The sequence below is a fragment of the Oncorhynchus kisutch genome, linkage group LG4 (genome assembly GCF_002021735.2).
Source record: "Oncorhynchus kisutch isolate 150728-3 linkage group LG4, Okis_V2, whole genome shotgun sequence".
Classification (NCBI taxonomy): Eukaryota; Metazoa; Chordata; class Actinopteri; order Salmoniformes; family Salmonidae; genus Oncorhynchus; species Oncorhynchus kisutch.
In genome coordinates this window covers 17,997,385-18,520,368 of record NC_034177.2, presented here as the reverse complement: position 1 = coordinate 18,520,368, position 522,984 = coordinate 17,997,385, and the positions used below count along the sequence as shown (strand labels likewise).

Sequence of the window (522,984 nt, the reverse complement as noted above, 5' to 3'; positions counted from 1 at the left end):
GACACAAAGATCAAATCAATCACATTTCTTCACATAAAGCCACTTTCGGTGGCTACTTAAAATAAAAATGTGTAATCACAGTGATAATGATTTTTATATGACTAAACTAAAAAGTCTATACAATACATTTAAACAAAAACAATGAAAGGATTTACTGTAGTAACATAATTAATATTGGTCCATCTGTAACTTTAAACAAATAAACATGTACCTCTGTCACTGGGGATATTTGGGAGGAATCTGTTGCTTTAAGAGAGTATTTGCACCAGGAGGACACTCTGAAGTCTTGGATGGGCTTAGAGAGGTAAGTGTCACAGAGATCAACCCTGCCTTTAATGAGGCTAACGTCTTCTCATGAGATTTCCTCTGTCCTCAATGAAATCTAAAGATAAGTTTAAGATGCTCTGTTGATTCGGTTTAGGTTGCCCAACTTGAAGAAATAAAAAGCAGTTCAGGACAAATGGCTCTGGCCAAATCAGTTGTTCTCCGTCTGCCATATTGTCATTGCATTTTTATTAATTTATCCATTATTTTACCAGGTAAGTTGACTGAGAACACATTCTCATTTGCAGCAACGACCTGGGGAATAGTTACAGGGGAGAGGAGGGGGATGAATGAGCCAATTGTAAACTGGGGATTAATCGGTGACCGTGATGGTTTGAGGGCCAGATTGGGAATTTAGCCAGGACACCAGGGTTAACACCCCTACTCTTACAATAAGTGCCATGGGATCTTTAATGACCTCAGAGACTCAGGACACCCATTTAATAACATCCCATCTGAAAGGTAGCACCCTACACAGGGCATGGCCCCCAATCACATTGGGGATATTCTTTTGAAGCAGAGGAAAGAGTGCCTCCTACTGGCCCTCCAACACCATCTAGTCTAGCATCCAGGAACTGACCAGGACCAACCCTGCTTAGCTTCAGAAGCAAGCCAGCAGTGGTATGCAGGGTGGTATGCTGCTGGCATTGAGGTGGATAGGAGAAAACAGGCTGTTTTGGCATCAAAATCTCAATTTAATGCAGCATTACAGTCCCAAAAAAGATGTAATGGTAATTTGGTTTGGATATGTTTAAACTGTAGATATTTAATATCGAACCTACTTATGAGTCATTACAATGTCAATGTGTGCCACCTGCCAAACCCCAATGGACTGTTGGTTAAAGTACTAAACAGATTTTCACCATGTTGGCCTAATTAATTGTCAAATCAGAGTACATGGCAAGTTTGTACATAAATTAAATTAAATTAAATGAGTGCAACTGTCTTACCTTGTCATAGTGGACAGCTAATGACCATTCACTCCATTGTTTCTGTTATAGAAGACTTTGTATTGCTTCAAATATTTGTTTTACAGTAAGTAGGCTAATGTTGCTCGAATATAATTCCCTTGAGTACTACCAAGTTCTATTTTCTTTTCTTTGGGCAGCCCCACTCCTTACATATTTTATTGGGTAGGACAGAGAGAGGTAGAGTGGAAAGGGAGGAGAGTTTTTGCTGAACATCAATGGGCTGTATTCAAACTCATGCTGGCATCAGTACATGTGTTCTGGAGGCAGTGGCCTAGACCACCCCAGGCCACACCATGTGCAATATTCATGTGAAAACGCTGGAATGCACCTTGTTTTTTTTGTTGGTGACCCCATAGAGATACAGTAGTTAGAGGACGCAACATTGTATCATTACAATTATGGCGTCTGTTTGAGCATGGGCAGTGCAATTGAGTCCACCTCCATTTTGAAGAATCCAAATTTCTATGAGTTGGTACACAAACTGAAAAGATGCATACTGCCACCTGGAGTGATCCTTCCTTCAAAATAATGAAAGTCCTTAATTGCACAACCCATGCTGCAACAGGCTTTTGGGCACTAGAGTCCTCTATCTGTCTCTATGGATGACCCACAGGGAGTGTGGCTTTAAAGCTTAAGCCACAAAGTGAATTTTAAGATGATCTGTGAGTCATGTTTGCTAAATTGCCTTACATGAATACATTCAGGGTTATGAAAACAACTATTATTTAATATTCAGTATTTCATAGTCTCCCTACTCCATACAGTTGGCATTTGTTGAATCCTGACATTGCAACAGAGCAACTTGGACTCAGGGGTAGACATAACATAGTAAACATATAATATAACATAGCAATGTGTATGATATGTTCCGAATTCCAATTTGTTGTGGATAACATTAGCTAGGTGGCTAACATTAGCTAGGCTAGGGGTTAGGGTTAGGGGTTAAGGTTAGGGGTTCATGTTAAAGTCAGAGGAAAGGTAAGCTAAGATGTCAAGTATTTGCAGAGCAGCTAAAAAAGTAGTAAGTAGTTGCAAAGTTACTAATTAGTTAACATGCTTAAATTGTCTGTGATGTTATTCAAACAATCAATCTTTGGGTTGCTAGACATTCAAGTAACCTTCTGTCTTTGCAACCATACCAAACATAACACATATTACTAATTTGAGTGTCACAGATTTATGTTTACTATGTTACGTCTTTGAGGACAGCCTGAGAGATACTTGAAATACTCAACAGTGCAACAGTGTTTTGGTTGGAGAAGTAAGTAGCCAGGAGACCTTTTTAAAACGATTTTTTTTTTTTACAGCATTATGATGCAATACCGGCTACAACAACACTGGTGGTGAAATAAAAATTACAACAATGTTCAGTGCCCCTTTGAGTATGAGCCAGCACATGGCACTTACAGTATAAAAACACACATACATCTAATGCATATTTGACCTTGAAGGACAAGCTAATCAGAGGATATGAGACGACTAGAGAAACTAGCAAGCCTCACCATGGTCCTGTTAATGTGAGGAGAAGTAGCCTGTGGCCATCAGAGACTGGGAGCTCACTCTTAATGTCATAGTCTGATGAAAATCAAATGTTTGTGTCAAACAGTTTTGTTATATTTCAGTCTTCTGTGATGTATATAAAGTGTAATATTGGGATGCGAACTCAAAATTGAATACATTTCAACTCTATATCTGACATGGTACAGGTGTCTTCTTTTTTTAAGCCCTTAACCATGTGTGTGAGGTGTATACTTTTGTTTCAAAGTAGATTTGTTTAAGATGACCAAGAATCACTCTGTGTGAACCTGATTTAGCCCACTGTAGTAACAGGTTAAGCCAAGGCAATCTATTTGGCGGAGTTCTTGGGTGTCAAATTAGTCATGCATTCACAGTGTCTAAATGGTTAATAACTAAATTACAAAGTGAATTGGAAACATTCAAATGGCTAGAAGCCAGAGTCTTTTAAAGTCAGTGGGTTTAACAATGAATGGGCAGTGAAAATAACTATTGATTCCTTTCACTGGAATCCATTTGATTTAATACAACAGAACGGAGTCATGCAATGGCATTTTTTGGGATGCTCTTCACTTGATAAACAATTCAGTTCGCAGTGAAGGTTAATGTCTTAACAACATCAAGAAATTACCTATTAAAGAAGCAGATTGAAGAGTCAATGCCAAATTTACAGATGCTGCCCCATGTTGCCTATCCAAATCATCAAGGTAAAGCATGGATCTTCTAAGAACAGGCTTAGCATCCTCCTAAGACTTCTGCAGAACTACAGATGGTGTCACGGTCTTCCTCTTCATCTGAAGAGGAGAGGCGAGAAGGATCAGAGGACCAAAATGCGGCGTGGTATGTGTTCATAGTGAATTTTAATAAAGAGAACACTGCAACACTATACAAAAGAGTAACAAAAACGACCGTGACGCTACAAATGAGACCTGTGCTGACACAAGCCACTAACATAGACAATCACCCACAAACAAACAGTGCAACCCAGGCTACCTAAGTATGATTCTCAATCAGAGACAACTAATGACACCTGCCTCTGATTGAGAACCATACTAGGCCAAACATAGAAATCCCCAAATCATAGAAAATCAAACATAGACTGCCCACGCCCTGACCATACTAAATAAATACAAAACAAAGGAAATAATGGTCAGAACGTGACAGATGGTAAAATAACTACTAGATGTTTGAACTACTAGAATCACATTGGTGGTCTAGACCACCTTCGACATGGGCTTTGTTAGAGTACAAATCTGACCATCTGCTTCACAATGCACAGTAGACATTTTGTTGGATGGTCATTGTGGTGGGGTGTGTTTGCAATTTTCTCGCTAAAACCTGCAATCTGCTCGCTAAAACCTTCAGATTGCAGGTACAGTCCTCAGAGTACGTTGGCCTGCTCTCTTTAACGAGACATACATTCTGCAGAACCTGCCCATAATGCAGGTTTCTGAGGATCTGCAAAAACCTGCAAATTTCAGGTATAATAATGTGTAGTGTTTGATATAGAATCAGCTAGCCTCTGGAATGGCCTGCCAGCCATACCTGTGTCACCTATTTGCACTTGTGTGTTGTTCCCTCAATCAGTCTGGCATGGTTGCTAGTGAGAGCTAATGGCCTTAGTGAAATTATACCTTATTCAGGAAGGAATCACCATGTTGCTGAGCAGCTTCTCAGGAAACCCCTGGACGGTGATGCTCATTAGGGCTGCTGGACGTCACAGAGCCAGGAATCTTACATGCGGCTAGGCGTGGAAATGCTGCAGACTGCAGGTCCTTGCAATGTCCAGAGGGATGAGGCCAAGCGGATGATATGGAAATCACTGGATCACTTGCTAAGCACTTTACCCACTATTAGTAAGCAAACATGGTGACAACGTTATCATGTGTCATCTTCATCATGTTAACATACTATACATATTTATATTGTTCATGATAACTTATCAATATCATGATATGATAGGTAGATTTCAGTTGCAGATTTTACTTCTCAGTTTAGTCTACACATAGCCTACAGTGCTGCGAAGGAAATCAAATTGTCAAGCCTTTATTATGAGAGCGACCAGTTTAATGACTGACTTCTCAAGTAAAACAAGCAGGTAATGTGTGTGTGTGTGTGTGTGTGTGTGTGTGTGTGTGTGTGTGTGTGTGTGTGTGTGTGTGTGTGTGTTTGTATCAGTGTGTGTGTTTTGGGGGGCGATGGGACTCAGTTATCTTATCATGTTAATACATTCTCGGTCCATCTTCGCTTGTTTCCTCATTATCCTAATTGAGTACAAATTGGTTAAGAAGGAGCAGCGCAGTTATCAAGCTGCTTAGTTTTATCAGATGACAATGTAAGCCCTTGATCCTATTAGAGACAAAGCAGCTAACGCTTAAACACGCTATGTCAGCTTACTGAGAAGATGGATGGGGGATGGATAGCTGGATTGGCAGTGGAGGGGTATAGAGGGGGGTGTAGCAGGGTGTGAGGCCAGGGGAAGTGCACGTGATTCCCCCCTCCCGGTCCCTCTCCTCATGATTTAACACTTTTAGCATTTCCCTGAAAAGCTAAGATAGTGTTTGGGTTGGCTTGTCCCTGAGCCATGTTCCCAATCATACAGCTTGGAGCCACCAACCCCACCTTCAACTGACGGAACTACTGAGAACCAGGAATTACAGACAGTCAACTCCTTACTGTAAAGGCAATGGTATTAGGGACCCTTGGGATCCGGACCAATTAATATCACGGAGTGGCTATGTAACCAGATTCTCTGGACACCCCTTTCCGATAGCTAAACAATCAATGTGTAAACAGGGCTAAGCTACATGTTATGTTGTCATGTAGGCTAAATGCCTTTGGTTTCACCCCACATTTAGGATAAGGGTATTGCAAAACATTTTTGCGTTCTGCTCGTGTTTGTGCTACTGAAATAGAGGTTTTACAATGCCTCTCAAAGAAGGGTACCGATTGGTAGATGGGTAAGAAAAAATAATTTGGGGCCTCCCGGGTGGGGCAGTGGTTAAGGGCGCTGTACTGCAGCGCCAGCTGTGCCAAGAGTGTGCAAAGCTGTCATCAAGGCAAAGGGTGGCTATTTGAAGAATCTCAAATATATTTGTTTAACTTTTTTGGTTACTACATAATTCCATATGTGTTATTTCATAGTTGTATTGACTCAGGTGGGTGAATACTTACACTACCAGTCAAAAGTTTTAGTGGAATGCATTCCAACAGTCTTTATCCAAGATGGCATAACAGTCAGATGTCTGTTTTGTGTATCTTGTCCTGTCCTGTCTATATATCATTTTTCTTCTTATATATTTTGTATACATTTTTTTATACTTTAAATCTCAATTTCCATCTACGGACTGAACATACTATCCTGCAACCCGCCTCACCTAATGTGCTATGGATCTGCAATTTTTATACTTCAGAACCGGAACTACCTTCAGAAGCTAGCCAGCTAACTAGCTACTAGCTAGTAGTCAGCTAGTAATCCCACCGTACCTTCTCCACTATGCAATCTGGTTTCCAAGCAGGTCATGGGTGCACCTCAGCCACGCTCAAGGTTCTAAACGATATCATAACCGCCATCGATAAAAGACAGTACTGTGCAGCCGTCTTCATCGACCTGACCAAGGCTTTTGACTCCGTCAATCACCCCATTCTTATCGGCAGACTCAACAGCCTTGGTTTCTCAAATGCCTGCCTTGCGTGGTTCACCAACTACTTCTCAGATAGAGTTCAGTGTGTCAAATCGGAGGTTCTGTTGTCTGGACCTCTGTCAGTCTCTATGGGGGTGCCACAGGGTTCAATTCTCAGGTTGACTAATTTCTCTGTATATAGCAATCATGTCGCTCTTGCTGCTGGTGATTCTCTGATCCACCTCTACGCAGACGACACCATTCTGTATACATCTGGCCCTTCTTTGGACACTGTGCTAACAAACCTTCAAACGAGCTTCAATGCCATACAACACTGCTTCTGTGGCCTCCAACTGCTTTTAAATGCTAGTAAAAACAAAGTGCATGTTCTTCGACCGATTACTGCCCGCAACCTCTCGCCCGACTAGCATCACTACTCTGGACGGTTCTGACTTAGAATATGTGGATGACTACAAATACCTAGGTGTCTGGTTAGACTGTAAACTCTCCTTTCAGACTCACATTAAGCATCTCCAATCCAAAATTACATCTAGAATCGGCTTCCTATTTCGCAACAAAGCCACTGCGACCTGTATGCTCTCGTTGGCTGGCCCTCACTGCATATTCGTCGCCAAACCCACTGGCTCCAGGTCATCTATAAGTCTTTGCTATGTATACAGTGGGAAGAACAAGTATTTGATACACTGTCGATTTTGCAGGTTTTCCTACTTATGTCATGCAATAAAATGCAAATGAATTACTTAAAAATCATACAATGTGATTTTCTGGATTTTTGTTTTAGATTCTGTCTCTCACAGTTGAAGTGTACCTATGATAAAATTACAGACCACTACATACTTTGTAAGTAGGAAAACCTGCAAAATCGGCAGTGTATCAAATAGTTGTTCTCCCCACTGTAGCTCCACCTTATCTTAGCTCACTGGTCACCATAGCAACACCCACCCGTAGCACGTGCTCCAGCTGGTATATTTCACTGGCCATCCCCAAAGCCAACACCTCCTTTTGCCGGCCTTCCTTCCAGTTCTCTGCTGCCAATGACTGGAATGAATTGCAAAAAAACAAGGAGAAGGACCAACTTTGGCAGAAGTCATGACAGTTACTTATCCTCTTGCTCTTTTGCACCCCAGTATCTCTACTTGCACCTCATCATCTGCACATCACTCCAGTGTTAATGCTAAATTGTAATTATTTTGCCTCTATGGTCTATTTATTGTCTTACCTCCCTACTCTTCTACATTTGCACACACTGTACACAGATTTTTTTATTGTGTTATTGACTGTATGTTTGTTTATATGTAACTCTGTGTTGTTGTTTTTGTCGCACTGCTTTACTTTAACTTGGCCAGGTCGCATTTGTAAATGAGAACATGTTCTCAACTGGCTTACCTGTTAAATAAAGGTGAAATAAACAAATAATAATGAAATAAAAAAAACATGGACGATACATTGAAGATAATATAAACATGTATTGGAAACAATAGAACTGTCACGTTCTGACCATAGTTCTTTTGTGTTTTCTTTGTTTTAGTGTTGGTCAGGATGTGAGCTGAGTGGGCATTCTATGTTGTGTGTCTAGTTTTCCCGTTTCTATGTTTGGCCTGATATGGTTCTCAATCAGAGGCAGGTGTTAGTCATTGTCTCTGATTGGGAACCATATTTAGGTAGCCTGTTTTGTGTTGGGTTTTGTGGGTGCTTGTCTTCTGTCTTCGTGTGTCTGCACAAGACAGAACTGTTTCAAACTACTTTTGTAATACAACTTTAGGTATTTTTTTAATGTAAATAATCAATAAAATTGAAGACGGGATGATCTGTGTACAATACAGGAGGAAAACAAACTGTAGCATGCTTTCTGGTCACGTGCCTCTATCTAACAGTATACTTCAAGTTACCCTCGTTCAAGGTGGCCGTACTTCTTCATTACACAAAGGAAAAACCTCAACCAATTTCTAAAGACTGGTGACATCCAGTGGAAAGGGTAGGAACTGCAAGAAGGTCCCTTAGAAATCTGGATTCCCAATGAAAACCCATGGAATAGAGTGACCTAAAAAAAACAAATTGGTCCTCGGATTCTAGCCTGCTAAATAAGTTATGTTATACTCAGACATGATTCAAACAGTTTTAGAAACTTCAGAGTGTTTTCTATCTTTTCAAATATACTATTAATATGCATATCTTATCTTCTGGGGATGAGTAGCAGGCAGTTGAATTTGGGCATGCATTTCATCCGGATGTGAAAATACTGCCCCTTGTCACCAAGAAGTTAAAGGCAATGCTACCAAATACTAATTGAGTGTATGTCAACTTCTGACCCACTGGGAATGTGATGAAAGAAATAAAAGCTGACATATATATTTCTCTCTACTATTATTCTGACATTTAAAATAAAGTGATGATCCTAACTGACCCAAAACAGGGACTTTTTACTAGGAATAAATGTCAGGAATTGTGGAAAAACTGAGTTTAAATGTATTTGACTAAGGTGTATGTAAACTTCCGACTTCAACTGTGTATATAGTATGTATACACTGGATGTATAGGTCTAAGTGTTGTTGTCAACTAGTTTACTCCAATTAAGGGAGCGGTGGTAGGGATACAAAGTAATAAAGGAAAATATATATTTTTAAAGATGTGTATATAGTACCAGTCAAAGGTTTGGACACATCTACTCATTCAAGGGTTTTGATTTATTTCTACAATTTTCTACATTGTAGAATAATTATTTGAAGACATCAACACTATGAAATAACACATATGGAGTCATGTAGTAACCAAACAAGTGTTAAACAAACAAATATATATTTTACATTGTTCAAAGTGGCTACAATTTGCACAATCTTGGCATACTCTCAACCAGCTTCACCTGGAATGCTTTTCCAACTGTCTTGAAGAAGTTATATTCTGAGCACTTGTTGGCTGCTTTTCCTTCACTCTGCGGTCCAATTCATCCCAAGATCTCAATTGGGTTGAGGTTGGGTGATTGTGGAGGCCAGGCCATCTGCAGCACTCCATCACTCTCCTTCTTGGTCAAATAGACTTTACACAGCCTGGATGTATGTTTTGGGTCATTGTCCTGTTGAAAAACAAATGATAGTCCCACTAAGCGCAAACCAAATGGGATGGCATATCGCTGCAGAATGCTGTTGTAGCCATGCTGGTTAAGTGCGCCATGAATTCTAAATAAATCACTGACAGTGTCACCAGCAAAGCACCCTCACACCTTCTCCATGATTCACTGTGGGATTCACACATGCAGAGATAATCCGTTCACCTGCTCTGCATCTCACAAAGACACGGCAGTTGCAACCAAAAATCTCAAATTTGGACTCATCAGAGCAAAGGACAGATTTCCACCAATCTAATGTCCATTGCTCATGCTTCTTGGCCCAAGCAAGTCTCTTCTTATTATTGGTGACCTTTAGCAGAGGTTTCTTTGCAGCAATTCGACCATGGAGGCCTGATTTCACGTTTTCTCCTCTGAACAGTTGATGTTGAGATGTGTCTGTTACTTGAACTCTGTGAAGCATTTATTTGCGCAACCATTTTTGAGGCTGATAATTCTAATTAAGTTATTGTCTGCAGCAGAGGTAACTCTGGGTCTTCCTGGTTTTTGCGACTGCACTTGAAGAAACTTTTTTATTTATTTTATTTTTTATTGAACCTTTATTTAGCTAGGCAAATTCTCATTTACAATGACGGCCTAGGAACAGTGGGTTAACTGCCTTGTTTAAAAGTTAATATTTTCCGGATGGGCTTACCTTCATGTCTTAAAGTAATAAAAGACTGTTGTTTCTCTTTGCTTATTTGAGATGTTCTTACCATAATTTGAACTTGGTCTTTTACCAAATAGGGCTATCTTCTGCATACCAACCCTACATTCTAACCCTACAACCCTACAAGGAACACCTGTTAATTGAAATGCATTCCATTGAAAGGAAGCTGGTTGAGAGAATGCCAAGAGTGTGCAAAGCTGTTTCTACATGATTTCATATGTGTTATTTCATAGTTTTGATGTCTTCACTATTATTCTACAGCGTAGAAAAGTTTTTTAAGAATAACGGCCTTATTCTAAAATTGTTTTTTTTCCCTCATCAATTTACACACAATACCACACAATGACAAAGAAAAAACAGGTTACTATACATTTTTGAAAATGTATTAACTATAACAAACTTTACATAAGTATTCTGACCTTTTACTCAGTACTTTGTTGAAGCCCCTTTGGCAGCGATTACAGCCTCAAGTCTTCTTGAGTATGACGCTACAAGCTTGGCACACCTGTATTTGGGGAGTTTCTCCCATTCTTCTCTGCAGATCCTCTCAAGCTCTGTCAGGTTGGATGGGGTGCGTCGCTGCACAGCTATTTTCAGGTCTCTCCAGAGATGTTCGGTCAGGTTCAAGTCTGTGCTTTGGCTGGCCACTCAAAGACATTCAGAGACTTGTCCCGAAGCCACTCCTGTATCTTGGCTGTGTGCTTAGGGTTGTTGTCCTGTTGGAAGGTGAACCTTTGCCCCAGTCTAAGGTCCTGAGCTCTCTGAAGCAGGTTTTCATCAAGGGTCTCTCTGTACATTGCTCTGTTCATCTTCCCTCGTTCCTGATGCTGCTAAAACCATGCTTCACCGTAGGGATGGTGCCAGGTTTCCTCCAGGCGTATAACTTGGCATTCATGCCAAATAGTTTAATCTTGGTTTCATAAAACCAGAGAATCTTTCAGTTTCTCATGGTCTGAGAGTCCTTTAGGTGCCTTTTGGCAAACTAAAAGCGTGCTGTCATGTGCCTTTTACTGAGGAGTGGCTTCCATCTGGGCACTCTACCATAAAGGCCTGATTTGTTCAGTGCTGCAGAGATGGTTGTCCTTCTAGAAGGTTCTTCCATCTCCACAGAGGAACTCTGGAGCTCTGTCAGAGTGACCATCAGGTTCTTAGTCACCTCCCTGACTCCAACCTAAGGGGGCGGCAGGGTAGCCTAGTGGTTAGAGCGTTGGACTAGTAACTGAAAGGTTGCGAGTTCGAATCCCCGAGCCACTCGTTCTGCCCCTGAACAGGCAGTTAACCCACTGTTCCTAGGCTGTCGTTGAAAATAAGAATTTCTTCTTAACTGACTTGCCTAGTTTAATAAACGTAAAATTAAATATATACACTTACGACTTCAACTGTGTAAGGGTCTAACGGGACTGCACAGAGAGAGCTCCTGATTGACATGTGTTGAGTTGGTTGGAACCTCTCAAGTGCACTGATAATAAACAATGAGATTGACTGAGTGTTGTAGAATTTCCACGACACTGCCAAGGGTTTTCCGATGACACAAAATATGTTGAATAAAAATGTGAGGAAGACCAGGGAGATGCTGATGATGAAGAAAGTATACAGATACGTTGGAATGCCCAGTCATGTTCAAATAATCTCAGACATAATGCCAGTGAAACTGAATATCATGCAAATTGTATTATTCTGCTGGAGGTGTAAAACACAAAAGGGGACATGTATGTTGAATTTGCATATGTTGTGATGGCTGAATTCTGGCAAAGAGTATGTTGTTTTATCTCAGCATGTCTACAGATTCTCCCTTTCTGTTTTTGTTTGCTTGGAAATGTTGATAATGTAGACCCTTATCAGAAGAAACTGTGTTACCTAGAATTTATAGTGGCCAATAAATGCATTGCAATTAATTGGAAGGATGGTTATCGTCCCACAATGTATGGAAGAAATGTCAAGTTATCACTAGATTTGTTTTAGGATTAAGGGTATATTGTGCAATTTACATAAGGTCTGGATGTCTTATATGGAATACTGTACGACAAAGGGAGTCTGTATTGAAAACATCCCCACCTCAGGGGAAATACCCATTTAGGCAATCCCTAGCTGCTGGGCTGCTCAGTACTTGCACTGGTTGTCTGTTGTACTATTATCACTCTGGCCATGGCCTAACACTTGAAACCACTAATGAATGTTTCACTAAGATCCTAAAGCTGAGTGGGGTGTGTTGGGTTGGGGCGCTACAGGGCCATGGACCCCTAGGGGCAGGACGGCTATATTGTGTGCATGTAAAAATAACTCTACTGTACTATTAGGCCTATAATATTAATTATATGGAGGGTGTACTGTTTATGTGTGTTAGAGGGAAAGATGAGACCAAAAAAATGGGAAGGAAGTTGTGTTGGTGGGAGTTCAGCTATAGACTAGACTGGTGAGGGTCAGGCGTTTAGGGGCCTGGGTTGGCTGGGCGGTCTGGCAGAAATTTGATATAGAGGATTTCTTAAAGTTCACGCAGATGAATGTTAAGTCTGTATTTTATTTGTAAGATTTATTCATTTGTTAGGCTATTGGTTAAAAGTGCAACACAGGTTGATTATTGAATTGTCATGGATCTAGTTCAGTCTTATCAATCACAAACATATTTAATAATCTCTTACCTAGCTTGATTTCGGTGGGCATTTTTGCTGACTTTTTTGTTGTTGTAAATAGATGACTAGAAGGGTCATTTAGATTGTGTAGAAATGCAGGAAATATACTATAGATTCCCCCAAAAATGGGAGGACCCCCAGACTCCCATGTCCCCCTTTGCGAATAGCACTGCTGGGTGATTTAAAAAGTCATAGTCAGTCAATCAATAATATAATAATACTTTTGTAAAACAAATTTGTATTTAATTTATTTTATGTAGAAACTATGAGATTAGAAAGGTTCAGAACTTTTGTGAAACATCACAGCACAGATGAAAAATATATGACAAATACTGGATGGTGTTCAGAGATAAATGGGAGGAGTTAAGTGGAGCTGACGGATGGGACTAAAAACAAACAAAAGATCAAATGTATATAGTATGTATAAGTTGGAAGTAGAAGCCTAAATGTTGCTGTCCATTAGTTTACTCCAATTAAGGGAGGGATGGTAGGGTTAGGGGAAAATAATAAAGGAAAATATAATTTAAAAAAATATTTCCACAAAAAATATGTGGGATTGGAAATGACATTGATGGAAGCCCAGTGGTGGAAAAGTAAAGATACCTTAATAGAAAATTACTCAAGTAAAAGTCACCCAGTAAAATACTACTTGAGTAAAAGTCAAAGTATTTTGTTTAAAATATACTTAAGTATCAAAGTAAATGTAATTGCTAAAATATATACGTAATTATTAAAAGTATGAATAATTTCAAACCAGATGGCACCATTTTCTTGTTTTTTATTTATTTACGGAAAGCCAAGGGCACATCCAACATTCAAACATGATTTAAAAATGAAGCATGTGTGTTTAGTGAGTCCGAGGCAGTAGGGATGACCAGGGATGTTCAGTTGATAAGTGCGTGAATTTGACTATTTTCCTGTCCTGCTAAGCATTCAAAATGTAACGAGTACTTTTGGGTGTTAAGGAAAATGTATGGAGTAAAAAGTACAATATTTTCTTAAGGAATATAATGAAGTAAAAGTAAAGGTTTTCAAAAATATAAATAGTAAAGTACAGATACCCAAAAAAACAACTTAAGTAATAAAACCCACCTAAGGTGGGTTTTAATCCGTTTTAAAGCTGAGAAGCTTCTCTCAAGAAGAACTGCCGACTGGTGTAACAACAGAAGTCTTACAAAGTTGAAATAGCTCTCTTTTTATAAGGTTCTAGAAACACAACAAAGTCAAGGAGAGTAGATGGTCTGTCCCTTCCAATTTTCTCTCCTATCAAGAAGCCATTTGGTTTGATGGACCTCAAAAGGTCCTCTAAATCTGACTTAAAGGTCTGAGCAAAGGCAAAGAGACACTCCACGTTCAAGAATGTTGTACTCTTGGGGTTGAGAGACTGGACCCCTTGCATTACCTTACAATTCTTCTTTGAAAAACTCCTCTGCAGCTCAGCTGTGAGACTGTCATGCACCTGATAAAAGATAGCTCTTTGGAAGTTCACACCATCCCTTTGGTCACTATTTTTCTGTCCTGCAGTGCTCATCATCAATGAGTTGTGAAATCTTAAACTTGCTTTAGGCTGTCTTTTACACACTGTTTATACACTTATTTTACAGTGCTCTGAAATCTCTTCAACCTCCTTCCATAGTTCTCCAAAGTAACCCTCACTTCTGTAGTCCTGTAATGTGTCTGTAAGGGCACCTACTAGATCCACAGCAACTACTAGATCCACAGCACCTACTAGATCCACAGCACCTACTAGATCCACAGCACCTACTAGATCCACAGCACCTACTAGATCCACAGCACCTACTAGATCCACAGCACCTACTAGATCCACAGCACCTACTAGACCCACAGCACCTACTAGACCCACAGCAACTACTAGACCCACAGCACCTACTAGATCCACAGCCCTTGTGAGGTCAAGAGAGCTTGATTGGAGCATGTCAGAAAGACATTTGGCATCACCAAGCACTTTACAAAAGGTAACCAAAAGCCCTATGAAATGTAAATCTATCTGAGAAAGAAGGCTCCTTGCCTCCACTGATCTATAAACACTATTTTCAAGTGTGATATCCTGTAGCACTCTCAGAACTGCTGGAAGCCTGTCCCTCAGATTACGGTATGTCATGTATCTGCATTCCCACCTTACACCCGTAAGTCTCTGTAGTTCCCTGGGCTGCTGCTGTGGATACAGCTCTTTCTGAACTGCAAGCCACTTGAGATGAACGTACGAGCCAGATACAAAGTTATAAAGCTTCTGCAGGAGAGCAAACAAGTTAAATGCCTCAGACACGGATTTTACAGCATCGACAAGAACCAAATTCAAACCATTTGCATTACAGTGCACATAAAATGCAAATCTTGCACTGTTTTTAATCTGTGCAGACACACCAGAATGCTTTCCGCTCATGACGGATGCACCGTCATAACCTTGCCCCACAAGATTATTTCTGCAGTCCAGATCATGTTTTTCAAGGCAATCAATTATCATTTTTGTGAGACCTGCTGCATATAAGCTTTCAGCTGACTGAAAGTGTAAAAAGCTTTCGTGGATGGCCCCGTTGTAATAGTACCTCACAACTGAAGACATTTGTTATTTTTTCTTTAAATCTTTGGTTTCATCTGCAATTACACTAAAAACTTCACTTTCTTTTACTTCTCTTATTATTTCATGTTGTAACATCTAAGCTCTCAAGAACTTCGTTCTGGATTTGGTGGCTTGAGTACTTAGCATTGCCACATGCATTCATCCTTTTCTCTATGAAAGGGTCATGCTTTGCTATTTCTTTTAAGATTGTCAAAAAATGACCCTTGTTGTGAGAGTCATTAGACTCTCGATTACCTCTCTGTGCTATATTTTGTGTGGCTGTTAATAGGAGAACATCTGAAATTGTTTTCATGTAATGTACAGTTTTCCTCCACTTTCTCTTCAGGTCCTCATTTACGACATCTAACATTGATGAGTTGCTGTCGATAGTCATTTATGCTGATTCCAAGCATACATAGCATTGACATGATGCTCTGCCTTCGAATGGAGCTTAAACCCAGAATCTTTAAACAGCACCATTTTCCAGTTACAAAAACCTGACTGTGATGTGAAGGCAGATTCAGGTGTATTGGGCAGAGAAAAATAACTACAGGCGAAACAATATGTCGAATCTTGATATACAGAATATTCGAGCCATGAACTGTCCTTATACCAGGAGCTGTTGAAAGCCCTTTTCCTAGTACCATGCTGAGTTCTGGGAAATGTTTTCAAACACGGCTGTACAGGACCCTCTTCTCTGGTTCTTGAAGTGTCTGAAATACATGTTAAATAATGTCATATCTCTATGGAAATGTATAATTAAGGGATCAACAAGATTAGATACTAACAGCTGCTAACCAAACTGTGTAGTTTAAAGTATAGTCCTGACCTACCATTGGGTCCTTCTGGAACAGCAAATTGCTGAATGTTACTCAGCTGAACACGGACAGCTGTAGCCTACTAGTTACCCCACATTAGCTAAACATTCGTATACTGTAACTTACGTCACTGCACTGTATATGTGTGAATTACTAGCACATATGTAAACATAATGTTAGGCTAAATTGGGAACCGATCTCTCTTAACTGATGAACTGTCTGTTAATGGAGCCAAAGGTCTAACAATAACTTACACAGCGACTCAACCTTCGAAAAGTTGTTCAGGAAACCTGAACCTGATGCTAAACCTTAAAACCTACTTCAAATATGACACATTTGCCAAAGAGCTTGTGGAGCTGTGGAAATAGTCTCTTCTTCTTCTATATGTACTTCTTCTTATTATTCTTCTGTATCTCGCAACCAATGTTAATATTCTCTCTTCCTCATCCTCGATTTGAACAATGCACCGTCGAACGTCAAAATAAATGCTTCTTTCAACAAGAGGTGAAATGAGATGTCAATCAGCATCAAACTTCCAGTAGCGAATGAAATTTTGGGGTGGCACCCAGGGTGGCCAATCAGATGTCAGGGCTGTCCAGTGTCACTCCGGACACACCTCTGGCTTCGCCCCTGCATCCAGGACCTCTATACCAGGCTTTGTCAGAGGAAGGCCCTAAAAATGGTCAAAGGCTCCAGCCACCCTTTTATTCGCTGCTGCTTCTCGCTGTTTATTATGTATGCATAGTCACTACCCCTTCCCACATGTACATATTACCTCGACTAACCTGTACCCTCACACATTGACTTGGTACCGGTATACTTTAAAAACAAACTTTTGTAAATATTTTCTTAACTCTCATTTTTTCTTAACTGCATTGTTGGTTAATGGTTTGTAAGTAAGCATTTCACTGTAAGGTCTACTACACCTGTATTCGCATGTGACAAATACAATTTGATTTGATTTAAGGCACATCAGTCATCTAGTGCAGAACAACCTGGACACCTAAATGTATGATTTTGTGATGAGAATATTGGTGAAAATGCAGAAGAGTAGCTAATATCAGGGCGGCAGGTAACCTAGTGGTTAGAGCGTTGGACTAGTAACCGGAATGTTGCAAGATCAAATCCCCGAGCTGACAAGGTAAAAATCTGTCGTTCTGCCTTGAACAAGGCAGTTAACCCACTGTTCCGAGGCCGTCATTGAAAATAAGAATTTGTCCTTAACTGACTTGCGTAGTTTATTAAAGGTAAAAAATAAAAATTACCGATGATCAAGGTAGGAATAGACATAGAGCTATAACATTTTACTTATGTTTGAGGAAACTGTTGCGGTATTATGCTATTATATGTAACTTTAGATCACAAAATGATAATTTGTAGCTGATCTGAGGTTATGCCTTTTAGATAGTTCATCTGCCTTGATATAAATTGTATATATGTCTGAGATAATTGAACAAAAGAAGTTTGTTGAGGGTCAATGTTGTCAAGGTACAACGAGGTAGCTAGCATACTTGTTCCATAAGTGGGCTGCTCGGAAAAGACATTGTGAACCTGGGAGCCTGGCTAGTAAGCTAGCTAGCTAGCAACTCTTCCTAGAGCTGGCCGCCCCGCCAAACTGAGGAATCGGGGGCCTTGGTCAGGGAGGTGACCAAGAACCTGATGGTCACTCTGACAGAGCTCCAGAGTTCCTCTGTGGAGATGGGAGAATCTTCCAGAAGGAAAACCATCTCTGCAGCACTCCTCCAAGCAGGCCTTTGTGGTAGAGTGGCCAGATGGAAGCCACTCCTCAGTAAAAGGCACGTGACAGCCCGCTTGGAGTTTGCCAAAAAGCGCCTAATGACTCTCAGACCGTGAGAAACAAGATTCTTTGGGCTGATGAAACCAAGATTGAACTCTTTGGCCTGAATGCCAAACATCACGTCTGCATATAACCTAGCACCATCCCTATGGTAAAGCATGGTGGTGGCAGCATCAGTCTGTGGGTATGTTTTTCAGCGGCAGGGACTCGGAGACTAGTCAGGAGGGACTGGGGAAGGGAAAGATGAACGGAGTGTGAATGTCCTTGAGTGGCCCAGCCAGAGCCCGGAATTGACCACGATCTAACATCTCTGGAGAGACCTGAAAATAGCTGTGCACCAATGCTCCCCATCCAACTTGACATAGAGGATCTGCAGAAAATAATGGGAGAAACAGTTAGGGGTAAGGGTTCCATAGTCGCAGATAGAACAGTTGAAACTTGAGCAGCAGCACGACCAGGTGGACTGGGGACAGCCAGGAATCATCAGGCCAAGTAGTCCTGCGACATGATCCTAGGCCTCAGGTCCTCCGGGAGGCAAGGGAGAGAGGGAGAGAGAGATAGAATTAGAGAGATCATACTTAAATTCACACAGGACACCAGATAAGACAGGACAATTACACGAGAGATAACAGACAGATCCTAGCCCCCTGGCACATAGACTATTGCAGCAAAGATACTCAAGGCTGAGACGGGTGGGTCGGGGAACCCTGTGGCCCCGTCCAACCGTACCCCAGGACAGGGCCAACCAAGTAGGATATAACCCCACCCACTTTGCCAAAGCACAGCCCCCATGCCCCTAGAGGGACACTTCTGCGAACAGGCCTTTCTAATCGACCTAACCCGGGTATCCTGGAAGGATATTGACCTCATCCCCTCAGTAGAGGATGCCTGGTTGTTCTTTACAAGTGCTTTCCTTACCATCTTATATAAGCATGCCCCTTTCAAAAAATGGAGAACTAAGAACAGATATAGCCCTTGGTTCACTCCAAACCTGACTGCCCTCGACCAGCACAAAAATATCCTGTGGCATTCTGCACTAGCATCAAATAGTCCCCGCAATATGCAACTTTTCAGGAAAGTCAGGAACCAATACACACAGTCAGTTAGGAAAGCAAAGGCTTGCTTTATCAAACAGAAATGTGCATCCTGCAGCTCTAACTCCAAAAAGTTCTGGGACACTGTAAAGTCCATGGAGAATAAGAGCACCTCCTCCCAGCTGCCCACTGAACTGAGGCTTGGAAACACTGTCACCACCGATAAAGATAAATCTACAATAGAGAATTTCAATAAGCATTTTTCTATGGCTGGCCATGCTTTCCACCTGGCTACCTCTACCCCAGTCAATAGTTCTGCACCCCTCACAGCAAGGGCCTGTTGTCCGGACCTCTGGCAGTCTATGGGGGTGCCACAGGGTTCCATTCTCAGGCCGACTCTCTTCTCTGTATATATCAATGATGTTGCTCTTGCTGCTGGTGATTCTCTGATACACCTCTAGGCAGACAACACCATTCTGTATACATCTGGCCCTTCTTTGGACACTGTGTTAACAAACCTCCAAATGAGCTTCAATGCCTTACAACACTCCTTCCGTGGCCTCCAACTGCTCTTAAACGCTAGTAAAACTAAATGCATGCTCTTCAACCGATCACTGCTTGTACCCGCCCCCCGACCTAGCATCACTACTCTGGACGGTTCTGACTTAGAATATGTGGACAACTACAAATACCTAGGGTGTCTGGCTAGACTGTAAACCCTCCTTCCAGACTCATATTAAGCATCTCCAATCCAAAATTACATCTAGAACAAAGCCTCCTTCACTCACGCTGCCAAACATACGCTCGTAAAACTGACCATCCTACCGATCCTCGATTTCGGCGATGTGATTTACAAAATAGCCTCCAACACTCAGCAAACTGGATGTAGTCTATCCCAGTGCCACCCGTTTTATCACCCAAGCCCCATGTACTACCCACCACTGCGACCTGTATGCTCTCGTTGGCTGACCCTCTCTACATATTCGTCTCCAAACCCACTGGCTCCAGGTCATCTATAAGTCTTTGCTAGGTATAGCGGCGCCTTATCTTAGCTCACTGGTCACCAAAACAACACCCATCCATAGCAAGCGCTCCAACAGGTATATCTCACTGGTCATCCCCAAAGACAAAACCTACATTGGCCGCCTTTCCTTCCAGTTCTCTGCTGCCAATGACCGGAATGAATTGCAAACCTCGCTGAAGTTGGAGACATCTCCCTCACTAACTTTAAGAATCAGCTGTCTGAGCAGCTCACCGATTGCTGCAGCTGTACACAGCCCATCTGTAAATAGCCCATCCACCTACCTACCTCATCCCCATATTGTTTTAATTGACTTTTTCTGCTCTTTTGCACATGAGTATTACTACTTGCACATCATCATCTGCACATCTATCACTCCAGTGTTAATTTGCTGAATTGTAATTACTTCGCTACTATGGCCTATTTATTGCCTTACTTCCTTACTCCATTTGCACACACTGTATATAGATGGTTCTATTGTTATTGACTGTACTTTTGCTTATCCCATGTGCAACTCTGTGTTGTTTTTTGTTGCACTGCTTTGCTTTATCTTGGTTGTAAAGGAGAACTTGTTCTTAACTGGCCTACCTGGTTAAATAAAAAAAGATGTATAAAATCGACAGACCACCAACCTACTAACCTGAGTATAGCCCACAAAGATCTCATCTACTGCCCGAGGACAGGAAGATCACGTGTGTGACTCAACCCGCTCAAGTGACGCACCCCTTCTAGGGACGGCATGGAAGAGCACTAGTAAGCCAGTGACTCAGCCCCCGTAATGGGGTCAGATGCAGAAAATCCCAGTGGAGAGAGGTGAGCTGTCCAGACAGAGGCAGCAAGGGCGGTTCATCGCTCCAGTGCCTTGTTGTTCACCTACGCAACACTGGGCCAGACTACACTCAATCATAGGACCTACTGAAGAGATGAGTCTTCAGTGTCAGCATTGGACCAAATACAGAACTTTCGCCATGAAAACCAAAATGCCGCATCTGCAGTAACCAAGTATTCCAGCCACTCTCTTCCTATGAACCTGTTGTAATTAAACAAAAGTTTTTGGACAGAAAACTTGCGGCTAGGGTAGGATTGTAGGCTAACCTGGGCTGGCACCTCTGTTCCAGATCGTCAGGAACTGGGTGGAGGGGACTGTGGAGCCATTATCCTGGCAGCAATTGTGGAAGGGTGGGTGGGTGAGGGGGGCCCCCCGCATCATTGTTCCTGGGCTTGGCGGCGGCCTCGGTGGTTTCATTTCTTATATCCATTGTGGCAGTGGCAGATTAGCCGATTAGAGCTATAATAGTCTAATAATACTTTTTAGCTAGCCTTTCGAGCTAGCTAAAAAGCTGAACTCTGTAGTGGTGGGGTGTGAGGCAGAGTTGAGTGAAGCAGCTTCAACTGTAAACTTGACCCCGTCCTTATAAATCAAAATCAAATATTACAGGTAGAGGTGTATCTTGTTATTCACATAGCCTACCACGTTAGGGATGGATTAAAATGTACATGATGGGTACATGGAGGAAAATGGGGGAGGGTCATGCTATTACAATTTCAGTCAAGGGGAGGGCTTAATATTCTTTTAGAATCTAATCAAGGGTCATGTAATTTGCAATTGATGAAATGTCTATATTTCTCATTGCTTTAGAATTACTTGCTTATTAGGCTACATATCGATGTGTCCCCGATGCTGCCCCTCATCTCTGATTCTCTACTGAGCATGCAATATCAAGTGAGCCTATAGACTATTTAGTGTGGTCTCAATCAAATGATCCATAGCACTCAAACTCAATTCTTGACCTTGAAGCCCAGCTCTTGGTCCCAGCTCTCTTCAGGTCATTGACCAGGTCCTGCCGTGTAGTTCTGGGCTGATCCCTCACCTTCCTCATGATCATTGATGCCCCACGAGGTGAGATCTTGCATGGAGCCCCAGACCGAGAGTGATTGACCGTCATCTTGAACTTCTTCCATTTTCTAATAATTGCACCAACAGTTGTTGCCTTCTCACCAAACTGCTTGCCTATTGTCCTGTAGCCCATCCCAGCCTTGTGCAGGTCTACCATTTTATCCCTAATGTCCTTACACAGCTCTCTGGTCTTGGCCATTGTGGAGAGGTTGGAGTCTGTTTGATTGTGTGTGGACAGGTGTCTTTTATACAGGTAACGAGTTCAAACAGGTGCAGTTAATACAGGTAATGAGTGGAGAACAGGAGGGCTTCTTAAAGAAAAACTAACAGGTCTGTGAGAGCCGGAATTCTTACTGGTTGGTAGGTGATCAAATACTTATGTCATGCAAATGAATTACTTAAAAATCATACAATGTGATTTTCTGGATTTTTGTTTTAGATTCCGTCTCTCACAGTTGAAGTGTACCTATGATAAAAAACTATAGACCTTTACATGCTTTGTAAGTAGGAAAACCTGCAAAATCAGCAGTGTATCAAATACTTGTTCTCCCCACTGTACATATGAGATGAGTAATGTAGGGTATGAAAACATTATATAAAGTGGCATTGTTTAAAGTGGCTCGTGATACATTTATTACATACATTTTTCCATTATTAAAGTGGCTAGAGTTGAGTCAGTATGTTGGCAGCAGCCACTCAATGTTAGTGATGGCTGTTTAACAGTCTGATGGCCTTGAGATAGAAGCTGTTTTTCAGTCTCTCGGTCCCCGCTTTGATGCACCTGTACTGACCTCGCCTTCTTCACCACGCTGTCTGGTGTTAAATGCGTAGCTGTAGTCGATGAACAGCGTTCTTACATAGGTATTCCTCTTGTCCAGATGGGTTAGGGAAGTGTGCAGTGGGATTGCGATCGAGTCGTCTGTGGACCTATTGGGGCGGTATGCAAATTGGAGTGAGTCTAGGGTGTCAGGTAGGGTGGAGGTGATATGGTCATTGACTAGTCTCTCAAAGCACTTCATGATGACGGAAGTGAGTGCTACCAGGCGGTAGTCATTTAGCTCAGTTACCTTAGCTTTCTTGGGAACAGGAACAATGGTGGCCCTCTTGAAGCATGTGGGAACAGCAGACTGGGATAAGGATTGATTGAATATGTCTGTAAACACACCAGCCAGCTGGTCTGCGCATGCTCTGAGGACGTAGATAGGGCTGCCGTCTGGGCCTGCAGCCTCGCGAGGGTTAACACGTTTAAATGTTTTACTCACGTTGGCCGCTGTGAAGGAGAGCCCGCAGGTTTTGGTAGCGGGCCGTGTCAGTAGCACTGTATTGTCCTCAAAGCGAGCAAAGAAGTTGTTTAGTTTGTCTGGGAGCAAGACATCGTGGTCCGCGATGGGGCTGTTTTTTCTTTTGTAGTCCGTGATTAACTGTAGACCCTGCCACATACCTCTCATGTCTGAGCCATTTAATTGTGACTCTACTTTGTCTCTATACTGACGCTTAGCTTGTTTGATTGCCTTGCGGAGGGAATAGCTAGACTGTTTGTATTCGGTCATGTTTCCGGTCACCTTGCCCTGATTAAAAGTAGTGGTTCGCGCTCTCAGTTTTGAGCGAATGCTTCCTTCAATCCACGGTTTCTGGTTGGGGATTGTTTTAAATAGAAGCTGTGGGTACAACATCACCGATGCACTTGCTAATTAACTCGCTCACCAAATCAGCGTATTCATCAATGTTGTTGTTCGACACTATGCGGAACATATCCCATATCCCGGGGGGGGGGGGGAATGCATCACATAAGTTTGAATAACAATGATCCAGGGTTTTGCCAGCCCGGGTCGCGCAATCGATATGCTGATAACATTTAGGGAGCTTTGTTTTCAGATTAGCCTTGTTAAAATCCCCAACTACAATAAATGCTGCCTCAGGATATGTGGTAGCCAGTTTACATGGAGTCAAATGAAGTTCGTTCAGGGCCGTCGATGTGTCTACTTGGGGGGGAATATACACGACTGTGATTATGATCTAAGAGAATTCTCTTGGTAGATAATGCGGTCGGCATTTGATTGTGAGGAATTCTAAGTCAGGTGACCAAAAGGACTTCCTGTATGTTGTTATGATCACACCACATCTCGTTAATCATAAGGCATACACACCTGCCCTTCTTCTTACCAGAGAGATGCTTGTTTCTGTCGGCGCGATGCATGAAGAAACCAGGTGGCTGTGCCGACTCCGATAGCATTTCTCGAGTGAGCCATGTTTCCGTGAAACAAAGAATGTTACAGTCCCTGATGTCTCTCTGGAAGGCAACCCTTGCTCGGATTTCGTCTACCTTGTTTCCAAGAGACTGGACATTGGCGAGTAGTATGCTCGATGTGCCCGTCTACGGAGCCTGACCAGAAGACCGCTCCGTCTGCCCCTTCTGCAGCGCCGTTGTTTTGGGTCGCCGGCTGGGATCCGATCCATTTTCCTGGGTGGTGGGCTGAACAGAGGATCCGCTTCGGGAAAGTCGTTTTCCTGATCGTAATGTTGGTGAGTTGACGTTGCTCTTATATCCAATAGTTCCTCCCGACTGTATGTAATAAAACCTACGATTTCCTGGGGTAACAATGTAAGAAATAACACATAAAAAAACAAAATACTGCATCGTTTTCTAGGAACGCGAAACGAGGCGGCCATCTCTGTCGGCGCCGGATGTTCAATGCACAAGTCAGGTAGAACAAAATAGGCTCCGGACTTCGTAGGGTAAGAGTTGAATAACCCTGGCCTATAGGCTGTAGGTTACGAAGTGCATGCTCAGAGAAGCACAGAACAAAGTTATACACTGAACGAAAATATGAACGCAAAATGTAAAGTGTTGGTCCCATGTTTCATGAGCTGAAATAAAAGATCCCACAAATGTTACAATTGGCATTGCAGGAATGTCCTCCAGCGCTGTTGCCAGAGAAATGTATGTTCATTTCTCTACCATAGAGTCGCCTTCAATTGGCAGTACGTCCAACCTGCAGACCACGTGTAACCACGCCAGTCCAGGACCTCCACATCCATCTTCTTCACCTGCGGGATTGTCTAATACCAGCCACCCGGACAGCTGATGAAACTGTGGGTTTGCACAACCAAAGAATTTCTGCACAAACTGTTAGAAATCGTCTCAGGGAAGCTCATCTGCGTGCTCGTCATCCTCACCAGGGTCTTGACCTGACTGCAGTTTGGTGTCGTAACCAACTTTTGTGGGCAACTGCTTACCTTCAATGGCCACTGCACGCTGTATAAGTGTGCTCTTCACAGATTAATCCCGGTGTCAACTGTTCCCGGGCAGATGGTGTTGTTTGGGCGAGCAGTTTGCTGATGTCAACGTTGTGAACAGAGTGCCCCATGGTGGCGGTGGGGTTATGGTACGGGCAGGCATAAGCCATGGACAACGAAGACAATTGCATTTTACCGTGACGAGATCCTGAGGCCCATTATCATGCCATTCATCTGCTGCCATCACCTCATATTTCAAATCAAGTAAAATGTTATTGGTCACATACACATATTTATCAGGTGTTATTGTGGGTGTAGCAAAATGCTTGTGTTCCTAGCTCCAGCAGTGCAGTAGTATCTAACAATTCACAACAATACACAAATCTAAAAGTATAATAATGGAATTAAGAAGTATATAAATATTAGGACAAGCAATGTCGCAGTGGCATTGACTAAAATACAGTAGAATAGAATACATTATATACATATGAGATGAGTAAAGCACTATGTAAACATTATTAAAGTGGCCAGTGAATAGGCAGCAGCCTCTAAGGTGCAAGGTTGAGTAGCCCGGTGGTAGCCGGCTAGTGATGGCTATTTAACAGTCTGATGGCCTTGAGATAGAAGCTGTTTGTTAGTCTCTCGGTCCCAGCTTTGATGCACCTGTACTGACCTTGCCTTCTGGATGATAGCAGGGTGAACAGGCCGTGGCTTGGGTGGTCGATGTCCTTGATGTTTCTGGAAAAACCCTGCTCCTCACAGCTACACAAAACACTGCACAGAGAGTACATAAAGGAACGGAATGGTCAGAATAAAGTACATTTCCTCTCTATTATGGAACTGATAGCCAAGCAGGATCACACAGTCAAAAGAAAAATGACAAGTCAAAGAAATGCAACATACCTTGGGCATAGTCCACAAAACTAAATAATTGATTGCCTGGCTGAAATGGTCCGCACCTCAATGATTAGGGAAGTGTCACAAAGTGAGGCTTTCAGCATTATGGTCGACGAGACCAAAGACATTAGCAAGAAGGAACAGATGTATTTTGTAATTCATTACTATTACAATGGGTCAGTGTGAAAGTTTCCTCACCTTTGAAGCAGCAGAGTGTCTGGTTGCTGCAGAACTTTCACAGGAAATTTTGCAAATACTGCAGAAATATGTCCTTGACTACAGAAACCACCTAGAAGGGCAAGCATATGATGGTGCCTCTGTCATGTGTGGAAAGAACACAGGTGTGCAAGCACACATTAAATGAGAGGCCCCATTAGCTTTTTATGCGCATTGCAATGCACATTGCCAAAATTTAGTATTAGTTGACAGTGTGAAATGAATCCCTGAAGCCTATTGTTTCTTTTCTCTTTTGCAGAAACTATTTGTCTTTGTGTCAGGGTCATATGTGCACCAAAGGTGGCTAGAGGGACAGAGGGAGATGTTTCAGGGGGCCCCGGGAGAGTTACAAAGGCTGACAGAGACACGGTGGGCATGTAGGTACAATGCTTGCAAGACAGTGAGGGACAGACTGCTAGCCATCATACGTCTACTGAAAGAAATATCTGAAGAGAGAAATGGTGACAGAGCTGTAGAGACAAGAGGTCTATTAGTCCAAATAGATCTACAGTGTGTTGGCCTCCTTGTAATGTTTTTCTGTGAGATAAAACATCTGTCAGATATTTTACAGTCCCTACAACTAAATTTGAGCACGGCTGTTACCCTTGTTGATTCTCTTGTTTTACACATTGAACAGTTGAACAGAGAGGGCTCTCTCTTTAATGAGATTTAGGACAATACTGTGACCCTTGCCGAGCAATGCAACATCGGTGTTGCACCTCCAGGCCGTCAAGGGCGTTAGGTCACACCAAGCTCTAGGCTTGAAGGGTATTACATTTCCACTCCAATAGTTCAAAGACAGGTCAACACAGATAAGGAGTCATTTGGGGCAGGTTCATTAATTCCAATTATTGGCGTGCTTCTCTCTGAGGTGAAGAGAACATTTTCTAAAGAAAATCATATCATAATGCAATCCCTGTAGTCCCACATTTTGTGATAAAAATGTAGTGTTTCCATTTGCCTCACAATACAACTGCAGCACTGAGGATCTAGAGTATGAGATCCCTCAGCTTAAGCGAACTTCTTAGGGATAGGCATCCCATCAAGGGGACAGTTGTAAATCATGCAGCTCCTTGTGTCACGATCGCAGATTCTAGAGAAACAACAAATGTCGGTACATATAAGTGTCTTATATCGGCTGAAAGCTTAAATGTCCAATTTAGAGTGGCTATTACTGCGGGAAAAAAGCCATGCTATTGTTTGAGGAGAGCTCCTAACAACAAAACTATTTTTCACCGCGATAGGTTTGATAAATTCACCTCTGAAGGTGAAATGTGTACTTACATTCTGAAATCTAAAATCAAATCAAATCAAATCAATTTATATACATCAGCTGATATCTCAAAGTGTTGTACAGAAACCCAGCCTAAAACCCCAAACAGCAAGCAATGCAGGTGTAGAAGCACGGTGGCTAGGAAAAACTCCCTAGAAAGGCCAAAACCTAGGAAGAAACCTAGAGAGGAACCAGGCTATGTGGGGTGGCCAGTCCTCTTCTGGCTGTGCCGGGTGGAGATTATAACAGAACATGGCCAAGATGTTCAAATGTTCATAAATGACCAGCATGGTCCAATAATAATAAGGCAGAACAGTTGAAACTGGAGCATCAGCACGGCCAGGTGGACTGGGGACAGCAAGGAGTCATCATGTCAGGTAGACCTGAGGCATGGTCCTAGGGCCCAGGTCCTCCGAGAGAGAGAAAGAGATAATTAGAGAGAGCACACTTAAATTCACACAGGATACCGAATAGGACAGGAGAAGTACTCCAGATATAACAAACTGACCCTAGCCCCCGACACATAAACTACTGCAGCATAAATACTGGAGGCTGAGACAGGAGGGGTCAGGAGACACTGTGGCCCCATCCGAGGACACCCCCGGACAGGGCCAAACAGGAAGGATAAAACCCCACCCACTTTGCCAAAGGACAGCCCCCACACCACTAGAGTGGTGTCTTGCTCTGATTTATCATCCAAAGGGTCCCAGAGATAACATGAAGTGTAATTTTGTTATATAAAATCCTTTTTCATTTCCTAAAAAGGTCCATATAGCATGCACAATTGATTTTGTATTTCCACTCGTTCAATTTGCAACAAAAGGAATCTGTGAAAATCTAACCCTAAACGTTGTTTCAACTAGTCAAATCATGTTCGTATGTATTCCTCAGAGATCCTAGAATGTAACCAGACTTAACTATATCATTAGGGGTGTAGTATATCCTATAGGACACCATATTTGGTCAGAGAGTGACGCCTTCATGGCATGCCGATGATGCGGGCGGTCTTCACTTGAACGACTCTAACTTTATCAAATAAGCCCCAATCGGGGTCAAACAAAGCTAGACACATAGCCAATGAGCTGGGCTTTACGGGAGTATCCAGAAACCTTGTATATGTCGTAAAATGTAGCTACTTACCTTGTACGACAGCATGCCTTTTCCTTTTGGACAGAAATTATAAGAATAGTCAGAGTTATGAAGTTATGAAAACGGGTTGTTTTGCAAATGTTGAACTTATAATATGGCTACTAATACTGGAAAAGCTAAATCAAAGTCCAGGTATACAGATTTGACGATATTCTTGCAGAAAAATTTAATATGAATGCAAATGTCTTCTTCACGATTTGCCCAAATGTACCTGGGTGACTTCACACTAAATGTCATGTAGTTCACTCATACTTCAAGTTATCCTTCTAAAACTTTGCACATACACTACTGCCATCATGTGGGCACCATCGGAATTACAACCAGAGAGATGTCTGGAACTGGGACCTTTCTGTTGTATTTCAAAGATGGTGGTAGAAAAAAACGGATTGTTTTTTTCTTTGTATTTTCTTCTACCAGATCTATTGTGTTATATTCTCCTACATTCAATTCACGTTTCCACAAACTTCAAAGTGTTTCCTTTTAAATGGTACCAAGGGCTTCAGGGCCTGAGCTACAGGCAGTTAGATTTGGGTATGTCATTTTGGCAAAAATTTGAAAAAAAGGGGGCTATCCCTTAAGCGGATTCTTGATAGGAAGCAAACTAGTGGCTTGGAAAAACCAACCAGTTTAAAAAAGCTCACAGTCTTCCTTGAGCCATATAGGCTATCGTAAAATGCACATTGTCCATGATGTTTTTTGTTGTTGTTTTTTTATTTTGAACATAGCCTACAGTATATTTGTTTACAAAAAGACAGCAACAGGTGAATAAAGCTGTATTGAAAAGAATGTAGCCTTAAAAAATCAGGGATATGGATAGGTTGTGAGAGTAGGCTATAATAAAATGTATATTGTTGTCCATGATTATGCTTTTTTGTTTTGTTTTTAATTTTTAGACATATATAATATGTTTTTGTTTTCAAAAAAGACACACAAAAAAAAAAGACACAGCAACAGCCAAATAAAGCTGTATTGAAAATAATTGAAGGCCTCTGTGTGGTGTTTTTAAACTTGAGTAGGCTTGTTCCCAGTAATTGTTAATTGTCATGGAACTCAAAATGTCAACTGTACCGGTATTAGTCTATGCACATCAGATAATTAGTAACATTAACTCTCATATTGACATAGTTTTCAAATAGCCTATATACAACAACAGCATAATAGAATTCAGTTATGGCTTTTGGTTTTGGTGTGCCACCCCAAGATTTTCAGTGGCCCCATCTGGCCACCCCTATGAAACATTTCTGTGGGCGCCACTGCTTGGAGCCGGGATGCTCTCTAGCGCCAAGCAGAGGAGGTTAGAGCCCATGGCTGTTTTCACAGCGACTGGAGCACGAACGTATGGGGATAGCAATCCATCCTTATCACGTAATCTGATACTCTTAAGGTCAGGAAGTGTGGGCTTCCCTGGAAAACATTAATGTACTTTGGCATTTAATCTGCTGCTTAGGTGCCTCACTGTCATTCAGGTGCCTCTTCCTCCTCCAGCTCCCAGACTGTCTGACCCTCCTTAATAGGCTAATGAAAAGCTTATTTGTAAAAAATAAAAATCATTAACAAGAATGCAACCATTTCCCTTTACTGAGAAGAACGAAAATCTATCCGTTTTATTTTTAGAATCAAAAATAATTAGACACATACCAATCTTATCATTAGACACATACCAATCTTATCATTAGACATATACCAATCTTATCATTAGACATATAACAATCTTATCATTAGACACATACCAATATTATCATTAGACACATACCAATCTTATCATTAGACATATACCAATCTTATCATTAGACATATACCAATCTTATCATTAGACATATACCAATCTTATCATTAGACATACTGTAGGAATTTCCCCCCTATTTATTTTATTTTCATAACCATTGTAGAATATATTCCTCACCTTTTCTGCCCGTAATGGGTTTATATTTCCAAATTAGTCATACAACAAATTACCATGCACATCTCTTATTTAATTGTTTATATGTATTTCAGGTTCTGCAATATCACATAGGCAGTGCGGTTTTAATACAGGTATACCGTCTAATTTAACAGATTATATTTCACATTGAAGTAGGCCTATGTATCAAGTTATGTTTTTATTGTCACGTGCACTAGTACAGTGAAATGCCTTGCTTGCTCTTTCCCAACAATGCAGTAATGAATATCATTAGTACAACGAAATAAAAAGTAAAGAAGAACAAAAACACACGATAAAAATAACTATGACTACTGCAAGTAGGTCTACTATAATGACATTTTTCTTTGATTTCTTAGTTGTATTGTTTCAAGTCGTATTAGTCTTATGTACAGTACGGGATACGCATGGAAAAGGCCTACATCGTCGAACGACACGCTTACTTGCAGGTTCCTTCCCGACAAAACAACAATATGAAATAATAAAATCAGAAAATACGAACATAATTAAATGGCTTAGTAGAATAGAATAAACATCTTAGCATAAGTATAATACAAGAACAAACTATTTACAGTAGAAATATTTACACGTCTATTGGGGAAGAGGGGTGTATAAACTGAGCATTAAAATAAGAGTTTGGTAGCAGCAGTTGTGATGTGTGTGACTTCTGAAGTAAAACAAGCAGGTAATGTATGTTTATTTGTGTGAGTGTATGCATGAGTGAGCGTATGTGTGCTACGGTGCAGAGAATCAGAGCAAATGGTTAGTCCAGTTCAAGTGTTCAGCAGTCTGATGCAGTGGCGACCCGTCATTCAGGGCAGGTGGCCCAAAATGTTTTATTTTGGGGGATGGGCTTCCTGTTTTGCATGTTATTCTGGGATTAATACATGCCACATATCAGTTCGTAAAAAATATATATATTGTAATGACCTGACGAGATGATAAAGGAACAATTGTCCAGACTGAGGCTTGAGTTTACGAATTGACGGTTTATTAACCCAACTTTACACAGGCTACTGTTTGGCCGTGAAGCCCAGACGCAAGAGAGAGAACAATGGCTAAACCTGGTCTTAACTTCCAATGCTCCATCCCCCTGCCCAACCCCCCTTCCGCCAACCGCCAGGATGCCCGGCATCAGAACATTCCAGGCATTCCCGTAATTGGCAGAGAGCAGGTTGATTGGCATGTCGGACCCCGCGAACACTGGTAAGTACAACACAACCCACTAATAGCCAAACACATAACACACAGCTGTCTGCTGTCTGTCTCTAACCACTAGGGTAGCCTAGTGGTTAGAGCATTGGACTAGTTACTGGAAGGTTGCAAGTTCAAACCCCCGAGCTGACAAGGTCTGTCGTTCTGCCCCTGAACAGGCAGTTAACCCACTGTTCCTAGGCTGTCATTGAAAATAAGAACGTGTACAGGTACAGTGATCGGTAAACTGCTCTGACAGCTGATGTTTAAAGTTAGAGAAGGAGATACGTTCCAGTCAATGGTAGCAGAAAACTGGAAGGAAAGGCGGCCAAAGGAAGTGTTGGCTTTGGGGATGACCAGTGCAATATACCTACTGGAGCGTGTGCTACGGGTGGGTGTTGCTATGGTGACCAGTGAGCTGATATAAGGCGGGGCTTTACCTAGCAAAGACTTATAGATGACCTGGAGCCAGTGGGTTTGGCGACGGATATGTAGTGAGGGCCAGCCAACGAGAGCATACAGGTCGCAGTGGTGGGTAGTATATGGGGCTTTGGTGATAAAACGGATGGCACTGTTATAGACTAGATCCAGTTTGCTGAGTAGAGTGTTGGAGGCTATTTTGTAAATGACATCGCGGAAGTCAAGGATCGGTAGGATAGTTAGTTTTACGAGGGTATGTTTGGCAGAATGAGAGGAGGAGGCTTTGTTGCAAAAGCCGATTCTAGATTTAATTTTGGATTGGATATGCTTAATGTGAGTCTGGAAGGAGAGTTTACAGTCTAACCAGACTATGTCAGAACCGTCCAGAGTAGTGATGCTGGTCGGGCGGGAGGGTGCGGGCAGCAATCGGTTGAAGAGCATGCACTTAGTTATACTAGCCTTTAAAAGCAGTTGGAGGCCACGGAAGGAGTGTTGTATGGCGTTGAAGCTCGTTTGGAGGTTTGTTAACACAGTGTCCAAAGAAGGGCCAGATGTATACAGAATGGTGTCATCTGCGTAGATGTGGATCAGAGAATCACCAGCAGCAAGAGCGACATCATTGATATATACAGAGAAAATTGTCAGCCCGAGAATTGAACCCTGTGGCACCCCCGTAGAGACTGCCAGAGATCCGGACAACAGGCCCTCCAATTTGACACACTGAACTCTATCTGAGAAGTAGTTGGTGAACCAGGCGAGGCAGTCGTTTGAGAAGCCAAGGCTATTGAGTCTGCCGATAAGAATGTGGTGATTGACAGAGTCGAAGCCTTGGCCAGGTCGATGAATACGGCTGCACAGTACTGTCTTTTATTGATGGCGGTTATGATATCATTTAGGACCTTGAGCGTGGTTGAGGTATATCCATGACCAGCTCGGAAACCAGATTGCATAGTGAAGAAGGTATGGTGGGATTCAAAATGGTCGGTGATCTGTTTATTAACTTAGCTTTCAAAGATTTTAGAAAGGCAGGGCAGGATGGATACAGGTCTATAACAGTTTGGGTCTAGAGTGTCCCCCTGTGAAGAGGGGGATGACCGCGGCAGCTTTCCAATCTTTGGGGATCTCAGACGATACGAAAGAGAGGTTGAATAGGCTAGTAGTAGGGCGGATAATTTTAGAAAGAGAGGGTATTGAGTACATTTCAATTGTCAGTAGAAACCACATTTGTTTAAGCAAGTCAGCCATATCAGCTATGTTTTTTTAAAGGCAGTAAATGAGGCTGAATGAACTGTTTCGCTGCCAGACAAGGCTCCGCTTATAGCCAGGTGTAGCAGTGGTAAGGACTCTGCTGTTGGGACAGCTTTATGTAGGCCCTAACAGTTTGTGGGCACCGTTTGTCACCCTTATAGTGCAATTAATGTATTGTTTAGTGTTGTGCTGTGGCTTTTCTGGCATGCATCACACTTTTTTTGTTTTGCCCCACCAAGATTTACATGCTAAAATCACCACTGGTCTAATGGCATATAGATAGAAACTGCCTCTGAGCCTGTTGATAGTAGACCTCATGCTCCAATAATGTCTGTTGTTAAGGGAGAGGAAAGTTCATGGCTGGTGTGTGTGGGGTCTGTGATGATGCTGCGTGCATATATAAATGCACAGGGGATAATGGGGAAAATGGGAGACACCTGGAGGGGGGTAGAGACACGCAGAAGACAGGTTAAACAGATCAGGGTGTGTCATTTTGTTATGTTACAGCCTTACTCTAAAATGAATTAAATTGTATTTTTTCCCTCATCAATCTACACACAATACCTCATAATGACAAAGCAAAAACAGGTTTATAGAATTTTTAGCAAATGTATTAAAAATAACCAACAGAAATATTAAATTTACTTAAGTATTCAGACCCTTTACTCAGTACCATGTTGAAGCATCTTTGGCAGCGATTATCGCTTTGAGTATTCTTGGGTATGATGCTACAAGCTTGGCACACCTGTGTTTGGGGAGTTTCTCCCATTTTCAGGTCTCTCCTGAGATTGTTACATCGGGTTCAAGTCCAGGCTCCGGCTGGGCCACTCAAGGACATTCAGAGTCTTGTCCCAAAGCCACTCCTGCGTTGTCTTGGCTGTGTGCTTAGGGTCATTGTCCTCCAGAGCGCTCAGGACCTCAGACTGGGACGAAGGTTCACCTTCCAACAGGACAACGACACTAAGCACACAGCCAAGACAACGCAGGAGTGGCTTCGGGACAAGACTCTGAATGTCCTTGAATGGCCCAGCCACAGCTGACAGAGCTTGAGAGAATCTGCAGAGAAGAATGGGAGAAACTCCCCAAATACAGGTGTGATGTCATACCCAACAAAACTCAAAGCTGTAATCGCTGCCAAAGGTGCCTCAACAAAGTACTGAGTAAAGGGTCTGAATACTTATGTAAATGTGTTATTTCAGTTTGCTGTTTTTAATAAATGTCTTAATGTCTGAAAACCTGTTTTTGCTTTGTCATTATGGGGTATTGTGTGTAGATTGAGGAGGGAATCTAGTCAATTTTAGAATAAGGCTGTACTGTAAAAAATGTGAAAAAAGTCAAGGGGTCTGAATACTTTCCCAGTGCACTGTATGTATGGGGCAGAAAGTGAAAAATGTACGCAAAGGTTATAAATGAGGCCCCTGATCCTTTGTTTCCTGTGTCTGATCTTCTCTAACACCAGCTGTTACACTCCACTTACAAATTACCCAAATCAACAAGTACAGTAAGTCTCTGAGTCTCTTAAGTCATTATCTATAATACTCTTTGATACCAGTCTCCAAGTGTACAGTGCTGTGTGGAAGCATTTCACACAGCAGCAGTATTGTAGAATCATGACTATCGTCATAAACTATAGGGCACTGTGTTTCTCCTGACCACGTCATGTGACCAGACCAGGGGATTATCCAGGCCCTATTGACAGTTTACACATCACTTGTAACCATTACCCTAAAGCCATTAAAGGGAGACATTTATGAGGCCCAAAACACCAGACATTAACTCTCTCACCAGACACTAACCATTCTGTATACATCTGGCCCTGTAGTTTTAACCTGGATGAAACCAAATCAAATTATTCAAATTATAGTAGTCTTTAGATGCTTCAGTATAGAACTATGGCCCATACAGACTCAAACACACAACCCTAGTGTTGCAGAACAGATTAGTGGCCATTAATGGGTCTCCGCAGTCCACTAAAAACTGATCTAGGATCAGTCATAGGACAAATCTGCATGTTTTAGAATTTTGGCTCACCAAGGCTCAATCTCAATGTCATGGCAACCTATTCCCTATATAGTGCACTACTTTCGACCAAGAAGTGCACTAGAGAATAGGTGGGCATTTTAATCTTGGTTAAATAGGAGCTCAAATTGTCACCATTGTTATAATGGTGCTGGTGTGATCATTTTCTTCTGGACTGGCTTTATGGTTCTGGATTACAGGAACCCCCTCGTGGGATTAGGCATTCTGGCCCAGATCAGAAGACACAATGATCAAAAACATGCCAAGAGTCTCCATCTCTCTTAATCTCACACGGCATAAAATGGGTCATATAGGACGTGGGTCTTTAACATATTCAGTTTTTCATTAATCATTCTGTGGGATTTTTGCATATCATTCCAAGAATTTGAGAAAATGTGAAGGCCTCAACAGTTTATTCAAATTTCCCCCAACGAAGAGACTTTTACCTGTCTGAGCAGCAAATAATTACAATATACAGTATGAACCTCAACTGACCATATTCTAAATTACTAGGTAGAATACACTTGCTGATGACTTTCAACCAACTTACTAAAAATGTCAGCCACGAAATCTACCCAAGAGCATTTTGTCTATGAGTCTCTGACTTCCAGAAACAGCCTGACATTGAAAACGGAAAAGACTAGCAGTGTTTCTAAAGTACCATAGTGACAGAAATCAACCACTGATGCCTCAAGTCCCGTTACCAGAAAAGCATGACTAACGTCAATCAGAAATAAGTGAGGTAAAGACTGCCCCTGATCCCTTGTTTCATAATTGAATTACTGTTGTACTCCACCACCCACTGCGTAAGCAGTGTTATTGTGTTACTGTGTCCAGCCTGTAGCGCGTGTCCTCAGAGTGTAGCTAGCTGATGTAAACCAAGGCTCTGTGGTAGGAAGCTTTCACAATCAACTGGCTCTGGCCCTAATTAGCAATCACACAGGCCAGTTAACAAAGAACCTGAGGCCAGGAGAGCTTTGATTGGGTTCCGCAGGTACTTTTGATGAAAGAAAAACACCTTGAAATCCAGTAACTGACTCTCGGTTCACTCTGTGTTAACTATTCTGGTTTGGCTTCCTGATGAAGTTGGAAGGGGAAATCTTTCTGATGTATCACTACTCGGACAGGAGCGTCACCTCACAGTTAGCACTCAGTTCGACTTCCTCCTGCCATTTTGAGTCGGGTGCAATCTGCCCGGGTGCCCGCAACTGTTGAGAATGTGAGCCTATGGTTGTGTGGGGGAAAGGGTTTAGTGTGTATGAGTGTGTGTGTGTGTATCCCACAACTGTTGAGAATGTGAGCCTATGGTTGTGTGGGGGAAAGGGTTTAGTGTGTATGAGTGTGTGTGTGTGTATGTGTGTATCCCACAACTGTTGAGAATGTGAGCCTATGGTTGTGTGGGGGAAAGGGTTTAGTGTGTATGAGTGTGTGTGTGTGTGTGTGTGTATGTGTGTATCCCACAACTGTTGAGAATGTGAGCCTATGGTTGTGTGGGGGAAAGGGTTTAGTGTGTATGAGTGTGTGTGTGTGTGTGTGTGTATGTGTGTATCCCACAACTGTTGAGAATGTGAGCCTATGGTTGTGTGGGGGAAAGGGTTTAGTGTGTATGAGTGTGTGTGTGTATGTGTATGTGTGTATCCGACAACTGTTGAGAATGTGAGCCTATGGTTGTGTGGGGGAAAGGGTTTAGTGTGTATGAGTGTGTGTGTGTGTGTGTGTATGTGTGTATCCCACAACTGTTGAGAATGTGAGCCTATGGTTGTGTGGGGGAAAGGGTTTAGTGTGTATGAGTGTGTGTGTGTATGTGTATGTGTGTATCCCACAACTGTTGAGAATGTGAGCCTATGGTTGTGTGGGGGAAAGGGTTTAGTGTGTATGAGTGTGTGTGTGTGTGTATGTGTGTATCAAACAACTGTTGCGAAGGAGTAAAATATGTTAGAAACACTAGAGGATGAATAGAGGATAATAAATCCTTTTCATAAATTGCCTACATTACTACAAATATTAATTGCTAATTATGGAAAATAAGAAACAGGATTCTTAAAATATATATATATATATTTTGATGGCTATATATAATAAAAATCGAGGTGAGGGTGATGAAAATGCATTTGGCGGTTGATCTACTTCTGTTCTGTAAATGGCACTGTGTGCTCTTTTCGAAGGATGGATCCCCAGTCTTTACAGGACTATGGGATACGGGGGTCGGGGGTGGTCTGCCGGGCGTTGGGATGACAACCCAATTCGGGATGAGGAGGGCTTTTAGAGGATGGAATAGTGGGGACCAATTGGAGGTTTACTTAGTAGCAACTCAAATATCATGGTACAGCTACAGTGGGGCAAAAAAGTACTTAGTACTTAGTAGTCTCCGGCGAAGGTCCCCAGTATGGGGTCCCCAGTCCGGGATCTCCGGCGACGGTCCCCAGTCCGGGGTCTCCGGCGGCGGTCCCCAGTCCGGGGTCTCCGGCGACGGTCCCCAGTCCGGGGTCTCCGGCGACGGTCCCCAGTCCGGGGTCTCCGGCGACGGTCCCCAGTCCGGGGTCTCCGGCGACGGTCCCCAGTCCGGGGTCTCCGGCGACGGTCCCCAGTCCGGGGTCTCCGGCGACGGTCCCCAGTCCGGGGTCTCCGGCGGCGGTCCCCAGTCCGGGGTCTCCGGCGACGGTCCCCAGTCCGGGGTCTCAGGCGGCGGTCCCCAGTCCGGGGTCTCAAGTTATTATTTGGTTAGGTCAGGGTGTGACAAGGGTGGTTTGTGTAGTTTTTGTATTGTCTAGGGTTTTTTGTATGTTTATGGGTTTTTACTAGTGTAGGTGTTTTTATGTCTATGGTTGCCTAGATTGAGGACCAATCAGAGGCAGCTGTTTATCGTTGTCTTTGATTGGGGACCATATTTAGGTAGCCATATTCATTGGGTATTTTGTGGGTTATTGTCTATGTGTAGTTGCCTGTGTCTGCACTCGTTGTTCATAGCAGACAATTACATTGATGGAAGCAACATTCTTTCCACAATATTAAGCTGATCCACCCCTTACAAAAAAATTTAAAAGAAAGAAACATACAGGATGAGTGGCTAAGTAAGTAATACGAGCATTTATAGGAACTTGTTAAAATTACAATATCACATTACCTTTCTAAAGCTATACACTCAAAGAGAACAGACCCCAGTATCTCTTTCAGTTTGATCCAACAGAGCATGGGGAGGGGATCAAAAATATTTCAGATCAGCTTAGAAAATGTCAAAAGAGCAGTCTCCATTTTAACTGTAAGCCTGGAAACTATGTCTTATTGTCACATACACCGGATAGGTGCAGTGAAATGTGTTGTTTTACAAGGGTCAGCCATAGTAGTATGGCACCCCTACGGCAAATTAGGGTTAAGTGCCTTGCTCAAGGGTACATCGACAGATTTTCCACCTTGTCAGCTCAGATATTTGAACCAGCGACCTTAAGGATGTGAACATTTGAACCAGTGACTCAGGTGTGAATACATATGTAAATTAAATATTTATGTGTTTTATTTTCAATAAATATGCAAAAAATAAATAAAACATGATTTCACTTTCACTTTGAGGTATTTTGTGTAGATGGAAGAGAGAAAAAATCTATTTAATCAATTTTGAATCCAGGCTGTAGGCCAACAAAATGTGGAATAAGTCAATGGGTATGAAAACTTTCTGAAGGCACTGTATTCACACCCCTGAGTCAATACTTTGCAGAAGCATCTTTGGCAGCAATTACAGCTGTGAGTCTTTCTGGGTATGTCTCGAAGAGCTTTCCACACCTGAATTGTGTAACATTTCCCAATTTTCTTTACTAAGTTCTTCAAGATTTGTCAAATTGGTTGTTGATCATTGTTAGACAATAATTTTCAAGTCTTGCCATAGATTTTCAAGTACATTTAACTCAAAACTGTAACTCAGCCACTCAGGAACATTCATTGTCTTCTTGGTAAGCAACTTCAGTGTAGATTTGGCCTTGTGTTTTAGGTTATTGTTCTGCTGAAAGGTGAATTTATCATCCCCCAGTGTCTGGTGGAAAGCAGACTGGACCAGGTTTTTCTCTAGGTATTTTTCCTGTGATTAGATCCATTTTGTTTATTTTTTTATCCTGAAAAATTCCCCAGCCCTTAACGATTACAAGCATACCCATAACATGATGCAGCCTCCACTATGCTTTAAAATATGGAGAGTGGTACTCAGCAATGGGTTATATTTGGATTTGCCCCAAACATAACACTTTGAATTCAGGACAAATTAATGCTTTGACACATTATTTGAAGTATTACTTTAGTGCCTTGTTGCAGACAGATTTCAGAGTAGCTTAAAGAGCCTGGACTATAGGAGGCTGATAACTATGCCTGCTTAATTAGTAGCCAATAATGATACCAATGCCCTTCTGGTTGTGGCCTACTGCTTCCAGAACTATGCTGGCAGCCCAGCCCAGGCATAGTAGACATCCAGGGGATTTTCTCCATGTTGGCCCAACACTTCTTATCGCCCCCTCTACCAGTTCCAGCCCATGTGTGGTCAACATGATCTAGCCCAGTCAACTAGAATTCAAAAATGGGCTTGGCCAACATGATCTCTATTTCCCAAGGAACTTCAGAAAGGCAAAAAACAACAATGGAGCAAATTAGTGTTAAGTGCTTTGCTCAAGGTCACATCAACAGATTTTCACCTCGTCTACTCGGGTATTCGCACCAGCAACCTTTCGGTAAATCAGCCTTCAGTTAAGCTCAGCGTTGGCTACTATTGTCAATGGTTCAGTCCAAGAAAGGCTTGGCCAACATCAGTCTTCAATGATCCAGTTGACTACAAGTCAAACGCCAACATGGTCTCATTAGTATGTAAAAACAGTGGCATTCAACCATTACGTGGTTAAAACACTCGATCAAAATAAAAATATAAAACAACCCGCTTCCACTCTGACCTCCTCTCTAGCACCAGACTTCTCTTGTCTTATTGTTAGAGCCAGTAATGAATATGTTATTATAGTGACATAAGTAATATTGTCACCTTGGGTGCATAAAACATTAACATATTTCTAAAGAGATATGTCTGTCAGACCACATGTAAACAAACTCCCACTCATTGTTGTTCTACTGTAACCCAAAACAGACAATGACAGTAGTGAGTTGGCAAGAACATGAGTGCATGTAAATGGGATCCAGTTTAATGAAAGTGTTTAAGAAATTTCACCTCTACTGTACCAGGAGTGGCCAATACTCTGTCGGGATTCTCCAAAATTTACCGACAGATTTACCAACATTCAAACAATTCCTTCTTCAATACCAACAAAAAAAAGTAAAATGCCACATAAATATTATGTGTTCTAAATGTTAATTTTCTATTATTTTTCTATTAATTTGGATGATTTTAAATATTTCAGGAAATAAACACTTTAGAGAAACAAAGCAAATCCACACACAGGCTCTATGGTGATGTGATGGGAGCGGATCATGACTCAATCTGTACGGATGGACAGACAGCCAGAAAGACAAACACCTGATGAGTTACTCTGTCTGACTGAGGACTGGTTTTATGGGGTATAGGCCTACTACATTCATGGCAAATGAACTAAAAATAAAAAATCTGAGTATATTCCCTTCCAATAACGTGCAACTCCTCAGAGCCTGTACACAGTCAAACTGAGGTCAGCTTTGTAATTCCTTACTAATATCAGCAATAGCATTCAATATTTCACGTATTAAGCTCTGAGTCACAGGGCATATTGCTGGACAATTACGGTCCAAAACAAGCAGATACGGGTGATCTGGGATTTAATAAGCATTAAGCATTTTTCCTCTTTCCATCTCTCTCTCTCATCTTCTCTCTGTCCTTCTCGATGAAAGAAAAATAACAAGATAACAAATAATATGTCACACAGGAAACCGAATAGGGGTGTGGAGATATGTCGCGCAGAGTGGCTCCCCCTATTACCACAAATAGAAATAAGTGTAAGGACTCTTACTTACAGAAGTTCATACCATTAAAAAAAAAAAAAACAGGTTGTGACTTAATATAATATCCTGCATCCTTCATCGCACAAATTCAACATACATTAAACGATTTTGATATAAAAGCTCTACGGAGAAAGGGATACTTAGTCAGTACAGCCTGTACAGAATAAAAAATATTCCAAAAGGGGAAGTTGTACAACTGAATGTATTCAACCGAAATGTGTCTTCCGCGTTTAACCCAACCCCTCAGAATCCGAGATGCGATGGAAGTTGCCTTGATCTACGTCATCGGCAGCAGAATGGCCGATTTCTCCACCTTGCCGGCTCAGGGATATGAACCATTAACCTTTTGGTTACTGGCCCAACGCTCTTAACCGCTAAACTACCTACCACCCTAAGCTTTTTCTTTAAGAAAATCAAGATGCATGAATATATACTGTAGCCATTTAGAGGGTGTCTGTGTGTTTTTGGTGTACCAAACTCACTAAAAGTGGCAGTAATAAAGCCTCTCTTGAAAAAGCCAAACCTTGACCCAGAAAATATAAAAAACTATCGGCCTATATCGAATCTTCCATTCCTCTCAAAAATTTTAGAGAAGGCTGTTGCGCAGCAACTCACTGCCTTCCTGAAGACAAACAATGTATACGAAATGCTTCAGTCTGGTTTTAGACCCCATCATAGCACTGAGACGGCACTTGTGAAGGTGGTAAATGACATTTTAATGGCATCGGACCGAGGCTCTGCATCTGTCCTCGTGCTCCTAGACCTTAGTGCTGCTTTTGATACCATCGATCACCACATTCTTTTGGAGAGATTGGAAACCCAAATTGGTCTACACGGACATGTTCTGGCCTGGTTTAGATCTTATCTGTCGGAAAGATATCAGTTTGTCTCTGTGAATGGTTTGTCCTCTGACAAATCAACTGTAAATTTCGGTGTTCCTCAAGGTTCCGTTTTAGGACCACTATTGTTTTCACTATATATTTTACCTCTTGGGGATGTTATTCGAAAACATAATGTAAACTTTCACTGCTATGCGGATGACACACAGCTGTACATTTCAATGAAACATGGTGAAGCCCCAAAATTGCCCTCGCTAGAAGCATGTGTTTCAGACATAAGGAAGTGGATGGCTGCAAACTTTCTACTATTAAACTCGGACAAAACAGAGATGCTTGTTCTAGGTCCCAAGAAACAAAGAGATCTTCTGTTGAATCTGACAATTAATCTTAATGGTTGTACAGTCGTCTCAAATAAAACTGTGAAGGACCTCGGCGTTACTCTGGACCCTGATCTCTCTTTTGAAGAACATATCAAGACCATTTCGAGGACAGCTTTTTTCCATCTACGTAACATTGCAAAAATCAGAAACTTTCTGTCCAAAAATTATGCAGAAAAATTAATCCATGCTTTTGTCACTTCTAGGTTAGACTACTGCAATGCTCTATTTTCCGGCTACCCGGATAAAGCACTAAATAAACTTCAGTTAGTGCTAAATACGGCTGCTAGAATCCTGACTAGAACCCCAAAATTTGATCATATTACTCCAGTGCTAGCCTCTCTACACTGGCTTCCTGTCAAAGCAAGGGCTGATTTCAAGGTTTTACTGCTAACCTACAAAGCATTACATGGGCTTGCTCCTACCTATCTCTCTGATTTGGTCCTGCCGTACATACCTACACGTACGCTACGGTCACAAGACGCAGGCCTCCTAATTGTCCCTAGAATTTCTAAGCAAACAGCTGGAGGCAGGGCTTTCTCCTATAGAGCTCAATTTTTATGGAACGGTCTGCCTACCCATGTCAGAGACGCAAACTCGGTCTCAACCTTTAAGTCTTTACTGAAGACTCATCTCTTCAGTGGGTCATATGATTGAGTGTAGTCTGGCCCAGGAGTGGGAAGGTGAACGGAAAGGCTCTGGAGCAACGAACCGCCCTTGCTGTCTCTGCCTGGCCGGTTCCCCTCTTTCCACTGGGATTCTCTGCCTCTAACCCTATTACAGGGGCTGAGTCACTGGCTTGCTGGGGCTCTCTCATGCCGTCCCTGGAGGGGGTGCGTCACCTGAGTGGGTTGATTCACTGTTGTGGTCATCCTGTCTGGGTTGGCGCCCCCCCCTTGGGTTGTGCCGTGGCGGAGATCTTTGTGGGCTATACTCAGCCTTGTCTCAGGATGGTAAGTTGGTGGTTGAAGATATCCCTCTAGTGGTGTGGGGGCTGTGCTTTGGCAAAGTGGGTGGGGTTATATCCTTCCTGTTTGGCCCTGTCCGGGGGTGTCCTCGGATGGGGCCACAGTGTCTCCTGACCCCTCCTGTCTCAGCCTCCAGTATTTATGCTGCAGTAGTTTATGTGTCGGGGGGCTGGGGTCAGTTTGTTATATCTGGAGTACTTCTCCTGTCCTATTCGGTGTCCTGTGTGAATCTAAGTGTGCGTTCTCTAATTCTCTCCTTCTCTCTTTCTTTCTCTCTCTCGGAGGACCTGAGCCCTAGGACCATGCCCCAGGACTACCTGACATGACTCCTTGCTGTCCCCAGTCCACCTGGCCATGCTGCTGCTCCAGTTTTAACTTCCACCTGACTGTTCTGCCTTATTATTATTCGACCATGCTGGTCATTTATGAACATTTGAACATCTTGGCCATGTTCTGTTATAATCTCCACCCGGCACAGCCAGAAGAGGACTGGCCACCCCACATAGCCTGGTTCCTCTCTAGGTTTCTTCCTAGGTATTGGCCTTTCTAGGGAGTTTTTCCTAGCCACCGTGCTTCTACACCTGCATTGCTTGCTGTTTGGGGTTTTAGGCTGGGTTTCTGTACAGCACTTTGAGATATCAGCTGATGTACGAAGGGCTATATAAATAAATTTGATTTGATTTGATCCTTGTGGGGACCAGAAGTCCTCACAAGGATAGTCAAACAAGGACAATTCAGATAAGTGGGAACACTGAAAAAGCATTGAACATTGAATCACTTTGAGCATGATCAAGCTATTAATTACACTTTGGATGGTGTATCAATACACCCAGCCACTACAAAGATACAGACGTCCTTCCTAACTCAGTTTCTGGAGAGGAAAGAAACCACTCATGAGGACAATGGTGACTTTAAAACAGTTGCAGAGTTTAATGGCTGTAATAGGAGAAAATTGAGGATGGATCAATAACATTAGTAGTGACTACATAAATGACAGTGAAAAGAAGGAAGCCTGTACAGAATAAAAATATTCTGAATGTCTGAACTGAATGTATTCAACTGAAATGTGTCGTCCGCGTTTAACCCAACCCCTCTGTATCAGAGGTGCGGGGGCTGCCTTAATCGACATCCACGTCTTCAGTGCCTGGGGAACAGTGGGTTAACTGCCTTGCTCAGAGGCAGAACGACAGATTTTTACCTTGTCAGCTCGAGGATTCGATCCAGCAACCTTTCGGTTACTGGCCCAACGCTCTAACCACTAGGCTACCTGCCGCCCTGTTTTTTAGGATAAAAAATAAAAGGAATAAAGCTAAGCACAGGCAAAATCCTACAGGAACACCTGGTTCAGTCTGCTTTCCAACAGATACTGAGAGACAAATTCACCTTTCAGCAGGACAATAACCTAAAACACAATGCCAAATATAGACTTGAGTTGCTTACCAAGATGACATTGAACATCCCTGAGTGACCTAGTTCAAAATCTATGGCAAGACTTAAAAATAGCTGTCTAGCAATGATCAACAACAAACTTGACAGAGCTTGAAGAATTTTTAAAAGAATAATGTGTAAAAATGGTTCAATTCAGGTGTGCAAAGCTCTTAGAGACTTACCCCGAAAGACTCACAATTGTAATTGCAGCCAAAGGTGATTCTAACATGTATTAACTTAGGGGTGTGAATACTTATGTAAATTAGATACAATGGGCTCTAAATGTCAATTAAAATTTTATTTGTCACATGCGCCGAATACAACAAGTGTAGACAAATTCACTTATATGTGTATTAAAGTAGTTGAAAGTTAAGTATTTGGTCCCATATTCCTAGCACACAATAACTACATTAAGCCTGTGACTGTACACACTTGTTGGATGCATTTGCAGTGTGTTTTGGTTGTGTTTCAGATTATTTTGTGCCCAATAGAAATAAATGGTAAATAATGTATTGTGCCATTTCGGAGTCACTTTTATTGTACATAAGAATATAAGGTTTCTAAACACTTCTACATTAATATGGATGCTACCATGATTACGGATTATACTTATGCCTCTAACTTTCTCACGATTTATTCAGGATTATCTGTAATCATGGTGAATTTGTCCCAAAACCTTTGGACCCCTAAAATGGTGGACTATGTACAAAAAGTGCTGTAATTTCTAAACAGTTCACCCGATATGGATGAAAATACCCTCAAATTAAAGCTGACAGTCTGCACTTTAACCTCATAGTCATTGTATCCTTTCAAATCCAAAATGCTGGAGTACAGAGCCAAAATAACAGAACATGTGTCATTGTCCCAATACTTTTGGAGCTTACCGTATTTCTGTACTTAATTTTCAATACATTTACAAAAATGTTTTCACTTTGTCATTATGGGGTAGAGTGTAGATGGGAGATATTTTATTTATTTAATCCATTTTTAATTCAGGCTCAACGAAATATAGTCAAGGTATGAACACTTTCTGAAGGCACTACATAGTTTTGTTTTTGTACAGTTAGTTCTGATGGCTGGAGTTTATTTGTTGCAAAGATGATTTCTTTAGACAGTGATTCTGCCATAGAGAAACCCATGGCCGATTAATTAGGGCCGATTTCAAGTTTTCATAATAATCGGAAATCTGTATTTTTGGGCTCCGATTTGACGATTTTTTAAATATATTTTTTATACCTTTATTTAACTAGGCAAGTCAGTTAAGAACACATTCTTATTTTCAATGACTGCCTAGGAACGGTGGGTTAACTGCCTCGTTCAGGGGCAGAATCACAGATTTTCACCTTGTCAGTTCGGGGGATCCAATCTTGCAATTTTACAGTTAACTAGTCCAACGCAATAACGACCTGCCTCTCTCTCATTGCACTCCACAAGAAGACTGCCTGTTACGTGAATTCAGTAAGGCAAGGTAAGTTGCTAGCTAGCATTAAACTTATCTTATAAAAAACAATCAATCATAATCACTAGTTAACTACACATGGTTGATGATATTACTAGATATTATCTAGCATGTCCTGCGTTGCATATAATCTGACTGAGCATGTAAGTATCTGACTGAGCGGTGGTAGGCAGAAGCAGGCGGTAAACATTCATTCAAACAGCACTTTCGTGCGTTTTGCAAGCAGCTCTTCGTTGTGCGTCAAGCATTGCGCTGTTTATGACTTCAAGCCTATCAACTCCCAAGATGAGGCTGGTGTAACCGAAGTGAAATGGCTAGCTAGTTAGCGCGCTCGTCACTCGCTCTGAGCATGCTCTGCATGGGTAACGCTGCTTCGATGGTGGCTGTTGTCGTTGTGTTGCTGGTTCGAGCCCAGGGAGGAGCGAGGAGAGGGACAGAAGCTATACTGTTACACTGGCAATACTAAAGTGCCTATAAGAACATCCAATAGTCAAAGGTTAATGAAATACAAATGGTATAGAGGGAAATAGTCCTATAGTTCCTATAATAACTACAACCTAAAACTTCTTACCTGGGAATATTGAAGACTCATGTTAAAAGGAACCACCAGCTTTCATATGTTCTCATGTTCTGAGCAAGGAACTGAAACGTTTGCTTTCTTACATAGCACATATTGCACTTTTACTTTCTTCTCCAACACTTTGTTTTTGCATTATTTAAACCAAATTGAACATGTTTCATTATTTACTTGCGGCTATATTAAGTTAAAATAAGTGTTAATTCAGTATTGTTGTAATTGTCATTATTACAAATAAATACAAATCGGCCGATTAATCGGCATCGGATTTTTTGGTCCTCCAATAATCGGTATCGGTATCGGCGTTGAAAAATCATAATCGGCCGACCTCTAGTATGGAGTCATAGTGAGTGTGCATAAAGGCTCGTTGATGATCTAAGAAAGATGTATGCTGCATGTCCCCTTCGCAAAATCAGCCAATGTTCAGCCTCTTTATGAGTCACTACCATTAGATCCAACCCTGACCAGCCTTCTGTGGGTTCAGGCTCACTTCGGTCCACCTGTCCCGGGTTACTGTCCATCTCCAGGCAGCTCTGAACAAAGAACAATAGTTATTTGAATAGGATTATTGAGGTGACCTCAGCAGGCAAGCCCAGGGCTGTGTTTGGTCAGCTCTCTCTCTATCTTCTCCTGTAGTTTATGAAAGGAGGGCCTTTTCTTGGGCTCGGCCTCCCAGCAGCCCCTCATCAGGGCGTAGACACTGGGGGGGCACTCCTCTGGAGCATCCATACGGTAACCCTGCTCCACCCGCTCCTTCACCTCCTTCACAGACTGAGGGAGACGAGGAAGGAGATAGAATAGGAGAAAGACAGAAAAAGAGATGGCGCATGAGATAATGCCACCCCCTCTTAATGGGTCGGTTCACTTTTTAGTGGACATAAAATAAAAGGTCAAACGTTCAGCCTACATACTGTATCTGTATGTTAATCACCTGGATTAAACAAGTACAGTACAACTCACTCATTCTAATTATATGGTTAGACACTAAGCATGCTCTAAGTCATTCTAGCTGATCCCCCCAGGCTGTCCCTATATCCCCCCCTGACCTACCAGGCAAACAGGGACAGGGCTAGATGGGCACAAAGGGTTGACAGTGAGACTGTGTGTCACAGGAGAGTGTAAGTACCATAATCTCCCTCCCCCCATGTACAAACAGAAAATACGCACAAAAGGACACAAGTACACACACTCACACTCTCTCTCACATCCCCACCCCTCCCCTTCGCTCTTCTTTTTGGCTGGCTGCCATCAGGAGCTGTTGCCTTAGAAATGCGGCCTACAAGCACTAATCCTTGTTTATCTCTGCTGTTATTACCTGGTTAGTGCCATTGCTTTGATTCTCTGCTTTACATACCTGTGGGGGGAGTAACAGACTCCCTACAAACAGATACAGCATGGAAAAAGGGGATTTTAAGTATGGAGTAAATAAATAAATACACACGCCCTTCCGTTTCACTCCAGTTAACTGCGCTCTGATCACAGCAGAGTTTGTTAATCGGCGCTGCTTCACTAAGACTGAAGTGTGTCTCTTCAATTGAACACATATCAACAATGAGTGTCAATGAAAATATAGTGCTATATAAACAGAGGTCTGGGCCATGGGACCATGGGAAAGAAATAAAAACCTACTCATGGGGTCCTCTACTGGTACAACATCATGACTACACATAGAAGAACCCCATCTTATGAATGCTCAAATTTCACCCCCGACTCCTATTCAGGACAGATCAAATGAGCCCGGGGCAAATCCATGTCCTGACGCACTAACCTGCCTTTAATCTTAGGGGAAGTTTCTTTAGTTTCAGTACCATAAGTCTATCAGTGGATAAAGCACTGCTGACGTAAACTGGATTATGGGTCATAAAGGGATAAGGGTCAAACAAACCCCATTTTCCATGACCTGCCCTAATAGATCAGGCGTTTTATGTAACCTGAGATTATGGTAATTTGGAGAGATGCACTGGTGCCAGGATGTCAATGGTGTTTTCAGTTAGTAAAAACTACTGGGTTGCCACTGATCAGCGGTAAGATAAGGGCACTGGACGCTGTAGCAGGCATCCTGAGAACAGCATCAGTAAGCTTTATTGTACTGTGGCTCACCTCTCACGGGCAAAGACCTCTGGAACACCTGCTGAGAACAGAGGACCTTGCAGCTTCCATGAAGCACAGAGAGCTATGGCATGCCATCATTCAGCACATTGCACCACCATAATAAGTAAGTGAGCAACTGGGTCAGACTGCCTTGATAATAATTTTCAAAGCAGCCGTTCATCTTTTTGTCACACACTAATTTCTGTTGCATTGTTGTGCCAGTAACTCAGAACTATACATCACTGTTCATAAAGATCAGTAAAGTCAGGACTCACCATCTTGGGGTAGGGCTGTCGACTGTAGGAGAACGTCTCCCAGAGGAGAACACCATAGCTCCATACGTCTGACCGCATGGAGAATTTCTGAAGGACAATCACACATGACCACAAAAGCAATTCAATGACAAAATTCCACTGATGGCTGCTCGACATGATAGTTACTGTGTAATAGCCACATAGGCTAAAAAACCTTATAGTTCACATACAATTCACATGAATTACACATACTGTTAAGTCTGTAAAGTGGGCGTCGGTAACCGAAAGTTTGAATCCCTTAGCCGACAAATCTGTCGACGTGCCCTTGAGCAAGGCACTTAGCGCTAATTTCTCCCACACTCCGAAGGTGTCTCAGGGGGAGTTGGGATATGCAAAAAAAACTTTTACAATTCACACATTTGCATTAATACACACTTGTGAAATAGGACAGATAAGCACCCACCTAATTCATATTTTATAATAAACATGTCTGTACTGTAAGCATGATCCTACCTCTTTCTTCAGGGCCTCAGGGGCTGTCCATTTGACTGGTAGTTTAGCATTGTCTGAGGCCTTGCAGTCCACCTTGGTCAACCCAAAGTCACTGACTTTGGCCACGCCTTCGTTGGAGACCAGGATGTTACGGGCAGCTAGGTCTCTGTGAACCAACCTCTTAGACTCCAGGTACTCCATGCCCTCGCACACATCTCTGAACACACACATACACACACTCTTATTTAAATACACAGAAATGCAAAGCTTCTAATAAAGACTCTCTTAAAAAGAGGCTTTCAGTAAAGTTGGTAATGTGGCAATGTTTTAATGTATAACATATAAAGTTATATTAAATTATATACTCCGAGTCAATATTCATGTCATAAGAAGCAATTCCCTACGACCACGCCCACAAAAATAGGTGAAACACATTCTTTCCCATTGACCGCCATTGTAAAAGAGCCAACTTCATCGTCAATGTTTAGTTAGTGCATTCGGAAAGTATTCAGACCCCTTGACTTTTTCCACATTTTGTTACGTTACAGCCTTATTCTAAAATTGATTAAATTGTTGTTTTTCCCTCATCAATACACACAATACCACATAATGACAAAGCAAAAACAGTTTTTTAGAAATGTTTGCAAATATATTACAAATATAAAACTGAAATATCACATTTACATAAGTACGGTATTTAATTGTTATTTTATTTTATACATTTGCAAAAATTTCTAAAAACCTGTTTTCACTTTGTCATGATGGGGTATTGTGTGTAGATTGATGAGAAAATAAAATAATTAATACATTTTAGAATAAGGTTGTAACGTAACAAAATGTGGAAAAAGTCAAGGGGTCAGAATACTTTCAGAATGCACTGTATACAGAAGTAACAAAACATGCTGAAAAGCTGCTGTGTTGTTCAATGTACATGTAATCAGGTCAAAACTCCAATCCTACGGTTGCCTCGGGAGCAGGTAATATTGAAAAGTAGTCTTTAGACATGCTGTACTTTTCTTAAATGTAATTTTGTAATTGACTAAAACAAGCCGATAACAACAAAATTGTGTTTTTTTGCTGTGGGCCAATGGGGTAACCTAGGTTGATTTCCCCACAGGCGGGCAGGGCCACAAAGTTCTATCAAATACCGCCTGGGACTGTGGTGGGGCCTCACAGTGCAAAACGTAGAAGCTGGCCAGTGCTAATGACAAAACAGCCCCTCGTCCGGAGGAAGTTCACCAGATTACCCTGCAACACACAAATAATACAGTTGGATAACAGTTGTGTAATCTGAATTAGATTTGAGTAGATAGTCCTAATTGTTTGTTTGTTACAGATAATTGTTTTGCATCAACAAGCTGTTAGGGCTTGTCTCCTGGACTGAGATTAAGCCTACTCCTAGTCTGTTAGTTAGTCTTGATTGACTGTGATGACAGATTGATGGTACTGAAGTCACGACAGCAGAACCTTGGCCATGAGCTCTGTGACAATGTGCAGTCCATTGTCTACGATCACCCCCAACAACCGCACCAGGTTCTTATGCTGCAGTTTCCTAGTGGAAAGTTCGTAATCAGATCAAAAACAGATCAAAACAATAAAATGAAAAAAAGAAAGGAACAAAGGTCAGACAGTCGTTACTCCATTTAATGAAGTTAATTAAGAACCTGTGTCGCCACTCTGGACTCACGTCATAACAGTGGTCTCTTCTAAGAATGCCTGTGCCGTTACATCACATTTGATGTTCTTTACTGCCACCTTCTGGCCAATGTAGTCTCCTTCAAACACCGCTAGGGGACAACAAAACAAGACCAAATTAAATCTGTAACAGAATCAGGGTTCAATTCAAGGTTACAATGGTTTACCGGCTTATTTAAAAAAAACTCCACCGACACAATTGAGGAAATTGCAGCCTCACCTCCAAACTCCCCCTCTCCGATACTCTCTCCCAAGGTCAGCTTCCTGATGTCCAGCAGCCATCCCGCTGTGACACACAGAGATACCAATCTAAAACGGTATCTTTTTTTCTCTCTCTCACTTCTAAAGAAACAGGTAGCTTTTATATTTATCACTCTCACTTCTAAAGACACCCCACCACCACATCCTCCCACATACAGAATACCCTTCATCCCCCTCACCCAGGAAGGGTTCTCCGAGCCTTAAGGAGGCCAACTCTGACACATCATGAGAGTGTAAAGACCAAGCCCTTACTTTTAGACAGTTCCAACTCAGCTGACTTGGTGCCCTCCTTAAATTTGGGCTTCAGAAGTTTGGTGGCGATAGCTCCCTTGTGCTTGGAGTGGAACTACAAAGATGGCCATTATTATTATTAACCTTTATTTATACAGGGTGGGTCCCCATTGAGACCAGGTTCTCATTTACAAGGGAGCCCTGTGAACATGAATATACACAATAAAATGTAACAACATAATGTAAAATACCAATACAACAAGAATAATCAAATCAAACAGAACTCTCACATATCACCTCCCTTAAAACTTGATCTAAACTTTCCAATGAGACCAGCGAGTCTAGCTTCAAGGTGGCCTGAAGGCTATTCCATGAGCTGGGGGCATAAAAACTAAAAAGCATTTATTTCCCAACTAAGTGGAGACCCACGGGACCTCCAGAACCATCCAGTCCAGAGAGCGGGTCAGCTTGTGACAGCTTACGGTATATTAAGAACAGAGAATGAACTATGCTGTCGTTGACACTTAAAAGGGTCAGTATGGGGCTTTGATTGCTTAGTTGGTTGCTAAAACTCACAACACCAGTAGAGCTGATTCCTCTATGGGCAACATACAGTATACCGATTGTATGTACAGTATTTACTGTTAGTTATTTATTCTAAAACTATAACAATTAAGTACTGTCAAAAAGAAAACAGAATGATGGTAAGGGGAACTGTACACAACAAATGCATTTTTTACAAATCCAATAGTCCTGCGTGTCAGGAAGCAGCTGGATTCTCCCTTTATTTCCTCACAAGAGTAAGTCAGCGATATGAGTCAGGACTAAAGACTTCTGTGCTCCACAGATAAGGGAGTGGTGAGGCATCTTTAGCCTTTACAGTCACCCGTATCTCCAAACTCCCTAATGACTGTGCTTCCAATAGCTCGGAAACTCACAGGCACAACATAGATAAACCTTAAAAGGTCTGCTAAGACCTTTCTTTTAAACTGTAAGCAATTAATGACAGTTACTTTTTATGGGTGACAGTTTGCCGTGGTTAGGTTCAAATACAATTCTGAGTGATTATTTTTCCATATAGAGGCTGATTATGAACATTAGCTCCTCAGTATAAAGATGTAGGCAAGACATTTGTATGGAAATCCTGTATTTTCATACACTCCCCTTTTAAATGTGACTCTACTATACTACCCTACCAAGCAAAAAGGCAGTAACTGCCTTTGTCATTTTTGCTACATTAAATACATGCTTAAATATACGTGCCCCCCCAACCCCTCTTTCTGTTTACCATATATGCATAGTCACTAACTATACATTCATATGCATACTACCTCAATTAGCCCGACTAAACGGTGCCCCCACACATTGGCTACCTGGACTATCTGCATTGTGTCCTGCCACCCACCACCCACCAACCCCTCTTTTACGCTACTGCTACTCTCTGTTTATAATATATGCATAGTCACTTTAACCATATCTACATGTACATACTACCTCAATCACCCGAGTAACCGGTGCCTGTATATAGCCTCACTACTGTTATAGCCTTGCTACTGTTATTTTTCAACTTAAATTGCACTGTTGGTTAGAGCCTGTAAGTAAGCATTTCACTGTAAGGTCTACACCTGTTGTATTCGGCGCACGTGACAAATAAACTTTGATTTGGACAAGTATCCTGCCTCTATTGTATTGTGTTTTTGAGAAAATGGGGGTCATGTTAGCAGTAACTGCATAAAGTTACTGTGAAACCAAGGTAAATAAAAGCAATTTTTCTCAGTTCCACACTATGAGCAGTTACTGCCTTTTTGCTTGGTAGGGCAGTGTATAATCTAGCATTTTTTATTTGAGATCAAATGTTTACTATGAGGCCGATGTGAGTAAGAACTTTAAACAGGTTAAACACATTCGTAAGGCTGTGGGGCCAGAATGAATACCAGAGAGCTTAATCAGAGCATGCGCTGACCAGCTGGCAAGTGTGTTCACTGACATTTTCAACCTATCCCTAACCCGGTCTGTAATACCAACTTGTTTCAAGCAGAACAGCATAGTCCTCATGCCCAAGAATGCCAAGGTAACCTGCCTATAGTAAATTAATATCACCCTGTAGCATTCACATCTATAGCCAAGAAATGCTTTGAAAGGCTGGTTATGGCTCAAATCAACACCATCATCCCTGACAACCTGGACCCACTCTAATTCGCATACTGCCGTAACAGATAGAATAGAATAAAACTTTATTGGACATTTTTCTTTGGCATCACCTTCATTAAAAGAATCACATACACATTCATTTTTTATTTATCTGTTATTTTACCAGGTAAGTTGACTGAGAACACTTTCTCATTTGCAGCAATGACCTGGGGAATAGTTACAGGGGAGAGGAGGGGGATGAATGAGCCAATTGTAAACTGGGGATTATTAGATGACCATGATGGTTTGAGGACCAGATTGGGAATTTAGCCAGGACACCGGGGTTAACACCCCTACTCTTACAATATGTGCCATGGGATCTTTAATGACCTCAGAGAGTCAGGACACCCGTTTAACATCCCATCCGAAAGACGTGTGAATGGGCAAGACAAAAGATTTTTAAGTATCTTTGAACAGGGTATGGTAGTATCTGCCAGGCGCACCGGTTTGTGTCGAGAACTGCAACACTTCTGGGTTTTTCATGCTCAACAGTTTCCTATGATGTCAAGCAAAGAGGCGATGAGTTTGACGGTAGGCCTGTAAATACATCCACAGATACACCTCCAATTGACTCAAATGATGTCTATTAGCCAATTAGAACCTTCTAAAGCCATGACATAATTTTCTGGATTTTTCCGAGCTGTTTAAAGGCACAGTCAACTTAGTGTATGTAAACTTCTGACCCACTAGAATTGTGATACAGTGAATTATAAGTGAAATAATCTGTCTGTAAACAATTGTTGGAAAAATCTAAAGGAATCAGCCAACAATTGTTGGAAAAATCTAAAGAAATCAGCCAAGAAGTCTGGTTCATCCTTGTGGGATCAATTTCCTGACACCTGAAGGTACCATGTTCATCTGTACAAACAATAATACGCAAGAATAAACAGCATGAGACCATGCAGCCGTCATACCACTCAGGAAAGAGTTGTGTTCTGTCTCCTAGAGATGAACGTACTTTGGTGCGAAAAGTGCAAATCAATCCCAGAACAACAGTAAAGGACCTTGTGAAGATGCTGGAGGAAACAGGTACAAAAGTATCTATATCCACAGTAAAACGAGTCCTATATCGACATAACCTGAAAGGCCGCTCAGCAAGGAAGAAGCCACTGCTCCAAAACCACCGTAAAAAAAGCCACACTCCGGTTTGCAACTGCACATGGGGACAAAGATCGTACTTTTTGGAGAAAGGTCCTCTGGTCTGATGAAACAAAAATAGAACTTTTTGGCCATAATGACCGTTGTTTTGTTTGGAGGAAAAAGGGGAAGGCTTGCAAGCCAAAGACCACCATCCCAACCGTGAAGCACAGAGGTGGCAGCATCATGTTGTGGGGGTGCTTTGCTGCAGGAGGGACTGATGCACTTCACAAAATAGATGGCATCATGAGGAGGAAAATTATGTGGATAAATTGAAGCAACATCTAAACACATCAGTCAGGAACTCAAAGCTTGGTCGCAAATGGGTCTTCCAAATGGACAATGACCCCAAGCATATTAAATGTCAGGAATTGTGAAAAACTGAGTTTAAATGTATTTGGTGTGTGTAAACTTCCGACTTCAACTGCAGCCATGTTATTTTTACTCGTTATTGTTATTCAATCTGCATTGTTGGAAAAGGACCCGTAAGTAAGCATTTCACTGTTCGTCTACACCTGTTGTTTACGAAGCATGTGACAAATACAATTTGATTTGATAGTACAGAATGTCACCTTTGTGGGTATTTTTATACATATCTGTTTTACCTTTTAGAAATGAAAGCACTCCATGTATCTAGTCCCCCCCCATTTGAAGAAGTCATAAATATTTGGACAAATTCACATATAATGTATTAAAGTAGAAAAAAAGTGTAGTATTTGTTCCCATATTCCTAGCACTCATTGACTACATCAAGCATATGACTCTACAAACTAAATAACAAATCCATCTCTGCCTCACCTCTATCATGTCTATGAGGTTGTAGAAGTACTGGGTGTTGATGATGGTCAGTTTGCTGTGCTGGTACATGACTCGGTAGTGGATGACCTGGCTGGAGTAGCCGACACAGAGCACATAATCACCAGGGTGGCGGATGGACTCCCGCACCAGGAACAGGCCATCCTCTACAGGCCGCAGCTTGGACACCGCCTCGGGACCTGAGATCGTCCCATGGAATCAGCTGACATGGACCAAAAAATTATTAGTAGAAGCAATTAATAAAGAGACATTCCACAAAGTGTATTGCACAGGGCTAAGGATTTTGTTCCGGTCAAGTCACATGTTCAGGAAATCACCTGGCCCTAGCTATATAAAACCCTCTTAGGCCTCACTCCCCCCTATCTGAGATATTTACTGCAGCCCTCATTCTCCACATATAACAACCGTTCTGCCAGTCATATTCTGTTAAAGGTCCCCAAAGCACACACATCCCGGGTCTCACATCTTTTCAGTTTGCTGCAGCTAGTGACTGGAACAACCTGCAACAAATACTCAAACTTGACAGTTATCTCAATCTCTTTATTCAAAGACTCAATCATTGACACTCTTACTGACAGTTATGGCTGCTTTGCGTGATGTATTGTTGTCTCTACCTTCTTGCCCATTGTGCTATTGTCTGTGCCCAATAATGTTTGTGCCATGTTTTGTGCTGCTACCATGTTGTGTTGCTACCAAGTTGTTGTCATGTTGTGTTGCAACCATGCTATGTTGTTGTCATTGGTCTCTCTTTATGTAGTGTTGTCTCTCTACTCTTGATGTGTGTTTAGTCCTGTATTTAAAAAATATATATATATATTTTTAAATCCAAGTCCCCGCAGGAGGCCTTTTACCAGGCCGTTATTATAAATAGGAATTTGTTCTTAACTGACTTGCCTAGCTGAATAAAGGTTAAATATTATTTTTTAAATAGCTCTAAGCTTACATAACTGGAAAAAAATCCCCATCTAAATGATATTATAAACTGCTAGTACAAAAAAATGACACGATGAGGAAGTGTACATATCAGTCCTTCAGTGGAAGACAGTGTGGATATTATGGAGAAGAACAAAAAGGAAACAGAAAACAACACAAATGCCTAAATTGCACAATATACATGGTGGTTAGTCATATGACTGGGGATAAAGCAAAAATAATGAAATCCAGACTGATAGCCTTAACGTAGACTTACGGCATGAGACTGAGACTGGGGTCGACACGAATGGCCTCTCGCTCTCGCATGTTGGTGGCAGAGATGAGTCCTTCCTCTCCTGTGGTGTTGTGTCTGGCCTTGTAATGTTCTTTCCCCTAGAAAACAGCACCAGAACAGCTTTCAGTAGAATCATGCAAATAGATACATTTTTATCTCAGTTCAGTTCAATTATATTTATAGAGCCCCCACCAAAGCAGACAGTGCACAAAGATCATGGGCAAGTTTTTATTTTAATTTTAGAAAAGTACATTGTAAATGATGTGCTTACATTTGTATACGATCACATATCTCTCTCTATTATGCATGGGAATATTTTGGAACAGATTACCAAAATAAAAATATCATGGAGCTTATTTGCTGGTGTTTTTACAGTCTTTTTTTGCTCAGAAAACTTGTGGGGCAAAATAAAATCGCCTGCACGGCAAATTCGGCCTGTTGCCGCAAGTTAGGGGACCTTGCTATAAATCATTACGTACCATTCCTGTTCTAATAATAGTGAGGATGTCTCCTTTGCGATAGGCCAGTTCACCAGTTTTGGGCTGGCTGTGGTCACTCTTGGCAACACATTGTGTGCCGAACACCAAACACTTCTGTAAGGGAGAGGTCAAAAATGAAAGGCCTGTGAAAGAACTTTGACATTTACAGCATCGGTTGGTTCAAAATTCTAAAATTAGGACATTTCTCTGAAATGTGTACACTACATTTAACAAACATTATAAACTGGGTGGTTTAAACCCTGAAGGCTGATTGGCTGACAGCCATGGTATATCAGATCGTATACCACGGGTATGGCAAAACATGTATTTTTACTGCCCCAATTACATTGGTAACCAGTTTATAATAGCAATAAGGCACCACGGGGGTTTGTGGTATATGGTCAATATACAGTACCACCGCTAAGGGCTGTGTCTAGGCACTCCGCGATGCGTCACACTTAAGAATAGCCCTTAGTTGTGGTATATTGGCCATATTTTTTTTCACACAATTCTTTTTATCTAAATGCAGTGTGTCATGGTCACATTTTTTGCAGTGGTGGAAAAAGTACCCAATTGTCATACTTGAGTAAAAGTAAAAGATACCTTAATAGAAAATTACTCAAGTAAAAGTCACCCAGTAAAATACTACTTGTGTAAAAGTCAAAAGTATATTTAACACCAAATAATTTAAGTATCAAAAGTAAAAGTATCAATCATTTCAAATTCCCTGCACCATTTTCTTGTTTTATTATGTACAGCTAACCAAGGGCACACTCCAACACTCAGGCATAATTTACAAACGAAGCATTTGTGCTTAATGAGTCCACAAGATCAGAGGCAATAGATTACCAGGGATGTTCTCTTGATAAGTGCATGAATTTGACCATTTTCCTGTCCTGCTAGCCATTCAAAATGTAACGAGTACTTTTGGATGTCAGGGAAATTGTTTGGAGCGAAAAGTACATTATTTTCTTTAGGAATGTTACGTTAGTGAAGTAAAAGTAGTTGTCAAAAATATAAATAGTTAAAGTACAGATACCCCCAAAAACGAGTTAAGTAGTAGTTTTTGTTAATTTCACGTAGTTGACAACTTATGTGCAGTGGGCTACCACTGCTCATTTCCCTGTCATTAAAATATATACATTCCTGAAAAAATAAGCCCTTTTTGAATTATCAGTTCAATATAATTATTAAAAAAGAAAGGAAAAAACAAAGTAGGCAACAGCATTAACAGACGACTGAGACGACTGAGGGTGGGGCGTCATATGGCATTGGCAGTCTGTATACCTGTGGCTCAGCAATGTAGCAAAATGTTGCCTAATGTGGTCCAAGGACAGATGTGATCAGAGCGCTAAGAGGATACAGGTTTTTGGTGACCAGTCAATAGACACATGAACTAACACCATTTCCTGACAATGAGAAGACAGTTGAAGCCATAACACAGCTGAAACTGTCACTTACCTATAACGCTGCATTTGTACGACCTGTTACATTTATCATTGCAGTGTCGAGTGGGTAACCAATCGCTGCGATTCATTACAGGCTATTCCGTAAAAAAAGGAAATCGAGGTAGAGAACTGCTTACTTCTTCCTTAGGTCAGACGTCAAGAACGGAAAGGTTAAGCAGACGCATCTTCGAATACTAGACAGCGCTTCATGCACTATTATTCATCATCACTCACAATAGCCCATCGCCCCCTTTCCAATCATGAATATTCAATAAGCCAGAGGGGTGTTCTAGGATATGTGGAAGTGCTGACAATTTTTTAAGTGACATGACTGGCAACACATTTTAAAAGGTTCGTGGGGCGCCAGTTCCGTCAAAAATAATAAATTATTCATTCACACAATGAGAAAAGTATACATGAGTTATGTCTTTAATATTCATCCTTGGTTTCAGGCAGCACTACAAAGACGTTCAAATAATATTACAGCAACGTTAACTCACCTTTTAACAAAAAGTTGATTGCAACATGATCCAAAGACAAAAAAGTTAATTAAAATGGCTATTGTGAAGATGCTCTTTGAAAATAACATCAAGAGTTTTTTTTATTTTTTACAAAAACCTTAATTCAAAGATCTCTGCATTTTTCCTCATTCATCACAATAAGACGTTCAAAATATTGCATGATACAGTATTGATTTATTACAATGTTCCCCTTTTAGAACTGTCAGTCCATATCACTCCTCCTCGCCTCTCCACCTGATGTGTGGTGAGCATTCTGGCCCAAATCGGTTACTGTGCATCACCCAAGTGGGTGTCACACATTGGTTGAGGATAAGGTGAGCTTCCCCCTAACTACAGTTGAGGTCAGAAGTTAACATACACTTAGGTTGGAGTCATTAAAACTCGTTTCTCAATCACTCCACAAATTTCATGTGACCAAACTATAGTTTTAGCAAGTCGGTTAGGACATCTACTTTGTGCATGACAAGTAATTTTTACAACAATTGTTTACAGACAGATTTCACTGTATCAGTATTCCAGTGGGTCAGAAGTTTACATACACTAAATTGACTGTGCCTTTAAAACAGCTCAGAAAATTCCATAAAATGTCATGGCGTTAGAAGCTTCTGATAGGCTAATTTACATAATTTGAGTCAATTGGAGGTGTACCTGTGGATGTATTTCAAGGCCAACCTTCAAACTCAGTGCCTCTTTGCTTGATGACATAGGAAAATCAAAAGAAATCAGCCAAGACCTCAGATAAAAAATTGTAGACCTCCACAAGTCTGGTTCATCCTTGGGAGCCATTTCCAAAACGCCTTAAGGTACCACGGTCATCTGTACAAACAATAGTACCCAAGTATAAATACCATGGGACCACGCAGCCGTCACACGACTCAGGAAGGAGATGCATTCGGTCTCCTAGAGATGAACGTACTTTGGTGCGAAAAGTTCAAATCAATCCGAGAAACAGGTACAAAAGTATCTATATCCACAGTAAAACGAGTCCTATATCGACATAAACTGAAAGGACACTTAGCAAGGAAGAAGCCACTGCTCCAAAACCGCAATAAAAAAAGCCAGACTACGGTTTGCAACTGCACATAGGGACTAAGATCGTACTTTTTGGAGAAATGTCCTCTGGTCTGATGAAACAAAAATAGAATTGTTTGGCCATAATGATCGTTATGTTTGGAGGAAAAAGGGTACGCTTGCAAGCCGAAGAACACCATTCCAACCATGAAGCACGGGGGTGGCAGCATCACGTTGTGAGGGTGCTTTGCTACAAGAGAGATTGGTGCACTTCACAAAATAGATGGCATCATGAGGAGGAAAATTATGTGAATATATTGAAGCAACATCAGTCAGGAAGTTATAACTTGGTCGCAAATGGGTCTTCCAAACGGACAATGACCCCAAGCATACTTCCAAAGTTGTGGCAAAATGGCTTAAAGACAACAAAGTCAAGGTATTGGAGTGGCCATCACGAAGCCCTGACCTCAATCCCATAGAAAATGTTTGGGCAGAACTGAAAAAGCGTGTGCGAGCAAGGAGGCCTACAAACCTGACTCAGTTACACCAGTTCTGTCAGGAGGAATGGGCCAAAATTCACCCAACTTATTGTGGGAAGCTTGTGGAAGGCTACCCGAAGCATATAACCAAAGTTAAAAACAATTTAAAGGCAATGCTACCAAATACTAATTGAGTGTATGTAAACTTCTGACCCACTGGGAATGTGACGAAAGAAATAAAAGCTGAAATAAATCACTTTCTCTACTATTATTATGACAGTTCATATTCTTAAAATAAGGTGGTGATCCTAACAGGGAATTATTACTAGGATTAAATTTCAGGAATTATGAAAAACTGAGTTTAAATGAATTTTGCTAAGGTGTATGTAAACTTCCAACTTCAGCTATATGTAAAGCGCTATGTAAATCAAATCAATTTATTATATGAAATCTCCAAACACACTCCACAAAAGACAGACTTTTAAATGCAAAGAATATGGCTGCATATAATAACTCATTTCATAAGAGCTTTATTCTCATAGCATGCTAGACAGACTGTGCAACATAGGAGCGATCTGTCAACTCCTCTTAAACAAAACATATTCTAGAACCCTGTGATTTCCTTAAAAGCGTTTTGTGGTGCAATCAATCACATCTTCAAAAATGCAGATTTTTTTTTCAGGTGTCTGACAAATTTATAGACATCTTTAGACTACACAGAGAGAGTGCTTTTCAAAGCGCTGTTTTCATTGTGTTTCTTTACAGCTTTAGCATTTTATTTGTCATTGCCTGCAATTTTGGCACAATGAACTGTACATTTTTAAAACTTACTTTAATGTACTAATGTCGGTCTTTAAAGGGGGGCTGAACTTGGTTTCAAGTCTCATTAGGAAATGCGACAGAACGATTTCGGAGGCGTGCTTTGATGTGGGTTTACTCGTCTGTATTTGAACATGGGAAGTATTTGTACTTTTACTATGCCAAAACAGTACAGTTACATTCACTCACCCTTCTAGATAACTTGAAACAGTCTAACCATGTCTCGAAGTAGTCTTGCTAGTAAGTTAGCCAACTTCTTTCACCAAGTCGCTTCAGCTGCCAGGTGTGCAACTGTGGCAAAATTGGGTTGACTTTTGATTGCCTGTCTGTGGAGCTAGTTAGGGACTGTCAATAAATTACACAATGTAAATGAGACAACTTCATGTTGCACACCTGTTCTCTTTCAATTATTTCAATATTTGTATATTCATTTCTAAAATGTATAGTTGGTTTGATGTCAAGTCATTGAAATGTGGAGCTATTGATATTTTTAAATGTTGTCCCATGTACATTGTGTAATTTACTGATGGTCCCTAACTAACCCCATAGCGATATCGAATGTCAAACCAAATTGACCATGGGCATTACGATCTGGTCCTGTGCAGCTGCGCTCTGAAGTGATGATTATTTGGGTGCTGCCAGCTGTGGGCAGGATGATAATAAACCCAATATATGTACCTAAATTAGTAACTCCTGCAGTCTTCAGTATATAACTGGCCTGTACAGTAAATGATTACATCTTCTCTTCAATAAGAAAAGCAGGGGAAAAAAGTCCTTACAGTACATACAAAACAATGTAAGGAACAGTGGTTCGTACAAGTACTGTAAATGGGAGGGCTTCAGAAGTTGAGTGGGCAAATATTCTGGAAATGGAATGATGCAATCATTTAGCCTGGTTCCAGATCAGTATGTACTTTAGCAAACTCCTCTGATGATTGTTGTCATGAAGCACATACAGATCTGGGACCAGACTATCAGTCATTAGTTCCTAGAAACCTCAGTAAGTCAGTCTGACGTTAAAGCCAATTTTCAGCACAATTTTAAGAGTAAATCCTCTTTACCTTTCCTATCCCATTCCCTCTAGTGGAGACATACATGTTACAACTAAGTCAGTTATATTCATATAGATTCTGAAAATTAAAAATAAATGTAAAGGATGTGACATTCTGCCAGTATAGACGACTAACCTGCTATAGCCTGGGTGCTGATATGTTTGTTTTACTCTATCATTATCATGCCAACATTAGAAGCAAAACTAGACTGCCATCCAAGCTAACACTGCTCTGTCAGAGATCAAGCATCCACCTCTTCTGTATCCTCCTTCTTGTCTTTCTTGACCTCCCCTTCTCCAGTCTCGCTCCCGTCCCTTCTGCGCTTGCGGTTCCGAGCGCTGGCCTTGGACGCCGGCAGGGAATCCATTCCCAGAACCTTGTGGATCTGACGGAACGCCAGCAGTCGCAGAGCATGCTGGAATCAGAGACGAGAGGAGGATCAGTGGACTTCAAACACATTCCATTGTCACACATATCAATGGGTAAAAATCAAAGACGAATGGAGTGTAATTAGAGCTAGCATAATGACTAGGGGTTTAAGTTAGAGGGATATGAGTGTACAAAACTTTTTTCCATGACAGACTGACCAAGTGAATCCAGGTCAACGCTATGATCCCTTGATTGAGGTCACTTGTTAAATCCACTTCAAATCAGTGTAGATTAAGGGGAGGAGACAGGTTAAAGAAAGATTTTTAAGCCTGGAGACAATTGAGACAATAATTGTGTGTGCCATTCAGAGGGTGAATAGGCAAGAGTAATGTAAGTGCCTTTGAACAGAGTATGTTAGTAGGTGCCAGCCAGACGCACTGGTTTGTATCAAGAACTGCAACGCTGTTGGGTTTTTCATGCTCAACAGTTTCCCATGTGTATCAAGAATGGTCCACCACCCAAAGGACATCTAGCCAACTTGACACAACTGTGGGAAGCATTGGAATCAACATGGACCAGAATCCCTGTGGAACATTTGACACCTTGTAGAGTCCATGCCCTGACAAATTGAGGCTGTTCTGAGGGCAAAAGCTCAAGAGGTTGCAACTCAATATAAGAAGCGATCTCAGTGAGATTGAAAGAGGAGTCGCAAAGAAACATAGGGGGTTTAAAAGTTGTGTGTACACACACACACACACACCGTATCCATGATTTCTTTACAGAAATTCATATTCAATGTCTTCTGTACGCAGCACAGTTTCCCAGTCTAAGATGGTAGACCACCAAATGTTAAAGTTGATTATACCAATCACATGGTGAGAGTGTGGTAGTGAGCATACCTGTGCGCTGGCAGTAATGTCTTCCCTGGCTTGTTTGGTCATGCTCCACAGAGCATCGGTTTGGTGTTTCTCACAGGGGTCCAGCAGCCCAGGACCGTCTAAGAGAAAGAACACAAAATCAGTACACACACACACACACTGATTTGTTTAACACTTTGTTGGTTACTACATGATTCCAGATGTGTTATTTCATAGTTTTGATATCTTCACTATTATTCTACACTGTAGAAAATAGTCAATATAAAGAAAAACTCTGGAATGAGTAGGTGTCCAAACGTTTGACTGGTACTGTGTGTGTGTGTGTGAGAGAGAGCGAGCGAGCGAGCGAGAGATATAGATATATATATATATATATCTATATCACACACACATCCTACTGCCCCATTATTTAGATTGTTCCACTCACTGTTTACATACCACCTCTTTGTACAACTTAGTTCATGTTCAGAGCTGTTTACCACTGACAAAGCACATTGTACAGTGCAAACCGCAAGTTTCCCCATGGACCCTGAATGACCAGTGGAAAGCACTAGAGAACAAAGGTGCTCCAGGTGGGTCAAAACAGAGCTATTTTTTACATTTGTAATTTAGCAGACGCTCTTATCCGGAGCGACTTCCAGTAGTGCATACATTTTCGTACTGGTATGTATCAAACCCACAACCCTGCCATTGCAAGCGCCATGCTCTACCAACTGAGCCACATGGGATCAATGTGATGTGGGGGTGATTCCCCCCCCTGGCCTAACAAATAGATGTGGGGTGAACCTGGCCTAACTAATAGATGTGGGGGTGATCCCACCCTGCCTAACTAATAGATGTGGGGTGATCCCCCCCTGGCCTAACTAATAGATGTGGGGTGACCCCCCCCCCCTGGCCTAACTAATAGATGTGGGGTGACCCCCCCCCGGCCTAACTAATAGATGTGGGGTGACCCCCCCCCGGCCTAACTAATAGATGTGGGGTGACCCCCCCCCCCGGCCTAACTAATAGATGTGGGGTGATTCCCCTGCCTAATGAATACTAAAACTCCCTCACCTGGCAGTAGGATGCCAGTAGCGATACATTCCAGGACCCTACGCATGGCTTCCCCTGGGCTGAGGGGCCCTGTGGCACTGCTGATGGCCTTCTCTACCAGCAGCTCCATAGCCTGAACACAGGGAAAGGACACACAAACACACCACGTAAGACACAATTCACACAATCGAAAACATCAATTATCAACTAGCTTCCTTAGAAAAGCTCAACACTGAGACAGAACATCCTCACCCAGGATGGCATCTTGCACCAGGTTGGCACTCGCTGGCAAAGATCCCGTAACACTCTAATGATGATCACACAGGACTGAAGACCATTGGCACGAGCCTGTAGATGCCACACACACACACACCTGTTACAGTACAGTGTTACACAGAGGCTAGCCTGGAGTACTTTGTAGTTAGCCTGAGTCCCAGATCTGTTTGTGCCGTTTGGCCAACTCCATTGCTGTCATCGTCACGATCCGGGACTCCAGCTAGTTTGAAGTGATCCATTGTACATATTGTCTTTACCTGGAACCACTTGGCGTGTCTCAGAGCAGCTAGGTATTCCAGGCACTTGTTCTGGTTCAGAACATCAGCAGGGTCTTTCTCAGGCACCCCTAGAGTAGGAGAGAAAGGACACACTGGCTATTACTGATCGATCACTCATACGACTGTCCAGCAGTGCCACCTACAGTTCTGTTTCACATAGATGTTAATACTGGGCCATAACCCATACAACAGAGAGATATTTAAATATTTAAGTGATTGCACTGGATGTGTTGATTAACAAAAGATGACAAACAGGATAATTCAACAAAATGATTATGTCAGACTGTCTTCCCACAAATCTTTTCCATGGTAAGACGATGTGCCTACAATGCGCCTACAATGCATTCAAGTTGGGAACTCAAGGAATTCTGTTTTGGGACTTGATGTTCTTAATGCATTCATTGCCATGTAATACTATTTATCAATAGACAGACATATTGAACTGAGTAGACATATGGAATGCCAAATGGTAACTTCTCAGTAATTTCACAAGACAAGCTACAGTAAGCAGTACCATGGGGCTTTCTATACTTCCATGTTCCTAGAGACTGTTGTGGCAAAAGTGGTAGACATTACCGCAGGGGTGGACAAACTACAGCCCGTGGGCCGGAACTGGCCAACGAGCCTATTCAATCCTGCCCGATGGAGGTTTGAGTAAAAAATGTGTGCATGTGTGTGGGGTTAAAAAACACACTTCAGGCCACTCGAGCATCTAAAACCAGATAGAAAGTAAGAAGAAATTATAAACGGACATACACTACCGTTCAAAAGTTGTGTCACTTAGAAATGTCCTTGTTTTTGAAAGAAAAGCACATTTTTTGACCATTAAAATAACATCAAATTGATCAGAAATAACCATAAAACTTAATTAAAAAGTACCCGCAAAACACCAGTCTTAACGTCAACAGTGAAGAGGCAACTCCGGGATGCTGACCTTCTAGGCAGAGTTTCTCTGTCCAGTGTTCTTTTGCCCATCTTAATCTTTTCATTGGTCAGTCTGAGATATGGCTTTTTCTTTGCATCTCTGCCTAGAAGGCCAGCATCCCAGAGTCACCTCTTCACTGTTGAGACTGGTGTTTTGCGGGTACTATTTAATGAAGCTGCTAGTTGAGGACTTGTGAAGCGTCTGTTTCTCAAACTAGATAGTCTAATATACTTGTCCTCTTGCTCAGTTGTGCACCGGGGCCTCCTACTCGTACTATTCTGGTTAGAGCCAGATTTCGCTGTTCTGTGAAGGGAGTAGTACACAGCGTTGTACCAGATCTTCAGTTTCTTGGCAATTACTCGCATGGAATAGCCTTCATTTCTCAGAACAAGAATAGACTGACGAGTTTCAGAAGAAAGTGCTTTGTTTCTGGCCATTGAGCCTGTAATCGAACCCACAAATGCTGATGCTCTAGATACTCAACTAGTCTATAGAAGTCCAGTTTTATTGCTTCTTTAAATCAGAACAACAGTTTCCAGCTGTGCTAACATAATTGCAAAAGGGTTTTCTAATGATCAATCAGCCTTTTAAAACGATAAACTTCGATTAGCTAACACAACGTGCCATTGGAACACAGGAGTGATGGTTGCTGATAATGGACCTCTACATCGGCGGTACAGATATACCATTTTTTTTAAATCAGCCATTTCCAGCTACAATTTACAACATTAACAATGTCTACACTGTATTTCTGATCAATTTGCCGTTATTGTAAATGGACAACAAAAAAAGTGTTTCTTTCAAATACAAGGACATTTCTTAGTGACCCAAACTTTTGAACGGTAGTGTATATATTTCAAATAACTGCCATTTTTCAGGCCCGTAAATTGCTTTTGACAAACAATTCGGTCCGTAAAAGAATCTGCGTGTCCCTCCACAAAATTTGGTAATCCCAATGTGGCCCTTCAGCAAAAAACATTGCCCACCCCTGCGTTAGATCCTCTGGTACAGGGGGATATACATGTACATACTGTATGGTTGTCTAGGTCTGCTGATACAGGCAGACACACTGATCAACAAACCCAAACACAACTTAAGCAATGGGAAATATAATTTGTTTTCCAAGTAGTGTATACAGTAATAGAAAAAGGTGAAATCAGCTCAAATAGGTGAGGGAGTGTTTTACATCTCACAATGGTTCTAACAGTGTGCTGCACTGCATCGCAGCCTAATCAATTCATAAATATCGTCCCAAATTTAATAGAGACCATTGTGTGGGGATAGAATTACACTCCAACACCGTGTCAACCAATACTTTGATAATGCCGTTTCAGTTAGCAGGTATGAGAGATGGAAGTGTGGGAAGGTCATGGGACCTTGTGAAATCCCTTAGCATCTATTGACCAATTACATGACAGAAATAGACATGGCGATCAATGGTAACAAAATAAAGTCATTAATTTCAGAAAAGTGTTAAATGCACCCTTAACCCTGGGCATCATCTTCACATAGCTCAGTACTTCCATTGTTGTCATGGTTTCATGGGGCATATCTGGGCATATTTAGAGAAACATACACAAAAACCTTAATGGCATAGAAAGGTCGGAGAGCCCGGCTTTAGATTTCCATATCAGACAAAGTGAAAAACAACTCGACTACTGGTACTACAAATAATGGATAAATTAAAACAAGAGACAGAAACAAAATGGTGAGTCAATTCACTTCATATCATCGGTGTCCGGGATGGGAGAAACAAAAGTATTATTCTATGATATCTACCACATTTGGATGAAATAGTCATTATGTGCTTGGTTAAAAGTCCCATTTGAGTTTTTTTTGGTTCAGCTTGAGGTTTGGGGGACACACAGTGCATTTATTGGACTGAAAGCTTGGCTTCTCTAACCTTTCTCAGCCGCTTTGTCTCCTGCCTTTTCCTCCTTGTCAGGGGCAGGGTCCTCCCTCATCAGTGGCGAGGTTAGAGAGATGGTGACCTGCATTTTTGGCTCCTTGCTCGAAAAAATCACGATGTTGGCTTCCTCAGGGTGAGCCTTCACCTCATACTGATCTTCAGAAAATGGCTGCCGGTTAAAAGGACACTGGATTACTCACTACAGAGGAGGGGGTTATCTTTATGGGCAGGGGAGATTAGTTTGATAGGGCACTGGATTTATGTATTTGGCCCCAGATATTCAAATAATTTCTTAATAGCTGCATTTAGCTTTTAAAAAGGCCAATTTAGATAACCTTGTGCTAGTGGACAAATGCAGAATTATATATATTTTTTTAGACAGTGGTTGTCAATACATGGGCACAAATGTTGTTTTTAATCAATGGCTTTATGTAACCTTAGGGGAGTAAATTTTAACTATAGCCCCACTCTCTCTGTAGGGTTCAGGTGTCATAACCAGGCAGTGGCACTAAAGATCAGTCAAATGCACTACTAATGAAACACTTATTGTAGCAGAACTTCAGGAGGGAGGAAGGAAATACAACACACACAACAGGTTTAATCTACACCTGGGCTCAACGAGTATTTGTTTTCTTTCAAATGCTTTGAACATTTAATTAAACCTGCTTGGAGTGCCAGATGTGCAGAATTTGCACTTGTATTTGATTTGTTTTACCATTTCATTGTTTCCATTGTGCCAGACAAGCTCATAGCTCAATCAAGCGCAGCCAAAGTATTTGAATGAAAACAATTACTTTAAGCCAAATCTGTTTGGTATAGGTCCTCTCCTTAACTGTTTCGTTTTGAATAGCCTTGATGTCCATCTGTATCCACTCTCCTTTAATAATTAATGATACAGTGTGATCTTCCAATTAGTTCCTCCTTCAGTGTTGGTGCCGATTTCTTTCACTTTAGCCCTGATGACAACCTCACGACATGAAGTCAAGCGTTGTAGTTCGTATTTAAAATGATCAGATTTCCTCTGTTGTGACACTTTGCCTAACAAATATGATTGGGGGGGGGGGCTGCTGATAATGGTTGATGTGATTAATATTTCTGGTGTGTAATCCAACTGTATGTAGAAAATCCCACCTCCAACACAGACAGTGGATCCCAAAAGACAGTGATTCCACTAAAGGAAAGCTGTCGGTGGTCTTACCGCCATTTCTTTGGGCAGCTGCTCAGCAATGTCCTTCAGCAGAGAGAGGGTGGGCTTCTTGGCAGCCAGCAGAATGAGCTCCACGTTCCTATCCCCATGGAGCAGCAGGCCCTTGGCCAGGATGCCCACCCTCATCACCCCCTTCAGCATACGGGCCGCCTGGTTGTCTGGTCTATACACCAGGGATCAGAGGACCAGCAGGAATGAGTAAAGAAAAAGCTACAGATCAGGCTACATGCCCATGGCCCACACCACGAGGGATCAGCGTTACAGAACTTTCAAGTATAAATGTGTTGTAGAGAACATTGTGTGAATGATGTAGTGCACTAGTACAGACCCATACAGCTCTTACCCTTTCTCTCCAGCATCAGCCTCTGTAGCAGCCGATGGAGCAGCCGACGGAGCAGCCGACGGAGGCTCTTTCTCCAGCAGGGAGACAGACACCAATTTGAGGGCTCTCTCAGTGTGGGAGACGATCCTCTGCACCGCCTGCAACTCCTCCTCCACAGGGTAGATGGTGGAGTGTTTGGCCATGATGTGACGGTCGTCTGGGGAGTCCGGCCGACGCACAGGCTGCTAAGGGGAAAAGAGAAGAGCTCAATAAAACCAGGTGCCCTCTTAAAACTAGCCACTTCTGGAAACAAACTGAAAAGCTAAAACACCAGTTTTTTTCTCTATTGATCAAGTTCATGTAAATGATTGATTGAATCATTGATTCTCACCAGTAGGGGGGGAACTGGCATGCCGGGCCGGCTCATGAGTGGAGGGGGGGCCATCATGTGCCTCTGCTCCCCCCAGTACAACTGCTCCTCCTCCCTCCTCCTCCAGTACATGTCTTCCTCATAGCGGCTGGCAGAGGACACACATACAGAACAGGATTATTAAATATTCTGACTGGGTAGATTTTTCTGCTGAGATACCCGTCTCTGTCAGGTGAAAATGCTGATCAGGAGATAAGGAAACATCTTTGAGACAGTTAGAAAGCAGTTTGCAAGATTATGCAGGGGGAATGAAGAGAACTTCTTGATCAACAGAAAGCAAATTACAGACTCCTTTTTCAATCTGCGTATTCCCTCAAATCTCAGCTGTCTTGAGTCTGCACAGAACTTTCAGGACCTAGAATCAATGGAGAAACTCAAGTTTTTAATCCTGTATCTATTGGACACATTCACAAAAATAGTTATGGCCTCTAAACCCTCAAGCTGCATAGCGGACCCTATTCCAACTAAACTAATGAAAGGCAGGCCAAGCACCGGAAGTAGCTCTCTGTTGAACATAAATGGCTCCCTATCCTCCGAATGTGTACCGCAAACGACCACCCCTCATCACTGTCAAAAGCACCATAAAATGGCCTCCCGGGTGGCGCTGTGCTAGCTGTGCCACCAGAGACTCTGGGTTCGAGCCCAGGCTCTGTCGCAGCCGGCCGCGACCAGGAGGTCCATGGGGCGACGCACAATTGGCCTAGCGTCGTCCGGGTTAGGGAGGGTTTGGCCGGTAGGGATATCCGTGTCTCGTTGCGCACTAGCGACTCCTGTGGCGGGCCGGGCGCAGTGCACGCTGACCAGGTCGCTAGGTGTACGGTGTTTCCTCCGACACATTGGTGCAGCTGGCTTCCGGGTTGGATGCGTAGCTGTGTTAATGAGCCTACACTTTGTCGTTTCCCCAAGGTGTCTGCAGCATTGTGACGTATTTGTAGGCATATCATTGGCAGATTGACCATAAGAGACTACATTTACCAGGTGCCCGCTTGGTGTCCTCCATCGAAATTATTGCGTAATCTCCAGCTGCGTGTATTTTTCCATTTGCTTCAGAGGAGAAACCCAACTGCCACGAATGATTTATCATTAGGGCTCGTAAGTAAGCACTTCAAGGTAAGGTATTGTATTCGGCGCATGTGACAAATACAATTTGACGATTGAGTGTCCAGTTTTGTGCCCCCTCAGTCTCGTGCAGTGGAGGAGATCTTCGTGGGCTATACTCAGCCTTGTCTCAGGGTAGTAAGTTCGTGGTCTGTTGATATCCCTCTAGTGGTGTGGGGGCTGTGCTTTGGCAAAGTGGGTGGGTTATATCCTGTCTGGTTGGCCCTGTCTGGGGGTATCGTCGGACGGGGCCACAGTGTCCTTCAACCCCCCCATCTCAGCCTCCAGTATCTATGCTGCAATAGTCTAATGTACCTGAGGGCTAGGGTCAGTTTGGTATACAGTGCCTTGCGAAAGTATTCGGCCCCCTTGAACTTTGCGACCTTTTGCCACATTTCAGGCTTCAAACATAAAGATTTAAAACTGTCTTTTTTTGTGAAGAATCAACAACAAGTGGGACACAATCATGAAGTGGAACGACATTGATTGGATATTTCAAACCTTTTTAACAAATCAAAAACTGAAAAATTGGGCGTGCAAAATTATTCAGCCCCTTTACTTTCAGTGCAGCAAACTCTCTCCAGAAGTTCAGTGAGGATCTCTGAATGATCCAATGTTGACCTAAATGACTAATGATGATAAATACAATCCACCTGTGTGTAATCAAGTCTCCGTATTTATGCACCTGCACTGTGATAGTCTCAGAGGTCCGTTAAAAGCGCAGAGAGCATCATGAAGAACAAGGAACACACCAGGCAGGTCCGAGATACTGTTGTGAAGAATTTTAAAGCCGGATTTGGATACAAAAAGATTACCCAAGCTTTAAACATCCCAAGGAGCACTGTGCAAGCGATAATATTGAAATGGAAGGAGTATCAGACCACAGCAAATCTACCAAGACCTGGCCGTTCCTCTAAACTTTCAGCTCATACAAGGAGAAGACTGATCAGAGATGCAGCCAAGAGGCCCATGATCACTCTGGATGGACTGCAGAGATCTACAGCTGAGGGGGGAGACTCTGTCCATAGGACAACAATCAGTCGTATATTGCACAAATCTGGCCTTTATGGAAGAGTGGCAAGAAGAAAGCCATTTCTTAAAGATATCCATAAAAAGTGTTGTTTAAAGTTTGCCACAAGCCACCTGGGAGACACACCAAACATGTGGAAGAAGGTGCTCTGGTCAGATGAAACCAAAATGGAACTTTTTGGCAACAATGCAAAACGTTATGTTTGGCGTAAAACCAACACAGCTCATCACCCTGAACACATCATCCCCACTGTCAAACATGGTGGTGGCAGCATCATGGTTTGGGCCTGCTTTTCTTCAGCAGGGACAGGGAAGATGGTTAAAATTGATGGGAAGATGGATGGAGCCAAATACAGGACCAAATACAGGACCATTCTGGAAGAAAACCTGATGGAGTCTGCAAAAGACCTGAGACTGGGACGGAGATTTGTCTTCCAACAAGACAATGATCCAAAACATAAAGCAAAATCTACAATGGAATGGTTCAAAAATAAACATATCCAGGTGTTAGAATGGCCAAGTCAAAGTCCAGACCTGAATCCAATCGAGAATCTGTGGAAAGAACTGAAAACTGCTGTTCACAAATGCTCTCCATCCAACCTCACTGAGCTCGAGCTGTTTTGCAATGAGGAATGGGAAAAAAATTCAGTCTCTCGATGTGCAAAACTGATAGAGACATACCCCAAGCGACTTACAGCTGTAATCGCAGCAAAAGGTGGCGCTACAAAGTATTAACTTAAGGGGGCTGAATAATTTTGCACGCCCAATTTTTCAGTTTTTGAATTGTTAAAAAAGTTTGAAATATCCAATAAATGTCGTTCCACTTCATGATTGTGTCCCACTTGTTGTTGATTCTTCACAAAAAAATACAGTTTTATATCTTTATGTTTGAAGCCTGAAATGTGGCAAAAGGTCGCAAAGTTCAAGGGGGCCGAATACTTTCGCAAGGCACTGTATATGGTGTAATTGTCCTGTCTTATCTGGTGTCCTGTGTGAATTTAAGTATGCTCCCTCTAATTCTCTCTCTCCCCCCAGAGGACCTGAGCCCTAGGACCATGCCTCAGAACTACCTGCCTGATGACTCCTGGCTGTCCACAGTCCACCTAGCCGTGCTGCTGCTCCAGTTTCAACAGTTCTGCCTGAGGCTATGGAACCCTGACCTGTTCACCGGACGTGCTACCTTGTCCCAGACCTGAGGTTTTCAACTCTCTATCGCACCTGCTGTCTCGACCTCTGAATTCTTTGCTATGAAAAGCCAACTGACATTTACTCCGGAGGTACTGACCTGTTGCACTCTCTAAAACCACTGATTATTATTTGACCCTGCTGGTCATCTATGAACGTTTGAACATCTTGAAGAACAATCTGGCCTTAATGACCATGTACTCTTATAATCTTCACCTGGAACAACCACCCATCAGAGCCTGGTTCCTCTCTAGGTTCCTGCCTTTCTAAGGAGTTTTTCATAGCCACTGTGCTTCTACATATACATTGCTTGCTGTTTGGGTTTTTAGGCTGAGTTTCTGTATAGCACTTTGACATCTGCTGACGTAAAAAGGGCTTTATAAATACATTTGATTTGAGTTCTCATGACGTTAGATGTTGCAGGCATTCTATTAATATATTAGGAGGAAAGGTACTGAAAAGGGGAACAGGCATAATATTATATTACTGAAGAAGGCAGGGGATTCCCCTTTTGGTTGAACCACAGTGTGACAGCGTGGGCTGCAAAACTGCATGGGGAGTTTACCCAGCACCCACAAGTGGGGTTCCCCTGTCTGCCTTCCTCTGGCATCATCAGCAAGAAACATAGGAAGAATGACTAAGCACAGCTCAAACCTTAACCCCAAATGGATGAGGCTAGGATTTGGGGAGGGTAAGCTTGATCCTAGATCTGTGCCTAAGCAAGGGCTCTGACCTCATCTCTGTGTGCCAGCTGCCGTCTGGCTCTGACCTCATCTCCAAGTGCCAGCGCTGCTCGTCATCCCGCTGTCTCTTCAGCACAGCCTTCTGCTTCCTCAGTTTGCCCTCTTGCAGCTTCCTGGCCCGATTACTGGGCTTGATCTCCACCGGCAGCTCTGGGTTCACCTTCTTCTACAGGAGGGGATGGAAGGGATAGTAAACAATGTCAAGAGCTGTCAAACATACATACATAAAATACATACATAACACACACCCAGTGAGTGAGTAGCAGGCTCTCCAACTGAGAGGTCGGCCTATAGCCATCATCCAAATAAATGATTATATGATGTGTCAAGGTATACATAATTCAACAGATGACCAAATTACAAGGGGGCTACAGGACATCAAGCAATGTCTACATCCTGCCTAAATAAATTCTGCCATCTAGTGGTGCTAGTTTTGCAGTGACTTGACATAATGCTTGTACAACAGGGCTCAATGCCTAAGTTGCAGTCAATTAATTTTGGCAGTACAATAAGTGCATTGTAGTACGTAGCTGCTAGCTCTAGAAACAGCTTGCGAAAAGATAATGCATCGTATGTAGTACTTTCTTACCTTGTACTGCAGCCGGTGCCTGCGTCCCTTCAGGTGCATGTCTTTAGCATTGGGGTCATTGAAACTGCATTCACAGAGTTTACAGTGGAAGCGAATTACCTTCCCATCATCATTACGCACCTGAGGATAAAAATGTAAACTTGCATTACAACATACCTTAGTATCTTTAACAACATGGTTAGTGAATCAATTAAATAAACAAGAAATAAATGAACTCCTACCTCCTCCACATAGTCATGTCCTACAGGCTGGACGTCGCCCTGCCTCCCCACTCCATCCCCGTCCTCATCGTCACTCGTTGTCTCACTCTTTGACGCTGTTGCTGACTGCTTGGCTTCATTCTCCTTGGCTACTGGAGGGGTGGCCGGCTTGTTGGCTGTCAAGAGAAAGTCCAAATATTAGTATGGAGCATTTTAGCATTGTAGCTTGAGTCCAAAATTACTGCTTAAATGAAACATTATTGGTTTATTCTGTCAGGACAGATATCATAAGTCCAACTAATAAACACTGATTCCTTGGAAGACTTACCAAGAAGGGTTATTTTGGGTGCGACTGGCTTCTTCACAGGTGCTGGGGCCTTGGTGGCGTTTACGACCACCAGTTTGGGTGGCGCTACCGGAGCAGTTGCCGTAACAATGATAGGGGTTGTCTTCCCAGCTGTCGACGTTGAGATAATTGGAGCATTGTTCACTAAAACAGGCTCAGTTGAAGGTATAGGTTTGCCTAGTTTGGTGTGGAGCTTCACCACCTACACAGGGTTAAGAGGGAGAGAAATAAAACTAAGGCATGCACAATACCAGTATCGCAATATTTAAAACACGAAGGAGAGCAAACTCTTTGGTCCTTTAAAAACCTGCTGTATGTAAAATATTGTGCTATAGCTTGGAAAATAAATACATGTGACTCTGGATGACAACATAATGTTTGTTTCCAACATTAGGGCTGTTTTCCTAAAGAAGTTCAATCTGCTTTGTGTTTAGTTTCCTTGCCATGCTAACGAGTATCGTGATACTAGTATCGTCCCGGCCCTAAATAAAACATCATAATACATTGTGAGGTGGACTCCCTGGAAAACATTGGCAACTGTTACGGAGTGGGCTATACAGGCTAAATAAAATAAAAAGTAACAATAAAATGTATGTCACATAAATGCCTGATTAAAAAGTGTTATACTAAAGACATACCAACTATCACAGAGCTGATCTAGACAAACTAGCTAGCTAAAGAGTGCATCAATTAGCTAGCTAAACGGTGCATCAATTAGCTAGCTAGTTGCCTGATGTTACTCCTCCTGTCAGCGCAGCTGTGCTGACCTTCTGGTGCTTGGCCCCTCGGATATGGGCAGCGTACGCGTCTACGCCAGTGCAGGCAATGTCACATAGTTCACAGCGTAGCTGGGTCTGAATCCCCCGGGGCCCGTTGCTCCCCCCCGCGCTACCAGACTTTAGAGCTGCATCCTTCTTCTTGTGCTTCTGGCCCTCGAGGTGCTCTCGGTACGTCTGCAGAGAAAACAATTCAACAACAGTTAATTAAACTTATCTACAACAGCAAACCTTCAACAAAAAAATTTAACATCCTGTGTTGCTACAGTATGTCTCCTCTTAGGCACTTTGCTTAACTGTTGTATGTTAAAATACTGTACATTCATTTGAGTCTAAAGTGCTTATGTCCATTGCCGACAAATAACCTGTCCCTCATAACGCATCATCCACAAAGCGCCGCTACCTGCGGTCCAGCACAGCTGATCTTGCAGATGTCGCAGTAGTGCAGCTGGGGTTGCTTGGGCGGTGCTTTCGGCTTCTGAAGCTTGTTCTGGTGGAACATGGGCTTCTTGTAGGCGTTGACCGTGGGAGCAGCCACCATGTTGCTGCCCGCATTGCTCCAGGAGGAGCTGGTGAGCTGCTTGGGAGGCGGATGGGACTGCTGGGGGGGCGGCTGGGGCTGAGGAGGTGGTAGCTGGGCAGGCTGGTAGTATGAGGGGGTGGAAGTGTAGCCACTTGAATCATAAGTAGAGTAGCCGACGCCTGAGAGGTAAAAAATAAAATAAAATAAAAAAGGAGAGAGAGTTGAGACGGGGAAGAAGGGTGGGGGTGGGGGGGTCACACTGTAAAAACATACACTGCGACAAATAAATATATTTCACAAAGGTTGATTCTTGGCTGTGTGGGGATATGTTCTTGTTCTTGCCAGAGTAAGTGCCAGCTGTGGAGCTGAAGGACGAGCAGGGGGTGTAAGACGAGATAGGGGGCTGCTGTACACTGGTGGACACTGGGTAGATGTTGTAGCTGGTGGACGCTGAGCTGGCAGGGGCCAGAGGCTTTAAAGTTGTGACATGCCTCTGTGGTGGTGGCGGCTGGCTGTATACTGTGCTGACTGGACTGTAGCCACTCTTCACGCCTACAGGGAAGGAAACCATCACAGAGTGTTGTTTAACAGGCTTGGTTCCAATTCAACAATATTCAATACACTTGCTTTTGTAGTACACCAGCAGCCAAGTTATTTTGCACAGTGTAGGTGTTTAAATGAATAGTGTATAACACAGTAATAACGATGTACTGTCAGACGAGAGAACATTTCAAATGAATAATTGGCTTTTGTATTAGAGTGTTATGACAATTTATGTGTGATTATGCGTGGGAAGAAGGTTGGCATTGACTCACCTGTCTGGTAGTAAGCGTCTGTTGGTGTACGATGGGCTGGAGCTATACTAGTCTGGTAGTATTGCTTAGTCTCATAACTAGTGGCTGCAGGCAGGCGTCCGTAACTGTAGTTATCCTGAAAGGTTGTTTTACAGCATGTGAACATGGATGGCAGAAAAGTGTAAATAGTAAGCAAAATAGATTGTGACTTTAACAATCTAAAATTCTCCCCATGTACTTGAATTTATATACAATAGCTCAGTGGTCACCAACCTTTTCTGAGTCAAGCAAGCCGAGATCTACCGCACAGATTTTTAAAACACGACTTAACTGTAACATTAACCTAATAGAAACGGTTCTGTAGGAATGAGGTTTGTGTAGTAGGCCTAATAAATTATCACATCATATTGGCTATATGCATGGTCTGCCAATATTGTTCTTCTTAGACCATATACTTCAAAAGTCGAGCTTTGATAACAAAATAGATCACTTGGTGTAGCACTTGTTACGCACAGCGGAGAATCAATTTTAATCATTTGCTTCTTTATTTTACTGGACTGATGGTACCTGCATCTGATGGTCATGGTGCTTTCAAGACAACTGGGAACTCGGGAATAAAAAGGAGGTCAATGATCTTTAGATTGGAAAGTCGGAGTTCTAGAAAGAGGCCCAAGTTCCGACTTGGAATTCTGAGTTGGATGACCGTTCAAAGCGATTTTTCCCCAGTCGGTGAGACTGACCAGAGTGAGGGCACACCGTCTCCACCTGATGGCGAAACTCGAGTCGCACCGCGTCTGCCTCATGCATAAATTCATGTTGTTCCTATGACCAGAGAAAGTGAAATATTCCTCGATATTAAAATATAGACAACGAGCTGCTGCTAATAATAATATTAATAATCAAAACGCAGGGCTAGCTACACGTGTGCACCTACTGCTAATAGCGCAACACACAAAAAAGGAGCACAAGCCTTTATCGTTGGCTTTTCTACAGACATTTTTGGTGATCTACTAGGAATTCCTTGACGCTCGACCAGTCGATCGTGATCGCCCACTGCAGGAATGGAATTGTGACTTACCGTTTCAGTGTATATCGGTAGCTGGTATGTCTGTGGGGTGGTGGTGGGTTGGGGCGTGGGGTCCGGCTGCCGGTAGCCATAGTCTGGGGGGGTAGCGTGGGTCTGGTAGGCCACCGGGTAGGCAGAGGCAACGGGCCTGGCTGGTTGTGCAGGGGCAGGGGCATAGGAGGCAGTCACTGCATGGGCCACGGCAGGGGCCGGCTGGACATTGTAGCTGGCTGTGGTGGGATGGGCATAGGCTGGTGGAGGCTGAACGCTGTGGGGACAGAGACAAGATGGAGGGAAGAATGAGGTACATGAAAGAAGGTAAGGAACTTGTCTGTCAGGCCTACATTAAAATTGGTTAAAGAAAATGGTGAAAAATAAAGTATACCAGTTGAATTTAAGAACCAAAAAAGTACAGCTGCACCATACAGGTTGCAAAAAGAGATTTGATGTGCGGATTCCATGGCACAAGGTTTATGAACTGACAAAAACTCTGCCTAGCTCTGTAGATTTTGCTGTTTAGAGAATCATTAGATCACTTGTTTTGATACTGCCCATATGTAGCTTTGTTTTGGTCGCTGGTAAAGGAACGGCTGAAGAATTGCAACATTTACCCGGATATCTGCAAATAGCACTCCTGGGTGACTTGAAAAGCCATAGGTCAATTGATCAATAATACTCTCAGTAAAAATGTTAATCTTTAATTTACAATCTGTAGAAATAGAAATTCTATGAGAATAGAAAGTGAAACATTACAGCACAGTTGAAAAAATATATGGCAATTAGAAATCAAAACTGGAAGGTTTTCAGAGATAGATGGGAGGGGTTGAGGGTAGCTGAAGGGTGGGACTAAAAACAAATTTAAAAAGATACCCAATGTAAAATATTCAGTGTCCGTAAAATGTATATAGTATGTATAAGCATAAGTGTTGTTGTCCATTAGTTTACTCCACACACACTGCCTTCGGAAAGTTCAGACCCTTTGTCTTTTTCCAGTCAGGTTACAGCCTTATTCTAAAATGTATTAAATTGTTCCCCCCACCCCCCCCACTCAATCTAGACACAATGCCCCATAACGAACAAAGCAAAAACAGGTTTTTAGAAATGTTTTCTAATTTATTAAAAGAAACAGAAATATCACATTGACATAAGTATTCAGACCCTTTACTCTGTACTTTGTTGAAGCACCTTTGACAGTGATTACAGCCCCGAGTCTTCCTGGGTATGATGCTACAAGCTTGGCAAACCTGTATTTGGGGATTTTCTTAAATTTTTCTCTGCATTTCCTCTCAAGCATGGTCAGGTTGTATGGGGTGCCGCACAGCTATTTTCAGGTCTCCCTAGAGATGTATGATTTGGTTCAAGTCCGGGCTCTTGCTGGGCCCCTCAAGAACATTCAGAGACTTGTCCCCGAAGCCACTCCTGCGTTTTCTTGGCTGTGTGATAAGGGTCATTGTCCTGTTGGAAGGTGAAGCTTCACCCCAGTCGGAGGTCCTGAGCACTAGGAGCAGGTTTTCATCAAGGATCTCTGTACTTTGCTCCATTCATCTTTGCCTCTATCCTGACTAATCTCCCAAATCGCTGAAAAACATCCCAACAGCATGATGCTGCAACCACCATGCGTCACCTTAGGGATGGTGCCAGGTTTCCTCCAGATGTGATGCTTGGCATTCAGACCAAAGAGTTCAATCTTGGTTTCATCAGACCAGAGAATCTTGTTTCTCATGGTCAGAGTCCTTTGGGTGCCTTTTGGCAAACTACAAGTGGAGCTGTCATTTGCTGTTTATTGAGGTGTGGCTTCCGTCTGGCCACGATACCATAAAGACCTGATTGGCGGAGTGCTGCAGAGATTGTTGTCCTTCTGGAAGGTTCTCCCATCTCCACAGAGGAACTCTAGAGCTCTGTCAGAATGACCATCAGGTTCTTGTGTCACCTCCCTGAGTCTTGGTGGTTCCAAACTTCTTCCATTTCGGAATGATGGAGGCCACTGTGTTCCCAGATCTGTGCCTCGACACAATCCTGTCTCAGAGCTCGATACACGTGTGTGTGTGTGTAGCAACAGTCAAAAGTTTGGACAGAGCTACTCATTCAAGGGTTTTTCTTTATTTTTTACTATTTTCTACATTGTATAATAATAGTAAAAGACATCAAAACTATAAAATAACATATATGGAATCGTGTAGTAACCAAATCAAAATACACTGCTCAAAAAAATAAAGGGAACACTAAAATAACACATCCTAGATCTGAATGAAATATTCTTATTAAATACTTTTTTCTTTACATAGTTGAATGTGCTGACAACAAAATCACACAAAAATTATCAATGGAAATCAAATTTATCAACCCATGGAGGTCTGGATTTGGAGTCACACTCAAAATGAAAGTGGAAAACCACACTACAGGCTGATCCAACTTTGATGTAATGTCCTTAAAACAAGTCAAAATTAGGCTCAGTAGTGTGTGTGGCCTCCACGTGCCTGTATGACCTCCCTACAACGCCTGGGCATGCTCCTGATGAGGTGGCGGATGGTCTCCTGAGGGATCTCCTCCCAGACCTGAACTAAAGCATCTGCCAACTCCTAGACAGTCTGTGGTGCAACGTGGCGTTGGTGGATGGAGCGAGACATGATGTCCCAGATGTGCTCAATTGGATTCAGGTCTGGGGAAAGGGCGGCCCAGTCCATAGCATCAATGCCTTCCTCTTGCAGGAACTGCTGACACACTCCAGCCACATGAGGTCTAGCATTGTCTTGCATTAGGAGGAACCCAGGGCCAACCGCACCAGCATATGGTCTCACAAGGGGTCTGAGGATCTCATCTCGGTACCTAATGGCAGTCAGGCTACCTCTGGCGAGCACATGGAGGGCTGTGCGGCCCCCCAAAAGAAATGCCGCCCCACACCATGACTGACCCACCGCCAAACCGGTCATGCTGGAGGATGTTGCAGGCAGCAGAACCTTCTCCACGGCATCTCCAGACTCTGTCACATGTGCTCAGTGTGAACTTGCTTTCATCTGTGAAGAGCACAGGGCGCCAGTGGCGAATTTGCCAATCTTGGAGTTCTCTGGCAAATGCCAAACGTCCTGCACGGTGTTGGGCTGTACGCACAACCCCCACCTGTGGACGTCGGTCCCTCATATACCACCCTCATGGAGTCTGTTTCTGACCGTTTGAGCAGACACATGCACATTTGTTGCCTGCTGGAGGTCATTTTGCAGGGCTCTGGCAGTGCTCCTCCTGCTCCTCCTTGCACAAAGGCGGAGGTAGCGGTCCTGCTGCTGGGTTGTTGCCCTCCTACGGCCTCCTCCACGTCTCCTGATGTACTGGCCTGTCTCCTGGTAGCGCCTCCATGCTCTGGACACTACGCTGACAGACACAGCAAACCTTCTTGCCACAGCTCGCATTGATGTGCCATCCTGGATGAGCTGCACTACATGAGCCACTTGTGTGGGTTGTAGACTCCGTCACATGCTACCACTAGAGTGAAAGCACCGCCAGCATTCAAAAGTGACCAAAACATCAGCCAGGAAGCATAGGAACTGAGAAGTGGTCTGTGGTCACCACCTGCAGAACCACTCCTTTATTGGGAGTGTCTTGCTAATTGCCTATAATTTCCACCTGTTGTCTATTCCATTTGCACAACAGCATGTGAAATGTATTGTCAATCAGTGTTGCTTCCTAAGTGGACAGTTTGATTTCACAGAAGTGTGATTGACTTGGAGTTACATTGTGTTGTTTAAGTGTTCCCTTTATTTTTTTTGAGCAGTGTATATATTTTATATTTGAGATTAGGGCTTGGCGATATGGCCAAAATCTCATATCCCTATATAGGTCATTTCATATCCCGATAATGATACCTATCACGATATGGCACATTTTCTGTAAATTCAATGAATAAATATTTTATATAAAATGACCACATGTAAAGGCCCATTTCTTAATACATTTTGAATTATACTCAACAAATAAAAGGTACTTACTCATATTTGATTATTTCTCCTTTTATTTAGGACCTTTGAGCAAATTTTCAATTAAGCATTTAACAAAATATATGAATGTATAAAATCTAAAAAAAGGTAAATAGAAAACACTTCAACTGTAGTTGCAAACAAAATAAATATAGGCCTAAAAAATATATATATTTTTGGGGGCTTGCCTGTTTTGAATGTTATTTTGGCATTAATACGTGTCACATATCAATTTGCATTTGGTACCTTGGGTCGAGTGTTAGCACCAACTCATGAAACCCCCGTTTCTCAACCGTGTAAATTTGGGCCATGTCTTTGCAGATGTAAGTTGTAATGGCAGCTGTTGTTATCTCCTTCCATCTTCGTGATTCTTTGCCATATGGTGTGCCGTGGGTAAAAGCCTGAGTCGTGGGTTTGTTTTGAGCACTCTACTGTACATTTTTGCATCTCATCCGTAGACTCGCATACTGTTTCACATCATTCTTGCGTAGGTGGTAAAATAGGTTAGTGATGTTTGAACCGATTGTCGGGACCGTTCTGCGGCATATTTTGCAGAGGACGGTTTTCTGGTCCGTGTCAAACTTTTCATACCTAAACCACGTCCATGCGACCGAAGTAGCCCCTCTTTTAGGTACGAGCTCCGTGCTCTGTGTCACGTTCACGCTCCTCCATGTTTGTTTGTGTTGCAAATTCCCTTTTACATGGCACGTGTGGAAGAACGCAAAACGTTGCCCAAAATATTGCCGTAAAGAATGTGATTTGCGACACAACGAAATAAACAATAGAGCATATGACACTATAGAGGTTTTTCTATCGTCACATGATGTACAGTCATATCGCCCAGCCGTATTTGAGATTCTTCAAAGTAGCCACCTTTGCCTTGATGACAGTTTTGCACACTCTTGGCATTCTCTCAACCAGCTTCATGAGGTAGTCACCTGGAATGGATTGTAATTAACAGGTGTGCCTTGTTAAAAGTTCATTTGTGGAATTTCTTTCCTTCTTAATGTGTTTGAGCCAATCAGTTGTGTAACTAAAAACCCTTGAATGAGTAGGTGTGCATACTTTTGACTGGTACCAATTACATTGATAGAACCCACAATGTATCTGCAATATTAAAGCTGATCTACTCATATATATATATATATATATATATATATATAGCTCAACAATGGTCAGCACTGTCCAAAAAGCAGGGCAGTGTGTGCTGTAGGCAAATGCATGATGTTTAATAGATGGCCTATCTCTGGCCATCTATTAAACATCATCATGCATTTGCCTACAGCACACACTGCCCTGTTTTTAGACAGTGCTGGCCATTGTTGAGCCACCTATCTACTGAAACATCAGTCCGTTTTAAAAAATGACTCAAGGAGGAGTACTGAAATAAGAAATCACCACCCACAATAAAAGCAATACTGCAGACTACAGCACTCTACATTTAACATTTAAAGAATGGAAAATCTATTTTCTGCAGAACATGCAATGCCAAAAGGATGACCATGCAAACATAAAGCAACAGCCCTATCATTATAATGTATTTTGATGCTAACAGACCGCCTTTCTAAAATCATCTTTGTCAGCATTTTGTCTGGAATAACCACAATTTGTTTAATGAGGGACAAGGAAAGATCAAAGTAATGGATTATGGGGGGAATAAATACAAATGAAATCTGTGAAAAAGTTTAGGCTGTTCCTCACTCGTACTGTACTGGTATACAACGGCACAAGGCAGCAGACATTGCAAAATGGAACTGACCAAAGAAAGCAATGTTCCTATAAAAGGAGAATGCAGTGACATCACAGTCAAGTGAGCCTGATTTATTTAATCAACTGAGAATCTACTGAGAGTGACAGCTGTAGAATGAGCTGGCAACTAGCAGCTCTAGGCTGCCATGTAAACATCAGGGAATAGTGTAAAAAAAAAAAAACCTATGGTGATAGTTAAAAACAAGGCAACAGTAAACATGTTGTCCCCCACAAATGATGCAGCCCCCCCCCCCGGGCCAATTGAGAAATTGCATGTGACTAACATTTCAGGTAATTACTATAGCTCCCATCTTGGGTCAATCAGTGTCATTTTAGTAAATGCCGGGCCTCTATGGCAAGACGCAACATTCAACCAAGTTTGGACAAAATCGGCCAGCACAGTGTGATGAACTACTATTGTATGGAAGAAAAAAATAACTAAAGTCCCTTCACCGATTTCATCATGTGGGACAACAAAGTATTCTAACTAGTGATGCACCAATGTGATGCACATTTTTGGCCAGTACCGACTTCCAACATTTTCCTTGCCAAAAAATACGATACCGATACTTAAAATATTTGCGACCTTTTAACTATTTAATTGTACAAGAATGCTTAACACACACACACGGATGCAGCTGTCTAAGGCACCGCATTTCAGTGCAAGAGGCGTCACTACAGTCCCTGGTTCGATTCCAGGCTGTATCACATCTGGCCGTGATTGGGAGTCCCATTAGGGCGGCGCACAATTGGCCCAGCATTGTCTGGTTTTGGCCGGTGTAGGCAGTCATTGCAAATAAGAATTAGTTCTTAACTGACTTTCCTAGTTAAATTAAGGTTACCCACACAGACACCAACCACACTGACCAAAAAGTTATTTTATTGGCATTTACACATGTCCCCATTACCAGTAAAACATAATCAAAACCTATTTCCTTCACTTACTTGCTGTGCTGTTTCATTGTTCAGTCGTTTCATTCTCAACCAGGATTTCTATGGAACGCCGTTTGGGTCTTTGCGTGTCAAAAAATATACTGTTTAACACTATTTGACTTGTCAAATAAGTTTGTAGACCAAACAGGACCTGAATATGACTGCACGTCACATAATAATTTAACGCCTTCATTCATTTTGTACGTAGTTATTACACAACCACTAGTATTTCATGTTACAACGAATTATAGATAAATATGCTAGGATGCCGGTAAAGTAGTCTAGCTGGTCATAAAAAAAAAAACTTAGCTAGCTCATGGATGCAAACAATGTTCTTCCACAAAAAGATAGCAAAACGACATCTGTTTCAGTAGCTATAGTTAGCTAGCTAACTATATAGCTAGGTGTCATCTAAATAACCCTAATTTAGAAGACAATTCTTATTTCATTAATGGTGGTCGGACCCATCTATGTGAAACTAGCCACAATACTGGCCTTCAAAATAAAAGTATTGCACAATTCTACTAATTTGCATCACTGTCAATGACATACTTTAATTTTGAAGGAAAACTGCAAATACCACTACTGTGCCTGTCTTCACAACACATAACCCCGTCTGGTTGAGCCTCACTAGCCAGATGAAGCTAGCTGGCTGCTTATAACATTAGCTTTGGGCAACAGGGTTAAGTAGCTGGCTAGCTATTTATTTTCATGAACTGAAGTTCAATTTCAATAGGCGAACAACAGTACTTACAAGGACTCCTAAATCATTGCTAAGAATAATGAAAATGAATGCAGTTTCTACTGGTCATTGTTTTCAGGCTGGTTGTATTGGTGCAAACTAGGTAACGTAGGCTAACCCCATTCTGTACAAATGGGCGCAACCGCGACATTCAAACGAGGCTGCAAAGAAAACTAATGGGACTGTAGCGACTGTGTTGACATCAACATTTGGGGTGTGGACTACGTTTCTATGCAAGCGTTGATTGACATAGTAATGGCTCTATAGTATTGGAGAAAAAAAACTGCCCCCCCCCCCCCCGACGTTGTACGTTACATCGTGACGTGTCATGACGTAACGTACAGCACTCATAAAGCAACTAATTCTGTCTTACAGCCTCTCTCCACCAGATGTAGCACTTCTCTCACCGTTTAAAAACAAGAAAGGGACAGGGTAAGGGGGGGGGGGATACCTAGTCATTTTTTGCGTCATCACTGCAAGCTATCATGACTCTCAAAAGCCGCTGTCTACTTCTGAAGATCAGGTTTTTAGGGTGGTGCTAAAGTGATTCAAATTTGACACAAACCTTCAAATAGGTATGTAATGGCACATTATATAAACTCTTTATAGCGTTTTATTTACATTTTAGAGGCAATAAGGTGATAAGTTGGACAGATCAAGTGAAAAAAGCCGTTTCCCCAAACGACATCCCTCCTTCTCACTATCATGCCATAGGTTTAGCTTCCCCACCCGCCATTTAAAAATGTTTAAAAACGACGGAGCTCATTGCCTTCTTGAATCATGCAGAGATAGGCATCATGAAGGTCACGTCCTTGATTTTGTTGGAAAAGGGGAGAAATTGTGCTTTACATTGGTATTGACATTACAGTTGATCTGGAAGCGTTACGTTTTTTTGGGCGCTAAAATAAGGTCAATTGTACAGACCAGCACAATGTACAAAAGTGAGTGAGTTTACGTCACCAAGCTAAAGCTTGCTACACCAGAAGATGTGGTCGAGCAAACAATGCTTTATTACCAACCCGGTATTGTAAATACATCGTTTGTGGCCTGTGTTTGCTGACTTTTTTGTACAGCTTTATCAGTGCTACTGTATATTTTTTTGACACGCAAAGACCCAAACGGCGTTCCATAGTATGTACAGTGGGGTAAAAAAGTATTTAGTCAGCCACCAATTGTGCAAGTTCTCCAACTTAAAAAGATGAGAGGCCTGTAATTTTCATCATAGGTACACTTCAACTATGACAGACAAAATGAGAAAAAAAAATCCAGAAAATCACATTGTAGAATTTTTAATTAGGTTATTTGCAAATTATGGTGGAAAATAAGTATTTGGTCAATAACAAAAGTTTCTCACTACTTTGTTATATACCCTTTGTTGGCAATGACAGAGGTCAAACGTTTTCTGTAAGTCTTCACGCCGTGGAGAACGTTCTGCTGCCTGCAACATCCTCCAGCATGACCGGTTTGGCGGTAGGTCAGTCATGGTGTGGTGTGGCATTTCTTTGTGCCAATTCAAGACAATGCTAGACCTCATGTGGCTGGAGTGTGTCAGCAGTTCCTGCAAGAGGAAAGCATTGATGCTATGGACTGGCCCGCCCGTTCCCCAGACCTGAATCCAATTGAGCACATCTGGGACATCATTTCTCGCTCCATCCAGACCTCCATGGGTTGATCAATTTGATTTCCATTGATCATTTTTGTGTGATTTTGCTGTCAGCACATTCAACTATGTAAAGAAAAAAGTATTTAATAAGAATATTTCATTCATTCAGATCTAGGATGTGTGATTTTAGTGTTCCCTTAATTTTTTTGAGCAGTGTAATGATTTTAAGAAAGGCATTGGTGTTTATGGTTAGGTAAACATTGGTGCAACGACAGTGCTTTTTTCACAAATGCGCTTGTTAAATTATCACCCGTTTGGCAAAGTAGGCCTTGATTCGATGATAAATTAACAGGCACCGCATTGATTATATGCAATGCAGGACAAGCTAGATAAACTAGTAATATCATCAACCATGTGTAGTTAACTAGTGATTATGTTAAGATTGATTGTTTTTTATAAGATAAGTTTAATGCTAGCTAGAAACTTACCTTGGCTCCTTGCTGCACTCGCATAACAGGTAGTCAGCCTGCCACGCAGTCTCCTAGTGGAATGCAATGTAATCGGCCATAATCGGTGTCCAAAAATGCTGATTACCGAATGTTATTAAAACCTGAAATCGGCGCTAATTAAAATCGGCCATTCCGATTAAAATTGGTCGACCTCTACTTTCAAATGACTGCTTGACATGTTGACTACTCAAACAGCAGACATTGTGGGTCTATAAGTACCTAGGTGTCTGGCTAGACTGTAAACTCTCCTTCCAGACCCATATCAAACATCTTCAATCTAAAATCAAATCTAGAGTCGGCTTTCTATTCCACAACAAAGCCTCCTTCGCTCACGTCGCCAAACTTACCCTAGTAAAACTGACTATCCTACCGATCCTCGACTTCGGCGATGTCATCTACAAAATAGCTTCCAATACTCTACTCAGCAAACTGGATGCAGTTTATCACAGTGCCATCCGTTTTGTTACTAAAGCACCTTATACCACCCACCACTGTGACCTGTATGCTCTAGTCGGCTGGCCCTCGCTACATATTCGTCGCCAGACCCACTGGCTCCAGGTCATCTACAAGTCCATGCTAGGTAAAGCTCCGACCTTATCTCAGTTCACTGGTCACGTCGGCAACACCCACCCGTAGCACGCGCTCCAGCAGGTGTATCTCACTGATCATCCCTAAAGCCAACACCTCATTTGGCCGCCTTTCCTTCCAGTTCTCTGCTGCCTGTGACTGGAATGAATTGCAAAAATCGCTGAAGTTGGAGACTTATCTCCCTCACCAACTTTAAACATCTGCTATCTGAGCAGCTAACCGATCGCTGCAGCTGTACATAGTCCATCGGTAAATAGCCCACCCAATTTACCTACCTCATCCCCATACTGTTTATATTTATTTACTTTTCTGCTCTTTTGCACACCAGTATCTCTACCTGCACATGACCATCTGATCATTTATCACTCCAGTGTTAATCTGCAAAATTGTAATTATTTGCCTACCTCCTCATGCCTTTTGCACACAATGTATATAGACTCTTTTTTTTTCCTACTGTGTTATTGACTTGTTTATTGTTTACTCCATGTGTAACTCTGTGTTGTTGTCTGTTCACACTGCTATGCTTTATCTTGGCCAGGTCACAGTTGTAAATGAGAACTTGTTCTCAACTAGCCTACCTGGTTAAATAAAGGTGAAATAAAAATAAATAAAATAGTTTAGAAAAGCTGTTTGCATGTATAGCGCAAAATTTTACGTGGAGTCATTACATCATGTACCTTCATTATATAGGTATGCACGTCAGCTTTGACATCGGTTTTGCACATCGGACGTTAAACTAGACATCGGCCGATACCTTTGTTGGTATTTTTAGCTAATATAGGACGAATATATTTTTTGCCTTTATTTAACTAGGCAAGTCAGTTAAGAACAAATTCTTATTTCCAATGCCGGCCTAGGAACAGTGGGTTAACTGCCTTATTCAGGGGCAGAAGGACAGATTTTTACCTTGTCACCTCGGGGATTCGATCTTGCAACCTTTCGGTTACTAGTCCAACGCTGTAACCGCCCCAAATGTTTGCCGATATATCGTGCATCCCTAGTTCGAACGGTAAAATAAGTTGGCAACATTATTATAGACTGGTGACTAATTTATTTTGAAGTTGCCAAGTACCTCAACTCATCTAAAAGTTGAGTTTACCTGAACCTTCGACTCCTTTGAGTTGCTATGCGTCTATACTTAAATGTAAATTCTTAAACCTTTACTGTGTAACGTTACCTGTTTGTCCTCTGTTGTTGCATAACTGTTTGCTGAAATCCATATTATTAATAAGATGGTAATTCAATCGACTGTTTCCTCATTGTTGCTACTCTAAATCGGCTATTCAGCTCATGTGTCAATTGAATCTCAAGAAGGAAACAGTCGGTTTGTATTTGATCAATGTTTTATTAAGTATGGATTGCATCCGATCTGTCGGCTCTATTCATGGTATTTACATCTGCATCGTTTGGCAACTGAAAGTGGCTCAAGTTTTCAGCAAATTCACTTTGCCCAAAACGTGACAGGTAGATAGTTTCAAAATTATAAAACTGACCAGAAATTCTCTTTCAGCTAATTCGTGGGTCCCTGCCGCTAGAGAAAAAGATAGCTAGCCATTATGCTAAAGTAAGATACTGGTTGTTTCTGATTGTTACACAAATAATGTAAGCAAGCTAACTCTATAACTAATATTTGGCATATTAAATGAGACAGTTTGAGGTTTCATTCTATTCCAAGTGCGAAGAATGAGCTCCTTAGCCGGGTAAGACTGGGACCTGCTTGCCTGGCTACCTTATTTCGCTAGCATATCCATTGCAATGAACTCCCAAGGCCTCGAGCTTGCAATATCGCACAAGAAATGAGGCATAGCTACTCGTCGCAATAAGACGGGACAACGACTCGAGATGAGTGCATGCTACCCATACCCAGAATCGATGTAATTACCTGTACTGAGGACCGGCACCATGCGTGAATCCATAATAATTGCTTGCAGCCATCTTGGAATCTACTGTACTGGGAGTCCGGGACAGACTTTCTGTCACGTGTCCGTCATCTACAATCGCGCGCATGCTTCGACATTTAAAGGAGCAATTCGCAGTTAAAACAATAACAAAGCAAAGCAAAGCTCCCGCCTCTGTTTTGATTTGAGGGATGGGCCTGGAGAAATAGAGGGATGGGCCTGGAGAAATGGAACCACTCTCAAATTAATAGACAGAGCTATGGATGCAAGAACTCTATTATATAAAAATGATAGTTTTTACCATTATTTGAGGCCATTGTGGTTTTTTACGTTTACATTGTTTACAAACATTGGAGTAAAACAAGCATATATTTTGGGTTATGATAGGGTACGACAGTTGAACTAAACTCATGAGGCATTAGAAGTTATTCAAGAAATCGACGGGTATATATAATTAAGCTAAAATAATGGATGTAACAACTGCAGATTGCCATTTTAACTCTAGATGCGCTGGGACAATGTATTTCACAATTTAAAACTATAGATATATATGTGTAGCCTACTCTGTTTGCATGAAATTCTGTTCTAACAGTCTCAGTTTCTCGATACATTGTTGCAATAATAAACCGCTATGCGTGTAGCCAACAGTAGCTTCTGCGACTGAGATCGGGTGGTTTGCGTAACCAAGTGCAAAATGTAGGCTATTAGAAGTATAGAGGTAAGAATCATGTCCATCCTAAATAGAATGGGGAAATGTTGTGTTGGTAGCCTATCAGTGCACTGTGTAGAGCAAATGAGTTTTAGTTTAAATCAGTTTCAATCCGTATAGGCCTATATAGCTTCTGAACATTTATAGTCTATTCTGTTTCAAATCTACAAGCTGTGCAGAGTCCATACTGATGCAACTAAACTAGTGGTGAACGAAGCGTGTATTAAGGGTCAGACAAGTGCCACATATAGACCTTATGACCTCCCACCACCACTGCTGCCTAGGGCAGAATGCTCCATAGAGGGAAAGTCCAGTACTGCAGCTGGGCATAAAAAGGGGAGAAGGAAGGACAAGAATGGGTGGAGCATAAGCAGCCGGGTGAGAAATGTGTGGATGAAAGGGGAATATGATTGGTGGAGAGAACTGAAGTGAGAGAGTGAGACTGAATAAGTGAGTGTATGGGTAGGGGATGGGAAGGTGATGTGTTGCGTGTAGAGAGAGAGAGAGAGAGAGATGCTGTTGCCAGGGAACAGTCGGCATAGAGGACCATTCACAGCAGCTCATGGAGTAAAAACACAAAGAGAGACTTGATATATTTGTGGTGTTTTTAGAATAAACAGGCAGATAGGAACAGGAGGAGTATCCCAGTATGGACTGGAATAAACCAACATGAGCAGAGAGGATAGTACAGTATAACTGCTGAAGAGGAATTGGCACAGATGAAATAGCTATTATGGGATGGAGAGAGGAGGGATTATCACAAAAGGATTTAGAGTATAAATAGAATTACATGGGCATTATAGACAACCAGAAACAGTCATAATGATACCAGCATTGATGCCTTCAATTTAAAGGGTTGAGTGGAACTCTAAAGGAGCCTGTCACTTCAGTCTTCACGGCCAGTCTCTTTCACATTCTCCTTCCCCAACAGAGGTGGCCAGGGGGTTTTAGGGAACAGAGCTGCCCCCTGTCTTCAGACACCTGCTGCTGCCTTGACACAGGGGATGTAGAGAGAGAGGGGGGCGCCTCACTAGACCCATGCATCAACCCTGGTCTGGAGGATTACAATTCCTAGCTGTCCAATCTTTACATCAGTGAGTAAGGAGGGTGGACGCACAGGGACGCACAGACGGACGGAAGGAAGAGATTCAAAGGATCTCTTATTGCCCATGTGAGTACTACAGCCGCTCAGACCAGATGCCCTTGCGTTCTTCCTCTACCCTCTTTACTACAGACTCCTTGTACAGTGTGTGTGTGTGTGTGTGTGTGTGTGTGTGTGTGTGTGTGTGTGTGTGTGTGTGTGTGTGTGTGTGTGTGTGTGTGTGTGTGTGTGTGTGTGTGTGTGTGTGTGTGTGTGTGTGTGTGTGTGTGTGTGTGCGTGTGTGTGTGTGTGTGTGGTAAATGTGTAGTAGCTCATGAAAACCATTGTCTATCAACTCAGTAGGATTAAATGTAAAAGAGGAATGTTTCCATTGTATTCTGCTCTTGCATTTTCCTTGCAGGTGCATACTGCACACTACTATAATTCCTCTTAATTTACTCAAATGCCTGGCAGAATACTGAATACCCTTCCTGCCTACAGGCATAGCCTCCATTTGTATGCCCTCCAGAGAAGTAGAACCATCATTTCATTGTCAGTGTCTTACCTTAAAGTATTAGGATCCTATAAATATTTATGCATGGACATTATAGTGAGGGCACAAAACAATCCATAGTGTTTTATAAATGAAAGATGCGGGCAATTGATTACTTTGAGCACCTCTCATGCTAGTTTGTTTTTCTTCTTCCCTCCATCGTGATAACATGCCAGCTCTCTTTTCATTTGTTTGGATAGGATACTGTATTACTTCACTAGGCACAGACAGTTGGGTGTAGGAGGGTATGCAAATTATTCTGGCCACACAATAAGGCTCACGGTTGCACACTCAATCGAAGTGACATGTTTTGTGGGTTATGGCTGGGGTATTCTGCTATGCCCTTGGATATAAAGGACACTTCCCTATAGCCTCTGAGAGTGTGTATGGTGTAGATGTATACATTATATATATAGAGCCTGACCTACCTAACCACTCCTCTTTCTTTGACAATTAATATGATTTTACAAAGACATTATAAAAACATAGTACATCTTACAATGCATTTGAAAGTATTGCCGGACAACAACATGATGTAAACAATCATTGAAACATTGTGATGTGTGTAGGACATTGCCTTACAAATCGTAGTGTTATCTCATTTATTTGTTCTGTATTTGTGTTGTGTGAATTCTCAGAGTAAGTGTTGCCACTTATCCACAGATCGGTACTGTACTTAAGGGGCCCTCCGTCAGTGTATATGTTTCTATAAATGTCCACAGCTGACCTAGGGAACTTACTGTATGTCACTCAGTACACCCCAAGTACACCCCTTTGTTGATTTTCTACATGAGTGAAGAGGTACAAAGAGAGGAGGACTTCAATTCCATTAAACAACATTGGTCCCATTCTAATGCAATGAACCATACAACCTCAGCAGTAATTATACTGTGTATCTGACTCTTAATAACATTACATTGCCTCATTCTTATTCAACACCGTGGATGATGCTAATGAAAACTGAAACCTACGTTACACTTACAAATTTCCCTTAAAAACAGAATGTCGGTGATTACACTACGGTGCACTAACTAACATGATGTTAACACAGCTTGAGCTACCTGTAGGCAGTTTTATTACGCTGTAGGCCTGTCACTGTCTATTTGAACTAGTGGCAGACAGACAGGATAAACCTGAACACATCAAAAAGGTGGCAACTGGGCTGAGGATTAGTAGCTGAGGAGGAAGGATTCAGAGTTGATTTCTCCTAGACTCTTGGATTCCACCTAGGAAATTCCTTCATTGTGATTGACTTTGAGTGAAGCTGCAAGGGGACCTGAGTCACATGTTCCTCACATGCTACATAGAGGGATAAACGCCCCGTGGCCTAGATTAAGCCTCTCAATTGAAATCATAAATACCGATAAATGAAATAAAAATCCTAATAACTGTACCATTGTTCCTTTTGTACAAACTCATTATTGTCTTATAACGTCTTATAACGGAGGAATTATCTGTGTTACACAAAACATGGGCTTATTGAAGTTGCCACTTGCACTTCATACCTGAGGATTGTTTTGATTTGGTTTGAGGTAGTTTGATAATATAATAATAGTAGTGATGGTGATCAGTGATCATTATAATTGTGATGTAGCACTTTTCCAAAGCTCAAAGTGCTCCATTGTAACAAGTGATTGATTGATTATTGTTGGTTAGTTAATTATGCATGGTCTGTCGCTGTGTGCCGCAGGCCCCTCTCCTCCCCTCCATGGAATGAGGCGACTGTAAGAATGGATAACATGGAGTATAAAGACGAGTGGCAGGATGATGACTTTCCCAGGTGGGTGTCAGATGACTTTGATAATGCTGTACTTTACAGGGTACTTATTACTGTGTGTCAAGTATTGTAATAACTCACCGTTACATTGTTCTTACAGCAGTAATCCAACAGTATGTAACAGTATACATAGCCTAAAGTGTAACCGCAAGGTAACAATTAAGCAATAAGGCCTGAGGGGGTGTGGTATATAGCCAATATACCACGGCTAAGGGCTGTTCTTAGAAATGATGCAACGCGGCGTGCCTGGAAACAGCCCTTAGCCGTGGTATATTGGCCATATACCACAAACCGGTGTCTTATTGCTGGTGCCATATTGCTATTTGTTGTCATGGCATTGTTCAATACTTGTTTCTGATTGGCTTGAAGCGCATTCTAGAGCATGCATTATTTCCCTATAATGCACAGCATATTTTCACGGTAGAATTCAATGGCTATAGTTCATTCTTACATGTTCTATATTTTAGTTGCTTTTGAAAGCAAAAGTTTAATTGAAAACATTATTTGCATTGTAGATTTTCATAATGGCAAGCTAGGACTGCTTGTTTGTTTTATCTGTTGGCCCCGTTGCCTAGTCTACGCCATTTTACCTGCTGTTGTTGTGCTAGCTGATTAGCTGTTGTCTCACCTACTGTTTTAGCTAGCTTTCCCAATTCAACACCTGTGATTACTGTATGCCTCGCTGTATGTCTCTCTCAAATGTCAATATGCCTTGTATACTGTTGTTCAGGTTAGTTATCATTGTTTTAGTTCACAATGGAGCCCCTAGTTCCACTCTTCATACCCCTGATAACTCCTTTGTCCCACCTCCCACACATGCGGTGACCTCACCCATTACTACCAGCATGTCCAGAGATACAACCTCTCTCATCATCACCCAGTGCCTCGGCTTACCTCCGCTGTACCCGCACCCCACCATACCCCTGTCTGCGCATTATGCCCTGAATATATTCTACCATGCCCAGAAACCTGCTCCTCTTATTCTCTGTCCCCAACGCTCTAGGCGACCAGTTTTGATAGCCTTTAGCCGCACCCTCATACTACTCCTTCTCTGTTCCGCGGGTGATGTGGAGGTAAACCCAGGCCCTGCATGTCCCCAGGCACCCTCATTTGTTGACTTCTGTGTTCGAAAAAGCCTTGGTTTCATGCATGTCAACATCAGAAGCCTCCTCCCTAAGTTTGTCTTACTCACTGCTTTAGCACACTCTGCTAACCCTGATGTCCTTGCTGTGTCTGAATCCTGGCTCAGGAAGGCCACCAAAAATTCAGAGATTTCCATACCCAACTATAACATCTTCCGTCAAGATAGAACTGCCAAAGGGGGAGGAGTTGCAGTTTACTGCAGAGATGGCCTGCAAAGTAATGTCATACTTTCCAGGTCCATACCCAAACAGTTCGAACTACTAATTTTGAAAATTACTCTCTCCAGAAATAAGTCTCTCACGGTTGCCGCCTGCTACCGACCCCCCTCAGCTCCCAGCTGTGCCCTGGACACCATTTGTGAATTGATCGCCCCCCATCTAGCTTCAGAGTTTGTTCTGTTAGGTGACCTAAACTGGGATATGCTTAACACCCCGCCAGTCCTACAATCTAAGCTAGATGCCCTCAATCTCACACAAATCATCAAGGAACCCACCAGGTACAACCCTAACTCTGTAAACAAGGGCACCCTCATAGACGTCATCCTGACCAACTGGCCCTCCAAATACACCTCCGCTGTCTTCAACCAGGATCTCAGCGATCACTGCCTCATTGCCTGTATCCGCTACGGAGCCGCAGTCAAACGACCACCCCTCATCACTGTCAAACGCTCCCTAAAACACTTCTGTGAGCAGGCCTTTCTAATCGACCTGGCCCGGGTATCCTGGAAGGACATTGACCTCATCCCGTCAGTTGAGGATGCCTGGTCATTCTTTAAAAGTAACTTCCTCACCATTTTAGATAAGCATGCTCCGTTCAAAAAATGCAGAACTAAGAACAGATACAGCCCTTGGTTCACCCCAGACCTGACTGCCCTCGACCAGCACAAAAACATCCTGTGGCGGACTGCAATAGCATCGAATAGTCCCCGTGATATGCAACTGTTCAGGGAAGTCCGGAACCAATACACGCAGTCAGTCAGGAAAGCTAAGGCCAGCTTCTTCAGGCAGAAGTTTGCATCCTGTAGCTCCAACTCCAAAAAGTTCTGGGACACTGTGAAGTCCATGGAGAACAAGAGCACCTCCTCCCAGCTGCCCACTGCACTGAGGCTAGGTAACACGGTCACCACTGATAAATCCATGATTATCGAAAACTTCAATAAGCATTTCTCAACGGCTGGCCATGCCTTCCGCCTGGCTACTTCAACCTCGGCCAACAGCTCCGCCCCCCCCGCAGCTCCTCGCCCAAGCCTCTCCAGGTTCTCCTTTACCCAAATCCAGATAGCAGATGTTCTGAAAGAGCTGCAAAACCTGGACCCGTACAAATCAGCTGGGCTTGACAATCTGGACCCTCTATTTCTGAAACTATCTGCCACCATTGTCGCAACCCCTATTACCAGCCTGTTCAACCTCTCTTTCATCTCGTCTGAGATCCCCAAGGATTGGAAAGCTGCCGCAGTCATCCCCCTCTTCAAAGGGGGAGACACCCTGGACCCAAACTGTTACAGACCTATATCCATCCTGCCCTGCCTATCTAAGGTCTTCGAAAGCCAAGTCAACAAACAGGTCACTGACCATCTCGAATCCCACCGTACCTTCTCCGCTGTGCAATCTGGTTTCCGAGCCGGTCATGGGTGCACCTCAGCCACACTCAAGGTACTAAACGACATCATAACCGCCATCGATAAAAGACAGTACTGTGCAGCCGTCTTCATCGACCTCGCCAAGGCTTTCGACTCTGTCAATCACCATATTCTTATCGGCAGACTCAGTAGCCTCGGTTTTTCGGATGACTGCCTTGCCTGGTTCACCAATTACTTTGCAGACAGAGTTCAGTGTGTCAAATCGGAGGGCATGCTGTCCGGTCCTCTGGCAGTCTCTATGGGGGTGCCACAGGGTTCAATTCTCGGGCCGACTCTTTTCTCTGTGTATATCAATGATGTTGCTCTTGCTGCGGGCGATTCCCTGATCCACCTCTACGCAGACGACACCATTCTATATACTTTCGGCCCGTCTTTGGACACTGTGCTATCTAACCTCCAAACAAGCTTCAATGCCATACAACACTCCTTCCGTGGCCTCCAACTGCTCTTAAACGCTAGTAAAACCAAATGCATGCTTTTCAACCGGTCGCTGCCTGCACCTGCATGCCCGACTAGCATCACCACCCTGGATGGTTCCGACCTAGAATATGTGGACGTCTATAAGTACCTAGGTGTCTGGCTAGACTGCAAACTCTCCTTCCAGACTCATATCAAACATCTCCAATCGAAAATCAAATCAAGAGTCGGCTTTCTATTCCGCAACAAAGCCTCCTTCACTCAAGCCGCCAAGCTTACCCTAGTAAAACTGACTATCCTACCGATCCTCGACTTCGGCGATGTCATCTACAAAATGGCTTCCAACACTCTACTCAGCAAACTGGATGCAGTCTATCACAGTGCCATCCGTTTTGTCACTAAAGCACCTTATACTACCCACCACTGCGACTTGTATGCTCTAGTCGGCTGGCCCTCGCTACATATTCGTCGCCAGACCCACTGGCTCCAGGTCATCTACAAGTCTATGCTAGATAAAGCTCCGCCTTATCTCAGCTCACTGGTCACGATGGCAACACCCATCCGTAGCACGCGCTCCAGCAGGTGTATCTCACTGACCATCCCTAAAGCCAACACCTCATTTGGCCGCCTTTCGTTCCAGTACTCTGCTGCCTGTGACTGGAACGAATTGCAAAAATCGCTGAAGTTGGAGACTTTCATCTCCCTCACCAACTTCAAACATCAGCTATCTGAGCAGCTAACCGATCGCTGCAGCTGTACATAGTCTATTGGTAAATAGCCCACCCTTTTCACCTACCTCATCCCCGTACTGTTTTTATTTATTTACTTTTCTGCTCTTCTGCACACCAATATCTCTACCTGTACATGACCATCTGATCTTTTATCACTCCAGTGTTAATCTGCAAAATTGTAATTATTTGCCTACCTCCTCATGCCTTTTGCACACATTGTATATAGACCCCCCCTTCGTTTTCTACTGTGTTATTGACTTGTTAATTGTTTACTCCATGTGTAACTCTTTGTTGTATGCTCACACTGCTATGCTTTATCTTGGCCAGGTCGCAGTTGCAAATGAGAACTTGTTCTCAACTAGCCTACCTGGTTAAATAAAGGTGAAATAAAATAAATAAAAAAAGGACGGATGGTTTGGTTAGCTAAACTAGCAAGTTGATTTGTTTGGTTACCACGGCAACTACTGTAGCTATCTAGTAAACTTGCTAGCTACAGTCCTTCAGGGATGTTGAACACATTTCCACTGGCAAATTATAACATTTCTTGTGGCAAATATGTTAAATTATAGCTACAGTATAAAAGGGACAATCAACTCGGGGTGCTATGTGTTCTCTGGAAAATAATGCAACACCATGGAAGGTCGGGGAACACACCTTCCACATTGTTCATTATTTTCCACAGAACACATAGCCCCTCGTTGATTATCCCTTACATAAACTGGTTACCAAGGTAATTAGAACAGTGAATAAGTTATTTTGTGTCAGCCAATCAGCATTCAGCATTGTGTTTACTTTTTTTAACACCTGGGCATCAGTACTGAGGAGATGTGATGGGTGGATGGCATTTCATCACAACTGGTAGATGACAATGACTCATGCTTGCAGTGATGTTTGTTGCTGAATTACTATAATCAGCTTCAGCAAAATGTGCTTGAGGATTTCCCAGTGGGCTAGCCCCGTGCAACTGGTCTAATTATAGACTGGGATACCCAGCAGATACCCCCATCTACTGAAATCAACCTTCTCTGAAATTACAATAGCTATATCACAATAGTATGTGCCTTAAACATTCACAAACACTGCATTGATAAAGATTAATTGGCCCCCAATAACTGAAGAATTACGAAGATAACTTGATTTAGGCGTGATATGTCCCTTTATTGTCCCTTTGAGGTGTACGGAGATCAGATACTTGCTCTGTAGGCGTGAGAGTGAAAGAGTGAGAGTGCGAGAGTGGGAGAGAGAGAGAGAGAGAGAGAGAGAGAGAGAGAGAGATAGAGCATCCTGACACCAGGCAGCATCCTTTCTCTCTCCATCTGCAGCCTGGCCACATAGACTAGACGTAATATAGTCAAAGTAAATCCAGGACACACAAATTAGTATGATATGTTACAATTGGTATGTTACATAAGACAGAAAACAAAAGTAGGGTGTTTGTTTGGGGTGGATGTATAACGCAAGCGTCTAGCAACCCAAAGGTTAAGTGTTTAAATCTAATCACAGACAACTTGAGCATTTTAGCTAATTAGCTACTTTGCAACTACTTAGTGTACTAGCTAACCTTCCCCTAACCCTAACCTTAACCATTTAATCTAACTCCTAACCTTAACCAGTAACCCTAATCCCTAGCCTAGCTAACGTTAGCCACCTAGCTACCATTAGTATTAGTTATCTAGCCACCTAACTAATGTTAGCCACAACAACTTGGATATTGTAACATATAATAACATTTGCAAATTCATAACATATTGTATGAATTGCAATTTGGAAAATATTGTATGAATTGCAATTCATAACATATCATACGATTTGAAAGTCATTACATATCATACGAAATCAATGATGGACATCCACAAATTAATACATACAGTTCCATACGAAAGTAACATATCAGACTAATTGGAATGTCCCGGATTTACATTTACTATGTTGCGTCTACCCCTGAGTCCAGGTTTCCATCTGAGGGAGTGGAGGCAGGGAGCATGTGCAGCTCTCATTAAATGGCAGTGGGCTATGTCATGTGATGCAGCCAGGAATCAAAAACACAGCATCACCAGGAAAATGGTGGCAAATCAGCTTTAGGGAAGAGGAGGAAGAGAAAAGCAGCAGCTCTGAAGGATGATGTGCCTGAGGCTCGCTATAATCGACTGAGATAAGGGAATGCATAATAATATAGGATCTAGGGTTGTGAAGTCAATTATTTGCCTGGATCATCTTTGAAATCATCCTTCTCCTTTTTCATAAGGTAAGCTCTTATGATATGTTATTTCAGCCCTCGTCATCTTAGGAGAAGAATATGGCCTGACCGCTTGACATTACAGATTATAATACCCTTTGTTAGATATCAATCCTATTTAATTTAATCTTCATGGATTTCATTTTATGTAGGAAAATGGTTATTGAACAATGGGAGCTTGTCAGTAGTGATAGCAGTAGTCTGTCTTCAGGGACACTAGGTCGGACACCATGCAGTGTAACGGATGCTCTTGTCATTTGTTATTGCCAGTCATGTTGTTTTGGCAACACTCTGTTCTGGACTTTCTGTTCACCCTGGGATGTTAGGATGAAAGGATATCTTAGGCTTATGCAGCAAAGCAAAGTGGAACTGTATACCTTATATTTCCTCTGTGCCTCTTGGTATTTGGTTGAAGTTGTTGTTGTTGTTTCTCCCTGTATTATACCCTTGATTCCCCTCCTCCTTCCAGTTGTTTCACATTACAATAGGTGACAAGGGAAATTACACCTCGTGTTAAGGGGTAACCTAACAGTGTGTCTGCCTCCCTGTACAGAGAACAGGGGGTTTTGACATACTACCGCCTCTCCCTCCCTCCTCTCAACATGGCAGTGCTATCATCTAAAGAGCTCCCTGGGGAGATGCTAATAACCATCCAGCCTCTCTCTCTGTGCTCCCTTTGTGGTGCTGAGCCAGATCACTGACAACCCCACTGACATGATTCAAACCAAATCAAATCAAAGTTTATTTGTCACGTGTAACGAATACAACAGGTGTAGACTTTACAATGAAATGTTTACTTACAGGCTTTAACCAACAGTGCAAAAAACGTATTAGGTGAACAAAGGTTGCTGGCATATGTTAATTTTGCACCATCTGCAATGATGTGATACTGTACTAGTGTGCTTCCAGGACTATTTGGGGTTTGGTTTATTTGAATAAAGTCTGACTGGCTGGCTTTAGGGTTCGGTCATGTCATGCTATTGTGTGTGGCTGTGGCTCTGACAGAATGCTGTGCCACTGTGTTGATTTTTCAGACCACTTCCTGAAGACGGTGACATGGAGTCTTCCTGTGGTCTCACCGATGACAAAGCCTGTGAGTAACTTTAAAAGACTATGTGACTGGCATTAAGTACCTCAATTAACTTACACTACATGGCCAAAAGTATGTGGACAACTGCTCGTTGAACATCTCATTCCAAAATCATGGGCATTAATATGGAGGTCCCCCCTTTGTTGCTATAACAGCCTCTAGTCTTCTTGGAAGGCTTTCCACTAGATGTTGGAACATTGCTGCGGGGACTTGCTTCCATTCAGCCACAAGAGCATTAGTGAGGTTGGGCACTGATGTTGGACGATTAGGCCTGGCTCGCAGTCGGCGTTCCAATTAATCCCAAAGGTGTTCACTGTGGTTGAGGTCAGGGCTCTGTGCAGGCCAGTCAAGTTCTTCCACATCGATCTCAACAAACCATTTCTGTATCTACCTCGGTTTGTGCACGGGGGCATTGTCATGCTGAAACAGTAAAAGGGCCTTCCCCAAACTGTTGCCACAAAGTTGGAAGTACAGAATCGTCCAGAAGGTCATTGTATGCTCTAGTTTTAAGATTTTTCTTCATTGGAGTTAAGGGGCCTAACCCGAACCATGCAAAAACAGCCCCGGACCATTCATCCTCCTCCACCAAACTTTACAGTTGGCACTATGCATTGGGCAGGTAGCGTACTCCTGGCATCCGCCAAACCCAGATTCGTCCGTTGGACTGGCAGATTTGTATTTGTATTTGTATTTATTATGGATCCCCATTAGCTGCTACCAAAGCAAAATTAAGACAGTTGTTGAAGCTAAGTGAGTGTTGCGACTGAGGACAGACGATTTTTATGCACTACGCGCTTCAGCACACGGCGCTCCTGTTCTGTGATATTGTGTGGCCTACCACTTCGCGGCTGAGCCATTCTTGCTCCTAGATATTTCCACTTAAAGTTGACCAGGGCAGCTCTAGCAGGCCAGAAATTTGAAGAACTGACATGTTGGAAAGGTTGCATCCTATGACAGTGCCACGTTGAAAGTCAGTGAGCTCTTCAGTAAGGCCATTCTACTGCCAATGTTTGTTAATGGACATTCCATAGCTGTGTGCTCGATTTTATACATCTGTCAGCAACGGGTGTGGCTGAAATAGCCGAATCCACTAATTTTACGGGGTGTCCACATACTTTTCTGCATACAGTGTAAGTAACTTCAGCAGTATTACTTTATGAATAACAGGTATTATCCAATTGTCATATTTTGCTGATGATTGTTATATTGTTAAAAAGGCCACTAAATATATTGTAACATTTTTATTTTTTTTAACTTTATGACAATAAGCCTTGCCTCACACACTGATGCTTTAAACCCTTTTTTTCACATGCTACTTCATAAACCCTGCAACTGTGAATTCAACTGGATGTTATGTGTGTACACTACCAGTTACTAATGAGTCTCACCTCCTCTGTCGCAGCTCCCCCCAACTCTCTGAATGTTAGTGCAAGTGGAGGTGGCGGAGGTGGAGTAGTGTCCACTCATCGCAAGCGCCGTACGTTAGTGGCCCCGGATATCAACCTGTCCCTGGACCACAGCGAGGGTTCCATGCTGTCTGACGACTTCCTGGATACGCCCGACGACCTGGACATCAACGTCGACGACATCGACACCCCCGACGACAACGACTCTCTGGAGTTCATCACCAATGGCAATGAGCTGGAGTGGGAAGGTGAGTAGGGCTCATGGGGCATGGATTAATGGAAGCCCTGGTATCAGCCTTCAGCCCTGGTTGCCAGCCTGGTAGCCTGGGTGCCAGTCTTTCTGCTTTAGACAACCTGTTATTTGGCTAAATGTAGTTTGCGCAGACACGGTCTGGCACCCACTTCTGGTAGATAAATAGCTGCATAGTACACTAATGTTTATGTCCACAGCCAAACAGCAAAAAAGCTAAGATACTGAAGAGAAATACAAAAGTGGATGACATAAAATAAATAAATGTTGTCTCACTCATACAAATACATTAGCTTCACATTGTAGCATAAACACCTTTCAACTTTCCACTATGTATGTCCAGATGATACCCCGGTGGCCATTGCCAAAGCGGGGCCTGGTGACGGAGTGGAGGAAGACTGTGCTGATGGGACGGGGGGTAACGGGCGCCTGTGGAGGACCGTGATAATCGGGGAGCAGGAGCACCGTATCGACATGCAGGTCATCAGGCCGTATCTCCGCGTCATCACCCATGGGGGTCAGTATCCAGCCAACAGCATCCAGCCAGAGCCATAGATACTGTATACGTATTTATTTTATTTTTTATTTCACTTTTATTTAACCAGGTAGGCCAGTTGAGAACAAGTTCTCATTTACAACTGCGACCTGGCCAAGATAAAGGAAAGCAGTGCGACACAAACAACAACACAAAGTTACACGTGGAATAAACAAACATACAGTCAATAACACAATAGAAAAGTATATATACAGTGTGTGCAAATGAGGTAAGATAAGGGAGGTAAGGCAAAAAATAGGCCATAGTGGCTAAATAATTACAATTTAGCAATTGAACACTGGAGTGATAGATGTGCAGAAGATGAATGTGCAAGCAGAGATACTGGGGTGCAAAGGAGCAAAAAAAAAAATAACAGTATGGGGAGGAGGTAGTTGGATGGGCTATTTACAGATGGGCTATGTACAGTTGCAGTGATCTGTGAGTTGCTCTGACAGCTGGTGCTTAAAGTTAGAGAGGGAGATATGAGTCTCCAGCTTCAGTGATTTTTGCAACTCGATTCGACATAGTTAAACTCATTAAGATTTAATTGTCATTGAACTTTTTCTGCCAACATGGTGCCAATTATTAAATCTCAAACTGAGTTTACATCTGTAAATGTCTGTGCATCCAACATAGTGACACCAACAGAATGAACTAACAGGCTCTACTCTCCTCCTGCAGGTTACTATGGTGAGGGTCTGAATGCCATCATAGTGTTCTCAGCCTGCTACCTGCCCGACAGCAGCTGTGCAGATTACCACTACATCATGGAAAACCTCTTCCTGTGAGTAACTGTGTTATTAAAAATATGACGAGGCACCCATCAGAAAGCCTTGCTATGTAGTGATATTTGAAACTAGGTTATCATGCACAAAATGCTATCATAAAAAATACATTCTTCAGAGAGAGCATGTCATACATCATGTAGGAATGTTGGATTGAACATTTACGCTGCCAGAAAATATAACCTGATTGAGATTTCGTTAGTGCTTGCAATGGCAGCAATAAAATGAACCTCAATATTTTTCCCTTCCACATTGCCATCTCAGGTATGTGGTTAGCAGTCTAGAAATGCTGGTGGCTGAGGACTATTTGATCATCTACATGAATGGAGCCACACCGCGGGGCAAGATGCCAGGCATAGGATGGCTGAAGAAATGCTATCAGATGATTGATAGGAGGTAAGGATATTTATATTTTATACTAACTACTGAACAACAGCTTTTTTAATTCGATCGTTCATGCTGTTGACATAGGATGGACGTGCATGACATAAATATCAACTGAGTTTAAGAAAAGTTAATGGCGCTACTGGCAGTCAATGGGAAAGGGATTCACTCATACTAAGCTGTATTTCCTTATTTCAACTGTCGGCAGGTAACCTAGCGTTTAAGAGCGTTGGGCCAGTAAACAAAAGGTTGCTGGTTCAAATCCTTGAGCCGTCTAGGTGAAAAATATTTAGATGTGCCCTTGAGCAAGACACTGAACCATAATTGCTCTGGATAAGAGCATCTGCTAAATTACTAAAATGTAACTGCTTAAATCTGTTGTCTCTGTAGGCTCAGGAAGAACCTGAAGTCTCTGGTCATTGCCCACCCCACCTGGTTCATCCGCACTGTGCTGGCCATATCCAGGCCCTTCATCAGGTGACAACACAAGGACACATTAATAACACAGTTATAGTATACATATCATCACTGTGACTGACAATTTATAGTTGTACACAAAACATAAATATAACTTGTTGTTGTTGTATCCTGTTGTTATTTGCAGTGTGAAGTTTATGAATAAGATCCAGTATGTACACAGTCTGGATGAGCTGGCAGAGATTGTCCCCATGGAACATGTGCAGGTCCCAGAATGTGTAATGCAGTAAGTATCATCAACCATCATGGTTGACAGACTTGCAGTGATTTACAATTTTGCTGGAGTAGACTAATAAATGATGTAAACTTGCAAGAAAATAATTATTCCTTCAGTGAAAAGACGTGGATGCCTGGCAGAGACTTTGAGGCAGTAAAGAAGTCATAGAAGAAGACATTTAAATATCAACGTTTTTCAAATGGGAATTGATATGTTAATTATGTTATTCTCAGCCAAGGACTACATTTAAGATAGGTTCTGTATTACAACTTGAAAAGGACTTGGATAGGAATAGGAATCGTATGATTTTTCTTTATTTTTATAGATTTGAGGAGGAGAGGATCAAGGCTCGGAGAGAAAGGTAAAATACATTTACATCTGATTTACACTACCGTTCAAAAGTTTGGCGTCGTTTTTGAAAGAAAAGCACATTTTTTTTTGTCTGTTTGTAACGGTTTTCTTCTGGTGAAGGAGAAGCGGACCAAAATGCAGCGTGGTTTCTTTGATTCATGTTTAATAACAAAAAAGATAACCACGAACACTGCAAAACAATAAACGTGGAAAACCAAAAACAGCCCTATCTGGTGCAAAACACAGAGACAGGAACAATCACCCACAAAACCCAACACAAAACAGGCTACCTAAATATGGTTCCCAATCAGAGACAATGACTAACACCTGCCTCTGATTGAGAACCATATCAGGCCAAACATAGAAATCCCAAAATCATAGAAAAACAAACATAGACTGCCCACCCCAACTCACGCCCTGACCATACTAAATAATGACAAAACAAAGGAAATAAAGGTCAGAACGTGACACTGTTAAAATAACATCAAATTGATCAGAAATACAGTGTAAACATTGTTAATGTTGTAAATGACTATTGTAGCTGGAAATGGCAGATTTTTTAATGGGATATCTACGTAGGCGTACAGAGGCCCATCATCAACAACCATCACTCCTGTGTTCCAATGACACATTGTGTTAGCTAATCCAAGTCTATCATTTTAAAAGGCTGATTGATCATTAGAAAACCCTTTTGCAATTATGTTAGCACAGCTGAAAACTGTTGTACTATTTAAAGAAGCAATAAAACTGGCCTCCTTTAGAGACTAGTTGAGTATCTGGAGCATCAGCATTTGTGGGTTCGATTACAGGCTCAAAATGGCCAGAAACAAAGACCTTTCTTCTGAAACTCGTCAGTCTATTCTTGTTCTGAGAAATGAAGGCTATTCCATGCGAGTAATTGCCAAGAAACTGAAGATCTCATACAACTCTGTGTACTACTCCCTTCACAGAACAGGGCAAACTGTCTGTAACCAGAATAGAAAGGAGTGGGAGGCCCCGGTGCACAACTGAGCAATAGGACAAGAACATTGGAATGTCTAGTTTGAGAAACAGACGCCTCACAAGTCCTCAACTGGCAGCTTCATTAAATAGTACCCCCAAAACACTAGTCTCAACGTCACCAGTGAAGAGGGGACTCCGGGATGCTGGTCTTATAGGCAGAGTTCCTTTGTCCAGTGTTCTTTTGCCCATTTTAATATTTTATTTTTATTGGTCAGTCTGAGATATGACTTTTTCTTTGCAACTTTTCCTAGAAGGCCAGCATCCCAGAGTCGCCTCTTCACTGTTGACGTTGAGACTGGTGTTTAATCAACAAATTAGGCACATTTGGGCAGTCTTGATACAACAATTTGAACATAAATGCAATGGTTCATTGGATCAGTCTAAAACGTTGCATACACACTGATGCCATCTGGTGGCCAAAATCTAAATTGCACCTGGGCTGGAATAATAGTACATTATGGCCTTTCTCCTGCATTTCAAAGATGGTGGCACAAAAAAAATACAAATACATTTATTTGTATTATCATTTACCAGATCTATTGTGTTATATTCTACAACATTCCTTTCACATTTCCCTAAACTTCAAAGTGTTTCCTTTCAAATGGTACCAAGAATATGCATAACCTTGCTTCAAACCTTGCTTCAAACCTTAGATTTGTCATTTTAGGCAACAAATTATTTTTTAAAGGGGCTTATTCGTAAGAGGTTTTAACACTAATCAGTACAACAGTTTTCAGCTGTGCTAACATAATTGCAAAAGGGTTTTCAATTAGCCTTTTAAAATGATAAACTTGGATTAGCTAACACAATGTGCCATTGGAACACAGAAGTGATGGTTGCTGATAATGGACCTCTGTATGCCTATGTAGATATTCTATAAAAAATCTGCTGTTTCCAGATACAATAGTCATTTACTATATTATCAATGTCTACACTGTATTTCTGATCAATTTGCTGTTATTTTAATGGACATTTTTGTAGGGGAAAATCATGTCTGACATGTCTAAGTGTAAATTACAAACATCAGAAGCCTTTTTAAACCTCAAATACACTACAAGTTTTAAATTTCCTCCAGGGTGATCAAATGAAGATCCTACATCTGTATTGTGTCCCTCTGCCTGTACAGGATGGAGCAGGAACAGCGGCAGCAGGAGCAGCAACATCAGCAGCAGGCAAACCCACAGGAGTCTTCTTCAGCCAAGGCAGAGAGGTAGGGAGTAGACAGTTGCACTACAATGGCCTGTGTGTGATAGCCAAATTAAGCAATAAGGGACGAGGGGGTGTGGTATATGGCCAATATACCACAGCTAAGGGCTGTACTTATGCAGGACGCAAAGTGGAGTGCCTGGATACAACCCTTAGCCATGTTATATTGGCCATATACCACAAACCCCTGAGTGGCCTTATTGCTATTACAAACTGGTTACCAACGTAATTAGAGCAGTAAAAATAAAGGTTTTGTCATACCCGTGGTATATGGTCTGATATATCACGGCTGTCAGCCAATCAGCATTCAGGGCTTGAACCTCCCAGTTTATAATATCGTATAGACCAGGGATCTTTAACTCCCTCTTCAGCCTGGATACCCAGTAACTCTCCGGGACCAAGGTTGGAGATCCCTGGTATAGACCAAGCAGTAGTCAACATGTCCATATGGTCAAGCAATATTTCCTGTCACTAGCAATATAGAAGGGAATGATGGGGAAACAATGTTACAGAGACATGTTTATTCATTGTCATGTCATTTGCAGGCCCAAGTCAATGATCGCAGAGCAAGGAATCTGAAAAGGACCTCTTCCTCTAGGTTCATCTCATGGTAAATACATAACACTCCACTGCTCCTCTCATAGGGACCACAAGGTGGCACTGTATTCATAAATACACTGCATATTGTGCATATAGTATCCACTGGCAGCCTTTGGCAGGAGCCAGGCTCATAGAGATCCTATTAAATTAGTTCTAAGATATAATTCTGTGGTCGTTAAACCACTTAAACAGATGTTAACCACCAGCACCATTTGAACTTCTACTGTTATGTAATGTCCACTTACTCAGTTTTTTAAGAATCAGACCCTGTCAGCCCACAATGCTATTACAAAGGAATGACCTATCAAGTGCATACAGCCAGGTCTAATGAGTGGACGTGTGAAGAGTGTGTGTGTCTCACTGTGTCATCATGGGACTTTCAGGGGTTAAGGGGTCATGCATGTTGCAGCCCCATTCATTTTTCAATAAGGCCAGCTGTATTGAATGAACTGCTCAGTCTGCCGTGTTGAAAAGTGTGTTCTTGTACAAGTTGTTTAAATCATTACCCTCCTTCTTAATGACAGTGTCTTTTTTAATCTGTGCAGTTGCTGAAAGAAGTTTGGAACATGAATACAATGTTTTATAAGAAGCAAGAGGAAGGCCAACAAGTCTAAGAATACTTCCTAATTTATCAATATCAAGCTGAAGAAAGAATAATGATTTTTCCATCGTGATGTGAACCGACCTGACCCCCAGCACACACACACACTCCTCTGAAGATCTTAGGTTGCAACTGATTCCATCAGGACATTCCAAGGAAGGCAAAGTCCCGACAGGTACTCTCGCTGTTACAAAGACTGTACAACTGCATACGTTACTTAATTTTTACGACTGCTTGAGGCAGTTACTTTTGAACCCCCAGGTTCCCACCATGAGTTTTGTATCCATTTCAAATATAGATACCAGTGTGACAGTGAAATCCCTTTGCATTAGTCAAGATGTAAGGAAAACGTACAAGAATATTGAAGAAAATGTTCCACAGGACATGTGAGAAAACAGGAATATTGTAGAACATTTTCCACAGGACATATTGTAACTGGTGTAAGCTGTCAGTAGCAGGTAGGCTGGTAACCAGACCTGTTTGATGTGTTGGAGGCTCTTGCGGGGACCATGGTAAGCTAGACTTGAGGATGTAGTGTATGCTGAGAGGAGGATATGATCAAAGAGGAGAAGAAGAGGGAAGAGAGAGTCAAGCAATGCTTCCCAGAGAGCTCAGCAATGGTGTATGCTGTGGCATAATAAACGATATTTCACCCATTAGCGCAATGCTACTCCTTGTGTAGACCAGAAGGCTTTGCGAGACATCAGATGCCTTCACCTTTGCTTTGTTTTTGCCTCATAATGTCTCCTAAAACAGGCCTTATTTTTAATCTGCTGCGTTGCATGAATCATTTTGATGCCATTGTTCCATATTCCTAGATTGATCTGGGGACCAACCCATGTACCTTACATTCTGATGTGCCGCACAAATTATGTCTGTACATGAATATGAAGGCACACTGAAAGTAAGACCAACAAGATATTTGCTGTTTTTTCAAGAGGACAGCATTTCGTTTAAATTACTTTAGTCATTCATGTTGTGATTTAATCACATAATTTTTCCATTGTGCTTTGTTTTTGGTACAGTCAAAGCATGTCAACATGTTGCCAGCCTGTAATGTCCCTTCAGATGTCCTATAAGACAATAGACTAGCTGTAAATCTTCTATTGGATACTCACCTAATGGATGGTAAAGGGGAGGTAGTGTTAGAGTTTTTATTTTTGTAAGAATTACATACATGATGTTTTGCCAGTGTAATGTAAGTGTTGTTTTGCACTATTGAATTTGATTGTCATTAAATGGTTAGCATAGAATCTATCTGTGTATATTTGGGGACAGGTTGGCTTCCTAATACTGTATGTAACTCAAGATGGATTTTTGTGTGCTGTTGACATTTTTGTGCATTTAGTATGTACAATTTCATGCATTTTTGGTTACCTGTCTAGGCATGCACCTCTATAGCAAGTATGATGATGAGAAATGTCTAGATGTTTCTGAAAAGCCATCCACCTTCAAAATGTTACTGTACATTGATTCATGTAAAATTGAAGATAGACATTTTCTGTGGACTGGTATTGTGCAGATGATCATGGGCTGGACTAGAGGTTACCGATATTCAAAGGACAGAGTAAGAAAATGTCTTCAGAAAAGTTTACGAAACATTCCGAACACTGGAACGTTTATTTTGCCTTTGAAATACCTATCCCACCAAAAGGTAGGCCTAAACAAGGCACATAATTGCAGGAGTTCTTCTGTAGTCTCCCAATGTTGCTGGGGATTGTGCCCTTTTCTAAGGAATGTCAGTTCTTCTGAGTGCCTATCTATCTTTCAACCAAATTCTACACAGAAAACTATGATGTGGAACGTAAAAATATATTCTCTTAACACTTAGTTGACTACTGGGACTTTTTCCAAGTCATTGGTAGTAAACTTATTTTGTTGACAGTAGTGTATTTTGTTTTGGTAAATGTTCTCCATGGATAGCAACCCTTGAGCATCCAAAAAAGGATATGAATCATATTTTCAGTCTTTAAAAGCACAATATGTTATTACACTGGATGATTTGAAAGAGATCAGTGGGTAATTTGTCTGCTAGCATACTGTATGTAGTTTATTTAAAATAAAAAATGCAAAGCTTAAAATGGGGATCAAAGATTAGCCTTGTTCTTTAGATTGTGATGGTAAATTCTTCCATGTAAATAAAAAAATTAACTGTTCCACCCAACAATCTCTCTGTGACCTGTATTCTTCAATTTCTAATTGACAAATTGCTGTAATGAATATCTTTCACACATTCAGAATGTATGGATAGCTTACACTTGAATCGAACTTGTTGAGAAAATTACAGTTACATTTGCATTAGCATAAAAGTAAGGGTGTCCAGGTGTTCACTGAGTTGACTTGAAGCAATGCTGGACTTCCCGAACAGGTGCTTGTTGGGGTTCAAATGAAGCTATTGTCACAGTCGTGACACACACGTCCACATCCACTCTAACGAGTATCACATGAGCCTCCCGGCTCTGTTAAAAAAAAAACGGGCAGTTACATCAGCTCAGCTGTATTAGTGACAGAGGCAGAGTTGGTCACTGGTCAGTCACACACATGGATCTAAATTAAGAATGGCCTTCAGCAAATGACATAGTGCAGCCAATTACATTGTCCTATCAAAACAATTGCAGTCACGTATGACTCGCAACACAAATACTGTATCTGTTTACTCATAGTAGTGAGAAGTATTGTGGTGTTTTGAACTAACGCATATGCAATGGCCTTGGTAGGCTATCATATGTGAAGAATGGAATACAGAATTGTTTCTACATGAAAGACTGGTACAATACATTTTGTTCTGAATGTTTTGATTTACAGTACCTGTCAAATGTTTGGACTTCTACTCATTCAAGGGTTTTTCTTTATTTTTACTATTTTATATACTGTAAAATAATATTGAAGACATCAAAACTATGAAACCAAAAAAGTGTTAAATAAATCTAATTAAATTTGACATTTTAGATTATTCAAAGTAGCCACCCTTTGGTGGGAACTCCTTCAAGACTGTTGGAAGTGCATTCCAGGTGAAGCTGGTTGAGAGAATGCCAAGTGTGTGCAAAGCTGTCATCAAGGCAAAGGGTGGCTAGTTTGAAGAATCTCAAATATGAAATATATTTAGATTTGTTTAACACTTTTTTGGTTACTACATTATTCTATATGTGTTGTTCCATAGTTTTGATGTCTTCACTAGTATTCTACAATGTAGAAAAATAGTAAAAATAAAGAAAAACTCTGGAATGACTAGGTGTGTCCAAACTTTTGACACGAGCAATGGACATTCGACTTGTGGAAGTCTGTCCTTTGGTCTGATGAGTCCAAATTTGAGATTTTTGTTTCCAACCACTGTGTCTTTGTGAGAAGTAGAGTAGATTAACGGTGGATCTCTGTGTGTGTGGTTCCCACCATGAAGCATGGAGGAGGAGGTGTGATGGTGCCTTGCTGGTAACACTGTCAGTGATTTATTTAGAATTCAAGGCACACTTAACCAGCATGGCTCCCACAGCATTCTGCATTGATATGCCATCCCATCTGGTTTGCGCTTAGTGGGACTATCATTTGTTTTTCAACAGGACAATGACCCAACACTCCTCCTTGTTGTGTAAGGGCTATTTTACCAAGAAGTATAATGATGGAGTGCTGCATCAGATGACCAGGCTTCCACAATCACACGACCTCAACCCAATTGAGATGGTTTGGGATGAGTTGGACCGCAGAGTGAAGGAAAAGCAGACAGCAAGTGCTCAGCATATGTGGGAACTACTTCAAGACTGTTGGAAAAACACTCCTCATGAAGCTGATGGAGAGAATGTCAAGAGTGAAAATCTCAAATATATAATACATTTGGATTTGTTTAACACTTTTTTGGTTACTACATGATTCCATACGTGTTATTTCATAGTTTTGATGTCTTCACTATTATTCTACAATGTAAAAAATAGTACAAATTTTAAAAACTTATTAAGGTGTAATAACTATATTTGGTACATTTTTTGTTTATGCTTTCTTTTATGTTTATGAGTTCAGTTCCTTTGACATTTAGGAAGTGATAGAGCCATAAACAAAGTCCACATACAACCATCACTTAGTGCCACAACGCCATTCATTGGGGAATTAATGTAATTATATATTTAGTGAGTGTGTGTGCGTTGTTAACATCTGCCTAAGTTACTGCCCAGATCTTCCAGTCTGGACGACCAGACGACGGTTCTGGAACGGCTATCACAATCCGGACACCCGCTGCCCATCCTTGTGGCGGCCTGTTCCATTTGCAGAAATCCTACCAAGGTAAACCACCAGACCGCAACGGTGATCATCAACCAGGACATCCCCTGGCCATTCCTGTGGTACTTTGCAACTTCCAGGAAACCCACCAAGGTAAACCACTAGAGTGGGACATCATTGTGGTGGACTGCTCCGCTTTCAGAAAGCCTACCAAGTTCAACCACCAGAGGGGGACTGCAACGATGATCTACAAACAGGACATCACATGGTCATTATTTTTATGTTGATTTGTAGGATAATCACAAGATCCAAACCACCAGGGGGGGACTGTCATGACGTGGCCCTTTCTGAGTGTAGGTCGTGGCTTCCCCCTCTCTCACTGACTTCACGGAGGAGAGGAAACACACATAACTATATCTCTGAATGTGTACTTTTCTCAATTATGGGGTTTGCATCTAATTCTTCTATAAAATCAATGAGTAAAGATGAAACTATTTGTGAAATGTCACGTAATGTTAACCTTTTAATTTGAGAGAATTTAATTCTCTGTACTTTCACTAGTCAGCAGCCATGCCCCAGTGAGCACAGACATGATCAGGCGTCATGGAACCGGCCTTTTCTATTGTTACGAATAAAAACCCATCCTGAGGAAATCCTCTTCAGACTAAGCAAACCCACAGCGTGAGCTGTGATTGCGAATAGTTGAGTACCGAGACTAGAAAACCATACCACGTGGTGCATTGGCTACACGGCTGGCAATGGTTAAACTCTGAGACTATCGATCCCTACAGAATAAGAGCAAATCTTAGATACTAATTACTAGTCTGCAGCTAGAAATGATGTAAACCTGGGATGCAAATGCCGGCAACCGCCGAAACATCTAATCTAAGAACAATGGATGCCTGATGTACCCATTACAACAGACACTATCAGGAGCCGCCGATAGACCTTCATCCACTCTCTGATGAACTGACTCTCCAGCAGACGGACCAACGATTCCAACAGAGAAGACAACAATGACATATGAGCGTAAATATATTGATTGGAATTATTCCCGAATGAACGAGCGTTCATGTGCAAAGGATTAGCATTTCAATGAATATAATTATCCACTTTGTGTAGTGAAGCCATTTTGTCTTTCCCGCTCCTTTATCGGTCCACACCCCCTTTCCTTTGTCCACCAAGACGTCATACCGGCTTAGCCCATTAGGGAATCTTCACTATCATTGTTAGTAACCAATATCGACTGTTTGTTTGTTTATGCATTTGTGATTATTTAGTTAGTTAGTAAATAAATGATTAAGCCAATTGGTGTATGGATGATTCATGATTCAGGCTGGATTCGTACAGATAATCAAGAATTCTTTGAAATGAGACTGACGGAAGTTAATAATAATTAATTAATAGAAGAGTAATTGATCAGATATTAAAATATCTGAAGAGTTATATTCGGAAAATTCTAAATTTGTAATCTGAAGATTTTCGGTGGTGGCCCGATTTCCTAGTTAATGACATTTACATGATTAATTTAATCACTTAATAATAATTACAGAGAATTGATTTTATAAAATAACAGTATTCACCTTTAATTATACTAAAGACACAACACTATGTGTTATGTCCCCTATATGAATACGTACCAAGTGTCTTGCAGTGTTGTGTAACCTGGAGACCATACCGTGAGGACGTGATAGGTGTCGTTGTGTGAACTGTACTCTCAACACCAACATGGACCCTGCTAAGATTTCTACCGATCTCATGGAAATATACACATGTCCATGGTACATAAGCCAGCTTTAATCAGCGTTTCCACACACACACCCTACAGTAACAGTGCTTGAATTATTCAAAGCTGCTTTACAGTAAGGTCTATATTAAATCTTAACCTAACAACAACAAATCCTGTCTAGACAATTTCCTGGAGGAACTTTTCAGAGGGAAAAGTGTATAAACTCTGTTGTACATCCATCATTCTATGCGTACCTGAATAGCATCTACAGTACACAACATTCTGTATTAAATCAAGGGGAAACTGCATGCCAATAGTTTGTGGTATGATGTTTGGCATAAGGTTAAGCTATTGAAGCACCAATACAGACAGTTGTATGGTTTTAATAATGTCACTACATGACCATGGTCGGATCATCATTAATGTATCATTTGATACCCTGATGAAGACAGCTTGGCTGTCGAAACGTTGGTAATTAAATTATTGCATCTGAGCTCCTAGAGTGTGCGGCTCTCTTTTATTTCAAGTTTTCTACTCCGCTAGCCAGCACCTCGTCTTAATAGGTGTGCGTTTCTTTTTATTCTAGACGGATCACCATTTATAGCTACCAAGCTTGTCAACAATTATAACAGTCATTGTTATTATACCACAATGAAGTACCAAAAAAATTCTGAACAAATGGCTAAACTGCACCTTGTTTGAAATGAATATAAATATCTGATTACCGATGACAAGAGGAGCTGTTTACATAGAATATTGTCTGGTTTCATCATTTGTTTAATTTATGGCAACACTTTACAACACAGAATAAAGTGGTAAGAACATGGTAATAGTATGGTTTCTTATAGCAACTTCTCACATCTAACAAAGTGACATTCCTGAGTTCTACCTGAAATGCTACCTGTAACCTGTGCCCTATTGAAGCCCATTTATCAGGTATGGAGGTAAGACCCAGATGCAGACAACGTCGAATTAACAATGGTTTAATAATCCAACAGGGGCAGGCAATATAGGTTAAGGCAGGCAGCGGTCAGTAAACCAGAGGTGGGGCAAAGGTACAGGTCGGCAGGCAGGCAGAGTGGTAAGGCAGGCGGGCTCAGAGTCAGGACAGGCAAGAGTCAAAACCGGGAGGGCGAGAAAAGAGAGACTGGGAAAATCAGGAGCTGAGACACAAAACCACTGGTTGACTTGACAAACAAGACAAACTGGCAACAGACAAACAGAAAACACAGGTATAAATACACAGGGGATAATTGGGAAGATGGGTGACAACTGGAGGGGGGTGGAGACAATCACAAAGACAGGTGAAACAGATCAGGGTGCGACACCATGACCTTAAATAAAACCTGTTGACAGAGGGAAGGGCTGTGAGGAACTGTTGACACGCATCCAGTTGTAGCCAGCTGACCCTGCAATGGTTGCCCTCTGGAAGACAGACACATTGCTGGAAGGCTCTGAGTGCTTCTGGACATAGGCAGGCTGTGTGTTTATAATGAGCTGGGATTCACGCAATGTCAGGGGAGGAGATATATTACTTTTACAAAGATGGACACCCCCATGCTCTTATCCACAGCATAACTGGCCTGTTGCCCGAAGCTACCCTCCTGACTGACAGGTAGCTCCCTAGCCTGCCTCTTGTCCAGCCACAATGCATCAGAGGAGGACAAAGCAGGGGAAGGGGAGGCTCTAATGAAGCCACTTTACACCCTTTCAATTAAGTATATAATGAGTGGAAACAATTACGCACAATAACCCACCTGCCTTTCCATGGAAACCTATGGTATGGTAACCTATCGTCCCTATCCTCTGTCCCTACCCTCTGTCACCTTGCACAACATATGATGATATATGAGTTATATTGACACTGAGCTGTTTAATAAATGGTATCACACAGAAGTGGTCATGGAGTCATTGTAAGCACATGTGCAAGCAATAGCTTACATAATCCTCTTGCTATTCATCTTGCAATTCATATCACACAGGCATTCATACTGTATTTTACTGTACTGTATACCGCCATGGGACAGGGCCAATTAGCACTCTTCACTGCAGACTATTCTAAGATTTCTGCACTGTAACATATCTGATGTGAAGGCTTCATGTAACAGATCTGACGTGTACAGTAACAGATCTTTGAGGCAGGAAGAGTTCTCACTGTTCGACAGCATCCAAGACTTCCATGGTGATATAAACTATATATACAAAAGTATGTGGACACCCGTTCAAATGAGTGGATTTGACTATTTCAGACACACCCGTTGCTGACATGTGTATAAAATTGAGCACACCGCCATGCAACCTCCATTGACAAACATTGGCAGTAGAATGGCCTTACTGAAGAGCTCAGTGACATAAAAGGATGCCACCTTTCCAACAAGTCAGTTCGTCAAATTTCTGCCCTGCTAGAGTTTCCCCGGGCAACTGTAAGTGCTGTTATTGTGAAGTGGAAGGTTCTAGGAGCAACAACTGCTCAGCCTTGAAGTGGTAGGCCACACAAGCTCACAAAATGGGACCGCTGAAGCGTGAAGAGCGTAAAAATCTGCCTCCTGAAGCAACGTCAGCACAAAAACAGTTCGTCGGAAGCTTCATGAAAAAGGTTTCCATGGCCGAGCAGCCACTCACAGCCTAAGATCACTATGTTCAATGGTTCAGGCTAGGCCCCTTACTTCCAGTGAAGGGAAATCTTAACGCTACAGCATACACTGACATGCTAGACGATTCTGTGCTTCCAACTTTATGTCAACAGTCGGGGGAAGGCCCTTTCCTGTTTCAGCATGACATTGCCACCGTGCACAAAGAAGGTCAATACAGAAAGGGTTTGTTGAGATTGGTATGGAAGAACTTGACTGGCCTGCACAGAGCCCTGACCTCAACCCCATCATGAATTGGAACGCCGACTGCGAACCAGGTCTAATCACCCAACATCAGCGACCAACCTCACTAATGCTCTTGTGGCTGAATGGAAGCAAGTCCCTGCAGCAATGTTCCAACATCTAGTGGAAAGCCTAACCATAAGAGTGGAGGCTGTTATAGCAGCAAAGGGGGGACCAACTCCATATTAATGTCCATGATTTTTGAATGAGATGTTCGACAAGTAGGTGTCCACATACTTTAGGTCATGGAGTGTATGGCAAACATCATGAGCCATTGAGTAAGATACCAATCAGTTTCATGGTCTTATGTAACGACAGTTCACGTCTGGGTAAAGTAATGTATTTAAAACCTTAAGCATAGGCATTGGCCATCTGAAAGACTGGCATTGGCATTATCATTCAGCAGTAAATGAGTCCCTACTCTGCACAATTTGCATTACTCCCTTGAAAATGGATAAATAATTATCTTGCCATTTTTACTTGGCAGCTTATTAAAGTGAGACACTAGGGAAAAGCTTGATAAGATGCGACTGTAGGTTAGTTCCATTTCATATGGGCAACATTGGAACCAAGATCTGTCATTGGGAATTGTAGTTAATTGTAGAAGATTAGCCTGCTGTTTGGATTATTGTTGAGTAATAAGATTGTTAATTATAAGGTTAATAAAATCCATTATGGATTGAGATCGAAAGATAGAGCTTTATTTGAGATGTACTTCACCTTGCATTTGTGTATAGCCACTCCGTTGTGTGTATATCCATGATGGGTTTGGTGTCCCAATGCGCTTTAATGCTGAACTACACCTGACGTTGGTAGCCGCATGTATTGTAGAGTTTACCAGTAGTTTCCTTTCCAAATAAAACACATCAAGTTTGGATGAAGTACAAGGGAGGTTTTGCAACGCTTTTTAATTAGTCCTCGGAGCTGCGGACATCACCTCCGTTATCCTTCATTGGAGTGCACAGAAGAACACGACATAAAAAGTGAAAGGTATGGTAACCACAAAAAGTAAACTACATAGTTGAGGTAAGTTACATGGTCAGATGTTTGTATTACAATTCTCTGCTGTGACCTTTAAATACCTGGTTTGACCTGAAGGCATAGGCCGTATGCCTACTTTTTATCTAGTGTGCCAATAAAAACATTTGTTTTACATGTTTACATGTGTTTTGATAGACCACAAACTTTATTTATTTAATTACTTACTACTTTATTTCGTATTCAACTCGAGGTAGAATAACTGGTGACCAGTTGAACAACGTGGTCTGTTGCTTTTATACAACGGATGCAGCCTTCTTTAGAACGACACTGCGGTAGACTTGACGATAGGTCGTATGGCAGGAATTGTGTAGTTTTCCTTAACCAGGTCAGGCGCAATGTGTTTTTTAAACTCAGTAAATACTTTCCCTATAGGCCCACTGCCATCAGGTGGCAGACGTGAGGTAATCGAGGGACCAGAGTGGAGAGTCAAAGAGAAACAGAACTCGATAACCCCTATTCTTATCCCTCAGCTGCATGGTTCTGTATTTCAGAGAGGTGGTGTGAGGTAATACAAGGCCCGCCCCACTGTGTGCTTTTCCAATGTGGCATTTACCGTTAAAATAAACAGGGTGAATGGATCTCAAAGAGCCATGCAGCAGCAGTGCGCGCCACCTGCATGTGTGCTTATTTTCATGATGCAAATAGCACCTATTATAAAACACATGTTCTATTCCCCTATTATGAAGGTTTCAATTTAATCCACGTATAGAACGTATTGCTTATGATGACTATCAGTCAGTTGTTGTGAAGTTCCCAATTGCCAAGAGGTCATTGCGTCATGACGCAAAAGAAATATACAAAAAAGTTGGATGACTAATCAGGGACACATTTGTTTTTACTAAAACCACTTAATTAAAAAAAAATGTAATCTTGCATTTTCAGCAAAAAATCTCAACGTGCTCTGAGAAAGGGCTACCGCTTATGCGGAAAATTTACTTATAGGCCTACTGAACAAATAGCCTAGTTGTAATAACACGCCCGATATGGTGACGAAACGGTTAAGTTAAACATGGTGTCTGTAAAATAAGCCCTTGCCCCTCTCTGTGCATGCGTAGACAAACTAATTATATGAAAGTGAGTGCCTACATTTCCACTCCAAGTAGTTCACCTGAATGTCACTATGGAGATGTGGTGCGCAACTCCCTGACAGAATCAAGTGTGTACAAAACATCACCCGTACCCCAGCATCACTTAGATTACATTTGTACTGAAGTGACAAATTTACGAAGTGTTTTGTGTAGTTGCAATACTTTTTGCCATGGAGAGGTTCTCTTTTCTACTTTTTTGCCTGCTTTGTGTTCTGGTTAGTTTAAGCACTGGACAGCACCATTTACGTGCGCGAATGGGGCCATGGAGACACAGAATCCAATGGGAGAACAACGGTCGGATGTATAGTTTACTCAGCACGGGGTCTGAATATCTCGCACCGGCGAGGAAACTACCTGCTCAGCTCTATCTGACCACCAATAATGATTTCAATATACGTCACCCACCTTCCCCGAGGGACACGGTGCCGGTGGCGGGATACCCAGGAGCGCGTCCCCCTCCCCAAGGAGGCACCGGTTCCACTTCCAACGGTACTGATTCCGGGTCTCTCCAGGAGTTCTCAGGCAGTGGGATACCGAGGGGAGGACGAAACACTACTCGGGTTGATGTCAGCCTGCCGGTTCCGCGACAGGTCTCTGTGTCACCGGTCAAAAGCGAAGAGAATGCGCATGATCAGGGCACGAGCCAAGCGCGACATGAGACCCCAGAAGCATCAGCCCACCCACCCACATCTGGCTACGTGAATAATTCCGAGGATGCAGACAACAGACAACGTGCCCAGCGCATTGCCCAAGCAGCGGATTCTATTCCCTCGTCCAGACGCATTCCAGCTCCAGAATCAAATACATCTCCAACTGCGCTGAGTGCGCTTTCTAACAATGGCGTGGAGGCGCACATCACTCGCTCGCAGCCCCAGCAACCGAGGAGGGTTGAAAGTAATAATATGATAGGTGATTATGATGATGATCCCACGGACCCAAATAAAAACCACCAAAATTCTGTTTTTTATAACGGAAGAACCAGAGAACCTGTGCGTCTTCCACCGGGAACAGGCTATGGCACCAGATTATTTCATAACGGTAAGGTAGACAGTATGTGAAAATTAGGCTAGCTTTTCTATATCTTATATAGTAAGGTGTTCTATTTTACACAGGGCCATTTGTTTGCATTATGCAGACATATTTTTACATCCAGATAAAAGTACAGAATATTACAAACAATACATAAAACACTTCAGACTCTCTTGTTGATAAAAATACAAATGTGGTAGGTTACAACAACCCTCACACACCCTTGTAAATCATACAGCTAACACGGATGGATTGTGATTCCTCTTCCCCAGGTCTCCCAGACCTTGTCCCTGACCCCTACTATATCCAAGCTGCTTCTTATATTCAACGGGTTCAGATGTATGCCCTGAGATGTGCAGGAGAGGAAAACTGTCTGTCACGGTAGGAGTTCATGTTTTATTATTGATTACACATATCAATGTGTAAGATCAAAACCACTAAAACATTTATATTGGCATCATCAATGTATTATTACACAAATTAATCATATTTGACATATACAGTCATTTGTTTGATTAGTGGTAGACATCAGGCAGGTTGTGTCGACCAGACTTCCTTGGCACTGGCCCATTTGGAAATAACAGTATAATGACAGTACCATACAATCTGGCAGCCGACCTCGATTTTTCCCTCTGTATCTCTGCTCTGCCAAGTAAAATAAACTTCAAATGAAAGGCTGTGGATTCCTGAGGGGAATGTTAAACTGTCCCAAATACACCTCAAGCCTCCTCCTCAGTGTCTTCTAAAGCATAATACGTGAACTGTTACTAACTTGTTATTAAGCTGTCATTAATGATAATTCAAATTACGGTCCATGCCCTTACCTGTAATAATTGGGGCCAGGAGTTTTTTCTGACCAAGAAAGTTATGGTCAGGTGACATTGTCAGGAAAAACTCCTGACCCTAGTCATTATGTACAGTCTGTTATTTGTATTTTTTATTTCTCTCCCCCAAGGTCAGCGTATCGACCAGGTGTCAGAGACATCGACTACAGGACTCTACTGAGGTTTCCTCAGAGGGTGAAGAACCAGGGGACTGCCGACTTCCTCCCAGTCAAACCCAGACACCAATGGGAATGGCACAGCTGCCACCAGCACTACCACAGCATGGAGGCCTTCAGTAACTATGACCTGCTGGATGTCATCACAGGCAGGAAGGTGGCAGAGGGACACAAGGCCAGCTTCTGTCTGGAGGACACGAGCTGTGACCCGGGAGTCCGCCGACGCTTCGCCTGCACAGCACACACACAGGTTCTGATAGTTTAATTGATCAATTGATCAACCAATCAGTTTGTTATATGTTTTTAATCACATGTTTGGTACAGGGATTGGGTCCTGGTTGCTATGATACCTACAATGCCAACATTGATTGCCAGTGGATTGACATCACAGACGTGCCACCAGGAAACTATATTCTCAAGGTAACACTATAGCCACTTTAAGGAAGAGACAGATATACAGTGCGCTACAAAAATATTGGGGCAGTATTAGCTCTGTACTTCAGCACTTTGGATTTGAAATGATACAATGAGGTTAAAGTGCAATGAGGTTAAAGTGCAGACTGTCAGCTTTAATTTGAGGGTATTTCCATACATATCAGGTGAACCGTTTAGAAATTACATCACTTTTTGTACATAGTCCCTTCAGTTTAGGGGACCAAAAGTATTGGGGGAAATCCACTTATATGTGTAGTAAAATAGTCAAAAGTTTAGTATTCGGATAGTCCTGAATTAATCGTGAATAATGATGAGTGAGAAAGTTACAGACGCACAATATCATACCCCCAAGACCTGCTAACCATTACAATAACAGGGGAGGTAAGCATTTTTGAGGGTTATGATATTTGTGTGTCTGTCATCATTATTCACAATTAATTCATGACTATCTGTAATCATGGTAGCATCCACATTAGTGTAGAAGTGTTTAGAAACATATTCTATTCTTATTTACAATAAAAGTGACTCCAAAATGACACAATACATTATTTCACATTTGTCAGGGCTCCTCTTCCCGTTCGGGTGGCGCTCGGTGGTCGTTGTCGCAGGCCTACTAGCTGCCACTGATTCTTTCCTCCCCCTCCTTTGTCTGTTTATTGGTTACACCGGTTATGCGTTTGTGGTGATTAGTTGGGCTTTATTAGTCAGCCGGCCCGCCTGTTTCTTTGTGCGGGATTGTTTGTTGTAACATTTGTGTATGTTGGAGACGAACGTGTTTGTTCCTGTTTGTGGGTTTTTCTGGACTGTTTTAGTCCCCGTGTATGTTCCTGTTCGTGGGTTTTTCTGGACTGTTTTAGTCCCCGTGTATGTTCCTGTTCGTGGGTTTTTCTGGACTGTTTTAGTCCCCGTGTTTGTTCCTGTTCGTGGGTTTTTCTGGACTGTTTTAGTCCCCGTGTTTGGGGCATTTGTTTTTTAGCACCCAGTGTTTCGTGGGGTGGCCTATGTTCGCCGTGTGTGCATTAAAGAGCACTACCTTGAACTCTCTGTTTCCTGCGCCTGACTTAACATCCACGACACCCAGATCGTTATAACATTCATTTCCATTGCGCACAAAATAATCTGAAACACAACCAAAACAAACAGCAAATGCATCCAACAAGTTTGTAGGGTTACAAGCTTAATGTAATCATTACGAGCTAGAAACATGGGACCAAATACTAAACTTGACTACTTTAATACACATAGAAGTGAATTTGTCCTCATAATATTGGTCTCCTAAATGGGTGGACTATGTACACAAAGTGCTTTAATTTCCAAACGTTTCACCCGAAATTGAGGAAAATACCCTTAAATTAAAGCTGACCATCTGCACTTTAAGCTCATATTCATTGTATCATTGCAAATCCAAAGTGCTGGAGTACATAGCCAAAACAACAAATATGTGTCACTTTCCCAATACTTTTGGAGCTCACTGTAAACCAGATAGATGCAGCTCTTTGTCACTGGCATTTTTCAGTTGTCCAAAACATATAGCAAAACTAGCAACATGTCATTGACCCGTCTTGTCTCACGATGTATCTCAGGTGACGGTAAACCCAGCTATGCAAGTGCAGGAGTCAGATTTCTCAAACAACATAGTGAAGTGTGACATCAGGTACACAGGAAGCTATGTCCATGCCAGGAACTGTAGGATCACTGGGTAAGTCACAAGACTTTCTGTATATAATTGATAGACACATTTAATTTGTGATACTGTGAAATATGTGTTTGTTTATCATTGGTTTGTGTTGATTCTACAGGAGTTAACCCTAAATTGCTCTGATGGAGGGGACCATTTTCTGCTACCATACGGCTGCCAATGATAACCAAGCCAGACGAGTAACATGTATCGATTTGTATCAATATTTTTTGTTGAAGTCAGTATTGACACCTGTCTTTCCTTAAGCACTTTCTGGCTTTTTAAAATCATCCAATGCATATGTTCTTAGGTGTGAGCTGTGATGTACTTAGCTACAGTAAGTATTTAACAAGTTATCCTCTTTGTAATAAAGACATGCACGTTCTGCATGAAAGCAGCGGAGGTTGTATACAGTATGTCAAAGTTACAGTAGTATAATGCTAAGCTAAAATGTATACTATGGTGCTGTGCAAACATAGACATAACAAGTCTTCGAAAGGCCATTTCAAATCAAACAAATTTGTTTGTTTTGTTTCCCAAGTTGACGGTTATTCCAAGAAAGTCAATGGTGTTCTTGTCTCCTTTAGGCCATTTCTATTTTGATGGAGAATAAATGCAGTAAACCAGGCACTGACCCTAAAGTTTTTGCTTAGTGAAATGAGCCACACGTATGTACTTTATTTATGTGATTATATGTACCATATTCCTATGGATGGATAATAAAATGCATGGATTTCTTTGCTTTCTTTTATAGATTCAAACTACTACAGCAGGCATAATAACACCAACTGCTACTGTCAAACAGTATATATACTGGGTTTAATAATATATACAGTATATTTGGTTATTTTGTAATGAAAATAGATATTGTATGTTTTTGAGGAAGTTTTTCAGCAGTTCTTAGTTTGAGAATTTGTCTTTTGTAATAAAGTTTGCCTAAAAATGTTGAGAAAAATATCAAATATGACTGGAGCCTTATTTAAAACTCCCCCCTTTGTTCAGGGACACATTATTACATTTTTGTTAGTCACATGTCTGTGGATCTTGTTCAGTTTATGTCTCAGTTGTTGAATCGGCGCCGACAGAGATGGCCGCCTCGCTTCGCGTTCCTAGGAAACTATGCAGTTTTTTGTTTTTTTACGTGTTATTTCTTACATTAGTACCCCAGGTCATCTTAGGTTTCATTACATACAGTCGAGAAGAACTACTGAATATAAGATCAGCATCAACTCACCATCAGTACGACCAAGAATATGTTTTTCGCGACGCGGATCCTGTGTTCTGCCATACAAACAGGACAACGGAGTGGATTACATGCAGCGACCCAAAAAAACGACTCCGAAAAAGAGGGAAACGAGGCAGTCTTCTGGTCAGACTCCGGAGACGGGCACACCGTGCACCACTCCCTAGCATTCTTCTTGCCAATGTCCAGTCTCTTGACAACAAGGTTTATGAAATCCGAGCAAGGGTAGCATTCCAGAGGGACATCAGAGACTGCAACGTTCTTTGCTTCACGGAAACATGGCTCACTGGAGAGACGCTATCTGAGGCGGTGCAGCCAACGGGTTTCTCCACGCATCGCGCCGACAGAAACAAACATCTTTCCGGTAAGAAGAGGGGCGGGGGCGTATGCCTTATGGCTAACGTGACATGGTGTGATGAAAGAAACATACAGGAACTCAAATCCTTCTGTTCACCTGATTTAGAATTCCTCACAATCAAATGTAGACCGCATTATCTACCAAGAGAATTCTCTTCGATTATAATCACAGCCGTATATATCCCCCCCCAAGCAGACACATCGATGGCTCTGAACGAACTTTATTTTTAACTCTCTACAAGCATTTCGCTACACTCGCATTAACATCTGCTAACCATGTGTATGTGACAAATAAAATTTGATTTGATTTGAATCTTGTTATGTTCATGCAAATATTTACACATGTTAAGTTTGCTGAAAATGAACACAGTTGACAGTGAGAGGACGTTTCTTGTATTGCTGAGTTTATAAGAACCAACGCTGATGATGAGAAGCAGGTACGTCTCCGGAGTCTTTCTTTTTCCCAACGCAGTTAAGCCAAAACCACGCTCCGTTATTCAGAGAGGCGTTCTACTACGCTCCCATTGGCTAGCTAGCGTTGTCTCACTCACAGGCGATCAGCGCAGAGACAGTGACCTTCCAAGGTAAGGATGGAAAGTGTAATTTAACAATTATTTGCCTACCATAATGCAGGCCTATTATTATCATGTTTGGTAACATTTGCCCATTCATTTATTTTCAGAGTTTCAATGAGTTGTAAAAATGTCTCAGAACTGAATTCCCTAAATTGAAGGTCAGCTAAGTTAACGTAGGCTACTTAATATTACTAGCTAGGTATTTGAAGTTGTTATATTATCATTAGTAGTCTATTATCAGGTAAAAGCATATACTTATTATTCCTAATTTCTCAAATATTTATTAGCTAATCATTCAGGCGAATATGCTATGCTACAGCCATTGAATCTGTCTTTGAGTATTAACGAACATTAATGGCTAGCTCGGTCCAAGATATTGTTATTATATTTTTCAATCTTGAAATACCAGGGCAAATGTTATTAATCAGTGACTGAAATTTCGCACTACGTGATACTCACTTCTGGACTTGAAGAGCACTTAAAGCGTTGTAGAATGCCCCTCTGAATAACAGGGCGTGGTTTTGACTTAACTGCATTGGGGAAAAGAAAGACGCGGTATGGAGAGTGAACATTTAATTAGCACAGACATGGAACAGGACAGGAACAGCATCAGAACTGGTGATTGAGTCCAGGTGAGTCCAATGATTCACTGTTGTGTGTGATGAGTGAAGCAGGTGTGCGTAATGATGGGGGCAGGAGTGCGTTTAACTCAAGCTGAGCTCAAAACCATTTGAGGGCAGAGAAGTTGATTTCTTAAATTATTTAAGAAAACACGGCATGCCTCAGAAATGTATGAAATTATCTAACTTAGCACATTGTGTTTCTTGGAAAGGGAAAGAAAAATTAAAGGCTTGAGCGTGGAAGCTGCTCTTGCGTGTGTTTTGCCATGTCAGTATGTCATTAAAGCTGTCTAGAGGACCCACTCCCCTGGTGTCAACTCCATGTCAAGTGCCTCTTGAAATGTGTTTACATTCAGCCGCAGTGTTAACCAGAGCCTCTGTCTGATGGGTCCCATTCAGGAATGGAAAAGGTTTAACGAGTTACAAATACCCTAGAATTATTAATGATAACAATTTGGGTGAAGTAATGTAACAGGTCGTGCCTGTTCTTGAGTTTATAACAGGGGAATACTGAGCATGAGTTAAATTGAAAGGACTACACGTTAAGCACATTGCCTCATGTCCTTGTCATCTTAAACATGCCATGGAAATAAAAGAGGCTCCGGTTTGTTCAGCTGGATGGAGCTCATTTATTAAAGGCAAATGGTCTATGGAATGGCTCTGTTGCCACTGCTTAACTTGCTCCATGAAAATACCTGCTCCATGAAAAACCATCAACACATCCCCTTTAAGAACTTGACAAGAGGAAATAGCTCTGTAGTATTTATGATAACCTTCTTTCAAAGATGTGGAGGTCACAGAGTACATCTAGTATCGCCCCATATCCTTAGTGAAACAGTGAAAATCTACTTATTTTTATCATTAACCCTATTTTGTAACAAACCATCCTTCAAGAAACACATGAATAAGTATAAGGGTTACTCACTCTCGATGGGTACATAGGGAAACTAACTGTGTGCTTGAACTCTGTCCACAAACCACCAGAGGGATATTTCTGTCATCTTCCATCCAAAAATGGCCTCTCAGTTGTAGCTCACGCCATCTTTGGTAAAAACAGAGGTGCTGATGTGAATTGAAGTGTGACAGAATGTCAGAGAGAGAGAGCGATGGTGCCGGTTGTTTGCCCAGGGAGCCCAACGTGCTAAGTCTCAGTAATGTGCTACAGTTTGGGTGCTCCAGCCTGCCCTTTGGGTAATGGCGAGGAGCAGAGAAATTTCACGGCTACAGTGTCAGCCAGGAATCAGGCCAGATAACTGCTGAGATCAGCAGCAGGACTGATCCATCCTTCACGTACTTTACTGTACACAGCCATCCCAGAGCAGACCAGACCTGGGGGAGACATTGGTCAAACATACAGTAGTGGTTACTATACTGTCAATGTACAGACAACATCCTCAAAGATAAATAATCAATATTTGGGCTTGGGCTAAATGGGTATACAGTACCTATATGATAGGCTTGGGCTTTCAATAGGCTATTACTAATATCAGTAAGAATATAAAAATAAAATAATTGCACCTTTTTGTAGAATATCTAGAAAACATGGAACATTGGGAACTCAGGGTATTTTTAAATGTAATAAATGTTTCTTATTTGTTTCTTTAGAGTTATACAGCTGAGTGTCTGATGCTTCAAAAAGAGAGTGTTTACTTGGGCAGAACAAGGGATTCTATTGGTTAAACCCATTTGCACATCAATATAGTTTAACAAGTAGCCTGTTTGAAATAGAAAAATGTGCACTTATAAATGTCCCTGTGCAAATACCAAAGAGTCAATATGCCATCAGGGTCATTTTTACCATGGTAAAATCCTGTTATTCTATTATTTTTGGGCAGGGAAGAGGAGATGGGTGGGGAGACCAGCAGGATGGGGCTGGGGGTGGTGGGGAATTCTTCAAACTGAACTGAAACTAATGATCCTGTTATTTTTTGTTTATATACAGTCCTAAATACTAGTGTTGTTCCACATTTATAGCATACAAATGAGCGTCTGCCAAGAAGTCTCCCATCTGTCTAATACGCTCAATGAAGAGGGCCATAGAGTCAGGTGAGTGCTGCCCTTGTGTCTTGCTCATTCTCTTGCTCTCTCTCAGACATAGCAGGGTAGTGCTGAAGTGAAGACACGCAGGTTTGTTATTGAGCTTGGACAGGAATACACTTGTTTAGAAATACCCTAATTGTTAGCTTTTGGAAGCAATAAGAAAGTGTGACTGTTCTTCTACACACTTAAGCAGTGTGCATTGTATTCTTGCCGTTCATTCTGTCACATCCTATGGCCCTCGCCATACATCATCACCACATAAATCACGGACAAAGATCACAGTGAAGTATCCCTGAATTAGCAGTGCAGTTTCAGCCAGTGCACGTGAGGAACCTGAAACGGGATGGCCTTCTATAGAGTGGAGGGAGAGGGGCTTGTAGGGGTGAGTGTATGAAAGTCTCAGACAAGACTTAAATAAACAGAGACGTTGGCCAGTGCAGATCCAGAAATACATACAGAGTCAACTGCTATACCACTGTTATTTCCTATTACTATAGAACCAGGGCAGATGGGTTCATAATATTGAATATTCTACTTTCACAATATTGGTTTTAACATTTTCTTTACATTAACACTTTAAAATATTTTTTTATATTAAAAGTGGTAGAATTCTTGCAAAGACCGTTGAACTATTCATAATTGACCTGTGGACTGTGTTTTGGTTTTCTCGATGACTTGTAAACAATAAAATACAATAACAAACAATCAAGTAAAATAGAGGTTCTCCTGTAGATGAACTTAAGAACAATCAACTTAGTCACCAGTGCAAGATGAGACAAGAAAACAGCCTCAGTATTTTTAGAAAATGGCGCCCCCGTGTGGTGAAAATGAACTATCGCAGAGAGATACTGATTGGAGATTTAGATTTCTGCAGGGTGAAAAAGAACAATAAATTAAACTGTTTAACCACATATCAGTTTGTATTTGAAAACATCAGGAAGTTTCGTGTATTTGAGAGCAAAAACGTGTTTTTCACTAATTCCCTCATCACTTGAATTATTTTGAGTTCCCTGTGACGACACTCGGCAGAGCACTCGCATGAGTTATCGGTCAGTAGCAGCAGACCAAAATGGCGCAAAATAACTTTGCATTTATTGCTTTGTTGGTTGTAACGTCAACAGTTATATTGGCTAGTGCTGATGAACAAACGAAAACTGTGGAATTCAACGTAAAACCCGGCGGAATGGTGCACACGTTCTCTGAGAAAATGGTAAGCAATATAGCTAGCCACAACATCCAGCCAACAAACAGTATTGTACTACTAGACAGCTAGTGAAGTCGTGTATGTTGCATTGTAAGGTTGTAAGTGGCACAAATATGCATACGAATTGCCGAGTAACGTTATAGTTCCCTGCAAACTATCTTGCTGTTTGTTCACATATGGTAGCTAATTCAAATAACAACCAAGAACATGATGGCACCGCTCACAAATTGAAACCCTATGTAGATAAAACATTTTTTCTTAAGTCTCTGGTCGTCGCATGATGATGAGGAAACGACCTCTGATATGTTGACACGTCAGTACCGGAGTACTACAAGGAGGCTATTCATTGGTCTAGAATATATCTACATTTTCCGACAGAGACGCAATCCATGTTGTCTTTATGTTAAATCACAAATATTGAAAATAAAGTGCCCCGTTGTATTACAAATTGCAGATGTTTGAAATAATAATGAGCTATAAATTGTTTGACTCCCTAACACCGGATTTGACTTCCAAACACTTAGGCCTACAAATAAATAATGCGTTTTGTCTTTTAATGATCATTCCAGTCTCAATTTAATCATCAAGAAAAATGTGCAGACTACTAATTCCTCCTACTTTCACAGAGAGAATATGAATGTTCATTCACGTATGCATCACAAGGGGGAACCAACGAGGTAGGTTGTATCCTGATCTAAGTTTCAACCTAATAAATAGGACACTTCATTCTAGTCTAGAGTAGAAACATATGCTACCTGCAGTAAACGGATTCATAGGTTTTAGTGTGCAGTTTAAAAGTACATTCCAAAGTAGATCAACAGAAAGTACATTTTAACCTGTGCCATGCTACTCACATACCTAAAGAATACATAATCAAAATTATAATATAACATGTTTTCATGTTATGTTGTTTTAACAGCAATGGCTGATGAGTGTGGGCCTGAGCGACGACGACAGTCTGTTCTCCTGCTCTTTGTGGAGGTAAACTGTAATCCCTGGTGTGAGGTCACACTGAACAATCGAAGTTAGACTGCAGAGATTTCCATGTACACTGAATTACTTATTCATTCAACTGTCACTTGGTGGTCATTCACCTGAGATATCTCAGGTCAAGCAGTTCCAGTTTTTCATCTTGGCTTTGCCTAGTGAATAACTAACAGCAGAGTCAACAATTGTGCTTTATCTTGGCCAGGTCACAGTTGTAAATGAGAACTTGTTCTCAACTGGCCTACCTGGTTAAATAAAGGTGAAATAAAAAAATCGAATAAAAACATCAGTGGTGATTTAATCCCTATCTTCATTTGTGTTGATTTCTCTCTTCCTCTTTGTTAATAGACCCCAAGGGAAGTCCTACCTGTTTTTCACACAGTTCAAGGCTGAGCTGAAAGGAGCAAAGATTGAGTATGCCAATGCATATGTAAGTATCCACCATATACAGATGGGTCATGTAATTTGCTCTCCTATCAGCATTTCTACATCATAATGCATTGGAGCACAATCTTTGCTAACATGTTTTTGTGGTGTAAAGTAGATAAGGTATATGTCCAATGTCAGCATATTGTCGCAGCAGCATTGATCCGTCTTCTCCGCTGATCTCCTGGTTCAAGTGCGCTTCTGTCTGTCTCAGTGATAATGATGTAGAACTGCATATCCCAATGGAAACATGTCTTCTACATTGACTGTATGTACCTACCTACACATTTTTACACTTCGGTCTGTTTTTATCCTGATTTACTGGCAAGCTACAGCTGAAGTCAGAAGATGACATACACTTAGGTTGGAGTCATTAAAACTAGTTTTTCAACCACTCCACAAATTTCTTGTTAACAAACTATAGTTTTGGCAAGTCAGTTAGGACATCTACTTTGTGCATGACACAAGTCATTTTTCCAACAATTGTTTACAGACAGATTATTTCACTTATAATTCACTGTATCACAATTCCAGTGGGTCAGAGGTTTACATACACTAATGTAACAGTATAACTTTAGACCGTCCCCTCGCCCATACCCGGGCGCGAACCAGGGACCCTCTGCACACATTAACAACAGTCACCCACGAAGCATCGTTACCCATCGCTCCACAAAAGCCGCGGCCCTTGCAGAGCAAGGGGAACTACTACTTCAAGGTCTCAGAGCAAGTGACGTCAACGATTGAAACGCTATTTAGCGCGAACACCGCTAACTAGCTAGCCATTTCACATCCGTTACACTAAGTTGACTGTGCCTTTAAACAGGTTGGAAAATCCAGAAAAGTATGTCATGGCTTTAGAAGCTTCTGATAGGCTAATTTACATAATTTGAGTCAATTGGGGGTGTACCTGTGGATGTATTTCAAGGCCTACCTTCAAACTCAGTGCCTCTTTGCTTGACATCATGGGAAAATCCAAAGAAATTAGACAAGACCTCAGAAAAATTGTAGACCTCCAAGTCTGGTTCATCCTTGGGAACAAATTTCCAAGATGCCTGAAGGTACCACGTTCATCTTTACAAACAATAGTATGCAAGTATAAACACCATGGGACCACGCAGCTGTCACACGGCTCTTGAAGGAGACGCGTTCTCTCTCCTAGAGATGAACGTACTTTGGTACGTTCATCTATATCCACAGTTAAACGAGTCCTATATCGACATAACCTGAAAGGCCGCTCAGCAAGGAAGAAGCCACTGCTCCAAAACCGCCATAAAAAAGCCAGACTACGGTTTGCAACTGCACATGGGACAAAGATCGTACTTTTTGGAGAAATGTCCTCTGGTCTGATGAAACAAAAATAGAACTGTGGTGGCCATAATGACCATTTTTATGTTTGGAGGAAAAAGGGGGAAGGCTTGCAAGCCGAAGACCACCTTCCCAACGGTGAAGCACATGGGATGGCGGCAGCATCATGTTTTGGGGGTGCTTTGCTGCAGGATGGACTGGTTCACTTCACAAAATAGATGGCATCATGAGGAGGAAAATTATGTGGATATATTGAAGCAACATCTCAAGACATCAGGAAGTTAAAGCTTGGTCGCAAATGTGTCTTCCAAACGAACAATGACCCCAAGCATACTTCCAAAGTTGTGGCAAAATGGCTTAAGGACAACAAAGTCAAGGTATTGGAGTGGCCATCACAAAGCCCTGACCTCAATCCCATAGAACATTTTTGGGCAGAACTGAAAAAGCGTGTGTGAGCAAGGAGGCCTACAAACCTGACTCGGTTACACAAGCTCTGTCAGGAGAAATGGGCCCAAATTCACCCAACTTATTGTGGGAAGCTTGTGGAAGGCTACCCAAAACGTTTGACCCAAGTTAAACAATTTAAAGGCAATGCTACCAAATACTAATTGAGTGTATGTCAACTTCTGACCCACTGGGACTGTGATTAAATAAATAAATGCTGAAATAAATAATTCTCTCTGCTATTATTCTGACATTTCACATTCTTAAAATAAAGTGGTGATCATACCTGACCTAAAGACAGGGAATTTTTACTAGGATTAAATGTCAGGAATTGTGAAAAACTGAGTTTAAATGTATTTGGTGTGTGTAAACTTCCGTCTTCAACTGTAAATCAAAGCTAATATAGGGCTTTATACGGGTAGAGATGATAAAATAGATTGTCATGGCAACACACAGTACCATTCAAAAGTTTGGACACACCGACTCATTCAAAGGTTTTTCTTAATGTTAACTATTTTCTACATTGTAGAATAATAGTGAAGATATTAAAACTATGAAATAACACATCTGGAATCATGTAGAAACAAAAAAGTGTTAAACAAATCAAAATATATTTTATATTCTTTGAAGCAGCCACCCCTTGCCTTGATGACAGCTTTGCACACTCTTGGCATTCTGTCAACCAGCTTCACCTGGAATGCTTTTCCAATTGTCTTGAAGGAGTTCCCACATAGGCTGAGCACTTGTTGGCTGCTTTCCCTTCACTCTGCGGTCCAACTCATCCCGAACCATCTCAATTGGGTTGAGGTTGGGTGATTGTGGAGGCCAGGTCATCTGATGCAGCACTCCATCACTCTCCTTTGTGTTCAAATAGCCCTTACATAGCCTGGAGGTGTGTTGGGTCATTGTCCTGTTTAAAAACAAATGATAGTCCCACTAAGCGCAAACCAGATGGGATGGCGTATCGCTGCAGAATGCTGTGGTAGCCATGCTGGTTAAGTGTGCCTTGAATTCTAAATACAGTGGGGCAAAAAAGTATTTAGTCAGCCACCAATTGTGCAAGTTCTCCCACTTAAAAAGATGAGAGAGGCCTGTGATTTTCATCATAGGTACACTTGAACTATGACAGACAAAATTTGGAGAAAAAAAATCCAGAAAATCACATTTTAATGAATTTATTTGCAAATTATGGTGGAAAATAAGTATTTGGTCACCTACAAACAAGCAAGATTTCTGGCTCTCACAGACCTGTAACTTCTTCTTTAAGAGGCTCCTCTGTCCTCCACTCGTTACCTGTATTAATGGCACCTGTTTGAACTTGTTATCAGTATAAAAGACACCTGTCCACAACCTCAATCAGTCACACTCCAAACTCTACTATGGCCAAGACCAAAGATCTGTCAAAGGACACCAGAAACAAAATTGTAGACCTGCACCAGGCTGGGAAGACTGAATCTGCAATAGGTAAGCAGCTTGGTTTGAAGAAATCAACTGTGGGAGCAATTATTAGGAAATGGAAGACATACAAGACCACTGATAATCTCCCTCGATCTGGGGCTCCACGCAAGATCTCACCCCGTGGGTTCAAAATTATCACAAGAACGGTGAGCAAAAATCCCAGAACCACATGGGGGGACCTAGTGAATGACCTGCAGAGAGCTGGGACCAAAGTAACAAAGCCTACCATCAGTAACACTGCTTCAGGCAGTACATGTCCAGGCTCATCTGAAGTTTTCTAGAGAGAATTTGGATGACCCAAAGAAGATTGGGAGAATGTCATATGGTCAGATGAAACCAAAATATAACTTTTTCGTAAAAACTCAACTCGTTGTGTTTGGAGGACAAGGAATGCTGAGTTGCATCCAAAGAACACCATACCTACTGTGAAGCACGGGGGTGGAAGCATCATGCTTTGGGGCTGTTTTTCTGCAAAGGGACCAGGACGACTGATCCGTGTAAAGGAAAGAATGAATGGGGCTATGTATCGTGAGATTTTGAGTGAAAACCTCCTTCCATCAGCAAGGGCATTGAAGATGAAACGTGTCTGGGTCTTTCAGCATGACAATGATCCCAAACACACCGCCCGGGCAACGAAGGAGTGGCTTCATAAGAAGCATTTGAAGGTCCTGGAGTGGCCTAGCCAGTCTCCAGATCTCAACCCCATAGAAAATCTTTGGAGGGAGTTGAAAGTCCGTGTTGCCCAGCAACAGCCCCAAAACATCACTGCTCTAAAGGAGATCTGCATGGAGGAATGGGCCAAAATACCAGCAACAGTGTGTGAAAACCTTGTGAAGACTTACAGAAAATGTTTTACCTCTGTCATTGCCAACAAAGGGTATATAACAAAGTATTGAGAAACTTTTGTTATTGACCAAATATTTATTTTCCACCATAATTTGCAAATAAATTCATAAAAAATCCTACAATGTGATTTTCTGGATTTTTTTCTTCTCATTTTGTCTGTCATAGTTGAAGTGTACCTACGATGAAAATTACAGGCCTCTCTCATCTTTTTAAGTGGGAGAACTTGCACAATTGGTGGCTGACTAAATACTTTTTTGCCACACTGTATATCACAGACAGTGTCACCAGCAAAGCACTCTCACACCATCAGACCTCCTCCATGCTTCACGGTGGGAACCACACATGCGGTGATCATCCGTTCACCTACTCTGCGTCTCACAAAGATACAGCGGTTGGAACCAAAAATCTCAAATTTGGACTCATCAGACCAAAAGAGAGATTTCCACCAGTCTAATGTCCATTGCTCATGTTTCTTGGCCCAAGCAAGTCTTCTTCTTATTGGTGTCCTTTAGTAGTGGTTTCTTTGCAGCAATTTGACCATTAAGATCTGATTCACGCAGTCTCCTCTGAACAGTTGATGCAGAGATGTTTCTGTTATATGAACTCTGAAGCATTTATTTGAGCTGCAATTTCTGAGGCTGGTAACTCTGATGAACTTATGCTCTGCAGCAGAGGTAACCCTGGGTCTTACTTTCCTGTGGCGGTCCTCATGAGAGCCAGTTTCATCATAGCGCTTGATGGTTTTTGCAACTGCATTTGAAGAAACTTTCTAAATTATTGAAATTTTCCGAATTGACTGACCTTCATGTCTTAAAGTAATGATGGACTGTCTTTTGTCTTTGCTTATTTGAGATGTTCTTGCCATAATATTAACTTGGTCTTTTACCAAATAGGGCTGTTCTGTATACCACCCCTACCTTGTCACAACACAACTATTTAGCAGTAAGAAGGAAAGAAATTCCACAAATTAACTTAACAAGGCACACATGTTAATTGAAATGCATTCCAGTTGACTACCTCATGAAGCTGGTTGAGAGAATGCCAAGAGTGCACAAAAGCTGTCAAGGCAAAGGGTGGCTACTTTGAAGAATCTCAAATCTCAAATATATTTTTATTTGTTTAACACTGTTTTGGTTACTACATGATTCCATATGTGTTATTTCATAGTTGTGATGTCTTTACTATTATTATAGAATGTACAAAATAGTCAAAATAAAGAAAAACCTTGAATGAGTAGGTGTGTCCAAACTTTTGACTGCTACTGTAGGTATTTGAGAGAACATTATATTGCAGTCAGAGAGTACATTGTTACCCATGTTGCATTCAGATCTAACCATGTATTCTTCTCCCAAGTGAATGCTGCTGTGTTGAGAGTACAAACAACTCTCAGACTAGTGTCACATCACATGTAAGTTGCACACAGTTCTAAGGCAGTGGTTCCTAAACCGGTCTGTGCTGTGTCTGTCCCACCATAAGTTTTTTTATATCTCCCTCTGATCTACTATGTAAACTAGACTGATGTTTGTAGTCATGATGCAGTTTATTGCCACATCTTCACAGAAATCAATGGCAACCCACCAGTGTTTACCAAAACACCATACAGGGAAACACTGTTCTGAGGAGTCTGTCAGGCGAGGAGGCTTTGTACATCGCCGCACATACACTGCTCTCCCACAGGCCTCTTGACCATCCTCCCTCGCAAGGACAAAGCCTCAGACAGACGCTGTCGTCAGAACAGAACCGTTCAACCTCTCCTCCTGACGGCACTGTCCCCTGTGAAAAGACAGAGAAAAAAACAACACTCACTAAACATTGGGATAAAAATAACCAGCACTCCTGAGAAGCAGAACATCTCCTCGACCTTGTCACTCCACTATAACTCTCCTTGCCTCTGTCGTGATGAGTTTCTCTCTTTTCCATTCACACTTTCATCCCCTTGTTTGTTATCCCTTTTCTCGTCAATCCCCTGCTCCCATCTCTCCCCGTCATCGTCTCCACAGTCCCAGACTGTGGCGGGAGGACAGAGGGATGTGACTTTGAAGGAAGATGAATTCACTGTGGGGGATTCTACAGGTGAGATGACTAGTCTGCTTACTACTGAGCTCCATTCCCATATGTCTGTCACAACAGATCAAAACTATTCTTGTTTTTTACCTATTTGTCTGGAATGAAGTGTTTGCGACAAAAGTAGATAGCATTGATGATGAATCTATGGTATGCCACTGTCTACTACTGAATGTTGTTTTTTCATTGAATGTTGTACTTGTGTTATGATGTTGTAGTAACTCCTTTCCTCTCCCATCACCCTTCCAGTAACCCACAAAGATGGGAAGTTCCGCGCTGAGCTCTCCAAACTGACTATTATTGGCCGGACACGACGCGATGAGCTTTGATTGGCTGGAAATCCGAATGACTGTTGTAATATAATCAAATGGTGACATCCAGGCGTGCTCTCAAGGCAGGCTATTGTGCTCTAATGTCGACAACAGTGGCAATTGAAGGACGATATTCAAGCACGAAGGACGATACAGTAATGAGTGACAGCCTTAGACCTTGGTGGTCTACAAATATGCTGTTGAATAAATCTATTGTTTTTTATTTGGAGTATTATGGCTTTACATGGAAAATTCATTATGTTCCATACTGTATGAGAATGCATATTGGGATGTCTGATCTTAACGGGTGTAGAGAGATATAGGTTCAGAGGATTTATTGGTCTTATGCTAAGCCAGGGAAATGTGAGTAATCATTTGTCTTCATCGTGCGCACGTTAAGATATATACATTTTTCCAATCTGCTTATTCTCTAAGCAAGTGAATGGTTAGTACAGATAATGTAGAGCATGGAGCCCCAGTTTATATGTTCTTTTGATCTAGATAGAGCACCTGATTCAACCAACCAATCATCATTCAATGCAGTTGATTTAGTTTATCTCCCTCCTCTCTCACTCCTACCAACAGTCTTAATGAAGCTAGGTGGAGCTTTAGAACAGATGCTTATTTGGCCTACCAGGATTAGAGACATATTGCCTTGATGTAGAGGATAGTTAGCTTGCCAGCACATACCAGGTTCATCCCTGTCCGTCTAGAGGAGGCCCTCACTCAGCGTTGATAGTGGAGTCCCTTGGCTCCCAAAAGGAAATACCACCGGGCACTTGTTTTTTTAATATATATTTTTCTACTCCTTGGATTTCTAAATCACAATGTGCAACTGATGGTCCAATAAAAGACATATTGTCTGGGAATGTGAAATGTGTGTTCTCAAGATTTCACAGTGCTGTCCATGCTCAGGTTTGATGGTTTTCAGCTTGGATTACTGTCAGAGTTCTGTGTGCTGATCTCATGCTCTTTTTTTATATTATTAGGACACACATTTTCAGTCCAGCAGATTCCAACATTATTACGTTCCATATGAAAATGTAGCTATAACACAAAGACGAAATTCGATGTGCATAATGTTTTTGGACCGTTTGCAAACAATGTAAAAAAAAGAATGATAAAATCGTTGAGTTAATAAAGCCGAATACAAACATGGTCTCTTTTTTTGCTTTCTTGAGTAAGGCAGCTCCAAAATGCAGGTGTTTCAGCCAAGCTCAGTGCTTTCTGTGGTGGTGGGGCATTCAGCGGAAAACAAACTCCCCTTTTCAGGATCCTGTCTTTCAAAGATAATTTGTAAAAATCCAAATAACTTCACAGATCTTCATTGTAAAGAGTTTAAACACTGTTTCCCATGCTTGTTCAATGAACCATAAACAATTAATGGACATGCACCTGTGGAATGGTCGTTAAGACACTAACAGCTTACAGACGGTAGGCAATTAAGGTCACAGCTATGAAAACTTAAAAACACCAAAGAAAGATGCCCAGGGTGTATGAACCTGCCTTAGGCATGCTACAAGGAGGCATGAGGTCTGCAGATGTGGCCAGGGCAATAAATTGCAATGTCCTTACTGTGAGACGCCTAAGACAGCACACAGGGAGACAGGACAGACAGCTGATCATCCTCGCAGTGGCAGACCACGTGTTACAACACCTGCACAGGATCGGTACATCCAAACATCACGCCTGCGGGACAAGTCCAGGATGGCAACCACAACTGCCCGAGTTACACCAGGAATTACACCACAATCCCTCCATCAGTGCTCAGACTGTCCGCAATAGGCTGAGAGAGGCTGGACTGAGGGCTTGTAGGCCTGTTGTAAGGCAGGTCCTCACCAGACATCACTGGCAACAACGTCGCCTATGGGCACAAACCCACTGTCGCTGGACCAGACAGGACTGGCAAAAAGTGCTCTTCACTGACTAGTCGCAGTTTTGTCTCACCAGGAGTGTTGGTTTGATTCGCGTTTATCGTTGAAGGAATGAGCGTTACACCGAGGCCTGTACTCTGGAGCGGGATCGATTTGGAGGTGGAGGTTCCGTCATGGTCTGGGGCGGTGCGTCACAGCATCATTGGACTGAGCTTGTTGTCATTGCAGGCAATCTCAACGCTGTGCATTACAGGGAAGACATCCTCCGCCCTCATGTGGTACCCTTGCAGGCTCATCCTGAAAAGACCCTCCAGCATGACAATGCCACCAGCCATACTGCTCATTCTGTGCGTGAGTCAGGAATGTCAGTATTCTGCCATGGCCAGCGAAGAGCCCTAATCTCAATCCCATTGAGCACGTCTGGGACCTGTTGGATCAGAGGGTGAGGGCTAGAGCCATTGCCCCAGGAAATGTCCGGGAACTTGCAGGTGCCTTGGTGGAAGAGTGGGGTAACATCTCACAGCAAGAACTGGCAAATCTGGTGCAGTCCATGAGAAGGAGATGTAGTGCAGTACTTAATGCAGCTCGTGGCCACACCAGATACTGACTGTTACTTTTGATTTTGAACCCCCCCCCCCCGCCCCTTTGTTCAGGGACACATTATTCCATTTCTGTTAGTCACATGTCTGTGGAACTTGTTCAGTTTATGTCTCAGTTGTTGAATCTTGTTAAGTTTGCTAAAAATGAACACAGTTGACAGTGAGAGGACGTTTCTTTTTTAGCTGAGTTTACGTAGCGTAGGGGTTGGTAATGTTCTCTAGTTGCGCCGTGATTGGCTCAGTGTTCTGTCACTCATGGGGACACTACGTCACCACCAAGTCTAAGGGTAGAGCTCAACAATTCAAGCCCCTTGTGTGCTGCCATAGAGTTACATTAGAAGAGCCCATCCAAGAAGGCTCAAGGTCATTGGCCACAGATAAAATTATGTCAAATCATGTTATATCTACAGTACCTTTGATTGGACTGATCATGTCAACATACTTTCAAAATCTTAGCTCGCAGTCATCATCCTGAATCAAGTTGACAATCTACTGGCAAATCTTTTTTTAATCCTTGTCATATGAAGGGAAATAATGAAGAGAATGTATAGATAAAACATATCGGTGCTCATCAACCATCAACCATTGGACATCAACATTACACAACAAATCGGAAGTTGCAAATTCAACAATGAGTGGTTTGGAAGGAATCAGTAGCTAACTGCAAGCATTGCAAAGCAATCACTAGCCTGCTATTCAGTGGAGTGACTGTGTGGTTCCAAGTCTGAGTTTCAGGGTCTCTTATCCAAGATTAAAATTATAAACATTCAACATTGGCCATGCTGTCAATGAAGCATGATTTGTGCTGCGCTCAAAACAACTTAACTTCGACTGGGAAATCTGACTTCAATGAGTTCAAGACAACTGGGAACTTGGGGAAAGGCCCTTTCCTGTTTCAGCATGACACTACCCCCATGCACAAAGCGAGGTCAATACAGAAATGGTTTGTCAATATCGGTGTGGAAGAACTTAACTGGCCTGCACAGAGCCCTGACCACAACCCCATCGAACACCTTTGGGATGAATTGGAACGCCGACTGCGAGCCAGGCCTAATCGCCCAACATAAGTGCCCGACCTCACTAATGCTCTTGTGGCTGAATGGAAGCAAGCCCCCGCAGCAATGTTCCAACATCTAGTGGAAAGCCTTCCCATAAGAGTGGAGGCTGTTGTAGCAGCAAAGGGGGGACCAACTTCATATTAATGCCCATGATTTTGGAATGACACGTTCGACGAACAGGTGTCCACATACTTTTGTTCATGTTGTGTATCTGTGACCAACAGATGCATATCTGTATTCCCAGTAATGTGAAATCCATAGATGAGGGCCTAATGAATTCATTTCAATCGACTGAATTCCTTATATGAGGAAAATATAAGTAAAATCTTTGAAATTGTTGCATGTTGCATTTATATTTTTGTTCAGTTTATGAACAGGTCGTCTCTATTGGCCATCTGTTACTACTATAACTGTTGACTTTAACTTCCCATCAGAAAACATAGCCAACTTTGTCTAAAAAAATGTATTGGAAGGTATTCCTAAAATCCCTAAATTTCCAGTACAAATGTATCTGCTGAAGTACATGTCAAGTCCACAAGATGGCATCAAATTAACTAAAAATACAAATTATCTACAACATGCACGTTACAACCACTGTGATACAGGCAGATTGATTCTGAACTATGGGCACCATGATACGACCCGATGAGTGCGTCATCATTTCTCTCTTTTGAATGCTCTCGGCCAGTTTGGACTGCGTTCCCCCATCTCTCTCTCTCTCTTCCTCTGTATTTCCTGATTGACATTTATAGGGAACAGATGGAGCTTGTGGATGAGGAGGGTTAGGTTAGGAATCACCACCAAGGGCCCTTTGAAGGGTAGGACTAATGGCCAGCTGCCCCACTGTCTCTGTCCCCCTCTCCCCTATCTCCCCCAGACACACTTCCAAGCACTGGGTGACCAAGTCAGCCAAGAGACATGGTACGCCAAAGAGATGCTCTCACTTCCTATTTGGTTGTGTCATCATTCTGCTAAGTGGGCATCTGCATCGGGCCCTAGTAGTTACAAGTGCGCCGAGCCAGGTGTTGCTGTCTCTTATCCTGTCTCTTATCCTTGGTCAGAGCCAAGCCAGAAAGGTGGAAAGGGTGTCAGGACAAATGCAGCAGAACTCTGCTGACATATACCTACCCCGAGACACCTCTCATCACCTTGGAAACGTGGGCTCTGCTCAAGTTGGCGAGCCTTAAATCACCCTCTGCTCCCTCAGCTCTGTGGTAGTTGCTCCATTAATCCAACCACCTCCCTCTCACACCGTGGTCGAGAGCAGTCTTCTCTTCACAGGATACGGGGGAGCCTTCTTGGGGTCCTTGCCTTTACTTGCCCCCCGATCAAAGTGCCCATCGTGCGGGTAAGGAGGCGGCTTGCGGCCCTTGGGCCCTGGAACTCTCCCTGGGCCGTGTGGGACTGTCTGGCCCTGCGTTAGCCCCAGCGATCTAGCAGATGTTGTCCTCACTCCCTCCAGCATGGTCTGGGTCTTACGGGCTCTGGGTGGGCTGACAGGGAGAGGTGACCTCATGGGTGACCCTGTTTGGGTTTCTAAGGTGACAGAAGGACCGAGAGCAGAGGGGTGAGGAGGGGAACTTATTTCATGGGGGGGAAGTCCAAGGATATGAAAGAGAGCAGAGTTAGAGGCATGGTTGAGGGGGTAATGTAAACTCTTGCTCTTGACTGAGGGATCATGGGTGAGGGTGAGGTGAGGTGGGTTGGTACTGATGGGGGACAGACCAGAGGTGGGAGGTCGAACAGGGTTACTCCTGTGAGGCCTGGGAGCAAGTTGGTGGGGAAGGCGGACCGGGCTGGAGGCAGGGTTGTGACGCTGGGGTGAGTTAGTCCTGATGAGGGAGGACAGAGCTGCGTCCCCCTGCCTGGCCTCCTCACCCCCTGGGCCTCTGGGCCTCTGATGGCTACTGCCCATCGTGACTCCACTGGAGGTGGAGCTACTGTCGCTGGGCAGGCTGGGGCTGGCTTCCCCTTCACTCAGGTCAATGGACGAGGTCAGCAGCTCAATCTGCTGCACCACCTGTGAAAGAGATTAAGATACACGTCAGAGATGGGGCTGGAGAGATGCGAGAAAATGAGATGGAGAAAATGTTTGATCTGCCTCAGCCTTTGCTGTGTGTGGTCGTACTGTTGCTAGGCAAATTGTTTTTCTCACTTAACTACTCTTCCTTCAGGTCCCTGACCACCTGGTCCAGTAAGAGATTTTCCTTGCACCACACTATAAGAACAGCATCGCTGGATGTTACTCCATACATTTATTTTACGTTCTACTATCATTTGCAATACCCCTGTGGAATACCCTTGCTCTCGGACTGCACTTATGCGGAACTTTCCCCCTGGCATGGCAGGAGTGCCATATACAGTACTGCAATGCAACAAGATAACGTGAGAGGGGCCGATTTACATGTCACTTTTATGGGATGAGAATATGAGCCAGGGCTCAGGCGTTTCCATAAATGGATTAAAAGCATGGTTCCAGCTGCTCCTCTGTCAGCATCTGGTGGTGGAAGGATTGGAGAGGAGAGGGTACCGCTGCTGAGCATCACTTTAAAACATTGCATACATTAGGTAAATGGAGCATAGCAGGGTCATTCCACGAAAAGATCACCTGTCTGCATACCTTTGATATTTTAAGCAGAAATTGTGCACCAATAGAAATGGTGTCCTTTAATATAGACCACATGGTCAATTTAATACATCAGATTTTTTTTAAATGAATTAAGTCTTGCTAAAGTGCCCAAATCCAGTATTTTAACATGTCCCTCTGTTCACCCCTTCTAAGAAGATTTTAACCCACTGAACCCTAAAACATTTTCACCATCATTGTAAAGCCATAGTTATTTTGTTGATTTGACAAGGTCATTTCTGAAGATGATTATTTATTTCATGTGATTAGTGATTAATAAAATAAAATACAAAAAACTCCCTGTTACGTGAACTGAACTTTTGCTTTAATATTTATTTCAAAATAAACATTGGACATTTAATAGTCAAATCATAGTGTAAAAGCAGTGAGCTGGTTCTACTCTTTGTGGCCATTGTTTGGTGTTTTGATGATGGGAAACTGAGCGGGTCAAGCATAACACATTAACCCTGTTACCAATAGATAGACAGGCTAGAAATGTTTCAACAATTTCATTTTGTAAAGTTTGCATTCAATTACCCCTCCCTGTTGCACACAGCAAGCTTCCATAGGGATTTATGACTAATTTAAGAGGAAATCGTCAACCCTGTAACTTTATTTGGAACTTAATTTTTGTATTTAATTAACTTCTTGAGATGGGAAACTTGTTTTTCATTAAGTTTAACATGTGCTCTTTATAACAGAATGTTAAAATGAGATGGGGGGAAAATGGACGAAGTTACACTACCCAGAAGGTTTTCTCATTTGATGGAACCATAGAGAATGATAGAGGCCTCTACTAGCCAAAAGCCTGTATTAGCATGGGCAGCACGATTGAGGACTTTCACCATTTTGAAGTAGTCAAGTGGGTGGGACGTCCAATGGGTTAAGGAAGGATCATATGATTCCACCCGGGTCATCAGGAGGGGTCAGCCAATGAATATACTCGTGAGAAGAAATTCCATAACGGCAGGTGGCAGTAAATCGGCAATATTGGCTTTATACCTGTTCAAACAACACACTACAAGTGGCAGAATGTATTCCTTTCAGTTTGTTTGCCAACAAAAGAGAATGGTGTTGGAATGTATAAAGGAAGTTTTACGGGCTCCTGACCAACTCTGCTATTTTGTATGTTTTTTTGCGCTGATCGGAACTTTTTTATACATTATGTTCCCGCCATCATTTCCTATGACCGAAAATAACTTATACGATTTCTACTTCAATGAGTTGGCGGCAGAGGGCATACTGCTCACCCAGGACCAGGCCGTAATCCCGACACTCGGAAGAGAAAGAGACGACAATATAGAGGCTGATTTGCGGGGTACCCTGATGAAACTACGGACAAGTAAATAATCCACCTCTACCCTCTGTTCTATTGGCGAATGTATAATCACTGGAGAAGGTACTGGACAAGCTCCGTTCGAGACTATCTTATCAACGGAACCTGAAGAACTGTAATATCCTATGTTTCTCGGAAACTTGGCTGAACAAGGACATGGATAATATTCTCTGGTTTTCTATGTATCGACAGGACAGAACGGTAGTGTAAGGTAAACTCAAGGGTGGTGGTGTGTCTCTTTGTTAGTTAGTAGTTGGTGCTCAATCTCTAATATTAGGTTTCAAGGTTCTGCTTGCCTGAGTTAGAACACCTCATGATAAGCTGTATACCATACTATTTACCAAATATTTACCATATTTTACGTAGCTGTTTATTTACCACCACAAACTGAGGCTGGCACTAAGACTGCACTCAACGAGCTGTATAAGGCCATAAGCAAACAATATGTTCATCCAGAGGTGGCGCTCCTGGTGGTCGGTGATTTTAATGCAGGAAAACTGAAATCCGTCTTCCCTCATTTCTACTAGCATGTCACCAGTGCAACTAGAGACAAAATAACTCTAGATCACCTTTACTCCACACTCTGACGCTCGTTGGATGTGGCAGTGTTGCAAACGGGTTACAAAGGGAAACTCCGCTGCAAGCTGCCCAGTGACGCGAGCCTACCAGACAAGTTAAATGCTTTCTATGCTCGCTTAGAGGCACGCAACACTGTACCATGCGTAAGAGCACAAGCTGTTCCCGGATGACTGTGTGATCACGCTCTACGTAGCCGATGTAAGAACTTTAAACAGGTTAACATTCACAAGGCCGCAGGGCCAAATGGATTACCAGGACGCATACTCAGCTGGCAAGTGTCTTCACTGATATTTTCAGCATCTCCCAAACCCAGTCTGTAATAAATACATGTTTCAAGCAGACCACCATAGTCCCTGTGCTAAAGAATGCCAAGGGAACCTGTCTAAATGACTATAACCCCTTAGCACTCACACCTGTAATCATGAAATTCTTTGAAAGGCTGGTCAAGGCTCACATCAACACCGTCATCCCAGACACCCTGGACCCACTCCAATTCGCATACCGCCTCAACAGATCCACAGATGATGCAATCTGTATGGCACTCCACACTGCCGTTTCCCACTTGAACAAAAGGAAGACCTACGTGAGAATGCTGTTCAATGACTACAGCTCAGCATTTTACACCATAATGCCCTACAAGCTCATCGCTAAGAGTAAGACCCTGGGACTGAACACCTCCCTTTGTAACTGGATCCTGGACTTCCTGATGGGATTCCCCTAGGCGGTGAGGGTAGGCAAAAACCCATCTGCCACACTGACACTCAACGCGGGGGCCACTCAGGGGTGCGTGCTTAGTCCCCTCCTGTACTCCCTGTTCACCCACGACCACATGGCTACGCATGACTCCAACCCCATTATTAAGTTTGCTGACAACACAACGGTGGTAGGCCTGATCACTGACGACGATGAGACAGCCTATAGGGAGGAGGTCAGAGACCTGGCAGTGTCGTGCCAGGACATCAACCTTTCCCTCAACGTCAGAAAGTCAAAGGAGCTGATTGTGGACTACAGGAAACGGATGGCTAAGTACGCCCCCATCCACATCACTATGGATCTATCATGGTCCAAATACACCAACACGGTTGTGAAGAGGGCACAACAACGCCTCTTCCCCCTTAGGCTGTAAAGATTTGGCATGGGCCCTCAGATCCTCAAAAAGTTATACAGCTGCACCATTGAGAGCATCTTGCCTAGCTACATCACCGCTTGGTATGGCAACTGATTCGTCATCCGACCGCAAGGCTTTACAGAGGATAGTGTGGGCAGCCCAGTACATCATTGTTGAGCTCCCTGTCATCTAGGACCTCTATACCAGGCGATGTCAGAGGAAAGCCATAACAATTGTCACAGACTCCAGCCACCCAAGTCATAGACTGTTCTCTCTGCTATCACACGGCAACGGTACCGATGCACCAAGTCTGGAACCAACAGGACCCTGAACAGCCTCTACCCTCAAGCTATAAGACTGCTAAATAGTTAGTTAAATAGTTAACCAAATAGCTACCTGGACTATCTACATGACCCTTTTTGCACAAACTTTTTTGACTCATCACATCCGTGCTCCTACCGTTTACTATCTAGCACTTTATTCCTAGTTATACAGTGGGTATAGAAAGTCACCACACCTTTTCAAAATGTTCACCTTTTGTTGCCTTACAGCCTGAAATGAAAATACATAAAATTATAATTTTTCCAGCTTTATTTACACACAGTAACCCACAATATCAATTGAAAAAAATTATCCCCAAAACAGTTAAATGCCCTATTTGGATAAGTCAACCCCCCCTTAGAATCAAGCTAATTGGCTTCCATCTGTGATCAGTTGTAGTGACGTTGATGAGTTCAGAATAAAAGCAGTTGTTCATAGAGGACTCCACTGCTTCATAGTAAAGAATCCATTATGGGCGGTACTTTCAAAAGATCTATCAGATCAAGTTGTGGAAAGCACAAGTCAGGGGATGGATATGAAAAGCTTTCAAATGCTTTGTCTATCCCTCGGAGCACAGTTAAGACCATTGGTGCGTATGGCACCACCCAGACCCTGTATAGATCAGGCCGTCCCTCCAAAATGGATGACCTGGCAAGGAGGAGACTGGTCAGATGCTACCAAGAAGCCCCATTGGCTTCAATCCGATTGACTTTGAAGGAGCTTCAGGCCTTTATGGCAAATATTGGTCAATGTGTGCATGTGACCACAATACCACAAGCGCTCCACAAATCTGGCCTCTATGGGAGGGTGGCAAGAAAAAAAACACTCCTCAAAAAAATACACATCAAGTCTGGTTTGAGCTTTGCCAAAACGCACATTGTAGATTCCGAGGCCAAGTGGCAAACGGTGCTGTGGTCAGATGAGACCAAATTCAACTTTTTGGCCTGAATGCAAAACGATATATCTGGCGAAAACCCAATACATCGTTCCACCCAAGGAACACCAAGTCTATAGTAAAGCACGGTGGTGGCAGTGGTAACGATGTGCTCTGAGAGTCGGGAAGCAAGTTCGGGGAGTATGTGTTTTAATAAATGAACACAACATAATACCAAATAAGAAACATGGGCAACGCACAGACATGACACAGAAACAATGGCGCCTGGGGAAGGAACCAAAGGAGTGACATGTAAAGGGCAGGTAATCAAGGAGGTGATGGAGTGCAGGTGAGTGTCATGCGCGTAACGATGTTGACAGGTGTGCTCCATAACGAGCAGCCTGGTGACCTAGAGGCCGGAGAGGGAGCACACGTGACAGCAGCATCCTGTTGAGGGGGTGTTTCTCTTCAGCAGGGAGCATTTGTCGGGATAGAAGGGAAAATGGACAGTGCAAAATACCGACAGATTTTTGAGAACATGCAGCCCTCTGCCAGGAAGTAAAAAATGGGAAGGTGGTTCACGTTTCAATATGACAATGATCCAAAGCACACCGCCAAAGTAATTGTACAGTGGCTGAAGGACAAGAAGGTGAATGTCCTTGAGTGGCCTAGTCAGAGCCCCGAACTAAATCCCATTGAGAATCTGTGGAATGACTTAAAGAGAGCGGTCACTATGCAATTTGACTGAGCTTGAACAATTCTGCAAGGAAGAATGGGAAACTATTGCACAGTCTAGACGTATTCAAAAATACTTATGGCTGTAATTCAAGCAGAAGGTGGTTCCACCAAGTATTAACTCAGAGGGGTGTTCACTTATCCAAATATGGTATTTTACTGTTTTAATTGTGGGTTAATTTTTCTCACTTGGATATTGTGGGTTACTGTGTGTAAATAAAAAGTCTGATTTTATGTGTTTTCATTTCAGGCTGTAAGGCAACAAAAGGTGAACATAGAATTACCTCGTACACCTGCACATCGACTTGGTACTGATGTTCCTTGTATATTATCGTTACTCATTGTGTATCTATTACTACTTTTATTATTACATGTTTTACTTTTCTATTATTTCTCTATTTTCTTTCTCTCTGCATTGTTGGGAAGGGCCCGTAAGCATTTCACTGTTAGTCCAAACCTGTTGTTTTGAAGCAAGTGACAAATAGCTTTTGTCCAGCTGTTCCGTGGACAGAATATGCGAACTGATTGCCCCCCATCTATCTTCAGAGCTCGTGCTGTTAGGTGACCTAAACTGGGACATGCTTAATACCCCGGCCATCCAACAATCTAAGCTTGATGCTCTCAATCTCACACAAATTATCAATGAATCTACCAGGTGCAACACCAAATCTGTAAACATCATCCTAACCAACCTGCCCTCCAAATACACCTCTGCTGAAAGCACCTTTGAAGAATAACCAGGATCTCAGCAATCACTGCCTCAATGCCTGCGTCCGTAATGGGTCCGCAGTCAAACAACCACCCCTCATCACTGTCAAACGCTCCCTAAAACACTTAAACGAGCAGACCTTTCTAATCAACCTGGTCTGGGAATCCTAGAAGGATATGGACATTCCGTCAATACAGGATGCCTGGTTATTCTTTAAAAGTGCTTTCCTCACCATCTTAAATAAGCATGCCCCTTTCAGAAAATGTAGAACCAGGACAGATATAGCCCTTGGTTCACTCCAGACCTCACTGCCCTCGACCAGCACAAAAACATCCTGTGACGTACTGCATTAGCATCGAATAGCCCCCGCGACATGCAACTTTTCAGGGAAGTTAGGAACCAATATACACAGGCAGTTAGGAAAGCAAAGGCTAGCTTTTTCAAACAGAAATTTGTATCCTGTAGCACTAACTCCAAAAAGTTCTGGGACACTGTAAAGTCCATGGAGAACAAGAGCACCTCCTCCCAACTGCCCACTGCACTGAGGCTTGGAAACACTGTCACCACCGATAAATCCGCGATAATTGAGAATTTCAATAAGCATTTCTCTACGGCTGGCCATGCTTTCCACCTGGCTACCCTTACCCCGGTCAACAGCCCTGCACCCCTCACTGCAACTTGCCCAAGCCTCCCCATTTCTCCTTCACCCATATCCAGATAGCTGATGTTCTGAAAGAGCTGCAAAATCTGGACCCCTACAAATCAGCAGGGCTAGACAATCTGGACCCTCTCTTCCTAAAACTATCCGCCGAAATTGTTGCAACCCCTATTACTAGCTTGTTCAACCTCTCTTTCGTATTGTCTGAGATCCCCAAAGATTGGAAAGCTGCCGCGGTCATCCCCCTCTTCAAAGGGGAGACACTCTAGACCCAAATTGCTACAGACCTACATCTATCCTACCCTGCCTTTCTAAGGTCTTCAAAAGCCAAGTTAACAAACAGATCACTGACCATTTTTTAATCCCAACGTACCTTCTCTGCTATGCAATCTGGTTTCAGAGCTGGTCAGGGGTGCACCTCAACCATGCTCAAGGTCCTAAATGATATCATAACTGCAATCGATGAGAGACATTACTGTGCAGCCGTATTCATCGACCTGGCCAAGGCTTTCGACTCAGTCAATCACCACATTCTTATTGGCAGACTCGACAGCTTTGGTTTCTCAAATGATTGCCTCGCCTGGTTCACCAACTACTTCTCTGATAGAGTTCAGTGTGTCAAATCGGAGGGCCTGTTGTCCGGACCTCTGGCAGTCTCTATGGGGATGCCACATGGTTCAATTCTCGGGCTGACTCTATTCTCTGTATACTTCAATGATGTTGCTCTTGCTGCTGGTGATTCACTGATCCACCTCTACGCAGATGACACCATTCTTTGTACTTCTGGCCCTTCTTTGGACACTGTGTTAACTAACCTCCAGACGAGCTTCATTGCAAGTAATAAATGCAAGTAAATCTAAATGCATGCTCTTCAATCGAACACTGCCCGCACCTGGCCGCCCGTCCAGCATCACTACTCTGGATGGTTCTGACTTAGAATATGTAGACAACTACAAATACCCAGGTGTCTAGTTAGACTGTAAACTCTCCAATCCAAAAAAGCATCTCCAATCCAAAATGAAATCTAGAATCGGTTTCCTATTCCGCAACAAAGCATCCTTCACTCATGCTGCCAAACATACCCTCGTAAAACTGACCATCCTACCGGTCCTCGACTTCGGCAATGACATTTATAAAATAGGCTCCAACACCCTACTCAACAAATTGGATGTAGTCTATCACAGTGCCATCCGTTTTGTCACCAAAGCCCCATATACTACCCACCACTGCGACCTGTACGCTCTCGTTGGCTGGCCCTCGCTTCATACTTGTCGCCAAACCCACTGGCTCCAGGTCATCTACAAGTCTCTGCTAGGTAAAGCCCCGCCTTATCTCAGCTCACTGGTCACCATAGCAGCACCCACTCATAGCACGCACTCCAGCAGGTATGTCTCTCTGGTCACCCCCAAAGCCAATTCCCCCTTTGGCCGCCTTTCCTTCCAGTTCTCTGCTGCCAATGACTGGAACGAACTGCAAAAATCACTGAAGCTGGAGACTCCTATCTCCCTCACTAGCTTTAAGCACCAGCTATCAAAGCAGCTCACAGATCACTGCACCTGGGGCCTGTTGCACAAAAGTAGAATTAAGACATCCGGGATAAATGACTCAGCTGAGCTCAATGAAGCCAAAACATGTGCGTCCAGGCTTAATTGGTTGCACAAAGACCAAGCCAGGATGAGCAGACACGGATTCATTAAGCCAGGTGAAACCAATCCTGGATAGGTGCGCGCTCACGGCTCACTCAAATAGACCCCGCCACAGATCACAGATTAACTGATTTACCATGGCAACTAGAGCCGCGTACTTTTCCCCGTCGGAAGCACAAATCCTCATGGAGGCATACGAGGAGGTAAAAGATATAATTAAGAAGAAAGGCAACACCGCCACAGTGATAAAGCAAAGAGAAAAAGCGTGGCAAAGTATTGCAGACCGCCTGAATGCGTAAGTAGTGCACAATTACACACTCACCGCTCCGCTGAAACATCACAATTACAATTCAAATATTTAATTCACATCTCCAAAAATGCAGTTGTACTGTAATTATGAAACGGTTAAATTTTTTATTGAAATGCACTGCAGATATGAGTGAAATTGTGTAAAGTAACTCCATCACACTGTATAAAGCTATGATACATTTTTTGATATTTTTACTGAAAACAAGACAAAAATACCAAGTAATTTTTTGCAGTGTGACTCCATTAAATGTGTGTGTGTGTGTGTGTGTGTGTGTGTGTGTGTGTGTGTGTGTGTGTGTGTGTAGATTAAACATGAACGGGCCAAAACGGACATGGCAGCAGGTCAAAATCAAATACAAGAACATTCTGCAGAATGGTATGGTCCCTGACTAATATTTAACAAAGCACAAGCATATATTGTACCCAGAAGGTGCCTGCTCACACATTGTCTGTACTGTTTTAGCAGTGAAAAAGAATACCCACAGACAAGGCACGGGTGGTGGGTCACCAAAGGCTGACCTTACCCCAGCAGAGGACATGGCCTTGGAGCTAAATAAAGGCAGGCCCGTCTTAGAGGGGATCCCTGGGGGGAAAGAGACGAGCATAGGTTCCTCCCAAGATGCCACCCGCTTCATTCAAGGTATGTCCTTCCATCTCTACATGGGATACAACCACATTCATATTGAATCAATTTGGACTGTCTGACTTTGGTTTACCTATTGCCTTGCAGTGTCTGGCAGCACTGTGTTCCTGTTAGAGCCACCAGCACAAGCACCAGACGATGCTGATCCAGTGAGTACTCCATCAAAGGCATACTGTAGGCCTGGCATGTCTTGTCTACTAGCTTCAATATGAATCCGATTAAATGTGATAGGGTGAAGGCCCCAGTGCAGCAGCAACAGCACATGATGGAGACGATGATGAGGAGGAGACCATCTCTCTGGATTCCAGAAGGCATGAGGTATCATGTTAAGACTGTGAAAGTACTATTTACTCTACAATGGTGAGGAGTCCTCATCAAAATCAAAAAATCTAATTTCTTTTACAGGACCCAGATGCTATACAGTGGGAAAACCAGCCTGGCAACATAGTGCGTCTTAATAAAAGGACACCACATCCTGCCAAATTCCAGCTGCGCTAATTGTATTGTGTTCACAGAGCTCACAAGCTATCAGAAAGTTGTATGGCAACCACCTCCGGCGCCAAATAGAACTGGCAGACATAGACATTCAGTACAAGAAGAAAAAGATGGAAAATCTTGCACTGGAGTTCGAAATAAAAAAGAGGACAATTAGGAAACTGGACCTTGAAATAAAAAAAGGGAGGTGAGATATGCCTTCAATGTACACTGTATGCTAACTGTAACACAAATGTATTAATCATTATTTTTCTTTCCTCCCCCAGCTCCAAGAAGATGACACAGCTCAAAATAAAAATTAGGTATATTCTCGTAAAGTCAAGTGAGCCATGACATATGAGCTCTTATTGTGAGCACACAGGACGGTGGCATCTTTCTAAGGTTTTTTTTATTTTCCCAGCAATCAGTACAACCAAGTCATCGTTATAAGGCATCGCCCTCTTTTGCCCAACCCCCCAGCACCAGGTGTGGCCACTAGCCTATATGAAGGCCCAAAATTGTGTGTTCCTTTCTGCTCTGACAATGGCATGCCCATTCGTGCGAGATGTGGTGGATGAAGAAGCACTTGTGCTGAGGAGAGCCTTCAGGCGAGAAAGGGTCTTCAGGGACCGGTTGGACCCACTGGCCTTCCCTGATGACCATCTATATGAAAGATACAGGTTTTCTGCAGATGGCATCAGGTATCTATGCAGACTACTGGGTCCCAGGATTAAGCACCGCACTGCACGGAGCCATGCACTGAGTGTGGAGCAAATGGTTTGTGTGGCCTTGCGCTTTTTTGCTAGTGGAGCCTTCCTGTACTCAGTGGGGGATGCAGAACAGCTGAACAAGGCCACAATTTGCCGCACAATAAGGAGTGTGTGTCTGGCTATCAAAGCATTAGCAGATGTCTTCATCTCCTTCCCTGGCCACAGAAGACTCTGTGACATCAAAGAGGAGTTCTATAGGATTGCAGGTAAGAGGATCTACAAATTACAGGACAACTGTTAACACATAGTAGGATACTCATTACTTTGTGTGACAGGTTTCCCCAATGTCATTGGTGCAGTGGACTGCACACACATAAGGATAAAAGCCCCCTCAGGTGCCCATGAGGCTGATTTTGTGAATAGGAAATCCTTTCACAGCATTAATGTTCAGGTGAACATAACTTTTTGATATTGTCCATTGACGAACACTCTGCATTGCCAGTGATGTGCATTGATTGGTGTAATATTCCTCATCTTATGATTTCAGATGGTCTGCAATGCTGACTGTGTGATCAGCAATGTTGTGGCAAAATGGCCTGGCTCAGTCCATGACTCCAGAATCTTTCGGGCCTCTGAAATCTATCAGTGCCTATCACAAGGTAAGCCACACAACCCCTATTTATAACCATCATGGCTGTGTCAAGAATATCACTGTGTTTATGAGGTAGTAATGATGAGATTTTGTGTTGACAGGTGAATTCTCTGGTGTGTTGCTGGGAGACAGGGGGTATGGCTGCCAGCCTTTTCTCCTGACACCTTTCACAGACCCCCAGGAAGCACAGCAGGCCTACAACCATGCCCATGCCAGGACCAGGGCCAGAGTTGAAATGACCTTTGGCCTCCTGAAGGCACGCTTTCACTGCCTTCACAAATTAAGGGTCAGCCCTGTTAGGGCATGTGATATTACTGTTGCTTGTGCTGTCCTCCACAATGTGGCCTGCCTGAGGAAGGAGAGGGCCCCCAGAGTGCCACCAGCCATGGACTGGGACAATCCGGCAATCTTCCCTGATGACGACAGTGGTCGGCTGCTGAGGGACCAATATGTGTTGAATTATTTTAGTTAGTATGTGTGCTTTCAATTTTGGTTAAATATGTCCTGCGGTGGCAGAGGAATTTGGGTTTTTTTGGGTTCGTTTTTTGACGAATTTGGCCTCTTATGATGTTTGTGCGGTATACTGTGTGTAATACAAGGCTGCAGGGAGGCTACTGCATCCATTCATTTGTCTGTTCAGTTGATGTGTATGGATTTGTCCTGCATTTATTTTAGTGTGCAGACATGCAGGGTGTGTTATATACAGACCTTTGAATGTGTATGTATCATTTTGTATAATATGCTTGGATTCTGTGCTTTCCATCTTGTAGAGTCACTGTGACTTCAGTTTCGAAAGGAGCTGATGGTTTACCTGCTTTGTTTTGTCCTTATTCAATAAAGGAACATAATGTTACACATTGTGTTTTTATATTCATATGGAATGTGTATTTGTTTATATGACAGAGTACTAGGACCACACTGAAGAAAAAGGATGAAGTCATAAATTTATGAGGCTGGTTCTTTCTGCAGAAAAGCTACATATTGTTTTTACAGTTTTGATACTTATGACAATGTGATACTTAATATTCTGGCACATCAGCATGTCTTTGTTTATGAAACCATACTGAAGTACAATTTCACGAAATGCCCCACATCTGTCATTTTAACAACTGTCCTCCTTTAAAACAACTGGTTACAATATTATGACTTGTGTTTTTTTCCCCTCTGTGGCCCTAATATTCTATCATTTTATATATAGCCTTATAGTCTATGGGAAACTGTAAATTATCTAATGATAGCAACATCATCTAAAAATCATTTTTTTATCCAAAATCATTGAAATTAATGATCACAAACGTTTAAATAATAACAGTGGGTCTAGTTATGTGATAACAATGTATAGTGAGCAGTGAAATAACTATTGGTTTCCATTTGTGGTGACTGCTGACTGACATTAGGGATGAGATTAAATAGATCCTGGAATTTAGCCTGGTCTGGAGCAGGCTAGCTCCACAGAATAGATCTCCATGGTAATTTATACCATAACATATCCTCCTGCCCCCTATCCATCTTTAGTGCAACCGGATTACGGATCAATTGAGCCAGGATCACCAAGATATCCTGGCTTAATCCCTTATCCTAGTTTTGTGCAACAGGCCCCTGTACATAGCCCATCTGTAAACAGCCCATCCAACTACCTCATCCACATACTGTCACGTTCTGACCTTAGTTCCTTTGTTTTGTCTTTTGTTTTAGTATGGTCAGGGCGTGAGTTGGGTGGGTTGTCTGTTAGTTTTTCTATGATTTTCTATTTATGTGTTTGGCCTGGTATGGTTCTCAATCAGAGGCAGCTGTCAATCGTTGTCCCTGATTGAGAACCATATTTAGGTAGCCTGTTTTCGAATGTGTTTTGTGGGTGGTTGTTTTCAGTCTTTGTGTGTCTACACCAGACAGAACTGTTCCAGTTGTTTCTTTGTTGTTCAGTGTTCTTTGTTATTCTCTAGGGAGTTTTTCCTAGCCACCGTGCTTCTACACCTGCATTGCTTGCTGTTTGGGGTTTTAGGCTGGGTTTCTGTACAGCACTTTGAGATATCAGCTGATGTACGAAGGGCTATATAAATAAATTTGATTTGATTTGTTCAGTTTACTTTATTAAAAAGGTGAATACGTACCACGCTGCGCATTGGTCCTCACCTTATTCCACCGACGACGGCCGATACACATACTGTATTTATTTATTTATTTATCTTGCTCCTTTGCACCACATTATCTCTGTTTTTACATTAATCTTCTGCACACCTACTATTCCAGTGTTTAATTGGTATATTGTAATTATTTTGCCATTGTGGCCTATTTATTGCCTTACCTCCCTTATCCTACCTCATTTGCACACACTGTATATAGACTTTTTCTACTGTATTATTGACTGTATGTTTGTTTATCCATGTGTAACTCTGTGTTGTTTGTGTTGAACTGCTGTCCTTTATCTTGGCCAGGTCACAGTTGTAAATGAGAACTTGTTCTCAACTAGCCTACCTGGTTAAATAAAGGTGAAATAAAAAAATAAAAAAATAGATTTGAAGAAGAAAATGTTCTAGTTTAAAATGGAGATTTCCTCAATGGCTCGGCCCGTGCGCTCACAGACGTCATAATGGAAACGATATAGGGATGCTTTCTCTATCATTCTCTATGGGTGGAACGACCCAGCAAACACCACTTCCTCCCTTTAAAAATGCAGTGAAATCTTCACTTCTATGCTGTTTCATAGATAAGACTGTCACACTGTGGTGGAGAGACGCTTTGCAAGCAGTATAACAGTGTATATCAATTCAGACGCCTTTTTAATGCATGTTAAAGTATCAAACGTATGAACTGGTATTATGCTCTTTCTGGGAAGTGCAAAAGTAGCACACTGTACAACTGCTCTTCGCAGTCTCTTCAGGACCTGAAATAGTGTGATAATATGTTTATACAAATATCAAAAGAACATCAAAGAAAGCACCTGAAATATTTTGAAGGCTAAATGACAATACCAGGATATAGCTCACTATCCCCTCCCAAAACAACTTTTTTTCCAAGTATTTGACACTTATTGAGACAGTTTGGAAATCAGAAGAGTGGGATGCGGGGATTGAACCCCAGTCTCCGTTGTTCATGTGATTTGTGCTGGGGAGTGTTACCACTACACCACAGCTCTGCATGAGAAACAGCTTTAAATCCCCCCATCAAAGATAGACCCTATCTGTAACTTATAGGCAAACAGAAACATCTTTACCTCCTTCATCTCCTGATGGATGTCCTTCAGGCCTCCTAGAACCTCCTCCAGGTTCTCCAACACTCTCCGGATCTGATCCCGGACCACCTTCCGGTGGCTCCTCTTCGACCCAGTCAGCCCTGGCCCTCTCCTGGAGCCATGGTGGCCGCTGGCGGGCCTGGTCTGGACATCCTCTGGGGTGGGACAGGGCTTACTGGGGCTCTGCTGGGGTCGGAGAGTGGGACCTCCCATATTTCTCTGAGGAACCTCTGTAGAGAATATGACCTCATGCAGAGAGCTGGGTCCATTGTAACCCTCAACAGGTTTAGTCAAGTATTTCTGGTCTCTTCTGGTCTCTGGTCCACCTACTGGTTTAGTCAAGTCTCTCTGGATGTTTCTGACTTTTTTGGGGGTGGAACTCAAGGTAGAACCGAAACTCTGGTGTCTGGGTAAGCCCTGTGTGGCTGTGGTTGAATCCACCCAGCTGGATTTATGAAGGTTTCTCTGACAGGTCTGTCTGGGGTAACCCCAAAGCTGGTCCTCCAAACAAACAGGCACTTTACAGCCGTCTTGACCTTTGAACTGTGTTGGTGGAGCGGGGGCCGTAACGTAGTTCCTGACTGAGGGGTGTGGTAACGTCTGGCGGTGGTTCCAAACAAAGGAGCGTTCTGTGTAGTGTTTCCTGACAGATGCGCTGTGTCTCAGGCCTGGCTCTGGAGACGGGACCTGGCTCCACCTGGAAGGACTGCCAACTTGGCTTCTTAAATCTAGCTCCTCCAATCCCAGTCCATTCAAATGGGGACCCATCCTTTCCTTCCCATGTATATTGTTGATAACCTCTTGTGATTTAAAGCCTACCTCTTTGGCTCTGTTGGGATAGGTAAGGTTGGCATCAGTCCGCCTGCGCTGCCCATTGAGTCCCATGTCACTGTGATGGGCCCTGAATCTATTGTGGAGCCAGAGGTTGAGATGAGGGTTGCTGTGCTGAAAGCCTCTGTGCTCCCCAGGCGCTCTGGTGTCTGAGAACATGACGGAAGCAGTCCAGCAGCCACAGAGGAAGACTCCTTAAAGAATTAGCTTTGTCCCTCCAGCTTCCCGCCCTTGACATTCACATGGAATGTTTTTCTCATTGACTTCTCCCTCTCCCGCTCTTTTCCTCTCTCTCGAAAACTTTCTTCCGCTTATTTCTCCTCAGACCCCCACCCACCCGCTCCCCTTTCCTGTCCAAGCCTGTTTCTGATTGTATCCCTTTGTTTTTTCTCTCTTTCTCTTCCTGGTCCTCCCCCCTCACTCTCCGTCTTAGCACGCTCTGATCCTTACTGCTTCCCCTGGTTGCCCTCTCTGCTGCTCATGGCCTCTCTGTCTTCCTCTCCCTGCGTCTCTGGCTCAGTGGCTGTGGCACGCTTCCTGTCTTCCCCCCTCTCTCTCTCTCTCTCTCTCTCACACTCATTCCCCCTGCCGCCCAGCACTGCGCTGTCTCCCTTTCTCGCTCTTTATTCCTCCCACTCCTTCTCACTGCTGTACCTCCCTCTGTACCTTTCTCCCTCTTCCCATCTCTCTCTCTGTATGTCTGTCTCTTTCTCTCCCATTTAACCCGCTTGTAGAGTGAGACTAGTGGAACTTCAATCAAGATTTTTGTTTTTTAATCCCTGGTAGACGCTGTGTCCCCACGTGAGCCTCCCCACTCCGCCTCTCATCTGATTACTCCTGTTCAGCTTGGGATACCAGAAGGGGCGAGAAGGGGATAAGGAGGGGGTGGGGTGGGTGCACAACACTGCACCCGTAGCACACAGCAGTTAGCTACACAGACATAAAATCCCTGAGCAGATACAATCTGTAACACACCTGTCCCGGCCCGTTAACTACAGTATTGTCACCTATGGAGCTGAGGCACCTCTTGTTGTTTCCTGTTATTTTCTGCTTGTATGACTTCTATTTGTTCCAGTTATGCAGTGGCAGCTGCTATTTGAAGCTTGATTCAAATCCCATCATGGCTTGGCAACTGTCTGGATTAGTTGTGATGTGTCTGACAAACCCAGAGATGCCTCCTAGGGGTCTTTTGACTCACTGTGCGACTCCCTCCTTGGATGCACCCTAAACGAGACAATGGCAGTCACTGAGAACACTGATAGTGTCTGTCATTCAGGAAGAACAGTTTCAGTATTTGCCATGAGCTTACTCAGCACAACAAACTACTTCTGAGAAATCCCCTTTAGTGACAATAGGAAAATGAATGGAGAAATACTGCAGAAAGACCATGACATATTCTAATAGATACATGTACTCAAAGTGATGGGGGGGGGGGGGGGGGGTAATCCCCATTTCAGGGTAAGAAGATTCCTTCTCAAACTCGAGCGCCTGTGCTTAGCTGACCACTGCTTTGTGGATAACAACTAACCCTGGAAGTAATAGAGGAGGCTGTATTAATCCATCCAAAGCTCTACTTGAACATGGCTTACGCTCTCCAATACCCCAGCTGTTTCCAATGACTGTTTCCTTTGTTTCAGTGAACACTTCTGCTGCACAATCACTCCATTCCCTATTGTTCCCAAGGTCACTCATGTGAACGTAAACAGATCCCCAAAAATATGTTTTGTCCTCAGATGTTGACCACCCCACTCCCATACAGACGCACGCGCACGCATGCACGCACACACACCTGAATTGTCGGGCTCTCATGTGCTGGACTTTACTCATCATACCTCTGGCTAAAACTCTCGGCTTTCAACCAATCACCCTCCCACTGTGTGTGGATCATAAATAACGTCCAGGCTGCGAAAATGCACAATGGTAGCTCATTTGAAAGTCAATGTGGAATAATAAGTACCTGTCGCTGTTGCTCGTCTAACAGCAGTCGACGTACGGTGGAGCCCAGTTGGAGACCTTCACTCCATCCATTACATTATGGTAATGTCTGTCCTTATAGAGCAACCACAACTTTACAGGCACTACACAGTAACAGAGCTACAGTAGACTAGCTATATATCCTGGTGGAGCTTCTGTCTCTGTCTACACAGCACAGCGCCAGAGAGAAGCAGAAGCAGCGTTATGTAAGCGTGTGGCGGAGATTGTCCTCTGGAAAGACCCCATATGTTGTCAAAGCTCTGTGAAAAAAAGTATTGTCACAGTCTGAAGCCCCTAAGGGCATTTTGGTAACTTTAGAACTATAGCCATTTAAACAGCAGAGATGCTTCAAGTGCAATACAGTATATTGAAATACATATTTTTTTTGCTGTCTTAGAGAATGACTGACTACATTGCAGGAAAAAAACATAGTGAGTCAACTCCCTCAATTCTCATTAAAGTACTGGCATTCCTGAGTCCAGCATGAGGTCTTACCACCGTGTAAAAGAACAGCATGCTTCAGTCTGTTCTTGTGTATTTCTTACATTGTTTTCCCTTTTGATGTCTTTCGGCTTTCATCTTTGAAATAACACGTCAGTCAGGTGCACTCAGAGGATTCACCAGAGCAAGAGAAAAGAGGGTTTGAAAGACTTCAAGTCCCAGGTAACTGTCATAGCTCCACTTGCCTGAGGGGAGAGCCTCTTTAAGCATACAGGATGAGGCAAAGAGTTCTGGATGTGAAGGGAATACAAATGAATGACAAATATAGCAGTTTTCTAACCCTCGATCTACTGACAAAAGAAACTCAAGCATGTTTGAAACTCAGTAATGGGGAAGCTACTCTAAAAAATATATAGTTTACCGAGCTACCAATTAATTTACACTGGAAGAAGTTAAGCTACCCTTAAGGAAAATATACTTTGAAAAAGTAGTCCACTACTACCAAACTACTTAATATGTAAATCTGAAATGTCAGACTACAAATTGCAAGACATAACTTTGGGGTCATATGTTAATAGAATGAGTAATTTAGCCGATTAAACACCGAAAACAAATGTTGTAAATGAAAATTAGGCAGGTCTGATTCTGAAAAAGGAAATTATTACGTACTTATCTATTTCATTTTATTTGTGCAAAAACAGATGAAACTCAAGAACAATTCAGCAAATGAACTGGAATGTTGCCATACAGTGTATTGTGACATTTACCTAATACATTAAAATCAAGTAAAGTGTTTTGTGGATTTCTGAGATTCGCCTGTATACTATATAAGAGACAATACTGCTGATGCAAAATCATTTTCTGGATTAATGATACCACATTCTGATCCATAAATAGAAACAATAAGCACTGAATAAATCTGTAAAATTAGACGCTGCCCATCTTTCACATTCATTTGAATTGAGGCATAGCTGGATCTACATCACAGATGGTGTGGGACATGATCACCACATTGAACCAATTTTGAGGTCTGAAAACATTATTTGGAGTAATGTGGATCTTTAAAAACCTATCTTTATGGATGCAAACCTGTGTTGTGTCTGGTAATTGGGACAGGGTTGGGATAGACTCTTTAACACATGTACTGAGTGAATGTGAGTGGACTGACTAATGTCTTCACAGGCCTGCACTGTTCAGCAGGGGCTGCTGAGGGGAGGATGGCTCATGATAATCTCTGGAACAAATGGAATGGCACCATTCCACACATTCCGCTCCAGCCATTTCTACAAGCCCGTCCTCCCCAATTAAGGTGCCACCAACCTCCTGTGTTCAGCTTGCCTCCTTTTTAAGATGCAGCACTTCTCCTTCGTAGTTGGCTCATTATGTAAACATTATAGTCATGCCCCAATGGAAGGCGGCTTCATACAAAAATGTATTAAAGTTTACATTAATATCCACTTTGATAAACAAGTCAGGGACTGGCAGTTCCAAAGTAAAAAATGTAGCCTCACCATTGAAGCAAGCCACACTGGGGAGAAAAATAACCAACTGGACTGAACAAAATAAATAAGTATTATAGAAACTTTTAGAAATGTGTGCCACCCATTTTCTGTGAGGCTTCGATGTCTCCTCTGTCCACCCCGAAGAGACCATTATGTTTCTTATCATGATGATTCAGAAAATGATTGGCCACTTACCAGTACATTTAAGTCTTTACAATCATTTCTTTGTCAAAAATAGCTAGATCGGATAATCTATCCTGACAATGTCTTTCAGAAATGATCAAAACCAATAGCTACAAATGAATTCACACAGCTGGCATTTGAGCTTGATTTGAGCTTTGACCTTTCCATTCACAAGCGGATAGAACATTTCCTGAATCCTGACCAATATAAAGAATTACTGTAGCCATGTCAATTCTGAGTGGAAACGCTTCATTTCTACGCTATTGGCCTCCACCTTTACCTTTGACCTGGGCACTTCCGTTTGGAAATTAAGTTAAAGAAAAAAAATGCACAAAAACAAAATTGTTTGTCAGGAAGTTAGGCTTGTGTTTACTTTAGGAACATGGCTAACAATGTCGGAAGGCAGGCGGAAGGGATTTGGCTGACCCAATCCAGGTCAGACGCACACAGATTACATTCTGATCTAGCTGCTGAAATTTAGCATCGAGCTGGAAAGAGACTGGTGCTTTAATCAAGAAAAGAAAGAATTTATTGATTAAAAAAAAGGAGTATTAATTTACATATTTGTCATATCTAGTAAAGAGAAGGGACACTAAAACAACATATACATCACAATCCAATTTCACAATCCATCGGTAAAAATACAACATGACTTAAGAATCGTAAGCTTATCTGAAATGTATGAAGACAAATTGGTCAAATTTTTTCATTAAGTTTTTCATGAGTACAAGCTCTCTAAGACTTAACCCTGAGAAGTGTTGATATTGGGAAGAATGGAATCTTTGACATTTAAGTTCTAAACTAGCTCAAATATTCTGGGACATCAATGTTCTAGTCCTGTGAGCATTCACTTACTGCAACTCCCCCAGACATAGGGGGATATAACAAATAACAATTAAGTCAAAATGGAGACAACACAAAAGGTACGGAAAAAACAGAGTGTAAAATTTTAAAACATGACATTCATCATCTTGTGCATACGGTTTTCCTTAGGTATGTTCCTTTAGAAAATATAATTTTCACAATTGTGAGATTGCTTTCCTCTTTGGCAAAGCTGCTACAGTACAGAAGAGGGAGGTTTCCGTGACAGAGTAGATCCTGGAGGACACAGTGCTCATTACAACTCTGCTGCTGCTCCTCACAGGTATACACGGTCACTGAGAATACTAAATGAGGCCACAGCACAAACAGTCTCCTAGACAGGCTCAGCCATACAAACACGCAGAGATAGGTCTAGATAAACAAAAATAACATACATTATGTGCAGGATAGTAGGATATAATTCTAAATAACAATTTAAATTGTTCATAAAAAATACAAAAGAAATTCGCCCCAAATAGGACTTGCATCAAGCAGAGACGGGGATCTCAATCACATTAAAGGGGGATGGGGTGTTGGAGCGAAGTGGATTATCTGTATTATTGGCACAGAGTAGGGGATTAATTATATGGAATCATGGAAGGTACAATCAGGTATTGTTTTGGTCTCTGCTCTAATCTATATTAGTCTCTCCCTATGCTATGTGACGAAACAGCCTGGATCTCACCAACAAAGAGAACCTCATGTAGGAAGCTACTTCCCTTTCCCATATCCTCCAGTCATTAACATGACTGTACATGGAGTCTCTCACCTGTGCAGAGACATTTACAGAAATCAAAGTATTTGCTGGGCGGTGGGTTCAGTACAGCTCAGATGAGGTTAACGAGCTGATGAGTGAGCAGCTCAATGACACAGGTAATTGGGGCCAAAGCAGGCAATACAGGTATTTTGTTCCAAACACAGTACAGACTTCCTTAGGATATAGAGGCCATGTGGATGCTGAATCTGGATTATTGGTCTGTTATGTGAACTGTTACATAAAAATAAGTAACACCTCTGCACCTCTACAAATATTTTTGGGTGTGCATCAGCTCATGATTTTTTACTAGAATGTTTATTATTACAAACAAACTACAGTGCTTGTTTAACCTCAAGTAGCACTCCTGTTTCTAAATACAGAGTCCCTTATAGTTGTCCTGAAGTAGGTTAAAATCTATAATTGTCCTCTTTCTTTTGCTCTAAAAGCATTTCAGCCCATTCAATTCACCACTCACACATACGACCTTTACGCTGTGGTTGGAATCATGCCTTGTTGCCAGGGGGAACAGACACCCCTTGGTCTATATAGGAAAAAAAGACATTGCCAAGGCACTGGTGAAGTCCTCAGTCCAGAAATGATTGACAAGAGCTTGTGTTCTACGTTCACTGGAGAAGTCCATGTTTTTCCTTTAAAGAAAGAAGCTAGAAGAAACTTCAGACTAACTAAAGCATCCTTCAGTGTTGTACAGTAATGTCGGAAGGACACACACGAAAACACAAAAGTAAGTACAGTTGAAGTCGGAAGTTTACATACACCTTAGCCAAATACATTTAAACTCAGTTTATCACAATTCCTGACATTTAATCCTGGTAAAAAATCTCTGTTTTAGATCAGGTAGGATCACCACTTTATTTTGAGAACGTGAAATGTCAGAATAATAGTAGAGAGAATGATTTCAGCTTCTATTTCTTTCATCACAATCCCAGTGGGTTATAAGTTTACATGCAATCAATTAGTATTGGTAGCATTGCCTTTAAATTGTTTAACTTGGGTCAAACATTACGGGTAGCCTTCCCACAATAAGTTGTATGAATTTTGGCCCATTCCTCCTGACAGAGCTGGTGCAATTGAGTCAGGTTTGTAGGCCTCTTTGCTCTCACACACTTTTTCAGTTCTGCCCACAAATTCTCTATAGGATTGAGGTCAGGGCTTTGTGATGGCCACTCCAATACCTCGACTTTGTTGTCCTTAAACCTGTTTGACACAACTTTGGAAATATGCTTGGGGTCATTGTCCACTTGGAAGACCCTTTTGCGACCAAGCTTTAACTTCCTGACTGAGGTCTTGAGATGTTGAATATCAATATACGCACATAATTTTCCTCCTCATGATGCCATCTATTTTGTGAAGTGCACCAGTCCCTCCTGCAGCAAAGCACACCCACAACATGATGCTGCCACCCCTGTGCTTCACGGTTGGATGGCATTCTTCAGCTTGCAAGCGCCCCATTTTTCCTCCATAACGATGGTCATTATGACCAAACAGCACTTTTCGCACCAAAGTACGTTCATCTCTAGGAGACAGAACGAGTCTCCTTCCTGAGCGGTATGATGGCTGCGTGGTCCCATAGTGTTTATACTTGCATACTATTATTTGTACAGATGAACGTGGTACCTTCAGGCGTTTGGAAATTGTTCCCAAGGATGAACCAGACTTTTGGCGGTCTGCAACCTTTTTCCTGAGGTCTTAGTTGATTTCTTTTGATTTTCCCATGATGTCAAGCAAAGCGGCACTGAGTTTGAAGGTAGGCCTTGAAATACATCCACAGGTGCACCTCCAATTGACTCAAATGATGTCAATTAGCCATTCAGAATCCATAACATCATTCACTGGAATTGTCCAAGCTGTTTAAAGGCACAGTCAACTCAGTGTATGTAAACTTTTGACCCACAGAAATTGTGATACAGTGAATTATAAGTGATAATCTATCGGTAAACAATTGTTGGAAAAATTACTTAGATGTCCTAACAGACTTGCCAAAACTATAGTTTGCTAACAAGAAATTTGTGGAGTGGTTGAAAAACTAGTTTTAATGACTCCAACCTAAGTGTATGTAAACTTCCGACATCAACTGTAAATGTCCACATACAATATGCATCACGTCAGTCTCTTAAAAACAACAACAATGCAAGCCAACAAGGCAACCCCGTGGTGGATTTCACACTACCAGGTAATGCCTCAAAAGGTTAAAGGGGGAGGGGTCAAAAGGTCCTGGGGAGAGGTCAAAGGTTGCCCTCGTCCAGCATCTTGTTGACGCCGTCACAGATCCTTTGCAGGTGGCCGCGGTACACCTCAGACGGCCCGTAGAGCGCAGCGAGGAAGTCACAGTCGGCAAAGTGGTTGAACACGTGGTTGACCCGCGAGTGGCTCTTGGCCGTCAGGTGGCGGTTGATGGCCTGGTGCAGCAACTCGCGGCACTCGTTCAGGATGGCGCTCATCACGCGCCGGTCGAACGTGAACTCGATCTGGTGAAAGCTGACAGCCGTCATAGCCAGTGTGTGGACCTTCTTCCTGGAAAGGGGACGCAGTAGAGTTATGCATGATGGCTTGACTACAGTAGCTGGCAAACCACATGCCATTTCTCTGAGGGCCACAGCTTTTGTTCAAGCCCAACACAATGATTATTTTTTATCAGGGCTGGAATAAAAACCTGTGCAAATTAGCCCTCAACAACCATGGCTGTCAACCCTTAATCAAAGGCCATTATAACCCTGTTAATGCACTCTACAGCCATAATATAATCATATAGCATAATCAACCTGAAGCTCTCAACCAGTACCAGCTCCTCCCCGCTGAACTGGTTGTTGCGGTAGAGGACTCCCAGCTTCACCACCATCTTGATAAGGTTCTTGATGATCTTCTGGGCCTCCTTGCGGTTGTGCGTGTACTCCTTCGTAACGCGGTAGAGCTCGTCCAGCACCTCGCTGCTGGTGTCGTCGATGAAGAGGTTAGCCATGCTCTTGGTGGCCATCTTGCTCATCAGCTTCTTCTGGGCCTGAAGGGCCAGGCTCTTAGTACTGAAGGAGTCCATAATGACGTCTGGAGGGCGAGAGAGAGGGAGGGAGAAAAGAGATTTGGGTCATACAGATGCACACACACTGAAACCAGATGGTGGATTTTCTTCCTTCTTAATTATATACTGTACAGAGAGGAAATAACAGATGTTTATTTGGATGCATTCCTGACAACATATGGGAAACCCATATTTGCCTTTTGCATTTCTAGCACCAGCAGATCATGCAGAAATAAAACATACTGCAGACAGAAAATGAACTGTTTTATGCTAATTATCACATTTAATTATTTCATTTTCTCATCTGAATGAAGGCATTGAAGAGTCTTGCTACCGGTGTGCAATCCCTTAGTATAACTATGATGTCATGGGATAATAGAATCTATTTGAATTGGTGACGGGGTCTTTAAGATACCAGTGACATGATACAAGAATGACATCATGTAGGAGTGATGAGACTCACTGCAGTTCTGCAAAGCAGCCAATGATAGGACTGTCTCTGCAGCTACCGGCTGAATCCACATTTAGAAAAGAGGTTTATGTGAGGATGGGCTATAGCGTACGTGTGCACATTTGTGGAGGCTAGCTCCAAGCTGTGGGTGTTGCCTGCCAAAGCACAATGACTCAGAGGAAGCCTCAACACATTGTGGCAGCTCATAAACAATGGGTCAGGGGGCCACAGGCTTTCATATCTTCTGCATTTCCTCAGCCAGATGAGCCCGGTCCAGGGCCCGACTGTACTGCAGCTTCTTAACAAGAACCCAGGAATGACAGGTTCAGGTTCAGCCTGTCTTAATCCCTAAGGAAGTAGGATGAGGTTACCTTGAGACGGATCCAAGGTCAGGGGCTCATTTAACCCCCAAAGGCTAAAGTTATAAGTTAGGGAAGGTAAACTGAGCCTAGATCTGTACACATCTCTAGCATAGCATAGCAATCATTACTCCCTCCAAGATTAAAACATAAAACCTTTATTAAAATCCTAAATGTGACTGGACGCTAATACAAATGCTCATATATTTACCAACAGTAATATCTGCTAAGTATTATTACTGTAAAGCAGCTGACCGACTGCAGAATGAAAATGTGCCTGCTATGTGACTCATGAGATTCCACTCCAATCCGCATCGTCTCTCCAAGAATACCAATTGGTCTCCTTCGAGTGTCAGCGGGAAGCTTTTTCTTCCAAGGGAGTACCCACGTCAGAAACCAAAGACAAGCTCTCCCTGCAACATTGTCAGAGGGATGTAAAAAAAAAAAAAAACACTTTGCCTGCTACATTCAATCACAATGTGTCAATGAGAATCTGAACAGATGCTTTGAGGATAGAGAAAAGTACAGCTTGCAACACTGCGCAAAAGAAATCAAAGTTCACAAGCCTCTCTCTGCTGGAAGTATGAAAAAACAGATTCAGTGGATTAAAAAGAAACCTTTCAGAGCCTGGAGAGTGAAGTGATTTTCAGGGGGCTCATTAAATTTCTCTCCTGTCAAAGAGAATAACTTTAATGGAGTCAGTGGCTGTGATGACTAATACTGCCGTGAAGAAGTAAAAAGCCTGTATTTGTCTTTCACCACAGTGAATCCAAACACTTAACTTCAGATGTGATGGATACTCAGGAGCGTCTGTAGTTTTACTCAAAGCCAAAGAAAAGACAACAAATTCTTCCTGGAGCTGGCAATCACAAATGTAGGTAGATCCTCTCTCTCTCCGTCTCTCTCACGAGATGAGAGGCTTCATGAAAGGACAAGCGCTTAGAATGATGAAACATTTTTCTATCAAGGACTCCTGCCTTGTAACTGTGCAGTGGGAGTTCTGGCCAAATAGAAGCTGCTGTGTGAACTGGGCCCAGGCAGGGAAAGCTTGGATCCCATCTCAGCACTATTTATACAGGCACTGCTGGAATGGATTGAAAACAGAACGAAATATGACAGTGACAACATTACTGTGTTCAGCCAATATATCTCCCACATACAACAGAGCAATTAATAATGGTTTTCTTTGAGCTGGGCAGGCACTCTGGAATGAGAGACAAAGTGCTGGCGTATCAACTGGATTTACTTAAACCAACATCAGTGCAGTGTAATCCAGAGTGCTTAAACTATATAGTTAAAAAAAACAATCCCTCAGTCAAAGTAGAACAGGTAGGTAAACATGACTCATGGAAATGAAACCCCACCCTGGGCCTCTTTGGCAGCCAGGGACTCGGCCTGGCCAGCGTCCCCAAAAGCACTTACCCTCCTGCAGGTGAAAAGTGGCCTCCAGAGGCTCAATGCTGGGTGTGCCGAGTGGCTCAGAAAGGGTCTGTGGAGGTTTGATGGCCAAACATGTGTCCGAAAGTCTGTCAGGCTAGTATGATGGGGTCAGGTGAGAGAGGACCAATGATTGGGGCGGCAGGGTAGCCTAGTGGTTAGAGCGTTGGACTAGTAAACCAAAAGGTTGCAAGTTCGAATCCCCAAGCTGACAAGGTGGGCAGTTAACCCACTGTTCCTAGGCCGTCATTGAAAATAAGAATTTGTTCTTAACTGACTTGCTTAGTAAAAAAAAGGTTTAAAAAAAAAAATTGTAAAAAAACTGGAGCTCCCTTTCCTGTCCACTCTGCCGCAGCCCCCCCCCCCCCCCCCACTCCTAAGCCTCAGGGTCACCCAGTCTCAATACTGCTCCCCCAACTCAAAACTAGACTGGCTGGCAGAAATCTGTATAGACATTTCTGTGAAACTACTTCAAAAGATCAAGGTGGAATAACTAATGTCTGGAATGTCTGGAAATACTGTAACTATATAACTTTGAACAAGAGTTTATATTATTCAAGAGTGAATATGTTTTAGGCTATGTGGCTTGCTTATAATTCCAATTGCATAGCCTACCCTACATGTATAATATTAATTCAAAATAGAGGGAAATCCCCACACACTTCTTTAGTACTGTAACGTGTCTCAGGAACTTAGATTTACAGAAATGTATGACGTCACCCTTATCTACAACAAGAGACCATGCACAATGGTTATGTAAAATGTATCCGTGCTTTGTGTTGGGTCTGAACTGATCAACTCACAATCAGCTCTTCACATGAAACATTTCTTCTGTCTGGTAATGAACAGGATCAATTAGGATTACTGCCTGCTACAATTTCATCAAGTGTAGTTTTTACTCCTCTCTCTTACTCTCCTACTGTCCTCTAATCTCTCCTACTCTTGAGCTGTTGCATAACAGTGGAGGCGCTGATGAGTGCTGGGAACTCAGTTTTGTATGGCTGTGATGTGTGTGTGTGTCGCTCTATCATCCTCCCACACAGTATCAGGGGTTGTGCACAGTGCCTAAGGGGGAGACCGTCCCTTTTTTACTGTCTTCTCAGATCTGAAAGAGCCCGCTGCACGATTAATAATTAACGTGGCAGCATTATATGGATCACAGATTAATAATTAATATGACCAATTTGAAGAAAAAAAATAGACCAGGGTAAGAGATTGATGCCACAGGTGAACCAGGAAATGTGGGACCTGGCTGAGGGGTCAAACAACATCAGGGACAAATGGTGGAAAATATTATGACAAATGTGAATGGATAGTGAGCCCTCGTTGTTAGCCAACTGTATGTGCACCTATAAAATGAAATGTGCAGCTGTGATGCAGCAATGGTATCCTTGTCATAGACATGACATAATATTGAGTAGGTTGAAAGTAAATACAAGCTGAAACCAGTTTAAAACAATAGACCCATAGATAAAGGTAGATGACTTGTGGATGACTAACTCGCCTGTTATCAGTTTTTGACAATGGCACCACCACATGGACTTTGAGGAAACATGGCATGCCTACAAAGAAGTTTTACATCGAAAAGTTTTTTATTGACCGACAGATAAGCGATCAAAGACACACACACACACACACACACACACACACAGGCTCAATTCAGAATTGAAAATGCCTCAAATTTCAATAAAATTCCAATTTAAGTAGTAAACAGAATCCAGAATTGCAATTCGAATTAAAAAGGAAATGGAATATAGTGAAATGCCTCTTATAGTATATATTAGGTGCAGTCTATACAAATATACTGTACATCTTGTACATAAAACACATTATATACAAGCATAGAAAATATTGTTTTAACTTAAAAAGAATGATCAAGAAAAACAAAACCTTATGCGAATTCTACATTTCATTAAATATGGGAAAAATACTACATCTCAGAATGCATTAGTTTAACCCTCAAGTTGACCTTGAAGCATTCAAAAAGATGGACAAATGGACATCTAATTGGATATTCTAAGCACTAAGGTTAAAAGTATATGAACATTGCTTCCTAAGAAATGTTATATATTCTTTGGAAGTGTGACCTGTTAGATTCAATGAAACTCATGTTCTATAGACGGGTTGGTTGTTAAGCAACAAAACCGACGCGTGCACAACTATGGGGCAAAACAGACAGGGTTGGCTTAGACTTAATAACATGTAAACTATATTTTGTCTCCAATGTATATTGAAATAAATACATTTCAAAATGAGCACTTGTTGTCTCTCAAATACATTGTTCGTTACAGTTGTTGGTTAGCTAGCAAATTTTAGCATTGACATGAAATCAGTCAAAACAGGACATAGTATCAATAACAAGATAAAACTAGCTGATACGAGCAACTTATGATTCGCCACATGGCAGTTTGTCATTGTTAGCCAGCCATCTGGCCATCCAGAATCACAACTAATGGACTTCTGCCCCATGGAAGCATTGCTTTGGTGACGTTAACAGCTAACCCATCTATGATTGAGTGGAATTTCTTTGAATAGCACTACATCCTACCTCTGAAACACAGAATCCTGTGGGTGTGGTCAATTCAAATTAACTCATGAGTATCTATGGTTGAATGGGAGTAAATTCCAAAATTTGGAATAGAGACACATGGCGAGGTGTGGATTAACATGACTACACCCCCGAGTAGGGTACAGACAGAGTCCTCCCATCACTCCCATGTAATTAGCCTAAATTTGGCGTCATCCTGAACAAAACAGACACTTTGTCGTTTCAATAAACATTTTCACATGTTGTTATTAACATACTTGGCTGTCACAACAAATTATTTGCATGATATGTATTCTGCCACTAATGTGTTACCTGACCAGCAAACACGGACAGTAAAGCTGTTGCATTATACTTAATGTACCTGTCAAAAGTTAACACCTTCTCATTCAAGGGTTTTTCTACTATTTTCTAAATTGTGAAGTAATAATGAAGATATCAAAACTATGAAATAACACATATGGAATCATGTAGTAACCCAAAAAATGTTAAATCAAAAGGTTTTAGATTCAAAAGTAGGCAGCTTTGCCTTGATGACAGCTTTGCACACTCTTGGCATTCTCTCAACCAGCTTCACCTGGAAGGCTTTTTCAACAGTCTTGAAGGAGTTCCCACATACACTGAGCACTTGCTGGCTGCTTTTCCTTCACTCTGCGGTCCAACTCATCCCAAACCATCTCAATGGGTTGAGGTTGGGTGATTGTGGAGGCCAGGTCATCTGATGCAGCACTCTATCACTCTCCTTCTTGGTCAAATAGCCTTTAACACACCTCCAGGCTGTGTGGATCATTGTCCTGTTGAAAAACAAATGATAGTGGGACTAAGGCTAAACCAGATGGGATGGTGTATCACTGCAGAATGCGGTGTTGGCCATGCTGGTTAAGTGTGCCTTGAATTCTAAATAAATTACATACAGTGCCACCAGCCCCATGCCTCTTCCTCCATGCTTCACAGTGGGAACTACACATGCGAAGATCATCCATTCACCCACTCTGTCTCAAAGACACAGCGGTTGGAACCAATTTTTTTTAAAAACATTTTGACTAATCAGACCAAAGGACAGATTTCCATTGGTCTAATGTCTACAGCTCGTGTTTTTTGGCCCAAGCAAATCTTCTTATTATTGGTGTCCTTCAATTCGACCATGATGGCCTGATTCACGCAGTCTCCTGAACAGTTAAGCATTTATTTGGGCTGCAATTTCTGAGGCTGGTAACTCTAATGAACCTTTCCTCTGCAGCAGAGGTAACTCTGGGTCTTCCTTCCCTGTGGCCGTCCTCATCAGAGCCAGTTTACCATAGCGCTCGATGGTTTTTGTGACTGCACTTGAAGAAACGTTTAAAGTTATTGGCTTAAAGTAATGATGGACTGTCATTTCTCTTTGCTTATTTGAGCTGTTCTTGCCATAATATTGACTTGGTCTTTTACCAAATAGGGCCATCTTCTGTATACCACCCCTACCTTGTCACAACACAACTGCTTGGCTCAAACGCATTAAGAAAGAAAGGAATTCCCCAAATTCACTTAAGGCACTTAATTTAAATGCATTTCAGGTAACTACCTCCTGAAGCTGTTTGAGAGAACGCCAAGTGTGTAAAGCGGTCATCAAGGCAAAGGGTGGCTATTTGAAGAATCTCAAATATATTTTGATTTGTTTAACACTTTGTTGGTTACTACATGATTCTGTGTATTATTTCATAGTTTTTATGTCTTCACTATTATTCTACAAAAGTAAAAAGAAAAGAAAAACTCTTGAATGAGTAAGTGTGTCCAAACCTTTGACTGGTACTGTATGTCACCATTTGTTTAAATCTAGCTTTTTCTCAGGTTAATTGACGTTAACTGGCTGGCTTGCGAAATAAGTTAATCTGGATCATAATCGCTAGTCTTACATATGCCGCGTAACTACTTCCAGTCTCTGCCTGCCCTTGAACGGTTTATGCATTCAGGACTTCCTATATGTACTTTCCACTTGCCTGAGACCAGCTGTGCAGACAACCCTACCAAATGGCCCAAAGTAGCCTATGGCAAAATCTACAGCAACATGGTGGAATTTCCAGGTTTACACAGGCAATACACATAGCTACAAAGAAGCGTTAGCTAGCGATTTAACGTGAATTAAGTGCTTCGAACACACAAATGTATTGAGTAACCAGAGCCCACATATTTCCATCATCGCGGCATATAGCCTGAAACCAAGAGGTTCGTTTAACCTAGTCCTTGGGCAGTTGAAACGTTTCTTACAAAAAAAGATTGCAGCCAGAGTGCAGTATTTTTTCTGCAGTAATTTTGCACTTAACTGCAGTTAGAGTTAAGTCTGCAATTACTGCATCCAAAATACCCCAGTCGGCTACAGTTACAAAAAGGATATCTTTTTTTGTAAGGGTTGATTTGGTGGTCTTTCTCCTACTATTGGGCGGCAGGGTAGCCTAGTGGTTAGAGCGTTGGACTAGTAACCGGAAGGTTGCACGTTCAAACCCCCGAGCTGACAAGGTACAAATCTGTCATTCTACCCCTGAACAGGCAGTTAACCTACTGTTCCTAGGCCGTCATTGAAAATAAGAATTTGTTCTTAACTGACTTGCCTAGTCAAATTAAATTAAAATTGTTCAAACGAAACAGTGTGCAAGACATTTTTGGCATCCTAGTTATAAAATCAGGATAAGTTAGCTAGTTGAAGAAAGTTAATTGGAATCGGCTCTTTGGCTGATAATGGTGACATACAGTGAACGGTACAGTTTCTGTTCATGCTAACATTTTTACATTTGCATCAGTGTTTTTAGGAATTATGCAATTTCTTGATTAAGATGACAAGGAAGTTAACGTTAACAAAACAACCAACCAAGCATATCCAAAACTTAGCAAAAAAAAGAAAATGTCCCCTTTTCAGGACCAGATCTTTCAAAGATAATTCGTAAAAATCCAAATAACTTCACAGATCTTTATTATAAAGGGTTTAAACGCTGTTACCCATGCTTGTTCAATGAACATGCACCTATGGGACGGTCGTTAAGACACTAACAGCTTAGACGGTGGGCAATTAAGGTCACAGTTATGAAAACTTAGGACACTAAAGAGGCCTTTCTACTGACTCTGAAAAACACCAAAAGAAAGATGGCCAGGGCCCCTGCTCATCTGCGTGAACCTGACTTAGGGATGCTGCAAGGAGGCATGAGGACTGCAGATGTGGCCAGGGCAATAAATTGCAATGTCCGTACTACGAGACGCCTAAGACAGGACGGACAGCTGATCATCCTTGGAGTGGCAGACCACGTGTAACAACACCTGCACAGGATCAGTACATCCAAACATCACACCTGCGGGACAGGATGGCAACTACAACTGCCCGAGTTACACCAGGAACGCACAATCCCTCCATCAGTGCTCAGAATGTCTACAATAGGCTGAATTGAGGGCTTGTAGGCGTGTTGAAAGGCAAGCCAGACATCACCGGCAACAACATCGCCTGTGGGTACAAACCCACCGTGGAGGGTCCATCGTGGTCTGGGACGTTGTGTCACAGCATCATCGGACTGAGCTTGTTGTCATTGCAGGCAATCTCAACGCTGTTCGTTACAGGGAAGACATCCTCCTCCCTCATGTGATACCCTTCCTGCAGGCTCATCCTGACATGACCCTCCAGCATGACAATGCCACCAGCCATACTGCTCGTTCTGTGCATGATTCCCTGAAAGACAAGATTGTCAGTGTCCTGCCATGGCCAGCGAAGAGCCCGGATCACAATCCCATTGAGCACGTCTGGGACCTGTTGGATCGGAGGGTGAGGGCTAGGGCCATTCCCCCCAGATATGTCCGGGAACTTGCAGGTGCCTTGGTGGAAGAGTGGGGTAACATCTCACAGCAAGAACTGGCAAATCTGGTGCAGTCCATGAGAAGGAGATGGCACAGCAGTACTTAATGCAGCTGGTGGCTACACCAGCTACTGGCTGTTATTTTTGATTTTGACCCCCCTTTGTTCAGGGACACATTATTCCATTTCTGTTAGTGATATGTCTGTGGAACTTGCTCAGTTTGTGTATCAGTTGTTGAACCTTATGTTGACACAAATATTTACACATGTTAAGTTTGCTGAAAATAAACACTTGACAGTGAGAGGACGTGTCTATTTTTGTTGAGTTTGTAATGATAAACTAATAATACAGCCAGTCAGGTTCTGAGTAAAGTAGACAATTAAACATTGGAGTAAAGGGAGTACCCCACATCTGTACCCTACTCGGGGGCGTGGTCATGTTAAGCAATGCCTCGCCATGTTAATCTATTAAGCCCAACCCTGTCACACACACACACATTTTGTTCTTCAATCCTTGTGGGGACCTACAATTCACACACACACACACACACACACAAATGTCCCAAAGGCATACTCTGTCAATTGTCTCTAGTCTGTCACAGTCTTCTTTCTAGGAAGGTTTCACTGCCCTTCCATGCACAGACTGTTTCATATTTCCTAGGTAACAACTGAGGCAGCTGGCCAACTGAACTTTGCAGTCTTGTAAATCAGGTCAAACACCTCTGTACTGCTCTTGTCAATGAGTTACCTTTCATCTCCACAGGGATAATCATACATTTCCAGCAGTGCTTGAGTGTCAGAAATCATGACAAACAGGTTTGACATGAATTAATGTTTGGGATTTTGTAGCTGGCTTCCTGGCCAAAGTGGACCTCAGTTCTCAGTTAGCCGAGCAACCAAACTGTAGCTGTAACTGACCCACTTGTTTGTCAGCCATAGCCAAATAAAATAAAATCCTATTGGTCACATACACATGGTTAGCAGATGGTAATGCGAGTGTAACGAAATTCTTGTGCTTCTAGTTCCAATAGATTACTTGTTAGATATTACTACACTAACAATTTCACAATAACTACCTTATACACACACAAGTGTAAAGGGATGAATAAGAATATGTACATATAAATATATGGATGAGCGATGGCCGTGCGGCATAGGCAAGATGCAGTAGATTGTAGAGTGCAGTATATGAGAGGAGTAATGTATGGTATGTAATCATTATATAAAGTGGCATTGTTTAAAGTGACTAGTGATACATTTATTACATCCAATTATTAAAGTGGCTAGAGATTTGAGTCAGTATGTTGGCAGCAGCCACTCAATGTTAGTGATGGCGGTTTAACAATCTGATAGCCTTGAGAAGCTGTTTTTCAGTCTCACGGTCCAAGCTTTTATGCACCTGTACGGACCTCGCCTTCTGGATGATAGCGGGGTGAACAGGCAGTGGCTCAGATGGTTGTTGTCCGTGATGATCTTTTTGGCCTTCCTGTGACATTGGGTGGTGTAGGTGTCCTGGAGGGCAGGTAGTTTGCCCCCTGTGATGTGTTGTGCAGACCTCACTACATCTCTGGAGAGCCTTACGGTTGTGGGAGGAGCAGTTGCCGTACCAGGCGCTGATACAGCCCGACAGGATGCTCTCGATTGTGCATCTTAAAGTTTGTGAGTGTTTTCAGTGACAAGCCAAATTTCTTCAGCCTCCTGAGATTGAAAAGGCGCTGTTGCGGTGGGTGGACCATTTAAGTTTGTCCGTGATGTGCACGCCAAGGAACATAAAACTTTCCACCTTCTCCACTGCTGTCCCATCGATGTGGATAGGGGGGGGTGCTCTCTTTGCTTTTTCCTAAAGTCCACGATCATCTCTTTTGTTTTGCTGACATTGAGTGAGAGGTTATTTTCCTGACGTCACACTCCGAGGGCCCTCACCTCCCCCCTGTAGGCCATTTCGTCGTTGTTGGTAATCAAGCCTACCACTGTAGTGTCATCTGCAAACTTGATGATTGAGTTGGAGGCGTGCATGGCCACGCAGTCATGGGTGAACAGGGAGTACAGGAGAGGGCTGAGAATGGGCCCCAGTGTTGAGGATCAGCGGGGTGGAGATGTTGTTTCCTATCCACACCACCTGGGGGTGGCCCGTCAGAAAGTCCATGACCCAGTTTCACAGGGTGGGGTCAAGACCCAGGGTCTCAAGCTTAATGACGAGTTTGGAGGGTACTATGGTGTTAAATGCTGAGCTGTAGTCAATGAATAGCATTATTATTAGGTATTCCTCTTGTCCAGATGGGTTAGGGCAGTGTTCAGTGTGATTGCCTCGTCTGTGGACCTATTGGGGTAGTAGGCAAATTGGAGTGGGTCTAGGGTTTCAGGTAGGGTGGAGTAGATATGAGCAAGGGTAGCAACGGAGATGCACATACACAGCGGGGTAGCAACAATTGTTTCGAAAAACAAAATAAATCAATAAATCAAAATAAATCAATATTACAAGCATTTCACTACACCCGCAATAACATCTGCTAAATATGTGTATGCGACCAATACATTTGGATAAATAATTTCTTTCTTCAGACACAGCTGGTTAAAGCTGCAAGAGGCAACTCATTCAAGACCGCAATTCATGCAAATTGAAAACGTTCTGATTCTCCTTTTACTAGTGACAAACAGTTAGTGCAGTATAATAAATTGTACTACCTGCCAGAATACACAGAGAGGGTATTCATACACATACAAGAAAAGCTTTCATCTCGATTATCTCAATAATAACAGTCACATATAAAACATACTTTTTTGTTGCTACATTTTGTACGTTATATGGGGTAAAATGCGGAGTAGGCCTCAAGCAGGCATATCTTCAACAAATCGCTTGATATACACTTCATACAGAGATGAAATAACTTGTGGAGGAAAGAAGGCTTGCAACCCGACAGTGGCGTTTGAAACGCAAGAAAAGAACATGATTAACACTAGGCTTCACCTTTTGGGTGGTATTCCATTTGTAAACCATTTTTTTAAATTAATTTCGATTTCTAAGGATTAAATCATTCACATCAGAAATGGCAGTTGCCATTCAAAACGAATACATCAAACCAAAATACTGACCAAACATAAGGAAATAAAAATATTATAAATCTTGTGTTGGCAAAGTAGGTTTATATTCTACAATATCGTGGACCTATTGTTGCATTTAAGGTCGAATGACATTAGTTATAACTAGAATAGGCAGTGTAATGTAAATGTTGTGGGCAAATTGGGCTTCAGCCTTCCTTTAGCCAATTCTGCCACCTCCCATCCTCCATTGTATAGTTTCAAAGGACTATGTAACCTATTATTTGTTACATGTTTCTCAAAGACTGGTCAAGCATAGGCTAAAATACCATCCATCTACGTTGAATTTACCTTTCGTTCAAATCAAACCGGATGCGGAGGGTGAGTAAAGGGACCGTGGATTACGCTGCTACAATTTGACAATTTAATCTAGGCAAAATCTCGAGTCTTCATTATGGCAACTCATAGCAAATCCATGTACATCACCATGAGTCGGTTCTTCGTCTTTACTTGCGATTCTTTGTCTTCCATGTAACTGTATGTTGTATCAGGTACTGGTGTGTAAATAATTGAAAGACTGTTTCTTCTCTCCCTGCTGAGCTCGGTTACAGGAGTTTGTAACCCGACTCCTCCTCACAAAAAGATTCAAATTTGAGGGATTTCGAAAATTCGAGATTGATGTTACTCTGGACCAATAGAAGAGCCCAGTAAAAATGTATCAAACCAATCATACTGTGGGAAATTCCCGTTATAACTTCAACATTCCCTGCCCCCATTCTGTTTCCAGTAATTAGCCTCATCTAGCTCCCAAATCCAAGGTTGGAAATTTCCCAATGAGTTGTTTGTCATAAACAAAAAGCCTAGTAGACGGCACAATTATTTAATCATAAATCATGAAGATTAATTATTTGACCTAATTAATGGAAAATATTGCCTCAGTAGATGATTTCGGCAACGTTATTGATCAAAACTGATTTATATAGGACACACAACAGAGAGAGAGCGAGATATAGTAAACCAGACATCTAGGTGTTTTACAGCGGATGTTTTCTGGACCGGACAGCACCGTTTTCCCCGGTCTATGAATGAATGGGTTTAGCAGGAATTCCGGAGGGTTATGGTGTTCATTGTGAATACCATGTGTTTTAAACAATCAACAAGCTATTTTTCTCTTATGGTCTGGATGTAAATGGATATAAATAGGCCTAACTCAAGCCAGATTTGATAGGGCTATTTTAAACATATATTGTAAATTAAAATACATAATATTATAGAATAGCACCACATTTACATAGCCTAGTTAGTTCATAGTACTCTGCAATCCAGTCGTCAATAGTATTGCATTTTATGCTTAGCCTACTGTCATCCTTATCACAAGGTAGTTTACCTTCACCTGCAAACTAGCAGGCCATTTAGAGAGAAAGCTTGTTAAGAAGCTCTGTTCAGTGGAGCATTTGGATATTGCAATTTTGTAACCAATGAGAGATACTGTAGCAAGCAGTGATACATTAGCTAATCTCTGAGCCATACAATAACTATCGAGATACACACTCTATTTAGCTTGAATATACACAATAATTTTTCTAATAAGTATACTATATAAATCATTTTAACACCCATAGAAAGGTGACCAAATAACGATTTACTTTTCATATTCTCTGTGATTAGTAGCCAAAAGACAAAACAAATATTTTAGTGTAAACAAAAACCAATGGACACACATGAGCATAAATGATGTAATGTTGTGTATTAACTGGATTTTTATATAAATAAACAAATGTAATCAAACATGGTAACAAGACAACATTTCAACAACATAGCCCATAGGGGATCGAATGGACGAGTGAGAGGTCGAGGCGACCGGACGACGAAGGAAAATAGTGGAAGGAGATGATGGAGTGGATTCTGAATACAATAGTGGTAAAATGAAGGATAATTTGAGTATTGACCAAAATAATGGAAAACGGAGCAAAGTGGTATACAGTGATGAGAATGACCCTTCGTATCTAGTAGGAGTACAGTTTGTTAATGAGGAGCAGCTGAGCAGAGAACCAGTCTTTAAGAAACCATGTCAGTTATCCAAACTGGTGGAGAGAGTGCTGGGTAAAGGGAAGGCCATGAGGATACCGAGAGGCGGGTTTGTTTAGATTTGTTTTGTGCTTCTGCAGATCTGCAGAAGTGTGTTGTTGTCTTAACCGATTTGATAAGTATGAAGTTTTGTGTGTGTCTCTTCGAAACAGGGCACCCCCTCAAGGTTTTTTTTATTTATCTGGCGTCTCGTGGAAAGTCGATTTTGAAGAAATAAAAATATATTCCTGGAGTGATTGAAGCACGTCGGATGAATCGTGTTGTGAATGGTGAAAAAGTGAAGTGTATCTGTTATTTTGATATGTCTCTCCCTACTCAAGTGCAGTTAAGGTATATTAACTACAGATTCAGAACATTTATCCCAAGACCAATGCAATGCGATCACTGTAAAGCTTTTGGTCATCTAGCAAGTGTTTGCAGAAGGGAGAAGGCGATATGTCCAAGATGTGGAAAGGATCATATTATGTGTTATCAAAGTGATAAATATGACCTGTTGCTATTTAATTTTAACTAGGCAAGTCAGTTAAGAACAAATTCTTGTTTACAATAACGGCCTACCACGTCTTCCGAATGCCCCACAGGGGTGAAAGAGAATGAGGTGGCCAAAGTCAGGGTTGAACAGAGCATTTCACATGCAGCAGCAGGGAAAAGGGTTGAGGGTTTGAATGGTGCCCCAGAAGAGTCCATGGTAGTGGATAGGCCTACGATGCAGGGGTTGCCTTTCAACAGCAGAATGCTGACATTTTAGGTTAAATATGTGGACTTTGTGGCATGTACAGCTATGGTAATTACTGAGGCATGCATGAGAGCATCTGCTGTTCCGGACGACTGTGTGATCACGCTCTCCGTAGCCAACATGAGTTAGACCTTTAAAGAGGTCAGCATACACAAGGCTGCGGGGCCAGACGGCTTACCAGGAAGTGTGCTCCGGGCATGTGCTGACCAACTGGCAGGTGTCTTCACTGACATTTTCAACATGTCCCTGATACCAACATGTTTCAAGCAGACCACCATAGTCCCTGTGCCCAAGAGCACAAAGGAAACCTGCCTAAATGACTACAGACCCGTAGCACTCACGTCCGTAGCCATGAAGTGCTTTGAAAGGCTGGTAATGGCTCACATCAACACCATTATCCCAGAACTCCCTAGACCCACTCCAATTTGCATAAGGCCCAAACAGTTCCACAGATGATGCAATCACTACTGCACTCCACACTGCCCTTTCCCACCTGGACAAAAGGAACACTTATGTGAGAATGCTATTCATTGACTACAGCTCAGTGTTCAACACCATAGTACCCTCAAAGCTCATCACTTAGCTAAGGATCCTGGGACTTAACAACTCCCTCTGCAACTGGATCCTGGACTTCCTGACGGGCCGCCCCCGGGTGGTGAGGGTAGGTAGCAACACAAATGCCACGCTGATTCTCAACACTGGAGCCCCCCAGAGGTGCGTGCTCAGTCCCCTCCTGTACTCCCTGTTCACCCATGACTGCATGGCCAGGCACGACTCCAACACCATCATTAAGTTTGCAGACGACACAACATTGGTAGGCCTGATTACCGACAACGACGAGACAGCCTATAGGGAAGAGGTCAGAGACCTGGCCAGGTGGTGCCAGAATAACAACCTATGCCTGAACGTAACCAAGATTAAGGAGATGATTGTGGACTAAAGGAAAGGAGGACCGAGCACGCCCCCATTCTCATCGACGGGGCTGTAGTGTAGCAGGTTGAGAGCTTCAAGTTCCTTGGTGTCCACATCACCAACAAACTAGAATGGTCCAAACCCACCAAGACAGTCATGAAGAGGGCACGACAAAGCCTATTCCCCCTGAGGAAACTAAAAAGATTTGGCATGGGTCCTGAGATCCTCAAAAGGTTTTGCAGCTGCAACATCGAGAGCACTGGTTCCATCACTGCCTGGTAAGGCAATTGCTCGGCCTCTGACCGCACGGCACTACAGAGGGTAGTGCATACGGCCCAGTACATCACTGGGGCTAAGCTGCCTGCCATCCAGGACCTCTACGCCAGGCAGTGTCAGAGGAAGGCCCTAATAATTGTCAAAGACCCCAGCCGCCCCAGTCATAGACTGTTCTCTCTACTACCGCATGGCAAGCGGTACCAGAGTGCCAAGTCTAGGACAAAAAGGCTTTTCAACAGTTTTTACCCCTAAGCCATAAGACTCCTGAACATGTAATCGAATGGCTACCTGGAGTATTTGCATTGTGTGCCTCCCCCAAACCCTATTTTACTCTGCTGCTACTCTCTGTTTATCATATATGCACAGTCACTTTAACTATGCATTCATGTACATACTACCTCAATTGGCCCAACCAACCAGTGCTCCCGCACATTGCCTAACCGGGCTATCTGCATTGTGTCCCACCACCCGCCAATCCCTCTTTACGCTATTGCTACTCTCTGTTCATCATATATGCATATGTAACCGATGTGAAATGGCTAGCTAGTTAGCAGGTGCTAATGTGTAACGAGCAATGGGTAACGATGCTTCGAGGGTGGCTGTTGTCGATGTGTGCAGAGGGTCCCTGGTTCGAGCCCAGGTAGGGGTCGAGGAGAGGGACGGAAGCTAAACTGTTACACATAGTCACATTAACCATATCTACATGTACATACTACCTCAATCAGCCTGACTAACCGGTGTCTGTATGTGGCCTCGCTACTGTATATAGCCTCGCTACTGTTTTTCGCTGTCTTTTTACTGTTGTTTTTATTTCTTTACTTACCTATTGTTCACCTAATACCCTTTTTGCACTATTGGTTAGATCCTGTAAGTAAGCATTTCACTGTAAGTTCTACACCTGTTGTATTCTGCGCACGTGACATATGGAGAACTAAAAGAAGGAAGAAGTGGGAGTTTTTTTTAAACCATCCAGTTGGTGGGGGTAATACACCTTTTTGGGGGCTCCCGAGTGGCGCAGCGGTCGAAGGCACCGCATCTCAGTGCTAGAGGCATCACTACGGACCCTGGTTCGATTTCAGGCTGTATCACAACCGGCCGTGAATGGGAATCCCATAGGGCGGCGCACAATTGGCCCAGCGTCGTTAGGGTTTGGCCGGGGTAGGCCGCCCGTTGTAAATAAGAATTTGTTCTCAACTGACTTGCCTAGTTTAATTAAAACAAAACGGACAGAAGAAGAACAACATCGCCCATGCACCTTAGTAAATACGCTGTGTGATGACTCGTCGGCACTACGTGTCCAGAAAGTCATCCAGTCAACATGGCGGCGCAACAAGGAGATGTTGATGAGCTCTTAGATGTGAAAAATGCTTATTATATTGGCAATTTTAACAATGTATAAATGAAGCCCAGAAAGTTAAGGTAATTATCTGATGGTAAACCGTTTGTACAATGTGGCTATGCCTATATCTTTTTCAAGTGTCGCTGTATGACACTGAACTGTTTAGCTAACAAATCGAACTAGCTAACATCTCTATAGTAATGAACTAGCTAACGTTAAAACGACAAAAATAACTACTTATTTTCCTCTTTGCAGCCATCAACACCTGAGAAGGAGGTTGAGAGAGACATGTTTCTGTATAGAGCCTATATTACAAAGGTAACATAGCCGGGACAGTCAGTTTATAGGAGTGTACATTTTTGTTCCACCACCTATCAGCATGTGCAATTAGCGAACACGCCTCATTCTGTTTTGTTTCAGAGGAGGTATGCTGTGGTGATGGGTGACATCAAGGCCAGTTCCTCGCCAGAGCTCCAGGCTGTCAAGGTGTTTGCTGAGTATTGCTCCAACGAGGCCAAAAGAACCCATTAGTGTTCAGAATTGTTATTGTAAACTGTAGATAGACAACTCTAGATGAAATGCTCTTTGTTGACTCCTTACCTGGCATTACAATATAGTTTTTTTTTTTTGTGTAGGGATGCCTTTGTGGCTGAACTTGACAAGAAGATGGCCAAGAGTGTAGATGTGGCCAACACAACTTTCCTGGTCATGGTTCCGTCCATTTACTACCATGATATGAACTCTGACGCTGCCCTGCGGTCCCTGCACCAGAGAGAAAGTCTGGAATGGTAAAGACAATCACAGGATACTATTTATGTTCGTAGCCCCTGTTATGGGTGATTCAGTACGTTTATGTCCCTCTTTTTCTTTTCAGCATGGCAATGACCATTCAGGTGCTGCCGAGTTTAGAACGTGTTGATTTGGCAAGGTATGTCCGCTCAACACGGCATCTGATTTAAATTCCTTTTAAATACTTTTAAGTAAATTGAGCTAAAGGGATTCAGCAAATGTAAGAGTTGATCATATATGGCATTGTTTTCTTATTTGAACACCTACCATTTAAAGGAAAGAGCTGAAGAAAATGCAGGAGGCCACACTGACCCAACTATCCACGGCTTGGGTCAACATCGCCGTTGTGAGTGTCAGCCCATAGTGAAGACCAGGGCATAAAATGAACACCTGCCAAATGCTGGTATATTTTGGTATTGGCAGGCAAGAATGTCTATTTCACAAGCCATGTAGGCGGGTGGTCAATTTGCAGGGTGGTCATCCCATTCGCATATGCAAATAAAAAGTGAGCACATGTGCGAGTTGTGATTTATAGCAAACTAATGCTGCAGTAGCTGTTTTCAAAATATTTATGCCATTTTGTTTCATAGCTGCTAATCACATAAAGAAATACAAATCTATATCCCACCTCGCACAGCAACACTGCCTGGCTTTGTGCACTGTGCTGATAGATTCATTTTTGGAGGTGCTGCACACAGGCATAAGTTTGTCTAATTTACTTGAAAGTGTACAAAGTGAGACTTTGTCCTTGTGTTTCATGTATATTTACATTGTTTTGTTCACAAGTTTGGTTGTTTTTTTAATGTTAGTTTGAGTCTGCTGCTTCAACTGATAGCGAAGAGATGCCGTCTACTACTATTTTAAATCTCACACACACACACAGACGCACCTGACACGACTCGAGTGGCCCCGTTACCACAGTAATCTTCCCCCCTGTAATTCAGCAATATATCACATTACTTCTTACTAATAAATGCTTTTGTTTTAGCAAGATTACAAATAATGGTCATCTGTGTTTTGTTTTTGTATGGTGGAAAATGTTTTTTGGCTGGTATAAATTTAAAAAAATCAGTGCCAGGTAGATTTTTCAATCTACCTGCCACAGTGGCTGGTGGACCAAAAAGGTCATTTTAGGCCATGGTGAAGCCCCCCTACATGCTAGAATACTTCAGTGCAGCGGGCCCCATTAGCCCTCCACCTGAAATAAATATTATTTTATTGACAGCACCACTCTCACTCTAAATGTAGTCATCACTTTACGATTGAATACAGCGTTTTGTGCAGTCATTAAGAATAAAACTACATTTCTGTTTTTCATCTGAACAGAAAAGAAAACTGCACTCTTGCTTTTTTTCCTTTTTTAATGGGAGGAGAGAAGCTGCAGGATGCTTACTACATCTTCCAGGAGATGTCGGATAAGTACTCCCCAACTCTGCTTCTGCTTAATGGCCAGGCTGCCTGTCATCTGGCCCACAACAAGTGAGAGGAGGCAGAAGGGGTTCTCCAGGAGGCACTAGACAAGGTCATTACTTGCCTCAAATGCACTCTTATGCACACTCTCAAATCTTATTCTACAGAGTAATCTGTAGAGATGTGTAAAGGGTTGTTTTTAAATAAAGATGAAGACTAACTAATAGCATAACAGTATAGGACGTTACAGTGACTATTGAATAGTATCATTTCAATTACTTTAACCAATTGGTGTCTGTTGTCTCATCCAACCACAGAGCAATACAAGTTTAGTGTCATTTTAAGGAAAATACTTGCAACTTTTTCAATTGAACAGTAGGTGGTGCCAAATGCTATATTCTTGTCCCCGTTGCCTGCAGTTAATCTGAGATGAGAAAAAAATTATTGGCCAGAGCATAACCAGTACCTTGTTGGGGTGTCATGGAAGACTGATCCTTAGTTAAATAATGACACAAAAAGATCTCCCACATTTTATGCTCTTGTTTAGACTATGACCAGTGATTAATGTGAATACACTAGTACTAAAGTGGTCGTATACACATTTCAGAACGTGTGATTGAACATGTGTGAATGAAGCAGGGTAGTGAGTAAGGTCATACAGTGCATTGAGACACTGCTGTGAGAAACTGGGTGTTTTCCAAACTCTGATTTCCCCCGTAACAGGACAGCAGCCACCCTGAGACTCTGATCAACCTGATTGTGCTGACCCAGCACTTGGGCAAAGCTCCTGAGGTGAGACTTTGGACCTATATCGGTTAATGGGGATTCCTCAGGGTGCATCAGGTTTTGTCACAGGATGCAGAGAAATGTTTGTCTCAATTTAGGTTTGTTTTTGATTTGTTTGGCTGAAAGGTTTGCTGATATATTGTGCTCTTTTTAAACAGCAAGTAAAACACATGAACACTATTGTAGCGATGAAGCTTAATTATTTTTTTTATCTGTGCCAGATTGAGGTGATGGTGAGTAAATGATCAATAGAATGATTGTCTACAGAATGCTGTCTTCAATGGGTTCAATCTAATTACTGATAATTACCCAATCAAGGATATCTACAACTGGTGTATAAAGAGTAGACCTTGTTCTAATGATATATGATAAATTATTTTTGGCATTAACTTCCTTCAGGGGATTCTCTAGTACTGTTCTACACTTTTTAGCCAGTAGTTCTGAAATTAGCAATCACGAGTCAAAAGTGGTAGCCGAAAATTGCATCACATACAGTGCATTCAGGAAGTATTCAGAGCCCTTGACTTTTTCCACATTTTGTTGCATTCCAGCCTTATTCTAAAATGTAGTTTTTTTTCATCAATCTATACTTTTTCCTATTTTTTTTGCAATGCATAAAAAATTGAAAACAATCACATTTAAATAACGATTCAGACCCTTTACTCAGTGCTTTGTTGAAGCACCTTTGGCAGCGATTACAGCCTTGAGTCTTGGGTATGACGCTACGAGCTTGGCACACCTGTATTTGGGGAGTTTCTCCCATTCTTCTCTGCAGATCCCCTCAAGCTCTGTCAGCTTGGATGGGGAGCGTCGCTGCGCAGCTATTTTCAGGTATCTCCAGAGATGTTTAAATCGGGTTCAAGTCCGGGCTCTGGGTGGGCCACTCACAGACATTCAGAGACTTGTCCCAAAGCCACTCCTGTGTTGTTTTGGCTGTGTGCTTAGGGTCGTTGTCCTGTTGGAAGGTGAACCTTTTCCCCAGTCTGAGGTCGTGAGTCCTCTGGAGCAGAGTTTCATCAAAGATCTCTCTGTACTTTGCTCCGTTCATCTTTCCCTCGATCCTGACTAGTCTCCCAGTCCCTGCCCCTGAAAAACATCACCACTGCCACCACCATGCTTCACCGTAGAGATGGTGCCAAGTTTCCTACAGATGCGATGCTTGGTATTCAGGCCAAAGAGTTCAATCTTGGTTTCATCAGACCAGAGAATCTTGTTTCTCATGGTCTGAGTCCTTAGGTGCCTTTTGGCCAACTCCTGTCTCTGAGCTCTACAATTCCTTCGACCCCATGGCTTGGTTTTTGCTCTGTCATGCACTGTCAACTGTGGGACCTTATATGGACCGGTGTGTGCCTTTCCAAATAATTTCCAATCAATTGATTTTACTACAGGTGGACTCCAATCAAGTTGTAGAAACATCTCAAGGATGATCAGTAGAAACAGGATGCACCTGAGCTCAATTACAAGTCTCATAGCTTATGTAAATAAGGTATTTCTGAATATATCTTTTTTTATATATATACAATTGCAAACATTTCTAAAAAACTGTTTTCGCTTTGTCATTATGGGGTATTGTGTATAAAAAAATTAAGTTGAATCCATTTTAGAATACGTCTGTAATGTGGAAAAGGGGAAGGGGTCTGAATACTTTCCGATTACACTATGTGCACCAAGTCATTGTTCTCACTCAGCTGTGGGTGCATCTTGTTAGCTGCTAGGGGGCTGGCCCACGTTTGGGAAAATGTAGCACAACTTCCAAAAATAATTGCCTTCAAACTAGGGATTTCCTGGGTAATTGAAGTAAAACAGTAATTCTGCTCTTAGATTATGTATGTATGAACTACATAGTGACTGTTTACATGCACACTAATAATTCAATGTTTTTCTGGTTTTCTGAGCATGAGCAGTCTTTCAAATTATTAGGACATGTGAACACCTTAATTGGTATTCCAGCTGTGTATTTGATTTGCGAATATGCCAGCTCCATCTGAGCGAGCCTCCCCTTTTAGCACGAGTGAAGTGAGTTCGAAACAACAATGTTTGTCTTAAAGTAGTTTTCGCATACAAACTCAATCAAATAGGCTTCCCAAAAATAACATGTTCGCTGTGTTAGAATGTTTATTTTGATTGGTGATTTTCTACATTTATCAGTCCCATCAGGTAGCCTGATTTTCAGAAGTGTTTATGTAAACAGAGTTATTAGGGAAATTGTTAATCTTGCAAAGCATGTAAATGTTTTATTGGAATATTATATTAATCTGACTTCTCAATAATCACATGATTGTGTGCATGTAACTGTACTCATTGACACATTCAGCCCAAATCAGAAGGTATAAAAATAAAATAAAAAGTAGTTGCCGAAGTTCAGGAGCATGTCTTTAACATCAATCTGTTATGCATTTGTTCACAGGGAACCAACCGGTATCTCTCTCAACTGAAAGATGCCCATAGAGCTCACCGCTTCCTTAAAGATTACCTGGCCAAGGTATGTTGATTTAATTTGCCCGTACACAGTTCTGCTACATCTTGAATCAATGCATTCTTCAGCTGTTGGTCAGTCTTTGCTCTCTTGGAACTAAATCGAATTATTTGATTGGTAGCACTTCAGGATATCTAGTCCAATGAGATTTAAAAACTGTCTGATTTTGACTCAGACTTCACTACACATAATTACCCAATAAAGAAGTGTAAATAAACATTGAAATGTCAGGTTGTTTCACTCAACGGACCAGGTTATTTCAGTGCACAACAGTTTTACTAGTTAAACATGTTCTACTGTGTGTTAAATGTTTATTTTTTCTTGCCTCAGGAGAATGAATTTGACAGACTGGCGATGCAGTATGCTCCCACTGCGACTGTTTGACACAATGAAGGAATTTGTTTGGACCACAAAACATTATGAATACTGGACTCTAAATTGTATGGATTAAAATTGACATGCACATTTAGACATTTTTATATATTAAAAAAAACTTTTATTTTGCAGAACTTTATCATAATAATATTACCTTTTTATGTAGTGGACAAAGATTTAATTTATACTCCGAAGTAGTTGTAGTATATGAAATGTCCCTTTTGATAATGTCTCTGTTTGTAACATTTCCATTTCTCTAAATTGATAACTTGCCTCCTGTGTAACTGTTTTCTATAAACATTCCTCTGAATTGACAATACATGTTTTATGACCCTGTTTACACACAGTGTGTGTCAGTGTGAAACTTTCTATTGAAATTCTTGAAATGTGGCCCGATGATACTTGCTGGAGGTAGACCATCTTTCACACTTTATGTCTCGTCCAATTCACAGATTAACTTTTATTTTGCATGTGAAATTATGTATTTTGTAAATGAGTGGGCCATTCAATTAATGTAGAAATTCCTCTACAGTATCAACGTGTTTTCTGGAAAAGTCGGCATCCTGTACTTTATGTGCATCGTGCTACTGTTACATGTTGAATTGTCGCTTTAAATTATCTTCGGTTTCAATCCCAGCAGTTGGAGGAGATAGCGGGACATAATTACGTCACGGCAACACTGCTTTTTCTACATTAAACTCGAATTTTAAATTAAAGTGGCATTCGGAGCGGGTGGTGAACACCCGCTAGTCGAGCCGGTAAAAACGTTTACTATACTTGTATTATTATAACTGGATAGGTTTCAAGTGAGTGCCATATGGAATGATGTTCTACATTGATTCCCATTAAAACAGCGCGCATTTCTCTGTCACTTGTCAAGAGGCAGAGAGCGCAGACACAGCCAGGACACGACGTTGATCACCAGCAGTGGCACCGCACAGGAAGCCGAACATTGAGGATATATATTCTAGATTTTTGTCGGCGTTAATTAAAAAAACAGTATTAGAAAGGTTTCAATTCCACTGGTTTGGTGTCTGGTAGGACTAGGTTATTCTAGTTGATGAAATGACGGTGAGATGTTATATTAAACGAATAACGGAGATGAGATTATACAGAATATAACGTTAGGTTCACTAGAATCACATGTGATACTTCGACTGTACCGATCATTATGGCACATTAGGCAGCCAGATAACATTTACTGGATTTGTTTCATGTAATTGAAAGGTGATTTTACAGCTACATCTAATCTCAGAAAGATTCAGCTAGCTAGTTTGGTAGGTGTTGTAAATGCTGGTATATCCAGTAGTGTGCATTTAATTTAGCTAACCGTAGACGGCTGACAAGCTAGCTAAAATGATGAGGTAGTATGCGTAGAATAATGCCCAACATTCGGAACAATGTTTACTGGATCATAGAATATATGTAATATTACAATATAGATAGCTAATTACGTTGGCTATTAAATAAATCGACCCGGCTATTACCCTTGGTTTTTGTGGGCCTATATTCCAATCTGACATAAATTGTCACCTATGCGAAATGGGCCCACATTTTAAATTAGAAAACAAAGAATTAGGCAGGCTACTTGAGAGATTAAGCTGATTACAGTTTTCCGCGTTTTGGGGATAGCTGCTGGCTAGCTAATTTGGAAGTGTAGGAGCTTGCCGCTCTGTGTTCCTAAATCAGGGTCAGTTTTCTAAATCGACGTTTTCAGTGCCGCCACAATGGACAGTCATACCGGGGACGACATGAGTGTCGGGGAGGTGGAACCCATGCCTGGCTATGCGGATCTCATAACGAGAGCATCAACAGTGATGCCCAGTGCCTTGAGAGGCTGTAGCACTTGCGGTCTAGAGCTCTCGAAAAGCACGCTCCTGGATAACGCCTATATTACCTGGACCGAAATCGGCCTTTTCTTCATCTGCGCGGTTATGTGGACGCAGATACGACGGGGACTAACAGAATGTCTGTTCCAGGTAGATACAGAAGCATTCTCAGCCTTCCACTCATTTTTTGAATACTATACATCCACACATACACGTTTCCCCACAAATACATACATTCCTTCTTCAAGAACTATGAGCCATATTCTCGTTCGTATAGGGGCCTTCTTTCAGAGTGCAGCCTTCATGGCTCACTATAAGGGTGTTGTTAATGTCCCATGTTTCATGTACCTTGCAGTATTAGTGGAATAAGAATAATTTGATTTAAATTATGATTAATCACATTTGACTTGTGAAGCCCACCACAGGATATGAAACACTGGTCCCCTTCTCTGGCATAAAAACATAAATTATTCTCTTGCTGAATTCACCAATTGTCACTGGGACTTGTCCTCTTGACAAGTTCATCATGATGCCCATCAAATTGAAGCATATTAGGAAGACCTTCATTCTGAGGAAGGCTATGCATAAGGCCTATATACTCTGTTCAGAAACCTTGAGTCTCTGTGTGTGTCATGTGGCCAAGATGAAGATCAGATATCAGGTTTAACAACCCTTTGCCCCAGCTAACGAGGTTGCTAACTCCCAGGTTACAAAGACCAGAGCAGAGATGGAGAAAGCAAGCTTTGCAGAGGTGATTAAGGACCCATACACGGAAACCACAGACCTTCCTCGTCACTGGGGATTGATTTAAGACAATAGACTGATGAGGAAATCAATGCATGTGAGATCTAGTCTACTACAATATTGTCTCACAAACTGCTGTCACAGCACTAACACACGCGGGCTGTTTCTTAATTCCATACTTTTACTTTGAGATTTGTGTGTATTGTTGTGAATTGTTAGATATTACTGCACAGTTGGAGCTCGGAAAACACAATCATTTCGCTACACCCTGCTATCTACACTACCGGTCAAAAGTTTTAGAACACCTACTCATTCAAGGGTTTTTCTTTATTTTTACTATTTTCTACATTGTAGAATAATAGTGAAATAACACATATGGAATCATGTAGTAACCAAAAAAGTGTTAAACAAATAAAAATATATATGAGATTCTTCAAATAGCCCCCCTTTGCCTTGATGACAGCTTTGCACACTCTTGGCATTCTCTCAACCAGCTTCACCTGGAATGCTTTTCCAACAGTCTTGAAGGAGTTCCCACATATGCTGAGCACTTGTTGGCTGCCTTTCCTTCACTCTGCCGTCTGACTCATCCCAAGCCATCTCAATTTGGTTGAGGTTGGGGGATTGTGGAGGCCGGGTCATCTGGCCTCCACATTCATGGTCAAATTGCTGCAAAGAGGCCTCCCAGGTGGCGCAGTGGTCTAGGGCACTGCATCGCAGCGCTAGCTGTGCCACCAGAGACTCTGGGTTTGCGTCCAGGCTCGTCACCCCACGGACTGGGAGGTCCGTGGGGCGACGCACAATTGGCCTAGCGTCGTCCGGGTTAGGGAGGGTTTGGCCGGTAGGGATATCCTTGTCTCATCGCACACCAGCGACTCCTGTGGCGGGCCGGGCGCAGTGCACGCTAACCAAGGTCGCCAGGTGCACGGTGTTTCCTCCGACACATTGGTGCGGCTGGCTTCCGGGTTGGATGCGCGCTGTGTTAAGAAGCAGTGCGGCTTGGTTGGGTTGTGTTTTGGAGGACGCATGACTTTCGACCTTTGTCTCTCCCGAGCCCGTATGGGAGTTGTAGCGATGAGACAAGATAGTAACTACTAATAATTGGATACTACGAAATTGGGGAGAAAAAGAGGGACGGGCCTTCCCCAGGTGGTAAGGGTAGGTAACAACACATCCGCCACGCTGATCCTCAACACGGGGGCCCCTCAGGGGTGTGTGCTCAGTCCCCTTCTGTACTCCCTGTTCACTCATGACTGCACAGCCAGGCACGACTCCAACACCATCATTAAGTTTGCCGATGACACAACAGTGGTAGGCCTGATCACCGACAACGATGAGACAGCCTATTTGGAGGAGGTCAGGAGGTCAGAGACCTGACCATGTGGTGCAAGAACAAAAACCTCTCCCTCAACGTGATCAAGACAAAGGAGATGATTGTGGACTACAGGAAAAGGAGGACCATGCACGCCCCCATTCTCATCAAAGGGGCTGTAGTGGAGCAGGTTGAGAGCTTCAAGTTCCTTGGCGTCCACATCACCAACAACCTAACATGGTCCAAGCACACCAAGACAGTCGTGAAGAGGGCACAACAAATCTATTCCCCCTCAGGAGACTGAAAAGATTTGGCATGGGTCCTTAGATCCTCAAAATGTTTTACAGCTGCACCATCGAGAGCATCCTGATGGGTTGCATTACTGCCTGGTGTGGCAACTGCAAGACTGAAAAGATTTGGCATGGGTCCTTAGATCCTCAAAATGTTTTACAGCTGCACCATCGAGAGCATCCTGATGGGTTGCATTACTGCCTGGTGTGGCAACTGCAAGGCCTCCAACTGCAAGGCACTACAGAGGGTAGTGTGTACGGCCCAGTACATCACAGGGCCACGCTTCCTGCCATCCAGCACCTCTACACCAGGCAGTGTCAGAGGAAGGCCCTGAATATTGTCAAAGACTCCAGCCACCCTAGTCATAGACTGTTCTCGCTGCCACCGCACGGCAAGTGGTACCGGAGTGCCAAGTCTAGGTCCAAGAGGCTTATAAATAGCTTCTACCCCTAAGCCATAAGACTCCTGAACAGCTAATCAAATGGATACCCATACTATTTGCATTGCCCCCCCCTATTCTACGCTGCTGCTACTCTCTGTTATTATCTATGCATAGTCACTTTAATGACTCTACCTACATGTAAATATTACCTCGACACTGGTACCCCCGCACATTGACTCTAAACCGGTACCCCCTGTATAAAGCCCCGCTATTGTTATTTGCTGCTGCTCTTTAATTATTTGTTATTCTTACCTCATCATTTTTTTTGGGGGGGGGGGGAATTTTCTTAAAACAGCATTGTTGGTTAAGGGCCTACAAGTAAGCATTTCACTGTAAGGTCTACTACACCTGTTGTATTCGACGCATATGACAAGTACATTTGGATGTGATTTGATTTGATTAAAGGACACCGATAAGAAGAAGAGACTTGCTTGGGCCAAGAAACATGAGCAATGGACATTAGACCAGTGGAAATTTGTCCTTTGGTGTGGAGTCCTAATTGGAGATTTTTAGTTCCTACCGCCGTGTCTTTGTGAGACGCGGTGTGCATGAATGGATGATCTCCGCAGGTGTATTTCCCACTGTAAAGCATGGAGGAGGAGGTGTTATGGTGTGGGGGTGCTTTGCTGGTGACACTGTCAGTGATTTATTTAGAATTCAAGGCACACTTAACTAGCATGGCCAACACAGCATTCTGCAGCGATACGCCATCCTATCTGGTTTGGGCTTAGTGGGACTTTCATTTGTTTTTCAACAGGACAATGACCCAACACACCTCCAGGTTGTGTAAGGGATATTTTATCAAGAAGAAAAAGTGATTGAGTGCTGCATCAGATGACCTGGCCTCCACAATCCCCCAATCTCAACTAAATTGAGATGGTTTGGGATGAGTCGGACCGCAGAGTAAAGGAAAAGCAGCTCAGCATATGTGGGAACTCTTTCAAGACTGTTGGTAAAGCATTCCAGGTGAAGCTGGTTGAGAGAATGCCAAGAGTGTGCAAAGCTGTCATCAAGGCAAAGGGTGGTATATTTGAAGAATCTCAAATATAAAATATAATTTGATTTGTTTATCACTTTTTTGGTTACTTTATGGTTCCATATGTGCTATTTCATAGTTTTGATGTCTTCACTATTCTTCTACAATGTGGAAAATAGTAGAAATAAAGAAAAGCCCTTGGATGAGTAGGTGTTCTAAAACATTTGACCAATTGTGTATGTGTATGCGACCAATAACATTTCATTTGATTGGATTGTGCTCAAACTATCTTGAAAGATCGGCTATCCTCAATAAAACAATATTTCTAGATTCTAGTTTTTTTTGTTGTTTCTTATATTATTATTACACTGTATCGTCAAATGGTGTACAGTAAATGTACATGTTAGTCATTTAGCAGATGCTCTTATCCAGAGCGACTAGGATTAAGTGCCTTGCTCACTGACAGATTTTTATCTAGTCAGCTTGATGATTCAAACCAGTGACCTTTCGGTTACTGGCCCAATGCTCTTAACCGCTAGGCTACCTGCCAACCGGGTAAAGCAATATTCAACAATTCTAGGTTGTTTTGTCATTTCTTTTAGAGTAGTAGTAGCATCTCTTTTATTTTTCTCTTACACACATTCGGTCAGTCAATCTATTTATTACATTACCGTTTGCATATATTGGCCTATCAATGAATGAGCACATTAATAATCCTCCCAGTTTTGGGCTCCATGACAGGAAGGGTAATCTCTCAAGGCTCTGCTGAGAGATACAGACTCTGACTCTCCTGCTTTGTTGGGGTTGAATGGGAGGGCCCTAACATCTAGTCCTCACAGATAGATGTGGCTCACAGCTCATTATTCTGACATTTGGCTGGGTAGGGGAGGAGTTGGGGTATGTAGTGCTAATACTCTGTGTGTATTAGAATGGGCTTGTGGTAATGACTGGAGCAGAATAGGTGGAATGTGAAGGTGTTTGATGCCAATCCATTTGCTCTGTTCCGGCCAACTCTTTCCATGACATAGACTGCCCAGGTGAATCGAGGTGAAAGCTATGATCCCTTATTGATATCACCTGTTAAATACACTTCAATCAGTGTAGATGAAGAGGAGAAGACAGGTTAAAGAAGGATATTTAGGTCTTGAGACAATTAAGACATGGATTGTGTATGTGTGCCTTTCAGAGGGTGAATGTGCAAGACTAAATATTTACGTGCCTTTGAACGGGGTATGGTAGTAGGTGCCAGGCTCACCAGTTTGAGTGTGTCAAGAACTGCAATGCTGCTGAGTTTTTCACGCTCAACAGTTTCCTTTGTGTGGTCTAGAATGGTCCACCACCCTAAGGACATCTAGCCCACTTGACACAACTGTGGGAAGCATTGAAGTCAACAATGGCCAGCATTCCTGTGGAACTTTTTCTAAATTTTGTAGAGTCCATGCCCGATAAATCGAGGCTGTTCTGAAGGGAAAAGGGGTGCAACTCAATATTAGGAAGGTGTTCCTCATTTTTTGTATACTCAGTGTAGACGGATTGTCTGACAAGGTCATGAAAATGATGCACGCGTATCGATGTGGCCAGAAGCTGTGCGTTGTTGCCGTGTGTTGTTGCGTCATTGTAAATAAGAATTTGTTCATAACTGGCTTGCCTGGATAAATAAAGGTAAAGAAAAAAATGTTGATTTTGAATATGCAGATAGCTAGCAACAATGACAAGAATCTGCCATGTTGGAATCGGAAGTGGCTCCTTTCAGCTAGTTTAATCTTGTTCTTGATGCAATGTCTTGATTTGTGGTGTTTTGACTGATTTCATGACAATGCTAATATGGCAAAAAAATCGCTAGCTAGCTAACCAACAACTGTAAAGATTTATTTGAGAGACAAGTGCTTATTGTGCAAATTATTTTATGTTTTCAATAAACATTTGGAGACAAAATATAGTTACATATTGTCAACAATATAAGCCAAACGCATCTGTTTTACCCCATAGTTGCACACGTACAGGTTTTGTTGGCACATTTGTGGTCAGAGAATACAGGGAATGGGCTGTTTTTCCTCTTAGTCATCATTACTATGGACGAGAAATGGCTTGAGGATTGAAAGTTAAAATGATTCCCACTCATGAGTCACTAAACTATTACAAATTGATGCAATGCTATGGGGTATTTCTCCAATTACATGTTTTTGTCTGTACTGCGTAAAATGCACCAAACAATGAACGAGAAGTGGGTTCAGTGTCAGGTAAACCATGTTAATGAAAATGAGCATCCAGTGATGCATTGAGGTTAACCTGCCACCTTAGCTAGCTTTCATCTGAGAGGAATGGGTCACTGTGGACTTCAATATATCAGAACAACTACAGCCTCTTGTAGAATTAAGGTACGCCATAAACAAAACACAAGGCATATGATTAAAGGTCCTGGGTGCTCCTGCTCCACTACTCCTTAAATATTTGAAGCTGTCAGGAAACAATACCCATGACCTCTGTCTCTATGGTTGCATGGGCTTATAAATGAGAATCTGAGATGGAAGGGGAGAAGAGAGAGAGAGATGGTGTTACAGCGATAGGGCCCACAGTGAACCTACTGACTGACTGACTGAATCTCATGCAGTTACAGTAGTCTCTCTCCTAGAGGTTGAATGATTAATCGGAATGGCCGATTTCAAGTTTTCATAACAATCGGAAATCTGTATTTTTTTACACCTTTATTTAACTAGGCAAGTCAGTCAAGAACACATTCTTATTTTCAATGACGGCCTAGGAACGGTTGGTTAACTGCCTTGTTCAGGGGCAGAACGACAGATTTTTTAACTTGTCAGCTCGTCGGATTCAATCTTGCAACCTTACAGTTAACTAGTCCAACGCTCTAACCACCTGCCTCTCATTGCACTCCACGAGGAGCCTGCCTGTTATGTGAATGCAGTAGAAACCAAGGTAAGTTGCCAGCTAGCATTAAACTTATCTTATAAAAAACAATCAATCATAATCACTAGTTAACTACACATGGTTGATGATATTACTAGTTTATCTAGCGTGTCCTGTGTTGCATATAATCGATGCAACGCAGGGGGTGATTTAACAAAAGCGCATTTGCGAAAAAAGCACAATCGTTGCACGACTGTACCTAATCATAAACACCAATGCCTTTCTTAAAATCAATACACAGAAATATATATTTTTAAACCTGCATATTTAGCTAAAAGAAATCCAGGTTAGCAGACAATATTAACCAGGTGAAATTGTGCCACTTCTCTTGCGTTCATTGCACGCAGAGTCAGTGTATATGCAACAGTTTGGGCAGCCTGTCTCATTGCGAACTAATTTGCCAGAATTTTACATAATTATGACATAACATTGAAGGTTGTGCAATGTAACAGGAATATTTAGACTTAGGGATGCCACCCGTTAGATAAAATACCGAATGTGTCACGTTCGTCATAACGAGGAGACCAAGGCGCAGCGTGATAAGAATACATTCTTCTTTTATTACACGAAGAACACTAAAGTTATAAGACACGAGTGCTGACATGCAACTACACAAAGACAATAACCCACAAAACCAAAATGGAAAAATGGCAACCTAAATAGGATCCCCAATCAGAGACAACGATAAACAGCTGTCTCTGATTGGGAACCAATTCAGGCCACCATAGACCTACATTTACCTAGACAATACCAAAACCCCATAGATATACAAAAAACCCTAGACAAGACTAAACACATACCACCCTTGTCACACCCTGACCGAACCAAAATAATAAAGAAAACAAAGATAACTAAGGTCAGAGCGTGACAGTACCCCCCCCCCCCCCCCCGCACTTGCCCTGAGGTGACAGCCCGGTACCACCAGTTCCGGCACCACACACCAGGCCTACAGTGCACCTCCAGGGTCCAGTACGCCCTGTTCCTGCTCCTCGCACTCGCCCTGAGGTGCGTGTCCCCAGCCCGGTACCACCAGTGCCGGCACTACGCACCAGGCCTCCAGTGCGCCTCCAGGGTCCAGTACGCCCTGTTCCTGCTTCTCGCACTCTCCCTGAGGTGCGTGTCCCCAGCCGGTACCACCAGTGCCGGCACCACGCACCAGGCCTACAGTGCGCCTCGGCAGTCCAGAGCGTCCGGCGACAGTATCCTGTCCAGAGCGTCCGGCGACAGTACCCAGTCCAGAGCGTCTGGCGACAGTACCTCAAATGACGGTCCACAGTCCGGAACCTCCAACAACAGTCCACAGTCCAGAACCTCCAACAACGGTCCACAGCCTGGAACCTCCTGAGACGGTCCACAGCCCGGAACCTCATGAGAAGGTCCACTGTCCGGAATCTCCTGCGACGGTCCACTGTCCGGAACCTCCTGCGCCGGTCCACGGTCCAGAACCTCCAGCTCCAGGGCAGGAGCCTTCCTCTGCGCCGATGTCCAGGCCAGGCACGGTGTCCAGTCCCGCTCCATGGGAGGAGCCTTCCTCTGCGCCGATGCACAGCGTTCTAACCGGCTCCATATCCGTACTTCGACCCGCACCGGAGCCACCCCTGACGTTAGATGCCTATCCGGACCCTCCCCTATTGAGTCAGGTTTTGCGACCGGAGTGGGGGTACTGTCACGCCCTGACCATAGAGAGCCTTTTATTCTCTATGTTGGTTTGGTCTGGGTGTGACTAGGGTGGGTTATCTAGGTTGCTATATGTCTGTTTTTCGTTGTCCCTGATTGGGAAATCATATTTAGGCAGCCATTTACCCCACTGTGTTTTGTGGGATCTTGTTTGTGTGTAGTGGCCTGTGAGCACTCCATGACTTCGCGTTTCATTTTGCTCTTTATTGTTTTTGTGAGTTTCATTTCAATGAAACATGTGGAACTCTACGTACGCTGCGCCTTGGTCCAACATTATAACGATCGTGACACTTTAATGAGGACCAGCCAACATTTTGATAGAGGATGCAGTGGTGCGTATTTAAACGGTTTTAAGGGTAGTGGCTGTTGCATTCCCATAAACAGTGTCACCAAAGTCAAGAACTGTCAGGGAAGTTGACTGTACTATCTGCTTCCTGCTGTTTATGGAGAGGCATCTATTTCCATAAAAGAAGCCTACTTTAAATCTCAGCTTCTTAATTACAGTAGCTCATACATATGTTTTTTAAACGTCAAATTATTGTCAATCCAAAAGCCTAGATATTTATAGGCAGGAACCTGCTAGATTAAATAACCATCCAATGCATAAATAAATTGGGTGTCGTCATCTGAAAAGGAGGAATCGGACCAACGCGCAGCGTGGTAAGTGTTCATGACTTTTTATTTAAACTGAACACTATAACAAAAGAACAAAGAGAATAAACTAAACCGAAACAGTCCTGTCAGGTGCAGAAAACACTAAACAGAAAATAACTACCCACAAACACAGGTGGGAAAAAGGGTACCTAAGTATGGTTCCCAATCAGAGACAACGATAGACAGCTGTCCCTGATTGAGAACCATTCCCGGCCAAAACATAGAAATAGAAAATTATAGAAACACAAAACATAGAATGCCCACCCCAACTCACGCCCTGACCAAACCAAAATAGAGACATCATAAGGATCTCTAAGGTCAGGGCGTGACAAAATGTATAGTCCATCTGAAATATTTATACGAGAATTAAAAAACTGCATACATTTAGTTTTTCCCTCATGAAGTTTTGCAAGGTGACAAAATCAGATTGCTGCTCTAACTTAGCCTGTTCAGCCGTAGGGGCAATAGTGTACATAACAGTGTCATCTGCATACAAATACATGTTACAGGTTTTTGCAGATAGACCAATATTATTTACACTGAGTATACAAACATTAGGAACACCTGCTCTTTCCATGATTAACTGACAAGGTGAATCCGGGTGAAAGCTATGATCCCTTATTGATGTCACTTGTTAAATCCACTTCAATCAGTGAATACCGGTTAAGAATGATTTTTAAGCCTTGAGACAATTGAGACATTGATTGTGTATGTGTGCAATTCAGAGGGTGAATGGGCAAGACAAAAGATGTAAGTGCCTTTTCCATGCTGGCTCAGCACACCCAGCTCCTATTATAGGGGTCAATAGGGCTCTGATACATTGTCTGCCCGCTTCTCAACAGTCACAGCATCTCAGGGCCCAGCCAAACGCGCCAGACCAAAGTGAAATGCACTCAGCAGCAGTTTATAACCCCTATTATGAATTCCTCATTCCCTTCCCTCCCACTGCCACTCACAGCTGATACATGTAGGCGAAGCATTAACCTGGTTTGAGGGCTTATCAGCATTAGGCTGTGTAAAAACCACTTGAGGAAGAAGGTGCCCTCAACCGGTCTAGAATCAGATTACCCTACTCCATGATCCTAATCTTAAGGTGCAGCTACTTTTGAAGCGTATGTTGTGCCCTATAAACTAATATGTAACACTGTAAAGACATTAGGTTTCTACATTGTGCCTCATCCCGATGATGACAAAGATGATTCTGGCCCGATGGGAGTGAGATTTTTGGAGAATGTATCCTTGACTTGCAGATCCATATATGGTGTCAGGTTGGTGGAGATGAGGTTGGGGACTGTTGAGTCTGTGAAAGTAACTCTATGTGGACTTGTGGTTATTTTTTGTATTTCTTCCATCCACAAGGAGATGGACAAGAGCTGTGACTTAATTTGCTCTCTGAAGCAGGGTGCTGCAGAAGGACTGATAACTGGGGTGGCTTTAACTGTTGAGGAGGGTCAACTGAAATGGATTATTCCCGATGTCTGTGACGCCCACTGTTTTGTGCAATGCAGACCCAGTGAAGACCTGGTGAAACAGAAGACACTGTCTGTCCTGTTGAATTTTGAGTCTTTACCCGACAAAGTTAAAGTTAGGATATGTCAGTTATCCCGTGAGAGCTTTTGTCCCAAACCCATTATGGTGTTTTAGGTGCCAAGCTTATGGTCATGTTGCAACAGTGTGCAGGAGGGAGATTCCGAGATGTGAGCAGTATGCAGGAGGGCATGAGACAAAGAAATGTGTAGTATTGGGAGAAAAAGTTGTGTGTGTTTACTGTAGGGGTACCTATGGCGCTGAAGATCAGAAGTGTCCGGTGAGAGGAAGGCAGGTTGAGGTTGCCAGGATCAGAGCAGTGCAGGTATGCTGAGGCAGTGAAGAGAGTAGTAGAGGAAGGTCCAGGGCGAGGGATGCTAAGAGGATCCCTGTGAGTAGGCTGAGAGCAATAGAGAGTGATAGGAATAACGTGCTTCAGTAAGGTTGGTTTCTTAGCGTTCATAGCCATCTAGACATGGAACGTAAATCACTGAAAACAGATGTTGTGGCAGCTGCAGAGAAGTACTTGGGTGTAACAGATTTTACTGCAGAAGTGTTACAAGGTATTGAACGATAGCGCCCAGTCCTCCGAGGCTGTCGACCTGGTTTAGGATCAGATAGGACAAAGTAGTGTAAAGGTGGTGAGGTGTAGGGTTAGTTAGTAAGGCAATTTTATTTCCTTTTTCCCCTTCCTTTTTATGTTACAAAGAATAGGGAGGCCGTGACCAGCCTCACACTTTAGTACAGTAGGTGGTGGTGTATGCACCTTTCAGTTGGTTGTGGTCTGGCAAAGCAAGTTTGAAGAAGAAGCTATCCCTTTTCTTTCTGTGCCACCAAATATTTGGATATATTGGTATAGTTAGCTAGCTAGCCAAGATCGTTTGACCTGTTTGTGCTAGAAGCAAGCCGTTTTTGCTGTATAGTCATGCACCCATGATGCTATTTACCTTTATTTAGCTAGGCAAGTCAGTGAAGAACAAATTCTTATTTTCAATGATGGCCTAGGAACAGTGGGTTAACTGCCTTGTTCAGGGGCAGAACGACAGATTTGTACCTTGTCAGCTGGGGGAATCAAACTTGCTACCTTTCGGTTACTAGCCCAATGCTCTAACCACTAGGCTACCCCAACCACCAACTTACCATCCTGAGACAAGGCTGAGTATAGCCCACAAAGATCTCCGCCACGGCACAACCCAAGGGGGGGGGGGGGCGCCAACCCAGAAATCACATTGTATGATTTTTAAGTAATTAATTTGCATTTTATTGCATGACATAAGTATTTGATACATCAGAAAAGCAGAACTTAATATTTGGTACAGAAACCTTTGTTTGCAATTACAGAGATCATACGTTTCCTGTAGTTCTTGACCAGGTTTGCACACACTGCAGCAGGGATTTTGGCCCACTCCTCCATACAGACCTTCTCCAGATCCTTCAGGTTTCGGGGCTGTCGCTGGGCAATACAGACTTTCAGCTCCCTCCATAGATGTTCTATTGGGTTCAGGTCTGGAGACTGGCTAGGCCACTCCAGGACCTTGAGATGCTTCTTACTCTTTAGTTGCCCTGGCTGTGTGTTTCGGGTCGTTGTCATGCTTGAAGACCCAGCCACGACCCATCTTCAATGCTCTTACTGAGGGAAGGAGGTTGTTGGCCAAGATCTCGCGATACATGGCCCCATCCATCCTCCCCTCAATACGGTGCAGTCGTCCTGTCCCCTTTGCAGAAAAGAATCCCCAAAGAATGATGTTTCCACCTCCATGCTTCACGGTTGGGATGGTGTTCTTGGGGTTGTACTCATCCTTCTTCTTCCTCCAAACATGGCGAGTGGAGTTTAGACCAAAAAGCTCTATTTTTTATCTCATCAGACCACATGACCTTCTCCCATTCCTCCTCTGGATCATCCAGATGGTCATTGGCAAACTTCAGACGGGCCTAGACATGTGCTGGCTTGAGCAGGGGGACCTTGCGTGCACTGCAAGATTTTAATCCATGACGGCGTAGTGTGTTACTAATGGTTTTCTTTTAGACTGTGGTCCCAGCTCTCTTCAGGTCATTGACCAGGTCCTGCCGTGTAGTTCTGGGCTGATCCCTCACCTTCCTCATGATCATTGATGCCCCACGAGGTGAGATCTTGCATGGAGCCCCAGACCGAGGGTGATTGACCATCATCTTGAACTTCTTCCATTTTCTAATAATTGCGCCAACAGTTGTTGCCTTCTCACCAAGCTGCTTGCCTATTGTCCTGTAGCCCATCCCAGCCTTGTGCAGGTCTACAATTTTATCCCTGATGTCCTTACACAGCTCTCTAGTCTTGGCCATTGTGGAGAGGTTGGAGTCTGTTTGATTGAGTGTGTGGACAGGTGTCTTTTATACAGGTAACGAGTTCAAACAGGTGCAGTTAATACAGGTAATGAGTGGAGAACAGGAGGGCTTCTTAAAGAAAAACTAACAGGTCTGTGAGAGACGGAATTCTTACTGGTTGGTAGGTGATCAAATACTTATGTCATGCAAATGAATTACTTAAAAATCATACAATGTGATTTTCTGGATTTTTGTTTTAGATTCTGTCTCTCACAGTTGAAGTGTACCTATGATTTAAAAATTACAGACCTCTACATGCTTTGTAAGTAGGAAAACCTGCAAAATCGGCAGTGTATCAAATACTTGTTCTCCCCACTGTATATGCAGATGATACAGTCTTATACTCAGCTGGTCCCTCCCCGGATTTTGTGTTAAACGCTCTACGTCAAAGCGTTCTTAGTGTCCAACAAGCTTTCTCTGCCCTAAACACCTCCAAAACAAAGTGTGGTTTGGTAAGAAGAATGCCCCTCTTCCGACAGGTGTGATTACTACCTCTGAGGGTTTAGAGCTTGTTAAATAAAGGTTAAATCAAATAAAATGAAGAATATATATCAAGCCTGTTGACAAGGAGTTCCCCACTTTCCATGGTTTTCAAAGGTAGGACCATAGTTGAATACCTTTCAGTGTTTTTCTAACAGTTTTTAGGCCTATATGGAAGTCTCTCGTTAGGCAGTTGAAGGGCTGGTGTACATCAACACATTTAGAATCATAGGAAAATAGCAAATTTTTCTGTAATTGCCATCCTGTGTTGTTTTTTGTCTCCTCTTCCATCTCTCGCTCCGCTGTCAGACCAGCCTCAGCCAAAACCTGTCGGTTAGCATAGCAACAGGCTAGTTAGCCCTACATGAGCTACACATCTGGCAGCTATAACAGCTATGTCTGTTTTACAACGACAGCCTAGGTATTACTCTGTTAGCACAAACATAAGGGCAGCAGAGCAGACGCTACCAGGTTTGTTTGAGCTGAACCCCCACCCCCAGTGTCATGTGGTCTAAGCGTCGCTAATAGAATCAACACTAATCAGCGAGCCTCTCCTTCAGATCCTACTACATGACCGCCCGGCAGGCAGCAACATGGTTATCACAGTGACCTCATAAACCACAGGCTCCTGGCTTTATGTACAACCCCTCTTAGTGTTGCAAATTTCTTGCCTGTTGAATTATGGATAACGCCCATATGCCTACATACACACCGGGAGAACAGAACAGCTTGTGAAAAATAAAAATAAAATATCAGTATTTTCCTGCTAGCACTGACTACTTTATTGTGGGAAAATGCACTTACTACGACTGTGACATCGAGACCTTGGGACTATAATATTCTGACATTTTGTAAAAAAAATATTTAGTCACATATAATTGATATTTCGATAGTTGGTCGTCATATGTTTGTGAAGTTAGATTTAGAAAAAGTACATTTTAAGTGAAGGAAATTGACCATGAATGTTCTGTCTGCATAAACCCATTTGAACTTGGCGCTATAAGGTTCTATCTGCAATCCAATCCCAAGCCTGAACAAATACAGATGGATCAATCAGAAAACGTCTTTGCCATCTTACTCTAAGGATGGTCTAGCTGGCAATAATGGCACATAAGCAAAAAAACAAGGCGGTCAGAAATCTTAAAAGTAAATTATGCTGTCACATCGTCCTTCAGTGATGACAGTAATTTGTCTGATGATCATAATTCATTTGTTAATGTATTTGATAATGTGTTCTGACTATCTTGGTAAAATGGTGTTGTTCTATCATTTATATATTCAAATATCTAATTCAGAAGTGTTGGCTGAACCCAGATTAACATTTCAGAGCCATAAGGTTCTATCTGCAATTGCACCTTCCTTCCGCACCAGTTCCTGACTGGAACGAATTGCAAAAATCGCTGAAGTTGGAGACTTTTATCTCCCTCACCAACTTCAAACATCAGCTATCTGAGCAGCTAACCGATCGCTGCAGCTGTACATAGTCTATTGGTAAATAGCCCACCCATTTTCACCTACCTCATCCCCATACTGTTTTTATTTATTTACTTTTCTGCTCTTTTGCACACCAATATCTCTACCTGTACATGAGCATCTGATCATTTATCACTCCAGTGTTAATCTGCAAAATTGTAATCATTCGCCTACCTCCTCATGCCTTTTGCACACGATGTATATAGACTCCCCCCTTTTTTTTCTACTGTGTTATTGACTTGTTAATTGTTTACTCCATGTGTAACTCTGTGTTGTCTGTTCACACTGCTATGCTTTATCTTGGCCAGGTCGCAGTTGCAAATGAGAACTTGTTCTCAACTACCCTACCTGGTTAAATAAAGGTGAAATAAAGAAGAAGAAAAAAAAGAAAAAGAAAGTGATTTACAAGTGTCTCAGGATTTTGATACTTTCCATTTTAGGTACATTTTAAGGTAAGGACCTAATTGGTTATGAAAGAAGAATTCACAACAAAACAGTTCTGAGTGTGAAAACTTTCATGCTCAATATCGCAGAACTATGCTTTGCAGATAGAACCTCATTGTCCCAAAGTCACGAGTAAGTAAGTCAGAGCGACTTACTTAATTGTAAGTCACTCTGGATAAAAGTGTCTGCTAAATGACTAAAATGTAAATGTTAAGTGAATAATTGAGGAAAAATGAACTCTTAGAAAAGAAGGTGCTATCTAGAACCAAAAATGGTTCCTCGGCAGTTCCCATACTGCAGGAGAACCCTTTGAAGAACCCTTTTGGGTTCCATGTAGAACCCTTCTGTGGAAAGGGAACCAAAAAGGGTTCTTCTATGGGGAAACCTTGTCAGTTGTACAACTGAATGCATCTTCCACATTTAACCCAACCCCTCTGACGCAGAGAGGTGCAGCGGGCTACCATAATCAACATCCACGGCACCCAGGGAACAGTGGGTTAACTGGCTTTCTCAGGGGAAAAACAACAGATTTTTACCTTGTCAGATCAGAGATTCGATCCAGAAACCTTTCGGTTACTGGCCCAACGCTCTAACCACTAGGCTACCTGCCACCTTCAGCAGATGCTATTGTCCAGACAGCCAAATAACCTTTTGGAGTGCTTTTTTCTAAGCGTATGGTTTCTTTTTGTCTTGCTGTTAAGTAGCAGGAGATGACAAACCGCGTTCTCTCGATCACTCCCTGACGGTTAACCTTTGAACTGGGCTCATGACACCAGCACTTCCTGCTCGGGGCTGTACAACGTTCACCTATTACAGGACTGAATGAGCTGGTGGGTACGACAAGAGACTCTGAGACCTACAGCAGCAGCAGCAGAAGACATCAACAGCTATAAGATAACCTAGCTAGCACCTCAGTGTTACTGTTTCGTTTAATGGTAGGTCATTCGACCACAGATCACAAGCTGGCTGTAAACAAAAGTCAATTTTGTCAACATTAGAAATGGTTCTGAATAATGCTGTGAGTTAAGGGTGGTCAGTTGACAATATATAGTACATACACTATCCTCCACAAACAAGGACAAATATAGGCCCAGTAGCTGTCCGATTTAGGGCTAGCTGTTATCTCTATATTCAGACTAATTTCAGTGTAAGAAACCAAATTTACCTCTTGAATGCCCTTCCACTGAAAACATTCAGTGGGAGAAACATTTCCCATGAAAAGAAGACATTAGAAAAAACAACAGTGATGAATTGAATTGGTGCAACGGTGAAGTGGTCTGTTAAAATGCCGTCAGGATGACACTGAGTGGTCCGACTTCTCTCCAGAGGAGCAAAGCATTAGTGTCTTCAATCATCCTCCAATTAGCAGGCGGATGTTGGGGGGGTTAATATCTCCTCTGAGACCAGGTGGAGAGCTGGGGTTGCCTACTCAGCACTTGTCACACACACACCACAGAGCAACAGAGAGAGCAGCTCCAGGAGTGTAGGCTAGTGTGTGTGTGTTCTCGTGTGGGTATGGTTTGTTTGTGTTTTGTCACGTGTGTTATGTGATTATGGTGCGTTGTCTATGGAGTGTGAGTAGGCCTATTTCTCTTTTCCAGCATGGTGTTGGTGTATCATGTTTTTCCTCTTATGTGGTAGCCTATGTGTTTAGGGTGTTTTCACACTTGTTCCCGTTCAGGCAATTTTTGTGAAGTCAGTGCGGTTTGCTTAATTTTTGTGTGCAGTGTGAACACTCCAAAGGAACTCAGACCCCTCAAAAGAGCCCCTGAAGCGAACCGAACTGAGACCACCTCCAGAGGTTGAGTTCAGTTTGAATTCGGAAGTCCGGTTCCCTTTTTTTAGGGCAACTTGACACAAAGCTCCCGAGGTTCGCTTGTCATTATTCCAGGACCACATATTTGACTACTGCAACACCGTTTGCCCTGCCATAAACCCTCACATTGACTACTGCAACACAATAGTGTGAGAAGACAGCATATTTGATGAGAATCATGGGCAGTTGCCTTCATTGGGTGTACAATTTAATCTGCAGTTATAATTCTGCTATTTAGAGAGGGGGAGGATGGGAGAGAGAGGGAGGAGGTGGAGAGGGAAAGAAGGGAAGCCTTATTAAATAGACCCCTACATCAGCACCCTGACTCACTGGCTCTGTTCATGCCCCGTTATATAACACTTCACTGTGGCACTTTTTCATTCATTCACTCCCTTTCCTCCCTCGATTTTAAGCGAGGCAGAGGGTTGAAATAGAGAGATGGTGAGAAAGTGACAGTGAATGAGCGAGCCGTGGGGTGCAGTTGGTGGAGGGATGGGAAGCGAGGAAAGGAGTGGGCTGCGGCCGCTCTGTGAGATTCTGGCAGCATGAGCCGCCATCAGCAAACAGTTGGCATGGTAACCACTTTTTTTGTCATGAAAGATGACTCTCTCTCTCACAGACAACCTGGATAGTAAATTACTGAGGTTGGTAGCGGAATACATTGTGACTTCTGTTTTCCACATTTTCAATTTAAGCCTAGAAGACAGTGTGTGCCCTCAGACATGGAGGGAGGCAAAGGTCATTCCGCTACCCAAGAATAGCACCATTAAATGGTAAACAGCCAACCAATCAGCCTGTTACATGTGCTTAGCAAGCTTTTGGAAAAAATTGTGTTTGATCAAATTTGACAGAGTACAAGTTAACAACATACTTTCAGCATGCTAATAGGGAAGGGCACTCAACATGCTCGGCACTGACACAAATTACTGATGATTGGCTGAAAGAAATTGATAGTAAGAAGATTGTGGGGGCTGTTCTGTTAGACTTCAGTGCACCTTTTGATGTAATTGATCATAACCTATTGCTGAAAAAACATAGATGTTGTGGATTTGCATCCTCTGCCTTATTATGGATTGAGAGTTACATATCTAATAGAACACAGAGGGTTTTAGTTAATGGAAGCCTCATGCAAATTCAGTTGAGTGTGGTGTACCACATGGCAGGCACCTAGGGCCATTATTGTTTTCTGTTTTTACAAATGACCTTCCACTGACCTTGAATAAAGCCTGTGTGTCTATGTATGCTAACGACTCAACAGTATATACGATCGGCTGCAACGTCAAAATAAACGAGACATTTAACATAGAGCTCCAGTCAGTTTCAGAATGGGTAACTAAATATCTAAAACCCGAAAGCATAATTTTTGGGACAAATCAATCGCTCAACACTAAATTTTGTTTATATTTATTATTGAATAATGTGGCTATTATGCAAGTTTAGGATACTAAACTGCTGGGTGTAACCCTAGATAGCAAGCTGTCGTGGTCAAAGCATATAGACTCAATGGTTGCTAAAATGGGAAGAGGTCTGTCCATGACACGGCGTTGCTCTGCCTTCTTCACATCTCACAAAGGGGACTGTGAATAGACACAGCCATTTTATATATCTTGTATTGTAATTTGCACTGTACTATGTATTATACCTAGATATTGTGTGGATGTACTGATATGTAGGCTATGTGTGACCTTTTAAATGTATGTATTTCAATCCTTGACTAATAATGTTCTGTACTATGTATTATGTCATTTCATGTGGACCCCAGGAAGAGTAGCTGATGCTTTTGCAGCGGCTAATGGGGATCCTAATACATACCAAAAATACGAAATACCTCTCTCTTTCACCATGTCTCTCTTTTCTTTGTGGCCCTGTCAGAAATGGAGCAGAAGAGAGAGCCACTGAATGCCAGTTTAGCCGTGAGGTCAGAGCAGAGGAACGAGTGCCTGAAGAGAGATCACTTGTTCGGCAGCATCAGCTAAAAGGCCAGAGGAAACCATTATTTTAGAGTCCAGTTAGGAAATTACTGAAGTGTGGACTGATATGAAAGGACAACCAGGATTGATGGGTATTTGTTTATGGTGGAGATACTGTCCTCGCCAAATATGTCTGCCATGCAGAGCATGACTTATGTATTACATGGGCATTACAACTCATATGTTGTCAGATCTATACATGCCTTTATTGTATGGTGGGGGGGACATTGCGCTGACAGCTGGCTTCTATAAATAAACGTTGTAGGCAGGGGGGTCAGAGGGGAAGGACATGGAGGAGGTCTGAGGCATGCAGTGGATATCCTATCTGAGGCGTGTTTGGTGTGGGCCGGCCGGTCGCAATGAGAGGTACAGCTCCTCTGTCACGAGGAAAGATAAGGAGTCAGGGTTTGGTTTCTCATCTTGCATGCCAGCCGACGGATCGTCTGTGAGCCCAGAGGCTCCTCTGGCCTTGTGGAGGGCCTGGTTTATCACTAGTTACCATAGCTACAAAGTCATAAGGCCCACATTATCGACCAGTCAGATGAGGGAGTGTGGTGACACGTATGCCAGCTTGCAGTTTGTGGGAAACGACCAATCAGAGAGGGAGTGTGATGACACGTATGCCCACCGGCTTGCAGGGGAAGACGAGAGACATTGTTACGGCTTTCTAGGTGTGGTGAAGGAGAGTCTGACCAAAATGCGGCTTGTAGATTGAGATTCATGTTTAATCAAACAAAGAAACACGAACTTACAAAAACAATAAACGAAACCGAAACAGCCTATCTGGTGCAAACTAACAGAGAGTACACATAGGACACTAAGGACAAATAGGACAATCACCCACGACAAACTCAAAGAATATGGCTGCCTAAATATGGTTCCCAATCAGAGACAACGATAAACACCTGCCTCTGATTGAGAACCACTCCAGACAGCCATAGACTTAGCTAGATACCCCACTAAGCTACAATCCCAATACTAACACCAAAACCCCAAGACAAAACACACCCCAATACAAAAAAAACATGCCACACCCTGGCCTGACCAAATACATAAAGATAAACACAAAATACTTTGACCAGGGCGTGACAGAACCCCCCCCCCCTAAGGTGCGGACTCCCGAACGCACCTCAAAACAATAGGGAGGGTCCGGGTGGGTGTCTGTCCATGGTGGCGGCTCCGGCGCGGGACGTGGACCCCACTCAGTTAATGTCTTAGTCCCCTCTCCCTTCGTCCCTAGATAGTTCACCCTCGCCGCCGACCATGGCCTAGTAGTCCTCACCCAGAACCCCACTGGACTGAGGAGCAGATCGGGACTGAAGGACAGCTCGGGACTGAGGCAGCTCGGGACTGAGGGGAAGCTCAAGAGTGAGAGGAAGCTCAAGAGTGAGAGGAAGCTCAGGAGTGAGAGGAAGCTCAGGAGTGAGAGGAAGCTCAGGAGTGAGAGGAAGCTCAGGCAGGTAGATAGATCTACCAGATCCTGGCTGGCTGGTGGTTTCAGCAGATCCCGGCTGACTGGCAGATCCTGGCTGACTGGCAGATCTGGAAGATCCTGGCTGACTGGCAGATCTGGAAGAGTCTGGTTGACTGGCAGATCTGGAAGAGTCTGGTTGACTGGCAGATCTGGAAGAGTCTGGTTGACTGGCAGATCTGGAAGAGTCTGGTTGACTGGCAGATCTGGAAGAGTCTGGTTGACTGGCGGATCTGGAAGAGTCTGGTTGACTGGCGGATCTGGAAGAGTCTGGTTGACTGGCGGATCTGGAAGAGTCTGGTTGACTGGCGGATCTGGAAGAGTCTGGTTGACTGGCGGATCTGGAAGAGTCTGGCTGACTGGCGGATCTGGAAGAGTCTGGCTGACTGGCGGATCTGGAAGAGTCTGGATGACTGGCGGATCCTGGCAGACTGAAAGATCTGGCTGCTCCATGCTGACTGGTGGCTCTGGCTGCTCCACGCTGACTGGCGGCTCTGGCTGCTCCATGTAGACTGACAGCTCTGGCGGCTTCTTACAGACTGGCAGCTCTGGCGGCTTCGTGCAGACTGGCAGCTCCTTGCAGACTGGCAGCTCCTTACAGACTGGCAGCTCCTTGCAGACTGACAGCTCCTTGCAGACTGACAGCTCCTTGCAGACTGGCAGCTCCGTGCAGACTGGCAGCTCCATGCAGACTGGCAGCTCCTTGCAGACTGGCAGCTCCTTACAGACTGGCAGCTCCTTGCAGACTGACAGCTCCTTGCAGACTGACAGCTCCTTGCAGACTGACAGCTCCGTGCAGACTGGCAGCTCCGTGCAGACTGGCAGCTCCTTGCAGACTGGCAGCTCCTTGCAGACTGGCAGCTCCTTGCAGACTGACAGCTCCTTGCAGACTGACTGCTCGGGCTGCTTCATGCAGACTGACAGCTCTGGCTGCTCCATGCAGACTGACATCTCTGGCTGCTCCATGCAGACTGACATCTCTGGCTGCTCCATGCAGACTGACATCTCTGGCTGCGCTGAACAGGCGGGAGACTCCGGCAGCGCAGAAAAGGAGAAAGGCTCTGGCTGCGCTGAACAGGCGGGAGACTCCAGCAGCGCAGGAGAGGAGAAAGGCTCTGGCAGCGCTGGAGAGGAGGGAGCCCCCGTAAGAATGGGCCGGAGAGACAGCCTAGTGCTGGGGGCTGCCACCGGAGGACTGGTGCGTGGAGGTGGTGACGGATAGACCGGGCCGTGCAGGCACACTGGAGCTCTTGAGCACCGAGCCTGCCCAACCTTACCCGGTTGAATGGTCCTGGTCGCCCTGCCAGTGCGGCGAGGTGGAATAGCCCGCACTGGGCTATGCAGGCGAACCGGGGACACCGTACGCAAGGCTGGTGCCATGTAAGCCGGCCCAAGGAGACGCACTGGGGACCAGATGCGTAGAGCCGGCTTCATGGCATTTGGCTCGACACTCAATCTAGCCCGGCCGATACGCGGAGCTGGAATGTACCGCACCGGGCTGTGCACCCGCACTGGAGACACTGTGCGCTCCACAGCATAACACGGTGCCTGCCCGGTCTCTCCAGCCCCCCGGTAAGCACAGGGAGCTTGCACAGGTCTCCTACCTGGCATAGCCATACTCCCTGTGAGCCCCCCCAAAAAAATGTTTTGGGGCTGACTCTCAGGCTTCCATCCACGTCACCGTGCTGCCTCCTCATACCAGCGCCTCTCCGCTTTCCCCGCCTCTAGTTCTTCCTTGGGGCGGAGATATTCTCCTGGCTGAGCCCAGGGTCCTCTTCCTTCCAATTCCTCCCAATAGTGCAGCCTCTCCCACTGCAGCTGCTGCTCCTGCTGCTGCTGCCTCTGTTGCCTCTGCCTCTGCGTGTCAACAGGCTCCTGCCTGTTGACACGCCGCTTGGTCCGTTGGTGGTGGGGGATTCTGTTACGGCTTTCTAGGTGTGGTGAAGGAGAGTCGGACCAAAATGCGGCGTGTAGATTGAGATTCATGTTTAATCAAACAAAGAAACACGAACTTACAAAAACAATAAACGAAACCGAAACAGCCTATCTGGTGCAAACTAACAGAGAGTACACATAGGACACTAAGGACAAATAGGACAATCACCCACGACAAACTCAAAGAATATGGCTGCCTAAATATGGTTCCCAATCAGAGACAACGATAAACACCTGCCTCTGATTGAGAACCACTCCAGACAGCCATAGACTTAGCTAGATACCCCACTAAGCTACAATCCCAATACTAACACCAAAACCCCAAGACAAAACACACCCCAATACAAAAACCCCATGCCACACCCTGGCCTGACCAAATACATAAAGATAAACACAAAATACTTTGACCAGGGCGTGACAGACATGCATTTATTTTATCAAGTGATCTGTCAATTATTTGGTTATTTATTAGCTGTAATAAAACCAATCGTTCTAAATGCAAAGTGGAAATTGGATGCCTTATTCAAACTCAGCTTGCAAGGTTATAATGATTTTTGCCCTTAGTTACTTGTCTTAACCCAAAATAGGTTTACTCCAAAAGCTGCATTGTGTTTAACAAACAAATTGACACATCTTGGTTTTAGATTTTTTAAATGTACACAGTTTCATAGAAATGCAACAGAAATGTCTCATTCTGAAATTGGCTAAATTTCCGTCTGATTTAAGATAAAATTCAACCCTGTTACTTTATTTGGCACTTACTATAGTAATTTATTTATTTAACTTATTTAACATTTTGAGATGAGATAACATGTTAACAAGTTGAACTCTTTTTGACAGAATGTTAAAATTAACTGAAATAAAAGTGACTGCTCAAAAGGTACTCAATTGGTGGAACGACCCGCACACTGTCCTCCTCCCTTCCACCCTAGACTCCCTGCCAACAAGGTATCTCACTCCACACTCAGTTTGGCTCTCAGTTACCCTGCCTGCACTCTTGGTTGGTAGGGTGTCCATGGCCTTCTCAGCTTTTCTCTTCTTTGGAGGAAAAGCCAGTGTGAGGCCTTTATCCTGTGGAACATGTGCCTTTTTTCTGCAGTAGGCTCTGCAGAGATGAAGACAGGTTAGTCATGAACTCTTCATCTTGGAGATGATAAGTGAGGTCTGTGATCTCTTTAAGATAGTCTGCACATTGCCTCTGCAACACCTTCCTATATTCTGTCCTCTTCCAGATGGACCTCCGTATGGACGGAAAGCTTCTTCATCCGCATCACCATGCTGCTCAGATGTGGAGTTGTGCAGTTGTTGGCTAAAAGTGGCATAATGGAGATTCAACAGGGAATTGTCCTTGTAGATGTTCTCCAGCTGATCCCAACCCCACCCTTCAACTAAACTAAAAACAGCACAGAAATGCGTACAAGGAAGCTTGGGCCTCTCCCAGTCCCTGCATGTGCAACAGGGCACTCACTATGCAATCGTTCCCGAAGTTTACAGAGTACCAGCTTGTAGGGTCAGTCTGGCTCCTCACTTTGAACAACCCCTCACCTACTTTGGTGAAGTCCTCCGCCCTGATTGTGCTGGCCTTCTCTATTTGGTTGGTGACATGCTCCGCCATCCCGCGTGGTCGGTGTCGCAGTTTTGGTGGATTAATAGTATTTTCTTTAAGATGACGATCACTTCACGTTCAGCTCTGTGTACCTTGGATCCGAGTTCGGGTTCCAGTCCTTGAACACACTGATGGCCTCTCTTGCGACTGATGTCATCTCTTTCTGTGTGACAAAGGCCCCGGCAACTGCATAACAAACATTGATTCGGACACACAGAAAAACAGTGGCACAGAGTACCAGCAGGTCTTGTAGGTCGAATCTAGAAGACATATCTGTTGGCCATATAGGTTTAGTAGTTTCTTTTGCCAGGCACAGCAGAAGCTTTGTTTCTTGGTCCTCATTGACCTGGTATGGCCTTTAGTGGACCGAGAAGCCCATTTATCATCCAGGGCCTGTGGAAGAGGTAATGACCCATAAACATACACTCTTAGAAAAAAAAGGGTTCCAAAATGGTTCTTCGGCTGTACCAATAGGAGAACCCTTTTTGGTTACAGGTAGAACCCTCTGTGGAAAGGGTTTTACATGGAACCCAAAATGGTTATACCTGGAACCAAAAAGGGTTCTTCAAAGGGTTCTCCTATGGGACAGCTGAAGAACCCTTTTAGGTTCTAGATATCACATATTTTTCTAGATATCACATAGATATCACTTACTACTCCCTTCACAGAACAGAGCAAACTGGCTCTAACCAGAATAGAAAGAGGAGTGGGAGGCCCCAATGCACAACTGAGCAAGAGGACAAGTACGTTAGAGTGTCTAGTTTGAGAAACAGATGCCTCACAAGTCCTCAACTGGCAGCTTCATTAAATAGTACCCGCAAAACACCAGTCTCAATGTGAACAGTGAAGAGGTGACTCCGGGATGCTGGCCTTCTAGGCAGATAGATGGGGGGCAATCAATTCACATATGGTGTCCAGGGCACAGCTGTGGACAGAGGGTGGTCTATAGCAAGCGGCAACGGTGAGAGACTTGTTTCTGGAAAGGTACATTTTTAGAAGTAGAAGTTCAAATTGTTTTGGTAAAGAACTGGATAGTAAGATAGAACTCTGCAGGCTATCTCTGCAGTAGATTGCAACACCTCCCCATTTGGCAGTTCTATCTTGGCGGAAAATGTTATAGTTAGGGATGTAAATTTCAGGGTTTTTGGTGGTTTTCCTGAGCCAGGATTCAGACACAGCTAAGACATCCGGGTTGGTAGAATGTGCTAAAGCAGTGAATAAAGCAAACTTAGAGTAAGCTTCTAATGTTAACATGCATGAAACCAAGGCTTTTACGGTTACAGAAGTCAACAAATGAGAGCACCTGGGGAGTAGGAGTGGAGCTAGGCACTGCAGGTCCTGGATTAACCTCTACATCACCAGAGGAACAGAGGAGAAGTAGGATAAGGGTACGGCTAAAGGCTATAAGAACTGGCCGTCTAGCACGTTCGGAACAGAGAGTAAAGGGAGCAGGTTTCTGGGCACGATAGCATAGATTCCAGGCATAATGTACAGACAAAGGTATGGTAGGAATAGAGTACATTGTAGGTAAACCTAGGCATTGAGTAATGATGAGAGAGATATAGTCTCTAGAGACGTTTAAACCAGGTGATGTCATTGCATATGTGGGAGGTGGAACAACATGGTTGGTTAAGGCATAATGAGCAGGGCTAGAGACTCTACAGTGAAATAAGACAGTAATCACTAACCAAGACAGTAATGGACAAGGCATATTGATATTAGGGAGAGGCATGTGTAGCCAAGTGATCGTATGGGTCCAGTGGGTGGTTGGGCTGGCTGGGGACACTGCGATTCAGACAGTTAGCAGGCCGGGGCTAGCAAGCTAGCATAAAGCCGTAGATGGACGTTGCGATGGGGGAAAGTCTGTTTTTGCCTCCTCTTGCCGTGATGTCGATAGACCAGTCGTGGAATTAGTAGGGTTCCAAGTAGCAGAGGTGTCCAAGTCAAATTGGCAAAATGGGTATAGTGGCTCAAGAAACTGGCTGATGGATCAGCTAACAGTACTATTTTTTTGTATTTTTTAACCTTTATTTAACTAGGCAAGTCAGTTAAGAACAAATTCTTATTTTCAATGACGGCCTAGGAACAGTGGGTTAACTGCCTGTTCAGGCGCTCTAGATAGCTAGCAGGCCGCTGTTAGCAGAATGGGCCTTCAGGGGACGTTGCGCCAGAGGGGCCTGTTGGGATCCTCGGGCAGATTATGTCAGTATTCCAGTCGTGAAGGATCGGCGGAGTTCCGTGCCCCGTACCGGCAGTAGAAGGGGTTCGGATATTGTAGCCGAGGAGTGGGCTTCAGGAGTAGCCAAGGAGCCCTAGCCGGGAGATGGGTCTAGCATGGGCAAGCTCCATGCTAGTTGGTGCTAGCTCCGGGACGGAAACGTTAGCCAGGAGTAGTCAACCCGGGTTGTGGTTAGCTAGCTGTGATGATCCAGGTGAAAATGTTCAGCGTTTGCGGTAGGAATCCGTGGATATGGAGAGAAAAATAGGTCCTGTATGCTCTGGTTTGAAACGCATTGTACGAACTGGCGAGAGCTTTCTAAAGGTTAGCTGATGACCGCTAGCAGTGGTTAGCTGAATGATAGCTGGTAGCTAGATAGCTTCAGTTGAGGTATTCCAGTTTGGAGATAAATAGAAACCACATTGGGTGAGGCAGGTTGCAGGAGAGTATTTTGAATTTGAGGTTTAGGAAAAATATTAAAGAATGCGAAGAAAAAGATATAAAAATATATATACATGGGACGAGACAAGACAAAGGTAGACGTCTGACTGCTACGCCATCTTGAGCACTGCATACTTAACATTCCATTGAGTTTCGAAACAATCTGAAAGCAGAGTTTCCCCAGCTGAGTTTTGAACAATAAACAATATCCTGTGATTTGTGTTGCAGCCGTTTGCACAATGGTGTAGTCTCCAGCCCAAAGATTCTGCCAAGATGCCAGAGAGCTCGTGGAAGCTGGTCTTCTACACCATGTCCTGGTCGTACAGCACCTACCTGCTCTTCTTCACCAACTACACCTTCTTCCACGACCCGCCCTCCGTATTCTATGGTAAGCCATACAAATTTTTAAAAGCTGCACAATTATTGTCAAGTGATACGTAGACCTAAAATAGTCTGCAGTGGAACTCAATCAGGCAGACAACTGCTGTTGAGAGTTGTAATTGAGTAATGCACAATTTTCTAAATTTGGTAGTAAATGGGCGGTTTTTCTCTTGTTATGTCATTCAACGACAGACCTTAGAGTGCTACACTACATGGCCAAAAGTATGTGGACACCTGCTTGTCAATTATTTCATTCCAAAATCATGGGAATTAATATGGATTTTATCCCACTATGCTGTGTTCCAATTCATCCCAAAGGTGTTCGATGGGGTTGATGTCAGGGCTCTGTGCAGGCCAGTCAAGTTCTTCCACACCGATCTCGACAAACCATTTCTGTATGGACCTAGCTTTTTGCATGGGGGTATTGTCATGCTGAAACAGGAAAGGGCTTTCCCCAAACTGTTGCCACAAAGTTGGAAGCACAGAATCTTCTAGAATGTCATTGTATGCTGTAGCGTTAAGATTTCCCTTCACTGGAACCAAGGGGCCTAACCCAAACCAATGCAAAACAGCCCCAGACCATTATTCCTCCTCCACCAAACTTTACAGTTGGCACTATGCATTGGGACAGGTAGCGTTCTCCTGGCATCTACCAAACCCAGATTTTTCCTTCAGATTATCAGATGGTGAAACATGATTCATCACTCCAGAGAATGCGCTTCCACTGCTCTAGAATCCAATGGAGGCAAGCTTTACACCACACCAACCAAAGCTTGGCATTGCGCATGGTGATCTTAGGCTTGTGTGCGGCTATACCACCATGGAAACCCATACATATTTAGCAGATGTTATTGCTGGTGTAGCGAAATGCTTGTTCCTAGCTCCAACAGTGCAGTAGTATCTAACAATTCACAACAATACACACAAATCTAATATTAAAGAATGAAATTAGGAAATGTATAAATATTAGGACCAGCAATGTCGGAGTGGCATTGACTAAAATACAGTAGAATACAGTATATACATATTATTATTTTTTAAATTGTTTTTAATTGAATATTTATTTAACTAGGCAAATCAGTTAAGAACAAATTCTTACTTACAATGACGGCCTAGGAACAGTGGGTTAACTGCCTTGCATAGACTTCAGGAAGTGTACAACACCTACCTCTGCAACATTTATCATAGGTCAGAATATAGAGATTGTAGAGGAATACAAATACCTGGGTGGCCTCTTGGACAATAAGCCTCAGTGGAGTAAATGTACAGACCTGATCTACAAAAAGAGCCAACAGAGACTCTACTTTCTCAAAAAGATGGGATCTTTTAATGTAGACTGTACTATACTGACTCTGTTTTACAAATCTTTCATTGAGAGTATTTGAACTTTTTGCATTGTTTGTTGGTTTGGCAATGCCACTGTCAGCTAGAGAAATATGCTGAGAAGGATTATCACTGTTATGTTCTGTTAATTACTGATGTCCCCTTTAAGGATGGAGCACCCTTGGTCATGCGCAGTGTTGTTCTATGTTATTCTGGTACTAACTCGCTTGAGTAAATGTGAAGCTCCAGTTCAATTGCTTGTCTTCAGAGTCTTTCTTATTATATAAATAAGTACTAAGTGTTAAGACACTACAATCACCACAGTAAGCAAGGTACTTGGAGTCAAACAGACAGGCCTGGATGTGATCTTTAAGGTCAGGGCCCTCCACAAGGCTCACAAAATCATTGTAGACCCAAGCCACCCACTGTACCCAGACTTTGAACTACTCCCCTCTGGGCGCAGATATAGAGCACCCCTCAGCAGGAAAAACAGAACTAGACAATCATTTGTGCCTATTTGTGCCTTTGTGATATCCCTCCTAAATAGCTCGGGCTAATGTTCCTATCGACTCATTAAGGCCAGCAGGCTAGTCTTTTTAATTTTTAATTATGTTTTATTGGTATGTAACTGTTATGAAAGTTGTATTGTCCATTTTGTTTTGTATTTAAACGCCACTTTAAACTTGTACATGACACTGCAACAAAATTTCCCCATGGGGACAATAAAGTCAGGAAATTGTTCAGGGGCAGAACGACAGATTTTTACCATGTCAGTTTGGGGATTAAATCTAGCAACCTTTCGGTTACTGGCCCAACGCTCTAACCACTAGGCTACCTGCCACCCCGATATGAATATGAAATGAGTAAAGCAGTATGTAAAAACTACTAAAGTGACTTGTGTTCCATTATTAAAGTGACCAGTGATACCATGAATATGTACATTGGGCAGCAGCCTCTAAGGTGCAGAATTTAGTAACCAGGTAGTAGCCGGCCAGTGATAGCTATTCAACAGTCTGATGGCCTTGAGATAGAAGCTGTTTTTCAGGCTCTCGGTCCCAGCTTTGATGCACCTGCACTGACCTTGCCTTCTGGATGATAGTGGTGTGAACAGGCTGTGGTTGGGGTGGTTGATGTTCTTGATGATCTTTTTGGCCTTCCTGTGACATCGGGTGTTGTAGGTGTCCTGAAGGGCAGGCAGTGTGCCCCCGGTGATGCGTTGGGCAGACCGCACCACTCTCTGGAGAGCCCTGCGGTTGCGGGCGGTGCAGTTGCTGTACCAGGCAGTGATACAACCTGACAGGATGCTCTCAGTTGTGCATTTGTAAAGTTTGTGAGGATCTTAGGGGCCAAGACAAATTTCTTCAGCCTCCTGAGGTTCAAGAGGCACCGATGCGCCTTCGTCACCACACTATCTGTGTAGGTGGACCATTTCAGATTTTTCCTCATGTGTACTCCAAAGAACTTGAAGCTTTTCACCTTCTCCACTGCTGTCCCATCTATGTGGATAAGGGTGTGATCCCTCTGCTGTCTCCTGAAGTCCATTATCAGCTACTTCATTTTGTTGACGTTGAGGGAGAGGTTATTTTCCTGGAACCACTCCACCAGGGCCCTCACCTCCTCCCTGTAGGCTGTCTCGTCATTGTTGGTATCAGGCCTACTGCTGTTGTGTCGTCTGCAAACTTGATGATTGAGTTGAAGACGTGCGTGGGCACGGGTGAGCAGGGAGTACAGGAGAGGGCTGAGCACGCACCCCTGTGGGGCCCCTCAAATCACATTTTATTGGTCACATACACATGGTTAGCAGATGTTATTGCCAGTGTAGTGAAATGCTTATGCTTCTAGATCTGACAGTGCAGCAGTATCTAACAGGTAATATCTAACAAATTCCACAACAACACCTAATACACAAAATCTAGTAAAGGAATGGAATGAGAATATGTAAGTATAAAATATATGGATGAACAGTGACAGAGCGGCTAAGATGCAATAAATAGTAAAGAATAGATAGTGAATGATACAGTATACAGTATATACATATGAGATGAGTAATGTGAGATATGTAAACATTCTTAAAGTGACATTATTAAAGTGACTAGTGTTCCATTTATTACAGTGGCCAATGATATCAAGTCTGTAGGTAGGCAGCCGCCTCTCTGTGCTAGTGGTGGCTGTTTAACAATCTGTTGGCCTTGAGATAGAAGCTGTTTTTCAATCTCTCTGTCCCAGCTCTAATGCACCTGTACTGACCTCGCCTTCTGGATGGTATCGGGGTGAACAGGTAGTGGCTCGGGCGGTTATTGTCCTTGATGATCTTTTTGTCTTCCTGCGACATCGGGTGTTGTAGGTGTCCTGGAGGGCAGGTAGTTTGCCCCCGGTGGTGAGTTGTGCAGACTGCACCAAATCAAATCAAATCAAATCAAATGTATTTATATAGCCCTTCTTACATCAGCTGATATCTCAAAGTGCTGTACAGAAACCCATGCAGGTGTAGAAGCACGGTGGCTAGGAAAAACTTCCTAGAAAGGCCAGAACCTTAGAAGAATCCTAGAGAGGAACCAGGCTATGAGGGGTGGCCAGTCCTTTTCTGGCTGTGCCAGGTGGAGATTATAACAGAACATGGCCAAGATGTTCAAATGTTCATAAATGACCAGCATAGAAAATAATAATAATCACAGTAGTTGTCGAGGGTGCAACAAGTCAGCACCTCAGGAGTAAATGTCAGTTGGCTTTTCATAGCCGATCATTAAGAGTATCTCTACCGCTCCTGCTGTCTCTAGAGAGTTGAAAACAGCAGGTCTGGGACAGGTAGCACGTCCGGTGAACAGGTCAGGGTTCCATAGCCGCAGGCAGAACAGTTGAAACTGGAGCAGTAGCACGGCCAGGTGGACTGGGGACAGCAAGGAGTCATCCTGCCAGGTAGTCCTGAGGCATGGTCCTCAGGCTCAGGTCCTCCGAGAGAGAGAAAGAAAGAGAGAATTAGAGAGAGCATACTTAAATTGACACAGGACACCGGATAAGACAGGAGAAGTACTCCAGATATAACAGACTGACCCTAGCCCCCCGACACATAAACTACTGCAGCATAAATACTGGAGGCTGAGACAGGAGGGGTCAGGAGACACTGTGGCCCTATCCGATGATACCCCCGGACAGGGCCAAACAGGCAGGATATAACCCAACCCACTTTGCCAAAGCACAGCCCCCACACCACTAGAGGGATATCTTCAACCATCAACTTACCATCCTGAGTCAAGGCCGAGTATAGCCCACAAAGATCTCCGCCACGGCACAACCCAAGGGGGGGCGCCAACCCAGACAGGAAGATCACATCAGTGACTCAACCCACTCAAGTGACGCACCCCTCCTAGGGACGGCATGGAAGAGCACCAGTAAGCCAGTGACTCATCCCCTGTAATCGGGTTAGAGGCAGAGAATCCCAGTGGAGAGAGGGGAACCGGCCTGGCAGAGACAGCAAGGGCGGTTCGTTGCTCCAGAGCCTTTCCGTTCACCTTCACACTCCTGGTCCAGACTACTCTCAATCATATGACCCACTGAAGAGATGAGTCTTCAGTAAAGACTTAACTTCATATGGCTGCAGGGGCAGTATTGAGTAGCTTGGATGAAAAGGTGCCCATTGTAAACGGCCAGCTCCTCAGTCTCAGTTGCTAATATATGCATATTATTATTAGCATTGGATAGAAACACTCTAAAGTTTCCAAAACTGTCAAAATATTGTCTGTGAGTATAACAGAACTGATATTGCAGGCAAAACCCTGAGGAAAATCAAAACAGGAAGCGGCTTCTATTTTGAAAACTTCATGTTTCATAGCCTCCCTTTGCTGGATTTAAAGGGATATGAACCAGATTCCTTTTCGTATCGCTTCCTCAAGGTGTCAACAGTCTTCAGACATAGTTTCAGGCTTTTATTTAGAAAAATGAGCCAGAACGATAACATCGCGTCGTGGTCACATGAGTTTTGCTCGCGCAACAGAGTTTGGATAGGTATTGCTTTTCCCTCTCCTACTGTGAAAGACATTTGCGGTTGATATATTATCGATTATATATTTTAAAAACAACCTGAGGATTGATTATAAAAAACGTTTGACATGTTTCTGTGGACATTATGGAAACTATTTGGAATTTTCTTCGGTGTTGTCGTGACCGCTCTTTCCGGTGGATTTCTGAACATAACTCGACAAGCAAACGGAGGTATTATGGATATAAAAATCATCTTTATGGAACAAAAGGGACATTTGTTGTGTAACTGGGAGTCTCGTGATTGAAAACATCCGAAGATCATCAAAGGTAAACGATTAATTTGATTGCTTTTCTGATTTTCGTGACCAAGCTTCCTGATGCTAAGTGTACTTAATGTTTTGTCGTGCGATCGATAAATTTACACAAACGCTTGGATTGCTTTCGCTGTAAAGCATCATTTCAAAATCTGACACGACAGGTGGATTAACAAAAGGCTAAGCTGTGTTTTCCTATATTGCACTTGTGATTTCATGAATATAAATATTTGTAGTAATATTTATTGAATGTAGCGCTATGCTATTCAGCAGTTGTTGATTACACTTATCCCGTTAGTGGGATTGCAGCCATAACAAGTTTGTAAAGGTTGAGACCGAGTCTGCGTCACATGGGTAGGCAGACCATTCCATATAAATGGAACTCTATAGGAGAAAGCCCCGCCTCCAGCTGTTTTGATTAGAAATTCTAGGGACAATTAGGAGGCTTGCGTCTTGTGACCGTAGCATACGTGTAGGCATGTACGGCAGGACCAAATCGGAAAGATAGGTAGGAGCAAGCCCATGTAATGCTTTGTAGGTTAGCAGTAAAACCTTGATATCAGCCCTTACCTCTGGAGAGCCCTGCGGTTGTGGGCGGTGCAGTTGCCGTAACAGGCGGTGATACAGCCCGACAGGATGCTCTCAATTGTGCACCTGTAAAAGTCAGTGAGAGTTTTTGGTGACATGCCACATTTTTTCAGCCTCCTTCTTCACCAAGCTGTCTGTATGGGTGGTCCATTTTAGTTTGTCCGTGATGTGTACACCGAGGAACTTAAAACTTTCCACCTTCTCCACTGCTGTCCCATCAATGTGGATAGGGGGGTGCTCCCTTTGTTGTTTCCTGAAGTCCACAATCATCTAATTTGTTTTGCTGACATTGAGTGAGAGGTTATTTTCCTGACATCATACCCCGAGGGCCCTCACCTCCTCCTTGTAGGCTGTATCGTTGTTGTTTGTAATCAAGCCTACCACTGTAGTGTCATCTGCAAACTTGATGATAGAGTTGGTGATAGAGGCGTGCATGACCATGCAGTCGTGGGTGAACAGGGAGTACAGGAGAGGGCCGAGAACACACCCTTGTAGGGCCCCAGTGTTGAGGATCAGTGAAGTGGAGGTTTTGTTTCCTGCTTTCACCACCTGGGGACGGCCTGTCAGGAAGTCCAGGACCCAGTTACAGAGGGCGGGGCTCAGACGTAGGGCCCCAAGCTTAATGATGAGCTTGGAGGGTACTATTGTGTTGATGACTGAGCTATAGGCAATGAACAGCATTCTTACATAGGTATTCCTCTTGTCCAGATGGGATAGGTTAGTGCGATGGTGATTGCATCGTCTGTGGATCTATTGGGGCGGTATACAAATTTAAATAGGTCTAGGGTGTCAGAAAAGGTGCAGGTGATATGATCCTTAACTAGCCTCTCAAAGCACTTCATGATGACAGACGTGAGTGCTATGGGGCGATAATCACTTAATTCAGTTACCTTTGGCTTTCTTTGGTACAGGAACTATGGTGGACATCTTGAAGCAAGAGGGGACTACAGGCTGGGATTGAGAGAGATTGAATATGTCCGTAAGCACTCCAGCCAGCTGGTCGGTGCATGCTCAGGACCGAGGGAAAGATGAAGGGAGCAAAGTACAGAAAGATCTTTGATGAAAACCTGCTCCAGAGCGCTCAGGACCTCAGACTGAGGCAAAGGTTAAACTTTGAACAGGACAACAACCCTCAGCACGCAGCCAAGACAATGCAGAAGTGGCTTCTGGAAAAGTCTCTGAATGTCTTTGAGTGGCCCAGCCAGAGCCCGGACTTGAACCCGATCGAACATCTCTGGAGAGATGTGAAAATAGCTGTGCAGCGACACTCCCCATCCAACCTGATAGAGCTTGAAAGGATCTGCAGAGAAGAATGGGAGAAACTCCCCAAATACAGGTGTGCCAGTCTTGTAGTGTCATACCCAAGAAGACTCAAGGCTGTAATCGCTGCCAAAGGTGCTTCAACAAAGTACTGAATACTTATGTAAATGTGATATTTCAGTTTTTTTGTCCGGTTTTTTGCAAAAATGTCTAAAAACCTGTTTTTGCTTTGTCATTATGCGGTATTGTGTGTTGATATAATTTAACCCATTTTAGAATAAGGCTGTAGTGTAACAATATGTGGAAAAAGTCAAGGGGTCTTGTGCTGTAATACTAATTTATAGGCCAACACTACAACTGAAACACAATTTTACACACCTGGCTATATAATCAGTTCAATTTCACTAACATATCCTAATCTGATTTTACTGATAAAATCACCAATATCTCTATTAAATAGTTTTTTTATATTTCTTTGTGCGTTGATTTTGAAAAACAGCTAGCAATAAAGAGAAAATGTTGCTCTGAAAAAGTTTCAAAAGAAAGGTAAATAATGAAAATATAAGTTTCAGGGAAGAATGGACAGAGAAATAGGCATTCTTACCATATTTCTCCAATGGCAAACCAGTGTATTGTTTGCAACTAAACGTTTGCTATTTGCAAATAATTCAATATAAGACATCCTCATGAATCTAAGCATGGCACTTTGAAAAGTTACACTATACTGTATATACAAAAGTATGTGGACGCCTCTTCAAATTTGTGGATTTGGCTATTTCAGCCACACCTGTTGCTGACAGGTGTATAAAATTGAACACACAGCCATGCAATCTCCATAGAGAAACTTTGACAGTAGAATGATCTTACTGAAGAGCTCAGTGACTTTCAACGTGGCCCTGTGTTACGAGAATTATGTTCTCAATGTACATAAACTGAACTTCAATTAAACTACTCGGTCTGTAACCAAGAATTTGTAAGATTCTTGTTGAAATGAAACCGACAGAGGCCAGTCTACAATAGTCAGCAACGTTTATTTATGAGAGCTCTGCTTGTCATCTCAGGTATATTGGTTTATATACCTCTCATTTCATCATAAATGTCCCTCGCCCCTCTCAGACAATGACAATATAGTTCACAAGTCTTCTCCTACTCATACATTGCTTATCCCATCCTGCCACCTGTTATACAATCTACTACAAGCCCAAGGTTTCTCCCCTCCCTGGGTGGGGAGACTTCCTTCCCTGTTATCAGTTTCACAGTGGACACAAGTTGTCTGCCACAGTTCCTTGCCTGCTAACAGTCCCTCTTTCTTATGGACAAACATTCTTCATCATTATACAGAGACAGGGTAGAATTATTTTAGATATAGTCCTATCATTACTTTAAATGTATACATCATTTAGTCATTATACATAAAATTCATAACACCCTGTCATAAGATGCCAGCTTTCCAACAAGTCAGTTCTTTAAGTTTCTGACCTGCTAGAGCGGCCATAGCCAACTCTAACTGTTGTTATTGTTAATTAAGTGGAAACGTCTAGGAGCAAAGTGGTAGGCCACACAAGCTCCAGAACGGAACCGCTGAGTGGTGAAGTGTGTAGTGCATAAAAATACTCTGTCCTCGGTTGCAACACTCACGACTGAGTTCAAAACTGCCTCTGGAAGCAACGTCAGCACAATAACTGTTCTTCGGGAGCTTCATGAAATGGGTTTCCATAGCTGAGCAGCCGTACACAAGCCTAAGATCACCATGCGCAATGCTAAGCGTCGGCTGGAGTGGTGTAAAGCTCACCGCCATTGGACTCTGGAGCAGTGGGAACACGTTCTCTGGAGTGATGAATCACACTTCATCTGGCAGTCCGACTGACGAATCTGGGTTTGGCCAGGGGAACACTACCTGCCACAATCCATAGTGCCAAGTGTAAAGTTTGGAGGAGGAGGAATTAAGGTCTGGGGCTGTTTTGCATTGGTTGGGGCTAGGCCCCTTGGTTACAGTGAAGGGAAATCTTAACGCTACAGCATACAATAACATTCTAGACATGATTGTGTGCTTCCAACTTTGTGGCAACAGTTTGGGGAAGGCCCTTTCCTGTTTCAGCATGACAATACCCCCGTGCACAAAGCGAGGTCCATGCAGAAATGGTTTGTCAAGATCGGTGTGTAAGAACTTGACTGGCCTGCACAGAGCCCTGACCTCAACCCTATCAAACATCTTTGGGATGAATTGGAATGTCGACTGCGAGCCAGGCCTAATCGCCCAACATCAGTGCCCGACTTCACTAATGCTCTTGTGGCTGAATGGAAGCAAGCCCCGCAGCAATTTTCCAACATCTAGTGGAAAGCCTTCCCATAAGAGTAGAGGCTGTTATAGCAGCAAAGGGGGACCAACTCCATATTAATGGCCATGATTTTGGAATGAGATGTTCGAAGGGCAGGTGTCCACATACTTTTGGTAATTTAGTGTATGTTTCCACCCAGACAGAGGCTTGAACAATGCATAACATTTTAAGCTTCAACTGCTGGCTACTCGTCTGTTGCTTAACCCAACAATAGAAGTGCTTCCCTAAAAGCTGCCTGGGTCAAAATATATTCTGTGAAAGGCTCAATTAATAAGGACAGAATAGCAAAGTCCATTTTTTGTCTCCTCAAATATTGAAGGATGCAGCTCAGCTTCAGAATGTCATATAGACTTATCAATACATACCAATATGCATCAGTTGCGTCTTTTGTGGGCATTTTAAAGCTTGTTTCTAGCAAAGCATGGAGTTAAGAACGCTTATATTATCTGGATACTTTTTGTTTTTATTTATAAAATAAATATAAAGTAACAATAGTTATTCTTTTTGGCATTTTCGTTAAGAAAGGTAACGGCATACCCTCACTCAATTTGTAATGCTTTTGCAACAGTCTTGAATGAGTTCCCACATATGCTGAGCACTTGTTGGCTGCTTTTCCTTCACTCTGCGGTTGAGGTTGGGGGATTGTGGAGGACAGGTCATCTGATGCAGCACTCCATCACTGTCCGTCTTGGTCAAATAGCCCTTACATAGCCTGGAAGTGTGTTGGGTCATTGTCCTGTTGAAAAAAAATGATAGTCCAACTAAGCGCAAACCAGATGGGATGGTGTATCTCTGTAGAATGCTGTGGTAGCCATGCTGGTTAAGTGTGCCTTGAATTCTAAATAAATCACTGACAGTGTCACCAGCAATGCACCATCACACAACTTCCTCCATGCTTCATGGTGGGAACCACACATGTGGAAATCATCAGTTCACCTACTCTGCGTCTCACAAAGACACAGCGGTTGGAACCCAAAATTTCAGATTTCCACCGGTCGAATGTCCATTGCTCGTGTTTCTTCTTGCCCAAGCAAGTTTCTTCTTCTTATTGGTGTCCTTTAGTAGTGGTTTCTTTGCAGCAATTCAACCATAAAGGCCTGATTCACGCATTCTCCTTTGAACAGTTGTTGTTGAGATGTGTCTGTTACTTGAACTCTGTGAGGTGCAATCTGAGGTGCAGTTAATTGCCGATTTCTGAGTCTGGTAACTCTAATGAACTTATCTTCTGCCGCAGAGGTAACTCTTGGTCTGTGGCGGTCCTCATGAAAGCTAGTTTCATCATAGCACTTGATGGCGTTTGCGACTGGACCAGAAGAAACATTCAAAGGATTGACTGACCTTCATGTCTTAAAGTAATGATGGACTGTCATTTCTCTTTGCTTATTTGAGCTGTTCTTGCTAAATAGGGCTATCTTCTGTATACCACCCCTACCTTGTCACAACACAACTGATTGGCCCAAATGCATTAAGAAGGAAAGAAATTCTACAAATGAACTTTTAACAAGGCACACCTTAGTTGAAATGCATTCCAGGTGACTACCTCATGAAGCTGGTTGAGAGAATGCCAAGAGTGTGAAAAGCTGCCGTCAAGGCAAAGGTGGCTACTTTGAAGAATCTCACATTTTAAATATATTTTGATTTGTTTAACACTTTTTGGTTACTACATGATTCTAAATGTGGTTTTTAAATAGTTTTGAAGTCTTCACTAATATTCTACAATGTAAAAAATTTTAAAAATAAAGAAAAACCCTTGAATGAGTATGTACTGTATGTGCGTGCGTATGTGTGTGTCAGCGAGCATGTTTGTTGTGTCTATGCCAGGGTGCATATGTGTTTGCATGTGTGTATGTTCCAGTAGGCATGTTTGTGTGTACGTGCATGTGCGTGTGTGTATGCCAGCATGTGTTTGCCTTTCTCCTGTGGAATATCCGCCTGTGGAATATCCGCCAGGCCGCTCCTCTAATCCTTAGCCTCTCTCTCTGTCTTCTCCCTCTCCCAGAATGGAAGCGTGGCATGACAGTGCCCACGGACATCGCCATCGCCTACCTGATCCAGGGCAGCTTCTACGGACACTCCATCTATGCCACGGTCTACATGGATGCCTGGAGGAAGGATTCTACCGTCATGGTGGTGCACCACGTCATCACCCTGGCCCTCATCACCTTCTCCTACGCTTTCAGGTAGCTGAACACTCCCTGCCTGTCTGGTGGCCCCAGGTTTGGAAAACACTATCGCAATGTGATGCTTTGTAATCTATTGCCTTTCAGGGACATTGATGAAATATTGGCAACATATCCTCTTAGCAATAGTTGTAAACGATAGTTGTAGATGCTTTTGTCGAGTTGTCGAATCACACTCTTAGAAAACAATATTGGGCCCCATAGGAGAACCCTTTGAAGAACCCTTGTGGGTTCCAGATAGAACACTTTTGGTTACAAGAGGAACAGTTTTGAGTTCCACGTAGAACCCTTTCCATAGAGGAAAATGGTTCTACCTAGAACCAAAAAGGGTTTTTAAATGGAACCAAAAAGTGTTCTCCTATGGGGACAGGTCTTTTTTTTACCCTTTTTTCTAAGAATGCAGAATGCTGATTTGTCATAGTGTAAAAAGGCTCTAGGTTATTTGATGTTGAGAAAAAAACGGTGTTATTTGATGACTGTTCTCTTGCTTTAAAAAATATTTGTTTCAAAGTCAATCCGTGTCATTGACTAAGACTAACCCCTTGGCTTTCACATTGCACCATCCAGATAACAGCACAGCTATGTCCTCGGCTAATATTGTTTGTGTACTGACACTGTGGTCCCCACTGCTCTCTTCTCTCAGATTCCACAACATTGGGTTGCTGGTGTTGTTCCTCCACGACATCAATGACATCCAGCTGGAGTTCACCAAGCTCAATGTATACTTCAAGACCCGTGGAGGGGGCTACTACCTCATCAACGACATCCTGTCCAACATGGGCTCTGTCAGCTTCAGCATCACCTGGTGAGGAGAGAGAAGACACACACAGACAAGCACCAGTGTTGGGGAGTAGTGTACAACATGTAGTTCAACTAGTGATTTAACTACATGTTTCAGTAGCTTGGTGGTAGTTGAACTAAATTCAAATCTAAGTAATGTTTCAGTAGTTAATTACTTGTTTTGCCGTTTAGTGGTGTAGCTAACTACTGGAACTACACATAACTTTCTTTGCAAATAGAATATAAAATATGGGTGAAGTAGGAAATAATTGCCTTTCTTTTTCAGCATAACTCCTTTCTAATTTAAACTTGAAACAGTTTTTGTGTTTAATATGCTAAACATTCTGTTAACATCTTACTCCAGAGTGATCTGACCTTGCAATTTGTAGTCTAGGACATTACAGATTTAGATATGATAAATTATCACAGAGTAGTTTGGATGTAGTGAACTGTCATGAAAATTCTTACACAGGGACAGTCGAAGTCAATCTTAAATGAATCATTGTTTATTTTCAGTTATCTGGAGAGAGTCCAACAAACTTGATGCACCATAAGTGAACGTCTGTCAGGAGCTCTAACGGGGCAGTCCCGTTTAGTTCCCCTATATACTGGTTACAGACAGGTTACATAGGCATTGGTTCCGGGATGTGTCTGGCACCGTCTCCTACCTTAACTTAAAGAACATATTCTGGGTGTTCTGCCAAATAGTCTAAAGGAGGAGGTCATGACACCCCCCCCCCCCATATCTTTAACAGGCACAGGCAGAAACCAAGGATTATTTGACACCAAAGACAAGATGCACAAAGTAAAATTGTATTCACATTCCACCCTTTAATCACTTGTGTGATAATAAATCATTACATTTTAAGGTAAGCATTGTTTAATTTCTATATCATATTTCTATTGAGGTAAAGGAAATCAACACATAAAACCAGACACTTCATAATTTCAAGCACTTTATTCTGGGTTGTACAATCCAATTGGTATTAGTAGATCATCATAATAAAGGTTATACTTCTATTAACCGGAGTGAATTTATCAAAAATACACACACATGCACAATTTAGACAAACTAAGAAAAAAAAACACATGCTGCAGAGGGAGGTGTTTAGTCACAGGGTCCTTAGCTTAGTGATGAGCTATTTGGGCTCTATGGTGTTGAATGCTGAGCTGTAGTCAATGAACAGCTTTCACGTTGGTTCTATCACTTTAATTTTAGACCCTCAATTTAGCACACACCGATACTGGCAGACAGTACATTTACATTGACATAGAGTATCTTCATTTTATATTTCTAGCATGAACTTTTTTCATTCCGGCCCCCATTTGTGGTAATGACAGATTGGTATCTCAATGCATTCTTAGCCTAAATTAATATTCATTTTGCAGTGTGCAGACCTCCACAATCAACCTAATACCCCAAATAAACAATTTTGGATATGCCTAAATCAATTACGGGCACGGTTGACCACTCCCTCCCTCCCGGCACTCATCCTTCTGGCATTTCTCTATTTGCTTCTTCAGATGGTGTTTCAGTTCGTCCTCCAAATGGCACGTTCAAAGTGGATGGTCCTTGATAATGTCTTTCTCCTGAGCCACCACTGTCTTTTTTTACAGTCCATTATGTATTGCCTATTTTCCTACCAGTACACCAGAAGGAAACCGACTGGCTCCAGGTCATCTATAAGTCTTTGCTAGGTAAAGCCCTGCCTTATCTCAGCTCACTGGTCATCATAGCAACACTTCCTTTGGCTGCCTTTCCTTCCAGTTCTCTGCTGCCAATGACTGGAACGAATTGCAAAAATCACTGAAGCTGGAGCACAATGAAAAATATTTGCAGTAACAAGACGTTTTCTTTGTAGTAATGGTACAAGCATGAAATCATGAATCTGCGCTCAGTGTATTCTCCATGACACTCAGGGGCTGTTGTACAGTGAAGTAATCATTGCAATAATTATCATCTGGGTAATTGTTTCTAGGTGCACGCTACTCCTAAATAAAGAAATCCAGGTCCAATAGCAAAATATTTAGGCGCATATGCTAGTAAAATGGTTGCACTCTAGAGCCCTTGCTTGGTAACTATATGTTCAGAGTAGCTTCCCCAAAACTAACAAGCACACACGCCTGCATGCCTGGGTACACACACACACAACACACACATACAACACACAACACACAACACACAACCACACACACATACACACACACACACACACACACACACACACACACACACACACACACACACACACACACATACACACACACACACACCTGTCCTGAGACATAACAAGGATGTTTGAAACCCTAGACAATGGTAATCTTTCTACCCTAAAGTGTCTGAATAACACTGTTCCTCTGTGCAGGTTTTGGTTTCGTCTCTACTGGTTCCCTCTGAAGGTTCTGTACGCCACCTGTGTGTCCAGCCTCCAGTCCGTCCCAAACATACCCTTCTACTTCTTCTTCAACTCACTCCTCTTGACACTCCTCTGCATGAATATCTACTGGTTTTTGGTGAGTGTTGGACCTCCGTCTGCAGAAGGTCACAAATCTCACAGTGGTGTGCAAACATACTGTAGCTTCCTCATTAGTCAGACTCTAGGTTAAACAAGACTAATCTAATTCAGAGAGGGCAACCACTCACAGATATGTGTTCCCAATAAATAAATACCATGTCTTGACAGTTTTATGACTATTACCTTGTCTTTTCCATTTGTATTAGCCTAATATGTCTAATGCCTCTGTCAGGGGTTGATACATTCAAAATAAACTGGACTGAATATGTGACATCAAACCTCTCTCCCCTCTAACCCCTGATCCCCATCCCCCCTCTCTCTCCCTACAGTATATAGTGGCATTTGTGGCGAAAGTCCTGACGGGGCAGATGAAGGATGTAAAAGACCTGAGGGAGTACGAGGGTGAGGAGGGAGCCCAGAGGGCCGCAACCCTGCTTAAGGCCGAGCAGCAGAGTAAAGATGCAGGACATCTCAACAATTCTGCTGAAACTCAACTCAACAACTCTACTGAAGGGTGAGGAAACAAACACACTACTTTACCATGCTGATTCAACATGTGTATATGAATCACCAAATCATATGTATGTATTAGGTCTGCTAAATTACTAAAATATAAATTCACAAATATAACTTTAAACATTTTTTATATTTTTTATTATCAACCCCCACTCTTCTGAGGGGCAAAAAAATGTAGTTTTTTTCAGCTTTATTACTAAATATAAATACATTTTATGTATACATTTTACATACACATTTGACATATATGGTACTTTTATATAAAGCAGTCTTATAACAATAATACATTACCAAACATCAGCTCTTTAATCCCAACCTTCAGCCACTCTCAGCCCATCACACCTATCACCATAGACCTCAGCTCTTTAATCCCAACCTTCAGCCACTCTCAGCCCTTTCCACCTATCACCATAGACCTCAGCTCTTTAATCCCAACCTTCAGCCACTCTCAGCCCATCACACCTATCACCATAGACCTCAGCTCTTTAATCCCAACCTTCAGCCACTCTCAGCCCATCCCACCTATCACCATAGACCTCAGCTCTTTAATCCCAACCTTCAGCCACTCTCAGCCCATCCCACCTATCACCATAGACCTCAGTTCTTTTATCCCAACCTTCAGCCACTCTCAGCCCATCACACCTATCACCATAGACCTCAGCTCTTTAATCCCAACCCTCAGCCACTCTCAGCCCATCCCACCTATCACCATAGACCTCAGCTCTTTAATCCCAACTTTCAGCTACTCTCAGCCCATCCCACCTATCAACATAGACCTCAGCTCTTTAATCCCAACCTTCAGCCACTCTCAGCCCATCCCACCTATCACCATAGACCTCAGCTTTTTAATCCCAACCCTCAGCCACTCTCAGCCCATCCCACCTATCACCATAGACCTCAGCTCTTTAATCCCAACCTTCAGCCACTCTCAGCCCATCCCACCTATCACCATAGACCTCAGTTCTTTAATCCCAACCTTCAGCCACTCTCAGCCCATCACACCTATCACCATAGACCTCAGCTCTTTAATCCCAACCCTCAGCCACTCTCAGCCCATCCCACCTATCACCATAGACCTCAGTTCTTTAATCCCAACCTTCAGCCACTCTCAGCCCATCCCACCTATCACCATAGACCTCAGTTCTTTAATCCCAACCTTCAGCCACTCTCAGCCCATCCCACCTATCACCATAGACCTCAGTTCTTTAATCCCAACCTTCAGCCACTCTCAGCCCATCACACCTATCACCATAGACCTCAGCTCTTTAATCCCAACCCTCAGCCACTCTCAGCCCATCCCACCTATCACCATAGACCTCAGCTCTTTAATCCCAACCTTCAGACACTCAGCCCATCCCACCTATCACCATAGACCACCCTCGTTTGGTTGTGCCACCCTCTTTTGGTTGTGCCATGTGCCATATACTTTCCAATTGTAACCTTGTAACCTTTCTAATCGTATATTAACCACAGATTGTGAGCTAAAAATTTAAACTTTTCCTACGAGTATTATTATATTATTTATTGACTGACTATGGCTTTCCAAATTGCCCAACACTGCTATTTGTAAGGTTCATTTTAAGGGCATGTTGTGATTTTTTTTAACCATTCCTGAACCTGTAACCATCATTAAGCTACATAGGGGCAATACCAGAATAATTGATCTGTTGATTCTGTCTCTTCGCAGCAAAATCTACAGAGCTGAGATTGTTGCATGCCCCATATATATATATATATATATATATAGCATTCTGTTGGTGGCAAAATAATTCTATAATAATGTAAATCAAGTGTAGTTTTTTGTACCAGTCCATAAACTATATGCCACGAATATTACCTTGAATGTTTTACTGTACTGAAGTAATGCCATCACCATACACTATACAGACACTGCATCTCCAGGTGACAAAGGCTTTCCAAAACATCCAGAGAGAAGGTTTTTGTCAGGAAAACCTGAAGAGAGAGAATGACCCCTTGGCCTTAGATGACTCAGTAAACACTGGTAATCCTGATTCTCATCCTGGGGTATCTTAGCTGGATGGGTCTCAATTCATAGAATTTATGTCCCTGTCCACTCGACCCAAGTTGTGTCCAAGTTATTCTCTTCCGTCGACCCTGTCCCTTCATATCTGGATTCTACAACAAAGAAGAGCTAGAGGCTAGGCTAGGGGAAGTATAGGCTTTGCATTGTTATTATTAGCGGCTTGGGTCTTTTTTAATATCGAGGAATATTTCCCTTTCTCTGTTCATAGGAGTAACAACATGAATTTGTGCGTGACTCAGAAATAATGCGGTGCCGTCAGCTGCCATCAGCTGGAAGAAGGTGTCCTTTTTTGGTCAGTGTCAGTGAAGGAAAGGAAAGGGAGAGGGGAGAGATGCTGAGACTGACCATCAGATGCAAGCACCATCAGCCTAGTAAAATAAATCATTTAAATGTATGCTCACTCAGCTTTGCCTCACAAGTAATACAACAACGGATTTATTACCGATGTGATCATATAGTGTGTCCATAATGGCGCAGCAGTAAGACGTGTTTGTTTTCTTCCCAATTTTTTTATTTTTTTTGTATACATCTCAATCTCTTTTTTTCCATTTTCAAAATAAATATACATTACTGCAACCCGCCTCACTCAATGTGGTACGGATCAGCAATTTTTTTTAGACCTTATAACTGGACCCTCCATCAGATGCTAGCCAGCTAATTAGCTACTAGTTATTTAGTCATTGTTAGCCTCTGCTAGCGGTTTTTACCTTTAGCTCGGACTCCTGCCGCTTTAGCCTGGATAGCCCGGACAATACCTGCCAGTCTGCACAGCGCGATACCAGCCCTGAGCATATCGGACTGCTTTTTTCCACTACATCCCCGGATTGCTGACGGAAGCTCTGGACCATTACACTGGATCTTTGCAGCTAGCTAGTTGCTACCGAGGAGCTATTGTGGCTAACGCCTTTGTCCAGAAGCATGCACCAGTTAGCCCCGAGCTAGACCCATCTCCCGGCTAGCAAACAAAGTACACCAACTACAACATTTCCCTTGTCAATTGGACTGGACCCTTTGTCGACATGGAGCCCAGCCGATCCATCACGACTGGTCTACTGGTCTGCTGACATAACTCGGCCGATGTGCTCTCAACCGGCCTCTGCGTCATGGATGCTTGGTGATGATCCATATGCTATCCCCGGCCTGCTAGCTCTCTGAACGCCGTGTCTCCCGCTCGCACAACGTAGTAATCGACTACTGAACAGTTCCCTGTTTCATCTAGTGCTGCTCTTCGGACCCTATGATCACTCGGCTACACAGCCGACACCTGCTGGACTGTCCATTAACATGAACCGGAACCCCCAAAGAAGCTAGCCAGCTAACTAGCTACTAGCTAGTAGTCAGTTAGCCACTGCTAGCGGTCATCAGCTAACCTTAGCCCAGTCCAACTCCTGCCAGTCTGCACAGCGCGATTCAACCCAGAGCATACCGGACTGATTTTTCTCCACCAAATCTCCATATCTCCTACTGCAAGCTCTGAACCTTTACACCTGGATCAGCGCAGCTAGCTAGCTGCTATCCGAGTGGCTACTCCTGGCTAATGTCTCTGTCCCGAAGCAAACACCAGTTAGCCTGTAACTAGCCTTGTGCTAGGCCCATCTCCCGGCTAGCTGAAGAGATCCATCAGCCAATTTCTTGGGCTACAATACCTATTTTGCTAATTGGCCTGGACCCTTTTACTGCCTACACGGAGCCCTGCCGATCCATCACGACTGGTCTGCCGACATAACCGTCCGGGGGGGCTACAACAGACTCTTTCTTAGCTAGCCCTTTTGTTCCACTTCCCACACATGCGGTGACCTCACCTGGTTTAAATGGTATCTCTAGAGACAAAACCTCTCTCATCGTCACTCAATGCCTAGGTTTAGCCCTTGGTTCACTCCAGACCTGACTGCCCCTGACCAGTACAAAAATATCCTGTGACGTATCGCATTAGCATCGAATAGCCCCCGCGATATGCAACTTTTCAGGGAAGTTAGGAACCACTATACACTTTTATTTTTTTATTTCACCTTTATTTAACCAGGTAGGCTAGTTGAGAACAAGTTCTCATTTGCAACTGCGACCTGGCCAAGATAAAGCATAGCAGTGTGAACAGACAACACAGAGTTACACATGGAGTAAACAATTAACAAGTCAATAACACAGTAGAAAAAAAAGGGGAGTCTATATACATTGTGTGCAAAAGGCATGAGGAGGTAGGAGAATAATTACAATTTTGCAGATTAACACTGGAACAAGCAGTTAGGAAAGCAAAGGCTAGCTTTTTCAAACAGAAATTTGCATCCTGTAGCACAAAGTCCCAAAAGTTCTGGGACACTATAAAGTCCATGGAGAATAAGAGCACCTCCTCCCAGCTGCCCACTACACTGAGGCTAGGAAACACTGTCACTACCGATAAATCCACAATAATTGAGAATTTCAATAAGCATTTTTCTACGGCTGGCCATGCTTTCCACCTGGCTACCCCAACCCCGGTTAACAGCCCTGCACCCCCCACAGCATCTTGCCCAAGCCTCCCCCACTTCTTCACCCAAATCCAGACAGCTGATGTTCTGAAAGACTTGCAAAATCTGGACCCCTACAAATCAGCTGGGCTAGATAATCTGGACCCTCTCTTTCTAAAATGATCCACCGCAATTGTTGCAACCCCTATTACTAGCCTGTTCAACCTCTCTTTCGTATCATCTGAGATACCCAAAGACTGGAAAGCTGCCGCAGTCATCCCCCTCTTCAAAGGGGGAGACACTCCAAACTGTTACAGACCTACAGTGCCTTGCGAAAGTATTCGGCCCCCTTGAACTTTGCGACCTTTTGCCACATTTCAGGCTTCAAACATAAAGATATAAAACTGTATTTTTTTGTGAAGAATCAACAACAAGTGGGACACAATCATGAAGTGGAACGACATTTATTGGATATTTCAAACTTTTTTAACAAATCAAACACTGAAAAATTGGGCGTGCAAAATTATTCAGCCCCCTTAAGTTAATACTTTGTAGCGCCACCTTTTGCTGCGATTACAGCTGTAAGTCGCTTGGGGTATGTCTCTATCAGTTTTGCACATCGAGAGACTGACATTTTTTCCATTCCTCCTTGCAAAACAGCTCGATCTCAGTGAGGTTGGATGGAGAGCATTTGTGAACAGCAGTTTTCAGTTCTTTCCACAGATTCTCGATTGGATTCAGGTCTGGACTTTGACTTGGCCATTCTAACACCTGGATATGTTTATTTTTGAACCATTCCATTGTAGATTTTGCTTTATGTTTTGGATCATTGTCTTGTTGGAAGACAAATCTCCGTCCCAGTCTCAGGTCTTTTGCAGACTCCATCAGGTTTTCTTCCAGAATGGAAGAATGTGAGTGTTGCTTTTACGCCAAACATAACGTTTTGCATTGTTGCCAAAAAGTTCAATTTTGGTTTCATCTGACCAGAGCACCTTCTTCCACATGTTTGGTGTGTCTCCCAGGTGGCTTGTGGCAAACTTTAAACAACACTTTTATGGATATCTTTAAGAAATGGCTTTCTTCTTGCCACACTTCCATAAAGGCCAGATTTGTGCAATACACGACTGATTGTTGTCCTATGGACAGAGTCTCCCACCTCAGCTGTAGATCTCTGCAGTTCATCCAGAGTGATCATGGGCCTCTTGGCTGCATCTCTGATCAGTCTTCTCCTTGTATGAGCTGAAAGTTTAGAGGGACGGCCAGGTCTTGGTAGATTTGCAGTGGTCTAATACTCCTTCCATTTCAATATTATCACTTGCACAGTGCTCCTTGGGATGTTTAAAGCTTGGGAAATCTGTTTGTATCCACAACAGTATCTCGGACCTGCCTGGTGTGTTTGTTCTTCATGATGCTCTCTGCGCTTTTAACGGACCTCTGAGACTATCACAGTGCAGGTGCATTTATACGGAGACTTGATTACACACAGGTGGATTGTATTTATCATCATTAGTCATTTAGGTCAACATTGAACATTGAACTTCTGGAGAGAGTTTGCTGCACTGAAAGTAAAGGGGCTGAATAATTTTGCACGCCCAATTTTTCAGTTTTTGAATTGTTAAAAAAGTTTGAAATATCCAATAAATGATCACTTCATGATTGTGTCCCACTTGTTGTTGATTCTTCACAAAAAAATACAGTTTTATATCTTTATGTTTGAAGCCTGAAATGTGGCAAAAGGTCGCAAAGTTCAAGGGGGCCGAATACTTTCGCAAGGCACTGTATATCTATCCTACCCTGCCTTTCTAAGGTCTTCGAAAGCCAAGTTAACAAACAGATCACCAACCATTTCGAATCCCACCGTACCTTCTCCGCTATGCAATCTGGTTTCCTAGCTGGTCATGGGTGCACCTCAGCCACGCTCAAGGTCTTGACCTGGCCAAATCTTTCAACTCTGTCAATTACCACATTCTTATCGGCAGATGCAACAGCCTTGGTTTCTCAAATGACTGCCTCGCCTGGCTCACCAACTACTTCTCAGACAGAGTTCAGTATGTCAAATCAGAGGGCCTGTTGTCCGGACCTCTGGCAGTCTCTTTGGGAGCACCACAGGGTTCAATTCTCGGGCCGACTCTCTTCTCTGTATACATCAATGATGTCACTTTTGCTGCTGGTGATTCTCTGATCCACCTCTACGCAGCCGGCACCATTCTGTATACTTCTGGCCCTTCTTTGGACACTGTGTTAACTAATCTCCAGACGAACTTCAATGCCATACAACTCTCCTTCTTTGGCCTCCAACTGCTCTTAAATGCAAGTAAAACTAAATGCATGCTCTTCAACTGATCGCTGCCGGCACCTGCCCGCCCGTCCAGCATCACTACTCTGGACGGTTCTGACTTAGAATATGTAGACAACTACAAATACCTAGATGTCTGGTTAGGCTGTAAACTCTCCTTCCAGACTCACATTAAGCATCTCCAATCCAAAATTAAATCTAGAATCAGCTTCCTATTTCACAACAAAGTATCCTTCACTCATGCTGCGAAACATACCCTCGTAAACTGACTATCCTACCGATCCACGACTTCGGCGATGTAATTTACAAAATAGCCTCCAACACTTTCCTCAGCAAATTGGATGCAGTCTGTCACAGTGCCATCAGTTTTGTCACCAAAGCCCCATATACTACCCACAACTGTGTCCTCTATGCTCTCATTGTTTGACCCTCGCTTCATATTTGTCACCAAACCCACTGGCTCCAGGTCATCTATAAGTCTTTGCTAGGTAAAGCCCCACCTTATCTCAGGTCTCTGGTCACCATAGCAGCACCCACCCATAGCACGCGCTCCAGCAGGTATATTTCACTGGTCACCCCCAAAGCTAATTCCTACTTTGGCCGCCTTTTCTTTCAGTTCTCTGCTGCCAATGACTGGAACGAATTGCAAACATCACTGAAGCTGGAGACTCATATCTCCCTTACTAACTTTAAGCATCAGCTGTCAGAGCAGCTCACAGATCATTGCACCTGTACATAGCCCATCCCACTACCTCATCCCCATATTGTTATTTATTTATTTATTGTGCCTTTGCACCCCAGTATCTTTACTTGCACATTCATCTTCTGCACATCTATCACTCCAGTGTTTAATTGCTAAATTGTAATTACTTCGCCACTATGGCCTATTTATTGCCTTATCTCCTTAATCTTACCTCATTTACACACACTGTATACAGATTTTTTCTATTGTGTTATTGACTGTACGTTTGTTTATTCCATGTGTAACTGTGTTGCTGTTTGTGTCGCACTGCTTTGCTTTATCTTGGCCAGGTCGCAGTTGTAAATGAGAACTTGTTCTCAACTGGCCTACCTGGTTAAATAAAGGTGAAATAAAAATGTTTAATAAAATAGCCTACCTCAAATTTTGAAATATAATTTTAAAATATGGCTCTAACAACAATGTATTAGCAGGGATATTTAAGCAAAGCCAATATGCGTTGGTCATGTATTGGGCCTATAGCGTATTGCACAAACGTCATTGTTACAGTATACTGTTTTTAATAGGTTAATGTTGCATAGGTTTACGTAATAAAAATAAAAAAACATTATTATTTTTATCTGAGCAGTAGATCTCGGGTTGCAATTTGACTTGATTCAGAAAAGGTTGGTGACCACTGCTGTAGAGGCAGGCACACAGAGACAGAGACCTACATACAGTATAACTGGCTAGAAGGTAAGAATAAGTGTTTGGTTTTGGTTGACTACATGGCTAGAGGCTAGGCTAGGGGAAGGACAGATTAGAGGCTAGGGCAAGGACAGATTAGAGGCTAGGGCAGGCACGGGCTACAGGCTAGGGCAGGGACGGGCTAAAGGCTAGGGCAGGGACGGGCTAAAGGCTAGGGCAAACACGAGCTACAGGCTAGAGCAAACATGGGCTACAGGCTAGGGCAAACACAGGCTACAGGCTAGGGCAAACAGGCTACAGGCTAGGGCAAACACGGGCTACAGGCTAGGGCAAACAGGCTACAGGCTAGGGCAAACATGGGCTACAGGCTAGGGCAAACATATGCTACAGGCTAGGGCAAACACGGGCTACAGGCTAGGGCAAACATGCTACAGGCTAGGGCAAACAGGCTACAGGCTAGGGCAAACACGGGCTACAATTTAGGGCAAACACGGGCTACAGGCTAGGGGAAGGATGGGCTGCAGGCTAGGGGAAAGACGGGCTTGTTGCTATGGAAAGGAAGGGTTAGAAGCTATGGGAAGGAAGGGCTACAGGCTAGGAGAAGACAGGGCTACAGGCTAGGAGAAGGCAGGGCTACAGGCTAGGAGAAGGCAGGCTTGAGTCTAGGATGGACTACAGTCTGGAGTGAAGGAAGTGCTACATGCTAGGGGAAGGATGGGCTTGACGCTAGGGGAAGGACAGGCTACAGTGTAGGGGAAGGACGGGCTTGAGGGGAAGGACGGGCTTGAGGCTAGCGAGGTGAAGGGGCGAGCTTGAGGCTAGCGAGGTGAAGGGGCGAGCTTGAGGCTAGGGAGGGGAAGGACTGGCTTGAGTCAAGGGGATGCACGGTCTACTGGCTAGGGGAACGACGTGCTACAGGCTATGCAAAACAGAGGCTAAGGCTAGGGGAAGGGCTACAGGCTTAGAGAAGGATGGGCTAAAGTAAAAGATTGATTGATTGAGGCTAGGGGAATTTTTTATTTATCCTTTATTTTACTAGGCAAGTCAGTTAAGAACAAATTCTTATTTTCAATGACGGCCTAGGAACAGTGGGTTAACTGCCTGTTCAGGGGCAGAACGACAGATTTGTACCTTGTCAGCTCGGGGGTTTGAACTTGCAATCTTCTGGTTACTAGTCCAACGCTCTAACCACTAGGCTACCCTGGCACCCCAAGGATTAGCTTGAGGCTAGGGGAAGGATTGGCTTGAGGTTAGGGGAAGGATGGGCTACAGGCTAGGGAAAGGAAGGGCTATAAGCTAGGGGAAGGAAGGGCTACAGGCTAAGAGATGGCAGGCCTGAGACTAGGGGAAGGATGGGCTACAGGCAAGTGGACAGACTGCTTGAAGCTAGGAGAAGGATGGGCTGCAGTCTAGGGGAAGGACGGGCTTGAGGCTAGGGAGGGGAAGGACGGGCTTGAGGCTAGGGAGGGGAAGGACGGACTTGAGGCTAGGGAGGGGAAGGACGGACTTGTGGCTAGGGAGGGGAAGGACGGACTTGTGGCTAGGGAGGGGAAGGATGGACTTGTGGCTAGGGAGGGGAAGGATGGGCTTGAGGCTAGGGAGGGGAATGACGGACTTGAGGCTAGGGAGGGGAATGGCGGGCTTGAGGCTAGGGAGGGGAAGGACGGGCTTGAGGCTAGGCAGGGGAAGGACGGGCTTGAGGCTAGGGAGGGGAAGGACGGGCTTGAGGCTAGGGAGGGGAAGGACGGGCTTGTGGCTAGGGAGGGGAAGGACGGGCTTGAGGCTAGGGCAAGGATGGGCTTGAGACTAGGGAGGGGAATGGGGGGCTTGAGGCTAGGGAGGGGAAGGACGGGCTTGAGGCTAGGGAGGGGAAGGACGGGCTTGTGGCTAGGGAGGGGAAGGACGGGCTTGAGGCTAGGGCAAGGATGGGCTTGAGGCTAGGGCAAGGACGGGCTTGTGGCTAGGGAGGGGAAGGACGGGCTTGAGGCTAGGGAGGGGAAGGAAGGCCTTGAAGCTCGGGGAAGGCTTGTGTCTAGGGGATGTAAGGTCTACAGGCTAGGGAAGTAATGGCTACAGGCTAGGGGATATAAGGGCTTGAGTCTAGGGGATGGACGGACAGGCTTGAGGCTAGGGCAAGGATGAGCTTGAGGTTAGGGCAAGGACGAGCTTGAGGCTAGGGTAAGGACGGGCTTGAGGCTAGGGCATGGACGGGCTTGAGGCTAGGGCATGGACGGGCTTGAGGCTAGGCCAAGGACGGGCGTGAGGCTAGGCAAGGACAGGCTTGACGCTAGGGCAAGGATGGGCTTGAGGCTAGGGCAAGGACGGGCTTGAGGCTAGGGCAAGGACGGGCTTGAGGCTAGGCCAAGGACGGGCGTGAGGCTAGGCAAGGACAGGCTTGACGCTAGGGCAAGGATGGGCTTGAGGCTAGGGCAAGGACGGGCTTGAGGCTAGGGCAAGGACGGGCTTGAGGCTAGGGCAAGGACGGGCTTGAGGCTAGGGCAAGGACGGGCTTGAGGCTAGGGCACCTGATTCTAAGGTTAGTTACATCTGTGGTTGTAGTGAAAACCTACAGGAGGGTAACTCTCCAATAACAGAGTCTAGGCTAGGGGCAGGAAGGGCTAGAGGCTAGGTAAAGGAAGTAGGGGTTGTTTTTGAACCAGGCCGACCTGTAGACAACCATTCATCACACCGTAAACCTCATGCCAATAACGAGCGTTTTCCAAACAACCCCTATGCACTTCAGTGTGTGCAGATCTGAAATAACCAGATACAGTAGGTGTGATAAATATGGCGGACTACAGTCGGGAAAAACATCCACTTTTAAAATGAAAGACCACCATACATTGATGAATAGCGTTGTTCCAGTCCATCCTTGGGTGTAGCTGTCCTCCTCAATCTTCTTGGAATTCTGCGTAGTTTTCCTTTGAGCCGGTGCTGGTGCCATCATTATGTCATTATATTGCTATCTGTTCGTATTGCTATCTGGTCGTACTGCCATCCACATACCCTGTTAAACCTCCAGTGAGCTCTCCCCTGGAGGAAGTGCCTCTGCTTTAGCGTGACACACACGGCTTTGTTCACTGTCCCCTCTTGTAACCCCAGTAACCTGTGCTCTGTCAGTCCACTCAGTATGACCTCAGACCAGCAGATCTCCTGTGTGTTGGCCTTGTCTTGTGTAGCAAAGATAGAGAGGAACTACAAGCTGCACTTATTGAGGTGTGCTTACGCGGTACGGCCTGACCCTGCCCTTATCTGGTGCCCTTGAACACCAGTGATATATTTTTGATATTACCATGTGTGCATAGCTGATTACCTTTTCTCTGGCTGACAATTGGTCATTTTTCTTCTCTCCTCCTTCTCACAGGAAGAACTTGCAGAACGGGATCACCAAGGAGAAGCATCTATAATGGCCTCTCTAGCTCTATCTCCTGGCACTTAACTCTGAATGCAAGTAACCTACATTTAGGTCTAAGTGAATCGCAAAAAGGTAAAAAAACATCAAATTAGAAAAGTTATCATTTTTCATTCTGTTTTGTCATTGTTTTATTATATCACTGTGAATGCTATTTCAGGTGACCTTTGTCTTATTCACGTTAAATTTGAGGAAAAAGAAAGGTGTGAGTTATGTGAATGTCCTCTTGTGTATTCTACAGGGGCATTTAGCAGTTGTGTCAGCTCTAACAAACATAAGACAAGGTTGAGCTATTGATTTTTAAATGTCTAGACCAATAAAAAAAATAACATACGTTGGAGGACAGAGCTCTATTCAGTCTGTCACTGAAGCGTTACAGATTGCGATATAAAAATGTAAAGGTCATTTTTAATTGAGCCTACATGCAGAGTTTACCATGAATGCACTCTGCTAACGCGGAAAAGTTGCCTTTAAATTTAATCACAATGTAATGATGAACTTCCGCAATACGGATAGATTAGGGCCCTAAAGCACTCACACAGTCACCATGTCAAAGGTCCTCTCTAGTATAGTATCAGGTGTCAGGTAAGACCCAAGTGCAGACTGTGTAGAAGTAACAATGTTTAGTGTGATGGGCAGGCAAATGACAGGTCAAGGCAGGCAGGGGTTGATAATCCAGAGTAGTGGGGCCAGGGTACAGGATGGCAGGCAGGCTCAGACAGAAGGTCTGTAATCCAGAGTAGGGGCAAAGGTATAGGACAGGAGGCAGGCAGACTGGTCAGGCAGTTAGGCTTGGAGTCAGGACAGTCAGGGGTCAAAATCCTGAGAGCGAGAAAAGAGAGACTCAGCAGGAGCTGAGCCCCAAACCACTGGTAGGCTTGCTCAAATAAGACAAACTGGCAAAGACAGACAGAAAACACAAGTGTAAATACCCAGGGGATAAGTGGGAAAGATGGGTGACGACAAGCACAAGGACAGGTGAAACAGATCAGTGTGTGACATGGAGAGAACTGGATCCTTCCTCTGAAAGCTTTTTTAAGTTTATACCCCCTATTATTTCAGGAGTGAAGGCTAAAATACTAAAGGGAACTATTGCATCATGCCACCATTGTAGGTGAGAGGTTGAATGTCAGGGGCTGGTTTTGTTTTCCAAACATGTATTCATTTTCTTATCATTGCACAGGTCGATAGTGACCACATATACATTTCCTCAGCCTGACCTGCAATATTTGAAGAGCCACTTCGGTGTAGTATTGATGTCTTTTAAATGTGAATGACTTGTGAACCAATTTTTACAAAATAATAATTTTGCTGTCATTTGATAGGCATTAGAAATATTGCTTGCATTCCTGTATGGAAAATGCATTGTCACATTTTCTGTTTTTTTTAGCTTCTGCTGTCGCACTGAAATGAAGGCATACAAGCCGATAGCTGGTTAATGACAGCTGATGTAGCTGAACTTGATTGACTGGGTTTAGTATCATCCTTATGATTTTGGTAAAGATATGGATTTGAATAATAATCAATATGGTGGTGGTTGTCAGGTTCACAGAAAAATTTAAGCAAATGGCCTTTACTTGTGTAAAAGAAGATACAAATCAAATGTGAAAAACATATGCAGATATGGTATGCATGACATTGCAATGGTTTTGGAATATGCCATGAAGTCATAAGCAAAACCCACAAATTAATAAAACTACAAACTATGTAATCTTAACCTTTATCAATGTGCAGAACTGACCTTAAAAAAGTTAAGTAATTAGAGCTGACCGTCACACACTCCAAATGGTTCTGTCCTTACATTTGAATGTGCTACTGGTTGTGTGTGCATGTGTTCTGCAACTCTCCAGTTTTTCTCTTTGCTGTGCCTGTGACATAAGGGGTGCTGTCCTTTTCGATCAAATTCAACCTCTTTTTGTTTTGATGAACAGTATGCTTGTGCTGGAACAGGCCACAGATGTCGGCAGGTAGAAGTGTCCGTAGTTGTGGATGTGTCTTCCAGTCCCCAGCACTAGCTACCACTAGTGCCAGTGCCTGGGATTACCTAGATTTTGATATTACATGCAATTATCATTATAGATTTTTTTTAAATTGCCGCTGTTTCTGAAAACACTGTAATCCAGTCTAGTCCCTTTTCCTGTGTACGCGTCGGTTAATGGTTTGTGCCCAGCCATCTACCATGGTACTGTCCACAAGGGTGTGCACACTTTCCCTCCATCTCTGTCCAGCTCTCTCCTGGTCTGTCTGTCCAGCTCTCTCCTGGTCTGTCTGTCCTCTCCACCACAGACAACCACCAACAACCAGATTGGCTTTGTGAGGTGAAACTACTCACAGCAAATTCCCTCTTTCCAAGAAACAGTATACTCCCCTTTCCTCCCCAAAGAAAATACATTTGTCAGAAAGACTATGGTTATAGAGTAGTAATCACTTTTGTAAGTTTTATTTTGAGGCAGACCTGGCAGTTTTTTGTGACAAGCATTAAATATATAGAAGCCCATCCACAGTTCAGAATGAAAATGTAGAAGAATAATGATTCTATGCATTGCATTAATGCTTTAAGAATGTGCCAAAAATGTTGATCTTTATCACAAGAAGTGTTCTGATGAGAGGCCTGGCCTGGACCTGGGTGGCTAGAAAGAGCTGTTATAATGGATATGAAGAGGGTATGCCTCACAGTAGTTTCTTACAAATTGCACTGTCAATTATTGCTGTTTTTTTGATCATCAGAAAATAGGAATGCAGGTAGATTTGGGATTTCTTACAAATTTCTGGACGTTAAGATTCAAATGAGGTACGAAGTGAAATAGTTCATTGGTTTTAGGTAAATATTTATTTGACCACTGACACACTGCAAGGTCTCTACCATCAGCCCCAAGTTTCAATTTGACCACTTTGGTATGACAGGTACTGTGACTTGTAATAAAACAATGTTAATAATTCCATTCAACCAGCGTTATTGTATCATGTTTTCCCATAAAATAAAATGTATTCATTTGAAAAAGAAACTGACTTATTTCAACAAATGTATTTATTTTTGATGTCATTGTTGCAAGAATCAAGTTTTTGTCGATCAGGTAAAACACAGTTAAGAAAGGTAAAACAAAGGTGTTGGACAAAGAGTCTCAGAAATGGGAGAGTTCAATTCAGTGCACAGTTAAGCATAGTCTGCTTCAATAAATACAAATTCTAAGATATGTCCCACACAGCTTTTTCCGTTGTGTAGATAGGTGAATCTCGCCAGTCCATTTGCCTTCACTGACTGCAGGAGTGACATGGCATGCAGTATGTAATTATACCAAATACAGCACTCAAGCACAGTCTCCTCATCTCAAGATCAAAGACTGTCAGGGATATAGACAACACAGATCAACACATTACCAGACTCCCTTCGAAGGTCCAATTCGATCTAACAACACGTCTTGCCTTTCTTAAAACTTTAGTTGTTGATAAGCAGAGCAAGGGGGGGATTTGCACATCGATGTGGAGCTAACCATTTTGCAATAGACATGTCCAGATAGATGGAGGCAGAATCGTGTTGGTAGACCAACACTGCATACATCTCATTAACATTTGTGTGAGGGGTGGGCCTAATTTTTTTCACATTTTAAAATCTAAACTGTCACATAGTAACACTAGTAAACAAATGTGTCACAAAGGGGTGAAACCCCAAAATGATACATTTCCATTCTATAACCGTACTTACTCTTATGGCAATAGGAAGTATAGGGGACACTATCATACATTTATTTCATTAGATTAGTTCAGTCAAGGCCATGAATCATGTTATCAACACACTATTCAACATTTAATTTAAACAATAAGAAAACTAATTTGGGTTAGAGAGAAAAAAAACAAAAAAATCTATAGTCATGATGACCAAATACATTGATCATCCAAACAAATATTACCAAGTCTCACTACTGCTACTCCATAGCTGCCCAAGAAGATGACCCACTGACGTTTGGCAAAATTCACACTATAGGGCACTGAGTGAGCCGTGGGTTTAGAAATGCCCAATCCCACATCAACCCCTAGTCCCTCCCTACTTATGCATGTGTAGAACGGAGAGGATTGGTTGGGTATAACCTGGTGAAAATCGCACTTAGCCGATCAAAGAGCCAGGTGATGCTATTACCATATTGACACCTATCGAATTATCTCAGATCATGGGGGAAATAGCGGTTAATGTGGGACTGGGCTTACGAGGTGGTAACGTTTGACATCTGTTTTCAGGAGGACAGGAAGACTAAAGGAACCGACTAAATGGCTAAACTTGGCAGAGAGAAATGATTCAACATGTTTCATTTCCAAAGAGGGAAAAAGGCAATATATTGGGTGGCAAAATGTTTTTATATCATAAGAGCTGCTTGGTCCGCCCCCGTTTTGTTATTGGCTAGAACTCGTTGTCGCTGTGAGGAGAGGAGGAGTCTGGAGGATAGTAAGGGGAGGGGCTTAATGCTGCTTGGTCTTGGGTGCTGTGATTCTGCGCACCACACTGTAGAGAACTCCAAAGTGCTGAAGAGAGAGAAAAGCGAGAAACATTATTAACCCCTAAATAACAAGGTAAGTCGGCTGAGAAGACGGCAGTCATCTGATTTACAACAATGACCTGGTTAGGAGTTACAGGGGGGAGGCTAGGTCAAACAAATGACCATACATCAAAATAACATTAGTGACCATCAGAATGGCGATGTTGGATCAATACATACCTGAATGGCCAGATATATCACTCCGAGGTAAGCGGCGATGCAGACCGCCAGAAGCAGGTCAAAGATGGCTGGTTTCACCCTGTTAGGAAAGCAAAATGTGACACAAAAGCAAGCTGAAGAGGTTTGAAGTGAAAAATCAATAAGCTATCGCTCTATTGCACTAAAGAACAGCACTGTGAGGGCTAAATAGAGTGGGCAGCTATCACCTACCTGTAAGCATTCATGGTCTGTTTGAGCTGATCATAGAAGACAAACTCTGGGTCTCTGAGAAGGAGAAGACAGATGACATCTGTCACTGAAACTTCAACCATTAACTTTCATAAGGTCATTGGATCAATAAACAACAGTAAATAGAAAGTGTACAACTCTCATTAAAATCCCATCCGTCCCAGACAATTTATTCCATACAAATCGTCTTCTACAACACAGGTAAAGGAGTGGTTCTGTCACAGTTTTGAACACTACGAGAGGGTGGATCAGCTTAATATTGCGGAAAGAATGTTGCCTACAATGTAATTGTCTGCATCATTTCCAATCCCCCATATTTTTGGGGTAAATATATATATCCATACACGCATGCATATATATACATACACATACCTATATAGACATACATACTTTTTAAAAGAATATACCTTTATTATTATTCCCCGCAAACCCTTCCGCCGATCCCCCAATTGGAGTAAACTAATAAACACTTCTGCTTCTACCTTCAATCCATACATCTTATACACATTCTACAGACACAGTCTACTTTACAATAGTTCTCTCTTGTTTGTTCTTAGTCCTTCCTCTATTTCTGATGTCCATCCAGTTTGATTTCTATTTGTAACTATGCTATTTCACAAAAGATCCGAACCTATATGCATTTTACAGATCCCGTTTGCTTTACATTGTTTATCTTGTTATTAGTCCCACCCTTCAGCTCCATTCAACCCCTCCCACCTGTCTCTCAACATCATCCAGTCCCACCCTTCAGCTCCATTCAACCCCTCCCACCTGTCTCTCAACATCATCCAGTCCCACCCTTCAGCTCCATTCAACCCCTCCCACCTGTCTCTCAACATCATCCAGTCCCACCCTTCAGCTCCATTCAACCCCTCCCACCTGTCTCTCAACATCATCCAGTCCCACCCTTCAGCTCCATTCAACCCCTCCCACCTGTCTCTTAACATCATCCAGTCCCACCCTTCAGCTCCATTCAACCCCTCCCACCTGTCTCTCAACATCATCCAGTCCCACCCTTCAGCTCCATTCAACCCCTCCCACCTGTCTCTCAACATCATCCAGTCCCACCCTTCAGCTCCATTCAACCCCTCCCACCTGTCTCTCAACATCATCCAGTCCCACCCTTCAGCTCCATTCAACCCCTCCCACCTGTCTCTTAACATCATCCAGTCCCACCCTTCAGCTCCATTCAACCCCTCCCACCTGTCTCTCAACATCATCCAGTCCCACCCTTCAGCTCCATTCAACCCCTCCCACCTGTCTCTCAACATCATCCAGTCCCACCCTTCAGCTCCATTCAACCCCTCCCACCTGTCTCTCAACATCATCCAGTCCCACCCTTCAGCTCCATTCAACCCCTCCCACCTGTCTCTCAACATCATCCAGTCCCACCCTTCAGCTCCATTCAACCCCTCCCACCTGTCTCTCAACATCATCCAGTCCCACCCTTCAGCTCCATTCAACCCCTCCCACCTGTCTCTCAACATCATCCAGTCCCACCCTTCAGCTCCATTCAACCCCTCCCACCTGTCTCTTAACATCATCCAGTCCCACCCTTCAGCTCCACTCAACCCCTCCCACCTGTCTCTCAACATCATCCAGTCCCACCCTTCAGCTCCATTCAACCCCTCCCACCTGTCTCTCAACATCATCCAGTCCCACCCTTCAGCTCCATTCAACCCCTCCCACCTGTCTCTCAACATCATCCAGTCCCACCCTTCAGCTCCATTCAACCCCTCCCACCTGTCTCTTAACATCATCCAGTCCCACCCTTCAGCTCCATTCAACCCCTCCCACCTGTCTCTCAACATCATCCATTTCCGATTTCTACTTGTCATATACTGTATTTTTCAACTGTGCTGTGATGCTTCACAAATAATTGAACCTTCCTATTCTCATAGCTTCTACAGATTGTAAATTAAAAATATATTTTTTTGCTAAAATAATTATTATATTATTTATTGATTGACTATGGCTTTTCAAATCACCCAGTAATGCTATCTGTAGTGTTAGTTATAGGTAAATGTTGCAATTCTTCAGCCATTCCTGGACCTGTGACCAAAAATGAGCTACATATGGACAATACCAAAATAAATGATGACTAATAAACTAATGACTCTGCCTCCTCACAGCAGAATCTGCAGAGCTGAGAAGATTGTATCCCCCATATATATAACATTCTATTAGTTGCAAGAATTTTGTATAGTAATTTATATTGAAAAATTCAACGTTTTAAATCCGGCGTTGTTTTGCGTATCAATTCATAAACCATGTGCCATGGAATGGGTACATCGAAAATCTCTTCCCAACTATTTTGCAAATTATATGGCACAGCTGTCAGTTTTTTGGTCCTTAAATGAAATTGGTATATGTTTTTATTTATCACACTTTTCTTTAACCATTTATGTTCTTTAATACAGGGCCGACATACAAGTTCCTTACTTTTTCCCCCTTCTACTTGCCTCTTCCATTTTTGTGGTAATGCTGCAATTAATTGGTTGTAATTTTGGGTAGAGCAGACATTTCCATATGTCTGTGTTAGCTGCATGTGTTTCATAACTCCACCAGTCCTATTTATGATATCATTCACAAAAATTATATAGTCTTTTTATCAATTAGTATATTTGAATTTAACCACAATATTTGTTGTACTATTTGTTCCGTCCTTTCAGGTGGATTAAACTGAAATTGAAACCAACTTTCTAAGGCTTGTTTAAAAAAGAAAGATATTTTGGAGATTATTTCCTTTTCAAACAACCGAAAGTGAGCAGGTGTAATCTGAATAAAGGGGAAAAGGCCCTTCCTGAATATAGGATGAGACATTCGTACCAATTGACTAGAGAACCAGTTTGGATTTAAGTATAACTTTTGTATGACTGATGCCTTTAGTGAGAGGTCTAATGCTTTAATATTTAATAATTTCTGCCCACCGAATTCATATTCGTTATATAAATAGGCCCTTTTAATTTTATCTTCCAAATAAAATTGAATATTTTTGTTCATATAATTTAAAAAGCAGGTCACTAGGTGTAGGCAAAACCATAAGCAAATAGGTAAACTGTGATATAACTAAGGAGTTAATCAGGGTGATTTTTCCACAAATAAAACAGGTATTTTCCTTTCCATGGTAGCAAGATCTTATCTATTTTTGCTAACTTTCTATAAAAATGTATTGGAGTGAGAATTTCTTTCTTTTGGGATTTGTATACCGAGTATGTCCACATCTCCGTCAGACCATTTAATTGGTAAACTACACGGTAATGTAAAATGTGCATTTTTTAGTGATCCAATATGTAATATGGTACATTTATCATAATTTGGTTTTAATCCAGAGAGGATAGCAAAAGTATCTAGATCCTCTAAGAGGCTGTGGAGAGACTCCAATTGTGGTTTTAAAAGAAAACATGAATCATCAGCGTACAATGACACCTTAGTTTTTAAGCCATGGATTTCTAATCCCTTAATATTATTGTTTGATCTAATTTTTGCAGCTAACATTTCGATGGCAATAATAAACAGATATGCCGATAGTGGACAACCTTGTTTTACTCCTCTAGAGAGTTTAAAACTTTGAGATGTAGCCATTATTTACTATTTTACACCTAGGGTTACTATACATAACCCATTTTATAAGAGATTCCCCAAAATTGAAATATTCTTGGCATTTATATATAAATTCAAGTCGTACTTTATCAAAAGCCTTTTCAAAATCAGCTATGAAAATCAGGCCTGGTGTCCCCGATATTTCATAGTGTTCTATTGTTTCCAGTACTTGTCTTATATTATCTCCAATGTCCATGTAAAAAACCTGTCTGATTAGGATGAATAATATCTGACAATAGTTTTTTAATTCTATGTGCCAAACATTTTGCTAGGATTTTTGCATCACAACACTGAAGTGTAAGAGGTCTCCAATTTTTTAAATGGACTGGATCTTTATACAATGTTCAAAAAAATAAAGGGAACACTTAAACAACACAATGTAACTCCAAGTCAATCACACTTCTGTGAAATCAAACTGTCCACTTAGGAAGCAACACTGATTGACAATACATTTCACATGCTGTTGTGCAAATGGAATAGACAACAGGTGGAAATTATAGGCAATTAGCAAGACACCCCCAATAAAGGAGTGGTTCTGCAGGTGGTGACAACAGACCACTTCTCAGTTCCTATTCTTCCTGGCTGATGTTTTGCTCACTTTTGAATGCTGGCGGTGCTTTCACTCTAGTGGTAGCATGAGACGGAGTCTACAACCCACACAAGTGGCTCAGGTAGTGCAGCTCATCCAGGATGACACATCAATGCGAGCTGTGGCAAGAAGGTTTGCTGTGTCTGTCAGCGTAGTGTCCAGAGCATGGAGGCGCTACCAGGAGACAGGCCAGTACATCAGGAGACGTGGAGGAGGCCAACAACTCAGCAGCAGGACCGCTACCTCCGCCTTTGTGCAAGGAGGAGCACTGCCAGAGCCCTGCAAAATGACCTCCAGCAGGCCACAAATGTGCATGTGTCTGCTCCATGAGGGTGGTATGAGGGCCGACGTCCACAGGTGGGGGTTGTGGTTACAGCCCAACACCGTGCAGGACGTTTGGCATTTGCCAGAGAACACCAAGATTGGCAAATTCGCCACTGGCGCCCTGTGCTCTTCACAGATGAAAGCAGGTTCACACTGAGCACATGTGACAGACGTGACAGTCTGGAGACGCCGTGGAGAACGTTCTGCTGCCTGCAACATCCTCCAGCATGACCGGTTTTGCGGTGGGTCAGTCATGGTGTCGGGTGGCATTTCCTCCATGTGCTCGCCAGAGGTAGCCTGACTGCCATTAGGTACCGAGATGAGATCCTCAGACCCCTTGTGAGACCATATGCTGGTGCGGTTGGCCCTGAATTCCTCCTAATGCAAGACAATGCTAGACCTCATGTGGCTGGAGTGTGTCAGCAGTTCCTGCATGAGGAAGGCATTGATGCTATGGACTGGCCCGCCCGTTCCCCAGACCTGAATCCAATTGAGCACATCTGGGACATCATGTCTCGCTCCATCCACCAACACCACGTTGCACCACAGACTGTCCAGGAGTTGGCGGGTGCTTTAGTCCAGGTCTGGGAGGAGATCCCTCAGGAGACCATCGGCCACCTCATCAGGAGCATGCCCAGGCATTGTAGGGAGGTCATACAGGCACGTGGAGGCCACACACACTACTGAGCCTCATTTTGACTTGTTTTAAGGACATTACATCAAAGTTGGATCAGCGTGTAGTGTGGTTTTCCACTTTAATTTTGAGTGTGACTCCAAATCCAGACCTCCATGGGTTGATAAATTTCCATTGATAATGTTTGTGTGATTCTGTTGTCAGCACATTCAACTATGTAAAGAAAAAAGTATTGAATAAGAATATTTCATTCATTCAGATCTAGGATGTGTTATTTTAGTGTTCCCTGTTATTTTAGTGTATTTTTTTTAGCAGTGTATATACCACTTGGGTCCTGTTTCAGTAATAATGATATCAGACCTTCTTGTTGCGTGTCTGATAACCACTCTTATAAATGGTAGATTAAAACAAGCCAATAATGGTCCTTTGAGTATACCAAAAAAAGTTGTGTATACTTCCACTGGTATGCCATCCAGCCTTAAAGGCCCCAATTGCCTCAAGCAGTTCCCCTCCTCTGTAATTTGGCCTTCACACGAGTCTTTCTGTACAGATGTTAATTTTACATTATTATTAGGAAAAAAAATCAGTTAGTGGAGATGGAAGAGTCTGAAATGAAAACATATTCTTAAAGTACTTTACTTCCTCTTTCAAAATATTCATGTGTGCCTCTGTCATTTGTAACAAGTTTTAATACATTTTTTTTGTAGCATTTCTATGTTGAAGATTGAAAAATAATTTGGTGCATTTTCCCCCATATTCCATCCAGTTCGCTTTATTTTTATAATGTATTACACTGGATCTTTCTTGAATAAGTTCCTCCATTTCTTTTTGTTTTTCCTCTTACTTATTCTGTGCCTCTATAGTACCGTTTTTTATTGCTATCTAACTGTACTGTTAGTCCTTCAATTTCCTTTGTTAATATGGACTCTTTTGATCTAAATTGCTTTTGTTTTATAGATGAGTACTGAATTGCATTGCCTCTAAAGGCACATTTAAAAGTGTCCCATACAGTAAGGGTATCTGCTGTACCTATGTTATGTCTGGAAAAGTCAGTTATAAATTCTTCTGTCCTAGTTCTAAACAATTTATCATCTAGTAGGCTTTGATTAGATTTCTAATATCCTCGCCCACGTGGAAATTCTGTAAGAGTAATATATATGCCAATTATGTGATGATCCGACCGCATTCTGTCCCCTATCAACACTTTTTAAACTTTTGGTGCCAGAGAGAATAGTCTAAGAAAGTAGTCAAGGCGACTAGCTTGATTAAGCCTCCGCCATGTATATCTCACTAGGTCAGAGTATTTAAGTCTCCACATATCACTAATTCCAATATATCCATGACATTCACTACGAGCGGTCTTAGTGGCTTTGTGATTCGTCCCAAGGCATACACGGCAGAGCCACTAGCGGTGACCAGTCTAGAGGACCAGCGACACCTTGTATTAGCCGTAGCACTGTGGTCAGTGACTGGTCACCTCTTGTCAGCCTTGACGTAGTGCCTGCGGACGTCCTTCAGGTAGTGTCCCAGGTGGTACTCCAGGGTGCTGACGACGCTGCTGTCTTTGTCCACCAGCTGGGCAGCCCGCGGCTGGGCTGTCAGCCAGTCCACCACTGACGACAGCTGCTCCTCCTGCACCTGCTGGACACACATGGACACAAACACACAGTCGCACACTCATCATCAGTGGTCTTATAGTACACACCTTGATACACACTTGTCTTGTTAAGACACACACATCGTGACCCTGATTTTAACGGTCCATGCTATGACAAAACTAACCACACAAACTAGCCTAAGAGTCCTGGTGTGTAGAGCAGCCTTCAAAGACGCTTGGTAAAGGTCACATCAGAGACAGCCTGAAAGGGAGGAGACAGCAGGGTACAGTCACATTCAACCACTCACCATTTGTTCAGTGAAGATCTGCAGGTCTCCTGGAGCACCCTGGACACACACACACACACACACACACACACGAGAGAGAGAAAGGTTAAACCTGCTGTAGAGTTCAAAAGGTCAACTTAAATATCAAAAGCAACATGAAAAATATTGACTTTCATTATATGGCTTTGAATAATGAAACGTCCTATATTGTACATATCTTTACCTTCTCTGTGAGGTTGTAGATTACTCTCGCCAGTGACTCTGCAATCAGCTTTGTGTTCCTGCTGAGCTTTCTCAGATCCACATACGGTCTGTAACAGTAATTCACAGTTAAATTAACCAGCAATCAGGAGCAGCTCAACTAAGAAAAAAAACTAATGGAGGAGAATGGAAGGGGAGCAGACAGTCCACTGGGCTGGGAGGAGGGGAGATGGCAGTGATGAGGTTGAGAGGACAGACGGTGCCCTACAGCGGGATGAAGGTGTCCAATCCAAAATCAACTCAGTAGCCCAGTGTTTCTTAACCTTTTCTATTCCACTGACAAGTTATGTTCCATCCTCCTGGAGGTACCGCTAACAGTAAAACTAACACAGTATTCATGTCATTTAAGCATCTCAGAGACCAATAGCTCCACCTTCCTGTGAAATCAGATTTCTACAAGTCCCACATCTACGGTCCCAAAGGCAGGGGTGTTGGCAATACGGTCCTGGAGGGCAGCAATGTGTGCAGGCTAAAGTGTGCAGGCTTTTGTTCTAGCCCAGCACTTACACACCTGATTCAATTGATCCTATTGAGCAGTTAATTATTATATGAAAAAGGTGTGTTAGGTGAGCTGGGCCTAGGCAGGGGTTGGGGCTTGTGGTGTGGTTTGGGATCGGCAGGGCAGAATGGGGGGGGGGGGGGGGGGGGTGTAGCAAGACAGTTGCGGGCGACAGGCGGTTGGATGCTTGGTCGGACTGCAGTAATAAACCCACCCAGCAGGGGGCTCTCCCACTCCATGGCGAGAAGAGGGGGACACTGACCGCACGTCCATGATGCTGGAGCGCTGTGCCTCACGGTGGCTGTTGAGGTGGGACAGGGTGAAGGCCGGCAACCGGCGGATCCCGAAGCGCTCGTGCTCCCACGCCAGCGTGTCGTCTGCCAGGTTGATCTTCTTGTGCACCATGGAGAACTTGACCTCTGGGTACTGGCTGGATGCCACCTGAGAAGAACACAGAGGAGGTTAGAGGTCAGGAGAACTTGACCTAATGAGAACAGTAGGGATGTGTTATATGTGGTCAATACATGTTAGTTTGTATCAGTGGTGTGTATCATATGAATTTCAATACTAAAAAACTGTGTGTGGTGAGTATTCCATCGTGGTCCTTACAGTCTCCAGCTCTTTGAGCAGGGCGTACTGGGTGGTGCCTTCTTTAGGGGGTTTGGACACATGGAGGTGCAGACTGTCCCCGTTCCCCAGGGTGTCCAGACACAGCACAAACGCCACGTTGTCCTGAAGCAGACTGGAGTCTGCAGAGAGAGAGGGAGGAAAGGATAGAAGAAAAGAGAAACTGTTTAAACTGCAATATGAATTTCCATGACTCATGTACGCTCATTGTTTTGCATGCAGGACCACAATTTAACAAGAATTGTTGCCGGTATCACGTTTCATTTCCATTCATTTGCAGTGTGTACTCCACAGGTGTTCTCTACAGTGTCCCACTGTGGCAGTCATAATACCTGTCCAGTAACTGAGTCTATAGCCTTCTGAGCTTAGTGTACCTGTATGATCCAGGTTGTCCTCCAGCCATCTCTTGGTGCCTTGGTAGTTGAACTTCCCTCCTCCAGAGACAAAAAACAGGAGGTTGTATCTAAGAAGACAGCAGGTGTGTTAGAAATGACAGGAGAGTACATTCTTATTAACGTGGATGTTCCCTGGCCTCCATTAGATCAACAGACTTGTACAGTCTGGTAGCTGACTAGCCTTTTCTCCTCTGATATTCTATGTTTGGAATTCCCAACATAGAATATCAGAGGAGAAAAGGCTAGTCAGTTGCAATAGTGTTTCTGAATTCAGAGGTCATGAAATCTGCAACAAGTAGCTGACTTGTCTTTACCTTGCTTTACCTGTCCTGTACTTTTGCTTCCTGACGACTGCACCCTTTCCCCCTACCCGCTCTATGGTAGGGTGGGGCTTCTTGCTCTTTCGTTCCTTTTTACTAGTGATATGCAAACAGCCCTTATGCAAAGTTAGCCGTGGTTGCTGGTTAGCATTTTGTTTCTGTCTGTATGGAGAATAAGTTGATACCAGAGTTCACCTAACACCATGGAAAATTGGCAGTGTGCCTTAACGCCCACAGATTTACATTAATTTCAAATCAAATTGTATTTGTCACATGTGCCGAATACAACAGGTGTAGTAGACCTTACAGTGAAATGCTTACTTACACACCCTTAACCAATAATGCAGCTAAGAAAAAATTATTATTAAGAAAAGTATTTACTAAAATAAACTGAAGTAAAAAAATAAATAGATAAAAAAAAGAAAATAATTAAAGAACAACAAAATAACAGTAGGGAGGCTATATATAGGGGGTACCGGTAGAGAGTCAATGTGCGAGATCACAGGTTAGTAGAGGTAAATCCGGTAATATGTACATGTAGGTAGACGTGACTATGCATAGATAATAAACAGAGTAGCAGCAGCATAAAGATGGGGGTGGGAGAGGGGAGACAATGTAAATAGTCCAGGTGGCCATTTGATTAATTGTCCAGCAGTCTTATGGCTTGGGGGTAGAAGCTGGTACCAAAGCGCCAAGTCTAGGACCAAAACTTGGCGCGTTGGTACCGCTTGCCGTGAGATAGAGAGAACAGTCTATGATTTGGGTGACTGAGTCTGACAATGAAGGAGTCTGACAATTTTTTAAATTGTTTTTTGGTGATGTGGACACACCGAGGAACTTGAAGCGCTCAACCTGCTTTACTACAGCCCAGCCAATGACAATGAGGGCGTGCTCGGTCCTCCTTTTCCTGTAGTCCACAATCATCTCCTTTGTCTTGATCACATTGAGGGAGAGGTTGTTATCCTGGCACCACACTGCAAGGGCTCTGACCTCCTCCTTATAGGCTGTCTCATCAGGCCTACCACTGTTGTGTCTTCGGGCAAATTTAATGATGGTATTGGAGTCGTGCTTGGCCATGCAGTCGTGGGTGAACAGGGAGTAAAGGAGGGGACTAAGTACACACCCCTCAGGGTCCCCAGTGTTGAGGATCAGCGTGGCAGACGTGTTGTTGCCTATCCTTACCACCTGGGGGGTGGCCCGGAAGCTCAGGATCCAGTTGCAGAGAGATGTGTTTAGTCCCAGGGTCCTTAGCAAAGTGATGAGCGTCGTGGACACTATGGTGTTCAAAGCTGAGCTGTAGTCAATGAGCAGCATTCTCACATACAGTTGAAGTCTGAAGTTCACATACACCTTAGCCAAATACATTTAAACTCAGTTTTTAAAAATTCCTGACATTTAATCCTAGTAAAAATTCCCTGTCTTAGGTCAGTTAGGATCACCACTTTATTTTAAGAATGTGAAATGTCAGAATAATAGTAGAATGATTTATTTCAGCATTTATTTATTTCATCACATTCCCAGTGGGTCAGAAGTTTACATACATTCAATTAGTATTTGGTAGCATTGCCTTTAAATTGTTTATCTTGGGTCAAACGTTACAGGTAGCCTTCCACATGCTTCCCAAAATAAGTTGTGAATTTTGGCCCATTCCTCCTGACAAAGCTGGTGTAAAACTGAGTCAGGTTTGTAGGCCTCTTTGCTCGCACACACTTTTCAGTTCTGCCCACACATTTTCTACAGGATTGAGGTCAGGGCTTTCTGATGGCCCCTTCAATACCTTGACTTTGTTGTCCTTAAGTCATTTTGCCACAACTTTGGAACTATGCTTGGGGTCATTGTCCATTTGGAAGACCCATTTGCAACCAAGCTTTAACTTTAACTGATGTCTTGAGATGTTGCTTCAATATATCCACATAATTTTCCTCCCTCATGACGCCATCTATTTTGTGAAGTGCACCAGTCCCTCCTGCAGCAAAGCACCCCCACAACATGATGCTGCCACCCCCGTGCTTCCCGGTTGAGAGGGTGTTCTTCGGCTTGCAAGCATCCCCCTTTATTCTCCAAACAAAACAACGGTCATTATGGCCAAACAGTTCTATTTTTGTTTCATCAGACCAGAGGACATTTCTCCAAAAAGTACGATCTTTGTCCCCATGTGCAGTTGCAAACCGTAGTCTGGCTTTTTTATGGTGGTTTTGGAGCAGTGGCTTCTTCCTTGCTGAGCGGCCTTTCAGGTTATGTCGATATAGGACTCGTTTTTACTGTGGATATAGATACTTTGTACCAGTTTCCTCCAGCATCTTCACACGGTCCTTTGCTGTTGTTCTGGGATTGATTTGCACTTTTCGCACCAAAGTACGTTCATCTCTAGGAGACAGAACGCGTCTCCTTCCTGAGCGGTATGTCAGCTGCGTGGTCCCATGGTGTTTATACTTGCATACTATTGTTTGTACAGATGAACGTGGTAACCTTCAAGCGTTTGGAAATTGCTCCCAAGGATGAACCAGACTTGTGGAGGATAACTTTTTTCCGAGGTCTTGGCCGATTTCTTCTGATGTCAAGCATGATGTCAAGCAAAGAGGCACTGAGTTTGAAGGTAGGCCTTGAAATACATCCACAGGTACACCTCCAATTGACACAAATGATGTCAATTAGCCTATCGGAAGCTTCTAAAGCCATGACATAATTTTCTGGAATTTCCCAAGCTGTTTAAAGGCACAGTCAACTTTATGTATGTAAACTTCTGACCCACTGGAATTGTGATACAGTGAATAAGTTAAATAATCTGTCTGTAAACAATTGTTGGAACAATTACTTGTGCCATGCACAAAGTAGATGTCCTAGCCGACTTGCCAAAACTATAGTTTGTTCACAAATTTGTGGAGTGGTTGAAAAACTAGTTTTAATGACTCCAACCTAAGTGTATGTAAACTTCCAACTTCAAATGTAGGTGTTCCTTTTTTCCATTTGGGAAAGAGCAGTGTGGAGTGCAATAGAGATCGCATCATCTGTGGTTCTGTTGGGACGGTATGCAAATTGGAGCGGGTCTAGGGTTTCTGGGATAATGGTGTTGATGTGAGCCATGACCAGCCTTTCAAAGCACGTGAGTGCTACGGATCGGTAGTCATTTAGGCTGGTTGCCTTGGTGTTCTTTGGCACAGGGACTATGGTGGTCTGTTTGAAACATGTTGGTATTACAGACCCGGTCAGGGACAGGTTAAACATGCCAGTGAAGACACTTGCCAGTTGATCAGTGCATGCTCGGAGTACACATCCCGGTAATCCGTCTGCCCCTTCGGCCTTGTGAATCTTGACCTATTTAAAAGGTCTTACTCACGTCAGCTACGGAGAGCGTGATCACACAGTCATCTGGAACAGCTGATGCTCTCATGCATGCATTGAAAGACAATATATATAAGAAATATTTAAATAAATAAAAAGAGTTCTTAACAGGGCGTGTTTTTTTTTACCCTCGCAGGTGTCACAAACACAAAATAAAGTATATTTGGGTACAAAAATAAAATCCAAATTAAAACAATAGCAGGGCATAAACCGTCATTATTATTCCTCCTCATACACAGATAACAATACATTAGTCACTGGACACAAAAAGTAGACCGCAAAAAAACGAATAGGAAAGAAACAAATCCTGCAGAAGTGTACATCCATTGACCTGAACCCCTGTTTGTAACCCTCGAGCTCCAAGACTCACTTAGCAGAAGTGTTGGTGGTCTCGAAGCGAGCATAGAAGTATTTTATCCTGTCTGGTAGGCTCGTGTTACTGGCCAGCTTGCAGCTGTGCTTCCCTTTGTAGTCTGTAATAGTTTGCAAGCCCTGCCACATCCGACGAGCATCTGTTTGATGGTTCATCGAAGGGCATTGCGTGATTTCTTATTAGCGTCCGGGTTAGAGTCCCGCTCCTTGAAAGCTCTACCTTTTTAGCTCAGTGTGGATGTTGCCTGTAACCCATGGCTTCTGGTTGGGGTATGTACGTACGGTCACACTGTGGGGATGATGTCATTGATGCACTTATTGATGAAGCCAGTGACTGATGTGGTGTACTCCTCAATGCCATCGGAAGAATCGCGGAACATCTTCCAGTCTGTGCTGGCAAAACAGTCCTGCAGCTTAGCATCTGCGTCATCTGACCACTTCCATATTGAGCGAGTCACTTGTACTTCCTACTTTTGTTTTTGCTTGTAAGCAGGAATCAGGAGGATAGAGTTATGGCCAGATTTGCCAAGTGGAGGGCGATTTAAGTTTCCCTGCATTAAAGTCCCCGGCTACTAGGAGCGCCACTTCTCGATGAGCATTTTCTTATATGCTTATTGCCTTATACAGCTCGTTGAGTGAGGTCTTAGTGCCAGCATTGGGTTTGTGGTGGTAAATAGACAGCTACGAGAAATACAGATGAAAACTCTTGGTAAATACAGTGTATGTGATCTACAGTTTATCATGAGATCATGAGAAAAACGTCAAGACTTCCTTAATATTAGATTTCATGCACCAGCTGTTATTTACAAATAGAAACAGACAGCCACCCCTTGTCTTACCGGAGGCAGTAGTTTTATCTTGCCAATGCACCAAAAACCCAGCCAGCTGTCAGCCTCGACTCAGTGAAACATAAGATATTACAGTTGAATGTCCAGTTGGTAGGATAGTCTTGGTCAGAGCTCATCCATTTTATTATCCAATGTATGCACGTTGGCTAATAGGACTGATGGTAGAGGCGGATTACTCACTCGCCGGTGGATGCTTACAAGGCACCCCGACCTACGTCCCCGATATCACCGTCTCTTCTTCATGTGAATGATGGTGATTTTGGCCTTGTTGGGTGTCTGAAGTAAATCCTTCACGTCCGACTCATTAAAGAAAAATCTTCATCCCGTACGAGGTGAGTAATTGCTGTCCTGATATCCTGAAGCTCTTTTCAGTCATAAGAGACAATGGCAGAAACATTATGTACAAAATAAGTTACAAAAAACACACAGACAATAGCACAATTGGTTAGGAGCCTGTAAAAACGGAAGCCATCTCTTCCAGCGCCATCTGGAGATCTGGTTCCTCAGCACAAACTGCTCTCACTCCTGGGTGTTTAGAGTACACTTCTTCTAGAAATCGACAAATACCTTCTAAGAACCACATCTGTTCTACTTTATTATTACAAGTACTACTGAAAAGCATTTTAAACACAAGGTCTCCATGTTCTGAATATTGTAAGAGGTTTATTCTTACATTTGTACGTTTTACACATTTTCCTCGGCTGTGGGTGCCTAGATGCCGGAAGGAAAGGTGTGGATGGTTATAACCTTGTAAGAAGCCTGATTTCTCAGGGGGGCTGGGGATGTGTGTTGCTCACCCAGCGTGTGTCCTCTTGTAGGTGTAGAGTCTGGAGAAGAGCCTGGCTAACTCCAGCAGCATAGACACCCCACTGCCGTTAGAGTCTGCTCCATAGGACAGCCACTGGACAGGACAACACCACAATCATACAGAACACATTTACTTAGCATCTTCACTTCTAGTGGACTACTATAAGACTATTTTAAGATTAATACACAATGCAGAAGACTAAAAGGTCAAGAGGACTAAAAGTCAATAGAGTACTAACGATCAATGGAAATAGTGTTTTTTCCGTAATAGGGAATTAATGAGTAATGGGTCAGAGACATGAGAGGAATTTGTCTATACATTTAGCCTGAAATAGGATACTTGTTATTTGACTATTGGCCCAGTTCTATTGCAAGGAATTCTAATTGGTCAACCACTCTGCTAGGGTTGGGTAATAAAACTACATCCTGTCCCTTTGTTCTGTGGAAAGAATCACTGAGGACAGGGGAGAATGAACATCTACCTCTCAGCATAACATCTATGATTTGTCCTCTTTGAATGAAACTATTTTTCTCCCCCTGATTTGCTTTGGGGTTTGTGTTATTGAAGAGGACATCATATGCTAACACCACAATGCCGCTATATAAATCGATCAATAAAAAATAAAATAAATAGTGCCTTCAGAAGCACCCCTTGACATTTTCCATATTTTGTTATGTTACAGCCTGAATTTGAAATGGACTACATGGAGATGTTTTGTTACTGGCCTACACACAATACCCCATAATATCAAAGTGGAATGATGTTTTTAGAAATGTTAAATAAATTAAAAATTAAAAGCAGAGATGTCTTGAGTCAATAAGTATTCAACCCCTTTGCTATGGCAAGGCTTAATCAATTGAGGAAAGATTTGCTTAGCAAGTCACATAATAAGTTGCATGGACTCAGTGTGTGCAATAACAGTGTTGAACATGACTTTTGGATTACTTACAGTTGAAGTCAGAAGTTTACATACACCTTAGCCAAATACATTTAAAAACTAGGTTTTTCACAATTCCTGACATTTAAACCTAGTAAAAATTCCCTGTCTTAGGTCAGTTAGGATCACCACTTTATTTTAAGAATGTGAAATGTCAGAATAATAGTAGAGAATGATTTATGTCAGCTTTTATTTCTTTCATCACATTCCCAGTGGGTCAGAAGTTTACATACACTCAATTAGTATTTGGTAGCATTGCCTTTACATTGTTTAACTTGGGTCAAACGTTTTGGGTAGCCTTCCACAAGTATCCCACAATAAGTAGTGAATTTTGGCCCATTCCTCCTGTCAAAGCTGGTGTAACAGTCAGGGTTGTAGGCCTCTTTGCAAGCTTTTTCAGTTCTGCCCACAAATTTTCTATAGGACTGAGGTCAGGGCTTTGTGATGGCCACTCCAATACCTGGACTTTGTTGTCCTTAAGCCATTTTGCCACAACTTTGGAAGTATGCTTGGGGTCATTGTCCATTTGGAAGACCCATTTGCGATCAAGCTGTAACTGATGTCTTGAGATGTTGTGTCAATATATGCACATAATTGTCCTTCCTCATGATGCCACCTATTTGGTGAAGTGTACCAGTCCCTCCTGCAGCAAAGCACCCCCACAACATGATGCTGCTACCCCCGGGATTCACGGTTGGGATGGTGTTCTTTGGCTTGCAAGCCTCCCTCTTTTTCCTCCAAACATAACGATGGTCATTATAGCCAAACAGTTCTATTTTTGTTTCATCAGACCAGAGGATATTCCACCAAAAAGTACAATCATTGTCCCCATGTCCAGTTGCAAACGTCTGCGTGGTCCCATGGTGTTTATACTTAGCCAGCAGCATACCACCCTGCATACCACTGCTGGCTTGCTTCTGAAGCTAAGCAGGGTTGGTCCTGGTCAGTTCCTGGACGGGAGACCAGATGCTGCTTGGAAGTTGTGTTGGAGGGACAGTAGGAGGCACTCTTTCCTCTGGTCTAAAAAAATATCCCAATGCCCCAGGGCAGTGATTGGGGACACTGCCCTGTGTAGGGTGCTGTCTTTCGGATGGGAAGTTAAACAGGTGTCCTGACTCTCTGAGGTCATTAAAGATCCCATGGCACTTATCGTAAGAGTAGGGGTGTTAACCTTGGTGTCCTGGCTAAATTCCCAATCTGGCCCTCAAACCATCACAGTCACCTAATAATCCCCAGTTTACAATTGGCTCATTCATCCCCCTCCTCTCCCCTGTAACTATTCCCCAGGTCTTTGCTGCAAATGAGAATGTGTTCTCAGTCAATTTACCTGGTAAAATAACAGATTCAAATAATAATAATACTTGCTTACTATTGTGTGTACAAATGAACGTGATACCTTCAGGTGTTTGGAAATTGCTCCCAAGGATGAACCAGACTTGTGGAGGTCGAGCTTTTTTCAGAGGTCTTGTCTGATTTCTTCTGATGTCAAGCATGATGTCAAGGAAAGAGGCACTGAGTTTGAAGGTAGGCCTTGAAATACATCCACAGGTACACCTCCAATTGACTCAAATGATGTCAATTAGCCTATCATTTTATGGAATTTCCCAAGCTGTTTAAAGGCACAGTCAACTGTTTGTAAACTTCTGACCCACTGGAATTGTGATACAGTGAATTATAAGTGAAATAATTTAGTCTGTAAACAAATGTTGGAAAAATGACTTGTGTCATGAGCGAAGTAGATGTTCTAACCGACTTGCCAAAACTATAGTTTAACAAATTTGTGGAGTGGTTGAAAAACAAGTTTTAAATGACACCAACCTAAGTGTATGTAAACTTCAGACTAAAACTGTATCTCTGTACCCCACACATACAGATCATTTTAAGGTCCCTCAGTCGAGAAACTAATTTCAAACACAGATTTAACCACCACGACCAAGGAAGTTTTCCAATGCCTCGCAGAAGGTGGTCACCTATTGGTTGATGGATAAAAAAACAAAGCAGACATTGAATATCCCTTTGAGCATGGTGAAGTTCTTAAAATTTGGAGTGTGTATCAATAAACCCAGTCACAACAAAGATACAGGTGTCCTTCCTAACTCAGTTGCCGAAGAGAAAGGGAACCGCTCAGGGATTTCACCTTCAAATCAAACTTGATTTGTCAAATGCGCCGAATACAACCTTACCGTAAAATGCTTACTTACTTACAAGCCCTTAACCAACAGTGCAGTTCAAGAAGAGTTAAGAAAATATTTACCAAATAAACTGAAGTAAAAAATTATTTAAAAAATACAAAATAACGAGGCTATATATAGGGGGTACCGGTACCGAGTCAGTGTGCGGGGGGGGGTAAAGGTTAGTTGAGGTAATTTATACATGTAGGTAGGGGTGAAGTGGCTATGCAGATATTAAACAGCGAGTAGCAACAGTGTACAAAACAAAGAGGGGGAGGGAGGGGGGGTGTCAATGTAAATAGTCCGGTGGCCATTTGATTAATTGTTCAGCAGTCTTATGGCTTGGGGTAGAAGCTGTTAAGGAGCCTTTTGGTCCTAGACTTGGCGCTACGGTGCCACTTGCCGTGCGGTAGCAGAGAAAACAGTCTATGACTTGGGTGACTGGGGAGTCTGCCAATTTTATGGGCTTTCCTCTGACACGGCCTATTATATTGGTCCTGAATAGCAGGAAGCTTGCCCCCAGTGATGTAGTATCAGATGCTGAGCAATTGCCATCCCAGGTGGTGATGCAACCGATCAAGATGCTCTCGATGGTGCAGCTGTAGAACTTTGAGGATCTGGCGACCCATGCCAAATCTTTTCAGTCTCCTGAGGGAGAAAAGGTTTTGTTGTGCCCTCTTCATGACTGTCTTTGGACCATGATAGTTCTCTGACCTCCTCCCTATACGCCATCTCACCGTTGTCGGTGATTAGGCCTTCCACTGATGTGTCATCAGCAAACTTAATGAGTGTCCCGCTCCTTGAAAGCGGCAGCTTTAGCTCAATGGCGGATGTTGCCTGTAATCCATGGCTTCTGGTTGGGATATGTACGTACGGTCACTGTGGGGAAGACGTCGGCAATGCATTTATTGATGAAGCCGATGACTGAGGTGGTATACTCCTCAATGCTATTGGATGAATCCCGGAATATATTCCAGTCTGTGCTAGCAAAACAGTCTTGTAGCGTAGCATCTGCGTCATCTGACCACTTCTGTATTGAGCGAGTCACTGGTACTTCCTGCTTTAGTTTTTGCAGGAATCAGGAAGATAGAAGCAGGAGGATATAACTATGGTCAGATTTGCCAAATGGAGGGTGGGGGAGAGCTTTTTATGCAGCTCTGTGTGTGGAGTAAAGGTGGTCTAGAGTTTTTTTCCCCTCTGGTTGCACATGTGACATGCTGGTAAAAATGTGGTAAAACTGATTTAAGTTTGCCTGCATTCAAGTCCTCAGCCACTAGGAGCGCAGTTTCTGGATGAGCATTTTCTTGTTTGCTTATGGCCTTGTAGAGTTGGTTGAGTATGGTCTTAGTGCCAGCATCGGTATGTGGTGGTAAATAGACGGCCTCGAATAATAAAGATGAGAATTCTCTTGGTAGATAGTGTGATCTACAGCTTATTATAAGGTACTCTACCTCAGGCGAGCAATATCTTGAGACTTCTTTAATATTAGACATTGCACACCAGCTGTTATTGACAAATAGACACACACCACCACCCCTCGTCTTACCAGACGTAGCTTCTCTGTTCTGCCGGTGCATGGAAAATCCCGCCAGCTCTATATTATCCGTGTCGTCCTTCAGCCACAACTCAGTGAAATATAAGATATTACAGTTTTTTATGTCCCGTTGGTGGGATAATCGTAGGTCATCAATTTTATTTTCCAATGATTGCATGTTAGCCAGTAGAACGGATGGCAGTGGGAGTTTACTCACTCGTCTAAGGATTTTCAGAAGGCAGCCCGACCTGCGCCCCCTTTTCCTCTGACTTTTCTTCATGCAAATGACGGGGATTTGGGCCTGTTCCCGGGAAAGCAGTATATCCTTCTCGTCGGACTCGTTAAAGGAAAAAGTTTCGCTGTACTGATGTCCAGAAGTTATTTTTGGTGATGAGAGACAGTAGCAGCAACATTATGTACAAAATAAGATTTTTTTAAAACTAGTTAGAAAAAATGCAACAGTAGGTTAGGAGCATGTAAAACGTCAGTCATCCTGTTCGGCGCCATCTTATAGCCAATGGCCAACCTTGAGGCCAATGGTGACTTTAAAACAGTTACAGAGTATAATTTCTTTGATTGGAGAAAACTGAGGATGGATCCACAATATTGTAATTACTCCACAGTTTTGAGTTAAATCTACTTGAAATATAATGGGAAGACCTGAAAAGGTTGTCTAGCAATGATCAACAAACAATTTGACAGAGCTTGAAGAACTTTGAAAAGTATAAACGGCAAATGTTGCACAATCAAGGTGTGGAAAGCCCTTGGACTTATTCAGAAGGAATCAGAGGTGATTCTACAAAGTATAGACTAAGTGGCGTGAAAACTTATATAAATATGATATTTCTGTATTTCATTTTGAAAACATTTGCAAAAATGTCTAAAACCATATTTTCACTTTGTCATTATAGGGGATTGTGTATAGATAGGTGAGAAGAAAATAAGATAAATCCATTTTGAATTCAGGCTAACAAAATTTGGAATAAGTCCAGGGGTATGAATACTTTATGAAGGCACTGTAATAATGAGTATATTGAGGTGCATGAAGGGAGAGCTGGGCGTACCGGAGCCACACCAAAAGAGTCATAGTGAGCCACCAGGACGATGGTGGGCAGGTCCTCTCCTCCAGTTCCAGCCAGTCGCCCCTAGGAGAGGATGGGGCTACAATGATTAGACAACAATATATTGTATTAGGATTTACATGTTATATATCAGTCCTAAAACACACTAGTACATTCACTGTCATCTTGTATGAAAGTAAAGAATGTACCTAAGGGTATGTCGAAACTTAAGACATATCAATGAAGTCAGGCACGGGAGGCCTCTCACAATGACTTCAACTAAAAACCATTATACAGTGCCAGTCAAAAGTTTAGACAAACCTACTCATTCAAGGGGTTTTCCTTTATTTGTACATTGTAGAATAATAATGAAGACATCAAAACTATGAAATAACACATGGAATCATGTAGTAAATAAAAACCTTTGAATGAGTAGGTGTCCAAACTTTTGACTGGTACTGTATGTGAAACAAGGCCATTGACTGGTAGTGGCCGTATGCATTAAGGCTGGGCTCAATTTGAATTTAACGTATTCAGGAAGGGATTTGAATTTAACATTCAGAAATATAAAAACTTTTCAAATACATTTCTTCTACTTTTCAGTTTATTGAGAAGACATGAAATATAATTTAATTTTCTATTGAATTGCAACTTTAGTTTACTTCCTGAATGGACTGTCTTAATTTAGAGCTGAACACTTGATCCATCTCAGAGTCAGGAGTCTCCTGATCCCCTACTGCATGGCTAAGCCCATTATTCCCCTGGGTTTGACACCTAGCTTAGTTTAAAACACACATGCACACACAAACACTTTCTATCTAGAATATCATACGGTGCAGTCGGAAAGTATTCAGACCCCTTCCCGTTTTCCACATGTTGTTGCGTAACAGCCTTATTCTAAAATGTATTAAATAAGTGCACTTTTAAAAAATCTACACACAATACCCATTATTGCCAAAGTGAATAAAGATTTTTTAGAAATGTTTGCAATGTATTAAAAACAAAAATACCTCATTTACATAAGTATTCAGACTCTTTGCTATGAGACCCGAAATTGAGCTCAGGTGCATCCTGTTTCCATTGATCTTCCTTGAGATGTTTCTACTACATGATTGGAGTCCATCTGTGGTTAATTCAATTAATTTGATATGATATATGATTTGGAAAGGCACACACCTGTCTATATAAGATCCCACAGGTGACAGTGCAAGTCAGAGCAAAAACCAAGCCGTGAGGTCGAAGGAAATGTCCGTAGTGCTCCGAGACAGGATTGTGTCAAGGCACAGATCTGGGGAAGGGTACCAAAACATTTCTGCAGCATTGAAGGTCCCCAAGAACACAGTGGCCTCCATCATTCCTAAATGGAAGAAGTTTGGAACCACCAAGATTCTTCCTAGAGATGGCCATCCGGCCAAACTGAGCAACCGGGGGTAGAAGGGTCTTGGTCAGGGAGGTGACCAAGAAACCGATAGTCACTCTGACAGAGCTCCAGAGTTCCTCTTTGGAGATGGGAGAACCTTCCAGACGGACAACCATCTCTCCAGCACTCCACCAATCAGGCCTTCATGGTAGAGTGGCCAGACGGAACCCACTCCTCAGTAAAATGCACATGACAGCCTGCTTGGAGTTTGCCAAACTGCACCTAAAGGACTCTCAAACCATGAGAAACAATATTCACTGGTCTGATGAAACCAAGATTGAACTATTTGGCCTGAATGCCAAGTGTCACGTCTGGAGGAAACCTGGCACCATCCCTACAGTGAAGCATGGTGGTGGCTGCATCATGCTGTGGGGATGTTTTTCAGTAGCAGGAACTGGGAGACTAGTCAGGATCGAGGGAAAGATGAACGGAGCAAAGTACAGAGAGATCTTTGATGAAAATCTGCTCCAGAGTGCTCAGGACCTCAGACTGGGGCGAAGGTTCACCTTCCAACAGGACAATGACCCTAAGCACACAGCCAAGACAACCCAGGAGAGGCTTCGGGACAAGTCTCTGAATGGCTCAGCCAGAGTCCGGACTTGAACCCGATCGAATTTCTCTGGAGAGACCTGAAAAAAGCTGTGCAGCGACGCTCCCCATCCAACCCGAGAGCTGAGAGGACTTGAGACTGTAATCACTGCCAAAAGTGCTTCAACAAAGTACTGTTGGATTTAGGGTAAACCTTGAACATTGAGATACTAAAGACATGATAGATCCGAGGCAGTATATAAAGGAGTGAGAGAGACTGGGTTTTATGTCAGAAGTTAATGGTTCTCTGTAGAAAGACAGAGTGGCTGTGAAATGTGCTGGGAGTCACAGGAGTGCGATACGGGAGGACATATGTGGCTTAGGCGAAGGAGGAGTTGAGGTCAGGTCAGATCCCCAGAAGGGAGTAATAAGGGTTTAGTATCCGGTTATGCTCTTCCTGTGGAACCATAAGATGTAAGGATTGGAGAGAAGGAGGAGTGTCCAAAGTGCTTCCAGGAACAGGAACATGTTTTGTCTGAATACAGCGGTGTCGGCCCTTTAGTTCTCCCTAAACTTGGTTAAAACCTGTTAAGGCTAGGGCAGAATACTGCCCCCGTTGGTGAAATGCGTGCCCATAGTAAACAGAAAAAAAATCTGTAAAAAATTGCTAATATATGCATATAATAAATATTATTGAATAGAAAACACTCTAAAGCTTCTAAAACCGTTTAAATTATGTCTGTAAGTAAAGCAGAACTCTCAGGGCACTCATTCTCCCAAACTCTCTCTTGTCATCCAAAAAGTTGGCCCAACTTTGACGTCATCGCCCCCACCCTTCCCAAGCACCTACAGTCCTGGGAACAGTTCCTATGCCTTCAGTGCAGTGTCCGCTTTCAATGGGGCTTCTCATTGTGTGAATCGCGCGCTCACGAGAGTTATGACGGGCCGAATCCTTTCGGTCGCGCGAGAAAACAGGTTACTCTCACGCGCATTCTGTCTTTCTTTCAAGATTGATTAAACGATGCGTGTGTTTCTCTTTGTCCAGAGAATTGCGGTGAAGCTATATAGCATGCTAACGCTGTGTTCTGAACCAAGTTTGACAAGTTTAGTCGACATATAATATGTAATTTCGACGTCTTGGTGCGAACTAACTTTACTTTTTGGCTGCATTTCAACCGAAATATGTCGTGTTTGATAACCGAAAGACACAGACTTCAAAACTAAAGCTGTTTTTGGTAAGTATAAACCCTTCCAGGTCTTCTGATGGAAGAACAGCAAAGGTAAGGGAACATTTATGTGTTAAATTTGGGTTTCTGTGGAGGAGCCAAAATGCTAATTCCTGAGCGCCGACTCACATTATAGCCTAGTGAACGAAATCTGTAAAGTTAAAAATAAATGTAACACAGCTGTTTTATTAAGAAGAAGTGTATCTTTCTAAGTATATGTAGAACATGTATATTTAGTCAACGTTTATGATGTGTATTTCTGTTATCTGGCAGAGTTACCATAATTTCTCCAGGCATTGTTGTAGCATTTTTTAGCCATGACCTTCTATGTAAACCGTGATTTATGGATATAATTAGCATATTATTGAAAAAAACATAAATGTACTGTATAACATGTCCTATTCCTGTCATCTGATGAAGATTTTCAAAAGGTTAGTAAATTATTTTACTTTTAATCCTGCTTTTGTGATTGCATCTATTGTTCTACAAAATGGCTATGTAAATTAGCCTATCTTTGGTGGTGGTTTGACATAAATATGTGCTATGTTTTCGCCGTAAAACATTTTAGAAATCTGACTTGGTGGCTAGATGAACAAGGTGTTTATCTTTCATTTGAACTATTGGACTTGTTAATGTGTTAATGTGTTAAGTATTTCTAAGAATATTTTTTGCGTTCTGTGTGCTACTGTGTCAGTTGAGCAGTGGGGGGAGGTGCCCTAGCGGGACGTGTGGTGCCAAGTAGTTTTAAGCTTCTCAAGTGTCCGTGAGATATATACTCTGAAAAATAAGAACCTAACAGTAGTTAGTAAAGGGTCTGAATACTTATGTAAATGTGATGTTTTTTTATTTTGAATACATTTGCAAAAGTTTCTAAAAACCTGTTTTTGCTTTGTCATCATGGGGTAGTGTGTGTAGATGAAGACATTTTATACATTTTAGAATAAGGCTGTAACGTAACAACATGAGGAAAAAGTCAAGGGGTCTGAATACTTTCCGAATGTGCTATAGACTCAAGAATTACATAAGGTTAAGAAAACAAACAAGTTATCTGCTTATTAACACCTTTACACCCAAAGTGTGAGGCAGTGTGCTAATTAGAGTACTGGTCTACTGGTGGCCTAATAGACAGGTTGGTTGTTTAGCAACAAAACTGGATGCTTGAGCAAGTATGTGGCAAAACAGATGGGGTTGGCTTAGATTGTTGATAACATGTACACTATGTATTTGCCAATGTTTATTGAAAACATAAATAAAGTTGCACAATAAGCACTTGTCTCTCAAATCCATTGTTACAGTTGGTCAATGTTTGCCATATTAGCATAGACGTGACAGTCAAAACACCTCAAAACAAGACATGGTATCAAGAACAAGATCAAACAAGCTGAAACGTGCCACTTAAGATTCACCACATGGCAGTTTGTCATTGTTGCTAGCTATCTGGCCATCTAGAATCACAACAACACACAGCCTTCTGCCTATTTGAAGCGTGTGCATGATTTTGGTGAAGTTGTCAGCTAACCTATGATAACTTTTGGTAAATAGTATGCTCTACAGTTTTTCATCTATATTTTTCGTAGCGGTCTATTTACCACCACTAACCGATGCTGGCACTAAGACCGACTCAACAAAATGTATAGGGCCATGAGCTAACAACAAAAATGCACATCCAGAGCCAGCGTTTCTCATGGTTTGTGATTTTAATGCTGAAACTGAAAAAACTAGAGGCGACAAAACTCTAGATCTCCTTTACTCCACACAGAAACGCATACAAGGTAAATTAGACCAAAACTTTATCCCCCTGGTTACAAACAAAAACTCAAACAGGAAGTGGTTTGATGAAGCAGGTGCTAAGCTACAGGACTGTTTCGCTAGCACAAACTGGAATTTGTTTCGGGATTCATCCAATAACTCTGAAGAGATCATCACATCAGTCACCGGCTTCATTAATAAGTGCATCGACACTTATCCAGGACACATACTCAGAGCATGTGCTGACAAGCTGGAAAGTGTCTTCACTGACATTTTTCAACCTATCCCTAAGCCGGTCTGTAATATCAACTTGTTTCAAGCAGACCAACATAGTCATTGCGCCCAAGAACGCCAAGGTAACCTGCCTAAATGACTATCGCCCCGTAAAACTCACATCTATAGCCATGAAATGCTTTGAAAGTCTGGTCATTGTTGCCATATTAGCATAGACGTGACATTCAAAACACCTCATAACAAGACATGGTGTCAAGAACTTCAGTTGAGCTGAAACCATTATCCCAGGCACCCTGGACCCACTCCAATTTGCATACCGCTCCAAAAGATCCACAGACGACGCAATCTCTATTGCACTCCACACTCCTGTACACCCTGGCCGCGCACGACTCCTACATCATCATCAAGTTTGCTGACGACACAACGGCGGTAGGACTGATCACCGACGACAAGGCAGCCTTATAGAGAGGTGGTCAGAGACCTGGCAGTGGGGTGCCAAGGCAACAATCTCTCCCTCAATGTCAGCAAAACAAAGGAGCTGATCGTGGACTACAGGAAACGGAGGGGGCGAGCACGCCCTCATTCACATCGATGGGGCTGTAGTTGAGCGGGTCGAGAGCTTCGAGTTCCACATCACTAAGGAATTAACATGGTTCACACACACCCACACAGTTGTGAAGATTGCACGACAACGCCTCTTCCCCCTCAGGAGGCTAAAAAGATGTGGCATGAGGCCTCAGATCCTCAAAAATTCCTACAGCAAAATCACGGCTTGGTACAGCAACTGCAAGGCGCTACAGAGGGTGATGAGTACAGCGTCCTGCCATCCAGGATCTCTATTCCAAGCAGTGTTAGAGGAAGGCCCCAAAAAATGTCAAAGCCTCCAGCCACCCAAGCTATAGACTGTTCTCTCTGCTACCGCACAGCAAGCGGTACCAGTGGACCAATGAACCCTGTATATAAGTCATGCTATTTTTTACTCGTTATTGTTATTCACTGTGTATTTATTCCTTGTGTCACTATTTTAAGAGATGTGTACAATTAATTCTGTATTGACTCATTAGTAAGCATCTCACTGTTAGTCTACACCTGTTGTTTACAAAGCATGAGACAAATACAATTTTATTTTATTTAACCTGTCTATATTTTTAAATATCACCAATTAACAGAAACTTGGATTAAATGTCACAATGCTACATAAACATTAAATGGCTACAGAACAGTGGTTTAACCATAAGGATTCTCACCTCTAGACTGGTGATGGCCCAGTCACTCACTGCCTTGCTCTGAGCCCCACTCGTCACCATCTGAAAGCCATTGGCCGTGGCTGTGTGTATCAGCACTGAAAAGACATGAGGAAAATGCATTAAAGCGCTAAAAAGAAATTCACTAGAAATAATTATATTTAACATGGTTTACACCAGGGCTATTCAACTATATTCTTATGGGGGCCAGATGTGAAAAATACATTTTCTACATGGGATTACTCTTCCTAAAACAGGTAGAAAAAACAATGCAAACACAATTATAATCCTATGAAGCCCTTTTATTAAAATGAAATATCGCTAAAAGTACATGTTAAGTGGTTTATGATTAGCAAAATTATTTATTTTATAATGGAACATATTTGTACTTAACAGTTGACCTGCATCACATATATTTTTACTTTTCTGTCCGTTTTACATAGCCTCATCTTTTGTTTTCATTTACACATAAGGAACCTTTTATACATGGTATATCTCACTTGACTAGTTTTTGCAGAGAAGTCTCTCGCTCCCCCAGCATTAGTAGAGAACGGGTGCCTATAACAAACTGCACTACCTCTGTAAGATTTCAGTTTATCTAAAAACTTATGGGAGTGATCTGTACTGATGATTATTGAATATAGTTGCACAGTGTAGGCAGATGGAGCGTTTAGTTTGGGCTCAAATCAGAGGAGAAAAGACATTTATTTTGAAAATATTTTTTAATCATGTCAACAACTGCTTTATCCATCCCCTGTAGTCCCAAATTAAGTCCATTCAATTGATTAAAAAACAAACATCTGATACAAACTCCTTATCAAGCATTTTCGCTCGATATGCGTTGGCTTTCTTGTGGTTGCAATCGTGGAGAAAAGCAACTATTTCCTCCCTATGCTCACATAGGCTGCTCTCTCTCAAGAGAGAGCATTATTACCCTTGTTTAGCCAACGAAAATCATTGTGGTAGATGATGCTCAGCAGCCTACGAAACAAGCCATGTTGCTTGAAAAACGTGTTATTTTAGTGTTAACTACTTTCAAAGAGTGCATCTAGGGTTGACATCTCAAAGAGTGCATCTAGGGTATGTCGATCGGATAAAGTTTATGATAGCCAGAAGCGAGTCCATGGTATTTTTTTAACTCACCACAAAGCACGCTCTGCTGTATCAGGCAGTGTAGTGATGTCATCTGCGGTGAAAGAGCCGATAGGTGGGCAGAAACACCCTGTACCCCTCTTAGCAGCTCTGATTGGCTGTAACTGGTATGTTGGATGATATTGATTGACAGCACTTCATGGGCGGGACTAAAGGAAAACAGATTCTCCCATTGGAGAATATTGAACAAGGGCTCCTTTTGGCACTAAATATCGGATTTTTGAAGGGATTTTTTAAACAATTCTTTTCTTTTTTTTTATGTTCAGAATTTATCAAAGGGACATTCTGAGTTGACAAATGGGCCAGATCTGGCCCGTGGGCTTCAAGTTGAATAACCCTGCTTTACACAATTTAAATAAAAAAATCTCCTGTACCTTCAGCTGCAGAGGAGGACCCCTGGGAGGAGGAGGTGGTGAGGGTCTGTGTGTAGATGGAGAGCAGCTCATCATCCTCCAGTGCAAAGTACACTGGAACAATGGTCTCTGTGGCCAGCATCTCTGGCTCCAGCTCCATGAACTGCTACAATGTGGAGGAATACTGAATGACTGGTTATCATTCACAAGACTATTACACCATCAGAATGTGAACGTGAAACAGCATAACATTTTCATCTTTTGCCTACTTCACTCCAGCAAGTCTGGTTTTTCAAGTTTATCTTGAAAGTGTGTTGTAACCGGTTTTCTCTAAGTGTAACATAAACATACTTTACATCAACACAAACAGCTCTGGCTTTCAAGGAAACACAGGGCCTTGCCTCTTGATTTGACTTCCAGGGTTGTTTGCTGTACAGTTATAAACCCATTCATAAGGCATTATAATTCTTATTACCTGTACTATGTCCTGTGGCATGGTGGACATATTCTTGGGGAGAATTATGACCACAGCCCCAGCGGACTGGCGCAGGGCTTTCTGATATCTCTCATAGGAGAAGTCCACCAGCCGCATGATGACACAGCGGCGGCTTAGCACCTCTGCCTCCACTGTGCGGGCCTCTGTGTTCAATATGGCATTCCTGGTACCTGGGAATCACAAGTGGGATCAGATCAGTCGGGGAGAGATAAATGGAAACACCGTTCAGTGACTAAATAGCTGACATGATTGATGCAATGCTATAGTCTACTAACGTTAGCTATCACACAGCACATCGTATTCAAATTCTATGGGTTGAAGTAAATAAGACATGGTTATAACCTGATGGGGGTCGTGTGTTTATGGTTGTGGTGAGTGGCACTCCCTAGGGCTCTGAGGGTTTGTAGCTGCTCGCGTTACCTTTTAGGACAACTTATCATTGAAATGGTAACGATTGGTAGTTAAGATTAGCTAAGATAACGTGGTATTGCCAGTGAATAACAACCATAACACTAACTAGTCCAGTGTATATACATATGAATAGGAGGAATGAGAGAGAGCTCTGCTGCATGAATGAAGGAGGAAACGGGTTGACAGCTATCTTAGCTAGCTAACAGCCGTTATAGCTAGCTTTTTAGATAGCTAACAGTCCCAGGCTAGCACGCTAACGTTGGCTAGCTAGAATTTTGCAGTGACAGACAGCGTTTACTTGACGAAATATATGCCTTATATCAGGATCGCTAACCACAGAACAGGATTACAATTTAATACTTGCACAATATAAATAGTTAGCTAGCTATTTTAAATGCTTACCGTACGGTTGTCCCTGCAGGTCATACTGCTGCATGCGGTACACGGTGAATTCATGTGCCGCTTCGGTTGGAAGGGGTGAGACGAGAATCAGCACCGCAGGGATAAACACAATGAAAGTCAAGGGGAAAGATGACTTAAACATGTTATCGAACACCTCACTAGCCTCCTCAAACATCTTGACCTTAGTATTGAGGTCTAAACAAGAGACAATTGTAATCTGGCCAGTTTCTGGAACGATTCTAGTCTATGCACAAAGCGCAGCAGCAACCGACACAACTTAATTTTAATATGGCAAAAAGCTTGGCCACCTATAGTAAGCACGCACGAGCTTACATTTTGATTGGCATGTACACATTATTGTAAAATGTTTCATAACTGTAATTTATATGATTTATTATAAAATAATTCTGTCATTCATTGATTTATTTAACGACAATATTCTCTGCCTTTGAGGGTCCTACAGGGACTCTCAGAGACAGCTTCATGAATTTCAGGGTAGGCTGTGCAGTTGATGTTTTCAACGACAGGGGTCAGTGTAGACCGATGTTAAAGCCAGAAAGAGTAACGGGGGAGGATCGTCAACGTGTGCTTCTACTAGTGACAGAGATTGTTTCTGACAGGTGAAGTATGTGCTAAGAAATGTTTGACTTTTAAGGATATTTTTGACTGGCAGTAATGCTATTGTTGTATGATTAGCCCTTGACTTGTAGCCTACATCTAACTCATGCATTATATTAGACAACATGTCCCTAGGAGGACATTAGCCTACATAGGGGGGTGAAGGCATATCATTGATGTGCAAGTCAGCAAAAAAAGGCACTCAAGAGCATGATAGAATAATTAATTATATATTCTGTAGACTATAAAATACCAAGTTTCTTTCAATATCCTATACATCACTGTAGCATTCTCTTCGTCTTGTGGCCCACCACACTAATCTTCATATGTATCTGATTTGTAGCATAACATGAAAATAAACCAAATAATCTGATGTAAAAGTGTATTTCCATCATCAAACAAACCACTTGTCATTCCTTAATACATTAATACAAACATCACCATTAACAAGGTATCAAAAATAGGTTTTTTTTTCTGACAGTGCTGAATGCCAAGGAAGGAGGAGGAGATGTAATTATGTCATGTCATCTCTCTCTCTCTCAATTCAATTCAATTCCAGGGGTTTTATTGGCATGGGAAACATATGTTAACATTGTCAAAGCAAGTGAAGTAGATAACATACAAAAGTGAAAAATAAACAATAAAAAAATAAAATAAACATTACACTCACAGAAGTTCCAAGATAATAATGACATGACAAATGTCATATTATGTATACATACAGTGTTGTAACGATGTGCAAATGGTTAAAGTACAAAAGGGAAAATAAATTAACATAACTATGGGTTCTATTTACAATTGTGTTTGTTCTTCACTGGTTGCCCTTTTCTTGTGGCAACAGGTCACAAATCTTGCTGCTGTGATGGCACACTGTGGTATTTCACCCAGTTGATATGGGAGTTTATCAAAATCGGGTTTGTTTTCAAATTATTTGTGGATCTGTGTAATCTGAGGGAACTAAACTCAGCAAAAAAAAGAAATGTCCCTTTTACAAGACCCTGTCTTTCAAAGAGAATTTGTAGAAATCCAAATGACTTCACAGATCTTTATTGTAACGGGTTCAAACACTGTTTCCCATGCTTGTTCAATGAACCATAAACAATGAATGAACATGCACATGTGGAACGGTTGTTAAGACACTAACAGCTTACAGACGGTAGGCAATTAAGGTAACAGTTATTAAAACTTAGGACACTAAGGAGGCCTTTCTAATTACTCTGAAAACACCAAAAGAAAGATGCCCAGGGTCCCTGCTCATCTGCGTGAACGTGCCTTAGGCATGCTGCAAGGAAGCATGATGTGGCCAGGGCAATAAATTACAATATCCGTACTGTGAGACACCCAAGACAGCGCTACAGGGAGACAGGATGGACAGCGGATCATCCTCGCAGTGGCAGACCATGTGTAATAACACCTGCACAAAATCGGTACATCGAACATCACACCTGCGGGACAGGTACAGGATGGCAACAACAACAACTGCCCGAGTTACACCAGGAACGCACAATCCCTCCATCAGTGCTCAGACTGTCCGCAATAGGCTGAGAGAGGCTGGACTGAGGGCTTGTAGGCCTGGCAGGTCCTCACCAGACATATCAGCGGAAACAACGTTGCCTATGTGCACAAACCCACTGTCGCTGGCCTGGTGAAGTGAAGAGCAAAAAGTGCTCACCAGGGGTGATGGTCGGATTCACGTTTATCAGTGAAGGAATGAGTGTTACACTGAGGCCTGTACTCTGGAGCGGGATCCATTTGGAGGTGGAACATCCGTCATGGTCTGGGGCAGTGTGTCACAGCATCATCAGACTGAGCTTGTTGTCATTGCAGGCAATCTCAAAGCTGTGCGTTACAGGGAAGACATCCTCCTCCCTCATGTGGTACCCTTCCTGCAGGCTCATCCTGACATGACCCTCCAGCATGACAATGCCACCAGCCATACTGCTCGTTCTGTGCGTGATTTCCTGCAAGACAGGAATGTCAGTGTCCTGCCATGGCCAGCGAAGAGCCCAGATCTCAGTCCCATTGAGCACGTCTGGGACCTGTTGGATCGGAGGGTGAGGGCTAGGGCCATTCCCCCCAGAAATGTCCGGGAACTTGCAGGTGACTTGGTGGAAGAGTGGGGTAACATCTCACAGCAAGAACTGGCAAATCTTGTGAAGTGCACGAGGAGGAGATGCACTGCATAAATAATAAACACAGTTGGCAGTGAGTGGACGTTTCTTTTTTTGCTGAGTTTATGTGTCTCTAATATGGTCATACATTTGGCAGGATGTTTGGAAGTGCAGCTCAGTTTCCAACTCATTTTGTTGGCAGTGGGCACATAGCCTGTCTTCCCTTGAGAGCCAGGTCTGCCTACGGCAGCCTTTCTCAATAGCAAGGCTATGCTCACTGAGTTTGTACATAGTAAAAGCTTTCCTTAAGATTGGGTCAGTCACTATGGTCAGGTATTCTGCCACTGTGTACTCTCTGTTTAGGGCCAAATAGCGTTCTAGTTTGTTCTGTTTTTTTGTGAATTCTTTCCATTGTATCAAGTAATCATCTTTTTGTTTTCTCATGATTTGGTTGGGTCTAATTGTGTTGCTGTCCTGGGGCTGTGTGGGGTCTGTTTGTGTTTGTGAACAGAGCCCCAGGACCAGCTTGCTTAGGGGATTCTTCTCCAGGTTCATCTCTCTGTAGGTGATGGCTTTGTTATGGAAGGTTTGGGAATCGCTTCCTTTTAGGTGGTTGTAGAATTTAATGGCTCTTTTCTGGATTTTGATAATTAGCGGGTATTGGCCTAATTCTGCTCTGCATGCATTATTTGGTGTTTTACGTTGTACACTGAGGATATTTTTTGCAGAATTCTGCATGCAGAGTCTCAATTTGGTGTTTGTCCCATTCTGTGAATTCTTGGTTGGTGAGCGGACCCCAGACCTCACAACCATAAAGGGAAATGGGTTCTATAACTATAAATTGGTATGTCAACTTTTATGTTCCTTTTAATGGCATAGAATGCCCTTCTTGCCTTGTCTCTCAGATCGTTCATAGCTTTGTGGAGGTTACCTGTGGCGCTGATGTTTAGGCCAAGGTATGTATAGTTTTTTGTGTGCTCTAGGGCAACAGTGTCTAGATGGAATTTGTATTTGTGGTCCTGGTGACTGGACCTTTTTTGGAACACCATTATTTTGGTCTTATTGAGATTTACTGTCAGGGCCCAGGTCTGGCAGAATCTGTGCAGAAGATCTAGGTGCTGCTGTAGGCCCTCCTTGGTTGGTGACAGAAGCACCAGATCATCAGAAAACAGTAGACATTTGACTTCAGAGTTTAGTAGGGTGAGGCCGGGTGCTGCAGAATTTTCTAGTGCCCTCGCCAATTCGTTGATATATATGTTGAAGGCTTAAGCTGCATCCCTGTCTTACCCCACGTCCCTATGGGAATAAATGTGTGTGTTTTTTGCCTATTTTAACCGCACACTTGTTGTTTGTGTACAGTACAAGGATTTTATAATTCTTATGTTTTTCCCCCAACACCACTTTCCATCAATTTGTACAGCAGACCCTCATGCCTAATTGAGTCAAAGGCTTTTTTTAAATCAACAAAGCATGAGAAGACTTTGCCTTTGCTTTGATTTGTTCGTTTGTCAATTAGGGTGTGCAGGGTGAATACGTGGTCTGTTGTATGATAATTTGGTAAAAAGCCAATTTAACATTTGCTCAGTGTAACGGCTCTCTTCTATCTCCTCCTCTGACGAAGAGGTAGAACAAGGATCGGACCAAAATGCAGCGTGATGATGATTCATGATATATTTTAATGAAGGAAAACCTATACATACAGAAACTACAAAACTAACGAAATGAAATAATGAAAACCGAAACAGCCCTATCTGGTGCAAACACAAAGACAGGAACAATCACCCACGAAAACACTCACAGAATATGGCTGCCTAAATATGGTTCCCAATCAGAGACAACGATAATCACCTGACTCTGATTGAGAACCGCCTCAGGCAGCCATAGACTACGTAGACACCCCACAAATCCCCTAAGACAAAAACACACCACAATAACCCATGTCACACCCTGGCCTGACCAAATAATTAAAGAAAACACAAAATACTAAGACCAAGGCGTGACACTCAGTACATTGTTTTCACTGAGGAAATTTACAAGTCTGCTGTTAATGATAATTCAGAGGATTTCCCCAAGATTGCTGTTGACGCATATCCCACAGTAGTTATTGGGGTCAAATTTGTCCCCACTTTTGTGGATTGGGGTGATCAGTCCTTGGTTCCAAATATTGGGGAAGATGCCAGAGCTAAGGATGATGTTAAAGAGTTTTAGTATAGCCAATTGGAATTTGTTGTCTGTATATTTTATCATTTCATCAAGGATACCGTCAACACCACAGGCCTTTTTGGGTTGGAGGGTTTTTATTTTGTCCTGTAGTTCATTCAAGGTAATTGGAGAATCCAGTGGGTTCTGGTAGGCTTTAGTAGTTGATTCTAAGATCTGTATTTGATCATGTATATGTTTTTGCTGTTTGTTCTTTGTTATAGAGCAAAAAATATTAGATAAGTGGTTTACCCAAACATCTCCATTTTGGATAGATAATTATTTGTGTTGTTGTTTGTTTAGTGTTTTCCAATTATCCCAGAAGTGGTTAGAGTCTATGGATTCTTCAATTACATTGAGCTGATTTCTGACGTGCTGTTCCTTCTTTTTCTGTAGTGTATTTCTGTATTGTTTTAGTGATTCACCATAGTGAAGGCGGAGACTCAGGTTTCCTGGGTCTCTATGTTTTTGGTTGGACAGGTTTTTCAATTTCTCTCTTAGGTTTTTGCATTCTTCATCAAACCATTTGTCATTGTTGTTCATTTTCTTCGGTTTTCTGTTTGACATTTTTAGATTTGATAGGGAAACTGAGAGGTCAAATATACTGTTAAGATTTTCTACTGCCAAATGTACACCTTCACTATTACAGTGGAACATTTTGTCCAGGAAGTTGTCTAGAAGGGATTGAATTTGTTGTTGCCTAATTGTTTTTTGGTAGTCTAGAAGGGATTGAATTTGTTGTTGCCTAATTGTTTTTTGGTAGTCTAGAAGGGATTGAATTTGTTGTTGCCTAATTGTTTTTTGGTAGATTTCCACACTACATTCATTCCATCTATAGCATTTCTTAATATTACTCAGTTCCTTTGACTTTTGATTCCTCATGATTGAGTATTGCTCTGTTCAAGTAGACTGATTCAAGTAGACTGACTGATTTTACTGTGGTCTGATAGGAGTGTTAGTGGGCTGACTGTGAATGCTCTGAGAGACTCAGAGTTGAGGTCAGTGATAAAGTAGTCTACAGTACTACTCTCTCTCTGTCTCTCTGTCTCTCTGTCTCTCTGTCTCTCTCTCTCTCTCTCTCTCTCTCTCTCTCTCTGTCTCTCTCTCTCTTTCTGTCTCTCTCGCTCTCTCTCTCTCTGGCGAGCTGCTCTGCTAAGTGGAAGATTAATGGCGAGATGATGTCCTGCCATCCCACTTAATGGACCTTGGAGTCATTATTTCCGTTGTGTGAGAAATTCTGCCCAGGCTTATGCGAGGGCAAGAAGCAAACAAAGCATAAAAACCAATTAGGTGTGGGCATATCAATTCTTTGTCGTGATTTCACATCTACTCTGGCAATTATTGATTGGAGTTCAGCTTAATAAGAGGGCCTGTTTCTGATAATTGGAAAAGGGATTTTTCAAGCAAACAAGCAATAGCTTAAAGACAAGAAATGTAGATATGAAATAACTAGCAGAGTTTAATATTTTATTGTAGTGCAAAACATGTATATATTCTCTTAAATCCGATTGCTCACAAACAAAAGCATGCCATTGTGGTGGAATCATCAGACCCAGTTATCCAATAAAAGTGGATGTAGTCAAATTGTTAATAGATTTTCCAGTTGACATTAAGGGCACTCACTCTACTGTAACGTTACATTGTGGACCCAATGCCTGCTCAATGGGAATTTGAGTGTATGTGCTTTGAACACATGCAGTGGACATGAATGTGGGTGCTGTTCTGTGTCCCCGACTCCCTCCACTGGTCCCTGGGAATGTTCTGAACTGCTCCAGCTTTCACCCTGCCGAAAAACACTTTTTTTGTGACTACACAAAAGATGCAGTCAGTGTGTGAGTAAGTACCATGATGGATTAGTGAGAGATTAGCTAGCCAGCAGTAAGTAAGCAATTTCTGAGCATTTTGTCTCCACATCGCCCTAGTACTCTCAGGAGATGCTCTCTCCTCAGCAGTGGCAAGTTGAGCTGCACACTGGAGCATTTAGGAAACAAAGCGTTGTTTGAATCATAGAATACCAAAGAGATATAGTAATAATATATATAATATATAATAGTAATATGAGTGTTCTTCTTCCCAAGTTTATTTTGTCAGCTTCTCTCTCACTGGAACCTTGTAGATTTCCTAGATTCTCAAGAGAAGTATGATGCCATATTTCCATGTATCTCCATTCTGATTTGGACTTATCAGGACTGACATATACCTGTTTGTCTGATTCTTCAATATACTCTTAGTGAGGGAATTAAATGACTTCTACTACCTGTTAATAAACAAATCAAAATCAAAGCTAATTGTATTGGTCACATGCACATATTTAGCAGATGTCATTGCGGGTGTAATGAAATGCTTGTGTTCCTAGCTCCAACAGTGCAGTAGTATCTAACAATTCACAACAATAGACACTAATCTAAAAGTAAAAGAATGGAATTAAGAAATATACAAATATTAGATCGAGCAATGTCAGAGTGGTATTGACTAAAATATAGTAGAATAAAATACAGTATATACATATGAGATCAGTAAAGCAGTATGTAAACATTATTTTGACAGTATGTAAACATTATTTTTTAAACATTATTAAACTGACTAGTGTTCCATTATTAAAGTGGCCAGTGATTCCAAGTCCATGTTTATAGGGCAGCAGCCTCTAAGGTGCAGGATTGCGTAACCGGGTGGAAGCCAGCTAGTGATGGCTATTTAACCTTAACAGTCTGATGGCCTTGAGATAGAAGCTGTTTTTCAGTCTCTCAGTCCCAGCTTTGATGCACCTGTACTGACCTCACCTTCTGGATGATAGTGGGCTGAACAGACCGTGGCTTGGTTGGTTGATGTCCTTGATGATCTTTTTGGCCTTCCTGTGACATCGGGCGCTGTAGGTGTCCTGGAGGGCAGGTAGTTTGCCCCCAGTGATGCGTTGTGCAGACCACCCTCTGGAGAGCTCTGCGGTTGCGGGCGGTGCAGTTGCCATACTAGGCAGTGATACAGCCCGACAGGATGCTCTCAATTGTGCATCTGTAAGAGTTTGTGAAGGCTTTAGGGGCCAAGCCAAATTGGTTCTTTCTTCACCAGACTGTCTGTGTGGGTGGGCCATTTCGATTGTAGGTATGTGTACACCGAGGAACTTGAAGCTTTCCAACTTCACCACTGTGGTCCCATCGATGTGGATAGGGGCGTGCTCCCTCTGCTGTTTAAGGTAGTCAAACATGGAACACCATATAATTTAAACAGACAGGAAAGAGGAAAAAACGTCTCTGTGGTGGATGAGCTGTAGGAGTAAGTGAGAGGGACTGGGAGGCAGCCGTCTGAAAGGTCAGTGTAGTAAGACAATACAGTGTGCCTGTCTGTGCCTGCCCTAGCTCTGCGGAAAGGTCTAAACGGGATCCTTGGGACGTCCCAACTCTGATGTCACTCCGTTGAAGTTCAAATTTAAAATGGATAAGGTTAGGTTTAGGGTAGGGGTTAGAGTTAAGATTGCACTTACCCTAGCTCTGCTGAGCCGCAGAGTTAATGGATGGGGAGGACTCATGGAGCCAGCCATTCTATTGAGTTGCATTAATGTGGTCAGGGGAGACTCAAATCAAATCAAATGTATTGGTCACACACATATTTAGCAGATGCTATTGCTGGTGTAGCAAAATACTTGTGTTCCTATTGTAGCTCCAACAGTCGCATGGCTCATCCCTTCATATCCACTTTCAGAGCTGCTCAGCCCTCAGAGTGGTGGGCGAGCTGAACCCCCCTCCTCATCTCTCTCTCTCTATTACTTAAAAATCATACAATGTGATTTTCTGGATTTTTGTTTTAGAATTCCGTCTCTCACAGTTGAAGTGTACCTATGATTAAAAAAATTACAGACCTCTACATGCTTTGTAAGTAGGAAAACCTGCAAAATCGGCAGTGTATCAAATACTTGTTCTCCCCACTGTATATATATATATATATCCCTCTCTCTCTACCATCCACAGGATCAGATCTTAGCATCAGAGCAATAACTTGGTTCATCTTTGTTTTGTTGTTCTACCTCAGCTTTAGGCAGTGGTTTTAGTACCGTCATGCTATCTGTCGTGAGAACAGGTTGGTCTTCTCTGTATTACAAGGGATTTTATAGCTTCACATGTTTGCAATACAATGTGTATTGTTACCCAATCGAATTAATCTGTCCATGTGTCGCATGTTGAAGACAGTTCCCATAGTGCACAGTCATTGTTGAAAGGTGTTGAAACATCTTTAAAACAAGATAAGGGTGTGTAAGTTGTTGTCTGTGGTTTCACTGATTTCCTGCTATGCTGATTTGACTACCTCAAGTTAGAGTACATTCAAGGATACTACTTGAGTTCAGATATTTCGAAATGGCATGTTCCTAATGTGTTCTGAGAACTCTGATTGTGAAACAGAGTTGCGTTGGACTGCCATGTCTTCATATAGATTGAATGAGAGGTACATAGTTCATGAATGGAGCACAGTGGCTTCAGGGCCAGTCAGGCTGGCAATCTGCTTAGCATAATGACAGGAAAGGATGTTGTTTAATGCTTCCCTCCAACCCACAGGAACCACTTCCACTCTCTGACACTTCTCCACTCCCCCAGATATCACTCTATCAAAATGCCTCAAGAGGCATGACCAATCCATCACAGACCCATATTGTAATATGGCCTCTTACACTGCCTAATGCTCTCCTATGTTTAATATGGCTGTTGTGGTTGACTGGCCTGTAATTGGGGTAACAAGTGCAGTCAGGTTCATCTCCACATTCTCAGTCGGGGTATTAACAAGGCCTTCAAAGATGTTACCTTTATATTCTTTTTTTGTTTTAGAGTCACACCCCAAAACACTGTTTATTTATAGTTAACACATGAACACATTTATAGTACACATAAAACATTCATAAAACGTTCATTAATCCCCCTAATATTGTGTTTACACCTAGTTTGAATGAAGATTGCGTCCAACATTCCCCTCTGCCCCCGTAAAACCCCTGATTTATCCCAGACTGAGGCCTTGCATTCCACGTCTGTTCCTCTTGTCATGTTTTCATTCGCCTGGCCTGCGGATCACTGACTCTGTGTTTGTTTTGGTTGTTTGATTGCGCTGATTGCTAATGGCTGGTCAGTCAGAGGGTAGAAGAGGGATGTACAGGCTTTTGTTCTGAGTTCAAATGTAGGCCTACTTGTGGTTCCATGGTGTTGTTAGTGCAAATATAGATTAATTATGTGAGGGGTGAGTGTTATTTAAATGTCATTCAATTACCTTTTTCCAATTGTTATTTAGGATAGGCTGTACTTGGCTACTAAATGTGTACCTAAAGCAGTGTTAGCGAGTAGGCTGTCCATATAGCTAGATCCACATAGCCATCTGTATTACCATGCAGTGTTCAAAACATTAGGAACACCGGCTCTTTCCATGACATAGACTGACCAGGTGAATCCAGGTGAAAGCTATGATCCCTTATTGATGTCACCTGTTAAATCACATGTTAAGTGTATGTGTGCCATTCAGAGGGTGAATGAGTAAGAAAAAATATTTAAGTGCCTTTGAACTGGGAATGGTAGTAGGTGCCAGGCGCGCCGGTTTAAATGTGTCAAGAATTGCAGCACAACATATTATAGTGCCTTTGAATGGGGTATGGTAGTAGGTGCCAGGCGCACAGGTTTAAATGTGTCAAGAAGGTGTTCCTCATGTTTTGTACACTATGTACACTATGTGTATAACCCCACAATATGATTAATTGATAGATTCCAAGCAGTTTACCACCTGCAGTATTGCTCATAGTGTATCCAAATCAAACTGGTGGCAAAATCAAACATTTGACACTGAGCTGCTCCAATCAATGAGGGATAATCCCGGACTTTAACCATACATCTGTTTGGTAATTGGTTGGGCTACTGGAGGGATGAACCATGGCTGGAGGAGACTGTGGTGGCTTTGGAGTGTTCCATTCTGCAAATAATCCATTCCTGTTCTCAGATTCTTAAGAGAAGCAATTCTGGCAGCCTCCTGGGCCACATTGTCTGTGATATTCTCTCCCCCTGTGTGTATTTTCCTCAGGGATTCATTATTTGTTCTGAATATAAATAGCAGTCAGGAGCCAGATGCAGGAGGGAGACAATATAAATTTTTGTAAACTTCCAGGGAGTAATCGGGAGCAGAGGGGACGGTTTCCTCCCAGTTCACTTTATACTACATTGTGACCGGCAGTTTATCCATATAGCCTTCTTTTTTTCAAAATCAGCTATGAAACTAGCAGACAGTTCAAAAAACATTACATGCATTATTTCTGATCCCCTTTTTATTTTCATTTTTTTTGCCCCTGCCACCCAGGACCTGGTGGAAAACATAAAAATTCAATATATATAAATATATTGAGAGACCTCTTGAGTTGAACCAGTAAATCTCAGAGCTTTGAGGTTCCAATAGCCTACCAGGAAGTGTTCTCACAGTGCTGATGACATGCAGGCCGAAGCCCAGACTCAAATCTGCAAGCTGTGCAGTCAGGAAATGAAGGAATCAAGCTGCCACGAGTGAGGAAAGTGGTGTGAACTTCACAGGGCATAACTACAGCATTTGCTATTGTGTAAATCTGATGCGTGTGTGTAATGACAGAGTAACATTGCATCTCATTGACCAACATTTAGATACAGTGCATTCGGAAAGTATTCAGACCACTTGACTTTTTCCACATTTGGTAGGTTACAGCCTTATTCTAAAATGGATTCAATCGTTTTCCCCCCTCATCAATCTACACACAATACCCCATGATGACAAAGCAAAAACAGGTTTTTAGAATTTACATTAGTATTCAGACCATTTACGAAGTACTTTGTTTGAAGCACCTTTGGCAGTGATTACAGCCGTGGAGTCTTCTTGGGTATGACGCTACAAGCTTGGCACAACTGTATTTGGGGAGTTTCCCCCATTCTTCTCTGCAGATCCTCTCAAGCTCTGTCAGGTTGGATGGAAAGCATTGATGCACAGCTATTTTCAGGTCTCTCCAGACATGTTCGATCGGGTTCAAGTCCGGGCTCTGGCTGGGCCACTCAAGAACATTCAGAGACTTGTCCCGATGCCACTCCAGCTTTGTATTGGCTGTTTGCTTAGGGTTGTTGTCCTGTTGGAAGGTGAACCTTCGCCCTAGTCGGAGGTCCTGAGCGCTCTGGAGCTGGTTTTCATCAAGGATCTCTGTACCTTGCTCTGTTCATCTTTGCTTCGATCCTGACTAGTCTCCCAGTCCCCACAGCATGATGCTGCCACCACCATGCTTCACCGTAGGGATGGTGCCAGGTTTCCTCCAGACGTGACACTTGGCATTCAGGCCAAAGAGTTCAATCTTCGTTTCATCAGACCAGAGAATCTTGTTTCTCATGTTTTAGGTGCCCTTTTGGCAAACTCCAAGCAGGCTGTCATGTGCCTTTTAATGAGGAGCGGCTTCCGTCTGGTCACTCTACCATAACGGCCTGATTGGTGGAGTGCTGCAGAGACAGTTGTCTTTCTGGAAGTTTCTCCTATCTTCACAGAGGAAATCTAGGGCTCTGTTAGAGTGACCATTGGGTTCTTGGTCACCTCCCTGACCAAGACCCTTCTCCCCTGATTGCTCAGTTTGGCCGGGTGGCCAGCTCTAGGAAGAATCTTGGTGGTTCCAAACTTCTTCCATTTGAGAATGATGGAGGCCACTGTTTTCTTAGGGATTTTCAATTGTCACGCCCTGATCTGTTTCACCTGTTCCTGTGCTTGTCTCCACCCCCTCCAGGTGTCGCTTATTTTCCCCCAGTGTATTTATGCCTGTGTTTCCTGTCTCTCTGTGCCAGTTCGTCTTGTATGTTTAGTCAAGTCAACCAGCGTGTTTTTCCCGTTCTCCTTTTTCTAGTCCTCCCGGTTTTGACCCTTGCCTGTTTCTGGACTCTGTACCCGCCTGCCTGACCATTCTGCCTGCCTTGACCACGAGCCTGTCTGCTACTCTGTACCTCCTTGACTCAGATCTGGTTTTGACCTTTTTTCCTGTCCACGACCATTCTCTTGCCTACCCCTTTGGATTATTAAACATTGTAAGACTCAAACCATCTGTCTCCCGTGTCTGCATCTGGGTCTCACCTTGTGCCTTGATATCAATGCTGCAGAATTTCTTTTGTACCCTTCCCCAGGTCTGTGCCTCAGCACAATCCTATATTGGCGCTTTACGGACAATTCCTTCAACCTCATGGCTGGTTTTTGCTCTGACATGTACAGTCAGCCACCGTGCTTCTACACCTGCATTGCTTGTTGTTTGGGGTTTTAGACTGGGTTTCTGTACAGAACTTTGAGATATCAGCTGATGTACGAAGGGCTATATAAATACATTTGATTTGATTTGATTTACTGTGTGCCTTTCCAAATCACATCCAATCAATTGAATTTACTACAGTTGGACTCCAATCAAGTTGTAGAAACATCTCAAGGATGATCAATGGAAACAGGATGCACCTGAGCTCAATTTTCAGTCTCATAGCAAAAGAGTACTTATGTAAATAAGGTATTTAAAATAAATAATAATTACATTTGCAAACAATTCAAAAAAACATTTTCTGCTTTGTCATTATGGGATATTGTGTGTAGATTGCAAAGCATTTTTATTTTATTTAATACATTTTAGAATAAGGCAAAAAAAATGTGGAAAACATAACAAAATGTGGAAAAAGTCAAGGGGTCTGAATACTTTCCGAATGCACTGTACGTACAGAAGCAATGATTGAATTGATTAGGCACATTGTGTTGATGTTAAATTAGGTTGTATATTCATCATAAATAAGCAAATGTATTTCTCCACCATAAAAACAAGACTCCACAATATTTCTGTGGAATCATTAGGCTAAATGTAAGTCTGATGTTTGAGTTAAATGGTTTGAAGACTGATTTGCAGCTTTGCCTATTTCTGGGACTCTGCGGCCCATGCATTTTTAAAAGCTTTTCCATTGGCGATCATCATCCATCCTCTTTGTTCAACAGTTCAGCAAACTCCTCCCTGGAAATACACTCACCATTTTCCCATTACTTTCTTGATAACCTGCCAACGGTTGTAATGATCTCCTTATTTTACAGCAGTACATCTGCACTCTACATGGCATGAGCATGACCCGCTCCTATCACTTTGTGTGTTGGTGTGTGATTCTGCCCAGCACAGTGCCACAGCCTGCTGATGGTGATGAATGAGCTGGAGGGGATGATGAAGTGGCTGGAGTCAGGTCCTCATCTGATGCAGCCTTGGGGATGAATACCACAAGGCCAGCCCCACACTATGCTAAACATCCTGGTTAATTTGCACTGAAGCAGCAGGAAGCACCTCCCTCAGGGCCAGGGTCCAAGATTTGAATTATGAAGACACCCAGGGATGGTGGGTGGGTGGGTGGGTGGGTGGGTGGGTGGGTGGGTGGATGGGTGGGTGGATGGGTGGGTGCATACTCAAATATAACAATATTGATCAAGAGAGGCATATTTTTAGGGGGCCTGTCACCCCTAAGAGTTAGCGTGTAATTTTAACCCTACCATTGTTCCCATCTCAGGGCAAGGTGTGCTCTCCCAGAGTGACATCCAGTCAGGGTGGCCTTGGTCTGGCCCAGGGGTTAGGAGTCAGAGTTATTGGATGGGGTCTCTTTGGGGTGGGAAAGGTGGGTGTTAGGAGCAAGAGGTACTGTGGGTGGCCAGAGCTGTGGGGATTTGGGGAGTGTGAGGTGTGGTGAGGGGCTAGAGGTACTGGGGTTTGGAGGCTGAGGGTCTTTGCCAAGGCCATGGTGGAGGTGCTCCAATCAAGTGGGATTACCATGCCACCTGTCTGCACGTTGCTGCCCAGCCTTGATATGCTGCGGCGGGGTGGCAGCCAGATGTGGAGGTGCAGCTGTGGTTCAGACCTGGAGAGTTTACGTAGTCCCTCTGGATTTCCCCCTAAGCCTCTCCACAGCACAGACGGCCATTCAGCTAGGAACCACATGTGCCTCCCTCCTTCCCTCCCTCTCTCCGCCCTCCTCAATTCCAGGATGCAACAGATCCTCAGTGGAATCTATTACCCCCTCTTCATCCCCACTGGTCTTGGTTATCCGATTCATTACGTGGGAAGGAATAACTCTGGCCACTCAACATCCACCCACCTATTGTCAGGGCTATCTCATTAGGGTGAACTGTATGTGTTTCCATAGATGTTCACTAAATGTAAGATCTGTGAATAAGTAAGTGCAGGTATATTGAATCAGAAAGAACACATTGACTTGAAGTGTTTATGTTTTTCCATGCCTCTGTCAGTTGTGACTGGGGTGAACATGACCTTATTGCAAAGCCTTCAAAGAAAAAGCCCTTGAAAGAACACACAGAGCTCCGAGCTCACAAGGCAATATGCACCATGCTCCCCCTCTTTAACGGCTTACCGTAAAATTCTCAAAGCTTTAGGAAACATATGTGTCTATTTTTATTGGCAAAAGCAATTGAGCAGCCCTCTGCGTGTGTTGGCATAGATCAGACAGGATTTCTGCCATGGATAATTCCAACTAACACTTCAGAACCGATGACTAAAAAGGGTTTTCTAGAGGTCATTATATTGGGGATTCTTTTTTTTAATCAATTTGTGCATATTTAGTTTTATTTTCTAATGTCAACCACAATATGGGCACTTATGGTAATTTCAATAACACCCACTTTTGTGGCGATTGAAAAGGAAAGTAAATAAAAGATCTGAACACATGCAGATATCAAGACAGACAGACATCCTTCCACATTGTGATCTGCCGTTCCTCCATGCCCTCCCTGGTCGCCCAACAAAGAGGCAGGCTCTTGTCGGGAAACCGAGCGTGGGCAGGAGAGAGCTGGGTATCTGCCACATGCCATGTAACCACTCCCTGCGGGTTGAGAGTGGTGCCCATATGCATAGAATGTGTGTGGAGGGGTGGCTTTATGTGCCCTTTGTGTGTTCCCTTTCCCTGTGTGCCTTGAGTGGTGCCGGGTACGTAGGCATTCCTTCCCAGCACAGGCAGCACCGTGTATGGCATCCCCCGTTGGCACTGCCCACAGCCCACCCTGACAAAGCCAGCCCTGGCTTGCCCTGCCTGCCCAGACTCCCCTGCCCTGGCACCGGACCCTGGAAAGTTAAAACTCCAACTCAGAATAAATAAACAAATCCCCCATAAATAGAAAAACCAGGGTTTTCTGTTCATTAATAGACTACCACCTTTTGAAAGCTGTATTGTGACCACTGTCTATCTGAGAGGACAACAACACAATGATTTAGGGATAAAGAGGAACAATACAGCTCTGTGTGACAGATAGTCACATTGAGATGCTCTTTTGTTTGAAATTAACTCAAACGGATCAATGCCTCAGTGTCTTCTGTTTAAAGAACAAAATCACCCCATAATGCATCAGAAAACTAAACTTAGGAAGTAGTGGTTCTTAGGACGAACACATCGTCTAATTTGTGTAGTTTGATTCATTATGACACTGAGAAGTCATTTATCAGTATAATTATTCTGACACGGCTTTTCTCCCACCCACTACGTTTGTGAAGCATTATGTAACTTAAAGGAGTCTAGTCTTTCATGAGCAGAACCTGTGTCTTGACAATTTGCGTAGTTGTTTCTTTTGATAAGTGTGGGGTCATTGCAGGAGAAAACAGAAACGGCAGATTTTTTATGGAATATCTACATAGGTGTACAGAGGCCCATTATCAGCAACCATCACTCCTGTGTTTCAATGGCACGTTGTGTTCGCTAATCCAATTTTATCATTTTAAAAGGCTGATTGATCATTAGAAAACCCTTTTGTAATTATGTTAGCACAGCTGAAAACTGGTGTTCTGATTAAAAAAGCAATACAACTGGTCTTCTTTAGACTAGTTAATTATCTGGAGCATCAGCATTTGTGGGTTTGATTAGAGGCTCAAAATGGCCAGAAACAAAAACCTTTCTTCTGAAACTCATCAGTCTATTCTTGTTCTGAGAAATGAAGGCTATTCCATGCGAGAAATTGCCAAGAAACTGAAGATCTCATTCAGTGCTGTGTACTACTCCCTTCACAGAACAGCGCGAACTGGCCCTAACCATAATAGAAAGAGGAGTGAGAGGCCCTGGTGCACAACTGAGCAAGAGGACAAGTACATTAGACTGTCTAGTTTGAGAAACAGACGCCTCACAAGTCCTCAACTGGCAGCTTCATTAAATAGTACTTGCAAAACACCAGTCTCAACGTCAACAGTGAAGAGGCGATTCCAGGATGCAGAAGGCCAGCATCAAACTAGACACTGCATATGTGTATCTTTCTATCAAGAAGTGACAGGCCTTTCAGCGAATTAAATAGTTAGGGGATATGAGGATCTTTCCAGCTTTCAGTGCGGTGGCTATGTCATGTAATTCGACACCAGAGTCACTTGTTACCTCAACTCATAAACTCACTTGCTGGGCTGAGACTGAGATTCAGAAGTGAATATACTACCCGGATAAAGCACTACATAAACTTCAGTTAGTGCTAAATACGGCTGCTAGAATCCTGACTAGAACCCCAAAAATTGATCAGTTTACTCCAGTGCTAGCCTCCCTACACTGGCTTCCTGTCAAGGCAAGGGCTGATTTCAAGGTTTTACTGCTAACCTACAAGGCATTACATGGGCTTGCTCCTACCTATCTCTCTTATTTGGTCCTGCCGTACATACCTACACGTATACTACGGTCACAAGACGCAGGCCTCCTAATTGTCCCTAGAATTTCTAAGCAAACAGCTGGAGGCAGGGCTTTCTCCTATAGAGCTCCATTTTTATGGAACGGTCTGCCTACCCATGTGAGAGACGCAAACTCGGTCTCAACCTTTAAGTATTTACTGAAGACTCATCTCTTCAGTGGGTCATATGATTGAGTGTAGTCTGGCCCAGGAGTGTGAAGGTGAACGGAAAGGCTCTGGAGCAACGGAACCGCCTTTGCTGTCTCTGCCTGGCAAGTTCCCCTCTTTCCACTGGGATTCTCTGCCTCTAACCCTATTACAGGGGCTGAGTCACTGGTTTACTGGTGCTCTTTCATGCCGTCCCTAGGAGGGGTGCGTCACTTGAGTGGGTTGAGTCACTGATGTGATCTTCCTGTCTGGGTTGGCGCCCCCCCCTTGGGTTGTGCCATGGCGGAGATCTTTGTGGGCTATACTCAGCCTTGTCTCAGGATGGTAAGTTGGTGGTTGTAGATATCCCTCTAGTGGTGTTCCTACATCGACTGCACTACAGCAGATGATCTGCCATTTCTCACAGACACAGACACAGCACTCGGACCAGCAGAACCAGAACCTTTAGCAAATAAGTCAGACAATTTCAAACATTTAGCAGTATCGGCCTCAGTAACTCTTTTTTGGTCTCTCTAACTTTTTCGGCTCCACCCTTCCATGTTTCTGTTTTGACTGAGTGACTGACAGAGTCAGAGTGGGTCTCACTCTCTTTGATGATGCGCATTTGACTTTGAATGTGAATTTTCCCCACCTCAACTCAGCCAATCAGAAAACCAGACTCTCCCATCTTAGTAGGGGGGCCGGCTGTTCCCCACATGCTCAATATAGATGATTATGACAACAGAGAAATAGAGCAAAAGTCATTTAAAAAACAGGCACAATATCTACCAGCCCTTCTGGCATTTACCAGAATTGCCAGACTGTCAATCAAACCATGGATCAGGAAGTGTTTGAAGTCAGAGTTTAATTATTGATTTGGGGTATAGCCGGAAGATAGACCTATTATAAACCCAATGGTTTCACACCATTAACATTAAGGGTTCGGGCTATTTTGATCATACATACGTTTCCATGGCACACCTCTGGTGCACTAGTGTGTTAGAAGTGAGGCAATGACACAATGAGTTTCTCTGGTAGTAATAGGATACTGCACCTGGACTCTTTAATAGCACCTCAGAAAAACAGAGTCCTTGCCCCTTTAAGGGAAGAAAAGTCAGAAAAACAGGAGTGAGAGATATGTGTGTATGTCTGTGTGTACGTGTATAAGTCAGACTGATAGACACATACACTTGTGAGAAAGAGAGAGACAGAAAGAGAGAGACAGAGAGAGAGAGTGAGAGAGAGAGAGAGAGAGAGAGAGAGAGAGACAGAGAGAGAGAGACAGAGAGAGAGAGAGCGAGAGAGAATTCATTAGGCACTAAGAGCTATTCCTCTCTGGCGAAAGGCTAATGCAATTGCCACAATAAGAGAGTCTCAACGGAGCCTGGAAAAACACTGAGGGGGATGAAAGAAGAGGAGGGAGGGAAGAAAGGAGGGAGGAGAACTGACAGCACTGCTTCCAGACCCTCAGATAGACAGTGGATCTCTTGGGACGAACAGTTGAAAGTCTTTCTCTCACTCTCCTTTTCTCTCTCTCTCTCTCTCTCTCTCTCTCTCTCTCTCTCTCTCTCTCTCTCTCTCTCTCTCTCTCTCTCTCTCTCTCTCTCTCTCTGTCTCTGTCTCTGTCTCTCTCTCTCTCTCTCTCTCGTTATTCTGCTGTAAGTGGACGAGCTGGGGCTATGCATCTCCAGAGTGATTCATTCGATTGAAGAAAGGAGACAAAACTAGCTAGCTGCCAGTCACCAGCCAGAGGGGTGTGTTAACTAGCTCCAAGTCTGACCTCTCCTCTGCTCTCCTCTTCTCTTCTCTTCTCTTCTCTTCTCTTCTCTTCTCTCCTCTTCGGCAACCGAACACAGGATAGGACAACCCTTCTCTCTCTCTCATCTCCTCTCCTCTCCACCACTGGCTGTGGGAACTGGGAACAAGACCGGTATAGCCCCCTCTATACGCCCCCAAAAGAGACCTCGGCACAGGACAGACTGAGCTTCTGCTGCTGGATCTGAAATGGCACATTCCTTAGAGCAGTCTTCCCAGAAGGAACTCCTCCGCTGACTGCTCCACTCCTCAGCTGAACTCAGTCGGCTCCACGCGGCACTGCTGGATCTGGGAGCATGGTGAGTGGCAGTTCTGTTCACTTTTTCAGATTCTCTCTCTCACTCTCCCTCACTCTCTTATTAGGCTAAGGCAACTCCCTTGTCAGTCACTTAGATCAGACAACCATAGATCAGACAACCAGAAACAGCATCAGACCTGTCTAAAGTTACCCTAGTACACTGAGCATCAGAGTAACTTCACATTGTCGACATCTCATCAGCCAGGCTCTGTTCTATTGACCGCGGTGCTATCAGGAAGAATGAAGCAAAAACGATTTACTCTACCGTTTTTTCATCTGTTAATAGATTTTTTGTATTTGTCTGCTTATGTCATAAAATTATTGAGGATATTCACATGTTGATAGGTTAGTGTTGGCCTGTTCACATACTTTATTTAGAACTTAAATTGTTATACTGTTCAAGAAGAAAAATTATCCATGTCAGATTTCCATTTGAGACTGTGTTGAGACATACCAGCTGTGCACAAAGGATCAACCCTCTATCCTGTTAAATTGAGTGAAAAGAAAAATATACTACCAGCTAGAATTTCACACACCTGGTGCTGAATATTTGCATGTCTTTGTGCCTCCACGCCCTCTTGTGAGATTGTGAGCACTACTGTGTACTAAGGCTCTTCAAATGCCTACTCTTTATTTGGACATGGAATACTTTGATTCCATAAACTCAAATTCCTCTATTTCGAGACAAATAGTACAAATATTTGAATATGTTCCAAGATTTCTGGATTTACTCATCTAGTAGTTCCAGACAGACCAAGACAAAGGTTTTACAAGGTCTGATATTTGTATTTCTTTAGGTGCATTTTCAGATACTTGTCTATTTCCTGCTGGAGATGCATCTTTGGGCGTTGCCTGGAAGATGGGGAATAATTAACAGATGTGTCAATGATAGGGACATTCTGTTTGTGTGTGTGTGTGTGTGTGTGTGTGTGTGTTGCCACCACACAGTGAAACAGGAATGGTGGACTGAACCCTGGCAATTACCAAACACATCCAAGCCATGCACTCAATGAAGGAGCCTTTGATAGGCCAGACTGATAGAATTTACTTTTACGACCCTCCAAGTAGGAAACAGCTTCCCTTGTTGGAGTTTAAACACATGCCTGCACACACAGGCACACACAGACAGACAGCACACACACTCATAAACACCTACTGTGCAGTACAAAGTACCCGGTGGCATCATGCACCCAATCATTTTAATAAGAATTTGATGATCAAATTCAATATCTTTTGCATTAATCCTGTGTAGGTTTTTTTTGGGGGGGTGGGTCTTACATTTATCAAATTCAATGGACATGATGCCGCTTAGTAAACACAAACACTCACACCATCCCTTCAACACCAAGTGTGTGAAATTGTTGCAGTAACGTTGGCCAGGTCAATATGTTGTTCACCAGTCATTGAATAATCAGGTTATGAAAACGATGCCGTGCTTCATGGCGCAGTAGGCTAACAGCAGCAACAACAGCCTACAATTGGAGACATCCGTCATGGAAAAACAGGCCTCAGTGTGGAGAGAAGAGATTGCATACTTGGAATGGGGAGGGAGCCTCCCTCAACTCCTCCTGTCTTCTCACATGTATTGTTTTTTATGATTGATGTTGCTTTATCGTTGGCATGGCTTCAAATAAACCAGCTGATATGGTTTTGTCTGGATCAGTATAGTTTGACCTTCTGACTGACATATATGCCATTGATGTAGTCAGTCTGATATTGTATCTACAGTGCCTTGCGAAAGTATTCGGCCCCCTTGAACTTTGCGACCTTTTGCCACATTTCAGGCTTCAAACATAAAGATATAAAACTGTATTTTTTTGTGAAGAATCAACAACAAGTGGGACACAATCATGAAGTGGAACAACATTTATTGGATATTTCAAACTTTTTTAACAAATCAAAAACTGAAAAATTGGGCGTGCAAAATTATTCAGCCCCTTTACTTTCAGTGCAGCAAACTCTCTTCAGAAGTTCAGTGAGGATCTCTGAATGATCCAATGTTGACCTAAATGACTAATGATGATAAATACAATCCACCTGTGTGTAATCAAGTCTCCGTATAAATGCACCTGCACTGTGATAGTCTCAGAGGTCCGTTAAAAGCGCAGAGAGCATCATGAAGAACAAGGAACACACCAGGCAGGTCCAAGATACTGTTGTGAAGAAGTTTAAAGCCGGATTTGGATACAAAAAGATTTCCCAAGCTTTAAACATCCCAAGGAGCACTGTGCAAGCGATAATATTGAAATGGAAGGAGTATCAGACCACTGCAAATCTACCAAGACCTGGCCGTCCCTCTAAACTTTCAGCTCATACAAGGAGAAGACTGATCAGAGATGCAGCCAAGAGGCCCATGATCACTCTGGATGAACTGCAGAGATCTACAGCTGAGGTGGGAGACTCTGTCCATAGGACAACAATCAGTCGTATATTGCACAAATCTGGCCTTTATGGAAGAGTGGCAAGAAGAAAGCCATTTCTTAAAGATATCCATAAAAAGTGTTGTTTAAAGTTTGCCACAAGCCACCTGGGAGACACACCAAACATGTGGAAGAAGGTGCTCTGGTCAGATGAAACCAAAATTTAACTTTTTGGCAACAATGCAAAACGTTATGTTTGGCGTAAAAGCAACACAGCTCATCACCCTGAACACACCATCCCCACTGTCAAACATGGTGGTGGCAGCATCATGGTTTGGGCCTGCTTTTCTTCAGCAGGGACAGGGAAGATGGTTAAAATTGATGGGAAGATGGATGGAGCCAAATACAGGACCATTCTGGAAGAAAACCTAATGGAGTCTGCAAAAGACCTGAGACTGGGACGGAGATTTGTCTTCCAACAAGACAATGATCCAAAACATAAAGCAAAATCTACAATGGAATGGTTCAAAAATAAACATATCCAGGTGTTAGAATGGCCAAGTCAAAGTCCAGACCTGAATCCAATCGAGAATCTGTGGAAAGAACTGAAAACTGCTGTTCACAAATGCTCTCCATCCAACCTCACTGAGCTCGAGCTGTTTTGCAAGGAGGAATGGGAAAAAATGTCAGTCTCTCGATGTGCAAAACTGATAGAGACATACCCCAAGCGACTTACAGCTGTAATCGCAGCAAAAGGTGGCGCTACAAAGTATTAACTTAAGGGGGCTGAATAATTTTGCACGCCCAATTTTTCTGTTTTTGATTTGTTAAAAGAGTTTGAAATATCCAATAAATGTCGTTCCACTTCATGATTGTGTTCCACTTGTTGTTGATTCTTTACAAAAAAATACAGTTTTATATCTTTATGTTTGAAGCCTGAAATGTGGCAAAAGGTCGCAAAGTTCAAGGGGGCCGAATACTTTCGCAAGGCACTGTATGTGCCAGGCCCAGGAATTTTGCCACTCCACTGTGACTTCACTCACAAACTAATTATCTCTCTCTCTCTCTCTATCTCTCTCTCTCTCTCATCAACTTTGAAGAACATCTGTTTTTCAGAATAGTTCAAACACACTTACTACACTTGATAAGCCTACATTGTAACAGATTGCATTAACACAATGCAAAGTGAATTATAGCTAATGGAACACCAGAAGCTTTACTCTCAGTCCCTCCAGGTTGTAAATACTGATTGAGGGACTCAATGGGGTGAATAATGGAATCCAGACTTAATGAACAGCTATAATGACATTTTAATGCCGTGAAGCGTCTCACTACCTGCAGGAACAAAGGTGTGATATGACCTTTTGGGTTCAACATGGATATCCTCTCATGTCCCAAACCTCAGCTTCTCAATCAGGATTACCGCACCAGTCACCACTAAAGCAAAATACTTTAAGACTAAGACAACCAGCAGTGAAGGTCAAAGTAATGTAAATACTGCACTTAGAACAATGCATGTCTTACAATTCAGACTTTTAGGCCTGCACATACAGTGGGGCAAACAGGTATTTAGTCAGCCACCAATTGTACAAGTTCTCCCACATAAAAAGATGAGAGAGGCCTGTAATTTTCATCATAGGTACACTTCAACTATGACAGACAAAATGAGAAAGAAAATCCAGAAAATCACATTGTAGGATTTTTTATGAATTTATTTGCAAATTATGGTGGAAAATAAGTATTTGGTCAATAACAAAAGTTTATCTCAATACTTTGTTATATACCCTTTGTTGGCAATGACAGGGGTCAAACGTTTTCTGTAAGTATTCAAAAGGTTTTCACACACTGTTGCTGGTATTTTGGCCCATTCCTCCATGCAGATCTCCTCTAGAGCAGTGATGTTTTGGGGCTGTTGCTGGGCAACATGGACTTTCAACTCCCTCCAAAGATTTTCTATGGGGTTGAGATCTAGAGACTGGCTAGGCCACTCCAGGACCTTGAAATGATTCTTAAAAAGCCACTCCTTCGTTGCCCGGGCGGTGTGTTTGGGATCATTGTCATGCTGAAAGACCCAGCCACGTTTCATCTTCAATGCCCTTGCTGATGGAAGGAGGTTTTCACTCAAAATCTCACGATACATGGCCCCATTCATTCTTTCCTTTACACGGATCAGTCGTCCTGGTCCCTTTGCAGAAAAACAGCCCCAAAGCATGATGTTTCTACCCCCATGCATCACAGTAGGTATGGTGTTCTTTGGATGCAACTCAGCATTCTTTGTCCTCCAAACACGACGAGTTGAGTTTTTACCAAAAAGGTCTATTTTGGTTTCATCTGACCATATGACATTCTCCCAATCTTCTTATGGATCATCCAAATGCTCTCTAGCAAACTTCAGACGGGCCTGGACATGTACTGGCTTAAGCAGGGGGACACGTCTGGCACTGCAGGATTTGAGTCCCTGGCGGCGTAGTGTGTTACTGATGGTAGGCTTTGTTACTTTTGTCCCAGCTCTCTGCAGGTCATTCACTAGGTCCCCCCGTGTGGTTCTGGGATTTTTGCTCTTGCGTGGAGCCCCAGATCGAGGGAGATTATCAGTGGTCTTGTATGTCTTCCATTTCATAATAATTGCTCCCACAGTTGATTTCTTCAAACAAAGCTGCTTACCTATTGCAGACTCAGTCTTCCCAGCCTGGTGCAGGTCTACAATTTAGTTTCTGGTGTCCTTTGACAGCTCTTTGGTCTTGGTCATAGTGGAGTTTGGAGTGTGACTGTTTGAGGTTGTTGACAGGTGTCTTTTATACTGATAACAAGTTCAAACAGGTGCCATTAATACAGGTAACGAGTGGAGGACAGAGCAGAGGAGCCTCTTTAAAGAAGAAGTTACAGGTCTGTGAGAGCCATAAATCTTGGTTGTTTGTAGGTGACCAAATACTTATTTTCCACCATAATTTGCAAATAAATTCATAAAAAATCCTACTATGTGATTTTCTGGATTTTTTTTCTTCTCATTTTGTCTGTCATAGTTGAAGTGTACCTATGATGAAAATTACAGGCCTCTCTCATCTTTTGAAGTGGGAAAACTTGCACAATTGGTGGCTGACTAAATACTTTTTTGCCCCACTGTATCTATTTAATCTTCACACTAATCACCCATGGAATAGAATAGAACAGAATAGAACTAGCTTAATGGAAAATAATAGAATACAATAGAATAAAATAGAATGAAGTAGACTAATGAGACATTTATAAGTGGTTTATAAGCAGGAAGCTCTAAGTCCTCTCTCTAGCTGTCTCATTCTGTCCTGTGCAGGTTATGTTTTGCGAGAGCAGAGATTCGTGGAGACAAACCATTGTAGCGCCAGTGTGTGAGATGCTGGGTGACTTAAACAGTGCGTCACTGTGGTCAGATGCTAAACTTCCACCTGCAGTCACAACCATCAGATACACGCCATGTCTCCTATGTAAACACATGCCCTGTGGTTGGACATAAGGAGATGTTGTTTTACTTCCATTATGTCTGGGAAACATCATAACTTTGTGCAAAATAAGCAGAAAAAGCAATCCATCACATTTTGAATGAGCTCATTTGTGGTTGTCTATTCGGGACATATCAGATCAGATCAATTCAAATTTTATTGGTTGCATACACGTTTATCAGATGTTACTGCGGGTGTAGCAAAACACTTGTGTTCCTAGCTTCAACAGTGCAGTAAGATCTAACAATACACAACAATACACACAAATCTAAAAGTAAAAGAACGGAATTAAGAAATATTGAAATATTAATTAAGACGAGCAATGTCGGAATCCGGAGTTTTAAAGCGAAATGGACACTATGTAAAGTATATTCCAATTAAAAGCTGATTAGCATATTCCATGTGTAGAATGTCTCCAAATGATATTATATTACATTCTATTGTATTCTATTCTATTGCAAGTTGTCATTCCAAATACAATTCCAATACATCAATGCATTTCCTATGCTGCATGGTCTTGGCTAATCCTTTGTTTGCTTACTAGAGCTGAGCTGATATGACACAGAGTTTTGTCATTGTGCCTCTGTCACTTTTAACAGTCACAGATACATTGATTTGTGGAAAATGTTATCAGCAAAGAAACATTTCCTATAGCACACCTATCAAACAAACACACTGACTCACAGGTCACAAAGAGAGAAAGACAACTCCCTTTCTCTCCATCTCTCTCTCCCTCCCGCTCTCGCTCTCTCTCTCTCTCTCTCTACATGCAATGAAGCACAACTTGCCTTTCACATCTATAAACTAGACAAACATATTTATTCATGATACCAGAGAAGGGAGGGAGTGGCCAAGTGTTAACACCGGGCAAGACAGATAGGACATACATATTTCCCTCGCCTGCACCACGGTGTTGTTAAAGGTACACTGCTATATACACTGTGCAGGATTGTAGCAATTTCCTGCTGAATGCCAAGTAGGATACACAATACCTTGGCTGCTACAGAATGACAATGTATGGATGCAGGAAAGAATGTATGGATGCAGGAAAGAATGTATGGATGCAGGAAAGAATGTATGGATGCAGGAAAGAATGTATGGATGTAGGAGCAGAAACAGGAAATGGTGTTGTCGACAAAGCTTAAAGCTCAGGGATAATAAACTTAATCTGGGAAAGGTCAGTGATATGAATAATTATTTGAGTTGTGCATTGAATCAACTGTAATTTATTTGATTAATATAATATGAGGTATCTGATCAATTATTGCTAACTCGGAAAAGTGAGATCACTGATGGTCCTTATGTAGTGCACTACACTAGTTACTGTACACAACACAATATAACAAGCATAGGGACTCATTTGAGCTGAAATCAGCCATTTAAATCTAGCTCTCTATGATCATTCTTTAATGCCACTCTATATTTGAGCCCTGTGTAGTGCAAACCAGGCCTCCACCCCACACTACTGCACACTTGACCTCCTCACAACGCAACGATCCTGTCATTATGTAGTCCCCACAAGGGGACTCAGGAATTGGCCCAGGAATTTTCCTCTGGAGGAAAACAACAATAATAGTTATAATACATGACATTCCTCATACAGCATGAAAATTAAGTTGTTAAAAGAGAAGAGTTTGTTTGTGGTTTTCTTTTCCCGCCAAGTTCCGCCCACAAACTTGAACGTTCTAGAACAGGGTTCCCCAACTAGCGGCCTGCGGGACAAATTTGGCACGCTGGTGGTTTTATTTGGTCCCACAAGTTTTCTTAGCAAAAAAACTAATATTATATATATATACTGTATAATTGAAATCATTATTTTCATTGCTGAACATAATAGCCTGTAGAAACACCAGGAAATCAGCTCCAAGTGATTTTAATTGAAGAAATCTGTTCCCAAGTATTCTCACACATAATAGAGAGACACGTGATTGTGTACAAATGTAAACAAGGTTTGAAATTATTATGTTTTAGTCAAACATTATATCTGTTTGGGCTTCTTGCAGTCAATTTGCAGTCTACAAATTATTTGTAATTATGTTCCGGCCCCCCGACCATCCGCTCCAGAAATAATCGGCCCACGGCTGAATCTAGTTGATGATCCCTGTTCTAGAACATTTTAGAACTTGAAGCTTATTGAACGTTCTGCTCTGCTCTGTTCCATGGGTGAAAACTAAGGGTGAAAACTTTTAATTGGGGTGGTCTCTCTGTGTCAAATTCGGCTATGCTTATTTGAAGTGGGGCTCCCGAGTGCCTCAGTGCTCTAAGACAATGCATCTCAGTGCTAGAGGCGTCACTACAGACCCTGGTTCGTTTTCAAGCTGTATCACAACCGGCCGTGATTGGGAGTCCCATAGGGCGGTGCACAATTGGCCCAGCGTCGTCCGGGTTAGGGTTGGCCAGGGTAGGCCGTCATTCTAAATAAGAATTTGTTCTTAACTGACTAGCCTAGTTAAATAAAGATTAAATAAATAAAATATAAAAGTGGTCTATACTGTGTTTGTCCATTTTTCCTCTAGTTCTGGTGTTATTGGGAGCATTGATGTCCAGTAGCAATAAACAGTGCTCTGCTCCAGCCATTCCAAACAAGAACAATGTTTTCCCTGAGTCACTCCAAACAATGAGCTTTGACTGAGCAGCTGTGTCTGCATATTTCAACCAACCTCCACACCTGCTGCTTGCCTGCTTCCCTCTGACACAAACAGCATGCAACCAAAGTCTGCACAGCCATTCCTCATGTCCACCTACTTTATCAAAACCGCCTCTCGTTACGGAGATCAGACTATTGTCTTGCATTCCAGTGCAATCTGTATTGCATGGTAGACAGTGGGTCATCTCTCCCCCGGTAAGTGATGAGGTGGTGACGGCTTCTCTCTCCTCTCTTCTCTCCCTGCAGGGAGGGTCTGACTGGGAGCAGCCTGAGGACACAGGCGGACCACAGTTGGGGAGACATCTGGAGGCCGCACAGCCACGGGCCAGGGACGGGCAACCGGCACAGCTTGCTACCAGTCTGGCTGTGGTGGGGAGGGTTCCTGGCACCGTGATTTGGTGCACAAACATAAACGAAAATCACATTGCCAGGGATTTCCACCCTTTCACATGTAGTTCTCCAGGTGGGGTCTGTATGTTTTGCCCGTCAGGAGGACTTTCATGTCTGTCTTCTGTCTTGGCCCTATGTGGTCTATGGAAACAATATAATGTAAAATATTAGAGCGAGTGGATAGGAAGGTTGAATGTCAGGAAGTTCAACTCCAGATATAAGCTGTTCTTAGCTCTCACAGTGATTTACAGATTACCTTCTGGTATTAGCTCCTTACAAACAAAATCCCAAACAAAAAACAACTTTCCCCTGTGGAAAGTGTTTTTATTCCTCTAAAGCTGCAGATGAGAGTACAAGCTGAAATCCAAACTGTTCTTTACAAATGGCCAGGAAGTAAATCCAATGCATTTGAAAGCAGGCCAGGTTTACACAATGTATCATATTTTGGGTAAAGATCATCACCGTTAGGAATGCACAATGACATATAGCTTAGAACTAAGGAGATTGTCTGCAGACTCTCTATTTGAACTGTAGGAAACTGATCCTACTTAGGCAGCCTTTGCTTATAGACTTAAGGAGTGGTTAGATTTAAAGAACAAAGAGTGTTTTACCATCTATAGAAGTCTACAAAGTACCTATAGCTTTAGAGCAGCCATACTCAACAGGCGGACCGCGGTCCAGATTTGGACCCAGAACGGGTTCAATACAGACCACGGGTCCCAACAATTAGCTTTTTATAAAAGGGGCGCTAGAGTGGTTGTCTACTATGGACATATGGAAATTATCTAGAGAATATTAAAATTGAATGCTGACCCTTGGTAACATTCGGGATTTGCTATTTTTCATGGTTCTAGGTCTATTTTCAAGCATTTTGAACAATGAGCCTTCAGGGAGCCAAATAATGCTGCTCTTTTACGTGAATGGTGCCAAAAGATGCGGCTCACGGAAAAGACTCGGAAGGCCCATAGCTAATATGAACACACATAATACATGGCAAAATGTGTAGAATTGCAGAACATTTGTTTAAAACTCACGCCAACAAGAGGAGCATGTACAGTTTGAACAGTTTGGGTCGCATGGGTTGCGAGGTGGTGATTTCTTACGACACCGATAACTCACAGTATCCATCAAGACCTTTGCAACCTAGGAAATGTGTGTGATCGGACCTTCTCAAATAGAACCCCTGCTATAGACGAATCAATTAAAGTTTCTCCCAACTGTCTGCCAGTGAAAGTCTCTATTCTTTTCCTCATTTGCATCCTGTCATGAGCAGCCAATTGCTAAAGGCACAGAGCTTAGCTAATTGGTGAGCATTGATCCCTCTTATATGTTGTTCACAGTGGCTAAGTTCAGTGCCTGAGGTGAAATAGTTGATGTGGCGGGATGTGTTCCAAACGATGGCGATGAATGCAAAGAGCACTGGCTGAGATCTGAGATGTGAAGATGAAGGAAGAGGGTGGAAAGATAGGGACAGAGTTGTGCAGCAGTGGAACGCAGCACGATCCCCGTAAAGAGCGGAGGAAGGAAGAAATGCTACTGAGAGAATGTCTGGCCAGCCTAGGCATGCCTAGTTCCACTCCACCTCAGTCAGTCAATCAGAGCACAGCACCCCACCTTTGTCACTCAGCACAGGCACTAGTTTATGAGGCATGCCTCACTTCACCTCCTTCCCAGAGCTGTATGTGTAGGCTAGGCTGCCTGCCCAACATTCACACTCTGAGCTGTGGAGGACTGTGGGTGTTTGGTACTTGGTACAGTACCATGCCAAGTAACTCTGAGGCCACTTTACGAGTGTGTGAAATTAACTTTATGAGTTAACATACTGTGGGGTCCAAAATTATTGACACCCTTGATAAAGATGAGCAGTAATGACTGTATAAAATAAATAATTCAAATACTGAGCTATACTGTATGCTCAACTTTTTGGGGGGAATTATATTATTCTATACTAGTACAATTGCTCAGAGAAAGAGATTTTGCTTAACAAGTAACATTTTTTCCTCTCAAAAAGTTAGGGGTCAAAATGATTGACACCCCTAAAGATTCTTATAAATAAAGTAGTGAAAAGTGTAGTATTTGGTCCCATATTCCTAGCACACAATGACTACGTCAATTTCTGTTAGTTATGGTTGCTTTTCTGATTATTTTCTGCCCAATATTATACATTTTATTATAATTAAGAATATGATATGTTTCTAAACACTTCTACATTCATGTGGACGCTACCATGATTAATGATAATCCTGAATGAACTGTGAATAACGATGAGTGAGAAAGTTACAGAGGACGATATTGTTGGGAAAGAGCAAGCAAGAAAGACATTTCATTGTACTACTGCACGTGACAATAAAAACTTGTCTTGGGGGTATGATCTTTGACCCTGTAACGCTACTTCCTTGTTCTAAAATGTATTCAATTAAAAACTTTCATCAATCTACATACAATACCCCATGATGACAATGTGAAAACAAGTTTTTATACATTTTTGAAAAAACAAATAAACAGAAATACCTAATTTACATAAGTATTCAGACCCTTTGCTATGAGACTCGAAATTGAGCTCAGGGGCATCCTGTTTCCATTGATCATCCTTCAGATTTTTCTACAACTTGATTGGGGTCCACCTGTGGTCAATTTCATTGACTGGACATGATTTGGAAAGGCACACACCTGTCTATATAAGGTCCCACAGCTGACAGGGCATGGCAGGGCAAAAATCAAGCCGTGAGGTCAAAGGAATTGTCCTTAGAGCTCCAAGACAGGAATGTGTCGAGGCAAACATTTTCTGCGACATTTGCGACATAGAAAGTGCCCAAGAACACAGTGGCCTCCATCAGTTTGAAACCACCAAGACTTCCGAGAGCTGGCCATCCGGCCAAACTGAGCAATTGGGGTAGAAGGGCCTTGGTCAGGGATGTGACCAAAAACCTGATAGTCACTCTGACAGAGCTCCAGAGTTCCTCTGTGGAGACGGGAGAACCTTCCAGAAGGACAACCATCTCTGCAGCACTCCACCAATCAGGCCTTTATGGTAGAGTGGCCAGACAGAACTCCATTCCTCATTAAAAGGCACATGACAGCCTGCTTGGAGTTTGCCAAAAGGCACCCTATGGACTCTCAGACTACGAGAAACAAGATTCTCTGGTCTGATGAAACTAAGATGGAACTCTTTGGCCTGAATGACAAGCATCACGTCTGGAGGAAACCTGATACCACCTCTACAGTGAAGCATGTTGGTGGCAGCATCATGCTGTAGCGATGTTTTTCAGTGGAAGGGACTGGTAGACTAGAACAGAGCAAAGTACAGAGAGATCTTTGATGAAAACCTGCTCCAGAGGGCTCAGGATCTCAGACTGGGGCAAAGGTTCACCTTCCAACAGAACAACGACCCTAAGCAAACAGCCAAGACAATGCAGGAGTAGCCCCGGGACAAGCCTCTGAATGTCCTTGAGTGACCCAGCCAGAGCTCGGACTTGAACTCGATCGAACATCTCTGGAGAGACCTGGAAATAGCTGTGCTTGACCATCCAATCTGACAGTGCTTGAGAGGATCTGCTGAGAAGAATGGGAGAAACTCCCCAAATACAGGTATGCCAAGATTGTAGCGTCATACCTAAGAAGACTCGAGGCTGTAATCGCTGCCAAAGGTGCTTCAACAAAGTAGTTAGTAAAGAGTCTGAATACTTATGTAAATCTAATATTTCTGGGGGGTTTTCAAATAAATTTGCAAACATGCTTTGTCATTATGGGGTGTTCTGTGTTGATGAAGGAAAAACCCAATTTAATACATTTTAGAATAACGCTGTAACCTAACAAAAGGGTTTTGAATTCTTTCCGAATGCACTGTATGTCGTCTCATCAAGATGTTTAGACCTCTTGTGGTAATTTCTTAGTAAGGCATTGGACTGACAGTTGCGGGTTGAAGTCCTGCTTAGGGCTACCCTTCAAATTGGCTGCAGTATCTTTTTTTCTTCTCCATTCGGTCTCAATGCAGAGTGTTGGAGTGTTTCTAAAGGGATGGACGTGGAGGGTTAAATACCCTATGGTTGGGGCTGTGCCCTCCTGTGCCTACTGAACTGGTATCAGTGTTAACTCTGAGTACTGGCTCAGTTCAGCAGGAACAGGAGTGAAGCCCATTGTGTGCCATTACATCATCATCGTCTTCCAATCAGCATGCAGCAAGATGCCCAGTATCCCATTGAACCCTAAAATATTAGACAGAGGCATTGCAGCCTGTAAGAATTGAATATTTCTGCTTCAAGTATGAATGTTTCACAACCAGATTTATCACTTTGGCTAGTCTTGGTGGCAGACAGTGCGGCGAGGGTACATTGAATTTGCTGCATACTAATGCAGTCATTCTCCACAGACTTCATGTTTATTTCAATATCGCATTCCTCCCTTGACAAGGCCGAAGACACGCACACATGCACTCTTTATTTCTCTGAGCCATCAGAGAGCAAACGGAGATGCGCACAGTTATGACTATAACTACTGTTCCCTGAAGGAGGGAATTAGCTATAACACACTATGAAGAGTCAACGACCAATCCTATTCACCTGAAGAACTGAACTGAAATCACACCCAACGGACCAATGGATGCCGAGCCCACCCTCGGAAGCCCCGCCTTCCTGGCTATAATACCGGGCCTCGCAATAATTTCCTCATTCCCTCCTTTAGGGGAACAATAGTTATATTCATAACTGTATATTCCCTTTCAGTTTGTCACTCTGTATAACATACTATGGGTTACATACAATCACACCAAAAGCCAGCTCAGAGGGTACCAAACTAGGAGACTCAACGCAGCCCAAGCACATACAGGTTCCACCGGCTCCAAAAAGAGGTTACAGAAGACACCTTTTTCCCCACTACTTAACTGTGAAGCATGAACTGTTAAAGCCTCATTAGGCCTGAACTGTCAGATCCCCATATAGGGAACCAGAACCTGCTGCAACTTGACTATAAGCACAGAATCGCTGCCACTGCAGCCCAAGTCCATAGACCCAACTATTCCAAGAACAATACTTACCATACGAGCCTGAAATGTCAGAACTACAAAACAACAGAACACCTGTCGGGACATTGTAAAGCATACACACGTTCTGCATAGCATCAACCAGAGTCGATGAACCACGGCAGCTCGAGGCACACAAGAAACCTGCAGTAACCTGGAGACGGTGTACTCGTAAGCTGCCACGGCAGCCCAAGGCTCAAACTGTGGTAACACGGATAAATGTGAAATCTGCACGCTGACTAACGCGCACTCCCAGACCCAGTGTAACAGTGTTGCTTCCGTCTCTCTCCTTGCCCCAACCTGGGCTCAAACCAGGAACCCTCTGAACAACTCAACAACTGCCTCCCATGAACCATTGTTACCTATCGTTCCACAAAGCCTCGGCCCTTGCAGAGCAAGGGAAACAACTACTTCAAGGTCTCAGAGCGAGTGACGCCACTGATTGAAAAGCTATTAGCGTGCACCCGGCTAACTAGCGAGCCATTTCACAGACACTACATCAGCCATAAGAACAACATGAGACACAGGGAGGAGTTACATCGAAGCAATAAAACCTCACAAAGGTATGTGGGGAACCCCAACTCGCTACACCACAGACATCACCAATCATCATACACCTGAACACTGCCCAAGAAGCTGCCACACCCCTAGTAGAGTGAGCTTGCACACCACTAGGCAACCCTTGTCCTTTGTTGTCACAGGCCAGGGAGAAAGCCTCCACAATCCAATGAGAAAGACGGTGCTTTTAAAGCGCCCTACCCAGAGTTGGATGATCAAAACAGACAAAAAGCTGGTCACAACGCGGATATCCTTGGTCCTATCCATATACGTGCGTAAAGCGCACACCAGACACAGGCCATGCAACCTGCGTTGTTCACTGGAAGCAAACGGAGGAGGTGAGAAAGGGAAAGTTCGAATGCCAGAACCTGTAAGATATAGGCATAACCTTGGGAGCAAACTGCATTAGGACGTAACCTCACTTTGGAGTCAATACTGTATGCGCAAGATCCCCAATGCCCTTGGCTGAGACATAGAACATGAGCAGGGCAGTCTTGTAGGAAAGGACCTCCACGTCCACAGACTCCAATGGTTCAAACAGTGCTAGCCCCCCCACGCTGACTTCCTGTCAAGGCAAGGGCTGATTTCAAGGTTTTACTGCTCACCTACAAAGCATTACATGGGCTTGCTCCTACCTATCTCTATGATTTGGTCCTGCCGTACATACCTACATGTACGCTACGGTCACAAGACGCTGGCCTCCTAATTGTCCCTAGAATTTCTAAGCAAACAGCTGTAGGCAGGGCTTTCTCCTATAGAGCTCAATTTTTATGGAATGGTCTGCCTACCCATGTGAGAGACGCAAACTCAGTCTCAACCTTTAAGTCTTTACTGAAGACTCATCTCTTCAGTGGGTCATATGATTGAGTGTAGTCTGGCCCAGGAGTGTGAAGGTGAACGGAAAGGCTCTGGAGCAACCAACCACCCTTGCTGTCTCTGCCTGGCCGGTTCCCCTCTTTCCACTGGGATTCTCTGCCTCTAACCCTATTACAGGGGATGAGTCACTGGCTTACTGGTGCTCTTTCATGCCGGGTTGTCCCCTCCCCCCCCCTGGGTTGTGCCGTGGCAGAGATCTTTGTGGGCTAGACTCGGCCTTGTCTCAGGATGGTAAGTTGGTGGATGAAGATATCCCTCTAGTGGTGTGGGGGCTGTGCTTTGGCAAAGTGGGTGGGGTTATATCCTTCCATCATCAGATGGGGCCACAGTGTCTCCTGACCCCTCCTGTCTCAGCCTCCAGTATTTATGCTGCAGTAGTTTATGTGTCGGGGGGCTGGGGTCAGTTTTTTATATCTGGAGTACTTCTCCTGTTTTATCCGGTGTCCTGTGTGAATCTAAGTATACTCTCTCTAATTCTCTCTTTCTCTCTTTCTTTCTCTCTCTCGGAGGACCTGAGCCGTAGGACCATGCCTCAGGACTACCTGGCATGATGACTCCTTGCTGTCCCCAGTCCACCTGGCCGTGCTGCTGCTCCAGTTTCAACTGCTCTGACTGTGGCTATGGAATCCTGAATCCTGATCTGTTCACCGGACGTGCTACCTGCCCCAGACCTATTATTTGACCATGCTGGTCATTTATGAACATTTGACCATCTTGGCCATGTTCTGTTATAATCTCCACCCGGCACAGCCAGAAGAGGACTGCCACCCCCCATAGCCTGGTTCCTCTCTAGGTTTCTTCCTAGGTTTTGGCCTTTCTAGGGAGTTTTTCCTAGCCAACGTGCATCAACATCTGCATTGCTTGCTGTTTGGGGTTTTAGGCTGGGTTTCTGTACAGCACTTTGAGATATCAGCTGATATACGAAGGGCTATATAAATACATTTGATTTGATTTGATTCAAACAGAGGCTCATACAGAGTATCCAGGACCAACGCCAGATCCCAGGTCTTTGCTATAGGCTTAGACCCTGATCCGAGCCTACACACGTCTTTCAGGAAACCCACCACCAGAGGATGAGACCCAGGGTAGAGCCGTCCATCCCTACCTGACTGTAACAGTTCTCTTGTGGTGAAGGAGAGTCGGACCAAAATGCATCGTGTAGATTGCGATCCATGTTTAATAAACAAACGTAAAACACGAATCAATATTAAACACTACAAAACAAAGAACGTAACGAAAACCGAAACAGCCTATACTAGTGTAAACTAACACAGAGACAGGAACAAGGACACTAAGGACAATCACCCACGAAACGCTCAAAGAATATGGCTGCCTAAATATGGTTCCCAATCAGAGACAACGATAAACACCTGCCTCTGATTGAGAACCACTTCAGACAGCCATAGACTTAACTAGAACACCCCACTAAGCTACAATCCCAATACATACACACCACATACAAAAACCCATGCCACACCCTGGCCTGACCAAATAAATGAAGATAAACACAAAATACTTCGACCAGGGTGTGACAGAACCCCCCCTAAGGTGCGGACTCCCGAACGCACCTCAAAACAATAGGGAGGGTCCGGGTGGGCATCTGTCCATGGTGGCGGCTCCGGTGCGGGACTTGGACCCCACTCAATCAATGTCTTAGTCCCTTCTCCTCGCGTCCTTGGATAGTCCACCCTCGCCGACAACCATGGCCTAGTAGTCCTCACCCAGAACCCCACTGGACTGAGGAGCAGATCGGGACTGAGGGGCAGCTCGGGACTGAGGCAGCTCGGGACTGAGGGGAAGCTCGGGACTGAGGGGAAGCTCGGCACAGGAGGTAAATACCTTCCCCCACACCTGGAGGCACTCCTCTGTGGCGGAGATAAGCACCATCAAAGGCACATTCACCACCAATGGTTCACTCGCCCTCGCCGAATCCAAAGCCGGGACTTTAGGCTGCCCCGGTCTGATGTCATCCAATTTACACTCTGAAAACCCTCCAGAACCAATCAGGGATAGTGTATCATTCCATGGAATCCAGACTCTGAACATTGTCAGAGAAACCGAAATGAGCCTAACTCAGCTGAGATGACACCCATATCAATTCCCATCACCAATCTTCCTCACAAAGTCAGCCCAACTCCGAATGGAAGTTGAACTTAGCCAGAGCAGTGGTCACACAAACTGCTCCGAGCCAATGCCCCCTGAGCATGATTCCACCCCAGCACTCGTGAGTATCTTTCATTTTCATTGTGAAACCACATGCGGTGGAGGTTCAAACTCGGCCGGTTAGCTTTTTTGAACGGACTCTTACCACTGGCCATCTTACTCAAGCAAGGAAGCATTAGCTACACAAGCAGAGCAGAATGTAGGTCACTGTTACCAAACACAAAAACTGATACCAAGACCTAAAAATTGAAATATCTAGGGGGACGAGTACTCTCTCCACACTAACAGACACCTAAGTCCGATCCGAATCTTCTAGCCATCATGTGCTTTAAAAGTTTGTAAATTGCGTGACACGTTCTTCCTTCAGGTGAGCTGAAGAGCCCCGGTGTTATAGCCAGGAAGGCGGGGCTTCCGAGGGTGGGATCAACATCCACTGGCCCGTTGGGCATCATTTCAGTTTGCTTCAGGTGAATAGGATTGGTCTTTGACTCCCCATAATATATTATACCGAGTGATCGACTGAAAGGGAACTGAATTTCATTGTGAGGTAATCCAAGTGAAATGTCTGCTATGTCTATGTAATTGATGTTACCCTAGAAAGCCTCATTTTCAGCTGATTGGGAATGTCTGCTATGTTACTTTATGTTCCCCTGCCACAGAGATAATGTAGCATGTTATAAACCAGGACTTGGAAACATTCTTCATCTTAAGAGTTTGTTACCATAGGATAAAAGAGGTTCATTAACTATACAATACATCTCAGCTCATCCAACAAGATGTGCATTGTAGATGACATTTGCCACCTCTTGATTCTTTTGCAATTATTTTGAACCTTGAAGAGATTACCTGAATGAGATCCAGTTTTGTAATATGAAAGGACTGCCGGAATCTTGTCCTTGGGACATTTTTCCAAAGTAATATTAATCAAATCCTATGGATCTTTTTTTCTTCATCTATTATGGGATAAATCGAGTCTAATCCATCAGACAGGTGATTAATGTTGATCTACTACTTAAAATGTCTTATTTGTGGTTTCTTAACTCTGAGACATGCTTGGATTCTTTTGTTATCACAGATATCTCTTTCATGCTGTTCTGTGAGTCACCACTTTTCCTGTAAGTTGGACACACTTAAATGGTCCACACCATACAGATAGTGTGGGAAGAAGGCAGCGCCTCTTCAACCTGAAGAAATGTGTCTTGTCACTCAAAACCCTGACAAACTTTTACAGATGCACAATCGAAAGCATCCTGTCAGGCTGTATCACAGCTTGGTACGGCAACTGCACCGTCCTCAGCCGCAAGGCTTTCCAGAGGGTGGTCCGGTCTGCATCAACGGGGGAAAACTACCTAGCCTCCATGAGACCTACAGCACCCGATGTCACAGGAAGGCCAAAAAGATAATCAAGGACAACAACCATCCGAGCCACTGCCTGTTCACACCGCTGCCATCCAGAAGGCGAGGTCAGTACAGGTGCATCAAAGCTGGAACTGAGAGACTGAAAAACAGCTTCTATCTCAAGGCCATCAGACTGATTTCTATTTGCCATATCGTTTTTAACTGTGTTGTGATGTTTCACAGAAGTTCTGAACCTTTCTATTCTCATAGTTTCTACAGATTGTCAATTTAAAGAACATTTATTTGCTAAGAGTATTATTATATTATTGATCAAGTGACTATGACTTTTCAAATCACCCAGCAGTGCTATTTGCAGAGTTAGCGCTAGGTAAATGTTGCAATTCTTCAGCCATCCCTGAACCTGCAAACAAAAACAAGCTACATATGGACAGTACCAAAACAAATTATCTAATGTTTATGTCTCTTCGTAGCAACATCTGCACAGCTTGGATGGTTGTATCCCCCATATATATAACATTCTCTTAGTTGCAAGAATTTTGTATAATAATTCAAATGGAAAAACTCTGTTTTGAATCCGGCGTCATTTTGTGTATCAGTTCATAAATCATGTGCCGTGGAATCGGTACATCGAAAATCTCTTCCCAACCATTTCCTTATATGAATTGTAACTCTGTAAAATAATTGTAATTGTTTCATGCTGCATTCACACTATGAAGTTGGAATAATACTGTGAAATTGTGAAAATGGTGATAATGTCCTTTTAGTGTAAGACCTTTTGGAAAAGACAGCCTAAAATTTCAGCCTGTTTTGATGGGATGGAGTGGCCTGCCTGGTGACATCACCGGTGACATCACCGACAGCAGGTGGTAATAGGCGGGAAAGTCGTAAATCATGCAGCGCCGTGTGTCACGATGGCAGATTTTAGAGAAACAACAAATGTCGGTACATAAGTGTCTGATATCGTCTGAAAGCTTAAATTCTCGTTAATATAACTACACTGTCCAATTTACAGTAGCTATTACTGCGAAAAAATGCCATGCTATTGTTTGAGGAGAGCTCCTAACATCAAAACCCTTTTTTCACCGCAATAGGTTTGATAAATTCACCTCTAAAGGTGAAATGTGTACTTACATTCTGAAGTCTTGCTCTGATTTATCATCCAAAGGGTCCCAGAGATAACATGAATTGTTGTTTTGTCAGATAAAATCCTTTTTCATATCCTAAAAAGGTCCAGCATACACGATCGATTGCATGCACGATCGATTTTGTATTTCCACTCATTCAATTTGCAAAGAAAGGAAACTGTGAAAATCTAAACCTAAACGTTGTTTCAACCAGTAAAATCACGTTTGTATTTATTCCTCAGAGATCCTAGAACGTAACCAGACTTCACTATATCATTAGGAGTGTAGTATATCCTATAGGACACTATATTTGGTGAGAGAGCGACACCTTCATAGCGAGGCGATGACGCAGGCGGTCTTCACTTGATTGACTGTAACTTTGTAAAATAAGCACCAATCGGGGTAAAAAAAAGCTATCTAGATAGCCAATGAGCTTGGCTTTACGGGAGTATGCGGCAGATACTCTGTATCTGTCGCAAAACTTTGCTGCAAACCTTGTGCGACAGAAAACCTTTTCCTTTTGGTCAAAAATGACAAGAATATGGAGAGTTATGAAGTTATGAAAACTGTGTGTTTTGTAAATGTTGAACTTACAATATGGCTACTAATACTGGAAAAGCTAAATCAAAGTCCAAGTATACAGATTTGATGATATTCTTGCAGAAAAATGTTATGTAATTGTCTCCTTCACGATTTGCCCAAATGTACCTGGGTGACTTCACACTAAATATCATGTAGTTTGCTCATACTTTAAGTTATCCATCTGAAACTTTGCACATACACTACTGCCATCTTGTGGTCACCATCGGAATTACAACCAGAGTGATGGCTAGTAGTGGGACCTTTCTGTTGCATATCAAAAATGGTGGTAGAAAAAATAAGAAAGTGGTTGGTTATTTCTTTGTATTTTCTTCTACCAGATCTATCGTGTTATATTCTTCTACATTGAATTCACATTTCTACAGACTTCAATGTGTCCTTACAAATGGTACCAAGAATATGCATATCCTTTCCTCAGGGCCTGAGCTACAGGCAGTTAGATTTGGGTATGTCATTTTAGGCAAAAATTGGAAAAAAGGGGGCTGTCCCTATGAAGTTTTAATAGACCAATAAGAAATAGTTTCAAACCTCTCTGCCAATAACAGCTAATTTTCCGTTTTTCCCTTCCCATTCAGACATCTCCAAGTTAACTTGCTTGCCTTATCCAACAGTGCAGCATTTAATATAAAAAACAAGAGAAAAAAGAGAGGAAGCTAAATACAGTGTAAATTTACAATGTGCAGGGATACTGGAGTATTTGAGGTAGAAAACAATTACTGTAAGGTACTTTATTGTTACCCAGAAATGAGTTGATATTCAGATCAAAACAGCTGCATTGGACCTTTGAAAGGAACCCAAAGGGTTTTCCAGGTAATTACAGAAGGTCACAGGTTCAAATACCCACCAGGATTACACTTGTTCCATCCAGTGGGCTGCCTACAACCCACACTAGAATCATAAATATGACAATACACACTCTCCAGCTCTCCTATACAGGCACAGTCCTAAATGGCTTACCCAGACCAAAGACTCAGCTCTCCCCACATCTCCTATTTTAGTTTCCATAGCAATGCCAAAGTCCGTTTATCGTTCTCCTCAAAGGCTGACCAGATTTGAGATGTGGACGCTTTATTTGGCTTGATTCGTTTTGTTGCCCCCTCCACTATTTAATCAGTGTCCTTGTGATCCTGGCCGTGGCAGCGTGCAGGCTGGGTAATTGGCTTAGGCTGAGCAGTACCAGCTGTGCTACAAATTCAAGCTCCAGTCCACTCTGCCTCATAGCGTGTAAATGACAAGCTGGGAGAAAAACCACAGAATTGGGGCTTCTGCCTGCCGGTCCTCCCAGCCCCAGGTCACAGCCTTGCTGAAACCCAATTCTCAGTGCATAAAAGACCACTCTTTGAAAAAGTATTCGGTATGAAGTCATGCAGAAATTATACTTAGACCGAATTTCCTAGACATTTTTTTATTGAGTTCATATGCTCACATCTTGAAGAGAGCAGCTGTCATCAGATCGTGTCATATCCGTGTCCTTATACTGTATATCATCTAATACAGATGTACACGTCATGATAGAGATGTACACGTCATGATAGAGATGTACACTTCATGATAGAGATGTACACGTCACAAAATTCCTGGTCCTACATAACTTCTGTCTTGTCCTCCCCCCCTTCATCTTCTGATCTGCAAGCCAGACTGGAGCGATGACAGATCTGAAACTGGTAAAGAAGGAAAGAGCTGAGTTGAAGGCTTCAGTACATCTCCTCTGTGCTCTCATGGTCACTTGTCCTCTCCAGATGTTTTTTTCTTCTCAGAGGCCAGCTCGTATGTGTGTGTGTGTTACAACACAATTGCAACTGAATATAATTAACCAAAATTACTCCAAATCCGCAAGCTAAGATCCCATGGTCAGGTGCAACAGACAAATTCAAGAAATTGTGTAATCAAGCAACAAGTTCCGAGGGGGTGTGGTGTATGGCCAATATAACACAGCTAAGGGCTGTTCTTTCGCATGACGCAACGCGGAGTACCTGGATACAGCCCCTGGCTATGGTATATTGGCAATATACCACAAACACCTGAGGTGCCTTTTTCTTTTTTACTTTTACCCCTTTGGTCAGGGCCAGCTGTGACACAGCCTGGGATCAAACCAGGGTCTGTAGTAACGCCTCAACTACTGTGATACACCTGAGGTGCCTTATTGCTATTATAAACTGGTTACCAACGTAATTAGAGCAGTAAAAATAAATGTTTTTCATACCTATGGTATACGGTCTGATATACCACAACTTTCAGCCAATCAGCATTCAGAGCTCGAACCACCCAGTTTATAAAATGCAAATAATGCACTGTGTGGACAAGCTGTGACTACACAGCTATGCCCTTCCCTTGCTTTGTTCTCCGTGCTGGCAGAAGCATGATGTCAATGATATCAATGACCCATTGTCAATTGGAAAGGAATTATTGTGTTGTGATTGATTGGGTGTGATTGTATCCACAACACTCACTATTTACATAGCCTTTAGTAATGGATAAATACTTGAGCCTGAAGTATGAACGCTAAACGCCAAATTCATGACATTCGTTCTTTGAACCACTTTGAGGTGTTCGGAGGCACCTGCGATATTGTCAGCTCGCTGGTTTATGAAATCATCCATCCGAAACACTGAAAAAGAACAGATACTCAGGGCTCCCAAGTGGCGCAGCGGTCTAAGGCACTGCATCTCAGTGCAAGAGGCATCACTACAGTCCCTGGTTTGAATCCAGGCTGTATCACATCCGGCCGTGATTGGGAGTCCCATAGGACGGCGCACAATTGACCCAGCGTCATCCGGGTTTGGCCGGGGTTGTAAATAAGAATTTGTTCTTAACTGACTTGCCTAGTTAAATAAAGGTTCAATAAATAAAAAAAGATAACCAGTGACCTCCCTGACACCTTCAAGCTTCTCTTCTCAGTGCTTCTGTTCGGTTCCCTCCCTGTTTCACCACAGTCAAATCCCATTTACTCACTTAAGATGGCCGCCAGAGCCAGGGAGAAAAATACAAATATTCCCACATCCACCTTCTGTAATGGCATGTTTACATGTTGTCCTCGTTCCTCATTTACAGTCTAGAAAACAAGCCATTGTATATCTCACTCAGGTAGCTAGCAGACGGGCAGGTTCATGAACTGTGAGCAGGAAAAGAGAGAAGGAGGAGAGGAAAGGAAAGAGAAGTCAGATGGAGTGGACTGCTGGAGTGTTTCAGGGCCTGTCGTAATGTCAGACAGTACATCATTAGCACACCTGCAGGCAAATCGCTGGGTAATTAAAGAGCATATGGCCACGTCTGCACGCAACCACCATTAACCCAATACACCTCAATTAGAGCAGAGAAAGGGTCTGTTGTGGGCGAGAGAGAGCGGCGGTCTGCGTATCAGCCCTTGACGTGTCAAATATGATACAACAAACGGCTAAGCCCTCCGCTAATAAAGCTTGGAATTTTTTGTTTCTTTTTCATCAGGCACTGGAGCCACGCCAGGACCCAAAATGAAAGGCTTATCTTACCTTCACTGCAAAAGTGCAGGACTTTGTGTGAAGAAGTATAGCAACACTTGCAACCACTTGTTTACTTCAACAATGTAACAACAACAGTGAAGAGACAAAAGGCCACAATGCAGTGTATTTTACTGCACTGACTTCTGCTAGAGGCCTCTGTAGTGACTTTTGACTTGCAACTGACAGACTTATGCAAGCCATTTTACAGCAAAATACTATACCTTATAAATAAAAAGAAAGATATTCTTTGGATAACCCATTTCACAATCAATATTCAACCATGATGGTTACGCATGGTTTATTTCTACAATTTAATTATCCCTCCACTTCCTGTGTGTGTGTGTGTGTGTGTGTGTGTGTGTGTGTGTGTGTGTGTGTGTGTGTGTGTGTGTGTGTGTGTGTGTGTGTGTGTGTGTGTGTGTGTGTGTGACATATCAATCACCTGCATGGTAGACAAAGGGCACGTTTTTTTTCTTCTCTCACCTCACACCACATTTCCCTCCCAGTTCCCAGTTCCCACAGCCACGGGCGAGCCCGAGCAGCTCAGCGACTTCACAAACAGGCATGCCTGTGTGGTCGCCAAACCCTCTCAATACTCTAAACTGGCTTCCTTTCTTAAGCACCCTTCCCCTTACTTCATTAGCACGGGTGTAAAATAACTTGTCAGGTAAAAGCAATTTTCCAGATCAAGCATATCTGATTCAACTTGTCAAATAATAATCAAGCTTTTGACTAGGTCAATCAGGTGAGCTAGTTCGGGGCTAGAACAAAATTCTAAACGTCTGGGGGTGCCCGAGGAGATGTTTGAGAAACAATGGTTTGGACTATTGAGATGCACCCCTGCATCACAGTTCCCATAGCCATTCTTTTCAGAACCTCTGACCGGCGAACCTCTGTAGCTCTGTCAGCTAAGTGATCCGTTAGCTATGATTTATGACGACTATCCTCCATCCCCCACCATTTCCTGAGCTCAGCTAAAATCATCTCACCTCCATCTTCCTTCCCCACTGTCTTCTGGAATGTTCTCATAGAGCCCGAGTACTGTTGCTGATTCCTGATATTTAATTTACATTTCACTGTGATTGTTAGGTGTGAGGAGGTTCATCACCTGCGTAGGAACTGTACAGTATGGTTAGTTAATCTGTAAATAAAATCGAATACAGTATTATTGTTAATAATCCTATGATTGGATGGAACGTTTTCACACATCTCCTTCCTATCTTCAATACCCCAGGCCTTGTTCCAAATGCTCTACCACATGTGTAATAATTTATACCCTACCAGTAACATACTATTTAGATTAACAACACAAATAGTAATTGTGATGCAAATTAAGTTTCTGTCCACATATTTTTCATCAATCAAAGTCATAGATCTGATGTTACAAACATTGAGGTTATCTAGAAATAATGTGGATTCGGCCATGCAAAAAACAATGATCCTGTGCCAGAAGAGAATCTTAAAATGTATCAATTCTTTGAAGACACTTTTGCTCATGTCTCTTGTCACAGGAAATATTTCAATATTTCAATAGCTGCTGTATGTTTTCGCATCCTAAAGTCTGGAACTTTTGATAATGTGTATATGTCCATTTCTATGCATATCTCATCAGTTGGGAAAATACTCAGAAGTTATGTAGTTCAGAGGTCACTGTTGACTGAATTTATGCTTCTGTGACTATTGCTGCGTTCAAATGCTAGTTGGAACTAGGAAACCCCAAAAAATCCAACTTGCTAACGTGGCCAGAAGAGTCAGATACAGAGTATCAGAATCAACCAATAGGAAACTCTACCCAAAAAACGTACTCAGAAGTTTGTAGTTCCGACTAGCACGTGAACGAGGCATATGCAAGCAGCACTGATGAAACCTGCTGTTGGATGTGAAGCAACATCTTCACAGTTCACACAAGCACAGTTCTTCACAGTTCACACAAGCCCCTGGTAACATGTCTTCTTGGGGGCCTTGGGTGCAGGCGGGGGGTTGATACTGAAACTCCTGACCTTATTGAAACGGTTCCTCAGGCTGCTATGCCTGGTGCTCCCCGTGCTGCTGGTCTCCTTGGGCACGAAGGCATCAGGGTGACAGAGGCCTGCCCTGATGCACAGTTCACACAGCACAGTTCTTCACAGTTCAAACAAGCCCCTGGTAACATGTCTCCACCCTGAGGTAGATGGTGGTAATTGCTTATGGGAGTGAAGTGTTCATTTAGTTTGACCATGTAGTAATACAGTACAACAACAAGACAGATATTACATGATTTAAAAACATTTATTTATACATAAAATGTACTGTGACCATCAAAAAAATGAATAAAACTCTACAGTTTTGTACAATACATACACTATATATACAAAAGTATGTGGACACGCCTTCAAATGAGTGGATTTGGCTATTTCAGCCACACCCGTTCCTGACAGGTGTATAAAATCAAGCACAACAGCCATGCAATCTCCCTAGACAAACATTGACAGTAGCATGGCCTTACTGAAGAGCTCAGTGACTTTCAAAGTGGCACCGTCATAGGATGCCACCTTTCCAACAAGTCAGTTCACCAAATTTCTACCCTGCTAGAGCTGCCCCGGTCAACTATAAGAGCTGTTATTGTGAAGTGGAAATATCTAAGAGCAACAACGGCTCAGCAGCTAAGTGGTAGGCCACACAAGTCCACAGAATAGGACCGCCGAGTGTTGAAGCGCGTAGCGTTTAAAAATCGTCTGTCCTTGGTTGCAATACCTCACTACGAGTTCCAAACTGCCTCTGAAAGCAATGTCAGCACAATAACTGTTTATCGGGAGCTTCATGAAATGGGTTTCCATGGCCGAGCAGCTGCACAAAAGCCTAAGATCACCACGCGCAATGCCAAGCGTCGGCATTGCTAGTAGGTGTCCACATACTTTTGGTAATGTAGTGTATGTCTTTGTATCTATGTATAAATCTTATTGTATTCTCAAAAAGATCTAAAAACAAAATCTCAGTTCTAGTAAAGCACTGAAAAAGTGCACACAGCATATAGACCTCAATGACAGAAACAGGTAATCTGTTTCGAGGCTCAAACAGTGAAACAAAATAAAGCTTCTATAATGCTTCTTTTATAAGAAATCTTGAACAACTCTTTAAAGTTTTTTTTGTAATGCATAACATAAAATAAACTTTATCAGTATGTGCCACGTCCTGATCTGATGACAAGGCAAAAAAATGAACAAAACTAATAACAGAGAAAACCGTTAGTCTGTATCAAAGCTGTATCATGGTTGTATTATGGCTGTATCAAGGCTGTATCTTCATAGTTGTATCAAGGCTGTATCTAGGCTGTATCAAGGCTGTATCATGTTTGTATCAAGGCTGTATCTTCATAGTTGTATCAAGGCTGTATCTAGGCTGTATCAAGGCTGTATCATGTTTGTATCAAGGCTGTATCTTCATAGTTGTATCAATGCTGTATCTAGGCTGTATCAAGGCTGTATCATGGTTGTATCAAGGCTGTATCTTTAAAGTTATATCATGGCTGTATCATGGCTGCATCATGGTTGTATCAAGGCTGTATCTTCATAGTTATATCATGGTGGTATCAAGGCTGCATCAAGGCTGCATCAAGACTGTATCTTCATAGTTGTATCATGGTGGTATCAAGGCTGCATCAAGGCTGTATCTTCATAGTTGTATCATGGTGGTATCAAGGCTGCATCAAGGCTGTATCTTCATAGTTGTATCATGGTTGTGCCAATGAGATACATTTTCTACTACCCTGTTTTGAAAAATGCTAGCCTTGTGCTAGTGGGCTTTCTCTAAATTCCAACACCCGCACACAGACCCACACACACACACACACACACACACACACACACACACACACACACACACACACACACACACACACACACACACACACACACACACACACACACACACACACACACACACACACACACACACACACACACACACACACACAAAGAGAGCTCTCTTTCGCATCTACGTCTGCCCCAGGCAGCCCTTTGTGGTCTAACCGCTCGACACAGACAGGCAGCTGGTGGTGGAGCTGAGGCGGCTCTTCTTGGGGGCCTTGGGTGCAGGCGGGGGGCTGATACTGAAACTCCTGACCTTATTGAAACTGTTCCTCAGGCTACTATGCCTGGTGCTCCCCGTGCTGCTGGTCTCCTTGGACACGAAGGCATCAGGGTGACAGAGGCCTGCCCTGAGGCAGCAGCAGCACAGCAGCCCTGCGATGGCCTTCCTCAGCTCTGTGCTACCCAGGGCGTAGATGACAGGGTTCAGAGCAGAGTTGAGCACAGCCAGAGCAATGACCCAGTCGGCACTGAAGAGGGGCGCACACTGCCGCGACACACAGAAAAAGTCCAGCAGCAGCAGGGCGAACAGAGGGCCCCAGCACATGATGAACACACCCACGATGGAGATTACCGTCTTCAGGAGCCCCAGGGATCGCTTGCGGCTGCGCTGGGATCCCACCTTGGCGCTGCTGCGCACGTGGCAGTAGATGGCGCCGTAGAGCACACCGATGGCCAGCAGGATGAGGGAGAAGATGAGCAGAGAGAAGAAGATGTAGCTCTTGGAGTAGAGCGGCAGCAGGGTGGAGCAGCTCTCCAGGCTGCACACGCAGTTCCATCCCAGCAGGGGGAGGAAGCCGATGGCGAAGGCCAGGATCCAGCACAGCGCCACCAGGCCGTAGATACGACATGTCTTCCTGGCTGACTTCTGGTGCAGCGGCTTCATCATAGCGGTGTAGCGCTCCACTGCTATCAGCAGCAGGCTGAAGATAGAGGCAGCCAAGGTCACAAACATCACCCCTTCCCTGAACAGCCACAGAGCTGGGCTCAGTCTGAACGTATGGCTGCCAGACATGCAGATGTTGACCACGTAGGCCGCCCCAGCCAGCAAGTCACTGAGGGTGATGTTGGCGATGCACACGTAGACCCAGCGGTGGCTCTTGCGGATCCTGGAGAGCACGGCCACCAGGACCAGCAGGTTCTCCAGGATGATGAGGATGCTGATGAAGATGGAGAGGGACGCGCCCAAGCTCAGGCCACCTTGGCGGGGCCCGCGGTGCTGCAGGCGCCCTGTGTGGTTGTAGTGCTCCAGGATCACATTGTTGCTAATACTGCTTCTACTGCTGTTGTTGGTGATGTTGCTACTCCAGAGGTACAGGTAGGGGCAGGAGGTTGAGGAGCTCAGGGAGGACATGGAATCCATGGCTGGGTTATGAAGAGCTTGATTGGGCTGTGCTGGTTTCGGCTGGGCTTGGCGTGTCAGAAAATGGCTGGATTGGACTGGATAAGGCAAGACTTGGATGCGTGTAGAACTCCTGCAGTAGGCTCAGGGCTCACTCAGGCTAACACACTCTCTCCACTGGAGCTCTGCTGTCTCACAACCCACCTTGCAAACACAGGGAGATATTTGATATGAAAAGATGTGTGATAAGCAATAATAATGAGGTATAAGCTGTTTCTAGCGCATGAACTGCAGGTAATGATAATATATTTTGTTGGTATATTGCATAGTTTATAAATTCATTGTGAAAAGCTGGAAAATAAACTATTTTCAGAAAATGAGATAAGAATTTGTCTGTTGACCCGACCTCGTAAAACTGCATGCCTCCACTAGCATGCGTTAGGGCCATTTAAACCTCTATGGTGCCATTTAAATCTCTCCGTACCATTTAAACCACATTGTGGTTAGCTAAGAGGAGCAGACAGCTGCAGCCAGGAAGGTGATTTAAGTTCAATCTGCACGTGAAGTCAACATGTTTGAAAGTCGTAAAACTGCTATTTCAAAATTCCTATTATTAGTGATAATTGAAAAACTGTGTTCCACTCTGGAGTGAAATAAAGATTACCACATTATATTTATATTTTTTCTTCATTTTTAGATTTTATAAAACAATTTCCCTTTAAATTCCAAGATTTTTCCTTTTTTGCTAAATTTGTGTTAGAATTTGTTGCATGTGAGCAAAAGCTTACATGGCCACAAATGCCTTGCAAATGTATTGCTACAGTTCCATGTAATATATGTAACCATACACCTGGCTCTCCATTCCACGTTTTTTTTGTCATCTAAAATCACTATCTAATTGTATAATTTCATATTAATAACACATGAAGTGAAGAGAAGTTGTGTATAATTTAGATTTTAACAAAATAAACAGTTGTTACTTAATGTGTTACTTACATGTGCAGAGATACTGTTGGTAGTGATGCTGTGTGAAAGGCCATCCCCTGTGTGGGCTGATAGAACACATCTGCACTACTCTATTGAAGAGACGAGGAAGGAACTTATGGTACCACACCCATAAGGACCAACACACACACACACACACGATGCAAGAGGTTATTGACACTGATGAGCTGTTTCATCACTGCTCAAGAGAAAACACACTAATTGTGAAATGCTTTAGAACGTGACCATTCAGATGGATGCCATCAATCAATGTGTGAATTGATCATTTGATATGGGCTAATCCACACTTCCATGAGGCCATCACAATACAGTTTTGTTGATTGTTTGCTGTAATTTTCCACATACTTAATCTCATTGACGTGAACTCTTTTCCCAACACTTGAGCCATGTTTTGACCCCTGCAATACTTTAATCCTACGGCCCAAGTTACTCCATGATGATTACAGGAAGTGCCGTTCATAGTGTTTTCCTAATACATGTATGTTGAAGTGATTGGAGCAGGATGTTTTCAAGGATATGTTGCAAGATACTTTTTCTACTAGAAAGGCATCAACCCAGTGTTTTTACTCAATATTTCTCAGAAAGAAAAAGATTATCCTGACACGAAGAAAACAGGAACCTTCTGATCAGATGTGTAAAGGGGCCCCTCCCTTTGGTTCCCTTACTATAGATGTACAGCTATGGTTTCACACCTCACTTCACCCAGCTGTGACAGACCACAGTCCTACCAACAACGGCCTACTTGGCCTACTTACCACCCGGTGAGCCCCAACCACTTACCATAACTGACCAAAGTCAACATCACACACTCAGTAAAGGAAAATATCACTACTGATAAAAAAAAATGTCAGTGCTGTCAGTGATAAACGTTAAAGCACACTTCTTTCTTCAGATCAACTACTTGTTCCAGCTGAAGCGTATCTGCAATCTCATGCTTAACTTGACTCATGGTGAGTCATTTAAGGAAAGTGAGGCCACAAGTTTAAAGTATTGTCACAAGTATTGTCACATGCACATGTACAGTGAAATGACTTTCTTGCTTGCTCTTTCCCAACAATAAAGTAATCAATATCTGTAGTTTATAAAACAAAAATATAGAAAAAAAGTCAAGTAGCACAAGAAATAGAAATAAGAAGAACACAAGAAAGTAAGTAAGATATATTGAGGGTCAGTTCTAATACCATGTTTACAATGTGCAGGGATACTGGAGTGGGAGGGTTATATACTGTATGTACAGTATAGGTGCATCAGGATATACACAAGAAAAACAACAAAATAAAACACAACATGCCACAATTTCAAAGATTTGAATGCGTTACATTTCAAAAAAGGAAATCAGCCATTAAAATCATTCTGAATTCTCTGCCACCAGCTCTGGTGGACAATCCTGCAACCTCTCTCACAACTTGTGTTGTGTGACAAAACTGCACATTTTATAGTGGCCAATTGTTGTTCACAGTACAAGGTGCACATGTGTAATGATCATGCTGTTTAATCAGCTTCTTGTTTTACACACCCGTCAGGGGGATGGATTATCTTGGCAAAGGAGAAATGCTTATTCACAGAGATGTAAACAAATTTGTACATTTTTGAGAAATAAGCTTTTTGTGTGTATAGAGAATTTCTGGGATCTTTAATTTCAGCTTATTTCAACACTTTACATGTTGCATTTATATTTTTGCTCAGTATATGATAAACAAAGTAGCAGCAGCGTATATGATGATTGTATGTGACTGTGTGTGAATGTGTGTGTACAGTCAGTATGAAAGTGTGTGTGTATTATGTGTGTGTGAGAAAATTAAGTGAGTGTGTGTTGGGGTGTCAGTGTGAGTGTGTGTAAGTGAGTGTGCATAGAGTGAGTGTTTGAGTGTGCAAAAATTAAATAGAAAGGTCAATGTAGATACTTGTTGCTCCGATTCCACTTGCCGTACGGAAGCAGAGAGAACAGTCATTTTTTTATTTTTATGTTTAATTTGACCTTTATTTAACTAGGCAAGTCAGTTATGAACAAATTCTTATTTTCAATGACGGCCTGGGGAACAGTGGGTTAACTGCCTGTTCAGGGGCAGAACGACAGATTTGTACCTTGTCAGCTCGGGGATTCGAACTTGCAACCTTTCGGTTACTAGTCCAACGCTCTAACCACTAGGCTACCCTGCCGCCCCTATATCTATGGTTTAGATGGCTGGAGGCTTTAACAATTTTCCGGGCCTTCCTTTCACACAGCCTGATATACCGTGCATTCGGAAAGTATTCAGACCCCTTGACTTCATCCACACTTTGGTACTTGACAGCCTTATTCTGAAATGTATTACATTTGTATTTTTCCCTCATCAATCTACACACAATACCCCATAATGACAAAGCAAAAACAGGTTTTTAGAAAAAATAAATATTCAGACCCTTTACTCAGTACTTTGTTGAAGCAACTTTGACATCGAGTACAGCCTCAAGTCTTCTTGGGTATGATGCTACAAGCTTGGCACACCTGTATTTGAGGAGTTTCTCCCATTATTCTCTGCAGATCCTCTCAAGCTCTGTCAGGTTGGATGGGGAGCATTTGCTGAACAGCTATTTTCAGGTCTCTCCAGAGATGTTCGATCGGGTTAATGTCCGGACTCTGGCTTGGCCACTCAAGGACATTCAGAGACTTTTCTCAAAGCCACTCCTGCTTTGTCTTGGCTGTGTGCTTAGGGTTGTTGTCCTGTTAGAAGATGAACGTTTGCCCCAGTCTGAGGTCCTGAGCACTCTGGAGCAGGTTTTCATCAAGGACTCTGTACTTTGCTCTGTTCATCTTTCCCTCGATCCTGACTAGTCTCCTAGTCCCTGCCGCAGAACCCCACCCATAGTATGAAGCTGCCACCACCATGGTTCACCATAGAGATTGTGCAAGGTTTCCTCCAGATGTGATGCTTGGCATTCAGGCCAAAGAGTGCAATCTTAGTTTCATCAGACCAGAGAATCTTGTGTCTCATGGTAAGAGAACTTTAGGTGCCTTTTAGCAAAAACCAAGCTGGATGTCATGTGCCTTTTACTGAGGAGTGGCTTCCATCTGGCCACTCTACCATAAAGGCCTAATTAGTGGAGTGCTGCAGAGATGGTTGTCCTTCTGGAAGGTTCTTCCATCTGGAGCTCTGTCAGAGTGACCATCGGGTTCTTGGTCACCTCCCTGACCAAGGTCCTTCTCCCCCGATCGCTCAGTTTGGCCCGGGAGACCAGCTCTAGGAAGAGTTTTGGTGGTTCCAAACTTCTTCCATTTAAGAATGATGGAGGCCACTGTGTTCTTGGGGACCTTCAAGGCTGCAGAATTTTTTTTGTACCCTTCCCCAGATCTGTGCCTCGACACAATCCTGTCTAGGAGCTCTATGGACAATTCCTTTGACCTCATGCCTTGGTTTTTGTTCTGACATGCACTGTCAACTGTGGGACCTTAAATAGACAGTTGTGTTCCTTTCCAAATCATGTCCAATCAATTGAACTTTCCACAGGTGTACTCCAATCAAGTTGTAGAAACATCTCAAGGATGATTAATGGAAACAGGATGTACCTAAGCTCCATTTCAGATCTCATAGCAAAGGGTCTGAATACTTATGTAAAGAAGATGTTTTTGTTTCTAGTTTTTAATACATTTGCAAAAATGTCTAAAAACCAATTTTCATTTGATCACTATGGGGTATTGTGTGTAGATTGATGAGGGGAAAAAAAACATTGAATCAATTATAGAATAAGGCTGTAACGTAACAAAATGTGGAAAACGTCAAGGGGCCTGAATACTTTCCGAATGCATTGTTGAGGTACTAGATGGCAGGGAGCTCTGCCCCAGTGATGTACTGGGCTTTCTGCACCATCCACTGTAGCACCATACGATCGAGGGCAGTGCAGTTGCCATACCAAGCAGTGATGCAGCCAGTCAAGATGCTCTCGATGGTGCAGCTGTTGAACCTTTAGAGGATTTGAAGGCCCATGCCAAAGTGGTTTGATTTAGATCTACACATTCTCGTTTAATGAATCACCTCTCATTTAAATTAGCTTTCTGCCACTGAATAATGCAAATAACAAACCCAATGGCCAATTAGCTGAATAAATATTTAGATCTCACCTGTCTTTGGGTCAGCCAAGCAAACAATATAAACACTGTCATAGTAAAGTTAGTTTTAATCTTCCTAGTTTTACCTACATTTCAGTGTAATAAGGCAAAAAAAATCACATCAAATTTTTCAACAAGGCTGTAGTGAAATCTTGCATGCTTCAATAATCTTCTAGTAAAATAGGTGATACATATGAACCTTTTCTCAATCAAGTGATGCTACAGAGGCAGTATCGGTTTGTGGGCCTGAAAAAACTGTCCAGAAAAGGTAACAGAAAACAACCGCATCCTTGGCTGTCAACACCCATAACTGTTGAAAACGCCCTTTCTCTGAAAATACAACTAAAACCACAATGTGCATAGCGTAGACTACAAGGAAATGGAAACGATGAACTTGTTTACATTCCTTCCCACAACATTCAGCAAGTTATGCAACCTTTTTATTTTTATATTTAAGTATGCACAATATGCCAAATAGAGTGGAAAAGTTGCCCTTAACCATAGATAGGCTACAGCAGAATAATTATATTTTCCCCTCTCAATAATGATTAAGGTTAGGATTAGAGGTAGGGTAATCTGATACTAGATATTTTATGGTCTATGGTAGAACAACTTCTGCCTTAATTGAGCATGAATGTGAGTCACAGGCAATATCAGTTGCTGACCTACTAATTGGGCATTCAAGGTCAGTACTGCTTTAAATTATCAATGTGATTTTATAGCTTTACTTACAGGATAGCTAGTGCTTTTCCTCAATAAATAAATCACATAATAGTTAGAATCATCTGCACATACACCTACAGTAAGTAAATTACTGATGACAACTGGCAAGTAGTCTATCCCACAGACTTCTAAACTCAGCAAAAAAAGAAACATCCTCTCGCTGTCAACTGCATTTATTTTCAGCAAACTTAACATGTGTAAATATTTGTATGAACCTAACAAGATTCAACAACTGACATAAACTGAAGAAGTTCCACAGACATGTGACTAACAGAAATGGAATAATGTGTCCCTGAACAAAGGGAGTGGGGGGATCAAAAGCAAAAGCCACCAGCTGCATTAAGTACTGCAGTGCATCTCCTCCTCATGGCCTGCACCAGATTTGCCAGTTCTTGCTGTGAGATGTTACCCCACTCTTCCATCAAGGCACCTGCAAGTTCCCGGACATTTCTGGGGGGAATGACCCTAGCCCTCACCCTCCGATCCAACAGGTCCCAGACATGCTCAATGGGATTGAGATCCGGGCTCTTCGCTGGCCATGGCAGAACAATTACATTCCGGTTTTGCAGGAAATCACGCACAGAACAAGCAGTATGGCTGGTGGCATTGTCATGCTGGAGGGTCATGTCAGGATGAGACTGCAGGAAGGGTACCACATGAGGGAGGAGGATGTCTTCCCTGTAACGCACAGTGTTGAGATTGCCTGCAATGACAAGAAGCTCAGTCCATTGATGCTGTGACACACAACCCCAGACCATGACGGACCCTCCACCTCCAAATCGATCCCGCTCCAGAGTACACGCCTCGATGTAACGCTCATCCATTCGACGATAAACGCAAATCCGACCATCAACCCTGGTGAGACAAACCCGTGACCCGAAGGTGAAGAGCACTTTTCGCCAGTCCTGTCTGGTCCAGCGACAGTGGGTTTGTGCCCATAGGTGACGTTGTTGCTGGTGATGTCTGGTGAGCACCGGCCTTACAACAGGCCTACAACCCCTCAGTCCAGCCTCTCTCAGCCTAGTCTGAGCACTGATGGAGGGATTGAGCGTTCCTGGTGTAACTCGGGTAGTTGTTGTTGCCATCCTGTACATGTCCCGCAGGTGTGATGTTCGGATGTACCGATCCTGTGCAGGTGTTGTTACATGTGGTCTGCCACTGCGAGAACGATCAGCTGTCCGTCCTGTCTACCTGTAGCGCTGTCTCAGTACGGACATTGCAATTTATTGCCCTGGCCACATCTGCAGTCTGCATCTGCATGCCTCCTTGCTGCATGCCTAAGGAATATTCACGCAGATGAACAGGGACCCTGGGCATCTTTCTTTTGGTGTTTTTCAGCATTTTTCAGCATCAGCCTCCTTGGTGTCCTAAGTTTTCATAACTGTGACCTTAATTGCCTATCGTCTGTAAGCTGTTAGTGTATTTACAACTGTTCCACTGGTGCATGTTAATGAACTGTTTATGGTTCATTGAACAAGCATGGGAAACAGTGTTTAAACCCTTTACAATGAAGATCTGTGAAGTTTGGATTTTGGATATTTACGAATTAGCTTTGAAAGACAGGGTCCTGAAAAAGGGACGTTTCTTTTTTTGCTGAGTTCAAAAAGATCATAATAACATACAAACCTCATTGGCCACGTTGTGTGCACCAGCATTGCAAAATAAATGTACTCATACAAGTTATTCAATATTTTACCTACATCGTTTGTGCGCTTGAACATGCGTCTGCATAGCAAAGCACTAAAATAGAAATCCTAACACCTCAATCACACCGTCAGAAACATTGCGTTTTGGTACACCAGAAGTACATCAATTTCCAATGGAACACTGTGTTTGCCTTGCAGCATTGCATTGTAGCATTGCATTACAGAGGCAGTTGCAGTGCGTTCTGTATGGAGCATAAATTGGATTTACCGAACATAAGTAATGCTACAGTGCTGCACGGCAAACACAGCTTTCCATTGGAAATGAATGTACTTCTGGTGTACCAAAACGCAATAAAGCTGCAGGTGTGATCAAGGAGTTATTGGATATCATGAAGATACAAATCCACTTGATGCTGGAAATACAAATTAGGAGAGATTCACTAAAGATAACTAGAAACTAACCAGGTTTCCCTTTTTATCAGCTAAAAAGGGGACCATATGAATGTCAGGTAAAATAAGAACCCAATGTCAATCCCCCCATCTCCCAGGACAAAGCTAGCTAAATATCCATGAATGTTGTTTGTGTGTTCTGACCTGCCCCCAAATGGATATACAGTGCATTTGGAAAGTATTCAGACCCCTTGTCATTTTCCACATTTTGTTACGTTACAGCCTTATTCTAAAATGGATTCAATTGTTTTACAATCTACACGCAATACCCCATAATGACAAAGCAAAAACAGGTTGTTAGAAATTATAGCAAATGTACCAAAAAAAACAACAACTGAAATATCACATTTACATAAGTATTCAGACCTTTTCTCAGTACTTTGTTGAAGCATTCCCATTCTTCTCTGCAGATCCTCTCAAGCTCTGTCGGGTTGGATGGGGAGCGTCGCTGCACAGCTATTTTCAGGTCTCTCCAGAGATGTTCAATTGGTTTCAAGTCCGGGCTCTGGCTGGGCCACTCAAGGATATTCAGAGACTTGTCCCGAAGCCACTACTGCGTTGTCTTGGCTGTGTGCTTAGGGTCATTGTCCTGTTGGAATGTGAACCTTCGCCCCAGTCTGAGATCTTGACCACTCTGGAGCAGGTGTTCATCAAGGATCTCTCTGTACTTTCCCTCGATCCTGACTAGTCTCCCAGTCCCTGCTGCAGAAAAACACCCCCACAGCATGAAGCTGCCACCACCATGCTTCCCCGTAGAGATGGTGCCAGGTTTCCTCCAGATGTGAGTTCATTCTTGGTTTCATCAGACCAGAGAATCTTTTTTCTCATGGTCAGAGTCCTTTAAGTGCCTTTTGGCAAACTCCAAGCGCACCTGTCATGTGTCTTTTAATGAGGAGTGGCTTCCGTCTGGCCACTCTACCATAACGGCCTGATTGGTGGAGTGCTACAGAGATGGTTGTCCATCTGGAAGATTCTCCCACCTCCACAGAGGAACTCTGGAGCTCTGTCAGAGTGACCATCGGGTTCTTGGTCACCTCCCTAACCAAGACATTTAAGAATGATGGAGGCCACTGTGTTCTTGGGGACCTTCAAGGCTGCAGAAATGTTTTGGTACCCTTACCCAGACCTGTGCCTCGACACAATCCTGTCTCAGAGCTCTATGAACAATTCCTTCAACCTCATAGCTTGGTTTTTGCTCTGAAATGCACTGTCAACTGTGGGACAGTTGTGTGCCTTCCCAAATCATGTCCAATCAATTGAATGTACCACAGGTGGACTGCAATACATCTGTAGAAACATCTCAAGGATGATCAATGCAAACAGCATGGATCTGAGCTCAATTTCGAGTGTCATAGCAAAGGGTCTGAATACTTATGTAAATAAGATATTTATGTTTTTTAATTTAATCTAAAAACCTGTTTTCGCGTATTTAATGTATTTTTTAGAATAAGGCTTTAACGTAACAAAACATGGAAAAAAGGAAGGGGTCTGAATACTTTCCGAATGCACTGAACAAAAATATGAACTTGGGAGCCAGGCCGACACACTGGGGAGCCAGGCCCAGCCAATCAGAATGTGTTTTTCCCCACAAAAGGGCTTTATTACTGACCAAAATACTCCTAATTTTCATCAGCTGTCTGGGTGGCTGGTCTCAGACAATCCCACAGGTGAAGAAGCTGGATGTGGAGGTCCTGGCCTGGCGTGATTGATTACATGTGGTCTGAGGTTGTAAGGCAGGTTGGATGTACTGCCAAAACAATGTTAGGTGTGGCTTATGGTAGAGAAATTAACATTAAATTCTCTAGCAACAGCTCTGGTGGACAGTCCTGCAGTGAGCATGCCAATTACACACTCACTCACAACTTGTGTTGTGTGATAAAACGGCACATTTGAGATTGGCCTTTTATTGTCCACAGCACAAGGTGCATCTGTGTAATGATCATGCTGCTTAATTAGCTCCTTGATATGCCACACCTATCAGGGGATGGATTATCTTGGCAAAGGAGAAATGCTCACTAACAGGGATGTAAACACATTTGTGTACAACATTTTTGACAAATAAGCTTTATGTGAGTATGAAACATTTCGGCGTCTTTAATTTCAACTCATGAAACATGGGTCCAACACTTTACATATTGAATGTATATTTTTGTTCAGTTTAGTTGGTTCACATTTTGTAAGCGGTGTGTCATGATCGTGTCTGGTGAGGATGGACAAAATCACCCTTTCGTCCCAAAAAATTCTGGGAAGAGCTGTATCAACACCTGTTGGTCATTTGATGAAATTGCATGTACTATTCACAGTCAAAGTTGTCAGTGCATAATCTTACCACATGGTGGTGATTTTGGCTCATTTATACTTGCAGAAGCCACTTTCAACTTGCTTTGTACATTGTAAATCACATGAGCCTTGGTGTGGACCGATTTAGTTATAAAGCCAAACTAAGCACTGCAATCAGGCCAAGTGGATGATATTTACAAATTCACATGGAATCATTCATTATCAGTAGGAAGCACTGTCTTCTGACAATTCTGGAATTTGGAGGTAAAATCTGGCATTTCTAGGTTTTAATGAACATCAGCATACTATACTGAACAAAAATAAAAACACAACATGTAGAGTGTTGGTCGCATGTTTCATGAGGTGAAATAAAAGATCCCAGTTTTTTTCCTATACGCACAAAAAGGGTATTTCTCTCCAATTTTGTGCACACATTTGATTACATCGTTGTTAGTGAACATTTTGCCAAGATAATTCATCCACCTGACAGGTGTGGAATATCAATAAGCTGATTAAATAGCATGATCATTACACAGGTGCACTTGTGCTGGGGATAATAATAAAATGCCACTCTAAAATGTGCAGTTTTGTCACACAACACAATGGCACAGATGTCTCAAGTTTTGAGGGAGCGTGCAATTGGCATGCTGACTTCAGGAATATACACCAGGGCTGTTGCCAGAGAATGTAATGTTCATTTCTCTACCATAACGTCATTTTAGAGAATTTGGCAGTATGTCCAACCAGCCTCGCAACCGCAGACCTTGAGTAACCACGCCAGCCCAGGACCTCCACATCCAACTTCTTCACCTGTGGGATTGCTACCCAGACGGCTAATGAAACTGAGGAGTATTTCTGTCTGTAATAAAGCCCTTTTGCGGGGAAAATGCATTCTGATTGGCTGGGCCTGTCTCCCCAGTTTGGGAAAAAATATATAAACGCAACATGCAACAATTTCTAAGATGTTACTGAGTTAGTAAAATCAGTAAATTGAAATAAATAAATTAGGCCCTAATGGAGTTCATATGACTGGGCAGGGGTGAAGCCATGGGTGGGCATAGGCCCACCCACTTGGGAGCCAGGCCCACCCATGGCTTCACCCCTATTTCAATTGACTGATTTAACTATCTCAGTAAAATCTTAGAAATTGTTGCATGTTGCATTTATATTTTTGTTCAGTGTAGTTGCCTTGGTTCTTTACCGGTAGTAAAATGCCTTTATTGCATGATGCTTTTCCATTGCAAGGTCTAAATGTTACCACAGGTTACCAAAGATACTTTTAACTAAGTTTTACCCTGTGATGTCACTGCACTCAACGTTTAAAGTGCATCACTAATCTAATATCTGTAGATGGCGCTGAGCAATTATATGTTTGGTGGAACAGTGAGTTAGTTACATTGTATGGAATATCCAGATAGACTAAAAGTACTTCTCCAATAGAAATCCCCGATTCTTTAGTAGGCGATGTCATGGCGACGTTGACTAGCAAAGCTCATGCGTAGAAGCAGCACGTTGGGTCTAACGAACATCACGCGCCAAACTGCGCATGTGCAGGCCGCCAACAAAGGCACTCCTTCGATATAAAGTTGTTTTTGACGAAAATAAAAAAGCGTGTCAGTTTGTCATTTTCCCGAGGTTGGAATAATAACATGTTCATCTACTTAAGACACTGGCTATAATCTAGCTTGTGCCTTTAGATTTAGAGAAAGGTAACAACTAATAAATTATTTTTCACTCCTCTTATTGACTTCTCAAACACCAAACCCCGGCCTGGTCTGTTTGGTCGGTTTCGCAAGCGTTCCCGGAAGTCTTGCGTTGAAGCGCTTCTGGGTTTAGAAACTCTTTGTAATATTACTTGCGTTTTTTTCTAAACTTTTTTTCACCGCGCGGAGCCTCGAGTTTGCGAGAGAAAGGAAGTAAGCAAGCTAGCAGCAAACCATATAATCATTGTAGTCAACTCGCGAAGCCAGGCAGTAGACTTGAAATGATGTACGATTAAATGTATTTGACCACATCAAGGTTACAGTATTTGGGTAAGATAGTCATTGAAAATAGGTATAATACATTGTAGAAAAATAACTTTGCGGCATGCTTCAAAACCGTTTTGTGATTAGCTACTATAAGCATATGTTTAGTGCTCGATTCTGAACGGCAACGTCCTTCGCTATGCTAACGTTAGCTGGAAGTATTTGGTTGGTTATCCAGTTTTGATTTAATCAGAAAGGGAACTACAAAATATTATTTCTGAATTGTCTATCAGTTGTATGCGGGAAATACAATAAGGAGTCATCTCAGACAATGAGAAAAACAACTGAACAAGGTAAGATACATTATTAGAGTGCTTGTTTTGAACAAAAGTTTGTAAAGGAACAGACCAAGAAAGCTGGGAAGCCGATATTAGCCAGAATTGTTGTACAGTATCCAAATAATTTGCTGTAGGAATTTTAGTGCGCAAAGTATCTTGACAGTCATCTTTTTTTCATAATATTAGCTAACAGATATTTCACTGTTTACAGTTCATTGATGTCTGATAGTTCAAGGTACCTTATTGTCTACGTCCTCTCCCAAATAGAAACAAACTTATCATGTCACTCATTCAGAACTTGAAACTTTCTTATTGTCCTGACGAATTGTGTTGCAGCAGCTAGATATATATCCACTGACTGTATGGTTGACTTCGAGCAACATCACACTTAGAATGCTGAATAGTTTTAGAATGTTGAATTTGGATTCTTATTCCATTATTATTCCATCAGCCAGACAAGTTGGTTTTAAACTGAACAACAATACCCACATGTCACTTATGCATTCTGATAACCAGTGGGGTGGGTATCATTTGTGGAACGTTCCAACAGGAATCTGTTCCAAAAACGTTGTAAAAGCACAAGGTTGCCAACAAACGCATACAAAGTAGCACGATCAATTCACCTAGCTAACTAGCTGACAAATAGGTAGCAACTCACCACGTAGATTATTCTTAATGTTTGTAAAATAAAAATAAATAAAAAGGGTACCAGAGCGAGGACAGACTTTTGAAGGAACGTGGTGAGTGAAACACTTTAAATAAATAGCCCACTCCCTACTCAGTATCTTATTCTGCTGCTATACAATGGGTTGTTTGTTGACAACCTTGTTATTTACAACGTTTTTGGAACAGATTCCAGTTGGAATGTTCCACAAACTATACCCGCACGAACCAGTGCTCATTGTCTGAGCGTACACATATACAAGTGTAGTCTACAGACTTTTTATTGCACAAATTACACATTTTGGGGCAAAAAAAGAGTAGGTGAGCCAAACTTCATAGTTAAAGAAATTTAGTCCCATGTCCTTTCACCTCCACCCAACCACATGTTGCCAAAATGCTCCACCACACTGTAAGTACATGAATAATGTATGAGCTGTGGAAAAACCTGTAACTGAAAAGACCAAATAAGAATAGTAAATTTAGGCATAGGTTTCGCTGAAAAGTCTGTCAATCTTGGTGTTGTTTCCAGTGTCAAATGTGGCAAGTCATTTCCTCCTGATGAAATAATGTATCTACACTTCCTTCTCTTGAGCTGCTCTATTTGCCATATGTGTCTGCATTAGTGGACCTAACCAATTCAACTACTTTGTTGAGAGAGTCCTGTGCTGAACAAGATACAGCAGCCATTTCAGCCCCTAACTCTATCATAGTAAACGTGATTGCGGAACAGGAAACATATTTAATAAATATAGACTTCCGTAGCTGACTCAAATGCCTTAGAATGCTAGTTACAGACATGACATACACTACCATTCAAAAGTTTAGGGTCACTCAGAAATGTCCTTGTTTTTGAAATAAAAGCAAATTATTTGTCCATTTAAAATAACATCAGGCAGAGTTCCTCTGTCCAGTGTCTGTTCTTTTATCCATCTTATTCTTTTCATTGGCGAGTCTGAGATATGGCTTTTTCTTTGCAACTCTGCCTAGATGACCAGCATCAAAGAGTCACTTCACTGTTGAGGTTGGTGTTTTGAGGGTACTATTTAATGAAGCTGCCAGTTGAGGACTTGTGAGGTGTCTGTTTCTCAAACTAGACACTCTAATGTACTTGTCCTCTTGCTCAGTTGTGCACCGGGGCCTCCCACTCCTCTTTCTATTCAAATCAAAGTTTATTTGTCACGTGCGTCGAATACAACAGGTGTAGACCTTACAGGGAAATGCATACTTACAGGCTCTAACCAATAGTGCAAAAAAGGTATTAGGTGAACAATAGATAAGTAAAGAAATAAAAAGACAGTGAAAAACAGTAGCGAGGCTATAAAAGTAGCGAGGCTACATACGGACACCGGTTAGTCAGGCTGATTGAGGTAGTATGTACATGTAGATATGGTTAAAGTGACTATGCATATATGATGAACAGAGAGTAGCAGTAGCGTAAAGAGGGGTTGGTGGGTGGCAGGACACAATGCAGATAGCCCGGTTAGCCAATGTGGGGGAGCACTGGTTGGTCGGGCCAATTGAGGTGGTATGTACATATGCACATGAATGTATAGTTAAAGTGACTGTGCCTATAAGCCCAACCAATTGAGCTATTATGTGTTTTTTTCTCTTTTTTTTCCGTTATTTGTAACTTATTTTGTACATAATGTTTCTGCAACTGTATCTTACGGCAAAAAAATAGCTTCTAGATATCAGGACAGCGATCACTCACCTCGGAATAGACAGATCTTTCCTTCAACATGCAAGCAACAGGACATTCTCCAAACACCCGACAGGGCCAACATCCCCGTTATTTGCCAGAGGAAGAAATGCAGGTACAGGGGAGCGGGATGCCTCGTGAGGACCCGCAGAAGGTGAGTGGGAAAGCTGCCGTTACCGTCAATATTACTAGCCAACGTGAAATCATTGGACAATAAATTAGATGAGGTACGATCCACGAATATCCTACCGACGGAACATCAAAAACTGTAATATCCTATGTTAAAAGGAATCGTGGCTGAATGAAGACATGGATATTCAGCTAGTGGGATATACGCTGCACCGGCAAGATGGAACAGCACACTCCGTAAGACGAGGGGGGTCTGTGCATATTTGTAAACAACAGCTGGTGCACGAAATCTGAAGTAGTCTCTAGATTTTTCTCATCTGAAGTAGAGTATATTGTGATAAATTGCAGGCCACTCAACTTGCCTAGAGAGTTTTCAGCTATACTTTTCGTGGCTGTTTATTTACCACCACAGACAGATGCTGGCACTAAGACCGCACTCAGTCTGCTGTATAAGGAAATAAGCAAACAGGAAACCACTCACCCAGAGGCGGCGCTCCTAGTGGCCGGAGACTTTAATGCAGGGAAACTTAAATCAGTTCTACCAAATTTCTATCAGCATGTTAAATGTGCAACCAGAGGGAAAAAAATTCTAGGTCACCTGTGCTCCACACACATAGACGTGTACAAAGCTCTCCCTCGCCCTCCATTTGGTAAATCCGACCACAACTCTATCCTCCTGATTCCTGCTTACAAGCAAAAATTAAAGCAGGAAGCACCAGTGACTCGGTCTATAAAAAAGGTGTCAGATGAAGCAGATGCTAAAGTACAGGACTGTTTTGCTATCACAGACTGGAACATGTTCCGGGATTCTTCCGATGGCATTGAGGAGTCCACCACATCAGTCACTGGCTTTATCAATAAGTGCATCAAGGACGCCGTCCCCACAGTGACTGTACGTACATACCCCAACCAGAAGCCCTGGATTACAGGCAACATTCGCACTGAACTAAAGGGTAGAGCTGCCGCTTCAAGGTGCGGGACTCTAACCCTGAAGCTTACAAGAAGTCCTGCTATGCCCTGTGACGAACCATCAAACAGGCAAAGCATCAATACAGGGCTAAGATTTAATTTAATTTTTCTGTTATTTTACCAGGTAAGTTGACTGAGAACACATTCTCATTTTCAGCAACATCCTGGGGAATAGTTACAGGGGAGAGGAGGGGGATGAATGAGCCAATTGTAAACTGGGGATTATTAGGTGACTGTGATGGTTTGAGGGCCAGATTGGGAATTTAGCCAGGACACCAAGGTTAACACCCCTACTCTTACGATAAGTGCCATGGGATCTTTAATGACCTCAGAGAGTCAGGACACCTGTTTAACTTCCCATCCGAAAGACAGCACCCTACACAGGGCAGTGTCACTGCCCTGGGGCATTGGGATATTTTTTTAGACGAGAGGAAAGAGTGCCTCCTACTGGCCCTCCAACACAACTTCCAAGCAGCATCTGGTCTCCCGTCCAGGAACTGACCAGGACCAACCCTGCTTAGCTTCAGAAGCAAGCCAGCAGTGGTATGCAGGGTGGTATGCAGTTGGCTGAATCATACTACACCGGCTACGACGCTCGTCTTATGTGGCAGGGCACAGCCGCGAGCTGCGTAGTGACACAAACCTACCAGACGAGCTAAATCACTTCTATGCTCGCTTCGAGGCAAGCAACACTGAGGCATGCATGAGAGCATCAGCTGTTCCGGATGACTGTGTGATCACGCTCTCCGTAGTCGACGTGCGTAATACTCTTAAACAGGTCAACATTCAGAAGGCTGCGGGGCCAGACGGATTACCAGGACGTGTGCTCTGGGCATGTGCTCACCAACTGGCAGGTGTCTTCACTGACATTTTCAACATGTCCCTGATTGAGTCTATAATACCAACATGTTTCAAGCAGACCACCCTTTGCCCAAGAACAGAAAGGCATCCTGCCAAAATGACGACAGACCTGTAGCACTCACGTCCGTAGCCATGAAGTGCTTTGAAAGGCTGGCAATTGCTCACATCAACACCATTATCCCAGGAACCCTAGACCAACTCCAATTTGCATACCACCCAAACAAATCCATAGATGATGCAATCTCTATTGCACTCCACGCTGCCCTTTCCCAATTGGACAAAAGGAACACTTATGTGAGAATGCTTTTCATTGACTACAGCTCAGTGTTTAACACCATAATACCCTCAAAGCGTATCACTAAGCTAAGGATCCTGGGACTAAACACCTCCCTCTGCAACTGGATCCTAGACTTCCTGGCAGGCCTCCCCCAGGTGGTGAGGGTATGTCTGCCACGCTGATCCTCAACACTGGAGCTCCACGGGGGTGCGTGCTCAGTCCCCTCCTTTACTCCCTGTTCACCTACTACTCCATGGCCAGGCACGACTCCAACACCATAATTAAGTTTGCAGATGACACAACAGTGGTAGGCCTGATCACCGACAACGATGAGACAGCCTATAGGGAGGAGGTCAGAGACCTGGCCGGGTGGTGCCAGAATAACAACCTATCCCTCAACTTAACCAAGATTAAGGAGATGATTGTGGACTACAGGAAAAGGGGGACTGAGCCTGCCCCCATTATCATTGACGGGGCTGTAGTGGAGCAGGTTGAGAGCTCCAAGTTCCTTGGTGTCCACATCACCAACAAACTAGAATGGTCCAAACACACCAAGACAGTCATGAAGAGGGCACGACAAAACCTATTCCTCCTCAGGAAACTAAAAAGATTTGGCATAGGTCCTGAGATCCTCAAAAGGTTTTACAGCTGCAACATCGAGAGTATCCTGACTGGTTGCATCACTGCCTGGTACAGCAATTGCTCAGCCTCCGACCGCAAGGCACTACAGATGGTAGTGTGTACGGCCCAGTAAATCACTGGGGCTGAGCTGCCTGCTATCCAGGACCTCCACACCAGGCGGTGTCAGAGGAAGGCCCTAAAAATTGTCCAAGACCCCAGCCACCCCGGTCATAGACTGTTCTCTCTACTAGTGTATGGCAAGCGGTACCGGAGTACCAAGTCTAGGACAAAAAGGCTTCTCAACAGTTTATTCTGGTTAGAGACAGTTTGCGCTGTTCTGTGAAGGGAGTAGTACACAGCGTTATGAGATCTTCAGTTTCTTAGCAAATGCTCTCATGGAATAGCCTTAATTTCTCAGAACAAGAATAAACTGACGAAGAAGAAAGTGCTTTGTTTCTGGCCATTTTGAGGCTGTAATCGAACCATCAAATGCTGATGCTCCAGATCCTCAACTAGTCTAAAGAAAGCCAGTTTAATTGCTTCTTTAATCAGAACGACAGTTTTCAGCTGTGCTAACATAATTGCAAAAGGGTTTTCTAATGATCAATTAGCCTTTTAAAATGATCAACCTGGATTAGCTAACAACGTGCCATTGGAACACAGGAGTGATGGTTGCTGATAATGGGCCTCTGTTAACCTATGTGGATATTCTATTAAAAACCAGCCATTTCCAGCTACAGTAGTCATTTACAACATTAACAATGTCTACACTGTATTTCTGATCAATTTGATGGTATTTTAATGGTCAAAGTGCTTTTCTTTCAAAAACAAGGACATTTTTAAGTGACCCCAAACTTGAATGGTAGTGTATGTTCATATTTGCTCTTTATCTCAGTACATTTCTCAGCAGATATGGTGCAATTATACTTGCGTTGGTTTCATAAGAAACACTTTTTCCTTTTCACAGAGGCAAACCCCTCTATACATTGCTTTTGCATAAGCAACTCAGCAGATGGAGAACCTCTTTTCAGAAAAGTCTCATCAGTTTGATTAATTCACTAACTTAACCATGTTGCCTAGACAATATCTAATACAGGAACTGTTCTGTGTTATCAAGCACACATCATGTTATTTCAAATTACACAATAGCACTTACTTTTTTCATGCTGTTTTATTGTAGGTCAGGTCCTAGGCCCTACTTTCTTTCTTCTCAAACTAGCCTTAATGATGTTCATTTAGTATAGCCTACTTCATGGGATTGGGCTGCTTTATCACAACCTTGAGTGTAAGCTTGTTGTGGTTTCATGTTTTTAATCATGCAGAAATACATGTTTATTTTTGGATAATGTCTTTCAGAAGAGGTTTTCAGCGAAGTGATGTAGATACGTGGGTAAGTCTAGTGACGAGATGAGTGTGAAATCTGCCCGTGAACCATCTCTGGTTATCTTATCTCCCAAGCCCATTCCTGAAGGTGTCTGAGTTTCTGATGATGACTCACGGCCTCACACGGCTAATTTGTGAAATTAGGTCAGAGAAAGTTTATTAAAGTAGGCCTATCCTATGCATGATACATGTTCACTTTTTGAGCTTGGCTTAGTCTATTGAAACCATTCCGATTTAATAGGCATCCATAGTAACACTTGGAATGTGGAGCAGGATTTGTAGCCCAGTGCTGGCAGTGCAGTGTGCTCTGTTTCAAATCCTACTGAGTAACATCTGCTCATCCAGGGTCAGATTTTCGAAATCCCCCAAATGGTTAAGGATAGGATTTGGGGTTGGGATTTCTGATCCTAGATCTGTGGTTTGAGAACTTCTATCTCTAGCTTGTGTGGCGCAGGTTTGTAGCTCAGCGTTCTCTAGAACCTTAATGAGTCCCTCAGCTCCCCGGTCTGTTTATATGCTGCCTAGTCTACCTGTGGAAAGTAGTCAAAGCCACCTGCTGTCCCATGATACTGTAAAACAGAGGCTCAGTGGCATGGAAACTATCGTAGCGATTTAAGGACTTACGCTCACTGTAAGAGAAATTAGCTAGGCCAAGTTGTAACTTAATTTTGGCTGCTTTGAAAACACTTCTAATAGAAACTTGTTAAATCAGTAGAGAAATGAGAATGAATTAGCCAAAATGTACTATTTGATAACGTTGCTGAGGACATTTCTTGGCATGAAGGTTGTGGAGGCCTGTCTTGTGTTTTTCGGGGAGGCGGTTTTCTGCCTTTGTGTCTCCAGTTGAAAAATACTGGGATGGGAAAGGAGCATAGAATATTTTTTTTTTTAAATAGACGAAGCCATCGACGACGTCACCCTGTTGTTTCTTATGAGAATGTTCAGTGGCGCATTTGATGATCAGGAAGTGTCATTTCACCAGGTCACCATTCTGCTACATGGAGGATTTTTTGAAAACATAGCATGCGCAGTTTAAGCTACTCTAGGATGTGACATTGCAGGTTAGCTAAGTGCTGCCCCTTCTCATGGAGTACCTTCAGTGGAAGGCTGACCGAGCTACTGCAGGCTGCCATTAGCAAGTCAATTATCTTTATAACCTTTGTCTGTGGTTTTAAAGTAATCGGTTCAAGACATACAGTACCAGTCAAAAGTTTGAACACACCTACTCATTCCAGGGTTTGAATTAATTTGGACTATTTTCTTCATTATAGAATAATAGTGAAGACATCAAAACTATGAAATAACACATGGAATCATGTAGTAACCCAAAAAGTGTTAAACAAATCAAAATAAATGTAATATTTGAGATTCTTCAAAGTAGCCACCCTTTGCCTTGTTGACAGCTTTGCACACTTTTGGCATTCTCTCAACCAGCTTCATGAGGTAGTCACCTGGAATGCCTTTCAATTAACTTCTTACGGCTGAGATCCCTTTTAACGGGATCGATATGACAACAGCCAGTGAAAGTGCAGATCGCCAAATTCAAACAACAGAAATCGCATACTTAAAATTCCTCAAACATACAGGTATTTTATACCATTTTAAAGATAAACTTGTTGTTAATCCCATCAGTGTCCGATTTCAAAAAGGCTTTACGACGAAAGCACACCATCTGATTATGTTAGGTCAGTACCTAGTCACAGAAAAACACAGCCAATTTTCCAGCCAAAGAGAGGAGTCACAAAAAGCAGAAATATAGAAATTCAGAAATATAGATAAATTGTATCGCTAACCTTCATCAGATGATACTCATAGGACTTCATGTTACACAATACATGTATGTTTTGTTCGATAAAGTTCATATTTATATCCAAAAATCTCAGTTTACATTGGCGTGTTACATTGAGTAATGTTTTGCTTCCAAAACATCCGGTGATTTTGCAGAGAGCCACATCAATTTACAGAAATACTCATAATAAACATTGATAAAAGATACAAGTGTTATACATGGAACTTTTGTTAAACTTCTCCTTAATGCAACCGCTGTGTCAGATTTCAAAATAGCTTTACCGAAAAAGCACACCATGCTCTAATCTGAGTACAGCGCTCCGAGACCAAAACAAGCCATACAGATATCCGCCATGTTGTGGAGTCAACAGAAGTCAGAAATCGCATTATAAATATTCACTTACCTTGATGATCTTCATTAGAATGCACTCCCAGGAATTCCAGTTCCACAATAAATGTTTATTTTGTTCGATAAAGTCCATCATTTATGTCCAAATAACTCCTTTTTGTTCGATCCTTTAGTTCACAAATCCAAATTCACAACGCGCAGGCCAGACAAAGTCAAAAAATTCCATTACAGTTCGTAGAAACATTTCAAACAATCTTTTGGATGTTTTTTAACAAATCTTCAATAATGTTTCAACCGGAGAATTCCTTTGTCTTTAGAAATGCAATGGAATGCAGCTACCTCTCAGGGGAGCGCGCGTGATTAGCTCATGGCCTTCTGGCAGACCTCTTACTCAATTGGCTCTTATTCTCTCCTCCTTCACAGTAAAGCCTGAAACAAGGTTCTAAAGACTGTTGACATCTAGTGGAAGCCTTAGGAAGTGCAATAGGACCAAATGTACACTATCTTGGATAGGCAAAGAGTTGAAAAACTACTAATCTCAATTTCCCACTTCATGTTTGGATTTTTTCTCAGGTTTTTGCCTGCCATATGAGTTCTGTTATACTCACAGACATCATTCAAACAGTTTTAGAAACTTCAGAGTGTTTTCTATCAAAATCTAATAATATAATGCATATCTTAGCTTCTGAGTCTGAGTAGCAGGCAGTTTACTCTGGGCACCAAGCTACTCAATACTGCCCCCAAGCCATAAGAAGATAACAGGTGTGCCTTAAGTTAATTTGTGGAATTTATTTCCTTAACTTCTTGACGCTACCCATCCCTTTAGCGGGATAATTGTCATCAACAACCACTGAATTGCTTAGCGCCACATTCAAATAATATTACTAAAAATATATTCATGAAATCACAACTGCAATATAGCAAAACACAGCTTAGCCTTTTGTTAATCCACCTGTCGTGTCAGATTTGGAAAATATGCTTTACAGCAAAAGCAATCCAAGCGTTTGTGTAAGTTTATCGATCTCTCAACAAAACATTATGTACACCTAGCATCAAGTAGCTTGGTCACAAATCAGAAAAGCAATCAAATTAATCGTTTACCTTTGATCTTCGGATTTTTTCACTCACGAGACTGCCAGTTACACAATAAATGTTCCTTTTGTTCCATAAAGATTATTTTTATATCCAAAATACCTTTGTTTGTTTGTCGCGTTATGTTCAGAAATCCACAGGAAAGAGCGGTCACGACAACGCAGACAGACAAATTCCAAATAGTATCTGTAATGTCCACAGAAACATGTCAAATGTTTTTTTTATAATCAATCCTCAGGTTGTTTTAAAAATATATAATCGATAATATATCAACCGCAACTGTCTTTCTCAGTAGGAGAGGGAAAGGCAATGGCTGCCCAAACTCTGTTGCGCCAAGCAAAACGCTGCTGGCACCCGGCCATACAATTTCCTGCTCATTTTTCAAAATAAAAGCCTGAAACTATGCCTGAAGACTTGACACCTTGAGGAAGCGATAGGAAAAGGAATCTAGTTGATATCCCTTTAAATGGAGCAATGGCAGGCTATGGAACATGGAGTTTTCAAAATAGAAGCCACTTCCTGGTTTGATTTTCCTCAGGGTTTCGCCTGCAATATCAGTTCTGTTATATTCACAGACCATATTTTGACAGTTTTGGAAACTTTAGAGTTTTCTATCATCTGTCAATTATATGCATATTCTAGCATCTGGTCCGGAGAAATAGGCTGTTTTCTTTGGGAACGTTATTTTTTCCAAACATAAAAATAGTGCACCCTAGCTTCAAGAGGTTAATGCGTTTGAGTCCATATTATGGCAAGAACAGCTCAAATAAGCGAAGAGAAACAACAGTCCATCATTACTTTAAGACATGAAGGTCAGTCCATACCTTCGAAAGTTTCTTCATGTGCAGTCACAAAAACCATCAAGTGTTATGATGAAACTGGCTCTCACGAGGAGGCTCTCACAGGAAAGGAAGACCCAGAGTTACCTGCTGTGGAGGATAAGTTCATTAGAGTTACCAGCCTCAGAAATTGCAGCCCAAATACATGTTTCACAGAGTTCATGTAACCACTACTAAAGGACACCAATAATAATAAGACACTTGCTTGGGCCAAGAAACATAAGCAATGGACATTATACCGGTGGAAATCTTTCCTCTGGTCTGATGAGTCCAAATTTGAGGTTTTTATTTGCAACTGCCGTGTCTCTGTGAGATGCAGAGTCTGTGAACGAACGATCTCCGCATGTGTGGTTCCCACCGTGAAGCATGGAGATGGTGTGATGGTGTGTGGGTGCTTTGCTGGCGATACTGTCAGTGATTTATTTAGAATTCAAGGCACACTTAACCATCATGGCTACCACAGCATTCTGCAGCGATACGGCCATCCCATCTGGTTTGGGCTATCATTTGTTTTTCAACAGGACAATGAACAAAAACACACCTCCGGGCTGTGTAAGGGCTATTTGACCAAGGAGTGTGATGGAGTGCTGCATCAGATGACCTGGCCTCAACCCAATTGAGATAATTTGGGATGAGTTGGACCGCAGGGTGAAGGAAAAGCAGCCAACAAGTGCTCAGCATATGTGGGAACTCCTTCAAGACTGTTGGAAAAGCATTCCTCGTGGATCTGGTTGAGAGAATTCCAAGAGGGTGCGACGGGTGGCTACTTTGAAGAATCTCAAATATAACATATATTTTGATTTGCTGAAGACCTTTTTTTGGTTACTATATGATTCCATATGTGTTATTTCATAGTTTTGATGTCTTCACTATTACTCTACAATGTGTAAAAAATAAAGAAAAACCCTTGAATTAGGTGTCCAAACTTTTGACTGGTACTGTACGTCTGGTGAAATAGAATAATTTATTGGTTCCATGATTGTGTACAAAAAAATATCCACTAACATTGACCATGAAGTTCGCAATTTCCCCATTCACTGTAATCGTGGATCCTGGAAACGATGCCTGCAGTACCGCGGTCGGCTTCAACTTAAAATCCTCTATGTGAGGGGTCAGTCGTTCTCCCCTGGCTGGGAGGGAGGAGTGTTCCTTTGTTAATGTAGCTTACCTTTCTGCTGCTTTTTGACAGTAACAGCAGTGTTACACATGTGTACACACCCTTATGTTATACTAGGGAAATTGTGTTTCCATAGCTAGGGCTGACAGTGAGGCCTTTGGAAGTGCATAATCAACAACCTCTGCATAATGAAAACAGTTGCTTTGTGAGAAGGTGTTAAAGTTCACAGTTAGCCATTGTTATGACAAAAATGTAAATGTAAGCTGAAAAGTACCAGTGGCCTCGCTTTGACCCCAAGTGAGAGCAGATCTGCCGGTGCGATGGCCCAGTGAGATGCTGGTGCCAGCCTACGTAGATTGTAACGCTCAAAGTCTGAGCCTTTTGGATCACCCTGGGGTAAATCCTGTATGGAAATGCTTTGTCAGTTTACTCACCAAGCTACCCATTCACTGTCTCTAGTTTTCAAAAGGATGATGACAAGTTGTCATTATGTAGGCGTATTACAGTTGTGCACTCCGATAAGAATAACATCTGTCCCGATTTTAGATTTTCATTCATGCCAATGACAGAACGAGTTCTTCTGTACCACCATGATTTTTTAAAACACTGTAACAATTGGTTCTTTCTTATACGCTCATCAGGGTTCCCTGAACTGATATTTTCTGAAAGCTTGTCCAATGTAGGCTAGGATATGGTGTTGCAGGTTCTGGGCCCTCTGTGTGTCTGTCTGTGATTGACTGGGGCTTTGATCAAAGCAAGCCTTTAATCCAAAGGAGCCCTGTCTGCAGAAAATTGACAGGAATGCTCCTGGGTGTGTCGTCTTGTGGGGAGAGGGAAGAAAAAGAGCTTTGAATTCTGCAGCGAGCAGCTAACCGAGCTATGCGGTACAATTTGTGATGTGCATTTGGTACAAACGTATGGCAAACACTTAGGATAGAGGGAAACTGATTGCTTGGACGGCACTCCACATTTTTTCTGGCAACTCTGATCTCTCAATGTGGGCAATCCTGAGTTTATTGTAACTTTATAAATAGGTGTAATTACAGTATATAGTGAAAAAGGCAGACTGTCAATTTCAAGATGGCCTACATTTGTTTGGTGCTGTTGTGCTTAGCCTTCATTCAGCTCACCACAGCCATCATAAAATAACACACTCAAAGCGAAACCTAATGAAATCATGATGATGATCAAAGACTAAACAATATGTTTTAGCTGGAGATTTGGTGTAATGTTCACCCACATAATGCAACAACCTTCTAGCACAGAATGACATAAAGTCTGTGGTGTCAGAGTCATGGACAGATGACTGACATATTTTTAAAAGCCACTTGTTGCACCATGCACGTCAAACGACCTATCCCGCAAGATAGCATAGGCTTAGACAAGGTCATAATATGCACTTTGAAAGACCACATCACAGGTTTACGGGCAGCCCCTGTAGACTGGTTCCCTGGTTGTTTGTCCCAGACAGGGAGGTATACAGATACCCTTTAAAAGCACTACAAGTATCGCTCAACCCCAATTTCAGCATTTGCCCAAAATGCATTCAGGTGAGAGGTTGTAGGTGGAGGGAATTGCTCATAAATATTAATTTTGGAGGTGGGTAAAAGTAGTTGTACCTGGTCCCAACACTTTCTCACTAAAGCATATTTACCAGAAGTCCACTGGCACACTCTGATAATAAAAGTATGTTCATTGCTAGCAGACATGGCTCTGGACATTTAGCTCACAGTGGTAAGGCGCTGAGTTCCAGATGTCTATTGCCACTTGCGACGTAAGTTTGAATCCCCCATAGGGCGTAAAAACAAATCTTTGAAATGTGGCCTCACATTTATGGTGGAAGAAAAGTGCAATCATCACCTTGACAACTAGGATTAGGGGCTCAATCCAACCCGCAAAGCAAATATTTACTCAGTAGCTCTTTTTCAAATGGTCAAAATACTAACAGATTGGTCTTGGGTACTGTATAAAAACCTACAACTACTACCAGGGAGACCCCTATCACAGGTATGCTTTCACTTTTTAGAATTAGAAGTGTGTACGGGCACAGGATGAATATTCTAAATAAAGGATTTGAAGAAGAAGAAAAAAATCATCTCTGCCCATGTGGGATTAGAACTCATAACCATTGAACTATGAGCCACCTATTTTAGCAGACTGCACCACCAATCAAATATTTTTTTTTGTCACATGCACCGAATACAACACCTTGCAGTGAAATGCATACTTACAAGCCCTTAACTAACAATGCCGTTTTAAGAAAATGCCTTAAAAAAAAAAGAGTAAGAAATAAGAAAAATAGTCTGCAGTAAATGCAAATAGTCTGGGTAGCCATTTGATTAGCTGTTCAGGAGTCTTATGGCTTGGGGATAGAAGCTGTTTAGAAGCCTCTTGGACCGCTTGCCATGCGGTAGCAGAGAGAACATTCTATGACTAGGGTGGCTGGAGTCTGACAATTTTTAGGGCCTTTGACACCACCTGGTATAGAAGTCCTGGAAGGCAGGAAGCTTGGCCCCGATGATGTACTGGGCTGTACGCACTACCCACTGTAGTGCCTTGAGGTTGGAGACTGAACAGTTGCCATACCAGGCAGTGATGCAACCGGTCAGGATGCTCTCGATGGTGCAGCTGTTAAACCTTTATGGAGGATCTGAGGACCCATGCCAAATCTTTTCAGTTTCCTGAGGGGGAATAGGTATTGTCGTGCCCTCTTCACAACTGTCTTGGTGTGCTTGGACCATGCTAGTTTGTTGGTGATGTGGACGCCAAGGAACTTGAAGCTCTCAACCTGCTCCACTACAACCCCATCAACGAGAATTGGGGCATGCCCGGTCCTCCTTTTCCTCTAGTCCACAATCATCTCCTTTGTCTTGATCACGTTGAGGGAGAGGTTGTTGTCCTTGCACCTCCTCCCTATAGGCTGTCTTGTCGTTGATCAGGCATAGCACTGTTGTGTCATCAGCAAACTTAATGATGGTGTTGGAGTCGTGCCTGGCTGTGCTGTCATGAGTGAACAGGGAGTACAGGAGGGGACTGAGCATGCACCCCTGAGGGGCCCCCGTGTTGAGGATCATCGTGGCGGATGTGTTGTTACCTACCCTTACCACCTGGGGGCGGCCCTTCAGGATGTCCAGGATCCAGTTGCAGAGGGTGGTGTTTAGTTTACGGGTTGTTAGCTTAGTGATGAGCTTTGAGGGCACTATGGTGTTGAATACTGAGCCGTAGTCAACGAATAGCATTCTCACATAGGTGTTCCTTTTTCCAGGTGAGAAAGGCCAGTGTGGAGTGCAATAGTGATTGCATCATCGGTGGATCTGTTGGTGCGGTATGCAAATTGGAGTGGGTCTAGGGTTTCTGGGATAATGGTGTTGATGTGAGCCATGACCAGCCTTTCAAAGCATTTCATGGCTACAGATGTGAGTGCTAGGGGTTGGTAGTCATTTAGGCAGGTTACCTTAGTGTTCTTGGGTACAGGGATTATGGTGGTCTGGTCTGCATGAAACATGTTGGTATTACAGACTCAGACAGGGACATGTTGAAAATGTCAGTGAAGACACCCACATGCTCAGAGTATGTGTCCTGGTAATCCATCTGGCCCTGCAGCCTTGTGAATGTTAACTTGTTTAAAGGTCTTACTTACACCGGCTGCGGAGAGCATGATCACACAGTGGTCTGGAACAGCTGGTGCTCTCATGCATGTTTCAGTGTTACTTGCCTTGAAGCGAGCATAGAAGTTATTTAGCTCGTCTGGTAGGCTCGTGTCACTGGGCAGCTCTCGGCTGTGCTTCCCTTTGTAGTCTGTAATAGTTTGCAAGCCCTGCCACATCCGACGTGCATCGGAGCCAGTGTAGTACAATTCTATCTTAGTCCTGTATTGAAGCTTTGCCTGTTTGATGGTTTGTCGGAGGGCATAGCGTGATTTCTTATAAGCTTCCGGATTAGTGTCCCTCTCCTTGAAGCGGCAGCTCTACCCTTTAGTTCAGTGCGAATGTTGCCTGTAATCCAGGGCTTCTGGTTGGGGTATGTACGTATAGTCTCTTTGGGGACGACGTCCTCAATGCACTTATTGATAAAGCCAGTGACTGATGTAGTGTACTCCTCAATGCCATCGGAAGAATCCCGGAACATATTCTAGTCTGTGCTAGCAAAACAGTCCTGTACTTTAGCATCTGCTTCATCTGACCACTTTTTTTATAAACCAAGTCACTGGTGCTTCCTGCTTTCATTTTTGCTTGTAAGCAGGAATCAGGAGGATAGAATTATGGTCAGATTTACCAAATGGAGGGCGAGGGAGAGCTTTGTACGCGTCTCTGTGTGTGGAGTAAAGCCGGTCTAGAATATTTTTTCCTCTTTGGTTGCACATTTAACATGCTGATAGAAATAAAGTAAAACTGAATTAAGTTACCCTGCATTAAAGTCCCAGGACACTAGGAGCACCATCTCTGGATGAGCGTTTTCCTGTTCGCTTATGGTGGTATACAGCTCATTAAGTGCGGTTTTAGTGCCAGCATCGGTCTGTGGTGGTATGTAGACAGCTACGAAAAATGAAGATGAAAACTCTCTAAATTGATAGTGTGATCTACAGCTTATCTTGAGATTCTACCTCAGGCGTGCAAAACCTTGAGACTTCCTTAGATATTGTGCACCAACTGTTGTTTACAAATATGCATAGGCCCCCGCCCCGTGTCTTACCAGAGGCTGCTGTTCTATCCTGACGATAGTGTATAACCCACCAGCTGTATGTTCTTAATGTCGTCGTTCAGCCACGACATGGTGAAACATAAGATATTACAGTTTTTAATGTCCCGTTTGTAGGATATACGTGCTTTCAGTTTGACAGATTTTTTTCCCCCAGCGATTGAATGTTAGCTAGCAGGACCTAAAGTAATGGCAGATTAACCACTCGTCGTCTGATCCTCACAAGGCAACCTGATCTTTTTCCGTGAAATCTCAGTTTCCTTCTCCGGCGAATGACAGGGATCTGTGCCTGGTCGGGTGTCTGTAGTATGTCCCTCCTGTCCGACTCATTGAAGAACAACACTTCCTCTAATCTGAGGTGAGTAATTGCAGTTCTGATGTCAAGAAGCTCTATTCGGTTGTAAGCGACGGTAGCAGCAACATTATAGCGGTGGTATAAAAAGTACAATTTCTTGACATGACCTCCATTGTCCTCTATTTTTTGTTACGATGGATGTAGTTACGAATATAAATGTATAATCCTCAGACCCTACATGTTTTTTTTGTAAAAGCAGATGTGTATTTAACAGTAAGCAACAATATTGAATTTGGTCATGTGCAGAAATATGCCTTACTGTCTTTTGAAATGTTGTGTAACGACAGACTAGTCAAGGAAGCATCATGCTAAATATATTCGGCAAACGCCACTTACCAAGACCAAATAAGGCGCTCTGTCACCTTTTATAGTAAGCCTTGAGGTGGTACCACCCAGCACATCTAGAAAGGAGTGTGTTTCATACCGAACCCCTCCTTTTGACCTGACGTAGAGGAACCTTCTCAAGGTGCATCTACTTCACGATTTCAAGTGTAATCATCGGAGGCAAAAAGAGCTAGATTTATTTCTAAAATACCAACATGTATCACTTTTGCAACGAACTGTCAAAATGAAGACCAATTGATGTTTCACTATAACAGCCTAAAACATCTGTTCAATGGATTTATTTTTTTTCTTTCATGAAAGTTACTCTAATATATATTTTCCTGTACAGTCGTGGCCAAAGTTGAGAATGACACACACATTAATTTCCACAGTTTTGCTGCTTCAGTGTCTTTAGATATTTTTGTCAGATGTTATACTGAAGTATAATTACAAGCATTTCATAATTGTCAAAGGATTTTATTGACAATTACATGAAGTCAATTAACTTCTGGGCCACATCCTGACTGATGGCAGCCCATACTTGCATAATCAATGCTTGGAGTTTGTCAGAATATGTGGGTTTTTGTTTGTCCACCCGCCTCTTGAGGATTGACCACAAGTTTTCAATGGGATTAAGGTCTGGGGAGTTTCCTGGCCATGGGCCCAAAATATCAATGTTTTGTTCCCCGAGCCACTTAGTTATCACTTGACCGGTTGTTTGCGCGGTTGAGGATTGATAAGCTCCCCCTCTATATGTGGTCAGTGAACCAGGCTCAGAGACATGACAGGCACGCCCCTGCACCAGACTAAACCTGGCTGCACCAGACCCAGTCCCAGCATCCATCCTAAACCTGGCTGCACCAGACCCAGTCCCAGCATCCACCCTAAACCTGGCTGCACCAGACCCAGTCCCAGCATCCACCCTAAACCCGTCTGTTCCAGAATCACTGCCATCAGTCAAGGCCACCATGCTTTCTCCCTTCCCTCTGACCAGCAGTAGAGGTCCTGGGTGTGCTTTGATTTCCTGTTTGGACCCTTAGCCTACTTTCTGATCTGATACTGAAGCTTTATGAACTTCATAATTTATAGAGCTACTGTAATAGGTACTTTTTCATAGCTGAGTTACTTGAGTCGGTGGTTATGTATAAAGTAATGTTTATAATAGAAGCAGTGAAGTGCTGCTCTTGAAGAAGATGAGTATCAGTGGCCCGTTTCAGTGTGACAGTGTCCTCTGGAGACCAAGGCTCAGTAAATACATCTTACAAATAAACACTGCCTTCATAAGAGAGGAGGATAGGGTGAGAGAACACAACACAGGACTGAAGAGAACTGCTCATAATGGAGCACCCACCCACTATTTCTTCTTGAAGTTTAACGGCCCCAGGGATGGGTGCAAAGGAGGGAGATTGGAGGAAAAACAAGAGAAATCAGCCAGACGAGGCAGTAACGGTGACAAATGATTCCCATTGAATGTGCCAGCTAGTCCAGCAGCGCCAACGACAGCCAGTTTGACTGAACTGAACTCTGTCTGGCTACAGAGTAAGGGAAGGGAAAGAACAGAAGACCTTGGCGCAGTGTTGTTCAGGATTGGCCGGCATCACCTCGTTGTTTGCTTTTGGTCTATTTTTACCTTTTCAAGTCTGTCTGTTCACAGTTGAATGTCTCCATATGTACGTTTTTGAGTTACTTCTGATGTGTCTGGCTGTATAGTAATATAACAGACATTCCAGTGTCCATATGGAAATTATTTTTATGGTATGTTTGTGTGTTCAACTGTATTAGATAGGGGCAAAGTTGGGGTTTTGGATGGCGTTCAGTTCAGAAAGCTTTTCCTTTGGGTTCAGTCATCAAAACAATTTGCCAAAAGCCATTCAGATCATAGTGTCAGTAAAAAAAACAGTCTGTGGATTTTCAAGGTTAGAAAGGAGTTATCCTCCCTAAGGTGCTTAATCACATCTTAATGCATGAATCCCCACCCCAAACATCACCAGGGAGTACACCACAGTGAAGACTGCCCCAGTGCCCTATAGGAGATTACTCAAGACCTCCTTAGTAACAGACAAGCTCCTTATATCTAAATGCTGTTATATGTCCCTGTTTTTTATGGCAATCCCAGTTGAACATATGGTTTAGTCTAACGAGATGTAGTCAAGGTCTAATTGTCTGCTTGTAGTAGGAGGGAGCTGAGAGAGAGGGCTTAGCTAAGCATGGACTTGGTGCAGCAGCAGGGTTGATGGTTATTCTGGTGCCACTATGGAGTCATGTGTTTGGGAAGTGTTTTTAGAGCAGTGGCCCACATGAGTGCCCCCGCACAATATCCCTTCTGTCTGCCTCCTTGCCTCAACTGATTTCTGCCCCTCGACGCACACAGCTGCCCCCGCCCCACTCAGGCTTATCCAGAAGAAATACAACATTACTGAATGTACAAATATGCTCCTCTGTGATGTAGAATGAACAGTTGTCAGCTCTAGCGTTAATAGTAAGCTCTACGGTTTACATTTTTCTATGCAAAATTCCATACAGTGTACATCGCAGCCCATTGATTAAACCCCTGAGTCTGAGCAGTTTCCAGAGCAGAAAGCATTGGGACTCACCACCCGTCAGGATGGCCCGAGCCATGGAACACTCTGGATTTCATTATTGGAAACATGCCACGGTCTGTGTTTCATGTTGACACTGCATTGAGTTTTTTTCTTCGTTTCGGCTTATCAGGCTGATTGACGGCACATTTACCATCACCATTACTGCCCATGCAAGCAACCTTCTGGATGAACGAATTGTCTGCTGGGAAACTCCTCTATTGTCTGCATGCTGGTCAAGGATGTAAACATATTTGTGAACAACATTTTAGAGAAATAAGCTTTTTGTGCATATGGACTATTTCTGTGAGGCTCTCACTTTGGGCCAGAGTCAGGCCACTGGTACTGCTCAGCTGGCATTTACATAACAAAAGCTAAACTGTAAACTTAAACACCTACTCACAAAGCAACAGTCTTGATGATGCAGAGGTTGATTCTGCTCACCCCAAGTCTTTCGTGTCACACTCCTGATGAAAATACCTGGTGTGGTGGAACTGCAGCATTATGGGCTGGTGCCTGATCTAGCACACTCCACTCATTTCGTCTCCTGGCACTGACACCATGTGCAGGGGAAACAAACTGATTTGGCATCTGGACTTCATTACTGGAGCATTGCCACATATGAGGCTATGGGGGTGCATAGCTGGGGAGCTGTGGCCAGGCCTGTTGGATTACCAACCCGCTGTGTAAATTACAAAGAAGGTTTTTATTGAGCACGGGTAAAATTGGTGTTGAATTCCCTGAAGAAGAGCGGGAGAGGTTCGACACAGTCTCATCCCGGGGTCATGGTCCAGTTATATATTTTGCAAACATACGCCCTGCTGCGTACTTGCCAAACAGCCCTCTGCACTGTCTGGAAAGCCCTTAATGAACACAGGGTTAGGTCTATACCTGCCTTCAAGAGATGTGAGATGGTGGCGGCAGCCGGCTACTGGCTATTTGTTTATCTATTGATCCGTTGTGCATGTTTTTGCTGTACCTAATCACTACAGTGCAGTCAGCTGAGCATAATCGCAGTCATCCCATCATTAGTGCTCTTCCTTTTGGTTTTGGTATATTCCACTGGTTATGGAGTGAATCTCTTTCTGGTTCATTGTTCTTCTTTCCTTTCTTGTCCGTCAGCTTAGTTTTATATCAAATTGATCAAATCAAATGCAGTTGGGGATCCCTGTATTTTTTTCCCCTGAAGAAAGAAGCAGATGTGCTTGAGCTCATGTTTTATTGTTCATGGCTGGCCAGGCTTAGGAAGCCGAGTGGCGTTGGTGGTGAGGGGGGCTGCCTTCCTCGCTCTGCTGGGGAAGGAGGGGGCTGCATGCCTCGCTCTTTTCTGCTGGCCTTTGAGTTTCTCTCGGCCCTGGCCGTCTGCTAGAAGAGTAAAGTCTCCAATTGAGGTGATTCTGAAACAAAGGCAGCGTTTCTGTTTCAGCCACATGCTCCAGTGAGAGAGACTCTTTCATTCAGGCTTACTGGTTGCATCTGCTCTCTATAAAAGGGCCTCTGGCTGATTTACCACTGCATGCCCTTCTCTTTGTTCCTTGGGAACAATTGCAGCTTTTCGACTGTTACACTAGTGTATGTATACCACCTATGTTATACTAGGGAAATTGTGTTTCCATAGCTACAGTGAGGACTTGTGAAGAGCAGAATCAACAACCTCTGCATAACCAAAACAGTTGCTTTGTGAGAAGGTGCTTATTCTCAGTTATTTAAATGACAGCTGAAAAGTATCAGTGGCCTGGCTTTAACTCTAAGTGTGAGCAGGTTTGCCGGAGCCATGGCCCATGAGACATGGGTGCCGGCCCACTTAGATGGAAACAGAATACTGAGGTAAATCCTGTATGAAAATGCATCAATTGAGTTTGGCCCCTGGCCAGCTCTGCTGCTTATCCCCATCAGGCTAGCTGCTGATGGACGCCTCAATCAAATGTATTTATAAAGCCCTTCGTACATCAGCTGATGTCACAAAGTGCTGTATAGAAACCCAGCCTAAAACCCCAAACAGCAAGCAATGCAGGTGTAGAAGCACGGTGGCTAGGAAAAACTCCCTAGAAAGGCCAAAATCTAGAAAGAAACCTAGAGAGGAACCAGGCTATGAGGGGTGGCCAGTCCTCTTCTGGCCTCAATGGCCCTCATCTCCTCTTCCTGCAAAGGAGAAGTAGGTGGTCTGCAGGAAGATATCCACTGGGTGGACAACACATTAGGAACACCTTCCTAATGTTGAGTTGCCCTCAGAACAGCCTCCAATTTTTCAGGGCTTGGAGTCTACAAGGTGTCGAAAGTGTTCCACAGAGATACTGGCCGATGTTCACGCCTATGCTTCCCACAGTTGTCAAGTTGGCTGGATGTCCTTTGGGTGGTGGACCATTCTTGATACACATGGGAAAGTGTTGAGCGTGAAAAAAACAGAGTTGTGGTTCTTGACACACTCAAACCGGTGCGCCTGGCACCTACTACCATATCCTCTTCAAAGATACTTAAATCTTTTGTCTTGCCCATTCACCTTCTAAATGGCACACACACAATCCTTGTCTCAAGGCTTAAATCCTTCTTTAACCTGTCTCCTCCCCTTTATCTACACTCATTGAAGTAGATTTAACATGTGACATCACCAAGGGATCATAGCTTTTGTACTGGTCAGTCTCATGGAAAGAGCATGTTTTGTACACTCAGTGTACTCTTCCTCTGAGACTGATAGAGTTGCCTCTTAGCTAATCCTGACATCACACAAATGGGAAACCTAACCCTGACAGTCATCACAGCATCATGGGAAGCTTTTTTATTATTTTCTCTGCCCCTCCCACTTGCCTGGTTCAAAGGGAATGTCTGCTAGCTCAGGTCTTAGGAGACCAGGCGACTCAGAATCCACTTCCTGTGGGTGGAACCCCATAGAGCTGTGACGTGTGTGTGTGTGTGTGTTAATGACCAAATGCCTTCATTGGTCTGTTTGTGAGTCTCCGTAATGGCTCATTCACTTCCTGCCAGTCACCAAGTGTTGGCTCAGCTCTGAGCTCTGTGTTAGCAGCAACCAGACAGTCTGAACTCCAAACGCCTATCACAGTGACGTGCTCGTAATCTCATGGTTGTCAGCTCCGTGAGGTCATAAACCCGGAAAACAACTGGTCATAAATCTATAGCTAGACCCATTTATTATGGGATGAGATCCTCGGTCTCAACGGTATGGCACTTCTACTGTTTCCCCTATTATTTTTTCAGCAGCGGCAAAGCTAGCGGGGTAGGGCCGTGTTTTTGGAGGCCCTATTAGCCGCAGACACAATGTTTTAAAATTAATTTCCTGCAATTCTACACATTTTGCTATGGGATAGAGGGACTATTTTACAGTTTCAAAGCTAGTTTTATGCAATTCTACAGATTTGTCATTGGGCTGAGAGACATTGTAGTTTCAACTAATTTCCTGCTATTTTTATATTGGTGGTTGTTAGTTCTCAAAGATGATCTTGTTTTAAAAATATATTGAGCCATTATCTTTACTTCGTACTTTATATCTGGGTTTAATCGTTTAAGTTTACACTTAAATATTTGTTTGTTTTAATAATTTTCTAAATAAAGTTTTTGCAGTTGCAGCCACGATTTAGCATATAGGGGAAACGCTGACCTTGAGTGGGGTTTATAGCTCTACATGGAGTGGAAGAGTGAGTAACATGGCATAGTTGGTATTCCAAGCCAGGCTGTCGGGCGACTCGCTCAAGTCGCAACGTTTGCCTATCTCTCCGTGGATCAGTTATGTTAATAAAGACTGTGTATGTTATGTGTTTACTGATTTTTGTGCATTGCTCCATATGGAAGCTGGCACCACAATGTTTTACTCATGTTTCCAGAAATGCATCCCTAATTTCCATTACACAAAGTTGGTTTGGCACTCACATTTTGATGTACTTCCAATTAAGTAGTTATGCCATTTGTGTGCAGTTACGTCTGTCTTCCTGATGATGTCCTTAGAATTCAATAAAACTTAACAAATCAAATGTTATTTGTCACATACACATGGTTAGCAGATGTTAATGCGAGTGTAGCGAAATGCTTGTGCTTCTAGTTCCGACAATGCAGTAATAACCAACAAGTAATCTAACTAACAATTCCAAAACTACTGTCTTATACACACAAGTGTAAGGGGTTAAAGAATATGCACATAAAGATATATGAATGAGTGATGGTACAGAGCGGCATTGGCAAGATACAGTAGATGGTATCGAGTACAGTATATACATATGAGATGAGTATGTAAACAAAGTGGCTAGTGATAAATGTATTACATAAAGATGCAGTAGATGATATAGAGTACACTATATATGTATACATATGAGATGAATAATGTAGGGTATGTAAATGTTATATTAGGTAGCATTGTTTAAAGTGGCTAGTGATATATTTTACATAATTTCCCATCAATTCCCATTATTAAAGTGGCTGGAGTTGAGTCAGTGTGTTGGCAGCAGCCACTCAATGTTAGTGGTGGCTGTTTAACAGTCTGATGGCCTTGAGATAGAAGCTGTTTTTCAGTCTCTCGGTCCCAGCTTTGATGCACCTGTACTGACCTCGCCTTCTGGATGATAGCGGGGTGAACAGGTAGTGGCTCGGGTGGTTGTCCTTGATGATCTTTATGGCCTTCCTGGTGTGGGTGTCCTGGAGGGCAGGTAGTTTGCCCCCGGTGATGCGTTGTGCAGACCTCACTACCCTCTGGAGAGCCTTACGGTTGTGGGCGGAGCAGTTGCCGTACCAGGCGGTGAAACAGCCCGCCAGGATGCTCTCGATTGTGCATCTGTAGAAGTTTGTGTGCTTTTGTTGACAAGCCAAATTTCTTCAGCCTCCTGAGGTTCACGATGCTGTCTGTGTGGGTGGACCAATTCAGTTTGTCTGTGATGTGTATGCCGAGGAACTTAAAACTTGCTACCCTCTCCACTACTGTTCCATCGATGTGGATAGGGGGGTGTTCCCTCTGCTGTTTCCTGAAGTCCACAATCATCTCCTTAGTTTTGTTGACGTTGAGTGTGAGGTTATTTTCCTGACACCACACTCCGAGGGCCCTCACCTCCTCCCTGTAGGCCGTCTCGTCGTTGTTGGTCATCAAGCCTACCACTGTTGTGTCGTCCGCAAACTTTATGATTGAGTTGGAGGCGTGCGTGGCCACGCAGTCGTGGGTGAACAGGGAGTACAGGAGAGGCCTCAGAACGCACCCTTGTGGGGCCCCAGTGTTGAGGATCAGCGGGGTGGAGATGTTGTTGCCTACCCTCACCACCTGGGGGCGGCCCGTCAGGAAGTCCAGTACCCAGTTGCACAGGGCGTGGGTCGAGACCCAGGGTCTCGAGCTTGATGACGAGCTTGGAGGGTACTATGGTGTTAAATGCCGAGCTGTAGTCGATGAACAGCATTCTCACATAGGTATTCCTCTTGTCCAGGTGGGTTAGGGCAGTGTGCAGTGTGGTTGAGATTGCATCGTCTGTGGACCTATTTGGGCAGTATGCAAATTGGAGTGGGTCTGGGGTGTCAGGTAGGGTGGAGGTGATATGGTCCTTGACTAGTCTCTCAAAGTACTTCCTTAGCTTTCTTGGGAACAGGAACAATGGTGGCTGTTTCGAGGGCTGTTACTGAGTGTTGACTATCAAGCTAATTGAAATATTGGTCATATCACAAGTGATACAGTTCATTACAGTCTTTAGGATTGAAAAGCCACAGTAAATTACCCAGTGATAGAAATGTGTGGTCTTATACAAACTGGCCTAATTTACATTGCTCAAAGGGTGCTTTCATGGGACATCATGAGATCGAAGGCCTAATCATCATTGTTGTTGGTTTAATTGTTAGACAATTATCTTTACACTTACTAAAGGTCATGAGAATATTCTCATTTAGGCTAGACCTTGTCCCATTCACGATTGAGGGCATAGGGGTACCTTCACCAATAACCTAAGTGTATATAAGGAACTTGTTTTTTAAAATTCCTTATCTGCCCGCCGTAAGCAGCTGAAATCTGAGCTTAGCCACAACCATGGATCCATTATCTTTGTTTCTGGAATTCTGGGCATCCTCCGCACTTCCCAGAAGCTTCTGAGATAAACTAAAGCATTCGCAATAACCCATTTTGATTGCATTCTGAAACCCCTCTTACAGCTTTGAAGCCATTCTGGGTATCAGTGGAAAGAGTTAAACTGACAGATTTAAACCAGACAGGTTTAATGATAATGCCTTTGCATTTTTTGGCTTGGATTTCTGGGGTTGTGGTCAACAATCGAGTCACTGTCTGCTGTTTTGAAGCTCTCTTTCCCTTCTGAAATGGGACCTAAATGATTCCAGAGTTTGTCTTACTATTGATGCAATTCTCTGGACATGGTCTCTTTACTTTGTTACTGTTCTGTCTAGGAGCACTTTATAGTGAATGTGGAGAAGATGCCTGCCTTGGTAATTCAGGCTTTTTGCATGTTTACCAAGAGGAATGGATTTTAAGATACGATAATGTTATGATAACAAAACAAACCTATTCCTTGGTTGGGAGTGGGACTGTTTTTTGGGGGGCATGTCGGTCAGCATTTTAGTTTTTTTTCACATTGTAAAACCCAACTCTTGCCTGGTGACAGTAGGGATAAATGATGGGTGTATGCGACTATGCGCCTACAGTAATAGTTCTGTATCTTGTTACTAAAGCATTGCCTCCTGCCTGTCATACAGTGATTTAGATCAGTTTCTTCTCTGTCTGTGTCTCTGTGTCTGTCTGGTCACTTAGTAGAGCTACCAATAGTAGGTTAGTAGGTTACATTATACTGGGCTATACTGATGGTGAAGACCGAAATTAAAATATAATAACGGTCATCCTTTTAAATAGGTCTACATTCATTTTAAAAAATGAACTTTATTTTCATGTAGATAAACTTGACCTAATAGCCGTAGTAAGCAATTGTTTTGCTAAGGTAGTCTGTCTATTAAATTGTCATTACCACCTCCTCTTTTCAACTGGCGTTTGATGCTCCAGTAGTTAAACCGCTAGATGCGCAGGGGTGTAGAAGCTCTAGGCTTTGGCACTTAAGTAATAAAATAGTTATTTTATTTTATACAATTCATGTTTTTACTGCTTGCTAGTAAATAAATCGGTCTTCTTTTAGGATAAACTCAGCAAAAACAAATGTCCTCTCACTGTCAACTGTTTATTTTCAGCAAACTTAACATGGGAAATATTTGTATGAACATAAGATTCAACAGCTGAGACAAACTGAAGTTCCACAGACATGTGACTAACAGAAATGGAATGTGTCCCTGAACGGGGGGGGGGGGGGGGTCAAAATTAGAGGTTGACCGATTAATCGGAATAGCCGATTTTAATTAGGGCCGATTTCAAGTTTCCATAACAATCGGATATCTGTGTTTTTGGACACCGATTTGGCCTATTTAAATAATGTTATTATTATTTTTTTTTGTGTGTTTAATTTTTAAAATTTAACTAAGCAAGTCAGCTAAGAACACATTCTTATTTTTAATGATGGCTTAGGAATGGTGTGTTAACTGCCCTGTTCAGGGGCAGAACGACAGATTCTCGGGGATTCAATCTTGCAACCTTACAGTTAACTAGTCCAACGCTCTAACCACCTGCCTCACGAGGAGCCTGCCTGTTACGCGAATACAGTAAGCCATGGTAAGTTGCTAGCTAGCATTAAATGTATCTTATAAAAAAACAATCAATCATAATCACTAGTTAACTACACATGGTTGATGATATTACTAGTTTATCTAGCTTGTCCTACGCTGCATATAATCGATGCGGTGCATATTCGCGAAAAAGGACTGTTGTTGCTCCAATGTGTACCTAACCATAAACATCAATGCCTTTCTTAAAATCAATACACAGAATTATATATTTTTAAACCTGCATATTTAGATAAAAGATATCCAGGTTAGCAGGCAATATTAACCAGGTGAAATTGTGTCACTTCTCTTGCGTTCATTGCACGCAGAGTCAGTGTATATGCAACAGTTTGGGCCGCCTAATTTGCCAGAATTTTACGTAATTATGACATAACATTGAAGGTTGTGCAATGTAACAGGAATATTTAGACTTAGGGATGCCACCCGTTAGATGAAATACGGAACGGTTCCATATTTCACTGAAAGAATAAACATCTTGTCCTCTGATAGTTTCCGGATTCGACCACATTAATGACCTAAGGCTCGTATTTCTGTGTGTTATGTTATAATTAAGTCTATGATTTGATAGGGCAGTCTGACTGAGCAGCAGCAGGCATGTAAACATTCATTCATACAGCACTTTCATGCGTTTTGCCAGCAGCTCTTCGCAATGCTTCAAGTATTGAGCTGTTTATGACTTCAAGCCTATCAACTCCCGAGATTAGGCTGGTGTAACCGATGTGAAATGGCTAGCTAGTTAGCGGGGTGCACGCTAATAGCGTTTCAAACGTCACTCGCTCTGAGACTTGGAGTGGTTGTTCCCCCCCTTACTCTGCAAGGGCCGTGGCTGTTGTGGAACGATGGGTAACGCTGCTTCGAGGGTGGTTGTTGTCAACGTGTTCCTGGTTCGAGCCCAGGTAGGGGCGAGGAGAGGGACGGAAGCTATACTGTTACACTGCCAATACTATTGTGCCTATAAGAACATCCAATAGTCAAAGGTATGTGAAATACAAATGGTATAGAGAGAAATAGTCCTATAATAACTACAACCTAAAACTTCTTACCTGGGAATATTGAAGACTCATGTTAAAAGGAACCACCAGCCTTCATATGTTCTCATGTTCTGAGCAAGAAACTGAAACGTTAGCTTTCTTACATAGCACGTATTGCACTTTTACTTTCTTCTCCAACACTTTGTTTTTGCATTATTTAGGCGTTGAAATATCATAATCGGCCAACCTCGACCGATTGAATTGGAATGGCCAATTTAATTAGGGCCGATTTTCAAGTTTTCAGAAAGTTTCTTAAAGTAGGCTTGTCTGGACTTCATCTCTTTAATCAGAAACAAAACTGTTTCTTGTTGGAAGGTCAATTGAATGAAACCTAGCCAAGCTCCGTTCATGATTCATCCATTAGGATGCATGCCTTGTTATTTTTCCACTAGTGTATGATTTTTCTCTCATTACTGCATCCTCTCTAGTCAATTAACAACATATTGCCACAGAGAATGACCACAGCAGCGTTGGTGACGTTATGCGAGTTGTTCAGAAAAGTGGAGTGGAAAAATGCACCGGACTTGGTGTGAAATGATTTAGTGGGTCAAAATCAGAATCTGTATTTTTGGGGGCGGGGGGATTCCTCTCCAATTAGACATTTCTTCATTTGTATACTATACTACTATTTAGAGGTAATAACTTGAATAATAATAATGTTACGGATAATGTAATGGTAATAGTGAAAAACTGTTTCTTTTTAAGTTTATGCACCAATCCCCTAACAGTCATGTAGGTGACCGTGACCTTAAATTCCAAGATAGTCAAAGCCCTACTCTGGGTTTTAGGCAGAATCAAATGTCTCATGAGCAACAGCTTAATAAAGCATGCCAGTCTCATCTGGTCCAAGGCAACATTGCGTTTTTATGTCGATCATGTGACTCTTGCTTTGAGTTTCTTTGGCGGTCAACCATGAAGAGCTGCCAAATGCTTGAGACAGTTAGTTTCACTTCTCTCAGGAAATCACTGATATTCTTGAGTTTACAGCCTGAACAGTCTCTGCAATCTTTCTGCTAATTGAATATGTTTTAGGGTCCATATTGTACTGTTACTGGAGCTCTGCCAAGGTGGAAGTTGAATCATCCATGAATGGGAAGTTGAAGTGTGTGTCTGTGTTTTTGTTAGTGTTCAACTCGGATGCAGATGCTGAGGTGAAGAGTTCTTTGCTGCTAACAGTAAAGTTTCTGTGGCGGTGCTATTTTTAGAGTAGGCCTATCATGTGACCGCTATTGTAGTGATGATTACAAACAAATTAACGGCATGGGCGTCTGACAACAGAACAATCCTCTTATAGTGGAAAATCTGTAAATCCCATGTGTGTAAATCGTATGTAGCCTACAGTCAGGGAGGTTTGAGCCTGGGTTCTAGATGCAGACAAACCTGAGAAACAGGGAATATCTGTAAACATTAGGCCTATTCTTGTACACCAGACAGATGGACTGTGACACAAAACTGAAACTTGAATGGCAGTCCTTTTTCAATGTAAGATTTCCTATGATTTAAAACATGAATGTCAGTGATATTAGCATTGGCTTGCAAAACTACCGCTAACCTTCATACTGGAAACAGAGACATCAAAATGGTATCCACAAGTTAATCTGCCTCTGGGGAAGGAGACAAAGTGCCTCATTGCAAAAATACAGAAGTATCCCTTTAATAAACAATTTTTGGTTGTACAGCCCTTGCCCCTTGGTATGGTCTACTTAGTTGCTCTCGCCCCAATTAGTTGATTGTTTGGTCATTAGGCTGTTGGTCGACTAAGATTGTTTTAGTCGAGCAGAAACAAATACAATTATTTATATACATACACTACCGTTCAAAAGTTTGGGGTCACTTAGAAATGTCCTTGTTTTTGAAAGAAAAACACTTTTTTTTGCCCATTTTAAAGGCCAGCATCCCGGAGTCGCCTCTTCACTGTTGACGTTGGGACTGGTGTTTTGAGGGTACTATTTAATGAAGCTGCCAGTTGAGGACTTGTGAGGCGTCTGTTCCCCAAACTAGATACTCTAATTTACTTGTCCTCATGCTCAGTTGTGCACTGGGGCCTCCCACTCCTCTTTATATTCTGGTTAGAGACAGTTTGCGCTGTTCTGTGAAGGGAGTAGTACACATCATTGTATGAGATCTTCAGTTTCTTGGCAATTTCTCACATGGAATAGCTTTCATTTCTCAGAACAAGAATAGACTGACGAGTTTCAGGAAAAAGTTATTTGTTTCTGGACATTGAGCCTGTAATGGAACTCACAAATGCTGATGCTCCAGATACTCAACTAGTCTAAAGAAGGCCAGTTTTATTGCTGCTTTAATCACCACAACAGTTTTCAGCTGTGCTAACATAATTGCAAAAGGGTTTTCTAATGATCAATTAGTCTTTTAAAATGATAAACTTGGATTAGCTAACACAACGTGACATTGGAACACAGGAGTGATGGTTGCTGATAATGGGCCTCTGTACACCTATGTAGATATTCCATTAAAAATCAACTGTTTCCAGCTACAATAGTAATTTACAACATTAACAATGTCTGCACCCTATTTCTGATCTATTTTATTTTAATGGACTAAAAATGTGACCCAAAACTTTTGAACGTGTGTGTGTGCGCAAAGCTGTCATCAAGGCAAAGATTGGCTACATTGAATCAAATCAAATGTATTTATATAGCCCTTCTTACATCAGCTGATATCTCAAATGCTGTACAGAAACTCAGCCTAAAACCCCAAACAGCAAGCAATGCAGGTGTAGAAGCACGGTGGCTAGGAAAAACTCCCTAGAAAGGCCAAAACCTAGGAAGAAACCGAGAGGAACCAGGCAATGTGGGGTGGCTAGTCCTCTTCTGGCTGTGCCGGGTGGAGATTACAACAGAACATGGCCAGGATGTTCAAATGTTCATAAATGGTCAAATATGATCATGTAAAAATAATCACAGGCAGAACAGTTGAAACTGGAGCAGCAGCACGGCCAGGTGGACTGGGGACAGCAAGGAGTCATCATGTCAGGTAGTCCTGAGGCATGGTCCTAGGGCTCAGGTCCTCCGAGAGAGAGAAAGAAAGAGAGAATTAGAGAGAGCATACTTAAATTCACACAAGACACCGGATAGGACAGGAGAAGTACTCCAGATATAACAAACTGACCCTAGCCCCCCGACACATAAACTACTTGCAGCATAAATACTGGAGAATCTCATATGAAATATATTTTGATTTGTAAACACTTTTTTGGCTACCACATGATTCCATATGTGTTATTTCATAGTTTTGATGTCTTTATTATTATTCTACAATGTAGAAAATAGTAAAAAATTAAGGAAAACCCTTGAATGAGTAGGTGTGTCCAAATTTGACTGGTACTGTATATTGGCGCGAAAGTCAGTGAACTAATCCATTCTAATCTAGGCCGAGACTAAAAGCCAACTTTATACTTGATCAGAAAATGTGGTCGTATGCTCCATATGGAGGGTGTGAGGCAATTGCGGAGCCTCGAGGCATGCAGAGGCCAAATCGAGCTCCATGCAGATTCGCCTCCCAAATGTTGTAACAATGTGGAGGGCTCTGCATTGACATGATTGGTTGATGGTAGGTGGGGGAGATACATCTTGTAGAAAACAAACTCACTTCCTTGACAATCAGCTTTGCTCTGATTACCCTGACTTCTGCTGAGGCTGTATCACCTTAATAAAACATTTATTGTATTTTAACAGCAACAATTTCAACCTAGACTTTTATTCAACAATACTTTCTACAGTAAGATGTACAGTAGGCCTGATCAATTTTCGTCAGTGCAACCCTAAGTAACAGAACAAACTGTGTGTGTGTGTTCTAATATAAATCTGTGTGATGTTAGCAATAATTTTGTTCCAGTTCAGAATTACAATTATTTATTGTATTTTAACAGCAACAGTTCAAACTTAGACAGATATGTAAGAGTTTTTTTAAAGGGGAAAAATAAACATGAATAGCTATTTTAAATGGGTCATTTGTTTTTGTCTATATTGCATTTGTTTTAGGCATAAGGGCAATGACGTACCGATATTTACGTATAGTTGCATATTTTCATATGTTTGGGTGCCAGGAAATCACAGAATTTCTAATTTGGGTCCCAGGCTGAAAAAGAACCCTTGCTCTACTCTATGGTTTAGTTTGTTTACTGTCTGTTTCTATGGGTGTTTCTGTTTATACCACCACATGTGGCTTTCTTGTAGGCTAATCATAGAGATGGGCTTCTTACGTGAAGTGAGGAGATTAACTCTGCATCAAACTAATGCTCTAACCACAGCTTTAGTGTGCACTTGCAGGAAAATAAATGTCTTAACTCAACTTTACGCACACGATACACTAGTGTGGGTAAATCATACACAGGTTCACTTTGAGCTCAGTGATAACCGGAACGTGACACATCCAAAGCTGGGTCCCTGCCCTCAATGTAGGCCCGGGCCGTTTGTGAACATCCATACACCCTAATAAAACGGCTGTACCACAGTTTCCTTCAAGTAAACATGCAATTGAGCATGTCACATTAATCTGCACTGAAAGACTAAGCATTATCCTCTGTGAAAGGCCTATGCTATGCTGTAGAAAAGTGTTATTGTAATATTACTCAAGCATTAAGTAGAGGGAAGGATTTATAATTCCCTTAATTGTAGTGAAGCCTACATTGCTTCATTTAAATAGTTGAAGGCTTTTTCTAATCCACTAAATTAGAACCACCTTTTCAATAGCCTGCGTATGTGCTGTGATGCGAGTCACATTTCCACTCCTCAGCTGGTTAGTCCAAGACAAACAGCAGTTTGGAGTTCACACACTGTGGTCTGTGAGTCTTTGTTTAAAAACCAACCCATTTGTTAGCATTTTGAAAACGCAGGCGTAATGTCGTTGTGGCAAACTGTTTAGACCTTTGTGAGACGGCAATGCCCAAATGGGAAACGGCCACTATCTGGAATAGCTGAATGTCTTTCGTTTAGCCTATATGAAGCTATTTTCTTAATTGAAGACTTGATCCAATACAGGGTCGTTTGGCACAGGCACTTTTAGCGTGCATGTGGCTAACAGTTAGCATCACAGCTCTTGTTGCTTTCAGTCAGCTCCCTGCAACTAGGCTCTGCTGTGACATTTTTTTCAGCTTTTGTGCTTTAATGTATAACTGTCTCAGAAAACATTTGTTCTCCTTTGATCCCCAGGTGCTGGTGAGAGGTGAGAGAACAGCAGGCAGTGCAGACGGCATGCTTAGGTAACTCCACCTGGCCCAGAATGAGTGTCAAAGATGGCGAATGCGGAGCACCTAGCCAAGATGGACGGGCCTACAACCTGCAGGTTTACCCACGGCTCTCAGCGGACTGCCCATCTTGCTGCACTCTCAAGGTGCCCAAGGAGGCCACAGCTGCCTCCGTCACCCAGGACGCAGCCTTGGCCCTGGGCCTGGACCCCAAGCGGCTCTACGTGCTTGCCGAGGTGAAGGAGTGTGGCGGGGAGGAGTGGGTGCTGGAGTCCTGGGACCTCCCCGTCCAGAGGGTCCTGCTGTGGCCACGGAAGGCCCAGGAGCATCACCTTCAGAGCGACGGTTTCTACTTCCTCCTCCAGGAGAGGAACCATGACGGCACCATCCACTATGTCCACCTCCCCGCTCTCTGCAAGGAGCAGGAGGCCCAGAAGCTAGCAGCCAGAGGATTTCTCCCCCCACGCCATGATGACTTTGACGACCTGTGTAACCTTCCGTCACTCAATGAGAGCAGCATCCTGGATAACCTGCGCAACCGCTTCCACAAGAAAAAGATCTACACCTACGCCGGGTCTATCCTTATCGCCATCAACCCCTTCAAGTTCCTATCCATCTACAACCCTAAGTACGTCAAGATGTACGAGAACCACCAGCTGGGGAAACTAGAGCCGCACATCTTTGCCATTGCGGACGTGGCATACTACGCCATGCTAAGAAAGAGGGTAAACCAGTGCATTGTTATCTCTGGGGAGAGCGGCTCGGGGAAGACCCAGAGCACCAACTTCCTCATCCACTGTCTGACAGCCCTCAGCCAGAAGGGCTACGCCAGCGGGGTGGAGAGGACTATTCTAGGGGCTGGGCCTGTGCTGGAGGTAAGGCTATTTGTATTCGTGTGAAATTAAGTTGGGGCTCTTACCTGAGGCTGTGGCAGTCATGAAATGTCAGCTAGTTATTTTCATGCAAAAGACTACCGGTCCCACGGTAATTGACTGTTAATGAACATAAACACGTTTAGCATCTCCACGCCACCACACATACAAGCCGCTGATGTGTCCCTTTGGAACATCTACATTTAACCTGTCTAGGACTGCTAGCGGAACACCTCGCCAACAGCCAATGAAATTGCAGGGTGCCAAATACAAATCAACAGAAATCTCATAAATCTAATTTCTCAAACATACAAGTATTAGGCACCATTTTAAAGATACAATTCTTGTTAATCCATCCACAGTGTCTGATTTCAAAAATGCTTTACAGCGAAAGCTCCACAAACGATTATGTTAGGTCACCACCAACTCACAAAAGCCCAACTCACAAAAGCCAGAGTCACAAAAAGCACAAATAGAGATAAAATTCATCACTAACCTTTGATGATCTTCATCAAAATGCACTCCCAGGAATCGCAGTTCCATAATAAATGTTTGTTTTGTTTGATAATGTCCATCATTTATGTCCATTTATGTCCAAATAGCTTCTTTTGTTAGAGCGTTTGGTAAACAAATCCAAAAGCGAGTTCAGGTCCAGTCGGACGAAAAGTTCAAAAAGTTATATTACAGGAAAAAAACTTGTCAAACTAAGTATAGAATCAATCTTCATTAAACATTTATGATAAAAATATCCTAATGTTCCAACCAGAGAATTCCATTGTCTGTAGAAAAGCAATGGAACTAGAGATAACTCTCATGTGAAATGCGCGTGACTGAGAACGAGGCTGCTGGCAGACCCCTTAGTCAAACAGCTCCCATCCGGCCCCCCTTCACAGGAGAAGGCTGAAACAACGTTCTAAATACGGTTGACATCTAGTGGAAGCCTTAGGAAGCGCAAAATAACCCATATCCCACTGTGAATTCGATACTCGAGTTTAAAAACTACAAACCTCAGATTTCCCACTTCCTGTTTGGATTTTTCCTTGGGTTTTTACCTGCCATATGAGTTCTGTTATACTCACAGACATCATTCAAACAGTTTTAGAAACTTCAGAGTGGTTTCTATCCAATACTAATAATAATATGCAAATATTAGTATCTGGGAATGAGTAGGAGGCAGTTCACTCTGGGCACGCTATTCATCCAAAAGTGAAAATGCTGCCCTCTATCCCAAAGAAGTTAAGTCCAGTGCCATTATTTTATAGTTGGAAGAATATACTGTAGGCCTATTTGAACTTAGCTGAATTAAATAGAAAGGATATTCCACAGCGAGTGCACACATGAAGTGGCTATGTTGAGCATAAAAGTAATAATTTGAATCAGGTCTTATAGAGTTATTTGGCAAATTTAGTTGTGAATGGTACAAACTTTAGATTGTTTTGGAAATCAAAACATACAGTATATGGGCTCCATGGTGCGACTACAGGCTATTGATGATTTGAGAAAGTCGCAAAAAAAAAAGCTTGTGCTGTTTCTTGATTCAGGCTGAACATGCTATTTTCTCATCAAGTGATCGTTTTTCCACCCATCACCCATTCTCAATTTAATCTCGTCTTCACTAATATGTAAAATTAGTTTTGATTTAGAATTGCCCATCAAATGGGCAGGAACAGGGGCAGGTGGAAAAAGACATTGTCTGTATGCGCTTGAATAGCGAATGGAGGCCACTTTCCTGCTGGTTTGTTTTTCTGTCATGCGTGGTAGGCTACTCCGGTTATTTCACTCCACGCATCAACCACTGTTTAAGGAGCATGCAGCCTCACGCTGCTCGACAGGTGATATTGCGCCATAGGCTCTCTAACCCTGTTCCTGCAGGTACCCAGTGCTTAATTTGAGAAACCAAGTGAAATCTGTTCGGGGACATGTTAACATGTTATCACAAAGAAAAATATTTAATAAAACTGTTGACAGGCCCTCTCTCTGCATGCTCGATAAAGAATGATGGCGAGAGAGGAGATGGAAATGCACGATGGTGAGACATTCTGTAGCGAAAGGTAATGTCAGCCTATTCGTTATGGAAATATAAAAAATGCCCTGTTTAATAGGCATATTCAAAATCAAATCAAATCAAATGTATTTATATAGCCCTTCGTACATCAGCTGATATCTCAAATGCTGTACAGAAACCCAGCCTAAAACCCCAAACAGCAAGCAATGCAGGTGTAGAAGCACGGTGGCTAGGAAAAACTCCCTAGAAAGGCCAATACCAAGGAAGAAACCTAGAGAGGAACCAGGCTATGTGGGGTGGCCAGTCCTCTTCTGGCTGTGCCGGGTGGAGATTATAACAGAACATGGCCAAGATGTTCAAATGTTCATAAATGACCAGCATGGTCGAATAATAATAATAAGGCAGAACAGTTGAAACTGGAGCAGCAGCACAGTCAGGTGGAAGTTGAAACTGGAGCAGCAGCATGGCCAGGTGGACTGGGGACAGCAAGGAGTCATCATGTCAGGTAGTCCTGGGGCATGGTCCTAGGGCTCAGGTCCTCCGAGAGAGAGAAAGAAAGAGAGAAGGAGAGAATTAGAGAACGCACACTTAGATTCACACAGGACACCGAATAGGACAGGAGAAGTACTCCAGATATAACAAACTGACCCCAGCCCCCCGACACAAACTACTGCAGCATAAATACTGGAGGCTGAGACAGGAGGGGTCAGGAGACACTGTGGCCCCATCCGAGGACACCCCCGGACAGGGCCAAACAGGAAGGATATAACCCCACCCACTTTGCCAAAGCACAGCCCCCACACCACTAGAGGGATATCTTCAACCACCAACTTACCATCCTGAGACAAGGCTGAGTATAGCCCACAAAGATCTCCGCCACGGCACAACCCAAGGGGGGGGGGGGGGGGGGCGCCAACCCAGACAGGATGACCACAACAGTGAATCAACCCACTCAGGTGACGCACCCCCTCCAGGGACGGCATGAGAGAGCCCCAGCAAGCCAGTGACTCAGCCCCTGTAATAGGGTTAGAGGCAGAGAATCCCAGTGGAAAGAGGGGAACCGGCCAGGCAGAGACAGCAAGGGCGGTTCGTTGTCCAGAGCCTTTCCGTTCACCCTCCCACTCCTGGGCCAGACTACACTCAATCATATGACCCACTGAAGAGATGAGTCTTCAGTAAAGACTTAAAGGTTGAGACCGAGTTTGCGTCTCTGACATGGGTAGGCAGACCGTTCCATAAAAATGGAGCTCTATAGGAGAAAGCCCTGCCTCCAGCTGTTTGCTTAGAAATTCTAGGGACAATTAGGAGGCCTGCGTCTTGTGACCGTAGCGTACGTGTAGGTATGTACGGCAGGACCAAATCAGAGAGATAGGTAGGAGCAAGCCCATGTAATGCTTTGTAGGTTAGCAGTAAAACCTTGAAATCAGCCCTTGCTTTGACAGGAAGCCAGTGTAGAGAGGCTAGCACTGGAGTAATATGATCAAATTTTTGGGTTCTAGTCAGGATTCTAGCAGCCGTATTTAGCACTAACTGAAGTTTATTTAGTGCTTTATCCGGGTAGCCGGAAAATAGAGCATTGCAGTAGTCTAACCTAGAAGTGACAAAAGCATGGATTAATTTTTCTGCATCATTTTTGGACAGAAAGTTTCTGATTTTTGCAATGTTACGTAGATGGAAAAAAGTTGTCCTCGAAATGGTCTTGATATGTTCTTCAAAAGAGAGATCAGGGTCCAGAGTAACGCCGAGGTCCTTCACAGTTTTATTTGAGACGACTGTACAACCATTAAGATTAATTGTCAGATTCAACAGAAGATCTCTTTGTTTCTTGGGACCTAGAACAAGCATCTCTGTTTTGTCCGAGTTTAATAGTAGAAAGTTTGCAGCCATCCACTTCCTTATGTCTGAAACACATGCTTCTAGCGAGGGCAATTTTGGGGCTTCACCATGTTTCATTGAAATGTACAGCTGTGTGTCATCCGCATAGCAGTGAAAGTTTACATTATGTTTTCGAATAACATCCCCAAGAGGTAAAATATATAGTGAAAACAATAGTGGTCCTAAAACGGAACCTTGAGGAACACCGAAATTTACAGTTGATTTGTCAGAGGACAAACCATTCACAGAGACAAACTGATATCTTTCCGACAGATAAGATCTAAACCAGGCCAGAACATGTCCGTGTAGACCAATTTGGGTTTCCAATCTCTCCAAAAGAATGTGGTGATCGATGGTATCAAAAGCAGCACTAAGGTCTAGGAGCACGAGGACAGATGCAGAGCCTCGGTCCGATGCCATTAAAATGCCATTTACCACCTTCACAAGTGCCGTCTCAGTGCTATGATGGGGTCTAAAACCAGACTGAAGCATTTCGTATACATTGTTTGTCTTCAGGATGGCAGTGAGTTGCAACAGCCTTCTCTAAAAATTGAGAGGAATGGAAGATTCGATATAGGCCGATTAGTTTTTTATATTTTCTGGGTCAAGGTTTGGCTTTTTCAAGAGAGGCTTTATCACTGCCACTTTTAGTGAGTTTGGTACACATCCAGTGGATAGAGAGCCGTTTATTATGTTCATCATAGGAGGGCCAAGCACAGGAAGCAGCTCTTTCAGTAGTTTAGTTGGAATAGGGTCCAGTATGCAGCTTGAAGGTTTAGAGGCCATGATTATTTTCATCATTGTGTCAAGAGATATAGTACTAAAACACTTGAGCGTCTCTCTTGATCCTAGGTCCTGGCAGAGTTGTGCAGACTCAGGACAACTGAGGTTTGGAGGAATACGCAGGTTTAAAGAGGAGTCCGTAATTTGCTTTCTAATAATCATAATCTTTTCCTCAAAGAAGTTCATGAATTTATCACTGCTAAAGTGAAAGTCATCCTCTCTTGGGGAATGCTGCTTTTTAGTTAGCTTTGCGACAGTATCAAAAAGGAATTTCGGATTGTTCTTATTTTCCTCAATTAAGTTAGAAAAATAGGATGATCGAGCAGCAGTAAGGGCTCTACGGTACTGCACGGTACCGTCCTTCCAAGCTAGTCGGAAGACTTCCAGTTTGGTGTGGCGCCATTTCCGTTCCAATTTTCTGGAAGCTTGCTTCAGAGCTCGGGTATTCACTGTAATTGCTCTAACCATTCACTGTAATTGTAGGCTAACTTTGTAAGCCGCCCTGCACAACCAACAGCATTGGCTAGGCCTATAGGTTCTCTCTCAGACTCGTGGATGGAAAGTTTGGAGGGTATAACAAGGTAACCAGTCTGTCCAGTATGCATAATACTACAGTCCAGAGTAGAGGTCGACCGATTAATCGCAATGGCCGATTTAATTAGGGCCGATTTCAAGTTTTCATAACAATCGGAAATCGGTATTTTTAAAATGTTTTAAATACCTTGTGTTTAGCTAGGCAAGTCAGTTAATAACACATTCTTATTTTCAATGACTGCCTAGGAACTGTGGGTTAACTGCCTTGTTCAGGGGCAGAACGACAGATTTTCACCTTGTCAGCTCAGGGGATCCAATCTTGCAACCGCACAGTTAACTAGTCCAACGCTCTAACCATTGCACTCCACGAGTAGCCTGCCTGTTACGCAAATGCAGTAGAAGGTAAATTGCTAGCTAGCATTAAACTTATCTTATAAAAAACAAGCAATCATAATCACTAGTTTTAACTACTGATCCAGTTTCGCAGGCAATATTAACCAGGTGAAATGGTCATTTCACTTGCGTTCATTGCACGCAAAGTCAGGGTATATGCAACAGTTTGGGCTGCCTGGCTCATTGTGAACTAATTTGCCAGAATTTTACATAATTATGGCATACATTGAAGGTTGTGCAATGTAACAAGAATATTTATTACTTAGGGATGCCACCAGTTAGATAAAATACCGAACGGTTCCGTATTTCACTGAAATAATAAACGTTTTGTTTTCGAAATGATAGTTTCCGGATTCGATCATATTAATGACCAAAGGCTCGTTTTTCTGTGTGTTATTATGTTATAATTAAGTCTGATTTGGTAGAGCAGTCTGACTGAGCAGCAGCAGGCCCATAATCATTCATTCAAACAGCACTTTTGTGCGTTTTGCCAGCAGCTCTTCGCAAGCACAGCGCTGTTTATGACTTCAAGCCTATCAGCCTAATGGCTGGTGTAACCAATGTGACATGGCTAGTTTGTTAGCTGGGTGTGTGCTAATACTGTTTCAAACGTCACTCGCTTTTAGATTTGGAGTAGTTATTCCCCTTGCGCTGTAAGGGCCGCGGCTTTTGTGGAGCGATGGGTAACGATGATTCGAGTGTGGCTGTTGTCTATGTGTTCCTGGTTTGAGCCCAGGTAGGGGGGGGGGGGAGGAGGAGCTATACTGTTACACTGTCAATACTATAGTGCCTATAAGAACATCCAATAGTCAAAGGTATATGAAATACAAATGGTATAGAGAGAAATAGTCCTATAAATACTATAACTACAACCTAAAACCTCTTACCTTGGAATATTGAAGTCTCATGTTAAAAGGAACCACCAACTTTCATACGTTCTCATGTTCTGAGCAAGGAACTTAAACGTTAGCTTTTTTACATGGCACATATTTTGCATGACACGCATTTCATTTTTTAAATATTTTTAAACCTTTATTTAACTAGGCAAGTCAGTTAAGACACATTTTTATTTTCACTGACGGCCTAGGAACAGTGGGTTTAACTGCCTGTTCAGGGGCAGAACGACAGATTTGTACCTTGTCAGCTTCCGGTTACTAGTCCAACGCTCTAACCACTAGGCTACCCTGCTGCCCCACTTTCTTCTCCAACACTTGTTTTTGAACCAAATTGAACTTGTTTCATTATTTATTTGAGGCTAAATTGATTTTATTGATTTATATTAAGTTAAAATAAGTTCAGTATTGTTCTAATTGTCATTATTACAAATAAAAATAAATAAAAACTCGGCTGATTAATCGGTATCGTTTTTTTTTGGTCCTCCAATAGTCGTATCGGTATCGGCGTTGAAAAATCATAATTGGTCTACCTCTAGTCCAGAGTATATGCTAGACCAATTATGTACCAATGTTTATTTAATGTTTACGGTAGACTATGTATAACCATCAATCATTTTAATTGAAAAAAAATTCTGGCTTATGCTCATGTAGGCCTATGCATAAGCTCTAATATGTGTATGGGCGTTTTTGAATGAATAAACACCTTAAAAGCGCTGTTCATTTGGTTGTCAGGCTTTGAAACAACATCCGCAACGACCATGTTTTCCACTCAGTTTCAACCTGTAATTGAACTCCTTTCTTCAAACTGATCAATTCCATTGAGGTGAGTTTTAAAAGCACAATACTGTTTTGATGGGTTGGATGTGATTTTTCCATTGCATTTGCATTGATGTCAGAGTGGTTAGAGGGACAATAGAGCCCTGAGAACCAGGCCATTAGGACCTGATGGAGGTACAATAGAGCCCTGAGTACCAGGTCATCAGTGACCTGATGGTCGTTAGCAAGTTGGATACTACCAACGCATGTCTGGAGTGCATAAGAGGATATTATCGTGACTCAACGGTCACGTGGAATTTTACTGCGGTCTCCGCAACAGCCCTGCTCCTACCTCATATGAAACCTTGCCTAGCAGGGTTAGGGTTTAATATTTTCCTGGTATTTTACAAACGTTCCATCCCTAGAATAAATCACTTATTTCCCACCAAAACTGGAAGTGTCATTCAAAAGCATTATAAAGTGCATAAATATGTCTGGATTTGATTAGAGCTTGGGTCAGCACGAAAATTCAAACCTGATGCTACCTGAGCCTGATGAGCCATATATTAAATATATTTTGAGGCCTATATTAACTACATTTATGAGCCCAAGCCCAGATGATTGTGCAATTATCCAATTCATGCTGTATATGATAGTGGCTACTGCACATTACGCATGACAGAAAAACATGAAAGCCCATAGATTTAGCTAGCTATAGCCTATGCTCTCTTGGGTAAATAAATGAAACTAGCTCCAGTTAGCTAATCTTTTTTGAGTGTGAACTGTATTACTGGACTGGAATTACGCACATCGTGCAAACCATGATAAAACAGAAGAGAACATGCGATTCTGGTGCAGCACATGCAGCCTACAAAGTTACAAGTTTTGGCTAGCGAATTTGATTTACATGTTGAAATATAGCAGGGCCTATTTGTATATTTAGTAGACTGACAGATACAGTGGGGCAAAAAAGTATTTAGTCAGCCACCAATTGTGCAAGTTCTCCCACTCAAAAAGATGAGAGAGGCCTGTCATTTTCATCATAGGTACACTTCAACTATGACAGACAAAATGAGAAAAAAAATCCAGAAAATCACAGTAGGATTTTTTATGAATTTATTTGCAAATGATGGTGGAAAATAAGTATTCGGTCAAGGTGACTAATGTTGTCATGACAAACAAGAAACATGAGTCTGCACTCTGTCCACATGAATACTATTGAAGAAGTTCAGGAAGCATGAAGAGATTGTCAAACCTAGTTCTTCCAGAGAAGAGGAATGGAAGTCACTTCTGTCTTTTGAGATGTGCCCCTAGTCAAATGTATTTTTAACTTGAACCAGGAGTTGGAGATCTCAGTTATAGTCATCAGGCATGTGACCGGAGGGGGTGAAAGATGATCTCCAAGCATGTAGAGACATTTGTAAAAGCTGTTTTCCCCTAAAAGAAGAAATGAAAGAGAAGATGTGGAAGTATTAGCCAAGGCCTCAGTTGAACCCTTTACAAAGCTCCTTCTGAAACAACTCCAAATTTACTAGATCCTGAACAAAGGTTGGCTTAAATTATATGGTGTTGATGCAAATCACACTTTGAGCTCAATATCAAATTAAAATTTTGGCTTTCTGGAAGATAAACATCTGAATGTTTTTACAGAAAGTGATCCTGCTTTGTGATATACCCCCTTTGTTCTATATCAGTGTCTCATGAGTAATGTCATGTGAGAATAGAGTGAAAATCAGGCCCTTGACCAGGAGTCAGTGTCTTATCTTGAACAGTTGTGCAAACGGAAGGAAACCTCATGGAAATACTTTCTAGGCACCAGCTTTTGAATAACTCTGAAAAGCTCTAGAGCTCCCATGTGGCTCAATATAATGTTCCGTATTCTATTTGTGGTCTGGAGCTAAACCTAACTGTCAATTCGAAATGGATCATACACATTGTTGCAATATATTATATGTTGAACAATTGCTACCATTCATTACCCTTAATTGGAAAAACTAATGTTCTGGGAATGAGCCAGCCATGGTAGTGAGAATCAATCAACACGTTTAGGCCTAGTACGATACAAGTTACAACAAGGGGGTAACAATCGGCATACAGCAAAACTGTGTGAATCATTAATGTTTTGCGTCAGGTGAGTTGCACTTCCACCCTTTGTGAGTAGATGAGGCTATATGCCCCTGGCGCCTGTCAGCTTTTGACTGATGACAGCCTGACTGATTCCCAGGCTCGTGCTGAACCACAGCTGTCTTTTGTTTGGACTTAGAGGAACAAACACACCTATCTGTGGGCTTTCTCTCCCACGTTTTTAAAGCTCAAGGTTGTTTCATACACATAGTGGTCTTTTCCATGGGATAGTAATGGGATAGTACAAATGGGATAGTACAATAGTTGTGATACACTCCACAGTGATGAGGCTATTTGAGCTACTTTCTGAGTCCTGGTTGGCTCTCAGACTCGTATGTTGTCAGTGACCTCTTGGTCCATGGTCATGTGACATTATGAAGAGCTTCCTGTTGGAGATGGTTGAGTCAGTCACTGAAGGACGAAAGGCCTGCTCTGGGCCCCAGGCACCATGCCGCCTCTTGAGTCAGCCTGGTAATTCCAACAGAAATCTGCACAGGACACACACACCAGCAAGCAGAATTCCCAGCCCTGCAAAGAACATTCTCTCACCAGTAACACACTCATTCTCACCCCCCCCCCCCCCACTCCCCAAAACACAGAATGCATAAAACTTACCTCAGCAGATTTGCCAAACTTGTAACACAGATATCACAAACACACACACACACACACACACACGAGCACTATAAATCGACACTTGCCATTGGTTGTTCATTTGTGTGTGGAGCTGGCTGCTTTAATTGGTGTTTGGAACTAATGAACCCCAGCTCAAATCCCTCTTACATTCTTCATTTTTTTCCTCAGTAATTTGGCAAAAAAAATTGGATAATTAACTAGAAAAGGCCTCGAAATGCAGTTTATTGGAAGTAAATGCAGCATTGTAACTTGCCTGTATGCATTTCTCAGATCTCCTTGGATTCGAACGCAAAGTGTTCAATCTGGTTATTCACACTTGAATGACAGCATTTACCCCTAAATTTAAGCTATTCTGGTCCATTTCCTGAACGGCAGAATAGAAGAGAATACCGTAGCTGGCATGCTATCTGTCAAAATGAGTCTCAAAATCCATGGCTCTTTTACAAGAGAGACTAGTCGTTGTGCAGCGTTCAAAGGCAGCAGAAGGATTAATGAATGGTCCCTTGATGCATGTCTGTCTCAGGTCTTTGGTTGGAGAACTGAAAAGTGATTTTCCCCTCAGTCAGCAGAGTCTGTGTCCCCTTGGCAGGCTGGTTGAGGCGGATTCTCCCTCCAGACTGCTCTGCTGCTTCCTCAAGCCTGTTTTCTGATGGGCAGACTGAGAGACTGGCCTGTGAAACAACTGAGACCCAGCCAGGACCAGAGGCTCCATCCTGACTCCCCTGTAACAGCCTTACCAACCCCTACACACCACACACACACACACACACGCACCACACACACACACACACACAGCCTCTTCTCGATCTTCTGCAACAACCCCACAAGATGGCTGACATGAAATGGCATTTTACAGAAGAAGCTACAGAGGAAGCAGTATCTCCTTAGAAGTTATCTGCCGCATTTCTTGTTCCTGTCTTGCGGTTTCCTCTTCCATCGAGTCCAGTTCCAACTGTTGTGACTTAAACTTTCATTCATCGAATCAACTAACTGTTTAATTGTTACCCAATCTTTAAAAAAAAGTTTTATATTTGTATTAATCATGTAACGTTTAACTCATTAGGAATTTGGGGCACCACGAGAGCGGTTGTTTAATAACCTCTTGGAGCTAGGGGGCACTATTTTTATGTTTGGAAAAATAATGTTCCCAAAGTAAACGGCCTATTTCTCAGGACCAGATGCTAGAATATGCATATAATTGACAGATTAGGATAGAAAACACTCTAAAGTTTCCAAAACTGTATTGTCTGTGAGTATAACAGAACTGATGTTGCAGGCGAAAGCCTGAGAAAAATCCAATCAGGAAGTGCCCCTGTTTTTGAAACCTCTCTGTTCTTAGAGTTACTATTTCCCGAATGAACTCTAAAAGGTCCTTACCTGTCACATCCATAAACAGTCAACTTATTAAATCATAACCAGAGGACGACCGATTACATTGCAATCCACGAGGTGAGGTGCCTGTTAATTTATCATCGAATCACAGCCTACTTCAACTTCGCCAACTTGTGAATATTTAACAAAACCGTATTCGTGGCAATATTAACGAGGGACATTGTCACTCTTGTGTTCAGTGCAAGCAGAGTCAGGGTATATGCAGAAGTTTGGGCTGCCTGGCTTGTTGCGAACTGTGTGAAGACCATTTCTTCCTAACAAAGACAGGAATTAATTTGCCAGAATTTTACATAATTATGACATAACATTGAAGCCTGTGCAATGTAACAGCAATATTTAGACTTAGGTTTGCCACCCGTTCGATAAAATGCGAAACGGTTCTGAATTTCACTGAAAGAATAAACGTTTTGTTTTTGAAATAATAGTTTCCGGATTTGACCATATTAATGACCAAAGACTCGTATTTCTGTGTATTTATTATATTATAATTAAGTCTATAATTTGATAGAGCAGTCTGACTGAGCAGTGGTATGCAGCAGCAGGCTCGTAAGCATTCATTCAAACAGCACTTTACTCCGTTTGCCAGCAGCTCTTAGCAATGCTTGAAGCACAGCGCTGTTTATGACTTCAAGCCTATCAACTCCTGAGATTAGGCTGGCAATACTAAAGTGCCTATAAGAACATCCAACAGTCAATGGTATAGAGAAATAGTCGACGCGTCATAATTCCTATAATAACTATAACCTAAAACTTCTTACCTGGGAATATTGAAGACTCATTTAAAAGGAACCACCAGCTTTCATATGTTCTCATGATTTGAGAAACGAATTTAAACGTTAGCTTTTTTACATGGCACATATTGCACTTTTACTTTCTTCTCCAACACTCTGTTATTGCATTATTTAAACCAAATTGAACATGTTTCATTATTTATTTGAGACTAAATTGATTTTATTTGTATTATATTAAGTAAAAGTAAGTGTTCATTGTTCTTTCAGTATTGTTGTAATTGTCATTATTACACACACACACACACACACACACACACACACACACACACACACACACACACACACACACAGTGGGGCAAAAGTATTGAGTCAGCCACCAATTGTGCAAGTTCTCCCACTTAAAAAGAAGAGGCCTGTAATTTTCATCATATGTACACTTCAACTATGACAGACAAATTGAGAAAAAAAATACAGAAAATCACATTGTAGGATTTTTTATGAATTTATTTGCAAATTATGGTGGGGCGGCAGGGTAGTGGTTAGAGCGTTGGACTAGTAACCGGAAGTTTGCAAGTTCAAATCCCCGAGCTGACAAGGTACAAATCTGTCGTTCTGCCCCTGAACAGGCAGTTAACCCACTGTTCCTAGGCCGTCATTGGAAATAAGAATTTGTTCTTAACTGACTTGCCTAGTTAAATAATAAATAAAAAATTTCTGAACAGTCGTAACCTCCTGCATCTGGAAAAAACCCAGCCTCACTCATGATTCGGTTCTACACAAATTGGTTTAATTATTTATTTACTAGCTAACTAAATGAAAAAACAGAATAACATACACACTTGATACATGAGAAAATGGTCCCTAGCGCACTAACAACATAGAAAATGGAGAGGGTGCGAGAGAAAAAGGGACACATCGTTTATACATTTCAGAACTATTCTCACAGTAATCATCTACTTTGCACATGAACCGCTGCCCATTTTGAAGTAAGAAAACATGAATATATTCATGTGTGAGTGCCGTTTATCTCTTTTGGAACTAGCCCTCTTTCGGAAGAGTTTTAGTTTGGCCTTTCAGCGCCATGCTTTGAAGGCTCTGATTGTCCCCCTTTCCAGTCTTCTTTTCACTCTGGACGATGCTCCTAGGGTTATGGTTAGCCAGCCGTGTTGACGGTTCCAATTGGTAATGAGAGTTGGAGAATATGGTGATTTGAGAATCGTAGTAGGATAGGATGGTTTGAAGAGTAGTAGGATGGTACCACTTAAATTCGCTTTTCTCAATATCTGACTTAGGACAGCTAATCAGCCGTGTCAGTGGATTGTCTGGGAGATGAGCTTCTCGCCTACACCTCATGTTGATATTCAGGATTCAGACCACTACACGCACAGCTGCAACCTGGCAGTGTTCTGGTCTGATATGGTCATTCTTAACTAGTCCTTTTATGCACTGGTTGAAAACCATTCCCCACATTCAGTCTTACTTTTGAAATAATGTCCCAGTGTTCACTTTTAAATGTGGTAGAGTTTTAGCTGGAAAAGACTGTTAACAAATACATTCCTTTTGATCATACTGGAGGGGGCGAAAGAGTCCCCTTCTGCTATCATTTACAGCAGGGTGTGAACTGGTGACCAGCCCCTGTGGGCGAGAGAGAGCCTGGTTACAGTCAACCCCCGGCAAGCTGATCTGATCCTCACAGGACAGTCATTACACAACTAATGACTTTAATACGAGGTTACTTTTCATCTTTACATTTTGGCTTTTTGTTGTATTGGCTCCTTTTTCTTGGAGGCTGTCCACATTTGAATGGGTAAAAGGTGAGTTCTCTGGCTCTGAAGCTATAAGGGATCTCTTCAGCTTCAGTTGCATTTTGATGAGGTGAGATCATTGGTGTTGTAGCGTGACTCTCTTTAACTTCCAGTGTGCTGTATGGACTAGCCTATCTTAACATTTAGACAGCATTCAACTTTACCTCTTGAACTTGACTTCAATCATCTATCTCTGATCGACTATGCAATGGCCTCTGAGATTATCTGAACTTCAGATGAAACATCATTTTAGAAATGGTCAGTTTCTCACATTATATTAGCCCCATTATCCTGCCTTAAACTTAAGGATTCACCCATTTTGAATATTATATTGTTTTGGAGTGATGTTCTATCAATTCCCGGGGTAATTTAATGGGTAACTGAGCATTTTGATGTTCAAGCAGGCAGAAATACAGGCGAAATGACAAGTTTTGCATTATATGAACAGCCTGCTCTAAATCTGAATTTATTCTAGGGCGGTCCCCCAAAAAAAAAAAAATACTAGTCGACCGAGAGCAGCCTGTTCTTTTGACCAAACGATTGGTCAAAATTTTTAAACGTGTTTTTTTCCATATTTACACACATCCTATGTATTTTAATCATATCAACTATATGCACTGAGCTTGTTTGATGCTTTAAGCACACTTTGAAATAATGAAATAATTAAGACACAAATGACTAGAGGGAGTCCAACTGCAGTGGAGCCAGAGGCTGCCGCTTTACGGGCTCCAAACCAACTGTGCTATTTTATTTATTTTTTTCGCATTGTTTTTAACTAACTTTGTACATAATATTGCTGCCACCGTCTCTTATGACTGAAAATAGCTTCTGAATATCAGGACAGCGATTACTTACCTCGAACTGGATTAAGATTTTTTCTTTAATGATATACTACTTCTCCGAGACCAGGGACAAATCCCCGTTCGCGTGAAGAAAAGACAAGGGGTGGAGATCGGGTTCCTTGTGAGAATTCGTTGGCGAGTGGGTAACCCACCTCTATCATCCGTTCTATTAGCCAATGAGCAATCACTGGAGAATAAGCTTGGTTGATCTCAGTTCAAGACTATCCTACCAATGGGACATTTAAACATAATATCTTATGTTTCACGGAGTCGTGGCTTAACGAGAACACTGATAATATACAGTTGGCTGGGTTTTCCGTGCATCGGCATGACAGAAAAGCTATGTCTGGTAAGATGAAGGGTGGTGGTGTGTCTATTTGTCAGTAGTCGTGGCTTAACGAGAACACGGATAATATACAGTTGGCTGGGTTTTCCGTGCATCGGCATGACAGAAAAGCTACGTCTGGTAAGATGAAGGGTGGTGGTGTGTATTTGTCAGTAACAGCTGGTATGCGATGTCTAATATTAAGGAATTCTGGAAGTATTGCTGCTCTGAGGTTAGTGTGGTATACAGCTTATTACGAGGTACTCTATCTACCAAGAGTTTTCATCTATATTTTTTGTAGCCGTCTATTTACCACCAAAACCGATGCTGCCACTAAGACCACACTCAACGAGCTGTATAAGGCCATAAGCAAACAAGAAAATGCTTATCCAGAAGCGGCGCTTTAGTGGCCCGGGGACTTTAATGCAGGCAAACTTAAATCTGTTTAACCTAATTTCTACCAGCAGGTCACGTGCATCCAGAAGAAACTCTAGATCACCTTTACTCCACACACAGAGATGTATACAAAGCTCTTCTTCGCCCTACATTTGGAACATCTGACCATAATTCTATCCTCCTAATTCCTGTTTACAAGCAAAAATTACCAGTGACTCGCTCAATACGGAAGTGTTCAGATGACGCAGATGCTACGCTACAGGATTGTTTTTCTAGCACAGACTGGAATATGTTCCTATGGATTTGAGGAGTATACCACCTCAGTCACAGATAAGGTGCATCGACGTCATTGTCCTCATAGTGACCGTATGTACATATCCCAACCAGAAGCCATGATTTCAGGCAACATCTGCACCGAGCTAAAGGCTAGAGCTGCTGCTTTCAAGGAACCGGTACACTAATCCGGATGCTTATAAGAAATCCCTCTGTGCCCTCAGATGAATCACCAAACAGGCAAGGCTCAATACACTAGGATTGAATCCTGCTACACTGGCTCTGACGCTCGTCAGATGTGGCAGGGCTTGTAAACTATTTAATGACTACAAAGGGAAACCCAGCCGCGAGCTGCCCAGTGATGTGAGCCTCCCAGATGAGCTAAATGCCTTTTTTATGCTCGCTTCAAAGCAAGCAACACTGAAGACTGAATGAGAGCAACAGCTGTTCCAGGCTACTGTGTGATCACGCTCTCGTAGCCGATGTAAAACCTTTTAAACAGGTCGACATTCACAAGGCCGCCGGTCAGACTGATTGCCAGGATGTGTACTTAGAGCATGTGCAGACCAACTGGAAAGTGTCTTCACTGACATTTTCAACCTCTCCCTGTCTGAGTCTGTAATACCTACATGTTTCAAGCAGACCACCATAGTCCCTTTGCCCAAGAAAGTGAAGGTAACCGGCCTAAATTACTACCGCCCTGTAGCACTCACGTCGGTAGCCATAAAGTGCTTTGAAAGGCGGGTCATGGCTCATATCAACAACATCATTCTGGAAACCTTAGACCCACTCCAATTCGCATACCGCCCAAACAGATACACAGATGATGCAATCTATTACTCTCCACACTGCCCTTTCCCTCCTGGACAAAAGGAACACTTATGTGAGAATGCTGTCCATTGACTACAGCTCAGCGTTCAACACCATAGTACCCTCAAAGCTCATCACTAAGCTAAGCATCCTGGGACTAAATGCTGATCTTCAATACTGGAGCTCCACAGGGGTGCGTGCTCAGTCCCCTCCTGTATTCCCTGTTCACCCACAACTGTATGGCCAGGCACGACTCCAACACCATTAAGTTTGCAGGCGACACAACAGTGGTAGGCCTGATCACCGACAACGACGAGACAACCTATAGGGAGGATGTCGGAGACCTGGCCGGTTGGTGCCAGAATAACAACCTATCCCTCAATGTAACCAAGACTAAGGATATGGTTGTGGACTACAGGAAAAGGAGGACCGAGCACGCCCCCATTCTCATCGACGGGGCAGTAGTGGAGCAGGTTGAGAGCTTCAAGTTCCTTGGCGTCCACATCACCAACAAACTAGAATGGTCCAAACTAGAGGTCGACCGGTTATGATTTTTCAACGCCGATACCGATTTATTGGAGGACCAAAAAAAGGCGATGGCCATTAATAAAAATACAAAAAAAAAATGACATTTTTACATGTATTTATTTGTAATGACAATTACAACAATACTGAATGAACTTATTTGAACTTAATACATCAATAAAATCAATTTAGCCTCAAATAAATAATGAAACATTCAATTTGGTTTAAATAATTCAAAAACAAAGTGTTGGAGAAGAAAGTAAAAGTGCAATATGTGCCATGTAAGAAAGCTAACGTTTAAGTTCCTTGCTCAGAACATGAGAACATATGAAAGCTGGTGGTTCCTTTTAACATGAGTCTTCAGTATTCCCAGGTAAGAAGTTTTAGGTTGTAGTTATTATAGGAATTATAGGACTATTTCTCTCTATACCATTTGTATTTCATTAACCTTTGACTATTGGTTGTTCTTAGAGTGCCAAGTCTAGGTCAAAAAGGCTTCTCAACAGTTTTTACCCCCAAGCCATAAGACTCCTGAACAGATAATCAAATGGCTACCCGGACTATTTGCATTGTGTACCCCCCGACCCCTCTTTTTACGCTGCCGCTACTTTCTGTTCATCATATATGCGTAGTCACTTTAACCATATCTACATGTACATACTACCTCAATCAGCCTGACTAACCGGTGTCTGTATGTAGCCTCGCTACTGTATATAGCCTCGTTACTGTATATAGCCTTTCTTTTTACTGTTGTTTTATTTCTCTACTTACCTAACACCTTTGCACTATTGGTTAGAGCCTGTAAGTAAGCAGTTCACTGTAAGGTCTACTACACCTGTTGTATTCGGCGCACGTGACAAATAAACTTTGATTTGATTTAGTGCGTACGGCCCAGTACATCACTTAGTTCCTTATAGATAACCTGCATAAAGGGTTGTGCAGTTATATTTAACTATCATGTGAATGTCCCATAGCATCTCTGACCTACATGAAAGCTACTGCCTCTAATCGTATTGGCCTTGTTATTTAGTACCACTGGTGTTTTGCCCGTATTCTTGTAAGTACCATTGTTGGTTGTTTTGTTCCAGTATTGGTGCTATCACATCAGCCTCCAGTTATAGTGTATACAGAGAGAGCCTGATTTGTTACTATATGATGTGTTTCTAATGAATATATTGTGCATGTAGCCAAGTGATTAATAGGTGTCAGAGCCTGGCAGTGAAACTGTAAAACAAATGGCAGTAATATAAACCAAAGGTCTTTCTACTGAGGTGCCTGTCTGTGCAATAACAATTAAGGCTCTGATTAGTAAAGAGAACTGGTTAGAGTCTGAGGCAGCACACTGGGGGACTGAATGGGGATCTGGGCCCTTGGAAATGTACAGTTGGCTGCCAGGGAACACTAGAGAAAGGAGCCAGTCAAGATAGGCAAAGACGTCATGATGAAATGTAGGCACGCACTCACACACACACACACACACACACACAGCCTTTATTTCACTATGCAGACTCAATTCCATAGACTCTGCTTGGTTAGCCAAGACGTTAAGCCACTTCCTCATACCTGATGTGCCTCGCAACCAATCAGGAAGGGTTATGGTTAGCAACCACTCACAAAGGCTGCAGGGCACTATGTTTCAATGTGAATGATGCTGTGAGCCTGTGACACTTTTAGCATTTCCTCCATGGCAGAGAGGCTGAGCGCAGGGGAATGTTCCCAGGGTCTGCTAGCCTTTACCCTGGGACAACCGTTTGGCATCACTGGGCAGTCAATGCCAGCTGACAGTGTCTTATCCTCTTGAAACTCTGGGGGCAGTATTTCATTTTTGGATAAAAAACATTCCCGTTTTAAACGGGATATTTTGTCATGACAAGATGCTCGACTATGCATATATATATACTATGCTTTGGATAGAAAACACTTTGGATAGAAAACACACTAACGTTTCCAAAACTGCAAAGATATTGTCTGTGAGTGCAACAGAACTGATGTTGCAGGCAAACCCAGATAAAAATCCAATCAGGAAGTGCCCCATATTTTGAAAGCGCTGCATGCCAATGACTCCTCCTCTACGTATTCCCCAAGGTGTCTACAGCATTGTGACGTCTTTTTACGCATTTATGTTGAAGAATAGCCGTAAGGGACCACATTGAGCAAGTGGTCACATGAGGGCTCCCGCAGAAAATCTTGCGTAAAGTACTGAGGTAGCCATTATTCCAATCGCTTCTAATGAGAAACCAGTTGTCCCGGTGGATATATTATCGAATAGATATGTGAAAAACACCTTGAGGGTGGATTCTAAACAACGTTTGCCATGTTTTTGTCGATATTATGGAGCTAATTTGGAAAAAAGTTTGGCGTTGTAGTGATCGATTTCTCAGCCAAACATGAAGAACAAACGGAGCTATTTCGCCTACAAAATTATATTTTTGGAAAAAAGGAACATTTGCTATCTAACTGGGAGTCTCGTGAGTGAAAACATCCGAAGTTCTTCAAAGATAAATTATTTAATTTGATTGCTTTTCTTATTTTCGTGAAATGTTGCCTGCTGCTAGCAGGGCATAATGCTAAGCTAGGCTATGATAAACTTACACAAATGCTTGTCTAGAGTTGGCTGTAAAGCATATTTTGAAAATCTGAGAGGACAGTGTGATTAACAAAAGGCTAAGCTGTGTCTCAATATATTTAAATTGTGATTTTCATGAATAGGAACATATTCTAGGGATATTTATGTCCGCTGCGTTATGCTAATTCCTTTCAGGCGATGATTACGCTCCCGGATCCGGGATGGGTAGGTTCAAGAGGATTTATCCTGGCCCAGAGTCAATTTTATCACCCCCTCAGTAAACAACTCGCACACACACACTAGCGTGAACACATTCTCCTGAGGTGAGCCCCAGCTCTGGAAAGGAGTCGTCTAAATGTTACAACAGGTCCATGTTAAACCACAAATTTCATCCACTGATTATGTTTCAGCCAGGCTTTTCAGTCTTCTCCTCAGTCAACTCCTGTCTCTCACTCTTACATTACCTTGCATTTTGAAATGACTTTTTATCAAGTTTAACTTTTTTTTTTGAGACCTCAAAAATGTATTCAGTTTACAATTCTTCAAGCAGCACTCATCCTGGAGCGTAAGTTGTTATAGTGAGTGTAAATCTGCTCATCGATTGAGAACACAAAGAGCAGTAGGTAGAGGGAATAATACCAGGACAGACAGTCTTGGAACAGCGGAAAAAGTTAAACAGTTCACTGTAAGGATTCTTAACGTCTCTGGTACAAGTGGGAAGCTAGCTCGACAACAGCCAGTGAAATTGCAGGGCGCCAAATTCAAAACAGAAATCCCATAATTAAAATTCCTCAAACATACAAGTATTTTACACCATTTTAAAGATAAACTTCTTGTAAATCCAGCCACAGTGTCCGATTTCAAACAGGCTTTACGGGGAAAGCTCACCAAACGATTGTTAGGTCAGCACCTAGTCACAGAAAACCATACAGCCATTTTCCAGCCAAGGCTAGGGCTCACAAAAGTCAGAAATGGCGATTAAATTAATCACTAACCTTTGATCTTCATCAGATGGCACTCACAGGACTTCATGTTACACAATAAATGTGTGTTTTCTTCGATAAAGTTAATATTTATGTCCAAAAACCTCATTTGAAATTGGTGTGTTATGTTCAGAAATGCATTGTCTCAAACAAACATCCGGTGAAAGTGCAGAGAGCCACATCAAATAACAGAAATACTCATCATAAACATTGATAAAAGATACAAGTGTTAAACATACGAATATAGAACTTCTCCTTAATGCAACTGCTGTGTCAGATATCAAAAAGGCTTTACGGCGAAACCACACTTTGCGAGTAACCCATATAGCCATTTTCCAACCAAGGTGAGTGTCACAAAAGTCAGAAATAGCATTAAAAGAATCACTTTGATCTTTATCTGGTGGCACTCCCAGGTCTCCATGTCAGACAACAAATGTTCGCTTTGTTCGATAAAGTTCATCTTTATGTCCAAATACCTCCGTTTTGTTGGTGTGTTTAGTTCAGAAATCCAAAGGAACAATGCGCACTCAACACCAAGACGAAAAATCCAAAAAGTACAATAAAAGATTGTTTGACATGTTTCTACAATGTTTAAAATCAATCCTCAGGTTGTTTTTGTCATAAATAATCTATATTTCAACCTGAAAAAAGCTTAGTCAATGGAAAAGGTAAACAAGAAATGCGTGCTCCCGATCACGTGCTTTGTTCATGTCTGGAAATGTCCACTGTCCTCTCATTGAAAGCAGTGTTACTCCCACATTTTTCAGAGTAAAAGCCTGAAACAATGCCTGAAGACTGGGCACATGTTGATGAAGCCATAGTGATCGTGAACTGGGTCCTAAGTCTTTGTATGGTGGATAGGCTTTCAATGGAAAAACAGCCTTTCAAAATAGTAGTATTTCCTGGTTGGATTTTCCAAGGTTTTTTTCCTGCCATTACAGTTCTGTTATACTCACAGACATTATTTTAACAGTTTTGGAAACTTTAGTGTTTTCTATCCAAATCTACAAATTATATGCATATCCTAGCTTATGGGCCTGAGTAGCAGGCAGTTTAATTTGGGCACGCTTTTCATCCGGAGGTTAAAATACCACCCCCTGCCCATAACAAGTTAATTTAGACTGCAACTGTTGCTCCTCGCAGGATGTGGCTCCTATTTAAGATGTATAGAGTCAACTTCCCCCATGGCTGCCTTTTGTGTGTGTGTGCGAGCTATCCATTCAGACTGGTGGCAGGGCTGGGTGTGTGCCCCTGGCTGGGGATGATTTGATTTGATTTGACTGTAGCCTGAGGGAGACTAGTTCTCTGGACCTAACACAGGCTCCTCGCAGGAGGCCCCCATCAATCACACTGGCCTAGTGTCACCCCCTGGACTTCTGCAAGAGAGTAGAATGGAGGGAGTAATGAGGGAAAGAGAGGGGGTGATTGAGGCAGGGAGAGAAAGAAGGGTGCTGTTTTCATCTAGTGTTAACTTCTGGACTGGGGTAGCTGTGGTGTTGAGAACAGCCCCAGTATTAGCACAAGTGTAGTTATTCCTATTTCTTAACTGTATAATCACTTTATGGTTCACACTGTGAATGTAACCTCTCCCCCCTCCTCTTTACTAGGCATTTGGGAATGCCAAGACGGCTCACAACAACAACTCCAGCCGCTTTGGGAAGTTCATCCAGGTCAACTACCTGGAGAGTGGGGTGGTGAGAGGGTGAGTACTGGCCGCTGGCCCACACTGTGTGTTGTGATAACACTCAATCCTCCTTTCCGACTTAGCCTGTAAACACACACTCCATCCCTGGTGGATGTTCCTGAGCCACGGTTTCTGCAGACACAGCCACGGTTTCTGCAGACACAGCCACGGTTTCTGCAGACACAGCCACGGTGACTGCAGACACAGCCACGGTGACTGCAGACACAGCCACGGTGACTGCAGACACAGCCACGGTGACTGCAGACACAGCCACGGTGACTGCAGACACAGCCACGGTGACTGCAGACACAGCCACGGTGACTGCAGACACAGCCACTGTTACTTCCATCATACCATATAAGGCTCGTGAGAAGCACTGTAGTGTGTTTGTTTCTGTTGTGATACCTCTGAGGCCTGAAGCCCTAACCACGTTATAGCACAGCCTCCTTCCTCTCTTTGCCTACAATCTCTCTGGTTACTGCCTGCAGTTTCTCTGGTTACTGCATGCATCACATGCCCTGTCATTTCCTGTCTAACAGAGGGAGTGCTTATCGTAAAGTTTAACAAAGCGCCAATATCAAATTATTAAACGGGTGGATCTAATCCTGAATGCTGATTGGTTAAAAGCGCATTCTAGCCGGTGTCTATTCCACAAGTTACCACCTGCTAAATCTATGACGCTAAAATGCCTATTTACTCTGTTCCATCTGACTGCGCAATCCACTGTCTCATCAGCCTAGGCAGGGAAGTTGTACACTTGATCTCCACTATAAAAAGCATCTAGACATTTTTTCTTAGACAAACATTTAGTTTTCCACAACGGAGATTTGTATAAACCTTGCTGTCTGTCTGACATTTGCAACATTATTTTAATGTTAAAATTCCATCTTCAACTGTCCAATAGTAATGAAAATGTAGGGGTCGGGACAGAGGCAGGCAGCATCTCTCAGCCAGTCGAAATCATGAATCAGCTGGCATAATGTTTATGAATATATATATACAAAGAAATGTCAATTTTTAAAAAACAGTAAAATGAAGTGCAGCTAGTTTGCAGTCTTTACAGATTCCGTTTGAAGTGATTGTGTTAGCTGTTTTGTTGGCTAGCTCCTCTGAACAACACTGTCCTGATGATTGAGCACATTTTCTATGCCAGGTGAAACCGCACCTCATTAGCACATTGTTATGGATGTATCCAAATAAATGTCACTAGAAAACGGAATAAACAAATGCATCTACTGTTATTCTGTCTGCACTGTTTGACCTGACTAAGTTAGTCGTAGTTGGCTAGCCAGCAAGCAAGGGATAAGAATGTGGCCAGCCAGTATGGCAATGGAACATTTGGAGCAAACGATGTCCATAGATACAGAACAAAAAGACTGAACGACCTGGTCGCATCTCTGGCAACTGAACCAATAAAACGAATGACCAGCCGGCTTGGATAGCAACCCTAGAATTTTTATGAATAATGAAATATTTTAATCATTATTTGGATATGTTGGTAACCCGTTGTATGAAAGTGATAATGCCCTCGAAGCCGTTGTTTGGTGGATATATTGGCACGGTTTGCCGGCCTGAAAAGAACACCCATGCCAATATATCCTCCAAACACTGGCTTCTCGGGCATTATCACTTAAATGAAACATGAGTGACTAGGGTTGCACATTTTGGGGAATATTTTGAGGTGGGAATTAACGGGAATATATGGGAATTAATGGAAATATATGCAAAAGAATATTAATACCATTTAAATGTAGCTGTTTTTTGCATTGGATATATTTACCATATAATTTGGAGACAGAAACATAAACCTTTTACCTTATCATAAGTAGAAATAATTGCAAATGATTAAATCCTTCCAATAGAAATTTAAAAACTATTTAGTTACGATTTGAACTTTAATTAAATGAGTTGACTCTTCACATGGGACGATTTCACTGAACAACAAAAGGGAGTATTGCATGATACCCAATGATCCATCGCATCTCCCAAAAACATTTTCAACATACAGCTGTAAAATTATAGTCTAGATACTAAAGCTTTGGTTGTCTTCCTCTCAGGCTTCCATGTCTTCTCCCTGGACCTCCTCAATGTCCACCTCTTGAACATCAGACTCTGACGCCTCATCTTCACTTTCCAACCTTGTTGAGGATGGCTCAAAGGGCCTCAAATTTCCCCAGATGTCCAAAAAATGTTCAGCCCTTGTATTGGTCAGCCTGTTGGGTGCTTTGGTGCGTGTTGTCCCAAACAAAGATCAGTTGCGCTCTGAGGCAGCTGATGTTGGTGGGATTTGGAGGATGATGGAGGCAACAGGGGAAAGAGCCTCAGATCCACAAAGTCCCTTCTACCAGGTGGCTGATGAGATATGTTGGCACGACTGCCATATTGCATCTCCATCCCAAAGCCTTTGCTTGGAAGTGTACTTCACCAGACTGCCAAGAACCTTGCCCTCATCCAGGCCCAAGGTGGTGAGACACGGTAGTGATGACACCATAGGCCTTGTTAATCTCTGCACCAGACAGGATGCTCTTGCCAGCATACTTGGGGTCCAACATGTACGCTGCGACGTATATGGGCTTCAGGCAGAAGTCTTCATGCTTTTTGATGTATTTCAGAACTGCAGTTTCCTCTGCTTGGAGCAACAGTGAAGTGGGCAGGGCAGTACGGATTTCTTCTCTTACATCTGCAAGCAGAGTCTGAACATCAGACAGGATGACATTGTCTCCCTCAATCCGTGCAATGTCTACTGCTGTAGGTTTCAGGCTGCTTACCACTCTCTCCAAAAATACATCTTCCAGGAGGATCCTCTTGATGGGACTGTCCATATCGGCAGACTGTGAAATGACAATTCCTTGTAAAGACTCCCTCCCCTCCAGGAGACTGTCAAACATTGGCAGCACCACCCCAATGGGTGTTGCTGGGCAGCTTCAATGTGGTGCTCTTATTCTTCTCACTTTGCTTGGTGAGGTAGATTGCTGCTATAACTTGATGACCCTTCACATACCTAACCATTTCCTTGGCTCTCTTGTAGAGTGTATCCATTGTTTTCAGTGCCATGATATCTTTGAGGAGCAGATTCAATGCATGAGCAGCACAGCCAATGGGTGTGATGTGAGGGTAGGACTCCTCCACTTTAGACCAAGCAGCCTTCATGTTCACAGCATTGTCTGTCACCAGTGCAAATACCTTCTGTGGTCCAAGGTCATTGACTGCCTTTAGCTCATCCGCAATGAAGAGACCGGTGTGTCTGTTGTCTCTTGTGTCTGTGCTATTGTAGAATGCTGGTTGAGGGGTGGAGATGATGTAGTTAATTATTCCTTGCCCACGAACATTCGACCACCCATCAGAGATGATTGCAACACAGTCTGCTTTCTCTGATTTGCTTGACCTTCACTTGAACTTTGCATCCAGCAAATGAGTAGATAAAGCACTTCTGGTTGGAGGGGTGTATGCTGGGAGAAGAACATTCCGACATCTCTTCCAATACACATTGCCTGTGAGCATCAGAGATGAACCAGTTGCATACACAGTTCGGGCAAGACATTCATCAGCATTTCTCTGACTACGTTCCTCCATTGAGTCAAAAAGGCTTCTGATTCCAGGAGGACCATGAGCTGTTGCTATCGATAAGGTGTCCGATTACCTCTATTCGAGGTGAAAATGATGAGGGACTTTTGTCAGGTTGCTTGTTGTAAGTTCTGAGGGAACTTTATGCACTTGGCCAGATGATTCTGCATCTTTGTTGCATTCTTCACATATGATTTGGGACAGTATTTGCAAATGTACACAGCTTTTCCTTCTACATTAGCTGTAGTGAAATGTCTCCACACATCAGATAGTGCCTGTGGCATTTTCCTGTAAAGATGAGAAAAAAATAATAAAAAATACAAACAAGTACAATTCCATGTACAGATAAATAGTTAAGTAGTTAGATTAAACAACTCCTTTGTTAGATAAATGTTTTAAAATGAAACATGTATGGAAACAGGTGAATTAGCACTCAGTTAGCAGGCCCAGGCAAGCTAAAAACCCACATGGTAGCAAAAACTAACTAGCAGAAAAAATATATTCACTCCACCTAGTATTGTAATCAAAACTTACCAGAAAGCATGTAGTCCTTGGCTCGGACAGTGTAGTAGTGTGGGCTCAATAGCATCTCATTAGTGTGCAAGATCTTGAGAATCAGCTGTACATGTGATTGAAGAGTGCACTGTGCATGCAGAGGGTTGCAATTCCATTGACTATGGGATAGTTTAAACAATATATGCCACAATACATTGCCTTACATGTATCCCCACAAAAAAGGTTCACTGTTATAAGCCATCTAACGTTTTTGATGAATTTAAGCAGAATTCCTTAAATTCTAGAGCTTAATAACCTCCCATGGGAAAATTTGGGAAATTTCCCGGAAAGTTTCCGACCCTTTGCAACCCTATGAGTGACACTTTGGCCTCTGTTCGACATGAGCTTACTCTACTATACAGACAGGGACAGTTATTCCCAACCTGATTAGAAGGTCTTAAAACAGGGACTCATCGTTTTATATTGAATTGCTTAGCTTGAGAGGGGAGAAAGTAATTGAATAAGAACTGTTAAGTTGCTGTTGAGACTTCAGTGGATGAGCTGTACTAGTGATGGTTGAGCTTGTTATGCTTGTAGCAGAGTGTCTGTCAGTCAGAAGCCATTGATTACAGCAGGACAGTGCTGACATTCTGCTGTACAAAAGCTTGCTGTGGAGCAGCCAAGGCCGCTCTATAGAGGAGATTACCAAGGGAAGCCCTGGGACGTGCTCAGCACTGCACTGGCAGGGTGTTTTCATTCACTACATTACACTCTGCCTGGCTGGTTACAGGGTCTCACTGGGATGGGAGATGGGCTTTCTCAATGTAACAGAATAGCATGGGAATACCTGTGGCATGGATCCTTTAAGACTTGACTAGCGACAGTTACATCCTCCTATTTGTGTATCGGTCTCTCTCTTCGTGTGGCAGCTACCCTGGGGTGGCAGGAGCATTGGGCCAGTAACCGAAAGGTCACTGGTTTGAATCCCGAGCCAACTAGGTGAAAAATCTGTCTGTGACCTTGAGCAAGGCACTTAACCCTAATTTCTCCTTTAAGTCACTCTGGATCAGGGCGTCTGCTAAATGACTAAAATGTCAAATGTGTGTTGTAAATGTGTCTCTCTGTGTGTGTCTCTGGGTGTGACTTGTGGATGGACTCCAGTATTCCCCGCCTGGCTCTGCTTATTTTTCTATTAGATCAGCTCTCTATAGAGACGCAAAGGGACAGCTAGTGAAGTTTCCATGCTCAGCAAAGGCTACTGGTCTCCCTCCCTGCCTGAGCTTCCGGTGTTAAAATACACACAACAGCCATCGGCCCTCTATTCTTAGAGTTTCAACAAAATGAAAGATTAGCTTAAATGTTGTTTTTGTCAGACATGCCTACGTAAAAATGCAATTGTCTCTGTTTAAACTGTTGATCGTAGTGGCTGTTGTTGCACCTTAACATGTTAACCATGTTACTGTGTACATCAGATTGATGCCGTCCATATCTAGGCTCTTAGTTCAACTGTTCATGATTCCCCTCCTCCTCAGTCACGACCACCTCTCTCACACACACACACACACACACACACACACACACACACACACACACACACACACACACACACACACAAAAGACCCTCACCAGACACACTTCACCAGACACACTTCACAGCCAAGTGAAAGGACCAAACTAACTTCAGTGTCACTTGATTTATGTTCTCTCTCTCGTTTTCTCTCTCTCTCTCGTTCTTAGAGCCATCGTGGAGAAGTATCTCCTGGAGAAGTCTCGTCTGGTCTCCAGAGAGAATAATGAGAGGTAAAGGGCAACAGCAGGGGTTACCTTTGACCCTCAATGACCTGTGGAGGCCCTCTGTAGAAACAGAGAGCTTCCCCCTGGTGCCTTTTGATATTCAGAAAGAAACCATTTCCAAGAGTGACTCTCAGAACTAACTTTTTACCTAGCCTGAATATGTGCCAAAGAGTTGTGATCAATATGGGAGATGATACTTATTTTTTTGATGAATACATATTTTATTGATATTTTTTTTATAAGCACTGTAGTCCTACTGTTTCTACTTCAAATGCCCTGGGTGGGGTTGTCATAGCCTGTACATATCATTAACCCTATTCTTCATGTTATTACTCACTAGGTATGTGTCAGAGTTCTATTATTATATGATAATGGATTAGTCCTGTTACTCGTATACCAACTTGTCTGTTGAAATTAGCTTCTGTTTTCATTATGTCTGCCTGTGATGTCAGTGAGATTCTCAGAAGTAAACATGAAAACTCACGCCTGTGTGGTTTTGCAACAATGCAAGCTGGCCGGCCATCTGATAACAAGACTGGAAAAACTGACAGCAGCATTCACGCTCATTACTAAACTGGCACGTTATATACACAGTCAATGTTGGGTCAGGGTAACTAATACTGCCACAGTGTTGACTTTTGATGGTCTGTATTCCAACATTTAAAACCAAAAATCGCCTTTTAAATGAATGTATGATTTATTCTTGCCAGCTAAAAATACATAAGCTTATAACAAAAGCAAACAAATAACAAATGCAAAAATCACACTGTATCCACTAACCAAACACACCGTTACATTGTTCTGTGTCCCTTTAGGAACTACCATGTGTTTTACTATCTGCTGGTGGGAGCGTCAGAGGAGGAGCGCAAGGAGTTCAAACTGCTGCAGCCTGAAGATTACCTCTACCTCAAGCAGGTACTGTACACACACACTTACTGTACATTCCCCCTGCAAGAAAGAACCACATCCCCATTAGCTAGTCCCTTAGGTGCCCTTGACAGAGATTCTGCTGTGTTTGCTTGTGTACATTAGCTTCATTATCTTCTTTTAGCAGATGCCCTTGGCTACATTCATTTAGTGTACATTCCCTTGTACCCTGACTCTCATTCTATTCATGGGTTGTGTGTGTGTCTTAATCTCTGTATTTGAACTGGCTCAAGGTAACATTCCCCGTCGGATTCAGTGCTAGTAAACCTGGTATGCAGAGTCATTGTCATGCAGTGAATGGCCTGCATATGCTCTGTTCTCTGCCCATAGGTAGATATGTGCACTGCATGTTAATTAACCTATCTATCTGCAGCAATATTTTAAGTTAGAAGATGAGGAAGACCTGTGCCATGACTTTGAGAGGCTTCAGCAGGCCATGGAGATGGTTGGATTCCTGTCTGCTACTAAGAAACAGTGAGTGGACATGCCCTGGTCATGGGCCGTGAATCTACACCACTGAGTTAACGTCTATCCCTTACACACCATTCGATTCCTTTAATGGCTGCCTATACGTTTGTCAAATACAGTAGGTCATACATATATTTGCATACTGTAGTCAGTTTGTATTACTTGGATCCTCTGCAAGCACTGCCATTAAACCCTTTCCTCGGGGCAGTAGTCACAGTAGTTGGCAGTGATATGAAACAATGGAAAAGAATGTCTGTTCTATTCATTTTGATTCTATGGTATGATGATTGTATCCCTTGTCTGTCCGCTGTAGGATCTTCTCTGTGCTGTCGGCCATCTTGTACCTGGGCAACGTGACGTACAGGAGGAAATCTACAGGCCGAGACGAGGGGCTGGACGTGGGACCCCCGGAGGTCCTGGCTACCCTCTCAGACCTGCTCAAGGTAATAATGTCTGGTCTGCTGTTGTAGTCTACACCCCAATCAACCATTAGTCTTTACTCTGGGTCCTGGAGGGACCAATTCCTTTTGTCCCGACCATGTACTAACACTTCTGATTAAGCTAATGAAGGTCTTTATGATGAGCTGAATCAGGGCCTGCATTCACAAAGCATCTCAGTCAGGGTAGGAATGCTGATCTACGATCCGGTCCCCCTGTGTTATTCATTATGATCTAAAAGGAAAAAGTGATCCTAGATCAGCACTCCTACTCTGAAACACTTTGAGAAAAACAGGCCTAGGAGTATTAGTGATCTAATTAGGTTATTTGAGGTTGAAAGCATTGTAATAACCTAAACATGTGGCTAGGTATAGGTTTCATCATGACTAACATCCCAAACAGTGAATATATTCTATTATTGTCCAGTGAAGATGGTTATTCCCTAATGATTATACAGGAAGCCTACTCTCCACTAAATCCATGTTTATTTTGTCTGTCCCCGATAATGTTGCAAGTCTTGAGAATTGTGTGTGACCTCCCAGGTGAAAGAGGAGTTGCTGGTGGAGGCGCTGACAAAGAGGAAAACGGTGACAGTCAATGACAAGCTGATTCTGCCCTACAGCCACAGTGAGGTAGGCAACCAACCACCGGTCTTTAAGGCCTATCATTATCTTGATGGGTTTATTCCCCTGGATAGTTGTATGTCACGTGTTGGTCTTTTCTATTTCCCTGTGTCTGTCTGGTCCGTCGGTCTGGTCCGTCGGTCTGGTCCGTCGGTCTGGTCCGTCGGTCTGGTCCGTCGGTCTGGTCCGTCGGTCTGGTCCGTCGGTCTGGTCCGTCGGTCTGGTCCGTCGGTCTGGTCCGTCTGGTCCGTCTCTCTGGTCCGTCGGTCTGGTCCGTCTCTCTGGTCCCTCTGTCTTGTCCGTCCGTCCGTCCGTCTGTCTTGTCCGTCCGTCCGTCTGTCTTGTCCGTCCGGCCGTCTGTCTTGTCCGGCCGTCTGTCTTGTCCGGCCGTCTGTCTTGTCCGGCCGTCTGTCTTGGCCGGCCGTCTGTCTTGGCCGGCCGTCTGTCTTGGCCGGCCGTCTGTCTTGGCCGGCCGTCTGTCTTGGCCGGCCGTCTGTCTTGGCCGGCCGTCTGTCTTGGCCGGCCGTCTGTCTTGGCCGGCCGTCTGTCTTGGCCGGCCGTCTGTCTTGGCCGGCCGTCTGTCTTGGCCGGCCGTCTGTCTTCTCCTTCTGGCCGGCCGTCTGTCTTCCCTGGCGGTCTTCTCCTTCTGTCTTCTCCGTCGGTCCGTCTGTCTTCTCAGTCTGTCATGTCCGTCTGTCTTCTCCGTCTGTCTTGTCCGTCTGTCTTCTCCGTCTGTCTGTCGGTCTTCTCCGTCTGTCTTCTCCGTCGGTCTTCTCCGGCGGTCCGGCGGTCTGGTCCGTCGGTCTTCTCCGGCGGTCGGGCGGTCTTCTCTTTCCGTCGGTCTGTCTGTCTTCTTTCTCTTCTCCCTCCTTCGGTATGTCTTCCCATTTGCTCCTAATCTCTGTCTGTCTCTCAGGCCATCACAGCGAGAGACTCCATGGCCAAGTCTCTGTACAGCGCCCTGTTTGACTGGATTGTCCTACGCATCAATCACGCTCTGCTCAACAAGAAAGACATGGAGGAATCTGTCCCGGTAAGAGAGCGATAACACACACACATGCATGCACATAGGAATGCAGCTGAGAGTTTCCCCTCTCCAATGTTTAGTCCGGGACAGACATGTCGGCAATTCCTAATTATTATTAAGCAATTCATTTATTAAACTCTTTTTTTAAAAAGACCTTGCCAAAGCTCTAGTATGATACAAGTGACATCGTGAAGCCATTAACAACTTATCTACATTTCTGACTGACCTACTGTATGATTTGGTCTGTGCCAGTGTTTGTCTATAGGGGTCCTAGATATATTTGGCTTTGAGGACTTTGAGACCAACAGTTTTGAGCAGTTTTGCATCAACTATGCCAACGAGCAGCTTCAGTATTACTTCAACCAGCATATCTTCAAACTAGAGCAGGTGAGTTCGCCCTGGCTGCCTCACATATATAAATACTTTTGTGTATATATAGTATATGTGGACACCCCTTCAAATGCATTGATTTGGCTATTTCAGCAACACTTGTTGCTGACAGGTATATTAAATCAAGCATACAACCATGCATTCTCCATAGACAAACATTGACAGTAGAACGGCCTTATTGAAGAGCTTAGTGACTTTCAATGTGGCACCACCATAGGATGTGACCTTTCTAACAAGTCATTTTGTCAAATTTCTGTGCTGCTACAGCTTCCCCGGTCAACTGTAAGTGCTGTTATTGTGAAATGGAAACATCTAGGAGCAACAACGGCTCAGCCGCAAAGTGGTTGGCCACACAAGCTCACTGAACGGGTGCGAGGAGGAAAAATTTCCTGGGGCTGTTTTTCATGGTTCCGACTTGGTCCATTAGTTCCCCTGAAGGGAAATCTTACCAATACAGCATACAATGACATTCTAGACGATTATGTGCTTCCAACTTTGTGGCAACTGTTTGGGGAAGGCCCTTTCCTGTTTCAGCATGACAATGCCATGTGCACAAAGCGAGGTCCATACAGAAATGTTTTGTTGAGATCGTTGTGGAAAACTTGACTGGCCTGCACAGGGCCCTGACCTCAACCCCGTCAAACACCTTTAGGTTGAATTGGAACGCAGACAGCGTGCCGGGACTAATCGCCCAACATCAGTGCCTGACCTCATTAATGCTCTTGTGGCTGAATGAAAGCAAGTCCCTGCAGCAATGTTCCAACATCTAGTGGAAAGCCTTCCCAGAAGAGGATAGGCTGTTATAGCAGCAAAGGGGGACCAACTCCATATTAATTCTCATGATTTTGGAATGAGATGTTTGACGAGCAGCTGTCCACATACTTTTGGTCATGTAGTGTAGATTCTATGTCATTGTATTTCTATGGTGGCTCTCCATAAGGACAGTATAACAGCCCTGATGGATCCTATGTCTTCCCTAACTGTAAGCCTGTTTGTCCATTACAGGAGGAGTACCAGGCGGAGGGCATCACCTGGCACAACATAGACTACACAGACAACGTGGGCTGCATCCACCTCATCAGCAAGAAGCCCACTGGACTCCTGTACCTACTGGACGAGGAGAGCAAGTAAGGACTTCAAGTCTTTCAAAAATATATATATTCCATTAAAGAGATGGTGCACTTACATTCCATATGTTTTGTTTTTTAATTACCGCAACATAAAGATAGTGTTCATTACTTTGCTATGATTTACAGTATATTTACATGTTTGATGAAAGAAAAGTGGTGAATCTATCACTTTATTCTCTTTCCCCCTTCACTCACTTTCTCTCTCCTCCTCTCGCTCTCCAGTTTCCCCCGTGCCACTGACGAGACCCTGCTGGCCAAGTTCAAGCAGCAGCACCAGGGGAAGAAGTACTTTGTGCCCACGCCTGTCATGGAGCCTGCCTTCGTCATCCGACACTTCGCTGGGAAGGTCAAGTACCAGATCAAGGTAGGGATGAATGAACATCCACCCCCAAACACAGTCACAGGCTCCCTGTTTACTATCATGTACAGTTGAAGTCGGAAGTTTACACCTTAGCCAAATACATTTAAACTCAGTTTTTCACAATTCCTGACATTTAATCCTGGTAAAAATTCCCTGTCTTAGGTCAGTTAGGATCACCACTTTATTTTAAGAATGTGAAATGTCAGAATAATAGTAGAAATAATTATTTATTTCAGCTTTTATTTCTTTCATCACATTCCCGAGTGGGTCAGAGGTTTACATACACTCAATTAGTATTTGGTAGCATTGCCTTTAAATTGTTTATCTTGGGTCAAACGTTACAGGTATCCTTCTACAAGCTTCTCACAATAAGTTGGGTGAGTTTTGACCCATTGCTCATGACAGAGCTGGTGTAACGGAGTCAGGTTTGTAGGCCTCTTTGCTCGCACACGCTTTTTCAGTTCTTCTATAGGATTGAGGTCAGGGCTTTCTGATGGCCCCTTCAATACCTTGGCTTTGTTGTCCTTAAGCCATTTTGCCACAACTTTGGAAGTATACTTGGGGTCATTGTCCATTTGGAAGACCCATTTGCGACCAAGCTTTAACTTCCTGACTGATGTCTTGAGATGTTGCGTCAATATATCCACATAATTGTCCTCCTCATGATGCCATCTATTTTGTGAAGTGCACCAGTTCCTCCTGCAGCAAAGCACCCCCACAACATGATGCAGCCACCCCCATGCTTCAAAATTGTGATGGTGTTCTTCGGCAATTATGGTCATTATGGCCAAACAGTTATATTTTTGCTTCATCAGACCAGAGGACATTTCTCCAAAAAGTACAATCTTTGTCCCCATGTGCAGTTGCAAACCATACTCTGGCTTTTTATGGCGGTTTTGGAGCAGTGGCTTCATCCTTGCTGAGCGGCCTTTCAGGTTATGTCGATATTCGACTCGTTTACTGTGGATAAAAATACTTTTGTACCTGTTTCCTCCAGTATCTTCACAAGGTCCTTTGCTGCTGTTCCGGGATTGATTTGCATTTTTCGCACCAAAGTACGTTCATCTCTAGGAGACAGAACACGTCTCCTTCCCGAGCGGTATGACGGCTGTGTGGTCCCATGGTGTTTATACCTGCGTACTATTGTTTGTACAGATGACCGTGGTACCTTCAGGCGTTTGAAAATTGCTCCCAAGGATGAACCATTTTTTTCTGAGGTCTTTGCTGATTTCTTTAGATTTTCTCATGATGTCAAGCAAAGAGGCACCGAGTTTGAAGGTAGACCTTGATATACATCCACCGGCACACCTCCAATAGACTAATTGACATAATTTGAGTCAATCAGAAGCTTCTAAAGCCATGACATAATTTCTGGAATTTTCCAAGCTGTATAAAGGCACAGTCAACTTAGTGTCTGACCCACTGGATTTGTGATACAGTGAAATATAAGTGAAATAATCTGTCTTAATAATTGTTGAAATTACTTGTGTCATGCACAAAGTAGATGTCCTAACCGACTTGCCAAAACTATAGTTTGTTAACAAGAAATTTGTGGAGTGGTTGAAAAACTTGTTTTAATGACTCGGTGTATGTAAACTTCCGACTTCAACTGTAATGTCTAGGGGGTTGAGGGAGGTTTCTTGTATTTGTGTAGCTCTTCATTGTTATTGACAGCATTATTATTGTTGTTCAGAACGTTCTTTCTCATTCATGACAAAGCTTCCGCTTTATTTGATTTAACCTTCACTTAATGAGGCAAGGCAGTTAAGAACAAAGTCTTATTTACAATGACGGCTTTTCCCGGCCCAACCCGGATGATGCTGGGCCAATTGCGGCCGGATGTGATACAGCCTGGATTTGAACCAGGGACTGTAGGTACACCTCTGCACTGAGATGCAGTGCCCTAGACCGCTGCACCACTCAGGAGCCTCCGAGTGGTCAAACTGATGACAAACGGCGTCTTTCTTGGCGGGTCTAAAACGACCTCGGCATGCGAACCCACTCCTATGACTCTTCTTGGCAGGACTTCCGGGAGAAGAACACAGACCACATGCGTCCAGACATCGTGGCTCTGCTGCGGAGCAGTGACCGGGCCTATGTGCGTCAGCTGATTGGGATGGACCCGGTGGCCATGTTCCGCTGGGGCATCCTGCGAGCCACCATCAGAGGCATGGCTTCCTTCAACGAGGCCGGACGCCGCTGGGCCGCCAAGAACGCAGGTAGAATATATCTATCTATCTATATATCCTTGAATTTCAATTTTTTTCCCCTTAAGCCTCAATCTGCCAGTCTATTTGTGTGTTGACTAGATGAGAAAAGTGTCTTGTTAAATTAAATCAATGAAATACTAAACAGGGAGTTGGCCTCTGAAAGAACTCAACTGGATTATTTTTATTCATTTGACAAGCAGTAGTCATGGGGATCAGTCTTCTGTCCTCATAGAGCCTTTAGGCATCTAATGTTATGTTTGTCTGTGTTCCTGTCTGTGTGCGGGTGCTTGTCTGTTTGTTCAACAGGTGTGCAGCGCCCTACTTCCAGGACTCCTTTGGGGGAGCTGCAGAGGTCCAACACGCCTGTAGAGAGAATGTACAGGTAAGACCCAGATCCACCACATAGCTCTCTGACTGAGGGGCACACAGGGAAGAAGGTAAACTGCATTTGTCCCAATATCCACACTTCCAACCCACTTAAGAAGTGATACATTGGCCCTATGGCCCGCCTGTTTCATTTTCCTGTTCAGGTCAATCATGCAGGAATAACTCCTGGCCCAAGCCATGCATACTACATAGTATGTTCGTGTGGATCTTGAGACATATTATGGGAGGGCTGGGTATCGGGCCTTCTTCCTCTCCTCCACTGTTGTTTTGGGTGTGATGTCATGTGATTGACAGATGGGTCTCTGTCCCCTGAGGTACACTGCAGATAGGCAGGAATTCAGTGGTTACAATTTACCAGTGTGGAGCTAAACCCCAAGGACTATTCTTCCATCAGAAATCCACTTTAAAAGCACAATCCTACTAACTTGATCCAAGGCCAAGTCGTCTAATTAATCTATACCATAAATATGGAAGATTGTATTTGGGATTAACCAGAATAATTTAAATCACTTTGCCTGGTTGAGGTTCCTCATGGAGAACAAGTTGAGGATTGGATAATCAGTCAATCAATCAAATTGTATTTGTATAGGTCTTAAGAAATCCGTTTGTCTCAAAGATGACAAATGACAGGGTGAGCATCCGTACAGTGGATTTATCCAGTGTCCCTGCACCTAGGATGACATGAAGAAGACTCAGACGGTAATATCTTAAAAATCACAAGATTCTTCAGGAAAGGTATCTGCTCTGGGAGACAAATGGAACTGCCCTTAAGCCTCTAGTCATTGGAACTGGATGAAACTATTGAAACAGTTGGCTTGTGTGCTTCCTGGTCTCTTGTATGATGTCAGCTTAGTCAAATCCATAGAAATGGAATTATATGTATCTCTACGGTGGAAAGAATCCTCCATCTCATCTTACCCTCTGTTGTTTCCCCTGCCCCTGGGTGACCCCGAGTGCTGTTCTCTCCCCTCCACAGACAGCATAGGTAGCCTAGTGGTTAAAGCATTGGACTAGTAACCGAAAGGTTGCAAGTTCAAATCCCCGAGCTGACAAGGTACAAATCTGTCGTTCTGCCCCTGAACAGGCAGTTAACCCACTGTTCCTAGGCCGTCATTGAAAATAAGGATTTGTTCTTAACTGACTTGCCTAGTTAAATAAAGGTAAAATAAAAAAATCTTTGATCACTCTGACAAGTGCCCCCTAGAGGCCATCAAAGACATCTTCACAAGCTATTTTTTGCCATAGCACTACACAGCTGATTCAAATAATCAAAGCTCGATGATGGGTTGGTTATTTGAGCCAGCTGTGAAATGCTAGGGGAAGAAACAAAATGTGGGGGTGGGGTGGGGGGTTACTTCATGACAGTTTGCAGCAGGCGTATATTTCTTTAGTCAGGAAAGAAAAGCAGCCAGACTACAGAAATAAACTTAATAGAAACATCTCAAACACTGCAAACATTGTCCTTCCTAATCATCGACAGGCTGCATCTTGTTCTTATTCTCTTCCTCCTTTCTCTCCTCTATTTCCCCCCCTTTCTCACTCTCTGTTTCTCTCCCTCTCTCAGCCATGGTAATCTGCCTTTTCATCCAGGTTTATTATGGTTAGTGTAGAACACAGAAAAGGTGTTAGTGCTGCCATGCTCTGATCATTTACTCACTACTGGGAAGAAACTGGCAAGGCTGTTCACACTAATATATGATAGTACAACATTAAGAACATGTGCACACTAATATAAAGTTGTAGTACAATTTGGTACATGAATCAGGTCAGGGAAAGTACTATACATCTCATGTCCTGGAGTAGTTGTGATGAGAGAGGATATGTAATAAACAATTTCCTTTGGAGAAAGTTTGAGGATAACATAATTGTAGTGTCTAAATGGACCAAAATCCCCTGTTTTAATATGAGCATTCTCAGAGAGGAACTGAGCAGTAAGCAAAACGCCACCCCTAGCACCATCGTTAGGCCCTACCCCTTACGTGTTTTTATAGATCTGATAGGTGTAACCAATATGGGGATAGCTCCACCTAGGCTTTCAATAAGCTTAGGGGAGGCTCCTCCATTATGCTTCCACCTATCTGGTTCCTTCAGACCTGAAAATAATGAAGAGGTCAGGGCTTTTATGGGCTGTTCTTGGACTGGGCGAGTTTGTCTATGGTACCTTTTACTTACGGCCCAGCCCTTCCTGCCTGACCTCCTTTTGGTTTATTGATCAGATGTAAGTAGAGTATTATAAACTGCATTGTTCGAGCCCTGAATACTGATTGGCTGTCAGCTGTGGTATATCAGACTGTATACCACAGGTTTGACAAAACATGTATTTTTATTGCTATAATTACGTTGGTAACCTGTTTATAATGTCAATACAGCAACTCAGGGGTTTGTGATATATGGCCAATATGCCCTCTTAACAACAACCGTCTCCCCTATTCACCACCAGTATAACATCAGTCCAATGACCAATTCTAATCCGCAGCAGTGTAACACCAGCATGGATAAAATACATCAACCAGTGAAGCTTTGATTCAGGAATGTATGCTCACAGTACTTACTTACAGGAGTATGGTGTGAGAGAACACAACCTCTGTCTTTCTACACTCTGCTTTAGCCATGGCTGGAGGGTCTGAACTGAAGCAGCATTAAACACCAGTTTTACATGATCTCAACTTCAGATCTCTAACTGGTTTGTTGGTGTGTTTCTCTTGGGAAGCGGGCTCTTTGGTGGTGGGGTGTTTTCTGTCTTTTGAGGTGTCCTGACAGCGGTGTTTCTACCCCCCCCCCCCCCTGTCCTCCCCTTATGCCCCATGCCCAACACCCCTTCCTGTCTCCTCCCACTGTCTCTTACCCTCCATCCTCCTCACCCACTGTGGCCCTTGCTGGGTTGATTCAGGGACATGCATGCCCAGATAATCAGCTCCATTAAGGACTTGCAGCTGGACGGTGAGGACCCTCGCAAACTGCTGCAGTCCTGGGGTCGGCTCCGGTTCCCTCGACACCTCCTTCAGTGAGTCTGTAGCCCCTTCAGCTCAGCCCAGCTTGGCCTACCGTGGTCTAACCCAGCTTTAACAGTGCTCAACCTCAGTCCTCCTGGGGGCTGAAGCATCCCCTTAGTTGCAAATCTTTGTTCCAGGCCAGTACTAGCACACCTGATTTGACTAAGAAAAAATAAATCCTAGTCCAAAACTGGAAACAGAATTATGTATTCGGCTAGAAGACATAATTCCTAATCTCTCACGCTCAACACGTGACAGACAGTTTAAGACACAGGCTGGGTAATTGGCTGTTTTGAGACCAAACCTCATGGAAAAACATGAATCCTAGTTATTTGCATATGGCTGCAAACAACACTAGTCTGCTCGTGATAGTGGACTGCAAAGCCCATAGAGACTGGCTTCCAATTTGATTTTGATTAGCATGAGGCTGATATTGTAATGCAGCGAGGCTGTTGCCCATATGGGCTATAATGGAGATACAGAGGACTTGAGGAAAGCTGAGGATGCAATGATGGCCTCAATAGCACAGCTGCTGCATGAACAAACATTATTCACATGAATGCATTGGCTTCTAGATTAAACTGTTTAAGAATGTGAAGTCTGAAAGAACCCAAAAGTTGTTGGAAATCATAGCTTGTTTTAACTTTTATATAGAACTATGGCTGTTGGGTATAACATATACAAGTATTTAACACAGCGAAGAAACAAAACTAAAGCATTCGGTTGAGTCTCCCTCGAAAAATGTCTGTGCAGTGTTGACCGCACAGATTACACACTCTAATAAACCCAAGGCTGAAATCATTTAGTTGCCACATGGCAACAGTTCCACTATAAATCCAAGGCTGATATGATGAAAACAAGATAGCTGGAGGAACAGGTATCCTATGGGTCTCTTCCAGGCTGTCTTATTATTTGGCTGGGTAAGTGTGTCTGTGTGTCCCATCCGTGTGTCTGTTCATCCGTCATCCCACCCATACTCCAGGTGCAAGCCCTCACGCCTCATTGACTGAGAATGACTCGCCATACTAACAACACGGCTCACCCCCAACGCGCTCACCACTAGACCTCCTCAGCGACATCGCTGTGCTGAGCCCATCTCACTAACCTCTCCCTCTCCCACAGGAAAAACAAGAATGCCAAGCAAAAACAGATCATACCTAAGGTAAACTTACAGTATCATACATACGCCAGCTACGTACATACATACCTCCGACCACCTGAAATTATTTGTATTTCTTCATTCTCAGATCTTGATCACTAAATTATCTAATATAAATGTTTCAAAATATAACATTTTAATCATTTGAGAGTATCAGCTACACTGAGGTGGTGTCTGCAGACGTTTAGAACTCTGTGACGTTGATGCTGTTCCTTAGAGCCTGTTGGACTCTCGCTCCCTGAAGTTCATTGTGGGTCGAACCCTCCACGACCGCACCGCCAAGTCTCTGCTGCACCTCAACAAGAAGAAGAAGACTCCCAGCATTAGTGCTCAGTTCCAGGTCAGCTGATCTCTCCATCAAATACAGCAGCCAGACAGCCACTAACATACGATGCAGATGCAGGACTTTATTGAAGTTAGTCTCATTGAAATGAAATTCTTTTTACATTGACAGACCTCTCTGACTAAACTGCTGGAGACTTTGGGCAGAGCAGAACCCTTCTTCATCCGCTGTATTCGCTCCAACTCTGAGAAGGTAACGGCCCTTTTTTTCTATTTACAACCAAGATGATAATGATGAGTCCCTCTAATGATGTGCTGTGTATCTGTGTGTGTGCAGAAGGAGATGTGTCTGAACGAGACCCTGGTGCTGCAGCAGCTGCACTACACCGGCATGCTAGAAACGGTTCGCATCCGGAGGTCTGGCTATGGAGCCAAGTACACATTCCAGGTACACTGCACCTCTTTAATAACTCAGACAGCCAGAAGCAATGTCTGAAACAATAACTGTTGTTGATACTTGACATTCATTGTTTACCAATGAAAATAATTGCTTTATATCAGGGTTGTCAAACTCATTCCACGGAGGGCCGAGTGTCTGCAGGTTTTAGATTTTTCCTTTCAATTAAGCCCTAGACAACAAGGTGAGGGGAGTTCCTTACTAATTAGGGAGGAGCGAAAACCTGCAGACACTCGGTCCTCCGTGAAATATATTCTTTAATTCTTGCATGTTAGAAGGAACATTTTTATTGAGCAATGTCTGTCAAAACAAAATAGCTATTATAAATGTGTCCCTGTAGGAATTCATTGAGCAATTCCGAGTGTTGCTGCCCAAGAATGCTACCGCCTCCAAGCCAGAGGACATCTCGGCCCTGTTCCAGAGGATGGCGCTCGACCACTCCACTTACCAGATAGGAAAAACCAAGGTAAGACAAGCTCACCTCCACAATTTCCTCACAGAAATACATTTTAATTGTCTTTTAATTATCTTGAATTAAATTGCGATCCTCAGGTTTACCTGAAGGAGCTGGAGCGTCAGCAGCTGCAGGACACACTGCACAAGGACGTGATGCGTAAGATAATCTTCCTGCAGTACTGGTTCAGGGCCCGCCTGGAGAGGAGGTACTTCCTGGAGATGAGACAGGCGGCCATCTTGATCCAGGTAAGCTGTGTGATAACCCGTCCTGTACAGATATCAGCTCAAAGATGCGACTTTTCCTCATACAAAATGCCTAGAAATTCAATTTTCAATATCTATTTCTTACAAAGAAATACATAGAAATTGACCAATATCCTTCTTTTACGAGACAATCATATTCCTGCAGAAGGGGAATAAATTAGTTATGTTTGGTAATATATGTCAGGGTAATAATTTGTTCTTGCCCGTGTTCATCCCTCACAGCATGCGTGGCGTAGACGCCGTAAGGAACAGCAGTGTCAGGCAGCCACGCTGATCCAGGCTGTGTGGAAGGGCTCCAGACAGAGGTCAGAGTACCTTCGCAGGCATACCAGCATTTTGAAGATCCAGGCTCTGGCCAGAGGACACTCCGCACGGAGGAGGTACAGCAAGGCCACACCACTGAAATACATGCATTGCTTAGTGTAGTATTTATAAAGTGTGAAATGCCTTGAGTTACCGGTAAACACTGACTTAGTTGAATTGAATTGAATTTATTTGGGTTAAAGATAATATACAACAAAATGTACAATGTGGACCCAGAGGATAGCACTTTGTTTCCAAAGTGTTCCTCCGAGGTACAAACAAATAACACATATGATTAAAAGAGCGACAAGATTACAAACAACCACATTGAATTCATTTATATTGACATCCTAAAAAGTGGCACTATACATTGCACATTTTCCTAACCTTAAAGGCCCAGTGGAGTCCTGTGTTATTTCATTTTTTTTTTCATTTCCACACTGTGGTTAGAATAATACTGTGAAATTGTGTAAATTATAATAATGCCCTTTTAGTGTAAGAGCTGTTTGAAAAGACCACCTGAAATTTCAGCCTGTTTTGGTGGGATGAAGTTTTTGCCTGCCTGATGACATCACCAGGCTGTAAATTAGTTAACAGACCGCTAGTTTTCAGTTTTCCACTCAGACCACTCCAACAGTTCTAGCAAAATTCTTCTTGAGAAATTGTTCTTTGCTAAGAACCTATTTGTTTTAAATTAAAATGGAAAAAAAGAAACAATCACACTAAGGTACTTGAGATAAAAGCGACTGCGTTGGGCCTTTAAAAAACAACATATTCATCGCACATCATTTCTTACCTCGGAAACAAGCTATGCCTTGTATAGAAAATGCTATACAAATGCTTGGAAATTCCGAGAGATGCCTAACATTGTCATATGAATGTTGAACCACTACTGAATCATGTTAACTTAACAGGTGCAATTCAATACGGGAGGAGAGGAGGAAAAAGGAGGAGGAAGACGAGGAGGCCAGGAAGAAAGAAGAGGAAGCCAGGAAGAGGGCGGAGGAGGAGGCAGCAAGGCAAGCAGAAGAGGCAGCCAGGCTAGCGAGAGAGGCAGAAGTGGAGGCAGCCCGACTGGAAATGGAAGCAGAGGAAGAAGCATTTAGGAGAAAGAAAGAGGCCGTGCGGGAGGCAGTGGAATGGAGGGCGAGGGAGGAGGTAAGGCTGAGGCAAGCAGAACGTGTCAACAAGGAACCTGAGACACAGGAGGAGCCAGAGGCACAGGTAACAGCTGAAATAACTCTAGATGAGAGCCAACATGAGGATAAAGTGCCTGTCCAGAACAAGGAGAAGCAGAGGGAGGAGGCAGAAGCTGTCGAGGCTGCAGCTACTTCACCTCCTGAGGAGGTGGAAATGGGGGATGCTTCTACAGTCTTCCAGCCTGATGAGGGCAACGGTATACAGGCTGAGGCTGGGCCCCAGCTGGAGGAGGAGAGCCAGGCTGTGGAGGAACCGGAGGAAGCACACTCCGAGGAGGAGGAGGAGGGGACAAAGGAGGAAGCTACCCCCCAGTCACCAGAAAAAGACAATGGGTCTCAGGCTGCTGCGGAGGCACACAGGTCGCAGGTCTCCAGGAGCCAGGAGAAGAGAGAACAGCGGCGCCAGCGGGGCATGGAGCACAGCCAGCGGGAGAGTGAGCGGGTCGCCTTGACAGCCACCAAGGAGGAGCCTGTCCCTAAGATCAAAGGTCAGGAGGCAGCCAGCCGAGCCGAGGTCAAGCCAAAAGAGCGGGCCGAGCGGGCAGACAGCAAGGAACTGGACCAGTACACTTTTGTAGCCTGGAAGAAAGAGGCCAAAGCCACATCCCACACCCATGCACCTGTACGCCCCAGCACCTTACGCCTGAACCCCCCCGAACCAATGGATGACAGGAACGGCCATAATGAGGTCCTGGGTCCAGGCAATCTGGTTCGCTACAGCCAACAGGGCACCATGAAGGAGAAGGCAGAGAAATGGAAGGGGAAGAAGACTGATGGACGACAACCAGAGGGCAGCAGTCCTGACGACCACAGCAAGGACAGAAGGAAAGAACATTCACTGTACGACATTCCATATCCTTGTGATATCTACAGTAATATTAATGAGTTATACTTGCTTTAGGATATCATTGTCTCTGCAACATGAGAAAAGACTGAGGATTCCCCCAGTTATGATTATTAATTTTATATCTCGGTCTCCCTTTATTTCTAGGAGTGGTAGTAACTCTCTTGATGCGGTGTCCCCTGGCTCAGACAATTCTGGTGCCACTTCCAACAGAGAGGTAACATTGCTATACTATTATAACCAGCATTTATTTTCAAATGTTTTCATATTTTTTAATTTTGCTTATATTTAACTAGCCAAGTCAAATAAGAACAAATTCTTATTTACAATGACGGCCTACCAAGAGGCAAAAGGCCTCCTATGGGGCAAAGTAAAACACATCGACAAGAGACATCACAACATGGCAGCAGCAACACATAGCACAGCATGACAACAACATTGTAGCAGCACAAACACAGTACAAACATTGTTAGGCACAGACAACAGCACGAAGGGCAAGAAGGTAGAGACAACAATACATCACCCGAAGCAGCAGTAAGAGTGTTCATGATTGAGTCTGAATGTAGAGATGGTGATAAAACTGTCCAGTTTGAGTGTTTTTTTTTACAGCGCTTTCCGTTCTCTAGCTGCAGCGAACTGAAAAGAGGAGCGACCCCGGGATGTGTGCACAAACACAACATGCAACAATTAATGATTTTAATGAGTTACAGCACATGTAATGAAATCAGTCAATTGAAATAAATGCTATGGGTTTCACTTGACTGGGAATACAGATATGTATCTGTTGGTAGGGGCGTGGATCAGAAAACCAGTCAGTATCTGGTGTGACCACCATTTCCTTCGTGCAGCATGACATATCTCCTTTACATAGAGTTGATCAGGCTGTGGACCTGTGGTATGTTGTCCCACTCTTCAATGGCTGTGCGAAGTTGCTGGATATTGGCAGGAACTGAAACACACCATTGTACATCCCTATCCAGAGCATCACAAACATTCTTAATGGGTGACATGTCTGGTAAGTATGCAGGCCATGGAAGTACTGGGACATTTTCAGCTTCCAGGAGGTGTGCATTATCATGCTGAAACATGAGGTGATGGCAGCGGATGAATAGCACGACAATGGATCTCATCACGGTATCTCTGTGCAGTCAAATTGCCATCGATAAAATGCAATTGTCTGCATTGTTTGTAGCTTATGCCTGCCCTTCCCATAATCCCACCGCCACCATGGGGCACTCTGTTGACAACGTTGAAATCAGCAAACTGCTCTCACACGCAATGCCATACACACTGTGTGCAATCTGCCCGGTACAGTTGAAACCGGGATTCATCCGTGAAGAGCACAGTGGCCATCGAAGGTGAGCATTTAGCCACTAAAGACAGTTACAACACCGAACTCCAGTAAACTCAAGACCCTGGTGAGGACGACGAGCACACCTGAGATGGTTTGACTGTTTGTGCAGTAATTCTTCACTTGTGCAAACCCACAGTTTCATCGGCTGTCCAGGTGGCTGTCCAGGCTGGTCTTGGAGGATCTGGCAGCAGCTCAGGATGACATTCCTGCAGTCAGCATGCCAATTGCACGTTCCCGCAAAACTTGAGACATCTGTGGGATTGTGTTGTGACAAAACTGCACATTTTAGAGTCCTTTTATTGTCCCCAGCACAAGGTGCACCTGTGTAATGATCATGCTGTTTAATTAGCTTGTTGATATGCCACACCTGTCAGGTGGATAGATTATCTTGGCAAAGGAGAAATGCTCACTAACAGAGATGTAAACACATTTGTGGGAGAAATAAGCTTTTTGTGCATATGGAACATTTCAGGGATCTTTCATGTCATCTCATAAAACATGGGACCAACACTTTACATGTTGCGTTTTATATTTTTGTTCAGTCTATGTGTAGGATGAGGGTTGGAGTAGGTATCTCAAAATAGGGGCGAGTGAGGCCTAAGAGGGTTTTATAAATAAGCATCAACCAGTGGGTCTTGTGTCGGGTATACAGAGAGAGCCAGTTTACAGAGGAGTGTAGAGTGCAGTGATGTATCCTATAAGGAGCATTGGTGGCAAATCTGACGGCCGAACACCTAGCCGCTCGAGAGCAACCTTATCTGCCGTTCTATAAATGATGTCTCCGTAATCTAGTATGGGTAGGATGGTCATCTGAATTAGAGTTAGTTTGGCAGCTGGTGTGAAAGAGGAGAGATTACGATAGAGGAAACCAAGTCTAGATTTAACCTTAGCCTGCAGCTTGGATATGTGCTCAGAGAAGGACAGTGCACTGTCTAGCCATACTCCCAAGTACTTGTATGATGTGACTACCTCAAGCTCTAAACCATGTGTGGGCAACTCTAGTCCTCGAGGGCCTGATTGGTGTCACACTTTTTCTCCATCCCTAGCAAACACAGCTGATTAATCAAATTGCATTCTAAACTGAAGATCATGATTAGGTGATTATTGGAGTGAGGTGTTGGCTGGGGCAAAACAGTGACACCAATCAGGCCCTCGAGGCCTGGAATTGCCCACTCCTGCTCTAAACCCTCATAAGTAGTAATCAAACCGAACCACATGACCTTTTGAACACTAAGAAAGCTGTGTTGTACAGCGTTTAACACAAAATCCGGGGAGAGACCAGCTGAGGTATAAGACTATCATCTGCATATAAATGGATGAGAGCGCTTTCTACTGCCTTGAGTTATCTTGTTGATGTAAATTGAGAAGATTGCGGTGCCTAGGATCGAGCCTTGGGGTACTCCATTGGTGACAGGCAGTGGCTGAGACAGCAGATGTTCTGACTTTACGCATTGCACTCTTTGAGAGAGGGAGTTAGCAAACCAGACCAAAGACCCTAATACCAACCCACATGAATGGAACGGTCTAACACAGTGGTTCCCAAACCTTTTATAGTCCCGTACCCCTTCAAACATTCAACCTCCAGCTGCGTACCCCCTCTAGCTTCAAGGTCAACACACTCTCAAATGTTGTTTTTTTGCCATCATTTGTAAGCCTGCCACACACACACATACATTAATTAAACATAAGAATGAGTGTGAGTTTCTCACGACCTGGCATGTGGGAAGTGACAAAGAGCTCTTATAGTACCAGGGCACAAATAATAATAAATAATTTAGCTCTTTATTTCGCCATCTTTGCTCCTCGAAAAATGTGAATAACTCACCACAGATTAATGAGAATGGTGTGCTTGAAAGGATGCACATAACTCTGCAATGTTGGGTTGTATTGGAGAGTCTGCCTTAGATCATTTTCCACACACAGTCAGTGCCTATATTTCGTTTTTTGGTTGCAAAGGACATCAGTGTCTTAACAGCGCGATTTGCCAAGGCTGGATACTCTGAGCGCAGCCCAGTCCAGAAATCGGTCAGTGGCTTCGGATTTAAATTCACAGAACCACTTGTTGCAATTTCAATGAGACTCTCTTGTTCAGATATCGGTATAATGGACTGGAGGCAGGGCATGAAAGGGATAACGAATCCAGTTGTTTATGTCATCCGTTTTGGGAAAGTACGTGCATCTGCGTAATTGCGCACCCAACTAGCTCTGTTGCTTCGCTATATCACATTTGACATTGTCCGTAAGCTTGAGTTCATTTGCACATAAAAAATCATACAATGACAGGGAAGAGCTCCAATGTCTTAATCATAGCCTCAATTTTGTCCCACACATTGAATATAGTTGCGGAGAGTCCCTGTAATCCTAGATTTAGATCATTCAGGCAAGAAAAAACATCACCCAGATAGGCCAGTCGTGTGAGAAACTCGTCATCATGCAAGCGGTCAGACTAGTGAAAATTATGGTCAGTAAAGAAAACTTTAAGCTTGTCTCAATTTTTTTTTAAACGTGTCTACTTTGCCCCTTGATAACCAGCGCACTTCTTTATGTTGTGAAAGCTTTACATGGTTGCTGTCCATATCACTGCATAATGCAGAAAATACATGAGAGTTCAGTGGCCTTGCTTTAACAAAGTTAACCATTTTCACTGTTGTGTCCAAAACATTTTTCAAGCTGTCAGGCATTCCCTTGGCAGCAAGAGCCTCTCAGTGGATGCTGCAGTGTACCGAAGTGGCGTTGGGAGCAACTCCCTGTCATGGTTTTTGCGCCATCAGTACAGATACCAACATGAGCAGCAGCTACGTTTGGCTACATACGGACCTTTAGTGGAATTCCCGCGAGAGAGTAACAGTTAATGTGATTGGATGTTAGTTATTTGACTAGGCTACCTGTATTTGATATTGTGGTGTTATTTCGCTGAACACTAGATGGTGTAATTATATTTTTGGCAGTGAAACTTAGCAACTTAGCAGTAACTCAGGCAAGAAACAAACCTCACCCAAATGTATAGCCCCGTTGGAAAATATAACTGGACCGTTTGAAAATGTGAAGGATTTTTTTTTAGGAAAAAAAACGTTTTTAATGTGAATCACACATGCCGACGGCATTACGCGTACCCCTGGGAATACCGGGTCTAACGTATCAAAAGCTTTGGCTAAGACAAAAATAGCAGCACAACATTGCTTAGAATTAAGGGCAATGGTGACATTATTGAGGCCCTTTTAAGGTTGCAGTGACATATCCGTAACCTGAGCTGAAACCAGATTGCATACCAGACAGAAAAATGTAAACCTTAAGAAAGCTTGTCAGTTGATTATTGCCAAATTTTTCCAACACTTTTGATAATCGGAAATTGGCCTTCAACAGTTCAGGATCAGCTTGATCTCCCCTTTAAATAAAGGATGCATCGTGGCTGCCTTCTAAGCACTGGGAACCTCTTCAGATAGATAGGAGAGACCGGTTCGGCAACGATAGGGCTGCAACCTTAAAGAAGAAAGGATCTAAATCATCTAACCCAGATTGTTTTTTGGTGTCAAGTTTATGGAGCTCCTTTAGCGCCTCCGACTCGGTGACCGCCTGCAAGGAGATGCTGTGTAGCGGGGCAGGGGAAAAAGACGGCAGAGGGGCTGGAGCCAGAAGGGCTGGAAGATGAGGAAGTCTTGGATGGGCAAGGATGCATTTCTTAGTCAAATAGGAATCCTAACTTAATGAAGTGGTGATTAAAGAGCTCAACCATATGCCTCTTGTCAGTAACAACCACATCAACCTTAACATGCAGACTACACCTGCCACCGGGTGCATGTCCAGCCACACCAGACGTGATCAGGACATGGAGGTTGAAATATCAAAACTAACTCTGAACCAAATATATTAATTTGGGGACAGGTCGAAACACACATGGAACATTCATGGACGTTTAGTTAGCTAGCTTGCTGTTGCTAGCTAAGTTTTCCTGAGATATTGGGTGTTTATTTTGCCTGAAATGTACATGGTCCTTTTTTAGCTGGATCTTTTGTAGAATATCGACCCATTTTGAGTCACATAAAATTGTGTGTTCTCTAGTCCAAAAATGTATCCACAGATAAAAGGGGAAACCTAGTTAGTTTCTAGTAATTCTAGATTTTATATGGTGGTTGGGTTGGCAACCAACTTTAAGGTGCATTACTGCAACCAACTGGAGTGTGGACCTCGTTCATCTTTCAATCACCTAGGTGGGTGTATTCTCCTAGAAAACTGTGTGGATATGGGAGAGGCGAATGAAATTGAGTAACGCGTGCATTTATTTTGCAATGCTCAAGCACGCAACACGGCCGATGTTGTCCGCATTTAAGGGACATGGACAGCTGTGACGGAGGGTTTATTCTCCAGGTCTTTCACTGTTTTCCAGAACTTCTTGAGGTTAGACCCACAGAGTTAGAACTGATCCTTAAAGTAATTCACTCTTGCCTTACGGATAGCCTGAAAGCATTTATTTTTAATTTGCCTGAACTACAGCCAGTCAGTCGGAGTATTTGTGTGCCAAGCCTTTCGTCAAATGTTTTTTTTTAAAGATGGAGTAAGTCTGCCAGATCACGGTCAAACCAGGGGCTGAACCTGTTTTTAATTCTCATTTTCTGTGTTCATGTTTGTTAACAATACCACTGAAAATATATTTTTTTAAACAAGGTCCTAGTATCTTCAATAGAGGGGATCAAGCTGATTCTATACCCCTTTACAGAGGCCAGGTCATGAAGGAAGGCTTTCTCATTAAAGTCTTTCAGCAAGCGTCTATGACAAATCAGGACAGGTCATTTAACTGAGCAGCCATTACGAATACAGGCTTTAAAATAGTGATCAATAAGGTCATTACAGAAAATGCCAGACTGATACCTATCAGGATTATTTGTGAGGATAATGTCAAGGAGAGTAGCCTTTTCTGTGTGTTTGGAATCCTACATTGTGGGATTGGTAATAATCTGAAAGATTTTGGGAGCAGATCAAATTGTTTGGTGACAGACTTGGTGGAGACCAACAGAGAACTGAAGGTGTTCCTTGGTAAAGATTGCCACCTCACCACCTTTGGAAGATCTGTCTTCACGGTGGGGTAAATGTCCAAACTCATTGTCAACAAAGTGAACAGGAGTCATTGAGCAAATAGCACAAAGCACAACAAAGTAAAACGTCTTAGAGCCAGCCATTGTAAGTCATTGTAAGTCACTCAGTCACTCGCCCCAACACAATAAGGTGAGAGAGTAGCTCTTTGAGCCCAGTAGGCTATAAAAGTCAGATTATTAATATAGGCCTACTATTTATTTATTTATTTTAAAGCGTTTCTGAGTAAAGCACAAATGAATTGGCCTACATAAAATTCAGAGCAGTCCAAAATCTATGTGTGTGCTGAAGGCTTGGGAGAGAGGGGTGAGTGGCAGGATTATCTGTACCAGACCGGTGGAGACGGGCCAGGGGAGATGAGGAGCAGATCGCCGGTTGGGATCCAAGCAGCAATGCTGCAGGCAATGGGAGTAGGTGTCACCCGCTTGGGGGATGCTTTGTCGGGAGGCTGAGTAGAGCTCGACCTTACCGGACAGGTGCGTGGTGGAGCAGATAAAAACGTCCAAAACGAAAAGCTGAACGAAAAACGTTGGGTGAAGTCAAAACCAAGTCACCAGTAAAAATGCTGAATTCCAATCCCAGATCAAACAGTGATTTAAAGTAAAGAGCAAAAAAGTAAGCACTGCATATGTCCCAGCAGCATTGTGTGCCTTGCCCTTTCTTATGAACTGTTATTTTCATCAAATACGAGGGCAGCACATCAGATCCAAACAGGTTGAAGCTAGCATATCACATTCTTTATTCTTGACATTTGAATGAAAGCTTAGTGTCATTGTACTTCTCTGGCTCTAATAGGTCAGAACACGTTACCGTAAACATTCCAAACACAACAAGGCACTTAACCCACTGTTCCTAGGCCATCATAGAAAATAAGAATTTGGTATTATTTGACTTGCCTAGTCAAATAACGGTCAAATACAAAAATATTGGGTTGGGGTTATTCTTGTTCTCTTTTTCCTATCGCAAATGAAACTATCAAGTTTTACCAAGGCCTCATCTCCTCAAACTGTGTTTTCAATCATCTGCTCAACATGATGGGAATTGTACAGTATAGTTTGATTCTTCACTTTGATCTTATTGTTTGTCCTTGCAGCTCCAGTCTGCTGTAGAGGATTGGTCAAAGGGCAGCATGAAGAGGAGGACCCATGACACCTCAGGCCACCAGGACACTGTCCAAACTCTACCGCCCACCTCAGAGAGGTACACTGCCTCAGGGAAACTAATGTTAGATATTTTACAGCAGGATGGGGGACAGAGCAGTCCCGGCTGATTAACGGCTGATTCGTTTTGGGTTGTGCAAGAGATTGGGTTGGACCTAAAAATATTGGCTTTGTTTTTAGTTGAGTCATAAGAGCATTCCAAAAGCTGTTAGTAGATCACGGCATAAATAGGTTTTGGAACTAGCGGTAAAGAACCTTAGTTGGCCAATATTATGGTTTGATGCCTTGTGTTTTGGATGCTAAAATGCATATGATGATGTTCTAAGGGTCTCTTCCAGATAACCCCAATGATCAATCAAATGTATTTATAAAGCCCTTTTTACATCAGCAGTTGTCACAACGTGCTTATACAGAAACTTGGCCTAAAACCCCAAACAGCAAGCAATGCAGATGTAGAAGCACGGTGGCTAGAAAAACAGGAACCTAGGAAGATGCTTGAATGTGATGTTAATGTAAAGAGACTGATGTAACTGTGGAGGAAAACCCTTCACTAGACAATCTCATCCACCCCGGAGGTCTGAGGCAGATAGCCCATGGGAAAACACTATTCGTGTGTAATCAAACTGTCTAGCTCCTTCATATGGCACGTTGCACAAGCTAGAGTTTCCCATATATAGCTATAGAGGCAGTTTGTTATTGGAGGGGATAGATTCCGGAAATTCCTTAACTTAATTTACTCTGAACGGATTGACTTGTTCCCCACTTTTTGGGATGTGCTGTGCCTTACTGTTCCAACGTTTTTATCAGGCTGGACAATCAAAATATTGGTCTTTATTTTGATTTTGTTTAAAGATTGTTACCATGGCACTCATTGAGCAGAGTCGGTCTATAAACCCTGAAAATATGTGGTGTTGGACTGGACAGATGAGAACATTTATTACTGTAGGCTTACATACAAAAACCCTCTGCCCCTTGACATTCACAAAGATTCAACATTCACATCTAAAACTTCTGATCACTAAAACAAAGCATGTTTTATCCAATTCTCCTGCATAGTGGCAGATGTGATTAAATGGCAGATTATATTTCTGTGTCAAGTCCGAACAACAGGTACTCTTGTAATTATGTTGTTCATATTAGTAGGATTGGATACATTACTCACCTGTGCCTATTTACAGTCAAACCCATTAAAAACCACAATACACATCAATAACCCATAAATGTTACAATTAGTGTTTTTGTATTGACTCCTACTGTATGAGTGTGTCGATGGTGTGGTGTTGAGTGTTTGTGTGTGCTGTAGATCCTCAGGGTTCCTGAGGAAGATCCTGAAGAAACGTTCCCATAAAGAAGCTCATACTCCTGACGATGGAGACCTGAGCGACCGAGGAGAAGGTTAGAGGCACCAGGATGCAGCCTTGGGGCACACCAAATATGTGACCTGACCAGGAAAATCTCTGGGTCCTAGTTCTACAATAGGCTATAATAACTAGAGCGTACATTTTGTTCCTGGTCAAGTCACATGGTAATTCAAAGTGAATGTCTCATATGTTGACATCACTTGATTATCCTAGATACCCGATATGGCACATTTCCATCTGAAAAAACATCTCTTCTCTATTTAGCTTGTCTCCGGCATATTTTTTATTTGTTTTATTTTACCTTTATTTAACCAGGCAAGTCAGTTAAGAACAAATTCTTATTTTCAATGACGGCCTGGGGAACAGTGGGTTAACTGCCTGTTCAGGGGCAGAACGACAGATTTGTACCTTGTCAGCTCGGGGGTTTGAACTTGTAACTTTCCCGGTTACTAGTCCAACGCTCTAACCACTAGGCTACCCTGCCGCCCCATATGCTGTCAAATTACTTGTCCTTGCCTTTAGTAGCGTATACTGTATAAGTTTGGGAGTTTCTCTGGGACTGTGAAATAAGGTGGTATTTGTGCTAAGATTCCGTCTGGCCTGGAAATGGCAGTGGTCTTACTCATGTAAAGGTGCTGGAAGAAGGCAGTGATGTAGGGGGTGATACAGGGTCAGTCACTTCCTGAACATGAGACCCAGATAGAAAATACAGGTATATTTCTCCAATGGATTTGTTTATTAAATAAGTTGCTTTCTGGTAAATAATTAGTCAAGTAGGATTAAGCTCTATCATAACAACATTGTTGGGACCTTTCATCATGTTTTGACTGTGAAACTGGCTCTCGCCTCTTGCTATGGCAGTGCGTCACAGTTTCGCGTTAGAGAGAATTAAAAAGGAGATGTTTTATCAACAAAGTGATATGAAAATCCAAAAAACGAGTTTGGAATCAAGTGAAGTGTTCATTTCCTGGCCAAAACAATATATGTAAAAGGCTCTCAAGTCCCAAAAACGTACATTTTACAGCTTGTTGAGCCTTTTAGTTTTAGACCTTTGATAGCTATCAGATCCTACAGAAAAGTTTACGATCTCTCTAATCGAAGACAGATTTTTGTCTTTAGTTCCTTCAAATGTTTTTTGCCCAACATCTACTGTAAGGTCAGTGTGTTCAGAAAGTATTCATACCCCTTATTCCACATTTTGTTGTGTTACAGCCTGAATTCAAAATTGATTAAATGTTTTTTTTCTCATCTTCACACCCCATAATGACAGTGAAAACATATTTTTAGAACATTTTGCAATTTTATTTAAAATAAAATATAGAAATGTCCCATTTACATAAGTATTCACACCCTTGAATCAATCATTTGTAGAAACACCAACAGTCTTTCTGGGTAAGATTCTAGGAGCTTTCCAGACCTGAATTGTGCAACATTTGCCCATTTATTATTTTCTAAATTATTCAAGCTCTGTCAAAATGGTTGTTGATCATTAATAGACAACCATTTTCAGGTCTTGCCATAGATTTTCAAGCAAATATAAGTCAAAACTCAGCTACTCAAGAACACCACTTTTTTATCCTGAAAAACACCCCAGTCCTTAAGGGTTACACGTTTCCCCATAACATGATGCAGCCACCACTATGCTTGAAAATATGGAGAGTGGTACCCAACACTTTGTATTAAGCTAATTGCTTTGCCAATCTTTTTTATATATATTTTTTTATTTCTTTTTACTTCTTTCTCCCCAATTATGTGGTATCCAATTGGTAGTTAGTCTTGTCCCATCGCTGCACCTCCTGTACAGACTCGGGAGAGGCGAAGGTCGAGAGCCATGCATCCCCCGAAACACAACCCAGCCACGCCGCACTGCTTCTTGACACAATGCCCCCTTAACCCCGAAGCCAGCCGCATCAATGTGTCGGAGGAAACGCCGTAGACCTGGCGACTGTGTCAGCGTGCACTGCACCCGGCTCACCACAGGAGTCGCTAGTGCATGATTGGACAAGAACATCCCTGCCGGCCAAGCCCTCCCCTAACCTGGACGATGCTGGGCCAATTGTGCGCCGCCCCATGGATCTCCCAGTCGCGGCCGGCTGCGACAGAGCCTGGACTCAAACCAAGAACTCTAGTGGCACAGCTAGTGCCTTAGGCCAATTTATTTTGTCAGTATTACTTTAGTGCCTTGTTGCAAACAGGATGCATGTTTTGGAATGTTTTTTTAATTCTGTACAGGCTTCTTTCTCACTCTGTCAATTATGTTAGTATTGTGGACTAACTAGAATGTTGTTGATCCATCCAGTTCTCCTAACACGGTCGTTAAAATCTTTAAGGTCACCATTGAACTCATGGTGAAACCCCTGAGTGGTTCCCTTCCTGTACGGCAACGGCGTTAGAAAGGACGGCTGTATCTTTGTAGTGACTGGGTATATTGATACATATCCAAAGTTAATAACTTAATAACTTCACCATGCTCAAAGGTACAATGCCGTTCAAAGGTTTGGGGTCACTTACAAATGTCCTTGTTTTTGAAAGAAAAGCAAAAGAAATTGTCCATTAAAAATCATACCAATTCATCAGAAATACAGTGTAGACATGGTTAATGGTGTAAATGACTATTGTAGCTGGAAACGGCAGATTTTTTATGGAATATCTACATAGGCGTACAGAGTCCCATTATCAGCAACCATCACTCCTGTGTTCCAATGGCACTTTGTGTTAGCTAGTCTAAGTTTATCATTTTAAAATGTTAATTGATCATTCGAAAACCCTTTTTCAATTATGTTAGCACAGCTGGAAATTGTTCTGATTTTAAAGCAATAAAATTGCCTGCCTTCATTCTGACTAGTTGAGTATCTGGAGCATCAGCATTTGTGGGTTCGATTACAGGCTCAAAATGGCCAGAAATAAATAACTTTCTTCTGAAACTCGTCAGTCTATTCTTGTTCTGAGAAATGAAGGCTATTCCATGTGAGAAATTGGCAAGAAACTGAATATCTCTTACAACGCAAAACACCAGTTTCAACGTCAACAGTGAAAGAAAAGCATCCCGGAGGCAACTCCGGAATGCTGGCCTTCTAGGCAGAGTTCCTCTGTCCGGTGTCTGTGTTCTTTTGCCCATCTTAATCATTTATTTTTATTGGCCAGTCTGAGGTATGGCGTTTTCTTTGCAACTCTGCCTAGAAGACCAGCATTCTGGAGTTGCCTCTTCACTGTTGACATTGAGACTGGTGTTTTGCGGGTACTATTTAATGAAGCTGCCAGTTGAGGACTTGTGAGAGGTGTGTGTTCCTCAAACTAGACACACTAATGTGCTTGTCCTCTTGCTCAGTTGTCCACCGGAACTACCAACTTTCTATTCTGGTTAGAGACAGTTTGCGCTGTTCTGTGATTGAAGTAGTACACAGTTTGTATGAGATCTTCAGTTTCTTGGCAATTTCTCGCATGGAATAGCCTTCATTTCTCACAACAAGAATAGACTGACGAGTTTCAGAAGAAAGGTTTTTGTTTCTGGCCATTTTGAGCCTGTAATCGAACCCACAAATGCTGATGCTCCAGATATTCAACTAGTCTAAAGAAGGCCCGTTTTAGTGCTTTAATCAGCACAACAGTTTTCAGCTGTGCTAACAAAATTGCAAAAGGGTTTTCTAATGATAAATTATCCTTTTAAAATTATAAACTTGGTTTAGCTATCACAACGTGCCGTTAAAACACAGGAATGCTGGTTGCTGATAATGGGCCTCCGTAACAATGTCTACACTGTATTTCTGATCTATTTTATTTTAATGGCCAAAAAAATGTACTTTTCTTTCAAAAACGAGGGCATTTCTAAGTGACCCCCACACTTTTTAACGGTAGTGTATATTCAATGTCTGCTTTAACATTTTTACCCATCAACCAATAGGTGCCCTTCTTTGCGAGGCATTGGAAAAATTCCCTGGTTTTTATGATTGAATCTGTGTTTGAAATACAGATATGGCTGTCATTAATAAATCATGTTAAACACTATTATTCCACACAGAGTGAGTCCATGAAACGTATTATGCAACTTGTTAACCAAATGTTTACTCTTCAACTTATTTAGACTTGCCATGACAAAGGGGTTGAATACTTATTGACTCAAGACTTTTCAGCTTTTCATTTTTAATTAATCTGTAAAATAAAAAAAACATAATTCTACTTTGGCATTATGGGGTATTGTGTGTAGACCAGTAACAAAAATATCTACAATTACATTTGTTTAAATGTAGGTTGTGATATAGCAAAATGTGGAAAAGGTAAAGTGGTGAATATTGTATATAATGATGCTTGAACATATTGACAATTCTGTCTCTCTTTGTTTCTGTGTCTCTTTGTCTCTGTCTGTCCGTCTTCGTTCCACACAGCCCTGCCTCTCTCACAAACATCCCGCTCCCACCCAGACCCTGCTAGTGGAGGCCGGGCAGTGAGCCAGAACCCCACCATCAAGATCAGCCGGGCCACGCATGTGTCAGAGCAATGGAACGCCTCTCTGGAGAGGGAGATTACCAACGCCAACGAGCTCCGACACCTGGACGAATTCCTGGGGAATCAGGTCCAACCATATTCTGATTAATGTTACAGCTAAAAGCTAACTGAAATGAGAGTTGATCTCAGTCACACACTTCTTGTAGTTTTCAGGTGCATAGAGGAGAAATACACTTATAGTATGCTCCACAATATGTTTAAGGGGATAGTTTGGGGTTTTGGCAATGACGCCCTTTATCTTGTGTTAGTGCTAGCTTAGCTAAGATAGTTAGCGTTGGCTCATGAATCTACCCATAATCTCCTTCCTACTGGACACAGATATAGAAATGGTATCTACAAGTTCATCTGGCTCTGGGGAAGTAGATAAAGGGCTTCCAAAAATCCCAAACTATCCCTTTAAACTCCCGCTCTCTCTCTCTGTAGGTGAATGACTTCCGCTCGAGAGGGAAGCAGTTGTCTGCCACAGAAAACATCTTCATCACAGCCACCATGCAGTTCAGAGAGACCATCAAGGGCATGTACTCTCTCCCGGTGAGTGGCGGAACGCAAGGCCTATAGATATGGAAGCTGCTTTATCAATTGAGTGACTCCCGTGTATGGATGATAATTGCTTTATTCCCCTCTCTCTTTCTCTCACCCATGGTGGACAGACACACCATATTGGCTACAAGGGTCTGATGCGTGGCTACCAGAAGAGGGTAATCAGCCTGGCAGGAGAGAAGCAGAAGGGAGAGGTACAGCTGGTGGTCAACCTGTTCCAGTCAGTCCTGGACGGCTTCATCAGGGGAGAGATCAAAAAGGAGGAGGCAGAACCAGCCAAGGTGAAGGATTACCCTGCATATTTGTCATAGGGCTATTATCGTAGTAGCAAACTCCAAGCACCCTGGTTTATGCTGTAACACTTGGCACAAACAACACTTTCGTAGCGTGTTATGCTGCGGAGCTGAGCAGACATTAAACAAACCGAGCTCTTCAAAGTTATCCTATTATTACCTAAATATCAACGTTGAAGCAATATTCTAACATCGGCTGATAAACTGTTAAGCGCTTACCTTCCCAAGGGCCATGGACCTCAATCCGAGAGGCAAGAAGGATGACCAAAACTTTGTTGAATCCCAAGATAATAACGCCACAGCTAGCAAGATAAGCATTATCCCTGATAACGCAGATGACAGTTCCACACTGTTCCTCTCAGTAGCCTCTTCTGAGACTTCAGGCATTCTTGCTACTCTCCTCCAGGAAATGTAAGATGGTAACGAAGGTCTTTCACTGAAAATGTACAATAGGCTGAACTTTATTCTTCCATTGATAGCCTGAAATCCTCCCCGAATGATCTCCTTTTGAGAACGACTGAGGCTGAGTTTTGTCATTAGCACAGCTGAAGATACCGTAACCCGACATGATCAAGTTATCAAACAGCTGCAGGAGGACAATGCCAATCACATAAACATGGCAGACCTGATGGAGAACCAGAGCAATATTTTTAATTAAATTTTACCTTTATTTAACTAGGCAAGTCAGTTAAGAACAAATTCTTATTTTCAATGACGGCCTAGGAACAGTGGGTTAACTGCCTGTTCAGGGGCAGAACGACATATTTGTACCTTGTCAGCTCGGGGATTTGAACTTGCAACCTTCCGGTTACTAGTCCAACGCTCTAACCACTAGGCTACCCTGCCGCCCCGTGTGGTGGGATTGAAGGAGGACAGCGAGGGCCGTGACCCTGTCTGTTTCTTCACTCAATGGATCCCTGATGTCCTGCGCATAACCAACTACACTAAGCTGCTGGAAATCGAATGCGCCCACAGAGCCTTAACACCGAAAACCCACACCAGATGAGCCTCCACAGACCGTCCTGATCAGGTTCCTCCGTTTCCAGGACAAGGTGAAGATACTGCGACTCACAAGAGCCATATGGGACATCACCATCGATGGCAAGAGTGTCAGCCTCTTCCCGGATATGCGCGTGGATCTTGCCAGACGTTGGAAGCAGTTCAAATCAGTTGCCAAAGCCCTGAAGGACAAGAACATCACCGGCTATCTGTGGGATTTGACACAGTTTATTGGGATTTTTCTTGTTTGTGCTCTCCTGGGACTGAACTGCTGATGTCTATTTGGAATTTGGATCTGTTTACAACGTGATTTGGTCGCTACAGTTGATTTGGACATTTTCAACTAAATTATTTTTCCCGTGGTGAGTCCTATTACATTTACAGGGGAGTATATTTTGGTTTTGACAATATCCACCGGGCGAAACAAATCAGTAGGCCTAGGCCCATTGCTTTTTCCCCATTTATGTTTCTCTTCTTCTCCTGAAAAGAGACTCAAGCAGCCCTTATTGTTGACAGTAAAATATTCTGCCATAAATGTCTATTCACAACGTTTGTTTTCAACGTAGAGCGCTCGTAGGTTTTAGTTTATGCCAAAGCTTAGCTAGTAAGAGCAAGATGGAAAGCAAGCAACATCGTCTCTCCAAGTGTTTTCATGTTTGATTGTGGTTTTAGTCCGACAATCGGTGGGTTTTTCTTTTTTTTAATGTTGTTTCCTTCCTAAAGAGACGCATAGGTCACTTTAGTATTCACATCAAAGTTGAAACATTACCTGAATATTTACATGTGAGTAATTACCATCCGGTTATATATTAGAAACTCAACCCATGCTTAATCCACTAAAATATGTCACATTCAACGTAAAATATCTTAACAGCCCAGTTAAGAGGATCATTTCTTAAGGTATAGACTATTGAAGGCTGATGTTGTGTTCTTACAAGAAACACATTGTACAGCCAATGTGACACATCCCCTTTTGTGTCAGCAACACTGTCTGCTCCCTCAGGCAGGTTTGTTTTGGTGCAGGGGCATATTTATTCCGTCTGGGACCCTATTGAATATTTATGCTCCTAACTTCGATGACCATATGTTTATGTTCAAGCTCATTCATGAAGGATCTCAATTTACTAGACGTCTGGAGACCGATGCACCCACAGGATAGGAACTACTCTTTATTCACACCCACACACACATACGCATAGATCACTTTTTGCTGTCAACCCAACTGTTTCATAGTGTTAGATACCGATTGTCTCACCAGATTGCTTTGTGACCATTCTTCTCTGGAATTAGCCATCTCCATTCCTACCAAGCATGTATAGATGGAGACTAAATTCTACACTCCCCAAGCAACCTGCATTCATCAAAGAGCAGATCAATATTTTTACTTTGACAAATAAACCCTCTGGTTCTGACAGTTTCATTCTTTGGGACACATTAAAAGTCTCTGATGGGAAAGGCTCATTGACTGGACTAAAGGGTTGAAAAGAAAACACTGTGCCTAACTGAATGACCTTAAATCTGAAGTCTTTGAGCTAGAGAAAACCTACCAAAGGTGCCAGACTAAAGACCTATAAAGGCTTTTGGTGAATAAATAACTGAAATATAATGCTCTGAACACGTATCAAGCTGAGAGGGGCATTACTAAATCAAAACAGCGTTACTATGAACTTGGAGAGAAAGCACAGTGTTGGCATGGCAACTGGAAGCAGAGGAAAGTAAGAGGACAATTAATGCTATAGAAACTCTCACTAATGAGATCTTTTGACCCTACTGAAATGAATTATACTTTTAAGAAATACTACAAGGTCCTCTATACTTCCCAATCAAGCGATGTTCTATCAGAGATCGACATTTCTCTCCTTGCTCAACCTCCCTTGCCTGTCAGAGGAAGACAGAGCGCACCTGAGCGAACAGTTCTCAGTCCCTGAATTGTTGGAGGACATTAAATCTTTACCTTCTAATAAATCTCCTGGCTTCCCTCCAGAGAACTATAAAGAACTCAAGTGGCTGTTGGTCCCCTACCTTATGGAGGTACTTTAAAAAGCCGGGGAGGACAACTGCTTTCCAGAGTCTTTCACTCAAACGGTGATTACAGTAATTCACAAGGAAGCGGAAACCCCGCTAAAGTGTCCCTCCTATTGACCAATCTCTCTCCTTAAAACAGATTGTAAACTGGTCACCAAGATGCCATCTAAGAGACTGGAGTCATGCCTCCCCCTGTTGGTCAATCCAGATCTTACTGGATCCATAATTAATAGATTGTCCTCCAATAATCTCAGAAGGTTCTTTGATATAATTCACCTTACAAAAAAATAAATACCCAGTGTCGCAGTCTCCCTCGTCGCCAAAAAGGTATTTTAATAGGGTCGAATTACCATATCTATTCGCGTTTTGGAAAAGTTCAGTTTAGCCACCGTGTTTGTAACCTTGATAAAATCACTCAACAAATCTCCTAAAACTAGTATTGCTACAAATGGGATTACTTCCTCTTTCCTTCTCTTTAGGGGGAACAGATATAGTTGCCCTTTTAGCCCCCACCTCTTCACCCTTGCCATCGAAATGTTGGCGGAGGCCATTAGAACGGGCCCTGACATACATGGCTTTGAGGTGGGCCCCCATACCCATAAGTTATCACTCTTTGAAAGACAACCTTATCTTATTTCTAACAAACCCAAAACATCCCCTCTCACTTATAGAACCTATTACAGTATTTTAGTTCTTTCTCTGGATATAAGGTCAATTTTGATTAAAATCTTACTGTTGTCTGTCTTTGACCATCATACCATTAAGCATCAGTTGCCTTTTAGACGGTCGCCTATGGGCTTCACATAGTTGGGTAGAATGGTGGATGGTAACCTGAAGAACCTCTACACGCAATCTGGCTGGCTTGTTGCAAAAGGTGGAGGGTGACCTGTGTAAATGGATGGACTTGGCTCTCTCTCTAATGGGTAGAATTCAAATGAATATCCTGCCCACAATTCTATATTTGTTTCAATCTCTCCCCATCCCTGTATCCGCAGCATTCTTTTCCTCTTGACAAGCTGACCAGACAGTTTGTGGCACAGCAAAACTCCTAGGGTTAGCCTGGACAAACTGACCCTTGATTACAGTCAAGGGGGCTTAAACCTTCCTAATTTCAGAATATATTACCTGGCTGGTTGAACATGGTTCCCAATCAAGCAATTTTCAAAGGTTTTTCAAGAATAGTAACTTTTAGACCATGGTCTGATAAGGTAATCAGATGACAATTTATAGAATTTGGCAATCCTTTATTGATTATATGGAGAATGTCCACTCACATAACATTGATTGCATCTCTGTATAATCCTCATGTAATGTATAAAATGTACTGTTGCCTACTGGTCCAATGTCTCATAGTTTAGTTTTTCTATTGCATTTACATTTTTGTCTGTTGTCTTCTAAGTTTGTCACTTTGTTATATTGTTGTCAGTCTTCTCATTTTTGTTTTGAATGTTCTTATTCGTAAAATGCAAAAAATAAAATATCATTGTTTTTTTAACACAGATTTTTGGTACTGAATACATGGATATTGAGTATTGTCCGTCTTTATGGATTCAATAAATTAAATATTGATGGTTTTGTCTGTATTTCAGCCTGCTAAAGCGCGGAAGAAGAGGCGGAAAAAATACAAGAACGTAAGTACAAACTAAGGGCCGATCCTTAAACCTGTCCACTCTTTGTTCTCTATAGAAATATATGTATTTTATGAAATGATTGGACACATTGATACATGTACACAATGTATGATTGTTTAGATGGAGAACCCCCTGGACCATGTGTTCAGCACGTACCAGGTTAACATCATGCAGTCGTGTGACCAGTGCAACTCCTATATCGGGGGCATGGAGAAAGTCTACATGTGCAGCTGTGAGTACCACACAGACAAACACACACATTCTGACAACTCTCACACTCTAGTAACAACTAATATATGTGTATAAATATATATTTTTAAAAATGCACCTTTATTTAACCAGGTAGGGCAGTTAAGAACAAGTTCTCATTTACAACTGATCTGGCCAAGATAAAGCAAAGCAGTGCGACAAAAACAACAGAGTTACACATAACAAACGTACATTAAATATCACAAAAGAAAAATATATGCACAGTGTGTGCAAATGTAGAAGAGTAGGGAGGTAAGGCAATAAATAGGCCATAGAGACTAAATAATTACAATTTAGCATTAACACTGGAGTGATAGATGTGCAGATGATGTGCAAATAACAAGGATAACAGTCTCCAATGATTGATGTGAATGCTGATCATGCTTTAAACATACATAACGTGAAACATTAACATTATATTCTGGGTCGTCAAGGATACAAATGTTAATAGCCTCCCATTCTGGTTTTATTCTTCCAGATTGTAAGATGGTGTGCCACAAGAAGTGCCTCTGCAAAATTGTCACAGACTGCTGCACGTTTTGTGCCAAAAAGGTGGGCATTGACCTCACATATTTGTAAACGACATTGACATACTTCCATGGTTTAGGTGTGAATCTTAAATCTGTATTGGTCCCTAGGTTACTATTGACGAACATATCTGACTGTTGGTGTCTATCTGTGTGCAGAGTGACGAGGAGTCGGGAGGCCTGCACTTTGGGGTGCGCTTGTGTCACCTGACCAGTGAGGACAACCCCATTCCCATAGTGCTGGAGATGATGCTGGAGCATGTCGAGATGAACGGCCTGTTAACGGAGGGAATCTACCGCAAATCAGGCTCCGCCAACCGCATGAAGGAGCTCCACCAGCTAATGGAGACTGGTGAGGGCCAGCCCATAATATTATAAACAGTAAACCAGAGAGCTGCTAAGATCTTGATGGGTAACAGTTCATTTGAGGGGTGTACGGAAGACTTAACATTAAGCACCTACACAAGCACAAGAGTAGTTGTATTTTTCAAGTTTCATCGTGCCCATGTAGATCTTATTTATGACATAAGTATACCTCTTCATGTTCCCATTCCATGACCTGTCTAATGGTTGATGTTGTGTTGTGTGGCAGACCCCCACGCAGTGTGCCTGGAGAACTACCCCATCCACACAGTGACAGGGCTGATCAAACAGTGGCTGAGAAAGCTGCCTGACCCCCTCATGACCTTCACTCATTACAATGACTTCCTTCGGGCCGTGGGTGAGTCCTGTTATAGCTCTGCCTCTCTCTTCTCCATGATCAAGGGAGAGATTGCTACTCTTGTTCATTTTGGATTGTGTTATATAATATACGTCCACAAGGGGGAGTCCCTATATCAGCCCAGGTGGGTTATCTTCTCCTTGGTATGTTCTACTAATCTACAGGTAAATGCCAAAATAAAGAAAATACTTGAGTAAATGAGGGATACAATGTATATTGAAATTGGGTGTGATTCCTGAGTTAATTAAGCTATTAAAACATCCCATCATGCTTAAGGTCCAGCTGCCCATTTTTTTGGCTACCAAGGCTAGAGATCTCTGACTTTGAAAGAGGGGTCTCAAAGTAAGTTTAAAGGGTGTGTGTGTGTGTCTGTCACCAGATCTCAACCCAATTAAACACTTATGGGAGCGGCACCTGAGACAGTGTTATCCGCCACTCTTGACAAAATGACAAATTATGGAATTTCTCATGGAAGAATGGTGTCGCATTACAGTTCCAGACACTTGTAGAATCTATGCCAAGGCGCATTAAAGCAGTTCTGGCGGCTTGTGGTGGCTCAACGCCGTATTAAGACACTTGATGATGGTGTTTCCTTTATTTGGTCAGTTACATGTATTCCACTGAATGTTAAAATGTGTAATATTGTCGACTGTCATCAATCCCTACATTGTGGCGTTGTTGTTGATCCTAATTGTGTTTTCCTCATCTCTCTAGAACTTCCTGAAAAGCAAGAGCAGCTACATGCTATCTACAAAGTGTTGGAACAGCTCCCCACCGCATGCTTCAACACCTTGGAAAGACTTTTCTTCCATCTAGTCAAGTACATACTCTTCATGGCTGGGGCAATATTGCAGTGTGTATTGCTATATATAATATTCCACAAGTAATATTTTTCTCTCTTCCAGAGTGTCTAAAGATGAGTCTCACAACCGCATGTCTCCCAACTCCCTGGCCATCGTGTTTGCCCCCTGCATCCTCCGCTGCCCAGACAGCGCCGACCCACTCATGAGCATGAAGGACGTGGCCAAGACCACCACGTAAGTATCTCTCTGATCACCTCATAGACAGAAACCACTGTTACTTTGTGTATAAAACATTGTTTTATTTTTATCAATTCAGTTTAAATCAATTTAAATGTAAAAAATCCCACAATAAGATTTTGAGATTTTTTTTATCTCAACCCTAGTCTTTGCTGTTATTAAGTGAATATTTTGTTCAGGCAACTAGGTACGACCCCCACTGTACAGAAACCAATGCAGTGCCTTTACCACAATAGAGATTCTAACTAGCAGGTAATGTCTCTGTCCCAGGTGTGTGGAGATGTTGATCAACGAGCAAATCAGACGCTACAATGAGAAGTTGGAGGAGATCGAACAGCTGGAGCACGCTGAGGCTCTGGCCGTCAACCAGCTCAAACTCAAGAGACAGAACACGGTGAGGACTATTCTACATGGTCTGGTCTGTCTGGACACTACCAATGGTTGGGGCCAATTCAGGAAACAAACTGACATTTCTATTCCAATTTTCCTCAATGCTTCTCTATGTCGCTTTCTGAATTGACTGAATTGGAATGGAATTGATCCCAACACTGACACTTACCAGGTCCATAGACTCAGTAGACAGACCGACCATAGTCACCAACTATATTTACTACATACTGCAGGGCAGGGCTGTACTACGACACTCCTAGTCCAGTAAGGCTGCAGGTTTTTGAGTGTCAGTGTATTGTCCAATATCCACCATGGCTTACTGCTCATTGTTTTGTGGTTCTCCTTTTTTTTCTTCAGCTGCACTGGCATTTGCCCCTCAGGGTTTCTGCTCCTTACAAAGGAGTGGTGGTACGTATCCACGTTGCTCTGGTCCTCCTGGTAGCTAGATGCAGTTTGTCTTAACCAACCATCTGTGCATGACTTGTAGTAGTCGATGACCCGCCACCCATCCCTCTCTCCTCTTCATACTAATTGGTGGAATACAGTGGTAGACAGTGCTGCAGTGGTCTCCCAACTATGTTTCTGGAGAGCAACTGGGCAGGCTTTTGTTATAGCCCAGCAGTTACACACCTGGATCCAGGCAAAGACAATGATCAGTTGATTCTGTGCTAGGTGTGCTGTCAGTGCTAGGTGTGCTGTCAGTACTGCGAGAACAAAGGCCTGCATACCTACTACTAGTACCTTTAATAGTCTAGATGTTAGACCCCTGTTATACTGCATGTTGGTTTCAGCCCTCAGTATCTGTGATGTGAAGGTTCTTCAGAGTGACGGTGTGGGTGGATGTTGGTCTTTTCTACATGTGACTAGTTTGTGGTTTGACTAGTATTGGGTGACATTCATTCTTGATCATAGCCCGCTTGTGCTGTATGGAACACGTATGATTCCCCACTGTACAACCTCAGGATTGGATGGATGGTTTGTGGATTCTCCCTGTTAACCGGAACCAAGCCTTATAATTGACATGGGAATGAGTTGTCTTCTTGATGATGTCTCTTACTCCTGGAGTAAAATAACCATTGCTTTGATTTGCAGACTCAAGCTTCATTCAATAGTAAAATCGTTATAAGAACCCTCACTCCAGAAACTGACATGTTCCTACATGTTGTGTGGTTGAATAACAGTTTCATAGTGTCTGTTTATCCCTACTCATCATGACAAAACCGCATGCTTTCCTCTAGTTACCATAGCTCACTGGAATGACACAGGCATGATATTAATAAACACTATGCATGATGTTATACAGGCACCACCACCCCATCCTCTAAACCAGTGCGATATGGACTTGCTACTCGTTGAGGTGCCATGAGTAACTGTGTGTGTGTGTGTGTTCTCTCTCCTAGGTGCATGAGAAGAAGTGCTCTAACTTGACGATGGTCCCTGAGAAAGATGAGCCACTAGACTTTGACACGGAGGCTGAGAAAAACCTGATGGAGCGCATCAAGTCTATAAAACAAGAGAAGTAAGAACTGAACAGAGCCCCTGATTCACCACTAAATTCAGCAGATACACTACATGGTCAAAAGTATGTGGGAACCCCTTCAAATGAATGGATTCAGCTTTTTCATCCACACCCGTTGCTGACAGGTTTATAAAATCGAGCACACAGCTATGCAATCTCCATAGACAAACATTGGCAGTAGAATGGCCCATACTGAAGAGCTCAGTGACTTTCGATGTGGCATCGTCATAGGATGCCACATTTCCAACAAGTCAGTTAGTTCCAAAATGCCTCTAGAAGCATCATCAGCACAATAACTATTCGTCGGGATTCCATGTCCTAAGATCACCATGCGCAATGCCAAGCGTTGGCAAGAGTTGTGTAAAGATGGCCGTCATTGGAATCTGGAGTAACGGAAACGCCTTCTCTGGATACGCTTGTATCACACTCTGGCCGTCAGATGGACAGATCGGACAGATCTGGGTTTGGCGGATGTCATGAGAACACTACCTGCCCGAATGCATAGTGTAAAGTTTGGCGGAGGAGAAATAATGGTCTAGGGCTGTTTTTCACGGTTCGTGCTGGGCCCCTTAGTTCCAGTGAAGGGATATCTTAATGCTGCAGCATACAATGAGGGGTGAGTCTAGACTGTGGAAATCCACCACTAAGGACTCAAACTAAATAAAGCCATCTTTATTATTACGGCTGTAGAGGTTCACAAACTCAATACAAACTTGATAAAAACTCTGAAGGGGAGGTTCCCTTTCAGTCCTTTTATACTGCTACACTAACAAGTTATAAGCATGGTTGGTTCCTGTATTTGACTGATTTATTCCACTTCTCTTGTCCCAAGATAATGTTCTGGTCATACTGCTAATTTGCTTATCAGTGATAGTGTGGTTTCCTCCTTTGTGCAATCATCCAGTCACTGGCATGAACCCAACCAAGACAGGTTATTATAAAATCAGCATTGTGCTAATCTTACGATTATATACAAACAAGAACATTTCCATCACAGCCCTTTCTGTTTCAGCATGACAATGCCCCATGCACAAAGTGAGGTCCATACAGAAATGTCGAGATTCATTCAAACTGACATGTTCCTACATGTTGTGTGGTTGAATAACAGTTTCATAGTGTCTGTTTATCCCTACTCAACATGACAAAACCGCATGCTTTCCTCTAGTTACCATAGCTCACTGGAATGACACAGGCATGAGAGATTGTCGAGATTGGTGTGGAAGAACTTGACTGGTCTGCAGAGAGCCATGACCTCAACCACATTGAACACCTTTGGGATGAATTGGCACGCCTACTGCGAGCCAGGCCTAATTGCCCAACATCAGTGCCCGACCTCACTAATGCTCTTGGCTGAATGAAAGCAAGTCCCCGCAGCAATGTTCCAACATCTAGTGATAGCCATGAAGTGCTTTGAAAGGCTGGTCATGGCTCACATTAACACCATCATCCCAGAAACCCTAGACCACTCCAATTCGCATACTGCCCCAACAAAAGGAACACCTATGTGAGAATGCTATTTATTGACTACAGCTCAGCGTTGAGAGCACCAGCTGTTCCGGACGACCGTGTGATCACGCTCTCCGTAGCCAATGTGAGTAAGAACTTTAAGCAGGTCCACATTCACAAGGCCAGGCGGATTACCAGGACGTGTACTCCGAGCATGCGCTGACCAACTGGAAAGTGTCTTCACTGATATTTTCAACAGCTCCCTGTCTGTAATACCATAATGTTTCAAGCAGACCACCATAATCCCTGTGCCCAAGAACACCAAGGTAACCTGCCTAAATGTCTACCGACCCATAGCACTCATTTGTAGCCATGAAGTGCTTTGAAAGGCTGGTCATGGCTCATATCAACACCATTATCCCAGAAACCCTAGACTCACTCCAAATTGCATACTGCCCCAACAGATCCATAGATGGTGCAATCTCAATCTCAATTTTTTTTCTCCAAAAATAATATTTTTGTAGGCGAAAAACGTCCCGTTTGTTCATCCTGCTTGGCTGAGAAATAGACCGAAAAATACTTCAACTATAACGCCAAACTTTTTTCAAAATTTGCTCCATAATATCGACAGAAACATGGCAAACGTTGTTTAGGATCCATCCTCAAGGTGTTTTTAACATATGTATTCAATAATATATCCGTCGAGGCAGTTGGTTTCTCATAAGAAACGATTGGAAAAATGGCTACCTCAGTATTTTATGCAAGGTTTTCTCCGGGAGACACCATGCGACCACTCGCCCTATATGGTCTCTTGCAGCCATTCTCCAATGGAAATGCCTAAAAAGATATCACAATGCTGTAGACACCTTGGAGAAAACGTGGAAAACGTAAGCTGACTCCTAGCTCCTTCACAGCCATATAAGGAGTCATTGGCATGAGGCGGTTTCAAAAAATGCGGCACTTCCTGATTGGATTTTTATCTGGGTTTCGCCTGTAACATCAGTTCTGTGGCACTCATAGACAATATCCTTGCAGTTTTGGAAACGTCAGTGTTTTCTTTCCAAAGCTGTCAATTATATGCATAGTCGAGCATCTTTTCGTGACAAAATATCTTGTTTAAAACGGGAACGTTTTTTATCCAAAAATTAAGAGCGCCCCCTATATAGGTACAAATCTGTCGTTCTGCCCCTGAACAGGCAGTTAACCCACTGTTCCTAGGCCGTCATTGAAAATAAGAATTTGTTCTTAACTGACTTCCCTAGTTAAATAAAGGTTAAAAAAATATATTTAAAAAAATAAAATATCCAACTGGATAAACAGCCACCACTAACATTGAGTGGCTGCTGCCAACATACGGACTCAACTCCAGCCACTTTAATCATGGAAAAATGTATGTAAAAATGTATCACTAGCCACTTTAAACAATGCCACTTAATATAATGTTTACATACCCTACATTACTCATCTCATATGTATATACTGTACCCTATACCATCTACTGCATCTTGCCATCTTTATGTAATACATGTATCACTAGCCACTTTAAACAATGCCACTTTTGTTTGCATACCCTACATTACTCATCTCATATGTATATACTGTACTCTTTACCATCTACTGCATCTTGCCTATGCTGTTCTGTACCATCACTCATTCATATTTTTATGTACATATTCTTCATTCCTTTACACTTGTGTGTATAAGGTAGTTGTTGTAGTATTGTTAGGTTAGATTACTTGTTGGTTATTACTGCATTGTCGGAACTAGAAGCACAAGAATTTCGCTACACTCGCATTAACATCTGCTAACCATGTGTATGTGACAAATATATATATATATATTTTTTGGAAGGACCACCCATATCCAATGGTTATATTTTTTGCCTGTGATCCACCAACCAACCCGTGGTTACATTTGTGACCCCTCTGTTTTCTTTCTCTCCCTTCCCCCTCTTTCCCAGGGAGGACCTGGCCTGCAGACTGCCAGAACTGGAGCAACCTGGTTCTGACCAGGACAACCTGGACTCTGAGGCATCGCTGAGCTCGGAGAGCCTGTTGGGCGAGCGCTGCAACAACTTGGAGCCCGAAGGTCAGTATTAAAGGTATAGTCCCCCCCCCCCCCTTTCCTACCTATTCACACCTGTGGGTTTCTCATCGGCCTGCCTGGCCCCCTGTCTGTCCCTGCTGTCTCTGGTGCAGGTATGAACATGCTGGTGGTGCTGCATTTAAAGAGGTTGGCGGAGGTGCCGTCTGCTCTCTAGCAGGTTGGAGGCTCCCGGTTTACAAGCAACGTGTGTGTGTGTGTATTTTTGTATGTTTGCATGAGTGTCTGTGTGGCATGCAGAAACTTTTACCAGACTAACTGGTGGGGGTAGTAGAGGTCTGAGGGGGACTGATTTCTTCATACCGCTCCTGCTGCTTTTCATACCGTGCTCGTTCCCGCTGACTTCTTGTCTGACTCCCACCCACTCCTGCAAGAACTGGTCCCCAATCTGACGCAGTCCTGCAATGTTATTTTAGGTGAACTGTATGTGACACAGCTCGCTTTGCAGCCTCGGTCCCAGCAATCTTGCCACCATAGTCAAGATCAAAATCCGCAAAAATAGCCTAAGAAATAGGTTAAAATACCAGAGATTCTCACGTGGCCCATTATATTACGTTATCGGTATTATTGGGCTGTATCAGCCAATAGGGTAGACGTAGTTTGATAGAGTTGGCAAATTATAGGAGAGTGGACACTAGCTACTTTTAGCAACACTAGTATTTACACACTGGGGTTGCTGGGAATTCTTACAAATAAAGTAATAGTCCGCCGGCTGCCAGAAGTTAAAAACTGTTTTATCCCCGTGGATTGATGAGGAATTGAGAAGTTGTATGGTTGTGGGAGGAGGCAAAAGGAAGGGCAAATAGGTCTGGCTGCACAACCGATTGGCAAACGTACTGCAAATTGAGAAATCATGTGACTAAACTGAATAAAAAGAAGACCCTATACTATGAAATAAAGAATGGGAGTAAAAAGCTTTGGAGCACATTGAATTACATTCATTGAATCAGATGGATCATTCATCACAAAACCCACTGATATTGCCAATTACTTTAAGGATTTTTTCATTGGAAAGATTAGCGGATGGAAAATTGTGAGGATAATAGCGGACAATATTTCCACTCCTATTTGCCATATCTTCAATCTAAGCCTACTAGAAAGTGTGTGCCCTCAGGCCTGGAGGGAACCACAAGTAATTCCGCTTCCCAAGAATAGTAAAGCCCCCTTTACAGCTCAAATTGCCAACCAATCAGTCTGTTTACCAACCCGTAGTAAACTTTTGGAAGTTGTGTTTGACCAGATACAATGCTATTTTACTGTAAACAAATTGACAACACTTTCAGCACGCTTATTGGGAAGGAAATTCAAACACAGCAATCACACAAATTACTGATTATCGGCTGAAAGAAATTGATGATAAAACGTTTGTGGGAGCTGTTTTATTAGACTTCAGTGCGGCTTTTGACATTATCTATCATAGCCTGCTGATGGAAAACTTGTGTTATGGCTTTACACCCCCTGCGATATTGTGGATAGAGATTTAGCTGTCTAATAGAACACAGAGGATGTTCTTTAATGGAAGCCTATCCAACAAAATCCAGGTAGAATCAGGAATTCCCCAGGGCAGCTGTCTAGGCACCTGACTTTTTTCCCCACTTTACTAATGACATGCCACTGTCCTGGAGTAAAGCCAGTGTGTTCATGTATGCAAATGACTGAACACTATACACGCCAGCTACTACAGTGAGAGGAATCACTGCAACACTTAACAAAGAGCTGCAATTGGTTTCAGAATGGGTGGAATAAGTTAGTCCTAAATATTTCAATAACTAAAAGCATTGTATTTGGGACAAATCATTCACTAAACCCTAAACCTCGACTTAATCTTGAAATAATGTGGAAATTGAGCAAGTTGAGGTGACTAAACTGCTTGGAGTAACCCTAGATTGTAAACTGTCATGGTCAAAGTATGTTGATACAACAGTAGCTAAAATGGGGAGAAGTCTGTCCATAATAAAGCACTGCTCTGCCTTTTTAACAACACTATCAACAAGGCAGGCTCTAGTTTGTTGCACCTGGACTACTGTTCAGTTGTGTGGTCAGTTGCCATAGAGGCAACTGACCACACAATTAAAATTGGCTCAGAACAGGGCTGCACGGCTGGCCCTTCTATGTACACGGAGAACTAACATTAATAATATGCATGTAAGTCTCTCATGGGTCAAAGTAGAGGAGTGATTGACTTCATCACTATTTGTTTTTGTAAGAAGTGTTGACATGCTGTATCCACCAAGGTGTCTGTTTTTAAACTACTAACACAGCTCGGACACCCATGCATACCCCACAAGACATGCCACCGAAGGTCTCTTCACAATCCAAGTCAATAACAGACTATGGGAGGTGCACAGTACTGCATAGAGCCATGGCTACATGGAACTCTATTCTACCTCATGTAACTGCATGCAGTAGAATCAGATAATTTTTTAAAATGGAACCGTGGGGATTGTGAAGAGACAGACACACGTACACGACAGGCACGCTACACACGTACACATGGATTTGGTATTGTAGATAAGAGTGCGTTCGAGAAGTATTCAGACCCCTGGACTTTTTCCACAATAGATTTTTTCCCCCCTCATCAATCTACACTACACCATAAAGATGAAGCAAGAACAGATTTTTAGACTTTTTATTTATTTAGTTATTTTTACAAAAAATATCACATTTACATAAGTATTCAGACCCTTTACTCACTACTTTGTTGAAGCACCTTTGGCAGCGATTACAGCCTTGAGTCTTCTTGGGTATCATGCTACAAGCTTGGCACACCTGTATTTGGGGAGTTTCTCCCATTCTTCTCTGCAGATCCTCAAGTTCTGTCATGTTGGATGGGGAGCGTCGCTGCACAGCTATTTTCAGGTCTCTCCAGAGATGTTCGATCGGGTTCAAGTCCGTGCTCTGGCTGTGCCACTCAAGGAACAGAGACTTGTCCCGAAGCCACTCCTGCGTTGTCTTGCCTACCACTGAAAAACATCCCCACAGCATGAAGCTGCCACCATGCTTAGGGGTGGTGCCTGGTTTCCTCTAGACGTGGCATTTGGCATTCAGAGTTAAATCTTGGTTTCATCAGACTAGAGAATCTTGTTTATCATGGTCCTTTAGGTGCCTTTTGGCAAACTCCAAGCGAGCTGTCATGTGCCTTTTACTGAGGAGTGGCTTCCGTCTGGCCACTCTACCATAAAGGCCGTATTGATGGAGTGCTGCAGAGATGGTTGTCCTTCTGGAAGGTTCACCCATCTCCACAGAGGAACTCTGGAGCTCTGTCAGAGTGGCCATCGGGTTCTTGGTCAGCTCCCTGACCAAGGCCCTTCTCCCCCAATTGCTCACTTTGGCTGGGCGGCTAGCTCTAGGAAGAGTCTTGGTGGTTCCAAACTTCTTCCATTTAAGAATGATGGAGGCTATTGTGTTCTTGGGGACCATCAATGCTGTAGACATTTTTTGGTACCCTTCCCCAGATCTGTGCCTCGACAAAATCCTGTCTTGGAGCTCTATGCACAGTTCCTTCGACCTCATGGCTTGGTTTCTGCTCTGACACACTGCCAACTGTGGGACCTTATATAGACAGGTGTGTGCCTTTCCAAATCAGGCCCAATCAATTGAATTTACCACAGGTGGACTCCAATGAAGTTGTAGAAACATCTGAAGGAGGATCAATGGAAACACGACGCACCTGAGCTCAATTTCAAGTCTCATAGCAAAGGGTCTGAATATTTATGTAAATCAAGTATGGTGAGGGAAATTTTAAAAAATAAACATTTTAGAATAAGGCTGTAACAAAATGTGGAAAAGTCAAGAGGTCTGTATACTTTCCGAATGCTCTGTATGTGATAGAGTAGTGGCCTGAGGGAACATACTTAATATGATGTTATGTAATATTTATGTAATATAGTATATAACTGCCTTAATGTTGCTGGACCCCAGGAAGTGTAATGGGGATCCTTAATAAATATTATTCAATTTGAACTTACTCTGTCGATAGTCTTGTAGGCTTGACCCTAATGCAGGGGGGAATGTGAGGAAAAAAACATCTAATGGAACATATAATTAACCAGAATTTATTAACATGGGTCTGTTGTAGACATATGGAGTTCCTCAGCGAGGTCAGTTCCTCTCTGCTTACTTCATGTCAAGTCCCCCACAAGTTCTTGCTTTTTTTTGTGCAAGTGTGGCGCACTTGCAGGACTTGAGGTAAGCGGAGAGGAAGTGGATGTACAACAGACCCACGTTTGGAAAGTCTGTTTAATTTATGTTCTATTAGATGTTTTTATTTCTTAATTTCCCCCTGAATAAGGACCAATCCTACGGACAATCGGCAGATTAAGTTGAAATTTAATTTAACTTCCGGCGGACTTTAAAATAAGTCAAAAGTAACTTTTAGGAGCGGGACATTTTGCAGTCAGAAAAATACATGTTATCATGAATATTTATTTCCAGTCAATGTTGGAACCTTAACTAATGCCTATAATATTTAGGAAGTTGATTTTTTTGGAAAGACAACTTTCTATTTAATTGAGACCACACTTAGGCGCATTTGATCTTGCACGCCAAACACAAGAGTTGAGGTTGGTCAACTGAATTTGAAGCAGAATTATCCTATGAGAGTTAGTGAATAGTGCGACAAAGAGCTGCTCTAATACAATAGTTAACACATACAAAATAGAAAGGCAACCATTCAAAATAATCTGGGGGGGGGAATAATATTAATCTCTAAATTATCTGACTGCCCACTGGAATAGAGCTCTCTACATGGTGGCATGTTTTGGTATTGATATGAGCCTCTTTCTCTCTCATCTGTCTCTTCCAGGGAGAGGTGTTTTCCTGTTGAGTAAGGCCAAGCCGAACTGCCCTCCCAAGCCTTCTGACCTGGCCCAGAGACCTATGTCCCCAAGGGGGTGTTCCTCTTCCCCAAACCTCATCTCCGATGTTGCCTTTGGCTCCACCTCCCGGCTCCAGCTACCACGACGCCGCCCCATCATCCCCGACACGGTGAAGCTGCCCCCGGGCATCCACTCGCACCCCCCCACTGTGGACCTCACCCCCCCTGCCAATGGGGGCTTCAGCCTGGTGAAGAGGCGGGAGCAGCCCGCCCGACGCAAAGACAGCATCCAGTCCCTGTATATCAGCCCAGACAAGGACCTGTTCCCCTCTCCTCCCTCAATCTCCTCCCTCCCCCTTTCCACCTCTACTCCACAGAGCCTCCAAACCGCCAGCAAGGCCCTCAGACGGTTCTCAGACCCAGACGTCCCCTATGTAGACGAGGCCTGACACAGACAGGAGGCACAATAGAACTTCATATCTATGCCGCTCCCCACAGCCTGGGGGATACAGTCCGTTAGTGTCGCGGTTGCCATGGAAACCGATCATGGAGGTGTGTTTTATATTCTTGTGACTTATGACTGATAAAAACAGGATGTGTCACCAAGCACTTTGTCTACAATAAATATATTGTGGTTTTTTTAAGAGACAATTTAAATCCATTTTGTGCAGACGCATGGACTCCATGGATGTTTTATTTTTGTTTTTATTTTTGAAATGCGCCCTTGATTTCATGAGGGAAAAACTGCAGGTTATTGCACCTTTCTTTTCCCAGGTCTCCTTATGAGAAGACCTGAACAGTGTTCTCAATGTAATGTCAAAAGTGCCTTGATTTGTACAAATTCATTATTTCTAGTTTAAATCTTCAATGGGGGGGGATTTTTGTATGATACTCTTGTACTTATTCATTGAAATTATACCGACTCAAAGACATACTGGAACGAGGAACAAAAAACTTTTGATGCAGTTATGGTCCCTTGAAATGCCTTCTCGTCGGAAATGGACTCTCCCTCAATTTCCTCCCAGTATAGGAACTGCTTTCACTTGTCAAAGGGGAAATGAGAGCAGCTCTATCCACTTTCCTCCTGGATGAAAACCACCAACACTTGTCAAGGGCTGCGTGCCATGTCTTACTGGACCTTTTAGATTCTACTTTCTGTCATGTTTCCGCAGCTACATACATACGGCTTCAGTCAACTGTGCTGTACCTGCCACTCTGTCAATGGGAGGGTCAGGGTGCCTATAGACTACAGACGACCCCTTCAGAAGTTGGGTTTGATATTTAATACTAAAGTCCTTCTCTCAGACTGCTGTTGGATTTTGTCTCTGTCTGTGTACTGAGAAAATAGCAATTGGGAATGTCTGGGATTGAATGATGTGAGCTGTAACAGGACAATACAATGCTTGTATATGCTGCTGTGGTCTTTCATTTGTAACACACTATTTAAGTTCACAACCATAGGGACAAAGTAAAAGAGACCAACGTAGTGAATATCCATGTTCATGTGTTGACTGCTCTACTCATATAGTGAGGCCAGGGCTGGATTAAGCAATCACATTTGTTAGCAGGGTCTCCATTTTGTTGGTGCCTTTTCAAAACGCATTTCATGCAATTCTACTTAATTTACATTACCTGAATAATGTTTTAATACCACACAAATTAACGAAATAGGTGGTGTTGGGGTTCTTTTACTTGTTCCTTGTCAATCATTGGCGAAATTAGCATTGACTATCTTTAATTAAATCATTCAAAAACCTTTATTAATGCAATTGCAGACAGTTGACAACAGGAACATAGCAAGCATGTTTCAGAGTAAGTTCTACAAAATAGAGAAGGGTCTGAGTTGTTTTATTATTCCTACAGTCATATCTTAGTGATGTCACTGCCTATGTCATTACCTTCTACTCATGAGACCAAAACCATGCCTTCACTGCTATATAAACAAGAGTTTTAGTGTTATCTAAAAGCTCAGCAGTAAATGTCCACTCGATTTATAGTGGAATGTCGCTGACTAGTCTCTTATCTCTTACACTCCCCTGCAGAATTCTGTCTCAGTCACACATTTCTCAGGCAGAGATGAGAAAAGACTGGAAATATTAAAACCTTTATAATGAATATATATTGTTAATCTGTAATCTAGGACCCTATATTTATGTAATGAGGGAGGGGTTTAATTCTCAAATTGCCAAGGCAAGAGGTTCCAAAACCCTTCTATGAATATATCTATGGCCACAATGCAACAGGCTGTATATTTGGCTCGCATTGCACCTTCCCACTGTAGGCATACCGGTAACTGCCAAAATAAAGGAAACACTTGAGTAAATTATGTGAGTTAGTGTGACACTGGAAATAGTATTTAGTAGCCTACTAATTTCAACAGTAAAAGTTCAAGGACGTCTGATGTCCAGTATGTCTAATTTGCTCCTCTTTAATTACTTACAACTTGAGTTGAGCTGCATGTTATCTCCATTTGAGGAAATAAAACCGAAGGAACTAGAATTTATTGGTGGGGATGTCTCCAGTTGTGTTTAGACCAGAGGATCTTCCTCTTCTCAGTGAATTTCATTTTGAAAAAGTTAATATTTTAAGATAAAACTATACTAAATATAATCACGCCACCAAATAATTGTTTAAAACACTATTTTGCCAAGGGCTACAGTAGCCTTGAGCACTCTAGGGTAGCCGGAGGACAGCGATCTTCCGTGGCTTCTATTTTGAAAACTCCATGTTCCATAGCCTCCCTTTGCTGGATTTAAAGGGATATGAACCAGATTCCTTTTCCTATCGCTTCCTCAAGGTGTCAACAGTCTTCCAGCATAGTTTCAGGCTTTTATTTTGAAAAATGAGCCAGAACGATGACATCGCGTCAAGTGGTCACATGAGTTTTGCTCACGCAACAGAGTTTGGATAGGTATTGCTTTTCCCTCTCCTACTGTGAAAGACATTTGCAGTTGATATATTAGCGATTATATATTTTTAAAACAACCTGAGGATTGATTATAAAAAAAACATTTGACATGTTTCTGTGGACATTATGGAAACAATTTGGAATTTCCGTCTGCGTTGTCGTGACCGCTCTTTCCTGTGGATTTCTGAACATAACGCGCCAAACAAACAGAGGTATTTTGGATATAAAAATCCCCTTTATGGAACAAAAGGAACATTTGTTGTGTAACTGTGAGTCCCGTGAGTGAAAACATCAGAAGATTCAAGGTAAACGATTAATTTGATTGATTTTTGTGACCAAGCTACCTGATGCTAAGTGTACTTAATGTTTTGTCGTGCGATCGATGAACTTACACAAACACTTGGATTGCTTTTGCTGTAAAGCATCATTTCAAAATCTGACACGACAGGTGGATTAACAAAAGGCTAAGCTGTGTTTTCCTATATTGCACTATGCTATTCAGTGGTGGTTGATGACACTTATCCCGTTAGTGGGATTGCAGCCATAACAAGTTAACAAATTAACTTCTTCAAAAATTAAGGAGAAGCAAGATGGAAATAGTCATTTTTTTCCTCTTCAGTTTCACTTACTTAGCTTGTTTATCCTACTGAAACACTCTGCTCAAGCAGAGGGATGCTATATTAGCTAGCTGGCTATGACACGAACTCTTGCAAGTCATGGCAAGCTTTTTGGTATTACTAATTTATTGCCACCTGGGCCCGCTGGTGGAACTGCTTACTGACTGTACACCGTAACGTTACTGCATGATTATAACAGTGGGTTTACTAACACGTTAGTTCTATTAGCTATGCTGACTAATATGGTGACAATGATGTAAACTGTGTGTAGTGGTTTGGCTTGGAAAGTTTTTTTTGCCTGGTTACACAGCTGATGTGTTGTGCATTGAAGTCCACAAGCGAATGGAAGAGGAGAGTGCATAGATGCAAGATAAATACAACATGGCTGCTATGAAAGTGAACTGTGTTTACGCATGATATGGGGTGTATTTATTCTGCCAATTCTGTTCAAATGTTTCTTAAAGGGAAGCAAACGGAACACACCGGGGATAAATATACCTGCATTTGTCCAATAGAAAATCGTTTGCAACTGTTGGACTAATGATTACACCCTATATCAGCTAGATGCAGGTAAGTGTGTCACTGTCATCTCAAATTTGTCTCTCGACCTGTGTGCACCTAAACTTTCATTCATAGGCTAGGTTGTAGCAACATCATGATGGGTATAGGGAAAATTTGATTATCATGTAGTAGCCTAAACCTGTTACATTGAACTGGGTGAATAGAATATGAATGAGTCATCCAACATGCTGTAATAAAAATAAGGGCAAGCTCATGAAAAAAAAGTAGTCGTCCCTAATTTTAAAAACGGAACCTGCCGCCACTGGTTTAGATGTGTGGTTGCTGATAGCGTCATATTTCAGAGTTCTCTGGAAAGGGAACAGAACAACAATGGAGCAACTGCAACGGTGGGGGAAGTGGTAGTGCAGACAGAAGGAATAAGGAAGTTACCTGACTGATTAAATATTAAAACAGAACATTTGGCACTGTAAACGCGTCTTTAGTGTATGCACACATTTTAGACAGGAAATATGACATTTTTAAATGTTAACTATTCGCCTTTCAGAGTAACATCAATGCTCTACAAGTTGCTGTATTGTAGACAAATAAATATGACAGTCACCACGTTTCCATCAACAGTTTGAGAGTAAAGTCATACTGTATAAAAATAAATCACGACATCCGTGATGGAAACAGGAAGTTTCAGGTACAATTTTATAAATACCGACCGATAACTTGTTCGTTCGACATGGTGGGATATTTTTATGTAGGTAAAATGTATGGTAGTGGAAACCCCTTCAGTTGCAAATACTTGCATAATAACCATCATATCTTCAAATTGAAACCTTCCAGGATGTAGGCATACCGGTAACTGCCAAAATAAAGGAAACACTAAATGATGTGAGTCATTACTTACAACTTTAGTGCTGATCTGTATGTTATCTCCATTGGAGAAAATAATACAGAAGGAACTAGAATGTATTTATCTAAGCAATAAGGAAGTTACCTGACTGTTGAATTATTAAACAGAACATGTGGCACTGTAAACACATCTTTAGTGTATGCACACAGACTGGGATTTTGACCTTTTTATTGCAGTCTACTTTACATTATTGCAGATAATGAAATATTTGGCTTACAGAGCAACATCAAATTAACTTGTTGGGGGGCCTCCTGGTCGCGGCCGGTTACGACAGAGCCTGGGCACGAACCCAGAGTCTCTGATGGCACAGCTGGCGCTGCAGTACAGCGCCCTTAACCACTGCGCCACCCGGGATCTCGAAGCCAGTTCCACTGCATTGTTTCCTTTAATCAGGGACTGATTTAGACCTGGTACACCAGGTATGTGCAATTAATTATCAGGTAGGACAGAAACAAGCAGTCTTTTTTAATTTTTTATTCGGTACATGGGAATTTAACCGCAAAAGGTATTTTTGTGTGCACTACTTCATCACACACAATTTTATGTGCAACAACTTAATTTGTTTTTATTTTACCCCTTTTTCTCCCCAATTTCGTGGTATCCAATTATTTTAGTAGCTACTACCTTGTCTCATCGCAACTATGGTGGGAAAATGTGCATATTGATTTTGTGGATTTTAGAATATTCGCATGAAAATCTGTCGCCAACTGAATGGAAATCTAACTCCAGAAAAACAAAGTATTCATGATACAGTATAAACGTGTATTGTAACCCAAACCAAAAATAAAGAATGATAAACAAGGGTTAAAGTGCATGTGTGACATACAATGTGTTACCAAGTGGATAACACATATCTACAGTATAAACCTACTGCCATAATACATGTTTTAATGTAATGACACAAACCTCTTGCTTTACACCATCCTCATGTCTCAAATCAAAGTTCACCTTACAGTGAAATGCTTACTTACAGGCTCTAACCAATAGTACAAAAAAGGTATTAGGTGAACAATAGATAAGTAAAGAAATAAAAACAGTGAAAAATAACAGTAGCAAGGCTACATACAGACACTGGTTGGTCGGGCCAACTGAGGAACTATGTACATGAATGTATAGTTAGTGACTATGCATATATGGTAAATAGAGTAGCAGCAGCGTAAGAGGGGTTTGGGGGAACACAATGCAAATAGTGTATATTAAGTGTATATTCCAGTGATAAGAGCCACTGTAAAACCCAATTTGCCCAGAACAAGGGTAACATTGAGGATTTTTTCAAAGAGTATCTGAAAATAAAAAATATATATTTTTAAAAAGTGACATGAAAATGTGTTTACACATTGCATTTCAAAGCATAGTTATCAAAAAGACACATGATAAGCTTTGTGATTTAAGATTTAAAGTGGAGGCAACTTTATATGGTTACCTAAAAGTTTAACAGGGTTCAGGCTTCATTGAGAGCAGAGGTTTGACACTGAGCTTACCGTTCTCTTTGGCACAATCCATTTGTAACCAATTCCTGAATTTCCAGCGAGGCGAACAGAAGACACAAAACCATATTAAATCGACTTACATTTAAGAAATTCCAATATCTTGAATGGTGAGATGAGACGTTAATGTTCACAGGTTGACTCTTGGCCTAGAGGCAGAACTGAGCGATTGTCCCATTGGCCAGATGCAAAGTAAAAATTCCCTATATTGTAAAAATTTGTGGAAGAAAAAATGCTTTTTGGTCTTCATTTAAAGTTTGGGTTAGGCATTAGGGTTATCACTATTCAGAGCTGCCTCCAGAACAAGCTTCATGACAAAAAAACAGTAACCTGCTTAATATTCACAAATCTTACTTTTCCTCTGGTAACTCTGGTTGTAACAGAAGTATATGAACATCAAGTAGAACAGAGCCACCCAGGCTGCATACCCTCCCATCACTTTCTTGCGCCAGTGTATCGAGCAGCACTTCTCAATTTCCTCCAGACCCACAAATATGGCCGCCACTGTGTTGGAGAGAGGGATGAGAAATACCGAAGGAGAGAAAAGCACATGTACAGTTGAAGTCGGAAGTTTACATACACCTTAGCCAAATACATTTAAACTCAGTTTTTCACAATTCCTGACATTTAATCCTAGTAAAAATTCCCTGTCTTAGGTGAGTTAGGATCACCACTTTATTTTAAGAATGTGAAATGTCAGTCTGGCTTTTTTATGGCGGTTTTGGAGCAGTTGCTTCTTCCTTGCTGAGCAGCCTTTCAGGTTATGTCGATATAGGACTCGTTTTACTGTGGATAAAAATACTTTTGTTCTGGGATTGATTTGCACTTTTCGCACCAAAGTATGTTAATCGCTAGGAAACCGAACACGTCTCCTTCCTGAGCGGTATGATGGCTGCGTGGTCCCATGGTGTTTATACTTGCGTACTATTGTTTGTACAGATGAACTTGGTACCATCAGGCGTTTGGAAATTGCTCCCAAGGATGAACCAGAATTGTGGAGGTCTACAATTTTTTCTGAGGTCTTGGCTGATTTCTTTTGATTTTCCCATGATGTCAAGCAAAGAGGCACTGAGTTTGAAGGTAGGCCTTGAAATACATCCATATGTACACCTCCAATTGACTCAAATGATGTCAATTAGCCTATCAGAAGCTACCAAAGCCATGACGTAATTTTCTGGAATTTTCCAAGCTGTTTAAAGGCACAGTCAACTTAGTGTATGTAAACTTCTGACCCACTGAAATTGTGATACAGTGAATTATAAGTGAAATAATCTGCCTGTAAACAATTGTTGGAAAAATTACTTGTCAACACACAGATGTCCTAACCGACTTGAAAAAACGATAGTTTGTTAAGAAGAAATTTGTGGAGTGGTTGAAAAATGAGTTAATGACTACAACCTAAGTGTATGTCAACTTCCAACTTCAACTGTAGCTCAAGTGAGAGATGTAGGGAACCATTACATATGTACTACTAACTAGGTTGAGTAGGTTAAACCTGAAAATGTGATCATATGCACTGTCAACACCACACTATAGTGTAGTGTATACTGTAGTAAGCCTTCTACAGAACTAATCTATTTTTTGTATAAAAAAATAAAAAAATTTACCTTTATTGATCTAAGTCAGTTAAGAACAAATTCTTATTTAAAATGACGGCCTACACTGACCAAACCCGGACAACACTGGGCCAATTGTGCACCGCCCTATGGGACTCCCAATCATGGCCGGTTGTGAAACAGCCTGGAATCAAACCAGGGTGTCTGTAGTAACACCTCAAGCACTGAGATATATTGCCTTAGACCACTGCACCACTCGGGAGCCGTAAAATATAATCTAACCCTCAGAGATTGTTGATTTTGTTCGCAACCTTATAGGGTTCCACCAACCTAGAAGAGAAAGATTTCTTGTAAACTATAGGTTCACAGGAAGTTGGTGGCACGTTAATAAGGGAGGACGAGCTCCTTGTAATGGCTGGAGCAGAATGAATGGAATGGTATCAAACACATGGTTTCCATGTGTTTGATGCCATTGCATTTGCTCTGTTCCAGACATCATTATGAGCCATTCTCCCCTCAGCAGCCTCCACTGTATAGGTTAGATCTGACAGTCAACTATGCTTCACCATGAGCTATGACCAATTGTTCTCCTTCAGTTAAAATCAAAAGGTGAAGTTCCTTACTGGTAAAAACCTCAGTTGTGAAGGCAACCACTCTGACAACCAAATCACAGATGGACCTCCTGAAAAAAATATACATAACATGACATCTTTACTAGTGTGAGGTTCAATTCAGGTACTTTCAACACACATTTTCAGGCTTTGATCTGAGGAACTCACAGTTCATGGCTGGGCCCAAAGGGTAGAAAAACAACAATCGTTTGTCCCAAGCTCAGGACCATTGCCACACCCACAACAGCCACAAGAGTTATCTATAAGACAAAAGCACACACACATTTCATCTCAACATGGAGTTTACCCCAACCCTGTACAGCAGTACAGTGTTCTGGCAGGAAGAAAGTCTCTACACTATTATAAACTGGGTAGTTTGGGTCCTGGATGCTGATTGGCTGAAACAGCATTCCAACCATGTGTTTATGACATTATAAACTGCGTGGTTCGAGCCCTGGATGCTGATTGGCTGAAAGCTATGGTACATGAGACCGTGACACAAAACATTTATTTTTACTGTACTAATTACGTTTGTTACCAGTTTATAATGGCAATAAGGACTTTGTGGTATATGGCAAATATACCACGGCTAAGGTCTATATCAATGCACTCCACATTGCCTCGTGCTAAAGAACCGCCCTTAGCCATGGTATATTGGCCATATATCAGACCCCCTCATGCCTTACTGCTTTAATATACCATGGGTATGACCTAAACTTACACTATTTGTTTACTGTTCTATTTATGTTGGTAACCGGTGTTTGGAGGATATATTGATATGGGTGTTAGGCAAACTGTGCCAATATATCCTCTAAACACCGGTTACCAACATAAATAGAACCGTAAACAAGTACTGGATGTTTGTGTCATACCCATGGTATATTTAAGCAATAAGGTAGGAGGGGGTGTGGTATATGGCCAATATAGCATGGCTAAGGGATGTTCTTAGGCACGACGGAACGCATTTGGTTACCAACGTAATTGGAGCAGTAAAAATACATGTTTCAGCGTACCGTGTGATACCACGGCTGTCTGCCAATCAGCATTCAGGGCTCGAACCACCCAGTTACCAACATTCAAATAATGATTGACATATTTTCATTAACTTAATTTGTATGATTTCATTCATACTATTTCATCCTTCCACAAGATATAGTCCTGACACAAATCTAGGGTTGCTACCCAAGCCGGCTGGTTGTTCGTTCTATTGGTTCGGTTGATAGAGACGCGACCCGTCGTTCAGTCTTTTTGTTCTGTATCAATAAACAGTGACCGTTTGTTCTTCATGTTCCATTGCCATACTGGCTTCCAATGTTATTTTTCCTTGCCTTCTATCTAGCCAATTATGGCTAATTTAGAGTCACCTCAAAAAAGTGTAGCCAGATTAACAGCAAAGTAGCTGTATTTGCATTTGTTTAAGATGTTTTCTAGTGACATTTATTTGGATACATCCATAACAATGAGCTAATGAGGTGTGATTTCACCTGGCATAGAAAATGTGCTCCCTCATCAATCAACCCTTAGCTGTGATATATTGGCCACATACCACAAACCCCTGAGTGGCCTTATTGCTATTATAAACTGGTTACCAATGTAATTAGAGCAGTAAAAATACATGTTTTGTCATACCGTGATATACAGTCTGATATAACATGGCTGTCAGCCAATCAGCATTCAGGGCTCGAACCACCCAGTGTATAATTGCCAATATACAAAACACCCTTGGGCCTTATTACTTAAATAAAGAATATAACAAATAATTGATACTCACTTGTATTGGCTCCCATAGCAGCAAAAGAATAAAGGCAATGATGGCTGCAACCATTGAGAGAGGACACAACAATATCTTGAACAACTGCAACAAAATAACAACTGTTGTCAAATCATTGCCCAGCATTATACTAATAGAATAGACAGTATGGCACTATAGACAGTAAACATTTCCAGACAAAAGATCGTAGAGGTACTGCTTTAACAGAATCATCTATACCATGACTAAGTGCAGAAGGAGCAAAGAGCAAAACATCCGGGGCCGTATCCACAATGAGTCTCAGAAAAGGTCCTAGGAATCCTATCAGAACCTGTTTTAAACAACAACAACAAAAAACTGCCAGCTCATAGTAGGTTTTAGGGTGATGTTAAGACACTGCTCAGACAGTCAACTGTCAGATGGTAATCATGACATTGAGGTACTGCAAAGGAAATATCGAGCTCTATTCAATCCGTATCGCCAAAGTTCAGTATTACTGTCACGTTTACTCCTGCTCCCCCCCCCTGTTTATATGTGTCATGTCTGTACGCTACTCGTGTTTCTTGTTTTGGTCCATGTTCGCTTATTTATTCATTTCACTCCCTGTACTTGCTTCCCGATTATTAGCGTACAAGTTACAATTACAGCGGGATAGAAATTTAAAGGCAATGTTTTTGCGTTATCCTTTTGATATAATTTGCCTGACAAAATCACTTTGCCAACTCTTAATTTTTGCCTAATATGTTGGCATGCATAACCTTAATCTAAACCGTTTTGAATAATGTGATCGACATATTGCACTAAATCATACAGTATGATTGTATGTTTAAAGTGGAATTTTGATCATATTACCATTATATCAACAACTCTGAATCGCTTTAGCACAGTAAACAGCAAGTCACTTGCAGATAATGTTCCATAAAACGCAACGCCGGCCCTAGCCTTTTTTTCCGGCCGTAAGCAAAGTTTTGCTGGTGGGTCCCCCCCACCTCACAGGCAAAACATTTGACAAAACATTTCCTGCATTTATACCCATTGTGCCATGACTTGGTATTTGGTATTTTATTAGGATCCCCATTAGTTGTTGCAAAAGCAGCAGCTACTCTTCCTGGGGTCCACACAAAACATGAAACATAATACAGAATGACGTAATACAGAACATCATCAGACGAGAACAGCTCAAGGACAGAACTACATACATTTTTTAAAGGCACACGTAGCATACATATCAATGCATACACACAAACTATCTAGTGAAATAGGGGAGAGGCGTTGTGCCGCGTGAGTTGTTACATTATCTGTTTTTTGAAACCAGGTTTGCTGTTTAATTGAGCAATATGAGATGGTAGGAAATTCCATGCAAAAAGGGCTCTATATAATACTGTACATTTTCTTGAATTTGTTCTGTGTTTTGGAAATGTGAAAAGACCCCTGGTGGCATAAGTGTGTGTCAGAGCTGTGAGTAAGTTACTATGCAAACAATTTGGGATTTTCAGCACAATGTTTCTTATAAAAAGAAGGGATGCAGTCAGTAACTCCTTAACTCTTAGCCAAGAGAGACTGGCATGCATAGTATTTATATCAGCCCTCTGATTACAATTAAGAGCAAAACGTGCCATTCTGTTCTGGGCCAGCTGCACGAGCCCGGTTGATATTTCGATCATGATTACTACAAGTTTAGATAGCTGGCTAGACTAATCTAAAAAATGTTAGCTGACATGGGCTAATTGAGTGACTGTCAGTAGGCAGGTTTCCAATGACCCAGGTTTATATGACAAAAGCAATGTTGCAACAACAAAAACATTGCAACATGTGTAATGGAAACAGCCTTAACTTGCCTTGCTTTTCTGGTTGGCTGGATGCAAGTTTCACCATCAAATTATTTCACATCTACAGGAGTGCCAGTGTACCGTGGCAATACACTGGCACGAGATAATTATTAGAATATGTCAAATATTTGTCAATTCTTCATGAGACAGATAGGTGGGAATCACTGGACACGTTAATGGAAATATAGCTTGTGACTGACATAAGAGAAACTGCTGACGCACAACCATATTTTGACATTGCGTCTTGTGTATTCTACTATTCTAACTCTCAACAGTAAGTTGGGACCCTGACTGAGTCCCCCTTGCATCCCCCTGGTTGGCTGGATGCAAGTTTCACCATCAAATTATTTTAGATCTACAGGAGTGCAAGTTTCCCCATGGCACGGACCGTGGCTATACACTGGCACATGATAATTATTACAATATGGCAAATTTGTAAATTCTTGCATTCTATCCATTCTGGCTTTTGGGACAGGAAACCCCCCCCCCCCCAGAAAAAAATAGATACGTGAGATTCTTATGACTAAATAAGAGGTTTCTTTTATTTTTACTCAACATTGTAGGAGTAAAATGTCTATATTCTCCTCACTTACGACCAATTTCCTACTCTGGGACGCTTTGTGGACACGGCCCCAGCTGTACGAAGTCATGGAGACTTTCCTAAACAAGACACTGAAAGAACTAAAAGTAAAATATTGAAATCCATATGACTTACCTTATGCCAAAGTGTCTGGCCTTTTGGAAGACTCATGACCAAGAGTGAAGGCCGAATGAGAGCGCTAATAAGCATACACATAGAGGGTGCAGATGTGTGCAGAGCAGGAGTAGTGATAGTAGTAGGAGTGACAGTAGTAGTAGAAGTAGTGATAGTAGTAGGAGTGACAGTAGTAGTAGAAGTAGTGATAGTAGTAGGAGTGACAGTAGTAGTAGAAGTAGTGATAGTAGTAGGAGTGACAGTAGTAGTAGAAGTAGTGATAGTAGTAGGAGTGACAGTAGTAGTAGAAGTAGTGATAGTAGTAGGAGTGACAGTAGTAGTAGAAGTAGTGATAGTAGTAGGAGTGACAGTAGTAGTAGAAGTAGTGATAGTAGTAGGAGTGACAGTAGTAGTAGAAGTAGTGATAGTAGTAGGAGTGACAGTAGTAGTAGAAGTAGTGATAGTAGTAGGAGTGACAGTAGTAGTAGAAGTAGTGATAGTAGTAGGAGTGACAGTAGAAGTAGAAGTAGTGATAGTAGTAGGAGTGACAGTAGAAGTAGTGATAGTAGTAGGAGTGACAGTAGTAGTAGTGATAGTAGTAGGAGTGACAGTAGTAGTAGTGATAGTAGTAGGAGTGACAGTAGTAGTAGTGATAGTAGTAGGAGTGACAGTAGTAGTAGAAGTAGTGATAGTAGTAGGAGTGACAGTAGTAGTAGAAGTAGTGATAGTAGTAGGAGTGACAGTAGTAGTAGAAGTAGTGATAGTAGTAGGAGTGACAGTAGTAGTAGAAGTAGTGATAGTAGTAGGAGTGACAGTAGTAGTAGAAGTAGTGATAGTAGTAGGAGTGACAGTAGTAGTAGAAGTAGTGATAGTAGTAGGAGTGACAGTAGTAGTAGAAGTAGTGACAGTAGTAGGAGTGACAGTAGTAGTAGAAGTAGTGACAGTAGTAGGAGTGACAGTAGTGATAGTAGGAGTGACAGTAGTAGTAGAAGTAGTGATAGTTGGAGTGACAGTAGTAGTAGAAGTAGTGATAGTAGTAGTGACAGTAGTAGTAGGAGTGACAGTAGTAGTAGTGATAGTAGTAGGAGTGACAGTAGGAGTAGTGATAGTAGTAAGAGTGACAGTAGTAGTAGGAGTAGTGATAGTAGTAGGAGTGACAGTAGTAGTAGGAGTAGTGATAGTAGTAGGAGTGACAGTAGTAGTAGAAGTAGTGATAGTAGTAGGAGTGACAGTAGTAGTAGAAGTAGTAGGACAGGTGGTGATGTTAATGGCCTCTGGTATCCAGAACTTCATCATGTCTTTAATAAATGTGACTCTGAAAAATATCAATAAACATGCTTAAAGACTGAATGTCCCTTTTACTCTAGTGCGACAACAGAATACGTGAGATACGTGAGATTCTTATGACTAAATAAGAGGTTTCTTTTATTTTTACTCAACATTGTAGGAGTAAAATGTCTATATTCTCCTCACTTACGACCAATTTCCTACTCTGGGACGCTTTGTGGACACGGCCCCAGCTGTACGAAGTCATGGAGACTTTCCTAAACAAGACACTGAAAGAACTAAAAGTAAAATATTGAAATCCATATGACTTACCTTATGCCAAAGTGTCTGGCCTTTTGGAAGACTCATGACCAAGAGTGAAGGCCGAATGAGAGCGCTAATAAGCATACACATAGAGGGTGCAGATGTGTGCAGAGCAGGAGTAGGGATAGTAGGAGTAGGGATAGGAGTGACAGTAGTAGTAGGAGTAGTGATAGTAGTAGGAGTGACAGTAGTAGTAGGAGTAGTTTTTTTTTTTTTTTCATTTTACCTTTATTTAACTAGGCAAGTCAGTTAAGAACAAATTCTTATTTTCAATGACAGTCTTGGAACAGTGGGTTAACTGCCTGTTCAGGGGCAGAACGACAGATTTGTACCTTGTCAGCACGGGGATTGGAACTTGCAACCTTTCGGTTACTAGCCCAACACTAACCACTAGGCTACCCTGCCGCCCCAGTGATGCCGTGATAGTAGTAGGAGTGACAGTAGTAGTAGGAGTAGTGATAGTAGTAGGAGTGACAGTAGTAGTAGGAGTAGTGATAGTAGTAGGAGTGACAGTAGTAGTAGGAGTAGTGATAGTAGTAGGAGTGACAGTAGTAGTAGAAGTAGTGATAGTAGTAGGAGTGACAGTAGTAGTAGAAGTAGTAGGACAGGTGGTGATGTTAATGGCCTCTGGTATCCAGAACTTCATCATGTCTTTAATAAATGTGACTGAAAAATATCAATAAACATGCTTTCAGACAATGTCCCTTTTACTCTAGTGCGACAACAGCATATTACAGTAAATTAATTCATTAATGCATGAATAATAACCTGAAATAGAAAACTCCTTTGTATGGTGCTCTCCACTTGGCTTCGATGAATGTCTTGGCTTGGTTGTTTGGTTGGGTAACAGCAGCTGCCTACACACACATTTTACAGTCATGGACTGACTGACATCAAAGGTGTCATACAGTTCATTTCAAAGCACCTTAGCTTGATGACACCTTTTTACCAGTATCATTGTCTGATCATGAGACTGATGTTTGACCATGTGAGATGAGGAATAAGAAGGGTAAAAGAAACTGCAATAAGAGGGTAACTAAGCAACAAGAGGGGGAAAACACTTCTATTAGAGCAGACTCACTGGATTCCCACCGCACTGAAGAAGGCGGCTATGAGCGGGAGTGAGCAGAGTGAAGGTGCCAGCAGCAGGTCCATCCTGTGATTCCCTAGCCTCCAACAGAAACCCTTTAAACTTTGTGGCAGGATCAGCTTTGAGTGACACTGTAACACATTAATAGAAACAGACTGGTTCATTATTTTCAAACACAAAAATAGTAATCTATTGTAGGAGGTACCAACTATACTGAACAAAAATATAAATGCAATGTGTAAAGTTTTGGTCGCATGTTTCATGAACTGAAATAAAAGATCCCAGACATTTTCCTTATGCACCTAAAGTTTCTCTCAAAGTATGTGCACAAATTTGTTTATGGCCCTTTAAGTGAGCATTTCTTTTTTGCCAAGATAATCCATCCACCTGACAGTTGTGGCATATCAAGAAGCTGATTAAACAGTATGATCATTATACAGATGCACCTTGTACTGGGGACAATAAAAGGCCACTTTAAAATGTGCAATTTTGAAACACAACCCAATGCCACAGATGTCTCAAGTTGAGGGAGTGTGCAATTGGCATGCTGATTGCAGGAATGTCCACCAGAGAATGTAATGTTTATCTCATTACCATAAGCCGCCTCCAACGTCGTTTTAGAGAATTTGGCACTACATCCAACTTGCCTCACAACAGACCATGTGTAACCACGCCAGCCCAGGACCTCCATATCCAGCTTCTTCACCTGTGGAATCGTCTGAGACCAGCCATCCGAACAGCTGATGAAACTGTGGGTTTGCACAACCAAGGAATCTCTGCACAAACTGTCAGAAACCGTCTCAGGGAAGCTCATCTGCATGCTTGTCATCCTCATCAGGGTGTTGACCTGACTGCAGTTCGGCGTCGTAACCGACTTCAGTGGGAAAATGCTCACCTTCAATGGCCACTGGCACGCTGGAGAAGTGTGCTCTTCATGGATGAATTCCGGTTTCAACGGTACCGGGAAGATGGCAGACAGCATGTATGTTGTCTTGTGGGCGAGCGGTTTGCTGATGTCAACGTTTTGAACCGAGTGCCCCATGGTGGCGGTGGGATTGTGGTATGGGCAGGCATGAGCTACGGACAACGAACACAATTGCAATTTATTGATGGAAAATTTTATGCACAGAGATACCATGACGAGATCCTGAGTCCCATTGTCATGCCATTCATCCTGCTCCATCGCCTCATGTTTCAGCATTATAATGCACGGCCTCATGACGCAAGGCTCTGTACACAATTCCTGGAAGTTGAAAATATCCCAGTTCTACCTGCACACTCACCAGACATGTCACCCATTGAGCATGTTTGGGATGCTGTGGATCAATGTGTACAACAGCGCTTTCCAGTTCCCATCAATATCCAGTAACATCGCACATCCATTGAAGAGGAGTGGGACAACATTCCACAGGCCACAATCAACAGCCTGATCAACTCTATGTGAAGGAGATGTGTCATCCTGCATGAGGCAAATGGTGGTCACATAAGATACTGACTGGTTTTCTGATCCACGCCCCTACCTTTTCTTTTGTAATTCCCAGTCATGTGAAATCCATAGATTTCCTTATATGAACTGTAACTCAGTCAAATCTTTAAGTCTTGCGTTTTTATATTTTTGTTCAGTGTATAATGTGTTCTGTACCATCCACTATTAGGCTTCACATATATAATACATTATGTAACCTATGGTTCATCAAGCTTGTCTGGGCCCAAGGCCCAGTTAGGCCCAATTAGGGCTGAGTTTACACAGGCAGCCCAATTCAGTTTTTTCCCACTATTTATTATTTTGACCAATCACATTAGATCTTTACGAGTCAGATCTTTTTCAGAGCTGATCTGACTAGTCAAAAGACCAATAAGTGAAAGAAATATCAGAACTGGGCTACCTGTGTAAATGCAGAATATTGCCTTCCATATTCTTAAATGCATTTATTAATTTACTCCAAGGTGCACACATTTATTCACATGCACACAAACACATTCAGGGTGTTTTGATCTTTACCTATAGTTTCATCTCCTGCAGCACTGGAACAGAAATGTTTCGGGACACTAAACGGACCACTCTCAGGTGTGGGAGAACCATGTTGGGGCAACATTGTGTCACAGGACATGGTAACACCACCACCACTAAAACCAGTCACAGTTTCAATGGTGGCAATGCCAATCAAAATGATGAGGACCATTTGGGCGGAGCACATCTGAAAAGCAGGGTGTGTCAAAGCATTGTTTCTTAAAATATCTTAACTTCCACAGTGTGGTAATCTTTATATAAAAGTAAAGTACCCACCATGAGTGTATTTGACCCCCAAACCTTGACTATGGTAGGCTAGGCTACAACAATCAGCTCTACTGTAGAAATTTGAGGATCATTTGTACCCAATCAGTGTTTGATTACTGTATTGTAGACGGGTTGCCTCCCACATTAACAATGTTCCAGTATACTGCCCTAGGTCTGGGATTTCCTGAGACTATCTTTGAGGAGGTTTTAAAATCATATGCAGTGGTACTATTGAGAAAAATGTCAATTAAAGTATGGTGTCCCAGATGCCCACTATCTATGGTTATAACATCTGTCTAGAAAAGACTCCATGCGTTAATAGCCTATGCGGTAAACAGATGACAGTTTACAGACGGCACCAGTGGTTGATTTGGGCCAGAGCTTTCCGGAACACCATACCGGCACTTCTAATTTTGGGGGAATTATGACCTGGCTTGTCTAAAATAAATAGCCTATTGCTGGCACAGATTCACACGCCGAGGCAGAAAAGGTTGATCAAAGCGGAATGAAGGCAGGATCTTCATTGAATAGCAATGGAGAGTGGGCATTCATTCCCTGATTCTGCTTCGTTCCAATGTATTTGCTGCTAGTCTGTGAATCTGTGGGTGACAGTAGGCTGTTCGAGATTGCACAGATTGTAAATGCGCCAGGCTGAAATGGCATGATGCGCTGTTCCAAATGGTCAAATTAGGGTTTGTAAACAGTGGCGGAACATGAGTTTTATACATGGGGTGGCCAAGGATACTTCAGGGGTTCCATAGACCATGGCAGAAAATGAGTGTGTAATCCTAACCTGGCGTCTAAGGAGCATGAATGAATCCTATGATTGCTGATTAGAGGTATAAGTGATATCCCTTAACTCGGAGTTCTTCAATGTGGCAGATAATGTAGTCCAAAAGGGTTACTTTACTGTAATTATTTAACATACTATGAATAGTCAGTGTCTCTACCTCAGAACTGCAGCTCAATTTCTTTCGCTCTCACAAAAACACACACAAGAGATTTTGGTCACTGTTATCATGAATATATAATCTGGGTCTATAAGTGTTGAACATCCAAAATATTTTCTGAAAATAAAGCTCAAGCACCAAGGAGATAAGATAGCATTTGTGTGTTACATAATTTGCATAGGTTATTTACATTTTTTTTATTTTTACAAAAAACAATTTGACATCCCAGGTATCAAGCAGAAATGGATATTTAAAATAATTTTGGTATCCATCAATATTACAAACTTACAGTATCATATTTATGCTCATATATATTATGTTAACTAATAGCAAAGAAAAGTTTCACAACTTAAATCTGTGTGACATGATACCCTTTGGATTTATAATTTTGTGTTTCGTTCTAGTACACAGTGCAGGTTTTTATCCTAGTGTTACTGTAATTTAATTATGCCAATGTTCTTTCATCAATTGAAAGCCCTTAATCTATTTTATGAGAATTTGTAAGATTTCTTGTTTGCATAAAATAGAAGCAGACCAGTCTTTCAATAATAGGTAATAGAATTTATTCTCGGAGCGCGCTCCCACTTAATCACGTGCAGCAGTTTATATACAGATCATGACGCCATTGCATTGCTTTAACAGAATCCCCTCCTCTCGGAGGGACAAAGTGAGGTGAAAAGTTCATTCTAACTTACTAACACACTCCCAGATAACTTTTGACCCCTCAACATTATCGATCACCACTGAACTGACAGTTTTAATTAAGAGAAAACCTAGGAATGCACTCACTGCCTTATCTAAAAATTAAGTTTCAGTAGGGTCAACCATAGGCTAACGACCTTGTTTACACAGTCCAACCCATTTGTTTCTGCCTAGTTGGAATGGTGTTCATTAACTTTTTATTACTCCTTGTCCGTGTCACACAATCCCTTCTTATGAACTCATATTGTCAATCACTTATAAAACAGAGTATAAGTTTACTTAGTTACAATTCTATTTAAAATGGGGATATTGTTTATTCATTTATCCATAATAAATTCAACACCTAGGTAGATTTATAAACAACATAATTCGAGGTGACTTAACCTGTCATCAACCATTGTTGTCCTAAGGTGGGTTTTAATCAGTTATAAAGCTGAGAAGCTTCTCACGCAAGACGCACTGCTGACTGGTGTAACAACAGAAATCTTACAAAGTCGAAATAGCTCATGTGAGACCTCTTTAGAAGGTTCTAGAAACACAACAAAGTCAAAGACAGTAGACGGTCTGTCCCTTCCACTTTTCTCTCTTATCAAGAAGCCGCTTGGTTTGATGAACCTCATGTTTGAAGGTCTGAGCAAAGGCAAACAGAGGCTCCTCATTCAAGAATGTTGTACTCTTTGGGTTGAGAGATTGGACCCCTTGCATTATCTCGCAATTCTTCTTTGAATAACACCTCTGCAGCTCTGCTGTGAGACTGTCAAGCACCTGATAAAAGATAGCTCTTTGGAAGCTCTCACCATAACTTTGGTCACTATTTTTCTGTCCTACAGTGCTCATGTAACGGATGTGAAACGCTAGCTTAGTTAGCGGTGGTGCACGCTAAATAGTGTTTCAATCGGTGACGTCACTTGCTCTGAGACCTTGAAGTAGTGGTTCCCCTTGCTCTGCAAGGGCCGCGGCTTTTGTGGAGCGATGGTAACGATGCTTCGTGGGTGACTGTTGTTGATGTGTGCAGAGGGTCCCTGGTTCGCGCCCGGGTATTGGCGAGGGGATGGTCTATAGTTATACTGTTACACTCATCATCAATGAGTCGTGAAATCTTAAGCTTGTTTTAGGCCGTCTTTTACACACTGTTTGTACACTTATTTTACAGTGCTCTGCAATCTCTTCAACCTCTTTCCATAGTTCTCCATAGTAACCCTCACTTCTGTAGTCCTGTAATGTGTCTGTAAGGGCAACTACTAGACCCACAGCACCTACTAGACCCACAGCACCTACTAGACCCACAGCACCTACTAGACCCACAGCACCTACTAGATCCACAGCCCTTGTGAGGTCAAGAGAGCTTGATTGGAGCATGTCAGGAAGACATTTGGCATCACCAAGCACTTTCCAAAAGGTAACCAAAAGTCCTATGGAATGTAAACCTATCTGAGAAAGAAGGCCCCTTGCCTCCACTGATCTACAGTGGGGCAAAAAAGTATTTAGTCAGCCACCTATTGTGCAAATTCTCCCACTTAAAAAGATGAGGCCTGTAATTTTCATCATTGGTACACTAATGTTTCTATTATATTATTTGCCGTTTTCGTGACTGCAATTTCCGGCCGATTTCTCAGCCAAACGTGAAGAACAAACGGAGCTATTTCGCCTACAAAAATAATATTTGGAAAAAAGGAACATTTGCTATCTAACTGGGAGTCTCGTGAGTGAAAACATACAGCTGGACAAAATGTCTAGCTTTGGCTGTAAAGCATATTTTGAAAATCTGAGATGACAGGGTGATTAACAAAAGGCTAAGCTGTGTCTCAATATATTTCATTTGTGATTTTCATGAATAGGAACATTTTCTAGGGATATTTATGTCCGTTGCGTTATGCTAATTAGTGTCAGGCAATGATTACGCTCCCGCATGCGGGATGGGGAGTCAAGAGGTTAAGAAAGCAAAGGCTAGCTTTTTCAAGCAGAAATTTCCATCCTTGCAGCACTAATTCCAAAAAGTTTTGGGACACTGTAAAGTCCATGGAGAATAAGAACACCTCCTCCCAGCTGCCCACTGCACTGAGGCTAGGAAACACTCACTACCGATAAATCCACGATAATCGAGAATTTCAATAAGCATTTTTCTACGGCTGGCCATGCTTGCCACCTGGCTACCCTAACCTCGGCCAACAGCTCTGCACCCCTGGCCCATCCCCCCGCTTCTCCTTCACCCAAATCCAGACAGCTGATGTTCTGAAAGAGCCGCAAAATCTGTATCCCTACAAATCAGCTGGGCTAGACAATCTGGACCCTCTTCCTAAAATTATCCGCCGCCATTGTTGCTACCCTTATTACTAGTCTGTTCAACCTCTTTCGTATCATCTGAGATTCCTAAAGATTGGAAAGCGGCCACAGTCATCCCCCTCTTCAAAGGGGGAGACACTCTAGACCCAAATTGTTACAGACCTATATCCATCCTGCCCTGCCTTTCTAAAGTCTTCGAAAGTCAAGTGAGGGAACAGATCACCGACCATTTTGAATCCCACCGTACCTTCGCTGCTATGCAATCCGGATTCTGGGCTGGTCACGGGTCCAAAACGATATCATTATCGCCATCGATAAGTACCGTACTGTGCAGCAGTCTTCATCGACCTGGCCAAGGCTTTCGACTCTGTCAATCACCTCATTCTTATCGGCAGACTCAACAGCCTTGGTTTCTCTAATGACTGACTTGCCTGGTTCACCAACTACTTCTCAGATAGAGTTCAGTGTGTCAAATCGGAGGGCCTGTTGTCCGGACCTCTGGCAGTCTCTTTGGGAGCACCACAGGGTTCAATTCTCGGGCCGACTCTCTTCTCTGTATACATCAATGATGTCGCTCTTGCTGCGGGTGATTCTCTGATGCACCTCTATGCAGATGACACCATTCTATATACATTGGGCCCTTCTTTGGACACTTGACAAACCTCCAAACAAGCTTCAACACCATACAACACACCTTCCGTGGCCTCCAACTGCTCTTAAATGCTAGTAAAATTAAATGCATGCTCTTCAACCGATCGCTGCCCTTACCAGCCCGCCCGACTAGCATCACTACGCTGGACGGTTCTGACTTAGAATATGTGCTCAACTATAAATACCTAGGTGTCTGGTTAGACTGTAAACTCTCCTTCGACTCACATTAAGCATCTCCAATCCAAAATTAAATCTCGAATCGGCTTCCTATTTTGCAACAAAGCCTCCTTCACTCATGCAGCCAAACATACCCTAGTAAAACTGACTATCCTACCGATCCTTGACTTCGGTGATGTCATTTACAAAATAGCCTCCAACACTACTCAGCAAATTGGATGCAGTCCATCACAGTGCCATCCGTTTTGTTACCAAAGCCCCATATAGTACAACCTACCACTGCGACCTGTATGCTCCCGTTGGCTGGTCTTCGCTTCATATTCGTCGCCAAACCCACTGGCTCCAGGTCATCTATAAGTCTTTGCTAGGTAAAGCTCCGCCTTATCTCAGCTCACTGGTCACCATAGCAACAACCACACGTAGCACACGCTCCAGCAGGTATATTTCACTGGTCATTCCCAAAGCCAACACCTTGTTGGGCCACCTTTCCTTCCAGTTCTCTGCTGCAAATGACTAGAATGAATTGCAAAAATCACTGAAGTTGGAGACTATAATCTCCGTCACTAACTTTAAGCGTCAGCTATCAGAGCAGCTTACCGATCGCTGCAGCTGTACACAGCCCATCTGTAAATAGCCCATCCAACCAACTACGAACCTAATCCCCATTTTTGTTTTTCTGCTCTTTTGCACACCAGTATTTCTTCTTGCACATCTATCACTCCACGGTAAATTGTAATTACTTCACAACTATGGCCTATTTATTGCCTTACCTCCATTCATTTGGGGCGGCAGGGTAGCCTAGTGGTTAGAGCGTTGGACTAGTAACCGAAAGGTTGCAAGTTCGAATCACCGAGCTGACAAGGTACAAATCTGTCGTTCTGCCCCTGAACAGGCAGTTAACCCACTGTTCCCCAGGCCGTCATTGAAAATAAGAATTTGTTCTTAACTGACTTGCCTAGTAAAATAAAGGGAAAATGTAAAAAAAATTGCACACATTCTATACAGATTTTTTTATTGTGTTATTGACTGTACTTTTGTTTATCCCATGTGTTACTCTGTTGTTTTTGTCGCACTGCTTTGCTTTATCTTGGCCAGGTCGCAGTTGTAAATGAGAACTTGTAAATGAGAACTTCTCAACTGGCCTACCTGGTGAAATAAAAATGAAATAAAAAAAATTAACTAAACATTCATATACGCATGTATTACTAGCACAGATGTAAACAATGTAAGGTTAAATTGGGAACCGATCTCTCTTATCTGATTAGCTGTCTGTTAATGGAGCCAAAGGTCTAACAATAACTTACAGAGACTCAACTCACGTATAAGTTGTTCAGGAAACCTAAACCTGATGCTAAACATTAAAACTTACTTCATATGTGATGCTTTCGCCAATTGCGAAAAGAGCTCGTGGAGATGTGGAAATATTCTCTCTTCTGTATGTTCTTCTTATTCATGTGTATCTTGCAAGCAATGTTATAATTCTCACTTCCTCGTCCTCAATTTAAAAACGTCAAAATAAATGCTTCTTTCAACAAGGAGCTACTGCCAGTAGCGAATTACATTTTGGGGTGTCCAGTGCCACCCCGGACACACCTCTGGCTCCGCCCCTGTTTGTAAGCTCATGATAAGTAATGGAAATTAGTTTAATAATTGGTGTTAATATAATTCATGAAAGCACACTATTGAATATGATCAATCAATAAAAATAAAAACATATCAGGCATTATAGGAATGACCCTTCAGTACATGTCTGTGGTGCTGCATGTGTGCCATTGTGAGTGGGCCGTTGCCCGAGGAGAGAGAGTGCAACATTTCAGCAGCAGGTATGAAATAATGACAGACTAACAACTTGCTGTGCATAGAGCTCCCCTGAAACATGAATAGTTGCAACCCAATTTCACTCAATTCGTGGAAATATGTACAAAAAGTTTTTCTGCAGTTGGTGTGTTTTTGTGGAGCCTACATTACACAATTTTATTCAATGCATTTAATACAAGGCTCCACTTTTTTGTTTACATTACACCAGTTCTTTCATAATGCATTTTATACGAGGCTATTTAGAATTTTATTCCATCTCAAGTCAAGGACTGGGTGGCACTTGGACAGTCAGCGACAGTACATTACACAGTGGTGTAAAGTATTTAGGTTTAAAAAAAAGTTTAAAGTACTACTTAAGTTGTTTTTGGGGGGTATCCGTACTTTACTTTTTAAATTTGACAACTTTTACTTTACTACATTCCCAATGAAAATAATGTACTTTTTACTTCATATTTTTTCCCTGACACCCAAAAGTACTCTTTATATTTTGAATGCTTAGCAGGACAGGAAGATGGTCTAATTCACACATCAAGAGAACACAAATACTTAATTTTCCCCTGGCTATCTGTAGATTTAAAAAACAAGAAAATGGTTCCTTATGGTTGGCTTAATATAAGAAACTTGAAATTATTTATACTTTTGATACTTAAGTATATTTCAAACTAAATACTTTGACTTTTACTCAAGTTGGATTTTACTGGGAGTCTTTCACTTGAACTTGAGTAATTTTCTATTGAGGTATTTTTACTTTTACTCAAGTATGACAATTGGGTACTTTTTCCACCATATCTAAGGCTGATAATGGAATGAAAAACGGAAAAACTGAATTCAAGATTTTTTTTTATTTCTTACCTTGTTTAAGGAAGGAGTATCGTACCTTTCCAACGCGACTGAAAATGGAATGCCAATAAGGAAGTATGCCAAAGAGCTGTGCAAACAGACATGACATTTAAAAATCGTAGTAGATAGAAATTCCGGGTCAAATCACCAAATTTGGTAGATGAATTCCAATTCCTATTTCTTACATATTTGACTGATCTGACCTTGACATTCCACAGTTCCTGAAATAGTTCCACAAACAGGTGTAAGTAGCCAAGTGTGATCCCACTTCTGACACTAGTGTAATGAAATCAAATAAAATGTTACTCTTCACATGCTTCGTAAACAACAGGTGTAGACTAACAGTGAAATGCTTACTTTACGGGCCCTTTGTCAACAATGCAGAGAAAGAAAATAGAGAAATAATGGAAACGTGGTAATAGTAATAATAAATACAATGAGTAACGATAACTTGGCTATATACATGTGATACCAGTACAGGGTCAATGTTCAAGGGTATGAGTTAATTGAGGTAGATACACTACTAAAGTATGTGGACACCTGCACGTCGAACATCTCATTCCAAAATCATGGTCATTAATATGGAGTTGGTCCACCCCTTTGCAGCTATAACAGCCTTCACTCTTCTGGGAAGGTTTTCCACTTGATGTTGGAACATTGCTGTGGGGACTTGTTTCCATTCAGCCACAAGAGCATTAGTGAGGTTGAGCACTGATGTTGGGAAATTAGGTCTGGCTCGCAGTCGGCGTTCCAATTCATCCAAAAGGTGTTTGATGGAGTTGAGGTCAGGGCTCTGTGCAGGCCAGTCAAGTTCTTCCACAACGATCTCGACAAACCATCCAAACCACTGTATGGATCTCGCTTTGTGTACAAGTGTTTGCGGCCTCGTTTAACTCTAAAGCAAGAGGAACTGCAATTTTGATAAGTAGATACATCCCCTTTTGTGTCAGCAACACCATGTCTGCTCCCTCAGGCAGGTTTGTTTTGTTGCAGGGGCATATTTATTCAGTCTTGGACCCTATTGAATATTTATGCTCCTAACTTCGACGACCATATGTTTATTCAGAATGTCTTCCTTCAGGTTTCTCAAGCCCCACCAGAATGGCTACTGGCTGGTGGAGATTTAAATCTTTGTTCAGATACAGTTCTTGATTGTTCCTCCGATAAACCCTCCCCTCTTACCAAAGCTGCCAAGCTCCACCATGTCATTCTTGAAGGATCTACATATACTAGACATCTGGAGACAGATGCACCCACAGGATAGGAACTACTCTTTTTATTCACACCCACACAACACACACACGCATAGATAGCAAAAGTTATCAACCCAACTGTTTCATAGAGTGTTAGATACCGATTATCTCCCCAGATTGCTAATACCAGAGGAGAATGGTCACTAAGCAATCTCCATTCCTACCAAGCATGTATAGATGGAGACTAAATTCTACACTCCCCAAGCAACCTGCATTCATCAAAGAGCAGATCAATATTTTTACTTTGACAAATAAATCCTCTGGTCCTGACAGTTTCATTCTTTGGGACACATTGAAAGTCTGATGGGAAAGGCTCATTGACTGGACTAAAGGGTTGAAAAGAAAACACTGTGCCTAACTGAATGACCTTAAATCTGAAATCTTTGAGCTAGAGAAAACTTACCAAAGGGGCCAGACTAAAGACCTATAAAGGCTTTTGGTGAATAAATAACTGAAATATAATGCTCTGAACACGTATCAAGCTGAGAGGGGCATTACTAAATCAAAACAGCGTTACTATGAACTAGGAGAGAAAGCACACAGTGTTGGCATGGCAACTGAAAGCAGAGGAAAGTAAGAGGACAATTAATGCTATAGAAACTCTCACTAATGAGATCTTTTGACCCTACTGAAATGAATTATACTTAAGAAATACTACGAGGTCCTCTATACTTCAAATCAAAATCAAATCAAATGTATTTATATAGCCCCTTACATCAGCTGATATCTCAAAGTGCTGTACAGAAACCCAGCCTAAAAACCCAAACAGCAAGCAATGCAGGTGTAGAAGCACGGTGGCTAGGAAAAACTCCCTAGAAAGGCCAAAACCTAGGAAGAAACCTAGAGAGGAACCAGGCTATGAGGGGTGGCCAGTCCTCTTCTGGCTGTGCCGGGTGGAGATTATAACAGAACATGGCAAAGATGTTCAAATGTTCATAAATGACCAGCATGGTCAAGTAATAATAATCACAGTAGTTGTCGAGGGTGCAGCAAGTCAGCACCTCAGGAGTAAATGTCAGTTGGCTACTTCCCAATCAAGCAATGATCTATCAGAGATCAACTCTTCTCTCCTTGCTCAACCTCCCTTGCCTGTCAGAGGAAGACAGAGCGCACCTGAGCGAACAGTTCTCAGTCCCTGAATTGTTGGAGGACATTAAATCTTTACCTTCTAATAAATCTCCTGGCTTCCCTCCAGAGAACTATAAAGAACTCAAGTGGCTGTTGGTCCCCTACCTTATGGAGGTACTTTAAAAAGCCGGGGGAGGACAACTGCTTTCCAGTCTTTCACTCAACTGTGATTACAGTAATTCACAAGGAAGGGGAAACCCCGCTAAAGTGTCCCTCCTATTGACCAATCTCTCTCCTTAAAACAGATTGTAAACTGGTCACCAAGATGCTACCTAAGAGACTGGAGTCATGCCTCCCCCTGTTGGTCAATCCAGATCTTACTGGATCCATAGTTAATAGATTGTCCTCCAATAATCTCAGAAGGTTCTTTGATATATTTCACAGAAAAACAAAATAGCTAGTGTCGCAGTCTCCCTCAACGCTGAAAAGGTCTTTGATGGTCACATCTCCTCACGTTTTGGAAAAGTATGGTGTTTGTAAACTTGATGAAATCACTCAAATCTTCTAAAAGTAGTATTGCTACGAATGAGATTACTTCCTCTTTCCTTTAGGGGGAACAGATAGTTGCCCTTTTAGCCCCCACCTCTTCACCCTTGTCATTGAACTGTTGGCGGAGGCCGTTAGAACGGGCCCTGACATACAGTGCATTAGGGAAGTATTCAGACCCCTTGACCTTTTCAAAATGTTGTTACGTTACAGCCTTATTCTAAAATTGATTAAATAAAATGTCTTCCTCACTCTACCCACAATGCCCCATAATGACAAAGCGAAAACATGTTGACATTTTTGCACATTTATGAAAAATAAGTATCATATTTACGTAAGTATTCAGACCCTTTGCTATGAGACTAATTTGAGCTCAGGTGTGTAATGTTTCCATTGATCACCCTTGAGGTGTTTCTGCAACTTGATTGGAGTCCACCTGTGATAAATTCAATTGATTGGACATGATTTGGAAAGGCACAGACCTGTCTATTTAAGGTCCCACAGTTGACAGTGCATGTCAGAGCAAAAACCCATCCATGAGGTTGAAGGAATTGTCCGTAGCGCTCTGAGACAGGATTGTTTTCAGGGCACAGATCTGGGGAAGGGTACCAAAAAATGTCTGCAGTATTGAAGGATCATGCTGTGGGGATGTTTTCAGCAGCAGGAACTGGGAGACTAGTCAGGATCGAGGGAAAGATTAATGGAGCAAAGGACAGAGATCCTTGATGAAAACCTGCTCCAGAGCGCTCAGGAACTCAGACTTGGGCGAATGTTCACTTTCCAACAGGACAACGACCCTAATCACACAGCCAAGACAACGCAGGAGTGGCTTCGGGACAAGTCTCTGAATGTCCTTGTGTGGCCCAGCCAGAGCCCGGACTTGAACCTGATCGAACATCTCTGGAGAGACCTGAAAATTGCTGTGCAGCGACTCTACCCATCAAACCTGACAGAGCTTGTGAGGGTCTGCAGAGAAGAATGAGAGAAATTCCCCAAATACAGCTGTGCCAAGCTTGTAGCGTCATACTCAAGAAGACTCTAGGCTGTAATCACTGCCAAAGGGGCTTCAACATAGTACTGAGTAAAGGGTCTGAATACTTATGTAAATTATATATTTCAGTTTTGTATTTTTAATACGTTAGCAAAAAATTCTAAAAGGCTGTTTTTGCTTTGTCATAGTGGGGTATTGTGTTTAGATGAATGATTATTTGTTTTTATATTTATACATACACACATTTTAGAATAAGGCTGTAACGTAACAATATGTCAAGGGGTCTGAATACTTTCCGAATGCACAGTACATGGCTTTGAGATGGGCCCCCATACCCATAAGTTAACGCTTTTTGAGGACGACCTGATCTTATTTATAACAAACCCAGAACATCCACTCACTTATAGAACCTATTACAGTATTTTAGTTCTTTCTCTGGATATAAGGTCAATTTTGATTAAAATCTTACTGTTGTCTGTCTTTGACCATCATACCATTAAGCATCAGTTGCCTTTTAGACGGTCGCCTATGGGCTTCACATAGTTGGGTAGAATGGTGGATGGTAACCTGAAGAACCTCTACACGCAATCTGGCTGGCTTGTTGCAAAAGGTGGAGGGTGACCTGTGTAAATGGATGGACTTGGCTCTCTCTCTAATGGGTAGAATTCAAATGAATATCCTGCCCACAATTCTATATTTGTTTCAATCTCTCCCCATCCCTGTATCCGCAGCATTCTTTTCCTCTTGACAAGCTGACCAGACAGTTTGTGGCACAGCAAAACTCCTAGGGTTAGCCTGGACAAACTGACCCTTGATTACAGTCAAGGGGGCTTAAACCTCCCTAATTTCAGAATATATTACTAGGCTGCGCAGTCTAGATTTCTGGCTCAGAGGATTGACAATGGTCCTTCGCTCTCATGGTTGAACTTTGAAAAGTTTGAGGTACATGAGGACACTGGGGCACTGAGACATGAAATCTATTTTTTTTTTAAACTGTCACAGACAACACTTTAATTATACATTCTGTCCTGGTGCAAACTGCATGAGCTGTTCAGACATTTTGTTCCCTTAAAACCTGTTGGGGATAGGGCTGATTGCTGCCCCCTTTGGGGTGATTGCGTGCCCATGGTAAACAGAAAAAAAATCAGTCAAAAATTGCTAATATATGCAATTAAAAATTATTATTGAATAGAAAACTCTAAAGCTTCTAAAACCGTTTAAATTATGTCTGTAAGTAAAGCAGAACTCTCAGGGCACTCATTCTCCCAAACTCTTGTCATCCAAAAAGTTGGCCCAACTTTGACGTCATCGCCCCCACCCTTCCCAAGCACCTACAGTCCTGGGAACAGTTCCTATGCCTTCAGCGCGGTGTCCGCTTTCAATGGGGCTTCTCATTGTGTGAATCGGTCACGCGAGAAAACAGGTTACTCTCATGCGCGTTCTGCTCCTGTGGTGTCTTTCTTCCAAGATTGATTAAACGATGCCTGTGTTTCTCTTCGTCCTGAGAATTGCTGTGAAGCTATATAGCATGCTAACGCTGTGTTCTGAACCAAGTTTGACAAGTTTAGTCGACATATAATATGTAATTTCGACGTTTTGGTGCGCACCAACTTTACTTTTTGGCTGCATTTCAACCGAAATATGTCGTGTTTGATAACCGAAAGACACAGACTTCAAAACTAAAGCTGTTTTTGGTAAGTATAAACCCTTCCAGGTCTTCTGATGGAAGAACAGCAAAGGTAAGGGAACAATGTGTTAAATTTGGGTTTCTGTGGACTCCGAGATAGAGGAGCCAAAATGCTAATTCCTGAGTGCCGACTCACATTATAGCCTAGTGAACGAAATCTGTAAAGTTAAAAATAAATGTAACACAGCGATTGCATTTAGAAGAAGTGTATCTTTCTATATATATGTAGAACATGCATATTTAGTCAAAGTTTGTTGTGTATTCCATGTTAGCTGACGGCGTGTGCAGAAGCCATCGTCATTTCTCCGGACATTTGAGTAGCATTTTTTTAACAATGAGTCATTGTAAACAGAGATTTATGGATATTTATAGCATATTATTGAAAAAAACATAAATGTACTGTGTAACATGTTATATTACTGTCATCTGATGAAGATTTCAAAAGGTTAGTGAAATTATTTATTTTAATCCTGCGTTTGGTGATTGCATATTTTGTTCAATTTGGCTATGGAAATTAGCTGTGTCTTCGGTGGTGGTTTGACATAAATATGTGCTATGTTTTCGCCGTAAAACATTTTAGAAATCTGACTTGCTGGCTAGATAAACAACTTGTTTATCTTTCATTTGAGCTATTGGACTTGTTAATGTGTGGAGGTTAAATATTTCTAAGAATATTTTTGCATTCCGTGCGCCACCGTTCCAGCTGACGGTGGGGGGGCTGGTCCCCAATTGGGAACCAACATCTTTGTCAGGTTAAAACACCTTTATGGAACAATAAATGGATTCCTATGTTTTTCCAGAATAGCAACTTTAGACCATGGTCTGATAAGGGTATCACTCTTCTAGAACAATGTTATGAGGGAATTATGTCCTTTGAACAGCTGAAACAGAAATACAACTTGTCTAACAAGGACCTCTAGTTACCTACAACTATGACATTTTATTAGGGTGAATCTCAAGGGTCAATGGAACCTACTTAAGATGTCACCTATTGAACAACTCTGCCTTGCAGACCAACCACTGTTCAAGACCATTTTCTGTGTTTACGATGCTCTTATGTCATGACTACCACTGCCTGAGCTAGATAAACCCCGACTTTGGAAAAAGATCTGGGTATTCTGTAACGATGTGCACAGAGTCAGGAAGCAAGTTCAGGGAGTGAGTGTTTTAATAAATAAACGCAATATAAATAAATAAATAAATTCATTAAAAATCCTACAATGTGATTTTCTGGATTTTTTTTCCTAATTTTGTCTGTCATAGTTGAAGTGTACCTATGATGATAATTACAGGTCTCTCTCATCTTTTTAAGTGGGAGAACTTGCACAGTTGGTGGCTGACTAAATACTTTTTTGCCCCACTGTGTGTGTGTGTGTGTGATATATATAATTCCACCAACTCCACACACACAGCTTCAAAATTACTGGCACCCCTGACTGCTAATGCGCAAATAATGCTTATAGAGATAAACTCAAAATACCAACTTGTGAGAAATATTACACTTTATTAATGTTGCAATGGTTCCAACTAAAATAATTTATTGATTTAATTAAAAATCAATGTCCTCCAAATCAAGGTTTCACAATTAATGGCACCCTTAAAGATGATTGTAAATAACATCTACCAAAATTAAACCAAATTAAATCCCACTTAGATAAACTTAAATAAGTCCTAAGGAACTATATTGAGCCATTACATCACTTCCTGTTTCACTAGGGTATAAAAATGAGGTAACACACATGCAATATCCCACTGTCATCCAACACCATGAGGAAAACAAAAGAACTGCCAGTTCAAAAGAGACAGATGGTCTTTGAAAGATTAGTGGAATCTGTGTGGGTAGCTGGACAGGTAGGATGACTGACAGTCAGGGTGAACAGGTGGTCACGTGTCAGGTGACAGAGGAATGGATGAGACTTGAGGCAGGAATTCCTATAACCATAAAGTTGTATATTTACTGAGTAGTCTGTGCTGCATAACAAAGAAAACAAAATAACATGTATCCAATCAAATTCATAATCACAAAGATCAAATCATAACAATCATTCATTAACATAATTTAGGGAATTCAACAATCCAGTTCAATAAGAAGTCAATAGTAATATGTCAAGTATTTCCTCCTCTTCTTCCGAAGAGGAGGCGAAAAGGATCAGAGGACCAATATGCGGCGTGGTAAGTGTCCATGGTTCTTTTAATATGTAAACGTACACATGAACAACTGATTACAAAAAAAACAAGAAACGTGTGAAACCCTAAACAGCCCTATCTGGTGCAAAACACAAAGACAGGAACAATCACCCACAAACACAGTGACACCCAGGCTACCTAAGTATGATTCTCAATCAGAGACAACTAATGACACCTGCCTCTGATTGAGAACCATACTAGGCCGAAACATAGAAAACCCTAAATCATAGAAAATCAAACAGACTGCCCACCCAACTCACGCCCTGACCATACTAACTAAATACAAAACACAGGAAATAAAGGTCAGAACGTGACATCATCTGTGAGTCAATTAGGCTCGTAACTATTTATCATAAATCATGAAAGAATAAACAGTGAATGGTTATTCAATCTATAATCCCCATTAGTTTGATATCAAAGTCGATCAGTTCAGCTAACAATGACGTTTATCATTTCACCCTTTCAAGTGTCTTCATGTGTACATGTAATGAATTTCCTTACATATTAACCATATCGATTGCATAATTGGCCAATGAGGATCCGTAGGGCCGTGATCATTGACAATTCACAATATATTTGAAGCGTGCGCTCCAAGCCGCGCTCCGCGGTAATAACTATAAAAAAATAACTGATGGCCCACTCTCCCGATCGCAACAGATTGTTCAGATGAAAGGCAACAGTGTTGGTGGACTTACGTGGATTCATGGACACACAGAACTTCTGGATCAGACAGAGTTAAGGAAGAGAAAGCAGTGAGATCAGGCGATGGCGATTTCCTCCTTTTATGGAGTTGAGATCTGTCGGACATTTCCACCGGAGCTAATTAAAGGCCCCTGGCCCAGCTGAGTAAGTGGCAATGAATTAAAGGATTATTCCACCAACTCCATGGGCCTTTTCTATAGTCGTAGACCTTCATAAATCTGGTAATGGCTACAAGAAGATCCACAATTGAATATACCACTGAGCACTGTCAGGGCAATTATTAAAAAATGCAAACAGTTGAAACAGTTGAAAACCTCATGGGTAGAGGACGCAAATGCATTTTGCCCCCCAGGATAGGGAGGAGGATGGTGAGAGAAGCAACAAAATCCAAGAATCACTGTGAAAGAATTGCAGGCCTTGGTGGCGTCTTGGGGTCACCAGCTTTCAAAAAGCAACATGAGACCCCACCTCCACAACCACAGGCTCTTGGAAGGGTTGCCAGAAGAAATCCCTTTCTGACCACAAGACAGACGCAAATGCTTGGAGCTTGCCAAATGTCATTTAAGTTATGACTGGAAGAAGGTGCTCTGGTCAGATGAGACCAAAATTTAAAGTTTTGGTCAGATACAGCATCGGCATTTATGGCGTCGAAACAGAGATGCATACAAGGAGAGGCACCTCATACCCACGGTGAAATATGGAGGGGGGGGGGCAGTGATGTTTTGGGGCTGTTTCAATTCCAGAGGTCCAGGGACACTGGTTAAGATTGATGGCATAATGAATTCCACCAAGTATTAGGCAATTTTGGTTGATAATCTGGTTGCCTCTGCCAGAAGGCTGGGACTTGGTTATAGGTGAACTTTCCAACAAGACAATGGCCCGAAACATACCTTAAGATCCACACAGAAATGGTTCTGTGACAACAAAATCTATTTTCTGCCATGGCCATCTCAGTTGGCCATGGCAATAATTAATCAATAATAAGCCATAATTAATCAATAATTAAGCTTTTGCAATAGCATTTGACTTTCAACATTTCTAATGAAAAGTTGAGTGGTCAACATAATGGCAACAGATCTTTTATAGCAAAGATCCACCCCCTAGTCGACATGACACCACAGATAATAGGAACTGTTCACAAAGAAAGACTTTTGCTTGAGAAAGGAGTATCCCATAGCCAGACAGCATTCACTAAATTATCGTTCAGTTTGGTCTTCTAAACGAGGTTCTAATCTCGTTCTTGGTACTTCATAGTAAAAAAACATTACCTCATCCAATGGTATATATCAATTGTCAATTCTAGATACTCCCATCTCAAATACATTCCCTCCTGGACAAACTCAGAGGGGAGTGAGCCTCTAGGTCATATACTAGGTCAAGATTCATGCAACATCAGAGGGGTAATACAATGGTTCCAGACCCTGCCATACTCCTCCCCCCCAATGGTAAAAGGAGGGAATGACTAGAGTACAGACATGGTGGAGCCCTTCACATGGTTTAGAAATAGTTACAGACACATTCAAATATGAAGACAATGTTCAAACCTGACTTCTCCCTTTCGGATATTCTACATATTACCAGACATGTAAAAGACAAGCCTGACCTCTCCCCTCTCTGGGCCCCAAGTGACTTTTCCCTAGAGAAGAAAGGAAAGTGCAACTGTCAACAGTATAGTCCAAAAGAAGACATTCTAATGACAAGTATAAAGAAAATAAAACATCTTATTTATCTATGTTACCTAACTTATTCTGATTCAGCTACGACAGGGACTATGGAGTAACCTATACAGGGATGGTGTTACATCCACATTGAACTCCAGATACAGACGGATCCAGTTTAATTTCCTCCATCAGCTCTATATCACCCCATCTACATTGCACAAGTTCAACCCTGATATCTCCTCCCGACGTTCAAAACTACACCGTTTCTGGCATACCCTTCAATTTAGGGGGCTGCATTCCCTTTGGTCATCTCTGTATACCAGTTGCAAGACCCACTGGTTGGTGCTTATTTATAAAACCCTCGTAGGACTCACTCCTCCCTCATCCTCCACATACAACACCCGTTCTGCCCCAAAGCACACATCCCTGGGTCGCTCGTCTTTTCAGCTTGCTGCAGGTAGCGACTGGAACGAGCTGCAACACTCAAACTGGAGAGTTTTATCTTAGTCTCTTCATTCAGAGACTCAAATCATGGACACTCTTACGGACAGTTGTGGCTGCTTTGCGTGACGTGTTGTCTCTACCTTCTTGCCCTTTGTGCGGTTGTCTGTGCCCAATAATGATTGTACCATGTTTTGTGCTGCTACCATGTTGTGTTGCTACCATGCTACCATGCTGTGTTGTCATGTGTTGCTGCCTTACTATGTTGTCTTAGGTGTCTCGTTATGTAATGGTGTTGTGTGGTCTCTCGTCGGGATGTGTGCTTTGTCCTATATTTTGGTAGGCCGTCATGGTAAATCAGAATTTGTTTTCAACTGACTTGCCTAGTTAAATAAAAATAAAAATAGCTGTTATCAAGTGAATATTTTGTTCAGGCAACTAGGTACGACCCCCACTGTACAGAAACCAATGCAGTGCCTTTACCACAATAGAGATTCTAACTAGCAGATAATGTCTCTGTGTCCCAGGTGTGTGGAGATGTTGATCAACGAGCAAATCAGACGCTACAATGAGAAGTTGGAGGAGAGCGAACAGCTGGAGCACGCTGAGGCTCTGGCCGTCAACCAGCTCAAACTCAAGAGACAGAACACGATGAGGACTATTCTACATGGTCTGGTCTGTCTGGACACTACCAATGGTTGGGGCCAATTCAGGAAACAAACTGACATTTCTATTCCAATTTTCCTCAATGCTTCTCTATGTCGCTTTCTGAATTGGCTGAATTGGAATGGAATTGATCCCAACACTGACACTTACCAGGTCCATAGACAGACCGACCATAGTCACCAACTGTATTTACTACATACTGCAGGGCAGGGCTGTACTACGACACTCCTAGTCCAGTAAGGCTGCAGGTTTTTGAGTGTCAGTGTATTGTCCAATATCCACCATGGCTTACTGCTCATTGTTTTGTGGTTCTCCTTTTTTTTCTTCAGCTGCACTGGCATTTGCCCCTCAGGGTTTCTGCTCCTTACAAAAGGAGTGGTGGTACGTATCCACGTTGCTCTGGTCCTCCTGGTAGCTAGATGCGGTTTGTCTTAACCAACCGTCTGTGCATGACTTGTAGTAGTCGATGACCCGCCACCCATCCCTCTCTCCTCTTCATACTAATTGGTGGAATACAGTGGTATACAGTGCTGCAGTGGTCTCCCAACTATGTTTCTGGAGAGCAACTGGGCAGGCTTTTGTTATAGCCCAGCAGTTACACACCTGGATCCAGGCGAAGACAATGATCAGTTGATTCTGTGCTGAAGGTGTTAGTGCTAGGTGTGCTGTCAGTGCTAGGTGTGCTGTCAGTGCCGCTAGGTGTGTTGTCAGTGCCGCTAGGTGTGTATCAGTACCGCTAGGTGTGTATCAGTGCTAGGTGTGTATCAGTACCGCTAGAACAAAGGCCTGCATACCTACTACTAGTACCTTTACGCGTCTAGATGTTAGACCCCTGTTATACTGCATGTTGGTTTCAGTCCTCAGTATCTGTGATGTGAAGGTTCTTCAGAGTGACGGTGTGGGTTGATGTTGGTCTTTTCTACATGTGACTAGTTTGTGGTTTGACTAGTATTTGGTGACATTAATTCTTGATCATAGCCCGCTTGTGCTGTATGGAACACATGATTCCTCACTGTACAACCTCAGGATTGGATGGATGGTTTGTGGATTCTCCCTGTTAACCGGAACCAAGCCTAATAACTGAATAATTGACATGGGAATGAGTTGTCTTCTTGATGATGGCTTTTACTCCTGGAGTAAAATAACCATTGCTTTGATTCGCAGCCTGTAGTTTTAGTCAATAGTAAAATCGTCATAAAAACCCTCACACCCGAAACTGACATGTTCCTACATGTTGTGTGGTTGAATAACAGTTTCATAGTGTCTGTTTATCCCTACTCATGACAACACCGCATGCTTTCCTCTAGTTACCATAGCTCACTGGAATGACACAGGCATGATATTAATAAACACTATGCATGATGATGTTACACAGGCACCCCCACCCCATCCTCTAAACCAGTGCGATATGGACTTGCTACTCGTTGAGGTGCCATGAGTAACTGTGTGTGTGTGTGTGTGTGTGTGTGTGTGTTCTCTCCTAGATGCATAAGAAGTGCTGACCTGATGATGGTCCCTGAGAAAGATGAGCCACTAGACTTTGACACAGAGGCTGAGGATAACCTGATTGCATCAAGTCTATAAAACAAGAGAAGTAAGAACTGAACTGAGCCCCTGATTCACCACTAAATTCAGCAGATATTTTTGGCAATGTAGTGTATGTGGGCACCTCTTCAAATGATTGGATTCAGCTATTTCAGCCACACCCATTGCTGACAGGTTTATAAATTTAGTACACAGCTATGAAATATCCATAGACAACCCGTACTGAAGAGCTCAGTGACTTACAATGAGTCACTGTCATATGATGCCACGTTTCCAACAAGTCAGTTTGTCAAATTTCTGCCCTGCTAAAGCTGCCTCAGTCAACTGTAAGTGCTGTTATTGTGAAGTGAAAACGTCTTGGCGCAACAAATGGCTCAACCGTGAAGTGGTTGGCCATACAAGCTCACAGAATGGGACTTCCAAATGCTGAAGAGCTCAAAAATCATCTGTCCTTTGTTGCAACACTCACTACTGAGTTCCAAACTGCATCTGGAATCAACATGAGCACAATAACTGTTCGTCGGGAGCTTCATGAAGTGGGTTTCCATGGCCGAGCAGCCGCACACAAGCTTAAGATCACCATGTGCAATGCCAAGCGTTGGCTGGAGTGGTGTGAAGCTCTCCGGAGTGATGAATTACGCTTGTATCACACTGGCAGTCAGACGTATAGATCTGGGTTTGGCGGGTGACATGAGCACGTTACTTGCCTGAATGCATAGTGCCGAGTGAAAAGTTTGATGGAGGAGGTATAGTGGTCTAGGGCGGGTTTTCATGGTTTGAGCTGACTGCCTTAGTTCCAGTGAAGGGAAATCTTAATGCTTTAGCATACAATGAGGGGCGATTCTAGACTTCTGTGCTTCCAACTTTGTGGTAACAGTTTGGGGAAGGCCCTGTTGTGGAAACCCACCCCAAAGGACTCAAACTCAAAGTAAATAAAGCCATCTTTATTATTACGGCTGTAGAGGTTCACAAATTCAATACAAACTTGATGAAACCTCTGAAGGAGAGGTTCCCTTTCAGTCCTTTTATACTGCTACACTAACAAGTTATATGCATGTTTGTTCCTGTATGTGACTGATTTATACCACACAGGGCTTCTGTCCTTGAAACTGAGACATTTTATCACTTCTCTAGTCCTAAAATAATATTCTTGGCGTACTGCTAATTTGCTTATCAGTGATAGTGTAGTTTCCTCCTTTGTGCAATCATCCAGTCACTGGCATGAACCCAACCAAGATAGGTTATTACAAAAGCAGCATTGTGCTAATCTTACGATTATATACAAACAAGAACATTTCCATCACAGCCCTTTCTGTTTCAGCATGACAATGCCCCATGCACAAAGTGAGGTCCATACAGAAATGGTTTGTCGAGACCGGTGTGGAAGAACTTGACTGTCCTGCACAGAGCCCTGACCTCAACCCCATCGATCACTTTTGGGATGAATTGGAACATCTACTGCGAGCCAGGCCTAATCACCCAACATCAATGCCCAACCTCACTAATTCTCTTGTGGCTGAATGGAAGCAAGTCCCCGCAGCAATGTTCCATGAAGTGCTTTGAAAGGCCGGTCATGGCTCACATTAACACCATCATCCCAGAAATGCTTGACCCACTCCAATTTGCATACCGCTTCAAAGGAACACCTATGTGAGAATGTTGTTAACTTCTTATGGATCCCTTCGTGCGCCAATCCCTTAACAGGATTGATTTGACAACACCCAGTAAAATTGCAGTGCGCCAATTTCAAAAACAGAAACACTCATAATAAGAATTCATAGAGCATACAAGTGTTATACATCGATTTAAAGATTAACTTCTTGTTAATCCAACCGCAGTGTCAGATTTCAAAAAGGCTTTACGGCAAAAGCAGACCATGCGATTATCTGAGGACAGCGCTCAGCATACCAACACATGAAAATCTGATATAAATAACGATATAATTCATGCCTTACCTTTGAAGATCTTCTTCTGTTGGCACTCCAAAATGTCCCATAAACATCACAAATGGTATTTTTGTTCGTTAAATTGCTTCTTTATATCCCCAAAATGTCCATTTATTTGGCACGTTTGATTCAGAAAAACACCGGTTCTAACTTGCCCAATATGCCTACAAAGTATCTAATAAGTTAACTGTAAACCTGGTGCAAACAACGTTCCTAATCCAAATTTATGTGTTCTAAAACGTAAATAATCGATCAAATTTAAGACGGGAAATACTGTGCTCAATACCGGACAAAAACTAAGTGAAGCACGTTCCAGGTCACGCGCACCAAAACATTAGAGTGCACCTGGAGTGACACATGGAAATAACAGGGCTACTTCTTAATTTCTCAAACGAAAAACATCAACCAATTTCTAAAGACTGTTGACATCTAGTGGAAGCCATAGGAACTGCAAGTATATTTCTATTAAAAAGGGATTGCCATAGAAACCTAATGGAAAACAGATTGAGGTAAAATAAAAATTCCCTGGATGGATTGTGCTCAGAGTTTTGCCTGTCAAATCACTTGTTATACTCACAGACATTATTCAAACAGTTTTAGAAACTTCAGAGTGTTTTCTATCCAAATCTACAAATAATATGCATATCCTAGCTTCTGGGCCTGAGTAGCAGGCAGTTTATTTTGGGCACGCTTTTCATCCGGACGTGAAAATACTGCCCCCTAGCCCAAAGAGGTTTTAATTGACTACAGCTCAGCGTTCAACACCATAGTGCCCACAAAGCTCATCACTAAGCTAAGGACCCTGGGACTAAACACCTAACTCTGCAACTGGATCCTGGACTTCCTGATGGACCGCCCCCAGGTGGTAAGAGTAGGCAACAACACTTCTGCCATGCTGATCCTCAACACTTGAAATATATGTAATATCAAGTGAGAGAGACTGTCATTTCTTCAAGCAATCATCTTTGTTCAATATTGATTATTATTGCAATACTGAGGCTCCACGCCCTTGAGTGTTGGACCGAGTAACCTAACCTTTACACAAAGGCAAAGTACTAATAATATTTATAAATATATATATATAGCTGACACTAAAAATGCTTAGTCATGATTGGTTCCACCCATCCATGCTGATTGGGGCATCATAAATCGCAGTCCCGCAATGTCATTCATCACAAACCCACTGATATTGCCAATTACTTTAAGGATTTTTTCATTGGCAAGATTAGCAGACTTAGGCATGACATGCCAGCAACAAACACTGACACTACACATCCAAGTATAACTGATCAAATTATGGAAGACAAGAATTGTAATTTTGAATTCTGTAAAGTGATAAGATTTTATTTTATTTTTCCTTTATTTTACTAGGCAAGTCAGTTAAGAACAAATTCTTATTTTCAATGACAGCCTAGGAACAGTGGGTTAACTGCCTGTTCAGGGGCAGAATGACAGATTTGTACCATGTCAGCTCGGGGATTCGAACTTGCAACCTTCTGGTTACTAGTCCAACGCTCTAACCACTAGGCGAAGATTTTTTTTCTATCAACAGTGACAAGCCACTGGGGTCTGACAACTTGGATAGAAAATTGCGAGGATAATAGCGGACAATATTTCCACTCCTATTTGCCATATCTTCAATCTAAGCCTACTAGAAAGTGTGTGCCCTCAGGCCTGGAGGGAAGCACAAGTAATTTCGCTACCCAAGAATAGTAAAGCCCCCTTTACTGGCTCATATAGCTGACCAATCAGCCTGTTACCAACTGTTACGTTCCCCAGATTATGTGTTGTAGTTTGTGTATTTACATGTGTTTATTTCAGGAAATGGCTTCCTGAAATCCCTCAAGCAGCTGATTGGTCGACTCCAGGGCTAATTGGAGAGCTGACCCCGCCCCCTCGTCAAGACGCAGCTGTCTCCAATTCCTTCCATTCCTTCTGAAGCTATATAAAAGCCAGTGTTCTGTTCAGGAGAGAGATCTTTTTGCAGACATTTTGAGAGAGATTTTGCTAGAGAGATTTTGCTAGAGAGATTTTGCTAGAGAGATTTTGCTAGAGAGATTTTGCTAGAGAGATTTTGCTAGAGAGATTTTGCTAGAGAGATTTTGCTAGAGAGATTTTGTGAGAGAGATTTTGTGAGAGAGATTTTGTGAGAGAGATTTGTGAGAGAGATTTGTGAGAGAGATTTGTGAGAGAGATTTGTGAGAGAGATTTGTGAGAGAGATTTGTGAGAGAGATTTGTGAGAGATTTTGCTGGGAGTACATTGCTGGAAAGTGGTATGTTCTGTGAGTTTGTTGCTCAGATAGAGCTTATTTGACGTCCTTTGTTTCTTAGTTTGTTTGTGAAATTGTTTTATATTCGGTTTCATTTGTTCCCAGGGGGGAAGGGGAAGGCACCTTGGGAGTGTTTAGGCAAGAGGCCCGCGGGCATACATATACCCGTAGCATATTCGCTGTCTAGGCACACTAGGTAAGACCTGGGCGGACCACCCCTTGTATTTTGGTTAGGGCACCAGGTGGTGCTAAATTAGGTAAGTAGTGGGTAGGCAGGTAAGATAGGAGAGGGGGCTTTGAGATTTACTTTGGTTCCGTCCAGCCCCTTTTCCCCATATTACCGTGTAAAGGAATAAAGTCCTTGTAAACGGTACCACATTCTGCATGTTGTCATCCTTACTTGCATCTACAGTCCATACCTTTTTCGCTTCACGGAGAGTTTAGTTGTAGCAGGGTGTTGCGTTCCCTCTTCATAGAGGCGTGCGTAACACCAACCCTTAGTGAACTTTTGGAAATTGTGTTTGAGCAGATTACAATGCTAATTTACTGTAAACAAATTGACAACATACTTTCAGCACGGATATAGGGATTCAACAAGGACAGCACTCACCAATTACAGATTATTGGCTGAGAGAAATTGATGATAAAAAGATTGTGGGAGCTGTTTTGTTAGACTTCAGTGCGGCTTTTGACATTATCTATCATGGCCTGCTGATGGAAAAACTTGTGTTGCTTTACACCCCCTGCGATATTGTGGATAAAGAGTTACCTGTCTAACTGGACATAGAGGGTGTTATTTAATGGAAGCCTCCCCAACAAAATCCAGGTAGAATCAGGAATTCCCCAGGGCAGCTGTTTAGGCCAGTTTATTTTTTCACTCTTTACCAATGTCATGCCACTGGCCTTGAGTAAAGCCAATGTGACTATGTATGCAAATGACTGAACACTATACACGTCAGCTACTACAGTGAGTGAAATCACTGCAACACTTAACAAAGAACTGCATTTAGTTTCAGAATGGCTGGCAAGGAATAAGTTCAAAAACTAAAAGCATTGTATTTGGGACAAATCATTCACTAAACCCTAAACCTCAACTTAATCTTGTAATAATGTGGAAATTGAGCAAGTTGAGGTGACTAAACTGCTTGGAGTAACCCTGGATTGTAGACTGTCATGGTCAAAATGTGTTGATACAACAGTAGCTAAAATGGGGAGAAGTCTGTCCATAATAAAGTGCTACGCTGCCTTTTTAACACTATCAACAAGGCAGGTCCTACAGGCTCTAGTTTTGTCAAACCTGGACTACTGTTCAGTTGTGTGGTCAGTTGCCACAAAGAGGGACCTCGGAAAATTACAATTGGCTCAGAACAAGGCAGCACGGCTGGCCCTTCTATGTGCATGGAGAGCTAACATTAATCATATGCATGTAAGTCTTTCATGACTCAAAGTGGAGTCAAAGTGGAGGAGTGATTGACTTCATCACTACTTATTTTTGTAAGATGTGTTGACATGCTGAATCCACCGTGGTGTCTAGGTTTAAAAAACTAGCACACAGCTCGGACACCCATGCATACCCCACAAGACATGCCACGAAGGTCTCTTCACAATCCCCAAGTTTTGAACGGACTATGGAAGGTTCACAGTACTACATAGAGCCATGACTACATGGAACTCTATTCCCCATCAAGTAACTGATGCAAGCAGTAGAATCAGATTTGTTTTAAATGGAACAATGGGGATTGTGAAGAGACAGACACACATACACAAGACAGGCATGCCACACACACATACACATGGATTTTGTATTATAGATAGAGTGCGTTCTGGAAGTATTCAGACCCCTTGACTTTTTCCACATTTTGTTACGTTAGACTTATTCAAAAATGGATTAAAAAATGAATCCCCTCACCAATCTACACACAACACCATAAAGAAAGCAAAAACAGATTGACATTTTTGAAAATGTTAAAATAACTAATGAAACATTACATTTACATAAGTATTCAGAACCTTTACTCACTGCTTTGTTGAAGGACCTTTGGCAGCAAATACAGCCTTGAGTCTTCTTGGGTATCGTGCAACAAGCTTGGCACACCTGTACTTGGGGAGTTTCTCCCATTCTTCTCTGCAGATCCTCGCAACCTCTGTCAGGTTGGATGGGGAGCGTCGCTGCACAGCTATTTTCAGGTCTCTCCAGAGATGTTCAATCAATCGGGTTCAAGTCCGGACTCTGGCTGGGCCACTCAAGGATGATCAGAGACTTGTCCCAAAGTCACTCCTGCGTTGTCTTGCCTACCACTGAAAAACATCCCCACAGCATGATGTTGCCACCACTGTGCTTCACCGTAGGGATGGTGCCTGGTTTCCACTTGGCAGTCAGAGTTCAATCTTGGTTTCATCAGACCAGAGAATCTTGTTTCTCATGGTCTGAGAGTCCTTTCGGTGCATTTTGGAAAACTCCAAACAGGCTGTCATGTGCCTTTTACTGAGGAGTGGCTTCCGTCTGGCCACTCTACCATAAAGGCCTGACTGGTGAAGTGCTGCAGAGATGGTTGTCCTTCTGGAAGGTTCTCCCATCTCCACAGAGGAACTCTGGAGCACTGTCAGAGGGACCACCGGGTTCTTGGTCACCTCCCTGACCAAGGCCCTTCACCCCCAATTGCTCAGTTTGGCCGGGTGGCCATCTCTAGGAAGAGTCTTGGTGGTTCCAAACTTCTTCCATTTAAGAATGATGGAGGCCACTGTGTTCTTGGGGAACTTCAATGCTGTAAACATTTTTTGGTACCCTTCCCCAGATCTGTGCCTCGACACAATCCTGTCTTGGAGCTGACAAACACTTTCAACTGTGGGATCTTATATAGACAGGTGTCCAGATCATGTCCAATCAATTGAATTTACCACAGGTGGACTCCAATCAAGTTGTAGAAACATCTGAAGGAGGATCAATGGAAACAGAATGCACCTGAGCTCAATTTCAAGTTTCATAGCAAAGGGTCTGAATGGTTATGTAAATAAGGTATTTTTGTGTGTAGATTGATGAGAAAAAAAGATTTCATACATTTCAGAAGGCTGTAACGTAAAAAAAGTGGAAAAGTCAAGGGGTCTTTATACTTTCCGAATGCTCTGTATGTGATAGTAGAGTAGTGGCCTGAGTGTTATACACCAAAAATCCAAAAGGTGGCGAGCGCGCTCCACCATTGGATTTCATATGTGAAATGGTCAGAAAGTCAGGTCTCAAGGGTGAAAAGTGTGTTTTGTCAATTATACTTATGTAGGAACCGTATGGACATAGATTTGTCTTATTCATGCGAGTTTGTCCATAAGGCCTATGTTTTGTCCATTTTCCATATATGATCATAGGAAGTCAGGTTCTGAACCCAAAAGTCACTGAACCATGTCCAAATGGCATATACAGTTGAAGTCGGAAGTTTACATACACCTAGGTTGGAGTCAATTAAACTCATTTTTCAACCACTCCACACATTTTTGTTAACAAACTATAGTTTTGGCAAGTCGTAAACACCATGGGACCACACAGCTGTCACTCGGGGAAGAGACACGTACTTTGGTGCGAAAAGTGGAAATCAAATCCAGAACAACAGCAAAAGACCTTGGGAAGATGCTGGGGGTAACAGGTACACAAGTATCTATATCCACAGTAAAACGAGACCTATATCAACATAACCTGAAAGGCCGCTCAGCAAACAAGAAGCCACTGCTCCAATACCGCCATAAAAAAGCCAGACTACAGTTTGCAACTGCACATGGGGACAAAGATCATACTTTTTGGAGAAACGTCCTCTGGTCTGATGAAACAAAAATAGAACTGTTTGGCCATAATGACCATCGTTATGTTTGGAGGAAAAAGGGGGAGGCTTGCAAGCTGAAGAACACCCTCCCAACCGTGAAGTACGGGGGTGGCAGCATCATGTTGTGGGGGTGCTTTGCTGCAGGAGGGACTGGTGCACTTCACAAAATAGATGGCATCATGAGGAGGAAAAGTATGTGGATATATTGAAGCAACATCTCAAGACATCAGTCAGGAAGTTAAAGCTGGGTCGCAAATGGGTCTTCCAAATGGACAATCACCCCAAGCATACTTCCAAAAGTTGTGGCAAAATGGCTTAAGGACAACAAAGTCAAGGTATTGGAGTGGCCATCACAAAGCCCTGACCTCAATCCCATAGAACATTTGTGGGCAGAACTGAAAAAGCGTGTGCGAGCTTGGAGGCCTACAAACCTGACTCAGTTACACCAGCTCTGTCAGGAGGAATGGGCCAAAATTCACCCAACTTATTGTGAGAAGCTTATGGTTGGCTACCCAAAACGTTTGACCCAAGTTAAACAAGGCCGTCAGCCTATTTAAATAGCACCCACGGACGTTTAGTAAGAGACCGTCCATTTGCCTTATGAAAATCCTCATCAATCAGAAGGGAGCTGCAAATACCTACCCTTATGTAGGTATTTGCAATTAATTATCAGGTAGAACAGAAAACCAGCAGGCTCCGGACCTCGTAGTACCCTTGATGTATAGGCTATACGTGTGCTCTAGCCAACAGTTCACTAAATCTGTGCGCTGTTGACTAGAGCACATTGCCAATACCAGAGTGCACACTTGCTATATAACATACATTTTTGGGTGAGAAAATCATTAGTAGAGTTGAACATTTTAACCGCAAAAGGTATTTAACCGCAAAAGGTATTTTTATGTTCACTGCGTCATCACACACATCCTTTTATGTGCAACAAGTCAATTTGATCAAAACAACTCTGGTGGAAAATGAGCATATTGTTTTATGTTGTTTTAAGAATATTCACATGAAAATCTGTCGCCATATGGATGGAAATGTAGCTATAGTAAAACATCTAAGTATTCACGATACAGTATAAACGTGTATTGTAACCCAAACCAAAAATAAAGAATGATAAACAAGGGTTAAAGTGCATGTGTGACATACAGTATGTTACCAAGTGGATAACACATATCTACAGTATAAACCTACTGCCATAATACATGTTTTAATGTAATGACACAAACCTCTTGCTTTACACCGTCCTCATGTCTCATAAGTATATATTCCAATGATAAGAGCCACTGTAAAACCAAAGTTGCCCAGAACGAGGATAACTTTGAGGATTTTTTCAAAAGAGAGTGTCTGAAAAGAAGATGAAAAAATTACTACAATTTTAAAAAGTGACATGGAAATGTGTTTTGACACATTGCATTTCAAAGCACCCCCTCCCCACACGTATTCGATCATCCAATCATAATTATATATAAAAAAACATTCTTATGATAAGTATTTTGTGATATTAGATTGAAAGTGGAGGCAACACAGTGACCTTTATAATAGGATTACTTACCGTTCTCTTTGGCACAATCCATTTGTCATCAATTCCTGCATTTCCTGTGAGGTGAAGAGAAGACAAAACCATATTAAAATCGACTTACATTTTTAAGAAATGCCAATATCTTGAACGGTGAGATGAGACGTTAATGTTCACAGGTTGATGTTTATTGTCATGATTCTTGTCCTGGAGGCAGAACTGAGCAATCTTACCTTAGATAGGCCAGATGAAAAGTAAAAATTGGCTATATTGTAAAAAATAAAAAATAAAAGTGTAAAAAAAAATGTTTTTGGTGCTAATTTAAGGTTTGGGTTAGGCATTAGAGTTATCACTATTCAGAGCTGCCTCCAGAACAAGATTCATGACAAAAAACAGTAACCTGCTTAATATTCACAAATCTTACTTTTCCTCTGGTAACTCTGGTTGCAACAGAGGTATATGAACATCAAGTAGAACAGAGCCACCCAGGCTGTATACCCTCCCATCACTTTCATGCGCCAGTGTATCGAGCAGCACTTCTCAATTTCCTCCAGACCCACAAATATGGCCGCGACTGTGTTAGAGAGAGGGATGAGAAATACCGAAGGAGAGAAAAGCGCATGTAGCTCGAGTGAGAGCGATGTTGGGAGCTATTACATTGTACTACTAACTAGGTTGAGTAGGCTAAACCTGAAATGTGATCTTATTCACTGTCAACACAGCAACACACAGGGTAGGTATAATGTAGTAAGCCTTCTATAGAACTAATCTAACACTCAGAGATTGTTGATTTTGTTCGCAACCGAACGAGAAGAGAAAGATTTCTTGTAAAATATAGGTTAGATCTGACGAGTCAACTATGGAATCACATGAGCTATGACATATTGTTCTCCTTCAGTTAAAATCAAAAGGTGAAGTTCCTTACTGGTAAAAACCTCAGTTGTGAAGGCAATCACTCTGAGAACCAAATCACAGATGGACCTCCTGAAAAAATATACATAACATGACATCTTTCCTAGTGTGAGGTTCAATTCAGGTACTTTCAACACACATTTTCAGGCTTTGATCTGAGGAACTCACAGTTCATGGCTGGACCCAAAGGGTAGAAAAACAACAATCGTTTGTCCCAAGCTCAGGACCATTGCCACACCCACAACAGCCACAAGAGTTATCTATAAGACAAAAGCACACTCACACACATTTCATCTCAACATGCAGTTTACCCCAACCCTGAACAGCAGTACAGTGTTCTGGCAGGAAGAAAGTCTATACACTAATAACTGGTTAGTTTGGATGCTGATTGGCTGAAATTGCATTCAAACCATTAATATTTAAGTGATAATGCTCTCGGAGCTGGTGTTTGGAGGATATTATTGGCATGGGTGTTCGTCGAGGGCCGGCAAACCGTGCCAATACACCCTCCAAATACTGGCTTCGAGGGCATTATCACTTAAATATAAACGGTTTGAATGCAGTTTCAGCCAATCAGCATCCAATATATATACCAATATATTTATATAATGACTGACATATTTTCATTTAAAACTTTATTTTGATTAATTTATTCATACTATTTCTTCCTTCCACAAGATATAGTCCCGACACAAATCTAGGGTTGCTAACCAAGCCGGCTGGTCGTTCATTCTATTAGTTCGGTTGCCAGAGGCATCTGTATCTATGGACGCAACCCCGTCGTTCGTTCTAAATGTTCCATTTTCATACTGTACAACGTACTTATCCCTTGCTTGCTAGCTAGCCAACTAAGGCTAACTTACAGTCACATCAAACGTCAAAAAGAATAACAACAGTAGCTGCATTTGCATTTGCATTTGTTTAAGCTGTTTTCTAGTGACATTTATTTGGATACATACATAACAATGAGCTAATGAGGCACGATTTTGCCTGGCATAGAAATGTGCTCTCTCATCAGGACACTATTGTTCAAAGGAGCTAGCCAACAACACAGCTAACAAAATCACTTCAAACTGAAGCTGTAAAGACTGCAAACTAGCTGCACTTCGTTTAGTTTGATCTTTTTCAATTGACAGTTCTTTGTATGTTTTCATAAAAATTATGCCTGCTGTTTCATGATTTCGACTGGCTGGGAAACACTGCCTGCCTCTCTCTAGTCCCGAACCCTACATGTTAATTACTATAGGACAGCTGGAGATCAAATTTGAATATTAAAACAATGTTGCAAATGTCAGAGAGACAGACAGCAAGGTTTATACAAATCTCCGCTGTTGAAAACTAGATGTTAGTCTAAAAGAAATGTGAGATAATGTCTAGATGCTTTTTATAGTGGAGATCAAGTGTATATAGTGCCTGGCTGGGTTGATTAGACAGCGGATTATTGCTGAAATAAAGTCATTGATACTCACTTGTATTGGCTCCCATAGCAGCAAAAGAATAAAGGCAATGATGGCTGCAACCATTGAGAGAGGACACAACAATATCTTGAACAACTGCAACAAAATAACAACTGTTGTCAAATCATTGCCCAGCATTATACTAATAGAATAGACAGTATGGCACTATAGACACTAAACATTTCCAGACAAAAGATCAGTTGGAGAGGTACTGCTTTAAACCAGAATCATCTACACCATGACTAAGTGCAGTAGGACCAAAGAACAAAACATCCCGGTTCGTATCCACAAAGAGTCTCAGAACCGGTCCTATGAATCCTATCAGAACCTGTTTAAACAACAAAAAACTCCCAGCTCAGAGTAGGTTTTAGGGTGATGTTAAGAGACTGCTCAGACAAACTCTGCACCAGGAGTAAAATCAACGTATAATGGTAATCATTACATTTTGAGGTACCACAAAGGAAATATAGAGCTCTGTTCATTCCGTATCGCCGAAGCTCAGCATTACAGCGTGATTGAAATTTAAAGGCAATGTTCCTGCATTAGCATTTGGTATAGTTTATGCATGACACGATCACTTTGTTGGTATGCATAACCTTCTTCTAAACCATTTCTGATATTCTGAATAATGTGATCGACATATTGCACTGAATCATTCAGTGTGATGGTATGTTACATTTTTTATAAAATTACCATTATATCAACACACTCATCCATCCTGTTGAACAACTCTGAATCTTTTTAGCACAGTAAGCATCACGTCACTTGCCGATAGTGTTTCATAAAACGAAGGGCCAGCCCTAGCCATTTGGGGGCCCTAAGTAAAGTTTTGTTGGTGGGCAAAACATTTGAGTGGCCACAATCTTGACGTTTTTAAAGTACATTTTCTGCAATTTTACACATTTGACCATGGGGTGCAGAGACAATGTTGCAGTTTTAAAGCAAGTTTGCTGCAATTCTACACATTTAGCCATAGGCAGAGAGAAGATTTAGCAAATGTTTTTACTAATTTCATGCAATTCTACTGATTGTGCCACTGGGTGTAGATTTTGTTGTTGCAGTTCTTTCTTCAGTTAACTTCCTGCAATTCTACGCATTTTGCCATGAGGCACAGAAAACATGTTTCAAAGCAGGTTTGCTACAATTCTACACATTTTGCTATTGGGGCAGGGAGAAAATGTAGCAGTTTTAAAACAGTTTGCTACAATTCTACACATTTTGCAAATGGGGCAGAGAGACATTTTAAAAATTGTATAAATAATTTCAGGGAAATCTTTTATTTTGCCTTAGGTTGGAGAGACATTTTTGCAGTTTTAAGGCACATTTCCTGCAATTATACACATTGTGCCATGTTAATATGATGTCTGAGTAAGAGTGACTAACCAAATCAATGGGGGCCCCCTGGAGGTCAGGGCCCCTGGGCATGTGCCCGTCGTGTCTGGTTGATAATTTGACCATGATTACTACAAGTTTAGATAGCTGGCTAGACTAATCTAACAATCTAAAAAATGTTAGCTGACATGGGCTAATTGAGTGACTGTCAGTAGGCAGGTTTCCAATGACCCAGGTTTATATGACAAAAGCAATGTTGCAACAACAAAAACATTGCAACATGTGTTGTTTCACCATCAAATTATTTCACATCTACAGGAGTGCCTGGCACGAGATAATTATTCGAATTTGGCAAATATTTGTCAATTCTTCATGAGACAGATAGGTGGGAATCACTAGACAAGTTAATGGAAATATAGCTAGTGACTGACATAACAAGAGAAAAACTGTTGAGGCACGACCATATTTTGAAATTGCACCTTGTGTATTCTACTATTCTGACTCTCAACAGTAAGTTGGGACTCTAAGTACCCCCCCCCCATAAAATAAAATAATAAGCGTCCGCTTATGCCTAGGGTCAGCCCTGATAAAACACTTGAAAGGTCTTATAATTTTAGCTTAACACAATCAAAATTAACATAAGCCCTATGCTTTCCATTGCCCAACTTATAGGCATGCCCGACATAGGGATAACTTGAAATAACATGATATACACTAATGAAATAATAAAAACGTGTAGTACTATACTTTTATTAGCCTAGCTGTTATAAGTATTTAGGCATATTATGTGAACCAGGCCTCATGTGAAATCATTCTCAAAAGTGCAAGAGATACTGTTGCATGTAGGGCTAGATTATTTATGGATTGATCATATAGAAATATCAAAACATTATTCTATGGTGCAGGAACCTCTGACTCGCTGTCCTTTTCTATTATTAACACATCTGCTGGTAACTCTTAACTGGTTAGGACAGCTCATGAGGTTTCATAAATATCTGTTGACTAGGTAGGACTCTTATGACTAAAGAAGAGGTTTTAGGTATAGCTTTTATTTTTACCCATAAGAGTAGGAGTAAAATGTCCCTATTCTCCACACTAATTTCCTAATCTGAGACGCTTTGTGGACACGGCACCAGCTGTAGGAAGTCATGGAGACTTTCCTAAACAAGACACTGAAAGAACTAGAAGTAAAATATTGAAATCCATATTGTGACTTACCTTATGCCAAAGTGTCTGGCCTTTTGGAAGACTCATGACCAAGAGTGAAGGCCGAATGAGAGCGCTAATAAGCATACACGTAGAGGGTGCAGATGTGTGCAGAGCAGGAGTAGGAGTAGTGATAGTAGGAGTAGTGATAGTAGGAGTAGTGATAGTAGGAGTAGTAATGATAGGAGTAGTAATGATAGGAGTAGTAATGATAGGAGTAGTGATAGTAGGAGTAGTGATAGTAGGAGTAGTGATAGTAGGAGTAATGATAGTAGGAGTAGTGAGAGTAGGAGTAGGAGTAGTGATAGGAGTAGTAATGATAGGAGTAGTGATAGTAGGAGTAGTAATAGTAGTAATAGGGGTAGTAGTAGTAGTAGTAGTAGGACAGGTGGTGATGTTAATGGCCTCTGGTATCCAGAACTTCATCATGTCTTTAATAAATGTGACTCTGAAAAATATCAATAAACATGCTTTCAGACAATGTCCCTTTTACTCTAGTGCGACAACAGCATATTACAGTAAATTAATTCATTAATGCATGAATAATAACCTGAAATAGAAAACTCCTTTGTATGGTGCTCTCCACTTGGCTTCGATGAATGTCTTGGCTTGGTTGTTTGGTTGGGTAACAGCAGCTGCCTACACACACATTTTACAGTCATGGACTGACTGACATCAAAGGTGTCATACAGTTCATTTCAAAGCACCTTAGCTTGATGACACCTTTTTACCAGTATCATTGTCTGATCATGAGACTGATGTTTGACCATGTGAGATGAGGAATAAGAAGGGTAAAAGAAACTGCAATAAGAGGGTAACTAAGCAACAAGAGGGGGAAAACACTTCTATTAGAGCAGACTCACTGGATTCCCACCGCACTGAAGAAGGCGGCTATGAGCGGGAGTGAGCAGAGTGAAGGTGCCAGCAGCAGGTCCATCCTGTGATTCCCTAGCCTCCAACAGAAACCCTTTAAACGTCGTGGCAGGATCAGCTTTGAGTGACACTGTAACACATTATTAGAAACATAGACGGGTTCATACTTTTCAAACACAAAAATAGTGATCGATTGTAGGAGGAACCTAGTAGGAGATACCAACTATACTGAACTAAAATATAAATGCAACATGCAAAGTGTTGGTCCTGTGTTTCATGAGCTGAAATACATTTTCCTTATGCACAAAAAGCTTATTTCTCTCAAATGTTGTTCCTAGCTCAGTGTTCCCTCATCTTCGAGCTTCAGCCCTCATACTTCCCCTCGGGACTCTCCAAGATAGCCTACCTCATCACGATGATGTCCGGGAGGTCTCTCACCGTGGCTACTGCCGTGTGGGAGCTACAGCCGGCCATATACGCTAGTCTGGAAGGGTTCATGGGAGAAGTGAGGAAGATCTTTGATGCCCCGTTCTCCGGGCAAGAGGCCGCCCGGAGGCTAATCCAGCTTCGGCAGGACTCCCGCAGTGTAGCTGATTATGTGGTAGATTTCCACACGTTGGCGGAGAGTGCTTGGAATCAAGAGGCACTGTTCGATATGTTCCTGCACGGCGTCTCGGAAGAGGTCAAGGATGAGCTTTCAGCCCGGGAGTTACCTACGGAGCTCGATTCCCTCATCGCTTTGACCATCCATATCGATGGGCGATTACAGGAATGATGGAGGGAGAGGATTTTGGACACTACCCTGGCGTCCGAGCTGAATATCCCCACTCAGCCCCTCTCCATTCACATGGACATAAGATCACTGGATGGGCACTCAATATGCCCGAGCGACCCACAACACCACTCCCATCAACCTACGGGTGTTTCAGGGAACCACAGTGAGGCTATGCAGTTCCTGTTCATCAAATCCCCTCTGATTCCCATGGTATTGGGATTCTCCCAGCGACACAATCCCCTCATTAAGCGGTCTACTGGTGCCATTATGGGCTGGAGCCTGTTCTACCACGCCCATTGCCTGAAGTCAGCACAACCTGCCCCAGGACGTCTTCGTGGGGGCTCGGAAGGTGCCCCGGATCTCTGCCATTCCCTCGGAGTACCAGGACTTCCGGGAGGTGTTCAGAAAGGCCCAGGCCACGCCGCTTCCGCCACACCATCCCTACGACTGCGGGATTGACCTTCTCTCTAGTGCCACGCCATCCCGGGGACATCTGTACTCTCTGTAGGAACCGGAGACCATGGCTACGGATACCTACATTGGGGACTCCCTAGCTGCTGGATTTATCTGTCACTCTTCCTCTCCTGCCGGCACAGGGTTTTTCTACGTGGCGAAAAAGGACAAGACCCTGCACCCATCCATTGACTACCGAGGACTCAATGACATTACAGTTGAGAACCGTTACCCGCTATGACTCATCTCCTCGGCCTTCAAGTCGCTCCAGGGGGCCACTGTGTTTTCCAAGCTGGATTTACGGAATGCCTACCTGGTGCGGATACGAGAGTGGGACGACTGGAAGACCACCTTCAACACAGCCAGTGGCCACTTCGAGTATCTGGTCATGAGCTTTGGCCTCACCAAAGCACCTGCTGTGTTCCAGGCTCTGGTGAATTATGTCCTCTGTGACATGTTGAAATGGTTCACCTTCGTCTACACTGATGACATCCTCGTCTTCTCCCGCTCCCCTCAAGAACACGTGATCCACATCCGGCAGGTCCGTCAACACCTTCTGGAGAATCAGCTGTTTGTAAAGGCAGAGAAGTGCGAGTTCCATCGCTCCACCATCCCTTTCTGAGTTACATCATCTCTGCTGGGAGTGTCCAGATGGATCCTGGGAAGGTGAGAGCAGTGATGGATTGGCCTCAGCCTACAGGGTGCAGCTGCAACGTTACCTGGGGTAGCATTCTGCCCTTGACCTCTAGCTACATCCCAGCACCTTCTTCTCCCATCGCCTCAACACCACGGAAAGGAACTACGATGTGGGGGATTGTGATCTTCTCAAGGTGAAGATGGTGTTGGAGGAATAGAGGCATTGGCTGGAGGGGGCGGAACATCCGTTCATCGTGTGGACTGACCACAAGAACCTGGAGTATGTCCGCATCGCCATGCGCCTCAATTCCAGGCAAGCCAGATGGGTCCTGCTGTTCACACGGTTCAATACGGGCCAGGATCCAAGAATGTCATGCCGGATGTACTGTCCCACCACTATAGCCCCCACGACTATTACCCCGGAACCCGAGACCATCCTTCCCACTTCATGCCTGGCGACGGCACTCAGCTGGGGAATCGGGAAGCAGCTCCGTGAGGCTCAGCATTCCCAGTCAAACCCTGGGGGGCCCTGATAACCGGATGTTTGTTCCTGACGCTGTCTGCTCCACGGTCCTGAAGTGGGCCCACTCCTCCAGGCTTGACTGCAACCCGGGCACCCGTCGTACCCTGGCCTTTATGCGACAGCGTTTTCGGTGGCCTACTATGGTTCCTGAAGTGTCCGCATTCTTTGCAGCTTGTACGGTGTGTGCACAGAGCAAGACTCCTCGACAAGTATTGTTTTATTTTACAGCGGTGCCCCTAGTCTCACTCAACATGCCTCAGATACCTCTTTTGTCCCACCTCCCACACATGCGGTGACCTCACCTAGCATAATTAATGCCTCCAGAGATGCAACCTCACTCATCGTCACTCAATGCCTAGGTTTACCTCCACTGTGGGCCGCACCCTACCATACCCCTGTCTGTACATTATGCCCTGAATCTATTCTACCAAGCCCAGAAATCTGATCCTTTTATTCTCTGTCCCCAACACACTAGACAGCCAGTTTTGATAGCCTTTAGTCGTACCCTGATCCTACTCCTCCTATGTTCCTCGGGTGATGTAGGTTAAACGAGACACTGTGTGTCCCCAGGCGCTCTTATTTGTGGACTTCTCTAACCAGAAAAGCCTTGGTTTCATGCATGTTAACATCAGAAGCCTCCTCCTTAAGTTTGTTTTACTCTCTGCTTTAGCACACTCCCCCAACCCTGATGTCCTTGCCGTGTCTGAGTCCTGGCTTAGGAAGGCCACCAAAAATTCTGAGATTTCCATCCCCAACTACAACATTTTCCGTCAAGATAGAACTGCCAAAGGGGGAGGAGTTGCAATCTACTGCAGAGATAGCCTGCAAAGTTCAGTCATACTTTCCAGGTTAATGCCCAAACAGTTAGAGCTTCTAATTTTAAAAATGAATCTCTCCAGAAATAAGTCTCTCACTGTTGCCGCCTGTTATAGACCCCCCTCAGCTCCCAGCTGTGCCCTGGACACCATATGTGAATTGAATACCCCCTATATATCTTCAGATATCGTTCTGATAGGTGACCTAAACTGGGATATGCTTAACCACCAGGCCGTCCTACAATCTAAGCTAGATGCCCTCAATCTCACACAAATTATCAAGGAACCCACCAGGTACAACCCTAAATCCGTAAACATGGGCACCCTCATAGATATTATCCTGACCAACTTGCCCTCCAAATACACCTCTGCTGTTTTCAATCAGGATCTCAGCGATCACTGCCTCATTGCCTGCATCCGTTATGGGTCCGCAGTCAAACGACCACCCCTCATCACTGTCAAACGCTCCCTAAAACACTTCTGCGAACAGGCCTTTCTTATCGACCTGGCCCGGATATCCTGGAAGGATATTGACCTCATCCTGTCAGTAGAGGATGCCTGGTTGTTCTTTAAAAGTAACTTCCTCAAAAGACCCTTTCAAAAAATGTAGAACTAAGAACAGACCTGACTGCCCTCGACCAGCACAAAAACATCCTGTGGCGTACTGCACTAGCATCGAATTGTCCCCGCGATATGCAACTCTTCAGGGAAGTCAGGAACCAATACACACAGTCAGTTAGGAAAGCAAAGGCTTGCTTTATCAAACAGAAATTTGCATCCTGCAGCTCTAACTCCAAAAAGTTCTGGGACACTGTAAAGCACCTCCTCCCAGATGCCCACTGCACTGAGGCTAGGAAACACTGTCACCGCAGATAAATCCACGATAATCGAGAATTTCAAGAAGCATTTCTCTACGGCTGGCCATACTTTCCTCCTGGCTACCCCAACCCCAGCCATCTGGCTGCCCCAACCCCAGCCAATTTTGTCATTTACAAAATAGCCTCCGACACTCTACTCAGCAAACTGGATGCAGTCTATCACAGTGCCATCTGTTTTGTCACCAAAGCCCCGTATACAACCCACCACTGCGACTTGTATGCTCTCGTTGGCTGGCCCTCGCTACATATTCGTCGCCAGACCCACAGGTCATCTATAAGTCTTTGCTAGGTAAATCTCAGCCTTATCTCAGCTCACTGGTCACCATAACAACACTCACCCGTAGCACACGCTCCAACAGGTATATCTCACTGGTCATCCCCAAAGCCAACACCTCCATTGGCCGCCTTTCCTTCCAGTTCTTTGCTTCCAATGACTGAAGAGAATTGCAAAAATCACTGAAGTTGGAGATATATCTCCCTCACTAACATTAAGCATCAGCTATCTGAACAGCTCACCGATTGCTGCAGCTGTACACAGCCCTTCTGTAAATAGCCCATCCACTACCTACCTCATCACCATATTGTTTTTATTTACTTTTTTTGCTATTTTGCACACCAGTATTTCTACTTGCACATAATCATCTGCACATGTATCACTCCAGTGTTAATTTGCTCAATTGTAATTACTTTGATACTATGGCCTATTTATTGCCTTACCTCCTTACTCAATTTGGGGCGGCAGGGTAGCCTAGTGGTTAGAGCGTAAGGTTGCAAGTTCAAACCCTTGAGCTGACAAGGTACAAATCTGTCATTCTGCCCCTGAACAGGTTAACCCACTGTTCCTAGGCCATCATTGAAAATAAGAATTTGTTCTTAACTGACTTGCCTAGTTAAATAAAGGTTAAAGAAATTGCACACACTGTATTCCTTTCTATTGTTATTCACTGCACTTTTGTTTATCCCATGTATAACTCTGTGTTGTTGTTTTTTGTTGCACTGCTTTGCCTTATCTTGGCCAGGTCACAGTTGTAAATGAGAACTTGTTCTCAACTGGCCTACCTAGTTAAATAAAGGTGAAAAAATACAATTTAAATAAAGCTCCAACCTCTGCCTGTCCCCCACCGTCCCTGGTCTCACATCTCTCTGGACTTTGTCACAGGTCTTCCCCCATCTGATGCCAACACCACCATCCTGACTGTGGTGGATCGGTTTTCTAAAGCCGACCACTTTATTCCTCTCCCTAAACTACTCTCTGCCAAATAGACAGCCCAGATCATGGTGCAGCACGTCTTACGGATCCATGGACTGCCCGTGGACATGGTCTCCGACCGGGGTCCTTAGTTTCTCGTCCCAGTTCTGGAAGGCATTCTGCACCCTCATTGGGTCGAAGGCCAACCAAGACCTCAAAACTACCCTGCACTGCCTGGTCTCCGCCAAACCCACGACTTGGACTCAGCAGCTTCTGTGGGTCGAATATGCCCACAACACCCTTCCCTGCTCTGCCACGGGCCTATCTCCCTTTGAGTGTTCCCTGGGGTATCAGCCCCCGCTCTTCCCTGAGCAGGAAGAGGTCAGCATACCTTCTGCCCAGATATTTTCTGCCGCTGTCGTCGTACCTGGAGGAGAGCCTGGTAGGCCCTCCTCAATACAACCTCCAGGTATCGATGACAAGCGGATTATCAGCCCTTTCCTCATCTCCAAGATCATTAGCCCCTCTGCTGTCCACCTTCTGTTGCCCCATACCCTTCGTATTCATCCTACCATCCATGTGTCTAGAATTAAGCCTGTGTCTCACAGCTGTTTGTCTTCTATTTCTAGGTCCACCCCTCTTTTATTTATTTATTTAACCTTTATTTAACCAGGAAGGTCTCATTTAGATTTAAAATCTATTTTCAAGAGTGTCCTGGCCAAGATAGGCAGCACCAAGTCATTACAAAAATTACAGACAAACAACATGAAAAACTACGTAATCTTCCCCATGTCATCGATGGCCATCCGGCGTACACAATGAGACGCCTCATGAGGGTTCGACCACGGGGCAGGGGTTTCCAGTACCTGGTTGACTGGGAAGGTTTTGGCCTGGAGGAGAGGTGCTGGGTCCCCGCTACAGACATCCTGGACCCAACCTTCATCGCCGACATCACCGCCGGCACCCCGGTCAACCAGGTATGTGCCCAGGTAAGACTCCAGGTGGTGCCCCTAGAGGGGGGAGGGGGTACTGTCACACCCTGATCTGTTTCACCTGTCTTTGTAATTGTTTCCACCCCCCTCCAGGTGTCGCCCATCTTTCCCATTATCCCCTGTGTATTTATACCTGTGTTCTCTGTTTGTCTGCAGCCAGTTTGTCAAGCTTACCAGCGTTTTTGTGTCAGCTCCTGCTTTCCCCCAGTCTCTCTTTTCTCATCCTCCTGGTTTTTGACCCTTGCCTGTCCTGGCCCTGTACTCACCCACCTGACCACTTTGCCTGCCTCTGACCCTGCCTGCCGTCCTGTTCCTTTGCTCCTGTTGCTGTAATAAACATTGTTACTTCGACACGGTCTGCATCTGGGTCTTACCTTGATTCCTGATAGTTCCGGCCATTATCCAGCAACATAGCAGAGCCATTGAAGAGGAGTGGGACAACCTTCCACAGGCCACAATAAACAGCCTGATCAACTCTATGCGAAGGAAATGTGTCATGCTGCATGAGGCAAATGGTGGTCACGCCAGATACTGACTGGTTTTCTGATCCACGCCCCTAGCTTTTTTTTTAAAGGTATCTGTGACCAACAGATACATATCTGTATTCTCCATAGATTAGGGCCTAATTTATTTATTTCAATTGACTGACTTTCTTATATGAACTGTAACTCAGTCAAATTGTTGCATGGTGTGTTTATATTTTTATTCAGTGTATAATGGGTTCTGTACCATCCACTATTAGGCTTCACATATATAATACCTTATGTAGCCCATGGTTCATCAAGCTCCTCTGACAAGGCCCAATAAGGGCTGCGTTTACACAGGCAGCCCAATTCTGTTTTTTCCCCCGACTAATTGGTATTTTGACCAATCACATTAGATCTTTACACGTCAGATGTTTTTCAGAGCTGATCTGATTAGTCAAAAGACCAATAAGTTAAATAAATATCAGAACTTGGCTTCCTGTGTAAATGTAGAATATTGCCTTCTGTATTCTTACATGCATTTATTAATTTACTCCAAGTTGCACACATTTATTCACATGCACATGCACACAAACACACACATTCAGGGTGTTTTGATCTTTACCTATAGTCTCATCTCCTGCAGCACTGGAACAGAAATGTTTAGGGACACTAAACGGACCACTCTCAGGTGTGGGAGAACCATGTTGGGGCAACATTGTGTCACAGGACATGGTAACACCACCACCACTAAAACCAGTCACAGTTTCAATGGTGGCAATGCCAATCAAAATGATGAGGACCATTTGGGCGGAGCACATCTGAAAAGCAGGGTGTGTGTCAAAGCATTGTTTCTTAAAATATCTTAACTTCCACAGTGTGGTAATCTTTATATAAAAGTAAAGTACCCACCATGAGTGTATTTGACCCCCAAACCTTGACTAAGGTAGGCTAGGCTACAACAATCAGCTCTACTGTAGAAATTTGAGGATAATTTGTATAAAATCAGTGTTTGATTACTTTATTGTAGTCTTCATTTATTGTAGTCTTAATTGTAGACGGGTTGCCTCCCACATTAACAATGTTCCAGCATACTGCCCTAGGTCTGGGATTCCTGAGACTAACTTTGAGGAGGCCAATCATATTTGACAAGGGTTTTTACTTTAGTTGTAAAATTATATGCACTAGTACTATTGTGGAAAATGTCCATTAAAGTCTGGTGTCAGAGATGCCCACTATCTATGGTTATAACATCTGTCTAGAAAAGACTCCATGCGTTAATAGCCTATGCTGTACACAGATGACAGTTTACAGACGGCACCAGACCTTGATTTAGGCCAGAGTTTACCGGCACTTCTCATTTTTTGGGAATTACGACCTGGCTTGTCTATAAAAATAGCCTATTGCTGGCACAGATTCACACGCCGAGGCAGAAAAGGTCGATCAAAGCGGAATGAAGGCAGGATCTTCATTGAATAGCAATGGAGAGTGGGCATTCGTTTCCTGATTCCGCTTCGTTCAAATGTATTTGCTGCTAGTCTGTGAATCTGTGGGTGACAGTAGGCTGTTCGAGATTGCGCAGATTGTAAATGCGCCAGGCTGAATGGCAAGATGCGCTGTTCCAAATGGTCAAATTAGGGTTTGTAAGGTCATGAAAGTCACATAAAATAGGTTAATAATTGTTGTTAATATAATTCCTCACTGTGCCGTGAGGAAGGCACAGTGATGCTGAAACATCGGTAAATACCCATTAAATTGCTGGGAGATTATACATGGAGTGTGCAACTTCCTTTATTTTGATAGTTTATAGTTTATTCGCCGATAGTAAGCACATCCACACAAACTAAACTGTCTGGGTGTCCGCCAGCTCATTAAAAAAACAACTCTAATATAATTCTTGAAAGCACACTATTGAATATGATCAATCAATAAAAATAAAAACATATCAGGCATTATCGGAATGACCCTTCAGTACATGTCTGTGGTGCTGCATGTGTGCCATTGTGAGGGGGCCGTTGCCCGAAGAGAGAGAGTGCATAATTTCAGCAGCAGGTATGAAATAATGACTGAGACTAACAACTTGCTATGCATAGAGCTCTCCTGAAACATGAATAGTTGTAACACAATTTCACGCTCAATTCGTGGAAAAATGTACAAAAAGTTTTTCAGCAGTTTTGCTGTGTTTTTGTGGAGCCTACATTACACAATTTTCTTCAATGCTCTTAATACAAGGCTCCACTTTTTTGTTTACATTACACCATTTCTTTCTTAATGCATTTTACACGAGGCTATTTCGAATTTTATGAGGGTTGCCAGACTGGAGACAAAGACATATCATTATTTATTTTTTTGGTATCGATAAAGGTATTTGATTGGGGAATGGGGATACACACGCTCACCTTGTTTGTATTCATGTTATAGACAACTTTGACTTTTGTATTAATTATTTTGTATAAAATATTTGTGTTTATTTACATCCTATGGGGTTTAAGATAAAGGGAACAGTGGTATAGGAGAGTATGAAATGAAAAGAAAAAGCCTCGATTCTAGGCCGTAGAAAATCCTACATCCATCTCATTAGATTAGAACAGGATGTATCAACAGTGATTCATATTACTGGTTTGCTACCTAAAAAAAGGATAGTTGTGTTTTACTGCATAACACACTTACATTATTTGTCTACCCATATGATGTGGATCATTGTTAGGTTATTGATATTTAAGCTTCAGTAACAAAATAACACCATGGTTGTAATAACACTTTAAACAGGTCCTTTGTAAATGTGTAGAATGTGTTTGCTTAACGTATGTAAATTCAACAGTTACAGAGGATTTTCTTCTGAATAACTGGTCAGGGCATAACACTTTCCATTCAGCTTCATGCATCTTTGCTGCAAGGCTTAATCACACCTTAACTGAAAAATTATGTCACGCCCATTGTTGCTTATCCATTGTTCACTCGACATATCAATGTAATTACACCCAACACAATGTTGAAAAACAGAATGCTTCCCATTGCTAGATCACAGAACTAGACGTGAGCTGGACGTGATCCCAACACTGCCACCAATGTAGAGGAAGAAAGTGAAAGCTGCAACAGGGACTCTAACCAGGGCTCATACATTGAAAAGTGAGCACTAATGGCTGTTGCCATGAAAGCTTAGTAGGCCTCTGGGCAGACGCAGTAGGCCTATAATGCTGGCTTATGCTTTGTACAATAGCCTAAGTATATAAAATCACTGACACAGCTGTAATAATTATCATGAAATGACCTTGTCAGCCAACATAATTCTTTATATTACATGTACCTGTTTAACTGCATTGATATGGCTTATTGATCTTAGTCCAGATTCATTATAGTTGCAAATATCATGCAGTTGCACGAGGGGAATTCTGTTTCCCCATATATATTGATAAATTTCCCATCATAATGATGTGACCCCATTCCCCAATCAATACCTTAATTGATACCATACAAAAAAAAATGGCAAATACATATTTTTACTCCAGTCTGGCAACCTTCATAAGATGCGACATAGCACCAGTATCGCAGTATTAAGAGAAAACAAGCATAGAAAACAGCATTGGCATTAATAATATAACTATTTTGGTGAGAACCTGGTTGATTAACAATATTGGGTTGTTAACACATTTAAAAAATATATATATAAATATATGTGGGTGGGGGGGGGGGGGGGGGGGGGCAGTGTAGAACACCATACATTGCTCTAATAACTTTCAAATGATTATTCTGAAGTTTGTCCCCCCCCAACAAATTATTTTCCTATTAATGAAATCACATAAAAATGTATATTATCCTACCAAAAACGCACAAAATCTGCTGATACACTTTATGTATATATTTGCACGAATTGGGTGTGCAATTGTGTTGATATTTGAGCCTTATATATAATCATGTCTAGTTAGATACTTTGCTTTGAAGTAGCCTACATTGTACATTTGATTCCTGATTTATTGAATGAGGGAATCATTTTATAAAGACAAAGGTATTTAATAAGGGTGGCAACCATCCTCCAGGAGAGCTACTGGGTGTGCAGACTTTTGTTCAAGCCCTTGTCTAACCACAGTGTGGCCTAAACATCAGCTGCTCAACAGGACCTTGATAAGCAGACTTGGGTGTTTCAGGGCTGGATGAAAACCGAAGCCTGCACACCCAGAAGCTCTCCAAATGGAGGGTTGACCACATGTTGACAACATATGACTAACAGTGCAGTTCTATTTGGGGGGCTAAGTGCCTTGATCAAGGGCACAACGCAGGAGGTGGTAAGTCTACGTGGGATCAGACACAGCAGCTTTCCAGTGTCAATAATGCTTACTATTTCATTTGGGCTATAATAATAGTCATAGAGAAATAATTAACAGTGAATAATCAGAAGTCACTATAGCATAATGTAATTTGTGAATTTCAGTGAATGGACTGACATGGAAAAAGACAGCTCCTGCACTTATTCCATCCCAAGTCAAGGACTGGGTGGCACTTGGAGACAGTCAGTGACAGTATGTTACGCAGTCGTGCAAAGTACTGAAGTAAAAATTATTTAAAGTACTACTCAATTCGTTTTTTTTGGTAACTGTACTTTACTATTTATGTTTTTGACAACTTTACAACTTCCCTACATTCCTTAAGAAAACAATGTACTTTTTACTTCATATTTTTTCCCTGACACCCAAAAGTACGCTTTATATTTTGAATGCTTAGCAGGACAGGAAAATTGTCTAATTCACCCTGGTCATCCCTACTGCCTCTGATCTAGTAAACTATGTCAGTGTTAGGGCGTTCCCTGGCTATAATTAAAATAAAAAAACAAGAACATTGTGCAAATTCTGGTTGGCGTAATATAAGGAATTTGAAATGATTTATACTTTTACTTTTGATATTTAAGTATATTTAAAACCAAATAGCTTTAGACTTTTACTCAAGTAGGATTTTACTGGAAGACTTTCACTTTTACTTGAGTCATATTCTATTAAGGTATCTTTACTTTTACTCAAGTATGACAATTGGGTACTTTTTCCACCACTGATGTTACGGAATGTAACCAAAGATATCTAAGGCCGATAACAGAATGTAGAATGGACTAACGGAATTATCACCGTAAAGAAAAGTGTTTTATTTCTTACCTTGATTCAGGAAGGAGCGAAGTACGTCGCCAACGCGCGGACTGAAAATGGAATGCCACTACACTAGTTTGATACGTATCAGTGGGGATTAGAAGTCAGTATACACCAATACACTGTCATTTCCGGTCACAACTTGTTTACGTGCGGTTTGTTGCTAACCTTACTTTGCTACCTGCCAATTTTACGGTTTTTTCTTTTTAATGGCCGTTTATATATATATTTTTTTCCCCTCGCTCGACTTTTTCCATTCAATTTTTTGAACCCTGGACGCTTTATCTGGACGTGGTTCGTCAGGACCTCCACCAGCCGAAGCTAAGTAGTAACATTAACATGATGCCTTCTAATTGCAGTCGCTGTACTCATAATATACAGAACGATCGCATTATGGCAAGGATAGCTGTGCTGCAAGCCCAGCTTCAGACGCAATAGTTAGGCAAGGGTAATTTAAGTGTAGGAAAGTATGTGCCACCAGTAAGTACATATAGTAGTATAAATCCCCTCGCACAGTCCGCAGCCGGACCATTTTCCCATGGCTTCTGGAAGGAAATGCTGTAGGAATGCTCAACAGGTGTCGCCCATTCAGCCGACAGAAACTTTCAACCGGTTCTCACCATTAAGCAGCGAGTCGGGAGTCAGAGGCCGAGCCTTCTCTGGTCTCAACTCCTCCCGTTACGGGGTCTGAGACGCCGAAGCCTCCCAACATTAACGTAAACTCCTACATCGCCTTGGTCCGTACAATTGCCCTTATTTTAGCGCCCCCAAAACGCAATACTTCCAGATCAACTGTCATGTCAATACCATTTTAAAGCACAATTTCTCCCCTTTCCAACAGAATCAATTACATGACCTAAATGCTGCCCGTTTCTGCATAATTCAAGCAGGCAATGAGCCCCGTACTAATGTGTGATAGTGAGAAGGAGAGATATTGTGTGGGAAAATTGCTTTTTTTCACTCAATCTGTCCAACTTATCACCTTATCGCCTCTAAAATGTAAATAAAACACTATAAAGAGTTTATATAATGTATCATTACATACCTATTTGAAGGTTTGTGTCGAATTTGAATCAGGTTTTTAGGGCGGCTTTGAGAATGATGATCGCATGCAATGATGACGAAACAAATGACTAGGTATTCCCCCCTTACCCCAGTCACTGTCCATTTATTGTTTTCAAAGGATGATAGAAGTGCTACACCTGGTGGAGAGAGATTGTAAGACAGAAATAGTTGCTTTATGCTTGCTGTACGTTACGACATGACACGTCAAGATGTAACGGAGGGTCAGTTTTTTTCAACTTTTCTCCAATACTGTAGAGCCATTATCATGTCGATCAACGCTTGAATAGAATCCTAGTTCACACCCCCGAATTTGACGTCAACACAGTCGCTACAGTCCCATTAGTTTTCTTTGTAGCCTCGTTTGAATGTTGCGGTTACGCACATTTGTACGGAATGGGGTGAGTTTACGTTAGCTCTGACCAATTGAAAACCCTAGACATTGGCGACTTCATTACCCGCAGTATTAGACTTAAAACGAATCAACCAGCGATCATACACTGTTTACCAGGGGGCAGGGCTACCGATGTTAAGGCTAATCTGAAGATGGTGCTGGTTACAGCTAAAACTGGCGAGTGTAGAGAATATAGGGATATTGTTATCCAGGTCGGCACCAACGATGTTAGGATGAAACAGTCAGAGGTCACTAATGGCAACATAGCTTCAGCGTGTAAATCACCTAGAAAGATGTGTCGGCATCGAGTAATTGTCTCTGGCCCCCTCCCAGGTAAGGGGAGTGATGAGCTCTACAGCAGTCTCACAACTCAATCGCTGGTTTTCTGCCCCTCCTGTTTTCTGCCCCTCCCAAAATATATAATTTGTAGACAATTGGCCATCTTTCTGGGACTCATCCACAAACAGGACCAAGCCTGGCCTGTTGAGGAGTGACGGACTCCATCCTAGCTGGATGGGTGCTCTCATCTTATCTACAAACATGATCAACTTATCTCAGATCATGATCAGTAGAAAGCAAATTACGGACTCCTCTTTAAATCTGAGTATTCCTACAAAGCTCAGTTGTCCTGAATCTGCACAACTCTGCCAGGACCTAGGATCAAGGGAGACAGTCAAGTTTTTTAGTACAATATCTCTTGACACTGATGAAAATAATCATGGCCTCTAAACGTTCAAGCTGCATACTGGACCCTATTCCAACTAAACTACTGAAAGAGCTGCTTCCTGTGCTTGGCCCTCCTATGCTGAACATAATAAACGTCTCTCTATCCACCGGATGTGTACCAATATATCGAATCTCCCATTCCTCTCAAAAAAAATGAAAAAGCTGTTGCGCAGCAACTCACTGACACAGCTGTACATGTCGCTGAAACTTTTTTTTTTTTAACCTTTATTTTACTAGGCAAGTCAGTTAAGAACAAATTCTTATTTTCAATGACGGCCTAGGAACAGTGGGTTAACTGCCTGTTCAAGGGCAGAACGACAGATTTTGTACCTTGTCAGCTCGGGGATTTGAACTTGCTACTAGTCCAATGCTCTAACCACTAGGCTACACTGCCGCCCCGACATGGTGAAGCCCCAAAATTGCCCTTCCTGGAAGCCTATGTTTCAGACATAAGGAAGTGGGTAGTGGCAAATGTTATACTTTTAAACTCGGACAAAACAGAGATGCTAGTTCTAGGTCCCAAGAAGCAAAGAGATCTTCTGTTGAATCTGACAATTCATCTTGATGGTTGTACAGTTATCTCAAATAAAACTGTGAAGGACCTCAGTGTTACTCTGGACCCTGATCTTTCTTTTGACGAACATATCAAGACAGTTTTTTTTCCATCTACGTAACATTGCAAAAATCAGAAACGTTCTGTCCAAAAGATTAATCCATGCTTTTGTCACTTCTAGGTTAGACGACTGCAATGCTCTACTTCCCGTCCCGGATAAAGCACTAAATAAACTTCAATTAGTGCTAAACATGGCTGCTAGAATCTTGACTAGAACCCCCAAAAATGATGATATTACTCCAGTGCTAGCCTCTCTACACTGGCTTCCTATTAAGGCAAGGGCTGATTTCAAGATTTTACTG

The 522,984-nt window shown here is 42.6% G+C and overlaps 12 protein-coding genes, 2 long non-coding RNA genes and 2 pseudogenes across 35 annotated transcripts; 8 read left to right on the top strand and 8 right to left on the bottom strand.

The window, feature by feature from the left end:
• Positions 1-47,413: 47,413 nt before the first annotated feature.
• Positions 47,414-58,319, bottom strand: LOC109888540 (megakaryocyte-associated tyrosine-protein kinase-like; annotated as a pseudogene).
• A 3,687-nt stretch (positions 58,320-62,006) lies between these two features.
• On the bottom strand, positions 62,007-91,438 carry LOC109889173 (zinc finger RNA-binding protein). Of its 4 annotated transcripts, none has more exons than XM_020480397.2 (19): positions 91,316-91,438; positions 79,354-79,609; positions 78,297-78,411; positions 77,824-78,033; positions 77,362-77,660; positions 76,950-77,135; positions 76,165-76,384; positions 75,858-76,012; positions 75,637-75,756; positions 75,038-75,213; positions 70,954-71,080; positions 70,584-70,807; positions 70,232-70,403; positions 69,028-69,202; positions 66,179-66,267; positions 65,898-65,993; positions 65,667-65,778; positions 64,632-64,729; positions 62,007-63,778 (listed from the first exon to the last, which is right to left on the bottom strand). In XM_020480397.2, exons 1-19 carry the CDS (start codon positions 91,366-91,368, stop codon positions 63,605-63,607), a joined length of 3,057 nt encoding a protein of 1,018 aa, XP_020335986.1. In that variant the 5' UTR covers positions 91,369-91,438; the 3' UTR covers positions 62,007-63,604. The 4 variants fall into 4 exon arrangements, with proteins under 4 accessions (XP_020335986.1, XP_031678430.1, XP_020335987.1 ...); XM_031822570.1 differs by having other exon boundaries at positions 70,584-70,804; XM_020480398.2 differs by having other exon boundaries at positions 75,074-75,213.
• Positions 91,439-92,578: 1,140 nt separating this feature from the next.
• LOC109889172 (caytaxin) lies at positions 92,579-112,688 on the top strand. 2 transcript variants are annotated; one of them, XM_020480395.2, is made up of 13 exons: positions 92,579-93,211; positions 95,365-95,454; positions 102,652-102,710; positions 104,110-104,361; positions 104,707-104,880; positions 105,580-105,682; positions 105,948-106,079; positions 106,458-106,544; positions 106,672-106,770; positions 107,087-107,122; positions 109,241-109,324; positions 109,866-109,930; positions 110,466-112,688. In XM_020480395.2, coding segments are annotated over exons 1-12 (1,152 nt in total). In that variant the 5' UTR covers positions 92,579-93,209; the 3' UTR covers positions 109,900-109,930; positions 110,466-112,688. The 2 variants fall into 2 exon arrangements, with proteins under 2 accessions (XP_020335984.1, XP_020335985.1); XM_020480396.2 differs by lacking the exons at positions 92,579-93,211; positions 95,365-95,454 and adding an exon at positions 101,368-101,626.
• An 8,819-nt stretch (positions 112,689-121,507) lies between these two features.
• On the top strand, positions 121,508-125,628 carry LOC109888539 (protein-lysine 6-oxidase-like). Its single transcript, XM_020479708.2, has 5 exons — positions 121,508-122,499; positions 122,763-122,871; positions 123,446-123,740; positions 123,815-123,910; positions 125,509-125,628. Exons 1-5 carry the CDS (start codon positions 121,632-121,634, stop codon positions 125,626-125,628), a joined length of 1,488 nt encoding a protein of 495 aa, XP_020335297.1. The 5' UTR covers positions 121,508-121,631.
• Positions 125,629-131,351: 5,723 nt separating this feature from the next.
• LOC109889171 (myeloid-derived growth factor-like) lies at positions 131,352-140,641 on the top strand. The gene is made up of 6 exons (XM_020480393.2): positions 131,352-131,648; positions 132,269-132,319; positions 132,562-132,623; positions 132,978-133,059; positions 139,109-139,181; positions 139,422-140,641. The coding sequence occupies exons 1-6, from the start codon at positions 131,508-131,510 to the stop codon at positions 139,499-139,501; spliced, it is 489 nt and encodes a 162-aa protein (XP_020335982.1). The 5' UTR covers positions 131,352-131,507; the 3' UTR covers positions 139,502-140,641.
• On the bottom strand, positions 138,286-161,728 carry LOC109889170 (uncharacterized). The gene is made up of 3 exons (XM_020480392.2): positions 159,609-161,728; positions 144,143-145,034; positions 138,286-138,881 (listed from the first exon to the last, which is right to left on the bottom strand). The coding sequence occupies exons 1-2, from the start codon at positions 160,614-160,616 to the stop codon at positions 144,261-144,263; spliced, it is 1,782 nt and encodes a 593-aa protein (XP_020335981.1). The 5' UTR covers positions 160,617-161,728; the 3' UTR covers positions 138,286-138,881; positions 144,143-144,260.
• Positions 161,729-164,899: 3,171 nt separating this feature from the next.
• tnfaip8l1 (tumor necrosis factor, alpha-induced protein 8-like 1) lies at positions 164,900-181,476 on the bottom strand. 2 transcript variants are annotated; one of them, XM_020480391.2, is made up of 3 exons: positions 181,203-181,476; positions 168,956-169,235; positions 164,900-168,707 (listed from the first exon to the last, which is right to left on the bottom strand). In XM_020480391.2, exons 2-3 carry the CDS (start codon positions 169,225-169,227, stop codon positions 168,419-168,421), a joined length of 561 nt encoding a protein of 186 aa, XP_020335980.1. In that variant the 5' UTR covers positions 169,228-169,235; positions 181,203-181,476; the 3' UTR covers positions 164,900-168,418. The 2 variants fall into 2 exon arrangements, with proteins under 2 accessions (XP_020335980.1, XP_031678429.1); XM_031822569.1 differs by having other exon boundaries at positions 181,338-181,476.
• Positions 181,477-186,016: 4,540 nt separating this feature from the next.
• Positions 186,017-192,384, top strand: LOC109889167 (coatomer subunit epsilon-like; annotated as a pseudogene).
• A 374-nt stretch (positions 192,385-192,758) lies between these two features.
• Positions 192,759-251,335, top strand: LOC109889166 (ceramide synthase 1-like). Its single transcript, XM_020480389.2, has 7 exons — positions 192,759-194,017; positions 220,859-221,018; positions 232,813-232,993; positions 233,637-233,798; positions 236,140-236,287; positions 236,619-236,803; positions 248,341-251,335. Exons 1-7 carry the CDS (start codon positions 193,766-193,768, stop codon positions 248,381-248,383), a joined length of 1,131 nt encoding a protein of 376 aa, XP_020335978.1. The 5' UTR covers positions 192,759-193,765; the 3' UTR covers positions 248,384-251,335.
• A 63-nt stretch (positions 251,336-251,398) lies between these two features.
• LOC109889165 (nicalin-1) lies at positions 251,399-283,055 on the bottom strand. Of its 4 annotated transcripts, none has more exons than XM_020480385.2 (15): positions 282,750-283,055; positions 281,916-282,106; positions 281,462-281,606; positions 279,939-280,033; positions 273,538-273,618; positions 267,821-267,924; positions 262,121-262,209; positions 261,729-261,868; positions 261,334-261,560; positions 260,583-260,670; positions 260,381-260,419; positions 259,953-260,116; positions 253,308-253,361; positions 253,098-253,176; positions 251,399-252,903 (listed from the first exon to the last, which is right to left on the bottom strand). In XM_020480385.2, the coding sequence occupies exons 1-15, from the start codon at positions 282,922-282,924 to the stop codon at positions 252,841-252,843; spliced, it is 1,734 nt and encodes a 577-aa protein (XP_020335974.1). In that variant the 5' UTR covers positions 282,925-283,055; the 3' UTR covers positions 251,399-252,840. The 4 variants fall into 4 exon arrangements, with proteins under 4 accessions (XP_020335974.1, XP_020335975.1, XP_020335976.1 ...); XM_020480386.2 differs by having other exon boundaries at positions 259,953-260,113; XM_020480387.2 differs by having other exon boundaries at positions 261,382-261,560; positions 282,750-283,051.
• An 18,899-nt stretch (positions 283,056-301,954) lies between these two features.
• Positions 301,955-313,372, top strand: LOC116373964 (uncharacterized). The gene is made up of 2 exons (XR_004209661.1): positions 301,955-302,598; positions 311,327-313,372. It is a non-coding gene; the product is annotated as an uncharacterized LOC116373964 (long non-coding RNA).
• Positions 313,373-318,789: 5,417 nt separating this feature from the next.
• LOC116373963 (uncharacterized) lies at positions 318,790-322,009 on the top strand. The gene is made up of 2 exons (XR_004209660.1): positions 318,790-320,551; positions 321,160-322,009. It is a non-coding gene; the product is annotated as an uncharacterized LOC116373963 (long non-coding RNA).
• A 6,886-nt stretch (positions 322,010-328,895) lies between these two features.
• Positions 328,896-332,954, bottom strand: LOC109889164 (sphingosine 1-phosphate receptor 4-like). Its single transcript, XM_020480384.2, has 2 exons — positions 332,830-332,954; positions 328,896-332,037 (listed from the first exon to the last, which is right to left on the bottom strand). The coding sequence occupies exon 2, from the start codon at positions 331,852-331,854 to the stop codon at positions 330,649-330,651; it is 1,206 nt and encodes a 401-aa protein (XP_020335973.1). The 5' UTR covers positions 331,855-332,037; positions 332,830-332,954; the 3' UTR covers positions 328,896-330,648.
• Positions 332,955-343,918: 10,964 nt separating this feature from the next.
• On the top strand, positions 343,919-456,118 carry LOC109889163 (unconventional myosin-IXb). Of its 11 annotated transcripts, none has more exons than XM_031822562.1 (42): positions 343,919-344,344; positions 377,928-378,837; positions 401,092-401,186; positions 406,965-407,027; positions 407,837-407,936; positions 408,322-408,422; positions 408,730-408,859; positions 409,397-409,486; positions 410,394-410,510; positions 410,757-410,891; positions 411,900-412,021; positions 412,247-412,388; positions 414,409-414,604; positions 414,902-414,977; positions 417,873-417,986; positions 419,098-419,137; positions 419,352-419,474; positions 419,589-419,669; positions 419,754-419,864; positions 420,214-420,339; positions 420,426-420,575; positions 420,816-420,973; positions 421,811-422,935; positions 423,087-423,156; positions 430,475-430,581; positions 431,845-431,936; positions 436,285-436,472; positions 436,829-436,936; positions 437,056-437,226; positions 441,852-441,893; positions 442,014-442,125; positions 442,621-442,694; positions 442,829-443,021; positions 443,262-443,390; positions 444,105-444,210; positions 444,296-444,427; positions 444,701-444,824; positions 445,178-445,228; positions 446,221-446,339; positions 449,746-449,873; positions 449,984-450,075; positions 454,693-456,118. In XM_031822562.1, exons 2-41 carry the CDS (start codon positions 377,998-378,000, stop codon positions 450,043-450,045), a joined length of 6,243 nt encoding a protein of 2,080 aa, XP_031678422.1. In that variant the 5' UTR covers positions 343,919-344,344; positions 377,928-377,997; the 3' UTR covers positions 450,046-450,075; positions 454,693-456,118. The 11 variants fall into 11 exon arrangements, with proteins under 11 accessions (XP_031678422.1, XP_031678423.1, XP_031678426.1 ...); XM_031822563.1 differs by having other exon boundaries at positions 449,984-450,048; positions 454,693-454,795; XM_031822557.1 differs by lacking the exon at positions 449,984-450,075 and having other exon boundaries at positions 343,921-344,057; positions 344,285-344,344.
• A 3,095-nt stretch (positions 456,119-459,213) lies between these two features.
• On the bottom strand, positions 459,214-469,384 carry LOC109888612 (putative ferric-chelate reductase 1). 2 transcript variants are annotated; one of them, XM_031822568.1, is made up of 7 exons: positions 469,179-469,384; positions 465,078-465,161; positions 463,475-463,566; positions 463,319-463,377; positions 461,494-461,643; positions 461,134-461,168; positions 459,214-460,935 (listed from the first exon to the last, which is right to left on the bottom strand). In XM_031822568.1, exons 1-7 carry the CDS (start codon positions 469,257-469,259, stop codon positions 460,849-460,851), a joined length of 588 nt encoding a protein of 195 aa, XP_031678428.1. In that variant the 5' UTR covers positions 469,260-469,384; the 3' UTR covers positions 459,214-460,848. The 2 variants fall into 2 exon arrangements, with proteins under 2 accessions (XP_031678428.1, XP_020335359.1); XM_020479770.2 differs by lacking the exon at positions 469,179-469,384 and adding an exon at positions 467,601-467,807.
• Positions 468,730-520,026, bottom strand: LOC109889162 (putative ferric-chelate reductase 1). 3 transcript variants are annotated; one of them, XR_004209658.1, is made up of 15 exons: positions 519,897-520,026; positions 515,381-515,576; positions 508,021-508,160; positions 507,708-507,796; positions 507,170-507,605; positions 504,632-504,715; positions 503,331-503,422; positions 503,176-503,234; positions 502,675-502,824; positions 502,287-502,330; positions 501,961-502,078; positions 472,262-472,457; positions 470,251-470,390; positions 469,938-470,026; positions 468,730-468,894 (listed from the first exon to the last, which is right to left on the bottom strand). XR_004209658.1 is itself a non-coding variant. In XM_020480381.2 (12 exons), the coding sequence occupies exons 2-11, from the start codon at positions 515,574-515,576 to the stop codon at positions 501,980-501,982; spliced, it is 1,389 nt and encodes a 462-aa protein (XP_020335970.2). In that variant the 5' UTR covers positions 519,897-520,024; the 3' UTR covers positions 486,981-487,435; positions 501,961-501,979. The 3 variants fall into 3 exon arrangements, 1 of the variants encoding a protein (XP_020335970.2); XR_004209659.1 differs by lacking the exon at positions 468,730-468,894 and adding an exon at positions 469,673-469,835; XM_020480381.2 differs by lacking the exons at positions 468,730-468,894; positions 469,938-470,026; positions 470,251-470,390; positions 472,262-472,457 and adding an exon at positions 486,981-487,435 and having other exon boundaries at positions 519,897-520,024.
• Positions 520,027-522,984: the final 2,958 nt, after the last annotated feature.

Coding starts and splice junctions, on each gene's coding strand:
- LOC109889166 (XM_020480389.2), top strand. CDS start 193,766: ATGGACAGTCATACCGGGGACGACATGAGTGTCGGGGAGGTGGAACCC. Junction 232,994..233,636: donor ACCTTCTCCTACGCTTTCAG/GTAGCTGAACAC, acceptor CTCTTCTCTCAG/ATTCCACAACATTGGGTTGC. Junction 233,799..236,139: donor GTCAGCTTCAGCATCACCTG/GTGAGGAGAGAG, acceptor TCCTCTGTGCAG/GTTTTGGTTTCGTCTCTACT.
- LOC109889163 (XM_020480383.2), top strand. CDS start 377,998: ATGAGTGTCAAAGATGGCGAATGCGGAGCACCTAGCCAAGATGGACGG. Junction 410,892..411,899: donor ATATCTTCAAACTAGAGCAG/GTGAGTTCGCCC, acceptor TGTCCATTACAG/GAGGAGTACCAGGCGGAGGG. Junction 444,428..444,700: donor GACGTGGCCAAGACCACCAC/GTAAGTATCTCT, acceptor TCTCTGTCCCAG/GTGTGTGGAGATGTTGATCA.
- LOC109889171 (XM_020480393.2), top strand. CDS start 131,508: ATGGCGCAAAATAACTTTGCATTTATTGCTTTGTTGGTTGTAACGTCA. Junction 132,320..132,561: donor CACAAGGGGGAACCAACGAG/GTAGGTTGTATC, acceptor TTGTTTTAACAG/CAATGGCTGATGAGTGTGGG. Junction 132,624..132,977: donor TTCTCCTGCTCTTTGTGGAG/GTAAACTGTAAT, acceptor CTTTGTTAATAG/ACCCCAAGGGAAGTCCTACC.
- LOC109889172 (XM_020480395.2), top strand. Junction 95,455..102,651: donor CAGGATGATGACTTTCCCAG/GTGGGTGTCAGA, acceptor TTGATTTTTCAG/ACCACTTCCTGAAGACGGTG. Junction 105,683..105,947: donor ATCATGGAAAACCTCTTCCT/GTGAGTAACTGT, acceptor TTGCCATCTCAG/GTATGTGGTTAGCAGTCTAG.
- LOC109889162 (XM_020480381.2), bottom strand. CDS start 515,576: ATGTGCTCCGCCCAAATGGTCCTCATCATTTTGATTGGCATTGCCACC. Junction 508,161..515,380: donor TGCAGGAGATGAGACTATAG/GTAAAGATCAAA, acceptor AATGTGTTACAG/TGTCACTCAAAGCTGATCCT. Junction 504,716..507,169: donor GCCAGACACTTTGGCATAAG/GTAAGTCACAAT, acceptor ATTTTGTTGCAG/TTGTTCAAGATATTGTTGTG.
- tnfaip8l1 (XM_020480391.2), bottom strand. CDS start 169,227: ATGGACTCCTTCAGTACTAAGAGCCTGGCCCTTCAGGCCCAGAAGAAG. Junction 168,708..168,955: donor GTACTGGTTGAGAGCTTCAG/GTTGATTATGCT, acceptor TCCCCTTTCCAG/GAAGAAGGTCCACACACTGG.
- LOC109889165 (XM_020480385.2), bottom strand. CDS start 282,924: ATGTTTGAGGAGGCTAGTGAGGTGTTCGATAACATGTTTAAGTCATCT. Junction 273,619..279,938: donor GGGCCATCACCAGTCTAGAG/GTGAGAATCCTT, acceptor ATCCTCTCCTAG/GGGCGACTGGCTGGAACTGG. Junction 260,117..260,380: donor AGATCTTCACTGAACAAATG/GTGAGTGGTTGA, acceptor ATGTGTGTCCAG/CAGGTGCAGGAGGAGCAGCT.
- LOC109888539 (XM_020479708.2), top strand. CDS start 121,632: ATGGAGAGGTTCTCTTTTCTACTTTTTTGCCTGCTTTGTGTTCTGGTT. Junction 122,500..122,762: donor CACCAGATTATTTCATAACG/GTAAGGTAGACA, acceptor CCTCTTCCCCAG/GTCTCCCAGACCTTGTCCCT. Junction 123,911..125,508: donor CAGGAAACTATATTCTCAAG/GTAACACTATAG, acceptor GATGTATCTCAG/GTGACGGTAAACCCAGCTAT.
- LOC109889173 (XM_020480397.2), bottom strand. CDS start 91,368: ATGGCTGCAAGCAATTATTATGGATTCACGCATGGTGCCGGTCCTCAG. Junction 70,404..70,583: donor GCTGATGCTGGAGAGAAAGG/GTAAGAGCTGTA, acceptor CCTGGTGTATAG/ACCAGACAACCAGGCGGCCC. Junction 69,203..70,231: donor AGCTGCCCAAAGAAATGGCG/GTAAGACCACCG, acceptor TTTAACCGGCAG/CCATTTTCTGAAGATCAGTA.
- LOC109889164 (XM_020480384.2), bottom strand. CDS start 331,854: ATGGATTCCATGTCCTCCCTGAGCTCCTCAACCTCCTGCCCCTACCTG.
- LOC109889170 (XM_020480392.2), bottom strand. CDS start 160,616: ATGTTCTCAGACACCAGAGCGCCTGGGGAGCACAGAGGCTTTCAGCAC. Junction 145,035..159,608: donor TCCATCAGGAGATGAAGGAG/GTAAAGATGTTT, acceptor TCTCTTTCACAG/GTGGTGCAGCAGATTGAGCT.
- LOC109888612 (XM_031822568.1), bottom strand. CDS start 469,259: ATGTGTATGCTTATTAGCGCTCTCATTCGGCCTTCACTCTTGGTCATG. Junction 463,567..465,077: donor TGCTATGGGAGCCAATACAA/GTGAGTATCAAT, acceptor TTTGTCTTATAG/ATAACTCTTGTGGCTGTTGT. Junction 461,169..461,493: donor CCAGAGTTACCAGAGGAAAA/GTAAGATTTGTG, acceptor CTGGAAATTCAG/GAATTGGTTACAAATGGATT.